At 37.5% G+C, this 576716-nt stretch overlaps 3 protein-coding genes and 1 pseudogene across 5 annotated transcripts; 3 read left to right on the top strand and 1 right to left on the bottom strand.

Annotated features, from left to right (window-relative positions):
• The first annotated feature begins 21445 nt into the window (after positions 1 to 21445).
• Positions 21446 to 22361, top strand: LOC309805452 (transcription initiation factor TFIID subunit 12-like). The gene has a single exon (XM_082623344.1). It carries the CDS (start codon positions 21698 to 21700, stop codon positions 22181 to 22183), a length of 486 nt encoding a protein of 161 aa, XP_082479470.1. The 5' UTR covers positions 21446 to 21697; the 3' UTR covers positions 22184 to 22361.
• A 254473-nt stretch (positions 22362 to 276834) lies between these two features.
• TMEM232 (transmembrane protein 232) lies at positions 276835 to 517717 on the bottom strand (the record flags this gene model as incomplete). Its single annotated transcript, XM_082621232.1, is given in 18 exon segments — positions 276835 to 277049; positions 277051 to 277135; positions 277137 to 277240; positions 281368 to 281461; positions 406792 to 407005; positions 407008 to 407026; positions 432642 to 432820; positions 464922 to 465037; positions 465039 to 465172; positions 466134 to 466257; positions 477919 to 478073; positions 485386 to 485540; positions 488024 to 488123; positions 493451 to 493533; positions 493536 to 493607; positions 495431 to 495536; positions 500324 to 500435; positions 517650 to 517717. Coding segments are annotated over 18 exon segments (1986 nt in total). The 3' UTR covers positions 276835 to 276983.
• Positions 433089 to 434242, top strand: LOC309804118 (heterogeneous nuclear ribonucleoprotein A1-like; annotated as a pseudogene). The gene has a single exon. The product of its transcript is annotated as a heterogeneous nuclear ribonucleoprotein A1-like (transcript).
• Positions 517718 to 538470: 20753 nt separating the features above from the next.
• SLC25A46 (solute carrier family 25 member 46) lies at positions 538471 to 560997 on the top strand. 2 transcript variants are annotated; one of them, XM_082621916.1, is made up of 8 exons: positions 538471 to 538888; positions 541428 to 541470; positions 542285 to 542342; positions 544722 to 544799; positions 545253 to 545353; positions 553124 to 553180; positions 554416 to 554473; positions 558826 to 560997. In XM_082621916.1, the coding sequence occupies exons 1-8, from the start codon at positions 538597 to 538599 to the stop codon at positions 559402 to 559404; spliced, it is 1266 nt and encodes a 421-aa protein (XP_082478042.1). In that variant the 5' UTR covers positions 538471 to 538596; the 3' UTR covers positions 559405 to 560997. The 2 variants fall into 2 exon arrangements, with proteins under 2 accessions (XP_082478042.1, XP_082478043.1); XM_082621917.1 differs by lacking the exon at positions 538471 to 538888 and adding an exon at positions 538960 to 539131.
• Positions 560998 to 576716: the final 15719 nt, after the last annotated feature.

Raw genomic sequence — 576716 nt, 5'->3', positions numbered from 1 at the left:
TTCAAAGAGACAAACTGCCTGATTACGTGAGCACATACCATATCTTCCTTTACTCATTTGGTTAGCTGTGGAAAGAAGTCTGTTTCCATTGCAAGCCCTGGATTCTCTGGGCTCAAGTGAACAGGGCCTGGAGTGACAAACCCAAAGGCATGAAGAGGTAAGATAGGAGGCAGTGTGAGAATAACTCGGGGAAGCTGGGAATAAGTTCCTTGAGCAGCCAGTTGGGCCTCGTCCACCTCGCTTTTCTGGCTCCTGTGGTCTTTCTGAATAGAGAAGGTCAGTACCCAACCCATGGGCTGTACAGTAGTTAGCTAGTGACCCTGCTCATTAACCCACTTTTAGTGGGTAGATACTGTCTATAGAAGGGTTAATTTGACTATTGTTTCTTGATGTGAATGTTAAAACAACACAACAGCAAAAATACCCTGCCCAAGTAACACCTGATTCTGTTGCACGTTTTTCAAAAGAATCAATATTTGATTCCTACAGGGTTGAACATAGGAAAAAGGAAAAGAGAAAAACATAGACTTGGTTCTTGGGAATAAATCATAATTGCTACTGCCACATTTGGAATGCCAGGCACAGTACCTACAATATCTTCTTAATTTTTACAACATTCTCATGAGACAGACATTGTCATATAATGTCACCTGGTGGTTAAGTATAACATTGAGTCTGCTGTGCAGTGTCTGTTGGCAAGTGACAACTTTTTTAAACCTCAGTTTCCTCATCTATAAAATGGGGATAACAGTAGTTGCCTTGTAAAGGATAGCCTGTGAATTGCTTAGCACAATGCCTGGCACATTGGAAACTGTTCAGTGCAAGTTTTTATTAGAAGTTCAGACAGTTTAAGCAATTTAGTCAAGGTCACAAAGTTAGTGTGTGGCAGAGGAGAGATTCACATCCAATTTTGGTTGGCTCAAAAACTCTTTTTTTTTTTTTTTGCTGTACCACAAATCATATGTTTTTCCTTTGTCTTTAAAAATAAGACTGTTTCTTCTGAAAACCAAATCCCACATGCAGAGTCATGTTGGAGATAGAGAGATGCTTTCATAGGTCCAGAATTCCATATCTAGATTAGATATCAGAGGATGTATTTGACCCCAGTACCAACCAAGAAAGAAAGGAAAGAAGGAAGGAAGGAGGGAAGCCCCTGCCTTTAAGAGTTCAAATTTAACAAACAAATCCTATCCTAGGATACAAGGACTCATTAGAAATGGTTTAAAAAGAATAACCCAGAGCCAGAGTCCTCTTAGCCAGGCATAATCCTTAGTATTAGTCTCGACTCTTAACAGTTGCAACTGACAGAAATCCACTTCTAACTACCTTGGGCAAAAAAGGGGAGTTTGTTGGAAGGTTCTTGGAGTAGATAATGTGCTCACGTGTAGAGTTGAGAGGGGGCAGTGATACTTTTGTGCTTCAGCAACAGCTGGAACTGGGTAATCACATGACATCAGAACGCCTTTGGGTCATTTCACATGCCAGCTTTAATCTGTATTTTGGCTTTATTATTATTTTTAAGTACAGACTTGCAGAGAACATGGCTGCTAAAAGTTTCCAAGTTTCACGCCTTGCAGCTCTCAGCTTTCATCGCCACAGAGTCTAAATAACTTACTCAGTTGCCGTTTTAAATCCCAAAGAAGAGCTCTGGCTGACCACACTGAGGCCCAGGGGTCAAGGGCTAAGGGAACATGACAAGAGCCTTAAGAACCACTTAAAATTGGAGGAGGAGCAACTCTCTAAAAAGGAAGGGTTTATAGAGAGGCTACTCTCCAGCTACCTCAGGAAGCTGGAAAATTGGAGGCCATTTGTTTGCAAAACAGGCTCACTGAAGTATAAACTTATGATTTGTGAGGCTTAAATGTGGGCAAACATGTTTAAAATATGTGTGGGGGGAACTCTTAGGAAAACTTAAAACATCTTACTCTTCTTGAGCAGATTTTCCTAAAATGCATGACTATCAGACTATCTGAGCTCATCTCATTTTGCAGTCTCTTATTCTTCTAAATGGTTAGTGGAATTCTACAGGAAACAAGGATGTTTGGGGAGATAGGACTTTACCGTTTAAGGTTAATGGTAAAAAGCACAGATAAATTCTTTTAAAACATTAAGAAAAAAAAATGTCATGAAGAACCTAGGGGTAAAACAGGAATAAAGACACAGACCTACTGAGAATGGACTTGAGGATATGGGGAGGGGGAAGGGTAAGCTGTGACAAAGCGAAAGTGAGGCATGGACATATATACACTACCAAACGTAAGGTAGATAGATAGTGGGAAGCAGCCGCAGAGCACAGGGAGATCAGCTTGGTGCTTTGTGACCGCCTGGAGGGATGGGATAAGGAGGGTGGGAGGGAGGGAGACGCAAGAGGGAAGGGATGTGGGAACAGATGTATATGTATGACTGATTCACTTTGTTATAAAGCAGAAACTAATAAAAAATATCCATAACAAAAAAAAAATACTACTGAGATTTCAAATCCCAAGCTGGATCAATTCGTTAACATAGGTCTTTAAGTTTGTCTGTTTATTTGAAAGCACTTGCATATGATCCTTGCTTTTCTCTTTTCTTCTTGTTTAATTCCTATCACTAATTACCTCCATTATGGAGGTACAAACTGATGTCTTCCAAAACCTCATTTTACTCCAAATCTATTACATTTTTAGAAATTAACTTTCTCCTAATGAAAGAAATGGAGCTCTAATGTGGTTCCTCTCTTTTTCCTCTTCCTCTTAAATGTGGATATTTCCTAAAAATAAAAAGTGTCAGTCTTCATCCTTTTCCCTGCTCCTTTGGTAAGTGTATTCACTCCCATATTTCCAACTATTACCTGTGTATTGGATGTATATAGACCAAGTCTATAACTCTAACCCCACCTTTCCACCTTGTCTTTCATATCATTTCCTATCAACATCTACAATAAACCTCTCAACATCTACAACTCAACATGTGCAAGATAGAACTCATTACCCCTCCTTTAAAACCTGTTTCTTCCCAGGACTTCCTTAAGGTAATAACTCTGCTAATTTCTCAGTCACTGAGGCTTGAATCAGATTTTCAGTGATTCCTCCATCACCCTACCAACCCTAGTCAGTATCCAACTCTTAGCAGTTCTGCTTCCTCTTCTCCCAGTTCTCAGAACCCCTACCTGGGTTCAGATCCTTATCTTCTCTTGCCTAGTCTTTAAAAAAAAAAAAACAACAAAAAACCCCCACTTTTTTATTTGAAAAAAGTTATGTAAATAATACAGAAAGTTCTTATCCCTTCACTCAGCTTCCCTAACATTGACATTTTGCCTAACCATGACACATTTATCAAAATTAACATCAGTACAACATTATTAACTGAACTGTCGTCTCTATTTGAATTTCACTAGTTTTCCCATGAATGTCCTTGATCTGTTCCAGGATCCACATTGCATTTAGTTGTCATGAATCCTTGATTCTCAATAATCTGTGACACTTCCTGAATCTTGCCTTATCTTTTATTACCTTGACACTTTTGAAGAGTATAAGCCAATTATTTTGTAGACTGTCTCTTCATTTGGGTTTATCTCACTTTTTTCATGATTACATTGAGGGTATCCATTGTGGTCTGGCCTGTGCTTTTGCTCTTTATTTGCCCTTTAACTGACTTCTTTGCTTCTGGCCTCTTTCCAGTTCCTTTGTCACAGTGCATATGAAGTTATACATTTGAAGTATAGGTTTATCCACGTCTCTATTCCCACACAAAAAAAACTTCTAGGGATACCCTAGAAGTCCACATTTCTTTGCCTGACATTCAAGGCCATACATACTCTTATCCCAAACAACATTTCCAGACTACTCTTGGCTCTTACTGAACTGGTGGTCCTGATGGCAGATCGATTTGACTTGTCCATTCTCTGTGCTGGGCTCTGTGGCACCAAGTCTCTTCCTGGTCATGCCTACCCTACATGACATATTTTATTATTATCTTCATTTTACAGACAAGGAAACCAGAGTTCAGATAGATTACTAAGCTTGCCGAAGCTTAACAACCAGACTTGATATTTAAACTCAGATTGTTTTCCCTCCAGAAGTCAAGGGATTTAGCCTCTACACTATACTGTAAGCTCCTTTATTAAAAGTTTGGGTCTTATTCATCTTGAATTTTCTCATTGAATCCAGTACAGTGTCTTGTACATAGTATGGCTCCAGTATATGTTAGCTGAATGGATGGATCTGTAAATATTAAATTTGAGGGTAAAATTATATAATAGTGATGGCAAAGGGGAGAGAGAATCAGAAGTTGCTTACATCAGCATTATAGTCTGATGATAATTTATTGTAATGTGTATTACACAGCAATTATATTACTGTGTATTATACAACTCCAAAGAGGGTATATACCTGGCTCTTTCTCTAGTCAACTTTGGAATTTAAATTATTTACAAAAGGCCATGTGTTTACTTACTCTACCTTTGAACTAAATCACACTCACTCCCAACACAGTCTTTGGTGTATGACAGGCAGCCTGGTAACTAACAACAAAGCTGCCATGTTGGTAAGTATGAGAGGAAAGGGAGAACTGAGCTTTCAGAGAAACAGAAAAATCTCTAACCTCTCTGTGTAGGCAGGGAGTGAGGGAGCTGCTAGAGAGAGAGGGCTTGAAGGGAGGAGATTTTGATACCCCTCCAGGGAGATGACCCTCTGGCCTTCCCCTTGTATGCTGGCTTGTGCTGAAATGTTTCTGGGTTACTGGCCTTAGGCCTGCAGGGACTGTGAACACAGCACATATGTGCGACCCCCTCAGCAGCTGGAGGGCACTAATGTTTTCCCCAACAATTCTGATTTGTGTTTTAATTTTCCTTCAGAAAACACATAATATATTTTTGGAAGTGGTTAATTCTCAGAACCTCTGGGTGCTATTGAAAACGTGGCATTTAAGTACTCTGCCTTTGCTTTTAAAAGTGCAGTGCATTCTCATTTTCAAACTCCTTTAGGTATCAAAGACTTAGGGCATTATAAATTCTGCTCTCTCTATGGCACATTTAGGGTCTACTTTGTCCCCCCAAATCAACAGTGTTGACACTGGGTGAGAGAATGGGTTGTAAAATACATTTTACATCTCTTCAGTAAGTCACTTATTTGTTTTTTTTTTAATTTTTTTTCCCCAAGGAGAAACATGTTTGGAAGTCTTTGGCAATGTCATTTTTAGCTGACCAAAATCAAATTTTCAAAAGCTACTCCTTTCCAATGGGAGAAAAAAAAAGTCATAAATCCCTATTTAAGTGAGATTTGGTTTTGCACTTGAGGGAGAGTAATACTTTTCTTTTTTACTTCATCATCTTGAATTTTAGAAGCATGGACTGTTTTTATTGATAAAATGGGCAAGGTATGTTCATATTCAGTCTAAATATCTTCAAACTCTTTGTTTACAAAGGTGAACTGCAATTGATGACTCATTTGTTGGGGCTACCTTACTCCAAGAATTGTGAAACAAGGATAAACGTGCATCACATTATGTCTCTTGGCAATTTCACATTAAACTTGGTCAAATACCTTTCAATAATCCTTTACTGATTCAACCTCATAAAAACTTGTCAAAGTTAACATCTTCTTTTTATCCCATGGCTGCTTTGGGGATCTGTGTCGTCATCACCTCTTCACTACACTCTGTCGTAGCCTCCCATTTGGTCTTCTGCTTCTATCCTAACTTGTTCTCAAATTCTCTTCCCATACCCCAGCCTCATCATCATAACAAAATGCAATTCTAATCCACATCACACCACTGCTTAAAACCCTCTAAGGGGTTCCATTGTTCTAAGGATAAAGCCCACAGGTTTTTTTTTCCTCCAGTGTTAATGATGTATGATTGAAAAATAAATGTTATATATATTTAAGGTGTTCAATTTGATGTTTAATATATGTATACATTGTGAAATGATTCCCCAAACAAGCTAATTAACCTATCCTATTTACCTTCTTTTTTTGTGGTGAGAACACCTAAGATCTACTCTCTTAGCAAATTTCAAGTGTACAATACAGTATAAACTGTGGTCTCCATGCTGTACATTTGGTCTCCATGATGTACATTAGATCTCCAGAACTTATTCATCTTCTAACTGAAAGTTTGTACCCTTTGACCAATGTCCTCCCATTTCCTCCAGTCTCTAGCCCCTGGTGATCACTGTTGTATATTTCTATGAGTTTGGCTTTTTTAGATTTCACACACAGATGAGATCATACAGTATTTGTCTTTCTTTGTCTGGTTTATTTCACTTAGCGTAATGTCCTCTAGCTTCGTTCATGTTGTTGCAAATGGCAGGATTTTCTTTTTATGGCTGAATTGTTGCATTGTATATGTATACCACATTTTCGTTATCCACGGATGGACGTTTAGGTTGTTTCCATATCTTGGTTATTGTGAATAATACTGTAAGAACATGGGAGTACAGATATTTCTTCAAGATACTGATTTCATTTTCTTTGGATATATACACAGAAGTAAGACTGCTGAATCATATGGTAGTTATATTCTTTTTTTTTCTTTTCTTTTCTTTTTTTTTTATTAGTTTCTGCTTTATAACAAAGTGAATCAGTCATACATATACATCTGTTCCCACATCCCTTCCCTCATGCATCTCCCTCCCTCCTACCCTCCCCATCCCACCCCTCCAGGCGGTCACAAAGCACCGAGCTGATCTCCCTGTGCTCTGCGGCTGCTTCCCACTATCTATCTACCTTACGTTTGGTAGTGTATATATGTCCATGCCTCTCTTTCGCTTTGTCACAGCTTACACTTCCCCCTCCCCATATCCTCAAGTCCATTCTCAAGTAGGTCTGTGTCTTTATTCCCGTTTTACCCCTAGGTTCTTCATGACATTTTTTTTTAATTCCATATATATGTGTTAGCATACGGTATTTGTCTTTCTCTTTCTGACTTACTTCACTCTGTATGACAGACTCTAGGTCTATCCACCTCATTACAAATAGCTCAGTTTTGTTTCTTTTTACGGCTGAGTAATATTCCATTGTAAATATGTGCCACATCTTGTTTATCCATTCATCTGCTGATGGACACTTAGGTTGTTTCCAGGTCCGGGCTATTGTGAATAGAGCTGCAATGAACATTTTGGTACGTGTCTCTTTTTGAATTATGGTTTTCTCAGGGTATATGCCTAGTAGTGGGATTGCTGGGTCATATGGTAGTTCTATTTTTAGTTTTTTAAGGAACCTCCATACTGTTCTCCATAGTGGCTGTACCAATTCACATTCCCACCAGCAGTGCAAGAGTGTTCCCTTTTCTCCACACCCTCTCCAGCATTTATTGTTTCTAGATTTCTTGATGATGGCCATTCTGACTGGTGTGAGATGATATCTCATTGTAGTTTTGATTTGCATTTCTCTAATGATTAATGGTGTTGAGCATTCTTTCATGTGTTTGTTGGCAGTCTGTATATCTTCTTTGGAGAAATGCCTATTTAAGTCTTCTGCCCATTTTTGGATTGGGTTGTTTGTTTTTTTGCTATTGAGCTGCATGAGCTGTTTATAAATGTTGGAGATTAATCCTTTGTCAGTTGCTTCATTTGCAAATATTTTGTCCCATTCTGAGGGTTGTCTTTTGGTCTTGTTTATGGTTTCCTTTGCTGTGCAAAAGCTTTGAAGTTTCATTAGGTCCCATGTGTTTATCTTTGTTTTTATTTCCATTTCTCTAGGAGGTGGGTCCAAAAGGATCTTGCTGTGATTTATGTCATAGAGTGTGCTGCCTATGTTTTCCTCTAAGAGTTTGATAGTTTCTGGCCTTACATTTAAGTCTTTAATCCATTTTGAGCTTATTTTTGTGTATGGTGTTAGGGAATGATCTAATCTCATACTTTTACATGTCCCTGTCCAGTTTTCCCAGCACCACTTATTGAAGAGGCTGTCCTTTCTCCACTGTACATTCCTGCCTCCTTTATCAAAGATAAGTTGACCATATGTGCGTGGGTTTATCTCTGGGCTTTCTATCCTGTTCCATTGATCTATCTTTCTGTTTTTGTGCCAGTACCACACTGTCTTGATTACTGTAGCTTTGTAGTATAGTCTGAAGTCAGGGAGCCTGATTCCTCCAGCTCCGTTTTTCGTTCTCAAGATTGCTTTGGCTATTCGGGGTCTTTTGTGTTTCCATACAAATTGTGAAATTTTTTGTTCTAGTTCTGTGAAAAATGCCAGTGGTAGTTTCATAGGGATTGCATTGAATCTGTAGATTGCTTTGGGTAGTAGAGTCATTTTCACAACATTGATTCTTCCAATCCAGGAGCATGGTATATCTCTCCATCTATTTGTATCATCTTTAATTTCTTTCATCAGTGTCTTATAATTTTCTGCATACAGGTACAGGTCTTTTGTCTCCTTAGGTAGGTTTATTCCTAGATATTTTATTCTTTTTGTTGCAGTGGTAAACGGGAGTGTTTTCTTGATTTCATTTTCAGATTTTTCATCATTAGTGTACAGGAATGCCAGAGATTTCTGAGCATTAATTTTGTATTCTGCTACTTTACCAAATTCATTGATTAGCTCTAGTAGTTTGCTGGTAGCATCTTTAGGATTCTCTATGTATAGTATCATGTCATCTGCAAACAGTGACAGCTTTACTTTTTCTTTTCCAATTTGGATTCCTTTTATTTCCTTTTCTTCTCTGATTGCTATGGCTAAAACTTCCAAAACTAGGTTGAATAAGAGTGGTGAGAGTGGGCAGCCTTGTCTTGTTCCTGATCTTAGTGGAAATGGTTGCAGTTTTTCACCATTGAGGACAATGTTGGCTGTGGGTTTGTCATATATGGCCTTTATTATGTTGAGGAAAGTTCCCTCTATAACTACTTTCTGCAGGGTTTTTTTTTATCATAAATGGGTGTTGAATTTTGTCAAAAGCTTTCTCTGCATCTATTGACATGATCATGTGGTTTTTCTCCTTCAACTTGTTAATATGGTGTATCACATTGATTGATTTGCGTATATTGAAGAATCCTTGCATTCCTGGAATAAACCCCACTTGATCATGGTGTATGATCCTTTTAATGTGCTGTTGGATTCTGTTTGCTAGTATTTTGTTGAGGATTTTTGCATCTATGTTCATCAGTGATATTGGCCTGTAGTTTTCTTTCTTTGTGACATCCTTGCCTGGTTTTGGTATCAAGGTGATGGTGGCCTCGTAGAATGAGTTTGGGAGTGTTGCTTCCTCTGAAATTGTTTGGAAGAGTTTGAGAAGGATGGGTGTTAGCTCTTCTCTAAATGTTTGATAGAATTCGCCTGTGAAGCCATCTGGTCCTGGGCTTTTGTTTGTTGGAAGATTTTTAATCACAGTTTCAATTTCAGTGCTTGTGATTGGTCTATTCATATTTTCTATTTCTTCCTGATTCAGTCTTGGCAGGTTGTGCATTTCTAAGAATTTGTCCATTTCTTCCAGGTTGTCCATTTTATTGGCATAGAGTTGCTTGTAGTAATCTCTCATGATCTTTTGTATTTCTGCAGTGTCAGTTGTTACTTCTCCTTTTTCATTTCTAATTCTATTGATTTGAGTCTTCTCCCTTCTTTTCTTGATGAGTCTGGCTAATGGTTTGTCAATTTTGTTTATCTTCTCAAAGAACCGGCTTTTAGTTTGATTGATCTTTGCTATCGTTTCCTTCATTTCTTTTGCATTTATTTCTGATCTGATCTTTATGATTTCTTTCCTTCTGCTAACTTTGGGGGGATTTGTTCTTCTTTCTCTAATTGCTTTAGGTGCAGGGTCAGGTTGTTTACTCGAGATGTTTCCTGTTTCTTAAGGTGGGATTGTATTGCTATAAACTTCCCCCTTAGAACTGCTTTTGCTGCGTCCCATAGGTTTTGGGTCGTCGTGTCTCCATTGTCATTTGTTTCTAGGTATTTTTTAATTTCCTCTTTGATTTCTTCAGTGATCACTTCGTTATTGAGTATTGTATTGTTTAGCCTCCATGTGTTTGTATTTTTTATAGATCTTTTCCTGTAATTGATGTCTAGTCTCATAGCATTGTGGTCGGAAAAGATACTTGATACAATTTCAATTTTCTTAAATTTACCAAGGCTTGATTTGTGACCCAAGATATACTCTACTCTGGAGAATGTTCCATGAGCCCTTGAGAAGAAAGTGTATTCTGTTGTTTTTGGATGGAATGTCCTATGTTGTTTAATGTGTCATTTAAAGCTTGTGTTTCCTTTTATTTTCATTTTGGATGATCTGTCCATTGGTGAAAGTGGGGTGTTAAAATCCCCTACTATGATTGTGTTACTGTCGATTTCCCCTTTTATGGCTGTTAGCATTTGCCTTATGTATTGAGGTGCTCCTATGTTGGCTGCATAAATATTTACAATTGTTATATCTTCTTCTTGGATCGATCCCTTGATCATTATGTAGTGTCCATCTTCGTCTCTTCTAATAGTCTTTATTTTAAAGTCTATTTTGTCTGATATAAGAATTGCTACTCCAGCTTTCTTTTGATTTCCATTTGCATGGAATATCTTTTTCCATCCCCTTACTTTCAATCTGTATGTGTCTCTAGGTCTGAAGTGGGTCTCTTGTAGACAGCATATATGTGGGTCTTGTTTTTGTATCCATTCAGCCAATCTGTGTCTTTTGGTGGGAGCATTTAGTCCATTTACATTTAAGGTAATTATTGATATGTATGTTCCTATTCCCATTTCCTTAACTGCTTTGGGTTCGTTATTGTAGGTATATTCCTTCTGTTGTGTTTCTTGCCTAGAGAAGTTCCTTTAGCATTTGTTGTAAAGCTGGTTTGGTGGTGCTGAACTCTCTCAGCTTTTGCTTGTCTGTAAAGGTTTTAATTTCTCCATCAAATCTGAATGAGATCCTTGCTGGGTAGAGTAATCTTGGTTGCAGGCTTTTCTCCTTCATCACTTTAATTATGTCCTGCCACTCCCTTCTGGCTTGTAGAGTTTCTGCTGAGAGATCAGCTGTTAACCTGATGGGGATTCCCTTGTGTGTTATTTGTTGTTTTTCCCTTGCTGCTTTTAATATGATTTCTTTGTGTTTAATTTTTGACAGTTTGATTAATATGTGTCTTGGCGTATTTCTCCTTGGATTTATTCTGTTTGGGACTCTCTGTGCCTCCTGGACTTGATTAACTATTTCCTTTCCCATATTAGGGAAGTTTTCAACTATAATCTCTTCAAATATTTTCTCAGTCCCTTTCTTTTTCTCTTCTTCTTCTGGAACCCCTATAATTCGAATGTTGGTGCGTTTAATGTTGTCCCAGAGGTCTCTGAGACTGTCCTCTGTTCTTTTCATTCTTTTTTCTTTATTTTGCTCTGCAGCAGTTATTTCCACTATTTTATCTTCCACCTCACTTATCCATTCTTCTGCCTCAGTTATTCTGCTATTGATCCCATCTAGAGTATTTTTCATTTCATTTATTGTGTTTTTAATCGATGCTTGATTCATCTTTAGTTCTTCTAGGTCCTTGTTAACTGTTTCTTGCATTTTGTCTATTCTATTTCCAAGATTTTGGATCTTGGAAATAGAATCTTGGATCATCTTTACTATCATTATTCTGAATTCTTTTTCAGGTAGACTGCCTATTACCTCTTCATTTGTTAGGTCTGGTAGGTTTTTATCTTGCTCCTTCACCTGCTGTGTGTTTTTCTGTCTTCTCATTTTGCTTATGTTACTGTGTTTGGGGTCTCCTTTTTGCAGGCTGCAGGTTCGTAGTTCCCGTTGTTTTTGGTGTCTGTCCCCAGTGGCTAAGGTTGTTTCAGTAGGTTGTGTAGGCTTCCTGGTGGGGGGGACTAATGCCTGTGTTCTGGTGGTTGAGGCTCGATCTTGTCTTTCTGGTGGACAGGTCCACGTCTGGTGGTGTGTTTTGGGGTGCCTGTGGCCTTATTATGTTTTTAGGCAGCCTCTCTGTCAATGGGTGGGGTTGTGTTCCTGCCTTGCTAGTTGCTTGGCATAGGGTGACCAGCACTGTAGCTTGCTGGTCGTTGACTGAAGCTGGGTGCTGGTGTTGAGATGGAGATCTCTGGGAGATTTTCGCTGCTTGATATTATGTGGAGCTGGGAGGTCTCTTGTGGACCCGTGTCCTGAAGTTGGCTCTCCCACTTCAGAGGCACAGCACTGACTCCTGGCTGCAGCACCAAGAGCCTTTCATCTACCCGGCTCAAAATAAAAGGGAGAAAAAGTAGAAAGAAAGAATTAGTAGAAGAAAGAAAGAGGGAGAGAAAGAAAGGAAAAAGGAAAGAAAGGAAGGAAGGAAGAAAGGAGGGAGGGAGGAAGGATGGAAAGAAAGAAAGAAAGGAAGGAGGGAGAGAGGGAGGAATGAAAGAAAAAGGAAGAGTGAATGGAAGAAGGGAGGGAGGGAGGGAGGAAGGAAAGAGAGAAAGAAAGACAGGAGGGAGGGAGGGAGGAAGGAAAGAAAAAGAAAGTGAAAGGAAGAGGGGTGGGAGGGAGGGAGGAAAGAAAGAAAGACAGGATGGAGGGAGGAAGGAAAGAAAAAGAGTGAAAGGAAGAAGGGAGGGAGGGAGGAAGGAAAGAAAGAGAGAAAGAAGGAAAAGGGGCGGAGTGAGGGAGGGAGGAAGGGAAGGTAGGAAAAAAAGAAAGAGCAGGTAAAGTAAAATAGAATAAAGTATGAAATATAGTAGCGTTATTAAAATTAAAAAGTAATTATTGAAAAAAAAAGGACCGATAGAACCCTGGGACATATGGTGGAAGCAAAGCTATACAGAGAGAATCTTACACAGAAGAATACACATACACATTCACAAAAAGAGAGCAGGGGAAAAATCAAAAATCTTGCTCTCCAAGTCCACCTCCTCAATTTGGGATACTTCGTTGTAAAAAGAGGAAAAGGGCGAGAAGTCTGAAATCTTACTCTCTAAGTCCACCTCCTTAATTTGGGATACTTCGTTGTAAAAAGAGGAAAAGGGGGCAAAGTCTTAAATCTTGTCCTCAAAGTCCGCTTCCTCAATTTGGGATGATTCGCTGTCCATTCATGCACTCCACAGACGCAGGGCACATCAAGTGGACCGTGGAGCTTTAATCCGCTGCCTCCGAGGCTGAACAGAGAGATTTCCCTGTCTCTTCTCTGCTCTCACAGCTCCCGGGTCTCAGCCTTGGACCTGGCCCCGCCTCTGCGCGTAGGTCACCGGAGGGCGTCCGTTCTTCGCTCAGACAAGACGGGTTTAAAGGAGCCGCTGATTCGGGGGCTCTGGCTCACTCAGGCAGAGGGGAGGGAGGGGCGCGCAGAGTGGGGCGGGCCTGCGGCGGCAGAGGCCAGCGTGACGTTGCACCAGTCCGAGGCGCTCCGTGCGCTTTCCCGGGAAAGCCGTCCCTGGGTCCCGGGACCCCGGCAGTGGCGGGGTGCACAGGCCCCCCGGAAGGCGTGGCGGACAGTGACCCGCGCTCGCACACAGGCCCCGCGGCGGCGGCAGCAGCAACCCCAGCGTCCCACGCCCGTCTCCGGGGTGCGCGCCTTTAGCCGCGGCTCGCGCCTGTCTCCGGAGCTTCCCCAAGCAGCCCTCTTAATGCCCTCTCCTCGCGCACCAGGAAACAAAAGGGAAGAAAAAGTCTCTTTCTTCTTCGGCAGCTCCAGACTTTTTCCCCGGACTCCCTCCGGGCTAGCCGTGGTGCACTAACCCCTTCAGTCTCTCTTCCTGCCGCCAGCCCCGGTCCTCTCCCTGCGCTCCGACTGAAAGCCGATAACCAAGCCTCAGCTCCCAGCCCCGCCCGCCCCGGCGGCCGAGCAGACAAGCCTCTCGGGCTGGTGTGTGCCTGAGGGCACCGATACTCTGTGCCGGAATCTCTCCGCTTTGCCCTCCACACCCCTGTTGCTGTGCTCTCCTCCGCTACTCCGAAGCTTTCCCCCTCCGCCACCTGCAGTCCCCGCCCACGAAGGGGCTTGTAGTGTGTGGAAACCTTTCCTCCTTCACGGCTCCCTCCCACTGGTGCAGGTCCTGTCCCTATCCTGTTGTCTCTGTTTATTCTTTTTTTCTTTTGCCCTACCGAGGTATGTGGGGAGTTTCTTTCCTTTTGGGGGGTCTGAGGTCTTCTGTCAGCATTCAGTAGGTGTTCTATAGGAGTTGTTCCACGTGTAGATGAATTTCTGATGTATCTGTGGGGAGGAAGGTGATCTCCACGTCTTACTCTTCCTCCATCTTCCTCCGGGGTCCCGGTAGTTATATTCTTAATTTTTTGAGGAAGCTCTGTTTTTTTCATAGTCGCTATACCAATTTACAGTCTCACCAACAGAGTTACAATTTCTCCACATCCTGACCAACACTTGCTAATTTTTGACTTTTTGATAATAGCCATCCTAACAGGTATAAGGAGATATCTCATTGTGCTTTTGATTTCCATTTCCCTGATTATTAGTGATGTTGAGCACCTTTTCATCTTGGACATTTGTATGCCTTCTTTTATTTATTTATTCATTCATTCATTTTTTAAATTGAAGTATAGTTGATTTACCATGTTGTGTTAGTTTCAGATGTGCAGCAAATTGATTCAGTCATATATATACACTCTTCTTCAGATTCTTTTCCATTACAGGTTATTACAAAACATTGAATATAGCTCCCTGTGCTATACACTAGGTCCTTGTTGTTTATCTGTCTTATATATAGTAGTGTGTATCTGTTAATCCCAAACTCGTAATTTATCCCTCCCTTCCCCACCCCCCTTCCCCTTTGGTAAGCATAAGTTTATTTTCTGTGTCTGTGAGTCTATTTCTGTTTTCTAAATAAGTTCATTTGTGACATTTTTTTAGATTCCATGTTGTATACCTTCTTTGGAAAAATGTTTATTCAGTTTCTTTGCCATTTTAAAATCAGGTTATTTGTCGTTTTTGTTCTTGAGTTTTATGAGTTTCTTATATATTTTGGATATTAGCCCTCTATTGAATATATGGTTTGCAAATATTTTCTCCCATTCCATAGGTTGCCTTTTCATTTTGTTGATGGTTTCCTTTGCTGTGCAGAAACTTTAGTGTGATGTAGTCTCACTTGTTTATTTTTGCTTTTGTTACCTGTACTTTCAGTGTCATAGCCAAAAAACCATTGCCAAGACATATGTCAGGAAGATTTTCCTCTATGTTTTTTTCTAGGAGTTTTTCAGTTTTAATTCTTATGTTTAAGTTTTTAATTCATTTTGAATTAATGTTTGTGTATGTTGTATGATAAGAGTTCAATTTCATTCTTTTGTATGTGGATATTCAGGTTTCCCAACACCATTTACTGAAGAGACTATCCTTTTCCCACTGACACAAATAAATGGAATGATATCCCATGTTCATGGCTTGGAAGAATTAATATTATTAAAATGTCCATGGGACAAAACTACCTGCAGATTCAATGCAATTCCTATTAAAATTCCAGTGACATTTTCCACAGAAGTAGAAAAATAATCCTAAAATGTGAATGGGGATGGAATACTCTAAATAGTGGGTAACATGAACAAAGAGGTGGAGGTAGAAAATTATATGTAGTCATTTTGGTTAAATTATAAAGCACAGGTTATTAAGCTCAGCTGCATGTGGAATTATAAGAATTTTTTGAAAATACTGCTTGTAGTGCCGCACCCCTGAGATTCTGGTGAACTTGTTCTGAAGCATAGCCTGGGCATCAGGATTTTCCCAAGTTCCCCAGATAAATCTAATATGCAACCAAGGTAGGAAACCACCATTCTAGAGTGTATAAAACTAAGTGAAAAAAAATTTAGAATGTAGATTGAGATCACAGCTGGAAGAAATTACACTGAAGACTGGACTTTGTTTTATGGATGGGAGGATTCATTAAAATTTTTTTTTTTTTTACCAAGTGGGCAGTAGAACATGGTGGTTGAAAGAGATGGCTGTGGAGTCGGGCTGCTTGGGTTTCAATCCTGGCTCTGCCACTTGCTAATTGTGTCCTCTTGGGCTTCTGATTCTGCCTCAAGGGCTAGATTTCTTCACTGCCTAAATCAAAATTTTACCAATAAATGTTGCCCTTCATATACGGAGATGACCCTTCTGAGCCTTTATCCATGGAGCCTGAACTCTGAGTTTGTTTTCTCAGCACTACAATTCCTAAATTTGCTCTGTTCTAGCCTATATCACTTGCCCAGTATCCTTATGACCATCATGCATTGGTATGAGATGTTTAGCTGGGCTTCGAGTTGTCAAGGGTAACTCTGTCATGGTACAGATATCTAAGCTGCATAGAGGAGAGTACAGCTAAACTGATGCACTAACCACCTAAGCTCATCACTATAGCTATGTTACCCTGTGTTACAGAAGGACAGTGGCAATATTTGCCCAATAAAGCATGAACATATCCATTATTCAATATAAGAGCCAAAATTATTATATGGTATTCTAGGAATAAGTGTTTAAACCAGAATTCTTAGAATCAAGTGGAAGAGATCATAATATATGTAAAACAAAGAAAAACATATGATGCGTATACTCAAACGACATGCAGAGAGAGTCTAATAATATTGGCCACAGTTTTTAAGAAAATGAGAAAGGACAGGGGTTGGTATCAATGAAGTTTCACAGGCAGTACAACCTGAAGGCCCTGTGAGAGGATAAAACTTATTCAAATATAAGGGGATAAGAAGAATCAATATATTTTACTGTGACAACAATTGTCTTGTTTTTCTTCTTATGTGCTTCCTTAAAAGGATCCACCCATTCTAAAAGAATGCTCTTCACTGCACACACCCCGCCAACAGGGACAGAATGCAAATATTTTCCCTCACCTCAGGGGAGTATTTGAAAACACTCTCTTGGAAAGGAAACCAATTTATTTGGTTGCTAATTATTATGGCTCTGGTTTTAATGAGCCATCCACTGTAAAAGATAAAGAGGATAATAAGACTTTTTCTCTCTTTTTTTGGTAAAGTGATTTAAAGGCTATGGACAAGTATCATGTAGTAGTTAAGATCATGGATGCTGGTGCCAGGCTATTTGTGTTTGTACCCCTGGTATTAGATGTGTGACCTTGGGCAAATTGCTTAAACTTATCTTCTCTGTGCCCAGGAGGCCTCATCCATAAAATGAGAATAATAATAGTACCTATCTCAAATGGTTGTAATGAGGATTAAAACAGTGGTTATTATTATTGTTGTTATTTTTATTTATTGTCAATATTGTCCTGGAATCCTGGGAAGGGATGGGAAGTAGATGGTATAGACAGATGGGACCACAGAGTCTTCTAAATGATTCCAGGGTAATTGCCTAGGAAATTGTGTGTGTGTGTGTGTGTGTGTGTGTGTGTGTGTGTGTCTGTCTGTCTGTTGGGGAAAGAGAGCCCGGAAATGAGACAAAGTGCTGCCTGGACAGTGTCTGTTGAGTACACTAGAGAAGGACTCTATGCAGAACATTGTTTTGGTACCAAACAATCAGATTTCTCCCCAGCAGCCAGCTGCCTTGTCTGTGTCTAATGAAGAATCTACTTTGCGTACACCCAGGATCCAGCCAGTTGATTCTGCAACCACTGAGAGGAGGAATAGTACACATCTGCTGTTTTTATATGTGTTTTCTTTATCAATTGGTAGTCTAACAGAAGTATGGGCCATTAATGTCACAGGAATTTGGTTTATCTCCATCAAATTTACCTAGTGTGGACAACTATGAAGTCTGCAAACAACACACAAGAAACCTCAGAACACCTGTCTCCAAAAGGGGACCATGGGCACCAAAGAATTGATGTTGGGGGAATTCCTCTAACCTGTATGTCTAGGGTACCTGATTCGGACAAGTCTGAGGCCCCCGAACTGTAATACTATATTGTAACATCTCTTGTTACAAATGGCTGAGTCTTGTAATGAGAGAAGGACCCCTTTTTAAAGAACTGCTTGTTCTGTGGAAGGAACTCCTTAGACATGTGCTGTGGGGCAGCGCCACACAGTGTGGTCCGTGGGCCACAGCATCAGTGCCACCTGGAAGCTCATAAGACAGGCAGAATCTCAGGTTTCCTTCCAGACCTACTGAATCAGAATCTCCCTTTACAAGGTCCCAGGAGACTCAGGTGTGCATCAGAGTTTGAACAGCTCTGTTCCCATGGACTCAAATGTGTCACGCACCTTTTCTGGGTGCCTGGAGTTGCAAAGCACTGTGAAAGACTCCGGTTGATCATTTCCCAAAGTTCAAGGAAAAGCATCCCCAGAAAGTACAGATAATGCTAATAAGCATAGCAATTACAAGTAAACCCTCTTCTTTGAATTAGCAATTGAAGAAATATACAAAGAAACGTGTGCAATTCTTCATTTTGAGACTTTTTAACCCTCAAAGGTCTTGAAAGGAGAGATGCCTCTGGAATGCAGCATTACACTTAGATCCTTCAGATATTTAGATCAAAGCCCATCAAAGTGTTTGTGGGCTCAAAGGCAAAGAGACATCAGTTCTGAAATACAAGAGTTGTGCTGAGGCAGTTTTTGTACTTTTGTGCGTCCTTTTGAGGAAGAGTTCTTCTTGAGCCTTTGAACCCTAGAGACCTGCCAGTTTGAGTGGAAGAGGTGCCATTTTCCTTTAAGCCGCAGGTTGCCTTCTGTTCAAATCCTCAAGCATCAAGGTCAGGTCCTGTTCAGAATAACTGAATGTTAATTGACTTGCTGGGAATTTACGTGCATTATCTTGTTTACACCAATGTTCTGCTGGCAGTTTGTAAATCATTCTCTCCCGCAGGCTCTGATGTGGATTTGAAGTTTGTTTCTGTTTTATAGGAGTTGGGTTAATCTCTAGCTATGCTAGAGGGTTAGAGAAATTAGATAGAACGGGGGGGGGGGGCTCTCCCCCCCACACTCCTGTATCATGAATGATTATCACAATTGCCAGGGATTGTGGAGACTGCATTTACCTCCAGGTAAGAAACAGACTGGCTATATAATTAGGCTAACACTTTCTGGGGAGATTTTTTTGTTCTTTATCTTTGCCAAATGTATATAGGCTACTGCTTGCTTGAGCATCCCCTTGGCAGCTAACCAACACACACACACACACATACACACGCAGGGGCACAGACTGGCTGGCACACTCATAAAGAACATGCAAGGTGACCTCAGTGATGTGTATGGCTACCCCTTGCCATGGTCCATTTCTCAATGCATTGGGCGGTCTTCCAAATACACAGCAGTTCTCTATGCAGTAATCACTTGACATCATTGAAACCCCAAGCAGACGATATACAGTTCCCGTACATCTTGCTCTGTTTTTGGTCTGTGTTAACTGTAATCCCACTGTTGCTTATTTTTCTTGCCACTGACTGGCTATGTAACTTTGGGCAAATCACTGTGCTTCAGTTTCCTTATCTATACAATTAAGTGGATGTACCTTTTAGCTATAGCCTGGGTTTCACCCTTTTTCCTTTGGTTCTAGGAAGTAAAACAGTTGCCAGCTCCCAGGCTGTTCATTAGGGACCTGAAGCCTGGAGCTGCAATGCTATAGTGAAAACTGTAGTGGCCTCAGAGGGTTTGTTTGGAATTCCACATCTGCCTTTAACTTAACGTGCACCTTACCTTTGGCAAATCTCTTGGATGTTCAGTTTCCACATCTGAAAAATGGAGATGAATATCCTGTCTTGCTAACCCTGCAGGGCTGTGATGAGAATGTATTGCACTCAGAAAAGTGCTAATCAGTACAGAGGCTGATAAATTACCAGGTTTTTCTGATCTGTCCTTTTAGTCAGGGAGGTGGCATCAAGCTGGTCCCAGTCCCTGAGTATCCGCAGTTAGCCACAGCTGCACTGCAGAGTCCTATAGAGATACGATTCCCAGGCTACCCTCAATACCACCCAAGCAGAGTTTCTAGGGGAAAGGATCAGGCATATGAAATGGACATGAAGGCTGATTTGAGAACTAGTGATCTGAAGACAAGGAAATCTTGCCACTCTTGATCTGAAATCCTAATATTCATTGTGTATAATGTCTCCTCTCACATCTGATGCCTGAGGTGTGGTGCCGACAAGGATAGAGTGTGTAAGGGGCTGTCCTGCTGTCACCTTCTTATTAAGCTTGACAGATATACCTTCTAGTCTTGAATCTTGGTTTCCTTCCCCATATATTAAGTGGAAATCATCTCTGACACAACTGTTGGAAATGAACTTCCCCCAAACTACATATCTTTTGGGAAAGTGTTCAACTTGAACTGTATTTACCCTCTCTAAGCCCTCTTTAAAGCACTAACTAGGGCACAGTGGAACTTCATCTATTGTCGTCATTTGGAGCACTACAGTATTAGGAGATGATAGAAAAAGGAGGAGGGGAAATAGAGAGGAGCCACGCAAATCCATTTCTACTTAGACCATTTTGTTACCTGCTAGAGTCTGTTTGGAACTGACACCAGTTAGTTAAGTTCTGTGCCTAAGGAACAGCTTTGGGATGAGAATCTGGAGCTTAAGCAAATGGATTCACAAGCCACAAAGTCTTAGGCTTAGTCCTTCATTTCACTCTTCTGATCTAGTTCCACATGTCTGGGAGTGAACTCAGGCTAGATGTTTCAGAGCCACAGTCCCAGGCTGGCACCATTAAGAACCTCAGAGGAGGTGGAGGGATAGGGAGAAAAAAAAATACCACTATCCAGGGACTTCCCTTGTGGCGCAGTGGTTGGGAGTCCACCTGCCAGTGCAGGGGACACGGGTTCGAATCCTGGTCCAGGAAGATCCCACATGCCGCCGAGCAACTGGGCCCATGCACCTTAACTGCTGAGCCTGCTCTCTAGAGCCCACGAGCCACAACTACTGAGCCCATGTGCCACAACTACTGAAGCCCACGCACCTGGATGCTGTGCTCCGTCACGAGAGAAGCCACAGTAGTGAGAGGCACGCGCACCGCAACGAAGAGTAGCCCCCGCTCGCGGCATGTTCACTTTGAGCAAAAGAACAACAGATCCTTCTGCAAGAGAGAGAAAGAAAGAAAAAAAGCCCTCTTTCTTTAATCTAGCAGAAAAGAAGGAATTACCTCAGTGCATGCTCCTACTGGTATAAATAGCAGTATTAGGAAAAAAGCTTGTTTCTCCATGACTGAAAAACATTTAGGACACAGAACCTGGACTCCATCTCTTCTCTATTTCCCTGGTTACTTTAACACTGTGAGCTTTGGACTCCAGGAAGAAAGTCTAAAAATACTATAGACTATTTGTTCAAAAGGTAACAAAGATGGAAGGGGCCCCGCTTTTGCCTAAAGGGAAAAAAGGAATATAAAATCTTAATGTTTTCATTTTTGAACTCGAAACCAAAGTCAGACCTTGGAATACTCTTTATCTTTTTTACTAGGCAATGTGAAGACGTGGTAACACAAATTCAAATGGCACAACAGGAAATATATTGAAAAGTTATTCTCCCTTCCAACCCTGCCCACCAGCACTCCAGTTCCCCTTCCCTGAGGCTATCTCTGATGGCACTTTCTTGTGGATCCTTCCAGAGATGACATTCTCTGCATATCAAAGTGTGTGTGTGTGTTGATGTATTTATGCATAGGCACCTTTACAGAGCTCTGACTTCCTTCTTTTAACATGAATAGTTGCTTCCTATTCACACTCTCCTGCTCCTTGCTTTTCTTCACTTAAAAAGATGTCTTACTCGGGGAGGGCCGAGCAGTCGGACTGGCTGCTGAGATGAGCGCTTCACTGGGGCAGTCTCTGCATATCATGGGGAGATAGATGCTGCTGCCTTTGATTGGGCTTGGTCCTCATAGCTCCAAAAAGAAACAAGATCTCGATAAGCTTTATGAGCTGAAGTCCAAAGCGCATTAGATTATGAACCAGTTTGGCCCCTCAGTCCCAGTCAACCTGTCCAGTTTCTCATCAATAAAACCGGAACCAGCTAGCACCCCTCCACAAGGCTCCATGGCCGATAGCACTACAGTGGTAAAGATCCCAGGCGCTACTGGGACGGGAGAGTGTCTCAGCCCTGAAAACAATCAGGTATTGACCAAGAAGAAATTACAAGACTTAGTAAGAGAAGTGGATCCTAATGAGCAACTGGATGAAGATGGAGAGGAGATGCTCCTGCAGATTGCTGATGATTTTATTGAGAGCGTGGTGACAGCAGCCTACCAGCTTGCTCGGCATCGCAAGTCCAGCACCCCGGAGGTGAAAGATGTCCAGCTGCATCTAGAATGCCAGTGGAACATGTGGATCCCAGGGTTTGGCTCTGAAGAAATCCGACCCTACAAAAAGGCTTGTACCACAGAAGCTCACAAACAGAGAATGGCATTGATCCAGAAAACAACCAAGAAATAACACACGGAAAGGTCAGGGAATGGACAACAATGTATTTGGAAATACTTGAGCTGAGATCTCAGCTATCTCATCCTTGGATTTTTTTTTTTTAATGCTTTACAGAGAAGCATATATTTTTTATTAACAGTGCAGCAATATCTATAATGACTGACAGGATCTGCCAAAAGAATAAAGCCTCCTACCCCAGAAAAAAAAAAAAGATGTTTTAGAGACAATTTCATATTAGGACATAGAGACCAGTCTTCTTCATTTTAATATCTCTATAGAAGTGCACGGAGGTATGTATCATTATTTACTTAACCAGCTTCCTACTGGTGGGAACTTAGGCTCTTTTGATTCACTTGCTCCTACAATGTTGGAATGAATATTCTACATATACCTTATGATGTAAAATATTTTTGAATCTTAAACTGACATGTTGTAAATTGCTTCTCACATCTCCCCTCTTCAGTGGTTGCAAGTTTCTCCCAGGCTCAGCAGAAAACTTTAGCAGACTTAATTGTATTTTATTTTTAAAATATTAACTACATGTCAGAGTACAGTGCTGATTTCTGGACGTGGGATTTCTCTCTGGTTTAGTTTAGCTGTTACCAACCTAGCCAGGGAAGACAAAAGTTTTATCTGTTTCCACATGGCCACTAGATCAGTCACTGAGAGAATGTGACCCTTTCTGCTACAGTGGTAAGGTCACAAAAGTCACCTTAACAACCTGAGGAAATCAATTCCAACAATATCTAGGAACCACCTCTGACTCAGGGCTTTCTGGATGCATAGAATTTCTGCCTCTGCATTGATAAGATCATACATATGTATGTACCAGAACTCAGGGTTCCCTAGGGCTCTAGTTTTCAACTCTGAATAAATAGAAACTGGAACTCATATGAAATGAGATTGAAGGCTCTGGGAATATTGGAGGTTGTACTTTTATTTCTTAAATAGCAAACACGTTTTGGGGATGGATAAATAGGGATCTAGCTACATAGGGATGGTGAGGTAATCCTTCCATCTGTCAGGTGCAGGGCCATGCAAAGATACCAAGGTTGTCTTTAAAAGCTGGAAGCTTCCTACCTGAGGGCATAATTGCTAGAGAAGATTTGTTGTTTGATTGATAAAGGAAAAGGAAAGAGATATTGGGGAGGGGAGCAGGCAATACTGAGGTAGTGAAAAGAGTACACGTTAAGAGTTACAAGACTTGTACTTTAGTTCAAGCCCTGCATGACTTTAGTTAGGACCCAAGTCAGAAAACCAAGTCAAACTTAAGTAAAAAAGGAAAAGTATTTGTTCTGCAGGACTGTCTTGATGCAGGGATTGGAGAAGCATCAGTGCACCTAGTCTCTCTTCAAGCTTTTGTCTGCTCTGTGTTGACTTTATTCTCACACTCCAAATGGTGACACATTGGCTGCCAACAGCTCCTGTCCTGAATCTTCCCAGACTCAAGACTCGCAGATAGAAAATCTCCTCTTCCCTTAAGAGTTCAAGTAAAAGTTCTGTAAGGGCAAGGATCTAAAGTCAGAGTGCTCTTACCAAATAAACTGGGAAATAAGTACTTGGTGCCCCCAGATTCAAAATGTCTGCAACAAGCTCTCACTAGGCATCTGGCTTTGGCTCACCTAATTTCTTATTGTCTGACTTTTCCTGTTTGTAAAATATGGTTAAACTTGATAATCTTTGTGATCTCTTCCAGTTCTAAACGAATTTTCTTTCTTGCATCCTTTGTTTTTTTCACATTAATTAAGCATTTAACCTAAACAGGTATTTTCCCAGTTGCTATCTTGACTGTTGGTATTTTAGTAGGTATAAGAAACAGATATGTATCTAAAAATAAGAATAAAATATATGTAATCTAATAGAGGTAAGTATGAAGAGCAACTGGAACACAGGAGGGGGAGCAATTAATTCACTTGAGATCGTAACATCTGAATCTAGTCTGAAGCTTGACCAGACTTTGACAAATCTGTGGTGCGAACATTAACAGGTAGGACACATGCAGTAAAAGTATGAAGGTGGAATTACTTACAAGGAGAAAAGTACAGTAGCAAATTCACCCACACTTATATATTGACTTACTATGCCTTCTGGTAGTACCCAAAGAGGGTGAGGACAGTATAGAGGCAGATCAGAAGGCATTAACCAGATAGTTAAAGAGTGGACAGGCATGATTTCTGAGCAAGTATTGATATCATGGACTTGAATTAGGAAATAAATGCTGAAGAATAATTAAATAATTTAAACAAGAGATTGGCAAGGAACAAAACAAATCTAACTTAAGTAAGCCAAATTAAACCATACCACCACCATTACCACCGGAAAACAGCATAGTGACTTGTGGCATATAACCCAATGAAGTTAGAAATCAGTTAACGATGGAGATTTGATTTTTCCCCTGAAATCTTGAAACATAGGAGTCTCCCTTGTGATGGATTGTGTGTTCATACATGAAGTCAGAGGAATGAATTAGAAGACCTCTTAAAGCCTTAAGGTCCTCACATTCTAATATTTTGCTTTGCCTCAATGGTTGTTCTATGCAGTGACTTTACCCCAAATGAAAAACTGCTGCAGCCTAATAGTTGATGCTTATTAGAGACAAATGTGCTGGTCCATGGGGACTATTTTAAAGACTGTAAAGGGAATGCCATTCTCTGAATTTGAAGGGGGGAAATAGCAACCAAAATTATCAGAAAAAAAATTGTATTCTCCTCAAGCATATTCTTCTTGAGAACAACAAAAGGCCTCACAGAGATGATCACTATAAAGACAGGAACTGTTGGAACAGGAGAGGGGTAATCAGGGATGAAAGATTGAGTTTTCCTACTCTACCTTACCTTCTAATCCAGTTCTTTTCTAAAACAAATTCTTAAGAAACTAAATGTATTCACTTTTCTAGGGAGAGTTAATTATAGTCTCATTTAGAAATAAGAGAGTACCTTACTTCACCCTTTAAAGTTCCTTCCAGGACTATTGTGATTCTACTAAAATGCTTAAGGCATTAAATAGAGTCAGAAAACTAAATATGCATTCTTGGTTCTAGCACAAAAAGGAAAAAAAAATGTTTCAAAGACAAGAAAAAGAGAAAAAAAGAAAGTTTTTCCCATTCAATGTTTACTTTCATGGGAATGCAAATCTTTAGCATTGTGATTTTCACACTGAAGATGAATGTCAGTTTACTGCAAAGATGCGAATTAATTCTTGAAATAAAGTCTAATATGCAAAATAGAATTTCAAACATATATTAGGAAGAACATGCTGTGCAGGGCATTGTGGAGAATATGAAAGACATAGTCACCACCTCAGGGGGCTTCTAGACTAATGGGAGATAAGATTGTCAACTGAAAAGAAAACACGCAACCTGAAAGCTGAGGATTATGTTTATTTTTTTATTGAAGTATAATTGCTTTGCAATGTTGTGTTAGTTTCTGCTGTACAATGAAGTGAATCAGCTATACGTATACATATATCCCCTCCCTCTTGGACCTCCCCCCACCCCATCTCAGCCATCTAGATCTTCACAGAGCACTGAGCTGAGCTCCCTGTGCTATACAGCAGGTTCCCACTAGCTATTTATTTTACATATGGTAGTGTATATACGTCAAACCTAGTCTCCCAATTCATCCCACCCTCCCCTTCCCCCCCATGTCCACATGTCCGTTCTCTACATCTGCCTTTCTATTTCTGCCCAACAGATAGGTTCATCTGTACCATTTTTCCAGATTCCACATGTATGTGTTAATATACGATATTTGTTTTTCTCGTTCTGACTTACTTCACTCTGTATGACAGACTCTAGGTCCATCCACATCTCTACAAATGACCCAGTTTCATTTCTTTTTATGGCTGAGTAATATTCCATTCAGTATATGTACTACATCTTCTTTATCCATTCATCTGTCGATGGACATTTAGGTTGTTTCCATGACCTGGCTATTGTAAATAGTGCTACAGTGAACATTGGGGTACATGTGTCCTTTTGAATTATGGTTTTCTCAGGGTATTTGCCCACTAGTGGGGTTGCTGGGTCATACGGTAGTTCTATTTTTAGTTTTTTAAGGAACCTCTGTACTGTTCTCCACAGTGGCTATATCGATTTACATTCCCACCAACAGTGCAATAGGGTTCCCTTTTCTCCACACCTTCTCCAGCATTTGTTGTTTGTAGATTTTCTGATGATGCCCATTCTAACTGGTGTGAGGTGGTACCTCACTGTACTTTTGATTTGCATTTCTCTAATAATTAGAGAGCATCTTTTCATGTTTTATTTGGCAGACAAAACTGAGGACTTAAGCCCAGGACATAGCGTCTCAGATAGCTTTGAGAGACTGCTCAGAAGAGGTAAGGGAGGAGCCAGGAGGAATAGGAGTTTTTGCAACAAAGACCAGGTAGTCGGAACTTCAAAAGATTACTGTTAATTATATACTCCAATAAAGATGTTAAAAAAAATAAAGAAAAAAAGTAAAGAAAACCAGATGTCTCAGGTTAAGGAATTTAGCACTTTTCTATGTATGGGAAGATGCAAGAGTCTGGGCTCACTGAAGTCATTCCTTTGATATGCACCTGAGCTATCTGGGGCCGGTATTCTGTGCTCTCTCATCCTGAGTCTTCTCAGGATGCACTGTCATTAGGGGTGGCTGCAGCAGCTGACTGCTAGATGATGGGCATCCTGTTTCTATCCTGAGTTCCTTTAGGGCTCACTGTCAGGGGTGGGTGTAATGTGATGGCTTGATGGTGGCAACATCCTTTGTTTACTGATATGGCAGGCAACATTCTTTTCATTGATAAGACTTTGATATAGGCATAATATGCTAAGAGGTATCCAAAGAAAGAGAAATCTGTCAAGGAAAACTCTAAAGATGAAGTGATGTTTGATATGGACCCTGAAACAAGTATAGATTTTCTAGCAAGAAAAGAATGGGAGGGTTTCAAGATGGAAGAAACAGCATGAGCAAAGGGACAGAGATAGGGGAGCACGAGGGGCAACAGGTATAACAGTTTAACTGGAAAAAATAAGTTCTACATGGGGTAGGCATGCCTTACCATGGACTTCACTAGTAGTGAGTGAGGTAGAGCAAAAAGCTATGTAGAAATTTCTGGTATATCTTTGGGAAAGAAGGAGACTGACCCCTTGGGAAGCATGGACAGACCTTTGTGCTGAGCCCTTCCTGCTAGACCATTATGCTGTATTTCATTAGAAAGGAAATGGGGCTGGAAGCACACTGAGGAGATAAGGTGGGGGGGAATAGAGAATGCTTCCTGGGACAGTCTGGGTTCTTATGTTTGAGGCCCCTTCTGATAATTGTTTAAAGTTGGCCTTTTAAATAATTTTCTTCCCCCAGAACAAACTCCTAGTCATACTCCCAATATTAGCTCCCATTTCTCTCCTCTATGGTAGAACAGTGTCCTTTGTTTAGTATAAGTTTTGCCAGGTGCTTTGACATGTGATCATTGATTCTCAAATCAACCTTACCAATTAAATATTACTATCTCTATTTGATAGCCAAGCAGACTGGAGCTCACAGAATTTGAGCAACTATCTCCAAATAATATGGGTATTCAGGGTCAGAGTCAGGACTCAAATTTGCCAGCTATGTGAGTGAGCCATCTTTGAAGTGGGCACTACAGACCCAGTCAAACCTTCAGATGAATAGAGCCCTTGCTGACATTGACTGAAACCCCATGAGAGACCCCAAATAAGAAGCAAAGTTCTTACCAGATTCTTGACAAAAAGCAACAGTAAGAGATAATAAAATCACTCTTATTGTGTAAAGCCACGTGATCTGTCCTAAGGATATCAGTCAGGCCCCTTTCCTCAACCACCCATCCTTGCCCAGTGGGCTCACACAGTGTCCATATTGTTAGGGTTAGAGGTTATCCTTAGACTCAGCAATATGGGTTTCCACTCACCAAGGTTGATTGGGCTTCAGCCACTGCTGAGTGGCTGTCAACAGCAGACCAACACTGAGCCCCTGTTAGGACACTGTTCTCCAGGAGAGCCAGTCAGCTGGTTGTACAGGACTATTTATATCATGGAAAGGGCAGTACATTGTTCTCATTGGAATAGATACTTACTCTGGATACTGAGTTGCTTTCCCTGCCAGAACTACCATTGATAGCTTTAAGGCCTGTCTCATTCATGGTCGTGGTGCATTAGTTTTCGATGTTGCATAACAAATTACCACAAACTTCATGAACTAAAACAACACACTTATTATCTCAGTTTCAATGGGTCAAGATTGTAGGCGTTGCTTATGTTGGTTCTCTGCCATCTCAACAAGGCTGGAAAGTATTGTCAGGATGTATTCTCATCTGGAGGCTCAGTTAGGGAAGAATCTGCTTCCAAAGTTATTTGGCTTATTGTTGGCTGTCATCTGGAGAATGATTTCAGGTCCTAGAGGTCATATGAGGTTCCTTACTTTGTGACCCAGTCTATGGGCAGTTCAACATTTGGCTACTTACTTTTCAAGGCCAGTAGAAGAATCTCTCCCCCCACCCAGTCTGTTAAGATGAATATCATAAAATGAAAGATGATCCTGAGAGTAACATCCCATCACTTTCATCATATCTTGCAAAGGTAACATATTTATAGGTTCTGGGGATTAGGATGTGGACATACATGGGCAGCTATTATTCTGTCTACCACAGATGGCTCTAGGGCATAGAAGCCTTTAATGCTGCTAAACATCTTACCGTAAAGAGAACGGGCACCACAACAAAGATTATCTAACACAAATGTCAATATTGTGGAGATTGAGAAGCCCTCAGCTGGTGATTTTTTATACAGCATTATTAAGGCTTTGCTAAATAATTCACTGATAATGATGATTCCCTAAAATTCTCCAAGTCTTACTACTGTTGCAGGAAAAGAAAAGAACTAAGAGTCATCAGACTTGTTTTCAGGTCCAAAATTGGCCACATATTAAATATTCAGAGTGTGGAAAATCTACCCCTGAATCCCAGTTTACTCATTTATAAAATGGGAACAGTAATAAACTAGCTCATATAGTCGTTCTAAGGCTTAAGAGAATTTGTATACATAAGACATCTTTGTAAAGAGGCATACAGAGCCAAAATATATTTTTATTATTAAGAAAACTGGAATTCTATTTTGATAAAATTATATTAGGATAATACATTGTAGGACTTATAACAGGTCAAAATATTTACAACCAGATTCTATGGATTTCTTTAACTGGCTTATTACAGTTTAACACAGAAGTGAATACAATTTTGAAAAACAAATTAGTCGCCAATTTTTTTGAATTAGAAGAAAAATACTAAATATATATATATGTGTGTGTATATATAACATAGTTACATGGATATAATATAGTTAAAAATTTGTGATAGTTATTAAAATGGATGGCTTCTACAAGTTTTTAAATCCTTATTTCTTTTCACTTGGTAATATTATATAGTTTTGATCAGAATGAAAATGCATTATGATGGAGGAAAAATAAATATTATTTTTCATTAGGAGAAATTGAACATATTAAGCTAGCAAAAAAAAAAGGGCAGCATAAATTCTAAGACAGTGGTAAAGCAGAGCAATTAAGGAAGGTGAGACTTCAGACTGCAAAATATATGCATCTGTGACCTCAGATGGAGTTCGGTGAAATGTACTTAGGGAGGCACGAGGACTGCACTCTGCAGGCCTAGCTCCTGGCTGCTTTCACTGCAGGCCCCTTCCCAATGTAACTGATTCTAAAATAACAACAAGACTCAGGGAAACAAAATAGATATTAATAAAGAGAAAATCAACTTGTCCTATAGGAGCTTCATCTTGGAGAAGGTGGTTTGGAGAAAAGTTTAGGAACGTTTGTGCAGCTTAAAGGGATCTGATACAAAAGAGAAGACATTTAGGTTTTGTTTTAAATAAGGCTGTTCTCAGCCCACATGCTTAGGAACTTCTGTGTACCTGTAAACCTCACTGTATCTCCCACTGACTTGATTGTCTCTTGATGGAAGCAACCTAGCCTAAGTAACACAAGCATGATGTTTCTGGAACTCTGATGCTCCATGGAGAGTGCCTGTGAGAATTTTCCACTCTGTGCTACAGTAAAGGTGCTTGGGCTTTACCAAACATACATACCTCAGGCCACCACTGCAAATTCTAAAATCATTAGAAGGCAAGTATATCTCAAATGCCACTCTTTGGGAAATGAGGCAATATGCGTAGCTAGATGCCTTCCCCTCCTCCAGATAATGGTAAAGGCATAGTGACAAAATTAACTGTTTGATGCAAGATTTTTCTCAATTCAGTTTGTTCACAAGTGACCAACATCTTTCTCCACCCATCTTCTTTATTCAGATAATCTTGTATCTCTGTATGGTCTGGTAAACTAAGTGCTGTTTTGAGCACATAATCTTGCCTGGAATATGCAAGGTGGTATGTAATTGCACCCAGGCACTGAGAATGCCTCTGACTGAGACTGAGCAGAATGAAAAGTAGGGAGGAAGCTCTTAGGACTTTTTGAGCTTTTAACTTTCAAGAGCAAGAAAATTTCATTTTGAAGCTCAATTCCTTTGGACTTGAATGTTTTGGGACTTATATTTGCCAGGGTATTTAATCTCTGATCTTTTCTCTCTGGGAATTTGATAATAGGCAGGGGTTTATATTCAATTTTGGTGCATCTCTATGTTGGCACTTAATTATTGGAGCATCTTCATGTTGTCATTTAATTTCATTGCAGGATTTATGATGTGCTGTTTTAGGTAATGTTGTTGGATGTAACTTGAGAACCACAATAGAGAAGAGAATGAGTTTTATTTTCATTCTTGAGTACAGAATGGAATTGATTTTTTTTTATTTTTTTAATTAGTTTCTGCTTTATAACAAAGTGAATCAGTCATACATATACATCTGTTCCCACATCCCTTCCCTCATGCATTTCCCTCCCTCCCACCCTCCCCATCCCACCCCTCCAGGCGGTCACAAAGCACCGAGCTGAACTCCCTGTGCTCTGCGGCTGCTTCCCACTATCTATCTACCTTACGTTTGGTAGTGTATATATGTCCATGCCTCTCTTTCGCTTTGTCACAGCTTACACTTCCCCCTCCCCATATCCTCAAGTCCATTCTCAAGTAGGTCTGTGTCTTTATTCCCGTTTTACCCCTAGGTTCTTCATGACATTTTTTTTTAATTCCATATATATGTGTTAGCATACGGTATTTGTCTTTCTCTTTCTGACTTACTTCACTCTGTATGACAGACTCTAGGTCTATCCACCTCATTACAAATAGCTCAGTTTCATTTCTTTTTATGGCTGAGTAATATTCCATTGTATATATGTGCCACATCTTCTTTATCCATTCATCCAATGATGGACACTTAGGTTGTTTCCAGCTCCGGGCTATTGTGAATAGAGCTGCAATGAACATTTTGGTACGTGTCTCTTTTTGAATTATGGTTTTCTCAGGGTATATGCCTAGTAGTGGGATTGCTGGGTCATATGGTAGTTCTATTTTTAGTTTTTTAAGGAACCTCCATACTGTTCTCCATAGTGGCTGTACCAATTCACATTCCCACCAGCAGTGCAAGAGTGTTCCCTTTTCTCCACACCCTCTCCAGCATTTATTGTTTCTAGATTTCTTGATGATGGCCATTCTGACTGGTGTGAGATGATATCTCATTGTAGTTTTGATTTGCATTTCTCTAATGATTAATGGTGTTGAGCATTCTTTCATGTGTTTGTTGGCAGTCTGTATATCTTCTTTGGAGAAATGCCTATTTAAGTCTTCTGCCCATTTTTGGATTGGGTTGTTTGTTTTTTTGCTATTGAGCTGCATGAGCTGCTTATAAATGTTGGAGATTAATCCTTTGTCAGTTGCTTCATTTGCAAATATTTTGTCCCATTCTGAGGGTTGTCTTTTGGTCTTCTTTATGGTTTCCTTTGCTGTGCAAAAGCTTTGAAGTTTCATTAGGTCCCATTTGTTTATCTTTGTTTTTATTTCCATTTCTCTAGGAGGTGGGTCCAAAAGGATCTTGCTGTGATTTATGTCATAGAGTGTTCTGCCTATGTTTTCCTCTAAGAGTTTGATAGTTTCTGGCCTTACATTTAGGTCTTTAATCCATTTTGAGCTTATTTTTGTGTATGGTGTTAGGGAATGATCTAATCTCATACTTTTACATGTCCCTGTCCAGTTTTCCCAGCACCACTTATTGAAGAGGCTGTCCTTTCTCCACTGTACATTCCTGCCTCCTTTATCAAAGATAAGTTGACCATATGTGCGTGGGTTTATCTCTGGGCTTTCTATCCTGTTCCATTGATCTATCTTTCTGTTTTTGTGCCAGTACCACACTGTCTTGATTACTGTAGCTTTGTAGTATAGTCTGAAGTCAGGGAGCCTGATTCCTCCAGCTCCGTTTTTCGTTCTCAAGATTGCTTTGGCTATTCGGGGTCTTTTGTGTTTCCATACAAATTGTGAAATTTTTTGTTCTAGTTCTGTGAAAAATGCCAGTGGTAGTTTGATAGGGATTGCATTGAATCTGTAGATTGCTTTGGTAGTAGAGTCATTTTCACAACATTGATTCTTCCAATCCAGGAGCATGGTATACCTCTCCATCTATTTGTATCATCTTTAATTTCTTTCATCAGTGTCTTATAATTTTCTGTATACAGGTCTTTTGTCTCCTTAGGTAGGTTTATTCCTAGATATTTTATTCTTTTTGTTGCAGTGGTAAACGGGAGTGTTTTCTTGATTTCATTTTCAGATTTTTCATCATTAGTGTGCAGGAATGCCAGAGATTTCTGAGCATTAATTTTGTATCCTGCTACTTTACCAAATTCATTGATTAGCTCTAGTAGTTTTCTGGTAGCATCTTTAGGATTCTCTATGTATAGTATCATGTCATCTGCAAACAGTGACAGCTTTACTTCTTCTTTTCCAATTTGGATTCCTTTTATTTCCTTTTCTTCTCTGACTGCTGTGGCAAAAACTTCCAAAACTAGGTTGAATAAGAGTGGTGAGAGTGGGCAACCTTGTCTTGTTCCTGATCTTAGTGGAAATACTTTCAGTTTTTCACCATTGAGGATGATGTTGGCTGTGGGTTTGTCATATATGGCCTTTATTATGTTGAGGAAAGTTCCCTCTATGCCTACTTTCTGCAGCGTTTTTTTCATAAATGGGTGTTGAATTTTGTCAAAAACTTTCTCTGCATCTTTTGAAATGATCATATGGTTTTTCTTCTTCAACTTGTTAATATGGTGTATCACATTGATTGATTTGCATATATTGAAGAATCCTTGCATTCCTGGAATAAACCCCACTTGATCATGGTGTATGATCCTTTTAATGTGCTGTTGGATTCTGTTTGCTAGTATTTTGTTGAGGATTTTTGCATCTATGTTCATCAGTGATATTGGCCTGTAGTTTTCTTTCTTTGTGACATCCTTGCCTGGTTTTGGTATCAAGGTGATGGTGGCCTCATAGAATGAGTTTGGGAGTGTTGCTTCCTCTGAAATTGTTTGGAAGAGTTTGAGAAGGATGGGTGTTAGCTCTTCTCTAAATGTTTGATAGAATTCGCCTGTGAAGCCATCTGGTTCTGGGCTTTTGTTTGTTGGAAGATTTTTAATCAGAGTTTCAATTTCAGTGCTTGTGATTGGTCTACACATATTTTCTATTTCTTCCTGATTCAGTCTTGGCAGGTTGTGCATTTCTAAGAATTTGTCCATTTCTTCCAGGTTGTCCATTTTATTGGCATAGAGTTGCTTGTAGTAATCTCTCATGATCTTTTGTATTTCTGCAGTGTCAGTTGTTACTTCTCCTTTTTCATTTCTAATTCTATTGATTTGAGTCTTCTCCCTTTTTTTCTTGATGAGTCTGGCTAATGGTTTGTCAATTTTGTTTATCTTCTCAAAGAACCGGCTTTTAGTTTGGTTGATCTTTGCTATCGTTTCCTTCATTTCTTTTTCATTTATTTCTGATCTGATCTTTATGATTTCTTTCCTTCTGCTAACTTTGGGGGTTTTTTGTTCTTCTTTCTCTAATTGCTTTAGGTGCAGGGTCAGGTTGTTTGCTCCAGATGTTTCCTGTTTCTTAAGGTGGGTTTGTATTGCTATAAACTTCCCCCTTAGAACTGCTTTTGCTGCGTCCCATAGGTTTTGGGTCGTCGTGTCTCCATTGTCATTTGTTTCTAGGTATTTTTTAATTTCCTCTTTGATTTCTTCAGTGATCACTTCGTTATTGAGTATTGTTTAGCCTCCATGTGTTTGTATTTTTTACAGATCTTTTCCTGTAATTGACGTCTAGTCTCATAGCATTGTGGTCGGAAAAGATACTTGATACAATTTCAATTTTCTTAAATTTACCAAGGCTTGATTTGTGACCCAAGGTATGATCTATCCTGGAGAATGTTCCATGAGCACTTGAGAAAAATGTGTATTCTGTTGTTTTTGGATGGAATGTCCTATAAATATCAATTAAGTCCATCTTGTTTAATGTATCATTTCAAGCTTGTGTTTCCTTATTTATTTTCATTTTGGATGATCTGTCCATTGGTGAAAGTGGAGTGTTAAAGTCCCCTACTATGATTGTGTTACTGTCGATTTCCCCTTTTATGGCTGTTAGTATTTGCCTTATGTATTGAGGTGCTCCTATGTTGGGTGCATAAATATTTACAATTGTTATATCTTCTTCTTGGATCGATCCCTTGATCATTATGTAGTGTCCATCTTCGTCTCTTCTAATAGTCTTTATTTTAAAGTCTATTTTGTCTGATATAAGAATTGCTACTCCAGCTTTCTTTTGATTTCCATTTGCATGGAATATCTTTTTCCATCCCCTTACTTTCAATCTGTATGTGTCTCTAGGTCTGAAGTGGGTCTCTTGTAGACAGCATATAGATGGGTCTTGTTTTTGTATCCATTCAGCCAATCTGTGTCTTTTGGTGGGAGCATTTAGTCCATTTACATTTAAGGTAATTATTGATATGTATGTTCCTATTCCCATTTCCTTAACTGCTTTGGGTTCGTTATTGTAGGTATATTCCTTCTGTTGTGTTTCTTGCCTAGAGAAGTTCCTTTAGCATTTGTTGTAAAGCTGGTTTGGTGGTGCTGAACTCTCTCAGCTTTTGCTTGTCTGTAAAGGTTTTAATTTCTCCATCAAATCTGAATGAGATCCTTGCTGGGTAGAGTAATCTTGGTTGCAGGCTTTTCTCCTTCATCACTTTAATTATGTCCTGCCACTCCCTTCTGGCTTGTAGAGTTTCTGCTGAGAGATCAGCTGTTAACCTGATGGGGATTCCCTTGTGTGTTATTTGTTGTTTTTGCCTTGCTGCTTTTAATATGATTTCTTTGTGTTTAATTTTTGACAGTTTGATTAATATGTGTCTTGGCGTATTTCTCCTTGGATTTATTCTGTTTGGGACTCTCTGTGCCTCCTGGACTTGATTAACTATTTCCTTTCCCATATTAGGGAAGTTTTCAACTATAATCTCTTCAAATATTTTCTCAGTCCCTTTCTTTTTCTCTTCTTCTTCTGGAACCCCTATAATTCGAATGTTGGTGCGTTTAATGTTGTCCCAGAGGTCTCTGAGACTGTCCTCTGTTCTTTTCATTCTTTTTTCTTTATTTTGCTCTGCAGCAGTTATTTCCACTATTTTATCTTCCACCTCACTTATCCATTCTTCTGCCTCAGTTATTCTGCTATTGATCCCATCTAGAGTATTTTTCATTTCATTTATTGTGTTTTTAATCGATGCTTGATTCATCTTTAGTTCTTCTAGGTCCTTGTTAACTGTTTCTTGCATTTTGTCTATTCTATTTCCAAGATTTTGGATCTTGGAAATAGAATCTTGGATCATCTTTACTATCATTATTCTGAATTCTTTTTCAGGTAGACTGCCTATTACCTCTTCATTTGTTAGGTCTGGTAGGTATTTATCTTGCTCCTTCACCTGCTGTGTGTTTTTCTGTCTTCTCATTTTGCTTATGTTACTGTGTTTGGGGTCTCCTTTTTGCAGGCTGCAGGTTCGTAGTTCCCATTGTTTTTGGTGTCTGTCCCCAGTGGCTAAGGTTGTTTCAGTAGGTTGTGTAGGCTTCCTGGTGGGGGGGACTAATGCCTGTGTTCTGGTGGTTGAGGCTCGATCTTGTCTTTCTGGTGGACAGGTCCACGTCTGGTGGTGTGTTTTGGGGGTCCTGTGGCCTTATTATGTTTTTAGGCAGCCTCTCTGTCAATGGGTGGGGTTGTGTTCCTGCCTTGCTAGTTGCTTGGCATAGGGTGACCAGCACTGTAGCTTGCTGGTCGTTGACTGAAGCTGGGTGCTGGTGTTGAGATGGAGATCTCTGGGAGATTTTCGCTGCTTGATATTATGTGGAGCTGGGAGGTCTCTTGTGGACCCGTGTCCTGAAGTTGGCTCTCCCACTTCAGAGGCACAGCACTGACTCCTGGCTGCAGCACCAAGAGCCTTTCATCTACCCGGCTCAAAATAAAAGGGAGAAAAAGTAGAAAGAAAGAATTAGTAGAAGAAAGAAAGAGGGAGAGAAAGAAAGGAAGAAGGAAAGAAAGGAAGGAAGGAAGAAAGGAGGGAGGGAGGAAGGATGGAAAGAAAGAAAGAAAGAAAGGAAGGAGGGAGAGAGGGAGGAATGAAAGAAAAAGGAAGAGTGAATGGAAGGAGGGAGGGAGGGAGGAAGGAAAGAGAGAAAGAAAGACAGGAGGGAGGGAGGGAAAAAGGAAAGAAAAAGAAAGTGAAAGGAAGAGGGGTGGGGGGAGGGAGGAAAGAAAGAAAGACAGGATGGAGGGAGGAAGGAAAGAAAAAGAGTGAAAGGAAGAAGGGAGGGAGGGAGGGAGGAAGGAAAGAAAGAGAAAGAAGGAAAAGAGGGGCGGAGTGAGGGAGGGAGGAAGGGAAGGTAGGAAAAAAAGAAAGAGCAGGTAAAGTAAAATAGAATAAAGTATGAAATATAGTAGCGTTATTAAAATTAAAAAGTAATTATTGAAAAAAAACCAGACCGATAGAACCCTGGGACATATGGTGGAAGCAAAGCTATACAGAGAGAATCTTACACAGAAGAATACACATACACATTCACAAAAAGAGAGCAGGGGGAAAAATCAAAAATCTTGCTCTCCAAGTCCACCTCCTCAATTTGGGATACTTCGTTGTAAAAAGAGGAAAAAGGGCGAGAAGTCTGAAATCTTACTCTCTAAGTCCACCTCCTTAATTTGGGATACTTCGTTGTAAAAAGAGGAAAAGGGGGCAAAGTCTTAAATCTTGTCCTCAAAGTCCGCTTCCTCAATTTGGGATGATTCGCTGTCCATTCATGCACTCCACAGACGCAGGGCACATCAAGTGGACCGTGGAGCTTTAATCCGCTGCCTCCGAGGCTGCACAGAGAGATTTCCCTGTCTCTTCTCTGCTCTCACAGCTCCCGGGTCTCAGCCTTGGACCTGGCCCCGCCTCTGCGTGTAGGTCACCGGAGGGCGTCCGTTCTTCGCTCAGACAGGACGGGTTTAAAGGAGCCGCTGATTCGGGGGCTCTGGCTCACTCAGGCAGAGGGGAGGGAGGGGCGCGCAGAGTGGGGCGGGCCTGCGGCGGCAGAGGCCAGCGTGACGTTGCACCAGTCCGAGGCACTCCGTGCGCTTTCCCGGGAAAGCCGTCCCTGGGTCCCGGGACCCCGGCAGTGGCGGGGTGCACAGGCCCCCCGGAAGGCGTGGCGGACAGTGACCCGCGCTCGCACACAGGCCCCGCGGCGGCGGCAGCAGCATCAGTCGCAGCGTACCACGCCCGTCTCTGGGGTCCGCACCTTTAGCCGCGGCTCGTGCCCGTCTCCGACGCTTCCCAAAGTAGCCCTCTTAATGCCCTCTCCTCGCGCACCAGGAAACAAAAGGGAAGAATAAGCCTCTTGCCTCTTCGGCAGCTCCAGACCCTTTCCCCGGACTCCCTCCGGGCTAGCCATGGTGCACTAACCCCTTCAGGCTCTCTTCCTGCCGCCAGCCCCAGTCCTCTCCCTGCGCTCCGACTGAAAGCCGATACCCGAGCCTCAGCTCCCAGCCCCGCCTGCCCTGGCGGCCGAGCAGACAAGCCTCTCGGGCTGGTGTGTGCCTGAGGGCACCGATCCTCTGTGCCGGAATCTCTCCGCTTTGCCCTCCACACCCCTGTTGCTGTGCTCTCCTCCGCTATCCGAAGCTTTCCCCCTCCGCCACCTGCAGTCTCTGCCCGCGAAGGGGCTTGTAGTGTGTGGAAACCTTTCCTCCTTCACGGCTCCCTCCCACTGGTGCAGGTCCCGTCCCTATCCTTTTGTCTCTGTTTATTCTTTTTTCTTTTGCCCTACCCAGGTATGTGGGGGAGTTTCTTTCCTTTTGGGGGGTCTGAGGTCTTTTGTCAGCGTTCAGTAGGTGTTCTGTAGGAGTTGTTCAACGTGTAGATGAATTTCTGATGTATCTGTGGGGAGGAAGGTGATCTCCGCGTCTTACTCTTCCGCCATCTTCCCAGGGTCAAAAGTTACTTATGATGTCTATGTGATCCTCAAATCTAGGTTCTCACCCATGGCGCCGCGTCCCCCTTCCCTGCGTCCCCTCCGGAGCGCAAGCGGCCGGCGCAGCCCGGGGCCAAGGGCTCAGCGCGCCTCCCCTGCTCCGCGCGCCGCGGCGAGTGACGGCCTCGCCCCTCCCAACCTCGCCGGCTCCCAGGACTCCCGGCTCCGTGGCGGCCACGCAGACCCCTCCCTCTTCCCACCTGCGCCGCGGGCGACTGGCTGCCGAATTGATTTAGTTAATGCTCCTTTCTGATCAATTTCAGAATATGCCAGAGCCAAGTCTAAACTGTCTACAAGGTGTCCTAGGATAATACACAAAAGAGCAGTGGTGGTGGTCATCTTAGGGGAGTGGTTTTGTGAAGGTGGGAGCAGGTCTCTGCCCTGATACCTTGCTCTTCTCCCCTGAAAGCAAAAGTCCCAGCCCCAGCTGGCCACAGGCTTAATGATTAAACTCAATGATTAAGAGAAGAAAAAACTAGAGAATGTTGGCAGCAAACACTTCTTCCTTGAGGAGGAGACCCAAATTGTATTATTCGTATTCTTTCTCCTTTGCTCATTCCACCTCATGGTAGGGAAGGCAGAGTTCTTTATATATTTTAGTAACAAGTCCTTTATCTTATACATGATTTGTGTATGTTTTCTCTCAGTCTGTGGTTTGTCTTTCCATTCTCTTAACAGTGCCTGTCATAGCAAAATTTTTAACTTTGATGAAGTCTAATTAAAAAATTTTTCTCCCTTTATGGGTCTTGCTTTTAGTATAATGTCTATGGACTCTTAACCAACTCTAGGTCATAAATATATTTCCTGTTTTCTTCTAAAAGTTTTATAATTTTATGTTTATATTTATATCTGTAATCTATTTTGAATTAGTTTTTCTATAAAATGAGATGTTCAGGTCAAAGTTCACAATCTTTCATGCACATTGATATACAGTTGCTCCAATACCATTTATTGAAAACACTATAATTAATCATTAAATTTTTTGTATCTTTGTGAAAAATCAAATTGCCATATTTGTGTGGAAATATTTCTGGACTTTCTCTTCCTTTCCATTGATTTGTGTGCTATTCCTTTATCAATACTACACTGTCTTTGGTAAATGTTAAATTCCCTTCCTCCCACTGTTTTCTTTTTCAAAATTGTTTTAGCTATTCCATTTTCTTTGCCCTTTCATATAACTTTTAGAATCAGTTTGTTCATATCTATAAAACATTATTCTAAGATTTTTACTGGTATTCCATTAAATCTATAGATGAATTTGGGGATTTTTTTACCTCTTTATTATGTTGAATCTTCTCATCCATGATTATGGTATGTCTCTTTATTTATCTAGGTTGTCTTTTACTTCTTTTATCAGTATTTTAAATATTTCAATATAGAGCTCTGGTACATGTTTTGTTAGGTTTATAGTAATAATATTTAATTTTTGTTACAACTATACATAGTGTTGCTTTTCATTTCTTTCCAGTTGTACATCTAGTATATATGATTGATTTTTGTGTGCTGACCTTTTATGATTTTGTTAAGAGTTTCTTATGGATTCTTTGGGCTTTTCTACACAGCTTGTAGTCCTTGAGTAGGGACATTTTTATTTCTTCCATTCTTCTTTGTATCCCTCTTATTTCATTTTCATTTAAGCAGAGTTTTTGACAGGCTCATGAGGCTTGTATTATAAAATTGGACTTCAGGGCCTTCCAAGATGGTGAGACCTTGGTCAACTCCATAGGTTAGAACTCTGAACATTTATACCTTGAGGGTAAAATTAAGTTGTAAACAGCCCTGTCCTCTCAGGGATGGAGACTTGTTTTGAATCCTTCTATTCTTTGAAAGAATTAATTTTTTTTTCTTTTTTGACTTGCTAGTGCCACTAGCATTGTGCCACGGGAAAAATTAATTTCTTCATGAAAAATATAACATAACCCTAAGCCTCAAATTGTCTCTACTATTTTTGTATATATAGTGGGTGACATTCTACAGAAAATACCCTAACATAAAAGAGGAGAAGAAAATGTGGCCAAAACCCAAGAGTAAAAACATAGTATAACCTAGGTGGTGCATAGAATCATAAGTGATACAAATAATAGAAAAATCAGATACAGATTTTAAAATAACTCTGTTCAACATGTTTAAGGAAATAAGTAAAGTGTGGTAATTTTGAAAGAGGGCTGGAGACATAAAAGGCAACAAATTACAAAACTTCTGTAACTGAAAAAATATAACATCTAAATTTAGGAATTTAAGAGATGAGTTAAAAATATTCAGAGTTGAATGGGCAATGATGAATTGGAAGGCATTTCAGAAGGAAGTGTCCAGAATGAAGCATGCAGAGGCTGAAAGAGGGAAAATACAGAAAATATTATGAAAGAAATTCTAATATAGGTTTATACTTCTAAGGTTCCAGGGAGAGAAGAGAATGGAGGCAGGAAAAATAGGAAAGAAAAAACTGTTAGGAATTTTCTATAAAAGATGAAAGACACCAAGCCACAGATTCAAGATGCTATGAACAATAAATAGGACATGTCATAGCATAGTAAAACTGCTAAATCTGACAAAAAAGTAAAAGCCTTAAAGCAGCCAGAAAAAAAAAAGTTTATCTAAAAAGATGTAACAATTGGAATTTCAGCTGACTTCAACAGAAAGAATGGAGACGAGGGAATTCCCTGGTGGTCCAGTGGTTAAGATGCTGCGCTTCCAAAGCAGGGGACATAGGTTTGATCCCTGGTTGGGGAACTAGGATCCCACGTGCTGAGCAACAAAAAAAAAAAAAAAAAAAAGAAAACCAGAAAAAAAAGAGAAATATCTTCAAAGGGTTAAAATAATTCAAAACATAGAATTCAAACCCAATACATCTTTTTCAAAAATGCAGAGTTAAAGACATTTATGTTCAAACAAAAGCAGAGTATTAACACTGAATAAACCAATAAAAGGAGGGTTTGTGTTCAGGGTGTGTGGAACTTGGAACTCATTAACTTTGGTCCTTCTTTTAAAAGAAGGAGTTCAAATTTTGTATACAAAGTTAGGTTTAAAAGTAAATATTTATTAGAATTAAAAAATAACAAGAAGGGGCTTCCCTGATGGCGCAGTGGTTGAGAGTCCGCCTGCCGATGCAGGGGACACGGGTTCGTGCCCCGGTCCGGGAAGATCCCACATGCCGCGGAGCAGCTGGGCCCGTGAGCCATGGCCGTTGAGCCTGCGCGTCTGGAGCCTGTGCTCCGCAATGGGAGAGGCCACAACAGTGAGAGGCCCACGTACCACAAAAACAAAAAACAAAACAAAACAAAAAACCACAAGAAAATCCTTCTAAGAAAGCCCCAAATCCCCACAAATATCCCCAAATCCAAATTATATATTTTAGTTAAATAACTATTAAGCAAATCTCTAATCCTTCTTTAACTATTTCTGAGTTGCTTTTTTGGGCCGATTTTTACCAACTGTTTCATTTAGACCACTAGATATTATCAGGAAAACATGCATCAAATACTCTAAAGTATCTTTTCTACTGAGATGCATAAAACATCACACACAAATATAATTGATGTTTATAGAACTACTGCATGTTTATACTTTACACGCATAAAAATTCTGATACATTTTATTTCACACAATTCCCATAAAGAAAAATGGATATACTGTTTATTTATAATGCTCCATTATTAAATGTATTCCTGATAAGAGAAACTTTTTGTTTTTATTAAGCATCATTTAGAATCTAATCTTCCATTTATGATTTTACATGTCTGATGAATCAGAGAATTTCCCACCTACTACTATTGGCTTTGTACATTTCAATCTCTTTCTTTTTTCCTTTCTCTCTTTCTTTCTTAATTCTTTTCTTCTCTCTTTCTTTCCCTTTTGTTTTTTGGGTTTTTTAAACTTTTTCTTGCATAATCACATATTCCCAATGCTGAGTGCCACAGGATGTCTTGTTTTTTTTTTTTGCTTTTTTAAAAATTGAAATACAGTTGATGTGCAATATTATATTAGTTTCAGGTGTACTACATAGTGATTTGTTATTTGCATACATTACAAAATGATCACCACAATAAGTTTAGTAACAATATGTCCCCATACAAAGTTATTACAGTATAATCAACCATATTTTTTATGCTGTATATTACATCCCCATGGCTTTTTCTTTATTTTATTTTATTTTTTTATAACTGGAAGTTTGTACCTCTTAATCCCCTTCAACTATTTGGCACCTCCTCCTGCTTTCCTCTGGCAACCACCCATTTGCACTCTGTACCTATGACTCCATTTTCATTTTGTTTTCTTTGTTCATTTTATTTTTTAGATTCCACATATAAGTGAAATCATACAATATTTATCTTTCTCTGTCTGACCTACTTTACTTAACATAATACCCTCTAGATCCATTCATGTTGCAAAAGGCAAGATTTCATCTTTTTTTTTTTTATGGCTGAGTACTATTCCTGTGTGTGTGTGGGGGTGTGTGTCTGTGTGTGTATCATATCATCTTTATCCATTCATCTATTGATGGACATTTAGATTGCTTTCATGTCTTGGCTATTGCAAATAATGCTGCAATGAACATGGGGGTGCATTTTTTTAATTAGTGTTTTTCTTTTTTTCAGTAAATATCCAGCAGTGAAATTGTTGGATTGTGTGGAAGTTCTATTTTTAATTTTTTGAGGAACCTCCATACTGTTTTCCATAGTAGCATCACAAATTTATAATCCCACCAACAGTGCATGAGAATTCCCTTTTCTCTACATCTTTGCTAACACTAGTTATTTGTTGTCTTCTTGATAATAGCCATTCTGACAGGTGTGAGGTAATATCATTGTAGTTTTGATCTGCATTTCTCTTCTAATTAGTGATGTTGAGCATTTTTTCTTGTGTCTCTTGGTCATCTGGATATCTTCTTTGGAAAAATGTCTATTTAGGTCCCCTGCCCATTGTTAAATCAGGTTGTTTGTTCTTTTGATGTTGGGTCATATGCATTCTTTGTATATTTTTGACAGTAACTCCTTATCAGATATATCATTTGCAAATATCTTCTCCTGTTAAGTAGGTGGCATTTACATTTTGTTGAGAGTTTCCATCACTGTGCAAAAGCTTTTTAGTTTGACGTAGTCCTATTTGCATATTTTTGCTTTTGTTTCCCTTGCTTGAGGAGACAGATTCAAAAAAATATTGCTAAAACTGACGTCAAAGAACATACAACCCATGTTTTCTTCTAGGAGCTTTAAGGTTTCAGGTTTTAAATTTTTTCCATTTTGAGTTTATTTTTGTATATGGTGTGAGAAAGTAGTCTAGATTGATTATTTTGCATGTAGTTGTCCAGTTTTCCCAGAACCATTTACTGAAGAGATTGTCTTTTCCCTACTGTGTATTCTTACTTCCTTTGTCATAGATAAGTTGACCATGTAAATGTAGTTTTATTTCTGGACTCTCTACTCTGTTCTGTTGATCTATGTTTTTGTGACAGTACCATACTGGTTGATTACTGTAGCTTTGTAGTTTAGCTTGAAATAAGGGAATGTGATACCTCTAGCTGTGTTCTTTTTTCTCAAGATTCCTTTGGTTGTTTGAAGTCTTTTGTGTTTTCATACAAATTTTAGAATTATTTGTTCTAGTTCTGTGAAAAAATGCCATTGGGATTGCATTGAATCTGTAGATTGCCTTGAGTAGTATGGTCATTTTCACATTATTAATTTTTTTCAATCCACCATCATGATGTAGCTTTCTATTTGTTTGTGTCATCTTTAACTTCTTTCATCAATATCTTATACTTTTCAGATTGCAAGTGTTTTACATCTTTATTAGATGTATTACTACATATTTTTGTTGTTGTTGTAATTTAAAATTTATTTATTTATTTAATTTTTTTATGGCTGTGCTGGGTCTTCGTTGCTGTGCGCAGGCATTCTCTAGTTGCAGCGAGCGGGGACTACTCTTTGTTGTGGTGCACAGGCCTCTTATTGCAGTGGCTTCTCTTGTTGTGGGGCATAGGCTCTTGGTGCGAGGCTTCAGTAGTTGCAGTACTTGAGCTCAGTAGTTGTGGCTCACAGGCTCTAGAGCACAGGCTCAGTAGTTGTGGTGAATGGGCTTAGTTGCTCCACTGAATATGGGATCTTCCTGGACCAGGGCTCGAACCTGTGTCCCCTGCATTGGCAGTCAGATTCTTAAACATTGCACCACCAGGGAAGCCCATTTGTTGTAATTTTATTATTTATTTATTTATTTATTTATTTATATTCAAACACAAAGTCTCAAAAATTATAATCATCCTCATCAGTTCACTCAGTCCCATGTAATTAATTTTTTTTAAATCTTGATCTTTTGTTAGCACTTTTATGAATTCATCAGTTTTCCATTAGAGTTCTGAACATGCTTATTCATTCAGTTCAGCAGTATAGTCAGTCACCAGAAATCTGTACTTGTCAGAGTCTTTTCCATGAATTCCTTGAAGATCAAACACTTTTGTAGGAATATTTTTGAAAAAGCATCAGAGTACACCCAGAACTGTCTGTAAATGACCAAAGACTTAAAAATGACCATGGTTAAAGATTTGATGAAAGTTCATAATAATGCAGTTGACAAGGAAATTTAGTTATTTCTGAGTTATACATTTTAAAGTAATAACTAGAATTATGACTTATAACATTATACCAGAACATATAAGATTTTTAGAAATTTCATGTAATGCCTGAAACATTTATATTAACATATTTCCATACAAATAGGCCAAAGAAAGTTTAGTATTAGTTGTTTTGTTTGTTTGTTTCTTTGTGTTTTATACTGCAGGTTCTTATTAGTCATCAGTTTTATACACATCAGTGTATACATGTCAATCCCAATCGCCCAATTCAGCACACCACCATCCCCACCCCACTGCGGTTTTCCCCCCTTGGTGTCCATACATTTGTTCTCTACATCTGTGTCTCAACTTCTGCCCTGCAAACCAGTTCATGTGTACCATTTTTCTAGGTTCCACATACATGCGTTAATATACGATATTTGTTTTTCTCTTTCTGTCTTACTTCACTCTGTATGACAGTCTCTAGATCCATCCAAGTCTCAACAAATGACTCAATTTCGTTCCTTTTTATGGCTGAGTAATATTCCATTGTATATATGTACCACCAACTTCTTTATCCATTCATCTGTCGATGGGCATTTAGGTTGCTTCCATGACCTGGCTATTGTAAATAGTTCTGCAGTGAACATTGGGGTGCATGTGTCTTTTTGAATTATGGTTTTCTCTGGGTATATGCCCAGTAGTGGGATTGCTGGATAATATGGTAATCCTATTTTTAGTTTTTTAAGGAACTTCCATATTGTTCTCCATAGTGGCTGTATCAATTTACATTCCCACCAACAGTGCAAGAGGGTTCCCTTTTCTCCACACCCTCTGCAGCATTTGTTGTGTGTAGATTTTCTGATGATGCTCATTCTAACTGGTGTGAGGTGATACCTCATTGTAGTTTTGATTTGCATTTCTCTAATAATTAGTGATGTTGAGCAGCTTTTCATGTACTTCTTGGCCATCTGTATGTCTTCTTTGGAGAAATGTCTATTTAGGTCTTCTGCCCATTTTTTTTTTTTGCGGTATGCGGGCCTCTCACTGTTGTGGCCTCCCCCGTTGCGGAGCACAGGCTCCGGATGCGCAGGCCCAGCGGCCATGGCTCACGGGCCCAGCCGCTCCGCGGCATATGGGATCCTCCCAGACCGGGGCACGAACCCGTATCCCCTGCATCGGCAGGCGGACTCTCAACCACTGCGCCACCAGGGAGGCCCCTTCTGCCCATTTTTGATTGGGTTGTTTGTTTCTTTAATATTGAGCTGCATGAGCTGTTTATATATTTTGGAGTTTAATCCTTTGTTCATTTGTTTACAAATGTTTTCTCCCATTCTGAGGGTTGTCTTTTCGTCTTGTTTATGGTTTCCTTTGCTGTGCAAAAGCTTTGAAGTTTCATTAGGTCCCATTTGTTTATTTTTGTTTTTATTTCCATTACTCTAGGAGGTGGATCAAAAAAGATCTTGCTGTGATTTATGTCAAAAAGTGTTCTTCCTATGTTTTCCTCTAAGAGTTTTATAGTGTCTGGTCTTACATTTATGTCTCTATTACATTTCACTTTATTTTTGTGTATGGTGTTAGGCAGTGTTCTAATTTCCTTCTTTTACATGTAGCTGTCCAGTTTTCCCAGCACCACTTATTGAAGAGACTGTCTTTTCTCCATTGTATGTCTTTGCATCCTTTGTCATAGATTAGATGACCATAGGTGCAGGAGTTTATCTCTGGGCTTTCTATCTTGTTCCATTGATCTATGTTTCTGTTTTTGTGCCAGTACCATATTGTCTTGATTACTGTAGCTTTGTAGTATAGTCGGAAGTCAGGGAGTCTACTTCCTCCAGCTCTGTTTTTTTCCCTCAAGACTGCTTTGGCTATTCGGGATCTTTTGTGTCTCCATACAAATTTTAAGATGATTTGTTTTAGTTCTGTAAAAAATACCATTGGTAATTTGATAGGGATTGCATTGAATCTGTAGATTGCTTTGGGTAGTATATTCATTTTCACAATATTGATTCTTCCAATCCAAGAACATTCTATATCTCTCCATCAGTTGATATCATCTTTAATTTCTTTCATAAGTATCTTATAGTTTTCTGCATACAGGTTTTCGACTATAATCTCTTCAAATATTTTCTCGGGTCCTTCCTCCCTCCCTTCTCCTTCTGGGACCCCTATAATGCTAATGTTCTTGCGTTTAATGTTGTCCCAGAGGTCTCTTAGGCTGTCTTCATTTCTTTTCATTCTTTTTTCTTTATTCTGTTCTGCGGCAGTGAATTCCACCATTTTCTCTTCCAGGTCACTTCTCCATTCTTCTGCTTCAGTTATTCTGCTATTGAGTCCTTCTAGTGTATATTTCATTTCTATTATTGTATTGTTCATCTCTGTTTGTTTGTTCTTTAATTCTTCTAGGTCTTTTTTAAACATTTCTTGCATCTTCTCGATCTTTGCCTCCATTCTTTTTCCAAGGTCCTGGATCATCTTGACTATCATTATTCTTCATCCTTATTCTGGAAGGATGCCTATCTCCCCTTCAATGAGTTGTTTTTCTGGGGTTTTATCTTGTTCCTTCATGTGGGACATAGCCCTCTGCCTTTTCATCTTGTCTGTCTTTCTGTGAATGTGGTTTTTGTTCCAGATGCTGCAGGATTGTAGTTCTTCTTGCTTCTACTGTCTTCCCTCTGGTGGATGAGCCTATCTAAGAGTCTTGTGCAAGTTTCCTGATGGGAGGGACTGGTGGTGGGTAGAGCTGGGTGTTGCTCTGGTGAGCAGAGCTCAGTAAAACTTTAATCTGCTTTTCTGCTGATGGGTGTGACTGGGTTCCCTCCCTGTTGGTTGTTTGGCCTGAGGTGACCCAACACTGGAGCCTACCCTGCTCTTTGGTGAGGTTAATGGCGGACTCTGGGAGTGCTCAAGTCAAGGAGTACATCCCAGAACTTCTGCTGCCAGTGTCCTTGTCCCCACAGTGAGCCACAGCCACCCCCGCCTCTGCAGGAGACCCTCCAACACTAGCAGGTAGGTCTGGTTCAGTGTCCTGTGGGGTCACTGCTCCTTCCCTTGGGCCCTGATGCGCACACTACTTTGTGTGTGCTCTTCAAGAGTGGAGTGTCTGTGTCCCCCATCCTGTCAAAGTCCTGCAATCAAATCCTGCTAGCCTTCAAAATCTGATTCTCTAGGAATTCTTCCTAGTGTTGCCTGACCCCCAGGTTGGGAAGCCTGATGTGAGGCTCAGAACCTTCACTCCAGTGGGTGGACTTCTGTGGTATGTGTTCTCCAGTTTGTGTGTCACCCACCAGCAGTTATGGCATTTGATTTTATTGTGATTGCCCCCCTCCTACTGTCTCACTGTGGTTTCTCCTTTGTATTTGGATGTGTTGTATCTTTTTTGGTGAGTTCTAGTGTCTTCCTTTCGATGATTTTTCAGCAGTTTGTTGTGAATCTTGCTCTTGCAAGAGGGATTGGGTGCATGTCCTTCCATTCCACCATCTTGAACCAATCTGTTTTGCTGGTCTTAGAGGAAGTGTTTTCAACTTTTCACTGTTGAGTATTAAGTGAGCTGTGGGTTTATCATATATGGCCTTTTTTTCTTGTAGCTATGAGGGTAAATCCATTAATATTTCTATATAAAGCAGTGAAATCAAGTCAACTGTCATTCACAATAGATACAGAATTAAAATACATAACAAGAATAGCATGTAGGTCAAGAGACAGAAGAAATACGGTAGTTGTTGTATGGTTCCTGAGTTGACATGGAAAAAGGGGGAGAGTAGCAAGGAACATTAGACTTGGTAAAGATAGGAGGAATGTTTTAATCTAGTGAAATCACTGACAGAAGAGTAAATGATGGTCAGCTACTGAGTTAATGGAGAGGAAAATGGAATACTAAAAGATAATCGATCCAAAATTAGACAAGGAAGGAGAGAAAAAGGAACAGAGTATAGGCAAGACAAATAGATAAAAGTTAGTAAGATGTAGATTTAATTGTAAATATATCAGTCATGGTATTAAATGTAAATGAACTACCTGATGCTACCAGAAAATAAAGATTGTGAGACTATATTAAGAGACAACAGCTATATGCTGCTTACAAGTGATGCACATAAAATATAAGACATGGAACATTTGAATGCAAAGAGGGTAGAAATATATATAATATAAATGCTAACAAGAAAGCTTATCTTGCTAGATTAATATCAGACAAAGGCAAGGAACATTATTAAAGACAAGTCGGGTTATTTTATAATGATATATATTAATTTTATTAGTAAGGGGTAATAATTCTAAACGTATATGTTGCATAAAACAAATATTGACAAAATTAAAAGGAAAACTAGACAAATCATATTCACAGTGGGATATATTACCATACCTTTCTTCTACTATATATTTAAGAAACAACAACAATCTCAAAAAAAAAAAAAAGGAAAAATAAACGAAACTCTGAGACCAAAAATAAAGGGGGAAGGAGGAGGAAATACTTGCCAACTCAGTTTATAAAGTTAGCAGATCTTAATATTAACACCTGACAGGGACATTAAAAGAAAAATTATAGGTCAATCTTACCCATAAACATGGATGTAAAACTTTTAAAATGACATGTTATTAAGTCACATCAAGCAATACATAAAAATGATAATATGCCATGACTGTGTGGCTTTACTTTAGGAAAACAAGGTTGATACATATATATGAAAGTCAGTCAGTGTAATTCATTGCAGTAACGGAATAAAAAAGAAAACCCGTATATAATCTAAACAGATGTAGAAAACACTTTTGAAAAACGTATATTGTATATTCATTATAGAAAAATGTAGAAAACAATGAGTATAAGAGAACTCCCGTAACTCTGATTTAAAAAAAAGTTTTTTAAAGCATCAGTTTAATGATATTGATTCCTCTGGGATCAGTACCAAGACAAGGAGGTCCAGCAGAGCTCCTTCTATTCAATATCATTCTGAAGATTAAAATCAGTAAATTAAAACATGGATGTATAAATAAAATACGGGATTGAAAAAAATGTATTTACAGATAATGGTTGCATTTCTACATAAAATTTAAAATCCACTTTTGAAGTTCCAGAAAATACTTGTTGGGATTTTGATTATGAGTGCATTAATTCTTAAAATCAGTTTGGAAAAATCATCAGCTTTACAATACTGAGTATGTCAATCTATGAAACATTTTCTTTCTCCATTTATTTAGATCATATTTTATTAGTTCTGTTATTTCTTGCCTTGCATATTTTGAAAACATAATTTTAGATAGATATAAATAGTTTCCTGGTGAATTGAATTTATTATTTTGAAATCTTTCTCTGTATCACTGATAATGCTTTTTCTTAATAGTCTAGTTACTCTGATATTAATCTAGCTATATCAGTTTTCCTTTGATTAACATTTATAGGGTCTTTTTTTTTTTCTTTTCGAGGTTTCTGTATCTTTTTATTTTAGACGTCTTGTAATAGTATAGGAGCTTTATTGAGATATAATTGACATATAATATTATGTAAGTTTAAGTTGTACAACATTATGATTTGATATATGTGTATATTGAGAAATGATTACCACAGTAAGGTTAGTTAACACATCCATTGCAAACCATATATCTGACAAGGGGTTAATATCCAAAATACACAAGGAACTTATACAACTTAATATCAAAAAACAAAAAAATAGTCTGGTTAAAAAATGGGCAATGGACCTGAATGGACATTTTTCCAAAGAAGAAACACAAATGGCCAACAGGTACATAAAAAGGTGTTCAGCATCACTAATCATCAGGGAAATGTATATCAACACCACAATGAGCTATCAACTCACATCTGTTAAATGGCTGTTATCAAAATGACAAGGAATAACAAGTACTGGTGAGGATGTGGAGAAAAGGGAACTTTTGTGCAGTGATGCTGGGAATGTAAACTGGTGTAGCCACTGTGGAAAACAATATGGAGGTTCCTCAAAAAATTAAAAATAGAACTACCATATGATCTGGCAGTTCCACTCTGGGTATTTATCTGAAAAAAAAGAAAACACCAACTCAAAAAGATATCTGCATCCCCACGTTCATTGCAGCGTTATTTAAAATAGCCAAGATATAGAAACAACTTGAGTGTCCGTTGATGGAAGAGTGGATAAAGAAGATGTGGTATTTATACACAACGGAATATTATTCAGCTATAAAAAAAAGAATGAAATCTTGCCATTTGTGACAACATGGATGGACATTGAGGGTATTATTCTAAGTGAAACAAGTCAGACAAAGATACTGTATGATCTTACTTATATGTGGAATCTGAAACAAAAATACAAACAAAAATGAACTTAAAAACAAAAAACAGATTGGTGGTTGCCAGAAGTATGGAATGGAGGATGGAGGGAGTTGGTGAAATGGATGAAGGTGATCACCAGATACAAACATCCAGTTAAAAAATAAGTCCTATAGGTATAATGTACAGCATGGCAATGACAGTTAATGATATTGTATTGCATATTTGAAAGTTGCTAAGAGAGGATATCTTAAAAGTTCTCATCACAAGAAAAAAAATGTGTAGCTATATATGGTGACGAATGTTAGCTAGATTTATTGTGGTGATCATTTTGCAGTATATACCAATATTGAATCATGTTGTACACCTAAAACTAATATAATGTTACATGTTAATTATCCCTCAATTTGGAAAAAAAAGAAGAGATTAGGACACCGACCTGCACAGAGGGAAGACCATGTAAAGGTATAGGGAGGAGATGGTCATCTACAAGCCAAGGGTGTAGGCCTTAGGAGGAACCATTCCTGCTGACACCTTGATCTTAGATTTCTATCCTGCAGAACTGTGACAAAATAAATGTCTGTTGTTTAAGCAAAAAGAGAAAAAAATATATCACCACTGTGTTTTCCTTTAAGCAGCTCTCAATCTACTGAAAGAATTTAAGGCTGTGCCACAACTCACATATTATTAGTGTTAATTGCCAGCCCTCTAACCAGAAAAAAAATGTAGCCCTTGATGTTAGCGCAATTAAAATTCTGATCCAGGAGTAGTAAGCCTGTTGAGAGACTGAGAGGCAACAAATTCAGTTCAGGGATATTTTCTGCATATAAAATGACCCTGAGTATTAACCCTGAAATGAAATCAAGTTGAAAATTGATTGGGAAGAATCAGATGGGATAGTTATAACATATTTATTCATGATTTTATAGTTACTAAGAAATTAGAGGCTGTTTCTCTCATCACTATATCTCTAAAACAACAGATACCCGTAGATGTTCTAGGACTAAGTAGAGGAGAACCAAAGTAGGATGCAGGTAGTATGGTTCATCACATAGTCAATGTTAGTTTTCTGTGCCTTGCTTTTTATCCCAAATCCTCATCTGTGAGATATAATTGTCCAAAGAATCTCAGCACAAAAATTACTCTGGGGATTCTGGGAGGATGTATAACTTTTTCCAATAGTTTGGGATTCCTAGTGAAATCACCTCACCAACCTGGCCATGAAAGTCCATGGGTGAGTGGATGAGAGGATAGTGGTCAAAGAGATATTGTTAAGAAAGGAGATGATGGAGGAATGCTTACCCTTTGTTTCACTTGCAGCATGTAAGAACAGGCAAAATCTGTTGCAAAGCTGGATTTTAAAAGAAGCTTAGATTACTCATTAGAAACTAAAGTCAGTCAAGTTCCAGAATGCTAAGGGAACTTGTGTTTTGAAGTTGGTAGATTGGTGGAAATTTTATAGTGGTAGAGATCAGAGAGTCTTATTTGTCTTTGTATCAGCTATGTTTGAAAAATAGGAAGCACTCAGTAAATGTTTGTGGAAAGGAAAGGGAAAGGGAGGGAAGGGGAGGGGACCATTCGTTTGTAAGGTTGCCTAAAAATTCCTGAAACTAATTAAAAGGAATTTAAAATAAAGATCAGATTGGAGGTAAAGTGAAATCTTTGTCATCTGTGAGTTATATGTCTGGAAATGTATCTTTTCTGAGCAAAGGGCAGAAGTGTATCAGTGAACGCCTATGTAACTGGAAATGTCAAAGCTTCTTTGAGAACAAGTGTAGATAATCTGTAACCTTAAGAGTCTGGTTATTCTTTTGTGCTAAAATTATTTATAATATAAGTGGGAGTCATTACTGAGACTGGCCTGAAAAGTGATAAGTTCAGAAGGATATTTACAGTTCCCATTAGGTGTTGATATGTCAAATATTTTCCAAATCTATATTCCAACAAATATAAAGTATTTTTAGAGTTTTCAGTTGTTAGGTTTGTTGGGAATGAAACTGAAACTGGCAATATGGTAATATTATTACAATTTTCATGAGTTTTACCCAAAAGGTTGGTTTATTTATAGCTATGTGTGTTATTCTGAAAAACTGAAATCATAGTTAATGGGCTGTATTATTACTTGACATTATTAAACTCAATAAGTTGTTAATTGATGAAGCTGATAAATTCACAGAAAAATGTTATGGACTCCTTTTTTTTAGGCCTTAAAAACATGCTTCCTGGAGTCCACATTCCACTTAACTGGACTCCCTAATTCATGGGAATGAGAGGAAAAAGCATTTAAAAACTGCTTAGGCATTTAGGTTCCCAAACAAGAAAAAGTAAATTACAAGCAGACAATAAAAGTACATTTCTGGTTCTAACTCTTTTTAAAGAAAATTTTATTTACATACACTAGAATCATGTAATGGACTCATTTAATTCACATACCTTCTTACCTCTTTCAGAATAGATTGACTGAATGATTCAGTCACTATGACAGCCATGGTCCATCTGCATCTCTGTGATCACCTGTCATGAACTATGGTGGACAGAGATGCCTTGCCATATCAGGTGGATTAGTTTGAGGGGAAGCTTATGAAGCTACAGGAATGAAGTGAGGCAGAGGAAGGTTATATGGACCATGAATTCATTTATCCCCATAGTTGAGCATAATGCCCAACATAGGTGAAATTATTAAAGGATAATTTAATAAGAACTGTGTGAATAAATGGAAAGAAGAAGGATGGAGGGAGGTTGACCTGACGTTAGACTTTCAGCTGAGAAAGCAAGATATGGTCTCCATGGAATTTGATATTTTATAGTAATAAAAGTGAGACAATCCTGATTCCAGCTGTTGATTTGAGTTTGGCAAAGGGCAGTATTTATCAGTTCAGGGAGGCTAGCAAGACTCACTCCAGAGGATTTGTCCATCAGTCCTTTCATGACTCCAAAAGCAAAAGGTGATTAGGCCTGGGATGGGGAGAAGGATATTGGCAAGAGCAAGGCAGAGTTCCGGGTTTTTAAGGACTCAATTGTTTTATCACTTTTAAGTATACTTTTTATTTATTTATTTATTTTAAATTTTTATTGGGGTATAGTTGATTTATAATGTTGTGTTAGTTTGAAGTATACTTTTAAAATTCAAGTATTGTAACACTATACAGTAATATTAAGAAAAGTGTACATCTCTTAAACATTTAGTTCCATGAATGTTCACAAACTGAACAAGCTCATGTAAAAAGACCTATCTCTCAATAAAGAGAGTATTACCAGCACATCAGGAAATCCTTTTTATGCTCCCTCCTCGTCATTGTTTATCCCTCTCCATCACGGTAACCACTGTCATAATTTCTAACATCATAAATTACTTTTGCTGTATTTATATGTTATAAGAATGAAATCATGCAATGTACTATTTTGTGTCTGCCTTTATTTATTTATTTTTTCTTCGTATATTCGTGGGATTCACCCATGTTATTGCACGCTGTAGTTTGTTCATTCTTATTTCTGTATAGTAATCCATTATTTTTATATAACACCTTTTATATATCCATTCTATTTGGGTTGTTTCCAATAGCTTTTGGCTATTACAAATAGTGTTGCTATGAGCATTGGTGTGAAGGTCTTTTGGTGAACATAAGTGCACATTTCTTTTGGCTGTGTAGCTAGGAGTGGGATTATGGTATCATAGGTTGTGTTTATTTATTTATTTTGATAGAGACTGTCAGCTATCTTTCCAGAGGGGTTGTATAGGTCTCCAATTTTTGAAAGGGAATCTTCTGCAGCTTATAGTGTAGAAAACGGAGATCCAAATAAAGGCTGCACAGTAAGACTTGCTGACTGTCTCTTGGGTACTCAGGATCAGAAACACATGTGTTAAAGCCAGTTATCAGATAGGGAAGTACTGTGGGGGAAGGTCTCAACTGAGAAACACTAGGAAAATCTAACTGAAGACACGAGGGCGCAGCATCCTGACTCTCATATCTGTGATAATGACGCAAGCTACAGAGAGGATTGCCTGTGTTCAGCATCGTGGCCTAATTAACTGTGTGGTATATTAACTGAGTCCAACTATTGCACAGACTTAGGCCCAGGCCTGAGCTAGGGACCTCAGGGAGCTAATTTCCTGTCTCATCGCTGCATGGCTCTCTGTGACTGCAGCAGTTCACTAACCATCACCGTAAGTGCACCACGTATTTTCACATCTAGGAGTCCAGATAACCCCATTCCCTGAGAAAGAAGCAGGTTTCTCTCCACCTCGGTCTAAGACTTTGTTCCTCATATCCTTCCCACAGTATTGGCTGTGAGGACACATCCGTTCCCTTTTAGGTAAACTACCCACTTGGGAGTGCTCTGGTTAGTTTACAGCCTGATGAAGAAATTATAGAAGTCTTCATAAGTACGTTTCTTAAAATGTGAGTTATTTAATCTCATCATTGTGGTATGAAAATGTTCTAATGAATTTAATTTTGAAATCAGTAGACAATAAGGGAAGTAGAAAATCCACTGTACACCTCTATCTGATATGTTACTTCCTATAAAGTTTTTTTGACTTCAGGGAGAGTAAACTGAGTCTGAGATAGGTGATGAGGGGTCTACACCTTCCTCAAATTAAGGGAGGGTGCACGCTTCACATAGGGTAGCAGTTTGATGATATGTACACTATTCCTGCAGACTCACTCTCCTCTCTCTGCTCTGTCCTTGGCAGAGGAGGAAAAGCCAATATACTCCCTGTCTCACATGCATGGCTCTTTCCTACAGCAGGACTCATATAAGAAAACATTTCCCGCATCGCTAGGAAAGTTAGGGTGCAAATGTCATTTTGGTTAGTTTTGTGTCAGACTGATTACTTCCATACTGGGAAAGTGACGTTTAAGGAATGAAGAAGGAGATGATAGTTGGGAGATTCAAGTGGCTCATTTGAACAGCCTAACTAATGGTTAATATACAGGCTTTGGCATCAGGAAGCTCTTGGTTTTAATTGGTGTTAATCCTGGCTCTTCCAGTTTCTAGTCGAATAAGTTCAGTAACTTGTTTAAATAGTTGGTAACTGTAGTAGTTTGCTTAACTAGTTGAGTAACTGTGTGAGGTAGTTTACTTGCCCTCTGAGTTTCCTTTCCCTGGCTGAGAGAATTCGATATGATACTGAGCATCAAGTAGTTACACTAAATGATATACCCAGGTAGTGGTGGTGGAGTGGTCTGCCCTATATGTACCTGTGAGGGGTGCAGTGCCTGAGGAGAATTTTAAAATAATAATACCTACTAAAAGTTGGGTTATAATTTATTATCACTGTGTACCATAAATTCTAGACATTTTCAGTAACAAAGTACTCCACCCTGCCAGATAAGCCCCTGCCATCATTTCTGCCACTTCTACCACTGAGCAGTTAGAAGATATCAGTCTCTCTTATAAGAGATACTAATATGTATATGTATTTTCTTGGAGTTCCAAGTGAGATTGGATGATAAGACAATCTCAGCCCTAGCTTTTCAGTGCTCTGTATGGGTATATAGAAATTAGGTTACAGAAGACCTCATATCTTTCTATGTGAAGATACGGACCACAGCTGTGGATTAATTCCTGAGTTTCGTCCATTCAAAAACTCCATAGAATAATTTAATGGCCAAAATAAGTTTAATTTAAAATTCTCTCTTGACAAAAACAGTCTGATGTCAGTAGTTACAATATTCCAAATCTTTCTTCCGGAGGAATAACATTGTTCATCTTCAATATTCCACTGAGGACAGATGGATTGTATATCTCTCAGAGAAATAACTCAATCATCTCAAAAAAAGTATTCACTATTAAACAATTAAAATAAGTATTTGCTGAAGGTAACTTTGTATCTTTCTGTTTGAATGTGATTCAAAGTCATAATTAGCTCTGAGAGGAAGCAATGCAGTTATCACTCAGAGAAGTGTTCTCACATTAATCTTTTATTAGATAAAATATTCTTTCTATCCTTGCTTTTCACCCTGCAGATAGAATGTATTCAAATAGACCTTAATGCCTAACTTTCCTTCCTTTCATTTTCATGGATCTGGATTAAGATTGATGTTCATAGTTTTCCTGAGGAAAAAGTTTAACTTTTACTGTCTAATTTACTAAGTCCATTGCAGCTGCATAAATTCTACAGCACATCTAAAATGCCCATGTAGTTGATGCTTTCTCCCCCTTTGGTTACATGTGCAATGAATTGTGTAAAGAATAAAAATCCCAATACCAAACGAAAAATCAAAAGTAATTTACTTTTTTTTTTTTTTTGCTGTAGTACTCTTTTTCCTCTAGGCACTGAAGCGTAGGTATTACTCCTGCACTGTGGTGATGTAACATTATGTTGTCTAAACCTAAGTAGCTGTCTGGTGGTTTACTTGAAGACACAGGAGTTAGACTTTATTCTTCTTGGTAACAGCAAAATGAAAATGAAAATGATTTAAAATCTCCAGTGGACACTTGATTGTGAGAAATGAGAACCTCCAAGTTTTGTGCAGACATAGCAATTTTGATAGTTTATATTCATGTTATCAGAGATTATTTTTAGTTTCCAGCACTTAGCCTTTGGGCCATTTGAGACAAAGTTTTTTATTTGCCTAGACTGATCACCTTGAAAGAAAAAAAAATCCCCAGATTTGATAGGAAACCTCAAGTCTTCGATGATAATTTTAGTGATTTCAGTGCATTCTCAGGTGTAGGCTGAAAACCCTCTTTTCCTGCCCTATTCAGCTAGCTAAATGCCTGTTAGACTATACCACTAGAGGAGTGAGAATCTGAACTTGCTCTCCTGTTGTCAGCTAGTCTCACACGTTTATTTCAAAGTGAAAATTTGTCACTACTTTCCTATTTAATTCAATTTTTGATATCATTCTCTGTTTCTAGAGTAGAGATTGATTTTCATCTTTGGAATATTCTAACATAGAAAGACTAAAACATTTTGAATCAAGAGTTTTTCCTTGTAGCTCTCAAATATTATTTAGTGGTACAAAGTGTTTTGGAAGTGCACAACCAGACCAAACCTTATCAATATATCTGAAACAAAAGCTGAGTTTTCCATACTACGTCTCCCCCTAAAGTTTCCTTACAAATCTGGTAAGGATATAAGCATCAAGAGCAAAGTAACTCTGACTTTCTATTTTTTCTTTATATTATTTTTAAGAAGGAAGAAAGAGGTGGAGCCAATCATCCAATACATGACAATTTCTCAGAGGGAGAGACTTAATGCTTGTGTTCCTAGATGTCACAGCTCTGTGGATAAAGGGAAAATATAGTACTATTCCAGTCCTGATGGTGGCATACCCTGCATCCAGGATGACTATGAGAATGGTTAGGACATACGAATTTACTCTTACCTGTTCCCTACAAAACTCATATGGAGGCAAGTTGCATGCTTACTGTATCAAGCTAGAAGAAGGAAAAAGAGCATGGGAAGCATATATAGAAGGGTTTGGGGTTTAGACTTGGCAGTGGTAAATATCACTTCTCCTTATATTTCATTGGCTAAAAAGGCATTAACAACTAAACCTAACTGCAGGGGAAACTGTAACATGTACTCCAGTTGTGAAGGCAAGAAGAAAAACTAGATTTTCAAACTAGCTATTGTTTGCTATGGAGCACGAGGTAACTTCGAAAAGTTCATGTTAGCCTTCATGGGGACAAGAAACTATGGAAGGAAAAAGCAGGAGCTGGTAGTCCAGTTAGATGACTATTAAAGTAGTACAGCTAGAAAATGATGGCTCCTGGGACTAGAGAGATAAGAGTAGAGGTGGTGAGAAGCTGTTGGGATCAGGATATGCTTTGAAGATAGGGTCAAGATGACCCTATCTTGCTGATGGATTAGATATGGGATGATAAGAAAAGAGAAAAATCAAAGGTTATCCTGTTGGCATTAGAAATTGGTTAAAGGGTAGTGCCAGTTTTTGAGATGAGAGAGATATGGGGATGGGCAGATTTGTCTTTTAGGTGTGAGAAATCAAGCATTCTCTTTTTGAACTTCCTACCAAATATTTAAATACCAAGAAGGTAGCTGAATAAATGAGTCTGAAACTAAGAGAAGAAGTAAGTGATGTTGTTACACACGTGGACATCATCAGTTTATACAGTCAAATTGGATAAGATTATTTTGATAGGAAATAACCATTTTAAGAGTAAGGGTTAGGGCACTGTAACATTAAGAGAAAGAGAAGTCAACAAATATAATCAGTGAATGGGGAAATTTCCATACGAATTTGATTTTTTTTTTTTTTTTTTTTTTTTTTTTTTTTGCGGTACGTGGGCCTCTCAGTGTTGTGGCCTCTCCCGTTGTGGAGCACAGGCTCCAGACGCACAGGCTCAGTGGCCATGGCTCATGGGCCCAACCGCTCCGCGGCATGTGGAATCCTCCCAGACCGGGGCACAAACCCGTGTCCCCTGCATCGGCAGGCGGACTCTCAACCACTGCGCCACCAGGGAAGCCCTGAATTTGATATTTTTAAAGCTGAGTGAAGAAAGTTTTTCAAGAAGGAAAATATGTTCACTTTGTCAAATATTATTGTACTGGAGGATCAGACAAATCGAGGCAGAAGTGATCATTGGATTTAGCAAGATGCAGTCATTGTGACAACAACCAAAGGAATTTCAAAGTAGTGGTGGGATCAAAATGTTAAAGAGAAAATTGGAGCATACCTACAACTCTTTCAGGGATTCTTGCTATAAAGGGGAGTGGCTGATAAAAAGTATGAGGGCAGCAGAGAGACTTTAAAAATAGGAAATATTATAGCATGTTTGTATGTTATTAGAACTGTAAAGAGAGTAGGAATTATGATGTGGGAGGAAGAGGAGATACATTCCTTGAATAGGTGAGAGAGTGTGGTCCAGTGCATATTTTGAGGAACTGACCTTTGAAAATGGGCATGGACAGGACAAAAGTTGAAATAGTAGGTAAACAGAGTCTGTGGGTTCTTAGATGTAATGCTGGGAAAATAAGTCTTTTTCTTCTGATTGTGCCCTTTTGTTCAGATAAATAAGAAGGGAAGTCAAGAGCAAAGAGTGAGGAGGGATGGTTACCTATTGGAGGCGAGGAAAGTTCCCTGTAAGTGAAGAGACTTATGTACTACACAAGAGTTCTCCAAGTACTGAGTTCTCTGGGACATTATTAGTTATTGCTAAATACCTGTACACTCTCTTTAGTATCATGCATTCATTACTGGAGATGTGGGACAGAGTAATTCAATGCATGGACTTTGAAGGCTCTTTTGGATTGAAGGTTGTATTAGCTGAATTTTCTTTTTTGCACCAACTCTTGCATTCTGCAACAGTACAGCAAGGATTTATTGCACCCAATAAAACGAAAACATCATTCTTGTCCTCAAGGAGGTAACAGTCTTATTCATTCCATTCACGGAGGTGAGGTGATCTTTAGGACTATTATTTCAGAGTTTTAAAAAGTAGTGAAAACAAATTGGTGCCTGCTATGATCTGAATGTGTCCCCCCCGCCAAATTTAGATGTTGACATCCTAGTGCTCAGTATGATAGTATTAGGAGGTACAGCCTTTATGAGGCTTTAGGAGGTGATTTCTGATTTCAGTGTGTTCAGTAGGTAGGTTGCTGAAGCATGTCCAGCTTCTCTAGCAACTGATGGCCCTCAGGTTCCCCTGGCTCTCCCCTTGCGCACCTTTATAGTGGAGTGTTTTCTTGAGACACCTCCTCATGAGCAGCTTTCCTTGGAACCCTAGAAAGTAAGTTTTTGGTAAATTGCAGATGCTGGATTTTCAGCAAGTTATACTAGTAAGAAACCACAGTGACTTCTCTGTCATCCAGCAAGCCATGGATGTGTCCTCTCTATTGAGGTCTGGATCTCAGCCCTGGCGCAGCTGCTTCCTTGGGTGTTCAATCTCACCCTGAAGTCTATTCCTTATATCTGCTATTCCTGTGTTCTTTAGAGTCCTCATGCTTGCTCCCCATTCCTTCCTAACTCCAACACCCTGCTATGGTCCATCCTTTATTTTAAACTTTTCCCCTTCACATTACTATGTAATTCCTATCTCCTGATTGGACACTAATGGATAGAATTATCTCCATTTTACAAATGAAACTGATGTCAGGAAGCAATATAAATTTGTGCAAAATCAGACAGGTAGCAAGTGAATAACTGGATCTGGATACAAGCAGTATGATTTCAGAGCCTATGCATATACCACTGTGCTAAACTGCCTTGTACAGGAAAATATAGTTATTATACTGTGTTCTATGAAATAACCAGTTGAGTGATACAAAGCACCTTTTTTATTCTTAACTTGGGGGTGACATCTAAGCCATTAAGTATGTATGTTAGAACTCTATGATTCCATAGATTTCCATCACATATATTCTGAACTTGCTATGATTCCTTATCTTTTCAATGGAGAAGTAGTATTAAATCATTTAAAATCTTTACTTAGATATCAAGCCCCCCATTCATGTTAATTTCTCCACCTGTTGTCATCTCTGTTTTCATTATGTAAATAAATACTTCGTGGGAAAATTTTCTGTGCATGTATTATTTTCTGTACATATATCACTCAATTATACAGGTAGCATGTAAATTTTGGAGTGTTTCCTCAAACCATACTTACAATTAACCATATAACTAGGTCACCAGTGGTAAAATCTGGAAACAAATAATGTGTTAATTGTGACTTTTTGACACCTTATTATTATTCTGCATTTGTAGTATGAAATAAAGGCTAAATATTTAAAGGAATCAGAATGACAGAGTGAAAACTCAGATTAATTAGAGGTGATGGTTATTGAGAGAGAGAGAGAGAGACAGAGAATGATCCCTCCGTGTTAGGAACAAATAGTCTTGATTTCATCCTCAACCTTTCTGGAATTGTTTACTTGAAAAGGCAAAAACTCCATGAGACTTTGGGCTTTCTCTCTTTCCTAATACACTTTGCTCTTTATGTTTGGTTTCTCCAGAACACTGAAGAAATACTAAGCTTAATATTAAGAAATATTAAGTCAATTATCTCTCTCACTTTCAACAATAACAGCAAACAACAACAACAACAACAAAAAAGCAAGACATACACAAAAAATCAATAGGTTCATTCCTGTAATTTGTAACTTTACATACCTCCTCAGGAAACTTACAGGTTTTTTTTTTTCCAATGAAAACCAAAATATTGTAGTTTGCTGGTTTGAAGAGAAATGATTGAATTCTGAACTGTACCACAGAAGAGTATGAATCAGTAAGCCGAGTTCCCATCTGATAGCCAAGCGAACACTGCATCTTCTAGTGTGTAACCTGGCTCTGTAATTCATTATTGTTGCCATCATTATATCCTCAATGTGACAGCTTTAGTTTTCTGAAAAGGATTTAATTGGTTAAAAAACAAATCCCCTATCCATTTCCAAGGAGCAAGCACCTGTTTTGTTCTTTCTCTCAGAGGGGGGAGGATGGAAGTCAAAGCAGGAGTGCTCATGGAGACATTTGAGGGCCCTGTGGAGTGGAGATGCACCTTTTTGACCTTTTCATCTGTCTTTTCATTCCTCAACAGAAAGATTCCACAATGACAACTGGGAAGCTTACATGAAGCAGAACTGAGTTCCTGTGGTTAGTTATATGTGATACCAGAAACAGAATTCCATGGTAAGTCGATCATCTTGAGTGTAGTATTTTTGAATATAATTTAAAGATCTCTTGGTTGCATTTATTTTTTGTTGGGTGTATATGTGTGTATTCTGAACATATGTTTACATACGGGTATAAAGTGTGTGTGTGTTATGCATTAGTTTATGTTTCCATAAACAGAAAATGCCTGAGGTGCGGTTCACTCATGGGTCACCTATATACTGGTTATTTTGATTTTTTTCTTAACCATACCCAAAGGATATTATTTTTATCCATTTCCCATGAGTAAACCCATGTAAGTGATGTGAGGGATTTTTTTTTACCCATATTCTATTTTTTCAGTTCATTTTAACTTCATTATTAAGATGAATTGCAATGATGTTTAAAACCCCAGAGGCAAACTGGCTTCATTTGATTTCTTCTGGTAGATGGAAAAAAACTGTAGCTGTTCCTATCTTCTGTGAAATGTGCCCTGTGCTTACATTTTTAATGTGCCTTTCAAAATAGAGTTGATTTGGTTCTTTCTTTTAAAATATAAAACAATAAATACTTTATAAGGAAAGGGTAGTTTTTTTTTCTTTTTTGGGGTATAAGCAAACTGAAACAGTAAAAATAATCTCACCCTATTAACCAGTTGAAAGCAAACAATACTGTTTTTAATAAGTTTGAGCTTCCAAAAAATATTTACCTCGGGTTGTAGCTTGTTAGGCATGTGCTGTCTCAGAAAGTTTTGTCTTGGAACATCATGAAGTCTGTCCTCTGCTAAGGCTTTTGTTCTCCCAAACGAAAAGAAGGGATACAAGTAACAAATACTATCTGGAATTTACTCAAAGGAATTCATTCAAACAGACATGTTATAGATGTATCATGTCATGATTTCTGGAGGAATTTCAGGTGCCCTCATGAAAAAATATGACACATTTTCATGCATTATTGCAGCTTTCTGTAATATAAACTTTAATTCCTATGAAGAAAGGTGGCCGCTGTTTGCCAAGCTCCCTGTTCAGGCCTTAGGAACAGGAACAGAGTTATCTGGATATTACTCCCTGTATTACATAGAACTTGTCCTCTTCCGTTCATTTATGTAGCACACATTTATTGAGCACCTTCTCTGCACCTTGTATTGAAGGAGATAAAAACATGAATTAAGCACAGACCCTGCACTCAATGAACTTCAGGTCTAATGGGAGATATGGACAAGTGCATATTGTTTATATTCATGGAAGCAAAGAAGGAGAAGGAGAAGAAGAAGGAGAAAAAAAAGGAAGAGGAGGAGGAGGAGAGGTAAGTGTAGTGTGAAAGGAATGTAAGAGTTTGTAGGATCTCTTGGGAGGGGAACTTAAAGACCGTTTCTTCTCTGCAGATGGCATTGAATACTGCGTGGGATGACTTTTTTCTGTGATAGAGTTTAATCTCACCTGAATTTTAGGGAACAGAGGCATTTTTGATTGCTGCTGTTTCTTCATCTTTTCTCTCTCTAGGCCTGTGACTTTTATGAACTAAAGGGGCCCCTCACCCACCCTTTTGGTAATAATCTCAAGCCTGCCTTGCCAGCCTAATTATTAGCAAATTGCTCTTGCTAGATCAATGGGCATGCTCTCAAGTCTAATAAGAATGAAAAAAGTGTTCAAAGCTGAGATATTTTTAGTCTTACAGAGAGATTGATTTTCTGTGAGATTCTGAATTAACTTAAAAAAATTCTTTTAAATTCCAGCTAACATTTCAGGTTTGAAGCTCACCATATGAAGGAATGTTTTCTTGGATACCCCTCCTTCTCCAGCTAACTTCTCATCATTTCTCATGGTTGGGAACTCATTCATGGTTTCTTAGTAAATGTAACATCCTAATGTTATCAGCTTTTACTATATTTTTTGAAAAGTGCAACTCAGATATGTATCATGTATCATGATTCTGTAGGCTGGCTAGATGTTTTGGGATGTAATAGATCACACTAGAATGGCCTCACTAAGATGCTTGGGAACTCAGCCGGAGAAGCTGTGATGGCTGGGATCTCTTCCCATGGCTTCTCATTATTTGGAGGCGGTATGGGTCCCATAGCATGCAAGAAAGGGCAAGCCCCACTGCACACTTTTGAAGATTCTGCTTCTGGCATATTGGCTAGTGTCCAATTAACTGAAACAAGGCATAAGACCATACTCAGATTCAAGAGTTGGAGAAGAAGACTGCATCTCTTGACAGGAGAGGTGGCAAAGTCACACTGCAAAAGGCCATGCATATTAGGAACAAATATGAGACCATTACCACTACACTTTGCTACGCCAATTCACCCCTGGAGGCCAGCAGGAGGTAGATTCACAAGAGGAAGATATTAGGGGATAGACATTCTTGTACCTTAAAGGGCTCCAAGTGTAGATGGAACTCCCTTCCATTGCAAGTTTCATCAGCCTGCAGTTCATTACCCCTTGAAGGTTTTAGAAACTGTACTAGACTAGATGTTGACAGGAACACTCATGGCCAAGAGAGAGGCTCCAAAGCCAGAGTGGAGCTTATTACAGAAAAAAAAAAAAATGGACACAGGATAAGATGAGCAGACAGAAGTTGATTTTATTCTGATACTATTCCCAGCAATGAGTTAGAGAGCCCAGAGCAAGTCTGGATCCTTAGCCTCACTGGAACAAATGGCAGAAGGTTGTTGTTTTTTGTTTTTTTCTTCGGTACGTGGGCCTCTCACTGTTGTGGCCTCTCCCGTTGCAGAGCACAGTCTCCAGACGCGCAGGCTCAGCGGCCATGGCTCACGGGCCCAGCCGCTCCGCGGCATGTGGGATCTTCCCGGACCTGGGCACGAACCTGCGTCCCCTGCATTGGCAGGCAGACCCTCAGCCACTGCGCCACCAGGGAAGCCCACGACAGAGGGTTTTAAACCCTGAGGGTGAGCTAGTGGAAAAGTACTGGATGATGTGAGAGAACAGGTTGATCACCAGGGTTTGTGAGCGCATTTAGTTGTTCCTGAGTTTGCAAATTTTTTTTTCTGTGATTAGTCAACCTGTGTTTGCTAATTGGCACCCATGGAAGTTCAACCTACCCTCCACAGAAACTGGGAGATTGGGACACTTTATCCTTCACTGTTTACTTTTCAAAATGATTCCTAGGTCCTTGAGAAAAACATTTCCTGGGTTGTAAAACTGACAAGAGTCTGGGAGAAGATTTACATACAATTCAAAGGGGGCAGAGAAAGGATTTACAATGACAAGTTTTCTAAAATAAATGCTCTAAGAAAAGGGAAGTCAGGGACCTAGTGTCAGGAAGAAGCCCTGTTTAATCAGGCTGAGGGGATGGTTAACATAATCTTGATTAAGCTGTCCAGAAGCAAAATACCCTGTTTTATACCTCTGCACAGGGTTGCCTGAGCGAAACATCTTCTTCACATAATCACTGTCAGAGAGGAGAATATTTTAACCAGTTTAATATTTTAATAACTGTTCAAAAAGTTTTTAAGGATTCTTAGGGGAAAAAGTCTCTGTTTCTATGTATAGTTCATTTTCTTTTCTTTTTTTAAATTTTTTATTGGGGTATAACTGATTTATAATGTTGAGTTATTTTCAGGTATACAGCAAAGTGAATCTGTTATACAAATACATATATCCACTCTTTTTTAGATTATTTTCCCATATAGGCCATTACAGAGTACTGAGTAGAGTTCCCTGTGCTATACAGTAGGTCCTTATTAGTTATGTATTCTATATATAGTAATGTGTATGTGTCAATCCCAGTCTTCCAATTTATCCCTCTTTCTGCTTCCCACTCCAGTAACCATAAGTTTATTTTCTACAACTGTAACTCTATTTCTGTTTTGTAGATAAGTTCATTGGTAGCTTTTTTTTAGATTACTCATATAAGAAAGATCATATACTTGTCTTTCTCTGTCTTACTTCACTCAGTATGAGATTCTATGCTATTTTCTAATGAATAGTCAATGTCTCTCACCTGAATATTTCTCTGGGTCTCTATGCATCTCTGACACAGTGATGTATCTATGGTGGGTATCATTTACTGAAATACCCATTAATGGCCAGGTAGCTGACATGTGCTCTATAGAAGAGGAAAATGAGGTTTAGAGACATTAGATGATTTGCCTAAAGTTTTATAGATCAGTACAACAAAGATGGGATTTCGACCAAAAGTGTGTTTGACCACAGTGCCTAGGCTCCAAGAACTTCTCTAACAAGCCACTCTCAGTGTGAAATCTGGCCCTGGGTTACTTTGAGGGATGCCCAAACTCTGTCTTAAATATTCTTTAACTTCCTGTTTCTTTCTCATTTTCACCACAGTTTGGCATCCATCCTTCCAAAACAGTTACCCTTATGCCTCCTGGCCTATGAAAACCAGATCTCAGGTAAGGTCCTGATGTTTACCTTGCAAAGGTATTGGATTGGTTATCTTTTTAATTGGGAAATGAAATGTTGATGTCCTATTAAGGAAAATTTAATCACCAGTAAAGTGGGTGAGGAAAGCATTGTTTTTGTTTGTTTACTTTCCTTGTTTGTTTTTAAACTAGTGGGGTGAGGAGGAGAGGGGAGAAGGTACCCTATCCACGGTGACTGAAGACAGCTCAGCACACCCAGCAGAGTGTAAAGCTATATATAGCCTTGCTAAGCTACTACAAGATGTTCTATAGGAAACATTCATATGCTCTGAGGAGTTGCATTTCCTTCTTTTTTTTTTAACATCTTTATTGGAGTATAATTGCTTTACAATGGTGTGTTAATTTCTGCTTTATAACAAAGTGAATCAGCTATACACATACATATATCCCCATATCTCCTCCCTCTTGCACAAGAGGGAGAAGTTGCATTTCTATCAGTAGGAGAATATTAGTTTTTTTTAACTGTCTTGATACGAGGAGATTTCTTAATTAATTAAAAGTTTCAGGAGTACTGTTTTCTTCTAGTTGAAGTTGATGTCCCATCCAGTCTTAATGTTGTTAGTAGCAGGTCTATTCTTAAAACCATCCCTAAAAAATAATTAGCCACCTCACCAGAAACTTCTAGAATGTTCCCTCACTTTCTAGAAATTCTGTTTCATGTCATTCTTGTTTGGAACTTACCAGGCAATTAACAGTTTGCTAGCTCATGAGAGTGGTGGAAAGAATGAACAGTGAACATGGATCTAAATATCACACTCATTTGTTTCAGGAATGGTAAAGCCAGGACTTAATTTGATAGTTAGGACAGGGAAGGAAACAAGATCCTTCTCCCCTCCTTTGATGCCCCCACATTTTATTTCTGAAATAAATACCCCATAAATAATAGGCCAGGAAATAGGATAATAAAATGGTTCAATTTTATAAATGATGATATGTAGGAAGCACGATAGAACTGGTGACTTCCTTCTAAGTTTTGGTTAAAACATTGGAGGCTTCGCTGCCCAGGAGGCAGAGATGTTGGCTCTGCCCTAATTATCTCAACTGGTAAGTCTGTTTGGCCCCCAGGAAGCTGGCCAGATAATATAGAATGCAGACATTGCTCAGCTCAAACTGAGAAAACTGCTTTCCAACGCTTTTGTGGAAGGCAGAGGCTGACGGACTCACCACCATTTTAGCCTCCTTCTTACCGTGATCCCAAATCAAGACCCTAGCCATAAACATCATCCATCTGGCACCTTCCAGGATTAAAAAACAAACAAACAATAATTCCACATCTGTGAAGATTCTGGTTACAATGAGCTACAAGTCATTCAGTAGCTTTGCTTTGGGCACCTCACAAGACAGAGAAGTGGCTCAGAAGATGCTATTTTTAGAGTTCATCTCACTCATCATCTAGGCTGTGGTAAGTAAATTGTGATTAGAAATGCTCCAGAGAAGCAAAAAGGGGCATTCACTCATCTTTGGATGTTTCAGAACTCAAATTCTGTTTCCTGCAAGTTGCTGAATGCTTTCTAACTGGTCTTTGTGGGGATATCACCAGGGAAAGGGAAATGAGACAGGCACTCATAAGTCATTATTTCTGAAGAATGTCTGCTCATATAATCCCTTTTGGTCTGGGCACCATATCTCAGACTCACAGCCCTCCGTGGCAGGTGGGGCAGTAAGGCATTAACTCTTGGACAGGAGACTTGCTTCATACCTGATTCCTTCAAAACAGTGGGTTCTAGGAAACTGTGTCCAGGATGAATTAACTCCTACTTTGGGGTGTATGGAGGTACAGAAAGTGGTATGAAATTGTGAGGACAAGGGGAGGGGGAGGGGTAAACTGGGAGGAAGTGAGAGAGTGGCATTGACATATATACACTACCAAATGTAAAGTAGATAGCTAGTGGGAAGCAGCCGCATAGCACAGGGAGATCAGCTTGGTGCTTTGTGACCACCTAGAGGGGTGGGATAGGGAGGGTGGGAGGGAGACACAAGAGGGAAGAGATATGGGGATATATGTATATGTATAGCTGATTCACTTTGTTATAAAGCAGAAACTAACACACCATTGTAAAGCAATTATACTCCAATAAAGATGTAAAAAAAAAAAAAAAGAAAAAAAAAGCAAACTCCAGACCTACAGCAATGTATCATTCTTATTAGGTTATGAGAGCCTCCCAAAATCCCCAACTAAATTGTTGATTGTTACAGACCATCATAACAACAGGAGAGGGAGTTTCACTGAAGAACCAAATATTTAACCTGCCAACACATTTATTTTACATTAGCTGCTAACACTTTTCCCCATGATATGTTGATACAATCCATCTGCGTAAAGGACATAACAGTATAATTGATGGCCTCAACATTGTAATCAGGTCAGTAAACTGCCTGATTTACTGACACTACTTGTCAAATTGTCACATACTAGGTAAAGGCGGGGGTCAGGAAACATGTTTTTACTAACTAAAAATGCTATTTGCCAATACAAAGAAACAACCATTATAACTTGCTTTTCATTGCCCTTTATGGCATATAGTTTAATCTGCATGATTTCTGCATTAATAGGCAAAAATATTTAACTGTTTGTGGGCAAATAAGGAAGCCTCCATTCTCTATAGGAGGGATTAGAGGAATGGTCTAACAAAGGGGGTGTAACTAGGTACCTGACCTGAAGAAAAAGGAGTTCAAGAAACAGAGTTCAGTTAGGCCTTTGAAGAGTTAATGGAGAATCCATTTCTGTGGCAGTGGCTGAGATTGTAGCTGGGTCTCTTTGCTGTGATCCAAGCAGTAAGAAACATAGAAATGCAGCAGGATAGGGCTTTCTTCCAACCACTGTCTTTCTTCCATACATGCACACACCCACTAACATGCAACTACAATGCTTTTTGGCATAGATAGACAACATCCCCCTTACCTAATACATTTAACCAGAGAAAGGATATTATTTTGTAAGAGCAACTTTTGTAATACAGAGGCTACATGACTCACCATGATCCAACACTTTATCTTCTATCAAAGTAGGTCCCTTTCAGAAAGATACAACTTAGAAAATCATGTTTTATATTCCTATGTGGACTTTTTAGTGACAAAATTAATTTTACCCATGAGACTTATTTTGTGAATATGTTTTTATGTACAATCATTTTCTAAATGTACTGGATTTAGCATGGCTGAGGTAATATGACTATCTTATCAAAGAAATAGACTTTTGTCATGCAAAGCATTCCTTTGGGATTGATGACTTTCAAGTATCCTTAATTATTGCAAGGACTCGATACACATTCTCTTTTATTTATTTATTTATTTTTTATTTTTATTTATTTTTTTATTGGTTTCTGCTTTATAACAAAGTGAATCAGTCATACATATACATCTGTTCCCACATCCCTTCCCTCATGCATCTCCCTCCTTCCCACCCTCCCCATCCCACCCCTCCAGGCGGTCACAAAGCACCGAGCTGATCTCGCTGTGCTCTGCGGCTGCTTCCCACTATCTACCTTATGTTTGGTAGTGTATATATGTCCATGCCTCTCTTTCGCTTTGTCACAGCTTACCCTTCCCCCTCCCCAAATCCTCAAGTCCATTATCAAGTAAGTCTGTGTCTTTATTCCTGTTTTACCCCTAGGTTCTTCATGACATTTTTTAAAAATTCCATATATATGTCTTAGCATACGGTATTTGTCTTTCTCTTTCTGACTTACTTCACTCTGTATGACAGACTCTAGGTCTATCCACCTCATTACAAATAGCTCAGTTTCATTTCTTTTTATGGCTGAGTAATATTCCATTGTATATATGTGCCACATCTTCTTTATCCATTCATCTGATGATGGACACTTAGGTTGTTTCCAGGTCCGGGCTATTGTGAATAGAGCTGCAATGAACATTTTGGTACATGTCTCTTTTTGAATTATGGTTTTCTCAGGGTATATGCCTAGTAGTGGGATTGCTGGGTCATATGGTAGTTCTATTTTTAGTTTTTTAAGGAACCTCCATACTGTTCTCCATAGTGGCTGTACCAATTCACATTCCCATCAGCAGTGCAAGAGTGTTCCCTTTTCTCCACACCCTCTCCAGCATTTATTGTTTCTAGATTTCTTGATGATGGCCATTCTGACTGGTGTGAGATGATATCTCACTGTAGTTTTGATTTGCATTTCTCTAATGATTAAAGATGTTGAGCATTCTTTCATGTGTTTGTTGGCAGTCTGTATATCTTCTTTGGAGAAATGCCTATTTAAGTCTTCTGCCCATTTTTGGATTGGGTTGTTTGTTTTTTTGCTATTGAGCTGCATGAGCTGTTTATAAATTTTGGAGATTAATCCTTTGTCAGTTGCTTCATTTGCAAATATTTTGTCCCATTCTGAGGGTTGTCTTTTGGTCTTGTTTATGGTTTCCTCTGCTGTGCAAAAGCTTTGAAGTTTCATTAGGTCCCATTTGTTTATCTTTGTTTTTATTTCCATTTCTCTAGGAGGTGGGTCCAAAAGGATCTTGCTGTGATTTATGTCATAGAGTGTCCTGCCTATGTTTTCCTCTAAGAGTTTGATAGTTTCTGGCCTTACATTTAGGTCTTTAATCCATTTTGAGCTTATTTTTGTGTATGGTGTTAGGGAGTGATCTAATCTCATACTTTTACATGTCCCTGTCCAGTTTTCCCAGCACCACTTATTGAAGAGGCTGTCCTTTCTCCACTGTACATTCCTGCCTCCTTTATCAAAGATAAGTTGACCATATGTGCGTGGGTTTATCTCTGGGCTTTCTATCCTGTTCCATTGATCTATCTTTCTGTTTTTGTGCCAGTACCACACTGTCTTGATTACTGTAGCTTTGTAGTATAGTCTGAAGTCAGGGAGCCTGATTCCTCCAGCTCCGTTTTTCGTTCTCAAGATTGCTTTGGCTATTTGGGGTCTTTTGTGTTTCCAAACAAATTTTGAAGATTTTTGTTCTAGTTCTGTGAAAAATGCCAGTGGTAGTTTGATAGGGATTGCATTGAATCTGTAGATTGCTTTGGGTAGTAGAGTCATTTTCACAATATTGATTCTTCCAATCCAGGAGCATGGTATATCTCTCCATCTATTTGTATCATCTTTAATTTCTTTCATCAGTGTCTTATATTTTTCTGCATACAGGTCTTTTGTCTCCTTAGGTAGTTTTATTCCTAGATATTTCATACTTTTTGTTGCAATGGTAAACGGGAGTGTTTTCTTGATTTCATTTTCAGATTTTTCATCATTAGTGTACAGGAATGCCAGAGATTTCTGAGCATTAATTTTGTATCCTGCTACTTTACCAAATTCATTGATTAGCTCTAGTAGTTTTCTGGTAGCATCTTTAGGATTCTCTATGTATAGTATCACGTCATCTGCAAACACTGACAGCTTTACTTCTTCTTTTCCAATTTGGATTCCTTTTATTTCCTTTTCTTCTCTGATTGCTGTGGCTAAAACTTCCAAAACTAGGTTGAAAGTGGTGAGAGTGGGCAGGTTTGTCTTGTTCCTGATCTTAGTGGAAATGGTTTCAGTTTTTCACCATTGAGGACAATGTTGGCTGTGGGTTTGTCATATATGGCCTTTATTATGTTGAGGAAAGTTCCCTCTATGCCTACTTTCTGCAGGGTTTTTATCATAAATGGGTGTTGAATTTTTTCGAAAGCTTTCTCTGCATCTCTTGAGATGATCATGTGGTTTTTCTCCTCCAACTTGTTAATATGGTATATCACGTTGATTGATTTGCGTATATTGAAGAATCCTTGCATTCCTGGAATAAACCCCACTTGATCATGGTGTATGATCCTTTTAATGTGCTGTTGGATTCTGTTTGCTAGTATTTTGTTGAGGATTTTTGCATCTATGTTCATCAGTGATATTGGCCTGTAGTTTTCTTTCTTTGTGACATCCTTGCCTGGTTTTGGTATCAAGGTGATGGTGGCCTCGTAGAATGAGTTTGGGAGTGTTGCTTCCTCTGAAATTGTTTGGAAGAGTTTGAGAAGGATGGGTGTTAGCTCTTCTCTAAATGTTTGATAGAATTCGCCTGTGAAGCCTTCTGGTCCTGGGCTTTTGTTTGTTGGAAGATTTTTAATCACAGTTTCAATTTCAGTGCTTGTGATTGGTCTATTCATATTTTCTATTTCTTCCTCATTCAGTCTTGGCAGGTTGTGCATTTCTAAGAATTTGTCCATTTTTTCCAGGTTGTCCATTTTATTGGCATAGAGTTGCTTGTAGTAATCTCTCATGATCTTTTGTATTTCTGCAGTGTCAGTTGTTACTTCTCCTTTTTCATTTCTAATTCTATTGATTTGAGTCTTCTCCCTTTTTTTCTTGATGAGTCTGGCTAATGGTTTGTCAATTTTGTTTATCTTCTCAAAGAACCGGCTTTTAGTTTGGTTGATCTTTGCTATCGTTTCCTTCATTTCTTTTTCATTTATTTCTGATCTGATCTTTATGATTTCTTTCCTTCTGCTAACTTTGGGGGTTTTTTGTTCTTCTTTCTCTAATTGCTTTAGGTGCAGGGTCAGGTTGTTTACTCGAGATGTTTCCTGTTTCTTAAGGTGGGATTGTATTGCTATAAACTTCCCCCTTAGAACTGCTTTTGCTGCGTCCCATAGGTTTTGGGTCGTCGTGTCTCCATTGTCATTTGTTTCTAGGTATTTTTTAATTTCCTCTTTGATTTCTTCAGTGATCACTTCGTTATTGAGTATTGTATTGTTTAGCCTCCATGTGTTTGTATTTTTTACAGATCTTTTCCTGTAATTGATGTCTAGTCTCATAGCATTGTGGTCGGAAAAGATACTTGATACAATTTCAATTTTCTTAAATTTACCAAGGCTTGATTTGTGACCCAAGATATGATCTATCCTGGAGAATGTTCCATGAGCACTTGAGAAAAATGTGTATTCTGTTGTTTTTGGATGGAATGTCCTATAAATATCAATTAAGTCCATCTTGTTTAATGTATCATTTCAAGCTTGTGTTTCCTTATTTATTTTCATTTTGGATGATCTGTCCATTGGTGAAAGTGGGGTGTTAAAGTCCCCTACTATGAGTGTGTTACTGTCGATTTCCCCTTTTATGGCTGTTAGTATTTGCCTTATGTATTGAGGTGCTCCTATGTTGGGTGATAAATATTTACAATTGTTATATCTTCTTCTTGGATCGATCCCTTGATCATTATGTAGTGTCCTTCTTTGTCTCTTCTAATAGTCTTTATTTTAAAGTCCATTTTGTCTGATATAAGAATTGCTACTCCAGCTTTCTTTTGATTTCCATTTGCATGGAATATCTTTTTCCATCCCCTTACTTTCAATCTGTATGTGTCTCTAGGTCTGAAGTGGGTCTCTTGTAGACAGCATATATATGGGTCTTGTTTTTGTATCCATCAGCCACTCTGTGTCTTTTGGTGGGAGCATTTAGTCCATTTACATTTAAGGTAATTATTGATATGTATGTTCCTATTCCCATTTCCTTAATTGCTTTGGGTTCGGTATTGTAGGTATATTCCTTCTGTTGTGTTTCTTGCCTAGAGAAGTTCCTTTAGCATTTGTTGTAAAGCTGGTTTGGTGGTGCTGAACTCTCTCAGCTTTTGCTTGTCTGTAAAGGTTTTAATTTCTCCATCAAATCTGAATGAGATCCTTGCTGGGTAGAGTAATCTTGGTTGCAGGTTTCTCTCCTTCATCACTTTAATTATGTCCTGCCACTCCCTTCTGGCTTGTAGAGTTTGTGCTGAGAGATCAGCTGTTAACCTGATGGGGATTCCCTTGTGTGTTATTTGTTGTTTTTCCCTTGCTGCTTTTAATATGATTTCTTTATGTTTAATTTTTGACAGTTTGATTAATATGTGTCTTGGCGTATTTCTCCTTGGATTTATTCTGTATGGGACTCTCTGTGCCTCCTGGACTTGATTAACTATTTCCTTTCCCATATTAGGGAAGTTTTCAATTATAATCTCTTCAAATATTTTCTCAGTCCCTTTCTTTTTCTCTTCTTCTTCTGGAACCCCTATAATTCGAATGTTGGTGTGTTTAATGTTGTCCCAGAGGTCTCTGAGACTGTCCTCTGTTCTTTTCATTCTTTTTTCTTTATTTTGCTCTGCAGCAGTTATTTCCACTATTTTATCTTCCACCTCACTTATCCGTTCTTCTGCCTCAGTTATTCTGCTATTGATCCCATCTAGAGTATTTTTCATTTCATTTATTGTGTTTTTAATCGATGCTTGATTCATCTTTAGTTCTTCTAGGTCCTTGTTAACTGTTTCTTACATTTTGTCTATTCTATTTCCAAGATTTTGGATCTTGGAAATAGAATCTTGGCTCATCTTTACCATCATTATTCTGAATTCTTTTTCAGGTAGACTGCCTATTTCCTCTTCATTTGTTAGGTCTGGTAGGTTTTTATCTTGCTCCTTCACCTGCTGTGTGTTTTTCTGTCTTCTCATTTTGCTTATGTTACTGTGTTTGGGGTCTCCTTTTTGCAGGCTGCAGATTCGTAGTTCCCGTTGTTTTTGGTGTCTGTCCCCAGTGGCTAAGGTTGTTTCAGTAGGTTGTGTAGGCTTCCTGGTGGGGGGGACTAATGCCTGTGTTCTGGTGGTTAAGGCTCGATCTTGTCTTTCTGGTGGACAGGTCCACGTCTGTTGGTGTGTTTTGGGGTGCCTTTGGCCTTATTATGTTTTTAGGTAGCCTCTCTGCTAATGGGTGGGGTTGGGTTCCTGCCTTGCTAGTTGCTTGGCATAGGGTGACCAGCACTGTAGCTTGCTGGTCGTTGACTGAAGCTGGGTGCTGGTGTTGAGATGGAGATCTCTGGGAGATTTTCGCTGCTTGATATTATGTGGAGCTGGGAGGTCTCTTGTGGACCCGTGTCCTGAAGTTGGCTCTCCCACTTCAGGGGCACAGCACTGACTCCTGGCTGCAGCACCAAGAGCCTTTCATCTACCCGGCTCAGAATAAAAGGGAGAAAAGGTAGAAAGAAAGAATTAGTAGAAGAAAGAAAGAGAGAGAGAAAGAAAGGAAGAAGGGAAGAAAGGAAGGAAGGAAGGAAGAAAGAAAGGAGGGAGGGAAGGAGGAAGGATGGAAAGAAAGAAAGAAAGGAGGGAGGGAGGAATGAAAGAAAGAAAGAAAGACAGGAGGGAGGGAGGAAGGAAAGAAAAAGAAAGTGGAAAGAAGAAAGGTGGGAGAGGTGGGAGGGCGGGAGGAAGGAAAGAAAGACAGGAGGGAGGGAGGGAGGAAAGAAAAAGAAAGAGTGAAAGGAATAAGGGAGGGCGGGAGGGAGGAAGGAAAGAAAGAGAAAGAAGGAAAGGAGGAGCGGAGGGAGGGAAGGAGGAAGGGAAGGTAGGAAAAAAAGGAAGAGCAGGTACAGTAAAATAGAATAAAGTATGAAATATAGTAGCGTTATTAAAATTAAAAAGTAATTATTGAAAAAAAAGCGGACAGATAGAACCCTGGGACATATGGTGGAAGCAAAGCTATACAGAGAGAATCTTACACAGAAGATTACACATTCACAAAAAGAGAGCAGGGGGAAAAATCAATAATCTTGCTCTCCAAGTCCACCTCCTCAATTTGGGATACTTCGTTGTAAAAAGAGGAAAAGGGGGGAAAGTCTTAAATCTTGTCCTCAAAGTCCACTTCCTCAATTTGGGATGATTCGCTGTCTATTCATGCACTCCACAGACACAGGGCACATCAAATGGACCGTGGAGCTTTAATCCGCTGCCTCCGAGGCTGCACAGAGAGATTTCCCTGTCTCTTCTCTGCTCTCACAGCTCCCGGGTCTCAGCCTTGGACCTGGCCCCGCCTCTGCGCGTAGGTCGCCGGAGGGCGTCCGTTCTTCGCTCAGACAGGACGGGTTTAAAGGAGCCGCTGATGCGGGGGCTCTGGCTCACTGAGGCAGAGGGGAGGGAGGGGCGTGCAGTGTGGGGCGGGCCTGCGGCGGCAGAGGCCAGCGTGACGTTGCACCAGTCCGAGGCGCTCCGTGTGCTTTCCCGGGAAAGCCGTCCCTGGGTCCCGGGACCCCGGCAGTGGCGGGGTGCACAGGCCCCCCGGAAGGCGGGGCAGACAGTGACCCGCGCTCGCACACAGGCCCTGCGGCGGCGGCAGCAGCAGCCCCAGCGTCCCACGCCCGTCTCCGGGGTGCGTGCCTTTAGCCGCGGCTCGCGCCCGTCTCTGGCGCTTCCCCAAGCAGCCCTCTTAATGCCCTCTCCTCACGCACCAGGAAACAAAAAGGATAAAAGTCTCTTGACTCTTCGGCAGCTCCAGACCCTTTCCCCGGACTCCCTCCGGGCTAGCCGTGGTGCACTAACCCCTTCAGTCTCTCTTCCTGCCGCCAGCCCCAGTCCTCTCCCTGCGCTCCGACTGAAAGCCGATACCCGAGCCTCAGCTCCCAGCCCCGCCCGCCCCGGCGGCCGAGCAGACAAGCCTCTCGGGCTGGTGTGTGCCTGAGGGCACCGATCCTCTGTGCCGGAATCTCTCCGCTTTGCCCTCCACACCCCTGTTGCTGTGCTCTCCTCTGCTACTCCGAAGCTTTCCCCCTCCGCCACCTGCAGTCTCCGCCCGCGAAGGGGCTTGTAGTGTGTGGAAACCTTTCCTCCTTCACGGCTCCCTCCCACTGGTGCAGGTCCCGTCCCTATCCTTTTGTCTCTGTTTATTCTTTTTTTCTTTTGCCCTACCCAGGTATGTGGGGAGTTTCTTGCCTTTTGGGGGGTCTGAGGTCTTCTGTCAGCGTTCAGTAGGTGTTCTGTAGGAGTTGTTCCACGTGTAGATGAATTTCTGATGTATCTGTGGGGAGGAAGGTGATCTCCGCATCTTACTCTTCCGCCATCTTCCTCCGGGGTCCACATTCTCTTTTAGATAACCTTTCATCTCCCTACCAAGATGCTTACTTGTACTTACATCCATCTCACAGATTTTCATCCAGTTCTTAAAAATAAGGACCTCTCTTCTTACCCTAGCTTATTTCTTCATCAGTTCCCTTAAATCCATCTCCTTCCTCATCCATACAGACATTACATTTACAAACATTTCCCTCTCCCACATCATGAAATTATCTTCTGTACTGGCTCATTTTCCTCATCTTTTAGGAGACTCAAATGTATCCCATTCTCAAACTACCTATCTTTGACACTGTTTCCTACCTGACACTGTATAAACTCTCATCTCACGTAATTTCTTACTGTCTTTACTCCTCTCTTCCTATAATATTAACTGTATTATTTACCTTTTACTGCTAAATTTGCTGTGATTTGCTTTTAGCCTCCCACACTCTTTGGAAACTGCTTTTGAAGATTATGAACTAACATCTAATTGCCAATTCCAGTGAACATTTTCCAATTTGCAGCTTCCAGGCTTCTCTTGTGCATGCTTGCCTGCTCTGTGGGCTTGGTGTTGTACTCCCAGTTGCCTTCCTCTGCCTGTGACTATTTATGCTCCTCCCAATTTTTCAAGTGTTGGTGAAGCCCAGGCTTCTGACTTTTGCCCAATGTCCTTCTAATTTTACATATTCTCCTTTAGTGGTATCATCTAACTCCAGCCCTTTCCTCCATGGCTCCCAGTGCATATCTTTAGGCTATGCGTTTCTTTAAGTTGCTCTAGGTAAGCTTGCTGGACATTTAGATGTCCCACACACTCCATAAACTCAATATGTCCCAAACTAAACTTATTAATCCCTCCAACTAGAATTTAGAATCACTATTCCCCCAGCATTTTTTTTTACAAATTCATAATACCAAAATTTATAAAGAATAATTTAGCAATTGCTATCATATCTGAGTGGTAGAAAGATACGTTTTTGGTCCAGGTTCAGGGGCAGGACAGTGTTATCTGCATTCCCAGTTTTATATAAGAAGACTAGATCTCATTTCCTACTATATTCAAAGAAGCCCTACAACTCCTGACTTTGGATAGATATAAAACCCCAGCCTTTAATTAAGGACTGTCTTTTCTAGTTCCTCCTTTGTCCTAGCTTTCTCTTATTACCTCCCTCAAACCTCATCCCAAACTTCATGAACAGCAATCTGGCTCCTGCAGATTTTTAAAAAATTAAATGTAGTTACCCAGAATGCTGTGTATTTGCAGTGTTTGTGTACGAAGAACTGATGGGGAATAGAGGGAGGTATTTTTGTATCTGCTTTGCTTGAATTCTTACTTTACATGGAAACACCAACAGGCATCACTGAGTTCCAGACAAACTTCCCTGACTTCATTATGCAGTCGTCATCCTACGTTCTTACAGTAACAGAGTTAATTTTTAATTAGTCATCAGAGTAGTAACTGGCATGAAGTAGCCTACAGGCCTGAAAAGCAAAAAATGACTAACAGCTATCATATCTTTTTTTTTTAATTTTTTTTTAAATTTTTTGCTTTATAACAAATTTAATCAGTTATACATATACATATATTCCCATATCCCCTCCCTTTTGCGTCTCCCTCCCACCCTCCCTATCCCACCCCTCCAGGCGGTCACAAAGCACCGAGCTGATCTCCCTGTGCTATGTGGCTGCTTCCCACTAGCTATCTACCTTACGTTTGGTAGTGTATATATGTCCATGCTGCTCTTTCACTTTGTCACAGCTTACCCTTCCCCCTCCCCATATCCTCAAGTCCATTCTCTGGTAGGTCTATGTCTTTATTCCTGTCTTACCCCTATGTTCTTCATGACATTTTTTTTTCTTAAATTCCATATATGTGTGTCAGCATACAGTATTTGTCTTTCTCTTTCTGACTTACTTCACTCTGTATGACAGACTCTAGGTCCATCCACCTCATTACAAATAGCTCAATTTCATTTCTTTTTACAGCCATCATATCTTTGAAATATTAACTAATCCATTAATTTTACCTGTTAAAATCAACTTTATTGAAGAATAATATTTATATTCAACAAATGAACCTATTTTAAGTATGGAGTTCAGTGAGTTTTTAACTCACTGGATCCCCATACTAATTAAAAGGAATATTTTTACCACACCCCAAATTTCCCTCATGCTCTGTATTAATTTGCTAGGATTGCCATAACAAAGCATTACCAGCTGGGTGGCTTAAACAACAGATGTATTGTTTCACAGTTTTGGTGGCTAGAAGTCTGAGATAAGGTGGTGGAAGGGTTGGCTCCTTCTAAGGGTTGTGAGGAAGAATTCATTCCTTGTCTCTGTCCTAGCTTCTGTTGGCTTACTGGCAATCTTTGGTGTTTTTTGGTTTGTTGATGAATCACCTGATCTCTGCCTTAATCTTCACATGGCATTCTCTCTGTGTGCCTGTATGTCTCTGTGTCCTAGTTTCCCTGTTTTATAAGGACATGGGTTATACTGCATAAGAGCCTAATGGTCTCATCTTAACTTGACAATATTTACAAAGACCTTATTTCCAAATAAGGTCATGTTCTGATGCACTGGAGTTAAAAAGCTAAACATATCTTTTACCACCACTCTCCTTTTCCTGAGAGAATTCCCCCGTATACCATGTGAAAAAGAATCCCTGTTGAGTGATAGAAATGTTCAAGCAGAGTCAGGAGGCACTATTAATTGCATAAACAGGTGGTTCAAATTTCCACATCACCCGTCTCAAAAAACATTTATGGTTTCTGTGTGGTTTCCTTCAACAACCAACAGAGTTCAATATGTAACTACTAGGCAAGAGTGAATCATCACTGCATTAAACCTTCTCACAGGTGGTCATGAAGAAAAGTTAATAAATCTTCCCAGTGGGCAGAGCTGCAAGCCAGGTACTTGGATGTTCATGCTGTATAAATAAAGAACTGGGCTAAGCTATGTTTATACATGGACTTCTGTGCCATGGTAAATAGTTTGGTTATTCAGGAATATTGTAAGAGCAAGATTAGACACCCAGAAACAAGTTTAAGGAAGAGACACGTGGATAGACTTTCTGCCCATGTGGAATGGGCAGAAATACTGAAAATATTTGTGCTTCATGTCCTACTAGCATGTACCTCAGAGGAGTCACTAAATATCAGCTGCATAAGAGGACTCATTTTGTGGATATTAGCCAGTCTTTTTCCTTGGTTATCCTAGTACTTAGACAATGGGCCTGTGAACAGAGTAGTGATAATGGCTGCCTATCACTAAAGCTGATGATATCTGACTGCCCTCCTGCCAGCAGAGATCGACACTAAGCCCTTGATTTAATATCAGCCCTCAGAAACACCAGGTACCTACTTAGGGGAAGGATGATTATACCAGACCCATTCAACCCTGGAATTGTCGATCCACATCCCATATTTCATATATGGGTTTGCTTTCTCTATCTGCAGTGCCTTTGCCAACACTATTCTTTGAGGGCTTTGAATGCCTGAGTTACCAACATCTTATCTGCATAACTTTGCCTCAGACCACAGGATACTTTTTCTCATAAAGGAGGTATGAGTATGGCTGCATGACCACCCATGGGATCCCCTGTTACTGCCTTGTCTACATCATGTGGAAAAAACTTGCCAAATAGGATGATAGAATGGCTTATTAAGAGCTCAGTTAAGGAACCAGCTTGAGTATCACACCCTGAAAGGTACAGGACCTATCCTCAAGGATGCAGTTTGTACACTGAATATTTTTTACTATGTACGCAATAGCTAAACTACATGGATTTGGGAACTATGTGTGGAAGTAGGATTGGCTCTCTCACTGTCTCTTCCAGTGACTCACTTGGGAAATTTGTTGCTCATCTATGCAAACTTAGGATCTACTAGATTAAAAGTCCTCATTCTCAGGGCTGGTGAAGTCATGCTTTGACAAAGGTATATAGTAGTGGATCCATTAAGCCTGAAGCTATGACTCCCACTTGAACATTTTGGGATCCTTGTGCTATTGAACCAGTAAAAAAGGAATTACCCTACTGGTAATTTTGATGAGCTTTATCATTATGTCCCAGTGAGGATCTAGGGTTACCACTACACAAATGAGGACAGAAAGAAGTAGGTCTAAAATCCAGGAAACTCACCAAGTCATCTTTTGATACCTTTAAACTCAATGATAATCACACATTGAAAATTGTAGCAGCAGTAGTCCCAAGGTAAAGCACCTGAGGACTCTGAAGCCTCAGGATTGAAGGTCTGGGTCACCTTGCCAGGCAAGCAAATTAGATCAACTGCTGATCAAATCCAGTGCTAATTAAGGGTAAGACAATCCAGAATAAATAATGAAATAGTTAAGTTAAATGATTGCACATATCCTCTTGTTTTGTGCTCTGATTTTGGGGTGAGTGTGGGCTAAGACTCTTAGGAATTGATGAAACCTATAGAGGGTGAGGCTAATGGGATTCACTTTCTCTTCATTCTTATCCATTTCCCCCCCATCATTCTTCTTTTGTTCCTTTTTGTGAACTTTTCTTTTAGAGTCTATGCTAGTCTGCATCCAGTGCCAGCTCCTTATATCAGGGTTGACAGATTATTTGGAAAGCATTCTGAATCTTTGTAAATTTTTTAACTTATAAAATACATCAGGCATATAGAGAAGTATAAAGAATAATATTGCAAACATCCATTATACCCACCAAATAAAATGTTGCAGATTCAGTTGAAGCCATTTCTAAATGCTTCTCCGAACCACTGTGTGCTCCCCTCAGAGACAACTACCCTGCTGAAACTGGTATATATATCTCCATACACATGTATTCACAAATAGTATGTAGCTTTATGTGTTTTGAAAATTAAATTATATCACATGGTATATATTTTTCTCTGTAATATATTTTTTATTCAACATGTTTTTGTGTGTGTGTGTGTGGTGCGCGGGCCTCCCACTGCTGCGGCCTCTCCCGTCGCGGAGCGCAGGCTCCGGACACGCAGGCTCAGCGGCCATGGCTCACAGGCCCAGCCGCTCTGCGGCACGTGGGATCCTCCCGGACCGGGGCACAAACCCGTGTCCCCTGCATCAGCAGGCGGACCCCCAACCACTGTGCCACCAGGGAAGTCCTATTCAACATGTTTTTGAGATATATTTTTGTTGATTAGCCTAGATTTTTTTAAAGTCCAGAGGTTGGTGGGTTTTTTTTTTTTTTTTGACCATTACCTTAATTGTCAGTGTTCTAAAGTCATCAACTCTTCATGTAACTCTAGAATGTTTCATTCTCATTAGCAGAGCTCCTTGTAATTCTGGAACAAAAGAGACTCACTTTATTCCAATCTAAGACATGCATCAGAAAATGAATGACTGATACGGAAGAATGACGTGTTTTCTCTGCCATGCAGTATTGCGGTGCCGGGGTTCAGGAAAATTCGTGTGAATTTCAGCTTTTCAAAAAAATAATTCTAGATTGAGACCCAGAAAAATTAACAGAAGTTATTGGCTCTCTTATCCAACTCCTTGCCAATAATTATTGAAGATAAATTAGTTCTGCTTGCTCTTGTCTTCTTTTTCCAAGAGATTTTCCCATTCTCACTGCTAGAAAATGTATTAGGAAGCAATAAGAAAAAAACCAAAGGATGAACAAAGCTTCATTGGGTAACTGGGAAATAACTCTAAAATTCTTACAGAGAGCTACCACATTGAACAAAAAGAATAAATAAACCACAACTAACATAAAAAACAGCACCTCTATTAAACATAACTATACCATGGAGCTATTGTGCTATACACTTTCTTTCCTCTTAAAAGAAATTTATGTTAAAACAGAGTTTTAGAAGTCTAACGAAGTCCTTATAAACACAACTGCTCTCCAGAAATTTAGAATCCATGTCAATTTTTGAAGTTTTAGTTTTTGTTCTGTAGCTTAGTACCAAAAGCATCCTCTATACCGGCTCTCACGACCTTTATTAGTCTTCCAAGGAAGTCTCTGTTTTGGGGGCCTCAGAGCAAGTGGTAACTGGTAATGCTACTTCTCTAGTTTATAGCCCATTGCCCTTCTAGTAAAAATGGTCAGACATTATCAAATACACTTAGTTCTATTAAGTCATATAGCAATGAACAATACAACCAGGACAAATTCAGATGTAAACAAAAGTAGTATAAAAGAAACTAATAGAGTTTTATGGAGCTCAGCTTGTTTATTTTATTTAGGTACTATTGCACAAATGATGACAAAAAAAATTCTTAACTTTGAATGAATTGGACTCTGGGAGTTTGAACATTGTTAATGTCATATGAAGACTGTATTCACTTTATGTTTAGGTGTGTAGGGGTCAGCTATCCTATATTGTTTAGTACATAGATCTCCAGATTAAGAGTAGATTAAGAGCAAAGATCTGCATTTGGACATGATGTAAGTCATGAGATCCTTTCTATATTGGCTTCTTTCACTTAGTAATATGCATTTAAGTTTCTTCCATCTCTTTCTATGTCTTGATAGCTCATTTCTTTTTAGCACTGAATAATATTCCATTGTCTGGATGCAACACAGTTTATTTATCTCTCCACCTACTGAAGACATCTTGGTTGCTTCCAAGTTTTGGCAATTATGAATAATCTGCTATAAACGTCTGTGTGCAGGTTTTTGTGAACGTGAATTTTCAGTTCCTTTGGATAAATACCAAAAAGCATAACTTCAGGATCTTATGGGAAGAGTATATTTAGTTTTGTTAGAAACCACCAAACTGTCTTCCAGAATGGCTGTACCACTTTCCATTCTCATCAGCGATGAACGAGAGTTCTGTTGCTCTACATCTTCGCTAGAATTTGGGCTTGTCCAGTGTTCTGGATTTTGGCCATTCTAGTAGGTATATAGTTATATCTCATTGTTTTAATTTTCATTTCCCTGATGACATAGGATATGGAGAATCTTTCATATGCTTGTTTGCCATCTGTATATCTTTTTTCAACTATATTTTTATCTTGAAAAGCATCCTTGTATTTTAAAACTACTGACCTAGGCATATTTAAAATGACTAAGCTAGGTAATACTACTTAGATATTAGAGTTAGTGCCCACGATTCAGTTACTTAATTCATGGGTCAGAAAGGTGTTAGTGTTAGAGAGATGAGACCAGCAGTGGGTGTGGAGAACAGTTGATCGTGTACCTGGGACATGCCAAGTCCTTTGACACAGTGGTAGGCTGCAGGCTTTTTGTTACCTCATTCCTCCTGGGAGGGGGTCTCTTGGCCATATGGAGGAAAGGGATAAAAATCCCACTAGAAAACAGGATTAGGACATTTTGAAGAAGACCATCACTACTAACATGGGAAATGCTCATTTTCTGCCATAGAAAATTTCACTTCGAAGTTGCTAAAGACTCCATCAGTGATGTATAGGCTCTGAAGGGCCTACCCTTGCCCCTCAGAACCGAATGTTAAGAGCTCGGATCCTGACAGTGATGCCAGTGGAAGGTGGGGAGCAGAAAGTACACATAAATTCTGGAGAGGGAGAGAGACTAAGAAGGAGCAGAGATTCATAAATTTCCAGCTGAGATTGAATTTAATGAGCTGAAAGATGATTTGACTGAAAAAGTAAAGAAAAATTTGCACCAACCTCTGAACTCTAAGATTTTAGTATCATCTAGTAGCATTATGATAGAGTAATATTTTCAAAATGTTAACTGACATTCCTCCTCCCTTTCAAGCAGATAATAGCCTACACACATTGCCACAGGGAAGAAATGCAGAGCAGAAAGCCCATCAATTTTAAGTTTCTCTCTGAATTGTAGGTTTAAAAATCCTTGGGCTTTAAGGTAACATGGACAAAAATATTCTCAATAAATCTGTACTAGAGAGCCAAAAGTTTAAGGAAAATGGGTCTTCTCCTGGAGATTTAAAAATAAATTCCCAGTTAAAGGAAAGAAAGGACTAGAGGGGAACTGTTGAGACAAGAGATCTGGGTGGGTCCCAAAGAGGTGTTCTGGTAGTCACTAGAGCTGTTCATCCCAGGTATCCCACTATATCCAGTTTCTAATTTCATCCAATATATCGCCCCTACTCGAGGAAATACAGTAGGATTGCATTTCTCAGTCCTCTTCAAATTGCACGTGGCCATATGACTTACACTGACAATTGCAGTGTGAGTGGGAGTGATATGTATAACTTTAAGAGCCACGGTGTGACTTGCCACCTTCCCTTCCCACTGGAGTGGTTTTTGTGGGAGCATAGCTTAAGATGAAGCCTCAGCCTGAGTCCCTGAGTGAGTACAGGAGCAGAGCTTCCCTAACAACCTGCGTGGGACACAGAATGATTGAGAAGCTGACATCTGTTGTGTTGAGCAGTTGAGGTTTGGGAGGTGTGTGTGTGTGTGTGTGTGTGTGTGTGTGTGTTAGATTTCAGCAGGCCTTAAAAATAGAGCCTTAAAAAAAAAATAGAGCCTTAAGTTGCTATCAGAAGTCTAGCTGATGGAGTGCTCAGACACTCTGAGGTTAGATTTCCTGGGTTGGAATCCCAGCTCTGCCACTGACCAGCTATGCAGTCTTGGGCAAGTTAATTGCCTTTCTGTACCTGAGTTTCCTTATTTGGGAGCAAAGTAAAGAATACTTAACTGGGAAGAATAATAATATTCTGCACAGTGTTATGAGGATTAAATAAGTTAATATTTGTAAAGTGTTAAAGACAGTTTTTGACACACAGATAACATATAAATGTTAGTTTTCTCCCTCTCTCCCTCTTTCCCTCCCTCCCTCTCATGTCAGGCCTTCCCTAAGAGATAATCCATGACAAAGAAATGAGCAAAATACTAACCTGCAAGGATTTTAGATGGTAGCTTAATTCATTTGGAGTTTAAAAAAGTATCAAATGAGAGCCTTAATTAGAATAATAGGAGGCCTCCTTTCATCATAACTGCTTAAGTGCATTGATTGTAGTTATATCTGTGCCCCTGTGACGTAACTAGTCTTTTAATATTACCCGACTTCCAAGTAACTAGCTTCATACGAGTTCCCCTCCCCAGTCATGCTGTTCCCGCCCCCTCTTCCCCAGGGAAGGGACCACCAAACATTCAGGAAGAGAGCTAACTAATTAACTTTTAAACTTGGTTTCATCTTCTTACCCACAGCGAATCTAGAAACATCTCTATGCGATCTGGGTGAGTGCTGCAGGCTTTAAAGCCATCTTTTAATAAATTCACTTGATTTTAAAGACAAAAACCTCCCTGGAACATTTAACCACGGGCACCACTTTTGCTTTTCTGAGTGGCTGCTCCCTGAACTTATCTGAAGCTGCTGTTAGAGGTAGTTGGGGTATATTTCCAAAGATTCAAGTTCTGTGCCAGACCATTAAGCCTTTGAGGTCCAAGAAAAACCACAAAGGATTACTGGTGTCGGGACTGAGGGAGAAACAATCTTTGAAATATAGGAGAGGATAAAAAGCAAAGCCTCTGTGGGTATGTCTTTCCCAATCAGATAAAAATACAACCCAAGTGGACAATAAAGGCGGGCTTTGCAAAGCTGCTGCCCCGTGGGGTGGAAAAGTAGTCGGGGGAGGGTCACAGAAAGGGGGATAAAAGCCATCCTGGTGCATTGAAACCTAAGCCTGATGTTTAATTACAGTGTTACCACAAAGTTCTTTCCAGTCCGTGTTGGTGACCAAAAAGGAACAGAGTGACAAGAGCGCACAGGTGGACATTTTAGAGGATCCTGGGTACAGAAGCTCTGTTGTCTGTTTAGAAAGTCTCTCAAAACCCTCAGTTCTAAATCACAGGTTTCATCTGCATGGCTCATCAAAATATCACAAATTTCAGTTTTTCCTCCAGGATGCTGACGAGAACATTCAACCAGAAATAAGGTCACGGGCAAAGTGATTCAGGGTTTATTGGATTCTTAAGGTTGTTTTCCAGGGATATTTATAAGAGAAATGTAATTTTGGAAAGAAAAATATGTCGTGAATTGATGGCAGTTCTTTCTGGCCCCAGATCTTTATTAAGGCAAAAGCATTGCTGCAATACAGAAGAATCTGAGTCTCAGCTTTAACTATTTTTCACATAAAAATGCACCAACCACAGTGTTCTGTAGAAAGACCTGGAGTGTTTAATGCCTTTAGTTTTGTGGTTTCCTGATTTACATAGGGCATTGTGCATAAATATGCAGCGCCCCACTTCCTTGATAAAGATAGGCTTTCCTATTTTATGGGCCTGCATACATTGTACTGAATTTCTCCACAAGAGTCAAAATTTATGTTGAAGGCTGATCCAAGGAAAATTGACTTGAAAGAATTTCTCCAAAAGTAGCAGATGTGCCACTTTAATTGTAGTTTCTGATAGATGAGCTGAGTAGATAAGGTCATAAGACATATATTAATGACAATAATATGGACACATTAAAAATCAGGAAATTATAGATCACAGAGAACACTATTTATCATGACTTTTCGTATAGAATTTTCTGTTTACTTCCACTCAAGAGATTTGTCATGATTCAAAATGTCTTCAAAAACAACTTTAGGAGATGGCCTATAAATTTTCCATAGTCTCAGCCTTGCTTTCTGAGTATGGGCATGTGAAACACAGATCTTTTTTTTCAATTTCTTAAATTTAAAAAATTTTTAAATTTTTATTTATTTATTTTTGGCTGCATTGGGTCTTTGTTGTTGCGTGCGGGCTTTCTCTAGTTGTGGTGAGTGGGGGCTACTCTTCACCGCAGGGCACGGGCTCCTCATTGTGGTGGCTTCTCTTGTTGTGGAGCATGGGCTCTAGGCGCGTGGGCTTCAGTAGTTGTGGCTCGCGGGCTGTAAAGCACAGGCTCAGTAGTTGTGGTGCATGGGTTTAGTTGCTCCAAGGCATGGGGGATCTTCCCGGACCAGGGCTCGAACCTGTGTCCCTTGCACTGGCAGGCAGATTCTTAACCACTGTGCCACCAGGGAAGCCCAAACACAGATCTTTTTTAATGGAGTCTAGTCAGAACTGTGTATGACTTCATTTTGCCCAATTCCATGTTTCATCTCAGCTCTTATTATAATTCCTTTGGGTAAGATACTGTTCAAGCTCTTGGTAAAAGTTTTATATCATACTTACTTTCCTTTCATCATCCTTCTTCTTTCCTTCTTTGATCTCTTCCTACTCCTTTTCCTCATCCACTGCATTTAACGCTGCTGTTGAGTACCTTTTAAAAGGTACTCTTTTAAACACTGCTGTTGAGTACCTTTTAAAAGGTACTGCTGACATAGCAGCAGTGATATGGAGGCTATTAGAGTACATTTATGCATCAAACTAGAGCTTGTAGGCAAGTGTCTGAGGTCAGTAGTGTTGGGAAACCTAAAGCACACCATCTGCATCCAAAGAATTTACAGGCAAGTATGTCGTAAAGACAGGATAGTAGGAGAGTAGGGTACATTGTTCAAAATCCTACACGACTTTCTCCCTTATAAAGAGTTATCTTGGGCTTCCCTGGTGGCACAGTTGTTAAGAATCCATCTGCCGATGCAGGGGACACGGGTTCGAGCCCTGATGCGGAAAGATCCCACATGCCGTGAAGCAACTAAGCCCGTGTGCCACAACTACTGAGCCTGTGCTCTAGAGTCCGTGCACCACAACTACTGAGCCCATGTGCCACAACTACTGAAGCCCGCGCACCTAGAGCCCGTGCTCTGCACAAGAGAAGCCACCGCAATGAGAAGCCCATGCAACGCAATGAAGAGTAGCCCCTGCTCACTGCAACCAGAGAAAAGTGCATGTGCAGCAATGAAGACCCAACGCAGCCAAAAATAAAATAAAAATAAATAAAATTAAATTTAAAAAAGTTACCTCACTCCACCCATAACCAAAAGGGAGGAGAGTTAAAGTGTTTCATTTCTTTCTGTCTGTTTGAAATTTGTTTCTAAATAGAAATTATCTTTCAGCAAGTAGGAGTTTATATTAAATTCATTCTATTCATAATGCATTAGAAATCTAAAATATAATTTTCCTAAACCACATTGGGAGAAATATTGAAAACCAGACATGGGATGATATGAAAATAGTATTTGAGTGAAAGCATCACCATGGGAGACTGGTGTGCATGAGTATGACATTTCTCATTTGACCAGAGTTGACTGTAGAAGCTGTTAAATTAGGTTTACATGGTGCAACCAGAACAACAGTTTAAAAACCAGTTGGATTTAATGCTTTTTTTTTTTTTAACTGAGTTCATTTTTTAAGCAAATAGATGGGTTAAAAGGGTCAGGGTGGTTGCGTGATGCACAGAAAACACCTCCAGACCAGAACCATAGTGAGGTTTGGGCACATGGCCCTTAACTCGACCCTATGTAACTTTGACCACACTTTTGATTTCCCTTTAGTTCTTTGAGGTTGTTTGTGTTTTTCATGATACTCTGTATTGATGAAGCAACTCGAAACATATTTGCCACAGTAAGATAGTTTTCCTTAACCAATTTACTTTTCCAGCATGGTATTTTTTTTCTCATCTGCTTAAAGAACCCTATTGTTTTTAAGGCTAAGCCTCTTACCCTGGCTTTCAATGATTTATGGAACTATCTATGATAAATGTCTGGGGAGGGAGTTAGGGTCTCAGCACTCATTCTTATGCCTTTTCTGCTTTTTCCTGTGTGGCAGAGGCTACAAGCCTTGGAACTACATTTTCTAGACCACTTTGACGCCTGTGTTTTAGATAGAGTGACCTTTTGCCTAGTAGTCACACAATGCAAGATTTAGAAAGAAGAAGAGAGGCAGAAGCTATTTTATTCTTACTTTGACACTAGACTATGGGTTTTACAAAGATGAATTTTTTAATGATTCTGTTTTTGTTTCCTATTCACCTGCCACAGGCGTGTGGAGGAACTATGAAGTGCTGCTGGTTTTCTGCAGGTTCTTAGCCTCTGGATGTGAGTTTCTGACTCTGTCCAATCCATTCCATAATTTGTAAGCTCTTAATTTCCTGTACTACTGTATTCTTTTCTGTTTTAAATACATAGAACGGCTTCTCTTTTTCTAACTGAACCCTGACTATGTAATATAAGCCCTCCTTTAATGAAGATGTCTAAAACCAAAGGTAAAACATGGACTTACTTCACATGACGGTGGACTATCTTGTCTCTCCCTTTTTTCTACCCATTCAAATCCATCTAAGTCTGTCTCCATGCAACATGTCCTGCTTCTGAGTCCCCACTAAATCCATATTTCTTAACTCTTCCAGTGGTAGTAGCCTGCAGAGAACAATTTCTCAGTTTCAATTTTATTCCTCTTTTGTATTGCTCCTTTTTCTTTATCACATTTGTCTCTTTAGCATCCCTCTTTAAATTGTAAGCTCCAAGAGAACCAGTCTATTTAAAACTTTTTTCTTCTGATTCCTTTACAGAGATAACACAGTATGACATATATAATGTAATTATAATACTAAAAAAAAAGAAACAGAAAAAGAAAAATAACCCTTTGTGGTTTTGTTTTCTAATCGTGAAAGTTATATATACTTATGATACACATATATAAGAAAGTAACAGATAATATTCTTAATTTTCTAATTCAGAAAGGATCACTATTAACATATCAGTTAATAACAATCAATTTATTCATGAACATTTAAGTATAACTTGAATTAGGAATAGCAATAAAGTTTTGTATTTCATTTTTTCTGCTAACATCATAAAACAAATATTTTGCTATTATTAAAAACTTCACATAAGCATTGAGATGGTTTTATAGCACTTTATTGTACACGTGCCATCATTTATTTAACGAATCCTCTATTGCTGAATATTTAGGATGTTTCTACATTTTTAACTATAAATAATATTGTAGTAAAAATAATTGCACAAAAATCTTCTTAGCATCACACAAAAAATCCTCAGCATATTATTTCCTTAAGATTAGAGATATTTAGGGGTTATCTATTAAAATATATCTATTAAAATATGTCTATTAAAAATAAATAGTATTATAAGTGACTTGCAGAGAGCTATGAGAGTGCAGAGGAGAAAGCAAAGAATTCTTTGGTAGGGTGGCTTTCCTCAGATATTGATTTAGTAAATAGTAAATAAATAAATGATTCAATGAATGAGCCAAACAGTCCTGTTGCAAATCCCTTTCATGTATGGCCCATAAATAAAATAGTTGAATGCTGTATTTAGAAATGTGCTTTATATTAACATGTGTCATTTATACCTAGACAATTAGTTTTACTCTATCCTGAATCTACTATTGATTTTGAAGCTTCTCTTGCACAAAAAAGTTGATCAAAGTCTAGTACATATTAGCACTATCAAATAACGAATCCAGTCAAGGACGTTATCTCACCACTCATTTTAATTTAAGAACAAATCACTTAAGCTCAGTGAAATCCAGACTAGGGTAGATACTGAGGGCCCTAGAAAGACAAGTAGGTGGCACTTGGGCCTTGTGGTCTGCCTGAGTAGAACAGATTGCCTGCCGGAAAAGCAGGAAGGTCAGCACCATGGTGTGTTGATGTGGGCAAATGCAAATGTTCTGGGCTAAAATGGAATTACTTTGCGACTTAATCATTTTAGGGGCCTGCTCTCTGGACTATAACCTAGATGAGCAATAGAATGAGATAATTTCTCAATTGAGCGAGTTGCAGTGGGTAAACAAAGATAGCTATTTCCAAGTTAGCCTCTGGGCAGTCAATTCCCAGAATTGGCATTTAGCATATCAGATACTGATAGTTTCTTTTTACCATATTGGTGCTTTTAAAAATGGAAAACCACATCAAATACCAATCTAATATGGCAGAAAATAAAGGTCAAATTTCATATAATAAAGGAAATCAATTTGTTCTGCCGACAATCCCTAGAACTTCAGCGCTCAGGATGTTGAAAGATAGCTGCGTGATGAAAAACATGAGAGGGAGAAGCTTCTTGAAAGTTACAACTAATCTGATAAGCAAGATTTCTTTAAAAAAAATGTTCCAGAAGGAAAAACAAAAAAACAACAACAAAAAAACATGTTCCAGAAGGAAGCAAAGCACAGCATAAAATAATGTTGGTTTAGGTAATGAAGTTAGGGTTCACCTTGCAGAAACTTGTAGACAGCCTTCTCTTTTGTTTGGCATGAGTGATTAATAGCTGGTTCGGCCCATAATTTGTCATCTCACACGCTGGGCTCTGGGCACACTGATGTATGTGCAGCCAACACAGCTCTTACTTTGGCACTGGATCTTGACAGGAACAGTACTCAAGACAGAGCATATATTCTATTGGTGCACCGCTCTGGGTGACCTAGGAGTAGGGAAATGGTAGATCTTCCAAAATGCCTTAACAGTTGGTCGCAAATGAGAAGTTCATTCTTGAAGACAATAATAGGAGATATTTTAAAAGACTGCTTAATATGAATCTGGCACTGTTTTAAATACTTTGCATATATTTACTCATTTAGTCCTCACAACAACCATAAGAGAGCAGAGCCACTGTTATGATCTCCTACAGATGAGGAAACTAACTCATAGAGATAGAACTCAAGGAATCTTCCCAAGTCAAAGACCTGAAATTTCTGGGATGCAGCACAACACTCTTTTCCTTAGAAATCTCTCTGATGACTTCCAATACATGTGTCAACTAAATCTTTACCAATCTGGTTTCAACCATCTTCTCTGTCTCATCCCCTATTACTACACAGTACACTCTATTCTAGGAACTCAGATGATGTGCCATTTCCAAAATTTGTTTTGTCCCACCCTATCCACATCCATCTGACATACTCCTTCACTCTTTCACTGCCTGGCAAGTTTCAACTTCAAAGTTCAACTGAAATATCTCCTATTTCTAAAGTGGTCATAGATGTCTTCTTTGCAGGAGAGCAGAATTATTCTCTCCTCTGTTCTCCAATGCCTTTCTTCCTTGCCCTGATTAGCACTTACCATGTTGAATTATTTTTCATTTTGAATATCTCTATCTTTCAAGTGGCATTCCTTCAGAACAGGAGCAAGAACAATGTGCTACTCATTTTTTAAAATATGCCCCATCTGTGGCAGAATGTGTGGTATCAAATATGTACTTGATAAGCTTATGGTGAGTTAATAATAACAAATAAATGGTTAGCAACACAAATGGATTACCAAACACTAGAAGAGTGGGAACATTACCAGACAAATTAGAAATAAATGGTACTTATTTACTTAAACTTAAAGGTAGTACCTGTGTTTCTCATCTAATTGATTTATATATATATGTGTATATATATACATATACATATGCATATATATACACACACATATATACATATATACGTGTATGTGCGTGTGTATATACACACACACACACACACACATATATACAAATGTATATATCTGGAGTTAGTACCCAAAATTGGCCTCGAGCCATTCTTCCCAGAATGCATTCCCCTGACTTTTGCTTTATTGCTACCTTCAACTTTTGCTGATGCTTTCAGCAATCCATGTCCCTCTGGTGTAGTCATTTTCCATATTGATCATTGACCATGAAGCCAGAAGAACAGCTACTGGTGAAGGCTCAGCACTCAGTCCTCATCCTTCTCTCCCTCACTGGCCTCTGCTTCTCTGTGCAGTTTATTTCATCCTTCCATGAATATTCATGGACACCTTCTATGAGACATCATTCTATGGGTTTGGTACAGAGGTTAGAACAAGAAAGACACAGTTCCCTACCTCATGGGGTGGGGGGAGTGGGCATTGGAAAAGTGCACAAGTAGCCACTGTTTTGAGGTCTTGGCTTCTCCACCTCCACTCTTCTGATTCTACTCTTGGTGAGATCAATTGCCAAGAATACGAACTTTGGTTCTGATCTGTAAGTGTGAAGGGGTTAGGAGAGGGTCTGGTGTGGCTGGTGTAGCAAGCAAAATCAGAGGGAAGCAGTGTGAGAGAGGCCTGCCTAGCAAGGAGAAAATAAGGAGAAATTCAGCCAGAATCTAGCTAAGCTCTCTTCTAAATGGAAATACTCATCATTTTGAGAACAGCAACAAACAAAATGCAGGAAAGAAAAATAACTACAATAACAAACAGCATTTATCGTACAATACTGTTCTAAATATTTTGCAAATATTACCTCATAAAGCACTATTAGATAAACAGTAGTATTATTCCTATTTTACAGGTGAAAAGACTTAAGTACAAAGAAGTGATGTAAGCAAATGAGTGATGAAGGTAGGATTTAACAAAGGTAGAACAAAAGAGTCCTTGTCCTGAATTATCAAATGATATTGTCTCTTAACAAAATACTTCTTTAAGTAAAAGCAGATGTAAATTATCTTACTACATTACAGGAAATCAAGGACATTTTATATGCCTTGAAAAATGGTTCAGCTAAATTTTAGTTACTATGAGTTGATTTTCTGGAATATGGATAATTGAAGTATTTCAGCTTTGCTTCCTCTCCCATGTCTTTTGCTCTGCTGATATGACTTATAGGAAAGGAAACAAAGGAGAAAAACTAATTGCACCATTTCATAGAGGCCTAACCATTCAGTACTCCTCCATGTCCTGCTGCCAGGCAAATTTTAAAAATTGATACCATATATAAAAAACAATTTTGTGTGAAAATTTGTAGAATTTATTAATTGAATTCTGGATGGTCACTAGGGTGGATTATGGGGTGAGGAGGTGGTGAAGCTGAAGACTGTCCTCACATGGGAAACAGGCACTGAGTTGGGACATAGCAGCTGTAGTAGGGAGTTGGGGAGAGTTCCAAAGACTCTAAGCAGATGGGCATTTACTATAGAATAAATGTAACTACCGAGAAAAATCAGTCTTAATAATGGTTTAGAAAACGGGTCAACCAACTTTCTCTGTAAAGTGCCATGTGGTAAATATTTTAAGGTTCTGGGACACATGTTCTCAACTCGTGGGGACAACTACTTACTCTGCCACAGTAGCACACATGCAACTGAGAAAATGCTTGAATGAATGAGTGTGGCTGTGTTCCAATAAAACTTTATTAAAACAGATAGTGGACCAGATTTGGCTGTGGGCCATAGTCTGTGGGACCTTGGTTTAGGACCATAGGTGAACAAAACACTTGCCACTGAAGAGTATAACTTGTCTCCCTACCATTTACTGTGCTTCTCTTAAACAGTGCTGAGTAAAAAGATTGGTCAGGGTTCAAAGAACTTCTCTGACTGGAATTCCAAGAAGTTCTACTTTGAAGAAAGGTATCAGGCCAGGTGCTGGAAGTAAATATAAAAATGAAGAAGAATAGCCTAAAGTCCAAGAAAAGGTATTGGGAAGCAGATAAGGAAGCAACTTTCTCTTTTGAGGGCTCAGGGCCTAGGATCCTGACTGTCAGTTATAGGAGACAGGGAAGATGCATAGCAATGGCTTCATGATTTAAGGCCTAAAGACCTGATCCATGATTCTTAGAGGAGAAAAATGGAGGAGCCTCCATTTCTAGCTGCAGTGCCATCCCAAGTCTGTCCCAGGATCAAAGGGAGATAGGATAGAGGCCAGGAAATTTTCTGAGGCTTAAGTATCTGGTAAAATATGAGGCTGGCATAACTTAACTACCTTAGGATACATAGTATGTAGACTTATTGGTTTCTATATTTTTATACTTTATCTTTCTTTTGCTTTTAAGTATTTTCCTCATTTTTTTCCCAAAAAAAGATTCTTTTGGAAAGACTTCAAATTTCATCTTCCCTAAACATATCTTTGCCCAGTCTCCTCTCTGTCTACTACCACTGCCTGCATTCAGGTCCTCAGGTTTCTAGCCTGGATTATTGGAACAGGTTCATAGCTGATCTTGTTGCCTCTGGCCAGAGACTTGGATGACCTCCTCCACTCTGTAATCTATCTAATATGTGAAATCTGACCACTTCTTGCTTCAAGACCTTCAGTGACTCCCCACTATGTACAGAAAAGAGCTCAAAGTTATTAAGGCGAAAGAGAGGCACCTCACTATTTTGCCTTTGTCTACTTCTCCAGAATTCCTTTACCACTGACTACTTTGAACTTCCTATTTGAGTAACATCAAATGGTTTTTAGTTTCTTTCCATGCTGAGCTCTTTCTTGCCTCTGTACATTTGGGCATGCCAAGATCCTCACTTCTTGACCTGTCTGTCTGACTCTCATCCATCATTTAAGACTCAGAATCCATTAGTTTCTCACAGTCAGTGTACATTTCTCTCATTGTGTTAAAGCATTATTTCCTTACCTTCACCTCAAGTGGATTGTGAGCAGGACCTGTATTCTTATGTCTGTGGCATAGGGCCTGGCATATACTATATATGTCACAAATCAGTCACAAATGAATATGTATCTGTGATAACTAGGTGAACAGAATGCTTTTATGGATGAGATTCATGACAGGGAAAGAGGAAAGAAGTCAAAACTTGGAACAGAGAAAATAGATTGAGCTTGGATACTAACTGCTTTCAGTCTAGGATGAATTATGGATTAACAATAGATGCAGGGTATATAAGTAAATAAAATATAAGTCCTTCCACATAGCTTCTTCCTATTTATTTTTTGGAAAAAATAGCATTTAATATAAGAGTTTGTATGCTGCAGTTTAAGGAGATTTTGGCATCTGTATTAGTCCTGAGCAACACAGGTACTCAGAGGAATGTACTCCTAATTTTTCCCCTGTCTTAATGGTGTTAACTTTTAATGTTAACCTCTGCCTTGGGTCTGCAGGCATTCAAAATAATTTGTTTCGGCATTTTAATGTGCAGAAAAAGTAAATATGGACTCATTTCAAAAAGCCTAATCCTTAAGCCTTTTCTGCTTATCTGTAGCACTTATCTGTAGCTGTTGCCATGCTAGCTCATTACCATGGTGATAGTTGGTGGTGCTATCCATAAAGTTTCCTGTGTAATTCAATAAAAATACCAATAATGACTGTTTGTTATTGTTTATGTCTGACATCATGCTAAGCACTTCACATGCATTATTCCAATTAATCATAATAGCTCTATTGATGCAAATTAGGAGTCTGAGGCCCGGGGCCACCCAGCGGCAGAGCCAAGATTCTGACTCCGGTGACTATGCTCTTTATCATCACACTATGCATTTGCTCTAATTTATTAATTCCCTTAGGTTTTCCTCTTTCAGATGGCTTTAGTTAACACAGCCACTGTGAGATCTGCACACATACTGGAAATAGCATGAGCTGCTAATCCCAACCCTCCACTGACTAAGTCAGTTTCTCGTTTCAAGCTCAGGCTCAAAGCTTAGACTCTTTTATGCAATTTCCGACAGCAAGCAGGTGAAAGGAAGAATTCAAAACCATGTCCTTTGTTGGGAGAAACACATCAAGTAGTTGGGAGGAAATGGGGCTGCCTTTCTGACATAGTTCCATTCAGCCCATAGTGTAGTCTCTTAGAGAGCAGCACTGAAGTCTTTCCCATAATTGCCTGCCTGGAAGGTGGAAAATTGGAATGTGTGATGTCACAGCAAATGCGGGCATGCTGAAGCCAATATACCACATCAGTGAAATGGCTCAGGGATTAGCTAGGCATCCTCAACCCATTTTCACATTTAGTTTTTCTTCAAAAGGATAGTGTATAAAATATAAAACAATAACCCACATCTTAGTTTAAAGTGCTTTCTTCTGACAGTGCTTATTAGCACATGATTAGAGTTGAAAACAGAAAATAATCCTTCTTCAGTTGCTGATCTGCATTATGAGATGCAGTCAGGTAACCTACCCCAGGACTAACCAAGGCACAAGTATTTATTAAACATCTGTTAGCAGCCCAATATGAATTTTTGTGCTTTGGATATCAAAAGAGTACTGAGAACAAGGTTTTAGCTTAATCTGAGCAATACACACGTCAAAACAATGCATTTCAGTGCTTAAATAGCTTGTAGAAACTATGGCAATTGAGAAGACAGATGAATGACAGCTGGACTGGTCAGGCATAGTGGGCAATTGCTCTCACTGCCCACAATCTACTTATTTTTTTTCTAACAACGTTGCAGATTTTGCTCTGAGGAATCATGCATCCCCCAGTCTAGGCCATTTAGTTTGGGTGATGACTGAGACGGGAATGGGTGCATAACTGACTATAGCCAATTAGATTTTTAAAAAATTCCTAGATTGCCGGTAGCTGAAGCCAGCCTAATACATGAACTTTTCAGTTAGGTGAAAAAATAATTTCCTTTTTCTTAAACCAGCTTGCATTGGGTTGCTTGCTACTTGCAACCAAAAGATTCCTAACTTGGGTTTTTCTGCTTCTACATAGAGTATAGTAGACGTCTGCTTCTAAGTAAGATACAGTAGATGCTAACAGGGTAATGTTCCCACTGCAACAACTTGAAATAAATAGATAAGTTGTGAAATTCATAATTTCTGATTGCATGAGAGAGCTGTAGAAGGAACAGAGATGAGGTAAACCATAACTTCTGAGAGGGGAGAAGTAAGCTGACTACTCCAGTCATTTTTCAACCTGAGTCATCTGCCAATTTGGGGCATGACTCAAGGACTAGTCTTGCTGATGCAGCAGGGCTCTGCTGGGGGTAAGAGTAACCACTTAAGCTTTTAGCAGTTTAATGGGGCTGATGTGGCAATTTGGAAACTTGAAGGGACTCAGACATTTGTTTTTCCCAGACAAGTTCTGGAGCTGAAGGGGAGCTAAGCTAAAAGCTTCTAAAATACAGAGGAAAGTATCTAGAGTTTCTTGGTGCTTAGGAACTAAGATCTGCCAGTAAGAGAGCTTTCATCAAGAACAACATCTGTCAGGAACTGGATATATTGACTGAAACTTATAAAGAGCAGAGATGGAAACCATTTACTGTTCTGGGGCTCAGTAGGCAGAATCCTGTCAGGGTTCTATTAAAAAATCTGAGCGATTTATGCCCTTGGAGCAGTGAAAATCAGAAATGGACTGAATATTATAAATATTGAAATCTAGTTTTGTCCCTAATAAATTTCTAAATGGGTTAAGATGATCATATTTCACTATATTTGCTTAATTGTGGAGAGAACACTCTACGGTAAAAGATAAAATGATCTGGACCCTCTATGATTCTTTTTTTATTGAAATATAGTTGATTTAAAATATTGTTTTAGTTTCAGGTGTATGGCAAAGTCATTCAGGTATATATATTCAGATTATTTTCCACTATAAGTTATTACAAGATATTGAATATAGTTCCCTGTGCTACACAGTAAATCCTTGTTGCTCATCTATTTTATGTATAGTAATTTGTATCTGTTAATCCCCTAGTCCTAATTTACCCCTCCTCCCTATTCCCCTTAGGTAGCCATAAATTTGTTTTCTACGTCTGTGAGTCTATTTCTCTTCTGTATTGATATATAGATTCATTTGTATTTTATTTAGATTCCACATATAAGCAATATCATATAATATTTGTCTTTCTCTGACTTACTTCACTTAGTATGATATTCTCTAAGTCCATCCATGTTGCTGCAAATGGCAATATTTCATTCTTTTTTATGGCTGAGTAATATTCCCTTATATATAACTTCTTAAACCAATCATCTGTTGATGGGCAGTTGGATTGTTTCCATGCTTTGGGTATCATAAATAGTGCTGTTATGAACATTGGGGTACATGTATCTTTTCCAATTAGAGTTTTCATCTTTTCCAGATATGTACCCAGGAGTGGAATTGCTGGTTCATATGGTAGCTCTATTTTTAGTTTTTAAAGGAACTTCCATACTATTTTCCATAGTGGTTGGCACCAATTTACATTCCCATCAACAGTGCAAGAGGGTTCCCTTTTCTCCACACCCTCTCCAGCATTTATTGTTTGTAAACTTTTTGATGATGGCCATTCTGACCAGTATGAGATGATACCTCATTGTGGTTTTGATTTGCATTTCTCTAATACTTAGATATGTTGATCATCTTTTCATGTGCCTGTTGGCCATCTGGATATCTTTTTTGGAGAAATGTCTATTTAGGTCTTCTGCCCATTGTTTTAATTGAGTTGTTTGTTTTTTGGATATTGAGTTGCATGAGCTGTTTGTATATTTTGGATATTAACCCCTTGTCAGTCACAGTATTTGCAAATATTTTCTTCCATTCCATAGGCTATTTTTTCATTTTATTGATGATTTCCTTTGCTGTGCAGAAGCTTTTAAGTGTGATTAGGTCCCATTTATTTATTTTTGCTTTTATTTCTTTTGCCTTGAAAGTCTGACCTAAGAAAATATAGCTGTGATTTATGTCCAAGAATGTTTTGCCTATGTCCTTTTCTAGGAGTTTTATGGTATCATGTTTTATATTTAGGCGTTTGAACCATTCTGAGTTTATTTTTGTATATGGTGTGAGGGAGTGTTCTAATTTCATCAATTTACATGTAGCTGTCCAGCTTTCCCAACACTACTTGTTGAAGAGATTGTCTTTTCTCCATTGTATATCCTTGTCTCCTTTGTCATAAATTAATTGACCATAGGTATGTGGGTTTATTTCTGGGCTCTCTGTTCTGTTCCACTGATCTGTATATCTGTTTTTGTGCCAATACCATGCTGTTTTGATTACTGTAGCTTTGTAATATTGTCTGAAGTCTGGAAGGGTTATGCCTCCAGCTTTGCTCTGTTCCCTCAAGATTGCTTTGGCAATTCTGGGTCTTTGTGTTTCCATATAAATTTTAGGATTATTTCTTCTAGTTCTGTGAAAAATATCCAAGTATTTTGATAGGGATCACGTTAAATCTGTGGATTGCTTTGGGGGTAGTACAGCCATTTTAGAAATATTAATTCTTCTAATCCAAGAGCATGGGATATCTTTCCATTTCTTTGACTCATCTTCAGTTTTCAGTTTCCTTTATCAATGTTTTATAGTTTTCGTATAGGTCTTTTACCTCCTTGGTTAAGTTTATTCCTAGGTATTTTTTTTGATGTGATTTTAAACGAGAGTGTTATTTTATTTATTTATTTTACTCTCTGATATTTCATTGTTAGTGTAAAGAAATGCAACATATTTCTGTATATTAATCTTGTATCCTGCTGCCTTGCTGAATTCACTAATTAGTTATAATAGATTTTGTGTGGAGTCTTTAGAGGTCTCCATAGAGAGTATCATGTCATTTGCAATTGATGACAATTTTACCTCTTCCCTTCCAATTTGGATACATTTTATTTCTTTTTCTTATCTGATTGCTGTGGCTATACTATGTTGAATAGAAGTGATGAAAGTGAGCATCCTTGTCTTCTTCCTGAACTTAGCAAGAAGGCTCTTAGTTTTTTACCATTGAGTATTATGTTGGCTGTGGGTTTGTCATAAATGGCTTTTATTACGTTGAGGTGTATTCCCTCTGTACCTACATTGGTGAGAGTTTTTTTAAAAAAAATTTTGGCCACATTTCACATCATGTGGGATCTTAGTTCCCCAACCAGGGATTAAACCTGCACCCCCTGCATTGGAAGTGCAGAGTCTTAACCACTGGACTGCCAGGGAAGTCCTTGGTGAGAGTTTTTATCATGAATGGATATTCAATTTTATCAAATATTTTTTTCCATTTATTGAGATGGTCCAATGGTTTTATCTTTTCTTTTGTTAATGTGGTATGTAACATTCATTGATTTGTGTATGTTTAACAATCTATGATAAGTCTATTCATTATATCTGGCATACAATTAAAAATTAATAGCAGGGGGCTTCCCTGGTGGTGCAGTGGTTGAGAGTCTGCCTGCCGATGCAGGGGACATGGGTTTGTGCCCTGGTCCGGGGGGATCCCACATGTCGCGGAGCGGCTGGGCCCATGAGCCATGGCCACTGAGCCTGGAAAAAAAAAAAGGTTGGAAAAATATTTTACCTTACAAACACCAACCGAAAGAAAATAGCTGTACTGAGAGATAACAAATAGCAAGAAGCAAGGATATTTTATCACAATAAGAAGGTTAATCTAACAGAAATATATCCCAATATTAAATTTATATGTATTCAATAGCACAGTTACAAAATAGATAAAGCAAAAGTGAACAAATACACAAAGCAGAACTAAAATGACCTGCAGAAAATTCATTTAATTAAAGTTGATTTAACAAACAGACAAATCTCAGTAATGGTATGGGAGATCTGAACAACATCTATAGAACACTGAAATCAGCCCTAATAAAATTCAAATCGTTTTCATGTGCACATGCCAAAACTAATTATATTCCGGACCAAAAAGAAAGCCTCAAAAAGTTCAAATAATTATAAGTATTCAGGGGACTTCCCTGGCAGTCCAGTGGTTAAGACTTTGCCTTCCAAAGAAGGGGGTATGTGTTCGATCCCTGGTGGGTTAAGACTTTGCCTTCCAAAGCAGGGGGTATGGGTTCAGTCCCTGGTGGGAGACCTAAGATCCCACATGCCTCGGGGCCAAAAAAACCAAAAACACAAAACAGAAGCAATATTGTAACAAATTCAATAAAGACTTTAAAAATGGTCCACATAAAAAAAAGTCTTTAAAAAAATTAAAATTATTCAGTTTCTTCTATGACTACATTGAGATTTAGCCAGGGACCAAAACCAAAAACATAATGAGGGAAACCCTATGTTCACTGAACTTAGCAAAATTTTAAATCATCTATGGGTAAAAAGCAATCAAAGTGGAAATCAGAAAATATTTTATATGGAATGACAAAGTATATTAGAGTATCAAAACTTTTGGAATAAATCTAAATCAGTGTTTTCAGGAAAATTCTTAGCTTAAATATATTTAAAGAAAATAGGAAAGATAAAAATAAATATATTCACCTTTCCTTTCAAGAAATGAGAGAAAGAAGAGCAAATCAAAACTATGGAAAGTAGAATAAAGAATACAGTAAGGGCAGAAATAACTGATATAGAAAAAAATACACAGGGGAAAATCAACAAAGACAAATTTGTTTTCAAGATTACTGAAATTGATAAACTTTTAATCATCAAGCATGATTAAGGATGGAAGGAGGGATGGGAAAGAGAGAAAGAGAGAGAGAAAGTGAGCTACAGATTTTATTTTACAAACAAAGGAAATGTTATAAACTTTAGGCAAAATATTCAAAAATTTGAATAAAATGGACATACCTGTGAAAAATTTCCAATCACAGTGCTAACAGAAATAGAAATAGAAAATCTGAATAACCTTGTTCTGTTAATGGAATGGAAATCTGGTATTTTAAAAAAATTACTTTTCAATGATGCATATGGCTTCACCAGTGAATTCTTCTGTTCACTCAAGCCCACGCAACAGTGAAGTCAGGCATATAGCCTTTCTTTAATGCTGAAAAATGTTTGCAGCCTTGCCACCCAATTACAGAGTACAGCCTGCAGCCCCATCAGACCACAGAGCTCAGACAGAGACCCTGAATGACTGTGTAACAGTCTTCAGCCCCACTCAAATGTGGGACACAGCTGGGGGCACCATCCAAACAGAGAGCCTGGCTGGTGACCTTGCCCAAAAGTGGAGCACAGCCAACAGCCTTCCTGAGAGTGAAGCCCAGGCTGTTCCCCCCTCCCCAACTTTAGCCACAGCCTGTGGTCCCACTTAAATGCAGAGTATAGCTGGCAGCACCATCACCTGGGAGCACAGTCTGAGGTCCTACCAGACCAGGAGCAATTGTGGAGCACAGCCTACAGCCCTGTCCAATCGTGGAATACAACCACCACCCTGCTACGGAACATAGCCTGCAACCCCACCAGGCTAGAGGTGATTACAGAGCCCAGTTAGGTGAGCTGCTAGCCTCACCTAACAGCAGAACATAGTCAGCAACCCTGCCTGAGCAGGGAGCCCACCCAGTGTTCCCACGTGAACATGGAGCCCAGCCAACTGGGGATCTAATGTGCAGGATGGTGACTACAGCTAACAACACTGTATTGTTTACTTGAAAGTTGCTAAGAGATTAGATCTTAAAAGTTCTCACCACAAAATATACACTTGTCAAATCATCATAATGTACACCTAAACTTATACAATGTTATATGTCAGTTATAGCTCAGTGAACCTAGAAAGAAAATAAGAGAGAGAAAAAAATTATATGATCATCTCAGGTAAGCTACAGTCTGATTAAAATCATTAAAAGAAATTCTGACTCATCCATCAGGGAGATCCTCGTGCAGGAACTACCTCTTGATTTGGATCTTGAAGCATTACTAAGAAAAGGAGTGTCTGTTGCCTGAGCTACTAGGATTTTCCACTGGGGATGTTACAGACGGAGCTCCTGGTTGGATCCAGGGTCCTACAAGAAGATGGCTAATGTGGCTTCTAACTCCCTAAGCCCATGATTCACGATTTTAAAGACAAATCAAACTATAGTTTATTGACTCCCTTATATGCCCCAACTTTAAGAAAATTTCCACTTCAAAGAAATACAGCAATTATCTATTTATCTGATGGTAGTTGCCCCAAATATACACAGTAAGAGACTTTTAAAAAAATGATCTATGTATGTGCTTAACATATGAACTATAACATCCCCCACTGTTGATTTATCCAAACAGTGAAACAACATAAGAGACGTTATAGGGCACTCCTTAAGAACATGAGTTTTGGCATCACCATACCAGTGTTTGAGTCCTTGCTCTGCTTTGCATTAGTTATAATCTAAGCTATCTGATTCTCAAACTTTTTTTGCCTTGCTTATTTTATAAGGGAGATTTGGGCCCTGGTGAACTCTGTTACGTACAACTTCCTACAAATCAGTGGAATGACACTCTCCAAAGAAAAATCCAATTATCTTTCTCATCTGTAAAGTTAGAATACTAAAAGTAACATACTCATTGAATAATTATGAAAATTAAAAGAGAAAATTTACATAACTTTTTAATGCAGTAGCCAGTGCATACATATTATGTGCTCAGTAAATATTAACTTATATAATAATCATTATTCCCATTTACTTTCTTGAAAACAGCAAAAGAAGCCATCTTAGGAGTATTGAGGACATTTTTATTTGGCTCCAGTAACCACTACTTTCTCAACAAATATTTTCTTTTTTTCAATTAGATAAAGGTCATTTCATCTTGCTGGCCTCCTTACCTAGTCCAATCCCCAGGCTCTTCTAAAGCACAGTGACATTGACCACAATAACAAGGCTCCCCTTCTACTTAAATTTAGTTAGATTTCTAACAAAAGAAGACAGAATGGAAAGGGTGTTAATTAATATTTATTGTTTTCCTTTGGTGGTACAGGCATAAAAACCTGCTTTAATTTGGAAAAAAGCAGGCTTCGCATGTGGCCTAGAGCTGAGTAGGTGGAAAATCACTGTGGTAGGGTTTTATGGAGGCCAGTTTCTCCATGGGCCAAGACAGTCCCCAGCCCAATAAGGAGGCAAATGTACTAATGATTCCATATAGAGGAATCTGATCTTCTTTTATGGATCCCTTGGTGTATGTTTATTTTCTCTAAACAATTTCACTTTATGCATCAACATTTATTGTGATTTATATGCCCAACATTGATCCTAAGATAGTATGTTGACTTAAATTTAATCCAAGATGTAAATGTCTATCAGCTGCTAATTTCCTGAACCACTTTTTATATGTGGATGTTGGTCCATGGGAGCTGACAGTAAGTAGATTGCCCTCGAGAGAGAAGATAGTAAGATCTCTGAAGGAAACATTTATCATTTAATTTCATCCAGCATCGGCCTCGATATTGGCTAGAAGAGTGTTTCTTAAAGTTTAGAGGAGCTTTAAAAATTCACATTTCTGAGCCCCATCGCACAGGTACTGAATCAGTTCTCTGATGGGGGTGGGCAGGACTCAGAGTCTGAATTTGTGTAAGTTCCCATGATCTTTTGAACACTCAAATTTGAACATCTCCATCTTAGAGAGATCAGCTCTATGATAGTGTGCACAGCCATGGAGAGAGAGGTTACTGTGCAGGCCTGCTAGGAGCAGACACGTGTTCACACTCTGCCTGCCTGCCTGCCTGCTTGGGAAGGATGCGATTTAGGAGGTTGCCTCTGCTCTCCATATTTATAGCTCCCAGCATGGCTCAATGCAGCCGCCAGCTCCTTCCTCATTTTAATATTTTTTCCGGACTCCCTGCCCACTGATAATATTTTTCTGTTCCAAACTTTTAATTTATTAATGCTTCCATAAAGAATGCAGCAACTGTTATTTGCTGCACCCAGGAAAACACACACACACACACACACACACACACACACACCAGTGCCACAAGCCACCATATTAGAGATATGATTAATACTTGCTATTCCCACCCTATTTGAAAGCCTAGTGTTCATTTATGTTAGTAAAAATAAGATGCCACTATCATCCCCACCCTTTCAATTATGCTTGCAGGTGCAGCTGACATTTCCCTGCAGATTTTTCAGTAACAGCCATGGGGTGCTGCTCCCAGGTCCAGCTGTACTCTTTGCTTTTGCATTAGCTGGTCTGCACACATTCAGACCTCAGCTGCCCACAGCACAGCTCTACGAATCTTCAAGCTTAGTTCTAACCCTTTCTTTGAAGGTCCTGGAGAGCAACCCTTAGTGGCATGACTGTCTTGCTCCCTGGCTCCTTTCCTTTAAGTACCCCCTCTCTCAGACCACACTTTCTCTTTGTCTCTCTTTCTCAGTGGATATCAGCTCACAGGGCCCACCCCATAATGGACTGAATTAAGCTTTGGGAGAGGTCACTTTAGCTGTGGTGAGTCTGGCCTTGGGGATAAGCACAGACCTTACATACTGGTCCAAGGGGATGCCAAGCGTTTGGCAGAATCACTTCATTCAGGTCACTCCTGCAGCCAGAGGAACATGGCAGGCCTACACAGCACTCTCCTTGGACTGCCTAGACTCTGAAAAGCACTTCCTCAGAGCCTCAGATGTGGGGAAGAAAGTTCACATGGAACACCTTTATTCTTCAGCCTCATTGGGCTGTGCAATAGCTATTAACCAATTGCACACACTAGCTGCCTCTACCAGCCAGGGCCTGAGCGTCTAAGGGCAAACGGCAAGCGGTTTGGCTCATGCAGGCTTTTCAAGTTTCAGAGAAGGAGCAACGTCAAAAGCCAGAGGATGCACACAGGGCTCACTCTGTGCACAGACATTTTAAAATGTATAAATCTCTTTTCATTATGTAGCTTTTCAAAAGGAGAGGAGAAGCACATGCACAGTAACAGATCTTTTGAGAATGTGTATGTGTGAAAGAGACAAAGAACTATGAAAACTGCATTTCTCTCTTTGGCCACACCAAGGATATCAGCCTTTCCCTAATGCCATGTGGTCAGGGCAGCAGTGTCCTGGGCAGTCCCCCCACTTCCCATTGCCCTCCCAAGACAAACTGGGGCCTCACATCATTATATGACTGACAATTTGGGGAGATAATTAACATCCTAAGCAATGTTTGAGAGTGGGCAGTAACATAGCTTACCGAGTTCTAAGCCACGACTTGAAATAGGAATCTGAATAGCTTTTAACTTTTCGAATATCTCCAGAACATTTAGCAGATCATCTCTGCTACTGATATCATAGGTTCCTCGATCTACTCTCTGATGTGAAATTAAATATAACATGTTTAAAGAGATCACATGGTTCAGGTGAAGTTTTATCTAACACTGGATCAGAAATACTTTTTATACTTAGTTATTTTCACTTATTTCTGATACCAATTTATAGCGTTTTGAGTGTAGTTGCTGTTTTTGCTCATTTGGTTAAAAGATTCTCCATGCGCACATGCACACACAGAACTGATATGCTGGCTGTTTCCATTATAGCCAAAAGCAAACATGTAATTGAAAACACTTGATCTCTGCTTTTAATTGTTCCTTGCCCCTCAGACTACTCTGGGCCCTGGAGGACAGAGATATCATTGAGAGTTTTTCCAGGGAGAGCAGATTTAGGATGGTTACTGGGAGAGATGAAGTGAAAACATAAAATGGAAGAACCAAGAGTTCAATTGCCAGGTGAGAGATGTGGAGGTGAGAGGAGGTCTGCTCTCAGGACAACTACAGAGGAGAGATGGACACAGAAGTTAAGAACAGGAAATGATCAGAGGCAGGAACTGGAATAAATCTACTAAGCTGTTGATCAGGTGTGGACCTGCTTTAAAGAAGCACATAGCTTTAAGGGGTGCAGAAATGCAGGGATAGAAAGATATGTTACCTTCCTCCAAGTGCATTTGTTGGCCATAGCTGGAAAAAAGATGTATGTACACAAAAAGGTTAATTAAGACAAAGATATATGCCCGATAGCCTCAGAGCAAATAGCTGGGGGTTGTCAAGAGCTAGCAAATGATCACCATTTGGAAACGGCTACCTCTCACAGGGAAACCCATTAGACAAAGCAGCAAATCTCTTACATAATGTTCTGCATCACCTGCAAGTGTGACAACTACTGCCACATCCTGAACTGTTTTAAGAGCATCAGCATCCTTCCTTGAATCCCCAGAAACTCTGACTCATCTTGCTAAGTGCTATGGACTGAATGTTTGTCTCATCCCCAAAACTGATATGTTGAAATCCTAACTTCCAGTGCGGTGGTATTAGGAAGTAGGGCCTTTGAAAGGTAGTGAAGTCAGGAGGGTAGGTCCTCATGAATGGGATTAGCGCTTTTATAAGAAGAGACACAAGAAAGCTTCCTTCCTTTCTGCTCTCTCTGCCAAGTGAGGATACAATGAGAAGATGGCTGTCTTCAGTCAGGGCACCAGATTTACTGGCACCTTGACGTTCGACTTCCCAGCCTCCAGAACTGTGAGAAATAAATTGCTGTTTAAGCCACCCAGTCTGTGATAACTTGTTATAACAGTCTGAAATGATTAAGACACCAAGATTAACTAGTCATCTATAGTTGTCTCTAGGCCCACAATAAAATCTCTTCAGATAGTAACAAGCTACAGGGCCTTGGACTGGCAAGCAGGCTGAGAGCAACACCCTTCTCTACTAATTAAAAGGCTGGAAATCCCTGGGCTAGAGCTCCCCCATTATGAATGCTGTGTATCAGAGATGGGACCAAAGTATGGTAGAGAAACAGAATATTCTTACGGAACCATACACTTTTTATGTACACATTAGTAATCTGTATAGGAGCCCCTGTATATACTGGCTCGAGGGTTAATGCTTCAGGTTCTCAACATATTTTCCCTTATTATTGGAAAACAAAAAGATCTTTGGGGCTTCCCTGGTGGTGCAGTGGTTGAGAGTCCGCCTGCTGATGCAGGGCACGCGGGTTCATGCCCCGGTCCAGGAAGATCCCACATGCCGCGGAGCGGCTGGGCCCGTGAGCCATGGCCACTGAGCCTGCGCGTCCGGAGCCTATGCTCCGCAACGGGAGAGGCCACAACAGTGAGAGGCCCGCGTACCACAAAAAAAAAAAAAAAAAAATCTTTGTTTTTCCAACTAGCATCCAAACTTTCTTCTTTTTACTACTTAGCTGTGACCCAGTGCTTTGCTTCTTATCCATCTACCATTTACTTTAACCTCTGGAGTCTGATTTTCATTCTCTTAACTATATTGAGACTTCTCTCTTGAAAGTCACCAGTATAGTCCTCTGTCTTATAAAATACAATTCTCCTTAACTGCACTATTTGACTCTTTGAAATCTGTTTCTTCTATAAACTTCTTGTTTCCTTGGTTCCTATGACATGATACTTTCTGAACTCTTCTATTTCTCTTATTTTTCTTCTGTTCCTTATTCCCCCTTATTGTTTTGGCTTTCTTGCCTCTCCTTCCCTGATCCTCAAAGATGGTGGCTCTTTAAGGTTCCTGATCTTGCTCTTTGCTTTTCTCTCTTTGAAAGTTCCTCTTTGATTAAGGTCATTTATTTTGTATCTGCAGCATCACTGTGAAGATGAGCACTTCAAAATTGGACATTAGCAGCATAAATTTTATGCTATAGTATAGGTCTAATATTTCCAAAGTAATAAACGTCAGTTTACCTTAAAGACAACATGTTATAATTCTTTTTTTTTTTTTTTTTTTTTTTTTTTTGCGGTATGCGGGCCTCTCACTGTTGTGGCCTCTCCCGTTGCGGAGCACAGGCTCCGGATGCGCAGGCCCAGCGGCCATGGCTCACGGGCCCAACCGCTCTGCGGCATATGGGATCCTCCCAGACCGGGGCACGAACCCGTATCCCCTGCATCGGCAGGCGGACTCTCAACCACTGCGCCACCAGGGAGGCCCTATAATTCTTAATTCACATCTTTCCCCTTAAATTTTGTTCCCTCTCCCAACTATTTTAGTTCCTGTCTTTCTAGGACTAAGGTCATGTTAGACAGGTCCCTGCCTTATATCCCTTTTAGCCTCTCTGTTTTCTGTTCCTGCCACTCTTTTGATGTATCCTTTAAATTTGTCCCATCCATTTTATTCCTATTCCCACTGACTTCATCCAGGATTTTACTCCTTTTTGCCTAGATTACTGCCAATGCAGTTCTGAACGTGGTGTTGAAGACTGTGTACATGTGTGAAATGAGGTTGGGGGGATGATGGCTGACTACCCTTACCCTTTCCTATACTCTGCCCATCCTTTTTCCTCCCTATTTTCCCAAAATTGTCTTTGGGCTGAGCCTTCAAAGGTGCTCTCATCAGGGCAGCACTTGGACATAATGCAGCTGACCTGGTTCCAAACCACAGTAAGAAAAAATTAATTTACATATGTGAAAAATTGGGAGGGAGGTGAACTTGGGGATGGCTTGGGACTTGTGAGGCTTTGTGAAATAGGGCAAGTCTCAACCTTTCTGTGCCTCAGTTTCCTAATCTGTAAAATGGGCATTTTTAAAGAATTTTTTTTTTAAGTTGAAGTATGGTTGATTTATGATATCGTGTTAGTTTTAGGTGTACAGCAAAGTGATTCAATTATATGTATATATACACACACATATTTTTCAGATTATTTTCCATTATAGGTTATTATAAGATATTGAATATAGTTCCCTGTGTTATAGTAAATCCTTGTTGTTTATTTTATATATAGTATTTTGTATACATTAATCCCATACTTCTAATTTATCCCTACTTACCTTCCCTTTCCCCTTTGGTAACTGTAGTTTGTTTTCTATGTTTGTCAGTCTTTTTCTGTTTTGTATACAGATTCATTTGTATTATTTTTTAGATTCCATGTATATGTATAAATGATATCATATAATATGTGTCTTTGTTGGACTTACTTCACTTATTTAATATTCTGTAGGTCCATCCATTTTTCTGAAAGTGGCAATATTTCATTCTTTTTATGGCTGAATAATATTCCATTGTATATATATACACCACATCTTCTCTATCCATTCATCTGTTGATGGACATTTAGGTTGCTTCCATATCTTGGCTATTATAAATAGTGCTGTTATGAACATTGGGGTATGTGTATCTTTTCCAATTAGAGTTTTTGTCTTTTCCAGATATATATATATATATATATATATATATATATATATATATATTATATATATATATATATTATATATATATATATATTTTTTATATATATATATATATATATATATATAATATATATATATATCTCCAGGAGTGGTATTGCTGGATCATATGGTAACTCAATTTTTAGTTTCTTCAAAGAATCTCCATACTGTTTTACATAGTGGCTGCACCAATTTACATTCCCACCAATAGTGTAGCGAGGGTTCCCTTTTCTCTACACTCTCTCCAGTGTTAATTATTTGTAGGCTTTTTAGTGATGGTGTGAGGTGACACCTCATTGCGGTTTTGATTTGTATTTCTCTAATAATTACCGATGTTGAGCATCTTTTCATGTCCGAGTTGGCCATCTGTATGTCTTCTTTGGAAAAACCTCTATTTAGGTCTTCTGCCCTAAAATGGGCATCTTGATACATGACTCCATGAGGTTATGGTAAGGATTGACCAAGATGACCTTAATGTTTTTCTCGGCTTGACTCATGTTTAGACAGGCTTCTTTCTGCCCCTTGGCCCCTGACCTCCCTCTCACCCAGGTCCTTATAGAATCCAGATAACCTATGATTTCCCACCATTCCACCTCTTAAAAACTCTCCCACCCTTTGATTCATTGGAGATAAGTTCAGACTGAGTTCTAAAAAAATCATGAAAATACCGCCATGCCATGAATCCCTGCTATGACTGTTATAATCCTTCCAGCAATACCTAGAACAGAAAATGTTCAGAGAATTCTTGATTTTTGTCAAAAGGAAAAGCTGGGGGTTAGAGAAGGGATGGGTCTTATCCAAAACTTTGAGTTATCCAAAACTCAGGCAATGTATTATAAGTCATGAGATGGGCAGTAAACTAAAAGCACCAAAATTACCCCCTTCCTGAGCCAAAGTGCCTGCTGAGGGCAGAGCCCTCAGAAACCTGCTGAAGGGCAGGGGGAATGCAGGCTAGGGTTTTTTTAATCACTGAGAATAGATCAGCTTTATAGAATTCCTTTAAGGCTATTGGTCCACACCCCTTTATACCTTGGATAATTCCCAGTTTTTAGAGTAGAAAAGGAGAGGTTAGAGATAAAATCTATAGTCATACCCAAACCAACCAAACAAACCCAAACACATACCCCCCAACTCAGCCATTCCCATTTTCATCTATTCTTAATTTGGGCCTGTAGCTGGGTCCAGCCGTTCAGTAAATGATTTTCCTCACAATAGCACTGCTGCTCTCTGCCTCAGGGTTATTTTCCCTGAGGACAGAGATTTCTAGGACAGCCTCAGTCTGGTGTCATCTTCCACAGCTGTTGGTTGTCTTAGACTCCCCTCCTCTCCTTGCCAGAAATTAGGAGGATCTAGGTGATACTTGTCTCCCAGTTATAGCTGCCAGTGGAATGAATATTCACTGGGGAAAGAGAAGTCTTGTTACCAGGCTTTGGAGTCTTCTTTCAAAATATTTGACAGATTAATTCCCAGAAACCTGTTTGCTCTGAGATAAGAAGCATGTGGGAGTATGGGGGCAGGTGGTAGTCTATTTACAGTGATGGCCATTTCTTAGTCATTCAGCAGCAAGCATCGGCTGAAAATTATCATTGTAAAAATGACAGTGTCACAATATTCAGGGCTACAGAAGGTCTGGGAAGGGACTGATCCAGAATGAGGGGCCCAAGACAATCCATGACAGACCCCAAATATAGGCAGGGAGAGAGGCAGCACTGGGCTCTCCCTGCCCCCTTTGGCATTGCACCAGGGTTAGGGTCCTTCACCTTTTCACCCTTTCAGTTATACTCAAGTTCAAAGAGATTCAGAACACAAGCTAACGACTGAATCTTCACTTGGACCTGAGCTTTCTGCTTGATTCTCTTTCTGTTTCTCTGTGATAAAGTGTACTAGAAAACACCAACAGTGACCATTTAAAGATTGTCTATTTACCTTTAATAAAGTCTACCTCACTATGTCCATAAGTGCATCTGTTTTCATCAGAACAGACCCCAGATGAGCTAGGTGCTCCTCTTGCTACTTTAAGCTGTAGGTTTCCAAGAGCCAGCTCCCTCTTCTGCCCTCCTTCCTCCCTTCTCAAAACACTGGCACATGTGAAATCCTCTGGAAGCTTCTAAACACTTTTTTTTTTTTTTTTTTTTTTTTTTTTGCGGTACGCGGGCCTCTCACTGCCGTGGCCTCTCCCGTTGTGGAGCACAGGCTCCGGACGCGCAGGCTCAGTGGCCATGGCTCACGGGCCCAGCCACTCTGCGGCATGTGGGATCCTCCCAGACCGGGGCACGAACCCGTGTCCCCTGCATAGGCAGGCGGACTGTCAACCACTGCGCCACCAGGGAAGCCCTAAACATTTTTATATTTAGAATTATTATCCTTATGATCCTATTGCCAAACATACTGGTGCCTACTGTTATGAAGCCAGTAAATGGGCAATGGGCAATAGTTTTCTTTGCATTTAACTGATTCAGGTGATTAAGTTCTTGCTAATGAAAGGTAAGCAAATGTGTTGCGTAGAAATCCTGGGAAGTCTCTTTCTTCCCTTCTACTCTTATACTGATGCAAAAATGTGGCTGTGATAGCTGGAACTCCAGCAACCTTTTGGGACTATGATGATGAGGGCTGGATCCTAATAATAGCAAAAAGAGCCTGAGTCTCTGGTGACCATGGAGCTATCATTTCAGCCCAGGCCTGGCAACTTCCATGCTTTTTTTCTTATGTGTATGAGAAATAAACTCTTATTAGCCCTTTCACCTCTAGTTGGAATGTTATTTTTAATCTTATATTAACTACGGTATGTCAGCATGTGCTAACATACTGGGTTTACTTTTCTCCTATTGTTATCAGGTTTCTCCTATTGTTATTAAATTTCTATGGTAGCTCCTAACATCATTGCATATCTTCTTCTATTTTAAATTTTCCCTTAAACAAACTTCAGTGGAAACCAGTGTTCCAGAAACTATGCCAGACTGCTGGAAAACAAAGATTAGCAATGTAATATTTCATGGGTGTGAGACATTCACCAGATCCCCCATTCTAAAGAAGTACAGGTGAGTGACGTCAGATGAATATCACTACCATACAAATCAGCCTTGCTGTTGGCATCATAAAAAGAGTAGGCCTGGTCTCTGGCTTTGGAAAAAAATTTAGCCTAATAGAAAGGGAGAACAGAAGGGCATAAAATAATGAATGTTTACAAGCAGCCAGGGAGAGCTAGATTAGTGCTTCTTTTCCTTTCAGGCTTATTGTTGAAAAATTAATAATCTCTTGGAGGTCTACTATTGCAATAGAATCAGCAGTGACCTCATAGGGAACCCATCTTTCAGATTGGGCTCCATCTTCCCTTCACTGGCTGGGTACAATCCAAAAGCAGGATGACGATGAATGACCAGACATCTGCAAAACAGCTTTTCTTTTCTCTAATTCTTGTAATTGTTTTAATATTTATTTGAAACAAATGTACTTTCAGTCCTTGAGCCCTATTAGAGTATTCTAAAAATGTGGCTGAAAGTATAAAAAGGGAAAATTACACTTTTTTCTCACTTTCTCTAATTTAGGGTTTTTGAGATTGGTTTTAGGGGCCAATATGTCCAGTAAACACAAGCATTCTTTTTTTTATAATTGAAGTATAGTTTATTACAGTATTGTGTTAGTTTCAGGTGTACAGCAAAGTCATTCAGTTATACATATATATTTTTTCAGATTATTTTCCATTATAGGTTATTATAAGATATTGAATATAGTTCCCCATGCTATACAGTAAATCCTTGTTGTTGATCTATTTTTTACATAGTGGTGTGTATTTGTTAATCCCATACTCCTAATTTATCCCTCTCCCTGTCCATTTCCCCTTTGGTAACCATAAGTTTGTTTTCTATGTCTGTGAGTTTGTTTCTGTTTTGTATATAGATTCGTTTCTATTATTTTTTAGATTTCACATAAGTGATAGCACATAATATTTGTCTTTCTCTTTCTGACTCACTTCACTCATTATGATAAACTTTAGGTCCATCCATGTTGCTGCAAATGGCATTATTTCATTCATTTTATGGCTGACTAATATCCCATTGTATGTATATACCACACCTTCTTTATCTACTTATCTGTCAATGGATACTTAAGTTGCTTCCATGTCTGAAGCCAGGTGTTCTTGATGCTTATGAATGGGTACTGAGTACCGAGCCTGTGAGTATTACTATGATACTGACTTGTCCCTCTTTCTCTTCTCCTTACTGCTATGGCTGCTGGCTTTGATCAAGTGCATATTGTGTGCTAGGTAGTACATGTGTTCTGACTTTACATGAATGATCTCTTTTAATCCTCTCAGCCACTCTATGAGGTTATATAACCACTATTTTACAGATGAGGAAAGCCAAGCTTGGAGAGATGATGTAACCTATTCTAGGTCACTCAGCCAGAAGTGTAGCCAGGGTTTGGATCCAGGCAGCCTGACTCCAGAACTCTTTGGGTTTTTTTGTTTTTTTTTGTGATACGTGGGCCTCTCACTGTTGTGGCCTCTCCCGTTGCGGAGCACAGGCTCCGGACGTGCAGGCTCAGCGGCCATGGCTCACGGGTCCAGCCGCTCCATGGCATGTGGGATCCTCCTGGCACGAACCCATGTCCCCTGCATCGGCAGGTGGACTCTCAACCACTGCGCCACCAGGGAAGCCCCAGAACTCTTTGTTTTTAGCCATGACACTGAAGTTTATATGAGCTCACAAGTATATGGAAGGATCAGAAACTTGTCAGGTCAGAGAGTTAGAGCCCCAGGGGCAAGCTGCCTCTCTGTCTTCTTCTTTCTGTCACACCTATATGGGAGGTTACAGTGAGGGAGAAAATTGGAAGAAAAGTTCATTTCAACTTGGAACATGAGAGGCCATCTCTTTGTGTTGAACTTGGCCCAGGCCATGCTGTGATTCCCATGGTGGACTGTGTTCTATGACCAATAAAAGCATCTAATACTCTGTCACTGATTGGCCTTTGCCTCCTGGATGCTTGAAGGTAATTTTCATTACCCCAGGACTGCAGGGACCATTACTACAAGGATGAGTAAGAGATATGCCCTGGCCTGTTGTGATTCTTCCTCTTCTGATGTTTTCTCTTTTCCTTGGAAGCTGAGAAATAGTCTCTCTGCTGGGTCCCTGTCCTCGGCCCTCATGCCTTTGGGCCAGCTGAAAGGATAACCCCTCTGAATGGAGGCCATGCTAACACACAGTTTTATCGCTGTGGAAGACTGTCTGGGTCAGGGATCAGGCTGCTCGTACTCACAAGTAAATAAAGAAAAGTGACGGCCTTTGTGTTTGCTCTTCTCTCTGCCAGGAATGTTCTCCCATTCTTATAATTCAGCTCTCAGTGCAAACGTTACCTCCTCATCCAGGGTTTAGCCTCCTTAAATATCTCCCTCCAATATCATCCCACAGTATTAATTTCCTTCAGAGAAAGTGCTTTTGTTCTCTGAAATCACTAGTTATAATGACATATACTAGTTACACCACTAGCTATAATGATATGACTAATGGTATATAACTAATGACTAAAACTATAACTAGTTATAGTCTCCTTGAGGACTGGGGTCTTTTGTTCAACACTATATCCTCAGCTTCTAGAATTAGTGCCTGGCATACAGAAGGTAGGTATTAACTATTGGTTAGATGGATAAATGATTGAGTCCCATTATTTTCTTTGGATAGGACTAGCAAAAACAGTCTGTAAAATGCAACTAGACAAAACGTGGGCATAGTTTTAGTATGCATTTCCCTTTACAATAAAGGTCAGAAAGTGGGGAGATTCTTTCCTCCAACTGACCAATACGTGTGTTATATCGTGTGGCCAACCAACTTTCTTCTAAGAGTTCTGAGAGAGGGGCTATTGCACTCCCTCCACCCTTGCCCCCCATTCTGCCAGAGGAAAAATGATAAACTCTTTTTGAGCTAATTGCTCTGTTTGATACAATTGTCTTGTACTTTCCTGTGTCGTGTGTGTGTGTGTCCATGCATGCACACACAGGTGTGGTGCCATTGAACATACTCTCTGTGCTACAAGGTGCTTTCCTATCTGTCCTCCTGACAGATGAATCCAGCAGGAGAATGCTTGTGACATGGGCCAGATGCTGATAACAGTAGGCCAGGAATATTGCCAAGCAACTCCCTACTGGAACACTTCCTTCCCAGATAGCACCCAGGCATGAGGGGAAGCCATCCTGCAGATTTCAAAACAGGAAGGCAAAAATAAGATAAACTTCCTTTTGCAACCCAGAATGAAGTTTTTTGTATAAGCTACTGCCATTTTCCACCTAGTACTACCTCTGGGGCTACCAGGGGACCTAACCCACGAAGAAACACAGGCATTTTAGGTTCCCAATTGACTAATCCTACAAACCATCCATTATTCATTGCAGACCTGCAGTGCTCAGCTTCAATGCTACATGCTCTAGGGGATACAGATGACATGGACCTGCACTCTAGGATTTCATATCCCGAGAGGATATATGAGACCAACTCTATTTAACACAGAATATAATTAAGGCTAAGTTGGTTTTCAGGACAATATTGTATTGTTATAGCATTGTTTCAGGTTTGTAAATCTTGTGTCCAAAAAAACGATTGTAAATTACAGGGATGCTGTGAAATACTTCTAAATTTTTCGTGACAGCAACTTGTGCAGTCCTGGGTACAAAATAGACCCTCATGGGAAAAAAAATGGTGGTTTGAATGTCATGGAGCCCTACAGAAGTTGGTCCAGGCTGCTTTATTACTAATTGAAAGGAATGGTCGGTGGGGCAGAATTTCTGTTCTAACCCTAGGGCACCTTTCAAGAAAAGGGTCACATGAGCCATCCCTAGAAGTGCCACTGAATTGCTGAAGGAGATTGGCTTCGAGTTGACCCGGAAAGTTTCAAGGTGTCCCCAGAAAAGGCGACAGCTATGAAACTGTCCAAGTCATGTCTGGGAGACCAAATAGTGCTTTGACACTTGGTATCCTGAGCTCCCTAATTAGTTACACTGTTGCCAAACTCTTGGGAGCCCTAGCTCTGTCAGAGGCCTGGGAAGCTCTGCCTGACCTCGGTGCCATTGTCTGCCTGCTTTTGTGTTGGTATGCCTGCTCGTTTAGTGAGTTTAAGTTTGCCCTTCTTTTGTTCAATTCCTTTTTCTGACCAGCTGCCCTGAACTTCATTCAAATGCCATGTGCGTGTTTTTGAAACCTGGCCATTTAATTCACAGAAGAGCCTCGGGTCGCATTGCTTTGAGTTGAAGCTTCCAATTGATGTTTAAAAAAGACTAAAAGCACGACTCCAGCTGCACCTTCAGAGTTACCCCAGGTGTGTTAGCAGAAGACTGCGAGAAAAGGCGTCAGACAGATTGGAATCATATCACAGTATTTCAAATGGATTTACTGTACTTGTACTATGGTATTTCATAGGTGGTTATTAGTGTTCATCACAATAAACTGAAAATATAGGAAGAGAGGAATAAAAAGGCACTAGTGAAAATGATGGATCATGTGTTCCTGGGATCCCCAAGCTGAGAACTGGCGAGTTCAAGATTCTAACGGTCTCTGCTTCGGGCTGTCCTTCCCACTGAGGCTTTTGTAAGGTCCCCTAGTTTCTGCAGACCTCTACACCCTTATCTGTCTTAAAGAAGGAAAGAACCCAACCCAAGTTTCCAGAGCCTTAGGCCTATGAGTGAATGACTCAGCAGAGAGACCTGAAAGTTCACACTGTTTTGAATCTCAGTAATAGAAGTAAGGAACATCTCAAGTGGCCTCACACCATTTTTTTCCAGACCACTGTTGCAACCAGCCAACCAGAAAGACAGTTATTTACTGTTTTATTCTGAAAATGTTTCTTGGAAATTAGATTTTTTTTTAGTCAAACCTTATTTCCCACTACCTCTTGTTGAACACTGGGACATATGTAGGACAACATAGGCTAAAAGCTAAGAGAAGTAGATGGAATGAGTGTCCCTGAGTTACCGTTCCAGCCAGAGCCTCACTGGTGTGCACACCTGGGGTTCCTCTTCTGTATTGTCCTTGAGATCTGCTCCCTTGGGTACAGAGTTGTCCCTGAAGAATTATGCGATTGTTACAAAAGATGTCATGTGCATGAGGGAGTGTAAAAGTTTAAGAGGAAAAGGGTTTTCCCTTTAAAACAGAGGAAGCTAGCAAGCATGGCATTCACGTTTGCAATCAAACCTTTTTCCTCACCATTTTAGGTCTCTCTTGGTTCATGGTAAGATTTGTGCTTTTAGTTACATCTTCTATACTTCATAATGAACCGCTAGACCTTGAAGCCAAGCCATGTCAAGTTGAAAGTAGTTTAAGCTCTTCATTCATCTAAAACCTCATCTCAACACAGAACTTGTATTTTCCCTGAAGCTTTTCAAATTGACTTCTTTTGCAGGGGAAAAAAACCTTTGCATGCATTAAGTTCTTTGGACTTCCCTATTTTTATTTCCTAACTGGCATATTGTCATTTCCTCCGTCATACACAATCTGGCCTTATTGTATTCCTTGCCATTTGGTCTCCTCAAGTAGCCCAGCTTCATCAGCCTCTTCTCTGACTTTAAGAGTTTTTGCCTTATGCTGAATATAAATTACCACATTCCAGTTCTATGAAAAACTAGAGAGTTTCAGATTTTATCTGATTTACTCATAATATTAAACTTCAAGAACATACTCTCAACAGCTGAGGTCCAAAAAATGATCAGAGCTAAATCTGGTAAAGACCAAATTTGCTGGCTATTAAATTCTTCAGTTGATTTTATATTTTGTAGTTTATGCATCTTATCTTAGTTATCCTTTCTTGGGTCTCTGACATTCCATCCAGCAAAAGAACAAATGCCCTCTCTGTTTAAGTGACTTCATTTATAAACTGGAGAAATTAATAGTACTTACTTCATTGGGTTGTTGATAGATTAAAACAGATACTAAATGTTCAGTATTTAGAACAGTGCTTGACATATGGAGACTGCTCCAAAACATTGTTATTATTATTGTTGTAATAATTATTAGATCTGTTATTGAAATGACATTTGGTTCCAAATATCAGATGTTAAAAATGTTGAGATCATTTATGACAGAATAGGACTTTCTGAATATACCTAAGTGATACTGAGGCCCTCACGGCATATCCTGCTGGCATCTTGGACTAGTCACCATCATGTGACATTAGTTTGCCCTCTCTAATTAATAGTATTGCTTTATTACTCTTTTTTTTTTTTTTTTTTTTACTTCATGCTCCAAGTATATGTCCTTGCTTAGGCTAATTACATTGTGTTACCCTAAAAATGCCTACTTTTTTATCAACAACTTTCATTTTCCCTGTTTTGTTTGTATCACAGGATCAAAAGGAGTCTGAGATCATTTAGATCCTCCCTACCATCAGACTGATGCCAATTCAGTCACCTCAAACAGGTAAGACACTCTTTTAGAGTACCTCCAGGGAAGGGCACTGCACAACACCCTTTGTAATTTATGTCAAAATACCAAATAAAATTTTTGTTTGTCAAATATCTTCAAGTCTTATTAGCTTTGCTCCTCTTTGCTCTAGTATGATTCTTTTAAGACACTTAAAACAATTTCTCCAAGGAGCATCCTGTGCTTTTTTGGTCTTTAAATGGTATCCCCACTGATTTTTCCATGGAGTTCATACTATCTGTTAAATTCAAGTGATAGAAAACACAATTCAAACCTACTAAGAGATTTAATATATAATTTAACTGAGAAGAGCAGACCTAGGGTGGCTTCGGGTCCTGTTTAAGCCACCAACAGCACCAGGATTGGTTTCTCCTCTGTGTCAATTCTCTACACTCTTCCTGTTGGTGCCATTCTCCTCCAGGTTCTCTCTTCATTTCCATAAGATACTACAACATTTCTGCACTTTATTATCAGCTGGCAGTCCAGAGGGAAAGAGAGAATCTTAGTGAAACAAGTTTAGATATTTACAAACAGCATTAAGCATAGAAGTGTGATAGAGAATTGGTGATAAAGTGAGCTAGGCAAGGTGGTGGGGTAGGGACTTTTGGAAGATGTTTCTTGAATTCAGACCTAAATGAGAAAACAGCCATGAAAACATCCTGAGAAAGATTGTTCAAAGCAGAATAAACAGCACGTGCAAACATCCTGAGACAAAAATGGGCTTGACCTATTCTAGGGGCAAAAAGAAAGCTGGTGTGGCTTTAACTGTAAATGAGGAGGTTTGGAAGAAGATAAGGTCAGAGGTGGCAGGGTCACATTTTGTGGATTCCTGCAGACCATCACAAAAAGGAGTTTTAGGGCTTCCCTGGTGGCGCAGTGGTTGAGAGTCTTCCTGCCGATTCAGGGAACACGGGTTCGTGCCCCGGTCCGGGAAGATCCCACATGCCGTGGAGCGGCTGGGCCTGTGAGCCATGGCCGCTGAGCCTGCGCATCCGGAGCCTGTGCTCTGCAACGGGAGAGGCCAAAACAGTGAGAGGCCCGTGTACCGCAAAAAAAAAAAGGAGTTTTAATTTTTATTTTGTAGTAAAATAAAGCCACTGGAATGTTTTTAGCCAGGGATGAATTGACTTCAAAAGCTAAATGTGGCTGCCCTGAGGAAGGTGGACTATGATAGGTATGTTAGCCTGCTGCCCCCAGGCTCCCCCATGCTCCCCAAAGTAAGGACTAAGGCAAGAATGTGCATGTAGTGTATATAGAAGATGATCCCAGGGAGCCTGAGTGAGAGACCTAAGTTAAAGAAATAGCTATGTAGAAACTAATACAAGTTCCAGAAATAGCCATCTCATTTCTCACCACCTCTGATTAGGTTACTTGCCGGTTCTCTGTAGCAATCACTCAGGGAAATCCTCTGATTGAATGTGACCTAAGGCACATAATAACTCTGGAGTCAACAGCCAAACCTTTCCCAAGCGTGGGAGCTAACTGTGGGGGAAGGGTGATGGCTCAGAGAGGAACTGAGGCACAATTACCAGAAAAGTGATGAATAGGTAATAGATGCTATAAATAATGGATCATCTTCATAGTTCCTCTTCCTTAAAATCCATAGAAGGTTGGGTCCCAAAATAATGGCATCTGGGTCTTATATATTGGAATTTCTTTATATTATTCTTCTATGATATGGAGTGGTGGGCTTTTGATTTTTATTGTATTTAAATAATACAGGTGAAAAAGCACAGATACACAGCATCGATGGTAGCAAAATGTTGAAAATAGGAAACCTGATAGCAAGTTTTAAGAAGATACTCGGCAGGACTTGATTAGATGGCATTATTACAGTAATTTTTGCTGAGCAATCTGTTATAGGGAAGGATATTTATTTAGTATTTTATGCATCTGTGAAAGGAGGCTTATGTTTTGAAAGAAGCACTTTAAATATTTCTTATCTCTCCGATAATTGGGATCTAAATATATCATAAAATAATCTTTGAACTAATTTCAATTTCAGATTATTTTCAAAGAACCTACCTCTTATTCTCAAAAAAAAAAGAAAAAAAATGCGAGCTCAGAGGACACAGGAAAAGTTCTGATACTGGAGGGCCTGACATCATAATTGAAGATAAAAGAGTGACACATCTGTGTGTTTGCGTTTGGCGATCACTAACAAGGTAAGGCTTGGGAGAGATGTGCCTATCTTTCCATGAAGCAGAGGGTCAGCAAACACAGAGAAAGATCTCAAGCCAGGAAACATTTAAAAGGATCCTACTAAAAGATAAAAAAAGGGAGACCCCAGACTGTGAAAGATAATATTGTTCAAGGTATGTGGAAGCAGTCCCAGTAAAAGAAAAAAAAAAAACAAGAAATAAAGACACCCCAAGCAGAGAGGAATAATGTCACACACATAACTCAAAGGTCATATGGCTGTGCTACATCTACTTGGAGAGGTGAAAGAGGAAGGAGAAGAAATTATTTCAATTTGGACTAGTGCCCATAGGCTGTCCTGCAGGGACAGCTCTCCCCTGGAAGACTGGTCAATGTTTTTTTGTGGAAGCCTGATTTTCTAAAAATTAATTTCTTTATCCTGGTGTTATTTGCTACTTCCTTTAGTGTCACTATTCAAGTATAAAAACTTGACATGTTATTGTTGAAGGACATGCTTTCCTTCCTGACGTATTAAGATTTCCCACTTCCTCTCTCATGGCCCTAAGGAGTTTCATATCCCCAGGCTTGGAAGCTCTTTATCCTAAAAAAGGCTGTCAAACTTCAGGTGGGTTTGACATACAATTTGTTTTTCAATATAATTTTCACTCTGTGGGGGCCTGTTTAGTAAGATCCATTGCTCTGGCCCCCAATCTTCAATACAATCTCCAAATTGGAGCCTAAGCCTAAAGATGTGATAGAGAAGCAATGAAGATAGATACAAAACACAGCTGAGACTCAATGCAGAACAAAACAAAGGAAACAACAGGAAACTCTGCGTTGGTTTTGTGTTTGTTGAGGTAAGAAACACTAGTTGCTGTGACAGCCAAGTCCTGAAATCTCTGTAATTTAACAAAGTGAAATGTTTTTCTTGCTCATCTCGGGGCTATTCTGGTCAGCACGTGAATGAGTGGGTAGGTGGAGGAATCAAGTGAGAGGTGATTCTGTGCTACAGGACTATTAGGGAACCAGGTTCCTTGCTTCTTGTGTCTCTGTCTTTTGGGACCACTGAGTCTTCTCCATTAAGCGAGCAGATGAGAAAAGAGAGGTAACATCTCATTTGGGGAGAGAGGTGGGTGGGGAGGGCCATCAGTTAGGCCTGAAGGTGATGCACTGCACTCCCACTCATATTCTATTAGCCAGAACTCAGTGCACATGACCGTATCCAAGCTGCAAGAAAATTGTAGTACCATTGTTTTCCCTGGGGGTACCAGCAAGCTCTACCACAGGGTGCTGGGCTGCTTCTGCTCCCACCTGTTCGCTGTCACTCAGACTATCCTCCAACTGGTGGGCTGGAGAGGACTAGTTCTAGACCAGAAGAGCCAATTGCCAAATTTTCAGGAATTTTGAAAGCTGGTTGTTAAACACAGCCATTATTAAAAACTAAATTATACAAACCTACTATTTTAAAATGTTTAAACCTACTATTTAAAGGTTAACTACTACTTTAAGATTAAAGGTAAATACTGAAAACCCATCCGTTTTAAAATTATGCTACCACTTTGTTTCTTAACTCAATTCTTGAGGTGAGTAATCTCTAAAGTATCTGCGTGGTGGAAGCACCATAGAACAGAGTGCTACTGTGTATCTTTCCCCAAATTCACATTCATTGACTTTACATTGGTAGCTTGAAATCAGCCAATATGGGAGTATGTTCAGTCTGGCAATAGGCAATGCTACAAATCAGGGGATGATTTATTGTTCAGTTGATTGTCTGGACTTAAGAAAATGTTAATAATTCAGATTAAATTTAAAAGTATCTTATGCTTACAGCCTTTACATAGTGGATAGGATAGCACCTTTATTTGAGGAAATATTCTTCCAGTATTAAACACGATCATCTAATTCAGCAAAGAAGTTGTTTGCCTCACTGATGAAAGAGTGAAGTTTGATATGGTAGTGCTGAAGCCAAAAGAGTTTTCTATTTAATAAATCAAATTTGTATAAGGACGAAAAATAGTTTAAAAGTAAGTCACACGTCAAATTTAGTGGCAATAAATATATTAGGTAAAGTTAGTGGATTGGGATGCTACTCTCATTGTCAAATCATGGTTAAATTGAAACTATAGGTTGCTCAAGCATATAAGAATTCAGCAAAAGGTTTTTTATTGAAATAGTTGATTTACAATACTGTATTATTTTCAGGGTACAAAAAAGTGATTCAGTTATACATATTTTTTGCAGATTATTACCATTATAGGTTATTATAAGATATTGAATATAGTTCTATATACATGTATGTATGTGTGTGTATGTGTGTGTGTGTGTGTGTGTATATATATATATATATATATATATATATATATATATATATGACTCATCTTCTTAAGCCAATCATCTGTTGATGGGCACTTGCATTGTTTCCATGTCTTGGCTATTGTAAATAGTGCTGCTATGAATATTGGGGTGCACATATCTATTCAAATTAGAGTTTTTGTCTTTTCTGGATATATGCCTAGGAGTGTGATTGCTGGATCTAGTTTTAGTTTTTTATGGAACCTCCATACTCTTTTCCATAGTGACTCTTCCAATTTTCAGTCCCACCAAGAGTGAAGGAAGGTACCCTTTTCTCCACACCCTCTCCAGCTTTTATTATTTGTAGACCTTTTGCTGGTAGCCATTCTAGCCTGTGTGACATACCTCATTGTGGTTTTGATTTGCATTTCTCTAATAATCAGCAATGTTGAGCATCTTTTCATGTGTATGTTGGCCATCTGTATGTCTTCTTTGGAGAAATGTCTTTTTAAATCTTCTGCCCATTTTTTGATTTAATTGTTTGATTTTTTGATATTGAGTTGCATGAGCTGTTTGTATATTTTGGATATTTAACCCCTTGTCAGTCACATTGTTTGCAAATATTCTCTCCCATTCCATAGGTTGTTTGTTCATTTTATTGATGGTTTCCTTTGCTGTCCAAAAGCTGTTAAGTTTGATTAAGTCCCATTTATTTATATTTGCTTTTATTTCTTTCTACTTGGGAGACTAATCTAAGAAAATATTGCTACAATTTATGTCCAAGAATGTTTTGTCTCTGTTCTCTTCTAGAAGTTTTATAAGGTCATAAAAGACCTTATATTTAGGTCTTTAAACCAAGTTGAGTTAATTTTGGATATGGTGTGAGTGAGTGTTCTAATTTCATTGATTTACATGTAGCTGTCCAGCTTTCCCAGCAGCACTTGAAGAGAGTATCTTTCCCCACTGTATATTTTTGCCTCCTTTGTCATAGATTAATTTACTGTAGGTGTGTGGGTTTATATCTGGGCTCTCTATTCCATTCCACTGATCTATATGTCTGTTTTTGTGCCAATACCATGCTGTTTTGATTACTGTAGGCTTGTAGTATAGTCTGGGGTCTGGAAAGTTTATGCCTCCAGCTTTGTTCTTTTCCCTCAGGAAATTTTGGGCCTTTTGGCAATTTTGAGCCTTTTGTGGTTCCATATAAAATTTAGGATTATTTGTTCCTTTAATTTTAACATTTTAAAAATATTAATACTTAGCTATATCAAGTCCTCTTCCAGGGCCTGTCTGCCTGAAATAAAGTGCTTCACTGTTACACACTCTTGTGGTGCCACCCAGTACATGCGCTGACAATATCTGCCTGGCTAGACCCATCATCCCTGTGCATGTGCTGACAATGGTCATCATAGTTTAGCCTGGATCACACCCCAGGTGCCCTGGTCTGTCTCTGCACAGCTAGACCAAACATCTGGGTTGGGAAATGTGATGAGGCTGCAGCCACCAGCAAAGGTCTCTTTCTGCCCTGATTGTTAGCAAGCCAGCACACGTGCACTCCTCTTGAGGAGATTCTAGGCTTCTCCAGCCCCTCTGTCCCAGAAGATTTCCCACAGGCAAGGGGGTTCCCCAGGGTGAGGGTCTCACTCCCTTACAGATTCCTCCCAGGGGCATCGGTCCTGTCCTGGTGCCCCCCCCCACTTTCTTTTCCTGCCCTACCCATTTATGTGGAGATCGTTCTTGCAGCGTTGGTTGCATAGGATATCTTCTGTCAATTTCCAGTTGGTTTTCTGTGAGAATTGTTCCACACATAAATAAATTTTGATGTGTTTGTTGGGGGGGGCGGTGAGCTCCACATCCTCCTACTCAGCCATCTTGATCCCCTACCCCCAGCAAAATTTTTGAGAATCTCTTGGCTGTAAGGAATTAGCAATAAAGAGTATTTAATATTATTGTTATTTGTAAATTGTGGGCTACACATCATTCATATTAAACTTTATAATAAACTTACATATGTACATATGTATATATTATATGTATATATAGATATCCATATATTGTGTATATACACATTTTTCCCCCTAGAGACCTGTTGTTAGATACTTACCAGCATAACTGCACCCACCTCCCATCACAGTGGTTGAAATTCTCAGCACTTTTCCACTATTACCTGATCTCCCTCTCACTTCCTTGCTGTTTCCCCTAGTTCCTTCCTTTCTTCTCCCTTTACCCATCATTTACACATCTTATTTTTTCAAAAATCACCTCAAGTGTTTTTGTCTTCAGGGATTCTTTCCTGGATGAGTTTTCACCTTACCCTACCACAGTGAGTTCAGGTATCCCTTCTTTATATTCCCACAAATGCCTTATGGACTAACTGCTATTATGATTTTCATGTTTAGCATTGTCTCACTTTTTGTTATAGTTGTAACTCATTTAAATATATATCTAAGGAATATATTGTTTTAAAATTTATGTAAATTATATATGTGGATTCTTCTAAATCTTGCTTTTTTTAATTCAACATTTTGGGTCTGATGTATATCCAAATTGAAGCCTGTAGCTATAACACACTTATTTTCACTCCTGAGTGACATTCCATTGTATGAGTCCACTTCAATTTATCCATCCTCTGCCTACACACATGTAGATTTTTTCCAATTTGTCACTATTAAAAACATTTGCCTATCAGAAACTTGAACATTATGACATGAGTTTTCTATAGTTTTCATGCAAGTGAAGCAAAAATTAAACTTTGTAAGATGATACCAAATAATCTTTTATATTGTTTTATTAATTAATACTTCTACCAGCAGTCTATGTGCATTCTTATTGATCCACATTCACTCATTTGCTTTGACCATTTTTCTACCAGGTTTTCTTTTTCTTATTGTTTTTATTGAGCTTCCATTTTCATTTTCTTTGTGGTATATTTTGATAACCAGAAGTTCGTAATTTTAGTGTATTCAATCAGTCATTTATTTTACAGGTTATATACTTTAGGAAATTCTTTTGACTCTTAGTTTATAAAGATATTATTTTATATTTCTTCTGAAAGTCCTTAAAGCTATGCTTTTCTCTTTTAAGTCTAATCTAATTTTAGATGACTAATTCTTTCCCCAGTTCCATTTATCAAAGGGTTTATTCTTTCCACCCTGATCCATCATATATTATGTTTCAGTATATTCATGGGTCTGATTCAGGGCTATATATTCTGGTTCATTAGTCTTTATCTGCCTCTGCACTAATGCTATGTTATAATCCTAATAAGTTTTTAAAAATCATTATATTTAGAAAGGAGAGCTGTTTTATCTTGTTCTTATTCAGGATTGTCTTGGTTATTTGGGGCCATTTTTTATTCTATATCCATTTATAAGAAGCTTGTCAAATTTCATGAAGTACCTCACTGACAACTGTTAGGACTTTCATTTAATCTTTAGTAGAACTGTAAGAAAAGTGACATCTTTACTTTATTAAATCTTTTTCTATGTGGACATAATCCTCTTTCCTTTCCATAAGTCTGAAATAGTTACCCCATCCTGCTTAAAGCCCAGAATTACCTGGAGAGTGCACTGTGCTCTTTATAAGATTTTCAGGGCCCTCATGGTCCAGCAACCCCAGGTCTAAAAGACAATTTCTCTCATATGGGGATTGCAGGGATGATCCATTTTGCCCTCCATTCCAAATTATAAAACTCGTTACCGCTGATGTTGGGAGTGCTATTGGATGACAGCCCTCAGTTGCCTTACCCAAGGTCATGACACCTTCTGAGGTCTAGTGACAGTTCTATGTGGGAATAAAAGGCCCAGTTCTCTCAACCCATCTCAGTGCTAAAGAAACATCCCATCTTTTGGATCCCCCACTGGGAGGCTGAAGCTTTCAATAAGACTGTAGATGGAGGTCTTCTTCATCATCTCAGTCCTATTCCTTAGCTTTTCTCCACAGATGGTGTTCCCAAGAGCATGTTCTAGTAAACCTCCTGGTGCAATCTCTTTTAGAGTCCGCTTCCTGCAGAAAACATTCTGTGACATTCTCCAAAAGCAGAATTAGGGTCTAATTGAAGAAGTTGTTTCACCGCTAGGTGGAGGGACCTCAGAAAACTCACCCTGTAGAGTTACTTCATGGATTAATGTCTGTGGTGTTTCTCATGCTTCCCTTTTCTGAATGGAACTTTATTTGGCTGTTATCCTTTTCCCACTGCTCCACTGTAGAGTGGCTTGTCTTCCACAGGGGTGAAGGAGAGTGTGACCATAGAAGGGTATCATGGGGAAGTTTCTTTGGGTAAATGAAACAGTCCTGTATCCTGATTATGGTCGTAGTTACATGAATCTATACATGTGATGATGTTTCATAAATCTAACCTTTATTTTATTTCATAAAAGAACATATAAAAACAAGTGAAATCTGAATAAGGTCTGTAGTTTAGTTAATAGATTTGCACCAAAGACAGCTTGCTGATTTTGATCATTTTATTATGGTTATGTAAAATGTTATTTGAGGAAGCTGGTTAAAGGGTTAAAGGGTACACAGGAGCTCTGTACTATTTTTTCAAATTCTATGTAAGTTTAAAATGATATCAGAATTAAAAGATTTTTTTAGAAAGCTTCTTTTCTTATTGCTTTAAACTCAGACTCATGGTAAATATTAATTTAAAAATTATCCAGAGCTTTTAACGAGAGTGAGAGAAGTCTTTTTCCACACTCTTAGCTACATAAAAGGAGGTGTAGGTTGATGTGTGAGAGGGTGCCATTGACTGTCTCGGTGTCAGTCGATTATCATGGTAGGACATTCACTTCTTGTCTAACACTACACTTTGCTTCCAGTTCCTCGGCCACTGAGACTCTACCATGTTTGACCACCAGGCCTCCCATAGACTAGGTTTCCTATCTCTGAACTTCCCAGAGGCCACAGATTTGGGGACACTTGGGGATGGGAGATAGGTATAGGAGAGAAACCAATCCTGTTCCCAAACTTATCATCTTGTTTGGGAAGAAGAAGATGGCCACCTGAAAGGATTTGGCAATCTCAAAATACCACATGAAATAACTATAAATGAGTAGGTAGGTAAATAAATGTGGGAGAAGGAAAAAAAAGGGGTGAGGAAGAAATATGAGGGAAGGGCCTGATTCTAATCAAACTAGATGTAATGCTTAAACAAGGCCAGTTTGGTCTTGTGGTGGATTTAAGATGACTGAAAACTCTTTGGCATCCCTCCCGTCAAGAGATTAGGTCTCTTTCTTTTCCCCTTCAACCATCTGGTTTGTGACTGCTTTGACCAATGAGGTACAGTGGATATGATGTTATGCCAGCTTCAGGTTAGGCTTTAAGAGGACTGGCAGCTTCCTGCTCCCTTGAGGCCCTGAGCATCCTTGTAAGAAGTTCATATATTCTGTGGAAGAGACTACATGGTGATGTAAGGGGGGTGAGTATAGTTCAGCTTTTCAGATGCCCCTGCCAAGGTGCCATTCATGTGATTGAAGCTGTTTTGGACCCTGAAGACTAGTCCAACTATAAGCTGAATACCACCCAGTGACCCAGTCAGCACTTGAGGACATAAGAATCATCTAGCTGAGCTCTGCCCAAGTTCCTGACTCACACAATTGTGAGATGGGTTTGATCGGGGAATGAAAGACCTAAAATAAGTGATTTATTATAGAGTTAGACATTACAATACTGTGAGAAAAGTTGGGGAAGTAAGTCTGGCAGGGATGGTTAAAGGATCAGAGAAGTCACTAGGGGACACGAAGGGAAAGAAGTCAGAGTCTTAGTTTGTTCACACTGCTATAACAAAATCCCACAGAATGGGTGCTTACAAAAACAGATATTTATTTCTCATAGTTCTGGAGGCTAGGAAATCTGAGATCAAGGCACCAGCATGATTTTATTCTGCTGAGGGCCCTCTTCCTGGTTCATAGCCAGTGCCTTTTCACTGTGCCCTCACATGGCAAGGCTTCTCTCTGGGCTTCTTTTACAATGGCACTAAATGACCTAATGGGAGCCCTCATGACCTCCTCACTTCCCAAAGACCTGGCCTCCTAATACCAACAACTTTGGCCATTAGGATTTCAACATACCGATGTGGGGGTGGGGGACATAAACATTGAAACCACAACACTAAGGAAGGTTCTTGCTTCTGCAACTGGGAGGGAGTATAATCACTGTTGGTCCCCAGGACAAGCAGTGGGAAGGAAAAGCTAGATGTAAAGCAGGGACAGACTGGAATCTGCAGGACGAATGGAATCCATAAAGACAAACTGGAACTCACATGAGTCTCTCCCTATATCTAACCTCGATGATGGAGATGATCTGCAGAAAGATCTAGGGCCCTTTGCTGCAGAGTTGCACAGGTACTTGGAAAAAAAATGAAAGATTATGTAGCAGTTGAAGGGCTACAGTCCCAAGTTGCTGCTGTCTGATGCAGTGAGGTGAACCATCAAATCAGCAGCAGGAGGCATGAGTTTTAGAGACTCCGCTTGAGCTTAATGGCTGCTACTACACCCCACCTCCACATCGCGTGCAAATTCTTCTGTGGCAACACTAACGTGAACCATGCAAGGAAGGGAGACCTGAGAAACATATTGGGTTGGCCAAAAAGTTCATCTGGGTTTTTCCATAAGCTGTTACTGAAAAACCCAAATGAACTATTTGACCAACCCCAATAGGTCTTACTTAAGCTAAAACACCTGTTTTATATTTCGGTTCTCTACTTACTATTTAGGGGCTTAATGATGGTCAGAATAGGGCTACATGGGCCTCTTGGAAGGACTGAGTGACTTGGGAACTACCACAAAAAGACACATTTTAGAATTTAATCAATGGAAACCAAGACAAGGAAAATGAGTTGGATGTTTTAATGAGCCAGGAGGTATAAATAGAAATGACAGCTAGGATTCTTGGCTCTGAGTCCCCCTCCCTCTTTTATACCAAGTTGAGGAAATAGCAAATTCATTCATCTCACTGTGTCTTATTTCACAGGTCCCTGAGAAGCTCAAAATTATTTATATGGCTTCTTTTTCTTCTCAGAGAAATGTTTGTTGGATTACCTATTTCCTTCCTGGCAGGACTAAAAGTTGCATCATTAGCAGATATCACCATTTTCATTTTTCCTCAGGGGACTTGATGGGTTGGAACTTAAGCATGAGTATTCAGTAGGGACCATACCCTGTGATTCAGGTTAAATGTGACATAATTCCATAAATACTCAGCCTCTTCACACCAAAGCAGCATTATCAAATATAGAAGGTTTGCCTTGGCTTTCTAGGATTCAGTGTGACCTCAGAATCTTGACACTTGATGTTTCTTTCGAGGGCAAACTTGAGCTTTCCTCTCTTGTTGTGTTCATGTCTAATGAATGTGTTTTTCTTGAGAGGCTTTGATGTCAATTTATTTCTCACCCAGAGCTACACTTTAATGTGTTATCTGCAGAGTGCAACTACCAGAGCTTTACAGTGTCATTAATTAGGTAGGCGTGGGAGCTGCTGCAGCAAAGGAAGGCTGGAATCTTTTCATTTTACTATTAAAGAAAAGGAAATGAGTTGGAAAAGGAAATGGGTTGTTTTTAGTTTTTATTTGGTCTGTGGCCTTATGAAGAAAGGAGAGAAGAAGGTTTTCCATTTACCATGTGCCATTACGAGATTTCAAATAATATACTATACAAAGGTGATTACAGTTAATTTTAGTCTTTGTGAGAACTCAGCTACCAGGGCCAGTCTCTCTAAAGAGGTTGGATTACACAGAGAACAAGAGAAATTACTGGGTTCAGAATGGCGGGAAAGTAGCAACATCAAGGAAGACAAGTTCTCCCTTTTTTTCTTAATGCTTTGGGAGAGGATTCCAACACCGTTCTTAAGTTATTCCTAGTGCCAGTGGGATGACTGAAACAGACTTTCAGTTCTTGGGATTTCTGAGCTCCTACAGGTTAATGAGCACCTAGACTAATAGCTCTGTTGAGAATTTAATTTAGAGTTTTACGTAAGGTAATATCCACTTCCATGGGAATAAATATTTTTTATCTACACATAGGGTTTAGCTCTTAGGATTAAAATAAAGTCATCTATTGAGTAATTTCTTCTGAAATTTCTTGCCCAAACTAAAACAGCAGCAAAATCCAGCCCAGCCTTGTGTTGATGATGATGATCATTAACACCTTCATTTTTCTTTCAGTTCAGAATAGCTTATTCTTTAGAGCAAACATAAACTGATTTGAGTCTATGCACAGGAGTATCATAAATGCTAAGAGAAATGCTACTCTGCGTTAATGAATGCATTGCATTAAAGTCAGCTAGTAGTCTCTTGGCAATAGAAATGTTACTGGATGTCATTATATTTGGATTTAGCTTTTGTGACCTTTAGAGGCTACCTAACATGGAGGATGAAAGAAAGACATATCTTATTGAGCAGACAGTGCACAGTGTAAGACAGGTTGCAAAAAGCTATTGCTTCCATCACATAAATCTCTCTGCCTCAGTGAGGTTGGAGAAATCATAGTGATTCATGGGCACAAACTTTAATTTACTATTTTTCCTGGGTGCCACTGAGGGATGGTAGGAAGGAGAAACCTTATTACAAGGAGCACTGTTCCTCTATTAGAAAAAAAAGGAATGAAGAGAAGATTCAAAGGTTGCTATCATCATGCTTTTGCTTGTTATCAAGAAGACTAAATAAAATCTTTGCGCATAATTGTTTGAGAAGTCTTGCAGCATCATTCATTTTCTTCTGGATTGCACAAATACGCCAAAGAAATAGGCTGGTGTTTTGAATGGTTAAGTTCTCTATTATGTCAGGATAAACTGAAGAAAATCATTTTCATGGGTATACTGTTTTATAAGAACCCGCTGTTATGAAGTTTCTCGAAGTAATATGTGTAATAGATGAAATGGGTTTGAGAATCTAGTGAGCAACACAATAAGCAGAGATGTGTCACGTACCCTCCTTTTTACTTGAGGGTTTGTCGTGATCCTGGGAGGAGATGTTTCAAAATTTGAAAACTAGGTAGAAAATACCACCTCTTTAGACTATGGTCTCACCCTCGTTTGCTATGTGCTAAAAAAGTCCTGAGGCATATGGACTGTGGTTTTATTTCTGATAGTGCTGTATGGTCCCATTTCCTAGCACCGTGGTAGAGCCATTTTATTATTATTATGTCCGGTTTTCTATGGGGTGCAACGTAAGTCATCTCTGGCAGAGACCAAACCCAAAGCACAGACATTTTAACATCTCATTCAGCACTTGAGACGGCACCGTCAGACATTCGAAGCCACGGGAAGTTCCTTGGAAAGTGATTTCTCAGTGTTCACAGCACTGCTACAAGTCCTCACACCTGCCCTTAATAGGTGTCGCTGGAACTGTTTTGCAGATCATAAGCCTGCTTTCACAAGGCCCTTCCTAAAGAGAGGCTCTTGAGGTAACACTCTAACACTGGTGTACTCTAGAATGCACCCAGCATCTCAGAGCACAAATCATGTTGGCAAATAACGTTTAATATATAAATCAAATAACATGTTCATTATCTCCAAGGACCTTGAAATTAGCACTGGAAATTAAGTTGAGTTTCAGGCTGCCTCTGTTCTGCTTTGAGGAAAACAGCAGGGAATTGGAAATATTTTCATGGACACCAATAATACTGTCATTTGGGAATGTTCACCCTAGTGAAACTAGTGATTTATACATCTTAAAAATCATAATAATGATTACAACAAAAAATAGGGCTTCCCTGGTGGCGCAGTGGTTGGGGGCTCCGCCTGCCGATGCAGGGGACACAGGTTCGTGCCCCGGTCCGGGAAGATCCCACATGCCGCGGAGCGGCTGGGCCCGTGAGCCATGGCCACTGAGCTTGCGCATCCAGAGTCTGTGCTCCGCAACGGGAGAGGCCACAACAGTGAGAGGTCCACGTACCTCAAAAAAAAAACAAAACAAAACTGTTACTGTTTTCTTTTTAACATCTTTATTGGAGTATAATTGCTTTACAATGGTGTGTTAGTTTCTGATTTATAACAAAGTGAATCAGTTATACATATACATATATCCCCATATCTCCTCCCTCTTGTGTTCCCCTCCCTCCCACCCTCCCTATCCCACTCTCTAGGTGGTCACAAAACACCGAGCTGATCTCCTTGTGTTATGCGGCTGCTTCCCACTAGCTATCTATTTTACATTTGGTAGTGTATATAAGTCCATGCCACTCTCTTACTTTGTCACAGCTTACCCTTCCCCCTCCCCATATCTTCAAGTCCATGCTCTAGTAGGTCTGCGTCTTTATTCCCGTCTTGCCCCTAGGTTCTTCATGACCATTTTTGTTGTTGTTGTTTTTTAGATTCCATATATATGGGTTAGCATACAGTATTTGTTTTTCTCTTTCTGACTTACTTCACTCTGTATAACAGACTCTAGGTCCATCCATCTCACTACAAATAACTCAATTTTGTTTCTTTTTATGAACTGTTGCTCTTTTTTCAGTAATATTTACAACTGGACAGGTAAATCATGTCAGTGGAACTTAGATCATGAAGGAAGTTTTTTCATATGCTCTTTTTTCCTGGCACAGCAGGAGGAATATTCTAGGTTCAGTGCCTATTTCTCAGGAACTGATATACTCAGGACAGCTCACAGTAGGTATGAAGTGGGACGTGCTTTAAAACAGGCACATTTGCCATTTTCCACTTCCGTTTCTTTGAATATTATTAAATTGTTCTATACCCATAGGCATTGTATTTGTGTGACAGGACTGTGTGCTAAATAATAATTTTTGTTTGATTTTCTGAAGTTTTTTCCAAGCAGGTAGGCAGCCTCTTAGTATTTTCCCACTTCAGGATGTTTTTGTAGAGCCCAAAGCAGAAGCCACCTAAAGGTTGTTTCTGTCCCTTTTGTAACAGCATAATTTCTTTGAAGGAATGATGGTTATGCCTCAGAGGGAAGAAGGAGAAAATGGGCCTCTCAGGAGAAACCAGTGCAAACCTTGTGTGTGCTGTGGCAGGGCAGATGACGCTTGCAAAACCCTAGGGGAAGGGAGAGCTGCAATAAGGACTGCAGCGGAACTCAGAATTGGATTTAAATGTACTCGTAAAGAATACATTTAATATCTCCTACACCCTAGGTTATGGGATAAGATTCATACCCTCTCATCTTTTATGTGTCCTAGCAATTATGTGATATCTTACATAATAGTTTGCTTAAGTCATTCTGCTAGAGTGTAAGCCGCAAGGGTGTACTAATTAGTAAGCCTCTATCTCAGCTTCACATGTACGCTTTCATGTTCTACTTTGTGCTGAGACTCTACAGTCAAGGATCTGCTTTGCCCTACCGCCTCTCTGTTAGGCTCTGCCAGTAAGGAAACTGGAGGGAGATGGAAGGCTGGAAAAGGACGAAGGCACACTTACCTTACTGCTTCCTTCATGTTCTTGTCAGTGTCACCCCAGGAACACTTCTGCATCTTAGCTATGGTGGGTCATTCTAGCAGGAGCACTTGATTGACATTTGCACTTTCCCAGAACTAGTGACATTGTGTCCTCGCAGAGATCCAGCTCCCATCAGCCAAGCTTCCCTCTGCAGAAGTCTGGTCACCAGCCTCACACAGCTGCTGGCTGACCCCTCCTCAGAGGTCTGAGTGGCAAATCTGTGGGTCCCCGTCTTCAAAATTCTAAGTTTTAAAAATTCTAAACTTTTTCCTCTGATCCTTCAGTTCTAGGGGCAGAATATGTGTCCTACTACTACATTTGTGATACTCAGACATTTATTTTATTATGATTTTTCGGTTCTTCAAGAGCTAGTTAACTATTCTATACACTGTTTATATGATATTCTCTCTGATAAAGTAACCCATGTGGTTTCCGTCTCCTGACAGAATCCTGACAAGCACAAAGGGAATTTCTCCTGCATCCTCTACCTTTGCCCTTCTTGTCTAGAATGGTGTCTTGCACTTACATGCTCAGTAGTTTTGCCTTGGTTTGATTTAATTCGCTGCCATAATATGGCAAGAAATTTGCCTTTAAAGCAGAGTGGTGAAGACCAGGAGCTTTGGAATTTGATGGTGTTGGGTTCAAATCTTGGTTCTGCTGCTTAGTAGCTGTATTATTTTAAGTGAACTATTTTGTCCTTCTAAGCCTTAATTTTCTCATCTGTGAAATGTACACAATAAAGTGTCCACTTCTTGGTGTTGTTATGAACATCAAATGGGCCATTGAATGCAAAAATCTGAGTAACTAGTAAGTGTTCAATAAATGATTGTTATTATTATTTGTAAAAAAGAGGTGAAATTCAGAAGAAGAAGAAAAGTGAGTTTGCAAAGTGCAGAGCCTTGGAGGAAGGTGAAAGAAGGGAATAAATGGGACAAAGTTAGGAAAACAGAAAAGAGCTGAGTGTATGTTGGGATTAGAGGTAAGGGGAATAGGTGGTAACATAGGGAGGAAAGTGAATTAAATGTGTAAAGGTGCCTGAACTGATTTTTAGCCAAATTTGTCATCTTATAATGAAGGGTCCATAGTGTGCTGCGTTTTGTCCTTTTCCCATTTAAAAAACCATGACAAGTCACAATGATGTTTAATTTAGTCAGCTTAAGATAATTGAATTTTTGAACATCAAAACTTTTTTCATGTTTGACTGCTTATGTTAGAAACCTTTCTAATGGAGATTACATATTTCATTACCTTCTTTTATTCTTTTCACTGACTTATACTTTAGGAGAGAAATGTGACTTCATACCTTGATAACATGTCAAATGTTTCTTCTTATTTCTTCCCGAAACTGTTCCCTTTTTTTCCTGTTGAATTTAAGATCCGTGTCCTTAAACATGGATCTCGTAGCAATTCTGTCACACCCTTAAATTGTACTGTGAAAGCATAACATTCTTATTTGCTCAAGCGGATGCTTGGAACCATCTCACTTTTGTGGAATGACAGGCTACAACTTGCGAACAGTGTTCACGAACCAATAATTGGGCTGAGCTCATGTCATGTGATCTTTCCCCTGGTATGCTTTCTAGTATTTGTATGTTATGCTGGATGCCAGGTATAAGTTAGTCTCTGCCCTTGCAGAGCATGCTGGTAAGTTGGACAGTAACATTTCATGTCTTCAGAGGAGGTCTCATATGGACCAAACCACTCAGTGAATGTTGTCTTTGACAAGTTAAGTCAGTAAAGGATGACACTAACTTGAGTTGACCTGTAACAATTGCTCTGGTTTGTTTGTTTTTTTTTAAAAAAAGCCACATGCTTGCTGTGACACATGCACACCATTAGTGCTGGTCAATATGAATGTTATACCGATTCGTTTGTCCCTACACTGAGTGGTTCCAGGTTGCTGTGAGGTATGACAAGGTCGGTGGTGAGAGCAGACACAAAAAACTGTAAAATAAAACCCAGCTCATGTTTGTTTATGTAGTATATATGGATCTATGTATGTATATACACATATACATGATAGATATAAAAATATATATGTGTGTGTATCACACACGTTTTCTTCACTTTTTTCTGTTGTTGTTTTTTAAGTGTTCATGAACTCCTTTCTCCCTATTTGCCCATCAACTCTTTCCCTCTGTTGTAATCTGTTGTCCCCTACTGGAAAGGGAGGGAAAAAGTATGCTGACTGCAGTGGGTCCTCAGAAACTAAAACCAGAGATGGGGCTTTCTCTTATCTGCAGTCCTAGTGACTGTACAAGGAAAGGAAGCACCAAAATGGTGTGTGTGTAGGTGTGTGTGTTTGAGAAAAAGACAGAGAGAGAGAAAGAGAGAGAGAGAGAGAAAGAGAGAGAGGGAGATGTAATGGTCAATCCATAAGACTGTTAGAGGCACCAGGGCAACAGGAGACCCATCTCCTGTTGGAGATGGACAGAACCAGTAAAGATACAAGAGTCAGTGAACTGAGGCAGCCTGGTTAAATGTAAGTGACTGTTGATGACATTGGCTGGTCATTTAAGAACAAAAGATAAGTTTGTGTGAATGGACACAAACAATTTAAAGGACCTAGGACAGAGCAGGGTGCATTTGCCAATCTGCCTTTTTCCAGAAGACCCCCCAAATTCTCTTCAACTACAGTTTTCTGTTTAGAGTCTGCTAGGGATTAGAGACCTAGATAATAAAATTGTTAGACTGCTGTTCACATTAAAGATAAAACAGCTGTGAATGAGATTATGTTTGTAGAAGTGCATGCGATTTGACCCACAGATGGTTTGATATGTACAGTGAGTTCTCACAGGTTGTCATTTCATGTTCTTTCAGGATAGTAAGGATTTTCAGGTATGTGACTTTCATATACGGAAATAGTGAATTATTATATATAATTATTAAAGATGTTTGTTGAACAAGCCTGAGAGGACTGCGGAGAATTATGAAGCTTTTACAACACAAGTAAAGTATAATTTCATAATTACTTGGAAACTTTACATTCAAGAAGTTGTAAAATAATGGTAATGAGATATTTTGTTAGGAAGAATATATATAACCACATGAAGAAAAAAGTACATTTAAAATAGTAGCCTTTATTTAGAATTTTATGTATAAATTATAGCAAACATGTAACTAAATATTTAATTAGAATTAAATAAAAGTATTATAAATATACTGTAAGACCTCTGCACTAAGCAAGAGGTTAAAATTCAATATGTCAATTGAAAAAATCAAAGGGTAAAAATTGCACTTATATGAAAATTATTAGGAATACATTTCCAATTAAGGAATCTATGAGTCCTTGCTCTGAATATCACCTTCTCATTCCCTCTGGTCGTGCCCAAATTCACACTTAATAAATTTCATTTAATTAATTTATTAATTCATTCAAAAGACGTTATTAAGGTGTCCACCGTATACCAGAACTAGTCTAGCCGCAGCTGATAGAACTATTAACAAGGTAGACATGGTTTTGTCCTCCTGGAGTTTACATTCTTGTTGAGGAGACAGAAAATAACCTCGTAATCCAAGAAATACATCATATGTTTTCAAAATAAGATCTCAAGAAAAAAAAAAGTAGAAAAAGGAAATGGAGAGGGAACATACAGGGACTGGTATGTTATATATCAGAAATGGTGGTGAACAAGGGCCTCCCTGAGGAGATAGTAGTGGATCAGAGTCTTGAATGCCATGAGGAAGTGAACCGTGAAGGAATTGAAGCTTCCCAGGTGGAGGCAACACCCAGTCAAAGGACCTGAGGCAGAAATAAGCCTGTCATGTTCAGGGAAGAGCAAGAAGACCTTAGGCAGACATGGAATGAGGGAAGGGAAAATGGAAGGAGATAAGTTTGGAGAGAAATATCAATGACCTCGTACTATCTATTACACACACTTAGTCTCCTAAAACAGCAGCCAAATGTTTGATCACAGTTGTGCAGTTGGGCTGGTTTAGCTGAGGGGTTCTTCTGCTACCTGTGTCTAGGCTACAGTCACCTGGTGGCTCAACAGCGACTGCTGGTCTGAGATGGTCTCACTCACATATCTGAAGGTTGGTGCTGGCCCTTGGCTGAGTTATATGTCCCCAGCCAAAGTTTCTTAACATGGTAGGACAGTATTCCAAGAATATAAACCCCAATTCCCAAGCACTTTCCAAGCCTTTGTTTCTTGATGCCCCAAAGACCAAAGCAAATCACATTATCAGGCATAGAGTCAAGGTGAAAAGAGGATGTGCAGGGCTTAGGATACTTGGAGGCGTAATTCATTGGAGTTATGAGTATGAAAATATATCACAGAAGGCATGAAGGGTCAGGGAACTTTATTCTTGTATTTTGACTCTTCTATTCCTTTTTTTTTTCTTTCTTTATGCTCTAGACTGTGTTATGATTTTCCCAAGAGTTTAGATGAAGTCCCTGCCACCCTCTAGCAATTAAAAATGATCCCAAGCCTTTCTACACAATGCAACACACAAAACATGATTATATTTAAATGTACCACTAGGGTAATTAGATGAAGTGTTTGATGCTAGAGATAACCAACCCTGGTCTCTGGGGGAGCAGTGACAGCCTATACCCCATGTGTGGCAAACTAATGTACTCTGGTATGCTACTTGGGAAGTCCTGAACCCCAAATTCTTCTTCTAATATCTTACTTAAGACCCACCATTTTTAGATCCGTAATAATAGCTAACACTGATTTGGATGACACTTTATTCCTATCCATTGTTCATTATCCTCTTCTCTCCTGCTTCGTAGAAGACAGATGTTGTTTGGGACAGCAATATGCTTTTCCCAAGCAATGAGGCCTGATAGATCTAAGCCAATCATAGGGATCGTTTCCTTCACTTTCTCAGAGTTTGTTTGAACTCGGAACATCTCATTATTACTGACCCAGCTAAGGAAGAAATAAGGGAAGCCTGCTAGAGAGATTCACTTAATGGAGAATTTTAACTTTCCTAATTAAAGGGACAAAGGGTATTTGTGACATTCTTTATTATTTTTTCTTGCATATAGACATGATATCTGGAGATGTGACACCCATCTTGACAGAAAGAGAGAAGTATTGGGAGGTAGCCAGAGATACTGGCCTTCAAATCTCTATTAGTTTCTTAAAGCTGCTGCAACACATTTACCACAAGCTGTGTGACTTGTAACAGCAGACATGTATTCTCTCACAGTTCTAAAGGGCACAAGTCTGAAATTAATGTGTCAGCAGAGCCATGTTGCCACTAAAGGCTTTAAGGGGTATCCTTCCTTGCCATTTCAGCTCCTGGTGGCTCTGGGCAATCTTCAGCATTGCTTGGGTAGCACACATGTCCCTCCAATCTCTGCCTCTGTCCTCACATCACCACTGGTGCTTGACTCTCTAGCCTTGTGTTATGCTGCTGGGTATCGTGGAAGCATGTGTTGATATCAAGGTGTCATAAGATCAAAGGAGCTGATGTTGGGCTAACACCTTGGGGACAGCTCCTCAGGAACTTGTCTGCAGAGAACTTATGAAAGAGCTGCGCGAGAGTTGGAGGTTGTTTTGTATCATAGAAAACCTAACCTGTCTTGACTCATACACTGTCTTTGATGGGTAAAGAAGGGGAAGGGGCTTTAATTATTTATATGTTAATATTCTTCACACATGCGTCTTCTCATTTAATCATATATGTGTTTGATAGAGAAGGAGACATTGGCTCAGAGAAGTGAAGTTGCACAAGGGCACACAACTCCTAAGGTGGCAGGACTGGGGCTTAAACTCGGGATAGAGTCCGTGCTCCTAGAGTTCACACTCCACTGTCCCCAGCAGTATTCGCTCACTCACTAGGTGGGGAACTGAACTCTTTTCCTCACCAACATCGTGATCCTCCTATACCTGGTTAGTACCAGTTGTGTTCATGGCCTCATCCCAGATGGTAATATGCCAAATTTAGCCATAGAAGAGGTGGTTTTCCTGATTTTATGGAACTTTTGTATTCTGCTGGTTATGATGATGTGAAAAAACCAATTAAAAGAACAATCAGCATAGATTCACTTTGTTATACAGCAGCAACTAACACAACGATGTAAAGCAATTACACTCCAATAAAGATGTTAAACAAAAAAAACCCCCAATGCAGCCAAATAAATAAATAAATAAATATTTTTTAAAAACCCCAAAAAACCACGTAGTATGCCAGATTTGGTCTGGGCCATCATTTCTGGCCCTGCTGTATAACATTGCCCACTTCCTTCCTACCCTTAATTATTTTCAAGTAGATCCAAGATATCATTTTTTATCTATAAATATTTCAGTATCTCTGAAAGATAAGGATCCTCTAACAATAATATAATATTGTTATATATACTGTACTATATATTTTAATATAATCATGACTCCATGATACTTGAAGTTATTCCTTAATATTAAATATCCAGTTAATGTTCAAAAAAAAGAGCAATCAGCATATAGTTAACAATACTGTATTTATAGTTACTGAGAAAATTGGTAAAAGAGTAGATCTCATGTTACTTGCTATGATAAAATGTTCTTACTACAATAAAAACAAAAAACAAGAGAAATTGGCTTTCTCACAAAATATACACAGATATGCAAATGCACACGTGCATATTGTCATAGGCTAACTGCTCTGTTAAGTACCAAATAGGCACAATATTTATTCCAGTTATTTATAATGTATATGATTTTTATTTCCAAAATGACATTGAGTGGCCACCTTATTTGTGGTTTAATTACATTCCAGTGATGTACACATAACGAATCTATGGAAGGCATGTAAAATGAGATTAGTCCATGTAGAATGAGATACATTCAAATGACCCATTTCATTGCAATCCCCCTTCCAAGCTGACTGGTTTAGCAGAAATTGTTGTTTGTCCAAACTACGCCAGTGATCCATTCTGCTGACTTCTTTCTCAGTTGCCTTTGGAAGTCACTACATTTCCCTTCAAACAACTCCAACTGTTGTAGCAACCACACTTCACAAAGCTTTATGTAACACCAAGTTCTTGTCCCTGAAATAAAAGTCTGGTTACATTCCTTGCGAATGCCTTCCTTCAGCTGGGTGGAATTGAAACTTATCTGTTTTCATCTGTTCAAATAACTACCAGGTCACACACAGAGGCCACAAAGGAATCAACAGAAATAGTTGCTGCTCAACACTTCGGTGGCTCCAGCCATTGCCATTAGAAAGTAGAATGCATTTTCCTGACATAAGCCACCTACTTTGTAATTTTCCCTGTGCCTTCCATATTCAAGAAGCTGTGATTCAAAAAACAAATGCAATTTCCATGTTTATATTAAAAGTCTACTCCAGATATTTTCATTGAATATTTTATCTTTTCTGAAGTGCAGGAGTTTCAGATGTAGATAAACAGGACTCTAGGCCAGGGGTCCCCAACCCCCGGGCCGTGGACCAGGCCTTGGACCAGTACTGGTCCGCAGCCTGTTAGGAACCGGTCCGTAGAGCAGGAGGTGAGCGGCAAGTGAGCAAGCAAAGCTTCATCTGCCGCTCCCCATCGCTCACATTACTGCCTGAACCATCCCCTCCTCCGCCGTGGAAAAATTGTCTTCCACTAAACTGGTCCCTGGTGCCAGAAAGGTTGGGGACTGCTGCTATAGTCTAAGACCTCTGGTCTCTAGACTTGGTTTGCATTTGATAAAAATTAGAGCAGTAAGATCTGTAGCAGTCAGATTTGACTCTAGTTCCTGATGAAGTAAGACTTTACCAGTTTAAATCCTACTTTAAAGGACATCAGGACAACCAACTCGAATTTGTAAAAATTATTAATATTCTGAATGTTCTTACAAGGCAAAAAAAAGAAACACTTTCCAAATTTCTTGGTGCTTTCACTCTAACAAAGGCTCCTTAAGTTGTGTTTAACATATAAAGCATTGGGGCTTCCCTGGTGGCGCAGTGGTTGGGAACCTGCCTGGCAAAGCAGGGTACACGGGTTTGAGCCCTGGTCTGGGAAGATCCCACATGCCGCGGAGCAGCTGAGTGCGTGTGCCACGGCTGCTGAGCCTGTGCTCTAGGGACTGCGAGCCACAACTACTGAAGTTGTGCCTAGAGCTTGTGCTCCGCAACGGGAGGAGCCACCACAATGAGAAGCCCAAGCACTGCGGCAGGGAGTGGCCCCCACTTGCTGCAACTAAGGGGAGCCCGCCCGCAGCAGCAAAGGCCCAGTGCAGCCAAAAATAAATAAATAAAATAAATAAATTTAAAATATAAAGCATTGACTGATATTTGGAGACATCTGATTAAATGCTTACTGGCATAGGGGTGGTGAGCATGAAATTAAAAGTAGCAGAAAATAGCAATGATGACTACCTACTACCAAGAGAAATTTAAGTGGCTTTACATTACATCCCGACACCAACTTTTTTCTAGTTGTGTGTTTCAACAGGATGTGCATTCAGCTTTATGCCTTTGTTAAAGTAAAGTAAAGGATTCCTTCCAAATTCACATAGTGCCATGCCCTTGTTTTGCCTGTGCCACCACAGAAAGGATCTAAAACTGAGTGTGAAATATTTTGGTCCTGGAATACTACCAAAAACTACATGCACGTGCTTCCTAGCAGAAGCCATGTACTTATCTCATGAGTAGATTATGAAATTGGCATTGTTTATATATTTGAACATCTCAAAGCTCCCAAAGAGTCCAGTTTATAAGAAAGATAATAAATCATAGGACAGCTGCTATTCATAGAAATAAAATTATACTTTACATGATGTTAACAAGGGCTATTAATAGGAATCTTTCTTTTAAATTCAGACTTTGATGTATGTTTTGGTACTTGATTGCTGCATAAAACCTATTCCAAAACTTAGTTATGTAGAATGAAAAACAGATAAAATAAGAGGAAATATTTGCTAACCATGTAGCTGATGAGGGGTTAATATCCAAACTATATAAGGTTCTCAAGTAACTCAATAGCAAGAAAACAAATATTGTCTAGGTCCAACCATGTTGCTGCAAATGGCAGTTTTTCGTTCTTTTTTATGGCTGAGTAATATACCATTGTATATGTATATGAACTTCTTCTTAAGCCAATCGTCTGTTGTTGAACATTTGGGTGTTTCTATGTCTTGGCTATTGTAAATAGTGCTGCTATGAACGTGGGGGTGCATGTATCTATTTGAATTAGTGTTTTCATCTTTTTCAGATGAAAAAGTTGGAGTGGTATTGCTGGATCATATGGTAGCTCTACTTTTAGTTTTTTAAGGAACCTCCATACTGTTTTCCCTAGTGGCTGCACCTTTACATTCCCACCAACAGTGTAGGATGGTTTCCTTTTCTCCACACCCTCTCCAGTATTTATTATCAATATTTGTAGACCTTTTGATGATGGCCATTCTGACTGGTATGAGATGGTACCTCATTGTGGTTTTGATTTGCATTTCTCTAATAGTTAGCAATGTTGAGTATCTTTCATGTGCCTGTTGGCCATCTGGATATCTTCTTTGGAGGAATGCCTATTTAGGTCTTCTGCCCATTTTTTTTTTTTTGATTATGTTGTTTGTTTTTTGGACATTGAGTTGTAGGAACTGTTTGTATATTTTGGATATTAACCCCTTGTTGGTTGCATCATTTGCAAATATTTTCTCCCATTCCATAGGTTGTTTCTTCGTTTTGTTGACGGTTTCCTTTGCTGTGTAGAAGCTTTTAAGTGTGATTAGATACCATTTGTTTATTTTTTGCTTTTATTTCTTTTGCTTCAGAAGATAGATCTAAGAAAATATTGCTATGATTTACATCCAACGATGTTTTGCTTATGTTCTCTTCTAGAAGTTTTATGGTGTCATGTCTTACATTTAAGTCTTTAAGCCACTTTGAGTTTATTTTTGTATATGGTGTGAGTGACTGTTCTAATTTAATTGATTTACATGTAGCTGCCAAGCTTTCTCAACACCACTTGCTAAAGAGACTGTTTTTCCTCACTGTATATTCTTGCCTCCTTTGTCATAGATTAATTTACTGTAGGTGTGTGGGTTTATATCTGGGCTCTGTATTCTGTTCCATTAATCTGTATGTCTGTTTTTATGCCAATACCATGCTGTTTTGATTACTGTAGCTTTGTAGTATACTTTGAAATCTGGAAGGGTTACTCCTCCAACTTTGTTCTTTTTCCTCAGGATTGCTTTGGCAGTTCTAGGTCTTTTGTGGTTCCATATAAATTTTAGGATTATTTGTTCTAGTTCTGTGAAAGATGTCATGGGTATTTTGATAGGGATCGCATTAAATCTGTAGATTGCTTTGGATAGTATGAACATTTTAACAATATTAATTTTTCCCATCCAAGAGCATGGGATATCTTTCCACCTCTTTAAATCCTCTTCACTTTCCTTTATCAATGTTTTATAGTTTTCAGCATATAGGTCTTTCACCTCCTTGGTTAAGTTTATTCGTAGGATTTTTTTTTTTTTTTTGGATATAATTTTAAATGGGATTTTTTTTTTTAAGTTTCTCTAAGAGAGTAGATCTTAAATGTTTTCACCAAAGGGGCAGGGGGGAAACAGATAACTATATAAGGTGATGATATGTTAATTATCTTGGTTGTGGTAATTATTTCACAATGTATACCTATATTAAAATATCCTTTAATATATGTAATTTTTGGAAATTTTACCTCAATAATGCTCAAAAAAAGTAAAACTGGACAGGATTAGGTGTGGTCAGTTTGCTTCTATTCTGTGCTATATCAGTTGGCCCAAATGAGGCTGATAGGTTCATTTATAAGCTGGCTACTCACATGGTGAACAAATTGTTTGCTGTCAGCTGGTAGGTCAGCTAGGGCTGTTGGTTAGAAGCCTTGATTCTTGTTCACATGGACTTCTCTGTGTAGCTGCTTGGGCATCCTCTGAGCATGGGGGCTGGGTTCTAAGAGGGAGAAAGCAGAAACCACTAGTCTTCCTAAAGATTCAGCCTCAGCCTGGCACAGCATCATTTCTGCTGTATTTTACCAGTCAAAGAAATCCCAGGCCAGCTAAATTTCAAGAGGGTGAAGGAATAGACAGCATCTGTTAAGAAAGTAGTGTGCATGTATAAGAATCTAATAAATTGATAGTGACCATCTTTGCATACAAGCCCTCACACTGTAATTAATAGAGGACAATAGGTTTGAAAGGAGGAATGAGTAACATCAGACATTTGATTTCTGGTTAAATAGTCCCCTGTCTTTATTTCAGGAGATTTTAGAAACTCCCTTTTTAATTGTTGACTAGTCATTTTCTCCTTTGTAAATATCAGCTACCAGTGTTTATTTGAAAGATAGAGAAGACTGATGTCCATCACACAAGTCTATCAGACACAGAGAACACAACTAGTTTGAAGATGGGTTACTTGAAACCACAGCCTGTCTCTCCATTAATACCTTCTGATTTGATAGGGCTCAGGAGTGCCTGAAAATCTGACTAGGTTCCTGGATTGTAATATTTTTCAGTATGACTGTAACTAATATTTGGTGCTTTTTTTGCTAGAGATTGAAGATGAATATTTAGAAATCAAGATATGAAATAGTGATACAGGAAACACAAAATAGCTGAGTTTGCTGGATTATAACTCAGAATACAGGAATAAATGCCTGTATTCACAAAAGTAATATTTTTGCCTAATTCCTTTAGAGAATTTCATCTGAGAGGGTGGTTTCTCTCTAGGCAAAACTAAAATAAACATTTTGTGGTGAAGCTACTGCTCTCAATGTCAGCTTGAGTATTTCAAGCTCAATATAATACGGTTAGTAGTCTTGAGAGCATCCTATCAGGGTTTGTCAGCCTTGGCAGTACTGACATTTTAGCCTGGATAATTTTATGTTATAGGGGGCTGTTCTGTGCCTTGTAGGATGATTAGCATCATCCCTGGCCTCTACCCACTAGATGCCAATAGTTCTCACCAGTTGTGACAACCAAAAATGTCTCCAAACATTGCCAAATGTTCCCTGGGATAAAATTGCACCTTTTTGAGACCACTGGGTTTTAATAAATTGATACTTAGAAAAAAATTTCCCTAAGGCAACTTTCTTTGTCTCAATAGTGTTCTTCTATCTGCCCTTTCATAGTTGGATGTATCTTCATGCCCGAGATTTGTCTTCCATTTAAATGAAAAAAAAGCTTTCTTCAATTTAAAATTTAAATTGATATTTCAAGAAATATAAATGGATGTATTTGCTTATTTTTATGCATTTACTCCAGTGCTATTTTTGGATGTCCCCAATAAGTGACTTTCTAATTTAATAATTTTAAGAAAGGAATTTATAAAATAGAAAATATAAACAAGACTTCATGTATTATAGTGCCAGAAAGAACCTTCACTATCACCTATCATAGACTCATATGACAGTAGAGCTAGAAGAGCTTTAGATAGCATGCTGTGCAAAAAATTCTTATTGACAAAAAAATCAAGACTTAGAAAGTCATTTGACTTGGTCACATCTTCAGACTTACTCACAAGTAGAATCAAAAGTAGAAGCCAAAATCTCTCAGTTTTGAGCCCAGCTCTCTTTTCACTATCCCATGGTGCTTTTCAAGGGAGTCCTCCCTTATTATCTTCATGGTGCAGTATTTTTACATAAACACATGCTGCAGTATTTTTAGACAGGACCCTATAGCACTGTGGGTGTAATATTGAAAAGCTGCAGGAAAGGAAGAGCTAGCAAGGAATGCTTATTTTAAGGAAATTTCATGTCTGTGGAGTGTGTTATGATGAGGTTTAACCATACTAATAACCACTTGGATATGTATTTTCTATTTCCAGTGTTTGACTATAGATATACCTACATATGAAAACACCTCCTGCTCTGCTCTCCCACTCCCAATAGCCCTGAGAGGTTGTTTGACATGCTCTTGAGCGTGTAATTTACCCACCTGTTTAAGAAATAGGCAAGTCTATTTCCAACATTTCTCCTTAGGGTGACATTCACACTGTAGCTTGAATATATTTTGACTGGTTTCCTGTAGAAACTAGGCCTGAGGAGCGAAATCAGAAGAGGGGCTAGCTGTAGTGTGCCTTGCCCTGATGGGGAGAAGAGTCCAGAGAAAAGGCTGCCTTGGAGAAGTCTCAGAGCCAGAACTTTCTTCCCCAAGGTTCTACCGTTTCTACTTTCTAGAATCCTCCCAAAACTCTCTGCCCCTGTGCTGCCCTTTTGCTATTCCTGATGCCATAAAAATTTATTTTAGTTCATCCAATCCATTTTTCATTTGGCCTTTAAAAATTAGGATAAGTCTTCTAAACACCCCTTTCTTGAGAGGCAATTTACTGATGCTAGCAAGTGACTCAGGATGGGTACACTCTAAAGGAAGGTAAGACATATTCATCTTATTCTAAAGATGGGAAAATACAGGCACAAGAAATGAGTGATGTGTCCAACGACTCAAACACCTTAAGCCCTTAAGCAATAATGCTGATGATTCAGTGCTTTACACTAGACCCTACCCTTCCAGTACTTCTTAATGCATGATCCTTAAGATGAACTAGAGAGGAGTAAAATACCCAGCATCTCGTCTGCTGAAAAAAAGAAAATCTGAGATATGGGAGTCAAAAGTAAATGTTCATCGTGTGAGAGGAAGTAGTAGGTATTCTTCACTATCTTTCTCCCTCTTCTCTTCAAACAGTATTTTTAAAGATAACTTATTTTAAAAATAGAAGGATTACATGAAACTGTCATTGTTATTCTCGAACTTGATTCAAAAATATTGGTCAGGATCAGTGCTCTAGTAGAAAGATTGATATTCATGAATTCTCACCAAGACAGTTTCTGTAACAGCCGGCAAGTGAACCACTTCAAATTCTTTGGGATATAGGCAAGGGATATATGCTTGGATGGGTAGGTGAATGGATAGGTGGATAGATAAACAGATGAACCATCGATAGACAGAAAACTTAGGATTCCTACTACATTATTAAGTATATAAATCTAGCATTTGATTGGTTGGAACATTCTTCTGAGGCTATATATGCCTTTTCTTACTCCTGTTTCATCATTGGTACATAGTCTCCTTCCCCCTTCCCCCAAGTGTAATCAGTATCTATTTCCACTTGGAAAGGGGTAAAGACTTTGAGTTTCTAAACTCTTTCCTTAGGACACTGAAGAATGATGCTGAACTCTGAAAAGGAGCAAAGGGAGATCACCAAAAAGAGAAAAGTACAGGTTTCTCTATTTTAACCATTGGTACTTTTTAGGGAGTCAAAGCAACTAGGTACTTAAAATTATTTAATGATTACAAAAAGTTTGAATGGATAATAAAGTGTATCTTACTGACCTACTAATGTCACTGACCTATTCTCATTTGGTATCCATTATTTATGTTCATTTTAACTGATAATCAATTTACTGGTTTGAGTATATATATATATTTAAGCCCAAAGCATAAAAGCTTCTTTTTTTCCAACAACTTTGAATAGTTAGTAGTTAATATCTTCTCTGTAAAAGGCTCGTTTATGATTGGTACCAAGAGGTTCCCAAACGTTAGTCCTCTATGTACTCTTTCCATTTTAAATTTTCTCTACTCTTAACACCAGAAACAATTCTTTTTAGGTCATTTAGAACAATGCATTGTATTTTTAACAGTTTACATAAGAAAAAAATTTGTTGTCAGTTGTCAGAATGCAACAAAATTGTTAGATCGTCTTCTGAAATGATGGGGGAAACATTTTTAAAGACTAATGTACATAGACATTTATCATAGCCTTATATATAAAGAAAAAAAATGGAAACAATGAATACTCCAACACAATATATTAAATTGTGGTACATCCAAACAGTGGGACACTGTACCATGAAAAAACAAGCCTTCAAACATTCATTCATTGAGAAAGTGCTCACCTAAAATGGCATGTGTCAACTCTTGAGGTGAAAGGGGGTATGTGTACAAAGATTCTTCTCTAACCATAGGACAAGGCCGCTACTAGCCCACTGACCATTCTGCTGGAGGCTGAAGTTTTGGGTATGGCCAAAGAAAGAGGCAGTAATTCTAGTGTCTACACAGAAGGCTTCTTTGAATTTTCACACTTGCTCTTGGAACTTTTGTCTCTCTAGATTCTCTCTCTTAAAAGTACATGGTAGGGAAAAAAAAAAGTACATGGTGAGTGTAGGGGTCCAGGAGAAAGGGAACAACAAGACTGTTAGTCTAATCCTAAACCAGAGGGACTGACATAGTCCCTTGTTGCCTATCAGATATGACAAATTACCTGAAGATGGGATTCTACAAAGAAGCATAAAGCTAAAGCCTAATAGTAATAACAAGAGTAGCTGCTTTGAGGTTTTGGGAGTTATGGTCCCTGCTGTCTGTCAATCTCATGCATGATATATTTTTACATTAAAAAAAATCAGTCTACCAAACAGCATGCATGATACATATGAAATATCTCAATGATGTGATGGATATAACAAAACATTAAGAATGGTTATCTCTAATCGGAGAAAGCATGGGTAACTTTTATTAGTTTTTCTTTAATCTTTTCTGTATTTTCTATAATTATTTTTTTATCAGAACAATCACATACATGCAGACTTTTACACACAAACATATATGCCCAAAGAATAAAAAAGAAGTAAGTGTAGAGTATATTTCAAATTCTGTGGGTGTAAGTTTCAAGGCAAGAGCAAAAAGCATAGCTCAGATATGTTCATTGCTTATCTGAGAAAATAACACACTGTGATTCTGTTGAATATTAGAGTAGATCAGTGTTCATCTGGTCGTAATTCTATGTGACGGGTATATCCTTAGAATTTCTAAACAAAGCATAGTTCATTGTTTTGGGTCTGCCCAACGGTATACTCTTCCTTAAAAAGGTTGTTTGTTTCCTGCCCAAGCATGAAAAGAGCAGCTCACTGAGCAAAGATAAAGATCTCTTTGCTCAGCTCAGTTCACTCAGGACCAATGATACAGGAACTGGAAGCCAAAATGTCAGGAGGGCCAGCATTTCTCCCAGTTCCTCACCTTGATGAAGCCAAATGAGGTCTTTTTCAGTTTGATTTGGAGGGGCATAGTCACAGGAGGTAGCAGCTACACACAATGAGAGTAGATTAGGCTGGCCCATTGTGGGTGACAGATCATTGTCCCTGCAACAGCTCCTTCAGGGCCTGGAGGTGTTTTCAGCCAGATTCTTAGGATGTATGGCTTTCCATCTCCAAACTCCTGCCCATTAACTCTGTCCTTCCTCACTTCAGGGGGGTCTCAGTTGAGCTACTGATATAATTCTGCACAAAATCCTAACCCTCTTAGTGTCCAGATGAAAAGCTGAGAACTGAGAGAAAGAAAAAAATGAGGAGAATTGGACCTTTTTGTGTCTCACCACTGAAAATTTCTGGTCTGTTCCCAGAAATGTGTGTCTACTAGTGCCAGATACTTCTGGGTGCTCAGTTACTGTTCATTTTGGTGCTCAGAAATCCAAGCACCAAATTCTATATTTTGGTGATTCTAAGTTGTCTCCAGATCAGTGATGTTTCTGAGGCACTTACGGAAGTTTGGAGAGCTATGGATGTTGTTTTACAGCTTCAGACCCCACTCCAGCCTCCCCAGGAACCTCTGAAGCATCACTTATCTGGAGATGGTCAGGTTGTCTCAGTCAGTACTGAGGTTAATGCCAGACTGTAGAAGCAGCCCCAGGAGGCACACTTTGTTAACCCAGAAGACCTTTAATTTAGTGAGAATCTGTAGATGGTCATGTGACTTGAAATCTGGACTTTGTAGCTAGAAAACACATTGGAGTAGACAGAATTCTGAGCTGGCCCCCAAGATTCCAGCCCTCCTGGTATACATGCCTTGTGTAATTCTCTCCCCTGAGTGTGGACAGAAACTGTAAACATAATGGGATATCATTCCCATGATGAGGTTATGAATTAGTTGGCTTCGAGATAATCAAAAATGAAATGATCTGGATGGGACTGACCTAATCAAGTTAGCCTTAAAAGGTCCTAGGCCTTTCCTGAAAGGGAATATGAAGCATGAGAATGTGAGAGGGCCTAAAGTGAGTCACAGGGCAGGGACTTAAGGGTAGCCTCTAATAACTTAGAGTCACTCCTGGCCAATAACCAGGAAGAAAATGAGAACGTAGTCCAAGAATTGAAAGGAACTGAATTCTGCTAATAGCCTGAATGCATTTGGAAGAGAACCCCAGGCATCAGATAAGACCCCAGAACTAGTTGACTCCATTCTTTTAACCTAGTGAGACCTACCTAAATTTGTGTTGATTTAAGCTGCTACTTTTGTGGTAACTTATTACAGAGCAATAGAAAACTAATATATGCCTCAAAGTTCATTTAGTTTATGATGTAAAAACTACACTGATAACATCCATGAAGGTGATCATGCAGCTTCTCCTTACTTACCTTCAGTTCAAGGAGCTCATTCTCTTTCAAAGCAGCTTATTCATTTGTTGGAAAGCTTTTAATTATTAGACACTATAGTCCTTTTCATATTGAGTTGAAACCCACTCTGTAATTTTTATTCATTGATCTTGGATCCATGTTCTGGAGTGTCATAAAAAATCCCTAATTCTTCTATCATATGTCAGTCTTTCAAGTATCTGAAGATTGCTATCTTGATCTAACTAGTTCTAATGTACTCTGTTTAAAACTCTCAACTCCTGAACTACCCTTATCTGATTCTTTTCTAGATATTTCATCAACCTACGCACTTGAATTTGTCAGACACTCTTAAAACATGAGACCCAGACCATTGTCCAAGCTGTGCTCTTATGAGTACAGATCCTGTGCTTTCATCACCTCTTTAATTTGGGTATGGAGCAACTAACTAACAATGTAATAAAATGTATTTAAGTTAGGTGCCCTAGGAAACAGACCGTGACTCAGGGTTTCACTTGTAAACTGTTTAGTGGTGGGTGCTCTTGGGAACAATAAGAGTGAGGTACCGAGGGAAGCACTTAGGCAGAGGAAATGTGGAAGTGCAATGCAGGTACAGCAGAGCCCTCAGCCTGCTCCACAGTGAGCTCTGGAACTCTGAGACCTTGCAGAATGGGCCTAAACTGAGCCAAGAGGACTGGGCCTTTATACCTTGACATCGACCAATTATTGGATGTAGCTGCCTCCTGGGGAGGAGGTAAATGCCACTACCATCAACTGAGGCCAGTTTCCAGGAAGGGACTAATCTATGGGCCTTTGGCCGCCAACAGCCTTGGCAGCTGTGGAAGGAGTGTTTCAGGGAGTCTGAGATGGCAACCAACAAGAGTTATTAGCATCCACTTATTGTGCTACTCAGATCTGCTTGCTTCATATAAATTTTCATCCCATCAGGGAACAGCATTTCCAGGATTCTGGTTGGTTTCACTTCCTGGGGAACTAAAGGGAAGAAGTTGAGTGGCATGAACTACAGCCTTCTGCCACTGATACTCATCTCAGGATGCAATTCATACTCATTTTTTGTCCTATATTGCTCAATTTAGATTCTCCTCGCCCTCAGCTGTCATCTCTGCAGGTCTGGGTTGATTACTTGATAAAATGACTCAAATCCTCATCTCTGAAAGGTTGGAGCCCCTAGTCAGCCTTGCCTTTTCAGGACATGTTTGCTGCAGTTGTCTCTTTATGATCAAATTGGGCAAGGAGTAAAAAGAGATGCTCCCATGAATCACCTGGATGTCCAGGTGTTCTTCCCTTCCCCCAACCGTGAAACAGCTAACCTACCTCATCCTTGTGATTAGGGTCAATTGCCCTGACAGGATGTTAACTCTTCCCTGCTTATTTGTCTCTCTGCACAAGGAACCTGAAATAATCTGGTGGCACATGTAGCTTAAAGTTTCACTTGTCTCTTTCTGTGTCTCCTGATAAAAGTATTTCCTCTTGAGAACTAGGAGCCAAGACACAAAGCTTAGAATCGTGGGGAAAAATATCAAAAATTTCCAAGTAGGTCACTGGGAATAATGCTAAGTAGTCCTATTACTTCTATCTTTTGGTTCCTGGACCTGTGAATTTCACGTACTGAGGACACAGTACTTTATAATGGCAGCTGATTCAGGGCATACATTCTGTTCTGATGGCTGGGTATCAGAGGGTATCATAACCAAGGTGGCACTTCAACTGTGTCTTCAAAAGGCCATTTGATTTCTCTGTCATACTGGCAGCTTCTGAGGGCTGATATACATGATAGGATTAGTGCTACCATAGTTATATGCCCACTGACATACTTCTTTTGCTGTAAAGCAGGACCCTTAGGCAGATGCTGTGTTATACAGGATCCTGCGTCAGTGAATCAAAACTCTGTAAGTCCTCAGATAAGCTAGCTAGCTAAGACCCTGTGGACAGAAAAGGTAACTCTATACCCAGAATATATGTCAATTTTAGTCAAGATGAAACGCTGACTCTTCAAGTGATTCCTCCAGAATGAAAGAGACTCAATGCTATAAACTTGCCACTGGCTTCTTGAGGGATAATGCTGTATCAGGGATACAACATTAGTCTTTGTTTTTGGCAGGTTGGACATTCAGCAGCGGCAGAAACTAGATTGGCCTTTGCGAATGGGAGTTACATGTGTAGCCTACATTCCTGCCACCACAGTGACTGCATTAACATACCTATGGTATAGGTACTGAAGCAGCTGGTAATGGATATAGGTGAAAATCAACTGGCTAAATCATTCTGTCTGACTCATTGGTCAGTCTCTTCCATAGTGGATAAAATCTAGTGGTCATTCACATGCAATAGGAAGCTTTTCACCTTTGTGCCTATTTCCATAGGTATATTCACATGCCTCTTTTCAGATTTTCTTGTTACAATCTTTCAATCTTTCTCTATCCTCTTCCCAAATTAACAAACCAAGCCATTCACCACTGTCAGTGAGTTAATATATATTATTATATCAGGCTACTTTTCTATCTGTATATAAAGTGGATGACCATGCCCACTATTTGAAGCCTTGCCCCTATTGGGAGGATTTCTTCTGACTAATATCTTTTAGCAACATACCATAGTAGGGCAATAGTGCAGCAGCAATTCATTTTTGGCTCATACCAACATATGCAGCTAACCTATCCATGAACCAGTCTTACATGGATTCCGCCCCCCGCCTCCTGCCCCTTTCTTAGCTGGTTGTACGTAAGGACTCCTATGCAGCCATGTGAGGAGAGGGATAGAGAGTGCTCCAGTGGTAAATGTCATAGGGATTTTTAATGCCTGCCTATGCAGCCAACTTCTGCCCTCTGGCCTTGTTCACACCACTTTTCAAATGTGTTTTTTCCATCTTATGATGAATCACTGTTGGGCCCACCTAAATGTATGACTTGGTGGATCTGAGAGAAACCAGCTCACGATGGTTAGTCCGGCTGCATGAGTCACTTAGGTCTCATGATGTTGCTCTGCTTCCCCCAGGACTGGCTAACATGCCGAAAGCTATTTTTCAAATAGCAAGACCCTGGCATAACCTTTCTCCAAACACTAAGGTTTTGTGTTTTGATTCTGCTACTGGGGCTTGTCATGATGTCAAAGGGCATTTTCTACCATAGATGCCTCAAATGCCACTGGATCTACCAAGCTGCATAAGCAGAGCAGCAGGGCTACTTAACATACAGCCAGGACCTACATCAGAAGCCTTTCGTGGCCTGGACCCTAAAGCTGGCAGCCATCTGCACCTCTCAAAAATGATCAGAGAAGTATTCCTAAGAGTGAAATACACTGGCTCCAGAACCTAAAGCCAACCAGTAATGAGAGTCTTTAAATGCAAAAATTTGTCTTCTACTTTGGATGGTGAAGTACTGGTATGTCCCTTATTAATGAACCCCTAAAAAGGTAACTGATGTGACAGGACTGTAACTTTGTCAGGTTTATCTCCTACCATCTGGAGCATATGTATCTTACTAAGGCCTTCAACATTTTGCCAATTCTTACTCATTCAGTTTGATTAATGTGATGTCATAGATATATGGACCAATGTAATTTGCTGCTGGATGTCCAAATAGTGTAGATCCCTGAGAATTATATTGTGCAGAGGGCAAGAGAATTAACAGGCTAAGGTGAGACTGTAGGCATATACTTTTGTAAATCTCATATGAATGCAAACTTCTTTAGGCCCTCCCTTCTGATTGGGATAGAAAAGATCTCATTTGCCATATCAGAGATCATATACCAGCTACCTGAAGCCATGCTGATTTGCTCTACTAGACACCACAGCTGATACAGCAGCAGCAACTGAGGTTATAACTTGGGCGAATTTGACATTGTCTGCTGTCATCCTCCAGGGTGTTTCTTATGTAGGTCACACTGGTGAAGTAAAAGGATATTTGATGTGGTCACCACCCGGGCCATCTATGGGCCATTAAGAGTGGCCTTAATTTCTTCCATTCACCCCATATGCATTGTTGTTTTCAACTTAACTATCTTGGTGGGGGATGTGTGGTGGCGGAAACCTAATTCAGATTCTTCTAATTAGCCTTCCCTCATGATAGCTCTCACCCTACAGGCTAGGGGAAAATTACAGCAAGCCATCAACTACCAAGTATGCCATTTTACATTCAGGGACTTGGGAAATGACCCCTGGAAGGGTTTATGGATCTACTGTACCCACCGTGAGCTGTCCCCACCCAAGACTCCGTTTACTTCCTTACTCCACAAAACCCACTCTAACAGGAGGGCTATAATGACACTTTGAGTCCCCAGGTATAAATGTCAACTTGATACCTGTTGAACCTGTATTGAACATGTTCTTTCACTAATGTATTATCTTAGTTTGGGCTGCTATAGCAAAATACCGTAAACTGGGTGGCTTATACACAAAGAAATTTGTTTTTTACAGTTTTGGAGGCTGGAAGTCTGAGATGAGGGTGCCAGTATAATCCAGTTCTGGTGAGAGCCCTCTTCCAGGTTACACATGGACACCTTTTCACTATCTCTTCACCTGGTAGAGAGCAGAAAGAAGGAACAAGCTGCCTGGTGACCCTCATAAGGCACTAATACCACTCATGATGGCTCCAATTTTATTATATCATCTAATTCTAATTACCTTCCCATCTCCTAATACCATCACATTGGGGGATAGGGTATCAGTATATTAATTGGGGGCAAACATTAACATTCAGTCCATAGCATATACAATTAGCAAAGTAAATGGTCATTGATTCCTTTGGGGAAGAATTTGGCAAATCATAGTCGTTACTGTAGTGTTACATAGTCCTTCTTCCAAGGACCAATCCTATTCTTCACCCAGTGGGTTCTGGGTCTAAAAATGGGCTCACATCTAGAATTTGGACAATGGATCATGAGTTTTTATTGAGGTGACTGACTTCAGCTTCCTAATCTTCCACTTTTCTTTTATTTTGAATGTATAAATTAAACTATAAACTTCTTGGCTACCATCTCTTTTGCTCCTAGAATTCTACATTCCATACACCTCTGTGTTAGGTTACCCTGGATGCCTCTCATTTAAATAATTGTGTCTACCTTGCTTATGATGGATAAATATCATCATCTGACTTCTATTATTTTGAGACCTCTTTATCCCCATTAACTATCAGGGAATAATAGCTTTTTATATCATCAGCTCTGAACCATAGGAGAAAGGCACAGCTGAATTTATCAATGATTTCTATTTCTTATTATTTTTGTAAACAGGCTGGATTTGGGATATATTTTTAGGTATAACCAGAAGGATTTGCTGATGAATCTTGTATAGGGAATGAGAAAAAGAGAGATAATGTTGACTACTAGATTTTTGGCTCAAACAATGAGATTAAGATGTAACTGTTCACCACCACATTGAAATCTGCAAGAGTAGCAGGCTTGATGGAAGAGGAAATTGGAGGAGCATGGAAACTTGTATAGTTGAAATTTATTTTTTGGCTAGAAGCTAAGACTTTGCATATAACCCTGGTACATTTCAGCAGCTTATTTTTGGTCTGCCTGGTTAGCCTGACATATTAGGAAAATAATCATTTGTCTGTAATTGGAGCTTACTTACCAAGGTCTGACTCAGAATGAAACCAACATCTGGGGTGGTAAAACATGAAGTAAAGGAACAAGTCAAGATGCTTGGCACTCTTCCAGTTCTTCGTATTTCTCAATATTCCATATGGCTCTGTTTCTTGGGCTGCTGGCAGCAGCTGCCTTTCAGAATTTAACATCTGCATGGGTGAATCATTTTGAGAAGGAGATGGAGGAAGAAGGTACCACCATTTCCATTATAAATCATGGATTTTCAAGGAAATTAGATAAGACACATCCCTGAAAAACACACTTAACTGGAAATGGCTCTAATATTACTCAGGGGCTAGAACATCTGACCTTCTCTGCTTGACTCATTAATGGGGTAGATGGTTCTCCTTACTGCACGGCTACAGCTTCCCTGAAAGAATTAACCATCAGATTGAAATGCTAGTTTGTCAGCAAGCTTTCCTCACACTCTGATTATGGGGGAGACTGAGCCAGCTACCTCATTAAGTGCCTGGCTTTTAGACAGAGAAGATTATGTCAGAGAGCAGGAAATGGTCACACCATTTTACAAATGGGAAAATGAGGGAGTGAGAGGAAGTTTTGATTTTTCTAAATTCATATTGAAAAATGCCAAAACCATGAAAGAGGGGTACTGGCCAGTGTGGGATTAGTTACAGGGAAATCTGTCTGTGACACAGAAAAGTACAGCAAAGATATGGACTCTGGCAGCACGTGTGTTCATTGGCACACTGATAAAATTATTGCAATTTGATTGAAAATAAGATCCTACCAGAGGAAGTGGTTTTTAATGGTCTAGCTCTTCACCTCTGAAAGGTTCATTTTAACCCACTTGTAAAGGATTACACAGGAAAGAGCCTGGAAGCCCTTCCAACCTCCCTCAGATAAATGTTGAGGCAACTTCCAACTTCAATTCAGGATACACTGATTTTATTTATATGTTTGTTTTGTTTATTAAAGCTCTCTTCTCTGGGGTACTAGAGACTTGAGTCTCAAATTTCTCTTACACTTTGAATTCTCCTACATTTGGTGGTTTCTGGGATCATATGATGATCCTTTCTAATTTAGAAAAATCAAAAATGGAAAAGAAATTCTCCCAAGCAGTCAAACTCAGAGCCTTAAGTTATCTGAGATGGTTAGTCAAAAAATGCCATTCTCAGAGGATAAAGACCTTAATCAGTGAATACATTAGGAGGAAGAAATATGGTTGGCAGCTAAACACTGGGAGTTGGGCAATTAGGATTAGAAGAAATCTTTCCTCATCACTATTTCCATACATCTTTACAAATCCTATGTTAAATAATTACATAGCAACTGAGAAACAGTTAAGTCAAGAAGTATTTTACCAGAAATGGTTTATTCCTTTGAAGTTGTGGTAGGGAGAATACTAGTTGTCCAAAGATGTCCACATCCCTATATACAGAATTTGTGAATATACTACTTACCATGGCAAAAGGGACATTGCAGATATACTTAAGGTTGAGGACCTTGAGATGGGGAGATTATTCTGGATTATCTGGGTGGATACAATCAAATCACGAGTCCTTAAAACAGAAACCTTTCTGGCTGGATCAGAGAGAGTTGTGACAATAGATGAAGAATCAGAGAAATGTTATTTTGCTAGCTTTGAAGATGAAAGAAAGAGGCTATGATCCAAGGAAGGCAAGTGGCCTCTAAAATCTGGAAAAGGCAAGTAAATGTATTTCTGTGTTCCAGAAAGGAACACAGCTTTGCACATACGCAGTGAGACCTTGTTGAATTGCTCACCTCTAGAACTGTAAGATCATAAATGTGTACTGTTTAAGCTGCTACATTTCTGGCAATTTGTTACAGTGGTAACAAAAACTAATGCAGAAGCATTACATCTTTGATAAATTTTACTATAACTGAAAATCTTTGACATGTACAAATATGCTATAATCACCAAGAGGTGAAGTACACGAATGTGGGCAGATGGCCATAGAGAAGCCATTTCCTTTTAAAGAATAACTTTAAAAAATAAATTTACATATTTTGTTGTTTTTCTGATTCTAGAAATAATTCCTATTCAATATAGAAATTCTGGAAAATAAATAAAAAAAATAAATAAAAGAAGAAAATAAAACCTCAACATTCTTTGTCACTACTCTCATCATATTGTCATAATTCTATTTAAACTCTTTCCATGTATGTGTGTGTATATATGTACATATACATACATATACATTTGTATTATGTACATATATGTATAAGCACACATATGTACAAATGAACATATATACACATACTTTGAATAATTGGGATTTTATTATGTACATATATGTAAAGACAAAAAAACCAAATTAGAATCCTTACTGTCCTGCAGGAATGATGGACCCAATTAGTTGTAAAGGCTTTGTTTTCCTGAGTCCCTTAAAGGATTTGTGAAGGCACTTGCACACAATCAGTATAGTTACCAAGCTAGAAACTTGGCAGTCATCCTAGACATCTCTTTCTCCCTCATTCCCCATCCTCCATCCATCATCAACCTCTGCCAGTGTTATTGTCTTAAGATGTTAAATCTCTTTCTTTCCTTCACTATTACTACTACCCTTGTCTAAGCCACCATCATAGTCTACCTGGACTATAACATTAACCTCCTATGTTATCCCATCCTGGTTCTCAGAAGCATATCTTCACATGTAACCAGAGTGATATTTCCAAAATACATATCAAATATCATCGTGAGTGAAATATTTCAGTGATTTTCCATTGCTCTTAGGATCTGACCAAAATATCCTGAATTTGACCAAAAATGGTTTGCATCGTGTGCCTTCTTCCTACTTCTCCAATGTTTTCTTGCGTGGATGAATGCTTTGGGGAAATTTAAAGAGGTTTTGAGATTTGGGTTTCAATCATCATGGTATATAGTATGGGGAAATGCAGGAAGAGGTTCCTGTGAATTAATTTTAAGGAGGTTTTGGGCAGAGATGCCCCTGCTGAAAATTGGGCCCTATATGACTTGTAGTTCTTGAATGAAATATTATGTGGTAAACATATTTCTGTGTCATTAAAAGTTTTTTCAGATGTAGGAGAGGAGAGTTGGATAGACTTTGGAGGTGGTATAGTCCAAGGGATCTCCCATATGAGAGAGTAAATAATGATGGAATCTGTAGATCTTGTCAAAACAAACCCCAGGATTCTGCAGTTGCTGCAGCTGCTGGGGTTCATGGTAACCATTTCACCCACTGGTCCCATGGAAGTGTCTCCTCTGCATGCCTCAACTAAGTGAAGGAAAATAAGCTGACCTTCATTTAGAACTAATGCTATGCCAAGCATTGTGACGTTTAGAGACTACCTGAAATATACAAGAAAAGTCAGGCAAATCTAATCTCAGTCACTCTGAAGAAGAGGAAGAGAGGTCCATATTTAGTTATTCCTCTGAAAGAAAAAGTCATGGAGAAGTCAAGGACCTAGGGGAAGATTGGTAGGGCAAACTTCCACATCCCAGACAAAGAACTGGGTGCCTGACTGCTTTGGAAACAGATGGAAGGAGAAGCAAAGGGTGAAGAACAAAGGACGAATTGCTCAGGGTCATATACTGATGGTCTTCAGCCCACTTGCCAATAACACATTAATCTGGTGGGTATGGTCCTTATTATTTTGAAATATTGATTGGTTTATCCCATCTTGTTCCAGAAATATTTTAAAGTAGGCTGTAGGCTATATAAAGTACAATGAGATAACATTTATTGAAAGCAGGTGAAAAATTAGAAAGGAAATGATCAGGGGTCATAAAGTATCAATAGAATGAAGAACAAAGTAGAGAAAAGTGATGCCTTTAGGATTGTTGTAGATTCTAAAGCATCAAACTCTGCTAATGTACCACCTGCAGGCAGTGGTGATTTAAGTCCTAGTAAGGTTAGGGTAGTTGGGCTTAGCCAGCAGATAAGGTCTCTATGTTTGGGGAGGCTGCAAGGTAGACAGATTTCCATCCTGTTCTCTCCTCAAGTATCTCTCACCACCTCTTTTGAAATATTCATCATACTTATGGTTACCTGTGCAGTGTCTATCTTTAGTGTTTAACTGTAAGCTCCATAAAAACTTGATCTAGAATGTTTAGTACTGTATTCTATCACCTAATACAGAGACTAGCATTTAGTAGTTAAGTTAATGAATATTGGATCAAGGCAAGAGAAACTAGAGAGAAACATGGGGAGAGTTAAAATGGATCCACTCAGAGCTGAGAATAAAACTTGTTTCCCAAAAATGGCACCTTATGAATGTATAATAAGCAGTCATATGAATGGTGTCGTGATATTTTTAAATAATCTCCTGTTGTTGGACATGCTGTCTATTTCCAATAGCACTCTACTGAATATTTTCTTCACGAATCTTTACTACTGTCACAGTTAGACTGGATTTCTAAAGTGTAATCATTGTATTGAAGGATGTGAACCTTCTCTTCAATATAGCCTTATAATACTAGCTGGATGTTTATATCCCTCTATCTTTTGTTATTTAATCTCCACATTCAGGGATCAGTTTAAACTTGTAACTTCCCAGAAACTACTGCATATTTAAAAAGGCACTATGCACAGACCCTCCCCAGTTTTGTGCCCACCAACATGACACATCTTTGGTAGGCAGAATGACCATCCCCTGCACCAAGATGTCCACGTCCTAATCCCCAAAAATCTGTGACTATGTTATGTTGCATGACAAGGGGGAATTAAGGTTACAGTTGGAATTAAGGTTGCTAATCAGTTGATTTTAAAATGAAGAGATTATCCAAGATTACTCTAGTAAGCCTGATATAATGACAAAGGTCCTTTAAATGTGGAAGAGGTAGGCAGAAGAGTCAGTGTCAGAGTGACAGCATATAAGAAAGACTCAAGTGACCATTGCTGACTTGGCAGATAGAAGGGGGCCAAGAGCCAAGGAAAGCCAGCAGCCTCTAGGAGCTAGAAAAAGCAAGAAAGTGGATTCTCCCTTAGAGCCTCTAGAAAGAAAGATCCCAGCCAACACATTGATCTTATCCCACTGAGATCCATGTTGGAATCCTAACTTTGAGAACTGTAAGATAATAAATCTGTGTTGGTTTAGGCCACCAAGTTTGTGGTAATTTATTACAGCAGCCATAGGAAGCCAATACAACACTCTTCAGCTTCCAAGCACCAAGCTCTGCCTAGTCTCAGTTATGCTCTCTTTAACTAGGAAAATAACTCTTCCCATTCAAGCAGTAAGTGCTTAGCCAGCTGTCCACGATGCTGTACCTTCTGCTTTATGGTTATACCCCATGAGACACAAAATAAAAATAAGTACAGAGGAATGGGATTGTCAGGTCTAAGCTCAAAACTCCAGTTTGGAATTTAAATTCATTGATGTCTCACCAGAAGATCAACTAATATTGACAAACACCATCGCTTGGCCATACCCCTACTTTTTTGGCTCTTGTCCTGAGCTCTGCCTCCTTTGATAGATGCTAATCAGCAAATATTCTCCAAAGGAGAGAATAGTCTATTAGCGAAACCTCTTAACTTATTTCAGAAGCCTGGTCCTTCTCCCTTACAGATTCTGAACTGAAAAATCTTTATACATTTTTAAGTACAAGCAGCAGACTTGGATATGGCAGATGATCTTAAACAAGGTGATTGCTTAGCCAATGTTTATTGCATCCTCTCTGTCAACAAATCCCAAAGAGGAGATCAATCTCTGTGTGAGTCTCACTGGGAAATAGATTATTGTTTTATGGGACTCCTGTTGCAAATCCCTGTGAACTCTAACATCAGTCACGGGCAGCAGTTGCAGTGTAGAAATTTAACAAATGCACACAGTCCTTGCCTAAGAGCAGTGTTCATGGTTCGGTTGTTCAGTCAATGGTGCAAGTGTCAGATCCAGATTCAACTAATGTTTGATGGGCACCCACAGTGTAACAGACACTGTGCCAGGAACTTTCATATTATCTCATCAATTCTCACAACAGCCTTCATTTTACAATGAAGAAAACTGTGATTTATAAGGGTTAAGCACATTTTCTGAAGCTCATACAAGCTAGTAAGTGACAGAGCCAGTACTTGAACCACCAGCCTTCTGATGTGGATTCAATGCTCTTTCCACTCTACACAGTCCCTACCTCACAGCATTTAGACTAGGAGGGTGGGAAGTGCAGCATGAAGCCAGTGCTCTCTGCAGCATAGCCCAATGGCCAGTGTCCCAGGTTGACACTTTCTATCGACCACACTGCTCATGGGCTCCTGTTGTGGTTAACACACAGTAAGAGGCTGTTGGTTGAAGCCATGGGGAAGAAAACACAACTTCAGCAGCCTAGGAGCAGAAAGTGTGTCAAGGGAAAGAATATGGTATTTTCTAAAGGGGAATCTGGTTCTCCAAGTGCAGCCCCATAGAGAGAATCATACAAGTATTTTAACAATGGAAAAATTATTTGAATAAATGGGACTTAGAATCACAACATTCTAGAATTAGAGGGGACCTTAGACATCATCCAGTTCTATTCCTCACTTCAAAGATGAGGAAATTAGGGGTAAGAAATATTAAGGTTCATGGGCAAAATCTTACATGAAGCAATCATGGAGGTTGAATTAAAACTTCTCAGAATGGAGCCTGCGTTTCCACAGAGCTAGAACTCCTGGCTTGGGGTCTCTTCCCTTCGCCATCACCAAACTGCCCAGGAGCCCAAGGGGAGGGTGGCCTCACTGAGGCTGCGAGCTCTGGAGGGGCCCCAGCAGCAGAAGCCACGACAGTCCTGGGGACCGCAGGCCGGATCACTCATCCTAGGGTAAGCCAGCTGCCGTGTCATGAGAACACTCAAGCAGCCCTAAGGAGAGACACATGTGGCAAGGAACTGAGGCTTCCTACCTACAGCCATGTGAGTGAGTCATCTCAGAAGTCAAAAGATTTAATTTTATTTATTTTTGGTTGTGTTGGGTACTCATTGCCATACAGGGCTTCCCAACCTGGGGGTCTGGCAATGGGAGAAGGAATTCCTAGAGAATCAGACTTTGAAGGCTACTGGGATTTGATTGCAGGACTTTGACAGAACTAGGGGAAACAGAGACTCCACTCTTGGAAGGCACACACAAAGTAGTGTGTGCATTGGGACCCAGGGGAAGGAGCAGTGACCCCAGGGGAGACTGAACCAGACCTACCTGTTAGTGTTGGGCAGTCTCCTGCAGAGGTGGGGTGTGGCTGTGGCTCACCATGGGGACAAGGACACTGGCAGCAGAAGTTCTGGGAAGGACTCCTTGGCGTGAGCCCTCCCAGAGTCCGCCATTAGCCCCAACAAAGAGCCCAGGAAGGCTCCAGTGTTGGGTTGCCTCAGGCAAAACCACCAAAAGGGAGGGAACCCAGCTGCACCCATCAACAGTCAAGAGGATTAAAGTTTTACTGAGCTCTGCCCACTAGAGCAACAGTCAGCTCTATCCACCACCAGTCCCTCCCATTAGGAAACTTGCATAAGCCTCTTAGATAGCCTCATCCACCAGAGGGCAGACAGCAGAAGCAAGAAGAACTACAATCCTGCAGCCTGTGGAACAAAAACCACACTCACAGAAAGACAGATGAGAAGAAAAGGCAGAGGGCTATGTACCAGATGAAGGAACAAGATAAACCCCAGAAAAACAACTAAATGAAGTGGAGATAGGCAGCCTTCCTGAAAAAGAATTCAGAATAATGACAGTGAAGATGATCCAGGACCTCGGAAAAAGAATGGAGGCAAAGATGGAGAAGATGCAAGAAATGTTTAACAAGGACCTAGAAGAATTAAAGAACAAACAAACAGAGATGAACAATACAATAACTGAAATGAAAAATAGACTAGAAGGAATCAATAGCAGAATAACTGAGGCAGAAGAACGAACAAGGGACCTGGAAGACAGAATGAGGGAATTCACTGCTGCAGAACAGAATAAAGAAAAAAGAATGAAAAGAAAAGAAGACAGCCTAAGAGACCTCTGGGACAACATTAAACGCAAGAACATTCGCATTATAGGTGTTCCAGAAGGAGAAGAGAGAGAGAAAGGACCCGAGAAAATATTTGAAGAGATTATAATCGAAAACTTCCCTAACATGGGAAAGGAAATAACCACCCGAGTCCAGGAAGCTCAGAGACTCCCATACAGCATAAACCCAAGGCGAAACATGCCGAGACACATAGTAATCAAACTGGCAAAAATTAAAGACAAAGAAAAATTATTAAAAGCAGCAAGGGAAAAATGACAAATAACATACAAGGGAACTCCTATAAGGTTAACACTGATTTCTCAGCAGAAAGTCTACAAGCCAGAAGGGAGTGGCATGATATACTTAAAGTGATGAAAGGGAAGAACCTGCAACCAAGATTACTGTACCCGGCAAGGATCGGCAAGGATCTCATTCAATTTGATGGAGCAGTCTAAAGCTTTACAGACAAGCAAAAGCTAAGAGAATTCAGCACCACCAAACCAGTTCTACAACAAATGCTAAAGGAATTTCTCTAAGTGGGAAACACAAGAGAAGAAAAGGACCTACAAAAACAAACCCAAAACAATTAAGAAAATGGTATAGGAATGTACATTATCGATAACTACCTTAAACGTGAATGGATTAAATGCTCCAACCAAAAGACACAGACTTGCTGAATGGATACAAAAACAAGACCCATATATATGCTGTCTACAAGAGACCCACTTCAGACCTAGGGACACATACAGGCTGAAAGTGAGGGGATGGAAAAAGATATTCCATGCAAATGGAAATCAAAAGAAAGCTGGAGTAGCAGTACTCATATCAGATAAAATAGACTGTAAACTAAAGAAGGTTGCAAGAGACAAGGAAGGACACTACATAATGATCAAGGGATCAATCCAAGAAGAAGATATAACAATTATAAATATATATGCACCCAACATAGGAGCACTTCAGTACATAAGGGAATGGCTAACAGCTCTAAAAGGGGAAATCGACAGTAACAAAATAATAGTGGGGGACTTTAGCACCTCACTTACACCAATGGACAGATCATCCAAAATGAAAATAAATAAAGAAACAGAAGCTTTAAATGACACAATAGACCAGATAGATTTAATTGATATGTATAGGACATTCCATCCCAAAACAGCAGATTAAACTTGCTTCTCAAGTATGCACGGAACATTCTCCAGGATAGATCACATCTTGGATCACAAATCAAGCCTCAGTAAATTTAAGAAAATTGAAATCATATCAAGCATCTTTTCTGACCACAACACTATGAGATTGGAAATGAATTACAGGGAAAAAAACATAAAAAAAACCAAACACATGGAGGCTAAACAATACGTTACTAAAAACCAAGAGATCACTGAAGAAATAAAAGAGGAAATCAAAAACTACCTAGAGACAATTGACAATGAAAACACGACAATCCAAAACCTATGGGATGCTGCAAAAGCAGTTATAAGAGGGAACTTTATAGCTATACAAGCCTAACTCAAGAAGCAAGAAAAATGTCAAATAAACAATGTAACCTTACACCTAAATGAACTAGAGAAAGAAGAACAAACAAAACCCAAAGTTAGCAGAAGGAAAGAAATCATACAGATCACAGCAGAAAGAAATGAAATAGAAATAAAGAAAGCAGGGCTTCCCTGGTGGCGCAGTGGTTGAGGGTCCGCTTGCCGATGCAGGAGACGTGGGTTCGTGCCACGGTCTGGGAGGATCCCACATGCCGCGGAGCGGATGGGTCTGTGAGCCATGGCCGCTGAGCCTGCGCATCCGGAGCTGTGCTCCACGGTGGGAGGGGCCACAGCAGTGAGACACCCGCGTATCGCAAAAAAAAATAAATAAATAAAATAAAACAAATAAAGAAAACAATAGCAAAGATCAATAAAACTAAAAGCTGGTTCTTTGAGAAGATAAACAAAATTGATAAACCATTAGCCAGACTCATCAAGAAAAAGAGGGAGAGGACTCAAATCAACAAAATTAGAAATGAAAAAGGAGAAGTTACATCGGGCACCGCAGAAATACAAAGCATCCTAAGAGACCACTAAAAGCAACTCTATGCCAATAAAATGGACAACCTGGAAGAAATGGACAAATTCTTAGAAAGGTATAACCTTCCAAGACTGAACCAGGGAGAAATAGAAAATATGAACAGACCAATCACAAGTAATGAAATTGAAACTGATTAAAAATCTTCCAACAAACAAAAGTCCAGGACCAGATGGCTTCACAGGTGAATTCTATCAAACATTTAGAGAAGAGCTAACACCCATCCTTCTCAAACTCTTCCAAGAAATTGTAGGAAGGAACACTCCCAAATTCATTCTATGAGGCCACCATCACCCTGACACCAACAGCAGACAAAGATACTACAAAAAAAGAAAGTTACAGACCAATATCACTGATGAATATAGATGCAAAAATCCTCAACAAAATACTAGCAAACAGAATCCAACAACACTTTAAAAGGATCGTACACCACAATCAAGTGGGATTTATGGCAGGGATGCAAGAATTCTTCAATATATGCAAGTCAATCAATGTGATACACCATATTAACAAATTGAAGAATAAAAACCACATAATCATCTCAATAGATGCAGAAAAAGCTTTTGACAAAATTCAGCACCCATTTATGATAAAAACTCTCCAGAAAGCGGGCATAGAGGGTACCTACCTCAACATAATAAAGGCCATATATGACAAACCCACAGCAAACATCATTCTCAATCGTGAAAAACTGAAAGCATTTCCTCTAAGATCAGGAACAAGACAAGGATGTCCACTCTCACCACTATTATTCAACATAGTTTTGGAAGTCCTAGCTACTGCAATCAGGGAAGAAAAAGAAATAAAAGGAGTACAGATTGGAAAAGAAGAAGTAAAACCGTCACTGTTTGCAGATGACATGATACTATACATAAAGAATCCTAAAGATGCCACCAGAAAACTACTAGAGCTAATCAATGAATTCGGTAAAGTTGCAGGATACAAAGTTAATGCACAGAAATCTCCTGCATTCCTATACACTAATGATGAAAAATCTGAAAGAGGAATTAAGGAAACACTCCCATTTACCATTGCAACAAAAAGAATAAAAATACCTAGGAATAAACCTACCTAGGTAGACAAAAGACCTGTATGCAGAGAACTATAAGACACTGATGAAAGAAATTAAAGATGATACCAACAGATGGAGAGATATACCATGTTCTTGGATTGGAAAAATCAATATTTTGAAAATGACTATATTATCCAAAGCAATCTACAGATTCAGTGCAATCCCTATCAAATTACTAATGGCATTTTTTACAGAACTAGAACAAAAAATCTTAAAATTTGTATGGAGACACAAAAGACCCCGAGTAGCCAAAGCAATCTTGAGGGAAAAAAGTGAAGCTGGAGGAATCAGGCTCTATGACTTCAGACTATACTACAAAGCTCCAGTAATCAGGACAATATGGTACTTGCACAAAAACAGAAATGTAGATCAATGGAACAGGATAGAAAGCCCAGAGATAAACCCACACACCTGTGGTCAACTAATCTATGACAAAGGAGGCAAGGATATGCAATAGAGAAAAGACAGTCTCTTCAATAACTGGTGCTGTGAAAACTGGACAGCTACATGTAAAAGAATGAAATTAGAACACTCCCTAACACCATACACAAAAATAAACTCAAAATGGATTAGAGACCTAAATTTAAGACCGGACACTATAGAACTCTTAGAGGAAAACATAGGAAGAACACTTTTTGACATAAATCACAGCAAGATCTTTTTTGATCCACCTCCTAGAGTAATGGAAATAAAACCAAAAACAAATGGGACCTAATGAAACTTCAAAGCTTTTGCACAGCAAAGGAAACCATAGACAAGATGAAAAGACAACCCTCAGAATGGGAGAAAATATTTGCAAACAAATCAATGGACAAAGGATTAATCTCCAAAATATATAAACAGCTCATTCAGCTCAATATTAAAAAACGAACAACCCAATCCAAAAACGGGCAGAGGACCTAAATAGACATTTCTCCAAAGAAGACATACAGATGGCCAAAAATCACATGAAAAGCTGCTCAGCATCCCTAATTATTAGAGAAATGCAAATCAAAACTACAATGAGGTATCACCTCACACCAGTTAGAATGGGCATCATCAGAAAATCTACAAACAACAAATGCTGGAGAGGGTATGGAGAAAAGGGAACCCTCTTGCACTGTTGGTGGGAATGTAAATTGATACAGCCACTATGGAGAACAGTATAGAGGTTCCTTAAAAAAACTAAAAATAGAATTACTATATGATCCAGCAATGCCACTACTGGGCATATACCCAGCGAAAACCATAATTCAAAAAGACACATGTGGGCTTCCCTGGTGGTGCAGTGGTTGAGAGTTCACCTGGTGATGTAGCGACGCGGGTTTGTGCCCTGGTCTGGGAACATCCCATATGCCGCGGAGCGGCTGGGCCCATGAGCCATGGCCACTGAGCCTGCACATCCGGAGCCTGTGCTCCGCAATGGGAGAGGCCACAACAGTGAGAGGCCCGCGTACTGCAAAAAAAAAAAAAAAGAAAAAAAACAAGTCACATGTACCCCAATGTTCATTGCAGCACTGTTTACAAGAGCCAGGTCATGGAAGCTAAATGTCCATCGACAGACGAATGGATAAAGAAGTTGTGGTACATATATACAGTGGAATATTACTCAGCCATAAAAAGAATGAAATTGGGTCATTTGTAGAGACATGGATGGATCTGGAGATTGTCATACAGAGTGAAGTAAGTCAGAAAGAGAAAAACAAATATCGTATATTAACACATATATGTGGAACCTAAAAACATGGTACAAATGAACCGGTTTGCAGGGCAGAAAATGAGACACAGATGTAGAGAACAAACATATGGACACCAAGCGGGGAAAGCGGCGGGGGGGTGGAGGTGGTGGTGTGATGAATTGGGAGATTGTGATTGACATGTATACACTGATGTGTGGTTAATAAGAACCTGCTGTATAAAAATGTAAATTAAATTAAATTTAAAAATTTTTAAAAATCTCACAATTTAGGACAATGTTTTTGTTTATGCATGATGTTATCTCTTCTAAAGAATGATAATTGAATATAATAACACTGTATGATTTGGCTATATAATTTTCACATATTTTTATGAAAAAGTGCCATTTCTTCATAGTAACAGATCTGGTTAAAATGACTAAAAAGTACAGTAGAGCTCTAGTGAATTTTGCGGCCTCTTATTGCAAGACCCAGAGGTAAACTGTGAAAAGCAGACAGACATGATTTGTCTGCATGAGGGGAATCCTTTGATTGTGCTTTTCTTCAAATAAAAGAATTAAGGTAAAATAATGAGTTATATACTTAAAGAGAGATTTATCTTTCATTGAAATATAAATCATCCTGTTAATAATGATAAAATATCAACTGAGGAAAGCATACAATTTTTGTTTCCAAAGCAGCAAAATGACCAGTAACTTTATCCCCAATTCTTATATTTGCTATATGTAAGTGTACAGTGAAAAAAATAAGCCAGAATAAGAACAGACAATCCTGGAACAGCTTCTAGAATGAGTTGGTGCAGCCATACATCTTCTTAAATTGACTATGAAAATCCCCCACCATAGATTCCTTCATTGATCCTGATTAAGGACTCTGATGGTTTCTGATTGGAGGCAGTAAAAATAAAAAAAAAACTCTGAGGAATGAAGAAAAGAACTTTACATGGTATACTATATTCTCGTAAATTAAATTTGAGGAAGTTGGCTACTGAGTGGTCTTGTGATTTTGATTTACATGCACATTAGAAAGCTTCATCTTCTTTAGGTATACTACATAGAGTTGGTAAAATAGAATATTAATGGTAATTTTGATAAAGCTGTGGCAAACATTTGTTCGGGAATATTAACTCATTATGCCACTTTATTTTAATGAGAAAATCAATTTTCAACTCCGCATAATTCTAATTTATAGTGCTTTATTTTAAATATATAACTTGCTTTAAGTTTGATAAGCATTCGTACTAAGTAGAGTGCCAGGGTCCATTGTAAATAGTCCATTCAGAAAGTTTTGCCTATGTCATTGTAGAAGCCCCAAAATTTTTGTTCAGAATTTGCTTTCATCTAGATGCTTTTTTTTTTTTTTTTTTTGCGGTACGCGGGCCTCTCACTGTTGTGGCCTCTCTCGTTGCGGAGCACAGGCTCCGGACGCGCAGGCTCAGCGGCCATGGCTCACGGGCCTAGCCGCTCCGTGGCATGTGGGATCTTCCTGGACCAGGGCACGAACCCGTGTCCCTTGCATCGGCAGGCGGACTCTCAACCACTGCGCCACCAGGGAAGCCCTAGATTACTTTTATAATCAAAAGTTCTCAGGATGGCAACATCCTTTCCTCTTTCTCTCTTTGGCTAACAGAATTTTCAACCCTAGCCACTGGGATAATTATCTGCAATCAGAGTACATAGTGCCCATTTATTAAGAGACTACATGCTGAATTCCTTGGTTTAGAAATAAGCCAGCCTAAAACTTGATTCTGTGGAGAATTGTTCCTTTTTAGGTGGTCAGCCTAAAATCTGTTTTCTTTCATCTGGATCCATGGGAGACAACCGGCTATTACTATCCTCCCAAATCACTTTAATTCTCTCTAGATAAAATAGGCAACTGCATTTGTATTCATTTAATTAATACAGCTGCATACAGATTCTTTTTGCCTAGTAAAAAGTAGAAGATCGATTGCAAGGAAAACTAGTCCTATTCAAAGTCTAAAATATTTCTATCCAGAACTCAATAGCATTTTCCTTTTTATTCTTAATGATTCAATGATAACACAATTATATCCCTGCCACAATGTTTACTATAGTTGGTGGAATGTGCGTGTGTGTGTGTGTGTGCGCACGCACACTTGAATGAATGTATATGTCTGCATATTTGTACATGCTTGCAAACCTGGTAAGTAAGCATTAGTCTAAGTTGAAAGATGAACTAGAAAGTATGCTAGGTGTTTTCAAAATGAGTCCTGAGGATTTGGAGTCTCAGTAATCTAACCCTTCAAAGGGGGATCAGGAGTGATACCAATTTGATTCCAAGTCACTTTGTAAGCTAGTAATTTGTTCTATGCTATTTCCAGAAACTGTGTAATTTTTTTTAACAGTTCCTTCGACATCCTGGTGAGGCTGCTGTTGTTTTCCATTTCATATAGGAAACAAACTAAATACGGAATGACTAAGGGATGCAATTATGTTAAAGAAAAGGGAGGTGGGAAATGATGGCTCAAGCTCTCTATGCTGGAAAGTCTTGGCCGTGCCAGGATGAGTTCTAATTCTGGGCCAAATGGAGACCTACTTGGCAAGGACCTGTCTTTATGGTGCCAGCACAAGAAGGCAAAGAGTGATAGTAGAGAGTGGACAAGCTCTTCTCTGGCAGTTCCATTCACTTTGATTCTTTTTTTGGCTGGCTCTGTTTGCTTGGCTCAAAATTTTGTTTTTATTTTGGCATAAATGACTTACTTCTTAGGAATCTTGAAGAGATTATTCTAAATTTAACAGAGTAGTTTAAGATATTTTAAGTTTAGTAGAGAGAAAACAGTAGAAATCTCCATAAATAAAATATGAAAAAGACATATTCTTCAGCCACTGGAAAGAGAAAACAGGTTGTGCCTATGTATGTGTATTTATAGTCACTGGAAACATTTCTTGCCACACTAACCTCAGAGTCATAGCTTACAGATGATAATCACCCAAACTAGAAAATATTCTACAACATCTTTATTGGGATAGTATTAAAGTAAGAAGATTGGAAAGAAAATATCAGAAAAATACTAATAACAAGTAATCCAAGTGACCATATTATAATAAAAATAAATAAATAAAATCACAGCATTCTGAATTTGCAACAAGGTAAGCTAAATAATGGGAATACATTTCCCATTAAAAGCATTTAAAAGAGCTGAGTATAATATAAAAACACAAAAGACAGTTTAGATAGTCATATTAATTTCAGAAAAAAGAGCCTATAATAAAAAAGTTATTAAGAGAGATAAAGAGTTTCACTTCATAATGATAGAAGAGTTAATTCACCTGGAATATATAACAGTTTAAATTTTTTATAAACTTACTAATGCCATTTCATATTTTTAAACCCCAAAGTGACAGAATTTTAAGAGAAAATATTCAAGTCCACACTGTAATTGAGAGAGACTTTTAACATACCTGTCACAGGAACTGAAAGATCAAGCAGACAAAATAAATATGTAAGAATATAGAAAATTTTAATAGCACAATGAATAAGCTTGAAGTAATAAACATTTAAGGACATTTCCACCTAACAAAGGCTGAGGGCTCAATGTTTTCAAAATCAGGTGAAAAGTGTAAAAATTAGCCACATATTCATGTCTGTCATTTACTGGCTTTCTCTACTTTGTTGTTGTTGGTTTTTTTGTCTCTTTGTTTTGTTTTTTAAAAACTCTCAAGTCTCAATTTCCTCAACTATAAAATGATATTAATAGCAGTTACCTTGTAAGACTGTTGTGAGGATTGCATTAAACAGTGTATGTCAAACACTTAGAAGGTACGAACTACTCAGGAAATGTTATCTATGCATTATCCTAATATTGACTTTGCCCAGGTTTCAAAGAGGAGAGCCTTCATAAAGCTGTCCTAATATATCAAGGATTTGTAAAATAAGCTTATATTCAATTTGTCCCTAATTTTTATGGTTTTATATAATTTCAAGTTTTTTTTCTGCTTCTGTCCTGTGATTTACAGTCCAATATTTAATAATAAATATATAATTCCAAAAGATTCTATTCCTGTGCTTCAATCACTGTAATTTTCCCTTTCTGTAGTTGTATTCTAGTTTTTGAGCATAATAATGCCAGTTGCTGCTGGACGGTAAGTGCTCTAATGTTTTTGGAGTAGCTCTAAAATTCAGAAGAAACCATTTTATTCAGAGGTCACAAATTCTTCCCCATATATATTCTCAGTTTCTACAAATTCCCACAGTAGCCAAATCACATCCATGTAGTTTGTTCAAATGCTATCACTTTTCAAAAGTATTCATAGCAATTACTTAATGTATTCTGTCATTTTTTTTGTTTGCTAGCTTGTTTGCAGTGTATATATGTAGCTTAGCCAGAATACAAACTCCTAGGAAGGCCCAAGGTTATTTCCTCGAATTCATCTACAATTCTTAGCAAGCAATAAATATGGTCAGTGCTCAGTAAATATATGCTGATCGGTAAAGGTCTAACCAGACTCTTAACAGATTAGAGAAAGGTCAAGAAAGAGGAAAGGAGTAAGTGAGAGCAAGAAGGTAGTGTATGGAGGAGAAGAGGCTAAAACAGGCTTCAAAGACTGAATGTTTTGGAAAATACTGCAAGTACAATAACATGAAGTCCATGATGGTATGAGATTGCTCACAGGTCATTGATGACGTAGAGAGTATGTACAGTACAAACAGAGCCGTGAGCAGGCTGATTTAATTTTTCGTTAGCAGTGACACAGACTATAAAATATTTATGTTCATATTCTAAATATGTATGCCTGGAGTAAGTAAATAATTTACTGTTCAGGCTATAAATTATTTACTAAGTTATTCTAAATATATATCCTATTTGCATTTTGCTGAAAGTAAAACAGGTAGACTGATGGTCTTTTAGGGTCCTGAAAGAAAAAATGGAAGAAAAAAAAAATCAAGACTTAAGCTACAAAAGGAAGTTTTCTATTAAAGAGAAAGAAAAAGCAGAAGAAAGCCCCCAAAACGTTGCCTTCCTTGTAGATAATATCAATTTTATCTGATATCCCCAGTGCTAACCATGAATTATCCGGATTTTTTTTTTGAAATTTTTGAGCTGGGCTTCTGAATTAGAAAACATGATATCACAAAACTTTTTTTTTTAATTCCTTTCATTCCTTAAGGCTAGCTATGACTTAAAGCAATAAGCAAGATAATGTCCTGTTTGGGTTGGGTGCACCATAAAACGTGGCTTTTTGGCTGGTTCATTCTTTGGAATCACTCTGCCAAAGATTTCAAATCCCCAGCAGTGATTTGGAAGAAAGCTTCTTCTAATACACTTGCTTTCTTCTTAAGCATATTACCTGTTCATTGGACAAACAATTCAGTCTCATTCCCTTGGCAAGCAGAATTCTGAGTCAGAGTCGTTTGGGGACACATCTGTTCCCAATATCAAGCATGGAATCATGCCTTCTTGCCTTCCACACACAGATCTGAATATACTCAACATAGCTTGTGGGAGTTAAGTCTGTGGTGATTAAGGGTGTGGTTCTGTTGCACAGAGTTCTCATCTCAGTCCTTGAGACAAAGCATGGACATTGACTTAGTAAAGAATGATTCTTCCCTATGTGCCCAAAGAACTTAACTTCACACTGCATAATAACAAGACATAGGCTCTAGAGGCTTCCCTATTTTATCTGGGTGATCTTGGGCAAGTCAACCTCTATGTGCCTCAGTTTTCTGATCTCTAAAATGGTAATAATAATATTACATACCTTATGGGCTTGTTATGAGGATTGGATGAGTTAAATCACACAAAACACTTGAATAATGCTTTACATATAGTAAGTGTTCAATGAGTGTTGTTATTATTATTGCTATTATTGGTACATAATAGTTTTCTCTATTAAATTGTGAGCTTTTTTAAGAAAGCAATTTTCCTTATTCATTTTGGTAACTAGCAGGATATTGTCATGTCATATGATCAATAAATACTTATTAAATGAATTAATAGGTGGGTATATATGAATAAATGAATTAACAAATGAGCAAATGTAGTGAGATAAATACTTCAGCACAGTGTGAATCCTGAATAGTTAAGGAATTTTTGTCCCAACTTTGGCTGGAAATTGAAAAGATATTGCTCTGATTTCCCTATGCCATAGGCTAGAAATTTGTAAGAATGGTGCCCTCATAAAAGAGAATCCCTTGAACTTCTTGGTAACCTTCTTATATTACATTGTTGGGTCTCCCTTACAAGCTTCCTACTAGTGAACCCACATTACAGACAACAATCTTCGGGTGATAGAGTGGCGGACAGCAGGGCTCTTTCCTAAGAACAACTGTACTTACCTCTCTCCAGGAACTATGGAGTCACTGTGGTTTCCCAGTCCTTCACTGGATTATAGTAACATTGCTACCAGGAAATCCTCTGAGAACATGGAGTCTGATGAAGGTAGAGCTGGTTAGAATTTGTGGCAGCCAATGAGGGGAAGCAATGGCAATATTTCTCTCTGGATTTTCCATAAACAACCCAGGGCCCAGATCTGGGCTTGGCTTAATTCAATTGTCAACCTATGAATGGGCAGGTGAGGTGTTGCCTGGACTAGGGCCAGCTGGAAAAAAACCTGTGTTACCAGGTGCAGACCATTATGGTAGGGGGGAGGTAGCCTATCTTATCAATAAGCAACAGCATCCTCAACTTGAGTGGAAGAGGGGAGAATGGAAGCCACCAATAAAAATTCTGTCCTATTAAGACTCAGAAGAGAGGCTTTCTAGTTCTGCTCATTTTTACATGTGTAAGAGGGGTGCAGAGAATAGTATTTATTTAAAGTTTTGATCTGGCCTAAAAATCATTCTTGGCAGTCACCTTCATTCCTTCCTTGATATTCACTCTATCCCTGAGCCTTGCCAAGTCAGTGTCATTTACATCAACATTGGACTATCAAAAAGGGAAAGAGTAATGGATGGAATAAAGGAGACTGAGGCTCAGGGATATGATGGTAAGGACCCTCACTGTGTATAACAGTTGATCATAAAGCTATGTCAATATTTTGATGTAAATGACCACCATATCAAAATAACATTGTCTCAATTATTTTTATTTTTAGCAATGAAGTTTCTAATAAGAATTTATGTGTTTCAATACATATTTACTAATAGAGATAATGTTTTATGTCTCTAAATTATTTGCCATCTACTTAGAGTTCAAAGTTCTTATAGCTTTTTTTTTTAATTTTTATTTTATTTTATTTTTTTGCTGTGCTGCGTGGTTTGTGGGATCCTCGTTCCCCCACCAGGGATCGAACCCAGGCTCTGGCATTGGAAGTGAGGAATCCTAACCCCTGAACTGCCAGGGAATTCCCTCAAAGTTCTCATAGCTTTTTGCCACCTCTTTCTTTCTTGTTTTTCTCTTAAAAAATTATTTGATCTGTAAGAGTTAAAATGTTAATAATGCTTTTCTTTAAGATAGTGAGTGATTTTTATTTTCATTTGTGTGCCGTTGTGTACGTTCTAAATATTATACAAAGACCCTCCATCACTTTAGTAATCAGAAAAAACTATTAAAGTAATAATGGGATCGCAAAAGAAAAGCTCACAATACTTCCCGTGAGGCCCTCCTCTGGCTTTCTTCCACGAAAACATTTTCTGTCTGCATGTGAGTCACAAGAAATTGCTCAACGCTTTTTTATTCTTATTTCCATCAAGTCTCTTTTACAAGGCCCCACCTCATTCATCACCCCTGCTTCTACTCTTGTAATGAGACAGTTCATGGAGGGGAAAATAAAGCTGCTATTTGTCAATGAAGAAACACAAAATACTTCTTCCAAACTTGTAGCTTTGATTGTAAGTCTAGACGCTATACTGCACCTCCTTACCCTCCCCTATCTGCTCAATTAACATTTTGTGGCTGAACATGGACCTAAAAGAGAAGCCATGTGCCTTCTCTCACATTCCACAGCTTTGGTGCCACCTCTAGTCTGGGTGTTGGTGATGCTCAGTTTCTTCCGGCCCTCACCAAAATATATGGGAAACACTTCTCAATCTACCATAGCAAGGTCAACCTGCTTTTACTCAGGTCTAGCCATTAGCTCATGGCCACCAATTTCCTTCCTGTCTCTTACATTTGTTTCTTAACAATTCAAAAGAGAGCAAAGGTGCCTTTTCTATCCTCCTTACGTTTTCTGTTTCCACAGCTGACTCAACGTCAGGGCTACTAGTTGCTTAGGGAATATTGCTGCCATGGTAAGCTACTTTTCTGCTTTCTCCACCCTTGAGTCTTTCTTTGGGAATTGATGCTTGGCTTTATTGAACCTGGTACCTCAGTCTATGGAGCATCTGGGTGTGGTTGAGGCTTCACTGGACCTGTTTCTTCTGTCTCTCCCATCCTTTCTTCCTCTTTACCTTTTAGAAACGGAACATTGCTTCATCTTTTCTCATTGAAGAATATTCACAGTGAGATTGCTAGAAAGAGATTTCACAGTTTCCTAGGAAGGAGAGGGAAAACAGCTGCCCATTTAGAAAGGGAAAAGCTATGTATATTAGAGACCCAGACATTCCACATTGCAGTTCCTGAAAACCCCACTGAGGGAAGAACGTCCTGACTCTCTTTAAACACTGCTTTCTCCCATTAGGCATGGCATGGCATGATCAGTGAAGAGGCATCTACTGTTCTCTCTTCTGGAACACCTTCCCCTTGTGCAACTGCCTGGCTAGTCTCTACTCATTCTTCAAGATTCAGCTCAAACACCTGTCTTCTTTGGAATTAACTTTTTTTTCCTGCCTTAACTCCAATGCATACCTTTCCCTGTGACCCACTTCTCCTTAGCTAGATGACCATCCTCCAAACACCCGCAATACCCTCTTTGCCATAGTTCTCACTAGACAGTGAGCACATTCGAGGAAAGTGTTGTGTCTTCCTTTTCTTTTTATCCTTGACACCTAGCATGAGTTTAGAGCACAGTAGAATCTCAGCAAGTACTTGTTGAATGGATGAAGTTTTGTGGCTCTGGTCCTTCTGTTGCAGTGTCAGAGACAGAACCCAGGGTAGGGGAGGTCACACTGTGTTGCAGAAATTCCTCCCTGTGATTCAAATGGCCAGTTACATCTTTTCCATATTGGAAATATGAGATGCCAAGAGAGTCAAATTTTCCAGAAAATGAAGTCCCCATCTAGCCTCTGGGACTCCATGGCAAGGTTCCCATCCTGGAAAGGGCTAAACTGTACCACTGTGCTCTTGATCTCCAATTGCTAGCCGTTAGCCATCTGACACAACTTTCATTTTGATCGTCTTTCTGATTCTTCATCTCTAGTGTTGACAAGAGAAGGGTGAGTAAGAAAAAAACCTCTGATGTTCTACGGCAGTTTGGCAGTCACTCCCAGCTTTGGAAATCCGGAGACCAGCCCAACTCTGTGCAGTGGCATCGGTCCAAGTGTTTTAGTCTAAAAACTGAGCTCAGTCTCTGTCTGAGTTAACACATGCACTTTGCACGCACTCTGTTGTCAGCTCTGTGGAGAGGCGTGTCCCAGAATAAGAATGCCAGAACTGCACAGGCTCCCTGAGATGATAATCTTGTTTTTCAAAAGAAGAATGTAACAGCCAGAGACGTGTAGTGATTTGCTCGAGGTCACACTGCATTTAGTAATAAAAATGGGAGTAGAACTAGAAGCCAGGTTTCTTGCCCCCCATCTAGTCCTTGTTCTGAACACACTGGACTGAACTTTCTAGCCTGTGCTAGGAGTGCTCACAGCTGAGAATGGAGTGGGGAAAAAAGAGCAACTTTCCCTTTACCCAAACAGAGGCAGAGGCCAGGAGAATTCCACAAACACTAGTATGTGACCTTAGGCAGGGATGGAAACTCTCTGGACCTTAGTTTCCTTATCTTTAAAGTGGGAATGACAATAGCCACCCTACCAGCTGTTTGGGAGATTAGGTGGCATCCTGTCCGCACAGTGCGTGGCACAGAGCCTGAGCCTGGGGGATTATGCCCAGTGAACAAGGTCATGCTCAGTGATCAAGGCGCATGTTGTCCAGCTCTGCTCCTTTTCCAGCTCCAGACAGCTTCCCAGGGAGCCATCAATGCAGCAACCCGCTGGCTGCCAAGCAGTGGCTCAGGACACATTTGTGAAGGGTTTGAGAGCAAATCTAGTGTTTGCGAAAACAACCAAATTCCCTTAAAGCCTAATTATCTGCACTGTTTATTAATAGCCCTGCTTCTCCTCCACTCCCCCAGCAACAAATTAGGATCTGACTTGAGGTATCGCTCTGGGAAGGCAGGGCCACGTGTGCGTTTCTGCGTGGGGGTGGGGGTATCTCATGCATAATGCATCCTGGCATCCAAAGGGGGCCTGGATGGCCGCCCACTCTCAGCTTCCCTTTGTATCTCCCATCATTATCCATAAAATCCTTCATTATGGTTCGGGTCCCCTTTATTGCACATATAAATAAAATCTGACAAAATTGTAAGTAAATCCTTTAGTGGTAAAAACTGATAGAAGAGGGCAAAAATTAATTTTATGCATGAAGAATCTCATTAAGTAGCTTCATGGACATAAAAGGAACTGGCATCAGAGACTGGCAGGCTGCGGGCTGCTTCAGTGGGCAGCTTCCACAGCCTTGTCAGAGGAGGTGGCATGCTTCCACTGTCCTGATGGCACCGAGGATCACGCTTGGTGCCAGAGCCACACCTTCAGGAAAGGCTTCAGTTTCGGTTTCAGAGGTGGGCAAAGCCTAGCCCCAAGGCTCCTCCACTCTGGCTCTCTCCTGAGGGGAGGGTTCACCAAAGAAGGGTCTTGAACCAGGCTGTGGGGCAAGGCAGGGGGCATGCTCCTGAGAAAATTACATTCCCATTACTTGCAACCAGCCCTAGCTCCTGTTCTGTAGGACCATCGTGTGCTGTAGTAACCACTAGGCTACTGTCACTCGAGGATGAAGGATAGGGTACAGATACAAGGACTCCAGTAGAACCAGGGTTCATCTGCTGGGGACAGGACATGTACAGTAGGCTCAGATGCTCTGCCAGTGAGGCCCAGGCATCAGTGACTGATTCCATATTAGTTCTTGACGGATTGATATTATGCATCTTTTTTCTGGTTTTGATTTGTATTGTGTGGGATCAATGATCCACTTAAGGGGGTTTGTTTCCCCTCCTGGAAAAGAAGCTGTTGACATAAAGACAAAAGTAATCTGTTCAGTCCATCTCCTCCCACCAGCTTTCTGCTTTGAGCCTTTGTATGTTCTAGTCTATGCCATTCATCAGTACATGATGAGTTTGCTCTAGAATGTAAAATGACTCATTATCAGTTATTTGTGATTTCAGCGTACAAAGACCATTTCAGGCACAAGTTGCTTATTGCTGATAGTTTTGATTGGTTGACTATGTGTGTAAATACTATAGATTTTAAACACATAGTGAAAGCATGCAGAAAAGATAAGGTTTATCTTCTTCACTTAGAGTGTCTTTGAGGATTATGGAAAGCTATGCAGTGCCTGTTCTACCAGAGGCTCTCCATAAATGACAGCTCTTCCGAGTCTTTATGGAGCTGAGATTGGATGTGTAAGGTGAACCAGATTGTAATCTCTGGGTCTTTTCCAACCATTTGCATCTGACTACTCCTTCATCTCACTGAATATCTTCTGTTCCATATGCCATGCCTTCACTTTAATGAAAGTACCACAGTGATTAGAATAAAGAGCAAATACATTTTTGAAATGTCAGCCCCAGAGCATTGTTTGGATATGGTTTCCAAGTTCCTTTCCAAACTGTTTTCAAAGAATTCAATTTTCTTTTTTAACTCTGCGTGCTGATCAAGCACCTGCTTCATTGGTTAGGAATGCCTTTGGCTTTATAAAACTACTTTCATCACAAGCCCCCACTTAATTGCTTGCTCTCAATCACTGGGTTTGCCTTTTGTTTGGCTGTAAGAAAAAAAAAGTAATATTTTAGCTATTAATACCTCACTTAAAATGAAAAAACATCTAAAATCTAACTGTCATGACTATAATTTATTAGAGAAGTATCCATTTGTGATTAAGTGAAGATAGTTTTGCTTGCTAGTAAGAGCATGACATTCTATGCAAGTGTTTGCTGCTTTTTATGCTTTAATGCAGACTTAACACTTTGAAAAATGTGAATTTACCTATTTATTCTTAGGTTCTTTTTCATGCTTGTCCACCTCATTGAACCATTGTTTGACAAAGGTGAAAGAAACCTCATGGTTTTCCAAACTAGCTGCACATCCTACCTTTTGTAAAAAAATATAGAATCTTGGGACTCACCTCCAAACACCCAGTATAGCTTGGGAATTGCTTAAATTACCTATGTGCAACTGTCCCATGAACTTGTATTTGGGAAACATTAATCTAGTCCAAATACCACATTTCATAGTTAAGGAAGTTAAGGGACAGAGGAGTTAAAACAACTACCAAGGTAACACAGCTGGATAATGGCAGAACAGGCCTCTGACTACCAGGGCCATTCTGAATCCAACACTTACATACTGCTCCTTGAAACAACTGGTTTCAATGCCATTATCTCTTTGGAATTTTTAAAATGATTTCTTTAACATGTGACTGAAAATTTAGACTCTGTAATGCTTATCCTAAATCACAGAAGAGAACATTTCAATATCAAAATGGCAAAATATCCAGGTCACAGTGGAAGATGCTTTTAAAAGAATCCAAGAGATTCTGGAGATTGGACAAGACTTAGAAATTTCAAGACAAGAAATTTCAGTTTTGCTTTCTCATCAGTTCCTTGAATGCACCCCACTTATCTGACTGACATATTGGGCCTTGGGATGACCATCCAAGGTATCTTTGTTTATTTAACAACCACAGCTGACTCCTGCATTGATGGCTCAAGTACCATGGAACTTGTGCTGTAAGTGGTCAACCTTTGACATGGCTAGTTTAGCTGAGAGGTGGAACCAGGATGCCCTCGCACAAATCTTTGAGAAACCAGGTCATGGCGGTGGATTGAATCTGGCCACTCTTTCCACTTCTTTTTCCATTTCTGCCTTGTCTTCTTCTCTTCAGACTGATTCTGGGAGAAGCAGTTGGGATAGGTTTATGCACCATAAGCTGTCCAGTACCTGCAGAGTAGCTGGTGTTAGGGCTGATGGAAATTCTTGACCCTGTCCTCAGCCTCTTTTTATGCCCTCTGGGTGGGCAGCAGCAGACTCTTGTACTCTGTTCTTCTTCAGTTTGTCTTAGCTCTCCTTTTTCATGATGATGGCAGAAATTAATTCCTTTGTATATTTTCAGAGTTTGAATGGCTTGAGTTCCCCCGAAGAAATTTAATGTGAAGACAAGTTTAAGGCCTTCTTAAATTCTTTGCCTCAATTTCCTCATGGGTAAAATGTGAGAACTTGAGTATTAGCATAGTGTTTGGTCACCAATACAAGCCAATAATAATAAACTAACAACTACTGAGGGCTCCTTATTACTCCTAAATAATGATATTAACAATGTTGATACAGAAGTGTTTTTCTTGTGAAAGATTCCAAATCTCTCTACCATATTCAAAAACAAATATGCTCAGCCTGCAGAATTAGCATCTTTTTAATCTATGTTCCCAAAGCATCCTGTATTAGAAAAGCATATTTCTTCAGTGCATTTATCACAGTATATTGTAATTAGTTGTTTTTAGTTCCTTCTCTTTACCAGATTTTGAGCTCCTCAAGGCCAAATGCCATGATTTATTCATTCACTTCTGCATCCTTCGGGGCCGAATGCAATGCCCGGCACATAGTAGCTGTTCAGAAAATGCTTGTTGAATGAATGAAGAAAAGGTCTCAGGCTCAAGAAGACACTGGGTAGTCATGACAGCCAACACAAGGCTCCCAGTTTAAAAATCCCAAGTACTCTGGCTCTGAGTTTTGGTTTTCCAAGTTACAAAGGAAAGATAAGTTTTGTCCTCCTCCTGTCTGCCTTGTGACTCACGCTGCTGTGGGTTAGAAACCTTGGCAGGGATAAGGCAAGAAGCCATTCTGTCAAACTTGGCAACGTGCTTTAAATTTGAAAAACAGGTCTACTCAGTTAAAAAAAAAAAAAAGACAAATGAGGCAATCTGGGCTTTCTCTTCTCATCATTGGAGTCAGATAGTTGCAACATTTTTTTCAGGCTTCATTTTACTCCCCTCTGTTTTAAGAGAACAGGGAAATCAACTTTGATGAGGATTTATTTTAAGCTGGTACTCTACAGCTACATGGCCATTTGCTGCAGAGGGGATAGTTTGCAAAAAAAAAAAAAAAAAGTTACGGAATTCAGACACACTACATGGGCTTTTTGGTTTAATGGTGACTTCTATGAAGACACAACTGATCTATGAATTCATCCTAATTCAACAAATTAGGCTAAGATTTTCCTCTACAGTTACTTTTGGAGATAAAGCACAAGGTAAGCAGAAAAAGCTTCCTGGTCTCTAGAGCTTTAGCAGGTATTTAATTCTCCTTTGCCATTGTAGAATCAGCAGATATTGCAGGTCAGACTCCTAGAATCCATCAGGGGTCACATCTTAAGGCCTTGTCAGGTAGGAGTGGGCTGCACTAGGTGATGTGGCTGGGGAGAAGCAAACTTCGCCCTCTGTACCACACAAGCTCCACCCCAAACGCATTTATGCTCATCTTGCTGACTCTGTAACTGAACTCAGATAGAGCCTGCCCACTTTGATTTGCTCCTTTCTCTTAATGATTTCCAAAAGGTAACAGGAGAATTGAAAATAAAGGAACAAATGAGGAAAAGAAGATACACCCTAAGTAGTTTTTGTTGTTGTTGTTGTTGTTGTTGTTGTTGTTTTTCTGTACGCGGGCCTCTCACTGTTGCGTCCTCTCCCATTGCGGAGCACAGGCTCCGGACACGCAGGCTTAGTGGCCATGGCTCACGGGCCCAGCTGCTCCGCGGCATGTGGGATCCTCCCGGACTGGGGCACGAACCTGTGTTCCCTGCATCAGCAGGCGGACTCTCAACCACTGCACCACCAGGGAAGCCCCCTAAGTAGTTTTTAAACAATTCATCTGGAAACTTTATGCACAGCTGCCTGTGTGTCTGAAGGCCATTACCAGTTCCTGGAAGGATAATATCCCTGCTTCCTATTCACTGCATTTATCTTCTCTGCTTGGCAGGAGAAAACCACTCTGCTTTGCCTTGCAGGAGATCAGGGACCAATTTTCATCTCACCTGCTTTCATTTGAGCTCATACCACCACCTAGTAGGGCACTGGGCATGTAGTGTTCAGTAAACATTTGTATACTTTTCTCAGTGGTGCTATTTTCCTGTGTATGAGTCAAAACAAGAGAAAGTCACTTGAGTCTGAGATATCTGCAGTAGGGTCCATTTAGTGGCTAGGAGGATTCTAAGCATTTTTAGTCGAACAGCCCACCATACCAGGTCAGAGTCATCTTTTGACATTAAGTGTGACTCTTTCTAACCCCCAAATCAATACTCTTGCTCTAATGTTTACCATTCCTGCATGACTACTTGTAGAGCTTTGTAAGGAGTAGAGTGACTCACCAGGTTCCGTCCTGCCACTATGTGACCTCAGAAAAATTACTTAACTTGGTTGGACATTTATTTCTTTTATCTGTACAACAAGAAGGTTGGAACAGATCATCTCTAAGATTAGAATAGCTGAAGTTTTCTCTGGGTACCAATACTGCTCTGTCAGCAGGTCCTGCCTGGAGCACTGTGCTTATAAAAGTTGGGAGGCCACACTTTGGCTCAGAAAATGAATACGATGTCTGTTGTTTGGGTGGAAGGATGAGTTTGCCAATTGAGTGCTATGCATACACCAGCTATGTTCTGAATCTTATTAGCTGTGTGGCCATGGACAAGTTACTGAATTGGTTTTCTCATCTGTAAATGAGTATAACATTAGTACCTGCTTTGTAAAGCTGTAATGAGAATTAAATATGGTGATGCATATAAAGCACTTAGAACAGTGACTGGAACATGGTATACACTCAGTAAGCGTTACCTATTGTTATTTTTGTTGTTAATGTTACATTTCAAAATGTATATCTAAGATCTCTTTCAGCTCTGATATTTAATTATGATAAGCCAATAGTTGAACTTGATGAAAAGTACTGGATCAGCCTAATGGTATGCACTGAAATACTTGATTTTGGATAATCTGTTAAGTGTCATTTGTGATTTGACACTGGGGGTCAGGAGCAATCGTTCTTCATAGGAGGCTGCAAATAGGTTAATCCTATTTCTGCATCAATTGGACTGCCAGGTAATGATAAATGCAACTGGGATTCATTCTTACTTCTGCTTTTCATTTATTTATTTATTCTATAATTAGTGAATATCTACCATGTGCTAGACGCTGTTGTAGACACTGGCAATGCAGTGACAATTAAAACAGATAAGATCTGCATTCTCAGACAGCTTAACTCTAGTGGGGGCAACAGGCAAAAAATAAGTAAACAAATAAAGGTCAGTCTCAGATAGTGATAGGTGCTATGAAGACAATAACACAATCAGTGTGATAGAAGGTACTAGACACTAAGTGCTCAGGAAAGGCTTCTGCAAGAACAAATATTTTTGAGTTGAATGCTGATTCATAAGTAGGAATCAGCTACTTGAGGATATGAGAAAAATTATTCCAGTACCTGGGAACAGCAGGCCCTCATGTAGGAACTTGGTATAATCAAAGAACAGATAGAAGCCCAGTGTGGCTGGTATAGAGTTAGCACAGAGAAGAATGATAAGGGCTGAGATGGTGTGTAAAGTAGGGTCCAGTGGTTTGGGGTATCATAAGTCCTCATAAGAAATTTAGATTTTATTCCAAATGTATTGAGAAGCCATTTGAATGTTGTAAGCAAGGAAGTGCTCTCTGGTTTCTTTGTGCTAATGGATGCTAGTGGACAAAAGTGAAATCAGGTTAACCAGTTGCCACTAAGCCAGTAAGATCTGAAGGGGCTTGGAAGGTGAAGAGAATGGATAGATTTGGGGTATGTTTCAGAGGTGGAGGTGAAAAGATTTGCTTCCAAAAGTGCTTAACATCTTATCTAGTGTGACATTTGTCCCCTATCTGGAAACTTCTTTAAGGCCCCAAGCCCACTATTTCTTCAAGTATTTTCCTTAGTCTGTAAGGTGTTCTGGAAGTCTGAATGAGTTAATGAAACTTTTCTGAGTATTTGTCTTGGAAAAAAGTTTCTCCCATGCAACTCACACACTGAGAAACTGAATCAATAGGCAGCACCAAAATAAGTGTCACTGCTTGGTCTCTTAGACATGTTAGTATGATTTTTATTGTACTTCTACAAGAGATTACTTAAAGCTCACAGCAAGTGATTAAATGCCCATTAAAACACTCACTCGTTAGCGAAGGAACATGAACAAGCCTAGGTTCTTAAACAAAAGAACTCTCAAAACTTGCAACATTCCCCCTGCTTGGCTGGCCCCAAGTGTGTGGGCTTCCTGCTTCCCACCTGCCTTTAGAGCACTAGAGATGATATTAGTCAATTTGCAGTGACTAACTTCCTCAAAAGAGACTAATCCTAATACTACCTTGCAGTGCCTTTGTCCCTGCTACATTGCTTCTAAGATATGATATCAGGTATTCCTGCCATTCTCCAGGAGGGGTTGAGAGCTGAAGCCCCTTTGCTTCCCATTCAAATGAATGATGCAACTCTACTGTTACTGACCTTTCTTATCTGGTCACTTGCACAACTATCTACAGACCTGTTTCTCCAGCCTAGTTTGACTTTCATCATGGACAAAGTTTGGCTGTTCATTTGTAAAGTATAGAATATATAACTGGAATTTTCTAGAATTGTGTGAAAAAGTAGTCATACAATATATACTGTCTTATATCTGACTTCTTTCACTCAGGATAATTAGTTTAGATTTATCCATTTGTATATTAATACGTCTTTTTATTGCTGAGTAGTAGTTCAGTGTGTGTGTGTGTGTGTGTGTGTTTGTGTATGTCTCTGTGTGTATGTGTATCATAATTCATCCATACACCAGTTTATAGACATTTGGATTGTTTCTAGTTTTGGGCTGTTACAAGTAAAGATCTTATGAATATTTGTATACAAGTTTTTATGTGCACATATGCTTTTATTTCTCTTGAGTAAATACCCAGGAATGGAATGTCTGCATCATATTGTAGGAGTATGTTTAACTTTTTAAGAAACTGAAAAATATTTTCCAAAGCAGTTGTACCATTTACCATCAGTAGTGCATAAATGTTCCAATTGCTCCATGTCATCCCAAACACTCGATATATAGTCAGATTGTCTCAGCTCTGGTAACACATATTTACAGTTCATGATCCAGTGGAAAAGAGAGAGCAAGTTCTCCTTTCTAATACCATAGATAAAATATTGGGAAATAATTCTACCAGTGTGCCAATCATTGTCCTATGATATTCTTGACCAAGAGAAGAGAAATATAATGGGAAGTTCCATCATGGCCACAGAAAGTGGGGGAGGAAAATTTCCCCAAAGCTTGGAAGGGAATAGAGAGAGGGAATCTGGGTAAAGAAAACACTAGATGATTTAGTATTTCCTGGAGTTTGAGAGAAACTGTAGTACCAATAGCCAATAAAGTTTATGAGTAATATGCAAATTTGACAGTATAAACCTGGCTTACTATGCCTGCAAGAATTAAGGCAAGAAGGAGAAGGGTGGTTATCAAGATAAAAGACCTGAAGTATATAAGGCCTGTGTTCTGACCCAGAAGTGGTCAGTAGGAGGTAATAAATGATCCTGGAAATAATTCTCTGAGCCAAGGGAAAAATCAATACAGTGGCTTTTTAGTATTTTCTGAAAGCTTGAGAGTGCCTGCTGGGAGTCCATACTTTATCAGTTAACTGATGACTTTTAGTTATGATTACAAGAATCTATCAATGGATCACTTACATTACATGGAAAACAATAAGTTCAAGAAGTGTTTTATTACCCCCAAATTAAAGCAGTCCTAGCCCTGACGTTCAGAAAGTTCCTGTGTGTCATCTCTGTATATTCCTTTTTTTGTTTGTTTTTAAGTCTAATGCTCCTTCAAGAATGTGCTCAGCTGATAGGGATATATTGAATGTTTAGTTTCCTCAGTACAACTGATGATTCCAGTGATTGAGTTAGTATTCAGATAGAAATATGGATTGTTATTTTGAGGTACTAATTTGTCTTCTGCTTCTGTAAGCCCGATCTTTCTTTGTATTTTTATCTTTAGTATGGAATGACATTTTTAATGTTGAGATTAATGATACTATATAATTACAGATCTGTGATGCTTTACAGCAATAAAGAAGTTGCATGATTTGTATGGGATATTGATTCCTCTCAAGTGTTTCTGAACTTAAACCAGTTACATTGTTTCCAATGGTTATGAGATTTGAGTAATTATCTCATGAAACAAACGAAGTTATTGCCATTACTAGGAAGTATTTCATTGAGAGGTAATGCAGATGTTTGAATTCTGAAACAAAGATAGGAGGATCATTTGACTTGCAACGTTTCAAATGTGCTGGCTTGGCAATGAAATGTTTATTCTTTAGCTATACTTTACCCACCAGATTTCTCTCTCACTAAATTGCTGCACTAGACTTGGGAACTGGTTAAAGTATTGTCTGCAAATGTAAGCACTGCTCCTACGTTCTCCCAGGTATGAACACTCTTTAAAGCCAGTCTCATGGGCCTTGGCTTTCATTGCACATTCTTTCATTCCAAAACTCCAAGACCAGTGTTCTATCATTTGACTGAAACACTCTTCACTTCCAGGCGCCGTGTTGCATGGCTATATCAAGACCACAGGGACTAAAAGGATGAAGGCATTTTGTTTTATGTAGGCTAACTTGCCTGACTGACTCATATTCGTTGCACAAAAACAGAGTGGCTTCTTTGCTCTGAACTTTAGGCTGCTCTGAACAAGAAAAGCAAGTTAGGTCAGAAAAAGAAAGCGCTCTGCAAACGGATTTCCTGAAGGAAATCTCTACAATGGCAATTAGCAGAAGACTTCTAGGGAATCTCAGCAATACCTATGAGAACTCACAGAAAAAATGGTACTTCTAAGGGTTTGATAGTTTCTGGCCTTACATTTAGATCTTTAATCCATTTTGAGCTTATTTTTGTGTATGGTGTTAGGGAGTGTTCTAATCTCATACTTTTACATGTACCTGTCCAGTTTTCCCAGCACCCTTATTGAAGAGGCTGTCTTTTCTCCACTGTATATTCTTGCCTCCTTTATCAAAGATAAGGTGACCATATGTGCGTGGGTTTATCTCTGGGCTTTCTATCCTGTTCCATTGATCTATATTTCTGTTTTCGTGCCAGTACCATACTGTCTTGATGACTGTAGCTTTGTAGTGTAGTCTGAAGTCAGGGAGCCTGATTCCTCCAGCTTCATTTTTCATTCTCAAGATTGCTTTGGCTATTCGGGGTCTTTTGTGTTTCCATACAAATTGTGAAATTTTTTCTTCTAGTTCTGTGAAAAATGCCATTGGTACTTTGATAGGGATTGCATTGAATCTGTAGATTGCTTTGGGTAGTAGAGTCATTTTCACAATGTTGATTCTTCCAATCCAAGAACATGGTATATCTCTCCATCTGTTTGTATCATCTTTAATTTCTTTCATCAGTGTCTTATAATTTTCTGCATACAAGTCTTTTGTCTCCTTAGGTAGGTTTATTCCTAGATATTTTATTCTTTTTGTTACAATGGTAAATGGGAGTGTGGGAAGCAGCCACATGGCACAGGGAGATCAGCTAGGTGCTTTGTGACCACCTAGAGGGGTGGGATAGGGAGGGTGGGAGGGAGGGAGATGCAAGAGGGAAAAGATATGGGAACATATGTAATGTATAACTGATTCACTTTGTTATAAAGCAGAAACTAACACACCATTGTAAAGCAATTATACTCCAATAAAGATGTTAAAAAAAAAAAAAGGTACTCTAAATAAATCCATCCCAAGAACATTAGTGAGCAAGGTCTTTAAAGTAGATGCCTCAGGACTTGAATTTTCTCAGTGAACACCATCCAGTAGATCATGGAAAATTTCCATATAAAAATTGAACATAGCTATGATACCTTTCTTTCATACATTTCATTAAATCATTGAGGGTTCTTGTTATCTTTATGATGTGATGACTCAGCTAAATATTTGCTGAGGATACTCGTGCTCAAAACTATGGATAAAACTAGGGGAGCTGAAAAAGTGTAAAAAAAAGTCATTCCCTTATAGTCTAGGAATAAAAGACAAGCTAAAAACAATCAGAGATTAACAAGGAACAGAGCTCTTGCAGTGTGAAAGTAAGAGCACTAAACTGGGATTCAAGACACGTGGGTGGGTCTTCATGCTGTGCTAGTTTTTTGTGGGAGGCTTTAGGCAAATTATGTCACTTTCTGGACTACAAATTCCTCAGTATAAAATTATAGTGTTATACTAACATTGTGGCATTGGTTTCCTCATGTAATCATATTTCTGAAGGCAGAGATGATACAAAGGGAGGTTCTTTTACATGTTTCTTCCTATTTCACTTCTTATATGAATTACCAATAGCATCCTATAACCTGGGAGCTGATCCTCACCCAATTAGCTCCTATTCTGATATTCTCCAAATGACATTAAAGATACAGGTGATAGTCACTGTTTATTGCCTAGGCTGATGCGTTTTGAATCTTCTCCATTTCCATTTTCATTACAGTCTGGGAAACTGTATCATCGTTCTCAGCCTCCTCCATAGCAGATGTGGTTAAGTTATCCAAATCTGATTAATTAAATGTAACCAAAAGTTTAGGGGAGTTACCTGGGGAAGTTATTCTTTCCTTCGTGTGTTTCTCTCTCCCCTCTTATTGCTATTTTAAACACTGGCATGGTGGTACCTGAAGCTGAGGCAAGTATCTGGTCTCTTTTCATGTTGAGCCACTGAACCTACTAGTAGCCACCTACTTCCAGACTTCCTGATGTGTGAAACAAACCAACAAAAAAGCCTAATCTTACAGTGCTGAAAATTGGGTTTCATGTTACTTGTATTTTAAACTATTCCTAACAGGTGTAGCACACTATGAAGTAATATATACATATAAAACTTCTTGATTATTTGAGGATAATTGGTGCTGAAAAAGGCCACTTAAGGTGAAACCATATATAGCAAGGGCATCAACATCATAGTGAATAGGGACAAAATGTTTAATTGGGATTTAATCTTGGAAAATGAAACTAAAATTTATGAAAATAATTTAATTAATCCTTAACATTTAGGTTATAATTATAACTTCAGGTGATAATACCATTGTGATTTTTTAAACAGCTTCATAGAGGTATAATTGACATGTCACAGAATTTGCCTATTATGAATGTACAGTTAGACAAATTTTAGTAAATTTACATAGCTGTGTAATTATCACCACAATCCTGTTTTAGAACATTTCTCTCACCCTAAAAAGTTACCTCCTGCATGTTTTTGATCAATTTCTGCTCCCACCGCCAGCCCCAGACAATCACTAACCAGCTTTCTGTATCTATAGACTGGCCTTTTATAGAAATTTCATATAAGTGGAATCATACTATATATAGTCTTTTGTATATGGCTTCTTTCATTTAGCATAGTGCTTTTTGGGGTTTTTTTAAACATCTTTATTGGAGTATAATTGCTTTACAATGATGTGTTAGTTTCTACTTTATAACAAAGTGAATCAGCTATACTTACACGTATGTCCCCATATCTCTTCCCTCTTGTGTCTCCCTCCCTCCCACTCTCCCTAGTCCACCCCTCCAGGCGGTCACAAAGCACTGAGCTGATCTCCCTGTGCTATAGTATAGTCTTTTTGAGGCACGTTTGTGTTATTGCATGGATTAGTAATTTGATCTTTTGCTGAATAGTAATCCATTGTTTGGATAGTCTACATTTTGTTTATCCATTCACCAATTCATAGGTATTTGAATTGTTTTCATTTTTGAGTTATTATGAAAAATGCTGCTATAAACATTGGTGACAAAATCTTGATGTGGTCATATGTTTTGTTTTCTCTTGGGTAAATGCTCAGGAGTGAAATTACTGGATCACATGATATGTGTATGTTTAACAATTTAAAAAACTGCCTACCTGTTTTCCAAAGTAGCTTTACCAATTTGTATTTCCACCAGCAATGGATGAATCTTCTGGTTTCTTCACATGCTCCCCCAGTGCTTGTGATTGTCTGTCTTTTGGTTTATGGCCATTCTAGTGACTGTATAGTGTTGTCTCATTGTGGTTTTAGTTTTCATTTCTCAAATGTCTAAAAATATTGAGAAATTTTTCATGTGATTGCTATCCATTTGTATGTAATTTTTTTCCCACTTTAAAATTGATTTTTTTGTGTTACTGAGTTGTAAGAGATCTTCGTACATTTATACAAGGTACACAACATTTACTAAATATGTGATTTAAAAATATTTTCTCCCATTCTGTGGCTTGCCTTTTCATTTTCTTAATGGTGTCTTTTACTGTGCTTATGTTTTTTTAATATTCAATTTATCAATAATTTATTTTATAATTTACAATTAGTGTCATAACTAAGAAATATTTGTCTAACCTAAATTCACAAAGATTTTCTCCAACATTTTGTTTTAAAAATGTATAGTTTCAGCTTTTTCACTTAGGTCTATGATCCATTTGAGCTTACTTTTGTGTGTTGTGTGAGATAAGGACTTAAGTTCTTATTTAAAAAATATGGATATCCAGTTGTTCCAGCAGTTTTCTGAAAATACAATTCTTTTCCCATTGAATTTGGCACCTTTGCAAAAATAAATTATTCACAAACATAAGGATATATTTCTAACACTTGATGCTGTTTAATTAATGTAAGTGTCTGTTCTGATACCACCATTACCTGAAATCAAGTGGTATATCCTTCAAAATTATTATTTTTCCAAATTATTTTAGCTATTAAAGGTCTTTTGCATTTCCATATAAGTTTTAAGACCAACTTGTTAATTTCTATAAGAGAGCCTGATAGGATTTTGATAGGGATTGAATTGAATTATAGATCAATTCGGGGAGAATTGTCTTCTTAAAGCTATTTGGTCTTCCTATTCTCTAATATGGTATGTCTCTCAATTTATATAAATCTTTAAAATTTTCTCTCAGCAATATTTTATAGTTTTCAATGTACATGTTTTGCACTTTTTTGTTAAAAGTTTTCATAAGCACTTAAATCCTTTCGATGTTATTTTGAATGTAGTTTTCTTAATTGAACTTTTGGATTTTTCTTTCCTAGTATATAACGTAATATGCACTGATCTTATATCTTGATATCTTCTTGAATTTGGTTGGGGGCTCTAGTGGGTTTAGGGTCAATTCTTTAGAGTATTATGCATACAGGATCCGTTGTTTGTAAATAAAGACAGTTTTACTTGTTCCTTTTCACAATATATGCCTACAATGCATTACATGATCTGACCTCTGAAAAGCTCCCCAGTGTCATCTCTGTCCACTGTACTCTTCATTCGTTACGTTCTGACCTCACTGACCTTTCTTTCCACAAAGCTCATCTCCCCTCATTTCTGTCTTAGGACACTTGCACATGTTATCCCTTTGTCCTGCAACATTCTTCACCCAAATACTTCATGGCTGCCTCCTTTCATCATTTTCATCCTTCACATCTCAAGTCAGAAATCATCACTTCAAAGTGAACTTCCCTGGCCATCCTGAGAAAGTCTCCCACCACCGTAACTAGTCTGTAAACTATTTTATTCAGAACATTTACAACCCCAAAATAATCTTATCTTTTTACATATTTATTTTGTTTCCCAACCCTCAACTTCAATGTGAGTTCCTTAAAGGCAGTGACCTTGTCTCTTTTCCACTGTTCAGTCCCAGTGCTTAGATTAGTGGCTGCCTCATAGTAGGTGTACTTTTTTTCTTTTTCTTTTTACTGTATGATTGACAGAAGAAAGAGAAAAATTTAAAGCATGCAAACAAAAACTGTTCAAGAGAGTGAATGTCATATTTTAGTTATTGCTATAAAATGGACTGGAAATTATCACAGGGATTAACTATTCTAAAGGGAAGAAAGGGCATTAAATAAAAGTAACCTGACACATTTTGATTATGTGTTGGAGCCTTGAAACACTACAGGATGTAATACCTCAGTGCACTCATGCCTGGTCCTGGGGACTGTCTATCACATCTTGGAGTTTGAGGGAGGAATATTCAATTGCATCTGTGCAGATTTTTTTTTGTGAGTTAGTTTGAGAATTAAGAGTGCAAACTCTCAATCTGGAAATCTCTGTAAAGCCCCAACCAGCTCATGATATATGGGCCTGTGGCTTGAACTTTGTTTCTATGACCTATTCCCCCATTATCTCCTGGCTGCTCAGCCTGAAGCTCAAGCAAAGTATCACTATCACAGGATGAGATGCTGCAGGGCTAATGGTGCTGACACAGAGCCATGGGGACAACTCTTGCACATTGTAGCATCCACCGCTGGACCCGCCAGATTATTTACTAGTTTCCTTGGTGTCATTGTCTTGACAAGTAACTCTGGGAATTCAGTGCATTCTTCCCCTTCAGCTAGATGCCACTAGAATATTTGACTCTCTGGATATGTCAGGCAGGCTCTGTAATTAAATGGCTCAGCATTTCTGTTTGTCAGGATGATATAAAATAAGGTGAAAAAATGTTTGCTTTGTGAAGCCCTGCCATAAAACCTTCAGGAAGGATTATACATCATCAGGCCTTTGGCTCCCAAAGGAAAATGCTCTGAAAGACAAAACATCTTTAGTGTCAATTTTCAACCAGGAGAAAATTGAATGAAATGAAGTTTGACATGTGGAACAGTTTTCATAAGTTGTTTCAAATGTGAGTCACAAGAAAGATCACTTTGAGGACATGGTAGAAGATCAGCTGAGATGCTTCTAAAAACTTGAATAGAGCCCAGAGCTGACTTACCTTTCTGTGCTGGCGGGCCATGCCGTGGACCACGCTCAGTAAAGGAAGAACTGGACCCATTATGCATTTGTGATTGCAGAATTTGTACTTGTGCCTTACAGTTGCTTCTATAGAAAGGGAGGCTGAAACTAGCTTGGAAAACCTTAGGAAGACAGTCTCTACCTTCATTTACTTAAGCCCATCACTTGAAAACAGTCCTTTCACCAAACTCTCCCTCAGCAGCAACTGTCATATAAACAGCTAAAAAAGCAATGTGATATGGCCACCACAATTGCACCTTCAAGTCATATTAGAAATTCAGCCTATAAAATTAACACCAATATGCTGTGATGAAACATAGTTACTGCACAAAACTAAACACTGTAAGAAGAGTGTATTTCTCAGAAACTTTGGTCATATATACATTTTTGGGTATTGATAAATTAATGTGCTTAAGATACAATCTCATAAAGTATTCCTAGTTGGCCAGCCTCGGTTCTAGATTCAGAGATAGCAGAGAAGAGTTATTTCAGATTCATTCTTTAAAGGAATTAGGATTTCCTTGTACCATGCGTTTCTTTGTGCAGTCATGGAATAAACTAATATGGCTTCCTTCTCATTGCCGCCTCTGCCATTCAGTCTCCAGTTTCCTTAAACATACAGTAATATGTAGATTCATTCCTGTTGTCTGACAGTTCATGCAAAGTTAAATTAAAGGAGATGACAAAGCCAGAATAGCAGCTCTCACTCCTGACTCACAACCTCAGCAAAAGCAAAAAATGAGTAAATCAGTCTTCCCCTGGAGAGGGATGGCTAGTAGCCGGAAAGGCAAACTTTCTTCTCATATGCTGGACATAAGAAAGTAAAAGGGAGCTTTTCATTTTATATTTATGAACGTGTGTCACTGTCCCCTCCCCTAACGTCTGAGCCATTATAGTAAGTACAGCAATGGATTGTACTTCCTCTTTTGATTGATAGCATGTCGACCTGAGATTCATAGAGGATAATGGGTCCTCCAGGTGAGAACAGCCTATCATCACAACTAGCAGCTAGAAACATGCAAAGATACTGAGGTGGACTGGCTTCTTATCTGAGTTCCCTGCACCCCATTTCCTGGGGCTTTTCCTGTAGTATCTAGGGCAATTCCGTGTGAGAGCTTCTGTGGTTGTGTTTCGGCCTCCCACATGACCCAAATGTTAATCCTTAGTGGATTTAAAGCACCAGGCCCTTTGGTATTAGTCATGCTGATCAATTTTAATTGAAAAGGAGAAAGCACATATTTTGCACAGTATGGCACAAGGTACATCCATTAATAGAGCTGCTGGTAGGGAGGCCAGAGCAGTTCCTCCACATTTCTCTCCTAAGAAGCTTCTCCTCTTTTAGCAGAGTCTACATTCTGCAAGGAATGTGCATAGAGTGGAGAGGGAGGAAAGGGACCACTTGTCTGCTGGCCATCCAGGTTGTTAACATGGAGAGGATGTCACAGCCATATCACACTCCCTGGCGCACCTCTTGAGAGAAACCAGGTTGTTGAACAGTAGCTTTATTGTGTCTATAAAGACTAAATGGTAGTGATAAGATTCGAAGCCACGTTTGCTTAGATTAGTTCTAGTTGTGTAGGATAAGTGCAGAGCTAGGATCCTCCCTTCCCTTGGCATTACCTTGCAATTTCTCCAGGAAATTTAATCCATGCATGTAGCTTCTCTGGTTTGAAGAAAAAAAAAATCTGGGGCTTCCCTGGTGGTGCAGTGCTTGAGAGTCCGCCTGCCAATGCAGGGAACACGGGTTCGTGCCCCGGTCTGGGAAGATCCCACATGCCGCGGAGCAGCTGGGCCCGTGAGCCATGGCCGCCGAGCCCGCGCGTCCGGAGCCTGTGCTCCGCAACGGGAGAGGCCACAACAGTGAGAGGTCCGCGTACCGCAAAAAAAAACAACAACAAAAAAAACTGATCCCCAGCTAATCATTTATCTAGACAATTTCTTTCCAAATTCTCAGAGCTCTGTCTCAACAGATTTTTTCCTCCTAAGAACTTACCATTAAAAAAAATAAGCAGGGCTTCCCTGGTGGCACAGTGGTTGAGAGTCCGCCTGCCAATGCAGGGGATGCGGGTTCGTGCCCCGGTCCGGGGGGATCCCACATGCTGTGGAGCGGCTGGACCCGTGGGCCGTGGCCGCTGAGCCTGCACGTCCGGAGCCTGTGCTCTGCAACGGAAGAGGCCGCAACAGTGAGAGGCCCGTGTACCGCAAAAAAATAATAATAAAATAAAAAAATAATAATAATTAATTAAAAAAATAAAAAAGATAAGCAAATGAATTAAAAAAAGAAAAACAGAAAAAAACCCTCCCCTCTTAAATTTTGCTTCTAGGACTTGTAAAGCCCAAACTATTTCTTTTGTTGTTGTTTTGTTTTTAATAACAACTCTGTTGATATATAATTCACACACAATGAAATCTACCCTTTAAAAATGTACAATTCAGTGGTTTTTAGTCTATTCACAGAGTTGTGCAATCATCACCACTATCTAATTCCAGAATACTTTCATCATCCGCCAAAGAAATCCCATCCCCATTAGCAGTCTCTCCCATTTGCCTTACCCCCAGTCCCTGGCAAGCACTAGTATACTTTTTGACTCAGTTCTGAACACTTAACATAAATTGAATCATAAAATATGGGTATTTTGGGCTTCCCTGGTGGAGCAGTGGTTGAGAATCTGCCTGCTAATGCAGGGGACACGGGTTCGAGCCCTGGTCTGGGAGGATCCCACATGCCGCAGAGCAACTGGGCCCGTGAGCCACAACTACTGAGCCTGCACGTCTGGAGCCTGTGCTCCGCAACAAGAGAGGCCGCGATAGTGAGAGGCCCGCGCATCGTGATGAAGAGTGGCCCCTGCTTGCCACAACTAGAGAAAACCCTCGCACAGAAACGAAGACGCAACACAGCAAAAATAAATAAATTAATTAATAAAACTCCTACCCCCAACATCTTCTTAAAAAATATATATATATATATATGGGTATTTTAAAAAAATACAATAAAATATGCGTATCTTGTGTCTGGCTTCTTTCATGTACTATGTTGTCAACGTTTATCCATGTTGTAGCAGATGTCAATACTTCATTCCTTTCATATAAACAAATAATATTCCCTAGATCACATTTTGTTTATCCATTTATTAGTTGATGGACATTTAGATTGTCTCCATTTTTTTAAATAAATTTATTCATTTTATTTATTTATTTTTGTCTGTGTTGGGTCTTTGTTGCTGCACGCAGGCTTTCTCTAGTTGTGATGAGCAGGGGCTACTCTTCATTGTGGTGTGTGGGCTTCTCTTTGCTGTGGCTTCTCTTGTTATGGAGCACGGGTTCTAGGTACATGGCTACAGTAGTTGTGGCTCATGGGCTCAGTGGTTGTGGCTCGTGGGCTCAGTGGTTGTGGCTTGTGGGCTCTAGAGCACAGGCTCAGTTGTTGTGGCACACAGGCTTAGTTGCTCCACAACATGTGGAATCTTCCCGGACCAGGGCTCGAACCTGTGTCCCCTGCATTGGCAGGCAGATTGTTAACCACTGCACCACCAGGGAAACCCAGATTATTTCCATTTTTTAGATATTATGGGTAATGGTGCTATGAACACTTGTGTACAAGTTTTTGCATGGACATATATTTACAATTTTCTTAAGTATATACCTAGAAATGGAATTTCTGGGTCATATAACCCTATGTTTAAATTTGGAGGAAAATGCCAAACCATTTTCTAAGGTGACTGTACCATTTTACATTTCTACCAATAATGAATAATGGTTTCAATTTCTCCACATCCTCACCAACATACTTTTCATTCATCATCTTGATTCTAGTCATACTTGTGAATATGAAGAGGTATCTCATTGTGGTTTTGATTTGCATTTCCCTAGTGACTAATGATTTTGAGAAATTTTTGTTGAGATATAATTGATATACCCTATTATATAAGTTTCAGGTGTACAACATAGTGATTCACAATTTTTAAAGGTTATACTCCATTTATGGTTATAAAATGTTGGCTATATTCTCTGTGTTATACAATATATCTTTGTAGCTTATTTATTGTATACATAGTAGTTTATACTTCTTAATCCCCTACCCCTATCTTGCGTGTCCTGCTTTCCCTCTCCCCACTAGTATCCACTTGCTTGTTCTCTGTATTTATGAGTCTCTTTATTTTTTGTTATATTCACTGGTTTGTTTTATTTTTTTGATTCCACATATAAGTGATATCATACAGTATTTGTCTTTCTCTGCCTGACTTATTTAGCATAACACTCTCATTTGCCATGTTGCAAGTGGCAAAATTTCATTCTTTTTCATGGCTAAGTAGTATTCCTCTGTGTGTGTGTGTGTGTGTGTGTGTGTGTGTGTGTGTATCACATCTTCTTTATCCATTCATCTATTGATGAGCACTTAGGTTGTTTCCATATCTTGGCAATTGTAAATAATGCTGCTCTGAACATTGGGGTGCAATTTTGAGCATCTTTTCATGTGCTTATTGGATATTTGTATATCTTTTGGGGAGAAATATCTATAAATCCTTTGCCCATTTTTAAGTTGGGTTATTTATCTTTTAAATTTTGAGTTGTAAGAATTATTTAAAAACTCTGAATAAAAGTGTCTTATTAGGTATATTATGTGCAAATATTTTCTCCCATTCTGTGGGCTGTCTTCACTTTCTTGATGGTGTTCTTTGAAGCACAAAAGTTTTTCCTTTTTTAAAATTTTGATTAAGTCTAATTTATCTATTTTTAATTTTGCTGCTTATGATTTTAGTGTCATATCTAATAAACCATTGCTCAATTCAAAATCACAAAGATTTATAATTATGTTTTCTTCTAAAATTTTTTATAGTTTTAACTCTTCCACTTACATCTGTGACCCATTTTTGAATTAATTTCTGTGTATGGTATGTTGTAGGATGACAATTTATTTTCTTTCCTTCCTTCCTTTCTCATATGGATATCTAGTAGATCCAACATTATTTGTTAAATAGATTATTCTTTCTCCATTGAATTGTCTTGATACCCTTGTCAAAAATCATTTGACCATAGGAGTAAGGGCTTATTTCTGGTATAACACTATTTCTTATCCCTTTATCTTCTGAAAACATCTTGATTTTGGAGTAATAAGTTCAAGGTGCCTATCCTGAAAAGTCTCAAACCACATTCTCTGGGCTAGAAATTCTTTATCTCTGGTTCTCAAGCCTTGTTTTAGGTTGTATTCTCCTAGAAGTAGATTCTAAGACTGGAACCCAAGTGTGAGTTGCTTGCTTAGGAAGTGTAGGAAACATTGGTTGAGAGTGGAGAAGAGACACATGGAAGGGAAAGAAGACAATAAAGAATGTATTATTAAGTCATCCCCCAGAGTGGGCAACTGGAGTCCAATCTTATGGAGAAACAGTGAGAAGTGACCAAAACATTCCTCCAAGTTACGCTACCTGAGAAATGAGGGACCTCCAGCGTTTTATATAACTTCTGATCAATGTTCTTGAAGATGTTAATTCTCTAGAACTTCCAGCTGGGGTGTATACAAGAGCGACTCTCTGCAGTGGTTGAGGGAGATTTTAGGCACAGAGATGTAGATACTGGCAGTTAGAAGAGGCTGGCACACACCAAAACAGCAAGGTCAGAGGGACAGGGGAAAGGCATTGTCAGTGTCTGCTATGTGAACAAAAAGGTTTTCTTTCTTGGTGAGTGCTTAAAACTCAGGCCCTACCCAAACACACTCAGCCTTTACCCCAGCCACCATTTCCAGAGACAGCCAGCAAAAACACTAAGCAAGAGAATAATACCAAGATATTACACTTGCAACAATATACCATTCTGAGCAGATATGCTGGACAAAATAAAACTCAATTCACGTGCAAAGCAGCAGGAGGACGAGCCACTTTCTTATTTGAAGTTATTGTTTTGGTCAGGAGTCTTTGGTTGCAAGTGACAAAAACTACATTTTCTTAAACAAAAGAGAACTGTATTTGCTCATATAATTGAACTATAGAAAGCGGAGGGGGCAGCTGGCCATTGGGATATCTGGAACTAGAAGGTCAGATACATTTATGAATCTATCTCTACCCTGTGGCTTTTTTAATCTTCATCTCCTCTAAGCAGAAGGAACATGGCTTTCTGCTATTCTTGGCTCACTTCCTTTTAGCTGCCCATTTGGAAAGAAATGGGCACTTTTCTGACAACTACAATTTAAAACATTCCCAGGGAGCACTCCAATTTCACTTACTTTGATAACATATCCTATGCTGACCATTATATCCAGAAGGATGTTACTCTGACTTGGTTCATGGTCACACCCCTGTGACCAGGGGGTAGAGGCTGTTATCAGATAAAGAGGAATAATGATGGGCAGAAGTAAACAATCATTGATCTCTAGGGCAGGGGGGTGTGGGAATCAAGGGCCACACAAAAACATACAAAGAAGACAAGAAACTTCTTCTTGTCCCCTGAGTCCTTTGTGTACTTCTGTAATATATTGGGAACCTCAGCTCACCATGGGATACTATTTCAAGGGCTTATAGAGGAACTCCTCCTTCTTGCAATTCTCATCTTCCCTTGGATGTAACCTGTCAAATCACAGCTCCCATGAGGTTACATCATGCTGTGGGATAGCTGATTTCCTTGTTTGTAATTATAAGGGGGGTAATAAAAAATCTGAATCAATCTTAGCTATTTTTCTCTTTTTTAAATCCTCAAGTATTGGTTCCTTAGGAAAGAAGTTACAAATTTCAATGGTGCCTAGTTAGCAGGAGCCATTCAGCTGTTTTAGAAATAAGTGAGTGACATCAAGTTTCAAATAATCAGTCTTCAGCAAAGATTAGAATGTGAAAGAGTTTTAAAATGCTTGGGAAATTTTGAAGTGGTTTCTAGATTGTTTCCAAATAATTATCACCATTTGTATTCCTCAGGAATCCTCTAGACTGCAACAAGGTCCACTAGCCTTTTCTGGGAAGGGAGAGCTGAGGCTCTTTGCTTGTGTGGGAGCAATCTCTTTAAGCAGGAAAAGAACATTGAAACTACTTTTACTAGTGATGTGACAAACATAGCAAGTAGTTACATGCTAATTCAGGCTATCACCTTTAATTAGAACTTGGGGAGGCTGAATTCTGCTGTCTTCAGTCTTTGGAAATAAGCACTCATGATCAAAGAACCACCTCCTTTAAATAATTTAGATATCCATTTTAATTAAAGGAGATATTGAATATTGGATATGAAAATGACTGCTTCTTTTTTTTTTTTTTTTTGAACCTTTAGATTTGGTGGCTGGCAAATAGGTCCCTGTACAGAAGGAAAGGGCATCTGGCTTAGTCCCTCTTTAGGGCTAAGGATCAAGCACACAGTCAGCTGGAGGCCTTCTGTGATCCCAGCACTTCCCTGGGATGGAACAGGTGGGAGGGAGCCTCTTTCAGAGTCCCCTCGTGGGTTACCATACAGGTGTCAACAGCGACCTGAGGACAAACCAATCTGATTCTGGTCTTCTGAGACAGAACAAACAAGAGTGGTTTGGAATGCAGCAAAACATCTGATGAATCATTAGACATATCCTCAGAATTTCATGAAAAGGTCCCTGCAGAAAAGATACAGTATTCACCCTATTCAGAGACCTGAATGTAGCCCATCTATACCATCATAAGCGATAAGCCTGCCCTGTTCTGCCTTTTATTAGTGAGTAAAGATGCTCATAAGAAAACTCTGGCAAAGAGCCATTAGGTTGCAAGATTTCAACTGTCTCAAAATTCTTCAGTAGTTCCATCTTACTTTCTGCCTCATTTTCCCTTTTCTCTCAGCTGTCTTGTACCTTCTCCTTTTCTCCAAGATCCCCAGGCCAGTAGAATACAAAAGATGTAATCAGCAAATCAATTAATAATCACATTCAAAAGAGAGAGAGAGAGGGAGAAAAGAATCATGAGAGACTAGATAGCATAGTGCAAAGTTCATTTAATTATATTTCCTGTTTCCATATGCCTACAGTATTCCTCCTTGGCTTCTGGCGGGGGGAAAAGCCATGCTCTTTTTCTTCATCCTCCTCCCCTTCCTCTTCTTCCTCCTTCTCTTTAAATACTTACAGATCCAGATTAAACTCACTAGTCCAGGGTGATTTTATTTATCTCACATTCTATTGAAGTGGAAAGGATTGGTTAAATTCCACTACCACTCATTTTACAGATGGTCTTCATTAATCAATGAAAATATCCATAAAAGTCAATCTAGAATAATATCCTTCTATATGCTTATGAAAACCCAGCAGCATACTGTGGCCCAGCTCCTGTGCTCATTCTCCTTGAGCTCCCATTTACTGGGTCAGATTTGCATCTTATCCCTTTTATACTCTCTGACTGTTCAACATCTCCTTGGATCTAAAGGTCAAACTCCCTTGCTTTGAAGAACTTTTAGGCCACACATCACAAATTTGACTTTTGGAACCTTCTCTGAGATGGGCTTTGACAATTTTCTTCTGGCTTCATGCACTAAACTTATGCACAAGAGTCACTACATCTTTCAATCACAGGTTTCAAAAATCCACGTAGTCTTCTTCACTGCCCTACTTGGCTTTTACTTCCATAGAAGAAGGATCTTATACAAAGAGGGTGGAGACAACGTAGACAATAGATTTTTTAAAAGGAGAATAAAAATAAATAGAAGCCAGGCAGTAGTAGTTGAGGTAGTGCATGGAGAATATGGATGGGGCAGGCAGAGGCAGAGGATGGCCTATACGGTGAAGATGAGCAAGGGGTTTTAAGGATGGCAGTGATTTGGAGTGGCTGCTGTCATACTGAATGAGTCAGAGTGTAGTGTGAGCTTAATCTTGATGGAGGAGAGAACTGTAAAGGAGATGATGGAAGATATCTCAAAGCAGAAGAGTGTTCAACATCAGAAACATTAAAAAAAAAAAAGATTTTCAAGACATCCAGGAGGTTAAGATACAGTTTGATTGGTCATGTGTTTTTCCTAACAACAACAAAGACCAAACCAGTATGTGGCTGAGCAAAGAACTCTTACATCCCTGGCCACAGGATAATGAGTTTGAAAACATTCTCTTTTGAAACAAACCCAAGGCACTTGATAACTCTGGATGCAAAGTTTGTGCTGAAGTAAAAGTAGAGTTTGTTTTAACAGTGGCATTGGATTTTGAAATGAAGCTCAGCTGCCATAGAAATTCAACATCAATTGCACACAAATATACTGCATGACCTTGCATTAAAATAAGTCTTTCAAAAGACTGGATGTACTATAAATTGAGCAAGAAGCAGGCTCTTTTTGAAATGCTAATATCAGACAGGTATCAAGATTACCATGTTTCTCCTGGAGCTCAGGAAATGAGTGACACTAGAAATAAATAGGCCATTGACTACCACTGCTAAGAAGCTCAGGTTCATCCTTTCCATTGCCACAGTGAAATTCATAATAAAATGCCCACAGAAGTAAAGACCAAGTCAGACCTGTCCATAGCAGGTACAGAATAAGTGTCTGCTAAGATGATCCTACCCCAAAAAACACTGGCAATCCTAGTACATTTGTATATCTGTCAGAGAAGGATTCACCCTCTGAAGGAGAAGGACTGACTTGTGCAGAATCTTACCTCCTGTCCTTGGGAGAATATTAAGAAATAAAAGATGACTGTTCTTCCCTGACTCTTCCCATAGTGAACTGAGCTTTTTATGTCTTAAACTGCTTTGTCTCTTCCTCACTTTCCTTGCTACTTCCCTCTCCCACATTTCATGACCATTATATCTCTGTTAAACATCAGAAAGTAAGAATGGAAACTGTAGGGATTTAATGATGTCATCCCTCTGCAGGAGAGTACTGCCTAATAGAAGAAATAATTAGTTATTTGGTTAAAAGTGTTTTCTCTAATCCCTGCAATTGAGAAGGCTTGGAAGACATCATCGTCTGCCACCTCATACACTTTGCAGAGTGACCCTTTATTACCGCTCTCTGGGGATGGATCAACCTTGGCTTGGTGTTGCGTCCAGTCCCAAATCACATCTCTTGCACAAAGATTCTGAGCAGAATCTAACATGTCAGACTTTATTAATCTCTCTTGCATTCTCTTTACACCCTGGCATGTCTTTTTTTTTTTTTTTTTTTTTGCCTCTAAGGAACATTTTTAAGCAGACAGGACCAAATGATGGGTGATAAGTGGCCAAGGGAACATTGAGATATTCCCTTGTGAGCACCTCACCCCTATGACACAGGAAAGCCAAAGTAACACTGTGAATATTAGAACCTGGTTATATATAACATGAGCAAACTTCCATTTACTCTGCTGGCCTCAGAACTCTGAATTCCTCTTAAAATACACTGTTTTGATCATGTGCTATTTTAGTAATAATGTTCTTTGGTGATAGTAATGTGATAGCACAAAGGCCATGACCTTGACTAAAGCAGAGAATTTGAATACTGACAATGCTCACCTTTGGGAAGATTCAGCTGTCATTTGCATGTTAACAGTTTCAAGGAACTGGCCACAGTTCTCCCCAGCTCTGTTACAGCACACACACCACAGACATTCATTGCCTCTGACAGGAGTTAGAACCAGTGGAATGTCTTCAAAACACTGCTGTCACAATGAGGCACAGTACCTTAGACCTTTTGTTTGTTTATTAGCTTGTGTATATGTAGCACTAGATGCTTCCTTTTTTTATCCCCTCTGTTTTGCAATAAACTATCATGGCAGGGATAACCTTTTTTTTTTTTTTGCTGCATTGCTTATAAGTATGCCCTGAGGCTAATAAACATTGGCATATCTGATGAATATGATGAGATAACTGCGTCAAATGCTGCTAGAGAAAGCCTGATAAGTGTCTATTAGCAGAGAAGTCTGAGGCTCCCATATGATTTTGTGTGTGTGTGTGAAGAGAGACAGAGAGAGAAACATCTGTGGGATGTATCCTGCATTCATTCATTTATGCAACTGATATTTACTGCACCAATGTGCCAGATGCTGGGAACAAAATGAGCAGGAAAAAAAAAAAGTGACTATCCATGCCCTTATAGAGCTTATCATCTAATTGGAAAGAAAGATATTACTCAATAACAAATAAATGATAAGCAGCATCAGTTGGAAAGGAGATATAGTGTGAAGGAGAATGCTCAGATCTTAGGTTAAATAATAATAATGAAATGAATTTGGTTAGAGGTTCTGGAAAAAAGTTAAAACTATGTGCTCAAGCATGATTAGCAATATTGTACCTATTGTATTTTCTTGATAAAAGTAGAATCTATTGATTCAGTAGAATTAGAAGAAATGGTTTTTGTCAGAGGAAGAACATATCTTGATCATCAAGATATTTAGACATCAAGTCAAGATGAAAGTATGCAAATTGTACTGCACTTATGATCACAAAAGCACAGGCATTACTCAGGTGGAGTTTACAGGAGTTTGGGCAGGGGTAGAGTGATAAATCAAATGTTGAAGGGCTTGGTGGATGGATGAAAGAAGCATGTCGAGCTCGCATGTTTAAGGATGTATTGAGCTTGGTGCATGTCATGTGTCTCCTCCATATGCATCACATGGCATGTACGTTGTTAGCCTAACTAGAGAAATGGTAAAGACCTCACAGTGGCTTGTCTGCTCTACCCATCAGCCTTTTGGACTCTTCTGATTGAGGAGTTCCTGATATTGAGAAGTGGCAGAGGTCATTCTCCAGGTGGTGTTGCAGAATGAGTTGGGGCAGCCTGATGTTTCACTTGCTCTTCTGATCCCTTGCCTCCCAAAAGAAGGCTGGGTCAGCACTCTGCCGGAGGCAGAGGATTGGTGCATAGATTTTTAAAAAAATTTTATTGGCATATAGTTGATTTACAATATTGCGTTAATTTCAGGTATACAGCAAAGTGATTCAGTTATACATATACATATATTCATTCTTTTTTAGATTCTTTTCTCATATAGGTTATCACAGAATATTAAGTAGAGTTCCCTGTGCAATACAGTAGGTCCTTGTTGGTTATCTATCTTATATAGGGTAGCATGTGTGTGTTCATCCCAAGCTCCCGATTTATCCCTCCCCACCACGTTTCCCCTTTGGAAACCATAAATTTGTTTTCAATATCTGTAAGTCTATTTCTGTTTTGTAAATAAGTTCATTTGTATCATTTTTTTAAAATTAGATTCCATGTATGAATGATATCACATGATATTTGTCTTTCTCTGTCTGACTTACGTCACTTAGTATGATAATCTCTAGGTCCATCCATGTTGCTGCAAATGGCATCATTTCATTCTTTTTTATGGCCAAGTAATATTCCACTGTATATATGTACCATATCTTCTTTATCCATTCCTCTGTTGATGGACATTTAGGTTGCTTCCATGTCTTGGCTATTGTAAATAGTGCTGCAATGAATATTGGGGCGCATGTATCTTTTCAGGTTATGGTTTTCTCTGGATATATGCCTACGAGTGGGATTGCTGGATCATACAGTAGTTCTATTTTTAGTGATTAAAGGAATATCCGTACTGTTCTCCATAGTGGTTGTACCAACTTACATTCCTACCAACAGTGGAGGAGGGTTCCCTTTTCTCCACATCCTCTGCAGCATTTACTGTTTGTAGGTAGACTTTTTGATGATGGCCTTTCTGACTGGTGTGAGGTGATATCTCATTGTAGTTTTGATTTGCATTTCTTTGATAATTAGGGATGTTGAGCATCTTTTCATGTGCTTTTTGCCATCTGTATGTCTTTAGAGAGAAGTCTAGTTAGGTCTTCTGCCCATTTTTTGATTGGGTTGTTTGTTTTTCTGATATTTAGCCTCATGAACTGTTTGTATATTTTGGAGATTAATCTCTTGTCAGTCACTTCTTTTGCAAATATTTTCTCCCATTCTGTGGGTTGTCTTTTCATTTTGTTTATGGTGGTGCATAGATTAAGAAGCCAAAACCTTGATAAATGATCCAATGAGCAGAAAGAACAAGACAAGGTTAAGAAGTCCAGCACTTTTTAAAAGGATATACATACATGATTTGGTTGACTGAATAAAACTGAAGTGGCTGTTCCCTTCATCTCGGTAACAAGAACTGCCATCTTAGTTAATTCAGGCTGCTTTAACAAAATACCATAGGCTGGGTGGCTTAAACAACAGACATTTATTTCTCACAATTCTGGAGGCTGGGAAATCCAAGATCAAAGTGCCAGCTGACTCAGTTCCTAGTGAGAACCTGCTTCCTGACTTGCTTCCAACTGCCTTCTTGCTGTGTTCTCACATAATGGCAAGAGACAGAGAGAGCTCAGGTCTTTCCTCCTCTTTTTATGAGGACACTAATCCCACCCTGTGGGCCCCACACTCATGACCTCATCTAAATTTAATTACCTCCCTAAGACCCCATCTCTAAATTAGGTGACTTCAGCATATGAATCTGGGGGGATACAACATTCAGCCCCTAACAACTGCATTAAATACTTTTATTTCAATGACCTAACATGGAGTCACTCTGGCAACATAATTACTGCATTTCTATAACTGTATCTGGAGAAGACTATTTGTTGCCCTTGATATCACATTCTCTCTCTTTCAATAACAGTGGAAGACCTAGTATTTAGAGGTGAGTTGATGAATTTCCACATATCTTGTGATTTTCTGGATACTTTTCTCTTATTGATTTCTAGTTAATTCTGTTTTGGCCTAAGATCATCCTTTGAATAATTTCACTTCTTTAAATTTGTTAAGGTTTGTTTTACAGTTCAGAACATGGTCTATTTTGAGGGATGTTCCATGTGCGCTTGCAAAGAACGTGTATTCTGCTGTAATTGGGTGGAATGTTCTAGAAATATCAATTAGGTGAAGTTGGTTGATAGTGCTCTTCAGATCTCCTATATCCTTACTGATTTTCTATCTATGGGTTGGCCAAAAAGTTCATTCGGATTTTTCCGTAAGGTGTAACAGAAAAGCCTGAACGATCTTTTTGGCCAACCCCATACTTGTAGCAACTGCTGAAAGAGAAGTGTTGAAGTACTGAACAATAGCTCTGGATTTTTCTTTTTCTCCTTTCAGCTTCATCACATTTTACCTCATATATTTTGTAGCTTTGTTATTAGGTATGCAAATATTCAGTTCTTCTTAAAGTATTCACTCCTTTGTCATTATGTAATATATCTCTTTGTTCTGGGTAATACTCTGTTCTCTGCTGCTATTAATATAGCTACCTTAGGTTTCTTTTGATTAGTATTTACATGGTATATCTTTTTTCCATTTTTGTTTTTATTTTTAACCTATGTTTTCAGAACTAAAATTGATTTACCATAAATAGCATATAATTGTAACTTGCTTTTTTACTCCATTGTAACATTTTAAAACTTTTAATTGGTGTTTTAAACAGTTTACATTTAATATAATTATTGATATGTTTGAATTAAAGACTACTATCCATCTATCTGTTTTTTATTTGTTACATCTATTCTTTGTTCTTCTCCCTCTTTTTCTACCTTCTTTTTAGTTTTCAATTTTTTCCTATTTTATCACCACTATTAGCTTATTGTTTATACCCCTTTTTAATATTTTGGTGGTTGCCCTAGAATTTACAGTATATTGATACATCAAATAATTTATCACCACTTTACAGAATTAAAAGGCCCTTACAACAGTATATTGTCAATTCCTTCCTTTCATTTTCTGTGCTATTATTGTCATATATTTTACTTTTACATATGCTATAAACACACAATACCTTGTTATTATTTTTGCTTTAGACAGTCATTTCTCTGTTATGACCAATTAAAAAATAAGACAAAACGATCTTTATATTTAACTATGTTTACTGTATTTCCAGGGCACTTTATTTCTTTGTGTAGACCTCAGTTTTGTTGGATAGCATATTCCTTCTCTCTGAAGGACTTCCTTTACATTTCTTTGTGTCGACCTTCATGCCATTAATTCTCTAAGCATCTTTGCTTTTGAAAGATGTTTTCATATCGAGTTCAGATATAGAAGTTTGAGTGACAGGATTTTTTTTACTTTTATCACCTAAAAAATGTCACTCCATTTCCTTCTGATTTGAATAGTTTCTCAGGAGAAGCCTGTAATTTTTATGCATATTTTTCCTTCAGGATATAATATATCTTTTATCTCTGGTCACTTTCAAGATTTTCTCTTTGGTTTTTAGCAGTTTGAATGTTATATGCCTAGGTGTTTTTGTTTGCTTGCCTGCTTCCTTATTTGTTAATTTATATTTGTATTTATCCTGCTTGTTGCCCTCTTAGCTGAACTTCTTGGAAGTATCATTTTGTGTATGTCATTAATTTTGGTAGATTCTCACCTAGAAAATTCTCAGTATTTCTTTAAATATTTCCTATGTTCGGTTCTCTGTCTGTCCTTTTTCCTCTTTATGTTTTAGTTTGAGCAATTTTTATACTGACTCATCTTCAACTTCACTGTTTCTTTCCTCAGCTGTATTGAGTCTACTGATGAACCCATTGAAGGCATTCTTTGTGACTCTGCTTTTCATATCTAGCAGGGTTTTTTTTTATATATTTTCTATCTCTGCTGAATTACTGATCCAATCTGCCATGCTGTTCACCTTTCCTCTAGAGCTTTCACCATACTGATGAGATTCATTTTAAATTCTTTATTAGATATTTCCAACATCTGTATCATATCTGAACCTGATTCTGTTGGTTGCTTTGTCTCTTGAGAGTGGATTGTTTTTATTTGTGTTTTTGTATGCCTCATAATTTTTTGTTGAGATATGGAGCTGGCCATCTTGTGGAGTACAGTAGAGTCTGAGGTAAAAAAAAAAAAAATGCTTAGGGCTGGAAATAGACACATCTCTCCTGCTAGATTTAGTGTGGTGTGTGTCTGTGTCTGTGTGTTGGGAGTGGTGGGGTCACTATTCTTAGGAGTTTAACTGGGTTTTGGAGTTGTTGCTATGATCACTCTCAGTATAAGATAGGCTTCAAATCATCTAGTATTGCTTTCTATGTAGCATGTGGGCTGGTTTGCCAGAGGGCTTTTCTTCAGTGTCAGCTCCACACTGAATTTTAAGTCTTCCCTTTGTGCTGTGCCTCAAAAAGGTTCTCTCTGCAAGTTCTGGCCCCTCTTCAAGTAGTAGACCACTGTTACTTGTTACTCAATGCTTGTTAGCCTGGGGAAGGGGTGACATTTTCCCTTGTTTTGTTTATGTCTTAATCTTAGTCAGGTGCTGTGTTCCTGAGTCTTGGGGGTAGGTTTTTCTCAGTGATTCTACCCCACTCCTAGTTGTAGGTCTGGGTTCAGCAAATATTTCCATCCCTCTTTCCAGTGTAAAAGGTTTTGTTTTGTTCCCTTCCCTCAGGATCAGTGAGTTTTTGTCAGTGCCCTAAGAGCATCAGGTTTTGTCTCCCTCCCTCCAGTGGTTTAAATCTTTTATTTCATAGAAGATATAGGAGAGAATAACCTATGCTTCCCTCCAGTGCCATTGCCGCTCCAGGCCTGCAACTTAAGGAACACATTTTTAGGATCGTTGCTAATCTTTTGTGTGAGCATCTGATTCTTTGCAGATAAACCTGTGATGGGTGCAAGTTCTCCTGTGTTTGTGTCCAGGGGTTCATATTCTTTTGTGAACCCAAAGTTGGCCTTTAGCAATTCATTAAAATATTAAGTTGAATTCTTACCTGTAACGGAGAGTATCTATCCCAGGAAAGCAAGTTCTCATGTCCTAACTCGTCTTAGATGTGCTTTTCTTAGATTCCAGATTAGTTGGTGATCATCAGTCCTCTGCTGGTTTCAAGAAAAGTTATGAATATTCAGATTGTTAGGCATTTCTACCACTGCTGCTGCTGTTATTGTTTTAAGTGCAGGAACAATGATCTTTATATCATTCTACCTCCTCAGCAGAAAGTGAAAGTCCCAGAATACACAATATTTAGCTGGGTATGTGAGCAGTTGGAATCAAGGCTCCATTTCCTGGTCCCTCCTATGGCTAGAACTTCCAACAAATATTCCTAAAGTGGGAGGGAACATGTTCTTCTCCATCCTGTTCCTTGTTGTGCTCACTCAAATGCAGGCATGAGATCTAGAGCTGATAGAACCGTCTTGTACCACGAAGTGAATTTAGGAAAAGAAGACACACATCTGGTAGTACAGCAATATATTGGGTTGGCCAAAAAGTTCGTTCGGATTTTGTAACATCTTATGGAAAACCCTGAACGAACTTTTTGGCCAACCCAATAGAAGAAACATACAAGCACTGGGTTACCTTTACGAATATTCACCTGAGAGAGAAAAAAACAAATAAAATAACTTCTAACTTGTTTAATTTACTGGATATTCTCTTTCATTGCTAAAACTAATTCTAACTTATACATGTTATAAGCATTCACAACAGTGATGAACAACTGACATCAAGATGAGGCAAGTTTTCAGGTACAAGTCTGCTGGTGCAGTAGAATTTTCTCCCTCTCCATCCCCCAACCTTTAGCACCCAGCACCTAGCTCAGGGGCTCAAACATCACTGGTGCTCAATAAATATTCAGTAGTGAAAAATGCAGGCATACCAACTGACTGTGGTTTCTCCAGACTATAAATCTGCCTGCCTATATTTGTTATACTCTTTTATATAATCATGATTTATAAGCACCTCTTCACCTGCACCACTGAATCCCACCTTCAATCTTCAGTCAGAGATACATAATTAACAGAATGAATTACTTTTCTTTCCTTTTGGTTTTTCCTCTCTTAGGGATGTAAGGAGAGCTGAAAAGGCAAGAATATGTCTATAGGGGAGCAGAAAAAGAGAATCAGGGAACTGAAAAAAACTCATAACTGAAAAAATGGCCTCTAATAACTAAGAGTAGCTCCAGGTCATCTCCTGGGATAACTCTTTAACTCATTGATTCTGTTTGAATGTTGGGCCATAAAAGTGTCCTTGGAAGAAATAGTTCCTTTTCTTTCCCAGAAAGCTACTATCTTCCAGTTATTTATATATCCCATGCCAAAGAGGAAAACAGTAAGACAGCTCTGCAATCTGTCACTGGACCACAGAGCAAATGCTTGAAGCTTCTACCATGTAGCCAAATGTGGCCTGAGAGCACTGGTGCCATCCTGGGTAAACTCTGAGTTCCTCACAACCAGAATCTATGCCATCTGTTTAAATTTCAAATACTGTACTGTAAAGAACATAATATGTAAGATATTTCTTACATCTGCTGTTACTGCAAATATACCAGAAACTAACTACTTGAGGGATTTCACTGGAGTTGAAGAAAACTGTACTGAGAAAAACATCTCTCATGTAAGAAGCAAAGAAAAGGCATGTTTCTCTTGTCTGTGTATTATTACAATTTGTCTGCCCTCCTCAGTACATCAGCACTAATGATGCTGAAGTCCCTGAAAGATAATTGCCTTGAGTCATTCTCTAGCCACAGAGAAGGTAAGATTAATAAAGAACATTTGTTATAATTTTGCAACCAATTTATGTAATGGAACTCATAATAAATAACCCTATTAACACAAGGATTCATCAAAGCCAATTTACACATCAATTTGTTCACTGTGTTAAACCAACCATTTGTAAGAATAAGTTAGTTTCTTTATGTATCCCCTTTTCTCTCTTTTAAAGTAAAAATTACTGTTAGATATGGTAATATTTTTGCTTTTATAGAAGCAGCATTGATAGTGATTATGTTGATCTCTCAGCTGTTGCTACATGATATATAATTTTTACAGCATGTTGCTTCTGTCTGGACTAAGAGGAAATTATTGTTTTAAAAATATAAAACCATTATTGATAGTCTGTTCTTCTCTCAGTAACTTGTCACCTCAGATGAACATAGTTCACCACAAGAGAGGTTGTGGATTTCCACAGACTGTCAATTATTTACAGAAAAGGGGACTAGTGCAGTCTAGTAAATGAAATTCACAAATTATCTCCAAGCATCTTATTAAAACCATTTTCAAATTACCCTATTTCCAAGCTTTAGCTAACATCATTACCTATGCCTTTTTTTTTTTAACTGAAGTGTAGTTGGTTTACAATATTAATTTAGTTTCAGGTATATAGCGATTCCATTTTTTTGCAGATTATATTCCATTATAGTTTATTATAAGATATTGGGTATAATTCCCTGTGCTATACAGGAAATCCTTGTTGCTTATCTATTTTATGTATAGTAATTTGTATCTGTTATTCCCACACCCTAATTTGTCCCTCTTCCCCTCCCTCTCCTCTTTAGTAACCATAAGTTTGATTTCTATGTCTGAGTCAGTTTCTGTTTTATAAATAGATTCATTTGTATTATTTGTAAGATTCTACATATAAGTGATATCATACAGTATTTGTCTTTCTCTAACTTACTTCACTAAGCCTACTATTCTCTAGGTCCATCCACGTTGCTACTAATGACTGAATAATATATATATATATATATATATATATATATATATATATATATATATGCCACATCTTCTTAAGCCAATTGTCTGTTAATGGGCACTTTGGGTTACTTTCATGTCTTAGCTATTGTAAATAATGCTGCTATGAACATTGGAATGCATGTATCTTTTTGAATTAGTGTTTTTGTATTTTCTGGATATACACCTGGGGGTGGAATTGCTGGATCATATGGTGATTCTTTTTAGTTTTTTAAGGAACCTCTATTACTGTTTTCTTCAGTGGCTGCACCAATTTACGTTCCCACCAACAGTGTAGGAGGGTTCCCTTTTGCCCACATCCTCCCCAACATTTGTTTTTGGTAGACATTTTGGTGATAGCCATTCTGATAGATGTGAGGTGATGCCTCATTGTGGTTTTGATTTACATTCTGTAATAATTAGCAATGTTGAGCATCTTTTCATGTGCCTGTTGGCCATCTGTATGTCTTCTTTGGAAGAATGTGTGTTCAACTTTTCTGCCTGTTTTTTGATTGCATTTTTTTTTCTTTTTTTATTGTGTCATATGAGCAATTTGTGTATTTTGGATATTAACCCCTTGTCAGTCACATCATTTGCAAATATTTTCTCCCATTCCATAGGTTGTCTTTTTGTTTTGTTGATGGTTTCCTTTGCTGTGGAAAACTTTTAAGTTTAATTAGGTCTCATTTGTTTTTATTTGCTTTTGTTTCACCTTTCCCTTTTTTTAATCTACCCACTACTGCTAGGATAAGATGCCTCTCGCTCATGTATATTCTAAAAAATACTGCCATTACCCAGTCATTAACAAATCTCTGTAGAAAAAAAAAATGGGTCTTATACTGACACTGAAAAATTAAGGTCGAAATTGTTGCTAATGTATGTAACAAACTTCTATAAGAAAAAGACCAAGGTCATAAATGGTTGATGGTTTGTTCCCATTGTGGTAGGCTGAATATTGCCCCCCTTAAGATATCCATATGAATATGTTACCTTACATGAAAAAAGGAACTGGCAGATGTAATTACATTAAGGCTCTTGAGATAGGGAGACTATCCTGGATTATTCACGTGAATCCAATGTAATCACAAGGGTCTTCATGAGAAGGAGTCAGGAGGGTCAGAGTTTTAAAAAAAATATAGGTATGATAATAGAAGGAGAGGTAGGAATAATGCACGGTCATGAACCAAAACAACAGATTTTCCCCCAGAGGCTCCAGAACGAATGGAGTCCTTCCAACAACTTGATTCTAGCCCCTTGAGATGGATTTTGGACTTCTGCCTTCCGGAAGTCCAAAATTTGTGTTGTTTTAAGCCATTAAATTTTTTGTAATTTGTTACAGTAGCAGTAAGACACAGGTGTATCTGTGAAGCCAGAATAAGCACTTATGAAAATTTCCTTATAGAACACAGAGACATCTCTTTAAGAAGAGTGACAAAAATAGAAATATCAGAGACATTTAAATCAGTGGAAAATTAATTGAAAATGCAAAGATGACTTTGCATAACCAAAAGGTCATGTCAGTTTTTCTTTAGTATAATTCATGCTCTTTACTAGATAAAAACTTGCAAGAACAGACATATAACACAAAAGAATATCCATCCGTAAAAGGAACCATATTTATACCATTCCTGTTTTATGTCTTTGAACAAGGACCATATATCTCTGTTCAGATATACAAAATATTCCTGATGTCAGTCCGTCAGGTAGAGACTTATGGAGGGGTATAAATGATACTTGGGATCGAAGTCCCTACTTCAAGAACATATTTGATGAGTTTTCTGGGAATCGATAACTGTCATTGTAAAGATGGCAGCTATATTGAGGGTAACATACGTTTGAACTCTCTTTCCTTCTACCCCTTGTTTTTCAACCTTGGAAATTTATTTATACCAGGAGTGTAATGTCTAAATATTCAGTAAGTCACCTCTGAATGACTGCTTTGGGAACATGCTTTCCTAAGAGATATAATGCTAGTCTTTGAGAAACTGAATGCAATAAATTGTACTCTGATTTGCAACCTGAATATGCCTTATAATGTCAAGTTTTGCCTGTTGCTTATCACTCTGGCTCTCACAGTATGAACTACAATTTACTTCTTGTCTTCTTTGCTAAGATTTTCATGTATGTTAGTCTTATTTCCCTCCTTAAAGATGCAGACCATATGTTCTGAGTCCTTAAGAAGCACTCTATAAACGTATGATCAGTTAAAAATAGGCTGTTTCATTTAAACCATAGTTATAGCTGTGCCTTTGTTTAGGATAGGTCAGTCATCATTCTTTTGGCCTAATGATGTTGAAGTTAAGTGGCTGAAATGAGTAACATCTTCGGGATTAAGTTTCATAAGGTTCTTTTTCTTCTGGATTTATAGTAATTATTTTGACTTTTATCTCTCAAGAAAAGGATTTTACTGTATTAAGCAATAACAAATTCTAAAAATGTCTTATTCTCCCTTGAAAGGGAATTGGGTGTGTATCATTCTTCTTAATCCTTATTTCAGTATTATTATGACATGAAACTGATGCGTTGACTTCTAACACAATGGCTTCTGACCTTGAGTCATGGACTCCAAAAGATCTGTGAAAGGGTTGCATGCAAGTTTTGTAGATGCCCAGGGTGCCTGCAGGTTTGAGGGTATGAGCAGAAGCTATGGCTGGTGCCACAGAGTCCACAAGCCTCCCTTGCTTCTTGTTCCAGCCAGAATTGCACAGGTCACTTCATAATCCATGAGCTCTCATGCCACATACTAGTTACCTTGGTTAAGTTTGGTTGTGAGCTATATGCTTAATGAGGTTGTAAAGAATATATGATGTGATAGTCTCAGAATGTGTCCAGATAATGAAAAGGCCATATATATATATCCATGTGGCTATATTTAAGAAATTCAAAATTATTCCTTAATCTCTCTTCAGACCTTTAAATATGAGATTTCTTCCCATTTCATAGAAATTCTCCAATGAACAATAGATACAGTCCCTGGGGTTATTGTTTGGAGACACAGCAAGAATATAAGCTATCTATTTCACTGACCATGAATAAATAGGTACGTAAATAAATAATAAAAACAGGAACAAAAGCTGCATGGTTCTGTGTCGGCAGCAATAACAGTGGCTTTGGTGTGGCAGAAGCAGCAGCAGCTCTGTGGCCCACCGCGCAAAGTGGACGTGGGGTATATTTCTGTAGGCTCAGGCTAAAGACTGTTTCCTTAGCCCTCCAAAGATTCTGTGAACTACTTACACCCTTTAGCTTCCATGGTCTGCCATGAAGAGCCCTGAATAACACACCATTTAATCCAGAAAAAAGAAAAAGCTTACACAGCACAAAGAAAAGCAGGAAAACAAAAGAATTAAACTTTTTTTGACAGTTGATTTTCTTCTGAGCACAGTCATTAATTCTACTGTCAGCAGGAATAAAGATACTTCCTGAGCAAGGTGTAAAGCTAAATTCTTGTAATACTGAGCAGTGGTGACATGCAAATGAGAATAACCCTTCAGAGCATCTCACCTCCTTTTTGTTAACTTTGCTCCAAACCTGTTTCAAAACTTCAGTAAAAATAAGTTGTTTTTGTTATTGTTGTTGTTTTTCCTTTTTTTTAAGTTACAGAAATTCTTAATCTTTTGGGAGACAATGAGGTCACAGAAAATCTAAAATATTTTTATTGACCGACTTAAAAAATGTTTATGGGGGAATATAATAGATTTTGTTAAGAAAATAATGAGGAATGAAGAAGAGAAAAGGTTACTTTAAGTCCCTTCAGTCTCAACCCCCTTTAGAACAACAAAACAACATATTTCCCACAGGTATTCCTTTATCCCCTCAGGACTGACTTATGCTTTGCCCAATTCCCTTTCTCTGCCTCTTTGCCCCAGCACTACTCAGATCTCTCTGCGCTGTACAGGATGGCCATCTACCTCTACGATAGTCTTTGTCAGACTCAGTAACTAAGGCCACCCTCAAGTAGTTTGATTCTCACTGCCAACTAACCACAGTTTCACTGCTGCTTCCTCCTTCGCACTATCCCTGAAGATAATGCCAGGTGTGTGTCCAGACCTTGTCCCCCACAATACCCACTTTAGCCTTCTTCCAGTATCAGTCCAAACTCATTGCTGCTAATCTGAAAGCCATCTCACGGCTATCCACCCCTCCGCTCATGCCCTGTGATTCTCCCCATTATTCTTCCTCTTGGGTCACTAGAGTGAGACAGTGAGCTCTGAAACATACAAGATCTTCTTGATTTCCAGCAGCCCCTACATCAGCCCCAACACATTAACCAGTGTTCTTTTCATGCAAGTTCAGATTCAAAACAAATTCCCTTGTTGCTCTCTCTGACCAGACAGCTACTCCTAGGACTCTTCTTTCTAGATATTCTAAAGCCACTACCTAATTATATGTGAACTCCCAACCCAAGTGTCAGGCTGTTCTTCCCAAACTCCGCACATTCAGTGACACTAATGTTTGATCAGTGCACATTCACCAGAGAGCCTTTTGCAAAAACCACTAAGTTGTGTATTTTGAGGGGATGGAAGCAGGAACACACACACAAAATAATCCTGACCTCAAGTCCCTGGCATGCATCTCTACAAAGGGAAATTTTTTCATGTGCCTGTGACCTGCCTTCATTAACCCTGTGCTATCATACATGTTTAAATGTTGACTATCCTATTTAGAACAATTCCCCTCTCCTCTGTCAACTCTCACTCATTCTGCCTCAGGTCAGCATAGACGAGTAGAAACTGTACAATTTGGAATCAGGCAGACATAAGATCAAATTCAGGCTGTTCTACCTATAAAATGTGTGATATTGAACCAATAATTTAACGTTGTATCTTAGTTTTCTCAAATATAAAAGCAGAAGTGACATCTCATGATTTAGCTGACATTTTGATGAGAATTAAAATTTAAATGAGATAATGAACATATTACCTTCCATATTGCCATTTTGCTCACATAACTAACTTATTATTTTTCTGTATTAATAAGAAATCAGATTTACTCTCCTAGAGCTGGTATATTTCACCTAGGTAATAGAAGCTTGGGAACATAGGTGAATCATGATGAAAAACAGATAAAACACACATCCTGCTCAGTGCATCAATGAGCAGGAAAAGTCAAGTTAGCAAATTCTTCCACTTTCAGGTTACATATTTCCAAAATCCAAATTAATAAGGTTTATTTTAAATATGGGCAAACAGGATGCCTAGGGTACAAGAAATGAACCACTTAAAACCAATAAATACTACAGTGGTATTTATTAGAACAAAAATTTCCAAGAATTAGCAGAATCTTCTACTTTCTTAGACACACTTAAACCTATGTGGCATATATCTTCTGGGAAGATCTCTGTTTATCATACCGGTTGATTTCCTGCTGTATTATTTTGTTTTCTCAATTATTTTAATCTAGTCTCTAAGTAAAATTGTTTCTTTCTCCTCTATAATTATTAGGATACAGAAATTCACTCTATTATTTCACCTCCCACTTCCAATCCTTTTCCTCAAAGCAGTGTAGGTCAAAAACCACTTTCTGCCTTAGTATCTGGGAGCCTCATGTCACAGTAGAAAACTACCCACTGTCTGTTGCTGCTGTTGGGTGTAAATAAGGCTGATGTATTTTGGAAACTACCTGTCCAAAGCCACTGTAGTTTGACTAGTGGATCTGAACAGTGATGTCTATCTTATTCTCTTCTTTGAAGATGCTCACTGGCAAAACAGTGGTTCCTTTTTCTGGGTAGCCCATGTAGTAAAAGGCAGTCATCTAAAAGCAACTTGACATGGATAAAACATTCTTTTTTCAGCTTTGGGCATCCCACAATCTAGAATGAATAAATTCATAAATTTGGAGTGTCAATATTTATTTTTTTTACTTATTTCTAATATATACAATGAAATGATCAAACCACTTACTGACCCACATGTGATTCACCTGTCTGGCCTAGAGAAGTGCATCAAAACTCCCTCCAGAGCTGCCAGCACCAGAAAAGTTTTCCTCTCTCTGCTTATTCTCCATCACTTGCTGGGCCCTACGGGATCCACCAGGCCACCCCCAAGGATTTATTCCTTGACTGTGGTGGCTTGTTCTACCTTATGAGCTTAATTTGTAAAAATGTTTTGTTCGCTTGAATGTTGTGCTCCCTAAGTGTTTTACATGCCTCAAATCTATACCAATTATCATAGCCCAGGAACAGAATGCATACTTGTTTTTCCTGGCCTGACCCAATGTTTTTTTTAAATCAAATTAGTTACCAATATATAATAAAGAGATGATTGTACGTTTAAGAAAAATATTGATAATTCTCACTACTTTTTAAAAAATCAGGAATGTTGCCCCATGTAAAGGGCATATGTTCTCCATTTCCTGAGTCTTTATGATCCTATTGTTTCTCTGAAAAAGAGGGTGTTTCAGTTCCCATTCATCACTACACTGACATTGGTGTTTTCCTAAGAGTTCAGCAACCTGTCTCTGGACAAGTGTCTCTATCTGAGTTGAAAACTGAAGAGAAAGACAGGAGAAGCTAAAGAAAAATGGGCAAGGTTATTTCTTCATGGAAGTGAGAATATATCAGATGTCTCACTCATTTGCATCATTGCTCATTCCCTACAGATATTTCAGTTTGTAATGCCAGTTCTAAACCCTTCTGGATTAAGGAACACCAGACTTGCCTTACTAATCCATCACTTTCTCCACATAGATTACAGGTGCTGCTGGAAACTCCTTCCTAACTAAATCTTTTACATCTTGTTGCAGTCTCATAAAGTATCAATTTCTACTTAAACAGCTCTTTCAGAACTTTAAATGATAAAATAATATTTGTACTGTTAGGAAAGCAGAGGCATAGAGTAACTAATTACTCTTAAAATCATCTTTCACCTCACTAACCTTGTGCACTTGTATGAGTTGGTTTTCTTTGGTTGTAAACAATACAAACAAAGCCTGGCTAATTTAACTAAAAGAGAAATTATTAGAAGGGTATGAGGAGGTACTATAATTACTAAGAGGACTGAAGAGAACTAGGTCTGGCAAGGTGGGAACAGTTACAGCTCAGAGGAATTGGATGACAGGGGTGAGTGACAGTTTTATCCACGTGCTGCTGATGACAAGTAGCATCTCTAAAAGGTTGTGATTTTTATTCTTCTATCCCTGAACTCAAGACTCAAAGTTCAGATGTCCAGATGGCCTGAAGTGAATGACACTTGTCCCTAAGGGAGGTCGGTATGCTACCCTGATTAACAGTTGCACCAAAACTACAAACAGTGGAGGAAAGATAATTTTGCAAAAGAAAGTCCAAATGCCTATGACCAGAAGAAAAAGAGAATGATTGCCAAAAGGACAAGAAAAGCCCACTATAGGATCTGTTCACTATAAGCTAGCAGATAACTTCTAATGTCTTTAAGTTGTGCCATGTTTTGATAAAAAGAAAAATAAGATGACCCACTTTGTGCTTTTGACACATTCTGTACTTAATTTGTATTCTCAGTTTTATATTATTCTTCATAAAAATTCCCCCAAATTGGATAAGCTTTATGACTCACATACCTAGATCTCTCCTGAAGGAATTAAAACACTTCATTCAAAGTGCAATTTTTCAAATCAAGGAGACATTAAGATAGACATAAGGTAAATCCTACATGGACTCTGTATCAAATATGTTTTCTCACTCCACCATCTTTCACCTTCTCTGCCACCTTCTCTCTCTCTTTTTTACTCAAGAAACAGAGGTAGAGATAAGGGGAAGAGGTCAGTACAAGGAAGAGTAGAGTCAGAAAGCAAGAAAGAAGCCATGGTGGAGACAAAGAATTTGGGAGGATAGTAGAGAAAGAAAAGGAATTTTGAAGTATATTATAAGTTAAGCCTCTAGCAAATGTAGATGTTGCAGTTAAATTCATGTATTACAGTTTGCTGTGTTCCACATTTGAAACACCAGGATGGCAAGATGGTGGAGGGGAGGGGGGGGTAGGCAGCCCACAGGGAGTGTGGTAGAAAGAGGGCTGGAGAGACGAAGGTGAGGTTGTGGTCAAGGTGCCAAATAAGAAGGAAACTTGATTGAAAAGTCCTTCACCCAGCCTACAACCCATATCGCTGTTTTGGTCTTGCAACTAATTCTTCCTTGCCTTTCCTATCTCCCAGTTAGAGGACTTCCTTAAAGGTACAGCCTGTCCCTGATCAACACATTCCCCTCCTTCCACACTTCTGGTCCTCACTCCCATCCCACTCCACACACAGCTGAAAATCAGTTAGGACATCTCTTCAGCTCTCCCTGACAGGCCCAAGCTGCACATGGAATAGTTGCAGCCCACTACAGGATCTGTTCACTGTAATTTAGCAGATGACTTCTAATGTCTTTAAATTCTGCAGTGCTTTGATATAAAGAAAAATAAGATGACTCACTTTGTGCTTTTGACAAATTCTCCACACACTGCCTTCATGGATATAAAGACATACACTGTCAGCCTGACTCCTTACATAGGTTTTGAATAGAAAATAGAAATATGTGTGAATAGAAAAGGGTCAGTCTTGGTACTTCAATACTGGAGAAAAAAAATTTTTTGACTTGGGGAACAGTGCATGAAGGTTTATTATTATAAAGTATACATTGTATGACATACATCAGGACTGACTGAATTCAGATTAAGGAGGAAATGTGGCCTGAGAAAGAGGGTAGGGTTTTTTTTTAATTTAATTTTATTTATTTTCTTATACAGCAGGTTCTTATTAGTTATCTGTTTTATACATATTAGTGTATACATATCAATCCCAATCTCCCAATTCATCCCACCACCACACCCCTCCCGCTTTCCCCCCTTGGTGTCCATAAGTTTGTTCTCTACATCTGTGTCTGTATTTCTGCCTTGCAAACCAATTAATCTGTACCATTTTAAACATTTATTTATTTATTTATTTTTGGCTGCATTGGGTCTCCGTTGCTGCACACAGGCTCTTCTCTAGCTGTGGAGAGCGGTGACTACTCTTTGTTGTGGTGTGCAGGCTTCTCATTGCAGTGTCTTCTCTTGTTGCGCAGCATGGGCTCTAGGCACAGGGGCTTCAGTAGTTGTGGCACATGGGCTCAGTAGTTGTGGCTCGTGGGCTATAGAGTGCAGGCTCAGTAGTTGTGGCACACAGGCTTAGTTGCTCTGTGGCATATGGGATCTTCCTGGACCAGGGCTTGAACCCATGTCTCCTGCATTGGCAGGTGGATTCTGAACCACTGTGCCACCAGGGAAGCCCTTTACCATTTTTCTAGATTCCACATATGCGTTAATATACAATATTTGATTTTCTCTTTCTGACTTACTTCACTCTGTATGACAGTCTCTAGGTCCGTCCACGTATCTACAAGTGTCCTAATTTCATTCCTTTTTATGGCTGAGCAATATTCTATTGTATATACATACCACATCTTCTTTATCCATTCGTCTCTTGTTGGGCATTTAGGTTGCTTCCATGACCTGGCTATTGTAAATAGTGTTGCAAGAAACATTAGGGTACATGTGTCTTTTTTCAATTATGGTTTTCTCTGGGTATATGCCCAGTAGTGGGATTGTGGGGTCATATGGTAATTCTATTTCTAATTCTTTAAGTAACCTCCATACTGTTCTCCATAGTGGTTGTATCAATTTACATTGCCACCAACAGTGCAAGAGGGTTCCCTTTTCTCCACACCCTCTCAGAATTTGTTGCTTGTAGATTTTTTGATGATCCCCATTGTAATGGGTGTGAGGTGATACCTCATTGTGCTTTTGATTTGCATTTCTCTAATAATTAATGATGTTGAGCAGCGTTTCATGTGCTTCTCAGCCATCTGTACGTCTTCTTTGGAGAAATGTCTATTTAGGTCTTCTGCACATTTTTTGATTGGGTTGTTTATTTTTTTAATATTGAGCTGCATGAGCTTTTTATATATTTTTGGAGATTAATCCTTTGTCCATTGATTCATTTGCAAATATTTTCTGCCATTCTGAGGGTTGTCTTTTTGTCCTATTTATGGTTTCCTTTGCTTTGCCAAAGCTTTTAAGTTTCATTAGGTCCCACTTGTTTATTTTTGTTTTTATTTCCATTACTCTAGGATGTGAGTCAAAAAAGATCTTGCTGTGATTTATGTCAAAGAGTGTTCTTCCTATGTTTTCCTCTAAGAGTTCTATAGTGTCTGGTCTTACATTTAGGTCTTTAATCCATTTTGAGTTTTTTTGTGTGTATGGTGTTAGGGAGTGTTCTGATTTCATTCTTTTACGTGTAGCTGTCCAGTTTTCCCAGCACCACTTATTGAAGAGACTGTCTTTTCTCCATTGTATATCCTTGCCTCCTTTGTCATAGATTAGTTGACCATAGGTGCGTGCATTTATCTCTGGACTTTCTATCCTGTTGCATTGATCTATATTTCTGTTCTTGTGCCAGTACCACATTATCTTGATTACTGTAGCCCTGTAGTATAGTCTGAAGTGAGGGAGCCTGATTTCTCCAACTCCATTTTTCTTTCTCAAGATTGCTTTGGCTATTTAGGGTCTTTTGTGTTTCCATATAAATTGTAAAATTTTTTGTTCTAATTGTATGAAAAATGCCACTGGAAATTTCACGGGGATTACATTGAATCTGTAGATTCCTGTGGGTAGTACAGTCATTTTCACAGTGTTGATTCTTCCAATCCAGGATCGTCGTATATCTCTCCATCTGTTTCTGTCAACTTTGATTTCTTTCATTGATGTTTTATACTTTTCTGAGTACATGTCTATTACCTCCTTAGGTAGGTTTACTCCTAGGTATTTTGTTCTTTTTGTTGAAATGGCAAATGGGAGTGTTTCCTTAATTTCTCTTTCAGATTTTTCATCATTAGTGTATAGGAATGCAAAAGATTTCTCTGCATTAATTTTCTATCCTGCAACTTTACCAAATTCATTGATTAGCTCTAGTAGTTTTCTGCTGGCATTTTTAGGATTCTCTATGTACAGTATCATGTCATCAGCAAACAGTGACAGTTTTACTTCTTCTTTTCCAACTTGTATTCCTTTTATTTCTTTTTCTTCTCTGATTGCCATGGCTAGGACTTCCAAAACTATGTTGAATAATAGTGGCGAGAGTGGACATCCTTGTCTTATTCCTGATCTTAGGGGGAATGCCTTCAGTTTTTCACCATGGAGAATGATGTTTGCTGTGGGTTTGTCGTATATGGCCTTTATTATGCTGGGGTAGGTACCAGGTATGCCCACTTTCTGTAGAGTTTTTATCAAAAATGGGTGTTGAATTTTGTCAAAAGATTTTTCTGCATCGATTGAGATGATCATATGGTTTTTATTCTTCAGTTTGTTAAAAAGGTGCATCACATTGATTGATTTTCATATATTGAAGAATCCTTGCATCCCTGGGATAAATCCCACTTGATCATGGTGTATGATCCTTTTAATGTATTCTTGGATTCTGTTTGCTAGTATTTTGTTGAGGATTTTTGCATCTATATTCATCAGTGATATTGGTCTGTAATTTTCTTTTTTCTGTGATATCTTTGGTTTTGGTATCAGGGTGATGGTGGCTTTGTAGAATGAGTTTGGGAGTGTTCCTTCCTCTGCAATTTTTTGGAAGAGTTTGAGAAGCATGGGTGCTAGCTCTTCTCTAAATGTTTGAAAGAATTCACCTGTGAAGCCATCTGGTCCTGGACTTTTGTTTGTTGGAAGATTTTTAATCACAGTTTCAATTTCATTACTTGTGATTGGTCTATTCATATTTTCTACTTCTTTCTGGTTCAGTCCTAGAAGGATGTACTTTTCTAAGAATTTGTCCATTTCTTCCAGGTTGTCCATATTATAGGCATAGAGTTGCTTGTAGTAGTCTCCTATGATGCTTTGTATTTCTGTGGTGTCTGTTGTAACTTCTCCTTTTTCATTTCTAATTTTATTGATTCGAGTCCTCTCCTTCTTTTTCTTGATGTGTCTGGTGAAAGATTTATCAATTTTGTTTATCTTCTCAAAGAACCAGCTTTTAGTTTTATTGATCTTTGCTATTATTTTCTTTGTTTCTATTTCATTTATTTCTGCTCTGATCTTTATGATTTCTTTCCTTCTACTAACTTTGGGTTTTGTTTGTTCTTCTTTCTCTAGTTCCTTTAGGTGTAAGGTTAGATTGTTTATTTGAGATTTTTCTTGTTTCTTGAGGCAGGATTGTATTGCTATAAACTTCCCTCTTAGAACTGCTTTTGCTTCATCCCATAGGTTTTGGATCATCATGTTTTCATTGTCATTTGTCTCTAGGTATTTTTTGATGTCCTCTTTCATCTCTTCAGTGATCTCTTGGTTATTTAGTAACGTATTGCTTAGCCTCCATGTGTTTGTGTTTTTTACGTTTTTTCCCTGTAATTGATTTTTAATCTGATAACGTTGTGATGGGAAAAGATGCTTGATAAGATTTCAATTTTCTTAAATGTACTGAGGCTTGATTTGTGACCCAAGATGTGATCTATCCTGGCGAATGTTCCATGTGCACTTGAGAAGAAAGTGTAATCTGCTGTTCTCGGATGGAATGTCCTATAAATATCAATTCAATCTATCTGGTCAATTGTGTCATTTAAAGCTTCTGTTTCCTTATCTATTTTCATTTTGGATGATGTCCATTGGTGTAAGTGAGGTGTTAAAGTCGCCCACTATTATTGTGTTACTGTCGATTTCCTATTTTAGAGCTGTTAGCCATTCCCTTATGTATTGAGGTGCTCCTATGTTGGGTGCATATATATTTATAATTGTTATATCTTCTTCTTGGATTGATCCCTTGATCATTATGTAGTGTGCTTCCTTGTCTCTTGTAACAGTCTTTATTTTTAAAGGCTATTTTATCTGATATGAGTGTTGCTACTCCAGCTTTCTTTTGATTTCCATTTGCATGGAATATCTTTTTCCATCCCCTCACTTTCAGTCTGTATGTGTCCCTAGGTCTGAAATGGGTTTCTTGTAGACAGCATAGAGATGGGTCTTGTTTTTGTATCCATTCAGCAAGCCTGTGTCTTGTGGTTGGAGCATTTAATCCATTCACATTTAAGGTAATTATCAATATGTATGTTCCTATTACCATTTTCTTAATTGTTTTGGGTTTGTTTTTTGTAAGTCCTTTTCTTCTCTTGCTTTCCCACTTAGAGAAGTTCCTTTAGCATTTGTTGTAGAGCTTGTTTGGTGGTGCTGAATTCTCTTAGCTTTTGTTTGTCTGTAAAGGTTTTGATTGCTCCATCGAATCTGAATGAGATCCTTGCCGGGTAGAGTAACCTTAGTTGTAGGTTCTTCCCTTTCATCACTTTAAATATATCGTCCCACTCCCTTCTGGCTTGTAGAGTTTCTGCTGAGAAATCAGCTGTTAACCTTATGGGAGATCTGTTGTATGTTATTTGTTGTTTTCCCATGTTGCTTTTAATAATTTCTCTTTGTCTTTAATGTTTGTCAGTTTGATTACTATATGTCTCAGCATGTTTCTCCTTAGATTTATCCTGCCTGGGACTGTCTGCCCTTCCTGGACCTGGGCTGTTTCCTTTCCAGTGTTAGGGAAGTTTTCGACTATAATCTCTTCAAATATTTTCTCAGGTCCTTTCTCTCTCTTCTCCTTTTGGGACCCCTAAATGCGAATGTTGGTGCATTTAATGTTGTCCTAGAGGTCTCTTAGGCTGTCTTCTTTTCTTTTCATTCTTTTCTCTTTATTCTGTTCCACAGTAGTAAATTCCACCATCCTGTCTTCTAGGTCACTTATCTGTTCTTCTGCCTCAGTTATTCTGTATTGATTCCTTCTGTGATTTTTTCATTTCAGTTATTGTATTTTTCATCTCTGTTTATTTGTTCTTTAATTCTTCTAGGTGTTTGTTAAACATTTCTTGCATCTTCTCAATCTTTGCCTCCTTTCTTTTTCTGAGGGCCTGGATTGTCTTCACTCTCATTATTCTGAATTCTTTTCCTGGAAATTTGCCTATCTCCACTTCATTTAGTTGTGTTCCTGGGGTTTTATCTTGTTCCTTCATCTGGTACATACTTCTCTGCCTTTTCATTTTGTCTGTCTTTCTGTGAATGTGGTTTTTGTTCCACAGGCTGCAGGATTGTAGTTCTTCTTGCTTCTGCTGTCTGCCCTCTGGTGGATGAGGCTATCTAAGAGGCTTTTGCAAACTTCCTGTTGGGAGGGACTGGTGGTGGGTAGAGCTGGGTGTTGCTCTGTTGGGCGGAGCTCAGTAAAACTTTAATCTGCTTGTCTGCTGATGGGTGGAGCTGAGTTCACTCCCTGTTGGTTGTTTGGCCTGAAGCGACCCAGCACTGGTGCCTACAGTCCCTTTGGTGGGGCTAATGGCAGACTCAGGAGAGCTCACACCAAGGAGTACTTCCTAGAACTTCTGCTGCCAGTGTCCTTGTCCCCACAGTGAGCCACAGACACGCCCCACCTCTGCAGGAGACCCTCCAACACTAACAGGTAGGTCTGGTTCCGTCTCCTATGGGGTCACTGCTCCTTCCCCATGGGTCCTGATGTGCACACTACTTTGTGTGTGCCCTCCAAGAGTGGAGTCTCTGTTTCCCCCAGTCCTGTCAAAATCCTGTAGTCAAATCCTGCTAGCCTTCAAAGTCTGATTCTCTGGGAATTCCACCTCCCATTTCCGTACCCCCAGGTTGGCAAGCCTGAAGTGGGGCTCAGAACCTTCAGTCCAGTGAGTGGACTTCTGTGGTATAATTGTTCTCCAGTTTGTGAGTCACCCACCCAGTGGTTAGGGGATTTAATTTTATTGTGATTGTGCCTCTCATTGAGGCTTCTCCTTTGTGTTTGGATATGGAGTATCTTTTCTGGTGAGTTTCAGTGTCTTCCTGTCGATGATAGTTCAGCAATTAGTTGTGACTCTGGTGCTCTGGCAAGAGGGAATGGGTGCATGTCCTTCTCTGCCATCTTGAACCAATCCTCCTGGAGAAAATTTTAAGTAATAAATCTCTTACACTGTGAGCAGAATTAGATAGTCTCCATAAACTACCATAAGGTAGAGAACTAGGTCTGAGTGTTAAAATCTTTTTGACGGTTTTCCCCCAATGTGAATGGCCCTCTTTATCATTACTCTCAGCTAGACAAAACCTACTAATTTATGGTAGCCTTGGGGTAGAACACTCGTTTTCCCCTCAGGATTTTCTGGGATAACTAATGATGCCCCATATTCTTATTTTGATCTGTAGTTTCAGCTCTCTATAGATTGTCAGAAGCTAAAACAGTTGCTTGGCAGAGAGCTGCCAGGGACCTTTCATAGCTCAGGAGATTTAAAACTGATATCAGAGGATATCTAAAGCTTGTGAGCTGCAGACCTGCTACAAAGATTTGTTAAAAGTAGAGGAATTATTTATGCTGGAGGGAAGAATTACAATAGGAACACATAGGGATTTGAGCTAATGAATTCAAAACTGAGTTGAATTTTGTATATTCTAGGAACCTCTATTTCTTAATATAACCCCAAAGCCTTTAAAAAAACAGTCAACTAGAACTATTCCATGTGCAGCTTGGGGCTCTCAGGGAGAGCTGAAGAGATGTCCTAACTGATTTTCAGTTGTGTGTGCAGTGGGATGGGGGGTAAGGACGGGAAGTGTGGGAGGAGGGGAATGTGTTAATCAGGAACAGGCTCTACCTATTTTTTTTTTTTTTTTTTTTTTGCGGTACGCGGGCCTCTCACTGTTGTGGCCTCTCCCATTGCGGAGCACAGGCTCCGGATGCGCAGGCTCAGCGGCCATGGCTCATGGGCCCAGCCACTCCACGGCATATGGGATCCTCCCGGACCGGGGCAGGAACCCGTATCCCCTGCATCGGCAGGCGGACTCTCAACCACTGTGCTACCAGGGAGGCCCAAGGCTGTACCTTTAAGCAAGTCCTCTAACTGGGAGATAGGAAAGGCAAGGAAGAATTAGTAACAAGACCAAAACAGTGTTATGGGTTGTGGGCTGGGTGAAGGACTTTTCAATCAAGTTTCCTTCTTATTTTCCACCTTGACCACAACCTCACCTTCATCTCTCCAGCCCTCTTTCTACCACACTCCCTGTGGGCTGCCTACCCTCCCCCCCCCACCATCTTGCCAGTTTGGAATTTCAAATGTGGAACACAGCAAACTGTAATACATGAATTTAACTGCAACATCTACATTTGCTAGAGGCTTAACTTATAATATACCTCAAAATTCTTTCTCTACTATCCTCCCAAATTCCTTGTCTCCACCATGGCTTCTTTCTTGCTTTCTGACTCTACTCTGCCTTATACTGACCTCTTCCCCTTATCTCTACCTCTGTTTCTTGAGTAAAAAAAGAGGGATAGAAGGTGTCAGAGAAGGTGTTAGATGATGGAGTGAGAAAACATGTTTGATGCAGATTCCAGGGAGGATTTACCTTATGTCTATCTTAATGTCTCCTTGATTTGAAAAACTGCACTCTGAATGAAGTGTTTTAATTCTTTTAAGAGAGAGCTAGGTATGTGTGCCATAAGGCTTATCCAATTTGGTATAATTTTTATAAAGAATAATATAAAACTGGGAATGCAGTTTTAAATTCAAAGGTAGATATTTAATTGACTTCTACTTCCAGTTTATATGGAGAATAACCAAAAATTTCCTTCCAAATCATGATAAGAACAACATCATCAACAAAGTGGATGAAACAAATATTATTTTCTAAGATGATAATGAGGATTAGTAGATATAATATAGCCTTAATGAATTGAATTCCAGAGAAAAACAAGTGTTGCACAGATGAACAGAGTACCATTTAAACTTCTCTACCTGAGGGATGGTTCTTTGTCTGAATGTGGATGGATGGAGATTTGGGTCTGCCATAGATAAAGAGACTCTTCAGGGGCACAACAAAGATATTTGAGTTTTCAAATATCTCATTCAGATTCGATGGAGAAATCAAAACCTTTAAAGACAAGCAAAAGCTAAGAGAATTCAGCACCACCAAACCAGTCTACAACAAATGCTAAAGGAACTTCTCTGGGAAACACAAGAGAAGAAAAGGAACTACAAACAACAAACCCAGGGCTTCCCTGGTGGTGCAGTGTGAGAGGGAGAGTCCGCCTGCAGTGAGACTCCACCTGCCGATTGAGGGGACACAGGTTCGTGCCCCGGTCCGGGAAGATCCCACATGGCGTGGAGCAGCTAGGCCCGTGACCCATGGCCGCTGAGCCTGCACATCCAGAGCCTGCGCTCCACAATGGGAGAGGCCGCAACAGTGAGAGGCCTGCGTACCACAAAAAAAAAAAAAAAAAGAAAAGAAAATAGTCATAGGAACATACATATCGATAATTACCTTAAACATGAATGGATTAAATGCTCCAACCACAAGACACAGGCTTGCTGAATGGGTACAAAAACGACACCCATATATATGCTGTCTACAAGAAACCCATTTCAGACCTAGGGACACATTCAGACTGAAAGTGAGGGGATGGAAAAAGATATTCCATGCAAATGGAAATCAAAAGAAAGCTGGAGTAGCAACACTCATATCAGATAAAATAGCCTTTAAAAATAAAGACTGTTACAAGAGACAAGGAAGCACACTACATAATGATCAAGGGATCAATCCAAGAAGAAGATATAACAATTATAAATATATATGCACCCAACATAGGAGCACCTCAATACATAAGGGAATGGCTAACAGCTCTAAAATAGGAAATCGACAGTAACACAATAATAGTGGGCGACTTTAACACCTCACTTACACCAATGGACATCATCCAAAATGAAAATAGATAAGGAAACAGAAGCTTTAAATGACACAATTGACCAGATAGATTGAATTGATATTTATAGGACATTCCATCCGAGAACAGCAGATTACACTTTCTTCTCAAGTGCACATGGAACATTCGCCAGGATAGATCACATCTTGGGTCACAAATCAAGCCTCAGTACATTTAAGAAAATTGAAATCTTATCAAGCATCTTTTCCCATCACAACGTTATCAGATTAAAAATCAATTACAGGGAAAAAACGTAAAAAACACAAACACATGGAGGCTAAGCAATACGTTACTAAATAACCAAGAGATCACTGAAGAGATGAAAGAGGACATCAAAAAATACCTAGAGACAAATGACAATGAAAACATGATGATCCAAAACCTATGGGATGAAGCAAAAGCAGTTCTAAGAGGGAAGTTTATAGCAATACAATCCTGCCTCAAGAAACAAGAAAAATCTCAAATAAACAATCTAACCTTACACCTAAAGGAACTAGAGAAAGAAGAACAAACAAAACCCAAAGTTAGTAGAAGGAAAGAAATCATAAAGATCAGAGCAGAAATAAATGAAATAGAAACAAAGAAAATAATAGCAAAGATCAATAAAACTAAAAGCTGGTTCTTTGAGAAGATAAACAAAATTGATAAATCTTTCACCAGACACATCAAGAAAAAGAAGGAGAGGACTCGAATCAATAAAATTAGAAATGAAAAAGGAGAAGTTACAACAGACACCACAGAAATACAAAGCATCATAGGAGACTACTACAAGCAACTCTATGCCTATAATATGGACAACCTGGAAGAAATGGACAAATTCTTAGAAAAGTACATCCTTCTAGGACTGAACCAGAAAGAAGTAGAAAATATGAATAGACCAATCACAAGTAATGAAATTGAAACTGTGATTAAAAATCTTCCAACAAACAAAAGTCCAGGACCAGATGGCTTCACAGGTGAATTCTTTCAAACATTTAGAGAAGAGCTAGCACCCATGCTTCTCAAACTCTTCCAAAAAATTGCAGAGGAAGGAACACTCCCAAACTCATTCTACAAAGCCACCATCACCCTGATACCAAAACCAAAGATATCACAGAAAAAAGAAAATTACAGACCAATATCACTGATGAATATAGATGCAAAAATCCTCAACAAAATACTAGCAAACAGAATCCAAGAATACATTAAAAGGATCATACACCATGATCAAGTGGGATTTATCCCAGGGATGCAAGGATTCTTCAATATATGAAAATCAATCAATGTGATGCACCTTTTTAACAAACTGAAGAATAAAAACCATATGATCATCTCAATCGATGCAGAAAAATCTTTTGACAAAATTCAACACCCATTTTTGATAAAAACTCTACAGAAAGTGGGCATACCTGGTACCTACCCCAGCATAATAAAGGCCATATACGACAAACCCACAGCAAACATCATTCTCCATGGTGAAAAACTGAAGGCATTCCCCCTAAGATCAGGAATAAGACAAGGATGTCCACTCTCGCCACTATTATTCAACATAGTTTTGGAAGTCCTAGCCATGGCAATCAGAGAAGAAAAAGAAATAAAAGGAATACAAGTTGGAAAAGAAGAAGTAAAACTGTCACTGTTTGCTGATGACATGATACTGTACATAGAGAATCCTAAAAATGCCAGCAGAAAACTACTAGAGCTAATCAATGAATTTGGTAAAGTTGCAGGATAGAAAATTAATGCAGAGAAATCTTTTGCATTCCTATACACTAATGATGAAAAATCTGAAAGAGAAATTAAGGAAACACTCCCATTTACCACTGCAACAAAAAGAATAAAATACCTAGGAATAAACCTACCTAGGGAGAGAAAAGTCCTGTATGCAGAAAAGTATAAGACACTGATTAAAGGAAGTAAAGATGATTCCAGCAGATGGAGAGATATACCATGTTCTTCGATTGGAAGAATCAATATTGTGAAAATGACTATAGTACCCAAAGCAATCTACAGATTCAGTGCAATCCCTATCAAATTACCAATGGCATTTTTTACAGAACTAGAACAAAAAATCTTAAAATTTGTATGGAGACACAAAAGACTCCGAATAGCCAAAGCAGTCTTGAGGGAAAAAAACGGAGCTGGAGGAATCAGACTCCCTGACTTCAGACTATACTATGAAGCTACAGTAATCAAGACAATATTATACTGGCACAAAAACAGAAACATAGATCCATGGAACAAGATAGAAACCCAGAGATAAACCCACACACCTATGGTCAACTAATCTATGACAAAGGAGGCAAGGATTTACAATGGAGAAAAGATAGTCTCTTCAATAAGTGGTGCTGGGAAAACTGGACAGCTACATGCAAAAGAATGAACTTAGAACACTCCCTAACACGATACACAAAAATAAACTCAAAATGGATTAGAAATCTCAATGTCAGACTGGACACTATAGAACTCTTAGAGGAAAGCATAGGAAGAACACTTTTTGACATAAATCACAGCAAGATCTTTTTTGATCCACTTCCTTGAGTAATGGAAATAAAAACAAAAATAAACAAATGGGACCTAATGGAACTTCAAAGCTTTTGCACAGCAAAGGAAACCATAAACAAGATGAAAAGACAACCCTCAGAATGGGAGAAAATATTTGCAAATGAATCAACGGACAAAGGATTAGTCTCCAAAATATATAAACAGCTCACGCAGCTCAATATTACAAAAACAAACATCCAATCCAAAAATGGGCAGAAGACCTAAATAGACATTTCTCCAAAGAAGACATACAGATGGCCAACAAGCCCATGAAAAGCTGCTCAACATCACTAATTATTAGAGAAATGCAAATCAAAACTACAATGAGGTATCACCTCTCACCTGTTAGAATGGGCATCATCGGAAAATCTACAAACAACAAATGCTAGAGAGAGTGTGGAGAAAAGGGAGCCCTCTTGCACTGTTGGTGGGAATGTAAATTGATGCAGCCACTATGGAGAACAGTATGGAGGTTCCTTAAAAAACTAAAAATAGAACTACTATATGACCCAGCAATCCCAGTAGTGGGCATATACCCAGAGAAAACCATAATTCAAAAATAGTCATATACCCCAATGTTCACTGCAGCACTATTTACAATAGCCAGGTCATGGAAGCAACCTAAATGCCCATCGACAGTTAAATAGATAAAGAAGATGTGGTACATATATACAATGGAATATTACTCAGCCACCAAAAGGAATGAAATTGGGTCATTTGTTGAGACGTGGATGGATCTAGAGACTGTCATACAGAGTGAAGTAAGTCAGAAGGAGAAAAACAAATATCGTATATTAGTGCATATATGTGGAACCTAGAAAAATGGTACAAATGAAGTAGTTTGCAGGGCAGAAATTGAGACACAGATGTAGAAAACAAATGTATGGACACCAAGGGGGGAAAACCTCAGGGGGGTGGGGATGGTGGTGTGCTGAATTGGGCGATTGGGATTAACATGTATACACTGATGTGTATAAAATTTTTGACTAATAATAACCTGTTGTATAAAAAAATAAAATAAAATTCAAAAGAAAAAAGAAGTAAGTTAATTGTGTTTACATTTACATAATCAATTTGTATTGATGAGCTGTCTCAGTTTTATAGTTGATGTTGCCTTTGAAGGTCTTTGGCTTTTACATTTATGTGTTAGTTTTATATCTCACATTTCCTAGCAGAGGTTGGGACCCTCTCTATGATTTCAAATAATACATGGTTTTTAGAAAGATACAGTGCCATTGTAAGCTAATAAAATGTTTATAATGACATTGCAGTTAGAATAAAAAAAAATCTGAGTTTAGGTGATATTGAGATGGCAGGAGATATCTAAGTCTAAAAGAGTCCAAACAAAAAATAGATTGCTTAGTCAAATAAGTTTGCCCTACTTAAATACCATCAAGAAATCAGCCATGGAGGAGGGGCTGATAAGCAGAGAAAAATCACATATTCTTGTGTTACTTAGATCCCAGAGCACTGCCAAAGTTGAATCCAAAAGTGAAACAAAAAACCTTAAACTGAAAGTTAACCTTCTCCCAGCTCAAATATGGGCAAGATAAAAAAGGCAGTAGTGATACAGAAAAATTGAGGAAGGACTAATTAATATAACTAAAACTGTGCTATAGCACAAGTCCAGTTTGGCTCTACACAATGCCAGTGCCCTCACCTTAACTGTCAAACAGGGCAGTGGCTTACATTCTCTGGAACAATTTTATATTGTTGTTTTATACACAATATTCAGAATATAGTAAAACTTTATGGTATGTGATGAAGCAGGAAAGTATGTCTCATTACCAAGAGAAAAAAGTCAATATAAACAGAATTAGAAATTTCCCAGATACTAGAATTAGCAGCTCCAGGACTTAACTATGAAAAATATGTTAAGAAACTTATGGAAAAGATGAATAAAATATTAAAGAGATGAACTATTTGGGGAGAGAAGTGGGAATTTGAAAATAAAAAAATCAAATTTCTACAATTGAAATGCATAATATTTGAAAACGAAATTTCATTGTATGGGCATTAAAATAAGTGGGATAGTATAAAAGGTAATTTTAAAGATATATCAATGGAAAATTTCCAAATGAAGGACACAATGGGAAAAAAGATAGAAAAAAATAGAGCATATGCAACTTCTGGGTATTATCAGGCTGTCTAATACATGTGTATTTGGAGTTCTAAAAGGAGAAAAATGAAAGTATGAGGAAGAAAACATGTTTTATGGCTGAAATGTTTAAAAATTTAACAAAAAATATCAATCCACAGATTGCAAAGCTTAACAAATGCCAAGTAACAGGCCCTGAGTAGAATAAAGAAAGCCATATCTAGGCATATCATAGTCAATTTGCTGAAAGCCCAAAAGAAAGAGACAATCTTAAAGCAGAGGGGAGAAAAACACATTAAGTACAAAGGAATAACTAAGAATGATAGCTGACTTCTCATCAGAAACACTGCAGGCCAAAAGATGGTGGGATGACTCATTCATGCAAATATTGGTGAAGATATGGAGCAAATAGAACCCTCATACATTGACGGGGTGGGTGTAAAATGATACACCAACTATGGAAGACCTTCGAGTTTTTTTTGTTTAGTTCAACTTCTATTTATCTATGACCTAGACATTATACTACTAGTTATCTACCTGGAGAAATGAAAATATTTGTCCACAAAACATCTTGTCTGACAATGTCTAGTGCCAAAACTGGAAGCAATGATCAATAGGGGAATGTATAAATAAACCCTGATGTAATCACATAACATACAGAGCAGAAACAGAGAAACTGAGACATCTAAGTAACTCCCACTTAGGCCAGCTGAACCCCAAATGACCTTCAGCTACATGCACATGATAAATGAGTTGTTTTAAACTACTGAGTTTTGCGCTGATGTTATGCAACATTATTGTAGCAATAGGTAACCAATAAACTCAATAACAAAATGTTACACTAGCTTCATCTACTTGTGCCTATCCTCCTGTTAAGATCCATAATTCACTTCGTTGTGACTTTGCAAACATTGAAGTTGTAGGTGTTCTTCCAATAATGAACATTTGTTTCACTGACATCTAAGTTATGCCCTGCTGTTCTGTTTCTGTGTCTTCCTGCACACAAGCTAACTTGTTTCAGTGCCAAATCCTAGTGTTATCTTTTTGAAGACATTTTAACTAGCAATGCGATGCAACTTGTACAGAGCCAACAATGCACACAAGAGAAGAGGGGTTGGCGGCGAACAGCTACGATCAAGTTTGTGCCTGTGCAGGCACTGACAACCATGTCACAACTGTTTCTTGGCTGGTGGCCATTGTAAAGTATCATCAATTATAGGAAACAGTCCAATTTCAAGATGTTAAAATGTAAAATAAACGTGCTTTTAGAATCAGTGGAAAATGGTACATCTCCAGTCACCACATTCACAGCCTGAGTTGCTGTTGCTGGAGTTTGGTTTCTCTTTCTGGAAGAGGTTCATTCTTTTCAAAATGCCTGATTTTAAGAAAGGTATTAGAGATAACCTATGTGTCACTTCCATTCCTCTATCTGTTGAATATCTTTTAGCCCCTAATGTATACTGTTTCTCTCAGGTTTGGGATGGCCTCTAACTTTGGACGATTTTGCTCTCTAGTTGTAATTGAGGGATTTGGAATCAGTTTCTGGTGCACATTGCCACTCACCGATGCAGGCAAGAAGAGCTCTTACTCTAGGCTCCAGGAGCAAACACTGCTCTGGTCTTCTGGCCAAGGTCTTCTCTATGGGGCAAGGAGTTGATTGTGCTAAAGCGATGTGTCCACCTAAAGCCCAGGCCCCTTCCCCAATTATACCATGCTTCAAGTACTGGGAGGGTGGCCCATGTAGCTGATGTCTATAACTCTTGGCCTGAGGAGGGTGCAAGGGGTGTCTGTTTACAAAGGTGTATGTAGATGGAGCTTGATGATGTGGCTGACAAAATGCATGCGCCTTAGGCCTCTTGCAGTACAGGTCAGAGACATCTGGTGGGAAAGAAGAGGGTGGGCGAGAGGCAAGGGACACAGCCTACTTTCTCTCCCCCACCAGGTTCTAGCGTGGAACTGCATGCTAATTCTAAATTCAAGCCTGGCCTTCCAGTTCATTGTAAATGTGTAGGTTTCAAACCAAAGATATAATAAAAATAGAATTAAAAATTAAAATTAAAAAAACTTTTAAGTTTGTTAGCTTGATTTGTATCATTGAAATATTTATGCAGATGGCATATGGGCCTCTAGTTGTAGCCTTCACCCAAATCCCACAAATATTAGGTGCAGGTACACAGATTTGGAACACTAGAGGACCCCATAAATAGTGGAATCGAAAATTTACTCACACTAAACTCAATGTACAAAAAATTAGCTTTTAATTTTTTTTTTTATACCTGATCATCTGTTTTCCCCTAACCCATATTCGCTTAGGTGGCAAAAGATGGAAGCTTTAGAATTGCCATGTGAAGGGGGGTGACTTAGTGTCTTTAAGCAGTATTGACAAATATAGGTTTGATCACTCTCCTCCCATTCCCTTTTCAGTAATAATAATACTTGTAATAATTATAATAATAATAACTGACATTTTTGAGGACTGTGTGTCAAGTGTTGTGTGAGGATTTTCATGTGTATAAACTCATTAAATCCTCAAACAAAGTGAGATGGGTATTATTATTATTATTACATCTTAAGGAGTGAAACTAATGTACAGAGAAGTTAATTAACTTGTTCAGATTTACACAGCTAGAAGGTAGAGAAACCAGAAATAAAAAACAAGGTAGACTGGCTTCAGAATGCATAGTCTTACTTTATTGTGGTGCTGTTCTGCATCTCTTAGGTGAAATCTGTAGGTACTGTTTCTTGGGACATCATTTTAGCATCCTTTATGAAACCCTCTCAGCCTACAGGAACTTTTCCCACCCCTAGCCAGTCCCACACAAGAAAGAGAAATGAGATGGACACTCTCAATTCATCCATCCAGCTATTTCCTTGCAGATGCTGCCATACCATCCCCATGCCATGCTGAATAAAAAGGATGAGGTGTTTTCCTAAAGGCCTGTATCCTTCCTGTCTACGCCAGGGAAGCTTGCCCTGATGCTCCTAGCTCTTTCTGTACCCTTCCTGGATGTTTATGTCAGGTCACATCCCCAGAGAAGAAACAAGAACACATGTATAGGACCTGTCTTCATATCAATGCTTCGCTTTCTCTTTTCCAGCTTTTCCAGGGTTCAGTGGTATAATGTCTACTTTCTTCATTTTTCTATCAGTAAGAGACATCCTCTTTCTTTCTCGTTCTTGATATGATATTCACCATCTCGTCTCTTTAAATATATATATAGTGGTAGAATACATATAGCATAAAATTTACCATCTCAATCATTTTTAAGTGTACAGCTCTGGAGTGTTAAGTATATTCACACTGATTTTCAACAAATCTCAGGAATTTTTTCATCTTACATAACTAAAACTCTGTATACATTAAACAGCAACTCCCTATTTCTTCCTCCCCTCAGGCACTGGCAAAACACTATTCTACTTTGTTTCTATGAGTCCAATTACTTTTTGTCTTTTTTTTTTTTTTTTTTTTTGTGTGTGTGGTACGCGGACCTCTCACTGTTGTGGCCTCTCCCATTGCGGAGCACAGGCTCCAGACGCGCAGGCTCAGCAGCCATGATTCACGGGCCCAGCCGCTCCGCAGCACATGGGATCTTCCCGGACCAGGGCACGAACCCGTGTCCCCTGCATCGGCAGGCGGACTCTTAACCACTGCACCACCAGGGAAGCCCCCAATTACTTTTTAATCTCATATAAGTGGAATTATACAGTATTTGTCTTTTGTGCCTGGCTTATTCACTTAGCATAATGTCCTCAAGGTTCGTCCATGTAGCATATAACAGAATTCCCTTCCTTTTTAATGCTGAATACTATTCCATTAAATGTATAAACCATAGTTTGTTTATTCATTCATCCATCAATGGACACTTGGGTTACTTCCACCTTTTGACAAGTGTGAATAATGCTGGTATAAAAAACAGTGTTCCCTCTTCTCTTTGAGTACCATAATATTTAAATGATGATAAAGGAACATGATATGTGGGGGGGAGAATAAAATCCACAATCTATTTAGCTGAATACTTTCAAAATATTATTCTTGTTACACCTTGTGTCCCATCTCCTTAGTGCTTTGATCTCAGAACTCTTAAGAGCTTTGATCTCAGAGACACAGAAATAAGTTGTCAAAAAGACCCACTCAGTTTTCAAGGATATTAGTACATACGTGAGAAAGAATGGTATCTGTCAATTCTTCCCACAGAGGAATATAATTTTAACATTAAAAACGCAAGTCAATAGAAGAACCAATTACATTTGATGCTGGAGACATTGTTTTAAACTTCTTCTTACAGCAGGAAATAATTGGGAATTCAACCCTGAACAATCCCATCTCTTGAAAATATTGTTAGAGGAAAACTGTTGCCAAATCTAATCAAACCTATTTTCCTTGCCATTGATATGGCAGCTACAAAGTGAATGGAAACCACAGAAACACCTACATGTATGCACTGTAAGAGTTCCACTGGGCCCCTATTTCAATTTCCACGTCTCTGCTTGGGTTGAAGCAATCATGGCCATTGACATGTTGAATATGTGCTTTTCTTATTGAGAAGGAAAAAAAAAATGCTGCTGTATCAGCTTCACAGTAAAAATAAAGTGGCCAAACTCCTTTGAACAGAGCAACAATAACAAGAAGCGTATCCTTCTGTAGCATAAAGCTATCTATATTTTTAATTATAATTCACCCTTTTCCAATAAAAGTTTAACACAGCTGAGAAAATTTTAAGAAGTTTTTGTTTTTTATTTTATTTTTAACAAGTCAGTTTCATACTTTCCATAAATTTCTGAATGTTTGCAATGGAAAGATACTTAGATCCATCCTTGTTTTATGTTATAAAGTATCTAAGGTATTAAGCTGAGATCCTTTCAGCTCCTAAATCACAGTTTTATAATTTGTTAAGTTCTAATCAAAGCATATTAAACTTCTGGTAAGCTGAATATCAGCTTCAAAAGAAAGAAATCATTACATTTTTTAACATAAGTTTCAAAGCATTACAGATTAGGCTAAGTGTGTGTGTTTGTTTCATCATCCCCTACAGTAGTTTCCCATCACTCTCAGTAAACTAAGTCCAAATCTGGAACCACGGCTCTCATAATTCTACCTGATCTGGCCCAAATTTACCTAATTTTATTTTCCTTCATATCCATCTGGGATCTACTCTCCTACAGCCCCACAGATGCTTCCTTTTGTTTGAACAGACTAAACTGACTTCTCTCACACCAGGATAGGCTGTTATTCTGTAGTAATGAATTAACTCCAAAAATCTCAAATTCTTAAAACCTGAAGGCTTTGTCTTCTTGGTTCCATCATTTTTATTAAGAGAGCCAAGGGTGAGAGAGGACTCAGCATTTTTTTTCTTTGTTTGGTTTTTATTTGGTTTATTTGTTTTAGATTAAGGGATTTCTTAAGGTTAGACATTATATTTCTTTATATCCACCTTTTGATCTGGTCTTGCCTTAGGTACCAATAAAACAGCTGTTTATAATGAGAGTTCTCTAAAATTTAACAGATTAGAAGTTTTTCCAGTTTTAAAGGATCCATCATCTGGCCATTGATGACTGACATCTTTATTTTAATTCTTACTTTATATTGGAGTATAGTTGATTAACAATGTTGTATTAGTTTCAGGTATACAGCAGAGTGATTCAGTTATACATATACATGTATCCTATTTCAAATTCTTTTCCGATTTAGGTTATTACAGAGTATTGAGCAGAGTTCCCTGTGCTATACAGTAGGTCCTTGTTAGTTATCTATTTTTTAAATTTTTATTGGAGTGTAGTTGATTTACAATGTTGTGTTAGTTTGGTTATCTATTTTAAATATAGTTGTGTGTACATGTCAATCCCAAACTCCCAATTTATCCCTCACCCCACCTTTCCCTTTTGATGACCATAAGTTTGTTTTCTGAATGTGTGAGTCTTTCTGTTTTGTGAATAAGTGAATTTGTATCATTTTTTTTAGATTCCACATATAAGTGATATCATATGATATTTGTCTTTACTTACTTACTTCACTTATTATGATAATCTCCAGGTTTCTGACTTACTTCACTTATTATGATAATCTCCATGTGCATTCATGTTGCTGCAAATGGCATTATTTCACTTTTTTTTTTTCTTTTTTTGGTGGTACGCGGGCCTCCCACTGTTGTGGCCTCTCCTGTTGTGGAGCACAGGCTCCGGACGCGCAGGCTCAGTGGCCATGGCTCACGGGCCTAGCCGCTCCACGGCATGTGGGCTCTTCCCAGACCGGGACACGAACCCGTGTCCCCTGCATCGGCAGGCGGACTCTCAACCACTGCGCCACCAGGGAAGCCCCATTATTTCACTTTTTAATGGCTGAGTAATGTTCCATTGTATATATGTACCACATCTTCTTTATCCATTCATCAATCAATGGACATTCAGGTTGCTCCCATGTCTTGGCTATTGTAAACAGTTCTGCAATGAGCATTGGGGTTCATGTATTCTTTTGAACCATGATTTTCTCTGGATATATGCTCAGGAGTGGGATTGCTGGATCATATGGTAGCTCTATTTTTAGTTTCTTAGGAACCTCCATACTGTTCTCCATAGTGGCTGTAACCAATTTACATTCCCACCAACAGTGTAGGAGGGTTCCCTCTTCTCCACACCCTCTCCATCATTTGTTGCTTCTAGATTTTTTGATGATGGCCATTCTGACTGGTGTGTGGTGATACCTCATTGTAGTTTTGATTTGCATTTCTCTAATAATTAGCAATGTTGAGCATCTTTTCATGTGCCTCTTAGCCATCTTTATGTCCTCTTTGGAGAAATGTCTAGTTAGGTCTGGTGCCCATTATTTGATTGGATTGTTTGTTTTTTTGCTATTGAGTCACGTGATGTTTGTAAATTTGGGAGATTGATCCCTTGTCAGTAGCATCATTTGCAAATATTTTCTCCCATTCTGTTGGTTGTCTTTTCATTTTGTTTATGGTTTCCTTTGCTGTACAAAAGCTTTTGAGTTTAATTAGGTCCCATTTATTTATTTTTGTTTTTATTTCCATTACTCTAGGAGACCAACTGAAAAAAAATATTGCTGCAATTGATGTCATAGAGTGTTTTGCCTATATTTTCCTCTAAGAGTTTCATAGTATCCAGTCTTTTTTTTTTACATGCAGCTGTTCAGTTTTCCCAGCACCCTTTATTGACGAGACTGTCTTTTCTCCATTATATAGTCTTGCCTCCTTTGTCATTGATTAATTGACCATAAGGGCAAGGGTATATTTCTGGGCTTTCTACCCTCTTCCATTGATCTATATTTCTGTTTTTGTGTCAGTACCATATTGTTTCGATGACTGTAGCTTTGTAGTATAGTTGGAAGTCAGGGAGTCTGATTCCTCCAGCTCCGTTTTTCTTTCTCAAGATTGCTTTGGTTATTTGAGGTCTTTTGTGTCTCTATACAAATTTTAAGGTATTTGGTTCTAGTTCTGTGAAAAAAGCCATGGTAATTTGATAGGGATTATATTGAATCTGTAGATTGCCTTGGGTAGTATAGTCATTTTGACAATATTGATTCTTCCAGTCCAAGAACTTGGTATATCGTTCCATCTGTTTCTAACTTAAATTTCTTTCATCAGTATCTTATAGTTTTCTGAGTACAGGGCTTTTGCCTCCTTAGGTAGGTTTATTCCTAGGTATTTTATTCTTTTTGATATGGTGGTGAATGGGATTGTTTCTTTAATTTCTCTTTCTGATTTTTTGTTGTTAATGTATAGAAATGCAACAGATTTCTGTGTATTTATTTGTAGCCTGCAACTTTACTGAATTCATTGATGAACTCTAGGAGTTTTCCAGTAGCATCTTTAGGATTTTCTATGTATACTCTCATGTCATCTGCAAACAGTGACAGTTTTACTTCTTCTTTTCCAATTTGGATTCCTTTTATTTCTTTTTCTTCTCTGATTGCCATGGCTAAAACTTCCAAAACTATGTTAAATAAAAGTGGTGAGAGTGGACATCCTTGTCTTATTCCTGATCTTAGAGGAAATGCTCTCAGCTTTTCCCCATTGAGTATGATGTTAGCTGTACGTTTGTCATATATGGCCTTTATTATGTTGAGGTAGGTTCCCTCTATGCCTACTTTGTGGAAGTTTTTATCATAAATGGGTGTTGAATTTGTCAAAAGCTTTTCTGTATCTATTGAGAGTATCATATGGTTTTTATTCTTCAGTCTGTTGATGTGCTCTATAACACTGATTGATTTGTAGATATTGAAAAATCCTTGCATCCCTGGGATAAATCCCACTTGATCTTGGTGTATGATCCTTTTAATGTGTTGTTGGATTCTGTTTGCTAGTATTTTGTTGAGGATTTTTGCATCTATGTTCATCAGTGATATTGGCCTGTAATTTTCTCTTTCTGTGGTATATTTTTCTGGTTTTGGCATCAGGTTGATAGTGGCCTCATAGAATGAGTTTGAGAATGTTCCTTCCTCTGCAATTTTTTGGAATAGTTTGAGAAGGATAGGTGATAACTCTTCCCTAAATGTTTGATAGAATTTGCCTGTGAAGCCATCTGGTCTTGGACTTTTGTTTGTTGGGAGTTTTAAAATCACAGTTTCAACTTCAGTACTTGTGATTGGTCTGTTCATATTTTTTATTTCCTCCTGGTTCAGTCTTGGAAGTGTACGTTTCTAAGAATTTGTCCATTTCTTCTAGGATATCCATTTTATTAGCATATAGTTGCTTATAGTAGTCTCTCATGATCCTTTGTATTTCTGAAGTTTCAGTTTTAACTTCTCCTTTTTCCTTTCTAATTTTATAGATGTGAGCCCTCTCCCTCTTTTTCTTGATGAGTCTTGCTAAAGGTTTATCAATTTTATTTATCTTTTCAAAGAACCAACTTTTAGGTTCATAGATCTTTTCTATTTTTTTTCTTTTTCTCTATGTCATTTATTTCTGCTCTGATTTTTATGATTTTGTTTCTTCTACTAACTTTGGGGTTTGTTTGTTCTTCTTTCTCTAGTTGCTTTAGGTATAAGGTTAGGTTGTTTGAGATTTTTCTTGTTTCCTGAGGTAAGATTGTATTGTTAGAAACTTCCCTCTTAGAAATGCTTTTGCCGCATCCCATAGATTTTGGATCATCTTGCTTTTGTTTTCATTTGTCCCTAGGTATTTTTTTTATTTCCTCTTCAGTGATCCATTGGCTGTTTAGTGGCATATTGTTTAGCCTCCACGTGTTTGTGGTTTTTTTTTTACAGTTTTTTTCTTGTGGTTGATTTCTAATCTCATATCATTATGCTTGGAGAAGATGCTTGATATGATTTCAGTTTTCTTAAATTTACTGAGGCTCTCTTTGCAGCCCAGTATGTGATCTATCCTGGAGAATGTTCCATGTGCACTTGAGAAAAAAAGTGTATTCTGCTGCTTTCAGACAAAATGACTTGTAACTAACAGTTAAGTCCATCTTGTCTAATGTGTCATTTAAGGCCTGTATTTCCTTATTGATTTTCTGTCTGGATGATCTGTCTGTTGATGAAAGTGGGGTGTTAAAGTCCCCCACTATTATTGTGGTACTGCCTTCTCCTTTTATGGCTGTTAGTATTTGCCTTATATATTGAGGTGCTCCTATGTTGGGTGCATATATATTTACAAATGTTATATCTTCTTCTTGGATTGACCCCTTGATCATTATGTAGTGTCCATCTTTGTCTCTCCTAACAGTCTTTATTTTAAAGTCTATTTTCCCTGATATGAGTATTGCTACTCCAGCTTTGTTTTGATTTCCATTTTCATGGAATACCTTTTTTCATTCCCTCACTTTCAGTCTATATGTGTCCCTAGAGCTGAAGGGGGTCTCTTGTAGGCAGCACATATATGGGTCTTATTTTTGTATCCATTCAGCCAGTCTGTGTCCTTTGGTTGGAGCATTTAATCTGTTGACATTTAATTTAATTATTGATATGTATGTTCTTTTTGCCATTTTGTTAATTGTTTGGGATTTGTTTTTGTAGGTCTTTTTTCTTCCCTTCCTCTTTTATTCTACTCCCCTATAAGTTGATGACTAACTTCAGTGTTGTGTTTGGATTCCCTTTTCTTTTTGTGTGTGTATCTATTGTAGCTTTTCAGTTTGTGGTTACCATGAGGTTTTGACATAGCAGTCTATATATAAACAAGATTGTTTTAAGTCCCTGGTCTTTTAATTTCAAGTGAATTTCCAATATCCTGCATTTGTGCTCTCCTCTTCTCACAATTGCTGGTTTTGATATCATATTTGTGTTTGGATGATTTCCTATCTTTATGTTTGCCTTTACTGCTGAGCTTTTCCATTCATAAGTTTCTTGTTTCTAGTTGTGGCCTTTTCTTTTCTTCCTAGAGAAATTCCTTTAGCATTTATTGCACAGCTGGTCTGGTGGTGCTGAATTCTCTTAGCTTTTGCTTGTTTGTAAAGCTTTTGATTTCTCCATTGAATCTCAATGAGAGCCTTGCTGGGTAGAGTATTCTTGGTTGTAGGTTCTTCTCTTTCATCACCTTAAATATATGGTGCCACTACCTTATGCTGCAGAGTTTCTGATGAGAAGTCAGCAGATAACTTTATGGGAGTTCCCTTGTAGGTTATTTGTTGCTTTTCCCATGTTGCTTTTAATGTTTTTTCTTTATCTTTAGTTTTTGTCAGCTTGATTATTATGTGTCTCAATATGTTCCTCCTTGGGTTATCCTGCTGGGACTCTCTGTCCTTCCTGGAGTTGGGTGACTGTTTCCTTCCCCATGTTAGGGAAGTTTTCAGCTATTATCTCTTCAAGTATTTTCTCAGATGCTTACTCTTTCTCTTTTCCTTCTGAAATCCCTATAATGCAAATGCTGGTGCACTGAATGTTGCCCCAGAGGTCTCTTAGACTGTCCTAATTTCTTTTCATTCTTTTTTCTTTATTCCATTCTGCAGCAGTGATTTCCACCATTCTGTCTTCCAGCTTACTTATCCATTCTTCTGCCTCAGTTATTCTGCTATTGGTTCTTTCTAGTATACTTTTCATTTCAATTATTGTATTGTTCATTTCTGCTTGTTTCTTCTTTAGTTATTCAAGGTCTTTGTTAAACATTTCTTGTATCTTCCGATCTGTGCTTCCATTCTTTTTCCGAGATCTTGGATCATCTTAAGTATCAATACTCTGAATTCTTTTTTCAGTAGATTGCCTATCTCCACTTCACTTAGTTGTTCTTCTGGGGTTTTATTTTATTCCTTTGTCTGGGACATATTCCCCTGCTGTCTCATTTTGTCTAACTTTCTGTGATTGCAGTTTTCCATTCCCCAGGCTGCAGGGCTGTAGTTCTCCTTGCTTCTGCTGTCTCTGTCCCCTGGTAGATGAGCAGCTTGTGCAGGCTTCCTGGTGGGAGGGACTGGCACCTGCCCACTGGTGGGTGGAGCTGGGTCTTGTCCCTCTGCTGGGCAGTGCCATGTCAGGGGATATGTTTATCAGGCAGCTGTTCAGGAAGACTTCTAGCATCCTGTTTGCTGATGCGTGGGGCTGTGTTCTCACTCTGTTTTGCCTGTGGCATCCCTACACTGGAGCCTACAGGCTGTTGTGTGGGACCAGGTCTTGGTGAGAAAATGGCGGCCTCCAAGAGGGCTCACGCCAATGAGTACTCACCAGAATTGCCACTGCTGGTGTCCTTGTCATTGCAGTGAGCCTCAGCAGCTCCCCGCCTCCACAGGAGACCCTCCAATACTAGGTGGTAAGTCTGGTCCAGTCTCTTATGAGGTCACCCTTTTTTTTCCCTGGTTCCTGATGTGCATGAGACACTGTGTGCACCCTCCAAGAGTGGAGTTTCTGTTTCACCCAGTCCTCTGGAATTTCTATGAATAAACACCACTGGGCTTCTAAGCCAGATTCTCTGAAGGCTCCTCCTCCCATTGCCAGGCCCCCAGGCTGGGGAGCCTGATGTGGGGCTCAGAACTTTCACTCCTGTGGGAGAACTTCTGTGATATAATTGTTTTCCAGTTTGTGGGTTGCCCACTTGGCATGTATGAGATTTGATTTCATTGCAATTGCACCCCACCTACCATCTCATTGTAGCTTCTTTGTCTTTGGATGTAGGGTATCTTTTTCGGTAGGTTCCAACATTTTTATGTCAGTGGTTGTTCAGCAGTTAATTGTGGTTTTGGTGTTTCCATAAGAAGGAGAGTACTCAATATCTTGAACATTGTTAACTATTGTTCTGAAGGGGAATAAAAAAAGCACTGTAGATTTTCAAGCCAATTACCACATGCTTCAGCCCAGAAATGACACACATCATTTTCTTTCAAGTCCGTTGGCCAGAATTTGCCATATGACCCACCACAACACAACTGTGCCACAAAAGTACTGTGATGCTATGTGCCTAGAATGGGGAAGAAGCAGAAATATTTAGCAAAAAGCATGAATGACTACCCCAGGAATTTTGCATTTGCTATTAAAATTGCCTGGAATGCTCTTCCCCCCAGAAATTCAGATGCCTCACTCTCTCTTCATTTCAATTTTGCTGAAATCCCTTGAAGGATCATCCCTAAGGTCCCTTCCTAAAACAGTGCTTCCCTCCTCACTCTTTCTCCTTTGTTTTTATCCCTCACTTATCTCTGTCTGAAACTATATCATATTTTGATACTGGTTTTATGCACACAGACACACATATTATTTTTAATATGTAGAATGCTATATTTTCTGTCATGTTCATTGATTCTTTTATATAACCCCAGTGCCTAAAAGAGTATCTGGAACTCAGAAGGAAGTCAATAAATGTTAGTTGAATGAATGAATAAATGAAGGCATATATCTGATTGATAAGTAGCTGTTTAGACTGTCTATCTCTCCATCTATATCTATGTGTTGAAATGTCTGTTTCATATCTGTGTTGCAAGGATGTTAATTTAAAGAGAAAAGTTAGTTTCTGAAGTGTCATAAATTGGATCTTCTTCAATAAGCTTCCTCTACTGTTTTTCTTGGGGCAGGGCAAAGATGAAGTTCAGTCTAACTTAGTTTAAAAATTATCCAAAACTAGGAAATCAAGGGAGCATTTAAATATTAACTGGTTTCTTTTGGATAACTGCTTTGCATTATAGCTCCCCCCCCACCCCTGATTCTCTTTTCCAAGATGGTGTTTGAATATGTGGAGGAGAGAGGTATGACCTATGTAAGGCTGTAGAGGGAAGACGGGGTCCTAAATCTTCCCAGTGTCCTCTGGATCCTCTGTGGCTTCTACTGTAGAATGGATGAACTGGTGTGCTTTCTGTACTAATGTTCCCTGATGTTGATTTAATCCTCTCTAGCAATTTGGGCTTAGTGTGCTAACTCCAGATATCTGGCTTCCCATCTCCACCCCATGATTGCATGTGTCACTGGAAATGGCTGCATACAACACTTCTCCCTTCAACGTACTGACTTACCAGTTCCCCAGCAGTGCAGGAGTTAATGCTACTAACCTGATGTGTGCAGGCTCTTTATCTATCTGGATGTTTATAACCACCTCCATCCCTTGATATAGGGGTGAGTATATCAAGCACCCTTAAATCTATCCCTTATAACTCTCTTACTCTCCACACAATCTCTGCTTGGAATAGGGTTGGAACTTCTCTTCCTCAAGACCGTCCTTTCCTCTCCTCCAGGGCCATAAGTCTCATGAGCTAGTGATCATGTTGGAGCATGTATACTTTGGAAGGAATTCTACTATATGTGTCCTCTAGCCATTACTTTTTATTAGGATTCTTTTGATTGGAAGCCACATGAAAATTTAGAGCTAGAGATGAATAGGATTCAATATATCTGTATAACATCAAAAATATGCCATTACTTATAATCCCTATAAAAATTCATTTTCTAAAGGCTTCAGTATGCTCACAAGAATAATTTATATGTAAGGAAAAAATATAACAGACTCGGTTAATGAACCTGAAGTCAGGTAACTTGTGGATCGCATTGTTTTCTAATAGATGACCAAGATGATTCTTCTTTCTTACAGCATTTTCCCCACCCCTGCCCTGATTCCAGTATTATAAATACTGGCTTTTATGTCAGTTACAATGAAGCTAAACTACATTTTATTTTGTATATGTTATGTATGACGTACAAGCCTTTTGAATTTATAATAGCTGTGTAAAGCAGTGAGCAGATGGTAAGCTCCATGAGAGCAGGGTCACCATTACAACCACAGCACAACAAAATGGACAAGTTTCTCTAAAAATGAGAGTTTAATTTTTATTTTTATTTTACCCTAACCCTATATATTTTTATATAAATATCTTAAGCACTCTTTAATATCATTCATTCATCCATTCATTCAATTATTTCAGAAACACATGTTGAGAGCTTGCTATGGGCTAGATACTCTTTTAAGTTCTGAGCAATACATAATTGAGTAATACAAAATTTTTGCTCTTAAGAATTTAGTCTCGTTCTGTTCATCATCCATGTGACTGTTACCATTTTCAATCTTAATTAAACATGCTAATATAATTGCATATTTACTGTCATACAGTGCTCAGGAAGGCATGCCTGGGAGTCAGATAAGGCAGGTTCAAAAAGCCTACTTACTAGCTGTTCAATTTTAAGCATTGGCCTCTTTAAGCCTTAGATCCTCATTTATAAGAAGATAATAGTACATACACCCAGAGTTTCAAAAAGGTAATAATTAAATGAGAAGCATTAACACAGTATTTAGCCCAGAGTAGGGCATAAGGGTTCAATACACATTGGCTTTTATCATCATCATCACTGTCACCATCACCATCACCAAGTCGACATTTCTGCTTACTCTTTTCTTCTTTAAAATTGTTGCCATGTTATTCATTTATCCAGAGTAAGCTTAAGGAGACAAGTAAAGCAGGAAATACCTGTTTCAATTCCCAAAGTGTGTTTTGCCATCCCTGGAGGAACAGACAAGTCTGCATCTACAACCTTGGCATTAATACTTCATTTCACCTTTCAGTGGCATGTTTTGTTTGTTTTTGTTGTTTAAACAATAAAAATTTATTTTTCACAGTTCTGAAGGCTGAGAAATCCAAGATCAAAGTGCCAGCAGATTGGGTGTCTGGGGAGAGCCCTCTTCCTGGTTTGCAGACAGCCATCTTTAAGTTACGGCTTCACATGGTGGCAAGGGGGTAGTGGTGGTGGCAGGAATATCTTATTTAGGGATGTAAAAATAATTTATAGCTAGAAATTTTAAAATATTGTGGAACCAGTTTTTTCAACATCATTGGGTAAAAAGTGAGTTCTGGAGATGCCTCTAAGGCAAAATATGCCCAGATTATAATAAAGAACTAAGTTAACAACAGAATTTAAAATTTTTCACCTAAAAAAAGAAAATTACTGAAAAATGAAAAACTTGCTAAGTTAACATCTGAATTTAGACACTAAAATGTCTGTCTTGTCTAGAAAGGTATTACTAGGCAGTAGCTACACAAAGGTAGCAATTAATGTGACAGCAGTTGAGCGTTAAGACCAAATTAGGGGGAATTATTTACTCTCATTACTATAATTAGAAATGTACCCAGAAGCTACAATAAAGGGGATTATGGATAAATACACACTACATTTTTTCTTTTTCAGAACTTAAAATTTAATTGTATATTGTGAAATACTGACAGTTTAGTGAAAAGCTGATACTAGCTTGACAATGGAATTATGATTTTTGTTTGTTGGTTTAAACTTTTGCAATTCAGGAAGCAATGTCAAAAACAATAACATCAGACAAAGGGCCACTTGAGAGAGGCAAAGAATAAAAATATGAATTTAAAAAGAAAAGGAGAAACTTCAAATATTAGACAGGCAACAATGATTATATTCACAATTATAAAAGTAATGATTAGTACTAGATGATCTATTAAAGTAGAAACTCAGCAGGTAAGAATGGGTTGTTGTTTTTTTTTAACATCTTTATTGGAGTATAATTGCTTTACAATGGTGTGTAACTTTCTGCTTTATAAGAAAGTGAATCAGCTATACATATAAATATATCCCCATATCTCTTCCCTCTTGTGTCTCCCTCCCTCCCACGCTCCCTACCCCACCCTTCTAGGTCACAAAGCATCGAGCTGATCTCCCTGTGCTGTGAGGCTGCTTCCCACTAGCTATCAATTTTATATTTGGTAGTGTATATATGTCCATGCCACTCTCTCAATTTGTCCCAGCTTACCCTTCGCCCGCCCCATGTCCTCAAGTCCATTCTCTAGTACGTCTGCGTCTCTATTCCTATCCTGCCCCTAGGTTCCTCAGAACCTTTTTTTTTTTTTTTAGATACCTTATATATGTGTTAGCATACAGTTTTTGTTTTTCTCTTTCTGACTTACTTCACTCAGTATGATAGACTCTAGGTCCACCTCACTACAAATAACTCAATTTCGTTTCTTTTTATGGCTGAGTAATATTCCATTGTATATATGTGCCACATCTTCTTTATCCATTCATCTGTCGATGGACACATAGGTTGCTTCCATGTCCTGGCTATTGTAAATAGAGCTTCAGTGAACATTTTGGTACACGACTCTTTTTGAGTTATGGTTCTCTGAGGGTATTTGCCCAGTAGTGGGATTGTTGGGTCATATGGTAGTTCTATTTTTAGTTTTTTAAGGAACCTCCATACTGTTCTCCATAGTGGCTGTATCAATTTACATTCCCACCAACAGTGCAAGAGGGTTCCCTTTTCTCCACACCCTCTCCAGCATTTACTGTTTCTAGATTTTTTGATGATGGCTATTCTAACTGGTGTGAGGTGATACCTCATTGTAGTTTTGATTTGCATTTCTCTAATGATTAATGATGTTGAGCATTCTTTCATGTGTTTGTTGGCAATCTGTATATCTTCTTTGGAGAAATGTCTGTTTAGATCTTCTGCCCATTTTTGGATTGGGTTGTTTGTTTTTTTAATATTGAGCTGCATATGCTGCTTGTAAATTTGGAGATTAATCTGTTGTCAGTTGCTTCATTTGCAAATATTTTCTCCCATTCTGAGGGTTGTCTTTTCATCTTGTTTATGGTTTCCTTTTCTATGCAAAAGCTTTTAAGATTCATTAGGTCTCATTTGTTTATTTTTGTTTTTATTTCCATTTCTTTAGGAGGTGGATCAAAAAGGATCTTGCTGTGATTTATGTCATAGAGTGTTCTGCCTATGTTTTCCTCTAAGAGTTTTATAGTGTCTGGCCTTACATTTAGGTCTTTAATCCATTTTGTTTTTGTGTATGGTGTTAGGAAGTGTTCTAATTTCATTCTTTTACATGTAGCTGTCCAGTCTTCCCAGCACCACTTATTGAAGAGGCTGTCTTTTCTCCATTGTATATTCTTGACTCCTTTATCAAAAATAAGGTGACCATATGTGCGTGGGTTTATCTGGGCTTTCTATCATATTCCATTGATCTATATTTCTATTTTTGTGCCAGTACCATACTGTCTTGATCACTGTAGCTTTGTAGTATAGTCTGAAGTCAGGGAGCCTGATTCCTCCAGCTCCATTTCTCTTTCTCAAGATTGCTTTGGCTATTTAGGGTCTTTTGTGTTTCTGTACAAATTGTGAAATTTTTTGTTCTAGTTCTGTGAAAAATGCCAGTGGTAGTTTCATAGGGATTGCATTGAATCTGTAGATTGCTTTGGGTAGTATAGTCATTTTCACAATGTTGATTCTTCCAATCAAGAACATGGTATATCTCTCCATCTGTGTCAGCTTTGATTTCTTTCATCAGTATCTGATAGTTTTCTGCATACAGGTCTTTTGTCTCCTTAGATAGGTTTATTCCTAGGTATTTTATTCTTTAGGTTTCAGTGGTAAATGGGAGTGTTTCCTTAATTTCTCTTTCAGATTTTTAATCATTAGTATATAGGAATGCAAGAGATTTCTGTGAATTAATTTTGTATCCTGCTACTTTACCAAATTCATTGATTAGCTCTAGTAGTTTTCTGGGGGCATCTTTAGGATTCTCAATATATAGTATCATGTCATCTGCAAACAGTGACAGGTTTATATCTTCTTTTCCCGTTTGGATTCCGTTTCTTTCTTTTTCTTCTCTGATTGCTGTGGCTAAAACATCCAAAACAATGTTCAATAATAGTGGTAAGTGTGGGCAACCTTGTCTTGTTCCTGATCTTAGTGGAAATGGTTTCAGTTTTTCACCATTGAGGACGATGTTGGCTGTGGGTTTGTCATATATGGCCTTTATTATGTTGAGGTAAGTTCCCTCTATGCCTACTTTTTGGAGGGTTTTTATCATAAATCGGTGTTGAATTTTGTTGAAAGCTTTTTCTGCATCTATTGAGATGATCATATGGTTTTTATTCTTCAATTTGTTAATATGGTGTATCACATTGATTGATTTACGTATGTTGAAGAATCCTTGCATTCCTGGGATAAAACCCAATTGATCATGGTGTATGATCCTTTTAATGTGCTGTTGGATTCTGTTTCCTAGTATTTTGTTGAGAATTTTTGCATCTATGTTCATCAGTGATATTGGCCTGTAGTTTTCTTTCTTTGTGACATCTTTGTCTGGTTTTGGTATCAGAGTGATGGTAGCCTCGTAGAATAAGTTTGGGAGTGTTCCTCTCTCTGCTATATTTTGGAAGGGTTTGAGAATAATAGGGTTAGCTGTTCTCTAAATGTTTGATAGAATTCGCCTGTGAAGCCGTCTGGTCCTAGGCTTTTGTTTGTTGGAAGATTTTTAATCACAGTTTCAATTTCAGTGTTTGTGATTGGTCTGTTTATATTTTCTATTTCTATCTGGTTCAGTCTCAGGAGGTTGTGCTTTTCTAAGAATTTGTCCATTTTTTCCAGGTTGTCCATTTTCTTGGCATATAGTTGCTTGTAATAATCTCTCATGATCCTTTGTATTTTTGCAATGTCAGTTGTTACTTCTCCTTTTTCATTTCTAATTGTATTGATTTGAGTGATCTCCCTTTTTTTTTGATGAGTCTGGCTAATGGATTATCAATTTTGTTTATCTTCTCAAAGAACCAGCTTTTAGTTTTATTGATCTTTGCTATTGTTTCCTTCATTTCTTTTTCATTTATTTCTGATCTGATCTTTATGATTTCTTTCCTTCTGCTAACATTGGGGGGGGTTTTGTTCTTCTTTCTCTAATTGCTTTAGGTGTAAGGTTAGGTTTTTTATTTGAGATGCTTCTTGTTTCTTGAGGTAGGATTGTATTTATATACACTTCCTTCTTAGAACTGCTTTTGCTTCATCCCATAAGTTTTGGACCATCGTGTTTTCATTGTCATTTATTTCTAGGTATTTTTTGATTTCCTCTTTGATATCCTCAGTGATCTCTTGGTTATTAAGTCGTGTATTGTTTAGCCTCCATGTGTTTGTACATTTTACACATTTTTTTCTGTAATTGATATCTAGTCTCATAATGTGGTCAGAAAAGATACTTGATATGATTACAATTTTCTTAAATTTACCAAGGCTTGATTTGTGACCCAAGATATGACCTATCCTGGAGAATGTTCCATGAGCACTTGAGAAGAAAGTGTATTCTGTTGTTTTTGTTTTGTTTTTTGTTTTTGCGATATGCGGGCCTCTCACTGTTGTGGCCTCTCCCGTTGCGGAGCACAGGCTCCAGACACGCAGGCTCAGCGGCCACGGCTCACGGGCCCAGCCGCTCCGCAGTATGTGGGATCTTCCCGGACCGGGGCACGAACCCGTGTCCCCTGCATCGGCAGGTGGACTCTCAACCACTGCACCACCAAGGAAGCCCTGTTCTGTTGTTCTTGGATGGAATGTCCTATAAATATCAATTAAGTCCATGTTGTTTAATGTGTCATTTAAAGCTTGTGTTTCCTTATTTATTTTCATTTTGGATGATCTGTCCATTGGTGAAAGTGGGGTGTTAAAGTCCCCTACTATTATTGTGTTATTGTCAATGTCCCCTTTTATGGCCATTACCATTTTCCTTATGTGTTGAGGTGCTCCTATGTTGGGTTCATAAATATTTATAATTGTTATATCTTCCTCTTGAATTGATCCCTTGATCATTTTGTAGTGTCCTTCTTTGTCTCTTGTAATAGTCTTTGTTTTAAAGTCTATTTTGCCTAATATGAGAATTGCTACTCCAGCTTTCTTTTCATTTCCATTTGCATGGAATATCTTTTTCCATCCCCTCACTTTCAGTCTGTATGTGTCCCTAGGTCTAAGGTGGGTCTCTTGTAGACAGCATATATATGGGTCTTGTTTTTGTATCCATTTAGCCAGTCTATGTCTTTTGGCTGGAGCATTTAATCCATTTACATTTAAGGTAATTATCAATATGTATATTCCTATTACCATTTCCTTAATTGTTTTGGGTTTCTTATTGTAGGTCTTTTCCTTCTCTTGTGTTTCCTGCCTAGAGAAGTTCCTTTAGCATTTGTTGTAAAGCTCGTTTGTTGGTGCTGAATTCTCTTAGCTTTTGTTTGTCTGTAAAGCTTTTGATTTCTCCATGAAATCTGAATGAGATCCTTGCTTGGTAGAGTAATCTTGGTTGTAGGTTTTTCCCTTTCATTACTTTAAATATGTCCTGCCATTCCTTCTGGCTTGCAGAGTTTCTGCTGAAAGATCAGCTGTTAACCTTATGTGGATTCCCTTGTCTGTTATTTGTTGTTATTACCTTGCTGCTTTTAATAATTTTTCTTTGTATTTAATTTTTGATAGTTTGATTAATATGTGTCTTTGTGTGTTTCTCCTTATAATTATCCTGTATGGGCCTCTCTGCACTTCCTGGACTTGATTAACTATTTCCTTTCCCATATTAGGGAAGTTCTCAACTATAATCTCTTCAAATATTTTCTCAGTCCCTTTCTTTTCCTCTCTTCTTCTGGGACCCCTATAATTCGAATGTTAGTGCATTTAATGTTGTCCCAGAGGACTCTTAGACTGTCCTCAATTCTTTTCATTCTTTCTTCTTTATTCTGCTCTGTGGTAGTTATTTCCACATTTTATCTTCCAGGTCACTTATCCGTTTTTCTGCTTCAGTTATTCTGCTATTGATTCCTTCTAGAGAACTTTTAATTTCACTTATTGTGTTGCTCATCATTGTTTGTTTGCTCTTTAGTTCTTCTAGGTCCTTGTTAAATGTTTCTTGTATTTTCTCCATGCTATTTCCAAGATTTTGAATCATGTTTACTATCATTACTCTGAATTCTTTTTCAGGTAGACTGCCTATTTCCTCTTCATTTGTTTGGTCTGGTGGGTTTTTAACTTGCCCCTTCATCTGCTGTGTGTTTCTCTGCCTTCTCATTTTGCTTACCATACTGTGTTTGGGGTCTCCTTTTTGCCGGCTGCATGTTCATAGTTCCCATTGTTTTTGGTGTCTGTGCCCAGTGGCTAAATTTGGTTCAGTGGGTTCTGTAGGCTTCCTTGTGGAGGGGACTAGTGCCTGTGTTCTGGTGGATGATGCTGGATGTTGTCTTTCTGGTGGGCGGGTCTGCATCCGGTGGTGTGTTTTGGGACGTCTGAGACCTTATTATGATATTAGGCAGCCTTTCTGCTAGTGGGTGGGGTTCTGTTCCTGTCCTGCTAGTTGTTTGGCATAGCACGTCCAAAACGGTATCTTGCTGGTCATTTAGTGGAGCTGGGTCTTGGCATTGAGATGGAGATCTCTGGGAGATTTTCACCATTTGATATTACGTGGAGCTGGGAGTTCTCTGGAGGACCAATGTCTTGAACTCGGCTCTCCCACCTCACCCTCTCTTCCAGATGGCGCAGAAGAAAAGGGAGAAAAGAAAGAAAGAGAGAGAAAGAAAGAAAGAAAGAAAGAAAAAGGAAGAAAAGAAAGTTATTAAAATAAAAAATAATTATTAAAACTTTAAAAAAAGTAATAAAAAAGAAAGAAAGAAGAGAGCAACCAAACCAAAAAACAAATCCACCAATGATTACAAGTGCTAAAAGCTATACTAAAAACAAAACCCCAAAAACAGACAGAACCCTAGGACAAATGGTAAAAGCTAAGCTATACACACAAAATCACACACAGAAGCATACACATACACACTCACAAAAATAGAAAAAGGAAAAAAAAATATATATATATCGCTGCTCCCAAAGTCCACTGCCTCAATTTGGGATGATTTGTTGTCTATTCAGGTATTCCACAGATGCAGGGTACATCAAGTTGATTGTGGAGATTTAATCCACTGCTCCTAAGGCTGCTGGGAAAGATTTCCCTTTCTGTTCTTTGTTCGCACAGCTCCCGGGGTTCAGCTTTGGATTTGGCCCCATCTTTGCATGTAGGTCGCCTGAGGGTGTCTGTTCTTCACTCAGACAGGACGGGGTTAAAGGAGCAGCTGATTAGGGGGCTCTGGCTCACTCAGGCCGGGGGAGGGAGGGGTATGGATGTGGGGTGAGCCTGCAGTGGCAGAGGCTGGCGTGACTTTGCAACAGTCTGAGGCACTCTGTGTGTTCTCCCGGGTAAGCTGTCCCTGGATCACGGGACCCTGGCAGTGGCGGGCTGCACAGACTCCTGGGAGGGGCGGTGTGGATAGTGACTGGTGCTTGTACACAGGCTTCTTGGTGGCTGCAGCAGCAGCCTTAGCATCTCATGCCCGTCTCTGGGGTCCGCGCTGAAAGCTGTGGCTCGTACCTGTCTCTGGAACTCGTTTAGGTGGTGCTCTTAATCCCCTTTCCTTGCGCACCACAAAACAAAGAGGCAAGAAAAAGTCTCTTGCCTCTTCGGCAGCTCCAGAGTTTTCCCCAGACACCCTGCCGGTTAGCTGTGGCGCACTAGCCCCTTCAGGCTGTGTTCACGCCAGTAACCCCAGTCCTTCCCCTGGGATCCGACCGAAGCCCGAGCCTCAGCTCCCAGCCCCAACCCACCCCGGTGGGTGAGCAGACAAGCCTTTCGGGCTGGTGAGTGCTGGTCGGCACCGATCCTCTGTGTGGGAATCTTTCCGCTTTGCCCTCTTCACCCCTGTTGCTGCACTGTCCTCCGTGGCTCCGAAGCTTCCTCCCCCGCCACCTGCAGTCTCCACCTGAGAAGGGCCTTCCTAGTGTGTGGAAAGTTTCCCTCTTTCACAGCTCCCTCCCAGAGGTGCAGGTCCCTTCCCTATTCTTTTGTCTCTGTTTATTCTTTTTTCTTTTGCCGTACCCAAGTACGTGGGGAGTTTCTTGCCTTTTGGGAGGTCTGAGGTCTTCTGCCAGCGTTCAATAGGTGTTCTGTAGGAGTTGTTCCACATGTAGATGTATTTCTGATGTATTTGTGGGGAGGAAGGTGATCTCCACATCTTACTCTTCCACCATCTTGAAGGTCTCCCCCCCAGTGGCATGTTTTTAATAAAGCCATCAGTGCTCTTGTGAGGTAAGGTGGTGCTAAAAATTATGTGTGTTATATTGATGTAGAATTGTTACAGACATAAGAATAGGAGCTTGGAAAGCTGAGTTAGACTTGCCTTTTGAATTTTGGGGCTTTATATCCAGCTGCAACTATTACCAAAACCCTTTTTGAAAACTGATTTTCTCCAAGGTTCAAACACTAGTTGACAAATGCAAGACTCAAGGAATAGGGAACTAGCCTCCATTTGCCTGAATTGAATAACTCTGCAAGGACACAGAAATGGCACAACCAAAACTTTTCTCACTGGCTACACCTCCATTTCCCAGGCATAATTTACTCTTATCAAACCATCATAATCATAACTGTAAAGTGGAATGAATAGAGAGTAGCATCTTACTATATACACTCTTGAATGATTACTAAAAACAGTCATGATTTCACATACATTTCATGAATTGTCAAACTTTGTAAGAACTTTAACTTTTCAATTATTTTGAGAGCTCATCTAAAGCTGCACTATCAATTCAACTTTATATATTTCCATTTTTACTTCTGTATTGTTAGTGTATATTCATAAATGGTATGCTTGGACAGAGAGAGCCTCAGAATGGTATCATAGTATTGTCTGCAGAACACCAAGAGCTGGGGCCCTGTGTAATATTCCTGATTGTCACTATTTTTCCAAATCTCTGAGGGACTGTAGTGTGGTGCTTAAGAGCCCACAGACCCTCATCTTTTACTTAAGTGACATTTTGGCACATTACTTAACCTCTAAAAGTCTCTGTTTCCTCATGATTCAACAGAAATTACTGTACCTACATCATAGTTTAGTTGTATTGAATGAACTAATGAATATCTCATGTTTAACTTGGTGAATTTCAAGTGTTCAGTTTTCTCATCTGTAAAATGAGAGCATTAGATTATTAATTCTAAGATCTCTTCTAGGAGTAACATCTAATGAGCTATTTTATTCCTCTTGTCGTCTCCCTATTCTCATGAGCAAGGGCTCTGTGTTGTCTCCAAGGGTTGTAACTGGTTTTCAAGTTCTTCTTCAAGGGACTTCAAACATTTATTATTTGGTAATTAAAGAATAACTAGGTTTTAGTTTTCTTTTCACCCTCCTCCCTCAACCAGGTATGGGGAATGACTGACAGTTGTTTAACTTAATTGAAAGACAATTTCTGAGCATTATATTTCTCTTTCTTTGACTTTTGGCTGAAGTGGGCCTACCAGGAAGCTACCTATAATTAGTCCTCCTGAGAATTTAGCACTTGATCAACTTCAATTTTCCAACGAAATAAAGCTATGAATGTCCTTAAAAAGAAACTTAAAAGTAAATGGTCAAAGCATCACTGGACTTCTAATAGGATGACTGTGTATTTTAAAAGTTACACTGGCAGGCTTCCCTGGTGGTGCAGTGGTTGAGAGTCCACCTGCCGATGCAGGGGACACGGGTTCGTGCCCCAGTCCGGGAAGATCCCACATGCCACGGAGCAGCTGGGCCCGTGAGCCATGGCCGCTGAGCGTGCATGTCCGGAGCCTGTGCTCTGCAACGGGAGAGGCCACAACAGTGAGAGAGGCCCATGTACTAAAAAAAAAAAAAAAAAAATGTCACTGGCGATTCTAAAATGTTTTACCTCTATCTTGTTCATTAATTCATAAAAGAGACTCTGCCTTTTCCAAAATAGCGTTGACTTGGGAAATGTCACTAGAAAGTTGGATACCACAATGATCTTCCAACTAAAAAATGCTTTGGGAATGCGTTTCTTTTTGTTTATATTTGGCTTTGCAATGAAGCAGTAATAAAAAAATAACAAGGCACTAGGTATTATGTAAATAGGTCCCTTAGCTAGAATGATTGGAGGAAAAAGTAAGCTCGAATAACATTAATGCCAAATTATCCTTGAAATCTATGTCACTATGAAAAATGCATGTAGCTCCAAAGTAACCAAATCATCAACAAAATTTGCAAAACTATATAAATATATGAATTTATGTTATAGAAGATGATAATTTAAAATGACTTTTGCTCTAAGTTTCTAAACACATACTTCATGTCAGAGAAAATGGCTGGAATTAGTAAAAGGAGCCTTACAAACACTGTTAAGTCTCAAGTGGCCAGCCTAAGGCTGAGAAGCACAGTGTGGGCTGAATTTATTACTAGATATGTGTTTTCTACATAGGCATTGGCAGAGCAGGTTTTCATAACTTCCTATCATTTTTTGCATTTAGCCCACAGGGAAGATGGTAAATATCATTGATTAATCACATAAAAAACAAACAGGGGTGCCCTTGTTCATATTGCCACTTCAGCAAATGGAGATGTAAGGAGGGATAAAGAGGCTTCGTGAGACCCATGGTAATTTTAATTGAGAGTCACTGGCTGACCAAAAGTGAGAGCTTTTGTGACCAACTGTGTGAGCAGTTGGATGAAATTTGGAAGCAACCTGAAAGAAATCACTAAGAAATTAACCTTGAAATGGGGAAGTCGAGTTTAATTAAAGTATAGAACCTTTGTTCTTAACCAGAAGTGATTTTGTCCCTCAGGGTACTTTTGGTTTTCAGGACTCATAGGGGACAAGGGATGGGGCTGCTATTGGTGTCTAGTGGTTACAGACCAGAGGTGCTGCCAAACAGCTTTTAATGCACAAAATGCCCCACCCCCATAGTAAGTAACTCTCCAGACCCAAATATTAAAAGCGCTACTGTGATAAAACCCTGCTGTAGACCCTTGTGGTATGAACTAAATGGGATGAATATGATGGTATATGGGAAAGAAAGAACTGTACTTACTAATTAAGGAATTTTAAGCCATATAAGAATTTATAGATTATACACTAACTTTCTTTGGATTTTTTTGAATTGAAGTATAGTTGATTTATAATACTGTGTTAGTTTCAGGTATACAGCAAAGTGATTCAGTTTTATATCTATCTACATATATATATACATATATACACATATATTTTTTAGATTATTTTCCATTATAGCTTATTGCAAGTTATTGAATATAGTTCCCAGTGCTATACAGTAAATTCTTGTTGCTTAAGTATTTTATGTATAGTAGTTTGTATCTGTCATTCCCATACTCCTAATTTATCCCTCCCCTGTCCCTTTCCCCTTTGGTAACCATAGTTTGTTTTCTATGTCTGTGAGTCTGTTTCTGTTTTGTATATTGACTCATTTGTATTATTTTTAATTCTATTTTTATTGGAGTATAGTTGATTTACAATGTTGGGTTAGTTTCAGATGTACAGTAAAGTGAATCAGTTATACATGTACATATATCCACTTTTTTTAAGATTCCTTACCCATATAGGTCATTACAGAGCACTGAGTAGAGTTCATGTGCTATACAGTAGGTCCTTATTAGTTATCTATTTTGTATATAGTAATGTGTATATGTCAATCCCAATCTCCCAATTTTTCACCCTCGCGTTTTCCCCCCAGTAACCATAAGTTTGTTTTCTACATCTGTGACCCTAATTTGTTTTGTATATAGGTTCATTTGTGTCATTTTTTTTTAGATTCCACATATACGTGATATCATACAATATTTGTCTTTCTCTGTCTGACTTACTTCACTCAGTATGACAATCTCTAGGTCCATCCATGTTGCTGCAAATGGCATTTTTCATTCTTTTTTATGGCTGAGTAATATTCCATTGTATATATACCACATCTTCTTTATCCACTCTTCTGTTGGTGGACATTTAGTTTGCTTCCATGTCTTGGCTATTGTAAATAGTGCTGTAATGAATATTGGGGTGCATGTATCTTTTCGAAGTATGGTTTTCTCCAGATATATGCCCAGGAGTGGAATGGCTGGATCATATGGTAACTCTATTTTTAGTTTTTTAAGGAACCTCCATACTGTTCTCCATAGTGGTTGTACCAATTTGCCTTCCCACCAACAGTGTAGGAGGGTTCTCTTTTCTCCACACCCTCTCCAGCATTTATTGTTTGTAGACTTTTTGATGATGGCCATTCTGATTGGTGTGAGGTGATATCTCATTGTAGTTTTGATTTGCATTTTTCTAATAATTAGCAATGTTGAGCATCTTTTCATGTGCTCTTGGCCATCTGCATGTCTTCTTTGGGGAAATGTCTAGCTAGGTCTTCTGCTTATTTTTTGATTGGGTTGTTAGTTTTTTTTTATATTGAGCTGTATGAGATGTTTGTATATTTTGGAAAGTAAGCCCTTGCAGGTCGCATCATTTGCAAATATTTTCTCCCAGTCTATAGGTTGTCTTTTCATTTTGTTTATTGTTTCCTTTGCTGTGCAAAAGCTGTTAAGTTTAATTAGGTCCCACTTGTTTATTTCTGCTTTTATTTCTTTTGCCTTGGGAGACTGATCTAGGAAAATATTGCTATGATTTATGTCCAAGAATGTTTTGCCTATCTTCTCTTCTAGGAGTTTTTATGGTGTCACGTCTTAAATTTAGGACTTTAAACCATTTTGCATTTATTTTTGTATGTGGTATGAGGGAGTGTTCTAATTTTACTGATTTACATGTAGCTGTCCAGCTTTCTCAACAGCACTTGTTGAAGAAACTGTCTTTTCTCCATTTGTATATTCTTGCCTCCTATGTCATAGATTAATTGACCATAGGGGTGAGTGGGTTTATTTCTGGGCTCTCTATTCTATTCCATTGGTGTGTGTGTGTGTGTGTGTGTGTGTATAATATATATATTATATATATATATATAATGTATATCTATATAAATGTGTGTATATATATATAGTTTTGTGCCAGTACCAGACTGTTTTGATTACTGTAGCTTTGTAGTATAGCCTGAAGTCTTTAAGGATTATGCGTCTAGCTTTGTTCTTTTTCCTCAGGATTGCTTTGGGAATTCTGGGTCTTTTGTGATTCCATATAATTTTAGGATTATTTGTTCTTGTTCTGCAAAAGATGTCATGGGTATTTTGATAGGGATTGCATTAAATTTGTAGACTGCTTTGGGTAGCAAACAATATTAATTGTTCCCATCCAAGAGCATGGAATATCCTTCAATTTCTTTGAATCATGTTTACTTTCCTTAATGGATGTTTTGTAGTTTTCAGCATATAGATCTTTCACCTCCTGGGTTAAGATTAATCCTAGGGATTTTTTTAACGTAATTTTAAACAGGATTGTTTTTTTAAATTTCTCTTTCTGATATTTCATTGTTAATGTAAAGAAATGCAACAGATTTCTGTATATTCATCTTGTATCCTGCTACCTTGCTGAATTCATTTATTAGTTCTAATAGCTTTTATGTGAAGACTTTAGGGTTCTCTGTATAGAGTAACAGGTCATCTGCAAATAGTGAAAATTTTACATCTTTCCTTCCAATTTGGATACTTGTTATTTCTTTTTCTTTTCTGATTGATGTGGCTAGGACTTCCAATACTATGTTGAATAGAAGTGGTGAGAGTGGGCATCTCTATCTTGTTCATGAATTTAGTGGGAAGGATTTCAGCTATTCACTGTTGAGTATTATGTTTGCTGTGTGTTTGTCATAAAAGGTTTTTATTATGTTGAGATGTGTTCCCTCTATTCCCATTTTGGTGAGAATTTTTATCATAAATGGATGTTGAATTTTGTCAAATGCTTTTTCTGCATCTCTTGATTATGAGGTTTTTTGTCTTTCATTTTGTTAATGTGTTGTATCACATTGATTGATTTGTGTACATTGAACCATCCTTGTGACCCTGAAATGAATCCAATGTAATCATGGTTAATGATATATTGTTGGATTCAGTTTGCTTATATTTTGTTGAAAATTTTGCATCTATATTCATCAAAGATGTTGTCTTGTAATTTTCTTTTTTGTACTGTATTTTTCTGGTTTTGGTATTAGGGTGATGGTGGCTTCATAGAATGACTTTGGGAGTGTTCCTTTTTCTTCAATCTTTTGGAATAGTTTCAGAAGGATAGGTATAAATTATTCTTTGTATGTTTGGTAGAATTCCCCAGTGAAGCCATACAGTCCTGGATTATGTTTGCAGAAATAAAAAATTTATTACAGATTCTATTTCACTTCTAATGATCAGTCTGTTTAAATTATCTATTTCTTCTTGACTCAATTTTGGCAGGCTGTATGTTTCTAGAAACTTGTCCTTTTAGGTTGTCCAATTTGGTGGTGTGTAACTGTTCATAGTATTCTCTTAGGATTTTTTGTATTTCTCTGGTGTCAGTTGTTATTTCTCCTTTCATTTCTTAATTTATTTATTGGGCCCTCTCTCTTTTCTTCTTGGTGAGCCTGGCTAGAGCTTTACCAATTTTGTTTATATTTTCAAAAACCAGCTCTTGGTTTTATTGATCTTTTCTATTTTTTTGATCTCTTATTTATTTCTTCTCTGATCTTCATTATTTTCTTCCTTCTGTTTTATTTGGTTTTCGTTTGCTCCTCTTTTTCTCATTCTTTTAGGTGGTAGGTTAAATTGTTAATTTGAGATTTTTCTTATTTTTTGTTAATTTATATTAAGCACTTATTTATTTTTAATGGAAGTATAGTCGATTTACAATGTTGTGTTAATTTCATGTGTACAGCAATGTGATTCAGTTTTTTATACACACATATATTCTTTTTCAGATTCTTTTCCCTTATAGGTTATTACAAAATTTTGAATATAGTTCCCTGTGCTATACAGTAGGTCCTTGTTGATTATCTGTTTTATATATAGAAGTAATTTCTTCTTTTTGTTTTTCCTTTTGTGTTTGATGGTTTTCTTTTGTACTATGCTTGAGTTCTTTTTAGTTTGTGTGAATCTGTTGTATATTTTTGATTTGTGGTTACCCTGGATCTCAAGTATGTCAAGCCTTAACTATATCTGCTTGCTTTAAACTGATAGTCACACAAGTTCAAACACATTGTAAAAGCTCTACATTTTTATACTCCCCTCCCCCATATTTTGTGATTTTTTGATGTACCGTTTTACATCTTCATGCTTATTCTTTTGTTGTTAATTGTAGTTATAAATGCTTTTACAATTTTTGATTGTTTTTAGATCTTTTTATTGGCCTATTTAAGTGATCTTTAATCCTTTCCTATTGTGATTTTCTCTTTCCTATAGATTCTTGCTGCTTTTCTATTTAGAGAAGAACTTTCAGTATTTGTCTTAGGGTAGGTTTAGTATTGCTGAATTACTTGGTTTTTGCTTTTTCTGAGTAGTTCTTTATCTCTCCTTCTATTCTAAATGATAATCTTGCTGGATAGAGTATCCTAGGTTGCAAGTTTTTCCCTTTCAGGATTTTGAATATATCTTGCCACTCCCTTCTAGCCTTCAAATTTTCTGCAGAGAAATCAGCTGATAGCCTTATGGGGGTTTGCTTGTAACTGACTCTGTTTTTCTCTTGCTGCCTTTAAAATCATCTCTTTAACTTTTGTCATTTTAATTACAATATATCTTGGTGTGGGTCTGTTTGGGTTCATCTTGTTTGGGACCCTCTGTGCTTCCTGTACCTGGATATCTGTTTCCTTTCTTTAGGTGTCAGGCTTTCAGCCATAATGTCTTCAAATACATTTTCTATCCCCTTTTCTCTCTCTTCTCCTTCTGAAATCGCTATTATGTGTAGGTTGGCATGTTTTATATTATCCCTTAGATCATGTATGTTGCTTTCTTTTTTCATTTTTTTTCCTGTCTGCTGCTGTGATTAGGTGATTTCCATTATTCCGTCTTCCAGATCACTTATTCTTTCTTCTGTGTCATTTAGTCTGTTATTCATTGCTTCTAGATTGGTTTTTATCTCAGCAATTGAATTGTCTAATTTTGATTGGTTCCTCTTTATAGTTTCTAGTTCCATGTTACAGTGATCTGCATTTCTATCAATAATCTTAATTCCGTTAGCATTTTTAGTGCCTCCTTTTTGAATTCAGGGTCTAGTAGATTGGTGAGGTCAGTTTCATTATTTGTTCTTTCAGGAGATTTCTCTTGTTCTTTTAATAGGGAGTAGTTCCTCTGCTTCTTCACTTGACTTCAGTTTCTCTGTCTCTATGAATTTAGGAGAAACATTTATCTACTGTGGTCTTGAAGGGATGGTTTATGTGGGAGCAACCTTGTGTAGATTGTGTAAGTCCAATATTTTTGGTTTGAAGGCTGGTTTTTGTATGGATACCAGCCACATCTTTCCTCAGTGTGCTGGCCATTATCCCCTTCATAGGGGATGTGGTTGGTGTTGGGTGTCCAGATCTGGCACTGGAAGTGGGGTAGGGCTTCCTCTGCTCCATGCCTGTTACTGCCCTGTTGTGGGTGAGGTCTGCTCCCCAGTTACTGAAGTAGAAGCACTAAGGGTTCAATCAGGCTCTGTTGCCCTTGAGAGCATACCATGCCATGCACTGAAGCACAAGGCCTATATAGTCACAGTGAACATTTGTGCCGCCTTTGCAGGTGTCCACATTTCCACCCAGAAGCAGCCCAAGGTTGTGTCCCTCTCTCCATTGTGTTTATCCCAGACCTAGTGCTAGGCTGTGGCTACAGGAATTGAGGTGGCTGTGCTGCTGTCTGGGACCTGGGCTTGCTCTGTGGCAGACCTCTCCCAGAATCTGTCCACCCCAGATTTGGCTCCAAGCTTCAGTGTGGAGTGGGCAGAGCTGGAGTGCTCCCACTGGGGAACAAACAGCTGCATACTCCTGCCCATGGCCTGTCCATGCAAGACTCAGCACCCAGAAGCTGTGTTTCTGTGGTGTCCCCTGGTGCATGTGCTGGCAATGTCTGCTGTGGCTTACCCCCTGCTGTGTGTGCACTGACCGTGGTCTCCATGCTTCCCTGAGGACTACACCCCAGGCCCTCCAGTCTGTCTCCATGCACCTAGATTTAGTCTTCTCCCTGGGCCTGTCTGCCTGAGATTCAGAGCTTAGCTGCTCCGTGTACTTTTGTGCCACCAGTGCACATGCTGACAATGTCTACCCCATATAGTCAGTTGCCCCCATGTGTGTGCTGAATATGGTCTCCACAGTTTGGCCAGGATCATACCCTGGCACCCAGGTCTGACTCTGCACAGCTAGACTAATTCTCTGCCCTGATCTTGTTCCAGGCTACAATGTGGAGCAAGTGGGGCTGGGGTTTTGCCCCTTTGGATTGGGAAGTGCAGCAAGGCACCAGTCTCTCTCTGCCCTGCATGCGCATACTCCTTGAGAATAGTCTAGGCTTCTCCAGCCCCTCTATCTGTCCCAGCAGATTTCCCTTCAGGCAAAGATGCTCCCCAGGTCGAGGGTCTACCTGTGTGGACCTTCTCTCCCTTAGAGATCCCTCCCAGGGGGCACCAGTCTCGTCCTGCTCCCTTTTTATTTTTTTCTGTTCTACCTGGTTTCATGGAGATCTGTATTGCATCTTTGGTTGTATAGGAGTTCTTCTGCCAGTTTCCAGGTGGTGTTCTGTGAGAATTGTTCCACATGTAGATGTATTTTTTTATGTGTTTGTGGGTGGAGGTGAGCCCCACATCCTCCTACTCCAACATCCTGATTCCTGTCCCCTTTGGATTTTTTTGATAATTAAAAAAAAAATTAGAACAGTCATTCAAAATCAACTAGTAGGCAGTTACAGTCATATGTCCCAGAGAGGATTTTTACATGTAAGAGCAGAAGAATCAATTACTTGAATTGTAATAGCTAAACATTACCATAGGGTTTCTGAAATTGTTGCTGTGAGTTACTTTTAAAATTACCTATTACCCCTACATATCCCTTTCTCTCAAACACCCACTCATTAATGTCAAAATTATTTGTTTTGGATATTTTCTTCCCTAAACTTTTTTTTTGTCATGCTCCACAAACCTTGTAAATCTTTTGATTTTCCTTTTTTAAATGCACTTAAAGTAATCCTTATATTTATGTTTCTGTTACTCAGAATTTACTACTTGTCTTTTCTCTCTCCTCCCCTAATATATGTCTTTTAATTTCTAATACCCTAGTGAAACTAGCAAAAATTCCTATAAATATTTCATTCTCAATAAGGTAAAAGGTCTATGAAGTAGTCTGTATGATAAAGAAATTGTTTTGGTGGTTGCTAAGAGAAATCCTTTAGAGAATTTATAATAAATGAATGTAGAAAGACCTAGACTTGTCCTTTTAAAATAAAAGTCAGCAAAGAGCATAGTGTAGCATAGAAACAAGGTTTAGATAGAAAGAAATTCTGACCTGAGATAGGTTAACACTTCCAAATAGTAGACTTACTTAATGATGAATAAGAGCTGTAGGAGCTGTAAAGGGTAAATAAACATGGAGTACGTGTCTCATTCTCCTTCTTCTTTCTCACTTAAAGTGGGAAGACTAGAAAAATAAATGACTAAGGCTGAACAACATGAGAGGAGCTGAAAAAAATCCATCTGGTGTCCAACCCACCCTAAGACTCATAGAACCCTTTGTTAATGTTGAGGCAGAAATAATATTAAGAGTAAATTACAAAGAGTACCAGTTGAATTTGTGTTAAAGTAAGTACTTAGCAGAAGAATTAAGGTTTAGTTAAAAAGATAAAATGTAGTAAAAGTTTCATTTTAAGCCATTTACATTAACTTAAAAGGGAAAGCTTACAGAAAAAGCAGAAAAGAGGACTGAAAATGCAGAAGAAAAAAAGGAATAATTTTATTGCTTGGCCTAATAGGTTCTAGGCATTGAGCTACACACTTTTCCAGTTATTTAACTAGTGTCCTTCAGCTCCAAACCCACCCTTCTTCTCTCTGCTCTGTGATGTTGGGGACAGGCACACTCCAGGAAGAGTTCTAGGATGGTGAAGAAGAAGGAGCTTGATTCCTCTTGTTGTCTTGCTCTTGGCACCCTGGTTTCAGCAAGAGACAATTTGTTCCAGTGTCCTTTTTTTTTTTTTCTGTGCTCTCAAAACTACCTACCATGCCCCATCAGAGGTACCAGCAAGAGCTGGGCAGTGCCTCCCCTCAGAGGGCTGAGTCCCACTGTGTGTGGTGCTTCCTCCATGATTCTAGATTCTGATTATCCAACCCTCATCTCTCTGATCCTCTGGCCCTAGAGGTGGTAGTAGTCTCCTATTTCTGTATTATTTTTATGTTCCCTTTTCATTTTCTTAGTTCTCTAACACCTTTTAAAACAATTCTTTATGTTAAATTCTCTCTGTTAAAATGACTGGCATGTTTCTGTTTTTCTGATTAGCTTCTGACTGATACCACTCTTTACATAAATGGTAATTTTTTTTATAAGTGAGTAACTGAAGCTCAAATAGGTTCAGTAACATGCTCAGTGTTTCATAGCTGCCAGGAGGCACAGCTAGACAGTGAACCCAGAGCTACAAGCCCCCATCTTTGCTGATATCCCAGGACACAGGAGGAAATCCATGAGATGTGTGTTGCCAAATTTTAAGAATTTTAAAGAATAACCTAAGAATTTTAAAAATTTAGAGAATAATTTAAGAATAAAGGTATTTACCTATCTATCTAGTTAATTATTCAGAATCCTTATGCCTTTATTCATATATAATCTTGAATTTATATATTCTTCATATATTTATTGCAAGTGAATATGTATGTATATGTGTGTGTGTGTATATATATATATATATACATATATATATATATATATATATATATATATACTTTTTTAGCTCCTTTCCAAATCTCCACCACTGTGATAGAAAAAGGATTTTTTTTTTAAAAAAGATGTGAATCCATAAAGAGAACAGATAAAAGCCCATCAGAAATACTAAGAAAATTGTGGAAGTTAGAAAGCAGGTGAACAACTGGGAACAGACTAAGCAGAATAGGAAAAAAAAAAAAAAACCACCTAAGTCTGCAGTTTAGAAGCTTTAAAGCAGACTAGTCCTTGCCTCAGAACACCAGAATAGTTCTGATATTGCAGACATTGGATTTCTAAAAGGTGGTTGTGATACAGCAGGATTTTTAAAAATTCTTATAAGTAGCAGTTAGATCTCCAGAGTCTTTTGCCCACAACTTACAGACCAGTGATTCCATCTCTTTACAACCCATAAGAAAGATTATTACTTTAAAAGGCAGTTAGGGTTTGGTAACGCTGAGTAGTGTGGATAGACGGATGGTAGAAAATTGAGACCTCATTGCATAGAAGTGAGGGAATTAAAGGGGGATAGTAAATAGTTGATGGAGGAAGAATTTGGATGGGATCAGATTCAGAGAAAAGGGGCTGGCTGGCCTTCTAGGGGAGAGAGTTCTTTTCACATGTGAGGAAAGCAAAGATTGATGAAAGTATTTGGAAAGGTGCATTGGGGAATATTATTTCTGAGAACTTACATATTCTCTGCATGAGAAGACAAGGATGGGTCAAAAGGTTTGGGAGCAGCAACATAAATTTGAATCAGCTCTGTAGGGAATCAAAACAGGAACACCCTTCCCTGCTTCCATTTTTCTACCATACGTTATTGTTATCTTAAAGAATGATATTGTAAATTCACATAATATAGGTCACAAACTTGTGGCCCACATGTCAAATTTAACCCAAAAGTATGTGATTTTTTTTTAAATCGATTGCCAACATTTTGAAATTTAGCAACTTTTATTTTTAAAATGATTGAGGGCATCTTCTTAAAAGACTAGATGATCCTACAGCACTGGACACACTGCATAGTGGAGTGGTGGGAAGTTTCTTTAGATGGCGTAGGTATTCTATAGCCCTCTCACTAATTTATGTGAACTTTTTGACCTGGAAGCCATTTGAATTTGACATCCTGATAAAGTATCTGTCTCTTGAGTATCTGACTTGGCATATATTGACTATGAAATGTAAATCCAAAGTGGGGGCCTTACCTCTTTTATTAGTATAATAGTTATTATAGGAGTATCAGTTGATGTTCATTCCATTTTCAAGAAATAGTTCTTATTTGTGACTCATTAATAATTTGCAATTCATTTTCATCTAACTGTCCAATGAAAATCAATACTCTGAGAATCATTAAGTATGTGTACGATCACAAGTTAAGAGTCAATTAGTTCTAGCCACGTTCTTGAAAACATTTATCTAGTAAAATACTTCACTCAAATGTGACTAAGTGCTAACTGTTAATTTGGGACTAAGATATGACTATTAAAGAATCTGCACCAGGGTAAACTCCTTTCTAAGAAATGGCTTACAGTTAATTAAGGATTTTTGCCTAGCCTGTAGCTATCTTGGTCTCTTTCATGCAATGGATTTCTGGCATATGGACCTCAGTTTTGGGGGCTCATTTTCTTTTCTAATGAAATTACTTCAGTCCTAGGAGGAAGCTCATAGAGTTTGGTTTGCTTGCGTAGTTTCTCTTCTCTTCATAATTTCTTGGAAGCAATTTTTTCCCTCTAACTCTTTATCTTTCCGTTCTTCCACCTCACATATTGCGTCTTCCTTTTGTTGCATCTTTAGCTCTTCCTGCCACTGTTACAGAGAGAAAGTGTCATTTATATATGATTTTTCATGAAAAAAATATATGAGTTTAGCTTCTCAAAATGCAGATTCTTATATCCAATTATTCTCTTAGTTTTTCTCACAGATATTCTTCATGAATTTATACTCTACCATACTGGAAAAATATAAAAGCCATCTGTTAGAAAGTGTATAACACCCACAAAAAACAGAATTCTCTCTTAGCATTTTTAATAGTAATAAACCAACAATCCAAAAAAAGAGGTAATACGGTTTACATTTATATACACCAAAGGAATTTCCTTTCATCATTAATATTGGTATTTACATGATAGCATGGAATCCTAAAATGAAAAATCAAGCCAAAGCAAAATAAAAACCAAATTAAAGTGAAAGGCATAGTGATATTATTTATTACTTATGAGATTGAAAATGAAATTAATGGGCAAAGACTGATTTTGCAACAGACCAGTAAGAATACTTCTAAGGAATTCTTCTCAATTGACCACGTTATTTCATGACAATAATACCATTCTCTGGAGGCAGGAGTACTAGGAATAAGTAGTTGGAAGTAATGATGTTAAATCAACCAAATAATCATTTTTTTCCCCTTCTAATATCTTTAATGAGGGATGTGGCAAAAAGAGGTGGTAATCACCTCATCAGGCCAGGTAAAAAGTTCAGGGCAGAATGACCCCTAGCATGAAATGTTAAAAATTCCTAAAGACACAGCCTATATTGATCATTTTGTCACCCTCAGCCCATGCACACTCACAAACGACAAGACTATGCTTAACAACCTATCAATTAATTTAAACTTACTATATACCAGTGCTGGGAATTATGACTGTGATTTTTCATCTGGGATATACAGATATTCATAAGCAAAACCAAACCTCAGAATCCACAACTCATCACTCAGCTTTCCAAAGGCAATAAATATTTTTTAAATGTCAACACACTCAGATTAAATATTAAACAAAAAATCATATCTACTTCTAAAATTTCCAGTTAAACTTTAAAGACATAAGAAATAGGAAAATTTCCTGCACTTATCTTGAGACTGTTTCTACACACAGTTATTACTCATATAAGTGTCATTTCTCAGAAGCCATTTTTACATGAAATATCCAGAAAATTGAGGCAAAACATCCAGAACATTCCAGCATAGGCTAAAATTTAGGCCTTGGTTTAGTCTAAAATTCTATGATACCCATCTGTGACATACAATTTTTTCTCATATTATAAACTACGTAATATCAATTGTTTGAAAAAACCACCAATTTTATAACATAAAAGTAATAGTTGGTAATAATGATAGTACCTATAAACAAAGACATCTAAAAATTTACCCTTTATGAGAGATCTCAATGTACTTTACGACTTTGATCTTTACCTTGTGAAAAATCAACAGAGGATTAATTCTTAAGAACTCTCAGTAAAATAGAATTCTTTGGTTTCCTGAACAGCATGTATAAAAGCAGTAATGGGGTACCATATTGCAAACCACCAGGAGGCAGCTCTTCCTCTTTTAGTTCCTTGTTAGAATTTGGCTTGGCTGGAATGCACCATAACAGTATAATCCTTCTTTTTGTTAGCCCAAGAAAAATGTAAACTTCTTTTTCCCATTTTTTTCTCTGTTGACTATGACAAATTCAATTTGGATAAATCATTGTCTTTACTTTTATTTCCCATTATTATCATCAATTGTGGCAACTAGGAGGATGCAGATATGCTTGAAGTTGATGGGAAATAGAAGCACCATACTGCTTTATTCAGCCCATTCACTTAGGATTCATTCATCACGCTATAGAGTACCAGCAGTGTAAAAGGTACAGTACCTTAATGTCTGCTGAACAATTAGGTATCTGCCCTATTCCTTGCATATCAGGGACACTTGATAAAATTCAACAGGTACAGTTAAAACTGTAGCTGTGTGTTTTTGTTTCTTGTCAGTTCTACAGATTCCACCTTCCCTCCCCCATTTAGGTAATTATAAGCCAAGAAATTGAGCAACTATGAAAAATTGACAAGTAGATTTGAAGTCCAGGGATCTGGTTTTATATATAGACTCAGTCATTTACTAACTTTAAAACCTGGGACAATTAACTGAATTGTAAAGCTACATTCTTCTTACTGGTAAATGTTTTACAGAGTTGTTGTAAGGATTAAATTAACTAATGTAAGAGCATTTTGTAAAGTGTGAGATATAACTACAAAGCACTATAGTTATAGCTATGTCAAAGGAAATAGTGTATAGATGAATACTTTTTATTTTTATTTTTAATGTTTTTTTATTTTTGGTGGTACGTGGGCCTCTCACTGCTGTGGCCTCTCCTGCCACGGAGCACAGGCTCCGGATGCGCAGGCCCAGTGGCCATGGCTCACGGGCCCAGCCGCTCCGTGGCATGTGGGATCCTCCCGGATTGGGGCACGAACCCGTGTCTCCTGCATCGGCAGGCGGACTCTCAACCACTGTGCCACCAGGGAAGCCCAGATGAATACTTTTTAAAATGATATCCAGAGAAATTTTCATAAACCTTCCCAAATCAATACTACTAAACTGCTAAGTATTTGATTAGGCTAGCCACAGATCAAACAATTTGGATCCTATCCATTCTCAAACATATTTACAGAAAGGATTCCTTAACCCGTCTGTATAAAGATTGATGGCAGTGATTGCTTAGATACTGCTTATAACCTTGGAAGGAGGAAAAGACGATGTTTTTTAGGAGGCATTTCCTAGCCTTTTCTCTGTCACTCAAAACACTGTCCTCTGTCTCTTTAGGCCAATGTGTTTAATCACAAAATGATCAAGGTCTTTTGAAACTTTCAAGGGTAAAGAATGATAAGGCAAAGATTTTTGTTCTGTTATTAAAACTACACTATGTATGTGTGTGTATATATACATTGGCAACCTGTTATCTTTTGTAATATATTCCAGATAAGTTAGTTGAAGTGAATGGTAAAATTATAGTTGTTGCAATTTATGAACCATTAGGAATTTTTTATAATGCCCTGTACATATGATATACTGGTTTAACATAAATGTTATTAGTGAATAAAATAACAATACTATAGTTCTCATTTTGTGATTCCAGGGTATCATTCAGTTTCCAAACCCCAATACTTGTGGCCACTGCTAGGGTGGCTAAAATATTGACTATGTGATAAATAACTATTTAATGGGATCAATAAATGAAATGATCACTTATTCTTTCTCAAAATATCACTAATTGAAAGGAATGTAAACCATGGGAATATAAATACAATCTGAGGAATAATACTGAACTAGTGATAAAAATAATTTAAACACATTCTATATGCTATTGAATCTATATTGTATTCAAAGAAAGAACAAAAATAAGTACTCTCTCTCCTATTCCAACTCTACTCCTAAAAAGTAGTAGTCATAAAATGATTTGGCAAGAAATCTTTGATTAAATATAGCTCAATGGGGCTTCCCTGGTGGTGCAGTGGTTGAGAGTCTGCCTGCTAATGCAGGGGACACGGGTTCGTGCCCCGGTCCAGGAGGATCCCACATGCTGCAGAGCGGCTGGGCCCATTAGCCATGGCCGCTGAGCCTGTGTGTCCGGAGCCTGTGCTCCGCAATGGGAGAGGCCACAACAGTGAGAGGCCCACGTACCGCAAAAAAAAAAAAAAAAAAAAAGCTCAGTGGATTAAAATATGTTAAGTAAATGGCCTTGTATTGTCACTGCTTATTTAACTGATACCAAGAACAGAATGATTAAAGTCTTTCTAATATTTCAGGGGTAAAGAATGGTCACTGAAAATTGAGTCAAAAGATTTTTATTCTGTTGTTAAAACTACACTACAGAAGAAATCAGTGTTCAGTATTCAGTATCAGATTCCTGTCACAAAAAAATCAGAACTAATTCAGGAAACAGGATAAGGCTAGTATTTTGTAAATGATAGAAAGCCAAATTTTCTGTAACCCAATGAAGGCCCTGAGGTATATAGATAGTACAGTGAGATATAATTCAGTTTAGCAAATCTCAGTCATGGTTCTACTTTTGAGTTCCATGTATTAATGTTTCCATCTCAGAACTACAATTTCTGATTCAAAATGCCTTTAAAGAACAAAGGTTTTGCTGCTAGTTTAAGAAAGTCAATCTCACGTGATGGTCAGTGATTCTTGCCAACTCTTTGTCTGCCTTGGTAAAAAAATCTGGATATGGAAACAAGGGGATTTCTGGCATAGAAGAATGTTCTCTTCAAAATAGCACAAGAACAGATCCAATATTAGGTATAGTCTTCCTCCCCGGAATATGTAGATTTACAAATCCTCATTATTAAGAATTTTTTTTTTTTTTTGCAGTACGCGGGCCTCCCACCGTTGTGGCCTCTCCCGTTGCGGAGCACAGGCTCCGGACGCACAGGCCCAGCGGCCATGGCTCACGGGCCCAGCCGCTCCGCGGCACGTGGGATTCTCCCGGACCGGGGCACGAACCCGCATCCCCTGCATCGGCAGGCAGACTCTCAACCACTGCGCCACCAGGGAAGCCCTATTAAGAATTTTGATTCTATATTGTTAACATAGAAAACTACTCTGTGTAGACTACTACATATTAGGTTTTAGTTTCTGTAAGCCATTTGGGTTCTTAAAACTGACATTTCTGAGGGTAGGGCATGACATATAGAATGAGAACTAGAAAATAATAAAAAGGCAATCTTCTGCTAGGAGATGTAAATACTACAGCTGGTCAGTAGCAAATGCGAGGCTAGAGTATGAAAGGCTTAAGGGAGCCTGAAGTAGACTATGCCCAACAGGGAGATGAAAGTGCCTGTCACTGTACACAGCCCCATGACCCTGGAAGTTCTGGTGGAATTCTAAGCCTAAGAATTTGATGTAAGATATACTAAAAAAGAAAAAAAAATGATGTGACTCCAATACTTCTCTCAAATAAGGGTGGAACTGTGGCAGACAGTTTAGCAACAGCTCAATGGAAGTGTTGGCAGTACAAAGCTGGGTCCTAAACTAGTGGAAATTTAGTATTAAACCATCCACATAATAATTATATTATTAAATTTATTATGAAGAAATTGTGAGCTCACCACCCCTTTCTCCAATGTCCTTCTCCTCCTCCTCTCTCTTGCTGCAGGGCTGGTTAATGCCTACTTTTTCTTCAGCTTCTCAGTTCAAGCCCATTACCATAGCTCTCAATCCGCCATGGGCCTTTCCTTCATCATACTTATTTCAATCATAACTTTACATTTATCTGTGAGCCTGTATGAAATTCTTTTTTCCTGACTAGAAATATGAGCTATATGATTGTGGAGACTTTGTTTGCTTATCATTGACTCCACAGTGACCTACACAGTGCCACTAGACACTGAATGAATGTGTGTATGTTTGGTAAATTACTGAATGAATAAATGAAAGTTGTGATGTTTTAATCCCCTTTATATTCCAGGCCATCAATGAGAGTCTACCACACAACACTCTTATGTCAGCAGAGCAGTGTCCAGTAGAGCAAGAAGACGACAGTCTCAAGAGGTAGGTCATTAGAGTGGAGCTAATAGCATGGATCCAAAGGAAAATAACTCAAGTGACAGGGGACCAGGGAAAATATATGGAGCCCTCTCCTAACCCATAAGATTCACAAGTATTGTGGGGCAGAAAGGCAGTGAGCTTCCCACTGCATGGAGAATAGGGCCCCTAGCCATTCTTTGAAATATTAAAATGATTCTAGAATGCTGGGGAGTTAGGGGGCATCTGCGGCTGAGACTTGGGTTAACTATATTCATTCAACAAAATCTGGGCACTTCTGATATTCAAAGAATTGTGCTAAATGCTGTGAAAACATAAATGAGACAGCACTTTTAAATTAGTTAAAGGTTAAAGGTGTTGAAGCAAGTTGCCTCAAATTCCTTCTTGAATTATAAAAGTTTAAAGACATGCATAACAATATACATAATGTTAGAAAGCCTTTAAAATGGGAAGATTAGATGGATACGCTGGTGCACCTGATTTCTAGTTATCTCAGTTGAATAGTTTGTACTGGAAAAGAAAAATGTATAAATAACTATAATACAACATGAGACATAAGACAGGTAAGTATTCAATGATATAAACAGAAAAATGTAGTAAAATGGTTAAGAAACAGGTTCTGGACTCAGATCTCTAAGCAAATTTTCATCCTGCCACTTAGTATTATTTATCACTCTGTTCCTTGGTGTCTCCAATTTTAATACAAGAAAAATAATAGTACCTTCCTTGTTATGTATTTATAAAAATTAAAAAGGGATAAGACATAAATACCTTTGATGGAGCAAATACTAAACAAGTTTCAGCTATACTATCCTTGTCATTATCATTATCAAAAAAATTCAGAGGAATAAGCCATGACTTTTAGGTGGTACTAAAAGAGAAGAGAATAAAATAAGAGAAGAAGTAATGGAAGACAAAACAATTAAGATGAGGCTTAAATGAGATGTACAATTTTTATGTTTGGAATTAAATGGGAAGTAGAGAAAAATCTTCCCAGAAACATGGTATATTACAATCCTCGGTGTGCCATAACAAATTACCACAAACTGGTAGTCTTAAAACCCAGAAATCCATTTTCTTACAGTTCTAGAGGCCAGAAGTCCTAAATCAAGGTTTTGGCAGGGTTGGTTCCTCTGAAGGCTCTGAAGAATGAATTCCAGGCTTCTCTTCGCTTCTAGTAGCTGTTGGAAATCCTTAGCATTCTTTGGCTTGTAGATACATCACTCCCATCTTTGTCCGTCTCCAAATGGCCTTCTCCTTCCATGTCTCTATGTCTGCTGCTTTTCTGTCTCTTACAAGGACACAAGGACACTGTGGATTTAGGGCCCATGTGACCAAGACAGCCTTAAGCTTGACTAAGCTTAGACAGGCTTCTTCCTGACTCTAGGCACCTGATCTCCCTTGTCTTAGAGCTTTTACTGTAGAAAACTTGCAATTGTAAATTATTTCTCTTCTCCCAGCCTTTCGCCAGTTTTATTATCCAGGAACACTTTTCTCAAGGACCTGGGAGCCATCCCTTTAAAATAAAATCATCAAGAAAGATAATGCTCCTATCTTCCAGTCTCTGTGGGAGAGTAGGAATCTTACTTAGGTGGCAATTAGCAAACACAATGACCTAATCACATTGACCAGCCTCTCCTCTAACATCTTCCAATACATTTCCACTAGCTCACCTCAGCATCAAAAAACCTCCTGTCTTTTGTTTCAGGGGAGTTAAGTTCAATCTCTCTCCCTTATTGCAAGACTTGAGTGAAGTTTTCTTTGCCTGTTTAATTTGTCTGGTGCAATTTCTCTTTGATACACCCTAATTCAAGATGATCTCATCTTGAAATCCTTATCTTAGCTACCCAGATAAGGTCACATTGACAAGTATGGGGGCCTAGCACTTTGACACATCTTTTGGAGGACACAGTTCAACCCACTATAGATGACAAAGCAGGAACAAAAATTCAGACAAAGGAAACAAAGCACTTATTTGGGGAGAAACACACAGACTGAAAAGGATGGAACCTAGAATACATTTAAGGGAAGAGTAGGTGACTGATTTATTCACTCATTCATTCATTTGCTCAAACATTTATTGCAGGAGGAATGTTATTATAAGGACTGAGAAGAGAAAAAAATTTAACTTAGATACTGCAGTCCAAAAATTCAAAGTTCACATGGGAGGGAGACATGTAAAGAGACATTTATAGTACACTGGAAAATTTGCTGTAAAACAGGGTTCTCTGGTGGACAAACATTGGAGATGACATAATTTAACTTAGCCCGAGAGTAAGAGAAAATTTACTGAATGAGTTATGCATAGTTTTGTCCCAATAAGATGATTACGGACTGAAGAAAATACATTTAGGACATGTTCATTTTTTTTTAATATACCAAGGATAAGAAACATACAGAGATACTTACAAAAAGAGAAAAAAGCTCACACAAAAAACCCAAAACAAGGGATAATACTGTTCTTTATAGAGTTATGGTTTTTCAAGTCCCCAAGCTCTTCTGAGGATGTAAAATATGGAGTGAGCATCCCTTTAGAAGGTATTCCCCAGGAACATGTGAATAACCATGTCTCATGCCTCTTTAATCCTGCATCTCCCCCTCTGACCTAATCAATTCAGCAGGTTCTGGACTCAGATCTCTAAGCAAATCTTCATCCTGCCACTTAGTATTAGTTATCACTCTGTTCCTCTGTTTGCTTTTATCTCAGGCAGACTATAATAATCTTTGGAATTACCCAATGAGGGGAAGATACTGTATTATTTAAACAAACCACAGAATTATATCCTTGTTCAGCAATTGAATGACTTTGATCCCTTATCCCACTTTTCTTTGAGAGAAATTGAACATGCACAGACTCATTGGTTGGCATTTTCTCTAGTATACTTCATTTTCATTTTTGAGGTCCAGCATGGATGTATGATTCTCAAAAAATGTCATGGATATAGGACCTTTCACTGATACTAAACTTAACTTATTCCAAATAATTGTAATTGAGTATGATGTTAGCTGTGGGCTTATCATTTATATTCTTTGTTATCTTGAAGTATACCCCTTCTATACCCAATTTGTTGAGAGTTTTTATCATGAAAATGTGAAAATTTGAATTTTGTCAAATGCTTTTTCTGCATCTAGTGAGATAATCATATGGTTTCTATCTTTCATTCTATCAATGTGGTATATATCACATTTATTGATTTACATATGTTGAATCATCCTTGCATTCAAGAGGTAAATCCCACATGATCATGGTGTATGATCCTTCTAATGTGTCCATTTTTTAAATTTTTTATTTATTTTTAAATAAAAAAATTATTGCAGTATATTTCATGTACATTATATAAGTAACAGGTGTACAATACAGTGATTTACAACTTTAAAGGTTATACTGCATTTATAGTTATTGTCAATATTGGCTCTATTTCCTCTTTTGGAATCCTTGTAACTTACTTTATACATAATAGTTTATACCTCTTTGTTCACTACCCCTATCTTGCCCCTTCCTCTTCTCTCTCCCTACTGGTAACCACTAGTTCATTATATCTGTGAGTCTCTTTCTGCTTTGTTATATTCACTAGTTTGTTGTATTTTTTAGATTTCACATATAAGTGATATCATAAAGTTTTTTCTGTCTGACTAATTTCACTTAGCATAAGATCCTTCAAGTCAATCCATGTAGCAAATGGCAAATTTTCATTCTTTTTCATGACTGAGTAGTAGTCCATTGTACATATATACCACATCTTTATCTATTAATCTGCTGATGAACACTTAAGTTGCTTCCATATCTTGGCAATTGTAAATAATGCTGCAGTGAACACTGGGATGTATGTTTGTTTGTTTTTTAATTAGTGCTTCGAGTTTTTGTTTGTTGTTTTCTGTTTTCTTGGATATACACCCAGGAGTGGAATTGCTAGGTCATATGGTAGTTCTGTTTTTAGTTTTTTGAGAAACCTCCATACTGTTTTCCACAGTGGCTACACCAGTTTACATTCCCAATAACAGTGTAAAAGAGGTCCCTTTTCTCTACATCCTTGCCAATGTTTGTTATATGTGTTCTTTTTGAAGAAAGCCATTCTGACAAGTGTGAGGTGATAGCTCATTGTGATCTTGACTTGCATTTTCCATATGATTAATGATGTAGAGTAGCTTTTCATGTGCCTGTTGGCCATCTGCATGTCCTTTTTGGAAAAATGTCTATTCAGATCTCCTTTCCATTTTAAAAATCAAGTTGTTTGTTTTTTTGATGTTGAGTTGTATGAGGTGTTTATATATTTTGGAGGTTAACCCCTTATTGGTCATACCATTTACAGATATTTTCTCCCATTCAGTAGGATGTCTTTCTGTTTTGTTGGCGGTTGCCTTTTTTTGTGCAAAAGCTCAAGTTTAAATAGGTCACATTTGTTTATTTCCTGTGCTTTAAGAGAAAGATCCCCCCAAAATGTCAAAAACAGTTCAGCCTATGTATTGCTCTAGGAGTTTTATGGGTTTTGGTCTTACGTGTAGGTCTTTACTTTTATTTACATTTAGGTCTTTAATCCATTTTGAGTTTATTTTTGTATATGGTGTTAGAGAATGTTCTAATTTCATTCTTTTACATGTAGCTGTCCATTTGTCCCAGCACCACTTTTTTTTTTTTTTTTTTTTTTTTTTTTTTTTTTTTTTTCTTTTTGCGGCATGTGGGCCTCTCACTGTTGTGGCCTCCCCCGCTGCGGAGCACAGGCTCCGGATGCGCAGGCCCACCGGCCATGGCTCACGGGCCCAGCCGCTCCGCGGCATATGGGATCCTCCCAGACCGGGGCACGAACCCGTATCCCCTGCATCGGCAGGCGGACTCCCAACCACTTGCGCCACCAGGGAGGCCCCCAGCACCACTTTTTAAAGAGACTGTTTTATCTCCATTGTATATCCATGTCTCTTTGTCATAGATTAATTTACCATAAGTGTGTGAGCATTTCTGGGCTTTCTATTCTGTTCCATTAATGTATGTGTCTGCTTCTGTGCCAGTACCATACTGATTTGCTTCCTGAAGCTTTGGAGTATAGACTGAAGTCAGAGAGCATGATTCTTCCAGCTCTGTTCTTCTTTTCTCAAGATTGTTTCACCTATTCAGGGTCCTTTAAAATTATTTGTTTTAGTTCTATGAAAAATGCCCTTGGTATTTTGGTAGGGATTGAACTGAATCTGTACACTGCCTTGGGTAGTTTGGCCCTTGTAACAATATTAATTCTTACAATCAAAGAACGCAGTTTATCTTTCCATCTCTTTTGTGTTGTCTTCAATTTCTTTCAGCAGTGTCTTACAGTTTTCTGAGTACAGGTCTTTTACCTCCTTAGGTAGATTTATGTCTAGGTATTTTATTATTTTTGATGTGATAGTAAATGGGTTAGTTTCATTAATTTCTCTTTCTGATAGTCTGTTAGTGTATATTAATACAAGAGATTTATGTGCATTAATTTTGTATCCTGCAAACTTTACCAAATTCATTGATGAGCTCTAGTAGTTTTCTGGTGGCAACTTTAGGATTTTTTATGTGTAGTATCATGTCACCTGCAAACAGTGACAGTTTTACTTTTGCTTTCCAATGTGGATTCCTTTTATTTCTTTTTTGTTCTCTAATTACTGTGGCTAGGACTTCCAATACTGTGTTGAATACAGGTGACAAGAGTGGGCAACCTTATCTTGTTCTTGATCTTAGAGGAAATGCTTTCAGCTTTTCACCATTGAGTATGATGTTACCTATGGGTTTGTCATATATGGCCTTTATTATGTTGAGGTATGCTTCCTCTATGCACACTATCTGTAGAATTTTTTAAATAAATGGATTTTGAAATTTGGCAGAAGTTTTTCCTGCATCTATTGAGATGATCACACTGTTTCTATTCTTCAGTTTATTAACGTGGTGTGCCACACTAATTGATTTGCAGATATTAAAAAATTCTGGCATCCCTGGGATAAGTCCCTTGTGATCATGGTGTCTGATCCTTTTTCTTTTCTCACACATACACACTGTATTTTATTTTTACAAGAGATAAATAAACTGACACCAAGCATTGTAAATGGATGACCACAACAAAAGCAACAATGATTGCAATTACCAAACACGAAACACACTCATACTATGTCATAATATTGACATTCAGTCCAGCAATCCTCCACTGTAACAGCTCCTTTACTTTGCAGTGAAAATTGTATATTTTTTGCCTCTGAGTCCTTGTGGGATTTTTAAAATTATTATTCAAACAGAAAGTCACAAAAATTATAATCATCCTCATCAGTTCACTCACTCCCATGTAATTAATTTTTTTATCTTGATCTTTTGTTAGCACTTTTATGAATTCATCAGTTTTCCATTAGAGTTCTGAAAATGCTTATTCATTCAGTTCAGCAGTATAGTCAGTTACCAGAAACCTGTACTTGTCAGAGTCTTTTCCATGAATTCCTTGAAGATGAAACCCTTTTATAGGAACAGTTTTGCAAAAGCATCAGAGTACACCCAGAACTGTCTGTAAATGACAAAAGACTTAAAAATGACCATGGTTAAAGATATGATGAAAGTTCATAATAATGCAATTGACAAGGAAATTTAGTTATTTCTGAGATATACATTTTAAAGTAATAACTAGAATTATGACTTATAACATTATACCAGAATATATAAGATTTTTAGAAATTTCATGTAATGTCTGAAACATTTATATTAACATATTTCCATACAAATAACCCAAAGACAGTTTAGTATTGTTTTTTATGTTTGTTTTTTTATACTGCAGGTTCTTATTAGTCATCAATTTAATACACATCACGGCAATTCCAATTGCCCAATTCAACACACCACCATCCCCACCGCACTGTGGTTTTCCCCTCTTGGTGTCCACACATTTGTTCTCTACATCTGTGTCTCAATTTCTGCCCTGCAAACTACTTCATTTGTACCATTTTTCTAGGTTCCACATGTATGCACTAATATACGATATTTGTTTTTCTCTTTCTAACTTACTTCACTATGTATGACAGCCTCTAGGTCCATCCACGTCTCAACAAATGACTCAATTTCGTTCCTTTTTATGGCTGAATAATATTCCATTGTATATATGTACCACATCTTCTTTATCCATTCGTCTGTCGATGGGCATTTAGGTTGCTTCTATGACCTGGCTATAGTAAATAGTGCTGCAATGAACATTAGGGTACATGTGTCTTTTTGAATTATGGTTTTCTCTGGGTATATGCCCAGTAGTGGGATTGCTGGATCATATGGTAATTCTATTTTTAGTTTTTTTAGGAACCTCCATACTGTTCCCCATAGTGGCTGTATCAATTTACATTCCCACCAACAGTGCAAGAGGATTCCTTTTTCTCCACATCCTCTCCAGCATTTGTTGTTTGTAGATTTTCTGATGATGCCCATTCTAACTGGTGTGAGGTGATACTCATTGTAGTTTTGATTTGCATTTCTCTAATAATTAGTGATGCCGAGCAGCTTTTCATGTGCTTCTTGGCCACCTGTATGTCTTCTTTGGAGAAATGTCTATTTAGGTCTTCTGAACATTTTTGGATTGGGTTGTTTGTTTCTTTAATATTGAGCTGCAGGAGCTGTTTATATATTTTGGAGATTAATCCTTTTTCCATTAATTCATTTGCAAATATTTTCTCACATTTTGAGGGTTGTCTTTTATTCTTGATTATGGTTTACTTTGCCGTGCAAAAGCTTTGAAGTCTCATTAGGTCCCATTTGTTTATTTTTGTTTTTATTTCCATTATTCTAGGAGGTGGATCAAAAAAGATCTTGCTGTGATTTATGTCAAAGAGTGTTCTTCCTATGTTTTCCTCTAAGAGTTTTATAGTGTCTGGTATTGCATTTCAGTCTCGAAACCATTTTGAGTTTATTTTTGTGTATGATGTTATGGAGTGTTCTAATTTCATTCTTTTACAAGTAGTTGTCCACCCAGCACCACTTACTGAAGAGACTGTCTTTTCTCCATTGTATATCTTTGCCTCCTTTGTCAGATTAGTTGACCATAGGTGCATGGGTTTATCTCTGGGCTTTCTATCTTGTTCCATTGATCACTGTTTCTGTTTTTGTGCCAGTACCATATTGTCTTGATTACTGTAGCTTTGTAGTATAGTCCGAAGTTAGGGAGTCTGATTCCCTCAGCTCCGTTTTTCCCCAAGACTGCTTTGGATATTTGAGGTCTTTTGTGTCTCCATACAAATTTTAAGATGATTTGTTCTAGTTCCATAAAAAATGCCATTCATAATTTGATAGGGATTGTATTGAATCTGTAGATTGTTTTGGGTAGTATAGTCATCTTCACAATATTGATTCTTCCAATCCAAGAACATGGTATATCTCTCCATCTGTTGGTATCATCTTTAATTTCTTTCATCAGTGTCTTATAGTTTTCTGCATACAGATGTTTTGGCTCCCTAGGTAGGTTTATCCCTAGGTATTTTATATTTTTTGTTGCAATGGTAAATGGGATTGTTTCCTTAATTTCTCTTTCAGATTTTTCATCATTAATATATAGGAATGCAAAAGATTTCTGTGTGTTAATTTTGTATCCTGCAACTTTACCAAATTCATTGATTAGCTCTACTAGTTTTCTGGTGGCATTTTTAGGATTCTCTATGTATAGTATCATGTCATCTGCAAACAGTGACAGTTTTATTTTTGCTTTCCAATTTGTATTTCTTTTATTTCTTTTTCTTCTCTGATTGCTGTGGCTAGGACTTCCAAAACTATGCTGAATAATAGTGGTAACAGTGGACATCCTTGTCTCATTCCTGATCTTAAAGGAAATGCTTTCAGTTTTTCAACATTGAGAATGATGTTTGCTGTAGGTTTGTCATATATGGCCTTTATTATGTTGAGGTAGGTTCCCTGTATGCCCACTTTCTGGAGAGTTTTTATCATAAATGGGTGTTGAATTTTTTCAAAAGCTTTTTCTGCATCTATTGAGATGATCATATGGTTTTACATCTTCAATTTGTTAATATGGTATATCACACTGATTGATTTGCATGTACTGAAGAATCCTTGCATCCCTGTGATAAATCCCACTTGATCATGGAGTATGATCCTATTAATGTGTTGTTGGATTCTGTTTGCTAGTATTTTGTTGAAGATTTTTGCATCTATATTCATCAGTGATATTGGTCTGTAATTTTCTCTTTTTGTAGTATCGTTGTCTGGTATTGGTATCAGGGTGATGGTGGCCTCATAGAATGAGTTTGGGAGTGTTCCTTCCTCTGCAATTTTTTGGAAGAGTTTGAGAAGGATGGGTGTTAGCTCTTCTGTAAATGTTTGATAGAATTCACCTGTGAAGCCATCTGGTCCTGGACTTTTGTTTGTTGGAAGATTTTTAATCACAGTTTCAATTTCATTACTTGTGATTGGTCTGTTCATATTTTCTGTTTCTTCCTGCTTCAGTCTTCAAAGGTTATACCTTTCTAAGAATTTGTCCATTCATTCCAGGTTGTCCATTTTATTGGCATAGAGTTGCTTGTAGTAGTCTGTTTGGATGCTTTGTATTTCTGTGGTGTCTGTTTTAAGTTCTCCTTTTTCATTTCTAATTTTATTGATTTGAGTCCTCTCCCTCTTTTTCTTGATGAGTCTGGCTAATGGTTTATCAATTTTATTTATCTTCTCAAAGAACCAGCTTTTAGTTTTATTGATCTTTGCTATTGTTTTCTGTTTCTATTTCATTTATTTCTGCTCTGATCTTTATGATTTCTTTCCTTCTGCTAACTTTGGGTTTTGTTTGTTCTTCTTTCTCTAGTTCCTTTAGGTGTAAGGTTAGATTGTTTACTTGAGATTTTTCTTGTGTCTTGAGGTAGGCTTGTATAGCTATAAACTTCCCTCTTAGAAATGCATCTCATAGGTTTTGGATCATGTTTTCATTGTCATTTGTCTCTAGGTATTTTCCTCTTTGATTGCTTCAGTTGTTTAGTAATGTATTGTGTAGCCTCCATGTGTTTGTGTTTTTTATGTTTTTTTCCCTGTAATTCATTTCTAATCTCTTAGCGTTGTGGTCCGAAAAGATACTTGATATGAGTTCAATTTTCTTAAATTTTCTGAGGTTTGCTTTGTGCACCAAGATGTGATCTATCCTGGAGAATGTTCTGGGTGCACTTGAGAAGAAAGTGTAATACGCTGGTTTTGGATGAAATGTCCTATAAATATCAGTTAAATCTATCTGGTCTACTGTGTCATTTAAAGCTTCTGTTTCCTTATTTATTTTCTTTTTGGATGATCTGTCCATTGGTGTAAGTGAGGTGTTAAAGTCTCCCACTATTATGGTGTTACTGTTGATTTCCTCTTTTATAGCTGTTAGCAATTGCCTTATGTATTGAGGTGCTCCTATGTTGAGGGCATATATATTTAAAATTGTTATATCTTCTTTTGGATTGATTCCTTGATAATTATATTGTCCTTTCTTGTCTCTTGTAACATTCTTTATTTTAAAGTCTATTTTATCTGATTTGACTATAGCTACTCCAGCTTTCTTTTGATTTCCTTTTGCATGGAATATCTTTTTCCATCCCCTCACTTTCAGTCTGTATGTGTCCCTAGTTCAGAAGTGTGTCTCTTGTAGACAGCATATATATGGGTCTTGTTTTTGTATCCATTCAGCAAGTCTGTGTCTTTTGGCTGGAGCATTTAATACATTCCCATTTAAGGTAATTATCAATATGTATGTTCCTATGAACATTTTCTTAATTGTTTTGGGTTTATTTTTGTAGATCCTTTTCTTCTCTTGTGCTTCCCACTTACAGAAGTTCCTTTAGCATTTGTTGTAGAGCTGGTTTGGTGGTTCTGAATTCTCTTAGCTTTTGCTTGTCTGTAAAGCTTATGATTTCTCCTTCGAATCTGAATGAGATCCTTGCCAGGTAGAGTAATCTTGGTTGTATGTTCTTCCCTTTCATCACTTTAATTATATCATGCCACTCCCTTCTGACTTGTAGAGTTTCTGCTGAGAAATCAGCTGTTAACCTTATGGGAGTTCCCTTGTATGTTATTTGTCATTTTTCTCTTGCTGCTTTCAATAATTTTTCTTTGTCTTTAATTTTTGCCAATTTGATTACTATGTGTCTCGGTGTGTTTCTCCTTAGGTTTATCCTGTATCGGACTCTCTGAACTTCCTGGACTTGGGTGGCTATTTCCTTTCCCATGTTAGGGAAGTTTTCTACTATAATCTCTTCAAATATTTTCTCGGGTCTTTTCTCTCTCTCTTCTCCTTCTGGGACCCCTGTAATGCAAATGTTGTTGCGTTTAATGTTGTCCCAGAGGTCTCTTAGGCTGTCTTCTTTTCTTTTCATTCTTTTTTCTTTATTCTGTTCTGCAGCACTGAATTCCACCATTCTGTCTTCCAGGTCACTTATCTGTTCTTCTGCTTCAGTTATTCTGCTATTGATTCTTTCTAGAGTAGTTTTCATTTCAGTTATTGTATTGTTCATCTCTGTTTGTTTGTTCTTTAATTCTTCTAGGTCTTTGTTAAACATTTCTTGCATCTTCTCACTCTTTGCCTCCATTGTTTTTCTGAGGTCCTGGATCATCTTCACTATCATTATTCTGAATTCTTTTTCTGGGAGGTTGCCTATCTCCACTTCATTTTGTTGTTTCTCAGGGGTTTTATCTTGTTCCTTCATCTAGTACATAGCCCTCTGCCTTTTCATCTTGTCTATCTTTCTGTGAATGTGGTTTTTGTTCCACAGGCTGCAGGATTGTAGTTCTTCTTGCTTCTTCTGTCTGCCCTCTGGTGGATGGGCTGTCTAAGAGGCTTGTATAAGTTTCCTGATGGGACGTACTGGTGGTGGGCAAAGCTCAATAAAACTTTAATCCGCTTGATTGCTGATGGGTGGGGCTGGGTTCCCTCCCTGTTGGTTGTTTGGCCTGAGGCAACCCAATACTGGAGCCTACCTGGGCTCTTTCGCAGGGCTAATGACAGACTCTGGGAGGGTTCACGCCAAGGTGTACTCCCCAGAACTTCTGTTGCCTGTGTCCTTGTCCCACGATGAGCCACAGCACCACCCCCCCATCTCTGCAAGAGACCCCCCAACACTAGCAGGTAGGTCTGGTTCCATCCCCCTGGGGTCATTGCTCCTTCCCCTGGGTCCCCATGAACACAGTACATTGTGTGTGCCCTCCAAGAGTGGAGTCTGTTTCCCCCAGTCCTGTCGAAGTCCTGCAATCAGTTCCCGCTAGGCTTCAAAGTCTGATTCTCTAGGAATTCCTCCTCCCATTGCCGGAACCCCAGGTTGGGAAGCCTGACGTGGGGCTCAGAACCTTCAGTCCAGTGGGTAGACTTCTGTGGTATAAGTGTTCTCCAGTCTGTGAGTCACCCACCCAACAGTTATGGGATTTGATTTTACTATGATTGCGCCCCTCCTACTGTCTCACTGTGGCTTCTCCTTTGTCTTTGGATGTGGGGTATCTTTTTTTCGTGAGTTCCAGTGTCTTCCTGTCAATGATTGTCCAGCAGCTAGTTGTGATTCTGGTATTCTTGCAAGAGGGAGTGAGAGCACGTCCTTCTCCCCCATCTTGGTTCCTCCCTGATCCTTTTAATGTATTGTTCAGTTTGCTAATATTTGGTTGAGGTGGTTTGTGTCTATATTTATCAGCGATACTGGCCTGTAATTTTCTTTTTTTGTGACATCTTTATCTAGTTTTGGTTTCAGGGTGATATTGGCCTCATAGAAAGCTTGGGAGTATTCCTTCCTCTGCAATTATTTTTCGAATAATTTGAGAGGATAGGTGTTAATTCTTCTCTACATATTTAGTAGAATTCATCTGTGAAGACATCTGGTCCTGGACTTTTGTTTTTGGGGAGTTTCTAAATTACTGATTCAATTTCATTACAGGTAATTGGTCTGTTCACATTTTTCTATTTATTCCTGGTTCAATCTTAGAAGATTGTACATTTCTAAGAATTTGTCCATTTCTTCTAGGTTGTCCATTTTATTGGCATATAGCTGTTCATAGTAATCTCTTATGATCTTTTGTCATTTGTGCTATCAGTTATAACTTCTTTTTCCTTCCTCATTTTATTGATTTGGGCCCACTCCCTGTTTTTCTTGATGAGCCTGGTTAAAGGTTTATCAATTTTGTTTATCTTTTCAAAGAACCAGTTTTTAGCTTCATTGATATTCTCTTGTTTTTTAGTTGCTATTTCACTTATTTCTTCTCCAATCTTTATGATTTCTTTCCTTCTACTACTTTGGGCTTTGTACTTCTTCTGTACTTCCTTTAGGTATAAAGTTAGGTTGTTTATTTGAGATTTTTCTTGTTTCCTAAGCGAGCTTGTTTTGCTATAAACTTTCCTCTTAGAATTTCTTTTGCTGCAAGCCACAGGCTTTCGATCATCATGTTTTCATTTTCATTTGTCTCTAGGTATTTTCTGATTTCCTTTTTGATATCTGCAGTGATCCATTGCTTGTTTAGTAGCATATTGTTTAGCTTCCATGTGTTTGTGTTTTTTACAATTTCTTTTTCTTGTAGTTGATTTTTTTTTTTTTTTTTTTTTTTTTTTTACCGTCTGCGGCACGCGGGCCTCTCACTGCCGTGGCCTCTCCCGCCGCGGAGCACAGGCTCCGGATGCGCAGGCCCAGCGGCCATGGCTCACGGGCCCAGCCGCTCCGCGGCATATGGGATCCTCCCAGACCGGGGCACGAACCCGCATCCCCTGCATCGGCAGGCGGACTCCCAACCACTGCGCCACCAGGGAGGCCCGTAGTTGATTTTTATAATAGATCTCTATTGGAATATAATTGCTTTACGATACTGTGTTAGTTTCTTTTGTACACCAAAGTGAGTCAGACATATGCATACATAGGTCCCCATATCCCCTCCCTCTTGAGCCTCCCTCCCATCCTCCCTATCCCACCTGTCTAGGTCATTGCAAAGCACCAAGCTGATCTCCCTGTGCTATGCTGCTGCTTCCCACTAGCTAACTATTTTACATTCGGTAGTGTATATATGCCAATGTTACTCTCACTTCGCCCCAGCTTTCCCCTCCCACCCTGTGTCCTCAAGTCCATTCTCAATGTCTACATTTTTATTCCTGCCCTGCATAAGTACCTTTTTTTTTTAGATTCCATATATATGCATTAACATACAGTTTTTTTCTCTTTCTGACTTACTTCAATCTGTATGACAGACTCTAGGTCCTTCCACCTCACTGCAAATAAATCAATTTCATTTCTTTTCATGGCTGAGTAATATTCCATTGTATATATATGCCACATCTTCTTGATCCATTCATCTGTCAGTGGACATTTAGGTTGGTTCCATGTCTTGGCTATTGTAAATACCGCTGCAATGAACATTGTGGTATATGTCTCTTTTTGAATTATGGTATTTTTCAGGGTATTTGCCCAGTAGTGGGATTGCTGGGTCATATGGTAATTCTATTTTCAGTTTTTTTAAGGAATCTCCATACTGTTTTCCATAGTGGTTGTATCAATTTACATTCCCACCAACAGTGCAGGAGGGTTCCATTTTCACCACACCCTTTCCAGCATTTATTGTTTCTAGCTTTTTTGATAACTGCCATTCTGACCAGCATGAGGTTATACCTCACTGTAGTTTTGATTTGCATTTCTCTAATAATTAGTGATGTTGAGCATCATTTCATGTGCTTCTTGGCCACCTGTATGTCTTCCTTGGTGAAATGTCTATTTAGGTCTTCTGCCCATTTTTTAACTGGATTGTTTGTTTTTTTGATATTGAGCTCCATGAGCTATTTGTATATTTTGGAGATTAATCCTTTGTCTGTTGTTTCATTTGCAAATATTTTCTCCCATTGTGAGGGTTGTCTTTTCTTTTTGTTTATGGTTTCCTTTGCTGTGCAAAAGCTTTGAAGTTTCATTAAGTCCCATTAGTTTATTTTTGTTTTTATTTCCATTACTCTAGGAGGTGGGTCAAAAAAGATCTTGCTGTGGTTTATGTCAAAGAGTGTTTTTCCTATGTTGTCCTGTAAGAGTTTTATAGTGTCTGGTCTTACATTTAGGTCTTTAATCCATTTGGAGTTTATGTTTGTTCATGGTGTTACATAGTGTTCTAATTTTATTCTTTTACACATAGCTGTCCAGTTTTCCCAGCACCACTTATTGAACAGGCTGCCTTTTCTCCACTGTGTGTTGTTGCCTCCTTTTTTGTAAATTAGGTGACCTTATGTGCATGGGTTTATCTCTGGTCATTCTATCCTGTACCACTGATCTATATTTGTTTCTGTGGCAGCACCATACTGTCTTGAATACTGTAGCTTTGTGGTATAGTTTGAAGTCAGGGAGCCTGAAAACTCCATTTTTCCTTCTTAAGATTGCCTTGGCTATTCAGGGTCTTTTGTGTTTCCATATGAGTTTCAAATTTTTTTGCTCTAATTCTGTGAAGAATGCCATTGGTAGTTTGATAGGGATTGCATTGAGTCTGTAGATTGCTTTGGGTAGTATAGTCATTTTCACAATTTTGATTCTTCCAAGGACACGGTATATCTCTCCACCTGTTTATGTCATCTTTGATTTCTTTCATCAGTGTTTTATAGTTTTCTGAGTACAAGTCTTTTGCCTCCTTAGGCAGGTTTATTCCTAGGTATTTTATTCTTTTTGTTGCAGTGGTAAATGTGAGTGTTTCCTTAATTCCTCTTTCTGACCTTTTGTTGTTGGTGTGTAGGAATGCCAGAGATTTCTGTGCATTAATTGTGTATCCTGAAACCTTACCAAATTCATTGATTAGTTCTAGTAGTTTACTTGTGGCATCTTTAGAATTTTCTATGCATAGTATCATGTCATCTGCAAACAGTGACAGTTTTAATTCTCCTTTTCCAATTTGTATCCCTTTTTTTTTCTTTTTCTTCTCTGATTGCCATGGCTAGGACTTCCAAAACTATAAGAGTGGCAAGAGTAGACATCCTTGTCTTGTTACTGATCTTAGTGGAAATACTTTCTGTTTTTCACCATTGAGAATGATGTTTGCTGTGGGTTTGTCATATATGGCCTTTATTATATTCAGGTAGGTTCCCTCTATGCCCATTTCCAGGAGAGTTTTTATCACAAATTGGTTTTGAATTATGTCAAAAGCTTTTTCTGCATTGAGATGATCATATGGTTTTTATTCCTTAATTTGTTAATGTGGTGTATCACACTGATTCATTTGCATATACTGAAGAATCCTTGCATCCCTGGGATAAATCCCACTTGATCATGGTGTATGATCCTTTTAATATGTTGTTGGATTCTGTTTGCTAGCATTTTGTTTAGGATTTTTGCATCTATGTTCATCAGTGATATTGGTCTATAATTTTCTTTTTTTCTGATATCTTTGTCTTGTTTTGGTATCAGGGTGATGGTGGCTTTGTAGAATGAATTTTGGAGTGTTCCTTCCTTTGCAATTTTTGGGAAGAGCTTGAGAAGGATCAATGTTAGCTCTTCTCTAAATGTTTGATAGAATTCGCCTGTGAAGCCATCTGGTCCTGGGCTTTTTTTTGTTGGAAGATTTTTAATTTACAGTTTCAATTTCATTACTTGTGATAGGTCTGTTTATATTTTCTAATTCTTCCTGGTTCAGTCTTGGAAAGTTGTACCATTCCAAGAATTTGTTCATTTGTTTGTGGTTGTCCATTTTTTTGGCATATAATTATTTGTAGTAGTCTCTTATAATCCTTTGTATTTCTTCAGTGTCAGTTGTGGCTTCTCCTTTTTCATTTCTAATTTTATTGATTTGCATCCTCTTTTTTCTTGATGAGTCTGGCTAAGGATTTATCAATTTTGTTTATCTTCTCAAAGAACCAGCTTTTAGATTTATTGATGTTTGCTATTGTTTTCTTTGTTTCTATTTCATTTATTTCTGCTCTGTCTGATCTTTATGATTTCTTTCCTTCTACTGACTTTGGGGTTTTTTTTTTTCCTTCTTTCACTAGTTGTTTTAAATGTAAGGTTAGATTGTTTGAGATTTTTCTTGTTTCTTGAGGTGAGATTCAATTGTTATAATTTTCCCCCTTAGAACTGCTTTTGCTGCATCCCATAGGTTTTGGGTCATCATGTTTTCATTGTCATTTGTTTTTATGTATTTTTTTATTTCTTCTTTGATTTCTTCAGTGATATCTTAGTTATTTAGTAGCACACTGTTTACCCTCCATATATTTGTGATTTTTACAGTTTTTTTCCTGTAATTGATTTCCAATCTCATAGCATTGTGGTCAGAAAAGATGCTTGATATGATTTCAATTGTCTTAAAATTTCTGAGGCTTGATTTGTGACCCAAGATGTGATCTATCCTGGAGAATGTTCCATGTGCACTTAAGAAGAAAGTGTATCCTGCCACTTTAGGGTGGAATGTTCTATAAATATCAATTAAATCTATCTGGTCTATTGTATCATTTAAAGCTTGTGTTTCCTTATTTATTTTCTGTTTGGATGATCTGTCCATTGGTGTAAGTGGGCTGTTTAAGTCCCCTACTATTATTGTGTTGCTGTCAATTTCTCCTTTCATCGTTATTAGCATTTGCCTCATGTATTGAGGTACTCCTATGTTGGGTGCATAAGTATTTACAATTGTTATATCTTCTTCTTGGATTGATCCCTTGATTATTATGTAGTGTCCCTCCTTATCTCTTGTAACAGTTTTTATTTTAAAGTCTATTTTATCTGATATGAGTATTGCTACTCCAGCTTTCTTTTGATTTCCATTTGCATGGAATATCTTTTTCCATCCCCTCACTTTCAGTCTCTGTGTTTCCCTAGGTCTGAAATGGGTCTCTTGTAGACAGTATATATATGGGTCTTGTTTTTGTATCCAGTCAGCCAGTCTTTGTCTTTTGGTTGGGGCATTTAATCCATTTACATTCAAGGTTATTATCAATGTGTATGTTCCTATTACCGTTTTCCTAATTGTTTTGGATTTGGTTTTGTGGGTCTTTTCCTTCTCTTGTGTTTCCCCCCTAGAGAAGTTTCTTTAGCATTTGTTGTAAAGCTGGTTTTGTGGTGTTGAATTCTTTATCTTTTGCTTGTCTGAAAAGCTTTTGATTTCTCTCTTGAACCTGAATGAGATCCTTGCTGGGTAGAGTAACCTTGGTTGTAGGTTTTTCTGTTTCATCATTTTAAGTATCCTGCCACTCCCTTCTAGCCTGCAGAGTTTCTGCTGAAAAATCAGCTGATAACATACAAAGGAATCCCCCCATAAGGTTATTTTTTGTTTTTTCCTTGCTGCTTTTAATATTTTTTTTGAATTTAATTTTTGTTAGTTTGATTAGTATGTGACTTGGTGTGTTTTTCCTAGGGTTTATCCTGTTTGGGACTCTCTGTGCTTCCTTGACTTGGGTGACTATTTCCTTTCCCATGTTAGGGAAGTTTTTGAGTTTAATTTCTTCAAATATTTTTTCAGACCTGTTCTTTTTCTCTTCTTCTGGGACCCCTATAATTCGAATGTTGGTGCGTTTAGTGTTGTTCCAGAGGTCTCTGAGATTGCCTTCAATTCTTTTCATTCTTTTTTTCTTTATTCTGCTCCTTGTCAGTTATTCCCACCGTTTTGTTTTCCAGCCCACTTATTCGTTTTTCTGCCTCAGTTATTCTGTTATTGATTCCTTCTAGTGTATTTTTCAGTTCAGTTTTTGTGTTGTTCACGTCTGTTTGTTTGTTCTTTAGTTCTTCTAGATCTTTGTTAATCATTTCTTGTATTTTCTCAATCCGTGCCTCCCTTCTATTTCCAAGATTCTGGATCATATTTACTGTCATTACTCTGAATTCTTTTTCAGGTAGATTGCCTATTTCCTCTTCACTTATTTGTTCTTGTAGGTTTTTACCTTGCTCTTTCATCTGTGACATACTTTTTTGCTGTCTCTTTCTTTTTGTTTTTTTTATGAGTGGGATTGTGTTCCTGTCTTACTGGTTGTTTGGCCTGAGGCTTCCAACACTGTAGTTTGTAGGCTGTGGGGTAGAGCTGGGTCTTGGTGCTGAGAAGAGGACCTCCATGAGACCTCACTTCGATGAATATTCCTTGGATTCTGCATTTCTCTGTTAGTCCAGTGGTTCGGAATTGGAGCTTCCTTAATCTGGCTTCCAAATCTGTGGGTTCCACAGCCTCAGATTCCTTGTAGTTGATTATTAGTCTCATAGCATTGTGATAGAAGAAGATACTTGATATTATTTCAATTTTCCTAAATTTACTAAGTCTTCTTTTGTGGCCCAGCATGTGATCTATCCTGGAGAATGTTCTTTGTGCACTTGAAAAGAATGTGTATTCTGCAGTTTTCGGATGGAATGATCTATATATATCAGTTAAGAAGTCTACATGGACTAATGTGTCCTTTAAGGCCTGTGTTTCCTTATTGATTTTCTGTCTGGATGATCTATCCATTAATGTCAGTGGGGTGTCACAGTCCCCTACTATTATTGTGTTAATGTTGATTATTCCCTTTATGTCCATTAATTTTTGCTTTATGTATTTAGGTGCTCCTATGTTGGGGTGCATATATATTTACAATGGTTATACCTTCTTCTAGTTTTATAACATAGTGTTTGGAAAAGTTACACTGTATGATTTCAGTCCTCTTAAATTTGCTAAGTTTTTTTTTGTGGCCCAACATCTGATTCATCCTGGAGAAGGTTCTATGTGCACTTGAGAAAAATGTGTATTCTGCTGCTATTGGGTGGAATGTTTATATATATATATATATATATATATATATATATATATATATATATATCCATTAAGTCCATTTGGTATAAATTATAATAAGTTCAATGTTTCTTTTTATGTTTCTGCCAGAATGTTCTATCCATTGTTGAAAGTGAGGTATTGAAATTTCCTATTATTGTGTTGTCATTTTTTCCCTTCAGATCTTTTAGTATTTGCTTAATATATTTTGGTGCTCCAATGTTGGATGCATATATATTTACAATAGTTTTATCCTCTTAATGAATTGACCCCTTGGTTGTTATATAATGACCTTCTTTGATTCTTGTTACAGTTTTTGACTTAAAATCTATTTTTTCAAATGCAAATATAGCTATTGTTGTTCTCTTTTATATTTCATTTACATGGAATATCTGTTTCTATCCCTTTATTTTGAGTTTCTATATGCCCTTAGAACTGAAGTAAGTCTCTTCTAGGCAGCATATAGTTGGGTCTTTTTTTTTAGTCCACTCAACTACTCTAATCTTTTGATAGAAGAATTTAGTATATTTTTGCATTTAAAGCAAGTATTGTTAGGTAGGTATGTACTAATTCCATCTTTTGTTGTTCTTGGCTGTTTTGTACTTCCTTTGTTCTTTTCCTCCTCTCTTGCTGTCTTCCTTTGTGAATCGATGCTATTCTGTATTGGTATGCTTTGCTTCACTTCTCTTTATATTTATATTTTGGGTATCTACTGTAGGTTTTTGCTTTGTTGTTATATTAATGATACGTTTTATACAAGCATCATGATAACAGCTTAGTTAAGTTGATAACCTAACTTTGATTGCATACAAAATTAGATTTATCCATTAATACTTTGGTAGCAATTTTCCCCATTCCATTTTAATCCAGTATTCTTAAGAAACATGGTTCATTCTGGAAACTAAACATATCCTTAGAATGACATTTAATAATAACTTTCACATTCAGAACCCCACCTGGTCATATTTAATCTGTTATACATCTTTAAAACAGGAGGTTTAAAAATAATTTTCTGGGCACATGAATGGAAAATTTTCATCTCAATTAAATAATGTTAATTTTCCATTTGGGAAGGGTGATTTATTCAGGGAGCAAATTATATCTGAGTATGCTTAGACCATTATTTTTATTTTTTTTTCACCATAATTAGCTTGCCCAAATAACAGAACCTCAAGATCACAGCTTCCTATAAGGGATAAGATTTAAAACACAGATATTTACAAGAAAGTTGTCCAAAGTTTAAAAAAAAAAAAAAGCTAACATCAAATCAATCTCCTTGGCTACTTTTAAAAAGTAGGTTAGTAGAGAAATAGTTTGTTCTCAACTTGACTACTACCATTACTTGGTCCCACATAAAAAGTATCTGGAACCTATTTAATCACTATTGTTTTGTAGTTCCTTCATTTTTAAATATCCTATGGATACTGTCTGCTCAGGGACAATTAAAAAATTGTTCTGCTCTCACCCCTCCAACATCTTCAGCCTGGGCAGTGATCCCATTTCTTCCAGGCATGAAGAACTGCCAGTCAAGGAAGTCTCCAGGGTCCTCAGGCTTCTGCCATTCCCAATGATCCCAGGTGTCTCAGACACCAGCTTTTTCAGTTTCAGTCTCATTTTTCCTTGTCAGCCAGACTATTGATCGAGTGGTTCCCATATACAGTGCATGCTGGAAAGTTTCACATGTCACTTTCACATTGAATAGAGCTTACAGAGCAACTAAGGAACTCAAAGTCACGGATTTTTGAATTTTAATTTCTTTTCAGTCCATTGAGTTAAAATGGACATGTTCACTGAAACAATTCTCCCTGCATTTCCAGATACAATATTTTGCAGCCCTGAGCCAAGGATGGTCCTCTGCTACCCTAGCATTGTGGGTTCATCTTCTATTTCAATTTGTCTATAATCTCCTAAATCAATTTATTCACTAAAGTCTGGAGTCTTTTCATTAATCTAATTTTAGACACTTAATCTGTGTGGCTATCACAATAGGATTGTGATGTGATTGACTGAAAGGTGCCAAAAGACATAGTAAAAGAAGGTTAAGTTTCTTTAAGGACAGCTTATTGAAACTTATGGGGATGATTTCACAAGACAGGAGAAAACATAACATACCCCAAGGCAGAGGTAGGGTTCCAGAAAAAACAAACCTGGAAGGATGAGTATGAATTAGTGTTGTGTTAGTGAGAATAAGGGTTCCTAAAACTTAACTGAGTACATGTATCTAAGAGCCCTTTCAGGGACACAGGTTGGATGGAGAGCAAGTGATAAATTTAACATGTTCAAAACTGAAGTTAAGTGTTTTCTTACACCAATTGGAAATTGCTAGACCTGCTGCATCACTGTCACTCCTGGTCACTGTTCTCTGTTGGGGCCAGTGTTTTCTGAACTCGCTGTTGTTTCCTTTTCTTGATTTATTCCTTCATTTGGGGAAGACTCTTAAGAACACATGATGAATAGAAGGTAAATAATATGAAAATGTCTTTATTCTACCCTCACATTTAATAAATTGAGGCAGGGATATATTCATATGTTTTTGTTATCTGAAGTCTACCCAAATTGAATAAAAGCATAGAGTTAGATAGATTTTTATATGAACTCTTATTATCTATTTTCCAAAAGTTATAAACCACATAAATTTAGATACCAATAGATACTTATTATTCTAGAGTGGATACTATTGTACCTCAGTTCACTGAGGCAATTGCTCCACTGCCTTCTTGTTTCTGATGCAGGATTTGTGGCAGCTGATGCCATCCAGATTCCCAGGCATTTGTGTAGCCTGTTTATTCTCTCTGGAACTGTATTATTTGTTTATTGCTAATTTTCTCAGTAGACAAATGCTGAAATCACAATTAACAAAACAAATGCTTATTTCTTGCTTACATAAAATCTGATATAGTTCATTAGGAGTTCTCCATCTGGTGACCCAGGAATTCAGGCTCTTTCCTTCTTGTAATGCCACCATCTCAACATGTGGCTTTCAAGTTCACTTTGACAGAGGAAGAAAAACTTGGGAGGGAAGACTCTAGTTTTTAATTGCTTTGGCTCAGAAGTGTCATGTCACTTCTGCTCATGGTACTTGCCAAAAAAAAAAAAAAATCCATGATTCTAACCCAGAGTTTCTAAACTTTGACCATATTGACATTTGGACTAGATATTACTTTGCTGTTAACATTGCCAGGGTCTCCTGGGAGGCAAAATCAGTCCTGGTTAAAACCACTACTCATCTAACTGTAAGAAAGTCTTCTGGAAAAAAAAAAAAGAAACACATGAAACGTCTTAGGATTGCTAACAGTTTTCTTCACAGGAAGTTTTAAGCTTCCTTTTTCCTTAGCTTTTCAATTTTCACAAAGAAGTGTGTGGTAGACAGATTTCCAAGATGGCCCCCAGTAGTCCCCACCTCCTAGTACTCATGCCCTGTGTATTTCTCTCTTCTTGAGTATGTGCTGGCCCAGTGACTTGCTTCTAACCAACAGAATATGACAAAGGTAATACTTCCATGATTAGATGTGACTTCTGCCTAGTTGGCAAACTCTCTTTTGCCTTCTTGGCATTTATGCTTTGACAAATCATGTTGACAAATTGGAGACGTCTACAAGGCAAGTGACTAAGGATGCTCTATGTCCAGAAGCCTGCAAGTTGTTGAGATTATAGTCTAATAGCCCACAAGGAATTAAATCCTAATTTGTGAGTAATCTTGGAAGCAGTCTTCCCTGGTTTGCCTTCACATGAGACACTAGTCTTGGCCAACACTTTGATTGCAGCCTTGTGAGAGACTCTGAAGCAGTGAGCCCAGCTAAGTTATGTCTAGATTCCAGACTCAATGAAACTATGAGATAATAAATATATGGGGTTTTTTTTAGTTGCTATATTTTTTAGTCACTTATTACAGTGCAATGGATAACTAATACAAAATGCCTTATGGTAGGTCTTTTCAAATTTATTTTTTTTAGCACTACTTGGGGCCCTTAAATGTATAAATGTGTGTTTAATTCTTCAAATTAAATAACTCCCCCTTTGTCTTCTTTTTATCCCCTTCATGCTCAGAATTCCCTATATTCAAATGTTAGACCTCCAGAACTGTGTCTCTGATTTTATTTTCTTGTTCCCATTTTTCTTCTCTTTGTCTTTATTATACTTACCAGAGATCCCTTCAACTTTAACTTCAAAACCTTCTGTTGAGTTTTTAGCTTCCATTATTATGTTTTTAATTTCTGAGAATTCTTTCTCATACTATTCTCTTCTATAGCTTCCCTTTTTCATGAATGAAAAAATTTTCATTTATTTCTCAAGATAATTATTATAGGGTTTTTTTTTAACTTCTAACCTTCTGCCCTGTTTCAGTATTCTTTGAGTGACTTTACATTTTATTTATTTCAGTCCCTGTCTATTATATCAGTCTTTTTTCAAATATTTGGTTTATCTTATATCTCTATTCATATTTTAATAGCTTTATTGAAGTATAATTAGCAAATAATAAGCTGCATATGTTTAAAATAAATAATTTGATACACTATGACATATATATTATGCCCATGGAAATACCATTATTTTCAAGAAAATTAACATAACCATCATTTCCCAAATTTTTCTCATGTCCCTTTTCTCAGTTATTCATGATGAAAAGCAAAATAGTAAAATGGCAAAGGGAAGCTATGGGTGGATTATTGGGGCTTATTGATTAATGGCCCTCATCATGGAGTGATTAGGTAGTGATTATATTAGTTATCTGTTACTGAATAACAAATTGCCCCTAAATAAGCAGCTTAAAACAACAAACATTCATCATTTCAGTTTTTCTAGGTCAGGAATTTGGGCCTGGCCTTTGGATCAGGGTCTCTCAAAAGGCTGATGATCAAGATGTTGGCAGAGGCTGCAAACATCTCAAAGCTCAAATGGGGGAGGATCCACTTTCAAGCTTATTCATGTGATGGTTGGTGAACCTCATTCCTTGCTGCTGCTGGTTTCTTGCCACTCAAAACTCTTATTGGGACAACATGACAGATGATTTCCCTCAGAGTTATTGAGTGAGAGTCTCTAAGACAGAAGCCACTGTCTTTTGTAGCGTCTCCTCACTTCTGTCATATTCTATTCTTTAGAAGTGAATCAAAAGTCCAGTCCATACTTAAAAAAAAGAAAAAGTAGGCACACTCATGGGCTCTAATGGTGGCTGCTGCATCTGCATATAGAGAGCTGGTTGCCACTGTGGCTGCCCAGAATTGTGGAAGTTGTGTCTGCCCCTCAATGGCCAGGTGGGAAGCCAAAGGTAAATTTTCAGATTCCAGGCACATGAATGTGGTATCTTTGGAGGGCTACTATTCTGCCTATCAATCACACTGGGTGACTTTGGATTAAAGTCATTATAAGGAGAAATACCAAGAGGCAGGAGACAAGATGCACAGAAGGACTTGAGCTAACCTCCTCTCAGGAAAACACCAAAATCACAACTAACTAACTTCTGAAGAACCACTGGCAAAAAAGACTTGAAACTACCAAAAAAGATATTCTACACCCAAAGAAAAGAAGCAGCAATGAGGTGGAGAATTCTGAACTCCACATCAGGCTCCCCAGCCTGGTGATCTAGCATTGGGAAGAGGAGCCGCCAGAGCATTTGGATTTGAAGGCCAGCAGGCCTTGAGTGCAGGAGCTCCACAGGACTGGGTGAAACAAAGACTCCACTCTTGGAGAGTGCACAAAATGTTTCACATACACTGGGACCCAGGGCAAAGTGACTCTAAGGAGGCTGGGCTGAACTGACCTGAGGGTCTTGGAGGGTCTCCTGGGGATGCAGAAGCCAGCTGTGACTCACTGTGGAGGCAAGGATAATAGTGGCAGAAGCCCCAGGAAATATTCACCAGTGTAAGTTCTCCTGGAGGTCACCATTTTGGCACCAGGACCTGGCCCCAACCAAAAGCTTGCAAGCTCCAGTGCTGGGATGCCTCAGGCCAAACAACCAACATAGTGAAAACACAGCCCCACCCATCAGCATACAGGCTGCCTAAAGTCGTCCTGACCCCACAGCCACTTAAAAACACACCACTTGACACAGCCCTGCCCAACAGAGGAACAAGATGCAACTCCACCAACCAGAGGCAGGCACCAGTCCTTCCCACCAGGTAAGCCTGCACAAACCTCTGGAGCAACCTCATGCACCAGGGGGTAGACACCAGAAGCAAGAAGAACTACAATCCTGCAGCCTGCAGAAAGGAGACCACAAACACAGAAAGTTAGACAAAGTGAGAAGGCAGAGAAATATGTTCCAGATGAAGGAAAAAGTTGTTCTTCTGGGGTTTTATCTAAGTGAAGTGGAGATAGGCAATCTACATGAAAAAGAATTCAGAGTAATGATACTAAAGATGATCCAAGATCTCGGAAAAAGAATGGAGGCAAAGACCAAGAGGTTACAAGAAATGTTTAACAAAGACCTAGAAGCTTTAAAGAACAAACAGAGATGAACAATACAATAACAGAAATGAAAAATACACTAGAAGAAATCAATAGCAGAATAAATGAGGCAGAAGAATGAATAAGTTAGCTGGAAAATAGATTGATGGAAATCACTGCTGTGGGACAGAAGAAAGAATAAAAAGAAATGAGGATGGTCTCTGGGACATTAAACTCAACATTTGCATTATAGAGATGAGAAAGAGCCTAAGAAAATATTTGAAGAGATAACAGATGAAAATTTCCCTAACATGGGAAAGGAAACACACATTCAAGCCCAGGACATGCAAGAGTTCCATACAGGATAAACCTAAGGATGAACACACCGAGACACATATTAATCAAACTGACAAAGAAAAAATATTAAAAGTAACAATGGCACAGCAACAGGTAACATACAAGGGAATCGCCATAAGGTTATCAGCTGATTTTTCAGCAAAACTCTGCAGGCCAGAAAGGAGTGGCACAATATATTTCAACTGATGAATGGGAAAAAACTACAATCAAGAATACTCTTACCAAGCAAGGCTCTCACTCACATTTGATGGAGAAATCAAAAGCTTTCCAGACAAGCAAAAGCTAAGAGAATTCAGCATCATCCAATACAATAAATGCTAAAGGAACTTTACAATAAATGTTAAAGGAACTTGCCTAGGCAGAAGGGAAAAAGACACAACTAGAAACAAGAAAATTATGAATGCTAAAGGCAAACATAAAGTAAAGGTAGGAAGTCATCCACACACAAATATGATATCAAAACCTGCAATCGTGAGAAGAGGAGTATACAAATGCAGGATATTGGAAATGTATTGGAAATTAAGAGATGAGCAACTTAAAACATTATATATATACATGACTGGTATATCAAAACCTTATGGGAACTGCAAATGAAAAATCTACAACAGGTATACTCACAAAAAAGAAAAAGCAATCCAAACACAACACTACAGTCATCAAAACATGAGAAGAGAAAAAAAGGAAGGGAAGAAAAAAGACCTGCAAAACACAAGCTCAAAACAATTAACAAAATGGCAAGAAGAACACAGATATTGATAATCACCTAAAATGTGAAAGGATTAAATGCTCCAACCAAATGACACTGACTGGTTGAATGGATACAAAAACAAGTCCCCTATATATGCTGTCTAGAAGACACCCACTTCAGATGTAGGGACACAAACAGACTGAAAGTGAGAGGATGGAAAAAGTTATTCCATGAAAGTGGAAATCAAAAGAAAGCTGAAGTAGCAATACTCATATCAGGCAAAACAGACTTTAAAATAAAGCATGTTAAAACAGACAAAGAAGGACACTACATAATGATCAAGGGATCAATCTGAGAAGAAGATATAACATTTGTAAATATATGTGCATCCAACATAGGAGCACCTCAAAATATAAAGCAAATGCTAATAGCCATAAAGGAAGAAGTCAACAGTAAGACAATAATAGTGGGGGACTTTAATAACCCACTTACATCAATGAACAGATCATCCAGACAGAAAATCAATAAGGAAACACAGCCCTTAAATGACACATTAGGCCAAATGGACTTATTTGAGATTTATAAAACATTCCAGCTGAAAGCAGCAGAATACACTTTCTTCTCAGGTGTACATGGAACATTCTCCAGGATAGATCACATCTGGGGCCACAAAGCAAACCTTGGTAAATTTAAGAAAACTGAAATGATATCAAGCATCTTATTCAACCACAACACCATGAGATTAGAAATAAACTACAAGAAAAAAAGTTGTAAAAAACACAAACACATGGAAGCTAAACAATATGTTACTAAACAACCAATGGGTCACTGAAGAAATCAAAGAGGAAATCAAAAAATACCTAGTGACAAATGACAACAAAAACACAATGATCCAAAACCTATGGGATGCAGCAAAAGCAGTTCTAAGAGGGCAGTTTATAGCAATACAATCTTACCTAAGGAAACGAGAAAAATTTCAAATAAACAACCTAAACTTACTCCTAAAACAGCTAGAGATGCAAGAACAAACAAAACCAAAGTTAGTAGAAGGAAAGCAATCATAAAGGTCAGAGCAGAAATAAATGAAATAGAGATAAAGAAAACAATAGATCAATGAAACTAAAAGTTGGTTCTTTGAAAAGATAAAATTGATAAACCTTTAGCCAGACTCATCAAAATAAAGGGAGGGAGAGGCCTCAAATCAATAAAATTAGAAATGAAAAAGGAAAGTTACAATGGACACCACAGAAATAGAAAGGATCGTAAGATACTACTAAAAGCAACTATATGCCAATAAAAGGGATAACCTAGAGGAAATGGACAAATTCTTAGAAAGGTACAAGCTTCCAAGACAGAATGAGGAAAAAATAGAAAATATGAACAGACCAATCACAAGTACTGAAGTTGCAACTGTGATTTAAAAATTTCCAACAAACAAAAGTGCAGGATCAGATGGCTCCACAGGTGAATTCTATCAAACATTTAGAGAAGAGTTAATCCCTATCCTTCTGAAACTATTCCAAAAAATTACAGAGGAAGGAACAATCCCAAACTCATTCTATGAGGATACCATCACCCTGATACCAAAACCAAAGACATCACAAAAGAGAAAATTACAGGCCAATGTCACCAATTAACATGGACACAAAAATCCTCAGCAAAACACAAGCAAACTGAATCCAACAACACATTAAAAGGATAATAGAGGGCTTCCCTGGTGGCGCAGTGGTTGAGTCCGCCTGCCGATGCAGGGGACACGGGTTCGTGCCCCGGTCCGGGAAGATCCCACGTGCCGTGGAGTGGCTGGGCCCGTGAGCCATGGCCGCTGAGCCTGCGTGTCCGGAGCCTGTGCTCCGCAACGGGAGAGACCACAACAGTGAGAGGCCCGTGTACCGGGGAAAAAAAAAAAAAAAAAAGGATCATACACCATGATCAAGTGGCATATATCTCAGGGATGCAAGGATTTTTTAATAGCTGCATATCAATCAGTGTGATACACCACATTAACAAACTGAATAAAAACAATATGATCATCTCAACAGATGCAGAAAAAGCTTTTGACAAAATTCAACACCCATTTATGATAAAAACTCTATAGAAAGTAGGCATAGAGGGAACCTACCTCAACATAATAAAGGCCACATGACAAACCCACAGCTAACATTATACTCAACAGTGAAAGATGAAGTATTTCCTCTAAGATCAGGAACAAGACAAGGATGTCCACTGTTGCCACTTTCATTCAACAAATTTTGGAAGTCCTAGTCATGCCAATCAGAGAAGAAAAAGAAATAATAGCAATCCAAATTGGAAAAGAAGTAAAACTGTTACTGTTTGCAGATTATATGATACTATACATAGAAAACAATAAAAAAGCAACCAGAAAACTACTGTAGCTCATCAATGAAGTCGGTAAAGTTTTAGGATACAAAATTAATACACAGAAATTTCTTGCATTCCTATACACATAATGAAATATCAGAAAGAGAAATTAAGGAAACAATCTCATTTGCCATCTCATCAAAAAGAATAAAATTCTTAGGAATAAACCTATCTAAGGAGGCAAAAGACCTGTGCTCTGAATACTAAAAGATGCTGATGAAAGAAGTCAAAGATGACAAAAACAGATGGAACGATATACCATGTTCTTGGATTAGAAGAATCAATATTGTTAAAATGTATATATTTCCCAAGGCAATCTACAGATTCAATGCAATCCCTATCAAATTACCAATGGCATTTTTCATAGAACTAGAATAAAATAATTTTAAATTTCTATGCAAACACAAAAGACCCTGAATAGCCAAAGTAACCCTGAGAAAGAAAAACAGAGCAGGAAGAATCAGGCTCCCTGACTTCAGACTATAATACAAAGCTACAGTAATCAAGACAATATGGTATTGTCACAAAAAAAGAAATATAGATCAATGGAACAGAAAAGAAAGCCCAGAAATAAGGTCACACACCTATGGTCAATTAATCTACAACAAAGGAGGCCAGAATATACAATGGAGAAAAGACAATCTCTTCAATAAATGCTGCTGGGAAAATTGGACAGCTACATGTTAAATTGGACAGCTATATTAAAACATTCTCTAACACTATACAAAAAAGTAAAATAAAAATGGATTAAAGACCTAAATGTAAGGCCAGATACCATAAAACTCTTAGAGGAAAACATATGCAGAACACACTTTGATGTAAATCACAGCAACATCTTTTTGAATCTACATTGTAGAGTAATGAAAATAAAAACAAAAATAAACAAATGGACCTAATTAGACTTAAAAGCTTTTGTACCACAAAGGAAACTATAAAAATGAAAAGACAATGCACAGAATTGGAGAAAATATTTGCAAATGAAGCAACCGACAAGGCATTAATCTCCAAAATATACAAACAGCTTATGCAGCTCTGTATCAAAACAAACAAACAAACAAAAAAACAACCCAATCAAAAAATGGGCAGAAGATCTACACAGACATTTCTTTAAAGAAGATATACAGATGGCCAAGAGGCACATGAAAAGATGCTCAACATCACTAATTATTAGAGAAATGCAAATCAAAACTACAATGAGGTATCACATTACCCTGGTCAGAATGGCCACCATGAATATGTCTACAAACAATAAATGCTGGAGAGGGTGTGGAGAAAAGGATCCCTCCTACACTGTTGGTGGGAATGTAAATTGATACTATGGAGAACAGTATGGAAGTTCCTTAAAGAACTAAAAATAGAACTACCATGTGATCGAGCAATCCTACTCCTGGGCATATATCTGGAGAAAACCAGAATTTGAAAAGATACATGCACCCCAGTGTTCACTGCATCACTACTTAGAATAGCCAAGACATGGAAGCCACCTAAATGTGCATCAACAGATGAGTGGATAAAGAAGATGTGGTATACACACACACACACACACACACACACACACACACACACAATGGAATATTACTTAGCCAAAAAAATGATGAAATAATGCCATTTGCAGCAACATGGTTGGACCTAGAGATTATCATACTAAGTGAAGTAAGTCAGAAAAGGACAAATATCATATGATATCACTTATATGTGGAATCTAAAAAAATGATACATATCAACTGATTTACAAAACAGAAACAGACTCAAAGACTTAAAAGACAAACTTATGGTTACAAAAAGGGAAAGTTGGTAGGGAGGGATAAATTAGGAGGTTGGGATTAACATATATAATTTACTATATATAAAATAGATAATCACAAGGACCTACTGTATAGCTACTGTATAGTTCAAGGAACTCTACTCAATACTCTGTAGTAACCTAGATGGGAAAAGAATATGAAAAAGAATGGATATGTGTATATATATAACTGAATCACTTTGCTGCACACCTGAAACTAACACATTGTAAATCAACTACAAAATAAAATAAAAACTAAATTAAAAACAAAAAAGGGAGTACGCAAGGGCATAAATATCAAGAAGCAGGGATAATTGGAGGCCTTTTTAGGGGTTGCCTAGCACAGAAGTGAAGCCATTTTCTTGGGGACCCCCCAAATATCAGTATCTATAGGCCTCTTCTTTAATACTAGACAGGGACATTGTCCAATCTCCTACCTGAGGTGTGTCACTCTGGCTCCCAGGGAGAGGAAGGAAACAGGGAAAGTGGAAACAAAAGAGATGAAAAATAGGGGCTCCGAATTTGACTGTTCTATATGAAGACATTACCTTCATTCATTACAACATCCTTGCAGTCTTTGAAGTCTTTTAAGCAGTGAAATAGTATGATCAAAATTCTGTTTCAAAAGCATTACTCTGACAGTTGTGCAGATTGAACAAGAAATACTTAATGATGTGGGACCATTTCAAGAGGTATTGAAACAGAACAGTGGCAGAGAATATGAACAATTGGAAGAGTTGTCTTACCAGAGGAGCAACTGATTGCCATAGCAACAGTACAGATCTGGGGTGGGCTAAGGGGAAATATAAGATGTCATATTTTTTCCTGTCTTTTCTGCTCCCGAATGACTCAACTGTTTCTGGTTAGAGAACATAATAATATAGGACTTTAGGCTTGAGGCTAAACTACTGAGAATGCCTAAATATTAAGATTCCACCGGTGTTATTCCAGTAGTTCTCAACTATGATTTCTTAACATGCTGGCATGTTTCCATAACTGTGAGGTATATTACAAGTAATTTGTTATTAATAATAGCTAAGGACCAAATTCTGGAAATTAGTCATATTTTTAAAATACACTAATGTTAGGTTTGCAGTATCCATATAATAACACTCCCATTCTTATCCATTATAATATGTTCTTGATTGGGATCTGATCAGGGGAGCATGCTGAAAAGTGGAGTATAACCCAGAATCTATATTTACTATGAGGCAATCTTTAGTGACACAGAAGTCACTGGAACTGGATTTCAAAATGGAATTGAGGACCCACCAGTACTCTTCAAACAGAAATGGGGGAAATGTTCTCATGAAAGTAGACAGTTCTCATTCTATAATGATTTGCTCCCAAGGTCTTTACCAGCCATCAATACAAGTACTGATTTTTGCAGCACTTAGAGAGCCACTTTCCCCCTCCCCTCATCAGCTCTTCCATACACACAGTTAGCTCCTGTAGGTCCTAAAAAGTAATTTAAAAATTGATGGGCAGGATTATATTGTATTCTACAAAGGTTACTCACCACAAATAAAATTCTGTTGGGGGCAGGGGGAGAAGAATCTTGCAGATTTAGGAAGGGCCCTGTTTCCCAAACAGACTGAGGATAATAGCACGGTTTAGAGATCTGAGATCCAGGTAGAATGGATAGGAAAATAATTTCCTCACATTCCAGCATAGCCACATTAGATAAAAGCCTATTGGAGACTGGGAACCATGCTAGGCACTCTGGTTATCAGTGTGCCACCAAGCTGTAGATCTTAGTAAGGGCTTCCACTTGCATGCAAATGTATAAAGAGGGACACAAGGACAATCTGTAAATCTTGTCTGTTGGGAAACACCAGTCCTATACAGAACTCTCCTTAAGCCCCATTCTATACTTTATACTTTCTATAAAGTACTTAAATTAATAGATTAATAATGGAGGTAACTCAAAGTTTGGTAGTGCATTTAACCAAAAGAGAGAACAAGAATGAGTAATAGAAGCTCAATATCAAAAAAACAAACAACCCAATCAAAAAATGGGCAGAGATGGGCTTCCCTGGTGGTGCAGTGGTTGAGAGTTCGCCTGCCAATGCAGGGGACATGAGTTCGTGCCCCGGTCCAGGAAGATCCCACATGCCACGGAGTGGCTGGGCCCGTGAGCCATGGCCACTGAGCCTGCGTGTCCGGAGCCTGTGCTCCACAACAGGAGAGGCCATAACAGTGAGAGGCCCGCGTACCGCAAAAAAAAAAAAAAAAAAAAAGGGCAGAGGACCTAAACAGACATTTCTCCAAAGAAGATATACAGATGGCCAAGAGACACATGAAAAGATGCTCAACATCACTAATTATTAGAGAAATGCAAATCAAAACTACAATGAGGTATCACCCCACACCAATCAGGATGGCCATCATTAAAAAATTCTACAAACAATAAATGCTAGAGAGGGTGTGGAGAAAAGGGAACCCTCTTGCACTGTGGGTGGGAATGTAAATTGATACAGCCACTATGGAGAACAGTATGGAGGTTCCTTAAAAAACTAAAAATAGAACTACCATATGACCCAGAAATCCTACTCCTGGGCATATACCCAGAGAAAACCATAATTCAAAAAGACACATGCACCCCAGTGTTCATTACAACACTATTTACAATAGCTAGGACATGGAAGCAACATAAATTATCCATCAACAGAGGAATGGATAAAGAAGATGTGGTACATATATACAATGGAATATTACTCAGCCATAAAAAGGAATGAAATTGGGTCATTTGTAGAGATATGAATGGACCTAGAGACTGTCATACAGACTGAAGTAAGTCAGAAAGAGAAAAACAAATATCGTATGTTAATGTATACATATGGAATCTAGAAAAATGGTACAGATGATCTTATGTGGAAAGCAGAAATAGAGACACAGACATAGAGAACAAATGTATGGACACCAAGGGGGGAAAGAGGTGGGTAGGATGAATTGGGATATTGGGATTGACATATATACACTCTTGATACTATGTATAAAACAGATAACTAATGAGAACCTACTGTATAGCTCAGGAAACTCTACTCAATGCTCTGTGGTGACCTAAATGGGAAGGAAATCCCAAAAAAGAGGGGATATAAGTATACGTATAGCTGATTCACTTTGATGTACAGTAGAAACTAACACAACATTGTAAAACAAGTATACTCCAATAGAAATTAATTTTAAAAAAAGAATGAGTAATAGTATTGAGAAAAAGCCATTAGACTCTAAACTCTTTGAGGACAATGATCTGTTATGCAGTTCCAGAAACTAACATCTAGTCAAGGACTAGCAGTGAACATTGAATCAAATCAAACACAAATTTCAGTCTAAATAATTATTTTAAAGTTTATTTAAAAGTTGGAGAGTTAACAGTTCAATATGATGCAGGAGTAGGACATGGAGCTCACCTTCTCTCATAAAAACATTAAAAATACATCTAAAAGTGGAACAATTCACACAGAACTTATACTGAATGCTGGCAGAAGACTTCTGAAAGGGCAAGAAAACCTCCACGTAACTGGGTAGGACAAAAGGAAAAAGAAAAAGAAAGGAATCAGGATGGGTCCCGTGCCCCAGGGAGGGAATGGTAAAGAAGGAAAGGCTCCCACACCCAAGGAAGCCCCCTCACCAGTGGGGAGATCAGCCTGGATGGAGGGGGAGCTTTGGAACTTAGGAGGAGAGGGCAGCAACTGGTTTGTAGAAGGCAAAATGGACAGTAACCTTCACAGAAGGTTGGGACTGCCCCCCTGTGCTCACCAGCCTGAGATGTTCCTCCACTGGTGCGAGTTCAGGCTGGGTGCTGAAGCTCAGGCTTCAGAGGTCAGACCTAGGGAGAAAACCAGGGTTGGCTGCACAGAGACAGGCTGAAGAGGTTGGATTCTGGCAACTGAGGGTGTACTCGGAAGAAGCCTAGGCCCACCAGAGAGGCAAGGTGCTATTATTGGGGGGCACAGGAAAAGAGGGGTGGGAGCATCATAAGAGCTAATTTCTGTGTGAGTGCTCTCATGCAACAGGACACTGCCTAAAGGAGCTGCGGGGGCAAACACAAGTCTCTGCAGCTGCCGCCACTGCTACAAGACCCATGAGCAGGCACCAAGCACTACCCCCACTGTCCCGGAGGTGTGAAGACTGCAGCCACCCTAGGAGATCCGAGAGCAGGTGCTAAGCTCTGCCCCCGCTATTCCAGGAGTGCACTGGCTGCAGTCACTGCTACAAGACCTGCAAGCAGGTGCCAAGTGCTGCTCCCGCCATCCCAGGAGCACACAAGGGCCGTCACACCTGCACACCCCATATCAAGGGAATAATGGCCAGCACAAACTGAGGAAAGAGGCAGAAAGCATTCAAACTAAAAGCAGCCCCTGGATTCTGGACAAGATGGCAGAGGGATTTAAGCTCACCTCCTCATGAAAACACCAAAATCACAACTAACTGCTGAACAACCATTGAAAAAAAAGACTGGAACCTAACAGAAAGATGGTATATTTAAAGACAAAGAAGAAACCACAATGAGATGGTAGGAGGGTTGCTTTTGCAACATAATCAAATCCCATATCCACTGAGTGGTCGATCCACAAACTGGAAAACAATTTTATCACAGAGGTTCTCCCACAAGAGTGAGAGTTTTGAACCCCATGTCAGGCTCCCCAGCCTGAGGGTCTAGCATGGGGAAGAGGACCCCTGCCCCCATCAGAGCATTTGGCTTTGAAGGCCAGCAGGTCTTGAATGCAGGAGCTCCACAGGACTGGGGAAAACAGAGACTCCACTCTTGGAGAGTGCACACAAGGTTTCACATACATTGGGACCCAGGGCAAATCAGCAACTCCATAGGAGCCAGGGCTGGACCTACCTGCGGGTCTTGGAGGGTCTCCTGGGAGGCAAGGGTTGGCTGTGGCTCATTGGAGGAGCAAGGACACTGGTGGCAGAGGCCCCAGGTAATATTGATCAGCATGAGCTCTCATGGAGGTCACCATTTGGCACCAAGACCTGGCTCTACCCAACAGCATGCAGGCTCCAATGCTGAGATACCTCAGGGCAAAGAATCAACAGGGTGGAAACACAGCCCCACCCATCAGCAGACAGGCTGCCTAAAGTCGTCCTGACCCCACAGCCACCTATAAAAATACCACTTGACGTGGCCCTGCCACACAGAGGGACAAGATGCAACTCCACCAACGGGGGCAGGCACCAGTCCCTCCCACCAGGAAGCCTGCACTAGCCCCAGGACCAACCTTACCCACAAGGGGGCAAACACCAGAAGCAACAGGAGCTACAATCCTGCAGACTGTGGAAAGGAGACCACAAACACAGAAATGTAGACAAAATGACAGCATAGAAATATGTTCCAGATGAAGGAAAAAGATTAAACCCCAGAAAAACAACTAAGTGAAGTGGAGATAGGCAATCTACCTGAAAAGAATTTAGAGTAATGATAGTAAAGATAATCCAAGATCTCAGAAAAAAATGGAGGCACAGACTGAGAAGATACAATAATTGTTTAACAAAGACCTGTAAGCTATAAAGAACAGAGATAAACAGTACAATAACTGAAATGAAAAATACACTAGAAGGAATCAATAGCAGAATAAATGACGCAGAAGAACGAATAAGTGAGCTGGAAGACAGAGTGCTGAAATCACTGCCATGGAACAGAAGAAAGAAAAAACAATGAAAAGAAATGAGGACAGTCTTGGAGACCTCTGGGACAACATTAAACACACCAACATTCAAATTATAGGGGTCCCAGAAAAAGAAGAGGACCTGAGAAAATACTTGAAGAGATACATGCTGAAAACTTCCCTAACATGGAAAAGGAAACACTCATTCAAGTCCAGGAAGCACAGAGAGTCCCACACAGGATAAACTGAAGGAGGAACACTCCAAGACACATATTAATCAAACTGACAAAAATTAAAGACAAAGAAAAAATATTAAAAGCAACAAGGGCAAAGCAACACATGACATACAAGGGAATCCCCATAAGGTTATCAGCTGATTTTTTAGCAGAAACTCTGCAGGCCAGAAGGGAGTGGCACAATATATTTCAAATGATGAAAGGGAAAAACCTACAACCAAGAATTCTCTTACCCAGCAAGGCACTCATTCAGATTTGGTGGAGGTATCAAAAGCTTTACAGACAACAAAAGCTAAGAGAATTCAGCACCATCCAACCAGGTCTACAACAAATCCTAAAGGAACTTCTCTAGGCAGAAAAAAAAAAGGCCACAACTAGAAACAAGAAAATTATGAATGGGAAAGCTCACCGGTAAAGGCAAACATAAAGGTAGGAAATCATCCACACACAAATATCATATCAAAACCAGAAATTATGATTTACAAATGCAGGATATTGGAAATGCATTTGGAATTAAGAGGAGAGCAACTATATAGACTGCTGTATCAAAACCTCATGGGAACGGCAAACCAAAAATCTACAACAGGGGCTTCCCTGGTGGTGCAGTGGTTGAGAGTCTGCCTGCTAATGCAGGGGACGTGGGTTCGAGCCCTGGTCTGGGAGGATCCCACATGCCGCGGAGCAACTGGACCCGTGAGCCACAACTGCTGAGCCTGCGCGTCTGGAGCCTGTGCTCCGCGACAGGAGAGGCCATAACAGTGAGAGGCCTGCGCACTGCGATGAAGAGTGGACCCCACTCGCCACAACTAGAGAAAGCCCTCACACAGAAACGAAGACCCAACACAGCCAAAAGATAATAAATAAATAAATAAAATGTGACACTTTTATTAAAAAAAAAAAAAGAAAGAAATAGGTTTGCTATGGGGCTGTAGAGGGTACCTGCCAAGCATTAAGGATGGAGAAGTAATCAAGGGCCAGGTAATGGATGGCATTTAAAGAAAAAAAAAAAGAAAAAAAAATCTACAACAGATACAGACAGAAAAAAGAAAAAAAATCCAAACACAGCACTAAATATAGTCATCAAGTCACAAGAGAAGTGAACAAAAGAGGAAGGGAAGAGAAAACACCTACAAAAACAAATCCAAAACAACAAAATTGCAATAAGAACATACATATTGATAATTACCTTAAATGTAAATGGATTAAATCCTCTAACCAAAAGAAATACACTGGCTGAAAGGATACAGAAAAAAGACCCATATAATGCTTTCTACAAGAGATCCACTTCAGATCTAGAGACACATACAGATTGAAAGTGAGGGAATGGAAAAAAGGTATCCCATGGAAATGGAAATCAAAACCTGGAGTAGCAATACTCATATCAGTCAAAACGACTTTAAAATGAACAATGTTTTGAGACAAAGAAGGATACTATATAATGATCAAGGGATCAATTTAAGAAAAAATATAACAATTATAAATATACATGCACCCAACACAGGAGCACCTCAATATATAAGGCAAATGCTAACAGTTATAAAAGGAGAAATCAACAGTAAGACAATAATAGTGGGGGACTTTAACAACCCACTTATATCAATAGATCATCCAGACAGAAAATCAATAAGGAAACATAGGCCTTAAATGACACATTAGACCAAATGGATTTATTTGATATTTTGAAACATTCCATCTGAAACCAGCATAATACACTTCCTTTTCAGGTGTACATGGAACATTCTCCAGGATAGATCACATCTGGGGCCAAAAACAAGCCTCAGTAAATTTAAGAAAATTGAAATGATATCAAGCATCTTTTCCAACCATAACGCTATGACATTAGAAATCAACTACAAGAAAAAAAAACTGTAAAAAACACAAACACGTGGAAGCTAAACAATATGTTACTAGACAACCAATGGATCACTAAAGAAATCAAAGATGAAATTAAAAAATACCTAGAGACAAAAGACAACAAAAACACAATGACCCAAAACCTATGGGATGCAGCAAAAGCAGTTCTAAGAGGGAAGTTTATAGCAATACAATCTTACCTCAGGAAATAAGAAAAATCTCAAATAAACAACCTATCCTTACACCTAAAGCAACTAGAGAAAGAATACAAACAAAACCCAAAGTTAGTAGAAAGAAAGTAATCATAAATTTCAGAGCATAAATAAATGAAATAGAGATGAAGAAAACAATAGAATAGATCAATGTAACTAAAAGCTGGTTCTTGAAAAAGATAAACAAAACTGATAAACCTCTAGTCAGACTCATCAAGAAAAAAAGGGAGAGGGCTCAAATCAATAAAATGATTAGAACTGAAAAAGGAGACATTACAGTGGACACCACAGAAATACAAGGGATCATCAGAGACTACTACAAGCAACTATATGCCAAAAGAATGGACAACCTAGAAATGGACAAATTCTTAGAAAGATACAAACTTCCAAGACTGAATCAGGAAGAAATTTAAAAATATGAACAGAACAATCAGAAGTACTGAAATTCAAACAGTGACTTAAGACTTCCAACAAAGAAAAGTCCAGGACCAGATGCCTTCAGAGATGAATTCTATCAAACATTTAGAGAAGAGCTAACACTTATCCTTCTGAAACTCTTCCGAAAGATTGCAGAGGAAGGAACACTCCCAAGCTCATTCTATGAGGCCACCATCACCCTCGCACCAAAACCAGACAAAGATACCACACAAAAAAAGAAAATTACAGTCCAATATCACTGATGAACATAGATGCAAAAAATACTCAACAAGATACTAGCAAACTGAATCCAACAGTACATTAAAAAAAATCATACACCATGATCAAGTGGGATTTATCTCAGGGATGCAAGGATTCTTCATTATCTACAAATCAATCAGTGTGGTATGCCACATTAACAAACTGAAGAATAAAAACCATATGATCACCTCAATAGATGCAGAAAATGCTTTTCATAAAATTCAACACCCATTTACAGTAATAACTCTCCAAAAAGTAGGCATAGAGGAAACTTACCTCAGCATAATAAAGATCACATATGACAAACCCACAGCTAATATCATTCTCAATGGTGAAAAGCTGAAAGCTTTTCCTCTAAGGTCAGGAACAAGACAAGGATATCAACTTTCACCACTTGTATGCAACATAGTTTTGGATGTCCTAGCTACGGCAATCAGAGAAGAAAAAGAAATAAAAGGAATCCAAATTGGAAAAGAAGTAAAACTGTCACTGTTTTCAGATGACATGATATTATACATAGAAAATATTAAGAAGCTACCAGAAAACTACTAGAGCTCATCCATGAATTTGGTAAAGTTACAGGATACAAAATTAATACACAGAAATCTCTTGCATTCCTATACACTAACAATGAAAGATCAGAAACAGAAATTAAGAAAACAATCCCATTTACCACTGCATCAAAAAGAATAAAATGCCTAAAAATAAACCTACCTAAGGAGGCAAAAGCCCTGTACTCTGAAAACCATAACATGCTGATGAAAGAAATCAAAGATGACATGAACAGATGGAGAGATATACCGTGTTCTTGGATTGGAAGAATCAATACTGTCAAAATGACTATACTTCCCAAGGCAATCTACAGATTCAATGCAATCCCTATTAAATTACCAACGGCATTTTTCACAGAACTAGAATAAAATATTTTACAATTTGTATGGAAACACAAAAGATGCCAAATAGCCAAAGCAATCCTGGGGGGAAAAAAGTGGACCTGAAGGAATCAGGCTCCCTGACTTCAGAAACTAGATTTTCAGAATTCTAGATTTATCTGTTTTTGGAGCTAGAGTTGCCTTATGATATCATTTTTCCTCTGCTTCCTTAGTACCCTGTATCTGTCAACCTATAATTCATGTTTTTTGTTTGTGCATCTAACTCTTCCGTTAAACTCAAAATTCCTTGAGAGCAAGGAATACTCCCCTTTATCTCCAGAACACAGCATATTTTCCTGAAGCTAAAGACACCCTGAAAATATGCCTTTTAGATGTTGCTTTTATTTATAAATCCTGTTATTTTATTATGTGTTTCAATAGCCCTAAAACTTTGATGGTTCCTCATAGTTTAAAAAGGAAAGCTGGGGGGGTTGCAAGGGTGACCATTATCTGGTCATAGCAATCATATTTTACCTCATCTTTCACTTTTTCCTCATTCAGTGCCTAAATCTTCTAACCACTATTTTCAAAATTTCCCATAAGTCTCTGCTTCTATGAATTTGTTTATACTGTTCTTTTCACATAGAATTTTTTTCCCATGTTCAAAATCTATTTCCTCCCTAAGGCCTAACTTAAGTGACTTCCTATCAATTAAATATCTCCTAATTTTTTCCAGCATGAAGTTTTCTTTCCCTTCTAGGAACTCTTATATCCCTTTACCTTCCTTATAGTGTTTATTATTAATACTTAATAAGTATTTATGAACAGCATTTATTGCACATTTGGTATTTTAAAAGCCCAATAATGTAATATATTTCCAAGTATGAGATCTTTTTTGAAATACAGTGAGATATATAATCATTATCTCTTTATAGTTCAGCAGTCTACTTAAGAGAAAATTTGTTTACAAGTAAGTGCTAAAATACTGAGAGAAGTTCCAACTGCTATTTTTATTGAATCTGGCTAAATAGCACAGCATGTTCTAGCAAAGTAAACTACCACAGACCCTTTTCCTTCTCTTGTGCTTCCTGCCTAGAGAAGTTTAGCATTTGTTGTAAAGCTGGTTTGGTGGTGCTGAATTCTCTTAGCTTTTGCTTGTCTGTAAAGGTTTTAATTCCTCTGTTGAATCTGAATGAGATCCTTGCTGGGTAGAGTAATATTGGTTGTATAGGTTTTTCTCTTTCATCACTTTAAATATGTCCTGCCACTCCCTTCTGGTTTGCAGAGTTTCTGCTGAAAGATCAGCTGTTAACCTTATGGGGATTCCCTTGTATGTTATTTGTTATTTTTCCCTTGCTGCTTTTAATATTTTTTCTTTGTATTTAATTTTTGATAGTTTGATTAATATGTGTCTTGGCATGTTTCTCCTTGGATTTATCCTGTATGGGACTCTGTGTGCTTCCTGGACTTGATTGACTATTTCCTTTCCCATATTAGGGAAGTTTTCAACTATAATCTCTTCAAGTATTTTCTCAGTCCCTTTCTTTTCCTCTTCTTCTTCTGGGACCCCTATAATTCAAATGTTAGTGTGTTTAATGTGGTCCCAGAGGACTCTTAGACTGTCCTCAATTCTTTTCACTCTTTTTTCTTTACTCTGCTCTGCAGTAGTTATTTCCACTATTTTATCTTCCAGGTCACTTATCCATTCTTCTGCCTCAGTTATTCTGCAATTGATTCCTTCTAGAGAATTTTTAATTTCATTTATTGTGTTGTTCATCACTATTTGTTTGCTCTTTAGTTCTTCTAGGTCCTTGTTAAACGTTTCTTGTATTTTCTCCATTCTATTTCCAAGATTTTGGATCATCTTTACTATCATTACTCTGAATTCTTTTTCAGGTAGACTGCCTATTTCCTCTTCATTTGTTTGGTCTGGTGTGTTTTTACCTTGCTCCTTCATTACTGTGTGTTTCTCTGTCTTCTCATTTTGCTTAACTTACTGTGTTTGGGGTCTCTTTTTCTCTGGCTGCAGGTTCGTAGTTCCTGTTGTTTTTGGTGTCTGCCCCCAGTGCGTAAGGCTGGTTCAGTGGGTTGTGTAGGCTTCCCGGTGGAGGGGACTGGTGCCTGTGTTCTGGAGGATGAGGCTGGATCTTGTCTTTCTGGTGGGCAGGACCACGTCCGGTGGTGTGTTTTGGGGTGTCTGTGACCTTATTATGATTTTAGGCCACCTCTGTGCTAATGGGTGGGGTTGTGCTCCTGTCTTGCTAGTTGTTTGGCATAGGGTGTCCAGCACTGTAGCTTGCTGGTCATTGAGTGGAGCTGGGTCTTAGCATTGAGATGGAGATCTCTGGGCGAGATCTTTTGCCATTTGATATTACGTGGAGCAGGGAGGTCTCTGGTGGACCAATGTCCTGAACTCAGTTCTCCCACCTCAGAGGCACAGGCCTGATACCCAGCTGGAGCACCAAGACCCTGTCATCCAAATGGCTCAGAAGAAAAGGGAGAAAAGATGAAAGAAAAAAATAAAATAAAATAAAGTTATTAAAATAAAAACTATATAAAAATAAAAAATTTAAAAGTAATAAAAATAAGAAGAAAAAAAGAAAGAAAAAAATAATCAAAACCAAAAAACAAATCCACCAATGATAACAAGTGCTAAAAGTTATACTAAAACAACAACAAAAAAAGCGGACAGACAGAACCCTAGGACAGATGGTAAAAGCAAAGCTATACAGACAAAATCACACAAAGAAGCATACACATACACACTCACAAAAAGAGAAAAAGGAAAAAAATATATATATATCATTGCTTCCAAAGTCCACCACCTCAATTTTGGGATGATTGAGCATGATGATTGATGATTCATTGTCTATTCAGGTATTCCACAGATGCAATTAACATCAAGTTAATTGTGGAGATTTAATCCGCTGCTCCTGAGGCTGCTGGAAGAGATTTCCCTTTCTCTTCTTTGTTTGCACAGCTCCTGGGGTTCAGCTTTGGATTTGACCCCCACCTCTGCGTGTAGGTTGCCTGAGTGCGTCTGTTCTTCGCTCAGATAGGACGGGGTTAAAGGAGCGTCTGATTGGGGCCTCTGGCTCACTCAGGCCGGGGGAGGGAGGGGTAACGGATGCAGGGCAAGCCTGCAGCGGCAGAGGCCAGCATGACATTGCAACAGCCTGAGGTGTGCCATGCGTTCTCCCGGGGAAGTTGTCCCTGGATCACGGAACCCTGGACTAGTGGCGGGCTGCACAGGCTCCCAGGAGGGGAGGTGTGGATAGTGACCTGTGCTTGCACACAGGCTTCTTGGTGGCTTCAGCAGCAGGCTTAGGGTTTCATGACGTCTCTGGGGTCCGCACTGATAGCCGCGTCTCGTGCCCGTCTCTGGAGCTCATTTAGGCGGTGCTCTGAATCCCCTGTCCTCACGCACCCTGAAACAATGGTTTCCTTGCCTCTTAGGCAGGTCCAGACTTTTTCCCAGACTCCCGCCCAGCTAGCTACCACAGACCCTTATTTCAGTTTAGATTGCTTTTTTTTTTTTCCACATCTCACTTCTAAAGTAAAGCTGGCTACAGAATCTTGGCTTTAAGAAATAACCTGGTATGACCTTTACAATTGTAGTAAAATAACAATTGTCTATCTTGCCACAAAAATATTTCATATAATCAAAATAAATACAATGAAATGTTACATTTTATTGTATGTACAAATACAATAAAATGAACTGATATTTGGCAATCACTTCAGATGGTAAAAAAAAAAGTAATTATTAGACATTAGGTGGGACAAAATGTATTTTGCATCACAGACAACTGATGTAATTTTTGACTATTTGGTTGGTTAAACTCTTCCAGCTTCTTAGTTTCACCTCAGTGCCCCTCTCAATTTTGAACACTACAACACAGAGTACACTTTTATTTGAAGAACCCATCCAGATTGCTTATATTTCCTTGGTATTGATTTTGCAGTATCTGAAGCACAGGTAGTTGTTGGTTCTGTGTGCACACAGAAAAAAACCTTGAATTGATTTAAAATAAACCAGGTCAGTGTAGATCAATTTAGGCCATGACAACCCACGAGATGTAAATTAGGATTCTCCTACTGAGACTGAAAATAGATTCCATCAAATCTTCTCTGAGAAGATTCTGCAACTGTATCTTAAAAGGGACAGCTATAAAAATCTCAAGATTCCTGTAGTATTTTGAGTAAGAGGAAATGGAAGAAAGCGCAGGAGATAAAATGCTATTTCAACAAAGGAATTTCCCAGTGTATAGCCTAGTGTTTTTATTTTCTGTATTAATCAGTTTTGGAGGAAAGACAACATTGGAAGAACAAATTAAAAAGCAATCTACTAATGACTTTATGCCAACTACACTTGTCAACCATAATTTCTCCTGCAAAAGTAATAAAGGGCAGTGATCATTTTCAAACAGAATGGGAAGTATTGTACCTGAATTCATTCATATACTCTTTTCAATGTGTGAGGTGCTTAATAGACAGCTTTTTAGTGAAACACCTGGAAAACCAAAAAGTAATAGCTAATCCATGAAGCCACTGTGCCAAAAACTGGAGCTAACTTTGAGGGTCACATTGCTATCACAAAGTGATTGCTTCATTGATGTCATGAGAAAATGCTATGCCTTATCAACAATTTCATCTTAGAAAGAGAATGTGGAAAATAACTTTACAACTTCTTTCGATCCAGTTTCCTGCAGCACAGTGAGCTGTTCCCTGTAATTTCTTACCAAAGAGAAGTGGATTCCCCATTCTGAGGACCTCAGGAATAAGGTACCTGACTTTGTATCTCTACTGTATAACTTTAGAAATATTAGATTGTAAGGAGCTCATTCAGGGCAAATTCATTGGCAGAATGCTTTCAGTTTGGGTGGGACTAAAGATTACCCAGAGTAAGGATATTAGCCCTGGCTTTGCCACTAACTAGCTGAATGTCAGGAAACTGGGGCTTCAGTTTCCTCATCTGAGCCTCTCATCTGAGCCTCTATTTCCTTGTCTGAACTCACTAAGCATTGGTTTCCTTATCTGAGCTATTCATCATAGTCAGCCTGCTCAATTCTTTTATCATTTCACTTTATAACCACCAAGGCTCAGTTTTAATTCCATAAACCAAGAAATAAAGGCTAATGTTATAAAACATAAACACCTTAGGCAGTGTGACATAGACTTCAGAACAAGGAATATTACCAGGGTTAAAAGTAACATTACAAAATGATGAAAAAAATCGATTCACTAAGAATAAAAACAATCCTGAATGTGTGTGGAGCTAAAAACTGTACTTGAAAATACATGTAGCAGAAAATAACGGAACTGAAAGGAGAAATAGACAAATCCATAATTTGGACTTGAAGTATCCATAATAATTGGATACTTCAACAATTATCTTTCAGCAATTATTATAACAAGTAGACAGAAAATCAATAAGGATATCAAAGCCTGCAACAGCACTATCAACCAACTTTATATAATTAACATATTTAAAATAATAAAAATCATAAAAAATTTATTCTAAGACTATTAAAAAAAACCCTTAAATTAGAAAACAGTAACAAAGATATCTGGAAAGTCTCCAAATACTTGGAATTAAACTATACACTTCTAAATAACCCATGAGTCAAAGAGGAAGTCACATGGGAAAATAGAAAATATTTTAAATTGAAAACAAAACAAAACAATGTGTAGAATGCAGTTAAAGCAGTGCTTAGAGGGAAATGTATAACATTAAATGTATACATCAGAAAGCAAAAAATGTCTCAAATTGATGAGCTAAGCTTTCACTTTAAGAAACTGATAAAAGAAAAGCATATTAAACCCTAAGAGGTAAAAGAAAGTAAAATAAGTATAGGCACAATAATCAATGAAATTGAAAGTGTAAATAACATAAGAGTAAATGGAAACCAAATGTGTGTTCTTTGCAAAGATCAATAAAAATGATAAACCTCTAATCAGACTCACCAAACAAAAACTAAAACAAAAAAATGGAAGATACAAATTGGTAACATCAGAATGAAAAGGGAAACATCATTATGGATCCTACAACATTAAATAGATAATAATAAAGTATTACAAACAATTTAATGCCCATAAATCCAACAGGTTAGATGCAACAGGCAAATTCTCTGAAGGTAAAAACTATCAAAGTTCACTCAAGAAGAAATAAGTATAATATGACTACTCTAATAAACATAAAGGAATTGAATTCACAGTTAAATTTCTTCCAAGAAAGAAAATACCAAGCCCAATGAATTCGATAATCAATTCTGCCAAACCTTTAAGGAAGAAATAATGCCAGTTCTATAGAAACTCTTCATGAAAGTAACATTTTGCAATTCATATTACAGTGTTATGGCACTGAGCCTGGATATGACCCCCCAACTTATGTGGGATGCTTTTATTTCCTGACACCCCCAGTGCCACTGAACCCATGGAAGTCCCTACCATGCTGAGCCTCACTCACTTCTGTTCATTTCTTTTGAGGTTTTGATTTATGAATATGCTTTTCTTGATTTTTTTTGTATGACTATAAATTTTGTATTTTGAAAACTATTTTTATATCCCTCCTATACGTTTGGAGCAGTTAGGAGAGATGGCATGCTCTGGATCTTAAAACATAACCTTATTGTACTGGCTTGGTTAGTGTATATAAAAGATTCTAAATAAACATTTGCTAAACTGACTTGCATAAATTTACATCTAATGTGAAACACTACAGTTATATTCTACTGAGTTATGTTTTTCCCCTTACTTTCAGTCTTATGTTTTGCAACAAATCAAAACGAATCTCTCTGTGAGAGTAATAAGAATTAATTTGGGGGATGATCTTCAGGCATCTTTGAGTAGACAGAACCACTTGATGGCATTTGCAGAAATTGATCTAGGCACGTGTCTTTTCCAGTCTTGTTATTTTGTTTACATACTTCCCTGTAGCAAACATAGATATTAAAGGCCATGCTTTATGCTGTGGCCTTGGAAATATCAACTTTCTCCTACTCTCAACTGTATCAGTAGCATTTCTTGCCTCCTGATGCTAGGCAAAGTAGAACTCTCTTTAGACTACATAGCCAACTCTTATTGGCACTAAAGCTTTTTTTTTTTTTTTTTTTTTTTTTTGTGGTACGCGGGCCTCTCACTGTTGTGGCCTCTCCCATTGTGGAGCACAGGCTCCGGACGTGCAGGCTCAGCGGCCATGACTCACGAGCCCAGCCGCTCCGCGGCATGTGGGATCCTCCCAGACCGGGGCACGAACCTGCGTCCCCTGCACCGGCAGGCGGACTCTCAACCACTGCGCTACCAGGGAAGCCCGGCACTAAAGCTTTTTATTCTCTGATCCATTAGCAGGTTGATGTCTCTTAAGGTCAAAAGGTGCAAAAAACTTCGAAATACATAGCACTGAGTTTGATCTTAAAAATATAAAATCAAAGGATTTTAAAATCTTGGGAATAAGTCCTGCTCTTTATCTAATGTTAGTGAATTAAAAATATTACCAGCTCATACCTACTGGCCATTGATATTAAAAATAAGTAGCTATGAAATTGGACTCCCAAGTATTTTTCAAAGTACTTGCCTTGGTAAGATACCAAGAGCCCTTGTTTTCTTAATGTTTTCTAAAGACAATTTTCCACTAAAAGAAACCAAGTTTCCTTGAATAAATAGCTGACTTCAGAATTGGGGCAGGAAAGATCTAAGATGAGAGCATTTTGTTCCAGAAAGTATGGAAGCATTTTTTAAAAATTGGGATGTATCAAAATGATATAGGAGCCTAACTGAAAGAGCTCCCATTGGCAATACATGGGACCAAGTAAGTAATGAGAATAACAGATTAAAACTGAAAAAAAATTATTTTGAAAAAAAATAATAAATGAAATCATAGTGATACAAATAAGTAAATGAAAAATTAAATAAATAAATAAGTAAACAAGGTTGGAGGGAAGACCATTTTGGAAGAATGCTGATTCATAAATGCAGTAGAAATGATAGAGGTAGAAAATCACAAATTTGCAACCATGGTAGTTAGGCAAGAAATATCAATAGATACTAAAACTAGTGGGTAAAGGTTTCATAGGAAATAAGACATTTACATAGTATCAAAATGTTTTCCCATAAATTAAATAATTACTAATGGAATGTAGAGTAACTCTCTGGTAGAGAAATCTATTAGACACTCCCCTAGCCAGGAGATGAAAATTAAAATCACCAATAATCAAATAAATTAATATCATCCTTGATGTGATACAGTGAGAAGGACACATCACTTCTGTACTATTCTTGCTGAAGATAAATAACCTGAAGCTAATCATGAGTAAAAATTAAACTCAGGTTGAGTTTAGTTTTTCCACAATGTAATTTCCTGTAGTCTGTAAAAAAGTTAAGATAAAGAAACAAAGAATGGTTCCAGACTAAATGAGACAAAAGAGACATGACAATGAAATGCAGCATGTGATCCTGGACTGGATCCTGGATCTAGGGGAGAAAGAACTATAAAAGAATTATCAGGACAATTGGAAAAATCTGAATATGAACTACAAATTATGAAATAGGGTTGTATCAGTTTCAATTTCCTGATTTTGATAATTGTTCTATGTTTACATAAGAGAATGTTCTTGTTTCAGGAAATACACTGAAGCATTTAGGGATAAAGGGCCATGATGTCAGAAATGCACTCTCAAATGCATTTATTTAGTAAAAATGTATATGTATGTGCAACATACATACATCATATGAGTGCTCATGTATGTGAATAGATTGATGGATAGGTAAATAGATAGGGACTGAATGATAAAGTAAATACAGCAAAATGCTAATAATTTGTGATTCTGGGAAAAGGGTATATGGGTGCCCTTTGTACTACTCTTGCAGATTTTCTTATATTTGAAATTGTATCAAAACAAAAAGTTAACCCCCAAAATACTTGCATTAAGGTGCTAAACATTTATTCCAAAAATGTTACAAATAAATCATTACTTTTGCTCAAATCATTTTTTAAAATACTTTAAAATTTTATCTTTAAGGTTACTTTGCCACTTCACACACACACACACACACACACACGCTACTCTGCATATCATAATTGAATGTTTATTAGATATCTTAAACCTTGTATGTCCCAAGCATACTATTTTTGCCCATTTAGTCCTATCTTTTCCCTTGATCTCATTCCAAACCATTCTTATTTTAGTTAAATGACAAAATTCTTCCTGTTGCTGAGGTCAAACACATGCAGCTTATTCCTATGACCTTTCTTCCCCACCTTTTCTGCATCCCCAGTTCTTTAGTGTGTACTGTTAGTCCTACCTTCAAAACTCTCTAACTCCACTATTCCTTCCCTACTCCACTGCTGCATTTCACCTGCTCTACAGACCTTCCCTCCCACCTGATCTCCCTGCCTCTGTGTTCTCCAGTCACTCTGGCCTTGCTTCTGCCCCTACACAGCCCAGGCTGATCAGTCCTCATCTGAGGGCCTGTGTGCTTGCTATCAGAAATAGTCATTCTCCAGGGACTCACATGGCTGTCTCTTTTCATCATCCAGGCCTTAGCTCAAATGTTACCTCCTCTGAGAGGCCTTTCCTGACCACCCTACATAAGGAAGGAAGCCACAGTATGCCTAATTTTTCAGGACATTATTTGAACTTTCTTCCTAGAACTTACCACACATTGACTTATGATAATATTGATATTTTTATTCCCCCATTAAAAGAGCCATAGAGGAGGGACTTGCCTGTTCAATCACTCTCAGCAGAGGATAGGGCCTGATGAATTGTAGATGCTCAATATGTATTTATCAAACAAGTGAAAAATGAACAAAAGCTACACAAGAAATATAGCCTTGTAATGTTGTTTCTACTAAACAAGGCTGTCTCACTACTCATTGCTTGAGTCAGCAACTTGGGACTATGTCGATGCTGGCTGAAGAATAAAGGAGCCAGGCAGAGGAGAGCAAAAGGGAAAAACTGCAAGGCTGGGTGAGCCATCAAGTGACCAGACTAAGTCTGAGATCTGGACATCTGCTGCCAGTTTGCTCAAAATGCCATTAATTGGTAGGTGGTTGCAAATGGAAGGATGCCACAAGTGTATAAATGGATGCCTGGGAGTCTAGCCTTACTAGCATATGGGATGATCCTTAAGCTCAAATGTATTCAGGTGTACCACAAAGCATCAGTCAGAGGATATACAATTCTCATATTTAAAAACATCAAAAAAACCCATCATTTTTATATAACAAGAGAAATCATTACATATAAAAATAATTGAACAAAAGAAATAACAGATCACCCGAATCACCATAGCATTTGGAAATACCTGGGAGTTAAACTTATATATGCCATGAACTAACTGTATATTATATATCATATGAACCTACTACAAAATTCCTTTCTTCCAAGATAACTAAATTCCAAGTGTTTGCCAAGGACCTTGAGATAATAAATCAAAAGCGGAGCATGCTAATGCCTGTCCGGGTAATGCTCACACAGGAAGCCCTGGAAAGCCTGGGACGGGCTTCCATAAGTCAGTACATCCTTATAAACAGACAATTTTCCTGAAGAAAATGGAGGCTATCTAACAAATCACACAAGAAAAGCACTACCAAAAGCCAAAGATTTTCATGTAGATACATAGTGAAAGACTGTCTTTTCTTTCTGCGACTGCATTAGCACACTGTCAAATAAATATGCTAATAAACAAAGACAGGGAAAACCAGGTCAAGAAGATCAGCTTCCTTGGGAAGCTGTCTTAATAAAATATATCAGTGAGGCATCAAACTGGAAGTTCCTCGGAGCTGTGGTCATGTCCAGCTCTCTATTTGTCACTGGGACCTCCACCTGACAAAGCTGTCACATTCAACTTCTTAAGCTATTCCATCAGTGTCGTCTAAGATTGGTGGTTAACGTCATATGACAAGGCAGAATCCATGAAAGGGTAGTCTGAAGCCCAGTCCCTTTACCAGCACTGAAGTCAGGGCGCCTAATATTTTAGATGGGTCCCATTTTAGTATAGGGGTCTGAATGTACCAGAATATTATTTTCTTATCCTCCCTAGTGTACCATTTATTTAATGAAGACTTCAATTTTAATTTGCTATTAATACTATCATCTCAGTATTTTGGTATATAAACAAACATTTAAAATTTTGCTTTAGCAATCTGACAATTCCAAAGATTTAACACATATACACAACCATTAATTTAGGAACTTGAACTAAATAAATAATAAAATGTGCCCAACTATATATCTACAAGTTCACTCATTACTGCACTATTAATAAAAGTAAAACATTTGGAAATTAACTGAATGACCAATAATAGAGAATTAAATGAGATAAAAAGAGATTAAATGAGCTATGACTCCTATATGCAATATGGTATGCAATACTATTTACTGGTTACAAAAATAATAGTTCACTTATTGACATATTTCCCCAATATTTACTGAGTATCTACCATGCATCAGCTTCTGCTCTAGTAATGCAATGCAGCAAAGAACAAGACAGAAAAATCCCTGCTCTCATGACATTTTCATTCTAGAGGGATCTGATTAGTTGGAAAAAATTTCACATTATAGAAATAACTGAAAAAAGCAGATTACAAAATTATATATACAAAATAATCTCAATTATGTAGAGTAAAAATATTTATTTACTAAGTGAATACTGCTATTTGAATAGAAAGCCATTTGTGGAGAGATTGGGTGTTGCCTGAGAAAAGCCAATAGCTCCCCTGATGGATTCCCACAATTTTATTACCTCAGTACTTCTGAGACAGAGCAAGTTACAACAATGCAGGAAAGTAGATCACTCTCTCAGATAGACTCATATAAACTGAATTTTGCCAATATCTTGGCAAAAACAGAATGCCAAGATATTGATTTAAAAAGAGAACTAATTTAGCAACATAATCTCCCCTTTTGGCAATTCCACACAGAATATCGGTTTTTTTAAGTATGTATATGAGCAAAAGATCAGAGCAAAGGAAACTAGATGGCAGTTGATTTCTTCAGTACTCACTTTTCTCTGCTTCCACTGCTCATTGGCCTCCTGAATTTATACATTTTTTAAAATTGAAGTATAGTTGATTTACAATATTATATGTTATAGGTGTACAATATAGTGATTCACAGTTTTTAAAGATTATACTCCATTTATAGTTATTATAAAATATTGGCTATAATCCCCATGTTGTATAGTATATCCTTGTAGCTTATTTTATACTTAATAGTTTGTACCTCTCAATATAGGGATAGGGGATTAAGAGGTACACATTCTTTCTTTAGATGAGTTTATTCACTCAGTAGAGTTAAATAAGTTGATTGAATGGGGATCTTTAGGTATGTATAATCTCTCTCCTTATCCATTAATATGTACTTATTTCTAGGTTTTAAAGTTTGTAGGGCAACGGTGATATCTTAGTTGACAAAAGTATGGTATGTGTGTCTGTCTGTACAAGATAAACTACCTCCAAAAAATAGATCTGGAAGGGAACATACTAAAGCACTAATAATGATTATCTAAAGTTGATGGGAATAGGGATAATTGATGGCATATTTCTTTTTCCCAATTTTTATGAAAAATATCTATTATGTTTATAACTAGAAAAAAAGTTAAAGAAGGTGGGTGACGACAGAACAATATTCCCACCATGAAAATGGAGAAGACAAGCTTAATTCATTCACCTAGCTAAAGGTATCATAGTGCTGCTAAAACAATGAAGACTGGATAAGAAAGAAGAGGACCATAGGGAGGCAGCCTGATGTTTCCTATATATTATTTCTTCAGGTAATTTGGCATCTGAGCACAGATGTAGAGACCAAAAATCTAGGTTTTGCCTGGGTATAGGCCTACTGGTGGAGGGCAGAAAAATTAGGGGAACTTTTGGTGGTCTTCTAAGGCTGGAGAGATAAAACTGAATAATTGATAAGCTTCAAAATCCAGCCAGTTTTTCTCCAGAGGTATTGCCAAATTCCAAAGCTATGTAGCCTGGGAAGCTAATACACTAACAGAAAGCCCAGAAAATCAAAGCAGCATTTGCAGCCTGGTTTCAAAACTATGAAAGGCCTCAGTTCCAAACCTCATGAAATATTTCAAAAAGCTTGCAAACAAAAAATAAGACAACTGCAAAGAAACTAATACATAGGCATATCCTATTAAAACTGGTGAAAACAAAAGATAAAAATCTTCAGATAAGATCTGTATTCATTTGCTAGGGTTGCTGTAAAAAGCCATCTGAGTGGCTTCAACAATATAAGTTTATTGTCTCACAGTTTGGGAGGTTAGAAGGCAAGATTAAGGTGTCAGTGGGATTGTTTTCTTCTGAGGGGTACAGGGGAGAAATATGTTCCATGCTTCTTTCCAAGCTTCTAGTGGTTTTCTGGCAATCTTTGGCATTCCTTGGATTTGGCTGCATCACCCTGTTAGCTGCCTTTATCTTCACATGGCATCCTCCATGTGTGCATACCTGTGTCCAGATTCTCCCTTTTTAATAAAAACATTAGCTATACTGGATTAGGGAACCACTCTACTCCAGTATGAACTCATCCTAATTCCATCTGCAATATCCCTATTGTTAAATAAGGTCACATTCTGAGGTACTAAGGGTTAGGACTTCAACATATTAATTTGGGGAGACACAACTGAACCTGTAGCAAATTATTGCCTTAAATAAATATGTAACTTTAAATATTAATGTAAAAAAAAAAGACTAATAATTAAAAATATTCCTTATGAACAAGGATGTAATAATGCCAGTGAAACATTAGCAAACCTATTTGAGTGACATATAAGAACCATAATATCTCATGGTCATATGGGTATAATATCAGGAATATACAAGTTTGGTCAGAAGTCAAGCAATATATTGAATAATTTACCAATTTAACAGAAAAAAAGAAAACCATATGATTCTTTTGATACATGCATTAACATATTTGATAAAACCCAATATCCTTTCATAATAAAAAAATCTTAGTAAATTAGGAATAGGAGTTACTTCTTAACTTGATAAAAATGATTTTTTAAAACCTGCAGCCAGTATTGCACTTAATGGTGATGTATTGAAACCTTTTATCCATGGAACTGAGAATAATTCAGGAAATGCACACTATCATCACTTCTATTCAACTATAAACTGGAGGTCCTAGCCAGTGTAATGAGAAGAGACAAGTACATAAAAACCATAAGTGCTGGGACAGAGGAAAGGAAAAAAGCAGTATTATCCTCAGTGACTTTTTATTTTTTGGCTGTGCTTCACAGCTTGAGAGATCTTAGTTCCCCTACCAGGAACTGAACCTGGGCCCACAGCAGTGAAAGCGCCGAGTCCTAACCACTGGGCCACCAAGGAACTCCTTCTCAGTGGCTTTTATACATAGAAGATAAAGATATTCACAGATTAATTTTTAGACTTAATATCTACATTTAACTAGGCTGCTGTATACACAGTTAATGTACAAAAGCACTGTTATTTCTTTATAATAACAACAAATAAATAGCAAATGAAACTTTGTACCATTTACAAACATCAAAAAAATCAAATGTCTAGTAATAATGCCAATAAAAAAATATTTAAGGCTTCTATACTGAATATTATCAGAAATTAAGGAACATCTCAGTAAATTCAGGAATATACTATGCTCATTCTCAAATTAATTCCTATATTCAACATTCATAAACTGATGCTAAGGTTTGTATGAAAATTAAAAGGACCTGAAGAGCTTTAAGGCAATCCTGAAGTAGAAGAATAAATCTTTTAATCAAGATTTATTACACAGTTACAGAAATTAAGAGGATATTAAAGATATTGAAGTAGACCAATGGAACAAAACACAGTCCAGAATAAGACCCACCTATAGTCAGTTATTTGATTTATGACAAAGGTGACCCCACAGTGCAATGAAGAAAAGCTATCTTTTTTCTTCTTTTTTCAATAACTGGGTTGGATCCATTGATATCCATAGAGAAGAAAAATTTTGATACTCATGGCAACATTCACAAAATTCCACTCTTTATAGACTGTAGTTTTTTAAATAAGAATGACAGCTTCTAGGCAAGATGAAGTAACAGGCCTTTACTATGCTCCTGTCTGAAAAAATTGTTTTTTAAAACAGGAAGAAAGTATATCTATATCTATAGATAGATAGATAGATATTTTTAAAACATGCACATCAAACTATGATGGGCAGTCATCTCCAAAGATAGGAAACAGATGAGGTCCAACTGTCATAACTTGCTGCCCAGAGAAAATCATCAACGTGTGGTTAGGGAGGGAAAATCCAGACATGACTTAGTGGTTTGCTGAATTGAGGAGATGGAGCTAGATGTCCATGAAGGCCAAAGCTGTTAGAGTCTGCAGGGAAAGATACCAGAGAGGAGAGAGCTTAATGAAGAGAAAACTCTGGAAATATCCAGAGGCCCCATTTAGGTGAGTACTGAGCAGCACACACATTTGAGGGGATCATCGGGGACTGGAAAAAGAACTACTGGAAAAAAACTAGAGAAAACAATCCTTGGTGCTCATACTGGACAGAAATGGAAGACTCTCATATTTCATGAGCATCAGATAGAGCACTTAGAAGAATTTTGCCTCAGTAGTGGGACAAAATTAGCCCCAGGTTAAAGGCAGCCCTTGTCTTGCCTAATAAAGCTTAAAACTGAGACCCAGGGGCTTCCCTGGTGGCACAGTGGTTGGGAGTCTGCCTGCCGATGCAGGGGACACAGGTTCATGCCCCAGTCCGGGAAGATCCCACATGCCGCGGAGCGGCTGGGCCCATGAGCCATGGCCGCTGAGCCTGCGCATCTGGAGCCTGTGCTCCGCAACGGGAGAGGCCACAACAGTGAGAGGTCCGCATACTGCAAAAAAACTCAAAAACAAACAAAAAAAACTGAGACCCAAAAGGATCAAACGCCAAGTAACTTAACAATGTACCAGAACAAAACTTAACAACAAGGTAAAATTTACAATTTCTGGCATCAAATAAAAAAAAATTATGAGGCATATAAACAAGCAGGAAAATATATCCCATTATAAGGAGAAAAATCAATCAAAGCTGATCCAATAATGACATAGATTACAGAATTAGTAGACAAGGACATTGAAAGCTATTATAATTATATTCCATATATTCAAGATGCTGCAGGAAAGACTGAACATACTGCAGAGAAACCTGAAAGGTATAAAGAAGACCCAATTTGCTGTAGCAGGACCTAGTTGAGACACCTCCATTATGCTAGCCCTTATTCAACCCTTATTCTTTCCACCCATTCAATCGGTCTCCTACAGATGTTTTTTCCCCCTCTCTTTCTTGCTTAATTGCACTCTGAAAATGACTGTCCTCTAGCGAAAGTTGTACTATGCACCTGATGTTTGCTTCTCCAAGACAACAGTCCTTAACACTCCTTTCCTTTGTGAGCATCCTTCATTCCAGAAAGAAGGTCACAGAGTGATAACCTGAGGACCACCAGAACCTGTTCCGGAAGTACCTGACGCCAGCTCTAATGATCTCAGTGTCTCAGGAGGAAAGAAGAATGCAAGACTACGTCAGCCCTGATCCTTATCCACAGCCCTATTTTCCACTCTGAAACTATAAGATCCCTTCCTATTTCCCAGGAAGGGGGGCACAGTCTGGAGAGCGTTAGCCTGCTGTGGCCCCTTTGCCTGGCAAAGTAATAAAGCTACTCCTTTCTACCCCTCCAGATCTCTGTCTCTGTGTTTCTATTTGGCACCAATGAACAGAGGCCTGGTTTTTTGGAAACAAAATCAAGCTTCTAGAGGTAAAAAGTAAAATGATTTGAAAAAGTCATTTTCTGGGATTAGTGGGAGAATACACATTTTGAAAGAAAAGGTTAGTAAACTTAAAGATATGTCAATAGAAATTTAAAATTGAAACCCAGAGGGAAAAAAAGACAAAATAAAATGAACACAGCATCAGTACACTGTGAAAATTTTTCAGATGGCTGAATATGCATATTGTTGGAGTCTCTGGAGAAAAGGGGAACTAGGGGAGAAACAAAAAAATTAAGAAATAATGGCCAGATTTTTTCCAAAATTGCTTAAAACTACCAATCCAGAGATCCAATAAGCTCAAGAAATCCTAAGCAAAGAAACATAAAATTTCACCAAGGCATATTATAATAAAATTACTGAACAACAGTGACAAAGAGACAAATATTAAAAGCAAAGAAAAAATATGCAGTATGTACAGAGAAACAGATAACGATGACAGCAATTTTACCTGTGTTATATAGCATTAGCAAAACAGAAAATAATGGAAGACAGAAGACAGTGGAGCAACATTTTTAAAGTATTGAAACAAAAAACAAAAACAAAACAAAACCCTATCAATAAAGATTTATTTACCCACAGAAAATATCTTTCAAAATTTAAGGCAAAATAAATACTTTTTCAAACTTAAAAAACTTTAAAGAATTCATTACCAGCAGGCTTGAATATTTTGCATCACAAGAAATGTAAAAGGAAGTTTTTCAGGTAAAAGGAAAAGGATGCCAGAGAGAATTCTGGATTATACAAGGGAATGCAGAGTACCAGAAATTGTAGCTGCATGGGTAAATGTTAAATCTTGTTGTCATATTATTTAAATCACTAGCACATTCTCTGCTTCTTTTCATTATCCCACCTGTATGACTGGAACTGCAGCAAACAGTGATTGTTTCTTTTACTGTAAATTCAGTATTTACAGTAAAAATTATAATGTGCTGTGTGTGATTTACAGCCAATGTAGAAGTAAAATTCATGACAAAAATAACACAGAAGCCAGGATCAATAGAAGTACATTGTTCTTATACTAATGTGAAGTGTTATAACAGCACTGAAAAGTTGACTGTTAAGCTAAAGATGTATACTATGATTCATGTAGCAACCACATAAATAACACAACAAAGAGCAATAGCTAATAAGCCAACAAAGGACATAAAACCAATCATAGAAATGTTGAATTAATTCAAAAGTAAGCCCAAAAAGAACAAAAAAAAAGAGCAAAGAACACACAGGATAAATAGAAAACAGAAAGATTGTGTAATTAAACCAAATAATATCAGTAACTATATTCAACGTATGGTCTGAACACCGCAATTCAATGGTAAAGATTGACAGATTGGCTAAAAAAGAAAGACTCAAGTACAAGCTGTTTACAAGAAACTCACTCCTAATCACAAATAGGTTAAAAGTAGGACAGAAAACCATATACCATGTTAACACTAATTATATAAGCCACATTAATCAAAAGAATGCAGGAATGGCTATATTAATGGCCATATGTGGGAGAAACCACAGAAAGGCTGCTTATGGCCTGGTATGATGATCATAAGTAATCCTAACATCTAGACAAAAGCCAGTGTGAGATGACAGATGTGACAGATGTGAGCCCATCAACCACATTATTTCTCTCCTTTTCATTACTCCACTTTTCGTGGCTGGAACTGCAGCAAGCAGTGATTGTGTTTTTATCTTTTGTTATAACAAATGTTATATTTAAGCTATTGTTTATAAAGAGTATTCACCACTGATGGGGCAGGAGGCTCAGAACAGAGGTTCAAGAGGTCATTGTCTCCATGGCCACATCTAGTCTGGCTGCACCCAATCCACTCTATGTAAAACAATTATCCAAATATAATAGGATGCCGACATTTTACTAAGTTATTACCTGTCTATAAAATCTAACATTCTCTCTTTCAACAACCTTACCTGGAACAGAGAAAGAGGCTATTGTTATAGTTTTTGTTGTAAGTAAATTACTTTATCTTGTTGATTGTCAGAAGACCTAATTAGCACATCAAAGGATACATGAAATCAAGTTTCTTAGTTAGAAAAAAGGTGTTTTTATTTAGAAAATACATTTCAGGACATGACCTTTTATTTTATAGCCTAAATAAGAATTTGGAATTATTAAAATGAAATTGGCTCGAGATAGAGAATTATTTTTCTCTAGAAATGCTGTTGAGTGTATAAATGCTTTCATCATAGGCACTACTGCATTTAATTCTTGTATGGAATCCATAAGGCAGACAGAATTATTCCAATTTCATATTAAGAAACTGAGGCTCTGAGTAAACAGGTCCACTACTTAAATGCACATACCTAGTAAGTGACTGAACTAAAAATGGAACTAAAGTTTTTCAATAACAAAGTATCATTAGTGCTATATTACAGCTACCTCATGATATATATTGCTAATGAATTTAACCTGAACAATTGACCTTTAAGTGAAAATTATTTTAAAAATTATAATCTCTTTAAATCTGAAGGAGAGTAATGAGAAAAATGCTGGCTTATTCAGTATTGATCAATGTCAGAACAAGGGTCTATATATTTAACTATCAAATTGACTATTTTATTTTTCCAGACAAGTTAACCTAAATGAGTTGCCACCCATTAAGTTTAATCAAAAGCACTGGGAAAATATTTTTCGTTCTTGTAAAGACTGAAATCATGATTTAATCGCTCACTCTTTCAAACATATTTGCTCCAGTGTGATATGTCTCCTACTTTTTCAAAATAATGTACTTCAAATTATAATTACTTGTATCCTTAAAGGAACCATTTTTCCCAGGAGTCCCATTTTAGCCCTATTAATAAATCAATTAGAAGGCTTGTTGAACATTTATTTTCAGGTTAATGCATAAAATATAGGAATAAAAAATATTATTATCCTAGTTCTCAACAGGTTGACAATCTAGAGTTGGATATAACATAAGGGGAAACTGGCTTAAAAGGGCAAGGAGATAATGAAGAAAAATTAACTTTGAACAATGAGGAGTAATAATAAAAAAAGTGATAAAATTATCAGTATACAAACCATATTTTTAAAAAAACCCATATTCTAGATCTAAACTATAGAACATCATCTAAGTGCTGTAAGGTTTCTGAGTTGGGAAAATTATGCAGGCTAGGAGTTCCAGGAACCATCATGAACTCCAAAAATTACTATCCAGATGGACATTACTCAGGTGACAGGTATATTAGAATATCTCCCTTGGATGGAGACATGCTTATTATCATTGTAGAGATCCATAATATGTCAAGATGCCCTCTACTTCTCTACTCAGAATAAAGGGTCTCCTCATAGGTAAATTAGTCACTCAGTGAGGTAAAATACTAGGTTAACAGTAAAGCACAGTCTAGTTTGATTATCAAGATGAAAGATGATGATGACTTGGACTTGGGAATAACAGTGGAGATGGACAAATATGGATGTATTCTAGTATATCTTGTACACAGAGCTCACAAAAGTGCTACTGAATTGAATATACTGCTGAGGAGAAGACATGGAGAGGAAAACCAACATATATTATTTAGTTGTATTGTTTATTTGAGAAATGCAAGGTTCCTTCTTCAAATAGCAAAGACCTTCCTTTGTTTATTCTTCATTTTTCTCCTTCCACTTGATTAACAAGTAAAGAAGACTGTTAATTACTATAGTTAAGACCAGAGACAACGTTTTAAATATCTTACAGCTAAGAAACCTACAGAACATAAAAGTCAGGATTTGGATTATACTTAAAAAGTGGAGAATAAAAAAGGAGAAAAGACTCAGGATCAGCAATCCATCTTCAGACTGAACTATGTGAAAAAATAAAATTCATAAAACCTAAAGTTAATTTTAATGTACTTGCAAACACCAATATAGAAATGTTAAAATAATTATTTAGAAAAAATTAAAATTATGTAAAAATTAATGCCATTTCTGCTCAATTTTGCTGTGAATCTAAAACTGCTCTAAAAGTGTATTTCAAAAAATTAATAACGTGACCAGAATCTGAACAACCAGGTTATTCCTAAAAAAAAAAAAAAAAAAAAGGAGGGAGTTTTGGGAGACTAAAAGAATTAAAACAGTTTAATTTTTTAATTGTATAAGTTGCAAATAGAATAGGTAATAGGTAGTTAAAATAGCTATCATTTATTGAGCATTTATTATTTGGCAGGAACTATTCTAAACACTTAACCCTCTTAAGTAATAACCTGTTTTAAATATGTTCTTCAAAAATTTAAAGAAAAATATTTTAAATACTAAAAAAACTAAAGAAAAAAATCACTTAAACAATTTGGTTTAAAAAGTAAAGAAAATAATAAGAAAGGTAACATATTTGATTCTCCTAAAAAAAAAAAAAAGGATGTTGGTTACTTAGTTTTTCTATGTCTCTCTCATGTACACGTTATTAAATTTTGTTTGATTTTCTCCTGTCTCATGTCATTTAATCCTTAGACCAGCCAGAAGAACATAGAAGGATAGAGGAAAATTGCTTCCTCCCCTACAACTGGTGATGAAAACGGGATGCAACTTTACTGGCTGGACACTACTCGCCCCAAGGCTGCTGCAGTTAAGAGATCCAGGGACATCTGACAAAAGCAGAAAGTGAGAATTCTTACCATGTCTGTCTCTGGGATCTGTGCCTGCAAGGTATGTTGGAAACGAGTAAAAGTCCTTTTTCCCTTTTCTAAATTTAGATTGGCAGGAGAAAATATTTGTAGGGCTAGCTCCTGGACTAAGCAACTCTTGGGAAATTCAGTAGAGTACTCTTGGTTTGTTGATCCTTTACCTCCCAGAGATGGTTATTATTTTTCCTTGTCTCTGTCTCTTGTGTCATTTGTCATAGAAGGAAATTCCATAGGGTAAGATTCAGGCACACGTCTTAAAAGCCTGTTGTTGTCTGAGCCAGCCCCACAGACTGGTGAGTTTGTGGGCCTTAGCAGACCAGTTTGCTGTGGATTAATATAACATGAGGTAAAAGCTATTCCTAAGGGATACATTGGAAGCCGCAATAGCACTATTGGTGGGCATAGATATAGCATTTAACAGCCATTAGGGCACTCGCCACCTCAAAAAGGCACCCATGAAAGGATAACTTGGTCACAGAACAGGTTAGATCACACTAGATCACAGGTTAGATCACACTAGATCACCCACCAACCTCAAGAAAATTTCCGTGCAATGAGGTACTCTGTAAAGCAACACACAAACCCCATCCTCACAGCACATCCCTCTTAGGTCTTAGTTTGGCTGTAAGAAACCCAAACTCAGGGCAGTTTGTCATAAGGGGCCCAGCCCTTAAGGGACCTTTTTTATCTCAACCTTCATTGTTTCTGCCCACTCAATGAAAGCCTTTACTTTCTTAGACTATCACTGGGAGTGAACTTTCTGGATCTTGTGAGGGTTGCCTCCTTTCCACTCTCTTGCCTTCTGGCACCTTACTCATTTGAGTGCTATAAGATCCTATTTGTCAATACCCAGATGATGGATCCTTTGAATTGGACAAATGTCTAAATGGGCAAATTTTGAGAGAACTCTCATCCTAAACAATTGTACCTATTTTAATTGGTAGGCAGAAACACCAAACAGCTTTTAACTTCCAAAATAGTTTCACTGACGGATCTGTTGGGAAAGCTTATGAAGAATTAAAAGTATAAAAGGTGGGCTTCCCTGGTGGCGCAGTGGTTGAGAGTCCGCCTGCCGATGCAGGGGACACGGGTTTGTGCCCCAGTCCGGGAAGATCCCACATGCCGCGGAGCGGCTGGGCCCGTGAGCCATGGCTGCTGAGCCTGCGCGTCCGGAGCCTGTGCTTCGCAACGGGAGAGACCACAACAATGAGAGGCCCACATACCGCAAAAAAAAAAAAAAAAAAAAAAAAAGTATAAAAGGTACCTAAGACAAAACACTGTAAGACTAATGTAACTCCTACTACTCTACTCTATCTTCCTTCATTTGGGTACCCATTCTAGTAATCCTCTGTCTGAACTGCCTTTCCATTCTGAAGAGATTATTAAACCATTGCCTTTGGAAATGGGATCACCTGAGGCTATAACCAATCCTCTTTAGGTTGAAGGCCAAATCAAGCATGATAATTAAAAATTTTCTTGGATTTTGCCAGCAAGATAACAGAGTAGAAGGATGTGAGCTCACCCCTCCTTACAAAAACACAGCTAACTGATGAACAACCATCAACAACAACAACACAAAAAATGCTGGAACCCACCAAGAAAGATACCTTACATCCACAGACAAAGAAGAAGCCAAAATGAGATGGAAGGAGGGGCACAATTCTGAGAAAACCAAATCCCATACCTGCCAGATGGGCGACCCACAAACTGGAAAATAATTACACCACAGAAGTACTCCCACAGGAGTGAAAGTCCTGAGCTCCATGTCAGTCTTCTCAGACTGGGGGTCTGGAAATGGAGGAGGAGCCCCCAGAGAATCTGGCTTTGAAGACCAGCAGGGTTTGATTGCAGTAATTCCACAGGACTGGGGGAAACAGAAACTCCACTTTTGAAGGGTGCACACAAGGTCTTGGGTGTAACAGGACCCAGGGAAAAAAGCAGTGACATCATAAGGGCCTGGGACAGACACACCTGCTAGTACTGGAGGGTCTCCTGTGGAGGTGGGGTACACCTGTGGCTCACTGCAGGGACAAAGACACTGGCAGCAGCAGTTCTGGTAATTACTCATTGGTGTGAGCCTTCCTGAAGGCTGATATTTCCTCCCCAGGACCCAGCTCCACCCAACAGCCTGTGGGTTCCAGTGCTGGGACACCTCAGGCCAAACAACCAACAGGACAGGAACACAGCCCCTACCATCAGCAGACAGGCTGTATAAAGTCTTCCTAAGCATGGCCCTGCCAACCAGAGGGACAAGACCCAGCTCCACCCACCACTGGGCAGGAACCAGACCCTCCTACCAGTAAGCCTGCACAAGCCTCTTAGTCTCATCCATGAGAGGGCAGAGAGCAGAAGCAAGAAAAACTACAACTCTGCAGCCTGAAGAATGGAAAACACACTCGTAGAAAGTTAGACAGAATGAGACAGCAGAGGAATATGTCTGAGATGAAGGAAATAGATAAAACCCCAGAAGAACAACTAAGTGAGGTGGAGATAGGCAACCTACTGAAAAAATGAATTCAGAGTAATGATAGTAAAGATGATCCAAGATCTTGGAAAAAGAATGAAGGCACAGGGCTCCCCTGGTGGCGCAGTGGTTAAGAATCCGCCAGCCAGTGCAGGGGACACAGGTTCAAGCTCTGGTCCAGGAAGATCCCACATGCCACAGAGCACCTAAGCCCATGCTCTACAACTACTGAGCCTGCACGCCAGAGCCTACAAGCCACAACTACTGAGCCTGCGTGCCACAACTACTGAAGCTGGTGGGCCTAGAGCCCGTGCTCTGCAACAAGAGAAGCCACTGCAATGAGAAGCCCGCGTACCACAATGAAGAATAGCCCCCGCTCGCTGCAACTAGAGAAAGCCTGCATACAGTAATGAAGACCCAACACAGCCAAAAATAAAATAATAAATAAATAAATAAATTTATAAAGAATGAAGGCACAGATCAAGAAGATGAAAGAAATGTTCAACAAAGATGTAGAAGCTTTAAAGAATAAATAGAGATGAACAATAAATAACTGAAATAAAAAATACAGTAGAAGGAATCAATAGCAGAGTAAATGAGGCAGAAGAATGGATAAGTGAGCTGGAACACAATGGTGGAAATCACTGCTGAGAAACAGAATAACAAAAAAAAGAATGAAAAAATAATGAAGAGAGTCTAAGAGACTTTGGGAACAACATTAAATGCACCAACATTCGCATAATAGGACTTCCAGAAGGCAAAGAGTGAGAGAAAGGACCTGAGAAAATATTTCAAAAGCTAATAGCTGAAAACTCCCCTAACATGGGAAAGGAAAACAGTCACCCAACTCTAGGAAGTGCAGAGTCCCAGTAAGAATAAAGCCAAGGAGGAACATGCTGAGACACATAGTAATCAAACTGACAAAAATTAAAGACAAAGAGAAAATGTTAAAAGCAACAAGGGGAAAGCAACAAATGATATGCAAGGGAATTCCCATAAGGTTATCAGCTGATTTTTCAGCAGAAACTCTGCAGGCCAGAAGGGAATGGCACAATATATTTAAAGTGATGAAAGGGAAGAAACTACAACCAAGAATACTCTATGCAGCAAGGCTCTCATTGAAATTCGACAGAGAAATCAAAAGCTTTACAGACAAGCAAAAGTTGAGAATTCAGCACCACCAGACCAGTTTTACAACAAATGCTAAAGGAACTTCTCTAGGAGGAAAAGAAAAGGCCACTACTAGAAACAAGAAAATTACAAATGGAAAAGCTCACCTATAAAGGCAAACATAAAGGTAGGAAATCATCTGCACACAAATATGATATCAAAACCAGCAACTGTGAGGAGAGTACAAATGCAGGATATTGGAAATGCACTTGAAATTAAAATATCAGCAATTAAAACAACTTTTTATATATAGAATGATATATCAAAACCTCATGGTAGGGCTTCCCTGGTGGCGCAGTGGTTGAGAGTCCGCCTGCCGATGCAGGGGACACGGGTTCGTGCCCCGGTTTGGGAGGATCCCACATGCCGTGGAGCAGCTGGGCCCGTGAGCCATGGCTGCTGAGCCTGCACGTCCGGAGCCTGTGCTCCGCAACGGGAGAGGCCACAACACACAACAGTGAGAGGCCCGCGTACCGCAAAAAGAAAAAAAAAAAAAAAAACCTCATGGTAACTGCAAACTGAAAATTTACAATACATACAAACACAAAAAAGAAAACGGAATACAAACACAACACTAAAATTAGTCATCAACTCGTAAGGGAAAAGAACAAAAGAGGAAGGGAAGAAAAAAAGACCTTCATAAGCAAATCAAATGCAATTAAGAAAATGACAATGGGAACATACATATTGATAACTACCTTAAATGTAAATGGATTAACTGCTCCAAAAAAAGACAGCAACTGGCTGAATGGATACAAAAACAAGACACCTATACATGCTGTCTAAAAAGACCCACTTCAGATGTAGGGATACATACAGACTGAAAGTGAGGGGATAGAAAAAGGTATTCCATGCAAATGGAAATGAAAAGAAAACTGGAATTGCAATACTCACATCAGAGAAAATGATTTTAAAATAAAGAATGTTACAAGAGGGCTTCCCTGGTGGCGCAGTGGTTGAGAATCTGCCTGCTAATGCAGGGGACATGGGTTCGAGCCCTGGTCTGGGAGGATCCCACATGCCACGGAGCAACTAGGCCCGTGAGCCACAACTACTGAGCCTGTGCGTCTGGAGCTTGTGCTCCGCAGTAAGAGAGGCCGCGATAGTGAGAGGCCCGCGTACCGCGATGAAGAGTGGCCCCCGCTTGCCACAACTAGAGAAAGCCCTTGCACAGAAATGAAGACCCAACACAGAATAAATAAATAAATAAATAAATAAATAAACTCCTACCCCCAACATCAAAAAAAAAAATTAAAAAAAAAAAAAAAAAGAATGTTACAAGAGACAAAGAAGGACACTACATAAGGATCAAGGGAACAATCCAAGAAAAAGATATAACAATTGTAAATATATATGCACCGAACATTGGAGCACCCTAATATATAAAGCAAATACTAACAGCCATAAAAGGAGAAATCAACAGCAACACAATAATAGTGGGGAACTTTAACACCCCACTTTCATCAATGGACAGATCATCCAGATAGAAGATCAATAAGGAAATATAGGCCTTAAATAACACAATCGACCAAATGGACTTAATTGATATTTACAGAGCATTCCTTCCAAAAGCAGCAGAATACACATTCTTCTCAAGTGTAACATGGAACATTCTCCAAGACTGACTACATAGCAAGCCTCAGTAAATTTAAGAAAACTGAAATCATATCAAGCATCTTTTCCAACCACAACACTATGAGATTAGAAATCAACTACAAGAAAAAAAAACTGCAAAAAAACCACAAACACATGGAGGCTAAACAATATGGTACTAACAACCAACGGATTTCTTAAGAAATCAAAGAGGCAATCAATAAATACCTAGAGAAAAATGAAAATGAAAGCATGATAACCCAAAACCTATGGGATGCAGCAAAAGCAGTTTTAAGAGGGAAGTTTATAACAATACAATCTTATCACAGGAAACAAGAATCACAAATAAACAACCAAACCTTACACCTAAAGCAGTTAGAGGAAAAGAACAAACAAAACCCAAAGTTAGTAAAAGGAAAGAAATCATAAAGATCAGAGGAAAAATAAATGAAATAGAAACAAATAAAAAAACAGAAAAGATCAATGAAACTAAAAGCTGTTTCATGGAAAAGATAAACAAAATTGATAAAACTTTAGCCAGACTCATCAAGAAAAAAAGGGACAGGGATCAAATCTATAAAATTAGAAATAAAGAAGAAGTTACAATGCACAACACAGAAGTATAGAAGATCCTAAGAGACTATTACAAGCAACTATATGCAATAAAATGGACAACCTGGAAGAAATGGACAAATTCTAGAAAGGTACAATCTCCCAAGAGGGAACCAAGAAGAAATAGAAAAATGAACAGAACAATCAAAGTACTAAAAGTGAAACTGTGATTAAAAAACTACCAACAAACAAAAGTGCAGGACTAGATGGCTTCACAGGCAAATTCTATCAAACACTTAGAAAAGAGTTAACAGCTACACTGCTGAAACTATTCCAAAAAAATTGCAGAGAAAGGGATACTCCTAAACTCATTCTATGAGGCCACCATCACCCTGATACCAAAAACAGACAAAGATACCACAAAAAAAGAAAATTATAGGCCAATATCACTGAGGAACATAGATGCAAAAATCCTCAAAAAATACTAGCAATCTGAATCCAACAATACATTAAAAGGATCATATACCATGATCAAGTGGGATTTATCCCAGGGATGCAAGTATTCTTCAATATACACAAATCAATCAGTGCAATACACCACACCAACAAATTGAACAATAAAAGCCATATGATCATCACAATAGAAGCAGAAAAGGCTTTTGACAAAATTCAACACTGATTTATGATAAGAACTCTCCAGCAAGTGGGAATAGAGGGAACATACCTCAACATAATAAAGGCCATATATGACAAACCTACAGCTAAAATCGTACTCAATGGTGAAAAGCTGAAAGCATTCCCTCTAAGATCAGGAACAAGACAAGGATGTCCACTTTCACCACTTTTATTCAACATAGTTTTGGAAGTCCTAGCCTTGGCAATCAGAGAAGAAAAGGAAAAAAAAATGAAATTCAAATTGGAAAAGAAGAGTAAAACTGTCAGTGTTTGCAGATGTGATGATACTATACATAGAAAATCCTAAAGATGCTACCAGGAAACTACTAGAGCTCATCAATGAATTTGGTAAAGTTGCAGGACACAAAATTAATACACAGAAATCTCTTGCATTCCTATACACTAACAATGAAAGATCAGAGAGAGAAGTTAAAGAAACAATCCTATTTACCATTACATCAAAAAGAATAAAATACCTAGGAATAAACCTACCTAAGGAGGCAGAAGACGTGCACTCAGAAAACTATAAGATGAAAGAAATAAAAGATGACAAAAATAGATGGAGAGATATATCATGTTCTTGGATTAGAAAAATCAATATTGTGAAAATGACTATACTACCCAAAAGAATACCTAGGAATAAACCTACCTAGGAAGACAAAAGACCTCTACTCTGAAAACTATAAGAAGCTGATGAAAGAAATTGGAGATGACACAAATGGATGGAGGGATATACCATGTTCTTGGATTGAAAGAATCAGTATTTTCCAAAAGATTATGCTTCCCAAGGCAATCTACAGATTCAATGCAATCCCCATCAAATTACCAATGGCATTTTTCACAGAACTAGAACAAAAAATTTATAATTTGTATGGAAACACAAAAGACCCCAAATAGCCACAGTAATCTTGAGAAAGAAGAACAAAGCTGGAGGAATCAGGCCCCTGGGCTTCAGGCTGTACTACAAAGCTACAGTCATCAAAACAGTATGGTACCAGCACAAAAACAGAAATATAGATCAATGGAACAGGATAGAAAGCCCAGAGATAAACCCATGCACCCGTGGTCACCTAATCTATGACAAAGGAGGCAAGACTATACAATGGGGGAAAAACAGTCTGATCAATAAATGGTCCTTAGAAAACTGGACAGCTACATGTAAAAAAATGAAATTAGAACATTCCTTAACACTATACATAAAAATAAACAGAAAATGGATTAAAGACCTAAATGTAAGACCAGATACTATAAAACTCTTAGAGGAAAACATAGGCAGAACACTCTTTGACATTAATCGCAGCAATATCTTTTCCAAGCTGTCTCCTAGAGTAATGAAAATAAAAACAAAAATAAACAAATGGGACCTAATTGAACTCAAAAGCTTTTGCACAGCAAAGGAAACAAAACGAAAAGACAACCCAGAGAATGGGAAAAAAATATTTGCAAATGATGTGACTGACCAAGGGATTAGTCTCCAGAATTTACAAGCAGCACATGCAGCTCAATATCAAAAAAAACAAGCCACCTAATCAAAAAATGGGCAGAAGATCTAAATAGACATTTCTTCAAAGAACACATACAGATGGCCAAGAGGCACTTGAAAAGATGCTCAACATCACTAATTATTAGAGAAATGCCAATCAAAACTACAATGAGATATCACCTTACACCAGTCAGAATGGCCATCATCAAAAACTCTACTAAAAATAAATGCTGGAAAGGGTGTGGAGAAAAAGAAACCATCCTACACTGTTGGTGGGAATGTAAATTGGTACAGCCACTATGGAGAACTGTATGAAGGTTCCTTAGGAAACTAAAAACAGAGCTACCAGATGATCCAACAATCCCACTCCTGGGCATATAACTAGAGAAAACCATGGTTTGAAAGGATACAGGCCCCCACCCTAATATTCACTGAAGCACTGTTTACAATAGCCAAGACATGGAAGCAACCTAAATGTCCATCGACAGATGAATGGATAAAGAAGATGTGGTACACATATACAATGGAATATTACTCAGCCATTAAAAGGAATGAAATAGTGCCATTTGTAGCAACATGGATGGACCTGGAGATTATCATACTAAGAGAAGACAGTCAGAGAAAGACAAATATCATGCGCTATTGCTTATATGTGGAGTCTAATAAAAAGAAAAAATGATACAAATGAGCTTATTTACAAAACAAACTCACAGACTTAGAAAATGAATTTATGGTTACTGGGGGGAAGAGTTCAGGGTAGGGCTACACTGGGAGTTTGGGACTGACAAGTACACACTGCTAGATAAGGACCTACTGTATAGCACAGGGAAAGCTGCTCAACATTCTGTACCTAAATGGGAAAAGAATGTGAAAAAGAATAGATACATGTATAACTGAATCACCCTGCTGTACACCTAAAACTAACACAACATTGTTAATCAACTATGCTCTGATATAAAATACAGATTTAAAAAATTTAAATTAGTCTAAATTAAATTAAAAAAATAATTTCTTAGGGCTTCCCTGGTGGCGCAGTGGTTGAGAGTCCGCCTGCCGATGCAGGGGACACGGGTTCGTGCCCTGGTCCGGGAAGAGCCCACATGCCGCGGAGCGGCTGGGCCTGTGAGCCATGGCCGCTGGGCTTGCGCGTCCGGAGCCTGTGCTCCGCAGCGGGAGGGGCCACAACGGTGAGAGGCCTGCGTACCGAAAAAAAAAAAAAAAAAAATAATAATAATAATAATTTCTTAAACTCAGGGAGGATCCTCAAATGTTTTTGTAAATGGATTTCCTGCGGAGACAGTAGATAGATAAGAAAATAAACTGAGATGCCATATGATCTGACTGAACTTATGAACATAGCTGATATTAGGAGTCTGCTAGGAATTGTTTAAGGCCTTTTTCCCCAAGCTAAATGTATCAAGAGGGAAAGCAAACCATAAGAGCATAGGTGGATGAGTTTGGCAATCCTTTGATTTCATTTAGGTGGCAACCTAATCTTTGGGGAATTAAAAACAGGCTTTCTTTGTCTTTACAAACTGTCTTACAGGACCAGATTGGTGGCTCCAGAAACAATTCAAAGCCCACCAATCTTTTTTTTTTTTTTTTAACCACTCCCCAAATCTCCCATATTTATCTTAAAAGACTTGTATTAAGAAGAAAAATCTGGCTATAAGGGAACAAAAGTCCTTTTAGAAGGAACTTGTATTCCCCTCCCTTTGCCTTTGAGATGCAAATATTCTACCAGGTCTACTACAGGAACTCTTATCTAGGCCATCACTTTAAAATGCACATTTCAGGAGTTTCCTCTTATTTAAAAGAAAAAACAAAAGGGGAAAAGGTCATTGGAACTGACTTGTTAAGGACAAATATAAATCTTAAGTGTCTTCTCCACAAATATTAGTAAAAAGGGTTTAGCCATCTGAACAGCTGATCTTGATTTATTTTATCTGCTGGGAACCCAGTTTGAATCCAACTTCTTTTGTGACTGGTGGGTTTTAAATGATCATACCTGATCCATGGCTGAAATTTTAGAATAGGAGCTATGAGGTTTCTGTTTGTATTTGTATGTGTCTATAAATATATGTGTTATAAATGTGTGGTATTTTCTACCTTTAAGTGGTATTGCCAAAATTAATTTGTAATAGAGCTCTATTTATTTAGCTTAAAGAAAATTAAGCACTCAGAAATATATAATAGAAACTAAACCAAATAATTTTCAGCTTGAAATTCTCTTTTTTTTTGATATCATCAATCTTTTTATTTTTAGCCATTCTGGTAGGAGTTCAGTGTTCTCTTATTGTGGGTTTTTTTTGTTTGTTTGTTTTAAACCTTTATTGGAGTATAATTGCTTTACAATGGTGTGTTAGTTTCTGCTTTATAACAAAGTGAATCAGTTATACACATACATACGTTCCCATATCTCTTCCCTCTTGCATCTCCCTCCCTATCCCACCCCTCTGGGTGGTCACAAAGCACTGAGCTGATCTCCCTGTGCTATGCGGCTGCTTGCCACTAGCTATCTATTTTACATTTGGTAGTGTATATGTGTCCATGCCACTCTCTCACTTTGTCACAGCTTGCCCTTCCCCCTCCCCATATCCTCAAGTCCATTCCCTAGTAGGTCTGTGTCTTTATTCCCATCTTACCCCTAGGTTCTTCATGACTTTTTTTTTTCTTAGATTCCATATATATGTGTTAGCATACGGTATTTGTCTTTCTCTTTCTGACTTAACTTCACTCTGTATGACAGACTCTAGGTCCATCCACATCACTACAAATAACTCAATTTTGTTTCTTTTTATGGCTGAGTAATATTCCATAGTATATATGTGCCACATCTTCTTTATCCATTCATCTGATGATGGGCACTTAGGTTGCTTCCATCTCCTGGCTATTGTAAATAGAGCTGCAATGAACATTTGGGTACATGACTCTTTGTGAATTTTGGTTTTCTCAGGGTATATGCCCAGTAGTGGGATTGCTGGGTCATATGGTAGTTCTATTTGTAGTTTTTTAAGGAACCTCCATACCGTTCTCCATAGTGGCTGTACCAATTCATGTTCCCACCAGCAGTGCAAGAATGTTCCCTTTTCTCCACACCCTCTCCAGCATTTATTGTTTCTAGATTTTTTGATGATGGCCATTCTGACCGGTGTGAGATGATATCTCATTGTAGTTTTGATTTGCATTTCTCTAATGATTAATGATGTTGAGCATTCTTTCATGTGTTTGTTGGCAATCTGTAGCTTGAAATTCTTGATCTGGGAAAATATTCAGTATTAAAGCTAGTTTATGTTTATTGGCTTAAGTAATACAGATATGTCTTTAGAGTTATCAACATTAAGTAAAATTCCTTTATTGTACCTAGTGAAACTGAGCAGGACCCTGTGGAGCTCCTGGGCACAGAAGCCTTTCTGTGTCCCCCATTTCTTGTTTGTAGGGAACAGGCTCCAGCCTCCATGACCTTTCCTGAGTTCCAAAGGGCAGATTCAAACATGTACTGAGCAAGGAAGGGAGGGGATGCAGAGACAAGGGAGGAGCAGTCAAGAAACAATAGTGCAGCCTTGGGGCAGGGTCCTGGTTCTGCCTCAAGGCATACCATAACAATATCTTTGGGTTTTCTGCAGAAATAAAACCCGCAACAAATGGAAGATGTTAACCACTGAGGAGGCATTCTTCATTCCACAGATAAGGTCACAGTTTGATAACCTTGAGAACCACAGAAGCTCATCAGGAGACTGTCTGAGGCCAGATTATAGGAATGCAGGCCCTGCACACATCCTGATCCTTTCAGCAACCCCACCCTTGAACCATTGCTAGAAAACTCCTCACCAAATCCCACAGGGTTGGGGAACACAGTTTTTGAGGGCATGAGCCTGCTGTGTCCCTCTTTGCCTGGCAAAGCAATAAAGCTATTCTTTTCTACTTCACCCAAAACTCTGTCTCCGAGATTTGATTTGGCACCAGTGCACAGAGGCCAAGTTTTTGGCATCACTAGGTTTACTGAAAGTCAAATAAGTTCATGTTATCTCAGTAACAAAAATTTTCAGCAAGAAAAATAGCTTGGGATGATGGCTGAGTTTGTCTAATGTCTCATGAAGTTTTCATGGGTAATCTAAACATACTTTTTGGTAACAAATGATTTAGATAGATGTAAGTGGGCTAAGACTTAAAAATCCCTTCCAAAATATTTTGGTAATTTAAAACTTTACAGTTTTGCTAAGTTAAGTTAAATGATGGGAATTCATTGAATGTCTAGATCATTTCCAAGTAAGATAAAATACTGAAACACTAATTGCTAAACAAGTCTAAGTTTACCTACTTTTGTCTTCCTGTTACAGAAAAAATAAAGATATTTGGGTTTATTAGAAATATGTCTTTTACCACATTGAAAAAAATTGTGCTATGTGGAAATGTATGTTTTTAGAAATTATGATATGTATTCATAAAGTCTGTCAGTCAAAAAATACTGGTGTAATAGCAGTTTACAATTGCTTATGCCTTTGTTTTCAGTAGAAATTAATGTTTCTAAGGATTAAGAATTCTGATTAAGAATTCTAATTGATGTATGTAATTAAAATTACTAAAATTAATATAAAAATAAGGAATGAAATGCATTTTGTTAAAAGAAAATACTTTTGTCCTAAAATGAGTTTTTAAAAAGGGAGCGATAAAAGGTTTGTGGAAAAGGAACATTGAGAAAAGAGTTATGCATGGTCAAGCTGGCAAAGATTGGAATGAATTTAATTGAGTGAATGAATTTTAATAGCAAAAGTAAGGCAGTGAGAAGCCAGAATTTGGTTTTCTCTGTTGAGAGGACAAAGTTTTCTTGAACTACTGATTTGCCTTTGATAACAGAGTGTATAAGTTTCTTTACCTTTTAAGTAATCTGTTGTAACTTTCTATGTTTGCTTTTGAAATCTTTTGTCACTTTGGTTGGGTGGATAACTAAGTGTTGATTCACAGTGACCTATGATCCTCCTTGACCAAGTGTTTTAAAACCTTGATATATTTGACAAACTTCCCCCAAAACAAATACTAAATGAAGTGTTACTGATGTGGAAATAATTTTGATGTTTTCTAGAAGGTCCCCAAAACACTTCAAGAGATTTATTTTCTCTCCTTATTAAAGATATGTTAACTAATTAGGTTTAATAGGTATGTTAAATTACATGGGAAGCATTGTCAAATGAGTAATGATAAACTTTCTTCAGTTATATTGTATGGGTAAATGTTACTAATATAAACTTCTAGAAATTATAGGAAATTCCTAAAATTCAGATATGTCCTGGTATAATGTTTTCAGTCATAATTCTAGTTATTTTCTTAAAATGTTGTGTGCCACAGAAATAACCAAATTTCCTGTCAACTGCTTTGTATTCAGATCTTTAACCATGTCATCTTAAGTCTTTTGTCATTTACAGAGAGCTATTATTTTGCTCTAATGGTTTTGCAAAAATGCTTCCTCTTCAAGAAGATTCATAGGACTTTTTGAAATACAGGCCTCTGATAACTTTTAGATCATACCACTGAACTGGGTAAGAAATTACAGAACCCCAGTGGAGAACATGATGGTTTCATAAAACTGCTAACAGAAGATCAAGATCAACAAGAATTAGTTACATAGGACTGAATGAGCTGATGAATATGATTATAATTTTTATGAATTTTTGTCTGTAATATTACTGGCTTTTAATCTTTGTGTTCCAGATATAAGGAAACCTTTCCTCTTAAGCTAACTATGATTTACAGCAATTTGGTAAATTATACATTTGTAAGCAGAATGGAAACATTTATCTTTTTCTCTCTACCTGATTCCTCCAGAATTTGGAAGCTCTTCATGAATATTCTTATTTTCATGGCAGTATAGTTATTTACATAATTTCACTAAAAATCTGCTCTCCTTGTTAGAGGAAACAACTAGAAACACTGGTTATATTACCAAAGCTTTGACTGGAATGTCGTATTTGAGAATGTGCATAGACTCAGATACGACCAGACACCTTTAAGAAACAAAGGTTAACTTTATGAAAGAGCCATAAAGCCCCTTGAAAATACAGCCTGGTACCTTGCTCATGGGGTTACCAGCAGCCTTACAGGTGAGGAAGGGAAGACACTTCCTGGCAGGTGCAGGAACCTCAGGATATTTTGGAGACCTCAAGAAGAGAGGAATTCACCCAAATCTCTAGGTATTACAGGGGAGTCTGATAGCAAGTTCTTGGTGTGGCTTCCTGGCCTCAAGAGGCATTTAAAAGTTCAATCTGGAGATTCTTTATAAAAAGTTGCAGCAAAACAGATTCGAAAGGGCCTAAACGGCCATTTGCTATCTTGATGAACTTCTGTAAATTTTCAGGCCAAGTTTAATGAAACTAACCTTATTTTGCAAACATATTAGTCTCAATTTGGCTACCTTTGTTAGAAATGAGGGTGATTTTAGAGAGAAAAAACTGTTTCAGTAGAAACTTAATACACAATTATGGATATCAGGTTGTAGTTCTGTTAATTGTCTTTGAGGTTCTGTTTTTCTGCAAACTGGACTGGATCCTGAATTCTTCAAGTCTCCTCAAATATTTGGCTATAGCTCTTGAAATTAACATTTCCAGCTTTTCTCCCACTTCTGACTTGGAATCATTGAGAATAAAAGCTGCCCTGTCTATGGAATCCTGCAAACTGAAGCTGAACAACTTGATATAAACTTAAGAGAGATCACAATAGCCCATCATTAGACAATCTTCATTCCTGTTGCTCTATGAGCCACTCAGAAAGCTTACCTGCACACCCAATGACATCACCAGAGATATTTCAAACTCTACAAGACGCTTTGACCCTGAAATTTAGAAATCTTTTCAAATAGCATCTCTCAGGACTCAGACACTGGGTTTATAATTTGTTCCAGTCATTAACTTTTGTTTTTCTTTTGTTTTCTTAGAAATGCCTTATTAAATACCTGATTTCTCACATAATATAGAACTAACTTTGAGAGTGCAGCCCCATTACCACCTCCTGAAATAAAACACATTTAACTGAACTAAGTAACTCATTCAAAGAGATAAGGAGTAATCTATCAACTTAGATCCTTAGGCTCTGAAAATTTCAAAGGTGGGACTTAAGGGAGCAGAATCTGCCATCCCAAAATGTGTCTCTTTGAAATATTATTTTGAGCTGGTTATTTTCTAAGAAAACGCAGAAATCAAAAACACTCTGAAAAAAAAATCTGAGTTTCCCTTTTGTAAGGAACATTTACATTTGTAAGGAAAGTCTCCCTTGCTGTACCTGGAAGAGGAGGATGACCAAATCACTAGAAATTCTTATCACTGAAGAAGGCAATGACTTAAATCTGCATCACAAATTTACCATTGTTACTGTGCTTTTCCTAGAACCTCACATAACTGACTCTCCCCAAACTCAACATCCTTCTTTTTCTTTAGCTGAGAATGCTACTAAGGTGGGAGATTTGGCCATTTTGTTGAGTTACTCAGTTTTCTGGATATGTCCCATGTATACATGTTTTAAACTTTTGCTTGATTTTCTCTTGTTTTAAAAAAAAAAAAGATGTGTGAGATTGGAAAAATATAAAATAAAATGCAAAAATAGACTGTTTTATTAAAGCATATTGGAAGAGAAAATAATACAAAAATATTGGGAGACACAGAAAGCAAAAAAAATGTTAAAAAATTAAAATACATGGTAAAAAGTAGTGTTGGAAATATCGATAAAAATGATGCAGGATTCATGGCAATATATATATATCAGTAATGGAAGGATAGTTTAACATATAAAAATTATTAATGTAGGTAGTGCTTTCTGAGGGCATGCAAGTTGTCTATAAAGATGGAACTACTAACTCTCCCTGGTTTAGATCCTTCCTGGAGTCTTCAAGCAATGAACAAAAGCAGTCATTGTTTGGAAGAACCAAGACAAAAGTAATAAAGAAACTAGTTCCAGGAGATTGCCACAATGGCAGAATAGAAAGACCCTGAGCGCACCTCCTCTAATGGGCACACTAAAGTCACAACCATTTGCAGAATAACCACCGATGAAAAAAACTGGAACCTACAAGAAAAGATCTTCTACAACTAAAGACACAAAGAAGGAATCACAATGAGACAGGTTGGAGGGGAAGACCTGTAATATAGTCAAGTCCCATACCCCCGAGGGGCAGACCCACAAACTGGAGAATAATTACATTGCAGAGGTTCTCCCACAGGAGAGTTCTGAGCCCCACATCAGACCCCCCAGCCTGGGAGTCCTGCACTGAGAAGATGAGCCCCCAGAACATTTGGCTTTGGAGGCCAAGGGGCTTAATTTTGGTAGAGCCAGGGTGCTGGGAAAATAGAGACTTCATTGTTACAGGTGCAACAAAATCACCCATGCTACAGCACCCAGGACAGAAGCAGTAATTTGATAGGATCCTGGGTGGGACCTACCTGCTGAAACTGGAGAGTCTCCTGGAGAGGCAGAAGACAACTGCAGCTCACCCTGAGGACATAGACACTGGTGGCAGCCATTTTGGGTAGTGTTCTCTACCACATGGACACTGGTGTTGGTGGGCGCTGTTGTGGAACCCTCCCTCTAGCTCATCAATAACTGGCTCCACTCAACAGCCTGTAAGTGCCAGTGCTCCACTCAACAGCCTGTAAGTGCCAGTGCTGGGCCACCTCAGGCCAAGCAATTAACTGTGTGGGGACCTGCCCCACCCATCAGCAGACAGGCTGCATTAAGACTCCCTGAGCCCACAGCCACCTCTGGACACAGCCATGCCCACCAGAGGGCCCAGAAACCAGCTCCACCAACCACTGGGCAGAAACCAGTCCTAGGATTCCTTGGGCCTTGGTCCTGTCCTCCAGGGAGCCTGCTCCAGCTTACTGACCTATTTCAACTACCAGGGGTCAGACACCAGAGGCAAGAAAGCCACAGACCTGCAGCCTACAGATCCAGGAAGCCCACCAGCAGGCCAGACCCTGCCCTGGGACCACCTGGGCACCAGCCCTGCTTACTAGGAGGCACCACCAGTGAGTGGGCAACAGCACTGAAGTCTTGTGGACCTTGACTCTGCCCAGCAGTGAGCCAGTATTAGCCCTGGGGCATCCTGGGGTTCTGCAGTCAGCCACCTTGTGACCCAGTCCCACCAATCAGCATTCAGCAGCCTCTGCATGAAGCAGGACCTAGCAACCAAATGGACTGGGGAACAACCAACCTACTGGACCTTCCGCACAGTTAGTCTGCCACAAAATAAAGACCCGAGCAGCCCTCAAAGGGGGAACCACTAGGGCATATAGTTCAGGTAATGAAAGGGGAATGTGCTACTGGGATGCACAGGACATCTCCTACAAAAGTTCACTCCTCCAAGGTTAGGAAATGTAAACAACCTACCATATACATAAAAATAAAAACAGCAACTTAGGCAAAATGAAGTGACATGGGAACATGTTCCAAATGAAAAAACAATATAAAACCCCAGAAGAGCTAAGGAAACGAGGTAGTCAATCTATCCAAGATAGAGTTCAGGGTAGTGATTGTAAAGATGATCAACGAACTTGGGAGAAGAATGGATGCACAGAGTGAGAACTTAGAAGTTTTTAACAAAGAGTTAGAAAATATAAAGAACAACCAAACAGAGATGAAGAATACAATAACTGAAATGAAAAATGCACTAGAAGGACTCAACAGTAGAGTAAATGCTACAGAGGAACAGATCAGTTAGCTAGAAGACAATGTAGTGGAAATCACTGCTGCTAAACAGAAAAAAGACTGAAAAGATATGAGGATAGTTTAAGAGACCTCTGGGACAACATCAAGCACAATAATATTCACATTAGAGGTGTCCCAGTAGGAGAAGAGAGACAGAGAAAGGGGCTGAGAACATTTTGGAAGACATAATAGCTTAAAATGTCCCTAACCTGGGAAAGGAAAGAGAAATCCAAGTCCAGGAGACCTAAAGAGGACCATACAGGATTAACCCAAAGAGGAACACACTAAGACACACAGTAATTAAAATGACAAAAATTAAAAATAGAGAATATTAGAAACAGCAAGGAAAAGGCAACAAATAACATAAAAGGGAACTCCCATAAAGCTATCAGATGATTTTTCAGCAGAAACTCTGCAGGCCAGAAGGCAGTGGGACAATATACTTAAAGTGATGAAAGGGAAAAAAACTACAACCAAGAATACTTTACCCAGCAAGGCTCTCATTCAGATTTGATGGAAAGATCAAAAGCTTTATAGACAAGTAAAACCTAAAAGAGTTCAGGACCACCAGACCATCTTTACAACAAATGTAAAAGTAACTTCTCTAGGTGAAAAAGAAAAGACCACAAATAGAAACAAGAAAATTACAAAAAAAAGAAAGCTCATCGGCAATGGCAAACATATAGTAAATGTAGGAAATCACCCATGCACAAACCTAGTAGGAAGGTTAGAAGACAAAAGTAGTAAAATCATCTATAACCACAATAAGCAGTTAAGGGATACACAAAACCATTAGATGTAAAATATGATATCAAAAACAGTATTTGTGAGGGGAGGAGAATACAAATGCAGGGGTTTTAAAATGCATTTGAAAGTAAGAGATCAGCAACTTAAAAACAATCAGGCATGTATATTGATTGCTATATAAACACATCATGGTAACCACAAACCAAAAACCTGTATTAGATATACGCACGAAAAAGGAATCCAAGTGTAACACTAGTCATCAAATCACAAGGGAAGAGAACAAAAGAAGAAACAAAAAAGACTTAAGAAAACAACCCCCAAACAATTAACAAAATAGCAATAAGAACATACATATCAATAATCACCTTAAATGTAAACAGACTAAATGCTCCAATCAAGACATAGAGTGGCTGAGTAGATACAAAAATAAGACCCATACATATGCTGTAGACAAGAGACTCACTTCAGATCTAAAGACACACACAGACTAAAAGTGAGGGGATGGAAAAAGGTATTCCATCCAAATGGAAATCAGAAAAAAGCTGGGGAAGCAGTACTTATAGCAGACAAAATAGACTTTAAAGTACAGTCGTTACAAGAGACAAAGAAAGACACTACATTATGATCAAGGGATCAATCCAAGAAGAAGATGTAACAATTGTAAATATGCACCCCAACATACAAGCACCTAAATACATAAAGAAATATTATGGACATAAAGGGAGAAATTAATGGTAACACCAGTAGGGGACTGTGACACCCCACTTACATCAATGGACAGATCATCTGGACACAAAACCAATAAGGAAACACAGGCCATAAAGAAAACATTAGACCATATGGACTTAATTGATACAGATAGATAGATAGATAGATAGATCATTCCATCTGAAAGCAGAATACACATTCTATTCAAGTGCACATGGAACATTCTCCAGGACAGATCATATGCTGGGCCACAAATGAAGCCTCAGTAAATTTAAGAATATTAAAATCATATCAAGCATCTTTTCTGACCACAACACTATGAGACTAGAAATTAACTACAAGAAAAAAACTGTAAAAAAGACAAACACATGGAGGCTAAACAATATGCTACTAGACAACCAATGGATCAACGAAGAAATCAAAGAGGAATTCAACAAACACCTAGAAACAAATGAAAACGAAAACATGACTATCCAAAAACTATGGGATGCAACAAAAGCAATTCTAAGAAGGTTTATAATGATACAAGCTTGTGTCAGGAAACTAGAAAAATCTCAAATAAACAGCTTTACTTTCCACCTAAAGGAACTAGAGAAGAAGAACCAACAAAACCCAAAGTAGTAGAAGGAAGGATATCATAAAGATCAGAGCAGAAATAAATGAAATAGAGATTAAAAAAACAATAGAGAAGCTCAATGAAGCTAAAAGCTGATTCTGTGAAAAGATAAACAAAGTTGATAAACCTTTAGCCAGACTCATCAAGAAAAGAAGGGACAGGGCCCAAATCAGTAAAATCAGAAATGAAAAAGGAAAATATACAACCAACACTGCAAAAATACAAAAGATGCTAAGAGACTACTATGAAAAACTATATATATATGTCAATAAAATGGACAACCTAGAAGAAATGGACAAATTTTTAGAAATGTACACTCTCCCAAGACTGAACCAGGTGAAATACAAAATATGAACAGATCAATTACCAGTAATGAAATTGAATCAGTAATAAAAAACTCCCAACAAACAAATGTTAGGACCAGATGGCTTCACAGATGAATTCTACCAAACACTTAGAGAAGAGTTAACACCTATCTTTCTCAAACTATTTAAAAAACTGCAGAAGAAGGAATGCTTCCAAATGCATTCTATGCGGCCAGAATCACCCTGATACCAAAATCAAAGTTATCATAAAAAAGAAAATTATAGGCCAATATCACCGATGAACACAGAAGCAAATATCCTCAACAAAATATTAGCAAACTGAATCCAACAATGCATTAAAAGGATTATACAGGATGATCAAGTGGGATTTATCCCAGGGATACAAGGATTTTTTAATATTTGCAAATCAATCAATGTGATACACCACATTAAGAAAAGGAAGTATAAAAACCATATGATCATCTCAGTAGATGAAGAAAAAGCTTTCAACAAAATTAGACATTGATTTTGATAAAAACTCTTCCAAAAGTGGGCACAGAGGGAACATAACTCAACATATTAAAGACCATATATGACAAACGTACAGCTAACATCATTCTCAATGGTGAAAACCTGAAAGTATTTCCTCTAAGATCAGGAACAAGACAAGGATGTCCACTCTTGCCACTTTTATTCAACATAATTTTGGAAGTCCTAGCCACAGGAATCCAAGAAGAAAAAGAAATAAAAGGAATCCAAAGCAGAAAGGAAGAAGTAAAACTGTCACTGTTTGCAGATGACATGATACTATACATAGAAAATCCTAAAGATGCCACCATAAAACTGCTAGAGCTCATCAATGAATTCAGTAAAGTTGCAGGATACAAAATTAACATACAGAAATCTGCTGCATTTTTATAAACTATCAGAAAAAGAAATTAAGGAAACAATCCCATTTACCATCACATAAAAAGAATAAAATACCTAGGAATAAACCTACCTAAGGAGGCAAAAGACCTATATACTTGGAAAACTATAAGACACTGGTGAAAGAAATTGAAAATGTCATAAATAGGTGGACTGGAAGAATTAATATTGTTAAAATGACCACACTCCCCAAGGCACTCTACAGATTCAATGTAATCCTGATCAAAATACCAAGGGCATTTTTCCCAGAACTAGAACAAATAATTTTAAAAATTTTATGGAAACACAAAAGACCCTGAATTGTCAAAATAATCTTGAGAAAGAAGAACAGAGTTAGAGGAATCATGCTCCCTGACTTCAGACTATACTCCAAAGCTTCAGTAATCAGAACAGTATGCTACCAGCACAAGAACAGATACAGAGATCAACGGAACAGAATAGAGAGCCAAGAAATAAACCCATACACTTATGTTCAATTAATATATAACAAAAGAGACAAGAATATACAATGGAGAAAAGAGAGTCTTCAATAATTGGTGCTGGGATAAATGGACAGCTACATGTAAAATAATTAAATTAGAACATTCTCTAACATTATACACAAAAATAAACTCAAAATGAATTAAAGATTTAAGACTGGAAACCATAAATCTCCTAGAGCAAAACGTAGGCAGAACACTGTTTGATGTAAATTGTGGCAATTTTTCTGGCTCTGTCACCTAAAGGAAAGGAAATAAAAGCAAAAATAAACAAAGGGGACTAATTAAACTTAAAAGCTTTTGCATAGCAAAGGAAATGATCAACAAAATGAAAAGACTACCTACTGAATGGGAGAAAATATTTGCAAATGATATGACCCATAACATGGCAATATCCAAAATATATAAACAGCTCATACAACTCAACATCAGAAAAACAAATAACCCAATTGAAAAATGGGCAGAAGAACTGAACAGACATTTATCCAATGGCAACATTCATATGGCCAACAGGCACTTGAAGAGAAACTCAATATCATTAATCATCAGAAAAATGCAAATTAAAACCACAATGAGATATCACCTCACACCCATCAGAATGGCTATCATCAAAAAGACCACAAATAACAAATGCTGGTGAGGATGTAGAGGAAAGGGAACCCTCATACACTGTTGGTGACAATGTCCATTGGTGTAGCTATTGTGGAAAACATTATGGAGGTTTCCCAAAAAACTAAAAATAGAACTACCATATCACCCAGCAATGTCACTCCAGGTATATATCTAAAAAAACCAAAAAAAAAACAAAAACACTAATTTGAAATGATACATGCACCCCAATGTTCAAAGCACCATTATTTACAATTGCCAAGATACTGAAGCAACCTAGGTGTCCATCAACAGATGAATGGAAAAGAAGATGTGGTATGTGTGTGTGTATATACATAGACACCCATACATACATACATACATATATACAAAATGGAATACTACTCAGCCACAAAAAGGAACAAATTTTTGCCATTTGCAACAACATGGTTGGACTTGGCAGGTATTATGCTAAGTGAAATAAGTCAGACAGACAAATACTTTATGATTTCACTTATATGTGGAATCAAAAAATAAACTAATGAATATAACAAAAAGGAAATAGACTCACAGATATAGAAACTAGTGGTTAACAGTGGGGAGGGAGAAGGGGGAGAGGCAAGATAGGGGTAGGGACTTAAGAGTTACAAATTATTATGTATAAAATACATAAGCTACAAGGATATATTGGACAACACAGGGAATATAGCCGATATTTTATAATAACTATGTATGGAATATAACCTTGAAAAATTATAATCACTATGTTGTACATCTGTAACTTATATAATATTGTTCATCAACTATAATTCAATGAAAAATTTTTTAAATTATCAATATAACATAACACTAATAGGTTAGAGGAAAAAATGATCATCTCCATATATTAAAAAGGTCAAGTTATGTAGTACCAAGATAAACGCATTTTAAAACTCTAATCAAACTGTGAATTGAGGGGGACTTCTTTAACTTAGGAAACTATACCAGTCTAAAACTGCAGCAAAAAAATACACATAACAGTGAGACTTTAGAAGAATCTTTTTGATTCAAGAAAAAGGTAAAGATCTCATAATCACCACTTTTTTCCAAGATTACCTAGACTTCCTAGTCTAGATATAAGTAAAGAAATAAGCATATAAATAATATTGTTATTTACAGGATATATGATGTTTACCTAGACATAACAGGAGAATTCACAATCTATCAAGACTTTTAAGAGACTTTAAATGTTTTCTAGCAAACAATATTAACGTAGAGTGATCAATAGTTTATGCAGTATCCAGCAAGGAGTGTTTTAAGAAATTTATATAATTTCATTGCAGGATGAAAGATCTAAATAAAATGGAGACTTATCATGGAGATCACAAATATTCTCAATTGATTGATAAACCCATTACAATTCAAGTCAAATTTCCACAAAGACTATTTGTAGGATTGGACAAATTGATCCTAAGATCCATAAAAGAAGTGAAGAATCAAGAATAGATAAAACGTTGTACATGAAAAACTAGAGAAGGGGATTTGCCCTACACACTCAAAGACTCATTATAAAGCTATATCATTAAAGCAGTGAGTATCTGGGAAAGAAACAGAAATCAAAGGACTGAATAGATAAACAGACTATATGTGTATGGTATATGACAGACATAGCATTACAAACCTGTTGCAAAAGAATATTCAATAAAATGCTGCCAAGACGATTTGCATTCCCTAAGGAAAAATGATAAAAATAGATCCCTTATACTGAGCACAAAAATAAAATATTCTAGATGGGTTAAAGACCAAAATGTGAAAAACAAAACTATGAAAATTTCTCAAGAAGATATGGGAGAATATTCTTAGGATATTGAGATAGGGAAGGATTTTCTGAATAAGATACAAAAATGCAGAATAGTTAAAGAAAATTATAAATTGAATACACTAAACTTAAAAACTTTAATACATCAAAAGATATTCTAAAAAATTATGACAGAACTTATATTTTGGGGAAATATCTGAGCAACTTTTGAATTTAAATTAAAAAATCTAATTAATGAAAAAAATTCAAACAACAGTAGAAAAAAATGACCCAGGCTATGGTCCGGTATTTCACTGAAGAGGACTCTAAGTAGCCAATCAACCTATTCAGAGTTGCACAACTGAAGGAACAGTAGGAGAATGCAAATCACAGCAACACTGGGACACCATTTCATATACTGGTAAAGAAATTTAAATCTCTTTTACCTAAATTTTGGCAAAAATTTGGATTAGCATGAATTCTTACACATCATTCTGTAAATTATACACTCACTTTGGATAACAATTTGGCAATAGCTAGTAAAGCTTAAAAATTCACACTTATATGACTCAACAATTCCTTTTCTAGGTATGCTCTTACTCTGGGAAGCTCTTACTCATGTTCCTGAGGAAACATGAGCTAGAAAATTCATTCTAACATTGGTTGGAATTGAAAAATAAAAAAGTTGTAATTACCTAATTGTTTATTTGTAACAGAAGAGATGATCTAAGGTTTAGTCATATATTTGTATACTAGACAGCAGTTAAAATGAATGAATTAGATCTATAACCAACAACATAGGTAATTCTAAAATATATAATATTGGGAAAAAATTCCCACATTACTGAATTTCAAAAACAATATTGAGTAAAAAGGCATATTGCAAATACATAGATGTATTAGAAAATTTTTAATAAAAATTAAAAACACTAAACAAAGGAAGTAGATTGCTTATTGATATCTAGAATAAGTATAGACACTTGGACATGACTAATACTCTGAAATATTTAGAATAGTGATTAGTTCTAAAGAGAGAAGGTAAATGGATGGAGGTGTAAGAATGTTAAAAGAGACTAAGAGAAATAAAGAATATAAACAAAGAGAATAAAATGCAGAATGAGCTCACATCTCTTCAATCTGAGTACATGGGGGTGCATATTCTATTATTTTTGATATTTGGTTCATATTTGGCAATTTTTTATACATATATATTTTACTCTTTTAATAGCCTACTTTATTAAATCAATTTTACTTTTTTAAATTGAAGTATAGTTGATTTACAATGTTGTATTAATTTCTGCTGTAAGACAAAGTGATTCAGTTATACATATATATACATTTTTATATTCTTTTCCATTATGGTTTATCTCAGGATATTGAATATAGTACCCTGTGCTATTCAGTAGGGCCTTGTTGTTATATTTTTAATTATATTTAGACTTAAGACTTAAATATAACCATATAAAGGTAAGAAGGCCATTCTAATTTTGATTATAAAGACAGAAAAAAATACAGGATAATGGTGATTCATTTGACCATAGAAAAATTGAAAATTAAATGTTTGTATGGCTAACACAAGAAGAAAGAAATTTAAATATACAGTTGACCCTTGAACAACACAGGTTTGAACTGCATGGATCCACTTATACACAGATTTTTTTCAGTACTACAATACTACATGCTTCCGCAGTTGGTTGAGTCCTCAGCTACAGAACCAAGGATACAGAGGAATCATGTATAGGGAGGGCTGACTATAAGTTATACAGGATTTTTGACTTCAAGGAGGGTCAGTGCCTCTACTGCCACATTTTCAAGGGTCAGATGTAAATGATTATCAGGGGAATATAATATCAACATATGGGACAAAGTGTTAAAATTCTTCACATATCAAAAGAATTGTGAATCAATTGGGAAAAGATATAGACTATCTTTTTAAAAAATGGCCAAAAAAACACAGGAAGCTGTGGCCAATAAAATTAGAAAATAAAAACATTGTGGCAAATCAATTAGCAAAATCAATGCACCTGCAACTCAGTAGTAACCAGAGATATGCAAATTATATCAATCATTATGCAGCATTTTTCACTTTAATATTGGAAATATCTAGCAAAAAAAGTTAATAATACTGTGCATTAAAAGTTAATAATGCAGAGAGTGTGGGAAATGGCATGTGATTTACTACTGGTGGGAAGCATAAATTGGTAAAGGCTTCTGAATGGTGGTTTGGAAGTACTTAACAACTATTAAAATATATGTCCCTCTGGGAACCCTCCCACACTGTTGGTGGGAATGTAAACTGGTGCAATGACAATGGAGGTTTCTTAAAAAAATTAAAATAGAGTTACCATATGATCCAGCAATCCCACTCCTGAGCATATGTCCATAAAAGACAAAAACTCTAATTTGAAAAGACACATGCACCCCAGTGGTCATAAAAGCACTATTCACAATAGCCAAGACACGGAAGCAACCTAAATGGCCATCAACAGATGAATGGATAAAAAAAGATGTGGTACATATATATAATGGAATATTACTCAGCCATAAAAAGGAATGAAATAATGCCATTTGCAGCAACATGGATGGACCTAGAAATTATCATACTAAGTGAAGTAAGTCAAAGACAAATATCATATGATATAATTTATATGTGGAACCTAAAATATGATCCAAATGAAGTGATTTAAAAAACAGAAACTGACTCAGACATAGAAAACAAACTTATGGTTACCAAAGGAGAAAGGGAGGGAGAGAAAACTGGGAGGTTGGGATGAACAGATACACACTACTATATATAAATAAAATAAACAACAAGGATTTACTGTATAGCACAGAAAACTATATTCGATATCTTGTAATAACCTATAAGGGAAAAGAATCTGAAAAAGTATATATATAACTGAATCACTTTGCTATACACCTGAAAAACTGTAAATCAACTATACTTCAATTAAAAATTTTTAATTTAATTAATTAATTAACTTATTTATTTTTGGCTACCTTGGGTCTTGGTTGCTGTGCACAGGCTTTCTCTAGTTGCAGCCAGCGGGAGCTACTCTTCGTTGTGGCGCGTGGGCTTCTCATTGCAGTGGCTTCTCTTGTTGCGGAGCACGGGCTCTAGGCACACGGGCTTCAGTAGTTGTGGCTCGTGGGTTCTAGAGCACAGGCTCAGTAGTTGTGGTGCATGGACTTAGTTGTCTGGGAGCACGTAGGATCTTCCCAAACCGGGGCATGAACCTGTGTCCCCTGCATTGGCAGGCAGATTCTTAAGCACTGCACCACCAGGGAAGCTCCCCCCAAATTTTTCTTAATTGTGCATCCCCCTGACTACAAATCTATGCTTACACTCTTTTATTCTAAGTAATAAAGAAAGACGTTCACTACTTCTTCACTGTAAGAATATTAACTTCAGCAAGCACTAATTTAAACATGCATAAACTTAAGAAAATATAAATGGCCAACAACAGGGAAATAGTTAAATAATATGGGTAACTACTCAAGGGTTATTTTGAAGTAATTACAAATGATGCTGCAGAAAAAAAAATTGATTATTAAGAGAAAAAGGCAAGCTGTAAAACTCTTAAGCAGTGTGTCAAATAGAGTCCCATTTTATATGTGTATAGACTTATGGTATGTGTAATTCATTGTGTATATTTAACAGTGTGTCATATTTGGTTTGTTTGTGGGTATTTGTATACATAATGTTGAAAGAACAGAATTGTACAGTGTATAAGCAAGATAACACTTTAATCCCCTCTAGGCTCTCCTTTCCAAGTAGTTTTTAGTTGGATCTAGTTCTTTCCTATATCCTGGATGAAATCTAGGTCAGACCATATCTAGTTTATGGTCACTTTAGAAAAATATTTCTTCAGTCACTTTGGTTATAATTTAGTTTCAATTATTAAAATATCCAGTCATGTGTAATGGACAAACTTCATTTTAGATTAATGTTTCTACCATCCTTTAGCTTGGTAACAGTGCTAATGACAGAGGACATGAATGACTTCTTTTTTCTCTTAAAGCTCTTCTGCCTGCTATCCCTGACTTCTGATCTTCCCAGGGTAGGAGGGAAGGAAGTTGCTGGAATGGGGAGAAGAGGTGAAGGTCAGAAATGATTTCTGTTGCCTAGCACTATCATGGTGTGACACTTCTGCCTTCTGAGCCTGGCATGTCTTAAATATGTTTCCTGGAGATTCCCAAAGGGCAGAAACGTTAATATGAAACATGTCTCCTATAGCTGACCACTTACTTCTCCCCTCAGCTATTGACTTCAAGTCCTCCATTCTTTTTGCTACCAATGTCTCTCACTCCTGGACGGCCCACACCTTGACCATGAAAAACACTCAGGTGTTCTTCCGGCCCGACACATTTCAAAAATTGCTGACTATTTCAAATGAGCCACTTCCCCTCACTATGACACCACAGTACACCACCCAGATTTCTATGCGTAGCTTCTTACATGGCAAGAGGTAAAGTAGACTGTCTCCTGAGAGGGCAGGTGCAGAGCACAGAGCACAGCCCTCTCCAAAGGAAATCTCTCCCTTAAACTCTTCAAGAAGGAATGCTCAGTAATGTGTGCTTAGTAATGATTGTTGGCAAATGGTAATCAAACCTTTCCTTTAGCTATTTCTCAAGAAGTCCTGCATAGAGTTCACTTTAGCATATACGTCCTTTTGGAGCCTTGCTGAATCTGAGATAGAAACAGACTCACCTTCACATGTATATGGATTTAATACACACACATATTTAAGTATACCTGAATGTTGGGATGTTTTATTTAACAAATGTTATCAGCAGTTATCACTAGGAAGTAGAATTATAATGACTGTTGCTTGTATATTTTAAATTTTTCATGTTAAGCTTAGGATATAGGTGTTTCTTGGTGATGGGTAAAACAGTCCTAAAGACTGAGGGCAAATTTATGCTCAGAGAACTATGGTGCAGACAGTAAATAAACACATCTCCTGGCTTGAGCACCCAAACTACTGAGTATCTGCAGTCTGTTTGGAACTAAGTATATGTCAAATGTTCATTGCTCTTCCTTTGCATCTGAAACTCAGATAGGCAACAAGATAGATGTTTAATGAGAGAGAATGTACAAAACCCCACCTGGATTTCAAGACAGTATAATTTTATTTCCTTTCTATTTTCTGCTCAATGGTTTTGGCTGGTAGCCATGTAATAAAATCTTTCTTAAATCTGTTTGGCAGTCATATTTTAAGGGCTAGTTTTATGTACACTAAAGAATGATATTACTAAGGTGTCTTCTGTCATAATTGAGAGTTTTTCTCATTAGCAATAATCTCAGGTATAAAATATCTAAATCACAGCTCTAAATTTATAAGTGACTTGCAAATTATTTCATCCATCCATCCATCATTTATTTCCCTAATATTTATAGAGTGCCCAGGCCCTGTGGTAGGTTTGTTGTATAATACATACTTATATGAAACACATACTTCTTTTCTCAAGGAACTTATTCCTTGTAGGAAAGATAAGACCTAGGAGAGAAGGAATTCTATACACATAGCAATACATCACCTATGTAAGATTATAGCACAATGATATACTTGGGGTTGTGGTCAAAGATTTAGAAGAATAAAATGACAGAATTCTTTCAACACAAAATCATTTTTTTCATGTTTTTTAAAAGATCATATATTATTACAGCTAGTGTTGGGCAACCATTTCACCACTCAATGCTTCAGTTTTCTTTTTATGTATAATACTAAAATTCAAAGGAAATCTTATTAGTATGTGTTATGAACTGAATTGTGTCCCCCCAAATTCATATATTGAAGCCCTAACCCAAAGTACCTCACAATGTGACTAAATTTACAAATAGAGCCTTTGCAGAGGTAAATAAGGTTAAAAGAGGTCACACAGTGGGCCCTAATCCAATCTGACTGGTGTCCTTATAAGAAGAGAAAATTCGAACACACAAAGAGACATCAGACATAGAAGTTCATGTGAAGTCACAGTAAGAAGACAACCACCTGCAAGCCATGGAGAGACTCTTTAGGAGAAACCATACTTTGCTGACATCTTAATCGTGAACTTGTAGCCTCTGGATCTGCCCCCCAGTCTGTGGTCTTTTGTGATGGCAGCCCTATGCAGTATGTGATCATAAAAACTAGAGTCCATAATAAAATTACCATAAAATGGATTTGTGATTAATATAGAAGAAATATTGTTGTAATAATTCCAGATCTACTTCTCACACAAGGAATTGAGAGTGGATGGCCTATGATGTAATGAACAACCTAATGATAAGAGTATGACAAGAGTAATGAAAGAGTACCTCAACTCCACGAGCATTTTCCAGATGTCACTCTTACTGCACTTTTGGCCATCCTGATTTTTTTCCTTAATGGCCTGAGGGACATATGTGCTTGATGATTTGCATTTTTATAAAAAATAATAGCTTTTTCAGTTACCTTACTTGTTGTATTTTGAAGAGGAAGCTTTTAATTTTAAGATTTGTGGGCCTTATATAAGCACCAGGAGGCAGAGGATGATAACATAGATGGCCTTAGAAATACAAAATTCACTTATTTTAAAATACTCAACAAACAGAACAGGTAAGTGAAATCGGATCTATGTTTGAGAATAAATTAACTATAGTAGTTTGACTTTATTTAAAAAATTGGAAAAGGTTCTCAAAGCAAACCTGAGGTCTATTTCAGATATTAAGGAACAGGTATTTCAAAATGAAACACAATATTCTAAACACATTCAATGGAATACATCCAACTATTTTGGCATTAATGTATTTTCTAAGAAGAAAACAAGCAATGAGTTTTCATTTTCTATTCAGAATAATGCTTGGTTTGGCTTAGATGGTTGAGCTTCCATAAGAAGCCTTATGCTGTCTTGCACAATGGGTCTTTGTTGTATTATAGCAGTGCTTAGAAATATGGGATGATGCTATCATCTAATGACGTCAACGGTTTTTCAGTCATCATTATTCAAAGTAACAAAGCTAGTTTTGTAAATGACTTAAGTAAAGCATTCTGAGTTCAACTTCTGTTATGTCACTGTGGTTTTTTGCTCAAATAATTATATTTAATTATTATGTTTTGCCTGTCAGCAAATTGAAGTGTGGAACTATAATATTAACAAGACTATTACACAAACCTTTTTGAGTATGTCTATCATACTGTCCTTCCATTGTTATATTAACTATTAATGTCTTAAGGAAAACCAACCTCCAGCTAGTCAGAAACCTCTATTTCCCCTCGACCTAAAGTTAAATTTCCTAAAACGTCTGTATTTTCTTTGATAAACTGCCTTCAAGAACAATTTCATAATGATGATAAACCACTGTCAATTTACTACCTCAACATACATCAAATGAATTGATTAAATCTACACGCTCATTTTGTATAATAGAAATACAATCACTGCAATAAAACACTGTCATGGGATTAACATCTTCTACTCTGAAAATGTAAGTCTTGCCTTTGGCTTGGTATTTTATGAAGCAGCAGGAGACCATTATCCTGTGACAACATTTTATTTCACTGACATCTCAAATATATTTTTAATATCCTTTACATTTATGTTCAGTTTAAAATGAGAGGATTAGAATAGGTATTATTATAGTGGAAAGGCATTCATTATTATATTCTGAATAGCATTACCATGTGACAAGTCTCAGCCATAAGAATCTCTTGGCAAGCATCACATCTTTTATTCTTATGTATTCAAAGCAAAGCTGACTGGATTCCATGCTATGAATTGTTCCTGTGTTAATCATCAACATCGACCCAACTTCGTTGCTATATGGTGTCTACTTTAATTTACATACTATGGAAATCAATCTGATCACTAAAATGTTAATGAAATATTAAAAAGTTTTCTAACTTTAAGCCAAAATAATAACCATAAATTCAAATTCTTACTCCACTTTAAAATAGATTCCTTCCTTTCATTTTGAAATCTCTGCCCTCAGCAATTTTCCACACTCTGAATTCTAAGGATTGCCTATGAACGTAAAATACAGAACTATAATAATTATCCTTATAACTCAAACTAAGAGAAACACAACTTCATCTGAAATATCTAAGCAACTGAGGCCACTATTTTGGTTTGGATTATCCAGAAAATGACTTCGATTCTCTACCACGTTTTGCATGTGTATATATAAAAGCAGATTCAGATAGTAAGATTCAGATTGTTAAATGTGAAGTGGAAGACAGAATAAGACCTATTGAAAATTCATTTGTGGGCCTCGATGTTAAAAGCCTGTATGCATAGCAAAGCAAGTTACCACAGTTTTCAAGATGTTACTATCATAAGGCAATGTTTTGAATTTATTGAGATTTAAAGGTACCAAAGTTGCCTTGTTTGTGTTAGACCACTGCTGTAACTACATTTCAGCTAGCTAATGAAATGCTAAACACTGTTTTGTCTATGCATTGGTATAGAAGTGTTTTGATTAAGGGCAGATGAAGACGCCGATTTTTTTTCTCTTTGTGGTTTAAGAATAATGTAGTAAAAAGCCATAGATTGATTCCTTGGTTAGACTTAAGTGCTAATGAGTCTATGGTTAGGTCTGTAAGACCATACTAGAACTAGAAATTCTGAAAAAAATTGTCAACTGGCTCCAGTATACCATGGCCAATCTACATGGCTTTGTGACTTCCCTTTTCCCCTAAAATATCCAAAACTCATGAGTCACAGCAATTTCTTTAAAGCCTAAGGTACTCATTTAACTGATTTATTTTTTAATTAAAAAAATTTATGTCTACCTGATCCTGTCAAAATACATTTAGATATAACCTATAATAGAGGTAGGAAAATATTTTCTTTTAGCCATATACTCTAAATATTTTTGCCATGTAGAACCAATTAAATTATAACATGAATATACAGAAACTACTGCATTCCATAATTACACAACTTGATGAGTTATCACTAAGTGAATGCATTCTATTAAATAATACCTGTATCAAGAAATAAAACATTATCAAAATAACAGAAGGCCTTTCATGCCCCCTTTCCAGTCAGTAATTCCTTCCCAAATATAACGTTTATCCTACATTATAACACTATAGATAAGTTGTGACTCTTTTTGAACTTCATATAACTGGCATTTTAAAGTACATAAACTTTCGTGTCTCAGTTCTTTAGCTCAACATTATTTTGCATGTAATTATATTCCTTTCATTGTTTTCATTATATAACATTTGATGACTATTGACTATACCACAACATATTTGTCTTATCTACTATCAGTGAGTATTTTGGATTTTTCCAGTTGTTCATTAGTTTTTACTTAATAGTATCTGTTTTGTGGTGGTTGTCTATTAAATACATGAATTTCAAAATATAGTTGTTCTGTCAGTATCTGCTAAGGCACAACTGAATACAACTTACTTTCTGAGTATAGTTAAGTGCCCTATCCCAAAATCCATTACTTTGTTTAATAAAGGATTCACGTATATTTATACCCACATGTACTAGGCGTGTATTATACACATACTTAAATTCAAAATAATTTTTAAATATATAATTCTTTTCAGCTGAGAGGAAAAATATATAATCCTAATTTTTCTTCCCTAAATCTGTTCAATTAATTGTATTAATACTAGTTCCTTTTCATATATTACTTTAAACATTCATCCTTGAAATGGCTATTTTTTTTCTGTATTCTGTTTCTTTTAATCCTCAAGACACATATAGCTTGTTTTACATCCTATAAAAACAAAACTTGGAAGTTAAAGTAAAGAGCAGTCTACTTCAGCATTCCTTAAATAAACAGCAATGGAAGGAAAGGAAAACCTCTATATTCTCCATGAAAGAAATCATCCCAGAGATAAAGAAATGAATCACTAGTTCCTTTTTTTTATACTCAGTTCTTACTGGAATATTCTACCAGTATATTTTCTCATCCTTTATGTACATCCAGATACCAGGCTCTGAGTAACTCATCCTACTAGTGTGAAGAAGAACTTAAAGATATTTCTCCTCCAAAGAAGTTAGAGCGAGATAATTAAAATGATGAACAGTTAGAGAGTTCATATTAAGCTACTGACCACACCTAAGTAGAAGGTTTGAGTTTTGTTCACTTGTTTTTTAAGAGAGTGCACGGGAAGAGATTTTTCCAGATTCCCACTTTTTCCTATATGGAAGAGGACTATAATACTCTTATTGCAATGGGAGTTGTCTCTCATTCATTTTCTTTGGTACTTAGGGGCTCTGCTTTAACTGGTTCTCTGGAGTACGTTGCAAGATGGAAAAAAATGGCAGACAGCCTTAATAGAGGTTCCTATTGTATAGCATAAGAAGGAGATGTTGAGAGTGAGAGTAAAGAGGTTCAACTTTTCTGGTCATCATCTAAAATGAGTGCCTCTTGAACTAAAATATCCCATTTCCTACTTGTATTTGTAAAATGAAAATAAATATCAACCTATTTCACAGTAGCGTATACACTAAGAAGTGTCTTTTCTCTAACATTGAAGACTGGTCAGTATTGGCAAGTTAATTAACAGTTTATTTTGAATTCAAATACCTGCTTCTTTGATTTATACTTGTTTTATACTTGAAATTAGAAGGTTACTATATATCATTTTGTCTTGTATAATTAATTTATATGCACTTGATATCTGTTATCTTTAAATATTAATAAATAACTCAGTTATTTGATAAATACATCCATTCTAAATTGGCACATGGGAATCAACTTAAGTAATGTTAATAGTGAATCTCAGACCTTGTGTTTGTATGCAAAATTATACCCTCCATGTGATTTCAACTGTGGCTTTAAAGTATAATACTGATATGTTTCTAGAAATTCATTAGGACTGTCTATTTTGCTTATGATGTAAGCTTTCCAATGTTAAATTTCATTGTTTTACATATGGATAATAAAACAACTTTACAGATTATTGTTTCATTGAAAAGACCAGTATGATATAGGGAAAAGCAACAGAAATCAGAAAAATCAAATTTACATTCTTAGACCTCTTACCAAAAAAGCTGAATATTTTTAGACAAAAAACTTGTCTTTGGGCTATAGATTTTGTAATTAAAATGAAGACACTGACCACTGGCTTATGGTGATAAGATTGGAAACAGTCTCTCTCCTCCCTCTTTCTTGCCAAATCCATGAAAATAAATAATGCCCCACCCAACACACATATACACAAAATAAATATGTAATATTAGATCTGGAAAAAAAAGGGGGTGCATTCTGATAAGTCTGTGAACCGTGAAAAGTGGACATTAACAGACTGAAGCAGAAAGCCAAAGCCCTAAATTATGGGAGTGTACTTTTTTCAAAAGATGGAACTAGCAACTGGTGCTAGTGTATATGAAGAGTGGACTTTGAAAAAATCATTTGAATGATCTTGGTATTCTATATCCAGGTACATGACAAGAATAGCACAAAATGACCAATGATCTTGGTCTTCTATATCCAGGTACATGACAATAATAGCACAAAATGGAGGAAAGACTGGAGCTATAGAAGAGCAAACTTTTGTATTCTGTTGAAATTAAGTTGTGAACTAAACATGAACTAAATTTTTATAAGTTATGATATTACTTATAACCCCAGGGCAACCACAGAGAAAATAATATTAACAAAATAGTAAAAGAAATTCAATGGGAATTAAAATAGTACATTGGAAAAATATCTACTTAACACAAAAGAAGGCAGTAATAGAGGAATAGAAGAACAGAAAAAGATAAGACATATAGAACAAATTGAAAACTGGCAGATAAAAGTCCTACCTTATAAGTAATTGTATTAAATATAAATGGCTCAAACATTGCAACCAAAACCAGAGGTTGGGAGAATATTTTTTAAAACATTGATCTGGGGCTTCCCTGGTGGCGCAGTGGTTGAGAGTCCGCCTGCCGATGCAGGGGACACGGGTTCGTGCCCCGGTCCGGGAAGATCCCACATGCCGCAGAGCGGCTGGGCCCGTGAGCCATGGCCGCTGAGCCTGCGCGTCTGGAGCCTGTGCTCCGCAACGGGAGAGGCCACAACAGTGAGAGGCCCATGTACCGCAAAAACAAAAAACAAAAAACAAAAAAACAAAACAAACAAAAAAACATTGATCTGCTATCAATAAGAGACACAATTTAGAATCAAAGACATGTAAATTTAAAGTAAAAAGATGAAAAAGATATACCATGCAAATACTAGTCAAAATACACTAAAATGAAACTAATAGATTTTTAAGACATTTTCAAAAATGCAACTAGAGGAGAAAAGGACATTTAATAATCATAAAAAGATCAACCCATCCAAAAGATATAACAATTATGAATATGCGTACACCAAATAAGAGACCTTAAAAATACATGAAACAAAAACTGATAGAATTGAAGGGAGAAATAGACAATTCAGCAATGATAGAGGAGAATTCAATACCCCAGTTTCTATAATGTATAAAGTAACTAGACAGGAATAGAAGACTTTGATAGTACTGTAAACCAAACAGGCATAATACTGTCAAGAATAGGAGAACATTTTTCTCAAGTGTACGTGGAATGTTCTTCATGATAAATCATATCGTTGGCCATAAAACAGGTCTCAATACATTAAAAAGGACTGAAATTGTATAAAATGTCTTCCTTACACACAGTGGAATGAAATTAGAAATCAGTAAGGAGAAAATTTGGGAAATTCACATGTATGTAGAATTAAACAATATATTCATAAATAAGCAACTGGGACAAGAACAAATAACCAAGGAAATTGGAAAATACTTGGCAATGAATTAAAAATAAAACAACATAAAGATTTTTTTTTAAGAAGAAAAATCTCAAATCAATAACCCAACCTCCACCTTGTGTGAATCTTGAAAAAGTAGAGCAAACTAAACATAAAGCCAGCAGAAGGAAGGAAACAAAATTAGAATGGAAATAAATAAAATATTGAATAGAAAAACAATAGAGAAAATAAGCAGAACCAAAAGTTGGTTCTTTGAAAGATCAACAAAAATGACAAAACTTTAGCTATATTGACTGAGTAAAAAAGAGAAGATGCAAAGTTCCAAAATCAAGATGAAAGAGGAGACATTACTACTGACCTTAGAGAAATCAAAAAATTTACAAGGGAATACTTTATATTCCCTTGAACAGTCGTATGCCGACAAAACAGACAACCTAGTTGAAATGGACCTAGAAACTACAAACTTCTAAAATGACTCAAGAAGAAGAGAAAACCTGAATAGACCTACATAACAAACAGAGACTGAATTAATAAAAACAACAACAAAATCTTATAAACAAAAGCCCAGCACCAGATGGCTTTACTGGTGAATTCTATGAAGTGTTTAAAGAAGAGTTAGCATCAATATTTCATAAACTCTTCCAAAACATAGAAGGGGACACTATTCGCTGAGGTCGATATTATCATGATGCCAAAACCAAAGAAATTACAAGAAAAGAACATGACAGAATAATATCTCTAGTTAATATAGACACAAAAATCCTAATCAAAATATTAGCAGACCAAATTCAGCAAAACATAAATAAACTGAATATTCATGCATTCAGAAAAATAAAACATAATGACCAGTTTGGAATTATGCCAGGAATGTTAGTACCATTAAATATATATATATATATATATATATAACAAATCAAAAAAGAAAAAATTATATATCAATGGAGAAAATAGTTTGATAAAATTAAATAATTAATTATTCATGATAAGTCATAGTTAACTATGAATTAAAGATTTCTTTGTACTCTGATAAATCATGTTTACCAAAACCTACAGCAAATATCATTCTAATGGTGAAAGTTTCAAAATATTTCCATTAAATTTGGAAACAAAACACTAATACTGCTTCCATTCAAAATTTAATGTAGCACCAAAAAGTGCAGTGAGTCAAGAGAAACAAATTAAAGCTATAATCTGAAAGGAAGAATTTAAAAAATCTCAGTCACAAATTTCACAGAAAACACTCTAGGGAAAGTTTTATTGAGAGATTTTAGAAAATTTGCTATGTATAAGATAGTTATAGCAAAACATATTTACTCCCCTACATTTATGACTATTAGGAGACATACTTTTCCTTAAAAATATTTTAAAGCCACCATTTATTAGTTATAAATGAAATAATACGTTAGGGTTTTGCCTCAAAATAATATGGGGTTGGTGAGAGAGAATAGGTGGTAGGATACATTAAACAAGATTACCATAATTGATAGTTGTTGAGGTTAGAGGTTGTGTAAAAGGGGATTAATTATGCTATTCTCTCTACTTTTCTGTATTTAAAATTTTTTCCATAATAAAAGTTTATAAAAAGAACATTCATAATAGTAAAAATTCTAGAATTAAACCCGACAAAAGATGAAGTAATATTTATGCTGGAAATTTCAAAACTTTTTGAAAATTATTTTGAAATCCATGATTAAATGAAAAGCTATAGTATATTCATAGAGAGTAAATTTAGTATCATAAAGGAGTAAAATTCCCAAAACTGATTGATAAACAGTACAATTTAAAGCAAAATCCTTACAAACTTTTAAGAAACATACCAGTCTAATTCTAAAATTTATACAGAAGACTACAGCAAAAGCAAGAACATTGCAGAAGAAGAATAAAATAGAAGGAACTGGCTCACAAAATGTAAACACTGACTATGAATTTGTAGTAAATAACTAACATGACATATTAACAAAGGGATAAATTCACAAACGGAATATATCAAAAGGCCCACATAAATTGCATCATCTATATGGAAAATTTATATATATATATAAAACATATAGCATAGCTGATCAGTGTGAACAGAACAGAGTTTTCAATAAATGGTGTATGAATATTGGCTATCCATATGGGCAAAAACCCTCTAGATTCCCACCCAACACCGTTACCACAAATTCTTTAATGACTTAAGTATGAGAGGCAAACTTTTTAAACTTTTGGGAGAAAATATAGCAGCATATTTTTTATGACACAGGTGTGGGGAAGGATGCTTTATTATAAGCAATAAATTCAAGCTCATTAAAATGAAGAACTTACATTAATCATTAAATAACATCATAAGTGTGAAAAAGCAAACTACAATTCAGCCAACAAAATGTATACACCAAAAGAAAAATGGGTAAATGATAATAGCCATTTCAGAAGAAGTTATCCAATAGATAAATAAATACACAAAAATAAATTAAAATTAAACCCATTAAAAATGACTACAGTGAACTATTGTCCATCCATTAGATTGCTCCAAATAAAGAAGTCTGAGAGTAGTAAGTGTTGGTGAGAATGTGAAGCAGTGAGAAGTCTAATAACTGCTGGTGAGAGGACAAATCAATACAGCCATTTGGGGAGCAGGGAGGGAAACAGCATTATCTTTAAAATTAGACATGCACATTATCCTGTGACCCACTCCTAGGTATATGCTAGAAAAACAGTACCACGTGTGCACCAGGAGACAGTACAAAAATGTTCGTAGTGGCTTTGTTTGCAATAACAAAAATTAAAAAGAAGAAATCCTGAATGCTTATTGACAGAGGCATTGAAAAATACATGATGGCATATTCCCACAAAGAAATACTATACTTCTGTGAAAATAAACGACTTACTATAATTACAAAAAAAAAAAAAACATGAGAGGATCGCTTAATATTGATTGAACAAGAATAATAACCAGTTAATTCCCTGGTCGTCCAGTGGTTAGGAGGCCATGCTTTCACTGCTGAGGGCACAGCCAAAAAAAAAAAAAAAAAAAGAATAACCAGTCTTAACATATTATATATTGTAAGGAATATTTTTGGAAAGCATAAAATCAAGCTAAACTATTATAGATAATGGAAACATATGCATGTTGTAAATATTTTCACAAAAACAAGTGAAAGATAAATATTGGATTGGCCAAAAAGTTCATTTGGGTTTTCCCATAGATCTTATGGAAAAACGCGAATGAACTTTTTGGCCAATGCAATACAAAATTCAGGACAGGCGTTATTTGTGAGGTCGGGCAGTTACATAGGATTGTGAATAAGAAGCACACATTATAATTTTTAGATCTGAAGCTATATACTAGGCCCATGGATATTTAGTATTTTAATTAAACTTCATAACTTACATTTACTTTGCATATATTTTCATATATTAAATTTTACATAAAAAATTGAAGCTTAGATAAGTTAAGTACTTTCAAAGACTATAACAAAAGTAGAAGAGATCTATCGTTTAAACTAGATCAGGCTTATCCTATATAATGTAAAAAACCTTCTATCATCTATTCCACTGGTTCTCAAATTTGGATGCATACTGGAATCACCAAAGGGTTTTTTTAAATGGTGACATCTGGATTCAACCTCTAGAGTTTGGTTACCTGGACTGGAATATGGCCTTGACGTAGGACATTTAAAGGTTAATTCTATGTGCAATAAAGTATAAAAACTGCTGATATATTCTGAGATAGATGAAATGATAATGCTACAGAGACTACCTCATTTGGTTGAAAGAACAATATGAAAATGCACATATTGATTAAATAAAAATTACATTAAGCCCAAATATCCTACTTTGTATGAAGGAAATGTTGAAATAAAAACGTGACTTTGCAGATATGAAAATTATAATTTCTAATTCAAAAATTTAGATGAGGCCAAAATATATATTACTATAACTATTATAGTAATAAACGCAATATAAAATTGAATAAAATACTGAGCTCCAAGAAATCAATACAGACATTGCTGAGTTACTATGGGAATAAACAAAATGAACATCATTAATTTAATGCCACATTTGTAACCATTATATTTACTAGCACCAAAATAAAAGTGGTCTGGTCTTTTTGAAAAAGTGATGACTCTATTATTAAGTAACAATTGAAAGAAGTAAATATTTATTCAATTTTTTAAAAAGGACAAATATATGTTCTCTTTGCTAGTAAAGAAACAGTGAATTATAAGTATCAATACAATGTCAACAAAGATATAAGGGAACTTAAACATTTCAAGCACAGTGGGGGCTATCCTTTTGGCATTATTTTTCAAGTTAGATATGATTATTTGTAATTTAATCCTGTGATTTCTTAGTAATACTGCATTGAAACCACAAACTGCTATTGGAAACTTAGAGGTTTTCTTAAAAAATCTTAATCATCTTGATCATTTTATTTTGTAGTTAATTATAGGAAGATTTTCATTCTTTTGTTTGTTTGTTTTTTGGCCAAGCCACACGGTTGTGGGATATTAGTTCCCCAACCAGGAATCGAACCCAGGGCCCCAGCAGTGAGAGCATAGAGTCCTAACCACTGAACCACCTGGAAATTTCCCAAGATTTTCATTCTTCATGTGCTAAAAATTAGGTGAATATATTAAGTTTACTTGTAGTGTAAATATTTAAACTCTTTAATTATTTAAAATGAATGCAGTTTTATTTCATAAAAACAATTGCTACTTTTTTCATATCAGGCTCTGAACAAAGAAGGTGCAAATAATTTTAGTGAATTGAAGCTCATAATAATGTTACTCATCTTGGTTTTTGGATTAGACAAGCATACATTTCATATATGCAAAGCCTTATGTTTTTACTTCAGTGTTAGAGTTACAGAAATTGATTTAGGGTGCCATCCTGTGGTATAATGACTATGTTCAAAAGGCAACTGCATACTAAGCTATGTATCTATTATAGCATTGCTACAGGTTTCATAATAAAATTTGATTCTGCTTAAGAATTTATGAGAGAATAGATTGTTCAGATTTTAGGACAAATTCTGTTCTTTCACAACCAGGATACCTCCTTGTCTGTCAGGCTCATAAGGGGAAAAGGGTACTATAAACAACAGAGTTAAGTGGACTAATAATATTCCCCATTTCCAAATTTAAGTGATGGGATGAGGCTATCAGATAGTCCCAATTTCAGGGGAAAGATATTTTTATCTCTTTGGAGCTAAAGAATCTGATTCTATGTCACTCAGCCAAGCCTAAGAAGAAGAAAGAACATAAAGGAAGAAACAGAAAAAATACATCTTTTGATACTGAATGGAAAAGTATGTTTTCCTAATCTATTGAGTGGAGGGTCTTTGGTGGAAAGAGAAACATACAAGGGGTTTAGGTTCCTGAGATCTGGCCATTAACTTTCCCATTGATCACTTTTAACTAACTGGGCCTTAGTTTCCTCTGTCAAATAAAGAATTTGGATTGGATATATCAATGATCTCCTCCAAATCAATAATCCTCCTAAGTTTCACCTTCCCTCACACTTTTAAAAAGCTTATGTATCACTGCCAAGATATGGAAGCAACCTATGTGTCTATCAACAGATGAATGCATAAAGAAGATGTAGTGTATATATACACATACAATGGGATACTATTCAGCCATAAAAAATAGTAAAACTTTGCCATTTGCAACAACATGGATGGACTTGGAAGGCATTATGCTAAGTGAAATAAGTCAGACAGATAAAGACAAGTACTGTATGATATCACTTGTATGTGAAATCTAAAAAATACAACAAACTGGTGAATATAACAAAAAAGGAGCAGACTCACAGATACAGAGAACAAACTAGTAGTTACCAGTGTGGAGGGGGCAATATAGGGGTGGGAGAGTAGGAGGTACAAACTATTGGGTGTAAGATAGGCTCAAGGATGTATTGCACAACACAGGGCACATAGCCAATATTTTGTAATAACTGTAAATGGAAAGTAACATTTAAAAATTGTATAAAAAATAAAAGAATAAAGAACAAGTAAAAACCCTTATGTATCAACACCAACCATAAATTAATAAAAGAAAATTGAAAACCTATGGGAGAAACAAAAACAAGACACTGGGATGAAGCACAACTCCCAGTGTAAAAAGGCAGTAAAATTAAGTCATAGAATGTCTTCTAAGACTATAAATATATAGATTTCACATAAGGGGAAGATGAACAACAAAGACTGGAAGACTCTCAGCAGCTTTATGGGGATATGAAACTTGAATTGCACATAGAAAAAATGGCATCTGGGTAGATTTGCCTGGGGGAGCATTCCAAGGGAGTGAGGGGAAATATACAAATGGAAGAAGAGTCAACAATGGAAACAAGTAAGCAATGAAAGAGACAAAGACTCTGCACACTAATTGCTTTGGACTGAAAGTTTGTGTCCTCCCAAATTTCGTATGTTGAAATCCCCAATGGGATAGAATTTGGAGATGGGACCTATGAGAGGTGGTTAGGTCATAAGGGCAGAGCCCTCGTGAATGGGATGTATTCTTTTATAAAAGAGACCACACAGAGCAACCTTGTGCTTTCTGCCATGTAAAAACACAGTGAGAACCCGGTTGGCTATGAGCCAGGAAGCAGGCCCTCACTAGACACTGAATCTGCCAGCAGCTTGATCTTGGACTTCCCAGCTTCCAGAATTATGAGAAATAAATGTTTGTTGTTTAAGCTACTCAGTCTTTATGGCATTGTTACAGCAGCCCAAACTAATATACTAATCAAACATGTTTGATTTGACCTGAAGGGTATTTTAATAATCAGGAAATTTCACATAGAAATTCATATTTTCAGTTCCTCATAGAAGCAGAAGTTCTGTCAACACTGCTCCATAGATTCCCTACATCACAAAAGCTGGTAAGGTTGACCTTCTAGATAATGCATGCCTTCCCCAATCTACCTCATTCTCTAGAATTCTCTAATGTTTCCCCATGCTGGCCTGCTTTACAGGTTTATGTTATTTTTCTAGGCCTGTAGGCATTAATTTGTTGAGTTTGCAACTCCTGGATATAGAGTCATATAAGCCACAGTGAAGGGAATAAGAACAAAGGACAGTTAGGAAATAAGAGTGGGTACTTTCGGTGTTTAATAACAATTTAAATGTAACTAACTATTTTATGAAACCTAAGTTAAAGACTCTTGAAATAAGCATGGGAAATTATGTAGGGTATATATAAAATAAGGTATCCCCAAATCTGGAAGCTTTTATACTCCCTAATCTTATAAAATGAATTTCATATTAAAGCAAGAAGAAAACAATAATGTCTGCTTTACTCAATAAACTATGTCCCTGTAGCCACATCATTCGATTCAACGTGAGAATAAAGAAGCCAATAATGAAACTGATTTTAAAAAAACAGGCTGATCATCTCAGTGCACAGAGTTTGTGCATGATATATCTAGACCATATGACTTGCTAAGCCATGTGTGGCTCAGAATCTACCTCAGCCATTTTCATAAGGGAGCCTTGATATTAAAAAAAAAAAAATCATTTTTCCAATTCCAGTTCTGGGAATAATGGAGTTAGTTAACTCCCCTCCCAAAGGGGAGTCATAAACTCTGGACAACTATTTAAAGGCACTAGAGACCAACAAACAGTAGGCAAACTGAAGAGAGCTCAACTCTTGAAAGAAAAGGAATGCAAGTGGGTGATAGAAACATTATATGACTTCTCTTGAGGGCATACTCCAGTCTTCCCAGATTCAGAATGGCTAATATTCAAGCACAAGCCTTTAGGTGTTTTAGGTGTCAGAGGATGGTGTTTGAGGCTCCAGAGTGGCTGGAAAATAACAGAAAATCTCAGGAAGCTGGGTACCATAAAGGAAGCCAGAAAGTCTGTGCATAAACCTCCCTCCACTCCTTGGATGGTCTGTGAACTGTATTAATGTGGAAGAGACTCTAATGAGCAGAGGGTGAAGCAGCAGCTGCAAGGCTGAAGAGCTAAGCAGAAATATAAGCTGGTGATCACTGCAGGAAAGAAAGTTTAGAATTTACATACTGCTAAGTCTGAGGAGCTTGGCCAAAACTGTTAGCTGGCCATTGAATTCCAAAAGACACACATTAGGAGTGAAGAATACATTCCAGGACTAAAGAATTTTCCCTTAAGACTACAGGCTAAACTGAAACAGTCCCTCCTAATAGTGAAAACAAAACCTCCACAAGTTCAAGGTGATCAGTCAACAACTAAATTGCTAGCAATAACAAAAATAAAAACTCTTCACAGGAAGTTTCCAGAATCCAGACTCTCTTGAATGGTCTTCCATTTTACATGAAGTAGTATGATACTAAGGAGACTTTGCTATGTTGAAAAGGCATATTATAATACCTTAAACAACCACCAAATCATATAAAAGTGTGAGCCAAAAAAGACCAGTAGATGATATAAAATGGAATAATAAAACATATTTCATTAACCTAAAATAAGACAGGAAAGGAAGTACAGAGGGGGAGGGCAAGATGCAACATGTAAGAAGCAAATAGAAAAGTAGTAGCTCTAAATGCAACCATAACAATTTTTTACATTAAATTTAAAGGGATGAAAGATTCCAATTAAAAGACAAAGAATGTTGAACTAGAATTTTTTTAAATGACCTAAGCGTATGTTGTATACAAAAGATATGTTTTAAACTGAAAAACAGGAAGGTGATAGGAAAAGAGTAGGAAAAATAGAGAAATATATATATCATGAAAAAGCCAAGCAGTAAAAAATGATGTGTAAATATTAATATCCAACAATGTAGATTTTCAGAGAAGGATGATTAACCAGAAGTAAAGACAGATATTTCATAATATTAAAGGGGTCAATTCCTCATAAAACATTAAAATGATAAATGTATTTGTACTTAATAGGAGATTCAATCAATATAAAGCAAAATTTGGCAATAAAATGGTGATACAGCCAAACCTACAAGTATACTTGGAGATTTTTCTACCTCTCTCTCACTAACAGATAGAACTAAAAAAAAAAAAAAATAGTGAAAAAATTGGTAAAGATAGAAAAGATTTTTATTATACTATCAACCACTTTGAGCTCATTTGTCATTTATAGAACACTGCACTACAGTTGCAGAATTCATACTATTTTCAAGTGCACTGGAGCATTCAATAATATAGACCAAGTACTAAACCAAGTCTCAATAACTTTTAAAAATTCAAATTTTACAAAGTATGGCCTCTGTTAACAATGGAATTAAATTCTATATGAGTAAAATGATAGTTATATATTCCCCTACATATTTGGAAATTAAAAAGCATAGTTCTAAACAACCATGATTCAAAGAAGAAAATATTTTGCACTGAGTCATAATAAAACACAACATGTCATCTCAATGCAGCGTATAAAGGGAATCTATAGTTTTTAAGACATATCTTGGAAAAAAATGAGTTTTAAAATCAATGTTTGGAGTTTCCACCTAAAAAAGCTTAAAGAAAAAGAGAGACAAAGTAAATAACAGGGAAGAAAAATAAAAGAGAAAATAGATAATAATCTAAGAAAAACAAAAAAACCCAACAACTAAGGGATTATGACACCAAATAGTCACAATAAGTACTTTGAAAGATAAATGGGTAGGCTAGGGTACAATCTCTATTTAAACTTGGAGATAGCAGACTCACTGCCCCATCATGGCGCTGAAAACGCCACTTGGGGAGCTGAAACCTCCAGATAAATGGTTCTGTGAAAATGTAAGGATTTCTAGACATATAAATAGTTCTTCCACTGTGCAGAGAACTTTGGCCACTTTTCTAAATCCTTATAAGTCGGTCAAAACACAAGATATGGAATGGTGTGATCTGTTTACAAATCTTCCTTCACCTGTTTTACAGGGATATACATTTTATTTCTGGAATAAATTTACTTATTATATCCCACTTAGTTTCCTCCAGACAAAGTGACATTCTTCCCATAGTTTCTAGGGTGTCGTATGCACAAATAGGTGTAATAAGTGATTCCAAACACCTTTTACTTGCTTACAATGGAACAGAAGAGAAAAATATCTGCCTTCTGTTGTACTATGCTGCATCAAATAAAAATGCTAAGGAAGCACTTGAGCTAAAAATAAATCATAATCTAAAGCATTAAACTCTTTGACAAGACAAAATATTGACATCTAAGCTATTAATTAGCTTCTGTTTGTAAAGGTATTGCAAGAGAAAAGTAGAATGTAAATACTAATTAGTCTTATTATAATTATCATTGTACTTCTTCATCCTTGTGATAATGTTATATAACACTTAAGAGGCAATTATGAGGACATTTGAAGTAAAATCAAGGAAGAAAACTTTTGATTGCCTACATTACAAAGTTATAGGATAACTTATCATGAGAGAAATTTATTTCAGGCAGGTGTAGCCTTAGGATGAATGCAGCATAAGGGTTCTCATGGTGGATGTAATTTAAGGAAAGAAAAACTTTCCAGATCCCAAATAGCCCCACGTGACTTGGCTATGTTCCTGGAATTTCCCCCTTTAAAAATTCATTCTGTAGGGTCAATAGCTTTGGGGCCTTCAAGAGACCTCCATGAAATTTTCAGTAACTGTTGGAAGAAAACCCTGTAAGACATTGTAAACTAACATCTCAAAACTCGCTGGTTGGAGCCAGCAAAGTATACAAGAGGTGGTTGTGAAAAATGAGCAGCATCAGAAGTAGGAAAGAACACTACCACATTTAACCAATTTGCTCAATCTGCATGGAGACTGTTGGAGGGAAGTAAAGTTTTGTTTAATTCAGTTTTGTTTTTAAAAGAGCTGTACTGAATTATTCTACAGCTAGTAGATTAATCTGAGAGCCTAAAGTATAAAGAATGTATGCAATATAAAGTGAACTTTAGAATTGAAATCACTACCAAAATAGGAATTTTCTTTGCTTATAGATTGAAATTGTCTGATAACAGAAAAGAGATGACTACCATAGAAGTGCACAATGTTACCATTACTGCTGGGATGGCAAACATCATAAGTATAAACACATAAGCAGGTGTGAGAATGTAAGTTATTTCTAATATTTTTGTCTGTGTGTGTGTATGTGTGTTTTATTTTGTTTTTACTATAAACTCCCTATGGAGTGTGTACATGTATGATTTTTAAACAAATTAAATGCATGCAAATATCTACATTAAAGCAAAATACCTAAAATTAAAGACCAATTTCAACAGTCTCACCTTTTAGAATTATAATAATTCAAAAATATCAGATCGTTTCATAAATACTATTCTTATTGTTATTCCAATCCTACTGAATGAATTGATCCAATGTTGCCCTCATCAGGCAAGAAATGGTTTACCAGCAAATTTCTGCAGTTGCCAGGGGCTGAAACTATGGCCAAATAATACAGCTGTAGACGCAAACTGAAATTCCAGTCAGTGATTGGGAAGCATAGGTCCCAACGATGAAATTTTCAACAGGCATTGGGTATAAACCTACATCACTTTCAAGACCAGTCTTAAATCTTGAAAAGGAGATAAAAGGAGTAGAAGAAATGTCAGTTTAATTCAGTTTTCACCTTCAGACCATAATCTGTTCCCTTTAAAAAGTAAATTGGCTTTATTATTCCTCTCATTAAAATTTTCCAGTGACTTCTTTTTCTGCCAGAATAAAACTAGAATTCCTTATCTGGACTTAGAGCCAGCCCTGTAAGATCTGGCCTCAGAGACAACTTCACCTCTTCTCACTGTCCTCTAACAGTGAGCCACACTGACCACCTTTAGTTACCACACCTGGTGAGCCCTTTCCTTTCCCTGGGTTTTGCTCTCACTGTCCCCTCTGTCTACACACCCTTTCACCCTACACACTCCTTCCCCAAGAGGTCTCCACCCAAAATCACTCCTTCAAAGGGATCCTTCCTGGCTATCTAAAGTGGAATCCTCCAATTCCTTTCAATTTTATCACCCAGTTAATTTCACCCACGGGATTTAAAACAGTCTGTAATTACCTCATTTGCTTACTGAGTTATCTGTTCTCTATTTTGGATGATACACTCTATGAAGGTGGGCAGCATATTTGTCTGGTTCTCCACTATGTCTCCAGGGCTTAGCACAGTACTTGGCCTACAGAGAGATTTCAGCTGTTTAGCTTTCCACTATTTTTACCATTATTGCAAAGCTTTACAAAAGCCGATTCCACAGCTAGACTGTCCTTGTCCCAAATGTCAATTTTTTTTCTTCTTTTTTGAATCAGGTGGGAACACTAGTGAAAGATTTTGGAAATATTTTGAAGGTAAAGACTATCTTGTCTGATAGATTAAGCATGGAATGTGAGTGAAATAGAGACAGAGATGATTTCAAGGTCTGACTGAATAGAAGGAAAAATTTTCTATTCACTGAGAAAATAATAGAATGAGCAGTTTGGGGTCAGAGGGAGATTAGTTCAGTTTTGGATATGTTAAATTTGAGGAGCTTATCAGCCCATCTAAATGAAAACACAATGTAAATGGCTGTACACCTGAGTACAGAATTCAAGGGAAAAATTAGGCTCCTAAGGGACCAAGAGACCAACATAAAAATGTTTATCATTATGAACCTCACTAACTTAAGTTAATTGAATGATTTATTTCACTTTTTATCCATATGCTTCAGCTATATGCCTAGTTTACTCAGGTTTGCCTAGGTTGAAATTCTATGGGATAAATTTGGCCAAGATATTTGTTCTTCTCCGTAAGCCCATTCTTCTAGCTCTGCATTTCAAAAATACACAGCAGGCCCCAAATTTTGGGGGCCTGCAAATGTTTCTCTTTCACCTTATCTTCTGCTTTAAAAATACTAATCTGTGTGACTGTCAAATTACTGACTATTAAATGGAGCTGTGCAACTTTTTAAAGAGGAAGATGATACACTTAACTCCTGAGTATGCAAGGAATTAACCCTTAAAATTGTATAAGAACATGGGATAATTGATCCTTTATACGTATCTATTGTTCCTTTCTTCTCCCTATTTGTTGTTTCCAAGTCATACACTGCATTCCTTGGAATATCTTGCCAGTTTATAAGCCTAAATGTATGAGGCAGTTTGTAAGCATGAAACAGGGTGCATGTGTTCAGCTATAAATGAAAATAGCTATTTGTCTGTCTTTAGATAGAATAGGTACTTTAGATAATGCCATTTTAATCATCTAAATTAAAAAAAATTTTTTTAATCTAAAAAAATTATAGTTTTTTGCACTAGTTTTCATCTTATAATGTGGACATTCTACTATCCTCTATTAAAATTCTCCTTTGAGATACAGAGCTATAGAAGACCAATCAGAAAAAATAAATATGGAGGACACATTTTAATATAGCTTCTTGCGCAGGGGAAAGTGGTTCCTTGTAAACTTAAAATGCTGGACTTTTAAAGACAGATGGTGATGCTGGGGTAGGGCAAAGCTTAGCTGTATCATCGAAGATAATCGGAAAACTGCCACATAAATATGACTAGGCATTCATTCTCATTCAATAATTCCTAAAGATTTAGCTCTAGAAAGTTACAAATTTTAGTCGCATCCTGTCTGTGTACCCTTAAAAGGGAGTCTATTTCAACTATTAGAATGTTGCTACCTCTCTATGAAAATTATGGGAGTTTTTCAAATATGGAAGAAACAATAGATCTGCAGTACCCCCAGATGTTCTCAAACAGGCACGCTGAGATCCACATAATTATAGAAAATTAAACCATTCTCCTTTTGTTAGTCCACTCACATGTCTACCAGAATTTAAGCAGGGGGAGGGGGGAGTGATAAGGAAGAAAGGAAGAATGAGAGGTGAAGGGATCTGGCTGGTGCGACAATGCTACCTACTTCCCTGACCAAATCAGACTTCAGTTTCCTTACCATTAAAACATAGAAAACGTTTATTGCTCTGGGCTAGTTTCCTCCTCAGTGACTCCCTAATAGTAACCCATTTTCTACCAAGACAGTGCCAACCATAGTAATCTTTTGTGGTCCCAGTTATACAAAAAGACTAGAAGTGCACTTTCTATCACACCTTACAGACACCAGTAGGTGTTAAACTGACCAATTTTTTTTTCCAGCAACCTTATACTGCTATGGTGGTAGTGATGGTTTTTTGTTTTGTTTTGTTTTCGGTGCCTGCCTGTTCTCCCTCAGATTGTTGTCTAGTTACTTTAAAAATCTACTTGAACTTGAAAATAATAATATATTTTATGATTAATCTTACCTTTCCTCATTTTAGTCTCCAATTGAATTTAAATGCAAGTGGGCTGAGAAAAGAGCACTGAAGGTGGCCTACCACACACTGGAGAGAAAATATTCCTATTATTCCACTGTTGTAAATCACCAAAACAGGCAAATAGGATCATTCAAGTCCTAAAGGGAATTTCAGGCGTCTGAATTGCCCACAATGGCGGTCTACATCAATCAAATTAACTGCCCTCTTGTCCAATTCCCATTCATGTGGTACCATATAGCCACATGAAAGGGGAACAGCTTTCTGACAGTGAGGTTTGCTTGGCAACAGAGCATACGAATACTGAATAATTTCTGTTTCTGATGACTGCAAACCCTATTGAATCACAGATTAGATGCATCCCTGACTATAGAAAGGAAAGAAAGAAAATGCCTTCTTGAGAACTCTTTTAGTGCTTCTGTTTATTTAAGTATATTCTTTCCTAAATACAGAGTGTTCTGTCTATATGTCCTCCCCCAAACAATTATATGCTTCTTTTTCATATCTTCCAGCCAAATTACCATGACTTGGGGCCTATCACTTTATCATACTCCTGAACATATCTGACCTAGTGGCAATACAGCTCTGAAATACGAGGCTAAAGTGACTGCTTCTTGAGCCAGTAGTGAAAGAATTGACGGTAATAGTACTACTCACCAGTTCTATCTGGACTCATGTGTAATATCGATGGGTATTCTAGCATCAAGAATTTAGAGATTTTCGTAACGTGGGGATTATTAATAGAGTAGTATATGGAATGGAACAAGAGTGGGAGAAGGGAACTTGTGCATTACTTTATTCGAGGTTTTCTTTTATATGCATGCACCTGTCACATCCTCTTCCTGCTGGATATCAGGATGTTTACCATGTGGTTGATTCTTTGGCCAGCTGTGTTTAGAACTGTGTGTGACAGCAAAGTGCTCTGTGATGACTGCAGACAGCTAGATGAATAGGGAAATGTCGGTAGCTTTTCTAAAATGAAGCAGAGGGTCTTGCCGGTAGATTTAAGAAGGCTGGGCCTGCTCAGTTGTTTTGGTTTTTGCCAGCTGCTCCTGCGGCCACTTCCACTGCTCCCTATCGCCTCTATCACCACTTCTGTGATACAGTGATACGCTGAAAATAAACCTGAAAGTACGCAACTCACACTTGACTAAAATGCCTCAGAGGTCAACATGCAGATATTAACAGAGAGGTGCTGGCCCAGCTTCCCGGCAGGGGTTAAGGACCCTGCCTAAGCCCATGGACTGTGTCACTTCCCAGACTCCTCTCTCACAACCAGATATGGTTCTGTCAGGTAAGTTGTCTGAGTGCCAAATGGAATTCACTGTTTATTGTCCTTCTTCCTATATTTTATCTATGGACAGAAGAAGGTGAACATTACAGGAATAAGACCCATAGGCATCTGAGAATTCATAAGGATGACTATGTCAACTTTTGTTTAAATGCTTGGCCTTTAGAGAGGGGCCCCTGAAAAATCACTGCTGGCTGCAACACATGCTTTTTATACCCCAGCAGGAAAAGAAGCTAGAGAAAGCATTATATGTGACTTTTTTTTTTTTTTTTTTGCTATAATTCACTTATTACAAGCTTTCCTTGCTAGATATCAGTATGCTGATAGCTGGTAGATTTGTCAGCCAGCTGTGCTTAGACTTCTGTGTGACAATACTGGTTTGCTTGTATAAATGGTTTAGTAAAATTACAAGGTTAAAGATAGGCTTTTTCCTTTGAATAGCTTGATGTAGGAAAAAATAAAACAGAAAGAGGACCAATCAACATTAGTTCTAACTCGACAAGACTCAGGTTAGTGAACTATTGTGAAGAGCCAAGAATTTAGTGACATATCACTTCAGATATGATGGATGCTTAGCAATTACTGATCTTATATTGCAGTGAGAGTTGGCGTTGAAGGTGGAAGCTGTTCAGAATGATAAATGGATATGACAATTTATTAAAGATATAAGGCATGATTAGTGTTGGATATAGATGCACCCTTTTAAGAAGGAGATAGAAGATGAGGGAAAGAAAAAAAAAACAAATGAAAAGGGAATTTATAATGTGAAAACTAAGTTTGGGGAAGAAAAAAATATGCAGCACACACCGAATTTATAAACAAATGCAGAAATTCTAGAAATGTAGCAGCAATGTAGTTTGGAGTTAATGAAGACATGCATGAAACAGATTTATCACACAATTCTCATACATTCATGGCACCATCTCTCATTCTCCTGACTGGGTCTTCCCTCATGCCCTCCTCTGGTCACTGCTATCCTCCACCAGATTCCATACTATAGAACATCCAGGGCCTGTTTGGAGGACATTTTGAACCTGCTCTGTGGCCTCTGATTTCACTGCAGTCCTTGGCATGAACATTTTCACATAGTCAGGTTAACTTGTTTGGTCTGAGTTTTACTTTCTCAAATAAAAATGGAGGACATGAAGTACTGGACCTAAAAATGTTATGGGAAGAAATTAATCTCCTAAATGTTTATCTTCGTCCTTTGTTTGTTGGATAAACTAACAGAAGAGACACACTGTGCCATTGCTAATGATATAAATACAGCATTAACAAATCTTATCTTTTAAAAAGAGTGGAAAGAGTGGTGAAATTTTCAAAAGGCCGATAAGCCTATGAAATAACCAGAAAGACCGTTAAGATATGTTTCTAAGTGATAATCTAACTTCATAATTTCTTGGTATTTTGATACATGCATATATTTCATTAGAGGTTAGAAATTCATTTCTGTCATGTGTACATACATATACATATATTATTATATACAGTATACAGTATTAGTGCCCTTCCTGACCAATGGATCTTGTCTACAAACTTAGAAAGCTTCATGCATTGGTTTGGCACTTAACTTTTTGTTGTTGTTGTTAGGTAGATACTGCAAGGTCTTTGGAAGTATGCGTCATATATAAAAAACTGCAATCCTTTTGTCATCTGCATTTATATTTTTTGTGTAGTGAGCAGAAAGTGCTGCTCAGAGATACTCAAAGAGGGATATTCGATCACTATCTAGGTAGATTATTTTGGAAATTCTCCCTTGTCCATCCTTGAAATCAACATCTCCATAGACTTAAAAAATTTTTAAAGCATTACTATATACTAATTAGTTATCAGAACCATCCATCAGAATTTTTCTCAAGTTGTTATAAATTGCAGATTTTCTCCAACCTCTCTGGCTATATCTAAGGTTTGGTTTGTTGTTTATTTTGCTATCATTCTCTTCCTTCCAGATATTAAACAGTGGTATTCCTCAAAATTCCACCCCAGATCTGCCTCTCATCTCACTTGATGTTCTTTACCAAGGCAGTGTTGCTTGTGCCCATGACATTAGTCACCACCTTCATTCAGTGACTCAGCCCAGACTGTGTCCCTGAATAACAGTACTGTGAAACTCACTTTCTATTTGACTTCTCCACTTAAAGCTCTCCAAAGCACTACTTCAAATTCAGCATCTTTCCCTAACCCAAACCACACCCTACTCTCCCCCATCACCCCTTGTCTCAGTGAATCGCGCCACTATTAGACTAGTTGTTCAATCTGGAAAAGACATTTTCCTCTCCGCACCTCCTGTCATTCTATCTAATCATCATCAAATTCTATTGCTTTTTCTTCCAAATCTTATGCAAATCCATCTGCCTCCTTTCCATCTGTATTACCACCAACCTAGTGCACGCTGTATTACAATAGCATCCTATGCACTTTCCCAACGTAACAAAGCCAACAATGACAACAATGAAAATGACTATGATACATAGTAATAAAACTAATATATTTATTATACTGATCAATAACATATCAGTATATTATTATATTACATTTATAATTATGCCACCATATATTTATTAATACAATAATAATAAACATTTTTGTGCTTACTCTGTGCCAGATACTATAGTAAGCACTTTTAGTTGACTACCTCATTGATTTCTCATAAGTACCAACAAGAAAGGTGTTATCATTACCCCATTTTATAGACAAAAACATTCAGATTTAGAGAAGTTAAGTGACTTGCCCAAGGTACATCACACCAACGGTCATGTCACAACCTCAAACACATACACACACACACCACTCCTCACTCCTTACTCTACCATATAACACACATTCAGTGCCTTCTTATGGCTTCTAAGATAAAGCTGAAAACCATGACCAACTCTTCAACTTCATCCTCCTGTGGTCTCAGTGACCCAGCTACACAACTGTTCTTTTAGTTCCTTAAATGCTTCATGCTCAATTTCACTGGGGGGGTTGGGCTTTGCACATCCTGTGCCCTTCTGCTTAGTATTTGTTATTCAATAATTATTAAATGTCTACTATAGGTCAGGTACTACTAAATTGTATTGAATAACTGAAAATACAAAAAAAAATAGAAAATTGTGGGTGCAAAGTCCCAAATGTCTTTATGGTGGAAAACCAATATGCTAGAGACACAATCAGTCATTCTGAACAAGAAACCATCAATTACACTCTAAGCGTAGTTTGTCTTTGTCTTCCTAGTGCCTAACACAGTGCCTGCACACAGAGATGTATAGTTAATGCTTACTGAAGGAATATGCAACGTGTATCAGGAGTTCTGTTTTCTCCCTACCATTTAAATCCGTACCAAGAGCCCAGGAAAGACTGGGTTAGTTGGGGAGCAACATTTGCTCTGACAGGTGGACAGAAAGCACCTGCCCTGGGTACTAAGGTTTTCAAAGATTCATATGCCCGATCGAGTACTTGATCCTACCAAGGAGACATTTAGAAACTGGGGAAGATTAAGCTCTTTAACTGACTGACTTCATATTTTCTGAGAATCTAGAGAGTGGGAAGACTACTCCAATTTGATTAACGTCATATCCAAGTTTACGTTCTAATTAAAGCAGGTAATAAACACTTGTCAACCACTGCAAAAGCATTTCATCACAAGCTAAACAACACTGCCCTTTTCTTTGAAAGAGCAAAGTGCACATAAAAAAACAAAACACAAAAAAACAGATTTTGTTTTTGTTTTCTGTTGCACAACTTTTGTCTTCTCATATGGCTGTCATTTGAATCTAATTGATCTGTATTTGAAACATATCAATAGAATGTTTTTACATCTCTTCCAGTTCATTTTAATACCTGTGCCATTTTTAAGATTCTGCATTACATCATGTTACTGTGAATGGAGAACTCCTGGGGTTGATGATCGTATTGAAGCTGGACACCTGTCTTATAAGCACAACGCCACTGCAGTGAAAGTGGCAGCTAAAGCTATGGCCCCACTGATAACACCTAGAGTTCCTATTCAGACCAAGGTTCCACTGGAAAGGCAGGAAAGGAGAGGAGACAACCTAAGATAGATGGGGACTGACCTATCTCCTAGGGAAGACCGGAGGTAAACAGAGTCATGTATTGGAAATGGATGTATTTTGCACAGTCCTGTCACTGGCAATTGGACTTCACTTCCAATACTACTTCACTCTAGAAATTTTAACACTTTAAATGATTGATCTGAGCTGATCATCTAACCAACATTTTAATAATAAAATATTTCACAAAATTCAAAACATAGAGGCCCATCTCTGAAGACCCATTCACGTTCTCTATTTCTCTTCAGCTGAAAAATTAAAATCAGCCATATGAACTATCAAGATTCCAAACTTTACTCTTCCATAATGGGTCTTGATACTGTACCCTCAAAATGCATGTATGACTTGGAACCAGATCTGAATTGTGTTTTAATTCGAAAACCAGAAACAAGAAGGGAAGCAAAACATAACCAAAAATGAAATCATCGGGAAACTGTATGTTCTTTTTTAAAAGTTTCTAGCAGTAATTCATAACTTACGTAAATTTTCCACATATTATTTATCACGATTGTATTAATAAATATTATATTATGAAGAAAATAAATATTTTAGAAAATCTACTCAATTATAGAACAAAAGGATAAGAAACTAACATGTCCAGACTCTTTACATACATTCTTTCTTTCTATCCTCAGGACAAACCTAAGAGGAATGTACAACTTTTACATTTTTAAAGATTAGGAGCCTAAGGCTCAAAGAAGTTAAGTAACTTACTCTAAATCAATCAGAAAAAAAGCTATAAGATAAACATTCTTGATATTCTGTAAAGGAGGCACAGACTTTTTTCTCCTGCATGAAACAGAACTAGACAGATGTGTTTAAAGCATTTTATTTAAGAATCTTTTGGAGCTCTCCTTTTTTAAATCTCTCTCTCCAAATAGATATATTTATAATATATTTTTTCCTCCATTGACTTTAGCTAAAAATCATACTACTTAATGGAAAGTGCCTCATCTGACATAGATTTCCTAATATTAGCTAGAAAGATGCAGAGCCCAGAAAAAAATGTTCCTTAATCAAAGTCAAGTTCTGAAAATCAAGATACAGAAATTGAAAAAAATACTTATAAAAAGTCTTTTCTTATGACTTGAAGATAAGTTTTTTTTAACAACTGCTCAAGGCTTTACCATCACATGAAGTCCCACATGAGGGGAAAGACATCAGCAGAGTAGACTCAGGAATCAGAAAGCATTTGTTTAAATTCAAACTCTAGCACTTAATGATTATAAATTCTTGGGCAAATTACTTAACCTCTCAGTATTCATATCTACAAAACAGAGATTTTATAGATATATAAAATCTATAAAATGGATAAAATAATCAATCTACATCTAAGGGTAGTGCTTAGCATAGTGCCTTGTTTATAAAATGTACTCATGTAGGGTGGCAAACAGAATTGTTTGACTATAACACTGGAGATTCATCTTGAATTGCCCGGCAACTTGGAAGCTAGAATTAGGGGTCCTAAGCATCTCCCATGTTGTAAACTCAACTCATCAGGGAGGCCAGTGGCTTCCTATTACAACCATTAAGACCGCTTCCCAAGGGCTCCAAGTCCTGAGCATCTGGCATTTCTAGCATCCCTATCCAGCTGATGCCCACCTACCTCAGGTGACTTGGCAACTGGGCCCAAAATGTTTATTTCTTCCTTGAGAAGGCAGTTTCACCCTTCCATTATAAGAATGTAGAATAGCAGTCATGCAGTGTCTCTCCCCTCAAAACGCAAATCTAGTTTAATGTCCAGTTGCTTGCCCAGACTCCAGCATCCCTTCCACTGAGACAATGAGAAATGGGGACCACGTGCCTCTTTTTGCTGCTCACTGTTGGTCTTTCCAGTAAAACCTATCTCCCGGGACACTGTGGTATCCACCTTTCCCCACGTCGTCTCCATTCAGCAAATGTTAGCTACGCCTAGCTCCACTACCTTGGAATTGGCTCCTTATATAAAGGAGGATTCATAGGATACACAGTAGCCTTTGGTACGACCACCCTGTTATGAAGTCAGCTATGTAAAATGTCCTGCCTGAATGACTACAGATGTTCTCAGTCAGTTCTTGCTTGTTTCAGCTGGGCTCTCTTCCAGGTGCTGGTCTTATGAATGAAGTCTTCTGATATAAAATTTGTGAGCAAACTAAGCCTAATCAGAGATAAAGTTTTAAGTTAATATTCTCCTAGTCTTTACATGTGTGCGAATAATTAGTTTGTGAGTTTTTAGGGTTTCAAGGCATAAGCTTAGAAAATACACTGACAAGAAACTTCAGAAGCCAATAAGTATAGATGTAGAAACTGGTTTTTGAAAATTTGATCTTCAGAGTTCTGAATTCTCAGCCTTAAGGTAAATTTAAGATAGTTTTACTGATAAAGAGAGAAAAGGAAAAAACTATGCTTTGAAGTAGAAGTATACTATGCCTCGGTTTGGGGCTGCAGTTTTTATGATATAGTAAAGGAACATAATGATTTTTTCATTTTTTTAAAAAATGCTGAGGGGCAAGAAGAGCATGCATCCAACAGCATGTCCCACTACAAAGCAAAACCCCAAAAATTCAATGTACAGAAGCAAAACAATGAATTTTCTTTTGAAAAATTTTGTAAAGGAAAGAGATCAGATCTGCAAGTCATTCAAAGCAAAATATATATATTTGTAAACATATAAAGAAAGAATTCCCATTTTCAGAGAATTTTACAGGCTAAAAACACAAGTGAAGAAAAATATTTTGGGGAAAAAGTGATAGGTCATCAGAAATAGTGGATGCTTCAGCAACAAGGAAGCTCCTATGTTCTCCTTACTGGTAAATGTTCACATTTTTGCACTGAAATAGGTACACTTCAGTGCTCCATGGCAATACAGAAACATATTATCTTAAATTTTCTGTCTTCCTACCTCTTAAATGTGCCCCATCTTCTGTAGGAGTCCTTAAATGTTGGCCTTCTTGCTATCTTACACATTGCTTTTTGATGAAAACACAAAACGGAGCTTTCTAGGAATACGTGATAAGGAATTGGTGATATGACCCTATGCAAGAAGACCTTTAAAAGGTGAAAAAGAGCTAAGCATACAGTGGGCTTTAAATTATGTCTTTATGCTTTATCTATAGGATTCCATCATGCTCAGAAGTTCATTAACTGCATTAATTCCAGTCTGTGGACCTGGACGTGGGAGGAGGTGGAGAAATGACAAAAGGAGCTATAGCTACGGGACTGTTCACTAGATGGAGAATCAAGCAAATGGAAGAAACAACATTTCCCACAGTTAATGTTTAGTGAGCCAGAGCCATTTTTTCAATGCACTAAAAGATAAAGTTAAAGCTTAAACATGCTTTTCAACAACTTTTTTAAAAGCAGGTCTATCCCTTACCCCAAACAGACAGTAGAGACTGTTCAACCAGGACTGACCTAGCCTTTGTCTTGATATCACTGAACTCTAGCCCTATTCCACTCACATCTGGTGTAGCCAGGGATCAGTTCATCCCTTACTGGAGCTGTCAAAATGCACAACTCCAGGGGGCACAGTTCCCATGCTCTACAGTGTGAAGGGTGCAATGTGAAAGTCACCCTGTGCCGCCCCAAGGGACTTCTGCTAGAGGGAAGCTCAGACTGCTGTGCTGCTGTGGCTCTCATTCAAGCCAGAGACCCTAAGTTTAATTTCTAGAGGCTGTAATGAGCTGTGAAAAAATGGATAAGAAGATAACATTTTTTAAAGATCAGTGATGGATGATTCTCATTTATGTAATGAACTGTAGGCTGAGGAGAAATCTCATATACTAATCCTTCAAAACCTACAGGACTCTTTGGGTCTTAACCCCACCCCTTGCCTCTTATGCCTCCTTCTCTGACCCTGCATGTTCTCTACCCCTGTCCCCAAACCCTGTGCATATGTCTCCATTGTACTTTCCATTCTCGGTATGCCTCTCCCCTTACTTATATCTTCTCCCTTTCCTTTTGATCTCTTTCATCTTTCTCTCTGCTCCTAACATTTATTTCTCTGTTCTGTTATTTTAAGCATTCCCAATATGTCACCTTATCTCTATCTCTCTAGGTCCTTCCTTTCTGTGTCCCAGTGGGCATCATTCATCTCCAGCTGCCTTTATACTGTCTATTTACCCTTTCTCCCACTGTTTCTTTAATCTCCTTTGGTCAATACCCCATTTCTTTTATTTTTCTAGTTTCTTTCTTTCTATCTTTTCCTTTAACTGACCACAATGAGAAACCAAAGTACAGTGTCCTCTCTGGTCCCACACTGATTTTTCTTCCGTGTCTGTGGTCCTTGAAAATGTACAGAAGACATTTGGGGATTCAAAAGTAAATCTCAATACTCATAACATTTAAAGCTGGCCTTTCCATTACACCTTGAACATATTGCAATTTTATAGATATTTATAACACATGCTGAAGAACATTTTTATACACCACACAAGACTACTAAAGTGCAGACTGTGTGATCCTTAATCTCAGCTCTACATATATTCCTCACTGGCTTTAGAATTCTTGAAAAAGTGCTTAAACCTATGTCAAAATTCTTCTCAAGCATGTGTCTATTTTTCTCTTGACTACTTGTGTGCACAAAAGGAAAACTTGACTCCTTGCTTTGTTTCACCCAATTATTACCCTGCACTAAAGTCCACCTTTGGGCAGCAACAGTCACATGATTTTGGAACTCAGATAATGATTTAGGCAAATGCTGAGGAAGAAAACTTCCCAAATAATTTAGCATCTTCTTCAAGAAATCATAAAGTAAGCCACAAAATAGATCAAAGAAGTAGTAACAGACTCATAAACATAAGAACAAAAATACATGAGTTAGAATCCAAAAGCTGGTTCATTGAAAAAATAATATAAAATAGATAAAATACCAAACAACTTAAGAAGGGTAAAAGGGACAAAATGCAAATACACAAAATGAGAATTAGTTAAGGGGAAGGGGATAACCACAGAAACAGAGAAAATAGAAGGAATCTTAAGATGCTATTTTGTTCAATTATGGCCAAAAAATTCAGAAAAATGGAATAAAACATGTAATATTTAAAGAAAGCATAATTTGCTAAAATTGACTTAAAAAGAAGGAGAAAGATCTAAAGAGACCGCTATTCAGGACTGATACTCCAGATACTTTTATGGCAGGGGCCTCAAACCGTAAGAACGGAATCCAGCTGTACCTGCACATTATGGCTGAACATAAGCCCTGCCAAGAGCCACATAAAACAGAAGAATTTGACAAAGAACTACCCTTAGAAGAGCTATAAGGTACTAATGGTTTAAGAGGAAATTCTACCAAAGCTTAAAAGAGTAGATAATTCCAAATTATTGAAATTTTAGAACATAGAAAAAGAAAATAAATGGGCATTTCATATTTGATAAAGATATTTAAAATCGGGAAAATATTGAAGGGAGATAGATCACTCAATAAATATTGCTGGGATAATTGAGTAGCCACATGGATCTGTACATCACACCACATACCAGAAAAAATTTCAAATGGACCAATGATTAAAGTGTTCAAAATGAATCCTTAAAAGTATTAGGAGAAATGTGACAACATTTTAATCTTAAAATGAAAAGAACTTTCCTAAAAAGACTTTTAAAAATCCATAAACCATAGTGGAAAATGGAGAGAAAATTTTAAATATACTTATAATTTATTATATTGACATTTTATAGACGCTGGAAGGATACGTAGCATTTAATGATAGGGAGAGATGGGGGTAAACTAGGCAAATGTAGGTCACTATGGAAGAGAGGCTTTCACTTTATTAAAACATTGATTTATATTACATAATAATACCTATTTTAAGCATGAGGAAATACTTTCTGAGAAAGGAATACTTGCTTATGATAAAATATCTAGGAGGTGGTGGAGCCAAGATTTGAATTAAAAAAGAGAAACTGAGTTAAATAATGTGGCACATGATTATATATAATTTATATAACTCCAAAATCTAATATGTTAGAATAACTGAACTATTTGGAATAGTGCTTCACTTTACCTTACAGTAAATTGTAGAACTCTCTTCTTCATGGAATCCCACTTTTTGTTCAGATATTTCATTTGGTGCTGTCTTATCGATGGTTTTTTCAAAGGAAGAACACAGGTATCAGTGGAAGGGAAGAATAGTTTGGCAATTCTCCATCCTATATATTCGGAGACATTTTCATCCCCTATATTTGATGAAACTTTTGTACTATAACTTGTGAAAGGTCAGTTGGGTCATTTATCTCAGCCTGTTGAAAGAAAAGAAAAAATAACCAGTTGACATAGAATTAAATGAGAAAAAAAGATGTATTATTATTAAAGTTAAAATGCATGTTTATTTTCTTTGACTAATGTTGCATTCTTCCTACTAAAATAAGCTTTAATAGAGAAATGCAGTTCCCCAAAAGATTTTAAAAATCGTAACAAGAATTTTCAATGAAATAAACAATTAAGCATGAAGGAAATCAGTCTTGAAATTTCAAAAATGTAATGATATAATTTCTATTTTAAATTTGTATACTTCCCACACAAGAATTTCATAAGCATTTGTAATATGTAATAAGAAATTAAGCAATCAGTTGAAGTAATACAAATGTTTTATTAAGTCAGAATTTCATTTCTCTGTGCATAATCTAAACTTTCCTTGAAGTCAACAGAAAATTTCTATAGCACTAAACTTGAGTAAAGTAAAAAAACAAAAAGGGCTTTATATTTAGCTTTCATTGGAGATGTTCTAGGCTTTAGATTTATATTAAATTGAATATGTCCTAATATAGAAAAAAAACCTAACACAAAAATTCCACAATACTTAAGCAATTTTTATTCAGGGAAGAGCAATTTTCTGAATTTTCCTATTTATATTCAATAAATATCAGTCCATGACTGATTTTTAATTATATCTTCTTTTGAGACAGCTAGAGGCATGTTTTCCTTGGCTGGTATCAGTAATAATAAATGAAGATGTAAGTTTCAAAATGTCATGTATTATACTTTTTTTAGTGTTTACAATATGCTAATATTAAAAACTCTCTTTCTCATAACAAAGTTAGGTGCTGCCTCCTGTTATTTAAGTTCTTTCCATTTTATTTAATATTATCCATCTTTGGGCAGCTCATTACCAGTCACTCAGGATTCATTTTAAATGTCTATAGATCCTATGGTAGAAAACAAAGGAATGAAAAATTTTTTTCTGCATATGAATATCTAACTAACCTCTTTAGGATTCCAAGATCAGGATTAGCTCAATGAAATTACTATTTAAAGACTGACTATTGCATTATCTAGACAAAATTACAGTGGAAAAAATGAGAACAATCTTATAATAAAGATTGAAAAAATAAAGGTTTAAAGCAATAAGGAAAACAGCAAAAGGCAAAGTAAAATATATATGGAATACTGTGAAATGATGAGAAAGAATAACATGCAAAAAACATGTGTAAAAAAATACGGTGAAAATCATGCAAATAGGTAAGCATCAAAAAAAATGAAATGAGGGCTCAAAATAGCCTCAAAGTGCTAGAAAATTAATACTGACATTTAAAAAAGAGAGCTGTATTTTCACTATTTCAGTAAAGGAACTTTATCACTAGCCCTCATTGAAATATACCTATTCTTAAATATCTTTGATTTCAATTATCTCTGGATGTTGAAATCAGTATACAATTATGTTTATACTATTCCCAGTTGTGTATCTTGCTTATTAACTAGGTCGAAATCATGGAAAAAGCATTCAATTTCAAACAAGAAATTAAATTGTGCCAAGAACACTCAGTAGCTGTTGTGATTTTTAGGACATTATTTAATGTCTCAAAGTCTGCATGTTCATCTGTAAAATGTTAATCACAATACCTGGCTGTTTATTCTGCTTAGTTTCTCTGGATTAATTTTTTCATAAGAAAAGGTACTTCAAAATCAGTAACAACATATAGTTGCACAAACATACTACTATGAGCTCTTCCACTGCTGAGAGAATGATGAATTAATAAATGTGTAAGTGACTGGACCAACAAAAATAATGTCTTCTCATCACATAATTTCTGGTAAAATACATTGTTTCCAGGAGAGCATTACCCTGCATTATAGAATCTTAATGCTCTTTTCATTTTGTCTCATTTGGCTATGCTTTGCTTTCTTCCCTCCCAGACTGGATAGGTTATATAGATCCAGATGCCAGCTCTCTCAAATAGCAAAATGACGGCATTGCCACATCTTTCACAATGGTTCCCTGGTTGAAAGCCCATGTTAATTTTCCGCCCTCAATGACGTCCAAGGCATTCAACTTATGGAAATGTAGCTTCAAATATCAGTCAAAGGCATATTTGCCTATCTATAAAAGGTTTTGTTTGTTTTCCTGCAGGAAAAAGCCAGGAAAGAATATGGGGCTTTGCAGTTAGAAAGATCTGAAATCAGGTCTGGCTATCCCACTTACTAATTTATTTATTATTTATTTATTTATTTATTTCAATTAATTTATTATTTTTGGCTGTGTTGGGTCTTCTTTGTGGTGTGCAGGCTTCTCATTCTGGTGGCTTCTCTTGCTGCAGAGCACGGGCTCTAGAGCACAGGGGCTTCAGTGATGCGGCACATAGGCTCAGTAGTTGTGGCTCGTGGGCTCTCTTAGAGCACAGGCTCAGTAGCTGTGGTGCACGGGCTTAGTTGCTCCGTGGCATGTGGGATCTTCCCGGACCAGGGCTTGAACCCATGTCCCCTGCATTGGCAGGCGGATTCTTAACCACAGCGCCACCAGGGAAGCCCCCATTTACTAATTTAAAATGCAAATGGGGAATTTAGTTAACCTCTCCAGGTCTATATTTTGTGTTTAGTTTGGTTCCATTTTGTTTTTCATTTGTGATGTGGAGATAATAATTACCACCTCAGTGTTTTGTGAGGATTCACTTAGATGACAAAGGATGATCTGTCTAGCCAATAGTGAGAAGCTCAATAGGCATCACTTGCTTCAGGGCTACCCTAAGACAGACACTGATGCTCTGGTTTTTATAAGATCCTTCCACCACCAATCTTGAGAAGACTTGATCTAACCTCTTCATGCTGAAAACAAATGTTACAAAGCCACTTTTATATTAACAAATCTATCAAATAGGATTATAATTACACTTCCAGTCATCTCTATTCTAAAGAGTCTTCCTTCTCTTAAAGATATTATTCTCGTTTTAAAATTCAGAGACTATGAATTTATTTATGCCAATGGTGCATAAGTATAAATCTATACTTCTTGGAAGTAAACTTACCCAAAATATGAATGACCATTATTCAGATTCCAAATTCATGAATTTACTACTATTGACTGCCAATGAATACTACCCCAAGCTCCAATCTTTATACATTATTTATACATTTTTATCATGTGTGCCTATTTTCTTAGCAATGCCATGCAAGTTTTAAAATTCAGGATCTTTCTTATTGCATTGTTGAAACTTGACATTTTTTATTAAGAAAAAAATGGCAAATTTTATTATCTGATAATTTTACTGATTTAGTATTAAAATTGAAAAAGTGGTATTCCTGAAGAATATTTCTCTCTCACATAGATTGTAGCAACATGCAAGGTCAGATACCCACTCTTCTGTCTTTATATTGGGCATAACGATGGTAAAAACCAGGATTCATTTAGGTTGGCAAGAAGATGGATGTCAGAGCAGGTGAAATTATGCAAGGAATTATGATGTAGTAGCAATACAAAAGAAAATAAAAGCCTGTCCAGAGTTCTGAATTTTCCATCAATAATTAGGGAAATGTAGTACCAAAATTTAAGCTAACTCACACTACCCTTGACATGATGGAATAAAAGAGAAAGAAATAGGATATTAAGCCACTGTGGCATAGTTTGCATTAAATTTTGTCTCCATCTCTTACTATGTCTCTGTTTTTGGTCTCCACCTGTCCTTAAGTAGTCTTAGACCTGGGAACATTTAACTTATTTGTGAAAAAAATTATAATTTTTTCTTCAAACTTCAAAATTTAAATATAAGTGACTTACTGGTGGTCTCAAAAGGTTATTTCCTACAGGAGCTATAAAATCTCACAAAGGAGGACAGCATGAGTAACTCCTTGTTAAAATTGTGGTCCTTAGACCATTATTATTGTCATTACCTAGGAGCATGTTCTAAATAGAGAATTTCAGGCCCTACTCCTGAATATATTAAAGTTTAAAAAGGACTGATGTAGTAGATTAAGAAAAGGACTAGATGGGAATATCCATTTTCCCACTTTACAAGTTGTGTGATCTTGCACAAGTTACTTAACCACTCTAAGCATGTTTCCTCATTCCTAAAATAGAATAAAAATAATACTGTCCTTTCTAGGTTACTGTAAAAATTAAACACAAAACGTGAATATATTTTCTAGCATAGTGTCTGGCACACAAAAGTTCTTCAATAAATGTTAGTTCCTTGTTTATATCTAATTTTGGAGGCAGGATGACATGGAAATGGCAAAGCCTTTGGGTTAAACTCACTCATAGGTGCATTCACCACCAGCTACTTCTTTTAATCGTTTAGACTCAGATCCTCTATCCGTATGGGTGATGGTGCTTAGATGAGTTAATAAAGGTAAGATACTTAGCACAGTGGCTGGTGAACAGTAAAAACTCTACAAATATTTTTGTTTTCTTAAAACAACATATCTGTTATACTGGAATTCTATTCATAAGTATTTAAAGAAACCACACTCTTTCAAAAATACACCTCCCTTTCCACGTTTAAGAGTTTCCATTTATGTCAAAAGAAGAGCCATATGTGGGGGATGAGAGAGATTGTTACTGCGAGAATAGAGACTAATAGTGCTGTTTATTCTATTTTGCTGCTTAAAGAGTACATTAGGAAGATGGCAGCATGGAAGGATGCAGAGTTCACGTCTCCCTACAACTAGGGCACCTGCTGGATGCTGGTGGGGGACCTCAATACCCAAGAAAATGGGAGGAACCCCAAGCAACTGGGTAGAATGTGGAGGGGAGTGAGGGGGAGGGGAAGTGGAGGCCAGACAGGACCAGTGCCCCTGAGGGGTGGCTGGGAGAGGGGAGGGGTTCCCACGCCTGCTGGGACCCTTGGGAGCTTGGAGGATCGGGGGGAGTGCACCTAGCATTTCCTCTGCCCAATTGGGTTCTGGGAGGCCTGCTGGGCTCCCAGACCTGGTCCTCTGTTCTCTGGGGCCCCCTCTGGGCCACGTGGGTCCTAGGAGCATAGGAGGGAGGTGGGGGGAGAATAGGAGAGGAGGATGGGGAGGGGCCCTCCAGGACTGGAGGGTCAGGGGAGGCACGGAGGGCATTTCCCCAACCCACTTGGGCCCTAGGAAGCCTGCTAGGCTACCAGGCCTGGTCCTCCATTCTCTAGGGCCCCCTCTGACCTTGTGGGTCCTAGGGGCATGGGAGGGAGGAGGGAAAAAGGAGGAGAGGCGGACAGTGGGACCCTCCAGGACCGGAAAATCAGCAGAGGTGTGGAGTGTGTTCCCCCCACCCATTCAGGCCCTGGGAAGCCTGCTGGGGTCCTGGTTAAGGTCTTTTGCCTTCCAGAACCCCCTCCAGCTGCGTTGGTCCTGGAATGGGGGGAAGAAAAGGAGAGTGGTTGCGAAGTGACCCTCTGGGATCGGAGGATCAGAGGAGGCACTGCGGGCATTTCCCCCACACTCTTGGGCCCCCAGAAGCCTGCTGGGCTCCCTGGCCAGGTCCTCGTTCACCAGGGCCCCTTCCAGGGCGCACTGGTCCTAGGGGCATAGGAGGGAGGAAGGGGGAGAAGAGGAGAGGCAGAAGGGGAGGGGCCCTCTGGGGTGGAGGATCAGGGGAGGCACAGAGGGTGTTTCCCCCACCCACTTGGGCCCCAGGAAGCCTGCTGGGCTCCCAGCCATGGTTCTCCATCCTCCAAGACACCCTCTGGCTGTGGGGGTCCTAGGGTCATAGGAGAGAGGCAAGAGGGGGGAAGAGGAGGAGAGGGAGATGGGAGGGGAACCTCCAGGACTGGAGGATCAGGGGAAGCACCACAGGCGTTTCCCCCACCCACTCAGCCCCAGAAAGCCTGCTGGGCTTCCGGGTCTGGTCCCCTGCCTTCCTGGGCCCGGTCCCCTGCCTTCCTGGGCCCTCTCCAGCCACGTGGGCCTAGGAGGGGAGGGAGTGAGCGAAGAAGAAGAGAGACCAAAGGGGAGGGAGCCTCTGAGATAGAAGAACTGTGGGAACAGACCTAGCATTTCCCCCACCTACTTGGGCCCAGGGAGCCTGCTGGGGTCCCGGACCTGGTCCTCCACCCTCCAAGGCTAGAGGCACTGCTGGAGCCTCCTACCGTGCTGAGTCTAAGCGCCACCACCCACCCCTCCCAGCACCTTTATGGCCCTGTTGGGTCTGAAGCATAGGCCCTGCCTACTGCCTAAACCCCGCCCCTACCTAAGTTCTGCCACACACAGCCAAGGCCTTTTCAGGCTTTTTTTTCCTCCTGTCTTTTTCTATTGTGGTTCTCTTTTACCTTCTGGTTGTTTCATCTGTAAATTAATTTATTTTTTCTAACATATCTGTTAGTTTTCTAATTTTATTTTATTTTTTACTCTGTTATTGTTCTGCTCCTTTTTTTTTTTATTTTCTTTGTTTTTCAGAACTGCATGGCTTGTGGAATCTTGGTTCATGAGTTGGGGGTTGGGTCTGAGCTCCTGCGATGGGGGCTCCGAGTCCAAACCACTGGACTAACAGAAAACCTCAGACCCCAGGGAATATTCATCACAGTGAGGTCTCCCACAAGTCCTCATCTTGACACCAAGACCCAGCAGTACGCAGCAGCCCACAAACTCAAGTGCTGGAAGCCTCAGGCCAAACAACCAGTAAGACAAGAACACAATCCCACCCACCAAAAGGAAAAAAAAAAAAATACTGAGACGACAAGAAAATATGTCACTGATGAAGAAGCAAGGTAAAAAATTACAAGACCAATAAATGAAGAGGAAATAGGCAACCTTCCTGAAAAAGAATTCAGAGTAATGATAGTAAAGATGAACCAGAATCTCGGAAACAGAATGGAGGCACAGATTGAGAAAATACAAGAAATGTTTAACAAAGACTTAGAAGAACTAAAGAACAGAGATAAACAACACAATAACTAATATGAAAAATACACAAGAAGGAATCAATAACAGAATAACTGAGGGAGGAGAACAAATAAGTGAGCTGGAAGAGAGAGTGTTGGAAATAACTGATGAGGAGCAGAGTAAAGATAAAACAATGAAAAGAACTGAAGACAATCTCAGAGACATCTTGTACAACACTAAACACAACAACATTCGAATTATAGGGGTCCCAGAAAAAGAAGAGAAAAGGAAAGGGTCTGAGAAAATATTCAGAGAGATTATAGTGGAAAAATTCCCTAACATGGGCAAGGAAATAGTCACCCAAGTTCAGGAAGTGCAGAGTCCCACACAGGTTAAACCCTAGGAGAAACACACCAAGACACATATTAATCAAACTAACTAACATTAAATTCAAAGAAAAAGTATTAAAAGCAGCAAGGGAAAAGCAAAAAATAACATACAAAGGAATCTCCATAAGGTTAACTGCTGATTTTTCAGCAGAAACTCTGCAGGCCAGAAGGCAGTGGCAGGACATACTTAAAGTGATAAAAGAGAAAAACCTACAACCAAGATTACTCTACCCAGCAAGGATTTCATTCAGATTCGATGGAGAAATCAAAAGCTTTTCAGACAAGCAAAAGCTAAAGAATTCAGCACCACCAAACCAGCTTTACAACAAATACATGCTAAAGGAACTTTTCTAGGCAGGAAACACAAGAGAAGAAAAAGACCCACACCTAAAGCAAATAGAGAAAGAAGAACAAAGAAAATCCAAAATTATTACAAGGAAAGAAATCATAAAAATCAAAGTAGAAGTAAGTGAAATAGAAATGAAAAAAAATAGCAAAGATCAATAAAACTAAAATTTGGTTCTTTGAGAAGATAAAAAAAATTGATAAACCTTTAGCCAAACTGATCAAGAAAAAAAGGTAGAGGATGCAAATCAATAAAATTAGAAATGAAAAAGGAGAAATCACAACTGACACTGCAGAAATACAAAGTATTATAAGAGAATACTACAAACAACTATATGCCAATAAAATGGACAAATTCTTGGAAAGGGACAATTTTCCAAGACTGAACCTGAAACAATTAGAAAATATAAACAGACTTATCACAAGTTCTGAAATTGAAACTATAATTAAAAATCTTCCAACAAACAAAAGTCCAGGACCAGATGATTCACAGGTGAATTCGAGCTGACACCCATCGTTCTGAAACTCATCCAAAAAACTGCAGAGGAAGGAACACTCCCAAACTCATTCTACAAGGCCACCATCACCTGGACACCAAAACCAGACAAAGATATCACACACAAAAAAGAAATTTACAGACCAATATCACTGAGGATTATAGAGGCAAAAATCCTCAACAAAATACTAGCAAACAGAATCCAACAGCATATTAAAAGGATCATACACCATGATCAAGTGGGTTTGATCCCAGGGATACAAGGATTCTTCAGCATATGAAAATCAATCAATGTGATACACCCTATTAACAAACTGAAGAATAAAAACCATATGATCATCTCAACAGATGCAGAAAAAGCTTTTGACAAAATTCAACACACATTTATGATAAAAACTCTTCAGAAAGTGGTCATAGAGGGAACCTACCTGAACACAATAAAGGCCATATATGGCAAACAGCATTCACAATGGTGAAAAAGTGAAAGCATTTCCTCTAATATCAGGAAAAAGACAAGGATGTCTTGTCTTTCTCCTGATCAACATAGTTGCTGAAGTCAACATAGTTGTTGAAGTGCGAGCCACAGCAATCAGAGAAGAGAAAGAAAAGGAACACAAATTGGTAAAGAAGTAAAACTGTCACTGTTTGCAGATGACATGATACTATACACAGAAAATCCTAAAGATGCCACCGGAACTACTAGAGCTAATCAATGAATTTGGGAAAGTTTTAGTATACAAAATTAATGCACAGAAATCTCTTGCATTCCTATACACTAACAATGAAAGATCAGAGAGAGAAATTAAGGAAACAATCACATTCACCATTGCAACAAAAAGAATAAAATACCTAGGAATAAACCTACCTAAGGAGACAAAAGACCTGTACTCAGAAAACTACAAGACACTGATGAAACAAATCAAAGATGACATAAACATGGAGAGATATACCATGTTCATGGATTGGAAGAATCAATATTGTGAAAATGACTATACTACCCAAAGCAATCTACAGATTCAATGAAATCCCTATCAAATTACCAATGGCATTTTTTACAGGGCTAGAATGAAAAATCTTAAAATTTGTATGGAGACACAAAAGACCTCGCATAAACAAAGCAATCTTGAGGGAAAAAAATGGAGCTGGAGGAATTGGACTCCCTGACTTCAGACTATACTACAAAGCTACAGTAATCAAGACAATATGGTACTGGCATAAAAACAGAAATCAGATCAATGGAACAAGATACAAAGGCAGAGATAAACCGACACACCTGTGGTTAACTAATCTATGACAAAGGAGGCAAGGATATACAATGGAGAAAAGACAGTGTCTTCAATAACTGGTGCTGGAAAAACTGGACACTTACATGTTAAAGAATGAAGTTAGAACACTCCCTAACACCATACACAAAAATAAACTCAAAATGGATTAGAGACCTAAATGTAAAACCGGACACTATAAAACTCTTAGAAGAAAACATAGGAAGAACACTCTTTGACATAAATCACAGCAAGATCTTTCATGACCCACCTCCCAGAGTAATCAAAATAAAAACAAAGAAACAAATGGGACCTAATGAAACTTAAAAGCTTTTGTACAGCAAAGGAAACTATAAACAAGACGAAAAGACAACCCTCAGAATGGGAGAAAATATTTGCAAACGAATCAACAGACAAAGGATTAATCTTCAAAATATATAAACAGCTCATGCAGCTCTATATTAAAATAACAACTGAGTCAAAAAACGGGCAGAACACCTAAACAGACATTTCTCCAAAGAAGACATACAGATGGCCAAGAGGCACAGGAAAGGCTGCTCAGCATCACTAATTATTAGAGAAATTCAAATCAAAACTACAATGAGGTATCACCTCACACCAGTTAAAATGGGCATCATCAGAAAATCTACAAACAACAAATGCTCGAGAGGATGTGGAGAGAAGGGAACCCTCTTGCACTGTTGGTGGGAATAAAAATTGATACAGCCACTGTGGAGAACAATATAGAGGTTCCTTAAAAAACTAAAAATAGAATTACCATATGACCCAGCAATCCCACTACTGGGCATATACCCAGAGAAAACTATAATTCAAAAAACCACATGCACCCCAATGTTCATTGCAGCACTATTTACAATAGCCAGGTCATTTAAGCAATCTAAATTCCCATCAACAGATGAATGGATAAAGAAGATGTGGTAAACATATACAATGGAATATTACACCATAAAAAAGAAAATTTGTTCATCTGTAGAGACGTGGATGGACCTAGAGACTATCATACAGAGTGAAATAAGTCAGAAATAGAAAAACAAATATCGTATATTAACACATATATGTGGAAGCTACAAAAATGGTACAGATGAACTGTTTGCAAGGCAGAAATAGAAACACAGATGTAGAGAAACACACATATGGACACCAAGGGGGGAAAGCAGGGGAGGGTGGTGGTGGTGGGATGAATTGGGAGATTGGGAACAACATATATACACTATTATTATAAAATATATAACTAATAAGAACCTGCTGTATAAAAAATAAATAAATTAAATTAAATTAAAAAAATAAAAATCAAGATCAAATTATATAAAAGTAAAAATTAAAAAAAGAAATACAAATTGGAAAAGAAGTAGTAAAACTGTCACTGTTTGCAGATGACATGATACTATACACGGAAAATCCTAAAGATGCCACAATAAAACTACTAGAACTAATCAATGAATTTGTTAAGCTTGCAGGATACAAAATTAATGCACAGAAATCTCTTGCATTCCTATACATTAACAATGAAAGATCAGAAAGAGTAATTATGGAAACAATCCCATTCACCACTGTAATAAAAAGAATAAAATAGCTAGGAATAAACCTACCTAAGGAGATGAAAAACTTGTACTCAGAAAACAATAAAACACTGGTGAAAGAAATCAAAGATGACATAAACAGATGAAGAAGTATACCATCCTCTTGGATTGGAAGAATCAACATTGTGGAAATAACTATACTACCCAAAGCAATCTACAGATCCAATGCAATCCCTATCACACTACCAATGGCATTCTTTACAGAATTAGAACAAAATTTTTTACAATTTGTATGGAAACACAAAAGACGCTGAATAACAAAAGCAATCTTGAGAAAGAAAAACAGAGCTGGCGGAATCTGGCTCCCAGACTTCAAACTGTATTACAAAGCTACAGTAATCAACACAGTACGGTACTGGCACCAAAACACAAATATAGATCAATGGTATAGGATAGAAAGCCCAGAGATAAACCCACGCACACATGGTCACCTAATTTATGACAAAGGAGGCAAGAACATACAATGGAGAAAAGACAGACTCTTCAATAAGTGGTGCTGGGAAAACTGGACAGCAACATGTAAAAGAATGAAATTAGAATACTCCCTAACACCATACACAAAAATAAACTCAAAATGGATTAAAGATCTAAATGTAAGACCGGACACTATAAAACTCTTAGAGGAAAACATAGGGAAAACTCTCTTTGACATAAATCACAGCAAGATCATTTTTGACCCACCTCCTAGAGTAATGAAAATAAAAACAAAAATAAACAAATGGGAGCTAATGAAACTTAAAAGCTTTTGCACAGCAAAGGAAACTATAAACAAGATGAAAAGACAACCCTTAGAATGGGGAAAAATATTTGCAAATGAAGCAACTGACAAAGGATTAACCTCCAAAATATACAAACATGTCTTGGAGCTCCATATCAAAAAAACAAACAACCGAATCAAAAAATGGGCAGAAATCCTAAACAGACATTTCACCAAAGAAGACATACAGATGGCCAAGAGGCACATGAAAGGCTGCTCAACATCACTAATTATTAGAGCAATGCAAAAGTGCAATTAGATATCACCTCACACTGGTCAGAATGGCCATCATCACAAAATCCACAAACAATAAATGCTGGAGAGGGTGTGGAGAAAAGGGAACCCTATTGCACTGCTGGTGGGAATGTAAATTGATACAGCCACTATGGAGAACAGTATGGAAGTTCCTTAAAAAAACTAAAAATAGAACTACCATATGACCCCACAGTCCCACTACTGGGCATATACCCTGAGAAAACCATAATTCAAAGAGACATATGTACCCCAATGTTCACTGCAGCTCTATTTACAATAGCCAGGACACGGAAACAGTCTAAATGTCCAATGACAGATGAATGGATAAAGAAGATGTGGTACATATATACAATAGAATATTACTCAGCCATAAAACGGAAAGAAATTGGGTCAGTTGTAGAGTTGTGGATGGACCTAGAGTCCGTCATACAGTGAAGTAAGTCAGAAAGAGAAAAACAAATATCATATATTAACACATACATGTGGAATCTAGAAAAATGGTACAGATGCACCTATCTGCAGGGCAGGAATAGAGATGTAGATGTAGAGTAGAGAACCGACATGTGGACACGGTGGTGAAAGGGAAGATGGAACGAACTGGGAGATTAGGTTTGGCATAAATACACTACCATGTGTAAAATAGATAGGTAGTGGGAACCTGCTATATAGCACGGGGAGCTCAGCTTGGTGTTCTGTGACAACCTAGCTGGGTGGGATGGTGGCAGGGAGCAAGTCCAAGAGGGAGGGGATATATGTATACATATAGCTGATTCAATTCATTGTACAGCAGAAATTAACACAACATTGTAAAGCAATTATACTCCAATAACTAGAAAAAGTACATTAGGAGTATGGAAATATCATTAAGAATAAAAACAAATTTTATTTTAAAGATATCACCATGAAATGTTAACAAGCAAGGGCTTTACCTAATGCGTCAAAGGTACTCTGAATAAAGTCACATATTCATTTTAGTGTACATATTTCATTTTGATATTTTAGGTCATATACCAGATGGCAGAAAGCATTTATACATGATGACTTTTCTAGATGTGCCAACATATGCTGCTGAATTGCCTATACAGAAGATCCTTGCTCATTGCAAGTCTCCATGGAAGTATTTCAAACAAAGCACATCAATTAACATTTGTTTATTATGCCACTGTGACTATATGACAGTTTTTTATTTCTTTCCCAAATACTCAGGCAACAGTTGGGTTTATATTGAATTTGTCAGATGAAGGTTCATGTTTAGGGATATTTAGAAATGTTTTTCATTTCAAATTTGCTATTAAATATCTCACCTCTCATCTAACCTCCATTAAGTATCAAATTTTATGAACAGATATAAAAAGAATTGTAGATGATAGAATGCTACTATGGATAAAAAAAAATACAAGACATTTAAGTACATAATACAGTTAGTAAAGGATTTACCAGTGATGTAGATAAATTGAGGTATTAAGTATAAATTTTAATTTATTAAAATCAATAGTTTATCATATGAATTGCATATTTATTTTTAAAGTATAAAGAGAGAAAATCTCTCTTAATTCCATAAACATACAAGTATCATCAATCCTAGTGAAATAAATCCTTCCACTCTAATGTAGAGTAGTTTATAATTAAGGCTATGTTTCACTCTGTGTAGGTAATATGATGATTACCTTACACAAGGTAAGGTTCTGGGAGAAAGGTGTTAGGAAGGGAAGAATAAACAAAGGTTTTGCTATAAGCATAGTCATTTGCATTAACTGAAATAAAAGTGGAATAAATATTTTATTTCAGATCAAAGCATCTGAGGCACAAGCCTTCACTCTACGAACTGTATAGGGCTTTTTTTTTTTTTTTTAGATGTTCTCTATTCACATTGAGCAGAGACTAACAAGGTTTTTACCACTTGTAAAAGAAAGCTTCTAACTATTTTATGCCATAGAATTTGTTCCCCAAAGAGGTATCACAGGATAATAATATAAGTGGTTTAATAGTATGTGGGAATTATTAAGTAATTTTTAAAAACTAAGCATGTTTAAAAACAAGTACCTAACCTTTGTATTTTATTACTGTAAATAAGTGTTGCCATGATAGTGCCAAAAAGAAAAGAAAGAAAAGAAAGAAAAGGAAAGGAAATTTGATATCATGTTCATGTTGTACTGTAAAATTAAACACACCTATAAAGATAAATTATATAGAAAGTGTTCAGACTATTCCAGACAAGATAGTACAACTTTAATAATTTCAAAATATTTGCTCTAACACATTACACCTATAGACCAAATGTACTCATTCTTTTGAAATCATCTTGCTTTGTCTGATTCACATATGTGATTTAGTTGTTTAAGTTATTCTACAGTACCATTATTAACTCACTTACAAAGGCAGGTTTTTAAAACATGAAATAAATATAAGTATCATTTCCCTCAGAGAAATTAAGCATAAAAGGGAGTTTCAGCCTTAGAAGAGAAAAACTGAAAACTGCATAGATGCTAATCACTTTGGTCTTTTGAATAATTAGCTGTGGAGAATTTAAAGGCATTAATTTAGACATTATGATTCCTGAAACCTAGTATAGACATGTTATTATGCAATTTACATTAAAAATATATTAGCTAAAGATAATTTGGAAAAAAATGCTTTATGACCAAAATCATAAAAATGATGCAAGGAAAACCATTAGCTAGGAAAAGAACAAACACTGCAGTCAGACACTTAACTTTGTCATATCTATACCAATATAGAATTCTTGGCCAATAGAACTATCCTTCAAAATCAGATTGAATAAAAACCTTTTGTCAGTAAAAACTGACAGAATTAGCCACCAGCAGATGCTCATGGAAAGAATATGAAAGGATTTTCTTTGAGTGAAAGAAAATTAATCCCATATGGAAGGTCAGCGATTCAAGAAGGAAAAGTAAGGAGAGAAACATATAAATATATAAGTAAATCTAAAGAATACTGAGTGTATAAAACAATATTAATATGTTGGTATCTGTAAACATACACACATGCAGCCATGCACACAAACACAAAAACACAGAAACACACCCAGAGAAACACACACTGTTTAAATGCTCAACAGGAAAATTGTTTAAGAGAAAGAAAAGGAGTTAAAATATTATAAGATGATTTTATGGTCCAGGAAAATATAAATCTCCCTACATTAGGATTCAATAATAAGGGATTCATTTTGTAACATCAGGGTAACAAATAAAGGAATGTGTGACCACCAAGTAAACAAACAAAGGGGGTGGGATGAAACGATTAATGAAAAATCTTCCTGAAAGGGCACAATGAGTTTTAAAAAAAGGAGGGGCTTCCCTGGTGGCACAGTGGTTGACAGTCCGCCTGCCGATGCAGGGGACACAGGTTCATGCCCTGGTCTGGGAAGATCCCATGTGCCGCGGAGCGGCTGGGTCCGTGAGCCATGGCCGCTGAGGCTGTGCATCTGGAGCCTGTGCTCCGCAATGGGAGAGGCCACAGCAGTGAGAGGCCCATGTACCACAAAAATAAATAAATAAATAAATAAAAATTAAAAAAGGAGACAGAACAACCACAAGACAAGTAACAAAATGGCAACAAGTATGTAACTATCAATAATCACTTTAAATGTCAATGGACAAAATTCTCCAATCACAGGACATAAGGTGGCTGATTGGATTAAAAAACAAGACCCATCTACATGTTACCTACAAGAGACTCACTTTCAAGCTAAAGACACATGCAGACTGAAAGTGAGGGGATAGAAAAATGTATTCCATGCAAATAGAAATGAAAAAAAGCTGGGATAGCAATACTCATATCAGACAAAGTAAACATTAAACTCAAATTCTATAATAAAAGACAAAAAAGGGCATTGTATAATGATAAATGGATCAATACAAGAAGATATAACATTCATAAACATGTATGCACCTAATACAGGAGCACATAAATATATAAAGCAAATAGCAACAGACATAAAGGGAGAAGTTGAAAACAATACAGTAGTAGTAAGAAACTTTAACAGCTCACACAAATAGATCATCAGGCAAAAGATCAATAAGAAAACATTTGCCTTAAGTGACGTATTAGATCAGTTGAACTTAATAGATATCTCAGGACATTCCATCCAAAAACAGCAGAATACATATTGGATTCAAGTGCATATGGCACGTTCTCCAAGATAGATCACATACTAGGTCACAAAACAAGTCTCAACAAATTTTAGATAAAAATTATATCAAGCATCTTTTCCAGTATGAAACTGGAAATCAATTATAAGAAGAAAAATGGGAAAAACACAAACACATGAGAACTAAGCAGCATGCTACTAAGAAAAATGATGGTTCAACAAAGAAATCAAAGACGAAATCAGAAAATACCTTGAGACAAGTGAAAATAAAAACAAAACTTTCCAAAATCTATGGGACACAGCAAAAGCAGTTCTAAGAGGGACGTTTATAGCAATAGAGGCCTACCTCATGAAACAACAAAAATCTCAAATAAACAACCTAAACAACCATCTAAAGGAATTACAAAAAGAAGAACAAACAAAGCCCAAAGGCAGCAGAAGGAATGAAATAATAAAGGTAATAAGGAAATAAATAAAATAGAGACCAATAAGACAATAGAAAAGATCAATGAAACCAAGAGATGATTTTTTTGAAAAATAAACAAATTTGATAAGCCTTTAGCTAGGCTCATCAAGAAAAAAAGACAGGACACAAACAAAATAAGAAATGAAAGAGGAGAAATTACAAATGATATCACAGAAAAACGAGAGAATACTACATATAGTTATCTGCCAACAAATTGCATAACCAAGAACAAATGGACAAACTCCTAGAAACATATAATCTTTCAAGACTAAATCAGGAAGAAATAGACAGTCTGAACAGATTGATCAGTAGAAATGAAATTGAATCTGGTATCAAAAAACTTCCAAAAAGTCCAGGATCAGAGGGCCTCACAGGAGAATTCTACCAAACAAAAAAAGGAGAGTTAATACCTATCCTCAAACTATTCCAAAAAACTAAAGAGGAGGGAACACTCCCAAATTCATTCAACAAGGCTACCATTACCCTGATATCAAAACCAGACAGATACTACAAAAAAGAAAATTACAAGCCAGTATCTTTGATGAACATGGATGCAAAAATCCTCAACAAAATATTAGCAAACTGAATTCAACAATATATAAAAAAGATCATATACCATGAACAAGTAGGCTGTATTCCAGGGATTTAAGGATGGTTCAACTTACGCAAATCAACCAATGTGATATCCCAAATTCACAAAATGAAGGATAAAAATCACATGATCAACTCAGTAGATGCAGGAAAAACATTTGACACAATTCAACACCCGTTCATGATTTAAAAAACTCTCAACAAATTTGGCATAGAGGGAAAATATCTCAACATAGTAAAACCTATTTATGAAAAACCCATAGCCAACATCATACTCAATGGTTAAAAAAATGAAAGTTTTTCCTCTAAAATTAGTAACAGGACAAGGATGCCCACTCTCACCATTTCAATTTAACATAGTATTGTAAGTCCTAGCCACAGCAATCAGACAAGAAAAATAAAAAGCATCCAAGATGGAAGGGAAGAAGTAAAAACTGTCACTATTTGCAGATGACAAAATACGTAGAAAACCTTGAAGTCTACACCAAAAAAAGTTAAAACTAATAACTGAATTCAGTAAAGTTACAGGCTACAAGAATAATATACAGAAATCTGTTGCTTTTCTATACATTAATAATGAACTATGAGAAAGAGAAAGCAAGAAAACAATCCCTTTTTTTTGGTACATCCTGCATTAAAAAAAATTTTTTTATTGAAGTACAGTTGAGTTACAGTGTTGTGCTAATTTCTGCTGTACAGCAAAGTGACTCAGTTATACACATATATACATTCTTTTTATATTCTTTTCCACTATGGTTTATCCCAGGAGATTGGATATAGTTCCCTGTGCTACACAGTAGGACCTTGTTGTTTATCCATCCTATATATAATAGTTTATGTCTACGAACCCCAAACTCCCAGTCCATCCCTCTCCCTCCCCACCTCCCCCTTGGCAACCACAAGTCTGTTCTCTATGTCCACGAGTCGAAAACAACCCCATTTAAAACTGCATCCAAAAGAACAAAATACCCAGGAATAAACTTAACCAAGGAGGTGAAAGACCTATACTCTGAAAACTGTAAGACACTGATGAAGGAACTTGAAGATGATATGAATACATGGAAAGATAGCCTGTGTTCATGGATTGGAAGAATTAATACTGTTAAAATGTGGATATTACCCAAAGCAATCTACAGATTTAATGCAATACCTATCAAAATACCGATGATATTTTTCATAGAACTACAACAAATAATTCTAAAATTTGTATGAAACCACAAAAGACACCCAAATGGCCAAAGCAATATTAAGAAAAAAGAACAAAGCTGGAGGTATCATGCTCCCTGACTTCAGTCTATACTACAAAGCTACAGTAATCAAAAGAGTGTGCTAATGGCAAAAAAACAGACATGTTGATCAGTGGAACAGAATAGAGAGCTCAGAAAGAAATCTATGCACATATGGTCAATTAGTTTACAACAAAGCAAGCAAAACTATACATCAGAGAAAAGACAATCTGTTAAAGAAGTGGTATTAGGAAAACTGGACAGGTAATGAAAAAGAATGAAATTAGAACATTTTCTTATACCATATACAAAATAAACTCAAAATGAACTGAAGACCTAAAATGTAAGACTGGCAACCATAAAACTCTTAGAAGAAAACATAGGCAGTACATTCTTTGATGTAAGTCTTGGCAATATATTTTTGGATTTGTCTCAAGCAAGAGAAACAAAAGAAAAAATAAACAAATTGACTGAATTAAACTTAAGTGTTTTTGCACAGTGAAGAAAACCATCAACAAAACAAAAAGACAACCTAATGAATGGGAGAAGATATTGGCAAACGATATGTCTGATAAGGAGTTAATATCCAAAATATACAAAGAGCTCATACAACTCAATATCAAAAAAACAAACAACTCAATTAAAAAATGGGCAGAAGACCTGATTAGACATTTTACCAACAAAAAAAAAATACAGATGGCCAATAGGCACATGAAAAGATGTTCAACATCACTAATCAGGGAAACACAAACTGAAACCACAATGAGATACCACCTCACACAGGTCAGAATGGCCATCATCAAAAAGAGAACACATTATAAATGTTGCTGAAGATGTGGAGAAAAGGGAAACCTAGCACACTGTTGGTGGGAATGTACATTGGTACAGCTACTATGGAAAACAGTATGGAGGTTCCTCAAAATATTAAAAGAAGAACTACCATGTGATCCAGCAATTCCATTCTTAAGTATATATCCCAAGAAAACAAAAACACTGATTCAAAATGATACCTGTACTCCAATGTTCATGGCAACATTATTTACAATAGCCAAGAACTGGAAGCAACCTAGGTGTCCATCAATAGATGGATGGATAAAGAAGATGTGATATTTTATATATATATATATATATATATATATATATATATATATATAACTCAGCCATAGAAAAGAATGAAATTTGCCATTTGCAACAACATGGATGGACCTGGAGGGTATTATGCTTAGTGAAGTAAGTCAGACAAAGACAAATACTGTATATTTTCACTTAAATATGGAATCTAAAAATTAAACCAAATGAATGACAAGCAAAACAGAAACAGACTCACAGACACAGAGAATAAATTAGTGGTTACCAGTGAGGAGGAGGGGTGGGGAGGGGCAAGACAGGGGAAGGGGATTAAGAGGTATAAACTACTAGGTATAAAACAAATAAGATACAAGGATATAATGCACAGCACAAGGAATATGGCCAATAGTTTGTAATAACTTTAAGGAATACAATCTATAAAAATATCGAATCACTATGTTGTACACCTGAAGTTAATATAACACTGTAAATCAACCATACTTCAATAAAAAAGAATGGAATTGAAAAGCAAAAAAAAAAAAAAAAAAGATAAACACAAAAGGAGAGCCAGGAACAGGAAGTACAAACAGAATAGTAAATAGAAAGATGTAGTAATAAACACAAATATATTCTAATGGCATTAAGTGTAAATAGAATAAGCATTCAAATATAAAGTCAATAATTTTCAGGTTAAAATATATTGCTTCTCTGAAGATATATACATGTAAGAATTCAGAGAGCTTGGAATTTTAAAAAAGGAAATAGATGCTCCATGCAAATACTAACCAAAAGAAACTTAATAAAAGAAAGGTACAGTGGTATACTCATAATAGAAAAGATACACTTTTTATAAAGAAGAACATTTCATAATGATGAGACTATTGTCCCTGAACACAGTAGAATTAAACTAGAAATCAAAAATCATAAATATAACAACAAAAGCTCCATATATGTAGCTATTAAGAAACTTGAATAACAAATGGTTCAAAATAGAAGTAATAAGTATCAGTATCAAGAGAATCAAAACTTGTTTTTGAAAAACAAAGTTCATAAATGCTTGGCATGATACACTAAAAGGAGAACAAAAGAAAGAGCATCATGACAGATTCTAAAGATGTTAAAATATCACAGAAGGATACTGTGAGCAACTTTATAAAATATCATTAAAAATGCAAATGAAATAAACACATTCTTAGGGAGAAAAAACAACCAAAACTGATGCAAAGGAAAATAAAGTCTAGGCAGGCATATAACTGAAAAGTTCTTCCACAAATTAAAAACCTTTCTGTAGGGCCTCCCTGGTGGCGCAGTGGTTGAGAGTCCGCCTGCTGATGCAGGGGATACGGGTTCGTGCCCCGGTCTGGGAGGATCCCATATGCCGCGGAGCGGCTGGGCCCGTGAGCCATGGCCGCTGAGCCTGCGTGTCTGGAGCCTGTGCTCCGCAACGGGAGAGGCCACAACAGTGAGAGGCCCGCGTACAGAAAAAAAAAAAAAAAAAAAAAAAAAACCTTTCTGTAAGTATCCATGACCAAATGGCTTCACTTGGGATTAATTAAAATTATTAAGGAAGAAATCATGACAATACTACAAAATTCTTCCAGAGAATAGAAAAAAAATAGAGAGATAATCACTTCCAAATTCATTTTATTAGTTCAGCATAACTTTGACATAAACCCTTACATTATAAGAAAACATTATAAGAAAAACATTATGGCGGGGTGGTAGTGGTGGAATGAATTGGGAGATTGGGATTGACATATATACACTAATATGTATAAAATAGAGAACTAATAAGAACCTGCTGTATAAAAAAATAAAATAAAATATAAAAAAAATTAAAGGAACACCTTAAGAAGAATTCTTACTTAAGTCCTATATATTTCAAAGATGATTTTAAAAGCATAAATAAATCTTACTGAAGAGTAAAAAAAAATTATGGGTGCAATATCTTAAGCAAAATAATATCAAAGCAAATATAGCCATATTAAAAAGATTACTACAGGGCCTCCCTGGTGGCGCAGTGGTTGAGAGTCCGCCTGCCGATGCAGGGGATACGGGTTCGTGCCCCGGTCCGGGAGGATCCCATATGCCACGGAGCGGCCGGGCCCGTGAGCCATGGCCGCTGAGCCTGCGCATCTGGAGCCTGTGCTCCGCAACGGGAGAGGCCACAACAGTGAGAGGCCCGCATACCGCAAAAAAAAAAAAAAAAAAAAAAAAAAAAAAAGATTACTACATCATCAAGTGTTTCTCTTCTAGGAATGCAATGATTATTAAACATAAGAAAATCAAACAATGTAATCTACCACACTATCCATGGGCAAATTACTTTACCTTTCAAATAGTTTAACTGTCCTCATTTAAAGTTTCAATTTCCTCATCAGTAAAATCAAGACTATAACAACTCATGTATCATACGGGGTTTTTTTGAGGATTAAATAATTAATGCATGTAAAGTGTTTAGCACATGGCACACAGTAAACGCCCAACAAATCTTAGCTATTATTATTAGTGCCTTTTAAAAAATGGTAAGTATGAAAGAAGTAATGTTTATACTGAACAATGTAGCAGCTTAAAATCTCATTTATGTAGCACTCAATCAGAAAACTCCTACTATGTAAAAAACAAAACAAAACAAAACAAAAAACCCAGAACTTAGAGGCTTAACACAACCATTTATTTAGTCCACAGTGCCAAGGTCAGCAATCAGCTGGGCACAGGAGAATGTGCCTTCTGCTCTCATTCATGTGTCTATGATCAGCTCTTAGGTCAGGTAGGGACCAGCTAGTTTTGAGAGGTCTCCGTGGAACAACTAGGATGGCTTGTCTCTCTACCATGTTGTCTCTCACCTTCCACCTGGTTAACTCGGACTTATTTACATATCAGTTACAGGGTCCCAAGAGAACAAGAGAGGGCAGGCACCAATGTGTAAGCATTTTTCAAATCTCTACTTGTATAGCATTAGAATTGTTTAAATTAAGTCACATGGTCAAGCCTAGAATTTGAGTGGGGAAGGAAGGATGGGATATAGGGAGCCTTGAATAAATTGGGGACAATTACTCTAACAGTGTACCACAAGTTCCAAAGCAGTAATTCATTAAAAAATATATAGGAAATTGTATACATGATTTTTATCCAACATAAGTTACCAAACCATTAAAATCCAATAAGAAAAAACAATTTTTTCCCCAAAATGTTTCCTTTACTTAGCATCTCCAGTTTTATCAAACCATGCCTAAGTCTCTAAGACCTCAGCTTGGTAACCAAAACATAGCTTTCAAATTTGATGCCTAATACTGCCCAATCCAAACCTTTTTCCCCAACAAGGCAAAGTCAACCAATGACTTTCTCTTAAAGCATTCTTATTTATGTTTGGCTCATGCCATTTCCTTATCTGAAAGATGCTTTCCTTGAATCATTTCATGTAACTCATCATTTAAGTTTCCAGCTCAAATACTACTTAAAGATAATAGTAATTTATTCCTCATTAATATTAGAAAAAAGTTAGAGAGCAAACATTTATCTGAACTCCCATTTTGTGCTATGAACTTTCATGGGGCCAGCTACATATATAATACCCATTTGTGTTGTTCCCTGTCTTTCTGAAGAATAGGTCTTCTGGATGAAACAGTAAAATTTACCATGTAAAGGCTATTTTTTGGACATCCTTGCTTCTTCCATAGAATTCACTATGGCATAAAAGATTTAGTAAGTACTCACATTTGCTTCATATTTTTTACTGTTTTTGGTGAAATTTTTATATAATTTCTCACTTTACACACTCATAGTATCTTAATATTAAATAAGAGAATCAAACTAAATTATGTGATATTTTACCAACTAGATACTTTATAATTTATCATTTATTTACATTTATATTATATTATTTATATTGTTTAATAATCCACATGTGTCTCTCTCTAGCTAAACTTTATATAAACCACGTTTATAATAAGTTATATCTTTTAATCTATCTAATGCAAATTAAACTTATTTTTATGTTAAATATGTACTATGCATAAATTAATATAACTGCTTTTAGAAATTTCTAATTTAGGTTTTTCTCTGAGGACCACTTGCCTTCCCCACACATTTACTATTTAAAATGAATGAAAGCATCTCTTGGAAGCCTCACTAAGCACTGAAAACTAATTAGCACATCTAGTGGTTAAGCTTTTGTTTATTCCTTTATTCTCAGTGCTGACTGCTTGAGTAATAAGGTCTTCACTTGGATCTAGCATCTAAAAAATATTTACTATGTCTGATTAACTGACTTATGAATTTCAAATGTAATTATCTACAGATATTTACTAAAATTTTGAAGAAAGAAGCTATCTTACACCTAATGATTGGCCTTGAAAACAGGCATATAAATAGAATTCTAATTATAGAAATGACAAATTTGACTTAGCTTATTTATTTAGTTGCAGTCTAATCCATTTGAGATATGAAGTGGCATATAAAAATAGATACAAAAGCAGATAATAACATAAATAATAACAAATAATGGAAAGAATCATGGAAACAGAAAAAAAAAAAAAAGACTGGGTGAGATGAACTAATCATCCTCTATTTCTCTCAGAAACTGGTCAAAAAATTGACTCTCATTTTTTAAACTCCAGCAAGCCATTTATACAAAATCAATAATAATGTTCAGAGAGCACATGAAACTAAGAAGGATTTATTTCCTAAAACCCAGTAAAGAGGATGCTGGGTGATATAGTGGTCACCACTATAATAGGTACAATAATTTTCTTTGTTTTTCTTTTTTTTTTTTTTTCTGTGCTTCTCACCAAAACCAAGGACAAAGCTGAAGCAAGTTGCATGAAAGCAAGTCCATGAAATCCAAAACACTGTTGAAGTGGGCAGCAATCGGATTGTCTTTGTCCATGAAAAAAATATTAGAAATCCAGAGAAAAGGATGGACTGCATGTTTTCAGATAGTCCTCCATAAAGATCATTACTCCAAATAAGACTTATGGTTCAAAAACAAAGAGTTTAAAGGTTTTGTTTTCTACTAAGGATCTAGAGTGTAGATATTTTATGTTGCAATAATGGCCCACCCATAAGCTTGGACAATCAATTAAGCAGAGTGAATCATTTTTGCTTTTCTTGTTAACATTAATTAACATCTGTAATTATTATTGGAAAACAGTATATTAAGAGTGTTAGGGGACTTCCCTGGTGGTCCAGTGATTAAGATTCTGCCTTCCAAAGCAGAGGACGAGCGTTTGATCCCTGGTTTGGGAACTAAGATCCCACATGCCGCGGGGCAACTAAGCCCACACGCCACAACTACTGAGCTCACGCACCGCAACTAGAGAGCCCACATGCTGCAAACTACAGAGCCCACATGCTCTGGAGCCCGCGTGCCACAACTAGAGAGAAGCCTGTGCACCAAAATGCAGAGCCCATGTGCCCCAACTAAGATCCGGATGCAGCGCAAAAAATAAAATAAAAGAAATAAACATAAAAAAAAAAGGAATGTTAGGATAACTGCATCTGTGCAAGCTAGAAAGAACCAGAAACTTTCAGGGACAGAAAAAAGTGTACTTTAGGATAACAAATTAACCTGGCTCAAAATAAGACATAAAGAGAAAAAATAACTATTTGATGGGGTTTTGAAATATCATAGGCTACCACATGGATAATCACTGGAAAATAATATTTGTATTTTATGAAGAACGGATAGCTAATTTCATAATGATTTCCTTTGAATGTGAATATATATATATATATATATATATATATTCAAACAGCTAGAAAAACCAAGAATTTGTAAAATAAGTTTTTAACTTTAAAGAAAAAGACATTAGATTTACTGAGTCCAGATTTGCAAGTTATATTGTCTAATGCTGGAAAGAAAAACTGCTAAATAAGTTCACTAAATAACTTATTATCCAAATTGAGACACTATTAAGAGTGAATTAGTTCACTACTAACAAGAAAGTTGGAAAATTAGGCATAGACTCAGGCTAACCTCAGCAAATTGGAACACACAGGCAGCCTACTTAGGGATGTCTCTCAAAGGCACACGCTCAAAGCAGAACAATTAGTCTTCCCCCAAATCAACTCCTTTCTTCAAGCTACTTAATCAGAAGATTGTCAACTCTCTTACCTTTAACTAAAAAATAGGTCGGTATTAACTTTTAAAAATCATGTTCTCAACAGTGAATCACTGATATTCACTGAATATGCATATTCCTTTTTCCTTAGAGACAAAGGACAAATATTTCCTGGTGACAGACGTACCAGTTGATGGCCAGTGTTTTATCTTACCTGGGCAATATTTACTGCATTACAGATTCGCCCATCTTTCTCATGATCCTTTGTTTTCTGTAACATTTGCCATATTTTGTTTCTAAGTCCATCCTGCTCCTTATCTCCTTGAAGTTCCCATGACATTTTCATCAGGTTATACACGAAGCCATAGTATCCAGTCCATTTCACTTGATCACCTGTTTAGAAAGAAAGGTTCTTTAGAAAGATATTTTATTCATCTTATTAATGTATGGTTGTGTGAAAAAGAAGAAATTTGATTTTATTAATGTTTTAAAGTTTGAAATTCTGAGCTTTGGAATTTTCTTTTTACCATTCACTACTTTTACTCCTTTAATTTTGAAAGATCTCACAGATCGTTTAAAAACCTCTAACAGAGATACATTCAGTAGATTACTCCTTTCTGCTAATGGACACCGCCGAGTAAACATCGTTGACTTCTCCCCACCCCTCCCCTCCACTGCCATCATGTCTAAGTCAGAGTCACCCAAAGAGCCCGAACAGCTGCGGAAGCTCTTCATCGGAGGTTTGAGCTTTGAAACAACCGATGAGAGTCTGAGGAGCCATTTTGAGCAGTGGGGAACGCTCACAGATTGTGTGGTAATGAGGGATCCAAACACCAAACGCTCCAGAGGCTTCGGGTTTGTCACATATACCACTGTGGAGGAGGTGGATGCAGCCATGAAGGCAAGGCCACACAAGGTGAATGGAAGAGTTGTGGAACCAAAGAGGGCCGTCTCAAGAGAAGGTTCTCAAAGACTTGGTGCCCACTTAACTGTGAAAAAGATTTTTGTTGGTGGCATTAAAGAAGACACTGAAGAACATCATCTAAGAGATTATTTTGAACAGTATGGGAAAATTGAAGTGATTGAAATCATGACTGATCGAGGCAGTGGCAAAAAGAGAGGCTTTGCTTTCATAACCTTTGATGACCATGACTCTGTAGACAAGATTGTCATTCAGAAATACCACACTGTGAGTGGCCACAACTGTGAAGTAAGGAAAGCCCTATCTAAGCAAGAGATGGCTAGCACCTCATCCAGCCAAAGAGGTCGAAGTGGTTCTGGAAACTTTGGTGGTGGTCATGGAGGTGGTTTTGGTGGGAATGACAACTTTGGTCATGGAGGAAACTTCAGTGGTTGAAGTGGCTTTGGTGGCAGCCACGGTGGTGGTGGATATGGTGGCAGTGGGGATGGCTATAATGGATTTGGTAATGATGGAAGCAATTCTGGAGGTGTTGGAAACTACAATGATTTTGGCAGTTACAACAATCAATCTTCAAATTTTGGACCCATGAAAGGAGGAAACTTTGGAGGCAGAAGTTCTGGCCCCTATGGTGGTGGAGGCCAATACTTTGCCAAATCCCGAAACCAAGGTGGCTGTGGTGGTTCCAGCAGCAGCAGTAGCTATGGCTGTGGCAGAAGGTTTTGATTACTGCCAGGAAACAAAGCTTAGCAGGAGAGGAGAGCCAGAGAAGTGACAGGGAAGCTACAGGTTACAACAGATTTGTGAACTCAGCCAAGCACAGTGGTGGCAGGGCCTAGCTGCTACAAAGAAGACATGTTTTAGACAATACTCGTGTATGGGCAAAAAAAACTCGAGGACTGTATTTGTGACTAATTGTATAACAGGTTATTTTAGTTTCTGTTCTGTGGAAAGTGTAAAGCATTTCAACAAAGGGTTTTAATGTAGTTTTTTTTGTTGTTGTTTTTGCACCCATGCTGTTGATTGCTAAATGTAATAGTGTGACCATGATGCTGAATAAATGTGTCTTTTTAAAAAAATAAAAATAAATAAAACTTCTAACGCTATGAAAAGATGAACTGCACCTAATATTATACCTAATAAATTTAAAAGTTAAAAAGGTAAACTGTGAAACTATGTACTATAAACACATTTTTTTTTTTTTTTTTTTTTTTTTGCGGTACACGGGCCTCTCACTGTTGTGGCCTCTCCCGTTGCGGAGCACAGGCTCTGGACGCACAGGCTCAGCGGCCATGGCTCACGGGCCTAGCCGCTCTGCGGCATGTGGGATCTTCCCGGACCAGGGCACAAACTTGTGTCCCCTGCATCGGCAGGCAGACTCTTAACCACTGTGCCACCAGGGAAGCCCTATAAACACATTTTTGGAATTCAAGTAAAGAGGAATTTATTCAAGGAAGTATGAACAGTTAGACCACCATGGTGAATTTTTACAATAAATCAGAGAAACAGGAGAAAAATCACTGGCTGTTATAAAAATGATCAAGCTCTATGAAATATGGCAGTTGAACCAAGAAGAAACCTTTGAAAATAATGTAAAAAGCAGACAAAAATTACTGATTTAATTATAAGCTGGAAGATTTTTTTAAATAATAGAGAAATAAATCAAATGAAATAGGGGAAAGGGAGTAATGAATTCAGAGTTTTTCTTTAAGTCTAATATACTTGTCCTTCTAAAAATTATATACCAATTAGCAATTTAAATAAGTTATCAAGTTCCACTTTCAAAATATGCATTTCCCCTACAGAAAAGAGGAAGAAGTTTCTCTTTACTCTTTATCTTAATTATTTCTCACTAGATGATATATTGTTATGCAATACTATTCAAGAAACAAGAATTCTCATTTAGTTAGTGATGGGATAAATAAATTAATGCAGGTCTCAAAGGGTTTATGAGCTTAAGTTAGCTAAAGAGCAACATGAGGGTACTGAGTATATGTGAAGCAAGTAAGAGGAGCAAGAGGAAGAGAAGGTTCAGAAAGGAAGATGGAGGGTATCCTGGTGAGAGCTAGTGTGACACTGAATTCATCAATGCCCCTCTTGAATAAAGTTATAAGCACAATCTGAAAAGTCACGATCTTCAACTTTTCCTAATTCAATCTGGATTTAATAATCCAGGCTAATAATAATCATCATTGTTACAATAACTAGAATAGTTGGGAGTACCTACGATGTGCCATATTCTAGTTACTCCTCACTACAATCCTGCTATGAAGACTATATCATACTTACAATAATAGAAGGGAACATAAGAGCTTCAACTTGGTTAGAAATTTCCCTAGCAACACACTGCTGATGAGTGAGAGAGGCAGGTGAAGGCTGGGATAATTTTATCCCATGAAGCACAGCCTCTCCAATTCAGACAAGTACTTTTCCTTCCAATCCTGCCCTCTATTCCATTCATAGGAAAGGAAGATAGACTAGAAGGTGGAAGGAGGATGCAGGAGAGAATGTACACAGCTTAGAAATGGGAGGAGGAAGGCGTGTGTCCAGCTTCCACCCTTTCTATCTAAAGTTGATAAAGTAAAACATGCAAATATGAGGCTACAGTTAAGCAGCAAATTCTTTTGAAAATATAATTTTCCCCTCATAAAAATTTTACCAGTAAAATTCGGTGTATTGCAATAGTTGAAATTATAGATAGGAAGTGATGTCAGCAAGATGGTGGACTAGGAAGTCCCCAGCCTTCATTCTCTCACAGTAACAACTTGGCAGACATCCATGAAAAAAACTGCCTTTTAGGAGACCTTGGAACCCAGGTAATAGGTTGTAAAACACCAATGGAACCCAAGACTCAGGAGGGCCTCTTCAAGAAGGCAGGCTGGACTCAGGTGGCTGGCCTTTCAACAGTGGTCCAGCTGTGGACCTAGTAGCACCCCTGTCCCCCCATGAACTTAGCTCCTACTCTGCTTGCCCATGGTCCTGCCACCAGTCCCATCCACCAAAGGACTCGGGAGGACCCATGCCTGTTGTGCCCTGAGTAACAGGTCCACTGACTGAGGACCCGACTGTGGACCCTGAAGCACTGTGACCTGGTTCCAGCCTCACTCTACCATGGTCCAGAGGCGGTTCTGCACACCCAGGAACCCACCCATGGACCTAGCAGGAGAATGCTCAGGAACCTGGGGGGAGCCAAATGCATTTGTACCCCTGGTAAGACCTGAGACCCGCAGACACAGCAGTGGTCCCGTGACCAGGCTCCAGCCCTGCTCCACCACAGTCCCAGAGGAGCTCCCATCTGCTCAGGGACCCACAGGAACCATCCCCACTCAGGCTCCCCAATAACAGGCCCATTTACCCCCAGCAGAGAGGGAGCCGTAAGAAGAGAGGAGGATAGGGAGGATCTTAAATGGAGCTAAGGTGGAGAGTTCATATTAGAAATGTATAAGGTAAAATAACTAAAGATAAATTAGGTCAGATTAACTGGTAGATATTTGAGCAAAAGAGTAATGTTATATCTGCTCAATGAAATGTTATGTCTATTCAAGCAAGAAACTGGGAAACCAATATGGGAGTTTTATGAGGTAAGCCAGGGCTTTACTGTGATGAGCAGCAGGAGATTGGACAGTAGATCTCACAAGACTTCTTTGCTATGGAAGAGGAAGACAGACTGAAGTGAAAAGGACAAGTGCATGTTCAAGCTCAGGAAACTGAAACAATAATGAAATCACTTGCAGAAATGAGATTATATAGAAAAGCCGGTTTGGGGAGAAAGGAGATAAATAAATATGGTATGATTATGGGTAAGGGGAATCTGATATTCAGCTTGTTGTAAAAACAGAGCTATAATTCAAGTAAAATAGTAGAATTGAAATTATGGATTTGTGAGTCATTAGCAGAAAAATAAGGCCTGAAATCAATATTAGTAGAGAAACAACAATGAGTTTTTAATGAATAATTCTGGAATTGCAAACCTCAGAAATACAAACGCAGTTTTTGAACAGTATAATAAACAAAACATACTGTGGATTTTAACCCATTTATAAATTTATTTCTAATTTATTTCTAAACTCTCAACTCTTTTTTTTTTTTTTTTGAGGTACGCGGGCCTCTCACTGTTGTGGCCTCTCCCGTTCCGGAGCACAGGCTCCGGATGCACAGGCCCAGTGGCCATGGCTCACGGGCCCAGCCGCTCCACGGCATGTGGGATCTTCCCGGACTGGGGAATGAACCCGTGTCCCCTGCATCGGCAGGCGGACTCTCAACCACTGCGCTATCAGGGAAGCCCTAAACTCCCAACTCTTTAAAAAGAATGATTGACAAAAGTACATACAAATTACCTTCCTTCATATATTTTAAATAATTGTTTTTTGAGGAACAATATTTTAGAACCCTACAATCACCGAACTGAATATGGTTTGTTTTTAGAATAAACAAGGCCAGTAGACCAGTCATGAAACCATAAAATATATTCTGATAACTGTGTGCTCAAAACTCAATTTTTAAATGCCACTGAAGACTGTAAAAGAAAGCTGTTCACCTGTTGATTTAAACTACAGTGAAGTGTTGCTTACAGATATTTGTAGGGAGAATCTATTACATCCAACTGACTGACAGTTAACGAAGAAAAAATTTCTTATAAAGACAGATGGGATGTGTTACAACTGTCATAAAAAGTAGAATGTGCTCTCATATGCATGTCTACACACTTGCTGAGAAGCATGCCTGCTCTGAAACTTCTCATCCAAGGACCAGACTGTAATATAAGGCACTTTTCTGTTCTGCTTTGTGTGACCCTGTGGCAGCTATCAAAGATGTTACTTTAAATGTACTGAGAAAAAAATGTGTCTCCATCTGCAGCTAAGCTAGGAAATAACAAAACTGAAGCAAAACAAAATTCCTAATAAACCTTAAAAATTTATTAAATTATACCATTTGAAAACCAATACTTTATGATCCTTTCTCTGTAGGAATGTTTTATTTTAGCGTTTGAACTCTTTGGAAGCTGTTAATTGCCAGCCTAGATACTTATATTTCACATATTCAATGAACATAAAATATGAATATTTCTACTTATATGGATGATTATAAATGAACACAACTTTTACAATTTTGACAAATATAACTTGGCACCACAGAATTGAATGTATCACTGAAAGGTAACCTGAATGCAAGATGTAGTTTAAAACATTACCTTTATGAAATGCCATGTAGTGTGGAGGAACTAGATCAATGTCAAGAAACCAAGAGAAGGGCTTCCCTGGTGGCGCAGTGGTTGACAGTCTGCCTGCCAATGCAGGGGACACGGGTTCGTGCCCCGGTCCGGGAAGATCCCACATGCCACAGAGCGTCTAGGCCCGTGAGCCATGGCCACTGAGCCTGCATGCCCAGAGCCTGTGCTCCGCAACGGGAGAGGCCATAACAGTGAGAGGCCTGCGTACCAGAAAAAAAAAAAAAAAAAAAAAAGAAACCAAGAGAACTATTCAGTAAGCCAGCCATTTGTTTAATAAATATTTACTGAGTCAATGTTATGTGCCAACCACTGTTCTATGTACCAAAGAAAAAGACAATGTTACTGCTCTAGGGACACTTAATTCTAGGGGAGAAAGACAGATATTAAGAAAGTGAACTTAAAAATATCATTACAAAAATAATAGATGATAATGTGACCAACAATGACTAGGAAAAGAAAACCACTACCGACAGAGTGAAAGAAAGACCTCCATGAGAACACAGTATTCAAGCTAAAATCTGATTAAAAAAAAAAAAGCTAAACATCTAAGGAGCTAGGGAGAAGTGTTCCCAGCAGAAGAGATGGAAAATGTAAAGGGTATGGACCCAGAATAGCTTGAAAGTTTAGAGAAACAGAAGAAAGGATAGAATGGATGGAGTACAAGACACCAGGGAGTCCTTGGGACAAGATGAGATCAGATAGGCATGCCCTTTGCAGAGGCACACTCTCAATGATCATGGCCAATTTGTAAGCCATGGAAAGGAGTTTGGATTTTATTCTTAGTGTAATAAAAAGCTAACAGAGCATTTAAATACAGAAGGGAACTGACCCATTTTATGTTTTAAAAAAATCTTTTTGGCATCTTCGTGGAAAGGGGGACTATAAGGAAGACAGGAAGATTTTTCGTTTTTTGCAATTAATCTGTAAGAAAAGTGATGACTGTATAGACTTTAGATTTGTACAGTAAACTTGTACAATGGTCTATACCCTTGGCTTCTGGGAGGTCACCTCTAATGCCTTGGAATGTCCTGTCAGATAAGAATGTTCTTATTAACCTGGGAGCCATGGGTTGTGATTATCAATTTGCCTTTGAAAGGGCCAGAGACTGGGGTCACCCATATGTATGTGACTGAAGCCCAATAAAAATTCTGGATACCAAAGCTTAGTGACTTTCCATCGGTAACAATACGCTATGCAAATTGTCATACATTGTTTCTTGGAGAAGTAAAAGCTTTCCACACAACTCCACTGGGAGAGGACAGTGGATAGCTCTCTGCTTGGATCTCTCCTGAACTCTGCCCTATGCACCTCTTCCTTGGCTGATTTTAATCGTTTCACTGTAAGAAACCATACTCATGAGTAAAATGGCTTTGCTGAGTTCTGTGAATTCTTCCACAAATTATGAAACATGAGGGTTGTCCTGGGGGTCCCCAAACTCACGAGTAGTTTCAGAAGTGAGGGTGGTCTTAGGGACTCCTGAACTTCACAGGAGTCAAAAATAGAGACAGAGATATGTAGAAAATTTGGGGATATATTTTGGATGTATAGTAGAATAAATAGGAATTCGAGGGTACTCTTTGTTTTCAGAACGTTTTACTATAATAATTATAATGACATATCTATCACTATACACACAAATACACACATATTTAAATACCGATCATAAGGACAGAGACAAGAAGGCAAAGTAGAAGGACGTGAGTTCATCTTACGAAAACATCAAAATCACAACTAACTGCTGAACAACCATCGACAAAAAAAAAAAAAGCTGGAACCTACCAAAAAACAGATACCCTACATCCAAAGACAATGAAGAAGCCACAACAACTTGATAGGAGGGGTGCAATAACAATAAAATTAAACCCCATACCATCAAGTGGGCGACCCACTAGCTGGAAAATAATCATACCACAGAAGTTCTCCCACGGGAGTGAAAGCTCTTAGCCCCACGTCAGGCTCCCCAGCCTGGGGGTCTGCTATGGGATGAAGAGGAGTCTTCAGAGAATCTGACTTTGAAGGCCAGCAGGGTTTGATCTCAGGAATTCCACAGGACTGTGGGAAACAGAAAATCCACTCTTGGAGGGCACACACAGGTCTCATGTGCACTAGGACCCAGGGAAAGAAGCAGTGACCTCATAAGAGTCTGGGACAGACCTACCTACTAGTATTGGAGGGTCTCCTGCAGATGTGGGGGACAGCTGTGGCTCACTGTGGGGAAAAAGACACTGGTGGCAGTAGTTCTGGGGAGTATACATTGATGTGAGCCCTCCTGGAGGTCACCATTTTATCATCAAGACCTGGGCTCACCCAACAGCTGTAGGCTCCAGTGAGTGCTGGGACACCTCAGGACAAACAGCCAACATGGCAGGAACACAGCCCACTCATCAGGAGACAGGATACTTACAGTCTTCCTGAGAACACAGCTGTCCAGTAAACACAACCCTTAACACAGCCATGCCCAACAGAGGGACCCAGCTCCACCCACCAGTGGGCAGGGACCAGTCTCTCCCACCAGGAAGGCTGCACAAGCCTCTTAGACAGCCTCATCCACCAGGAGGCAGACAGCAGAAGCAAGAAGAACTAAAACCCTTTAGCCTGCTGAACAGAAACTGCGATCAAAAAGTCAGACAAAATGAGATGGCAGAGGAATATGTCCCAGATGAAGGAATAAAATAAAATGCCACAAGAACAACTAAGTGAAGAGGAGATAGGCAATCTACTGGAGAAAGAATTCAGAGTAATAATAGTGAAGATGGTCCAGGACCTCAGAAAAAGAATGGAGGCAAAGATTGAGAGGATGCAAGAAATGTTTAACAAAAACCTAGAAGAGGGGCTTCCCTGGTGGCGCAGTGGTTGAGAGTCCGCCTGCCGATGCAGGGGACACGGGTTCATGCCCCGGTCTGGGAGGATCCCACATACCACAGAGCGGCTAGGCCCATAAGCCATGGCTGCTGAGCCTGCGCGTCCGGAGCCTGTGCTCCACAACGGGAGAGGCCACAACAGTGAGAGGCCCACGTACTGAAAAAAAAAAAAAAAAAACTAGAAAAGCTAAAGAACAAGCAAACAGATAAACAATACACTAACTGAAATGAAAAATACACTAGAAAGAATCAATAGCAGAATAACTGAGGCAGAAGAACAGATATGTGTGCTGGAAGACAGAATGGTGGAAATCACTGCCACAGAACAGAGTAAAGAAAAAAGAATGAAAAGAAATGAGGACAGCATAAGAGACCTCTGGGACAATATTAAATGCACCAACATTTGCATTACAGGGGTCTCGCAAGAAGAGAGAGAGAAAAAAACCTGAGAAATATTTGAAGAGATAATAGCTGAAAAGTTCCCTAACATGGGAAAGGAAACAATCACCCAAGCCCAGGAAGTGCAGAGTCCCAGGCAGGATAAACCCAAGGAGGAACATTATGAGATACATGATAATCAAACTGGCAAAAATTAAAGACAAAGAAAAAATATTAAAAGCAGCAAGGGCAAAGAAACAAATAACATACTAGGGAATTCCCATAAGGTTACCAGCTAATTTCTCAACAGAACCTCTGCAGGACAGAAGGGAGTGGCATGATATACTTACTTAGAGTGATGAAAGGGAAGAACCTACAACCAAGAATACTCTACCCAGAAAGGCTCTCATTCAGATTCAATGGAGAAATCAAAACTTTACAGACAAGCAAAAGCTAAGAGAATTCAGTACCACCCAACCAGCTTTCCAACAAATGCTAAAGAAACTTCTCTAGGCAGAAAAGAAAAAGCCACAACTAGAAAGAAGAAAATTACGAATGAAAAAGCTCACTGGTAAAGGCAAACATACAGTAAAGGTAGGAAATCATCTACACACAAATATAATATCAAAACCAGGAATTGTGAGGAGAGTACCAATGTAGGACACTGGAAATGCATTAGAAATTAACAGACCAGAAACTTAGAATGATCTTGTTTATATATAGACTGCTGTATCAAAACCTCATGGTAACAGTGAACCAAAAATCTACAATAGATACACACACCAATAAAGTTAGTCATGAAATCAGAAGACAAGAGAACAAAAGAGGAAGGGAAGAAAGACCTACAAAAACAAATCCAAAACAACTAACAAAATGGCAATAAGAACATACATATTGATAATAAACTTAAACATAAACAGATTAAATGCTCCAACCAAAAGACATAGACTAGTTGAATGGATACAAAAACAAGACATGTATATATGCTGTTTACAAGAGATCCACTTCAGATCTATAGTCACATACAGACGGAAAGTCAGGGGATAGAGAAAGGTATTCCATGCAAATGGAAATCAAAAGAAAGCTGGAGTAGAAATACTCATATCAGAAAAAATAGACTTTCAGAATATGACTGTTACAAGAACAAAGAAGGACACTGCATAATGATCAATCCAAGAAGATATAACAATTGTAAATATATACACACCCAACATAAGAGCACCTCAATATATAAGGCAAATACTAACAGCCATAAAAGGAGAAATCAACAGTAACACTATAATAGTGAGGGACTTTAACACCCCACTTTTGTCGATTGACAGATCATACAGATAGAAAATCAGTAAGGAAATACAGGCCTTAAATGACACATTAGACCAAATGGACCTAATTGATATTTATGGAGCCAAGCCTTCCATCCCAAAGCATCAGAATACACATCCTTTTCAAGGGCACATGGAACATTCTCCAGGAGTGATCACATGCTGGACCACAAATCGAGCCTTGGTAAATTTAAGAAAATTGAAGTCATATCAAGCATCTTTTCCAACCACAATGCTATGAGATTAGAAATCAACTACAAGAAAAAAAAACTGTAAAAAACATAAACATATGGAGGCTAAACAATATGTTACTAAACAACCAATTGATCACTGACGAGATGAAAGAGGAAATCAAAAAATACCTAGAGACAAGGGAAAACAAAAGCACGATGATCCAAAACCTATGGGATGCAGCAAGAGCAGTTCTAAGAGGGAAGTTTATAACAATAAAATCTTACCTCAGGAAACAGGAAAAATCTCAAATAAACAACCTAACCTTACACCTAAAGCAACTAGAGAAAGAAGAACAAACGAAACCCAAAGTTAGTAGAAGGAAAGAAATCATAAAGATCAGAGGAAAAATAAATGAAATAGAGATGAAGAAAACAATAGAATAGATCAATGAAACTAAAAGCTGGTTCTTGGAATAGATAAACAAAATGGATAAACCTTTAACCAGACTCATCAAGAAAAAAAGGGAGAGGACTCAAATTAATAAAATTAGAAATGAAAAAGGAGAAGTTACAACAGACACCACAAAAATACAAAGGATCATGAGAGATCCTACTACAAGCAACAATATGCCAAGAAAATGGACAACCTAGAAGAAATGGACAAATTCCTAGAAAGGTATAACCTTCCAAGGCTGAGCCAGGAAGAAATGAACAGACGAATCACAAGTACTGAAAATGAAACAGTGATTAAAAACTCCCAACAAACAAAAGTTTACAAACAGATGGCTTCACAGGTGAATTCTATCAAACATTTAGAAAAAAATTAACATCTATCCTTCTGAAACTCTTCTAAAAAATTCCAGAGGAAGGAATACTCCCAAACTCATTCTACAAGGCCACCATCACCCTGATACCAAAACCAGACACAGATACCACAAAAAAAAGAGAAAATTACAGGCCAGTATCACTAATGACCATAAGATGCAAAAATCCTCAGCAAAATACAAGCAATCCAACTCCAACAATACATAAAAAGGATCATACACCATGATCAAGTGGGATTTATGCCAGGGATGCAAGGATTCTCCAATATGTGCAAATCAATCAATGTGATACACCACATCAACAAATTGAAGAATAAAAACCATATGGTCTCAACAGATGCAGAAGATGCTTTTGATAAAATTCAACACCCATTTACAGTAAAAACTCTCCAGAAAGTAGGCATAAAAGGAACTTACCTCAATGTAATAAAGGCCATATATGACAAACCCACAGCTAATATCATCTTCAATGGTGAAAAGCTGAAAGCTTTCTCTCTAAGATCAGGAACAATACAAGGATGCCCACTCTCACCACTTTTACGTAACATAGTTGGAAGTCCTATCCATAGCAATCAGAGAAGAAAAAGAAATAAGAGGGATCCAAATTGGGAAAGAAGAAGTAAAACTGTCTTCAAATGACATGATACTATATAAAGAAAATCCTAAAGATGCTATCAGTAACCTACTGATACTAGAGCTTATTGATGAATTCAGTAAAGTTGCAGGATACAATATTAATACACAAAATTAATACACAGTACATTTCTATACACTAAAAATGAAATCAGAAAGCAAAATTTAAGAAACAATCCCATTTAGAAATTAGAGAAACAATCACATCAGAAAAAATAAAATACCTAGGAATAAACCTACCTAAGGAGACAAAAGACCTGTATTCCGAAAACTATAAGACACTGATAAAAGAAACTGAAGATAAAACAGATAAGAAGATATACCATGTTCTTGGATTAGAAGAATCAATACTGTCAAAATGACTATACTACCAAAGGCAATCTACAGATTCAATACAATCCCTATCAAATTACCAATGGCATTTTTCACAGAAGTAGAACAAAAATTTTTTTAATTTGTATGGAGACAAAAAAAAAAAACAAACCCTGAATAGCCAAAGCAATCTTGAGAAAGAAAAATGGAGCTGGAGGAATTAGGCTCCCTGACTTCAGACTATACTACAAAGCTACAGTCATCAAAACAGTATGGTACTGGAACAAAAACAGAAATATAGGTCAATGGAACAGGATAGAAAGACCAGAAATAAACTCATGCACCTATGGTCAATTAATCTACAACAAAGGAGGCAAAAATATAAAATGGAGTAAAGACAGTCTCTTCAATAAATGGTGCTGGGAAAACTGGACAGCTACATTTTTAAAAAAGTAAAATTAAAACATCCTTTAACACCATACACAAAAATAAGCTCAAAATGGTTAAAGACCTAAATATAAGACTGGATACTTTAAAACTCTTAGAGGAAAATATAGGCAGAACACTCCTTGACATAAATTGCAGCAGTATCTTTTTCAATCCGTCTCCCAGAGTAATGGAAATAAAAAGAAACATAAACAAATGGGACCTGATTAAACTCAAAAGCATTTGCACAGCAAAGGAAACCATAAACAAAATGACAAGACAACCCACAGAATGGGAGAAAATAATTGCAAATGATGCAACTGACAAGGGATTAATCTCCAAAATATATAAACAGCTCATGTAATCTAAAAAACTAAAAATAAAAATAGAGCTACCATATGATCCTGCAATCCCATTCCTGGACACATATCTGGAGAAAAACATGGTTTCAAAGGATACATGCACCCCAATGTTCATTACAGAACTGTTTACAATAGCCAAGACATGGAAGCAACCTAAATGTCCATCAACAGATGAATGGATAAAGAAGATGTGGTACATACATACAACGGAATATTACTCAACCATGAAAAATAATGATATAATGCCATTTGCAGCAACATGGATAGACCTGGAGCTTATCATACTAAGTGAAGTAAGACAGAGAAAGACAAATATCATATGATATGACTTATATGTGGAATCTAAAAAAAATGATACAAATGAACTTATTTACAAAACAGACTCACAGAATGAACTTATGGTTACCGGGGGAACAGCAGGGTGGAGGGATAGATTGGGAGTTTGGACCTGACATGTACACACTGCTATATTTAAAAAGATAATCAATAAAGACCTACTGTATAGCACAGGGAACTCTGCTCAGTATTCTGTAATAACCCAAATGGGAAAAGAACTTTAAAAAGAATAGATAAATGTATAATTGAATCACTTTGCTGTACACCTGAAAGTAATACAACAATTTAAATCAACTATACTCCAATATCAAATAAAAATTTTAAAAAACGTATAAGTGACCTATAAGCACAGAGGCTGTAATACAACATGGAATAATAGAAAGTCAGGATGTATTTAATTGTGCATGTTCTGCAGCACATCTACCACAAGTCCCTCAAATAATAAATGGGAAAACCAGTTTATAATAAATAAATAAGTATTGATCAGAGAGTTATTTTGTATAATCATATTTGATCATTATACATTTTAAACCAGTATCCACCAGAATAAAGCAAAGAGAACCAAAGTATTACTAATATGCCCTTTTCTGTTGCAGGTATGACAGAAAATATAAAGCAAAAGCAAAAGTCAGCTGATTCTTTTATTAACGTATGACAGTTAATTGAATTGTAATGGCAAGTAGGATGCCAAAATGTTGACAAATATTTAAAGAACTTATTAGAACCTGTCTTGCTTAAATTTTATGACCTTTTTCTATAGTCAATTATGGAAATCTTTTAATTAAAAATAATTATCTGCTGGAGTTACAACTGGGAACCAAAGGAGAAAGTAATTTATCTGCTTTCCAAGAACATCAATTATTCATATAAATAAAGAAATATCAGACTTCTGATTCTTGGAATCATTTTAAATTTCATTAAACTACATTAATACCACCGAGATATATAGACTATCTCTATGGAAGTAGTTAATCTTCATAGATTTTTGTATCCGAAGGCAACAAAACAAGAAAATGAAAATAACAAAGATCTTTTTGGAAATTAAGAAAGCAATAAAAACAACGTTTACAAGCATATTACATGCAAAAGCTCTTTTAGAATCCATAATCTTGAGGACACTAAAATTCTGAGACATAAATCAAGTTGCCTAACATCATCCAGAACTTGACAACTAAGCTGAGTCACCCCAAATTTCTGACACCAAGTCCAGTCCAGTGAACATTTATTCATCTACAACTGAACAATTTTGTTGCTGTTTTCCCTCCTCTTCTTACCTAAATCTCTCACCCTTCACCCCATATGGGGACCTTCTATTATTCCTTCCAGTAAGTAGCTACTTCAGATATCTTTAATGAAATAACTATTCACCCCAAACCTTAAGAAACACCTGGACCAAACACAGAAATAATGTGTCAGACTAAATCAGAGATTTCTGTACCCATGAACATATTATCAGGTTACTCTTGATGGATGTGAGAGGTGAAGAAGAAAGTGACTCTAGAGAATTAGTATTCATTTCTGGACCAGATTAAATGACAGAAAAAAATCAATCTGAAGCAGTCTAGAGGATCTTAATGTAATTCTGACTTGTATAACAGAAAGTTACAAGTACCTAGTAAGTTATTTTTGTGAATGTATGCACATTTGCTTCTTAATTAATTTGGATAGGGAGGCAAAATCTTATTTCTTTCTCCTCTGCTAAGATATATTATTACAAAAATTGATTTTTAAGACGTCACTTTAGAATATACTTCAGCACCATGAACACTTCTGGAAATACTGCAGGATTTCTAGCTCATGAGTCTTTTGCCACTATGTTCAGCTACAGATGGATTTTAGACCACTGGATCAAACTGGATACATCTTTGTATTTATGATTTAAAAATGTGAAGGATGCTTCCATGAGCTTCTTAGCACCTTTATTTGGATAGGAAAAGACTTCTACATGGTCAAAAGCTTTTGACTGAAAAGTCCAGCTTGTGTTTTAGCTTGCCACAATCAAAAGGAACAGCAGCAAGCATACCAGGGAATAAAGAGAATGTGATAGTAGGAATCTTTTAGTTTAAACATATACAGAACTAAATGAAGATTAATTTGTAGCAATGAAAGCAAAACTTCCTGAGAAGAGTAGCAATACTTTTTAAATTTCAAAAATTATGATAATGCTTTATCCTGTTTATTTGGGGTTTTATGAAGATTCTCATGTAAATTTAGAGGTTGAGGTCTCACCTCCACAATTAATAACTATTTTCTGTGGTCCCTACAGATTAAGCTTTGATTGTAGGAGGCAGTGTTGATAAGTAAGAAAATGGTTAGCTTTCTCCATGTTTATTGAGTGTAATCTTAGATCACAAAATACAGGTTTGCAAAATGGAAGTACAAGTGGGCAGCCTCGGAATATTTGACCACAGGGACCCTTTATCCTGTACCTCATATTTCAAACTTCCAGTTCTTCTCACACATTTTAGGCAGAAACTATTTCCTCTCCTGCAGCAGCTCGGCCAATGGCTGTAGTAAATGGAAAGGAGGAAAGACTGCCCACAGCAGTTCCTCACCCCATTCTGTGCAGTCTCTGAGGTCCAGGCTCAGGGCCAATTTCCTGGCAGCATGTCCAATTCTAAACCCTACTCACTCCCACCATGAAGTACTAATGTGAAAAAAGAAAGGAAAGTATCCTGCTGCATCCTAGAGATTTGACCAAGTGATTTCAGACTGGATGGTACAGACATTTTCTCAGAGAACTTTTCTAGCTTTAGGAAACTACGTTTGATGTTCCAGACCATGGATTTACAGGCTAATCACAAGGGAAGGTGGTCAGTGAAGAGAAAGAAGTACAGTCAAGTTCAGATTTAATGTTGGTCCAAATGCAGCCATCTAACAAGTTCTGAAACCACTGAAAACCGAGGATGGCAACAATAATAAAAGTGATATTTCTTTTTATTATCTCTATTTCATATATGTATATATATGTTTCCAAACTTTTACTTGGATTTTTAACTTTTTCTCATTTTTCTGCACATATGTTGTACATTTTTATGTAGTTATCTTCCAATCATGACTTTTATGATTTTTCTGTTGTCTATGTAACATTTTCCCACTTTAAAGTTATAAAAGGACTATGCTATATTTTCTTCTAGTTATTTTAAAGGTTTTAATTCATGTGAAAATTATTTTTTGAACTTATGTGTGGTTATGGTGTGTGGTACTTAACTTTTAAGAATCCAACTGTAAATTATTTATCAAAACATAATTTGTTGATAATCCATTCTTTCCCTCCTTAGCAAATGTCAGCATGGTACAGCCACTATGGAGAAGAGTATAGAGGTTCCTTAAGAAACTAAAAATAGAGCTATCATATGATCCAGCAATCCCACTCCTGGGCATATATCCAGAGGAAATACATGGTTCAAAAGGATACATGCACCCCAATACTCACTGCAGCTTTGTTTATAATAGCCAAGATATGGAAGCAACCTAAATGTCCATCGACAGGTGAATGGATAAAGAAGATGTGGTACATGTATACAATGGAATATTACTCAGCCATTAAAAAGTTCTATGTATAACTGAATCACTTTGCTGTACACCTGAAACTATCACAACATTGTTAACCAACTATCCTTCAATATAAAATAAGATTTTTTTAATTTAAAAAATAAAATAAAATATAGCATTTCAAATGGTAAAAAACTAAATGTCAGCATAGACATATTTACATACACACACACACACACACACACACACACACTTACCCAAATGTATACCAAGATTTTTTTACATCCAAAACATTCTTGATATGAATCAGACACAGATAGCCAAAAGCCAGAGATGCTTAGCAATGATTCCATTAAAGACAGAGCATAGCAACACAAAATTGTCCAACAAGGAAAGACTTTCACATCCTATTGGTAGCCCGGGTTAGCAAAAATAATAAGTCATAAGCCACATAGGTAGAAGTAGAATTTATGTTACTCCTCATAAATTTTTAGGTTTAGATTTATCACTACTATTGTCCAAGGCTCAGAAGCATTAGGATCAATTCTAACGTTATACCATTCCCTCAAAGGATGCAGTTATTGAGCTTCTGAGTGATATTTTTTCCAAAAACCAACCAAGAAAATAAGAATTTGGAGCAAATGAAAAAGCAAAACAATCTCAATGGTAAAATTGTAAAGTTATCATAAAAAGAGAAATTGAAAATATGGTATTAGAGACATGTAACTAAAGTAAATGCAGTACCCCTCCCCAAAAAAAAGACAACTCACCAGTTTTAAATGATAACAAGGATAGAAGTTATCAGTCATTTTAGAGAATCAACATAAAGAAAGGGGTTTCATATTTATTAAGAATATAGGGGCTTCCCTGGTGGCGCAGTGGTTGAGAGTCTGCCTGCCGATGCAGGGAACACGGGTTCGTGCCCCGGTCCGGGAAGATCCCACATACCGCGGAGCGGCTGAGCCCGTGAGCCATGGCCGCTGAGCCTGCGCGTCCGGAGCCTGTGCTCCGCAACGGTAGAGGCCACAACAGCGAGAGGCCCGCGTACGGCAAAAAAAAAAAAAAAAAAAAAGAATATATGTACTACATATTTGGGTCAAAACAAAAATAGCATGAAAGATACCAGGTGAATATGAAAATAATATATTTTACAGGTTTTTGACCAATGATGTGAAACAAACTAATCTTCAACTTTCATACATATCAAGCAAATACAAAGCCCTTCTGACATTGGATATGTTATCAAACAAGATGGTAAACTTAAAGTGAGTAGATACTACGACTATTCAAATTGCTAACACTGTGACTATTAAAACTTACAGATGATAAAATGCATTACTAAGTTGTGTTAGTATGCTGTGCTGATGGCACAAACTTGCCATCTTTTCTATTTCCTGAAAGAAAGCCATTAGATAGTTGCCTACTTACCTGCAGTACCCTGCCCCTTCCTTGAAAATACAATCCTATTTTGTACTCAGATCCTAGGAGTGAATTCTCATGGGCTATCATAAATGCCTCCCTCTCCACCAGACATTTACTTCTCCAGCCTTCCTTGTAGCTAGTGGTGACCAGTGTATCCAGTCCTGACAATTTCACATGCAGGCTAGTCTTCTGAAGTCCTTCTGGGAAATTGTTTATAATAAGGCAGATAGACTCTAGAAGAGAGTCAGTATCACCCCTTCTCTTTCTTCTTGCTTTGCAATTCTCTATGGGTCTGTGATGTCTGGAGCCCAAAAGTCATCTTTTAATAATGAGGCAACAAGCACAGGAATGAAAATCCAACACCCTGAGCTGTCAGAATATAAAGATGTAAAGAGACAGGTCCTTGATGACATATCTTTGAGCAATAAAAGTCTCTCTGTTCCTCATTAAGCAAGATGATAAAACCATAAATAGTTTACATCCTGATAAGTGGTATCTGTTTACCCAAGTCTAATGCAAACATTGGATGAATGAGGAAGGAATGAAATTATGATGACACAAGTGTTGTCCAAGCATCCGGCTATTAAAGAAACCTGGCATCATATGATAGAAATTGTTAAGAAGAGAATTACTACCCACCAAACTAACCAGCAAACTTCTACCCTTAGATGTGTCAATCAATAACGCATTTGAAGGAGGATGAGTGAGACAAATAAATGCTACCTCCATATTTTAAAGTGAGAGTTATAAAGGATGAGACCTAAAATACTACTAAAGTTGGAGTGTGTTAAATGTCAGAGTTGAGTAAAACAAAAAAGCGTTATAAAATCATTTTTAAAATGGAATTAGAGATGTCCTTAATAACACCAGGACAATGCGGTGACTCTGGTGATCCAGGTCCTGAAACAGTGAATGTCAGCAATGAAGACAGTTTGGATTGTTGCAGGGATGAAAGGTTTTCCAATTTTGGAATTATGATTTACCTAACTCTGAAAATAATGATCCTCTGGGATTTGAGGATAAAAATTAAAACCATTATAAGTACCATAGGCTGCAAACCATTTTGTCAATATGAAGTTTTTGAAATGCAACTTCCTAATAGAATCTCTTTTTTCTCCCGAATTTGGCTGTGTACTAACATTCAACATGATACTTTTCCCAAAGAATAAGAATGATACTGAAATTCATTTGAAAGGACCATTTTGCTGTATACTTTGTACTGTGGTTTGTTATTCAAGAATTTATTCATCTTTTTAAGAATTTTTTGGTTTGCTTGTTAGTTTTCAGTGTTCACTAAATTGCAGAACCATTATTTGCTTTTAATGTACATCATAATTTCCAGCAGAATATGACTATATCTCCAGTTTTTATGATTTCCTATTGATTCCAGCATATAATACAATCTAATTAAATATACAAAATAATAGGTTTAATTATAAAGGGACACTTTAAAATAATTTTTAGTATATGCTTCTATAACAAAACTACTTAATATTTTCAAAAAGTCATAAAATTAAGACATCTTGTATACTACTGCATTTTATACATCAAAAAATACAGCAAAATGTGATCACCATATTCATAGATACAAATACAGATATATAGATATTTTATACTATGTTATGAAAACCTATTAATCCTGATAGGGTAATAGATTATTTTATTAGTATAATGCAGATAGAATTATTGTTATTTTATGGTTAAGAAACTGCCCATTATTTTTTCTGTTTTCTTGACTATTTTCTTCCAGATTGTCTATAGAATTAACTGGCCACTTCTATTCTTTTGAAATTTTATTGGAATTACATTTAATTTATAGATTAATTTAGGGAGAATCTACATCTTTACAATACCAAGGTTCATACTCACTTATTTCAAGTCCTCTTTGAAGACCTGAATGTTTTATGAGTATGTCTTTATAAAGTTTTATGAGTTTTGTTCTTTATATAGCACACATTCCTTGGAATTTTGCTGTTTTAATGCTGTTGCCAGTTAGTTGTTCTTTGTGCATTATTTTTTCTATTTAGTTACTGCTGTAATGTAGGAAAGTTATTGACAGTAATATGTTTCTTGTAACTAACCACTTTAATTAGTGCTAATACGATTTTCATACCCCTGGATATTCAAAATAGACATTCAGATCACCCACAAATGCTATTCCAATATTATACCTGTTTTTCTTTCCTTTTTCTTGTCTTTTCATATTGGCTAGGACATCCAGAATGTGGTAAACTATCAGCAAATAATGTAGAAATTGTGGCCTTTTACTTACCTTAAATAGGATCACCTTTAGTTTCTTAAGAATGAAAACCTAAGGGGATGATTTTGGTTTAATAGATACTTACCAATTTAAGAAAGTGCCCTTATAGTTCTAATCTGTTTTGCTCTATCTTTTTTTTAAAAAATCAGGCATGTGTTTTTAGTTTAATCAGTTCCATTTTGGTATCTGTTCAGAATAACTCCTTTTTCCTTAGTCAATTATGAGAGATTTAGATTTCCTAATATTGTACTCTCCTTGGATTCCTAGAATAAACACTACTAATATGGTATATTATTCTTTTAACACACTGCTGAATTTGATCTATTAGTATTTTATTTAGGATTCGTACATGTACCTTCATTCATAAGATAGAGTGGTCTATTTTTAATACTCTCATCACCAAGTCTGGGAATTGGGAGTAAATACATTTTGAATTATAGAAACTACTCCCCAAAATTTTCCTAAATATAGTATTGTGAGTTTAATTTGTCCAGCACACTCTAATCATATACCTAATGCTAGATATGTTTTGAGTGTGTATGTGCATTCAGGTAGGTAAAGAAAACACTGAACTGTGGCAACAGGACAAGAGTCCTTTCATATTTATCATTGTAAGTAAAAGTTGTATAAAAAGTAAATATTCCTTGTATTAGTATTTTAATTAATATTAGTATTTTGCATTAATATTTTATTACTTTCCCCTGAAAGCTGTTGTGAGGGTATCCAGAATAAATCATTTTTAATGACAAGGTTTGGGTCCAGCAACCACATTAATACCCTCCTAGGGAAACATATATTCATTATGATTCAGAAATCATTTCAATAATAACTTTATTAAATTACTCCTCAACTCTAGTTACAACTGTTCTGTCTAACTATAATTATCCTCAGCACATTGAAAGTTTTTTCTCAGTTAGCTGAAAGGCTGTCAGATATTTAATTTAATTCAATAACATAAACTTCTTAGAATGCTTACTGGATATAAAGAACAATGTTAATATGTACGGGGTTATAAGTTGCTAGTTTCTAAGGTAGTTCAACCTGTGGGTGGGGCAGAATTAGATTTTATAAGAGCTAAAGCTTATATAATTATGAAGACTTCTTTTACAAAAACTATTAAAAAATCTTATTTTCTCAGGTTAAAAAGACATTTTTTTCCATGAGAAGATATTTCTACTGCCCTTCCTAAGATTTTAGAAGGGTCTTATGTGGTGAAAGGCCCTGCAAATTAAATGTCAATGGTTTCTCTCTAAATAAACCTCTGCTTATAGGGAAATTGAAGAATATTTTTCTACACATAAGTTGATGACTTTTTTTTTTAGCTCTTTGTTGCATAATTTTATTTTATAGCTTTTTGGGGGGGATGCATTTCTTTGTTTAAAATTTTTCTTACAATGAGTATATATTGTTTTTCCACAACCAACAATGCTTTAAAAATACATATTGCATCCCTTTAATTAGTAACATATTTGCCAAACTCCGGAAAAATCTCTTCCTTTCTTTTTTAAAATTTTTATTGGAGTAAAGTTGATTTAAAATGTTGAGTAATGAAAATAAAAGCAAAAATAAACAAATTGGACCTAATTAAACGTGAAAGCTTTTGCACAACAAAGGAAACCATAAACAAAATGAAAAGACAACCCACAGAATATGAGAAAATATTTGCAAATGAAGTGACTGACAAGAGACTAATCTCCAAGATATACAAACAACACATGCAGCTCATTATCAAAAAAACAAACAACCCAATCAAAAAATAGGCGGAAGATCTAAACAGACAGTTCTCCAAAGAAGACAGACATATGGCCAAGAGGCCCATGAAAAGATGCTCACTGTCACTAATTATTGGAGAAATGCGAATAAAACTACAATGAAATATAACCTCACACCAGTCAGAATGGCCATCATAAAAAAAATCTACTAAAAATAAATGCTGGAGGGCTTCCCTGGTGGCGCAGTGGTTGACAGTCCACCTGTTGATGCAGGGGACACGGGTTCGTGCCCCGGTCCGGGAGGATCCCGCATGCCGCGGAGCAGCTGGGCCCGTGAGCCATGGCTGCTGAGCCTGCGCATCCTGAGCCTGTGCTCCGCGGTGGGAGAGGCCACAGCAGTGAGAGGCCCACGTACCACAAAAAACAAACAAACAAACAAAATGCTGGAGAGGATGTGGAGAAAAATAAACCTTCTTACACTGTTGGTGGAAATGTAAATTGGTACAAGCATTATGGAGAACAGTATGGAGGTTCCCTAAAAAACTAAAAATAGAGCTACCATATATCCTGCAATCCCATTCCTGGGCATATATTTGGAGAAAACCATAATTCAAAAAGATACATGTACCTCAATGTTCATTGCAGCACTATTTACAATAGCCAGGACATGGAAGTAACTTAAATGTCCATCGACAGAGGAATGAATAAAGAAGATGTGGTACATATATACGATGGGTTATTACTCAGCCATAAAAAAGAATGAAATAATGTCATTTGCAGCAACATGGAGGGACCTAAAGATTGTCATACTGAGTGAAGCAAGTCAGACAGAGAAAGACAAATATCCTATGATATTGCTTATACGTGGAATCTTAAAAAATGGTGCAAATGAACTTATTTACAAAACAGAAATAGAGTCACAGATGTAGAAGACATTTTTGAGGTAGGAATCTATAATCATCACAACAAGCCCTGCCTCCAGTTAACTAAGAGAATTCCAAAAGTCCAGAATAAGAGTAGAATATGTTTACTTAGCTAGGCTAGTCTGATGTCCAAATGAATTTTCCCCATATGAAAGTTTTGTCAAGTGTTATTAAAGCTTCCAACGTTTGAAAAGAAATACAGATTCATCTTGAAATCCAAGGTATTTTGTAATTGTATGTATCAAACTTTAGATTCCAGAACCAAAGATCCATCAGACAGGCTGGTTTCCATAATCGCCTATTAACTTGTGATGTTTATTTAGCACCACCATCCTTACTTCCCACCTCCATCTTCTTCCTTTCTCCAAATTCTGACTTAAGCAAAATAGATTCTTCAAACTATAGATTGAGTCCTACTTTCCCTAACCAAATCGTACCCAGGTTTATCCAAAGTTGTTTTTAAATGTCTGTGGTGTTCCATGAGTCACTAATATAGAATGATGCACATAAAGAATGTTCATACTCCCATTATAATGAGTAAACAAATGGACTTCTCTCTTCTGGAGTGAAAAGAACTGGTGTTAAATATGTCTTTTTAAATAATGAGAATAAATGAAGCACTTACATATACAATGTGTAACAATGGTGTTTAATAACAATTTTGAATTGAAAATGTCATCTCTTAATAAAATCTTATTAGAGTGCCCATTTCCTTTCCTTCATCCATTCATGTATTCAGCACTTGCTTACTGAGTGCTTACTCTGAGCAAGGCAATGTGTTAGGTAATGTAATGATGCACTGAAGACTAAAATATGTATATTCCATGACCTAAAGAGAATGTAATTTGGTAAAATATGCTTTGCTCAGATTGCAAGTTTCTTCACACTATCCACTCTCTCCTTCTTCCTTAGTAATATGAATCACTATTTTGAGCTTGGCTCATTGACACTTAGCTAAAAACAAACAAAAACTCCCCCTTGTGTGGCCATTTGATTATAGCCAATAAGTTTACAGCAGGAAAGCTACATGATATTTTGTATTAAGAAGACTTAGTAGAAAATGGATATTATTATTCTTCCCTTCTACACACTCAGCAGAAAAAAGTGAACCTGCCTGAGAACTTCTTAAACCCTCAAATCATCCTTAGACTGCCTATTTCTGGATTTATTTTATGTAGGAGAGAAGTAAAATTTTCTTTTGTTTTATCTAATGTATTTTTTATTACATGTAGCCAAATCTACTCCTAACAAAGAACTATATAACTATTATTAAAAATACAAGCTACAATTTGGTAAATTAGAGAGGTACAAAAGAAAGTTGGAAAGAACCTGGGCCTTCAGTGTTGTTTTTGAGCCACTAAATTAACCAACCCTAAACCCTGTATCCCTTGTAAGGAAGTATGAGTTGAACAGGTGGCTTATGATCCACTCACCCCCTTTACTGGAAGGCATCTCTGGGAGAAAAAATAAGGCATGTGACCCAGGTTAATCCCTTTGTCAATGAGATCTTCAGATAAATAGACTAGTTACATTTACTAGGAGGAAGAGACTTTATCTAGAGTGCTCTTAGGACAGCCCTGGCTAAAGGATTACTATAAATAAACCTGAAATCTATAGATTGATGAGGCATGGCATCCTGGAGGAAGTTATATAACATGTACAACTCTCCAGAAAAATAAAACAAAGATATTTAAAAGCCATCTTGATTTGGGTCTTCTGTGACTTGCAGCCTAAACCTTCCTAAAAATACAAATCTTTACCAAATGAATTGATATCAAAAGCTACATTTATTGGATATTCTCATTAAGTTGCATAACAACCTTTCTTAAGTGCCTGAACACCATTACATCTTAGGAAAATATAATTTCATTTGAAAGACTTGCAGAATTTCTGATAATTTTTACATGATAATGAAATTAATAACTATGTTGATCACATACAGTCAAAACTGCATTAAGAGTCAAAGGAAAACAGGAATTCTTGGTAATATATCTCTTCACTGAACAATCAGGCAAAGATGTTCCAAACAAAAGATCAAGAAAAATCTCCAGAAACAAACACTAATGAGACAGCACTATATGATTTACCTGACAGAGAACTGAGAATAACTTTCATAAAGATGCTCACCAAGGTCAGGAAAACAATGCATGAACAAAGGACTTGAATAGATGTACAAACGGTCAACAGGTAAACGAAAAAAATGTTCAATGTCAGGAATCATCAAGGAAATGCAAATCAAAACCACAATGAGATATAACCTCACACCTGTCAGGATGGCCATTATCCAAAAAAAATAAATACAGCAATGGAATACTATTCAGCCTTAAAAGTGATGGAAGTTTTGCCATATGTAACAATGCATATGAACCTTGGGGACATTATGCGAAGCAAAGTAGGTCAGTCACAGAAAGACAAATACTGCATGATTTCACTTACATGAGGTACCTAAAATACTCATATTCATAAAATCAAAGAGTGAAATTGTGGTTTCCAGGAGGCAAGGGAAAGGAGAAATGGGGAGTTAACAATCAACAGGCATAAAGTTTCAGTCAAGCAAGGTGAATAAGCTCCAGAGATCTGGACAGAGCACTGTACCTATAGTCAACAATAACACATTGTACACATAAAATTTTAAGAAGATAGGTCTCATGTTAAGTGCTTTCCCCACAATAAAATAAAATAAATTTAAAAGAAGAAAAAGACAAATAGATAAGATACATTTAACGGCCTTACGTATATATAATATAATCAGTACTATACTTTTAGATTTATCAACACAAAGAATTGTGAATCATAAGGATTGCCTGAATTCTATGGCTAACATGTACATGGATTATTAAAGGAGTTAAATACTTTCCATGTATAAAAACAAAATCTTATTACTGAATATTTTTATGAATAACCTTCACCAAGGTAAGAGGTATACTGAAGATTTAATAGAGTATCATTAAAAGTTTCAATTGGTTCTAAGATTCTAATTAACTTTCATTTACTTTTTAAAAAGTAAATATTACTCTGTGCTAATATTTTTTCCTAAGTTAAAATGAATCAAAATGAAACATACAAGGTTATTTTACAACCATGACACGTATTTCATTCACTACCGTCATTGTAGAACCAGCTTAAGAAAATAATTCTCAACAAAATGATAGGAAAAACGTCGTATTTACTTTTTCCATTCATAGACAACAGTGAATGGAAAAATACTTGGCTCCCACCTGTCTTCACATCATACTATAACACTGGGATAAATTACTACAAATTCAGACAAATTTAACAACACTACAACCTTCTAGCAAACTTAACTATAAACCATATTGAAAATATGTTTTTCATTTATTACAAAAAGCTACCATAGGAACTTGGCAGTAAGCAAAGAGATGGGCGATGATTGTAGAGTGAAGAGGTGAAGAAAAAGAACCAAAGCAATTACCTTCAAATATCTGAAGGGCTTGCATGTGGGAAATGGAATAGACTTTTTGTGATTGCTTCTGGGAGGCAAAACTCAAGCAAAAGTTTGGAAAATGTGGAAGACAGATTTCATTATAATCTTAGGAAGAATCTTTCACAGTGTTCGAAAGTGGAATGACCTGCTTTGGGAAATAGGGAGTTCCATATCTCTGCTGGCTGTGCGCTATTTGCAAATGGTCTAGAAGAGATTTGTGCACTGGATGAGAACTACGTGACTGACAAGATTTTTACTATTCTGTGATATTTTTGGTTCTGCCATTCATTGTCTATTTCTTATACAAGACACACTAAATCAGTGTCTGCTGGTTTCTCACCAAATAGACCATTTTCAAGTTTTATTTTCACAGCACAGATTTCAGATAGTTAAGTCTTGTTAAAAATTATTGTTTTATCACTATGAAAACCAAAGTAGGAACATAGAAGATAGCACTTCAAATATAGTGTACAACACAAAGCTGGGTTTCCCTCTTTGTAATTATATATATATATATATATATATATATATATATATATATATATCTCATCTGCTGTAAGGACTAACTGGCTGGATGCATAAAGGTCTGTAACAAGTAGGAAAAGCCTTTCCCTCTGATGAGGACAACATTTTACCACCTTGTTTACAGCGAAATTTATAGGCTATGTTTTCTCAAAATATAGTGTCAGAAGTGGTTTAATAATACAGATTCCTGGACTCCACTTTTAGGATTTTTCGATCCAAAGTTCTTGAACAAGTCCCAGGAATTTATGTTGGAAATAAAGACCCACGTAATACAAAGTCTAAAATGCTTTTATAAGAATCGCTGTAGGACAAAGACTGTCAGAGAATTTCTCAGTCATCTTTTTTCAGATTCTTCAACATGCAAATGGACAGCGTTTTTTTAAATTTCACTCAAAAGGTCAAATAACCTAGTTAGCACAGCACAATGAGGTAGTTATTAGTGCAGACTCTGAAGTCAAACTGCCTATGTTAAGTCTCACGTACCATTTACTAACTCAATTTCCTTGGACAAATAAATGCTTAGTGCCTCAGTTTTCTCATCTATCAAATGGGGATAATATGAATAACTACAATGTAGTCTTGTTGTAACGATTAATAAGTTAGGTGATGCATGTTACATGCTTAGAATAGTGCCTGACACATAGTAAGTGTTAATATTAATTATTATTATCCTGTTACCCATCAGGACAAAATGTGTCTCAAAATCATAATTTCAACAGGGATCAGGCAAAAATTCTGTGTGTTTAATTAATTTTTATCACCTTCCCTCATAGTTTTCCAGTTCAAAATTGTGTTTTCTAGGTATATGCTGCAAAGCCCTTTTTCCGATAACAATTTACTTAGGCACCTGAGTATATTCAAACCTGCCTACAGCTCAGCACCACTGAGAGGTGTATTAGTCGGCTCGGGCTGCCATAACAAAGTACCATAGACTGGAGTTCTTAAACAACAGAAATTTATTTTCTCACTGTTTTGGAGGCTGGGATGTCTAAGATTAAGGTGCTGTCTGACTGTGTATATGGTGAGGGCTCTCTTCCTGGCTTTGGGATGGCTGCCTTCTCACTGTGCCCTACACAGTGGAGAGTGAGCTCTCTGATGTCTTTCTTACAAGGGCACTAATTCCATCATATTAGGGCCCCACCGTCGTGACCTCATTTAATTACCTCCTTGTAGGCTCTGCCTCCAAATACAGTTACATTTGGGGGTTATGCTTTCAAACATATGAATTTTGAGGCTTGAAGGGTAGAGTTCAGTCCATAGCAGTAAGGTGCATAGGATGGTCCTCCACGAAGGCAATGCTATAGGTCAGACACTTTGAGTTTCAACCAGATCTTAAATGCATAGTTGGTGTTGATAAGCATATATAGAAATTCCTACTCAACCCCAAACACCAAAACTCAACACTTCCATCAGTGGCCAGAGCCCTCACTCTAGAATTAATAGATATCTGACTCTCTGAAAAGTGTGTCTGACAAAAAACCTTGAAATTAAAAAGGTACATGCTAAGTAGCCATCTATTCATCTAAATGCTTCAGGTTCTGCTCCTACATCAAATAAGATCACCAGGAAATTATCTTCATGGAAGTTATTATTTCAGTTTCCTATAACACTGCCTTCACAAAACTATGATATATGAGTTTCTTTATATTAAGGGATTTATATAAAAATGGTCTATAAGAACACTGCTTAATTCATTCATGTAAAGGCTATTGTTACCATTCTTAAGTGTTTTTCAGTTTTTCATTTATATCTTTATATGTAAATAAAATAGGATTCCCCAGGATACAAAGTGTACATAGGTATAAGTGTTAGAAAAAAACCCTTCCTCACTGAGGTCTCTCTCATTATAACAATATTAATTACATTAGCAACCATAACATCTATTAATATTTTTTGGACCTTTACTATTCATGAGGCACTATGTCAAGTGTGTATGTTTCCATAGTTTTTTCTCACAAAAAGTCCCATGATATGAATAGTATTTTTATCTTAATTATCAGGTAAAGAAATCAAGTCAGCAAGATTAAATAATTTGACCTAGGATTTTGAGATACAAAATACAAATCTGTGTGACTCCAGAATTGGTTCTTTCAGTCTAAATGAAAAATTTACTTACTTGAAGGGTAAAATTATGAGGAAAAAAAATTATTTTCAATTAAATAAAGAAGCACTCCAGTTTCTTTGTGTCACTTTCCAAAAAGATGGACCTATCCTCTCCAGTAATCACGTTGACAAGGCCTGCACAGATGACACTACTTTTGAAGCCATCTATTTTCAGTGGTCTGATAGAAGTGGTGATCATTATCAATGATCAGGCATACAGGACAACCCAGACAAAGTCATTTTCCGTGTGTGGGAAACTCAACCAGGGATGCTACAAAGAATCAAGTTAGGGCTTCCCTGGTGGCGCAGTGGTTGAGAGTCCGCCTGCCGATGCAGGGGACACGGGTTCGTGCCCCGGTCTGGGAAGATCCCACATGCCGTGGAGCGGCTGGGCCCATGAGCCATGGCCGCTGAGCCTGCACGTCCAGAGCCTGTGCTCCGCAATAGGAGAGGCCACAACATTGAGAGGCCCACATACCGCAAAAAAAAAAAAAAAAAAAAAAGAATCAAGTTATAATGAATCACATCAACAAAAATTTTAAGCCCTATCATTTGGTGAAATATTTGACTATGCATATGTATAGTCATGTAAAGTAATGGCTTTTCATGGTAGTGACTGATACAGGAAGGCCAAAAATCCTGTATGAACATGAAGAAGAGACCAAAAGCTTATGTCCAGTAGAGGTACCTTCTCTGATTATGACAGAGATGAAGAAAACTGCAGAATTTTCTCACACTCTTGAGACATCTTTAGCAAAACAATCATTGGATAATCAACTTACTTTAAACATTCCCCACAAGAATTCACAATGATGCTTTAAGTATTGAGAGTTTCAAAATACTCAGAATTATTAATGAGGCAAATGCCACTAGCATTATTTATGGCTTGTACAAGAAGCTAATGTCGAAGAAAATGTATTGACTTTTGACTGCAGAGGAAACAACTTTGATATGTCTCTCCTCTTTACTGCAGATCAAATCTTTAAAGGTATTCCACAGCTAGAAACATCAATTTTCCCACTTGGGTTGAGAAAACATTGATAAAATACTGTTTAACTATTTCATTGCTAAGTTCAAGTATAAGCATAAGAAAAACATCAAGGAAAGCATCCATGGGATAGGGAGGGTGGGAGGGAGACGCAAGAGGGAGGGGATATGGGGATATATGTATATGTATAGCTGATTCACTTTGTCATACAGCAGAAACTAACAGAACATTGTAAAGCAATTATACTCCAGTAAAGATGTTAAAAAATAAAGTCTTTAGGAGAAGATAAGAAACTTCAAAGAAAGATCAACAATGAGCAAATAAATGCACTGAAATCATCAACTGGCTGGAAAAAAAAATCAGACTGTTGAGAAGGAATAAATATTCGAGTGTCCACAGAAACATGAAACCCTATCATTGTGAGGTTTTACCAGAGCTCAGGGGTCATGGCCAGAGGGAGGCCAAGAGGCTTCTAGGAGGAAAGATCCTCCACATGGAAGATAATCTTCTGGACCCATCACTGAAGAAAGCAGTCTTCTTTCTGTCTTCTTTCAGAAAGAACTAATTCTACACACCTAGGCCAAAAACTGAAGGCCCCCAATTTTTATATGAATCTGTTTAGTGGCAGATTAAAAATCATATGTTGAGCTGCTATACAGGAAGACTTCTGACCATTCTGAATACTTTAAAAAGTGTGAAAAGCAAGAGAAGCAAATACCTCTTTATCAATACTATAAACATGGGAGAAATACAATTTATCTGCTAATGACTAAAAATCTGTTTAAAATTGGCACTAATAAAAAATAAACATAATCTTCTTGAAAAGTGGGCAAAGGTCAAGCAAATTGCACTTCGAAATGATAAGTTCCAATCTATTGTTTAAACCAAAACTATATTGAAAGTAATTTTAAAATAGCAAGCAAGTTTTTGAGAATGAAATTAATATCTGCTACTAAAGTCTTACTATCTAAAATTATATTCAAGCATAATTTATCCCAAATCAGTGAATTACAGTTCTAAGGAAAGGCAGTATCTTGCCTCCTTCCACACTTTCAAATAATCTTGCTATCATGTTTGAAATTCAGTGATTTAACTACATAATAACTCCACTATCATTATCGCCCACCTACTGTGTGCTAAATAATATGGTAGATACTGGGTTAATACAAATATAATTCAGACATGATTCTCCAATCTCAATTATCTCATAACTTAATGGAAGTGAGAGTCATATACATGAGACTATAATAACATAATAGACTACATGATATTCATAAAGAAGAGTACTAGTTAACCTTAAAGGACACGTTTGAATTAATATTGTCCCTATAGTGCCCTTTTCAAAACAAAAGTATTTTATTCTAATAGTTCCCCCATAAACAATAGTAGGGAAATGACCTTTAGTCTTGAGACACAATGTACTATAATATCTGAGTGATTAAAAGAGAAATGCTCTTGGGTTGTGGGGAGAACAAGAGAAACAGTAGATGAAAATGGAGACGGTAGATGAAAATGGAGACAATGGATGAGAAGGCCTTATGGGGAAAAGAATAAAACAAACTTTATATACATTCCATAAGTTTTCCTAAGGTCATCTCTTGTTTCCAAAGAATATAATTTGATTCACACATCAACCAACTCTAGTTTACATTTCAGTTGTTTTTAAATTATTGATCAAAAATTTCCATGTTATAAAATAGACTTCCCAAATTTGTAGGAAGTCCTAGTGAATTTAAAATTACCTCCCACTTCAAAATGTTAACTTTTTGTAAAATGCTTATTATTATATACAGACAGGGACGTCTTAAAAATATTTTTCATCAAGTTGAAAAATAATTTACTTACAATTATCGGACATTTTTGAAGAGAAATATTCCAAAAGACCTAAAATACTTGTTTCCCTCAATTCTGGCATTTCTTCTGATTTGTCTGTGGGTAAAATATCTTTTTGTGAACTTTTAGTCGCAGAAACCAATTAAAGCAGTTTTTCGCAAATCAGAATTGGCCGCATTCAAGCAGATTTCTGCAAGAATTGTTATGTATATGTAGACTACATTCCAGGCCCAGGAAAAATCATCAACCTGGCAGCTTTCTTCCTAAAATGAGAAAATAGCTATTAGACAATCAAAGTACGCTCTGCCATAATGAAGAACTATATACCGTACTTATAAGAAATGTCTTCAAATTTTATAGAGTTGTTAAAAGATCATAATCAACTAATATTTTTTAAATTCACTCATTAAAAACAAGCTTTCCATGGGTAGATTGCATAAAACCAAGTTCAAGGAATAAAAAATAAAAATAGCTAAAAAGCACATAGAGAACATGAACTTTTCAATTTCCTTAGTAGTCAATGGAACATAAATTAACCCAATGAGATACTATTTTCCATATTATATTGTAAAAGAATCTTTTTTTTATATAGCTCAATTCTTGTGTATTCACTCTTATACATTTTTTCATAGGAAAGCAAGAAAGTTATGTCTTCTGGAGAGGAATCTGGACAGCCATCCTGAGAACATTAAAAGAAAGTTCATAGTCTATCACTCAGTAATTTAATTTTATAAATCTATTCTAAAGAAACAGTCATAAATGCAGATAAGGATTTTTGGATGAGAATACCAGTTCAACATTATTTGTAATTAACTGTGAATTAGAAATAAGCTCAAAGCTCAACAACAGAGAAATGTTTATCTCATCCTCACTAAAATTTAAATCTTAATAATATGTAATGACAACAAAAAATTTTTTAGATAGGGAAATAAACCATATATGACTATATGATCTGAAGTTTGTTAATAAAATTAAAAATCCCTCTTGTGTGAGTGCATGTCTGCATGTGAGTATAACCTATTTCTGGATCTCTGTCTACATCTATATCTATTTATACTGGGATATATGGTAAATATGCATTTACCTTTACATTTAATTAAAATTATTATTACAAAGTGATGCTCATTATAAATCCTAAATGATATACAGTTAAAATAGTGACAAAAGTAAAATTTGTTTCAATTTAGGTCTTTTTGCATACCTAAATTAACAATATACTGTTACCTGATTCTGAACAGACATAATGCTTAAAAGAAAATCTCTCATTAGGTCCATGAAAGCTTTCAAACAGGCTATGTGTAATTTGGCAGCCTCCCCAAGGACCAAGAAAGCCAGTGCTGAATCCAACCTGGAAATGACTATCCTGGATTTCTAGATACATTTATTTTCAAAAAAGACTAGTATTGTTTGCCACTAGTTATGATAAAAGTTTATAGGAAAGGGCCACATCGGGCAAGATGTTGAGTTCACAGTAGTGTTCTGACAAAACTGAGAGTGATAAATATTACAAATGATCACATTTCTTCACAGATCCTGTATAACAAGCAATCAAGGCCTCTGGTTCTAGAGTGTCCCCCAAATCTCACAATAGGTTTTGATTTTTAACCTTTTACAACAGATTCCAAGGGGTGAATTTCAAGAGAGTGTTTTCTTCTCAAAAGAGAGAATAAAAAAATGGTCTTCCTAAATACTCTAAAAGTTCAGTGTTATTGGATTTTTACAAAAAGTGCAATTTCTCAGAATAAAATTTATATTTCATATTAAATGGAAAATTGTCAAGATTCAAAATATTATATAACTGGGAAATCATATAAGAATTTATTAGCCATAAGCGTACATATATTCTAACAGTTTCAGGAAATTATATTTATATAATTTATAATTTATATAATTTATATTATATTTAATGCTATTGCTACCCAATTGAAAGAGACATAGTTTGAAAGAGAGCTAATAATAATGCAAATATAAAATTGCCTCTGCCTAGAGCTACATATTGCCTTGATTTATAAGCCATTAATCAGTTAAAAAGTTAATATATTCTACAATTATATTTGAATTTCACAACTGTGATATTTCAGGTGAGTCAAGTTCATGATCATTTTCAAAAGAAAACACCTCTAACCACGGAAATAAAGACAATTCTTTATATTTGAATGGAGCTTTACAGATCTCAATGTGCTTTCACACAAATACCTCCTTTGATCTGAACCACAGTTTTTGACAGATTCAAGAACTTTTTAAAATCTTTTTTTTTTTAAATATTAGAAAATTGAGACTTAAATAGATCTGGGAGATTTGTCCAAGTTCATGTTTTAAGCTAGGTTAACTAATAACTGAAGTCTTCTCCCACCTATGGGTATTTCCTGTTTTTCAATTTTGCTTTTATAAGCCATTATCTAAGTACATTAATATTTAACCTTAGTATTACAGTGTTGCCTATTGCCCACCTAATATCATTTGTCTCCTTCCTTTGAAACTAAACCTCAATTTTGTTCAAAATGGCAGAGTGCTCAGTTAATGCTGCTTCCTCAAGATGGAAACATTCTACATCTGGACTGGGATAGTGATTACACAGGTGTATGCATTTGTCAAAGGTCATAGATGTGTATACATAAAATGTTTGAATTTTATTATATGTAAATTACACCACAAGAAACTTAATTTTAAAAAATGACTTCCCGGACTCCTTTGGAATGGCCTTACATTTAGATTTGGTCAATGAGATATAAATGAAAATATATTATGAAAGCCTTCCATATAAGCTATTATTTTTAAATTTAAATAACAGGTGCTTTTTTGTCCTTTGCTCATCCTTTTCCTCCTGCTTGGAATTCATACATGATACCAGAAGGTAGAGCAGCCAACCTGCAACAATGAGGATAAAAGTCACTTACTAAGAATGGAATAAAAGGAAGCTAGAAGAAGCCTGGATCTTGAGGATTCCCTTAAGCACCTGCATCAGTAATGCACTGCTTGTTATGTGCAATAAGTAAAGCCCTATTTGGTATGCAATTGCAGTCAGATTACTATTACATTCAGAAGAACTAAAGCCTAGCTGATACATTTAAACATATTTACAAGCATGAAATTTAGAGTTGAAAAATCAGAGATGGAATCTTAGCTCTGTCACTAACTAGATATATGGCAAAGGGCAATGTTCATACCTTAGCTGAATCTTAATCTACTCATCTATAAAGTAAATATAGCAAAACCTACTTTTCAGAGACTATGAGATTTAAATGAAATACTCTATATAAAATGACTGGGTTCAAAGGTTGAACTGAACTGAATTACAAAAATACTATTATTTCAAAGTCAACGGATATGAGTTCAGTAACTTTTTTTTTTTAATCTGTGATGACTGAAGGAAAAGGTCTAGATGCTTTCCAAGATGAACAAAGGTGAGTCCTTCCCCAGAATTTTCATCACAGAGGTTTCATGATAAGGTAAAGGAGAGGACAGTCTCAGAGTTCACAAAACTTCTTTACCATGAATATACCTCATAGTCATAAGGTTTTGTTTCTTCTGTTCCCCTTTAAGTCTGGAAAACTGTAGCTAAGCTAGGGCACTTTCACTGAAATACAGATTGAAGAATTTCCATCAGTGTCAGCCACCTATGGTAGAAAAATGCTTCACCAGAAACACTGTTTCAACCAATGCTGCTGATTGCAAAATTTTCTATAAGGGAAAATGTCTTTGACAAAAATAGAATAAAAGCACCAATACTTATATATTAAAGTTTGTTAAAAATCAAAACTGAAATCAATGCATGTAAAAAGAAGTTTTCAAATTGAATTAGGTTAGTAATTTAAATACAGTGTTAGCTTGTGAACTCATTGCAGTACACCAAGTCTCAATTACCAGTACATTGACTTACTTTTACAATGCCATGAAACTAAACATGTACATACAAAGTAATTTATATATATTATATATGTCCCCTTAATTATGTAAATAAACTGAGGCAGAGGTTTACTGGCTTGTCTAAAATAACATAGTTACTTGATTTATTTTACTTTGTAGCTTTGCTTTTTAAATTTTTTTCCTCTTTAAAATTTTTATTGGAGTATAGTTGACTTACAATGTTGTGTTAGCTTTTATTTATTTATTTTTATTAATTTTTATTGGACTATGGTTGCTTTACAATGTTGTGTTAGCCTCCACTGCACAACAAAATGAATCGGCCATACACATACAGATATCCCCTCCCTTTTAGACTTCCCTCCCATTTAGGTTACCACAGTGCATTGGGTAGAGTTCCCTGTACTATACAGTATGTTCCCATCAGTTGTCTATTTTACACATAGTATCAATAATGTATAATGTGCAAATCCCAGTCTCCTAATTCCTCCTACCCCACCCTTTTCCCCCTTGGTATCCATTCATTTGTTCTCTACATCTGTATCTCTATTTATGCTTTGCAAATAAGATTATCTATACCATTTTTTTTGATTCCACATATATGCACTATTATACGATATTTGCTTTTCTCTTTCTGACTTACTTCACTCTGTATGACACTCTCTAGGTCCATCCATGTCTCTACAAATGACCCAATTTCATTCCTTTTTATGGCTGAGTAATATTCCATTGTATATATGTACCACAACTTCTTTATCTATTCCTCTGTCAATGGACATTTAGGTTGCTTCCATGTCCTGGCTACTGTAAACAGTGCTGCTATGAACATTGAGGTGCATGTGTTTTTTGAATTATGGTCTTCTCTGGGTATATGCCTAGGAGTGGGACTGTTGGATCATATGGTAGTTCTACTTGTAGTTTTCTTAGGAACCTCCACACTGTTTTCCATAGTGGCTGTATCAATTTACATTCCTACGAACAATATATCACTTGCATTCCTACACACTAACAACAAAAGGGCAGAAAGAGAAATTAAGGAAACAATCCTACTTACCATTGCAACAAAAAGAATAAAATACCTAGGAATAAACCTACCTAAGGAGACAAAAGACCTGTACTCAGAAAACTATAAGACACTGATGAAAGAAATCAAAGGTGACAAAAAATGGATGGAGCGATATACCACATTCTTGGACTGGAAGAATCAATATTGTGAAAATGACTATACTACCCAAAGCAATCTACAGATTCAATGCAATCCCTATCAAACTACCAATGGCATTTTTTATAGAACTAGAACCAAAAATCTTAAAATTTGGATGGAGACAGAAAAGATCCCCAACAGCCAAAGCAATCTTGAGAAAGAAAAACGGAGCTGGAGGAATCAGGCTCCCTGACTTCAGACTATAGTACAAAGCTACACTAATCAAGGTAGTATGGTACTGGCACAAAAACAGAAATATAGATCAATGGAACAGGATAGAAAGCCCAGAGATAAAACCTATGCTCCTATGGTCAACTAATCTATGACAAAGGAGGTAAAAATATATAATGGAGAAAAGACAGCCTCTTCAATAAGTGGTCTGGGAAAACTGGACAGCTTCATGTAAAAGAATGAAATTAGAACACTCCCTAACACCACACACAAGAAATATAAACTCAAAATGGATTAAAGACCTAAGGGTAAGACCAGACACTATGAAACTCTTAGAGGAAAACATAGGCAGAACACTCTGACATAAAGCACAGCACCATCTTTTTTGAGCCACCTCCTAGAGTAATGAAAATAAAAACAAAAATAAACAAATGGGACCTAATGAAACTTAAAAGCTTTTGCACAGCAAAGGAAACCATAAACAAGATGAAAAGACAACCCTCAGAATGGGAGAAAATATTGCAAATGAAGCAACTGACAAAGGATTAACCTCCAAAATATACAAGGAGCTCATATAGCTCAACATCAAAAAAACCAAACAACCCAATCCAAAAATGGGCAGAAGACCTAAATAGACATTTCTCCAAAGAAGACATACAGATTGCCGACAAACACATGAAAATATGCACAACATCACTAATCATTAGAGAAATGCAAATCAAAACTACAATGAGGCATCACCTCACACCAGTCAGAATGGCCATCATCAAAATATCTACAAACAATAAATGCTGGAGAGGGTGTGGAGAAAAGGGAACAATATTGTGTTAGCTTTTAAAATTAATGTGAATCACTGCACACAGCTAAACAGTACCAGACCTGGACTGGACTTCAGCTATCCTGACTGTGGTCCAGTGTTCCTTCTCTACTTATATAAATGAACTAACATATAATAACCAGGGGCTTCATAAAAAGATATCTGTCTGCACACCACCTTATAAAAAGGTTAGAAACATCAGCATTCAGAACAGTTTTCCTAGATTCTCCTTACTCCTCTATATCTGTTTCCTCTATGACCAAATTATTATTTTAAAAAGATAGAATTAAAATGTCTCCAAGTTGCAACTCTTTCATAGGGTTACTTGAAACTTTCAATAGATATTTTGGAAAACACTGACAATGTCAAAAATCCACACAATCCTGGAGACTAAGAATGAAACAGATGTCACTATCTTACAGGGAATTTCCTGTAAGATATAAGCCATAGAATTGATAGAGCTGGATTAAGAATAGCAAGAAGGAGTAGCCACATGCCACTTCAAGAAACACAGCAGCCTTGTTTCCCAAAAGGTTAAAAGAAAAAAAGTAAAGAAAAAATTATCTCTACTGTCTACCATGTTTTTCATAGAAATAAGTAAAGCCAATCCTTAACTTTGAGGTACTGAATTTTTAAGGAGCCAGAGTATTACCTCTGTGCTTTTTATCCTCATCTCTCCATACTTATTCAGAGATAGCAACTTCCAGATGACCAAAGGATAGAAAACAGTGCTTGTGGGGATATGTGTGTAGGAAAAGGGGCCATGGGGTGGAGAGGAGGAGTGCTGTAATGGGAATGCTGGAGTGCATTTTCTCCTCACAAGTTAAATAGAAAAGAATAGGGAGAATGCAGGAAGTTCCCTATGATACTGCATGTGGAGTGTTGTAGCTTTTAACCTCTGTAATGTATGCTATGAGCACAAACCTCTTATTTTAAAAATGACAAGTTTATATAAATTTTCCCTAGTTCTAAGATAAGTAAAATAGAAAATGGAGGAGGGGGCCCTACATGAGACCAATTAAAAATATATTATAGCAAGGGCTAAAGAGAATATCAGTCTGAATACTAAGAGAAGATCATACCTCTGAAAGTAATTTCTTCCAGGAGCCAGAAGACATTTTTACAAGACTCTTAAGCATCTTTAATAAAGCCCAGGAAGAACAAACAACAAAGAAAAGCCTTGATACTGAGATGAAAGGTGGTATAATAAGAAAACAAGAGAGTGCAGGAAATTAAAATTACAGAAATATAATTCAAATTCATAACGAATGAAGTTGACTGCAAAAAATGACACTTGGAAGGGAAAAAACTTGAACAATTCTTCAATAATTTAGAGGAAGACAACCACCCGCAAACTGAGATCCATTACTATCTAATTCCTATTGAAACCACCAAACATAAAATAAAGAAAAATAAACCCACAGTACCATAAAAAAAAAAGAAAGAAATTTTAAGGGTTTTAAAACTATGAAGAAAATGTAATCTAAATGAAGGCAAACCTTTCCAATGCCAAGAAGCCCAAAGTTTGATTTAAAATGTAATGCAGGCATATATGGATTTTCCACCACCATGTAAGAAAAACCCTAAGTGCAGAGAGGCAGGAGTTGGGAACACATGTGAACCATGAGCTATCAATGGAAATCCTCCATGAAATGTAGCCCAGTAGCCACAGCATTTGTGCACAGCTTCACACACTGGGGGCTTCTCTCTAAGTAAAGCAGAGGATTTGCCCCAGCAGCTTCCTAAGACGGTCAGTGAGACATAAGAGGAAGCATCTATCTCCTGGTTACCAAATCACAAAGGTGTTCCTAAAATATTCTGGATTGAAAATAAAACAGATAAAAAGGGGGCAGACCGGCTTTGAACATCTCATAATAACTAAAAGGTAGGAAACAGCATAGCAACATTTAGAGATTTAAAGAGGGGAATTAAAAACCTGTGAGCATAGAAGCCTATTTCCAGACAAAATGTACTTAAAGTTTTTAGGGGGAAAAATGGTGACAAATGTTATATTCAGCCAAGGGTCATATGTAATCAAGGGCCTGTCTAATGAAATAGGTCACCTATGTCCATGCTTAGAAATTTACTCAAGCCAGCCAAGAAAGGAACAGTATTTAACAGCTTAAGAATGGAAAATCCTAGTGTTAAATGGATGATAGTGAGTGGGAAAAATAGACACATTTTATTTATTTATTTTTATTTATTTTTTTTTTTTTGCGGTACGCGGGCCTCTCACTGTTGTGGCCTCTCCCATTGTGGAGCACAGGCTCCGGACGCGCAGGCTCAACGGCCATGGCTCACGGGCCCAGCCGCTCTGCGGCATATGGGATCCTCCCGGACCGGGACACGAACCCGTATCCCCTGCATCGGCAGGCGGACTCTCAACCACTGCGCCACCAGGGAGGCCCATAGACACATTTTAATAAGTCAAAATTATTTTATAAATATGATCCCAAAATTAAATAAATATATAAACCATTCTTTAAGGAGAAGAATGAACATTTTAAGTAATGATTTAACTATAATGTTATCAGAAACTCAAGATTACATTAACAGGCTAGGGAGGGGAGAATTAGTACAAATAAATTAGTCTCAATCTTCACGGTACATGGAGAAGAAAGCAGACAGAATTTCTTTCCTGATTTTGACCATTTAGGAAAACTAGTTTAAAGAATATGTTTCTCTTGCCATTACTTGATTTCTGATATTCAGAAGAGATGGGCTACATGAAAATCTAGTCTTTAACCTATCTGCTAAAAGGGTTCTTTCTCCTACACACAGAACATTCCTGGTGCACCAGGGAAGGTAGTGGGGGAGAATGAAAGGATGGAGTGTGACAGGCCATGATGGCTGTTTCATCTTAGAAGGCCTAGGTGCTCACTGATTGCTTTCTTCCATCCAGTCGCTCAGGCACTTGGTCTGCCTGTGTGGCTAGTTGGTGGTAATTAATCCCAGTAGCAGGATCCTTCTTTCAGTCTTTGTTTTTGCTCTTGTTTTTTGTTTGTTTGTTTGTTTTTAATCATGGCAATTTAAGAGACCCTGATTGGAGTTGCAACCCTTGCGTCATGTAAAAACAGGTTTTATTAAATAATTTTAAGACAGAGAAGGGTATAATCACGTTTATGTTGTAACCCTGGCAGAAGAGTATAACAGATTACTGAAGAGAAAACATAAGGCCAAGAGACCAGTTAATAAGCTACAGAAGTCATGAGACAATAAGGTCCTGAGCCAAGGTGGGGAGTGGAGAGCAGGGGAACTGCTCTGCAATGTACTCAAGGTGCCCAAGTTGGTTAACTTAAGGAGAAGACATGTGTCAGGTACTGAGACAGAAATTCAGTAGGTAGGAGTTTACGAAAAAAATTCATTCAGATCTGCACTAGCAGGAAATGAAGTATTAGGGGAGAGTCAGAGTTTAAAAGGTGTTTTCATATTACTTACCTTATTTAAATCTCCCAAAAGCTCTTTGAGATGGCTACTACCTCTATTTAACTGCTGAGCAGACCCTGTTCATAGGGGTCATGCGACTCAATCAAAATTAGACAGGTAGCAAGAGATAAGACTAAAACTCAGGCCTTCTGATTTGAAGTTGAATGCTTTTTTCACTGCACCGTAAGGTAGCAAAGCATAAATTATATATTTACCCTTGATACAGACTAAATGTTTACATTTAGCTCAGAGGATTGAAGGGTCAATAAGAAATCTAGGAAATGAATCAGAAGACTGAGGACCTTCACTGACATCTCAGCTCATGAAGCGGAATTATTGATGAAAACTTTGGTCTGAAGGGTTTTGGTTAGACTATCACACAACATTATAATTACTGGGGTTCAGGGAGATAGATATTGTAGAGGCAGTGATGTGTCCAGAAGTAAAGGCCTTGCTGCCCATACAAAGCAGTGGATTCTTTGTTCAATTTATTTCGATGCAAACACAAACATTGTATGTCTGGAAAACACTTGCAATGTCGGTATAATTTTAAATTGTCAAGCTTTTTAGGAATACATTCATGGAGCGATTAAATCAGCTATTTTGCTTTGGGAGATATAATTTTATATGTTATACTGCTCTCCTGAAGTGCCATGCTGCATTTCTCAGCAGTCACATTGGCTAATAATTCAATGATTAACACAATTCATTATTTTCATGTTCAATTAGAAAGCCTTTTGCAGTGGCTTGACCTATCTCCCCAGAGCAAATGGGGCAGTTCGTAAAAGGCCAAACCACAGGGTGGAGTATTGAGAGTATGAAGCATCATATAAAATTTAACCATATTAAATGGAAATTTGCCTTACACAAGCTGCTTACCTGCGGCACAAGGCAGCTAAACTTCCAAGATAAAGGCTGGTGCGTGACACTGGGAGTGGCTCGTGTAGTCTCATTTTCTCTACTTCTTCACCCTATTTTATAATTTATTGTAATTAGTACATTTCCTTTCCTCAGTTTATTCCCTGTCTCTCATCGAGCAGAGGTTGCTCTAATTCTGTGAGTCTTTCCTGGAGTCTTTTCATGGATCCTGGGCCTATTCTTTTCCAGCCTCTGCTGAAACCACTGGCTTCTGTTTCTTTCCTTTTGTGTTGTATGATCTTTATAAAGGGGGTGATAAGAAGTCAGGCAGGGACATACATGATGAATTATCTGCTGATGGATAGCATCGGAGAGGGGCAGATGAAAACCACTCACTAGTATTGGCCCAAGCACTTTTTGCCACTATTAATGAAATTTCTTTTGATCAATCAGTTGAATGGTCTCCCTCTGCATTTTAAATCTCTGATCATTTTTCTATCGTGTGGTACTTTACTAATATGCATGGAAAATGAAACTGCTTACATTATTCCTATTAATAGTCACTTGGCATTGAATTTCAGGTCCTAAACCAAAAATACCTTCCACCAACTATCACAATTTTAAGGCTATCTGGTCTAGCAAATCCTAACAAAGTCTTAATTTACTATCAGGGCCTGAAGCCTCAATTTTTCTATTTAATTCTAGATATGTTCAGTCCATTTTTTAAATTTCTCACATGTACCTAACCTTAGGAGCACACAAGACCAATATTAAAGTTTTCCCATAAATGTAAAAGTATTTCTGGTTTGATTTTGATAATTACATCACAGTTTGTTTGGTTTTGCCTGGAATAATGACTTCTTGAAAACTGTATAGGCTGTCACATAAATAAATTAAATACTTTTAAAAAGAAAAATTAATGTTTTAATATTTGGTATAATGTTATCATTATAACTAACAGAAAATTTGACTAATAGCGAAGTTAGTCAAATTGCTAACTTAAAAAGACAAATTTTTAATGTCAACAGGTTATTTTTGTTTACTAGAGTCATTTTTTTTTAAAAAGTCAAATTCTCTTCTTAAAAAAAACAGTAAATAAAACTTTAAAAAAAGAGGAAAAAATAGTAAATATAAGAAATACAATGAAAACTATTTGGCAGTGCTCTTTTAAACAATTACCTTTTCCAGGCTATTATGAACAGTCTCTGTGTTTCACCATTTTTTTCCATTTACTCCTCTGTTCATTCAGCATTGTCTAAACACTGACTTTCCCTCCCATGCTTGATTTCCACAATGTCTTCCCAGAAAAAGAAAAGTCGGGATTCAGTGACAAGATGCCTTTAAGCAGTTACCTCCTTAATAATGAAGCCACAATGAAAGCGGGATGATATACCAAAAAGAATGCTACGCTGGACCTTGAAATCTGGTTCCAGTCACCAGTAAGCCTAATAAACTTGGCCTCACTTTCTTCATTTGTAAAGTAAGAATAATCTTGTATTATCCCTAAAACCCCTAAATCTATTAAATACTAAGTTTAAAAAAAAACCTATCAAAAAGAAATAATTGAAAAATTAAATTAAATCAAGTTTGATGCAATGAAGTAAAAATGAAAATTGGTTAAAGAAACAATTTCTTGACTTTCAGAATTAGATATTTTTAATCAGCCACTTTTACTATCTCAGAAGTTATCTAAACATGTTTATTTGGTAATTAGAATACCTTGAAAATAAACTGACAAGTCATACAATATTTACTTTTATATGTTGAAATATAATTTGCTATTTTTAAATCAAGTTAGAGTCTTCCAAGACTCTAAAATAGGCTATTTCAAGGGAATTAGACACGCTCTAAGCCATTCTCCAGTAATCTTTACTTGATCTAGAATCCCCAAAACATCCAAATGAAACTGGAAAACAGCTTTTGTCCAGAAGAAATATACCAGACTCTTAGAATTTACATGTACAAATTGGTTGTGCAGAGTGGGCTTGCCAGAGGCTTAAAAACTGGAACTAATTTTAAGAAAAACATATGAATTTGCAACTTGCTAAGGCACAACATATTATTGTTATTGTTAGTAGTGGAAAAGGAATTCAAATCTCTGATCATCCTCAAATATTGCAAAGGGATATCCTCTGATTAATTTCCTCAGAAATACTCTTTTAAAATTCTTTTTTCCTCCATTAACCCATGTCCTCTTTTGTAGTAATTTAAGACTTCTTTTTCCCTTTTCAAATTAACATGTATAGGAGGAAACTAACACTTATCAGTCATTTCTCTTCTACTTTACAAATAAGGCATAAAGAAACAGAATCTTAGTATATTTCCTCCAAGGATAATAAGCTGTACTTCATTGTTGTTTAACAACTTGGAAAATAAAAGATGTTTTAAATGTGGGAATGAGGTTACCAATAGCAAATTTCCTTTAATAAAGACAAACAACACAATACAAGCATGCTCATCTAGCCAAAAAAAAAAAAAAGATAAGAACAATTTATTGATGAAATGAACTAATACAAAATATATAAATTGCTCTTGCCTTTGGAACTGAGATTATAAATTTTTTTCATAGTCAACTAAGGTGTGATTAACATTTAAGTACAAAGGTTATTTAACATTTAAACACAAAGGTTTCCCCATGAGTTACTTTGGATTTATAGGATCCCTCTTACCAGTGTTTCTCTTGAAGCAGGGTTTTATGAAAGATGAGATGTTCAAGCACCTTATTCAACTGGGGACTATTCTTCTGAACACAAGTCCGGACAGCAACACAGTGCCAGAGCAGGTGGTTAATTTCATATCCTTCCTGATTAAGTCGCAAATGTTCCTGTAAATAAAATATACCTGAGAAAGAGTTCTTTGACTTGAATAAACATGAAAATAAATTTTAAATGCATATTTTTTCTACGCCATGTTACACCAAGTGGAGCAATTTAAATACATTTTTGTAAGTATATATAGCTAATCTGAACTTAATTCTTAATATATTCTCACATGGATCCCTTGTGTTCAATGACATTTTACTTAAATACAGTTTTACTTAAACACATTTTTGTAAGTATTACTTACAAAATGTCTTACTTACATACATTTTTGTAGGTATATATAGTTAATATACTTAAATACATTTTTGTAAGTATATATTTACTTAAATACATTTACATAAATACATTTTTTAAGTATATTTACTTAAATACATTTTTGTAAGTATATATAGTTAATCTGAACTTAATTCTTAATACATTACTTAAATACATTTACTTAAATTTACTTAAATACATTTTTGTAAGTATATATAGTTAACCTGAACTTAATTCTTAATATATTCTCACATGGATCCCTTGTGTTCAATGACATCAGTTCCACAATGTGACAAAAATCCTGTATCTGCTAAGGGACAACTATTAGACACAATTGTGCTTCTTAAAACCTATATGACTTAGTTCTCCCTGACACCTGGGGGAGGGAAGAGGGGAAAGTTTGAACAATGATCAAACAGCAAACTGGGTTTTAAAATGTGGATTTTCACTTTAAGGACCAAAATATTGCCTAGCTGGATGTGGTCAATGTCTGCAAAGTAACTATTTTAAAAGGCTACAAAATCAGAAAACAAATGGGCTATATGTTTTTTTCTTAGAGTGCTTCCTAACAGTTTCATAGACTTAGCTGATCTGCTAAAGTAAATGGTACAAAGAAACTTGATTTTATTTTTAGACACAGCACTCCCATTGAATTTTTGTCAACAGTAAAGATTCAAATATACATCCTGTGATATGTACTCAAATTACTAATTTAGCTGATATTTTATTCTTTTATGCTCAAAAGAAACACTTAAAGAGATTCCAAAGGATTTTACAACTCTCATTTACTATACAAAGTAACATCAAGACTATACTTAAAGAAAGTTTTCATGTTGAGTACTCTTAAGAGAGAAAGCCAGAGTTCATGTATAAATTTTAAACTAAGTTTAAAATTTTAAACTTAGTTTTAAGTTTCTAGTCAACTGCTTATTTAAGTCTCACAGATGTGTATTGATTTGCATTATGTCAGGAACACAGACGCTGACAATAAAGACAGGAGTAAGATAAAGTCTCTGCACAAGGCTACCGACTCGGGAAAAATCATCCACAAAAGCAAATGGAAACCAGTCGGTGTTTAGAATGTTAGAATTTCCCCAAAAAAAGCTTTATCCTACAATAATGTAAGTCATCAGACTGAGATGTGCAGACTTCAGTATATGTACATATTTCATCTAAATAACTCAATTTTCTGCTTTGTGGTAGAGTCTTCCCCAAAAGTGGAACCCATATAAATGAAATTCTTTTCTCAAATTGCTCTAGCAGTCTGAGCCTGGATGCCTGACATCCCTCATGTTGCAAACATTCTGAATACATATGTAGGTAGATATGTTTTGAAACTTGTGGATGGCTTGACTAATTAATTTAAAACAATCAATACTTTGGTTTTTTTTTTAAATCATGTGTTGTGCATTGCATGGCTAGAGACTATTCAGTTAGGTCAAAAATTCTCATTAACAAGCTTATACACCATCACCAGAGAAAATTCCCAAAAGCCTTTGGTAAAGAAATGATCAGGGCTTCCCTGGTGGCGCAGTGGTTGGGAGTCTGCCTGCCAATGCAGAGGACACGGGTTCGTGCCCCGGTCCGGGAAGATCCCACATGCCGTGGAGCGGCTGGGCCCGTGAGCCATGGCCGCTGAGCCTGCACGTCTGGAGCCTGTGCTCCGCAACGGGAGAGGCCACAACAGTGAGAGGCCCACGTACCACAAAACAAAACAAAACAAAAACAAACAAACAAAAAAAAAAACCAAAAAAAAAAGAAAAAAAAAAGAAATGATCAGGATTTAGATAATGAAGAATATTTAAGCTTGATTTTTAATTTTATATGATACCATTTTTACTTATCACTGAAAAAGAAAAAAGAAGCCTCTGACTTCCGGAACTGATTTGACATCAATATTACTACAAGCTGGTCTGGCGCTCACAGTCAAGTCATTTTGTTCTCCTGCTGGATATAAACTCACAGAATATCAACCTCAGACAATATTGCTCTGATAAATACACAAAGCCACTTGATATTTTTGTTTCTAAGCACAGACAAAAAGTCACTGTGCCACCCACAAAACACCCAATCAGAATTGCCCCTACTTTCTGGCAGCATCAAATCTAAAGAGAATCCCTGCTTCTTTAGAGCCTCCCCCAAATCACCCAACCAAAGTCCAAATCCTATAACAGAATTATGCTAGCACCCTCTAACTGAGACATCACATAGTCCTCTGGATGTGTGTTCTCTCTCTGCAACAAATAATAAAACCAGTTTTACCAACTGCATGTGTGCTCCTGAAGGGTTCTTGAACCCGCCACACATGGGAATTTTCCAAATAAGTGAGGCTTATCTCTTATCCTTATGCATTATATCCTTATATATTTCAAGCATTTGCATGGAAATTCTGCTAAAGTTTCTTCCCTGCTTTTTACTTTTTTCAAAAGAAAAAATGTATTTGCCAAACTAGAATGAATTAATATAATAATGATGATGTAATTTAATACAATCATCACGTACATCATCAGTGTAGCAGACCAAGAGGAAGGAATGCTCTGAACCATTAGGTGGTGTAGAGTTCTTTGCCTTTACACTAAATGAGTCCCACCCAAGGTGAGGCTGGCAGATAAATCCCCTCTGCAAACTTAACTAGAGTACAGAAATAAAGAATATATATTTAGAAACTTTTACAAAATTTGAGTTAATTTTCTTTTCAGTCTAGTAAAAAAATTAATGCCTATATATTTATTTTTTTAATTTTATTTTTAGTAATTTACTATTATTGTAGTTTTAAAAGTATCAGCCTGTGACGGTCTGGAAAATTCCTTAAAAATCGTAGAGGGATTTTTACCCTCTACACAGATAGCTTGAAAAGCACTGAGCACTGCATTAAATGACTCCCAGAGAACTAGAACTTATTTTTCCCCTTCCATCTTTTTGGTGTGTGTGTGGGGGGGTGCTTCCTATAGGAAGTGCTCCCACTTCCTATAGTTCTTTCATCTCTCCCACTTGCTGCCCAGCTTTGGGCTATGCTGGTTTGCAAACTGGCCGCCATACATGGAGAACAAGGTTGGGGGAGACCTGAGAAAGAGGCAGGCCACTCCAGATTGGCAGGTGGCAGTTCAACAAGCAAGGAAACTTACACAGGAGACTTCTCTTCGGCAGCTGCAAGAGAGTAGATCTCCACACCTGCCCTCCAGGATCTTAAGGTTTATGTAGATGCTTTAACTAGGTTCAATCACCTATACCATCCAAATGGTCTCAGCAACACATTACGGTCTCAAGGCTGCATCCTTGGAACCAGCTCCCACTGTGGAGACAGTGGGCAGAGCGTACATTCTAAAGACAGAAGCCCACCTACCAAAGTGTTGCCAATCTGCTGTCGGCTGAGAACTCAGGTAACCCTATCAGCTTGAATTTTGTGCAAATTTGAGAAGCTCTGAGTGTCTGACCAGGCTCTCTTTGATAACAAAAATGAACTCTGAAGCATGGGCTCTATTGTGGCTGCTAGAAGACAGCTTTCTGAGTTTCATCCTTGTTTTCAGTTATTTGAGGGATAGCTGACATTGCCATGATAGGACCCCTCAATACAAATGCATTACCTGAATAACAGGGCATGAATCATAGGATACTGCTCCTAATTTTAAAGAACCTGTGTCTCAGTCTAACCCAATTCCTAGTAACCATTTATAATTACAGTACAGCATAAAATGTCCCAAATTTAGATAGTGCCTTTAGCTTACTGAGTACTGTACTTAAAGCACTAAAGGATGAGACTGCTAATACATTTGAATGTAAATCCTATATGTTTCTTAGTTTTCAGAAAACTATTTGTCCAATACTTTAGGATGGATGCAACTATTTAGTAAACGGTCTACTGCATTTTTGTTGAATTTGAATCTACCTACTCCAAAGAACCATGTTATTATTATAATGTGACAAGTGTGCTTAACAAATTCAGCTCTGCTAGTGAGCAAAGGACAGAGTGGAAAACCCAATCCAGTGTTCAGGCTCTGCAATTCACAGAGCCAATTAAAGTGTACCATTTGTCAAAGTCAATGGAAACCCTGTGTCTGGATCAGCTTGAAAGAACATTAAAAGGAGAAATGGGTCCCAGCAGCAGGGAAAGGAGATTTCCTATTCTTATACAGAACCAACACCCATATTGTGTGTATCCTAATACCTATATCCTACAGAATTCCTTTTTTAAAAGCAATTTTATAATAGCACTTTGAAAACAAATTATGCTTCTACTTCAATGCTTATAATATATTAAAAATAAAGTATTTTACAGTGGCCAAAATATGCTGTCATGGACCCCTTAGCATTACTGAAGGATATGAGCTGTAGGAATAAACCCACAAATCCTCTACTGTAGCATATGAATAATAAAGGGAGAGAGGATGAATACAGGTATATCTTTTATAGTCCCAGTTTTCTCTCTTCTTCACCCTTACTTCTCCCAGAAGTTGAGACAGATGGGTACTGAATGGGTAAATACTCAGCTGAACTAGGGAGCCTGGCTTAGATTAAACTGTACGGGAGAAATTGGGCTGAAACTGGAGGACAACATTAAAATATGCCATCCTGGGCTTCCCTGGTGGCGCAGTGGTTGAGAGTCCACCTGCCGATGCAGGGGACACGGGTTCGTGCCCCGGTCTGGGAGGATCCCACATGCCGCTGGAGCGGCTGGGCCCGTGAGCCATGGCTGCTGAGACTGTGCGTCCAGAGCCTGTGCTCCGCAACGGGAGAGGCCACAACAGTGAGAGGCCCGCATACCGCAAAAAAAAAAAAAAGTCATCCACCACTGAATCATCTGAACCAGCAATTTTCAGCAGCACTGTGGCTACACTACCTTTTATATTCTTTATATTATGAGGTAATGGGAGTAGACAAAGGAGGGCAATAAGTCTGAGAGGCTAAATTCTGTTATAATACCTTCATAGAATCTCATGTATGGAGGTGAAATAGAACTTAAAAAGACTGAAACTATGCCTCTTTGTTCTAAAAGTGGAAAAAAGCACAGAGACTTAGTGACTTGTCCCATTATAAGCAGATATATTCTTTTCATGTGTTGACATTCTTGCCTCTTTCACTTCAGACCAAGGTAGATCTTAACTGTATAGAAGCAGTGAACTTCCATTTCCTTGCTGTATATGTGCACCAAGAGTGACAAAAACAGATTGATTCAAGGAGAAGCAGAATTAACACTGAAAGTTGCCGGCCTCACAAGTGGAACACTCATGTTGTCAAGATTTCACAGGATCTTATTTGTTTAAAGGAAGAACACTCAAATCATCACTATATTAAGTTAAGCGCAATTAACTACACAGTTAAGCACAATTATTTAGTCAGCATAAGCATGTCCTTAGACAAAAAATTATTACATTTAACTAAGTTAAAGTGAGTTCCTAAGTATATTTTTCAATAATTATTATTTATGTTTGCATGGCTCTTAATAATTTATAAGGCACATGCTTTTTTGCAGTCTTCACAACAACTCTGTAGATTAGTTTGGGCAAATATGATGATGATGATGATAATGATTATGGTCGTGGTGGTGTCTTTTTATTTTTTTTGAAGTTATTCCTTCACTTCATATATATATACATACATATATATATATATATATATATATATATATGTTTTTTTGTGGCTGCACAGTGCAGCATGCAGAGTCTTAGTTCCCCAACCAGGGATCAAACCCGTGCCCTCTGTAGTGGAAGAGTGGATTCTTAACCACTGGACTGCCAGTGAAGTACCTGGTGGTATCTTTTTTAAAGATAGGCAAATGGGGATTTGGAGAGCTTAATGGACCTACTCTGGATCACATAGTCAATTGGTGAACAGGCCCTTCCTCTTGAGAGTCAGTGCTTTTTCTGTTGCTCAGTATCTTAGGTTATAAATTTAATGTTAAAACATTTTTGAAACTTTAAAACAAGATCCTTTTTATGCATGAAGCAATGTGTGTTCATTAGTAAGCATAATCAAATGGTTCAAATGGCTTAGTATACGTCACTCTTTATATAAATGGTTTACCAAGTTATGAGCCAAAAAGAAAACACTAACTCCTAGAAAGAACACAAATAGATGTGGTTAAATGTTCCTCCTATAGACTTAAATTTTAGATAGCTGTGGAAAGGGCCCAAGGGAAGCACAGGGAAACTGTGAGGCAACTCACAGGCAAAATTATTTTAAAAAAGAATTTTCCTTAAATTTCCTTAGTTGCTCCAACTAGCATCATATTAAATGCATTTTTCTCCTTTTTAAGAAATTATTAGAAAAACAAAATTTCTATTTATAAATTATAAAATAATAAGTATATATAAGAAAAAATAAAATAATAAAAGAATCAAGGTTTTGAAGTGTTCACTGCTTTCTTTTGGAATATATGTGAGAAAAGGAAATAAAGGCATTACAAGCCCCAAAGATTGAAGTTTGACTTTTGAAGTACATCAGCCTATAAGGTATATGAACACTGGAGTTCTGTTTGTAAAATCATAGCTTATTACATACCAAGGAATTATATATAATTGGGACAGATAGTTTTCTCTAATGTTGATCATTAATATCTAAGTTAGAAATTAAAAGGAGATGTATCATATACCAGGTATTACTTTCTCAATTTTGAACCATTAAAAAAATTTCAGTTGATTTTAATAGCATATTAAATGTTATTACATATGAATCATGGAAGCATAAAAATATTACACTTGCTCTCATTAACAGCCTGTACTTTACACACTCTCCCTTTAATAAAAATGTAATATCTTAAAATGCTCATTTAAAAGTCAATCTAAATTATGTTGCAATTTTTAATTAGTCAGCTGAGATGGAATCTATAAGGAAGAAGGTATTATGGCATTACTCCATTTAAAGTAGTAGTGGTGGATACTGATGCCCCACTACTGATCCTACTAACTACTGTCCAGGAAATGTGCACATGACTTTAATGTCTGTGCTGTTCACTCCTCCTCTGCAGCTAAATTCATCTTCAGCCATGTTACTGAATTAGCAAGCATGATTATTTAAGCATAGTAATCTGATCTGATTCGTCATGTGCTAGGATATACTCACCATCTCAGAATCTAAATTCTTGTCTTCCACAGGGCTAAAAATTGATTGAGAAAGGAGTTCTCTTTTACATACAATTTCCAAGATTTTCAGAATACACTGCGCATTTGAAAAGATGTTTGGATACTTGCAATATAATTCTCCAGAGAAAGAAATTGCTATTGTAAGAAAAATAATTTGAGAGAAATATTTCATTAACATCTCACACTGCATTTCATTTGTCTTTTAGTTATTAAAATATAATTAAATTCAGTACTTAAGAAGCTGAAACTGCTGTATATTTCCCCATCTAGTGAAGATTAATAATGTTATGTATGACCCCTGGTGGTATAATAGAAAACTACAAGGTAAATAATTCATACATAAGAGTTTATATAATTCAGAACAGCAATTACATAATGGTTGAATGCCCAATTAAGTATAGTTACTACACAACAATCCCTGGAAACTTCCAGATGAAAATAAATCAAGTCAGAATAGATACTATTCATAATGGATAATCTGATATTGTAATCAATGTCATTGCTTTTAAACCAACATTCTCCAGTTTAATTCTTTTCAAGATGTCATTGTTGTTTTTAAAAATACATAGTTTAACAACAGCAACAATTATGTCATTTAAGATAAGACTGTGTGGTATTTAACAGAACCATCTCTGTGCTGTTCTTTTTACAAACTTTTAAACAATCTTTGAGTGGAAAAATTAGTAATAACCACTCTTCTATTGGATGGCTGTATGGGTAGGTAGTAGCAGTAACTAATGGCCTCAGGTAGGAATCCACCTGTTGCTGAAGATGAACATGTAGCCTCAGTAGGGCTCCACTTAACAGCATGTGATAAGAGGACAATATCTAGGATTTTATCCTTATATGAAACAAAATGTTGGTGTTCTTGTGATATATCAACAATAACAAGCCAGTGTAAGAACTTGAGGTTTTATACAAATAATCTTTCAAAATGTATTTGCCACAACTACCTGAATACTTGATGAATCACTATGCTGAACACTGTGAGGAGTTAAAAGAGATTTATAATGTAATGAAGAAAGCAAAACAAGTGATACAGTAGACACAAATTCCTATACTGTCAATCTACAGCCATGCCTTGGTTTCAGACCCTATCAAAACTTGTATCCAAAACATTTGCACTATTACCTTCTCCTCCCCTCCTCTATGGCTTTTCCCATCAAATATTACTCCCTTTCTTGCATCCTGAGTCTCTTGATTTCTTATCCTACAACATATTAATCTTCTCCTCTTTTGACCTTGTTTTCTCATCCAAACTATTGACATATTTCTCCTTCCTTTCATAGCTAAGCTTTTTAAAACAGTTCACCACCTTTGTCTTATGCTTAAACTTTCCCTTCACTCAGTTTACCTCCAATCTGAACTTTGCTTCCACTTGGTAATGCTCCCAAGAACAATGACTTTCTGACTTCAGAAACCCATCACCCGTCTCAGACCTCCTATTGTTTAATGATTTTACAGCTCGATAATGTTGATCTTCTGGACTCTCCCCTCTTTGGCTTTCTATATCATCACTCGCGCCTTTCTCTACTAATTCTTCTCTACTGGTTGATGTCTGTTACTCCAATAATCTATTAAATGTTTATGTCCCCCAAGACTCTACTACTAGAATAAATTTCTCCCCACCACCACCTCCCATTCCCAGGTTATCTCATCCACGTTAACAGTTGACTGTCAAATGATCCATGTTGATACCCATGAAATAAGCGATTCCCAGGCTTCACTTATTTCCCTAGTTCCAAACCTCTGTTTCCAACTGGGTATACACACCTGAGTGACCTTCAGATTCAGTATGTCCAAATGTTTCTCCAAAATTTTCTCAGTTTAGAGCACCATTATCTTGACCTTATTAGTCAATATGTAAAATTTAAGATTCATCCTGAATTTGTCACTTTCCCGTATATATAGCTTAGATCCAAGGGATCACCAAGTTCAGTGTTTTTTATCTCCTAAAAACTTTTCAAAACTATTTTACTCTATCCATCCCCATTTTAGAAGTTCATACCTTTAACATCTCTTGCCTGTATGAATGTCATAGCTAATGGACCCCCTGCGTCCACTCTCTCCTTACTCAGTCCAGCAACTACATCACCACTAGGGTTACCTTACTAAAATATGAATTTAACTTTCTTGAAATCCAGTGAGTTAGATATTACAGATAAGAAAATTGAGCCACGGACAAGTTCATACGCTTAGTTAAGTAGGAAATTTAAAAGTAAAACCCAAGCAGTCTCGCCCAGAAGCTGTGCTCTTCAGTACTGTACCTATTATCTTTCACGAAAAATAATATACAGCCTATACTTTTTGTTTGTTTGTCTGTTTTTTTTTTTTTTTTTTTGCGGTACGCGGGCCTCTCACTGTTGTGGCCTCTCTCGTTGCAGAGCCCAGGCTCTGGACGCGCAGGCTAAGTGGCCATGGCTCACAGGCCCAGCCGCTCCGTGGCATGTGGGATCTTCCCGGACCGGGGCACGAACCCGTGTCCCCTGCATCAGCAGGCGGACTCTCAACCACTGCACCACCAGGGAAGCCCTAGCCTATACTCTTTATAGTGATAGTCTGAGCTTCTCAAAATAACATAAAACATTTTTAAATATAGAAAATAAAAGACAGTCTACCATATAAATATGGTTGAAGCCTAAGTAAATGTTGTTTAAAACTTTCCAGGTGACCATGAAGGAAATATATAAAAAGTCGTAAGAAGACCAAATAGCCAATCTGTCAAAAAAGAAAAAAAAAGCATTTTTGTGTTGCATCAATAAATGTTTAAAAACCATAAGGAAAATAAACCATTTTATCATTACATTTGCTTTTGATGAAACAATTTCAAATTCATTTGAGATTGTATGCTTTTGAAATAACTTTAAAACATTTGTATCAAGGTTAAAATACTGGTTCAGCAAAAAAAAATTCAAAAATCATCTCTCCATTACATATAATGACCAATATTGAATACTATTTTGTTCTATGTCCTTTAGAACAGTATTTTCCAAACTGCAAATCATGCCCCTTAAGTGAGTCATGAAATCAACAGAAAGGGGATTTTTAAGTAAAATAAAAGAGAAAATATCATAGTACATTGCACAGTGCCTTTTCTCAGTATATAGATGAATGTGGATTGCAATAGTTCTGAGAAATATTCTGCCTGTGCATAGTATGTTGTACCGAAGTCCCCATTCCCTCATGAAAACACACACACACACACACACACACACACACACACAATGTCATTACTAAATACACACTTTCATATCGTACTTCTGTGAAGTTTAAAATACATGTATAGTTTAAACTGTTTTACATAGACAACAGAAAATTAAATATCTGCAAAAATATATGATTTCACAGAAAATGAGAAAAAAAAAACACACACTATAGAAATAAATGGAATGTAAATGCCTAAATTGCTAAATGATAAGATTACAGAAAAGGACCAAATAATAATAATAACTACCATTATATCATTATCAAGATATACATATATGCAAATCCTCTTAACATCTTAACAATAATGCAGGGTATTATTAGATCTACATGTAAAAAAATAAAATTAAATTCAAAAGATGATTCTACCAAGTCTCAGTGCTTCACCCAAAACTATTAAGCAAATAAGTAGCATTACTGGAATTCAAACCCAGGAATGTGTGTTTTGCATCAAAAGACATGAACTTTCTGTTACAGCAGTGATTTCCAAATTTTTTTTTTTTTTTTTCGGTACGCGGGCCTCTCACTGCTGTGGCCTCTCCCGTTGCGGAGCACAGGCTCAGCGGCCATGGCTCACGGACCCAGCTGCTCCGCGGCATGTGGGATCTTCCTGGACCGTGGCACAAACCCGTGTCCCCTGCATTGGCAGGCGGACTCTCAACCACTGCGCCACCAGGGAAGCCCCCAAATATTTTTATCAAAAACTTCTATCATTAAAATAAATTCTAAGAATGCACCATGAATATTTGTAAATACATCCATAAATTATAAACATGCACCATTTATCGACTTTTAAAAATAAAAAAAATAAAATGTTTATATCATGCCAAGGGATCTCTTCATATAAAGCACTTTGATATAGTACTATGCTTCTCCAAAAGACTGAAGCTAGATGAGAAGGAAGTGGAGATCAACAGATCATTTAAAAGAATATTGCAATACTCTAAGTGAGCATGTTAAAGTTGGAAATAATAAATTCATCAGAAGAAAAATAATTTAAGATTTTGCAAGGGATCAGAGAAGGATATTGGAAGCAATACTTTAAAACTTTAAAGTGGGTCTGCAGAGAAAAATACATAATCAACATATCAGTTTGCAAAACTGCTGTATTATACACCAATTTGGTCATGAGTTTCACTTTATCCAGAAGTGAAACTCTATACAACTATGCTTGGAAAAATGGTTTTATAACCTTTCATCTGTAATATTCTGAAAAGCCAGATTTTTGTTGAAAAATATGCCAGTCTTTATCTCTAAGGAATTCTGTAACTTTCTATGCATTTGTCCTCATGTTTCATTTGTGTAGATACTCTCTCTGTAGGTTGACAACTTAAGCTTTGCCTCCTAGAGTAAATTTCTGCTTGTCAGTTTCTTTCCCTGCTCCCCTGTCTTTTCTTCCTTTATTCTTTCACCCCTTCTTTCCTTCTCTTTTCATCTTTTCTTATCTTCATTTCTCTGTTATCTAACCGTGAAATAGAAATGCTGAATAATATTTATTATGTATTACATTGTAATAGTTAGTGATGTGTTTTATGTTCTTTATAGAAGCTTGAAGAACACTGCTTATATTCCCATCTAAAATATATTAAGCCAGGCTTCCCTGGTGGCGCAGTGGTTAGGAGTCCGCCTGCCAATGCAGGGGACGCGGGTTCGAGCACTGGTCCAGGAGAATCCCACATGCTGTGGAGCAACTAAGCCCGTGTGCCACAACAACTGAGCCTGCGCTCTAGAGGATGCGTGCCACAATTACCGAAGCCCATGTGCCTAGGGCCCGTGCTCCACAACAAGAGAAGCCACTGCAATGAGAAGCCCACACGCTGCAACGAAGAGTAGCTCCCTCTCACCGCAACTAGAGAAAGCCCGCACACAGCAACAAAGACCCAATGCAGCCAAAAATTAATTAATTAATTAATTAAAAATAAATAAAAATAAAATATATTAAACCTACTGTTGCTTATATGTTATTCCTATACTTTAATAAGTAGACATCAGCAATTAAGATTCTACACTCAGAGGAAAACAATGAGGAAAGAATGCACACAAAATTGGAAAGTAAGTAATATTAGGGAATCAGGTATTTCTGGCTCTTCCCAACCCTGAGCTACATACTTCTTTGTGAAAAGAGAAACAAAATGGTACATATTAAGGTGAGTAATGCCTTTATGGCAATACCATTAAATATACCATTCTGTCAACAAGAAGAGATCAAAAGGGAAGTTTCCAACTGACGGTTAGATATATAATGAAATTCCTACAAAGACAAGGAGGATAATTGAAATGGCTTCTTGCCTGAAATCAAAGGCACTTATAAAGCATGCTGATTTCTACTAGCTAATTTATATTATCTAGAACAATAAAAAGTAAGCACTAAAATTAGTAAATCTGACAGCCAAGGTAAATGAGTAGAATCATAGCTGAGAGTCCACTGGACTGTGGGTTTCAAAATCTTCTCTGCTGAGATATTGGGTAATTCACTTAGACTCTCAATGCCTAGTCTGTGGAATGGTGGATAATAATAGCACCTACCTTTTAGGACTTTTGCAAAGATTAAATAAGTTATTATGTCTAATATAGCTAAAGCACTGATCATTGTGCAATGCAAATAGTCTAAACATCCAGATGAGAGGATACAGGCATCTTTTTAAAATTCAATGAATCCATGGTATACGTAAATTATAAGCAATATGTGCAATGGCAAAAACTTTATTTTATAGCCATTTTTATTGCTGGCAGAAATATAAAAGGCAAAAAATGGAAAACGTTCAGTAAAGGGGCTGAGAAGGAAAGGAAAGGCCACACTTTCTCTGTTTTTCCACTCCACTCTTTTTCCATCATAAACTAATATACCCATCTTTTTGTATCATATATAAATTTGAAATCCCAAAATGATTATATAAATATAAGCTCTTAAATACTGCCATAATGAACAGTTTGGGAAGTAAAGAGGAAAGAAGAAAAAGACATTATAATTTTACTTGTCTCTTTGCCTCCTGTTCTTCTAGCAAAGCATCAGTTCTTTGCATGTTCAATTTCTGTTATGTGTTCTCTGTATCCTGCCTGGTGTCCATAAGTCTTTTACCTCCAAACATATCAGAGAAGATCTAGGCCTAATTTATAAGGTCTGAAATACATATCTTCCAAAAATGCTGTGGCTGACTCATGAATATCTTCATGCTCATTTTCTAACAGTTCATAAACAAAATTAAATAAGGAAAAAATATATTTTTGCAAATAATACCATACTTAGTTTCAAATGATATATATACACATACATGTCAATTGAGATATAGACATATGTATATATTTCTTTATTCTTAAAATTATTCTTCTTGCTTTTCTTTGCTATAAAACCATTAGTTAAGCTAAATTTCTTTGACTAATAATAAATTTTGCAGCAGGCAACCTTGATCATCACAGGAAGTAGAACCATATGTTTTCTAGGACCTTATGAAACATGAGCTACATAAACATAGTTTCCCATCTTATGGCTCTAAAATGACACAGAATACTGAGAGAACAACTCATCTTCTCAAATCGGGCAACAGTTTAAGAATTATCAGTCAGCATTTTTAAATGGAAAAGTGGCATTTAGCAATCCTTAAAATAGAGAGGAGAACATTTCTCCAAAGAAGATATACAAATTGCCAACAAACACATGAATGGATGCTCAACATCACTAATCATTAGAGAAATGCAAATCAAAACTACAATAAGGTATCACCTCACACCAGTCAGATGGCCATCATAAAAAATCTACAAACAATAAATGCTGGAGAGGGTGTGGAGAAAAGGGAACCCTCTTGCACTGTTGGTGGGAATGTAAACTGATACAGCCACTATGGAGAACAGTATGGAGGTTCCTTAAAAAACAAAAAATAGAACTACCATATGACCCAGCATTCCCACTACTGGGCATATACCCTGAGAAAACCATAATTGAAAAAGAGTCATGTACCACAATGTTCATTGCAGCTGTATTTACAATAGTCAGGACATGGAAGCAACCTAAGTGTCCATCGACAGATGAATGGATAAAGAATATGTGGCACATATATACAATGGAATATTACTCAGCCTTAAAAAGAAATGATTTGTAGTGAGGTGGATGGACCTAGAGTCTGTCATACAGAGTGAAGTAAGTCAGAAAGAGAAAAAAAATACCGTATGCTAACACATATATATGGAATCTAAAAAAAAAAAAAAATGGTTCTGAAGAACCTAGGGGCAGGACAGGAACAAAGACGCAGATGTAGAGAATGGACTTGAAGACACAGGGAGGGGGAAGGGTAAGCTGGGATGAAGTGAGAGCATGGAATTCACATATATACACTGCCAAATGTAAAATAGATAGCTAGTGGAAAGCAGCCACATAGCACAGGGAGATCAGCTCGGTGACCATCTAGAGGGGTGGGATAGGGAGTGTGGGAGGGAGACACAAAAGGGAGGAGATATGGGGATATATGTATATGTATAGCTGATTCACTTTGTTATAAAGCAGAAACTAAAACACCATTGTAAAGCAATTATACTCCACTAAAGATGTTAAAAAAAAATAGAGAGAGGAGAAAAGCTATATATACTCAGAAATAAGTGCAAACTTGATTTTTAATTAAATGTTATTTTCTTACATAGTTGGTGAAACTGTATTTTCTCAAACTATCTCCATCTGCATATCAAGCAATAATGTAATGTCCACATTTAGAGGAGATTAAAATAAGCTACCAAACGAGAATATTCTGTAATAAAACCAAATGGCCTGTTTAGCTCCTGAAACAGATATCATGTGGCTAGATGTACTACATGTAGCAATTAAAACACATTAAAATTATTTTAAAACTTACCTTTGCAAGCTTTATTTCAACTGAGTATAAGTACGTCTTTAGGAATGCATCACAACAGAGTCTATATAAAACTGATTCCGCAAAAATAATAAGGCAGGCAGATGATCGTAATCAAAGGTAGCATGGTCCAGGGAAGCATAAAGCATATTTAAAGCTTCTGAAATATTAAAAAGTATAATTTATAAATTATGCTGCTTTTCTACATACTACAATTAAGTCTTCTAATTAACTATCTGCTCAGTCACCAAGACCACATTGTGGTTTTAAAATATTCACAAAGTCTTTGACATCCCTCCCATCAAGAGGTGAAGTCTACACCCCCTTCCCCTTGAACCTGAGCAGGCCTTGTGACTGCTTTAACTAATAGAATGTGGCAGAAGTGACACTGTGTGACTTCCAAGGCTCGATCAGAAAAGGCAATACAGTTGCCCCCTCTACCTCGTTGTCAAGATACTACCTTTGTAATTCTAAGCTGCCATGTAGGACATTCAACTACTCGGAAGTCACTAAGCTGGAGAGACTACAGAGGTGGCGGAGGGTGGGGAGGGGGAAGAGGCAAGGAGAGAGAGAAATGCCCTAGGAGCTCCACCTCTTCCACCCGACACAAAATAGATCACGAGGCCACATATATAATGGTGGGGAAATAGGACAGAACTGGATGACAAAAGACAGTGCTCAAGATAAGTGCTAAAGAAGAGAAAAGTAGAAGACTAGAAAATCAAAGCAGAGGAAATAAGGCCCAATGGAGCTGAACAAGGAAGAATATAGCGCTAAGGCCCTACAGAACATTGCACCTCACGTCATTACAGGCATACCTCATCTTATTCACTTTGATTTATTATGCTTTGCAGATATTGTATTTTTTACAAATTGAGAGTTTGTGACAACCCTGTGTCTAGCAAGTCTATCAGTGCCACTTTTCCAACAACATTATTTTTTAATTAATGTATGTACATTTTCAGACATAATGCTATTCCACATTTGATAGACTACAGTATAGTGTAAACATAACTTTTACATGCACTGTGAAACAAAAAAATTAATGTGACTCGCTTTATTACAATATTTACTTTATTATGGTAATCTGGAACCAGACTCACAATATCTCCAAGAATGTGCCTATACAAAGATTTTGAGGCGCTTTCATGAACAAAACTGAGGTTTAATTGACAAAGAAGAGCAAGGGGCTGCTGGTTGTTGGTAAGCCAAGATTGTTTACTTCAATATCATTTAAACATTTAATAGGGTCAGGTTGTGGACAGCACTGTGATGAAGTGTCATAAAGGCAAGTTAAATACAAAATCATTCTTATTCTTCCTGTTGCTTGAAAGCTCCAGATAGCACTACAAAACCCAATTTATAAGGGAAAATACTCTCTGACCTCATATGGTTAACATTCTAAAACTCATTTTAAAAGGCATACACATAAAATTTAGAATAATATAGAAGAAACTTTATTTCCTTAAAAATAATGTTTTTTAATGTCTTTTTTAGATTGGTTGGAGGGTGGTTTAAAAGGAGACAGAAATAAGTGATAAATGAAAAGGTAATGAGTAAAATGGCTGTTTAAAACAAGTGAAAAACAAATGGCCATTTGGTTAATGTTTTATGAGTAAGAATTATAAAATGCAGAAACGAATTTCTCTAAAGTATAGTGCCTAGTGTTATTGAAAATCACTAAATGACATTTTATATTACTTTTTAATTAGTTACTAATTTTAGAAAAAAGCAATAAAGACTGTGCTGAGCAAAAGTTTTTAAAACAATCTCATAATTAAAAAGTTGAGCAGCCAAATTCATAAATTCAAAATTACAAAAGGACCTTTCATAATGAAACATTATCAGGTATTTCAATAGAGAAAGGTAGATTTTCCTTGGCTCCTGCACAATTTCTAAATATTAAAGTTGTCAAATTATGCCTTCACTGCTAATCTAGAAAACACTTACGGTAACTAAGAAGAGCTTAGTTAGAGGACATACCATCTTGGATTTCTCCTTTGCACTGAGCCAGATATACTACTTCAGTCCATGTCATAGGAAGATGCACATGCCTCCTAGTACCTAAGGTTTTGAGACCCAATTTCCTCTGTTATGGGGAAGATAAAAGAGGCAAACAAAAATGTACAGCTTTTAAATTTAATATATATTTATTTTTATTATCTATATTTTATTTATTCTATTATTTTATTATTTATAATTTATTAATATTTTACTTCTTTTTATTGAATATAGTTGATTTACAGTACTGTTTTAGTTTCAGGTGTACAGCAAAGTGATTCAGTTATACATATACATCAATAAATATATATTCTTTTTCAGATTCTTTTCCATTATAGGTTATAACACGACAGTGAATATAGTTTCCTGTGCTATACAGTAAGTCCTTGTTGTTTATCTATTTTATATATAGTAGTGTGTATCTGTTAATCCCACACTCCTAATTTATCCCTCCCTGGCACTTTTCCCTTTGGTAATCATAAGTTTGTTTTCTATGTCTGTGTGTCTGATTCTGTTTTGTAAATAAGTTAATTTGTATTATTTTTTTAGATTCCACATGTAAGTGATATCATATGATATTTGTTTTTCTCTGTCTGACTTACTTCATCTAGTATGATAATCTGCAGATCCATCCATATTGCTACAAATAGCAATACTTCATTCTTTTTTATGGATGAGTAATATTCATATATATATATATATATATATATATATATATATATCTCACATCTTCTTTATCCATTCACCTGTCAGTGGACACTTAGGTTGCTTCCATGTTTTGGCTATTGTAAATAGTGCTGCTATGAACATTGGGGTACATGTATCTTTTTGCATTAGACTTTTCATCTTTTCCAGATATATGCCCAGGAGTGGAATTGCTGGATCATATGGTAACTCTATTTTAAGTTTTTTAAGGAACCTCCATACTGTTTTCCATAGTGGCTGCACCAATTTACATTCCCACCAACAATGTAGGAGGATTCATTTTCCTCCATGCCCTCTCCAGCATCTATTATTTGTAGACTTTTTGATAATGGTCATTCTGATCAGTGTGAGGTGATACCTCACTATGGTATGGATTTGCATTTCTCTAACAATTAGTGATGTTGAGCATCTTTTCATGTGCCTGTTGGCTATCTGTATATCTTCTTTGGAGAAACATCTAGTTAGGTCTTTTGCCCATTTTTTGATTGGGTTGTTTGGGGTTTCTTTGATATTGAGCTGTATGAGCTGTTTTGTATATTTTGGAAACTAAGCCCTTGTCAGTTGCATCACTTGCAAATACTTTCTCCCAGTCCACAAGTTATCTTTTCATTTTGTGTATGGTTTGCTTTGCTGTGCAAAAGCTTATAAGTTTGATTAGGTCCCATTTGTTTATTTTTGCTTTTATTTCTATTGCCTTGGGAGACTAACCTAACAAAATACTGGTATAATTTATGTCAGAGAATGTTTTGCCAATGTTCTCTCTTAGGAGCTTTATGGTGTCATGTCTTATATTTAAGTCTTTAAGTCATTTTGAGTTTATATTTGTTTATGGTGTGAGGGTAACTTCATTGATTTACATGTGGCTGTACAGTTTTCCCAATACCACTTGTTGAAGAGACTGCCCATTGTATATTATTGCCGCCTTCATTGAAGATTAATTGACTCTACGTGTGTGGATTTACTTCTGGGCTCTCTATTCTGTTCCACTGATCCATATGTCTGTTGTGCCAATACCACACTGTTTTTGATTACTGTAGCTTTGTAGTGTTATCAGAAGTCTGAGAGGGTTATGCCTCCAGCTTTGTTCTTTTTCCTCAGGATTGCTTTGGAAATTCTGGGTCTTTTGTGGTTCCATGTAAATTCCAGGATTCTGAGTTCTAGCTCTGTGAAGAATCTCATGGGTAATTTGATAGGGATAGCATTAATTCTGTAGATTGCTTTGGGCAGTATGGCCATTTTAACAATATTAATTCTTCCAATCCAAAGCATTGGATATCTTTCCATTTCTTTGAATCATCTTCAATTTCCTTTATCAATGTTTTATAGTTCTCAGCATGTAAGTCTTTCACCTCCTAGGTCAGGTTTATTCCTAGGTATTTTTTTTGACATGAGGTTAAATGGGATTTTTTTTTTTTACTTTCTCTTTCTGATATTTCCTTGTTACTGTAAAGAAATGGAACAGATTTCTGTATGTTAATCTTGTATCCTGCTACCTTGCTGAATTCATTTATCAGTTCTAATAGTTTTTGTGTGGCGTCTTTAGGGTTTTCTATATAGAGTATCATATCATCTTCATACAATGACAATTTTATCTCTTCCTTTCCAATTTGGATACCTTTTTTTCTTGTCTGGTTGCTGTGCCTAGGACTTCCAACACTGTTAAATAGAATTGGTAAGAGTGGGCATCCTTGTTTTGTTCCAGAATTTAGCAAGAAGGCTTTCAGCTTTTCACCAATAAGTATTATGTTGACTGTGGGTTTGTCATAAGTGGCTTTTTATTATGTTGAGATAAGCTCCCTCTATACCCACTTTGGTGAGAGTTTTTATCAGGAATGGATGTTGAATTTTATCAAATGCTTTTCTGCAATGACCATGTTGTTGTTTTATCTTTTCTCTTGTTGATGTGGTTTAAAACATTGATTGATTTGCATATGTTGAACCATCCTTGTGACCATGGGATGACTCCAACTTGATCATAGTGTACAATCCTTTTATGTGTTGCTGGATTCAGTTTGCTAATATTTTGCTGAGGATTTTTGCATCTATATTCAAAGATATTGGCCTGTGATTTTCTTGTTGTTTTTTTTTTTTTTTTTGGTAGTGTCTTTGTCTGGTTTTGGCATCAGGGTGATGGTGGCTTCAGAGAATGACTTTGGGAATGCTCCCTCCTCTTCAGTTTTTTGGAAGAGTTTGAGAAGGATAGGTATAAGTTCTTCTTTGTAGGTGTGGCAGAATTCCCCAGTGAAGCCTTCTACTCCTGGACTTTTGTTTGCAGGGAGTTTTTTATTACATATTTCAGGGTCTAGTGATCAGTCGCTTCAAATTATGTTTCTTCCTGACTCAGTTTTAGTAGGCTGTATGTTTCTAGAAACTTGTCAATTTCTTCTAGGTAGTCCATTTTGTTGGCATATAACTGTTCATAGTATTTTCTTGTGAATATTTTGTGGTATCAGTTGTTATTTCTCCTCTTTCATTTCTCAATTTGTTTATTTGGGTCCTCTCTCTTTCTTCTTGGTGAGTCTGGCTAAAGGTTTGTTGATGTTGTTTACCCTTTCAAAAGCCCAGCTCTTTGTTTTATTGATCTATCTATATATTTATTTATATATATATATGATTGATATATTATTATTTATATTTTATTATTAATTCTATTATTTGAATTTTATTTATTACTATTTTATCATTTATTTTCATTTTTATTTATTCACTTATTTATTTGTATTATCCCTTATTCTGAAAGTCATTCTATGAGGCTGATGCTCTTAAAGCTGTATATTTTTGCATTTATTATATTTATTTATTTTTTTTTTTTTTTTTTTTTTTTTTCTTTTTTTTTGCGGTATGCGGGCCTCTCACTGTTGTGGCCTCTCCCGTTGCGGAGCACAGGCTCCGGACGCGCAGGCCCAGCGGCCATGGCTCACGGGCCCAGCCGCTCCGCGGCATATGGGATCCTCCCAGACCGGGGCACGAACCCGCATCCCCTGCATCGGCAGGCGGACTCTCAACCACTGCGCCACCAGGGAGGCCCCTATATTTATTTTTTGACATTTTATGTAAACTGTATTAGTGTTAAAATATAGAGAATGTTAATATTCTGAGTAATATTAGTGTCTGCTGAAAATAATTTTCACTCTTTCTTTCTAGGGATTACTTCTGTCTCATTTCCTCACCAAGAGAATGCATCTCTGATTTTAAAAGGGTAACTATATTGAAAAAAATAGCTTGATGCAAATTTTCTGGAGAACTCCGGCTACTTCACTGTGGATGGACTGAAGTTAGTGAACATAAAAGAGATATGAAGATTTCCCCCCTTATATTAATGTGACCATTCCTGGGGCTGCCCCAGTTGGCCAAATGAAGAGAAACTCACTGATGAATGTACCTGCTGGCAACTATCTGCATGCAAAGCTAATAAAGTATATTCTTTTTTCTAATCAACTTTTTTCATGGATTTTTTAAAAAATTTTAAATATATGGTCAGTCATGAGCCAAAATGCTGGGAAATAACAGCCACAAAAAAAAAGTTGGCTTAATTTATGCTTCAGTTTTGTGCAGCTTTTATTTCACCAGTTATCTAGTGTTAAAGCAAAATCATATGTATATTATATCTCTGCCAAAACTTAAACTGGATCTAATGAAGAAAAGGTAAAACAGGACTTATTTTAATTTCTGTTCTGTTTTTATATGTGTTTGAAATTTTGTGAATTAATGACATATTCTTAAAGAATGTATTTTCTACAAGTTAGGTGAATAGTTTGTTACAGAGAAAGAACAGAGTACTCTGTGCATGTCTAGTGAATGTTTAGGAGACCCTTCTTTCCTCTTTAGGAAACATCATATATCAGTTAACATTTTTTAGTAAAAAGTGTAATTTTCATAAACAAAAATTTATTTACCAGCCGTTGATATTTTGCTGTAGGCTCTTGGATTAGTGCCAACAACTATATTCTCCAATAATTTATGAAGAATCTTCATCCAAAAAGCCATTTGACATTGAATAATTTGGTCATAAGTTTTAACTTTAATTTGCATTAGTATTTTTAACTATGTCTACTTATGATTAAAGAAAGGTGTATTCTTATCTTTTTCTTTCAATATTTTAGAACATGTAATTATCCACCAACTGGAAGAGAAAGTTCACATACTTAGTAATCAATAGTGTGCCATTACCTTACATTTGATAAGGTTTTTTCTAGCTATGTCCAACAGTTCTTCCTCCTCTTTTGGATTTTTTGTTTGGTTGGGTCTCAAGATGAATTCTTTTGTGATTGAAAATGGTGGCCTAAACCAAAAAAGAAAAAAAATCAATAATTATAGCTATCACTTCCAAATTTTAATTAATCAAACATCCAGTGGCTAAGTGTATCTATTTTCTGAAAAAGCACTTTACCTTAATGAGAAAGTTTCACACACACAAAAATCAGTAAAAATATTTATGTATATATATGTGTGTGTGTGTGTGTGTGTGTGTGTGTTTGTGTATGTCTCCTAGATTGATCTTATCATACTCTTGGATTGAGAAATATAATTCTCATGATATTGAAGAACTTTGTAGCCTTTGAAAAAAATCCAGCATAGCTTCATTATGTGGAAGACTGATTTAACTCCTCACGTATTTCAGTGTTGGTTCAATTTAAGCTCCGTGCAAGTGGAATCAGTCGAACTGTGTCTGAAGTAAAGTAGGCAGGACAGAAAAGATGTATGTAGTAAGGTCAGAGAGGTGACAAGGAGCCATACTAACTTTGGGTGAGATGGGAATCTATTGCAGGGTTTTGATAAGATGAGTGGCATAATTCAACTTATATTTTAACAAGATCATTCTGATGTTGTGTTGAGAGCTGGAGTGTGGGGAGGTAGCAAGGGAGAGAGCACATATACACTTAGCTGAGAGGTAATTTGGCTTGGATCAGAATTATAGCAAAGTAATTAAAGTGAAGAGTTTGGATAATGGATATATTTTGACATTAGCTCCAACCAGACTGCCCAATGAATTAGAAATAGGCATGAGAGGGAAGAAAAAAAAAAAAAAAAGGAGTCATGATTGAACTGAGTAACGGAAAGGAAAGAATTGCTGTTTACCAAGATGGGAAAGGTTGCTAGAGGAGCAGATTTGAGGTGAGGGTAGAGAATAAGTTCAGTATTGGACATGTTATGTTTGAGATGACCATGGCCATCCAAATGGAGATGCAGAGTAAGAAGTTAGATATGAGTCTGAATTTGGGGGAAAGGTTCAGGCTAAATATATCAATTTTTGAGTCATTAGCACACATATGGCATTTAAAGTCTTGTGAATGGAAAGGATTCCATGGGCAAAGTGTAGAGAGGGTAGACAAGTATTTCAAAGAGAAGTGAGAAAAGTTGAGGCTGTATGCAAGAGAATGAGTAAAGTGATTATAATGATGTATCATGGCATTTAAAATGGCATGGAATCAAAAGTGATATCAGAGGAATAGAAAATGGGTAGTAGAGTCAATGAGTTGTTTATGTGATAAAATAATTGTTGGAGTCACACGATTAAAAGGAGTGATCTGAGAAAATAAAACATCTTTCAACAACTTACTGTATTTATAATTTACTGAATTAGTTGCTCTGTGGCATATAGGAAAAAAACATGAATAAAAATCAAATTTTGCCTCTGAGTGACTCATAGTCCAATTGGGAAGCCAGATGTATGTAAAAGTAATCACAGTGCCACATGATCACAGGATAAGCAGAGATAAAACCATGATGCTCTGTAAACTAGAGCCAAATAGATATCCCAGTGAAGAACAATTAATGAAATGACCAGCTCTTTAACTGCCACCCTAAAGTAGGCATTTATTCAGTCATTCAATCAGTAAGCATTTATTGACTATCTCTATGTATCAGGTGCTACTAACCTTGGAACTGGGCTACAATGGTGAAACCAACAAACAACCTTGCCCTCAAGCAGCGTATAGCAGAAGAGTTGAGGTGTTAGAACTCACAAAGTCTGCTAGAATTGGGCATTTGAAATGAATAACTTCATTCTTGACTACCTGCTATCTTGCTTTTGGAGATATGAGGTTAGATGTATATGGTAAAGATTGGCTGAAAACTCTTCTCAGGAGTCATCTGGGATGACATATCTTTGATGGACATGGACCTACTCTTCGCGAAGTGTCCAAAATAGCTTCAGTCTTCCCATTTGTACAGAGTACTATGGGAATAAGATAGTCCCTTTATCCATTTAAATTTTTCTAATTTTCGTTAGAAATTAGATTCTTTAAAAGTATTAACATAACAGTGCTGTTTACAACAAACCAAACATTCAGGGATGCATCCCAACACTACCATCTCCAATTCTACCCATTAGAAATAGCCAAGATTAATGGGTCAGTGTGTATCCTTCATATCTTTCTCAATACTCACAAATATAAACCAACCTATGTGTACTGTTTTTAGTAAATAGAACCATGTATGCAACACTGTAGCATGCTTTCTTCATTAAATTTATCAGACATTAAAGTTCAACTGATCCTAACATGCAGTAGTATGGATGTACCCAACAAATGCAACAATGTCTTTATTGACTGACACTTCCCATCACTTCCAGTATAATTTTGGCCATGCTAACTGATGCTGTAATTTTTTTAAATCCTTGTACATAGGCCTGATATTTAGTAGGTGCACACTATTCTGATTTATCAATCTCCACACTATATCAATAGTTAAATATTTTGATTACCACCTCTGCTTGTAAATATATCTATATAAAGACATCCTAAGAGAATTAGAAGGCAAACCTTCAAAGGAAAGAACATATTTTCAACACATCCAACTGACAAAGGGCTCATATCCATAATATAACCAGAATGTATGAAGAACTCCCAAACAATAGAAACATAGAGAAGAGGCTTAAACAGGTAATTGACAAAAGAAGAAATCCATGTGGCCAATAACTATGTGAAACAATGATTAACATCATAAATAGGGAAACTCAAATTAAAACCATCTCGTTTAAGCAGATTTCCCTACCACCGACCACAGAAACCCCTCCAAACACACAAAGACACAGCGCCCCACACACACACACACAAATACACACACTATACACACTCCAAACACACAAATACATATACTATATCCAAGGGAAAATGGATATAGAGAAAAATGCATTTGTATCATTTTATTTTTAAAGTAGAGTAAAGCCTCAGGGTAAAAATAATATCTAATAAAATTTCTATGCTTAGAATATATTTTATAAATAATTTTAGTTTTGCCAATTCTCTTTCAGTATGGTTGAGGCCTGTAGTGAATCATTAAAAATATGGAAAGCTAATGCTTTCCAGCTTCCTGTACAGAGATTGAGTACCTTAACTGGACTCCCTCAGCTCATGTCAATAAATATTTAACAGGAAATAAATATAGCTTTTTAAACTATTTCTTGCCCATCACAAATAGGGGTTATACAAATTAATACTTATTTAATGATAAATACAACCCATGATAAGAAGCAAAAGGAAACTTGAAAAAGTAAATATAGGCATGTGAAAGGAAAATATATCTTAACTTCACACATTCTAATTTCTTTAAACTATCAAAGGATTTCACAAAGATAAATGTAATCTACTGTAAGTATATAAGTGCAGTCCTGTGGAAAGGTAATGAGTTAAGGTCATCATGCCAATTTCATATAAGGGAAATATACTAAAGTCTTCTGACTGCACGGATATCAATCCAAATGACTTTATGTTATCTGTGAATTCAGAACTTTTTTTTAGCTGACAATTCATTTGTTCAATAAACATTTAATGAAAGCCTCCCACATACAAGATATTTCACTAGATATAATGAGGGCTAAGAGAGGAATCAGGCCTGGCCTCAGTAAATTCACATTCTAGGAGGGAAGTGAGACAAATCACAAATGATGTAACATAAAGGAGACACACTGAAGAAAAAAAAAAAGGAAATAAAATCCTGTGGCGAGTTCAGAAGGTCATGATTCCAACACTTCCTGATGCTATAATCTTTGCTTAATCATTTACTCTGTGTGAGCTATAATTTTCCATCTGTGGAAATGAGGGCAAAATTTGCAGAATTTTGAAAAACAATGAACTGGAACACGTTGTCTAGTTCCTTACATAGATTCAGCACTGGATAACTATTAGTTATAAGAATTACTGTTTTTGGTTAAAGATTCAAAAAAGCTTTATTGCAGAAGTGGCACTTGAGCTGTACCTTGATATGAAGATAGGAACTAGAATGTGACAGAATGGCAGTTATCCTTTCAAAATCTTTTCTCTGTTTCTTCCTGGTCACATGATCACGCAGCTAGTGCCTATATTTCCCAGTCTTTCTGGCAGGTTGTGAGGAGATACAATATATGCAAATTTCAGGTCACCTTTAACTTAAAGACAGGCCACTTTCCCTAGAATAAAACTTTTCTTCCTTCCAGTTGACTGGAATACAAAAATGGTGCTGAATTGGCTTTGATTAGGCAGATCAGTACAACTATGAGATAATGAGGGTTGTGAGTTTCTCACTGACCGCAAAAGCAGAGCTATCCTGTCAGCCTACACCCACTGGATTCATATGTCAGATAAATACACTTCTATCTTACTTAAGCCTCTGAAATTAAGACCTCTTTTTATAGTCACTTCAAATTTACCCTAACACAAGTAGAAACAAAGAAAAAAAAACAGTCTTAATGTAGCATAGAGACAGAATGCTTAAAATCAAGATAGGAAATGAAGATGGAAATGTTAGGTTGAGACACATACAAATGGCATTGAATGGTAGTCTGTGGTAGACTTAAAGCTACCTACATCAGTATCTATTCTCCTCCCTTTCTTACTAAAATATTCTTTCTTGCAGTTAGGTATGCACAGATGTCTAAGGTTTCAGCCAATAAAACATAAGTAAATTCAGAGAGCTCTGGAAGTCTCCTGAAAAAGTGTATAAACCCTTCTTCTATCCTTCCTCTATTCTGCTGCATGTAGCACAACTGTGATGTCTGGATTTTCAGCAGCCAGGATAGAACATGAAATGCCCTCAAGAGTAAGTCATGTGTAGCAGACCAGCTAGTTAAAAGGAATCTAAATCCTGGATCACCATACCAGCTCTGGACTGACTATATTCAGAGAAATAAACTATTTTTAAGTATCATTGCTATTTTAGATTCTCTTAGTTGCAGTGGCCACCAATTCTATATTACACATAGACTTTTGAGTTTTATTTGATAAATAAGAGAATTATTCAGCAGAAGAGTGATGAGATTACAGCTGTGCTTCAGGATGACTAAACTTAAAGTCCAATGTTGAATGGTTTGGAGTGAGGAGTGACTACTGATAAAAAGTTGGACAATTATTTGAACAATTTAGGTAAGTAATAAAGGTCTGAACTACAGTTTGGGCAATAATAATGACAAAAAGTAAATGAATGTGAGAGATTAGCTGGAAGTTAAATCAATAGGGCTCGATGACTACCAAGATGTAAGAAAAGAAATTGTGAGGGTGGACATAGAGATAATCTTATGGTTTTGAGCCAACATGATTAGTAGTAGAGAGTTGGCATCAAGACAATTAGATGGAAAAATCTGGGCAGATGATCTGTGCCATTCTGGATGTACTGACTGTGATTTACCTGTGAGACAACCAAGTGGAGAGATCTATAATCTAAGTGAACTTGTGAGGCAGACATTAAGTGGATAAGATCTGGAAATAAAGACTTAAGATTCACCTACATACTCAAAGCTATGAAATCTCAAGAGGAAGAGTACTGAGAAAAAAGAATCAAGGGAGATCTTTGGACAAATCCTACAGGTAGGAGGCAAGAGGAAAAGAATGGTAAATATGATAGGCGATTCAGGGAAATACTACAATGGAATTCAAATATTTGTACAATTTGGGGTGTAAACTCTTTCTCTGAGAATTGTTCATCACTCATAGTCCCTGCTGGGCCAGTGGGTCTAACTTCGACATTAGCACCATTTGGCTCCATCCTCCCCTACCTTGGCCATAGCTGACAGGGTCACAATAGACATCTGGCTCACCCTAGGCCAATCCAATCTTCTCTTCAGGGATTTTAAATAATAAGCTAATAATTCTAATTAGTTGATGTCAGAGTTGATAGTTTATGTGGAGTCAAGAGGTGGCTTTCGTTGAAATGTTGTTCAAGACAACAAAATACCCTAAAGCACAGAGCTTTAGAAAAAGATATGTTAGTATTCTGTCATGTTTTTCATGATATGCCTTTGTCTGCATTATATCTTGTTTGCTTTTCCTTTGCAATTTTTCCTCTGATCCCACTTAATGAATATAGAACATGCTCACTGTTTATTCCATATATTTTGGAACCATTTAACTAGATAATAAGGGTACTGCATAGGTAGGGATTGCTCTATTTGTTGGCTGTCGGAAAAATGGAGAATATTTTATGTATTAATTTATGTGTGATTTACAGATGATGGTCTTTCAGCATGTATTATGCAATACAACTGTCACGTACTACTAGTTAATGTTATATGCCTCTTCTTTATGGGTATGTAGTTTTATAGCAATATGTTCACCATCATAGCCCTGATCCATGTTTGTTGGATGATTTACTGATGTACAGCCAGAGTTTGTAGTCTAGTATAGATACAGACTATACCTGTTGATCATTTTATCTCCATTGTCTCTTAGAGACACTGAATGAATAAATGAGACCTGGTTATACCTTCCACTCTCAAGTTCCACAAGACAGCCCTACATCCTTCCATTACATTTTTCTTTTGCTTCAGTTAAGCTGAATGTGTGCCTGTTCCATGCAAACAAACAATCCTAGACTGAGATACCAAGCAAGAATAGATTGAAGATGCAGACCATGATCAAAAATGTACATCTTGCAGAGATAAAAACTAAGCACAGTGAAAATATCATTAGAGTTAATGTTTAGGAAGTCAGTAGAGATCATTAAGAGAGTACTTTTACTAGATAAATAAAAACAGAAACCAGATTTGATAGTGCTAATAAATAGATGAATTAAAAAATTAATCTGGCTATACCTTTGGTAAATTTGGTATTATGGGAAGGTGAAAAAATGGAACTGAAACAGATAGAAATTTTGAATAACAACTAACTTGGCTGGTACTTCCTAAAAACCAAAAGTACCAGCACAATTAGAGAACAGTCTAGCCCTTTCAGGTATGTATATGATACAACTGAATGTGTAAGGAATTCAGGAACAGATTTATTAACCTGAAAGGCATAAAGAGTTGGTGGGAATTTCCTGGCAGTCCAGTGGTTAGGGCTCTGCACTTCCACTTCAGGGGACATGGGTTCAATCCCTGGTGGGGGAATTAAGATCACACATGCTGCTCAGTGCGGTCAAAAAAAAAAAAAAAAAAAAGAGTCGGTGATAATGGCCATATATATAAATTTACTCTATAAATGCCTCCCCTAAATTTATCATCCGTGATACACTGATCTTGGGTATGGGCTTTTGAAGTCAGACACTGAAAATATATTTTGTCGTTCCTGATACCTGTGTAATTGATTACAGCATTTTCATATTGTGGATATCCAACAGGCTTTATGGTATGAGGCCAGAAATTGCCACTCAGATTCACTTCTGAAAACATCATATCTATGGTTTGATATATTCTTTTATTAGGTCCTTGTTTTTCTTTAGATCTTAAATTTTGATTCAGTCTTAGCAAATGGAATACTGTCTTAAGCCCTGAAAACGCAAACCCTCCTTCTTGGTAGTTGCGAATAAAGAGAACTCTAAACAGATAAGGGGCAAGGAAGGGGGCTGTTAATAGAGACTGAATTTTGAACAGAAAACCAGTTGGAAGAAACTGAAGGCTAAAAAAAATATTTACAAGAATAAAAACCTAGTCCCTTTCCTAATGAATGTTCTTCTATTTGCAACCATTCTATTCTGCATTTAACAGTCAGTGGTCCTTTCAAGGTGGTCTGTAAGAAACAACTAAAGTTTAATGTCATCTCTTTTTAAATGTAATTATTAATACCAGAAAGGACTGACTGGTTGGCATGGGTAACAGTGCCCAAGGTGACATATTTAACTACTAAAGATAGATAACCTCTGCCTGCATTCCTTTGCTTAGAGAAGAATTTCGAACTTTGTCTATTCAAAGAGAAGTTGAAAATGGGTTCATCTTCCTCTAATTCCACAAAGAATGGTTTGATGAAATCAAGGACACTCCTTCTTGGGGAAGATCTCACCAAAATTGTAAGGGTAGCAGTATCTCCAAGAAGGAAATGGAGTAGAACCTGGCAGCACTTGTTCGCCTTCTGTAACTTGGGTGTCTGCCAGAGAACCCTAAGAATCAGCTGGCTCAGGTGGAGATAGAGATGTTAGGAAGTGGGGTCAGCAAGTCTGAGTGAACACAGCAGGGTCAGTGGAGGAATATTAATAAGAAAAACAATAATTTCAGTACTGTACATGAGCAAGGGAATAATCATCCTTTCACTATGTTTTGGAACAATCCCCTAGGATGTGGGCCATTATAGCCAACCCTTCCCTACTCATCCAACTGGATCAAGGCTTAAAAACAAATTAATTCTTAGTCAGTTGCATAGTAAATGAGTCATCTGGCAACAGAATAAAGCTGATGTGATAACCAAAGCTATGGAGCACTGCTTGGAGGCTTCATTCTAGAAGATTCACCTCAAAAAACACCCAGAAACATTTATTTCAAGGGTGAGGAAACCAGTTTAACTGCTATTAGAAGGACAAGATTATGATAAATTAATCAAGATAGACCTTCATTTCTCTTTCATGTGGAAGACCAAGATAAGCAATCCAGGCTTGATATGGCAGTTCCAGGATATTGGTATCTGACATTTTATACCTGGTTACTCTGCTATTCTCAACTTTCATTTCATGGTCTAAGATGTCTGCTCCAGCTGCTGCAATCACATCCTCATTCCAACTAAAAGGAAGAGACATGGAGAGGAACAGGAAAACATACTACTCCTTTTAAAAGGGCACAAAATGCCAGTGGTACATATCACTTCTGCTAATACATCATTGGCCAGGATTATACCCATGACCACATCTAGAAGCAACGGAAGCTGAGAACTGTATTCTTTAATGGTTGCTCATGTGTCCAAATACAACTTCTATTAATACAAAAGGAGAAAATTGGTATGGGAGAAGGGACAATTAGCAGTCTTTGCATTGGTGATCATAGTTTATCATAAATAGACTGAAATACTAGCACAAATTGCCACTCATTAAGTACTGACTGATAGTTCCTCAGATCATCATCATTGGTGCTCTATGGGACTAACTTTCAATGATATCCTTTTTGAAACAAATGGCAGGCCATGGAGGAAAGACTCATTTCATTAGAGCATCACTTTTTTGTGATCCTGACAACATCAGCTTTCTATGAGGATAAAGGGGGTAATGGACAACATTTGGGATATGATGTGCCTCCTTCCATAGCTAATGAAAAGTTTAGTGCTTTGGTGAATGTGTTGGGGGTGCAGCATGGTGAGAAGCAGACTTGAAAACATCCCAGATCTAAAGAGTTTTTAAAACATAAAAGGATAATTGTAGGAAAACATGTTTCCCAGGACAATGGAAGACTAAAGACTGAATAACTATTATAGAACACTTGGGCAATGACTCTACTTTTTCCTCTAGATTAAGCTATGAATAACTGACACTGAGTTGAGTTTAGAGGTAAGAAAAATCTGATGTCTGAAAACATTCCCCCAAATGAAGACCTTCATGATTAGTGGCTGCACTGGACATAAACATTGTGCAGAGTCTCAGACTGACTTGATGCCTGCATAACCTTCATGCCCCCAAACACTGAGCTGCCCCTCCCCTTGCACATTTGGAGTAGCAAGGGCTGGGTGACACAACTTGGAAGTATGGATGAGTGAGCACCTCTGGGGTGAATCTTGACCAAGGAAAATACTGGACAGGAGGGAGCAGAGGAGATCAATACCCCTCCTTGAGTCTCCATTTTATGGTCCATTTTGAGAGTTTTTTCTTGAAATCTGTCTTGATAAATTCCAAATGTCAAGTATGGAAAAGGCTCTGCTGTGTCTCTTTAAGGCAAGTTGTGATTTAGTGATCAGGGTGGTAATACATCAAGCCTTTTTGCCTCATTTTCCTTTTTTTTTTTTTCCAGCTTCACTGAATTGAATTTGTATACCACAAATCTAGTATTAAAATATTAATCCTCTTCTCATATCCTGCCATTTACAGATTTGAGCCAAGACAGTGTTGTACGCACAAGTATAAGAGGACTGTGGTTTCTAAGATCTTGCAAGATCCTACTTACTTTATACAGATAATCTCATAAGTAGCTGCTGATATCGCATTTGGGGCAATTCATCCTAAAGGAAATTACACTGCAATATATACTGAATGTGTTCATGCTCGTTATGGCCTCCCAGCTCCTAAATTACCATATTTTTGGCTAAATCATTTGTAGCCAACCCAAATGCTACAAGTACAGATGTCCTAGGTTAAAATTAACAGACTTAATTACAAGGTCTCAACCATTAGAATTTCACTTAAAAGATTATAGTAATTCAGATAATTGAAAAAGACTACAGATCACAGATCAAATAAACAAATGACAAGAATATAAATATGAGTGTAGAAAAGTTTCTTCCTGCTTCTGACAGCACAAATTTAGAGCCCACACTATAGAGCTATATGGTATTATAAATGTATATATATCAAAATCATTATATACATATATACTATAAATATATAATATTTTAAATATTTAGAGCACATTTGTAGAGCACATTTTACTAAATACAAAAGTCAAAAACATTAATAAAAAGGAAAAATTTCAGGCTTTGACATTTCAGGAAGCTTTGAAGACTACAGTCTCCAGATTAAAAAAAAAACAAAAACCCTCAAGAGCAGCTTCTGTGAGAAAGATATAAAATAACCTTTGGTCCAGAAATGGGTGGACTTCAGTACCTCACTTGAAGGATTTACATGGAGCCCTACATGCGTCTCCAACAGAACCCACACTAAGCCTGCAAAGCTCTTGTTTCTAAGAAGAATAAGTGAAGCAAATACAGTACAAGGTCTATGACAATTCAGGCAACACATTAAAAAACCAAACGTAATGTCTTTTCATGCAAGATATCAAGATCTCCGCTTCATCTCAAACAGCTGATGCCAGGGGCAGAATCTGGTTTACCTTGATACAAGAGGCCACTGATACAAAACAAAGCGTGTTTTCTAAATGACTGCAAAGTAAGAAAAAAAAAATCCAGGATTTTCAAGGTGGGGAAAAGTTATAGGAGACTCCCTCCACATTGACTAAATATCCGAGGTAAGAGCAATCAGAACAAATCGCTATCCCTTCTCCCAACCTCAGGGAGCTGTAGAAAAGGCCGCCTTGCTGCTCCACAGAGAAGGAAAGAGAAAGAAAAAAAATACACACACACACACACACACACACACACACACACACATATCTGAGAAGATTAGTCTCAACATAGATTTATACCCCATTCACTGGATCAACACAAATTATAAAACCATCATACTTATTTCCACAATATGCTAAAAGTATGTACAGGCAACCAGAAACTATAAGTCTACATAGAAGATTTGAAGAAAAATAAATGAATTGCTAGAAATGTAAGATATAGTTTTTAAAATTCAATGTATAAATTGGTAACAAGAGAGAGTTAGTCATGGGAAAAGAGCACATATCAGAATAAATTATTCAAAATACAGTAGAGACGAAAATATAGAAAATGGAGACAAAATAAAAGATGTGAAATATAAAATGAGATCGTCTAATATACATTCAATCAACAGTCTCAGAAGAAAAGAGAGAATGGGTTGTCAAGGTAATATCTAAAGGAACAATATCTGATATTTTTTCAGGAATGACAAGAGACACAGTCCACAGATACAAAAGGTGCAAGAAATCCAAGTAGAATATTTTAAAAAATACATTCTAACACAACATAGTAAAATTGCAGAATACAAGAGAATAAGAAATTTTTTAAAGCACCCAAAGTTGGGGAAAACAGATTAAACTTTAAAGAAATAGCATCAAAATTTCAGCTAACTTCCCAACAGCACTAATGGAAGCTGTTAGTGGAACGATATCATCAATGTTCTGGTGGGAAAAAACAATAAAAGTTATAACAGACCAAAGACAATTCCATGTTCAGTTTTAAATTTCTTCCAAAAATAAGAATAAAATAAAGGTATATTCAGACTAACAAAAACTAAGATTTTTCTCAACAACGAAATCTCACTAAGCAAAGTTCAAAAAGTTGTAGATCTGGGGCTTCCCTGGCAGTCCAGTGGTTAAGACTCCACGCTTCCACTGCAGGGGGCACAGGTTTGATCCCTGGTTGGGGAACTAGGATCCCCACATGCTGCGCAGCACGGCCAAAACAAAAAGTTGTACATCGGGCAAAAGAAAAACCCGATCTAAGAAGTAACAAAGAATGAAAAGCAAGGAAAGTGATGAACAATAAATAAAATATAAAGGAAAATTAACTGCTTAAAATAGTAATGAAGTCTAATGAGATTAAAAAAAACACACAAAATACAATTTAAGTGTCAGATAAGGTTTCAAAAAAGATCATGCTTAATCATGAAATGTTTATTCTTTTTAAATTGAGACTGAGATAAACATGTTTAGAATTAATGAGAGAATTTAGCAGTATTTCCATATGTAAAATCAATACACAAAAATCAATTGTCTTTCTTCTGGCAGCAGTTAGAGAAGACATTTTTTTTAATATGTGCATAAAACTTACAGAAGGCTCACAAATACCAAATACAGAGAAAGAAATCTAAGAAAAGATAGACAGTACCTCTATAAAAATTTACATCTAACTAAGAAGATAAAAGACCTGTACTGGGAAAACTAAGACACTGATGAAAGAAATTAAAGATGACACAGATAGAAAGATATACTGTGTTTATGGATTAGAGGAATTAATATTGTGAAAATGACCAAAATACCCAAGGCAATCTACAGATTCATTGCAATCCATATCAAAATACCAATGGCAATTTTCACATTAGAACAAATAATTTTAAAATTTGTATGGAAATACAAGAGACCCTGAATAGCCAAAACAATCTTGAGAAAGAAGAATAGAGCTGGAGGTGTCACACTGCCTGACTTCACAGACAAAACTACAAATCTACAGTAATCAAAATAGCATGGTATTGGCACAAAAACAGACACATAGATCAATGGAAAAGAATAGAGAACCCAGAAATAATCCCATGCGCTTATGGCCAACTAATCTATGACAAAGGAGGCAAGAACACGCAATGGGGAAAAGACAGTCTCTTTAATAAGTGATGCTGGGAAAACTGGACAGCCACATATAAAAGAATGAAATTAAACATTTTCTCACACCATAAACAAAATTAATTCAAAATGGATTAAAGACCTAAATGTAAGAGTGGAAACTGTAAAACTCCTAGAAGAAAACATAGGCAGAAAACTCTTTAACATAAATTGTTGCAATATTTTTTTGGATATTTCTCCTAAGGCAAAGGAAACAAAAGCAAAAATAAACAAATGGAACCTAATTAAACTTAAAAACTTTTGCCCAACAAAGGAAACCATCAACAAAAAGAAACAACAACCTACTGAATAGGAGAAAATATTTGCAAATGATATGACTGATAAAGGGTTAATATCCAAAATACATAAACAGCTCATATAACTCAATATCAAAAAAGCCAAACATCTTGATTAAAAAATATGCAGAAGACCTGAATAGACATTTTTCCAAAGAAGACATACAGATGGCCAACAGGCACATGAAAAGATGCTTAATAGCCCTAATCAGAGAAATGCAGATCAAAACTACAATGAGGTATCACCTCACACTTGTCTGAATGTCTATCATCAAAAAGACCACAAATAACAAATGTTGGCGAGGATGTGGAGAAAAGGAAACCCTTGTACAATGTTGGTAGGAATGTAAATTGGTGCAGTCACTGTGAAAAACAATGTGGAAGTTCCTCAAAAAACTAAAAGAAGAACTACCACATGATCAAGCAATTCCACTCCCAGGTATACATCTAAAGAAAATGAAAACACTGACTTGTTCTGGCATTGTTTGGTTTTTCTTTTGTTTTGTTTTTTTTTTTTTTTAGCCAACCCACGCGGCTTGTGGGATCTTAGTTCCCCAACCAGGGACGGAACCACACCTTTGACAGTGAAAGCGCAGAGTCCTAACCACTGGATCACCAGGGAATTCCCCCAAAATACTAATTTGAAAAGATACATTCATCTCAATGTTCACTGGCAGCATTTACAACAACCAAGATATGAAAGCAACCTAAGTGTTCATCAATAGATGAATGGATAAAGAATATGTGGTATATACATATAATGGACTACTACTCAGCCATAAAAATTAATGAAACATTGCTGTTTGCAACACGGATGAACCTGGAGGTTATTATGCTTAGTGAAATAAGTCAGAGAGAGACAAATACTGTATGTTATCACTTATATTTGGAGAATAAAAAATAAAACAAACATAAACGTAACAAAACAGAAACAGACTCACAGATATAGAGAACAAACTAGAGATTACTAGTGAGGAGAAGAAAGGAGGTAGGGGCAAGATAGAGGTAGGGGATTAAGACATACAAACTACTATGTATAAAATAAATAAGCTACCAGGATATATTGTACAGCACAGGGAATATAAATAAAAAAACTTTAAAAGCAGTATAATCTCTAAAAATTTTGAATCACTATGTTCTACACCTGAAACTAATATTGCAGTCAACTACACCTCAATAAATTATTTTTTAATTTTTAAATAGAATATGCAGGATATCACTGAAGAAGAAGAAACTTGGAAAAATCTATGTTGACTATTAAATGTTATCACTAAGTGACAGTCATTAAAGTAGTGTGGTATTAATAGTAAAAAGGGAGGCCAGTGAAACAGAAAAGAGAGCCCAGAAACATACCCACTATATGTGGACACTTGATTTACATAACTGTTGTACTAGAGAAATAGTGAAGAAGGATGTTCTTTTCAATACATGGCGTTGATCAAGCTCGTATGTACATTAAAAAAAGGGAAACTGGACCTGCGCTTAACACCACTAACAAAAATCATTTCCATATGTATTAAAGATAAAACAGTAAGATTTTTTTAAAAATGATGTATAACAATATCTACATGATCTTGTGGTAGAGACAGATTTTATAACCAAAATACAAAAATGACTAATCATTAGACAGAACTAATAAGTTCTGTTTACTAAATGGCATATACAACAATTCCATTCCTAGTTATGTACTTTAGGAAACAGACTGGAAAATACAACTTTTTTAGTTATTATTATCATTTTTTGGTTGCGTTGGGTCTTCGTTGCGGCGCGCAGCCTTTCTCTAGTTGCGGCGAGCAGGGGCTACTTTTCATTGCGGTGCACAGGCTTCTCATTGCGGTGGCTTCTCTTGTTGCGGAGCACGGGCTCTAGGCAAGCAGGCTTCAGTAGCTGTGGCTCGCGGGCTCTAGAGCGCAGGCTCAGTAGTTGTGGCGCACGGGCTTAGCTGCTCTGCAGCATGTGCGATCTTCCCGGACCAGGGCTCAAACCCATGTCACCTGCTTTGGTAGGCGGATTCTTAACCACTGCACCACCAGGGAAGCCCAGGAAAATGCAATTTTACATTCTTGTATGTTAAAGTACAAAAATGAATGGAAATAATATATGCCACAATTACTATAATTGGAAGGACATGTGGTCAAAGAGCTTCAAGTTTATCTGCTGATCTATTCTTTATTAAAGAAAAATATTTGAATCAAACATAACAATATGTCAACACATAAGTTTTATTATGTATTCTATCATGTTCTTTAAGTTTGTAAAAATTTCTTAAAATCACAATCAATTTTTAAATTATCAACAAACTTTGATCTAGTAACTTAATTTCAGAAACTTTATCCCAAGGAAATAATTTGAAATGCAGAAAAATATTCTATCGTGGTTTAATTTGAAATAGACAAGCACTTAGAAATAACTAAAATGCTTCACAATTCAGTAGTTATTGAATACTTTCTCTCATGCATTTCATGGATTATTATGGCAAATTAAAAGACTATGATTTAAAATCTACAAACAATAAATGCTGGAGAGGGTGTGGAGAAAAGGGAACCATCCTACACTGTTGGAGGGAATGTAAAATGGTACAGCCACTATGGAGAACAGTATGGAGGTTCCTTAAAAAACTACAAATAGAACTACCATATGACCCAGCAATTCCACTACTGGGCATATACCCTGAGAAAACCATAATTGAAAAAGAGTCATGTACCAAAATGTTCATTGCAGCTCTATTTACAACAGCCAGGAGATGGAAACAACCTAAGTGTCCATCATCGGATGAATGGATAAAGAAGATGTGGCACATGTATACAATGGAATATTACTCAGCCATAAAAAGAAACGAAATTGAGTTATTTGTAGTGAGGTGGATGGACCTAGAGTCTGTCATACAGAGTGAAGTAAGTCAGAAAGAGAAAGACAAATACCGTACGCTAACACATATATATGGAATTTAAGAAAAAAATGTCATGAAGAACCTAGGGGTAAGACAGGAATAAAGACACAGACCTACTAGAGAATGGACTTGAGGATATGGGGAGGGGGAAGGGTAAGCTGTGACAAAGTGAGAGAGTGGCATGGACATATATACACTACCAAACCTAAAATAGATAGCTAGTGGGAAGCAGCCGCATAGCACAGGGAGATCAGCTCTGTGCTTTGTGACCACCTAGAGGGGTGGGAGAGGGAGGGTGGGAGGGAGGGAGATGCAAGAGGGAAGAGATATGGGAACACATGTATGTGTATAACTGATTCACTTTGTTATAAAGCAGAAACTAACACACCATTGTAAAGCAATTATACTCCAATAAAAAAGTTTAAAATTAATTAATTAATTTTTAAAAAAAGAGAGACTATGATTATAGGGACTTCCCTGGTGGCGCAGTGGTTAAGAATGCCAATGTCCCCTGCCAATGCCAATGCAGGGGACACGGGTTTGAGCCCTGATCTGGGAAGATCCCACATGCCTTGGAACCACTAAGCCCATGCACCACAACTACTGAAGCCCACGTGCCTAGAGCCCGTGCTCCACAACAAGAGAAGCCACTGCAAGAGATGCGCACGCACTGCAACATAGAGTAGCCCCCGCTCACCGCAACTAGGAAAAGCCCACGCACAGCAACAAAGACCCAACGCAGCCAAAAATTAATTAACTAATTTTAAAAAAACACTGATTATAGAAAAAATGCTTAGTTTAAAAAGTATAGAATTCAAAATTTTATAAATATATGATCTTTACAAATAATCATTACAAAAAATCATTCCAAAGCTATTTATTTATAAAATAGTAAACCTTAACATTTTTATTCTTAGATATCGAACTATGAGTGATTATTTTTTACTGTTCAATTTTCTGTAACCTTCTAAATTCTACAATATATATGGGTCTACTACTTTAACAATATGAAATTTTTTTCAAACTTACTTTGATTTTTCATAAGAGGAAGATACTACTCCATATTTATTAATCACAGATGATTTGTTAGCAGGCATGTTCACAGATCGTAAACCTAAAGAGAAATATTAAATTTTATATTAGAATACAAATGCACTCACAGTACCAAATAATGCACGTCACACAAATTCATGATTTATGGGGAAAAGGGTGGCAACAAAAAAAAAATCAAGCTTAAAGGCAAAATTATATTAAGGAAGAATTTAAACTGTCAGACCTAGGAGTCAAACCCAACTTTGAACTGAAAGTCCATGTTATTTCTATGATGTTACTATTATAAACTTATCCTTTCATATAATATTCAGTCTTTATTATACTTAACAGTTTTATCAGCAAAACCACTGAAAGAACAGCACAGCATAGTAGTTAAGAGAATATAACCAGACTAACTGATTTACTTAACTGTGACTGTCTCCTCACTTGTACAATGGGAATAGTACCTCCTTATAGAGTTGTGGGAAGAAATAAATAGCTCAATGTATGTAGATCGGTTAGAAAAGAACCTGGTATATGGGAAGCTTTACCTAAGTGCTTGTGATAATCATTAGATTACAAGTAACTTTAAAAAAAAAGAGAAAGCATGGTAAAGTACTTTTTATGTCTGTTTTTTGCCATTTAGATTACGCTTCCTCTGCTTGCTTTCACATCCAGATTTATTTCCCTCTTGAAGTATATCTGAGCACATTTATGAGTATGACCAAAACTAGGACATACTACCTGTATTTAGCAGAGTATCAAACACGTAATGAAGTAATTGGATAGTCATACTTACATTGAATTATTTTTCATTTCATTTTTTAAGATAGCCAATTTTTAAAACTGATGAGTCAAGGTTCTGGCAGGAAACAGCACCCTCAAATGGGGTAACTGAATAAAGAGACTTTCCAAAGATGTGGGCAGAGTTATTCAAGAAAAAAATATATAGTTTAAAAAAACCCAAGATGGTGCCATCCTCAGGGGTAGGCAAGAAGAGGGTGAACTGTCACTACTCTCGGGACTAAGGGGAACAGAGACCCAGAAAGAACAGCTGTAGGAGAGTGGTGCTTAATAAAAATCTTTGGCCTTTGGTGGAGAGATGCAACCGATCTGAGGCTGCCTGCTAAGAAGGAGCCTTCCTGCACTCCACTCCAGTCATCTACCTGTGCTTCCCATTTGCTAAACCAAACTAGAAGCCAGAAGGTTCAGGGCAAAGTGGAGAAGGATGGAAGGTAGATCTGGAGGGGCAATGGGAAAATATCCAGCAAAACAGATTATAAACATAAAACATCATTTTTTATTGCTATTGGTTACAGCAAGGTCTGCTTCTTATAATCTGTATCCATTAGGATATAGAGCAAATGTATTTTTAAGTTAGCAGCTGCACTGAGCTATTACAGGAATATAATTCAGAGTTGGCCTAACTTTAATATAAAATACAAGTTATTTTCAAGTAGGATTGATATATTCAAGAGTTTCTTTTTTTTAACAGTTAACATCACATTGAATATTTTCATCTTAAAAGGCACTTAGGAAAATAACTGCAAACAATTATTAATGAATTCATGATACAATACATGTAAACACAGAATAAAGATGTAGAAACAATTTGACAAATCTAGTAATAAATGTTACAAATTACATAAGTACATAAGTATTCATTATGAATCATATAAAATTATGAAGATAGATGTTTAAGTAGACTAGGTAGACAAACTCTGCAAAAGACGAAGGAACCCCAGCACTCATAAAACATTACATATTTCAGAAATAGAGCTTAGAAATACAAACGTCAGTCAGACATACTCTTAGATAAATTTAAAGCATTTAATGCCAAATGAATAGAAAGTAAAAGGTACAGGCCACCCAGAGGAAAATAATTGATGGGAAAGTGAATTGAAGGCAAATGGGTCTTTATGTGCTTGTGTTAGGCATATTGACCTAGAGCTTTTAGCTGTCTCCTGATATATTTCAGAGGACTGACTATGATTAGTCATACTTTTTGAAATTGCAAAAGTTAGAGACTAATTATTTTAGAAATTCTCCCTTGATCACTGAACCTACTATCCAAAGAGTCCTCACATCTGTGGGTAAAAGTGGTGGGTATTCGCACCATCTACTCAACATGCAAGTTCCACAACACCCTGTTGATGAGACTTCCCCAGACTGGATGGGTAGAAAATGTCAAATTGCTGTAAAAGACATGCTTACTTTCGATTTCTGGCGTATCTTAGGAGTACCTACCTTGGGAGTAAAAGTGCTTAATGAACACTAGTTTACGAACCACTATTTGAATAGTACTGTGATATATGAGCGAGATAATAAGACTCCCTAATGTATTTTATTAGTTATGATTGCTTTTGACTAAGAGTAAAAGAAACAGTAACCAAATAATCTCAAATTTCCGAAAAGAAAAGATCAAAGTCCTCAGAAATGTCCCCCATAGAGATATTGGAATTAAACGCTCAGTCAGGTAACTAAACAAAGAAAATAAGATTTAAAATGACTTCCCTTCTCCCCCCGCCAAAAAAAACCCTCAAAAAATAGAACATAAAAATGTTATCAACTTTCACAAAAGTTTTAGTCTTTCCATAAGAATATTCTTCAAATTCTCAGTACCTTCCAAAACCTTAAGTCATCATCAAGGAATTGTTATTGTTACTATGATCGTATGTGCAGCAGGGCTTTTTTGCACTGTATTAATATAACCAGAGTCACACATATTAATCATTAGTCAAGCTAAAACATTCAGCTTCTAATACACTATTTGATAAAATGGTTTTTTGAACCATTTATTAAAGCCTACAGGAGAGATCATCTGTACCATTTTTATGCCTCCCCAGTACAGTTATATGTAGTGATGTTGACTTTTCCGAACTGTATAGAAGGGGACAAACACAGTTGCCTATCTCATGCTCTTTAGTAACCTTATGAGACAGTGGGGGACCTGGTACCCTTCACTGCAGTGCTTGCACCTGGACAAACATCTCCAGCAAAAGAATACAAAGAAATTATAAGGGACTAAAAATAACTGCATGCATGCACATTTGGGGCAAATTACGAACAATTAGATACAAAAAGGCCACAAATCAACTGTCATCTCTGAGGTGCCAAGAGGAAAAGCAGGGTACCCATGCATGATCCCTGCACACAGCACCACCAAGGGGGTGGGCAGACGACCTAAGCCACCCCTCCAGCCCCACCTACGGATCCGCCCCTAACCCTCACCCCACTTAAGGAACCTGCCCGCCCTCCTCTGGGAAAGTGAGCAAGGGCGCCTGTTTTTGTTTTCACTCCCTTGTGCTGCCTGAATTCTTCATCTGGCCTCATCAATTTCTATTGATTTAAGATTCCAAGGACCAGAGCCAGTAACACCCAGATCACCTTAAAACAGGAATAGAAAATTAAAGTGAGGCCAAATTATTTTTAGTTTTATGCTATCAAATACAAAAACTCATTTCATTTATACTGCTGGGAAATCACAATTAAATGTAAAGAGATTAAAATGGACTTGTTAAATTGGATTATTTCACATTTAGATCACTGTCAAGAAATAATCATGTTTCCTGAATTAGCAAAATGTGATGTAAATGTAAAAATGAGCTTTTTTATAAGTTAAATAGATCTTTACAATTTAAATATCCTTTTATTCTCTATGGTACCCAAAGATGCAGGGTACTGACCGAGTTTGTGGATTGAAATGGAAACAAAATCTTATGTGAATAAAACTGATCTTAAAGACTGGATCAAAAGATCTTAAAATTGATCTTTTTAGATAAAGTCTTCCCTCAAATTCTGAAAAGAAAGGTTAAAAAAAAAAATCAGGGACTTCCCTGGTGCCACAGTGGTTAAGAATCCGCCTGCCAATGCAGGGGACACGGGTTCGAGCCCTGGTCCGTGAAGATGCCATGTGCTGTGGAGCCACTAAGCCCATGTGCCACAATTACTGAGCCTGCACTCTAGAGCTCTCGAGCCCGCGAGCCACAACTACTGAAGCCCGCGCGCCTAGAGGCTGTGCTGTGCAACGAGAAAAGCCACAGCAATAAGAAGCCTGCGCACCGCAACTAGAGAAAGCCCACGCGCAGCAACGGAGACCCAACGCAGCCAAAGATAAATTAATTAATTTTTAAAAAAATCATCATTTTTGACATCAACTATTCTAAGACCTGCCTCTTCTCTTGCTCTAATTTCTTAGCATATACAGCATTCCACTAAAGAGTATGATCTGCAGTGATTCATGTTTTCTCTACCACCTTCCAGAGATGATTTTCAATAATTTAAATAGATTGTGAATATTTACCTTGCATATTTATCTGAAGTGGGCAAATAAACAACTTGTTTTACCTTTTACTTACATCAGACGTTATTTTTATATTAAATGATATTTACCCTTATATTTATTCCAGTGCACAAAACACGTCTGGAATTCTGTTATCCCAATGCTGAGATAATCTTTCCAAGGCTGACAATCATCTCCAGGTGGACAATTCAATTATGAGTTTTTCAGTACTGATCTCATTGATCCTTCTATAGTTACTGACTCTGTCTACCATCCCTTCTAGAAATAAATGTCGTTTTCATTTATTATGACATTCCTCCCTTGGCTTGTCTCCCTGCCTCTGTGAAGTCTCCTTATCAGTAATAGATAAGTGTGCAAGTGCAGGAATCAACAGCTTACTTTAAATTCTGTTTCCAGCACAGATTATGTCTGTTACTGTGCAAATTACTTAACTTTCAGATGCCTCAGTTTCCTCATCTATAATATAAATGTAATGTAAACATAAATATGAATATAAAAGTGTCTTCTGTCCTTATTATCCAAGTGGAGAGTACAGCTCATTACTATTTGTTCTTTGTGTAATACTCTTCTAACTAATCATATAAATGTGTTAAGTAATAAACACTTTAGACAAAATTATTACATAATTAATACAAAGTATGGATAGAATTGATAATTGTTAAATCTGGCTTAAAAGTAAATGGGGATTCATCTACTAGTCTCCCAACTTTTCTTTTCTGCATGATTTTAAGCTTTTATAATCATATATGTGTGTGTATGTGTGTATATATATATATATATATATATACACACACACACACACACACACACATATATATATATATATATATTATTTTTTTTTTTGGTCACACCATGAGGCTTGCAGGATCTTAGTTCCCCGACCAGGGATTGAACCCTGGCCCTTGGCAATGAAAGCACCAAGTCCTAACCACTGCACCACCAAGGAATTCCCTATAATAAAATATTTTAAAGTACTGGTTCACAATTACATAGATTTAATCAATTTTTCTCAGCATTTAACTAAAAATCACAAGGCCACCATATTTATATATAGATATAGTATATGCTATATATCAAATTTACTCTAAATGTTAATAAACCAAAAAAAGACATAATATCTAACATTAACACCAAAAGAATAACCAGAACACTTGAACAAAAACTACTTTAAAACTGCTAATAAAATTATTTAGTTTGTCGTTTTCTTTTACTCTTATGCTCATTCTTTCTCTCCAGAATAACTTTCTAAGGCTTTTCATAATGTTACTATTTTTATGCCTTTTTAGAGTTTCAACAATATTATCAGATTTTATACAAAAAGAAATAAATTTTTAGATCATCCAAAGTTCCAGGATCTGGGTCAGTATGGGAAAATAAATTCATAGGGAAATCTTACCTATTAACATAGGTGCAAAAATTCTTAAGGAAACCAAATCCAGCAATACCAATAAAAAATAGTTCTTTATAACTGAGGAAGGTTAGTCTCAAAAGAGTGAAGATAATTTAATACTATAAAATCTATTGTTGTAGACTATAACATTGATGGATTTAAGGCAAAAAAGTAGAAAATATTTTTATATATGCCAAAGAATAATTCAATTAAATCCAGTTTCCACTCATGATTATAAAAACAAACAAAAACTCTACAAGTTAGGATTAGGAGTTTTACTCAATTTAATTAAAGGTATCTAGGACAAACTAAAAGAATCATGATAATTAACAAGAAAACTTTAGGAGCTTTATCTAAAAAGCCAAGAACAACACAAGAATATCCATTATTATTGCCACTCTTCAACATTTTATAGGTAGTCCTAGCCAACAAAAATATAAGGAAAAAAGAGGCATAAACATGGGAAAAGAGGAACAGTATATTTACTTGAAAAATACTTGCATAAAAATCTCAGAAGAATCTGCACATACAAAATATAGATTACATTCAATTAAAAAAGATGTATGAATAAACAATTAATATAGAAAAATTAGTGATATGGGTTTCAGTTCCAGAAAAGATGACCAATTAACATAGGCTTTGGATCCTGTCTTTAAAAACAACTTCGTAGGACTAAGAAGGAATATTGAAATCCAAGAAATTATAAGGGAAAAAACCCTGAGCTAATGTACAGGGGGAAATGAAAGGCTATTAGGAATTGGTTGTATATGGGTAGAGAAAGAAGTATTGATAGTTAGCCAGTGTGGCTCTGAGAAAATAAATTAGTAAAATGTAGTGTGAGCTATGCTTTCTTAACTATTTGTAAGTCCAGTAGGCAACAAAAAGAAAATCAGCAAAGGCATAGAAGATTTAAATAGTATAATTAATATGATGCACACAGAATTCTGCATTCAATCATTAGAGAATATCATTTTTCCCAAGCACACAAGTACAATTATCTAAAAATTCTAGTCTAAAGCAAGTCTTAAATTACAAAGAGTAGGTAATCTACATGAGTAGATTATAATCCTGATATCAAAACACAGTTAAATTAGAAAATTGTAATAAAAAGATAAATTAACTCTCCATATATTGGAAATAAAAAACAATTCTAAGTCATATATTGGAAATAAAAAACAATTCTAAGTCACCTGTGGATCAAAACAAAAAAAACGGAATTTCAAAAACACTTAAAACTAAATGATAATAAAAACGTTACATATAAATACCTGTGAAGTGCAACAAAAGTGGCACTTCAGAGGAAATGTTAAACACTTATCTCTAACAACAAAGAAAGGTTAAAAATTCATTAGCTAACAAAAGTTACAGGAAAAATAACCGCAAGATATACTCCCCCAAAGTGGAGGAGAATTCTTAAAAACAGAAATTAATGATATCAGAACAAAATCTGACAGAGAAAATCGGCAAAGTCAGTATGCTCAAAATCACTAATCTTCAAGAAAATTCAAATTAGACCCACAATTAAATTCTGCTTCACTTCAAATAGAACAGCTAAATTTTTTTTGAAAACTGACAGTACCAGGTTTTGTGAGGTGTAGAACAATGGAACTCTCATACGTTGCTGATAGGAGTGAAAATAAGCCATAACCACTTTGGAAATCTATTTCCATCTTAGAAAGTTAATCACATACCTATCCTTTGACCTGGAAATTTCATTCCAAAAGAAATGAAAACAATGTTACAAAAAGACATGTACAAGAATGTTTATAGGAATATTATTCACAATAGTCTCAAACTGGAAACACCTCAAACATCCATCAGTAAGAGAATGGATAAACAAATTTGTGATATGTTTATGTGATAGGATTCTTCCCAGTAGTAAAAAAAAAAAAATTACTGCTACATGCAACAAAAAAACATTGAGTGAAAAATATTACACTGAATGAAAGAAGCAAAACAGAAAAGTGTACACACTGCATGATTCCATATACATGAAGTTCAACAACAATTACATGGTGATGATCCACAAGAGGATGGGAAGTAGTACTGGAGTAGGGGCTGAATAGAAATGTTTTATATTGGGGGTAACATGGGTGTATATATGTATCAAAACTCAGCGTAGCAGATTCCATTTTTCAGAATGGTACAACAATACCTCCCATACTGTGCATTGTTCTGCAATGTGGCCTTGTCACTATCCCACAAGAGATGGAATCTAACTCACTCTCCCCATGAATCTGGGCTTAACTTAGTGACTTGTTTGACTGACACAGTATGGCAGAAATAATACTCTGGGACATAGGAACCTAGACCATAAAAAAAAAGCCTTGCAGTTTCCTCCTAGGTCTCTTGAGATGTTCTCTCAGAGTCCAGCCACCATGCTAAGAGACCAACACCACATGGAAAGCCATGTGTGAGCACTCTGGTTGATAGCTCTACCTGAGTACCCCACCAGGCTTCCTGGTGACAGCAAGCAGCAACTGCCAGGCATGTAAGTGAGCCATTTTGGATGTCCAACCCAGTCAAGGCTTCAAAAGACTAGAGCCTCAGCTGACATCTAATTGAAATCACAATTGAGATCCCAAGTGTGAATTACCCAGCTGTGAACAATCAACTCCAGACCCATGAGAGTTGATAAAAAATTATTTAAGCCACTAAGTTTTAGTGATTGCTGCCAGCAACAGATAGCCCAGAATACTCACTGAACCGTACAATGAACATTTGTGCATTTCACTATATGCAAATTTTACCTCAATAAAAATAAGATTATAAGAGAACATATATTAGAATTAGGTTTAGTGACATATAACAGAAGTAAAAATGACAATACCTCAGACAAGATAGAGGTGTATTTCTCTCTGATGTTAAAAAAAAAAATTAAGTCTAAAGCTAGACAATCTAGGGTCTATGCACCAGCTTCACAGTCATAAGAAACCAAGGCTCCATGTAAATCGTCCTTTCATGGTTATTGTCTAGCCTCACCTGGCTTCAGGTTGCTCCCCAGCTCATGTAGCATCAAATCATTGGGGAGGCACTACTGGTCACTATATTCCTTTCTTCAAGGGAGCTCTGTTAATTCAGTCTCCTTTTCATTCCTCTTTCCATTCTCCTCAATCAGGATGCCATTATCTTTGTTCCAGATTAATACAGAGCCTTCTTATCTTCCAGTCTCCTCCTGATCTCTCTTCCTCTAGGCTCATCTTTTACATGACTGCCAGAGTAACTATTCCAAACATAAATTTCCTGATCATTTCACTCTTCGCCCATCCCCACTGTTGTCAAACCCAAGTTCATGTGCCCTATGCACAGTGAGGCCAAACAAACCAAAATGCTCAGTTTGGAGCAGAGAAAGGTTTACTGCAGGTCCAAGCAAGGAGAATGAGCAGCTCATGCTCAAAAAGCCCAAACTCCCCTAATTAGTAACTGTTTGAATCTACACTTTAGAACTCAGGGAAGGTCTGGGAGGCTGAAAACCTTTTTCCTACAAACAAGAAACAGGACATGGGAAGGCTTTTGTACCCAACAAAGTCCCACAGGGTCCTGCTTGGTTTCAGCATGATGGAAAAAAGGAAATATAAACCATGTCCCTTTTGCAAATAGTTAAAAAAAAACTAAAGATGTTTACTTTGTAAAAGAGAAGTTTGGGTGATGGGGTATCACTGATACCTCAAGTATGAAATCTTTTTTTTTTTTTTTTAAGAACTCTCCCATTTGATTTGTACTTCTCTATTCTGAGAAGATAGATAATTTTTTTCCCTTTCTTTCTTGCCTGAATTTCTCCAAGGCAGAAAGGTGAAACTGCCTGAAGTCACTGGCTTTTTCCTGACTTAAAAACACAAAAATAAAAAATTAGGGCTTCCCTGGTGGCGCAGTGGTTGGGAGTCCGTCTGCCGATGCAGGGGACACGGGTTCGTGCCCCGGTCTGGGAGGATCCCACATGACGCAGAGCAGCTGGGCCCGTGAGCCATGGCCGCTGAGCCTGCGCGTCCGGAGCCTGTGCTCCGCAACGGGAGAGGCCACAACAGTGAGAGGCCCGCGTACCGCAAAAAAAAAAAAAAAAAAAAAAATTAACTTTATTGTAGAGCTGACACTGGGTGCCCTGTAGGGAGGAAAAAAGCTCCTAGGATTGTGGAGATGTCACCACGACCCACACTTATACCAAGGCTAACCTACTTTCTTGCTTTTTCGACACCATAATTGGTTCATCAATACTCACAGCTGTGCTTACTTAACAGAAACTAAAGCAGACGTCTGCATAAACCACAGAACTAGCCTGAGCCAGAAAAGCCCAAAATAGCGACAATCAACTGACCTGAATGGGTTCCAGCCTGACCACGAGGGCAGTGCCTGCACAGATGAGACCCGAAGTGTGGGAAAGTCGCCTTTGCCTCTTATCATGCTAAGACCTCCGCCCAAAGGGGCACTTGCACTGCTAGGCACGATTAGTGCCATGCGCACAGGAACCCAAAGGCCTGCGCATGCTCGGGCTGTTTCTAAAAATCACCGCCCCTTTCCCTGAGTTCGGATGGCGCACCCAGCTGTGACCACTTAAAAGCTTCCTGCTGGGCCTCCCTGGTGGCGCAGTGGTTGAGAGTCCGCCTGCCGATGCAGGGGATACGGGTTCGTGCCCCGCTCTGGGAGGATCCCATTATGCCGCGGAGCGGCTAGGCCCGTGAGCCATGGCCGCTGGGCCTGCGCGTCCAGAGCCTGTGCTCCGCAACGGGAGAGGCCACAACAGTGAGAGGCCCGCATACCGCAAAAAAAAAAAAAAAAAAAGCTTCCTGCTTTCCTCTCTTGGAGGAGAAGAGGTCTTCAGAGCATGGTCTATCCTTTCCCCATTCCTTGATCAATGAATAAAGTTTCCGCTCTGCTTTGTCAAACCTGGTCTCCTTCAATTGGCATGAATGGCACCAGGCAAGGAAAGGTCCTAGTTGGGGCCCACCTGATCTGAGAGGGTCAGTAACAGAGAGAGAGATTTTCCTGAGACTTGAATGGAGATAACAGAGGTCATTCAGAGCCAACTCCTCTGTTGTAGCAGCACCCCCGGGAGGTGACAGTGTCACAGAAGAAATGTCTGGGCACTGAACATTGAGAGATTGGACCCCATAGCATAGCAGAGGCATAAAATCTTCCCCTGGCCTAGTTGTGGTCCCAAAGAGGAATGCCAAAACAAAGGGAACCATATGGATGCGACATTTGGCCCAATGTCCCCTGGTGCCCCTCCAGTGCTTTGTTGATTCATAAGCGCCCAGGACTTTTGTACAACCCCGGGGCAGAGGCAGGCTTAGTAAAAACTAAGACTGAATATCCAACCAGCTAAGCAGAAAAGAGGCTTGGAGGGTACATAGTCAATTTAAAGAAAGTACAGGGGCTTCCCTGGTGGCGCAGTGGTTGAGAGTCCGCCTGCCGATGCAGGGGGACACGGGTTCGTGCCGCGGTCCGGGAAGACCCCACATGCCGTGGAGCGGCTGGGCCCGTGAGCCATGGCCGCTGAGCCTGCGCGTCCGGAGCCTGTGCTCTGCAACGGGAGAGGCCACAACAGTGAGAGGCCCGAGTACCGCAAAAAAAAAAAAAAAAAAAAAAAAAAGTACAGAAATATTTCTTGCACACATAAGTCCAACTATGATTCATAAGTACTTCATGTCTTTTCATCTTTGTACTAGTAAGTAAAGTAATTGACATTTTTCCAGAAATAAATATAAATATAATCCATAATCAATGTGAAATAGCAATATCCAAAACACTGAAAACTGAAGTGGTTAAATTATTCAGGTATGACTAAGAAAGCCCTGGACAATGATGAAAATGAACTGAAAGGTACCATTAAAGTTAAACATGAACTATTTCCGTTCATTTCTCATAAGTCACTTATTTACTCATTTATTCAGGAAAATTGCAATGAGCTGATACTTAAATGATAGTCTTGTTCTGACTTGGTTAAATATCTTAAATCTTGTTTACTTACTGAAAGGATTTCGATCTAAAATGGAACCAGAGACTCTCACACATGTGCCCTCAGAAAAATAAAGCTATTGATTTCCCATAAATGCCCAGCTTATAGAAAACCAGAACTTATCTCCTGACCAAAGAATATCCACCAAGAATCCTTCCCCATCCTTAAGCCAATGAATTTACTAATCAGACTCTGGCGGGATTTCCCACTCTTTGGACTCCCTCCGCAAAAAATACAGCCCACCGCAAATCCTCAATGGACTCATCTGTAGCTTGCTATGGTTTTTATTTCCCGAATTAAAATTCCTCTGCTATTCCCGAATAAATTCAATGTCTGGTAATTCCAGCTTGCCTCAATTTACCTCTTTATTTAGGTTGATACCCACCATAGGAAGCCATTTGGCTTTGATGCAAACTACTCATGTGATGAATGGTTTGTGAAAGAACTGCAAAAATGGATATAACTGTCCATGAATTCTTTTTTTGGAGTTCCGTTGTATGCCAGTGCTTTATATTTGCAACACTCAACATACAATATGAAATTTAAAAAACTATATCACAGACACACATGCACTTACATATAAACTAGAAATAAAAGAATGTTTTTGACCATTTTCAGCACTACCAAATAGTACCCACATTGTTCATTTTAAGTGGTTGTCATTTAGGAAATTCAATTTGGTTCAGTTTTCACAAAAATAAAGTTCAAATGATGTTTGAGGTCCCTGTGTTTGAGAGATACAAAGACAATTAAAATACGGTCCCTTACTTTAAGAATTATAATCTAGAGAAAAAGGACTGGCCTGTAAATCAACATTATCACAGGTGAAGATACTGAATTCCATTACAGTACTCCAGGTGATTTCAGAGGGCAAAAAATGCCCAAGAAAATTATGTGAGCAAAATGACATTCTATAAATATGACAGGAGCTAGAGAATAGTCAAATTTAAGTATGGATAAGATATGTTTTATACCTAACTGGCATAGACTCAGAATTTTTTTTTAAGTTTTTAAACATTAATCCCTAGTGTATTTTTTTAAGCTCCAGTTGAAACAAGGTTGGAAAGGTACACTTTAAAAAAATAATTTCTGAGAACTAGACAATATTAAAATTATAGTAAGCCTTTGGATAGGTAACATGCACTAGGAAATACAAGACGTAGACTATAACCTGAAGGAAGGAACGAAGGTTAATTGACCAAAAAGGTGGAATCCATTCAGATAAATCGTTGAGATAAGGTAAAAAAATGGAATCCTACCTTACCCCCTCCCAGAAATTTTTCCTAATAGATAACTTGTGCCCTTTTCTCAAGATGAATTGCCTTTTTAAAAATCCTTGTATTTCACATCCTCAAGAATCCTCCCCACCCCACCCCCACTTCTCCGAACTTTTGAAATTTTTTGAAATCCAAAAGAGTCTGCGGGGAGGGCTGCCATTTCATCAAGAATATAAGGACTTGAAAATCGTCCAGCGCAGAAAGCGGGATTCTGAGTTAAGGGTCCCCGGAGGACAAGCAAGCCCAAGTCCAGAGGAAATTAGAAGAATTTCCCAACCGAAAGCAATGAGAAAGTTCACCCACCTCTTTTAGGGAAATAGCTTTCTGCTGGGGAGACTACCAAATAAGCGAAACTGGAGGCTGATCCCCCACTTTATCCCTCAACCCCCGCTGGAGTGTCTCCACGAGCTCGCCTAGATTCGTAGGAGGGGCCTGGATGGCGGGCTTGGGCCCGGAGCGTGAGTAGCAAAGGTTTCTTCCAACAACCAGCGCTACGGGACGCTAAGAAACAAGGCTCGGTGCCCCCATTTGTGGGCCTCTGTGGGTCTCCCTGTTGCCCCGGGATGGTGAATATGGCAGTAACCTTAGCTCTCAAGACATCAGAAGCTGGACGTAGTAGTCACCGCGGTGCTCGGGGTCGCTGGGGACCAAGACTAGTTGTTAAGGACGCTGTGGGAGTCGCTCTCAAGAGTTGGAAGGTTGCGCTTTTTAGAGTCTCCTGACCAGGGCTTAGCCAATCAGGACCTGTTAGTGCAATTCCACCTTCCCCTCCCCGCCCTCACCACAGCTGTATTCGCTTTCGAACGACTAGATGCAATGATGTGTGAAGGACCTTTATTAGCTTTAAAATACAATCATAAAGCACATGGTAGTGATTCGTTTTAAATACTGTGCATACGTCGGCTATCCGGCCAGGAGCTGCGGCAAGAAGTGCCTTGGCGGTGGTTTAGTGTCTCCTCAAAGTCTAAATGCCTCCTCCAAAGCCTCGCCTCTCCTCCAGGGGGGGAAAAAATCTAATTTAAAAAATAAAAACAGTATGCATGCTATACAAAGGTAGCCATGTCTTTTAATCAAATTGCTGTTCGTGAGCCCCTTTTACATAGAACTCCAAACCTGCCAGTGTCTTTCTCAATGAGGGAACTGGATAAACCAAGCTTCCAGTGTGTTCTATATGTACTAACCACAGGGGGGGGAATTCAAGCACAAAGGAATGCCTAATTTTAAAGGTAGCATAGCAAAAAATTATCCAATTTAAATTCTTACAAAATGTCTATCTCTATTAACGGGCGAACAACTTCAAATATTCTATTAATGTTCACAAGGGTTTCACTAAGAGCAATTGTGATTCAATTCAAAACTAAGGCGTGGGGATTGTCCTGGTGAAATAAATTGCCTTAAAAAAGTTAAGAACTTCAAAAGAGAATTTAACTAATCCTGATGAAATACATCAGTCCTGAATTATTTCTGTTCATAATAGGCACCAAATAAGTCTTTTGGTTCTTTTAAACTACATTTTGATATTTAAAACAAAAATTATTGCTCCAAATCCATAGAATGTACCAAGAGTGAATTCTAGTATAAACCATGGACTTTGGGTGATTATGATGTGGCAATATAAGTTCATCAGTTGTAACAAATTACCACTCTGATTGGGGATGTTCAATGGGGGAGGCTATCCATTGGGGGAAGGGGTGGGTGTAAATGGGAAATCACTCTACCCTCCTCTTAATTTTGCTGTGAACCTAGAAATGCTCTAAAAATGGTAATAATAAAGACTTCAAAATAAATTAATTATTTTCAAATAAGAGTTAAAAAAAACCCATAAATTACAGTAGCTGATCCCAGGCTTCTCTGAAACACGTCCTCCTAACTGAGCAGTAAGTTGAGGGTAAGAACAAAAGTAAAATTGAGAGAGACTATGAAGATATTTCTTAGAAAGCAGATCCTAGAGTGCTAACTCACATAGAACGTGTTTCAAAAAGAGAGAAAATATAAATAATATTAAAGAATTAGTAGGGGGGAACTTCTTTAATCCAAAAAAAAAAAAGACTTGAGGTAGCAAATCAAGAGTTCCTACTATATTTCAAATAAAATGAATGTGTAAAGACTGCTGCACTTAAAAATAGCTTGGTGGGTTTTTTGTTTGTTTGTTTTTTTCCAAGAGATCTAGGAAAAATGTTAAAAGCATAAAAAAAGCAAACTGTTAAACGGGTTACTCTCAAAGGAATAAAAAGCAGGTTAGTTAAAAAATTCTTCATCATAATATAAAAATCAGTTGATTCTACTAAGCATTTAGAGAAAAAAGTAGTTACCCATGAATTCTGTGGGGAAGATAACTAAAGAACTTGATTATATAAGAAAGAATTCACCAATTCGTCCCCTATTTTTCTTATACTTTAAGATTAAACCACTCAAAGTAAACCAAAGGACAGATCACTTAGACATTAATCAAAATTAAGAACTAAAAAATGTAAAAGTTGGAAAGAATTTATATTGAGCCCTAAAACAAGATGTACCTAAACAAGGTAATTTTTCCTTGGCCACAAATGAAATGGCAAAAAAATTTTCCAAAAAGATTATATGTTTATAGTTTTTATAATTCAGGTTAAAATAATGAAGTGTGAGAAGCAGTAAGGTATTTCTCAATTTTCACAAAGGAGTGTAAAGTAAAGATGTTCCACTGCTGTAGGCTGGGGGAATTCATTTATATCCTCAACTCACACTAAATGATGGATCTCAATAAATAGAAATATATATCATGTTTTTGGAAGAGAACACTTAGTGGCATAAATATAGCCCTCAGCAAATAGAAAATCATGAATCCTTGACGGAAATATTTCACAGAACTAAAAAAACCTCTTAGGGTTACCATATAAATTTTATGCAAGTACACTTCAAATCTCAAAGTGTGTGTATGTGTGTGTGTTTTAGGAGAGTGAGAGTGAAAAATGAAATGATTTTAAAGTTCATCTGAAAAAATAAATGGCAGGTTAGCCAAAAAAAATTACGAAAAAGAAGCAAGCACAGGAGGGCTTGGCTTGGCTTACTACATATTAAAACTTACTGTGAAAACTGTTTATTGGCCCACATATATGCTCTAGAAATAAAATATTTTAAATATCTTCAGATTCCATCCTCGAAAATGGTAGCTGCATCACAGTACCTAATACATTGACTTAAACATAGTACATGCTTAATAAGTAGTGCTGGGTGAATTCTTGAATAGAAATGTAGATGATTTTTATTTTATCCTGTGATCTGTATTTATTCAGTGTCAGAATTTCTGAGTAAAATATTAATATAAATGAATGATCTGCTTATTCTGTACTTTTGTTTAGCAGGTCACATCATTCTGTGCCAACTCTTGAAAACTGTCAAAATAGTCTGCTAATCTTCACTTGTATTTTGACTCAAATCTAAGTGAATAATGATTGGACTCAAAAATATCTATTATACTATTTCATGATTATAAATATTTCTATCATATGTTTCTTTTCCCAAAAACCAATCTTTCATATCTATTTACTAAGGAACAATCCATATCATTCTATTAATGATTGTGTGAAAATGTTCCTAATAATTTTTGGTGCTTACAATATCTTCTATCCATTAATTGTTATATAATGGTTTAATTGTGGTGACTTTAAAATATGAACACAAATTGTTTGATAACCCTCCCTTCTAAAGATGAAGCTATATCCCTTCCCCTTGAGTGATGGATTGGATTTAGTGACGCACTTCTAGAGTATAGAATGTGGCAGGAGTGATGAGGTGGGATTAGGTCATAAAAGAGAGTGTGGCTTCATCCCTGCTCTCTCTAAGATCATTTGCTCTGGGAAGGAGCCAGCTGTCTTGTTATGAGGACACTTGAGAAGTTCTATGGAGAGATCCATGTGGCAAGGTATTGAGACCTCCTAACAACAAACCAGCAAGAGTTCCACAATGTTTTGCAAGATATCTTAGAAATGGATCCTCCAGTCTCAGTCAAGCCCAGTCAAGTCTAAAATGACTGTACCCCAAGTTGAAGTCTTGACTGCAACATCTGGGAAACCCTGAGCCAAAACTAATAATCTAAGCCATTTCCAAATTCTTGAATTACAGAAACTACGAGATAACAAAGGTTTTAAGCTGCTTGGTTTGGGGGTAATTTGTTATGCCAAAACAGATAATACAAATATTACACCGTTAATCTCATAAAAGGCATATTGACCATCTTTTTAAATGCTATAGAGAATTACGTGTATTAATTTCTGTGTTATGTCTTTCTCAAACTAGTTTGAAGCCATATACTCTGGACCATTTCAACATCATTATTTTAGAAAGATTTTAAAGACATATAGGATGGAAGGACTTTGATAGTGCTCTAGAGACTGCTGATTAAATGCTATGAACAGATTTAATAATCTAGAAAGAACTTTATTGCTGTGTCCCATAATTAAATCTATTAATTTTTTTGAAAATAATTTTTCTTCTTAGCAAAAAATAAAAACCTTATTTTAGAACAATTAGAAAATGCAAAGTAAAAAAATAAAACTCATAAGCAATCCTACACCCAGACATAACATATATCCTTTCATTGTGTGTACATCTTTATTATTATTTTTACAAAAGTGAAATCATACTGTGCATAATATTTTTAATTTAACATGTCCACTTGTCATTTGATATCTATCTCTCTTGTAATCTTTAAACATGCTGACTCTAGTCCTTGTTACCTCCTTCACCACGATCAGTCTCCATCAGATTACTACTATCTCTTGCCTCAGCAGCTTGCAATGGCCTGCCAAGTAGAGGAGACTTCCACTTTTGCCCCATACGGAAGCCAGGTTGATCCTTCTAGAACATCATTAAGGTCACCTTAAAAAAAACCTAAATTCTTGTCTATCACCAACAAGGCCCTGAAAAATTTGGCCCCTGCCCTCCTTTCAGCTCTCAGTGAGTCCTTGCTCACTGGCTACCTAGTTTGTCATCAGGACCTTATACTTAGCTCTGCCTTGAAAAATTTTCTCCCAGATAGTCATATATGGCTCACTCTTTCAGTTCATTTAGATCTGTTTAAAGGTTATTTTCTGGGCTTCCCTGGTGGCGCAGTGGTTGAGAGTCCGCCTGCCGATGCAGGGGACACGGGTTCGTGCCCCGATCCCGGAAGATCCCACATGCCGCGGAGCGGCTGGGCCCGCGAGCCATGGCCGCGGAGCCTGTGTGTCCGGAGCCTGTGCTCCGCAACGGGAGAGGCCACAGCAGTGAGAGGCCCGCGTACAGCAAAAAAAAAAAAAAAAAAAAAAAGATTATTTCCTCAGAGAAATAATCTTTATTTCAATAATCTTCCTTGACCACCCAATCTAAAAACTCTGCCTCTATCATTTAATTTTTAAAATATAATACATGTCATTACCTAACATCGTAGTATATGTTTGTTTCATTATTTGACACGATATATTTACCTGTTATTTGCCTCCCCAAAAGAATGTCAGTTCTAACAAAGCAGGGACTTCATCTGGCTTATTCATCACTCTATCCACATTGCTTAGAACAGTACCTGGTACAGTTAGGTGCTCAATAAATGTATGTTAATTAAAGGACCATATGGATGTACCATTTTAATTATTAATGCATAATAATTACTTGATATTTAAAATCCTGACAATTTTTCCTATTATGGGCAATTATGTCATGAACATGTGCATAAGTAAGTATTTACACCCTATATGTGTTTCCTAAGATTTAGGAGTCAAAAGATATCATTTTTATGGTTTTTGATACAAACTGCCAAACTGCCCTCCATCAAAAAGTTATTATATTTTATACCATTCCAGAAATGAATGAGAGCTACTTTTTTCTCACTTTGCATAATGATGTACATTTCCCTTTTAAACATCATCATTTTTATAGAGGAAAAATGGTTATTATTCAAATTTGCCTTTCTTCAGTTACTAGAGGGCAGATATTTGTTCATGTAACTATTATCCATTTGCATTTCTTTTTTTTAATAAATTGCCTCTTCATGTCCTTTGCTTACATTTCTACTAATTTTTCCTTACTGGTAACAGCTCTTTTTTACAATAAAGTGACCCATTGTCTAAACCATGTTAAAATGTAATTTTCCCAGTTTGTGGTTTGTCTTTAAATTTTGATTATTATGTTTTTACTTTTTTATCATGTAGAAATTTAAATTTTATATGGTCAGATTGATTACTCTTTCCCTACATGGCTTTTGACTTTTGCTGTCACTTTTAGAAAGTTTCCCAATCCACTATTTGAAACATATTCACCAATTATTTTCTTCTAATATTCAATCTTTAAAAACTAAAGGAAAAAAATATATATTACAGCTGGAATTCATCTGGGAGTAAGCTGTAAGGTGAGGCTGTTGTTTCTTCCCCTCAAGTGGCTACCCAATTGTCCTCCTTTTAATAACTTATCCTTTCTCCACTGAAGTAGATGTGAAATTGTGAGATGCCATTGTTTTTATATATGTATACACACACACACACACACACACACACAGGCCTTTTTCTCCTTCTTTTAATAAACAATACGTTTTGGACCTGAGCCAATCCCAATCTTGAACCAATCATTCTTAAGGAACACAGAAATATTTTTATTACGTCCAGTAACTAATTTGATATTAGGTACACAGTAATTTGGTATTAGTACTCGAGTAATACTGGATACACTTACTAAGGAAATGACTCAATACATTTGCCCAAGCCACATTACAACTCAATTTAAGAATGTCGGGCTTCCCTGGTGGCGCAGGGGTTGAGAGTCCGCCTCCGTTGCAGGGCACACGGGTTCGTGCCCCGGTCCGGGAAGATCCCACATGCCGCAGAGCGGCTGGTCCCGTGAGCCATGGCCGCTGAGCCTGCGCGTCCGGAGCCTGTGCTCCGGAATGGGAGAGGCCACAGCAGTGAGAGGCCCGCGTACCGCAAAAAAAAAAAAAAAAAAAAAAACGGTTGGCTTCTGGAAGATTCAGAATAGTGCGTCAGGGTTCTCTTCCGAAAGCCTTCAGAATCCTGGGAGTCCAACGGGTCAGAAGGGACACAGGAAGAACCCATGTTAGGCTCGTACAGATCTAGGGAGAGAGATGCTGCCAGAAAAGCCCATGGAGCTGATGAAAACAGGTAGTAGGAGACTCTCTTTAGAAGTCCTCTTAATTTTTTAACTAGGGTCTCGATTTTGAACGGTATCGCTTTGGATTTAAATACCCTGAGTGATTTAGATGCAGCAGAAAAAGAAAGAAAAAGCTACAGAAAACTATTTATTGTTATTTTGTGGCCTCAGAAAAGCAAAATGCTTAATTCCTAAATCCCGGAGAACAGTTTATATTCTTGGGGTGGATTGCGGAGGGGAGGGGAAGAGGAGGATTTTCTCCCGCGACGCTCTATTCTAACGCTTGCTCTAGCCGTCCACAATACTTTTGGGTTCACTGGGCCGAACCAGATCTCTCAATAGATTTTACCCAAAACGCTAAGTGCGGGAGGCAAAGCCAGATGTACGAACATCCCGCAACTCTAACCTCTAATAGCTCCTTCGTGGCAGGCGGGACACCAGCCCAGCGAAGAAATAAAAGAGCTAGACCTGGGGCCTTTGTGTGGGGCGGGGCATTTCTGGCTGAGATCCGATTTCTGGCGTCAGCTCCATCCACGCGTCAACTCCCTCTAGGAAACATCTTTATTCGACCTCCTCTCATCCAGGCCGCACCTCTTGCCCCAATTCCCTCACAGCATCTCTCAGTACTGTGTTTCATTAACCGCACAGTCATTTTCCCACTCCCTACTAAGGGCCGCAGTTTTAAGAGTTTCTGCCGCGTCACCTTAGCAACCGTGTCGCTAATGGCCGCCGGAAGAGGCTACGACCACGTGCTCCCCGAACGTCCGGATTTGTAACGTGACTTCCGGTTGTCAGAATTTCCCCAGACGCGGCGACTGCCGAGGAGTAAAAGCTGTGTGGCCCGAGGTCGCCGTGGCCCCAGGGGTGGTGGGCTCCGGGTGGGCTCTTCTCATCCTGCCCCGTCTGCGATGCATCCGCGGCGCCCGGACGGATTCGATGGCTTGGGCTATCGGAGTGGTGCCCGGGATGAGCAGGGCTTTGGCGGCGCTTTCCCTGCAAGGTCCTTCAGCTCCGCGTCGGACCTGAGCCACTGGGTGACAACTCCCCCAGACATCCCGGGTAGCCGCAACCTGCACTGGGGCGAGAAGAGCCCGCCCTACGGTGTGCCCGCCCCCTCCACCCCGCTCGAGGGCCCAGCAGAGGAACCCTTTCCCCGCGGCGGCGGCGGCGGCGGCGGCAGCGTGCCCGGGCAGAGCAGCGGTGAGGGACCTGGGGCGCACTGTAGGGGCGGGTGGAGTGGGGAGCCGCAGCACGGGTCTTGCAGACCCCGGAAGCCGCGCGGAGGGTCCCGCCTCCCGGGCCTCCCGGCCTATCGCGCGCCACACCCTGTGCCCTCCTTTAGTCCTCTGCCCCCGAAGCGGGCCTCCTCCCGCTTCTTCACACCAGTGTTTTCTCTGGGATCACCTCCAAAAGAAGACGACTGACTTAGCTGTGGTCTGCATGGTAGGATTTCGGAGGGTTTTGGCGTATTACTTTCCATGACCTGAATCAGGAAAGACGGAAATGGTTTACTGTTTATTGGGAATCATGTGAAAAATGCCTAATTGACCAACAGCTGTATTTCCTTGAAATGTGGAAGGAAAGAGAAGTATTTCCAGCAAAGGCAGTCTTGGGCTCAAATCTGCCTCTACCACTCTTAAAAGCTGAGAGACTTTCTTAACCTCTGTGATTTCTTAGTGTTCTCATCTTTAAGGTGTGTAGAAGAATAACTCAGGGTTTTATAAGTGTCAAAAAAATGAGGTGTGAGTAATGCCTAGTACAGTATGGAGCACACAATAGGCTAAATGTGCATCTTTCCTTTTTCCATTTACTCATAGTAATTGTATCTGTTCTAGATCCCCAAACTACCCCTGTATTTTCCCACCTCCTGCTTTCTTTCTCTGACTTTACTCCACTAAAAAGTCAAAATCACTAAGAGATTTTCAAGATAAGTCTTTGGAATCAAGACATAATTATTCTCTGTAGGATGTCAGAAGACTTGTTTTAATTTCAACACTGTATGATCTAGATATTGTCAACATCTGCTGTATTCGTAAAATGGAAATAATGCCTGCATCTTCCCATCCTCCTGAAATTGTTAGAATAATAGATTACATCCTTAAATATTATGTATATTCCAGACATAAATTGTATTCTCATTTCTTTGACTTTGACTTGGAAATACAGTAATATTTATTTGATTTGGGTTACTGGGAGTAATAGACTTCAAATGTCATCCAGTGAGGATAGATGGAGGAGGATCAGTGACTTACACAGTGTCATACAGTTAGTTTTTTCACTCTGTCTAGTTTTTTTTTTTCCTACAGGTCCCAGAAGGAGTGCTGGAAAGTTATAAATGATTGAAAATGCATGTATGATTGCTACACAGTTACCTTCTTAGGCAGTAAAGCTGATGTTTTTATCTTTTCATAATGTATGCTTTGATGGTTACAGTGAGGAGGAGCTCTTAATAACCAGGGTTTTGTGGGGGTTTTTTCAGCAGTTTAGAGGCTGGTGAATAACTTTGCAAAGAGGATAGAAGCCTGAGAGACTTACACAGTTAACAATAGTAAACCTTCCTGACACCTTCCAGAAAATGTCAGTGGTATTTTCTGTTAATATTAGCAGATGACCTGTACACACACAAAAAGGGAAAAGCTGAAAGAAGGAAAGTATCTTAATTGGGCAAAAGGAGCTTCTCTCTACCTTGCACGTTTTTCAAGGCAATAGTGAACCAAGTGGTTTCCCCAGAGACTGTTTATGTGACCTTGTTCTGTCTGTCAGGGAATAGTGAGGGCATTACTTCATTCAAAAGAGCAGAGATGAGAGGGAGGGATTGGAGAAGAGAGGGGAGAGAAAAATTATCCCTTGTGAATATTGTATTATAGCTGAAATTTAATGTGTGGTCTCTTGGGGTTATGATATTTCACCATTATGATTTTAAGTTTTCCAGTTAAGGAGAAAAATATTTTATTTTCTGTTTTGACATATGCATAGGAATTTTCCAGCTGTAAACTCTTCTAATAAGACTATAGATATGCCATCAGCTATAGTGCATATGGACGCAGTAGTCTATCACCGAGACCTAATTAAGCAGCTACTATCAAAGTATTTAAAACTTGGAGAAATAGAGACGAGAGCCTTATTTACCCATTTCAGTTACCCTAAGTGATCTTTCAATTTAATAATTTTCATGGGTATTTTTGCTTGCAACTAGTGGCTTAACATAGGTGCTCTCCATCAGTAACAGTGAAGGACGAATTTTACAACATGGGAGGTAAAGTTGGTGAAAGTATCAGTCAGAGTCTTCTCTAGAAAAAATTTTAAATTATTTGTAGTCAGAAGTTGAAAACTGGTAGCCCTTAGATTCTACCTGCAAATGTGTTTGATTTGGTCCACACAACATTTTAACGCTTTTTAAAATAGTTGCTAGTATTTTAAGATTGGAAGATGCTATATAAAAATGAGAATATCTCTTTAGGAAAATCACAGCTTTGAAACCTTGGACTCAGAGTCCCATGTGGCAACAATGGATTGGAGCTGAAAAGCAGTTGGGCCTTTAGAAGGTCTACACCTTGCAACTTGCCACAAGCCTCCACAGAGCTCTTCACTTCCTCAGATAGCCTCTCTGGCCCCTATCAGAATTTGATTTTGGTCTATGGAGTTTAAATGAATATCATGTTAAAAAGAAAATACTTTTTGTTGTTTACACAGTAAACCTAAATAATGGTTATGAGTAATCTTATTACTTCTGTTTTAGAACAGCTGAATAGATTTGCTGGATTTGGTATTGGACTTGCAAGGTAATTTTGTCTAAAGATTTTTAATTCAAGTTTTTATTTAAAGTTCTTTCTTTAATGTAATTTATAATGTTAGGTAATTAGTATTGCTTTCTTTAGAGCAGTAGTTAAAATACTGAAAAATATTTTGCAGAAAAAAATTATTATTTAAAATCAATAACTTGATTTTTTCCCTCAGTAAGGATAGAGAATAGTCATTCAATTTTATAAACACAAAATAATTTTGTAAGGAATATTGTAAGAAGTTTCATGTGTCTATCCAAAGAATAAAATCTAATCTTGTCTCCCCTTCCAAAAAATAAGTAATTGTGCATTGAACCTTTTTGCTGAATATTAGAATTATAACAAGATATTTAGCAACATAGCATCTAGGTTTTACTTACATGGTCGTTAAAATCCATATAACTTAAGTGCAAAGTACATCAAAACCAAAATTTACAGAATTTATAGGGCAGATGGCTCTTCTGATAGGAACTTTGTTCATAGGACATCCTCTGAAAGAAATGGAAAGGGGCATTTAAATTGTCTAGGAAAGAAGTTTTCCATATCAGGCATACAAGATGTAGTTTTGTCTTTATACTGTACATATTAATATTATATGTTGTTGCTTTTGCTCACCAGTTTGCAAATCTGGCTTTATTTTTTTCATATTGAATCTTGTTATTGGTACAATGATTTGCAAACATGTTTAGACATTTGAAAACTTTTTTTTTTAATTTTAAGAAAAATGCATAACTTAAATAATGCATGATTCTTCAAGAATAAATTCAGATTTATATGTGTTGTAAATTAAATGTTATAAATTATTATTTTATAGTCTTTTTACAGAAAATGTACTGGCCCATCCCTGCATTGTTCTACGCCGCCAATGTCAGGTAAATGTACTTTCTATGATTTTCTAAACAGTAATCCTAACCCTGATTTGAAGTACAGACCTCAGATAAATGACTGAGACCATGTAACCATTATCCCATGTGACATGCACCAAAATCTATAATATATCAGTTCTCAAACTTTTTGGTCTTTGAAAGCTCTTAAGTCTTAAATATTATTGAGGTCTCCAAAGAACAATTGTTTATATGGATTATATCTATCAATATTTGCCATTTCAGAACCCCAAACTGGAAAAATTTATGCATATATATATACATATGTTTAATTCATTAAAGTATTAATAAACTCATTAGATACTGACATAAATAGCCTTTTTATGAAAAATCACTATTACTTTTTTGAAAATATCTTTAACGTCTGGCATAATAGAAGGCAGCCAGATTTTCACACTGCTTCTGTAGTCAATTTGTTGCAACACTTTTTCTTTGAAAGAAACAAGAGGTAATTGGCAGATATTCTTCTTTGATACTACATCAAAACTCAATAAGTGGTAACTTTTAAAAAGTTATTTGCAATGTGAAATCTGAAACCACGTCAATTAACTTTTTATACCCTGTTACATTAGAATCTATTGATTTGTACTTCATGTTGAATAGATTTTTTTTTTTTTTTTTTTTTTGCGGTACGCGGGCCTCTCACTGTTGTGGCCTCTCCCGTTGCGGAGCACAGGCCCCGGACGCGCAGGCTCAGCGGCCATGGCTCACGGGCCCAGCCGCTCTGCGGCATGTGGGATCCTCCTGCACCGGGGCACGAACCCGTGTCCCCTGCATTGGCAGGTGGACTCTCAACCACTGCACCACCAGGGAAGCCCTTGAATAGATTTTTTATGCATGCATGCTTCTGTTACATCATGCATTGATTAATTGAAAAATATTGATTTACTGAATTATATAGATCATCTAAGTGTTATGACAGTTGATTTTACAGTATCAAAAGACCACCATCATTAAAATTGCTACCAGTCTCACCAGAAAAGTGTTTCAGTTTTCATACGATCTTGATAGTGGATATAGGTTTTCCAGAATTATAATTTTTGCTTGTAAGCTCAAATTTATCACTGGCAACAAATACTGTTGTTGTTGTTGTTGTTTAATCAACAAGCCCACTTTGTTCAGTTTCAAAAACATGTCCCAAGTGTGAATAACTATATTCTGTTAGTTTTTCCAGAAAAAAATGGTGATCCATGAAAAAGTGGTTAGTTCAGGCTCACAACTCCATCGGACAAGTTCTTTTCCTTATGACAGCCATCTGCATTATACAACACACAGAATATTAATGAGAAAGATGATGTGTACTCGAGTCAGCATTTTATAAAATAAATGTGTCTTACTGCTTCACCAAGGGCATTCTTTAGGGAAAGTGGCTTTTGCCTCTTTATGAGTCAGATAAAGAATGCAATAAGTACAAAAATATAGTTTGGTGCCACTGCCTTCATTCATGCTATGGAGTGAGTAATTTTACCCACCATTGCTTTCGCAGTATTACTGAAAATGTCAACACAATAAAAAAGGCAGATGATGCCTTAGTATCAAGAAAATAATTTTGAACTTGTCAATCTCCTGAAAGGGTAATGAGGCCCTTGAGGGCTAGTGGACCACACTGGCAAAAGCTCCTATAATATAACTTATCTTCTTTGAAAATTGAGTTAGACAAGATAGAAATAGTTAAAAATTAAGCTGTTTATGCTTAGCACCAAAAAGTAAGCATATAGAGAGAAATAGCTATTTAAATAGCCCTAACAGTGTTACATACACTAGAACAGTGAATTTCAGGCGTATATTTTACATTGTGACAATATCACATTGTGATCCAGTGTATACTTATATATGAGGAACTTTTAAAAACGTTTTAGTAAATAATACCTTCAGAATGTACGATGCATTCTGTTACTTTATTTTTTATTATTTCACTTAATAAGTATTAGTTCTGACCCCCTATACTGATTTCATAATTTACCAGTTGTTTGTAGCTTGTTATTGCTTGCCATTGGTAGACAGGAATCTGCTGTTCCCTGAGTTCTTCGTGGCTCCTGTGTGTTAATGGCATGAGCATTTTGCCACACTGAACGTAATTCTGGTGTTTAAGGAAACATAAATATCAAACACCAAGGCCCTCTTTATTATATATTCTACATTACTATGTATATCGCACATTGGTCTTCAGGGCTGTATTTGTATAACCTCATGTACTGTACTTTTAAGTTATTTAAAGCACTTTCAAGAGTAATTTTGCTTATGTGTAATTTATGCTGACTTTAGAATTGAACTTTCATTTATGCTATGACTCACTGTATCTTTCATGACTTTTTATTTCTTAACGAGACAATAACAGAAAATAATCATGAAATATCTTTTTTACAGGTTAATTACCATGCTCGGCATTATCATCTCACTCCATTTACAGTCATCAATATTATGTACAGCTTCAACAAAACTCAGGTGAGAATTAGTCTGTACATTCTATTAAAGTTATTTGTAATGTGCCATTTTGCCTTAGTAATAATTAAAGCAACAATAATTCCTTTTAGTTATTAAAGATATTGTAACTCATACTAAAACTAACTTAACATGATAATGACATCTTCTTGATATCACTGAATAATCAGTAAATTCACACCTTTGCCAAAATTAATGAAATATTAGGGGTATTTAATCCATATTAGAGATACTTAATTAATTGGAGTGTTTATCTTCACCTAAATGTAGGCCACCCAACAAATATTAAAATAATGATAGGACTTACTTTAGCTGTAGTTCTTTACTAAAATGTCCTTTTGAATAATGCCTTACTGGAAAATATCAGTAAACATTCAATATCAAGTTTTATTAAGACCTTTTTTGGTTTCTTTTTTAGGCATTAACAGAAATAACCATAAATTTTGTTCATTTTAGGGACCACGGGCTCTTTGGAAAGGAATGGGAAGTACATTTATTGTTCAGGGAGTCACACTTGGAGCAGAGGGAATAATCAGTGAATTCACACCTTTACCGAGGTACCTTTTTGGCATTTTCTCAGATTAACTTCATATTAAATATATGACAAAATATGATAGTTGCTAAAAATACCTTGAATTTGAAAACTTGCCTGAAGTAGCTAAGAGAAGAAACTGAGAATAAATAATTAATTATATCTTATGGAATTAGTATGTGATAAAGAAAATGCTTCCTGGTCTAGTATCTATTGAGCTCTTTCAGCCCCTACTGCTATATATTAACAATTATCAACTAAGGAACAAACCTGAGTATGTGAGCAATTCCTGTTATTTAAGTGGCTACTTTGGTGAAGGAGACACATGTAAGCAAATTTTAGTACATCGTGATTAGTGCCGTAATTAAACAAACCCCTTTCAGAGTGCAGGGGACACTGCGTGGATTTATTGGCAGAGATTTTTTTTAACAGCTTGAAATCTGAGCTAGATCTGGAATTATGAGTAGGAAATAACTTGGCAGAGAAGGAGAGCAAGTAGAGGTGACAGCATGCCCAATTTTATGGAAGTTGGAAGATCCAGGTGATAAGTGTCTTGTGCTTAGAATATTGGGCATGTGTGGAGTAGAATAACATGAAAAGAGGCTGAAGTGCTAGACTAAAGCATGGTTCTGCCTTTGTAAGTGACTTAGGTTTTATTGTCTATGGAGTTGGGAATCTAAGGTGGGGATTGTTTCTTTTTGTTTAATATATGGGTTCTTTGATCAAGGATTTCTCAAGTGGCAGTGATTTTTTAAAACATGGAGTGTTGTAGACAGAGACGGAGAACTGTCACAGTAATCTAGGCCAGACGGAGAAGGGTCTGAACTATGGAGTAGAACAGAAGGGAGGAGCTGGATAAACATTTCTAAAGTATAATAGATAATTGGTGATAGACTGTGAATGGGATTATGGGAGAGTGAATTAGCAGCAGTGACAGATTTCTAGATTGAAATTGAGTTGGAGAATTCATAAAGAAGAGTAGTGGGAAAGAAGATAAGGAATGTAACTGTCAATAAATGAAGTTTGAGGGACTTCTCTGGTGGTCCAGTGGTTAAGAATCTGCCTTCCAATGCAGGGGACGTGGGTTCAATACCTGGTCAGGGAACTAAGATCCCACATGCTGTGGGGCAACTGAGCCCACGTGCTGCAACTACTGAGCCCACATGCACTAGAGCCCGAGCATTACAATTAGAGAGAAGCCCGCACGCCACAACGAGAGATGCCCGCGCGCTGCAACAAAGATCCCGCATGCTGCCAACTAAGACCTGATGAAGCCAAATAAATAAATAAATAAATAAATGTTTTTGGATAAATAAATAAAGTTTGAGATTCATGCAAGACATCTAGGGGGACGTGCCTAGTAGTGGTTGGAACTGTGGATCAGAGTCTCAGAGACAATTTGAAGCTGGAGGCATAGCTTTGAATGTTATGGCACAAAAGTGGCAGTTGAAGCTTTAGGATGGATGAATTTCCCTAAGGAGGACGTGTAGACTAGATGACAGAGAGTGGACCAAGGACAGAATCCTGGGCGATGTGTGAGTGCGTGCGTGTGTGTGTGTGTGTGTGTGTGTGTGTGTGGTAGGAGAGGTAATAGAGGGGAGTAGTAAGAGATGTTCACAAAAAAAAATTAACAAGAGCAGTAAGCTGTAGGACAGTGGCCTGCAAGCCAAGAGAGGAGAATCAGAATTGTAGATTCTTTTGGAGGGAGAGGGTAGAGAAATTGGAATGTTTGATTCTGGGTATATTTTCTCTCTGAAACAGGATACAGGTGAAGAAAGAAGGATGAGTACTGGGGTTATTTAGATAGAGCATAAGAACAATGATAGACATTTGAGACAGTCACAGCTATGAGTAGCAGAAAGGGGACCTTACAAGGAATACATGAAAATAATGTTAAGAGATAATGTTGGAGATCATAAATTTGTTTAGGTGCTATTTGGAAGGACTCTGTGATTTTCTGTATCAACAGTAAATCCCAGGGATGGAGTTAAAGACCGAGTGGTTTGTTATTCCAAAATTGGCCCCTGGCAGGGTGAATTTTTTGGATTGACAGGGAAGTGTGAGGTAGTTGAAGGTGCAACCTTTAACACAGCTTTGCTGAGTGTTACAGAGAAAACAAAAAATGTTTTGTCAGCTAAGTTTCTCCTCTCATACTTAAAAAAATCTGAATTTCTGCCCTTGGCTAACTTTATTCACCCCATTGTTTTTCATATCACAGGATAAGATCAAAACTTAGTACTTGTCATCAAATGTTCTTGAAGTTCTCCCACAAACACAAAATTCTATAAAAATTTAACAAAATTCAGTAATTTCTATACGGCAAAGAGTAAAGAATTCTGTATTTGCAGTCAAAACACTGTTGGTCCTGACTATTCCACTTTTTAGTTCTGGGACCTTAGGCAAGTAACACCATTTCTCTAAAGCAGAGATGAAGTAGTAACTTTAACTTCAGGTTGAAGGGAAGGGAAAAGAGAAATGGGAATGAGAGGGCACAGAATTTTGTTAAATTTTATTATCTAACTTTCTTACTCTGTAGACATAGAGACACATCAGTTGTGTGGGTATGTATTGTCTCTTGGTCATTTTGAATCTTACTAAAGAAGACAGAAAAGGTTATCTTTGTGGTATTCTACTTGGGTTAAATTTTTGTGGTAAATCTCACTCATTACTTCATTTATTTATTTAGCTCATACTTCCTGAGTCCCTACTATGTGCTAGGTTCTGTGTTAGAAATCAGGTATATAGTGAGGAGAAGAAACAAAAGGTACCTGTGACCATGAAACTTGGGATCTAGTGTAAGGGACATACGTTAAGTAAAATAATCCCACTAATGAATGAATAATTACAAACTGAGGCTTGTTCTCTAAAAGAAAAGAATATGGTTCTGTGACAGTATTAGAGTGTTAGGAACAGTGTCCCTAATAAAATGACACTTAAGCTGAGATCCGAATGGCATTCAGGAGACACAGACCAGTTGGTGCAGAGGCAATGCGGCAGGGGGAATGTGGAGAATTCCTGTAATTGAGGGAAGACTCACAGGGTTTGAGCTCATAGAGCAGGATGGAGAGCAAGAGCCAATCTGTGCTTGGCCTTGTAGGCCACTTTAAGAATATTGAGGAGTTTTAAGCAGGAGTCAATGACATGATCAGATTTATGTGTTTAAAAGGTCATTGTAAGTGGAGGTGAAAAGATTACAGGAGGACCAATGTAGAGAAAAGGATACATGTTCATAAGCTATCACAATCTAGGTGAGAAATATGGTAACTAGGACTAGGATGGTATATTTTGAGATGGATGTAAATGGATGATTTTGAGATATATTTAGGTAAAATTGATGGAACATGGTGATGGATTAAAGTTGGTTGATGATAGACAAGGTGTCGAGGATGACTTCTAGGATTTTGGCTTGTGTAACTAGATGTCAAATAAAGCCATTCTCAGACATACAGTGTAAACTTTTTTTTTTTTTTAATTCTAACTTATTTGGGCAAGGTTGACTTTTCTTGGGGGAAAACAAAGTCATAGCAGACACAGTATTAAAGCAGAAACCCAAAGCATTTCACAGAAGTTACCACTTGAGGAGGATGAGCTCTAGGGTCTCTGAGACTGAGGTTCACGGTGATCACTAGGTACAATAGGTGAGACAGTCTGGATTCACCAATATTTTTTTATACTGATTATGATCACATCTGAATTTGTGATCTGATCACATTATAGTTTCTCAGTATTTATTACATTTTATTATTTATTTATTTATTTATTTATTTATTTATTTTGCGGTAAGCGGGCCTCTCACTGTTGTGGCCTCTCCCGTTGCGGAGCACGGGCTCCGGACGCGCAGGCTCAGCGGCCATGGCTCATGGGCCCAGCCACTCCGCGGCATGTGGGATCTTCCCGGACCGGGGCACGAACCCGTGTCCCCTGCATCGGCAGGTGGACTCTCAACCACTGCGCCACCAGGGAAGCCCCTATTACGTTTTTTTAAAAAAATGTATAAAGCCCAGGATCATCATCTGTGATCTCTTTCTTTATCTACTGTTCAGATCCCTCCTAAATCCTTCCCCAAACCTTCCCCCAGGTGGAGTGAGTTAGACTTTGTGTTGCTCTACCCTAAAGTACCCTTTCCTTTCATGTGGCATTTCTCAAATCGTTAGCATAAGGAGCACCTCTAACCAAGGCTACCTGTATAGTTCAGTCTCTCACAGAATCCATTTAGTTGAACTCCAGCTTAGTTTGACTCATCTCACATTTGTAGTTGTACCAGTACTGTTTTACTGTTTTCTCCTCATGTTGTCTGTTTCTCCTAATGACTCCTCTGAATTCACTGACTTTAAACACATTCCATTTTAAATACAATGAACTCTTTCTCCAATTCAATAGATTTCCTTTCTGATTAAGTTCTCAATTAGGGAACAGTAAAAGAGTCTAAGTATAAGAAAGAAAAGTTATAAGTTTGACTTTGGACAAGTTCATTTTGACACAGAGAGAAGTCTAAACTGAAGATAATAGATTTGGGAGGTTCTGAAGCATCATCTTGGGTAAGATTGCCTGGGGAAGGAATGTAACTTATATAGTAAGAAAAGAACAGGACTTGAGCCTTTAGGAACTCCAGAATAGGTTGCTGAGTTAAGAAAAATGCCCCTGCAAAGGAGTCAAAAGTAGAGACCAGAAGAGAGGAGAAAAACCAGAAGAGTATGGGATAGTGGAATACAGGGGCAGGGAGTGCTTCCAGAAGGAGGGAAGAACACAAGTGCATGTTGGCTGCTGAAAGGTCAAATAAGGCACAACCTTAAAATGCCTATTTGATTTAGTGATGTGGAGGTTATGGGGTCCTTGGCAAGAGCTGTTTTTGTAGAATAATAGGGTAGAAGCCAATTTGGAATGGGTTCAGAGGTGAGTGGGAAGCTAGGACATGGAAATAGCAAGTTTAGACAGTCCTCTGTGAAGAGGAGAGATGAAGAGAAGGAGCTGGAAGATGAGGGGCTTGGGTTACATTGAGGGAAGATTTTTTTTTTTTTAAAGAGGGCAGTTGTTTGAGCACGGGAAAATAAGAGGCAATGGAAAGTAAAGACTGTATAAATAGAGCGTTATTTAAAAATTCTATTGCTTTTGTGTATTGAATATGCATGGGAGTATGTGTGTTAGTCTGTCAAATGAAAAACTTTGATAAAAAGTAAGTCACTTCACTTAGTTTTGTTGCTCATTTGAAGGGCAGTTTTTGCTTGTGAAAATAGCGAGTTAAATATACGTATATATTTTGGTATTTGATGATGAAATATAAAAAGGTTTAATCACAAGTAGATTTTTACACTACCCTTTTTCCTGAAGCATTTAAATGTGCTAATTTAAATTTCTAGAGCTGTGGCAATAAGATTTACACATTTTATAAAGGAGTAGAAAGCAGATACCAGGAAGAGCATCTCAGGTTTTTGTTTTTGGTGTTTTTTTGCGGTACACGGGCCTCTCACCACCGTGGCCTCTCCCATCGCGGAGCACAGGCTCCGGACGCGCAGGCTCAGCGGCCATGGCTCACGGGCCCAGCCTCTCCGCGGCATGTGGGATCTTCCTGGACCGGGGCACAAACCCGTGTCCCCTGCATCAGCAGGCAGACTCTCAACCACTGCGCCACTAGGGAAGCCCTCAGGGTTTTTTTTATACTTGATTCTAAATTTCTTTTTTCAGTCTTTTTACCTTAATCCTAATGATCTTACGAACCGGCAGCAGTAATTAGTATTCAAAGGAAAGGTGGCCCAGTCCTTACAAAAATGCAGGTCACAGACCCATCTATCCATAATGTTAATGGAGTGCGCAAACTTAATGTCATAGTAACCTGTGGTAACCCTTTCTGAGGCCATAGTAACAGTAATAGAAGTGCCCAGAAGATTTACAAAACTTTTAGCATATTTACAAAAATTTTAGCATATTTAGCATTGTTTTATAATCATAAAGTCACTGTCAGTAAGTTAAGTAGCCTAATCTTTTTTTTACAGTTTTCGTCTTAATCATTAAATGTCATTCCAGCTGTAGTTTTTGATAGTTGTTCAGGCCTCATATAGTATTCTGGTATTAATTTAATCAGAATGTGACTCAGAACACTCTCTAAGGTCTTATATGAATCAGAGATGGTTGTTCTGTTGTCTACAAGTTTCTCTGCAGACCTTTCAGTCTCCTAGAAAAATGTAGAAAAGTTCACATACCACCCATGCCATAAGTGTACTGAGTTTGTTTTTAGAGCACTTACATTATCAGTGATTAATTTCCTTTACCTTTTTAGTATAAAATATATTCCTTTGTCTCCTTATGATTGTCATACTTACTCATTTCAAATAGAAAATGTTTTTCTCAGGTTCCTGCTGTGGCCGTGGTACATGGGTGCCAGTGTCATCAGGGGAACAGGTGGCAGCCAGTCTCCCCTTTATTTTACATTTTCCTTTTCTCTATTACTCTGCCTTCCTCCCTCCCCTCCCCTCCCTTCCATCCCCTCTGTCTTTTCATTCCCCCCACCCACCGCCTCCTTTTTACTTTCACTTTTATTCTCCATGTTCTTTTCTCCTTTTTGACTTTTCTCTTGATATAACTTTCTCCCTTTTTGTTCTTCATTCAGCTTGCCTCTCTCCTTTTTCTTCTCTCTTTTCTGGTTTCCAAAGGTAACCTAAATGGTAGGAAGCACGCAGTCCTAGACCTTGGTTCCAGACCTGGCATTCTGCCTCTCTCCTTTGAACATATCCCTGTGATCTTTTTGACCTTTATTTTTCTCGTAAGTAAAAGAAATAGGACAGTACCTGCTCTGCTTATCTCACAGGATTCCTTCTTGTATCAAATGAGATGAGAGGCAGTACAGGCAGATAGTATAGACTTGAAGTCATACGGACCAGGGTTTAGACCCAGTTGCACCGCTAACTAGTTGCATGGCTTTGGGTAAGTTATGAACCATCTCTGAGCCGATTTCCTCATCTATGAAATTGGGGGTTACAGGTTCATTGTGAGGGTTAGAACTAATTTATGCAGAGTGCTTTGCACAATGCCTGGCATATAGTAGGAGCTAAAAAAGACAATAGAATATAATAAAGGTCACAAAAGTAATGTCATCTTAATAAGTAAAGGCACTTTGAAAATTAGGGGCTATACAAATGTATGTGTCATTCTGCATTACAGTTACTTAATTTTGTTTTGTTTTCTAATTCTCATTCTTACATACATTTTAAAGCTTTTTTTATTCCTTTATCCTATTTTATTGTTTCCCTTTCCCTTCCCTGTCCATTGTTTTCCTCAGTCTATCATTTTTGTATCTTATCTAATGTCTCATGTTCATTTTTTTTTTTTTTTTTTTTTTTTTTTTTTTTGCGATATGCGGGCCTCTCACTGTTGTGGCCTCCCCCGTTGCGGAGCACAGGCTCCGGATGCGCAGGCTCAGCGGCCATGGCTCACGGGCCCAGCCGCTCCGCGGCATATGGGATCCTCCCAGACCGGGGCACGAACCCGTATCCCCTGCATCGGCAGGCGGACTCTCAACCACTGCGCCACCAGGGAGGCCCATCATGTTCATTTTTATAATCAGTTATAACTCTTCCTCCTCTGTCATCCCCTTTTGTCAGTACATACAGAAAGACCTTCTATGTTTTTTCTCTTTTCAACCCACTGTAATTGTTTGACGGGTCCCAAAAAGGAAAATGTTCATCATGAGAATATATTTCTCCCACAGATTAAAAAAAATTAAAAATTGATTACTTTTTTAAAGCTTAAGCTAATTCAAGATGTTTTTAAAAACATGGCTTTTATTTTATTTATTTTTTAGGGAGATTTCACATAAATGGAATCCTAAACAAATAGGAGAACACCTTCTACTGAAATCGTAAGTATCAAAAGCAGCATTTATATTGAAATTTACATCCATTTTTATAGTATTAGAACTGAAAAACTTATTAAATAAACAAAGTGAAGGAAAGTAGAGCAATGAAATATTTGTGGGACTAGAACTTAATCAGAAAAGTAACATAGAGTTTAGGAATAAAATCCTGAAATATATGTTATCTTTTAAATAACCCTTCTAATTTGAAAGGCTAAAATCACAACCTAATTTTTCTTTGTGTTCTTAGGAAGTTAGCAGAGATCTTCAACTTGTTAAACCTGAATTGCCAGGAAAATTATTACTCATTATTATTATCATTATTCTCTTAGTAAGCAGACATACAAATTTATATTTGTATGGTGATGAGTAAACTCAAAACCTTAATGTCATTAAAACGTAGTCCTAAAGGCACTTAGTGACTTTACAACACTGACCATTTTTATAGATTAGAATTTTACTCTTCACTTTTTAATTTTTTTTTAAGATTGGGAATTGGAAAACCCCCAGCTTGCTGGCTCCCTCTGTGGGACATTCCAGCACATTATTACTTAGTGATGTTCCATTCACCTTGAAAACCACTACTTGCCAGGACCTGGCCCATAGGGTTAGGTAAGTCCCACCTTGACATTATTTTAAATAACTATATTTTGCAGGCTTGCAAAGTTGTAATATTACTATATCTAAATAGTGGCAATAGGAGGCAACTTTGCAAAGCTGTACAATATTGTTTTTTAATAATAAAAGGGGACTTCACTTACCATGGAAGACTGGCTTAGCTCTGCTGGGTGGGAAATCTGGGAATGGATAATGATAATAGATAGGACAATAGCAGAACAGTAGCCTTGTTCAGATATCACTAAAAAGGCAAGCAATGGAATGGATCCCTCAACCTAAATTTTAGGCATCAGATTTACAGGCTACATTAGCTATGTGCAGGTAGACGTCCAAACAGTGAATCATAAACAAGCCTACATTTTACTGGTTTAAAATAATTTTCTTTACAGGCTGTCACTGTGTTATTATTAATACTTAATTTTTCATCTCTAATTGTTGAGTAAAGCATCTTACATTACAGGTCTCTGAAGTATCTTTAGGCTATAGGTATTAATAGTTAAAAACCTTGAAGATATTATTCAAGCTTGAATATAAATTATGTTGATGTATTAATGTAGATATTAAAAAATTTAGTGTAAGCATCTTGTTTCAGTATACTGATAAGTTTGTTTTAATTTCTACAGCCTAACTTATATAGTGGCAATGCCTTTTTACTCAGCAAGTCTAATCGAAACAGTACAGGTGAGCTATTTTTTCCTGTCATTTTTTTAATTAAAAATGTTTTTGGAATATTCAGTATATTGTGTATGTCTGACAGTATAACAGAAAAATTTAAGACGGTATCCTTCTAAAAAAAATTTTTTTCTCGGATACCATACATATATCAAAGATTATATACTAGGCACATTGCTGGTGTGTCTGTTTCCTTTGCAGATTCACTTCACACTTTTAATTCTTTTTATCCCTTACACAGGCATTGTGTAAGGGATACTGTACTCTTCATTCAGATATCTCAGAACCCAGCCTATGACCTGCTCTGAATACAAAAAAATCTATAGGGTTGTTTTTTGTTTTTGTTTTTTTCTCCAACTTTTTAATAACTCAAATAGTTATGGCTTATCAGACAATAAATTACTAATTACCTGAACATAAAACATGATGGATAATCATCCTAACAGTGAGAAGGTAGTCCCCATAGGTAGTTTACTAACAGCAGTCTTTTTAAATATGCCTTTTAAGGAACATTTGATGCTATGGTGTTTAGTATATACTACAAAGCGAAAGCAATCTCCTGCTAGCATTTTAAATTGTTTCACTATTTCTAACCACATGGTGGCACTTCAAGTACATCGAATTAATGTACTTTCTCACATACCGTTCCTGCATTTAAAACTGTAAGAGAGCTAACTTAACTTTACCCTGTACACAAAATCCAACTGTCTACCACCTGTCTTCTGTCTCCAACGTCAGATCCTCTAGCATATTTTTTTCTTTGTCATAATCAGCGCTTATGAGTTTCCTCTCTATAAAATCTCAGTGGATCAGCCTTTCCTTTTCTAATTACTCTTTTCCACTTAATTGCTTTTCTGGCCATATCGTTGTTTTTCTTTTCTTTTTTTTTTTTTTTAAAGGCAGAAAAAACTGTATTCACGCATAAACTCGTAATGACCCCATCTTCCTGCACAACTTTAGAAACATTGACTTATTACAATACAAATTGGACCAAATGGTGAAGGAACTCCAGAACCATCACAGACCTTTCTCGCTTCACTACACAGTGCAGTGGAGCGCGGCACAAATTGAGGAAGGAAGTCCTTTATGTGTTTCACATTTACCTGCTTGCCTTCAAACCCCAGGGCAGAGATTCAGTTGGGGGTGGGTTGGGGGCAGAACCTACTGTTGATTTTTTATGTGTTTATTTTTTAGAATTATTAACTGAAGTTAACATCTTGCTACCCAAATATTGTCTCCTATCCCCATGCATTTGGCAATGTGAAAGGATATAACCTTTGTATGGGGCTGCAGTTTGCAGAATTATCACTTTATGACATAGCCTCATTTTATAGATAAGGAAGATAATTATTTAAGGAAAACAACGAAACAGCATGATATATTGGGGGAAAACAAGTTTTAACTTTATGCAGACCCATATCACAGTCACATTTCTCTACTTAAATTAGACCTGTGACTTTAAGCAGATGTCCTAACCTTTTTTAAATCTTAATTTTCTCATACATAAAATGGGAGTAGTATTTTATTAACTGAATTATAAAAATTAAGAGAATTATTTATGTAAAGTGCCCAGCTCACTATATGTTCATTTTGTTTTGTTTTGTTTTGTTTAACCCAAATGCACTGTTTTTTTCTGCCCCAGGTTCCACCTGCTGACCACCTCCTTTTGACTCCTTTTGTCTGATTTTCTAGTTCTCTTTTTTTTCCTTCAATTTCTGCTCTCTTGAACATCCTCCTTTTCTTTTAGTAACCGCTTACCATCTCTTCTCCTGTAGCTCCGAGGCACAATCCTTGACCCTTTCTGCTTTGTATCCCATATTCACTGTCCTGGAGAACTCATTTACTTGCATGAATCCTTTTAACTCTCACCTTTATATGAATCTAAAAATTACAAAAGTCTTGATTTTCATATTTCTTTCATCCTTCATAACCAGTCAGCCATCATGCCTTCTCAGTTCTAACTTCAGGGAGTATCTGAGATTGTCTGCTTCTCCCCACCGATAGGCCACCATTCTCTTTCCTTCTTGTTACATCAGCTTCTTTCTCCCTACCATGTTCAGTGGTTTTTTGCCTGTCTGGGGAGCTCAGATCTCTTTGAGCACAGTCTTTCCCTTGAAAAATACACATTTATATATAGATCTCCTAAAGAACACCACCATTCTTCAATATGAACTTCCTAGTGATCTGTTGTCTTTACTAAGAATCTTTGTTCTGTTTCCTGCATTTTAAAGTCCATTCTACATATTCATGCAAGATTAGTGTTCTTAAGTTGCAGTGCTTATATCCTTTTGCTGATTAAGGATCCACGTTGACTCATATTCTCTAAGATCAATTTCAGACTTCTCAGCATAGTATTAAATCAAGGTTTTTACTGACTTTACCTTTCAGCTAATCTTTCTTAACTGCTAAATTTTTTTAAAGCTCATTTTAAAATTTTAAATTTTAAATAAATGAATTAAATTCATTTATTGAGTGCTAACCTATATCAGGCACTGTTATAGACCCCGGGGATAACATAGCAAACAAAAACTTTCTGCCCTCATGGCACTTACATTCCTGTGGGGAAGACGGACATAAACAAGATAAACAAAGGGATACTTCATGGTGCTAAGTGCTAAAAAATAAAACAAGGAAATGAAATAAGATGTGTAATGGGTAGCAAGGGATGTTACTATTTTTTTAAGATCAGGAAAGTTCTCAGAAGCAAAAGTCATTTGAGTAAAGGTCTGAACTTAAGAACTACATGGATATTTGGGAGAAGAACATTCTAAGCAGAGGGAAAGCAAGTGCAAAGGCCCTGAGGTAGGATTATATCTTACGTGTTTGAGGAGCAAAAACAAGGCCAATACAGTTGAAGCTGACTAAGGAAGGGAGAACAAGAGGAGATGAGGTCTGAGAGGAAAGAGGGAGAGAGATCACACAGGACACTGAAGATCACTGTAATAATTTGGCTTTACTTTGAGGGAGATGGAGAGTCTTTGGCAGGCTTGAGCGAAGAGTGACATGATCTAACTTATGTCTTTAATAGGATCTATTTGGCTGCTGTATTAAAAATAAACTGGACTGGGAAGGGGGCCAGAGGCAGGTAAATGGATCAGGTTAGGTGAGCTCATTTTAGTCTCATGGTTTTAAATATGTTCTCTTCACTGTAAACTCTCACATTTGTACGTGCAGCTCGGACCTTTTCCTTGTAGTCTAGATTATAAACTCCACTTGGAGTTTACACCTTAGACTTAACATTTCTGAATTCTTGATCTTCTCCCCCAAATTGCTACCCCAGGAATATTGTCCAACTCAGTAAAAGGCACTGCTATTCCTCCACTTCTTCTGGCCAACAGCTTTGAGGTCATCCTTGTCTTCTCTCTTTCACACCCCAAATCAAATCTACCAGTAATTCCTATTGGCTATAATTTTAGGATAAAAGCACAGTTGCAGCATTTTATTTCCTTTGCTACCTGCTAGTCCAATCCACCATCATATCTTTAACTGGTTTCTCAGCCTCTGCTCTCATTCTCCTCTACACAACAGCCAGTATAACATAAATTGTATCTTACCCATCTTATGCTTAAAACCAACTAGTCACTTCCCATCTGACTGGAGGCCAAGGTCTGCACAGTGGCATGGTGTGGCCCCTGACTACCTTTTTAACTTCATTTTTTGCTGTTCTCTTCTTCAGTCATTGCTGCAGCCAAATTGGCCTCTTAGTTGTTCCTTTTCTGCCTGACCATGCCTCTGTAACCAGTATCACAAACTTCCTTATACATATCCCCATAATTGTAAAAAAGCAGAGACAAGGCAGATGATAATGACTCATGTTTATTGAGTGTGTTCTGGGTACCAGGCCTTTTTTCATTTAATGCTCCCAGCAACTCTGTGCATAAAAGGTAGGTAGGTCTAATTCCATTTTTATAGAACAGTAAACTGACTCTTAGGAGAAGTTAAGTAAGTTGCCCATGGTCACATTACCAGTAAGTACATAATGGAGGTGGGTTTTAAAGCAATGCTTAAGAACTCCAAGCACTGTGCTACCTCTTCAATGTCATGTACAATATTTGTTGCTTTTCAAAATGTGTCCTAAGGAGGTTCTTGAGGGTGGGGAAACCAGGTGTGTCACCCTCCACATCTCTTCCCCTGTTTCCTTCCCCCAATAAGAATAGCTCCCAGCTTCACTGCTATCTGTTCTGTGAAATTTTATTTGAAAAAAGAATCTAATGCCTAGATAACATTTGAAGTTTGCAAACCATTGATGTTTTTCCTCTTTAGTCAGAAAATTAGGATTTAAAAGGGACCTAGAAAGAATCCTTCTTTGTGGCAGAATAAGCAGATGTTAACTTTCACTCATTTCATCATTTTCATTTCAGAGTGAGATAATTCGAGACAATACTGGAATTCTGGAATGTATTAAAGAAGGAATTGGAAGAGTGATAGGCTTGGGAGTGCCTCACAGCAAACGACTACTTCCGCTTCTTTCCTTGATCTTTCCTACGGTGCTGCATGGGGTGCTTCATTACATCATTAGCTCAGTCATTCAGAAGATTGTCCTGCTAATTCTAAAGAGAAAGACTTACAATAGCCACCTAGCTGAGAGCACTAGCCCGGTGCAGAGTATGTTGGATGCTTATTTTCCAGAGCTTATTGCTAACTTTGCCGCCAGCCTTTGCTCTGATGTTATACTTTACCCATTGGAAACAGTTTTGCACCGCCTTCACATTCAAGGAACACGCACAATAATTGACAATACAGACCTTGGCTACGAAGTGCTTCCAATTAATACACAGTATGAGGGAATGAGAGACTGTATCAATACCATAAGGCAGGAAGAAGGAATGCTTGGTTTTTATAAAGGGTTTGGTGCTGTTGTAATACAGTACACGCTGCACGCAGCTGTTTTACAGATTACCAAGATTATTTACTCTACTCTTCTTCAAAATAGTGTTTGAGATTTAGATTCCTGGTTAGTCTGAAAGACATCATCTGGATACTTTCTTATGAAATTATGAGGGATAAGAGTGAAATACTGTTGGTGGGAAATGGATTAGAAAGTGAAACTGGTAGAAAAAGTTCATGCTGATTATATTGACTCTTCACTTTTTAAAAAGGTTATTGGTATATATTTTGGATTCAAGGTATTCCAAATTTGAAAACTGAATAAAGATACTCATATGAATTAAATTCTAGCTAGTGTAGCACTAATGCTGAACTAAAAACGATCTCGGGAAGAAGCAAAATTTTGTCAGCAAACTGAAAACAAAATTTCACAGAGCTGAATTTATTTCATATGACTTTAATGTTTATTACATGTTTAGTTCACCTTCTAGATTGATATTGGTATGTCATTCTTAATACCGTGTATAGTATAGCAGGAGGTCATAGTTTACCTTTAAGCAAATAAGTTATGTTATCAGTAACCCAGACAAGAAGGATTAGATTTGGCAATCTGTAAACAGGAGCTGAGGGTTTTAAATTGCACTGTCCCTGTATAACTTTAATGGCTGCACATTTATTATATAAAGCCACTTATATGCATACATATAACTTGGAATTTCCTTCATCCCTACAAATTTTCCACTCTTAGATCAGCTTACTGTATAAAATGCAGTTATGTATTTTCTGCTTGAATATCAGAACAAAATATTAAAAGCCAAGGTACCCCAAAGATTTAAGGCAAACAGCTTACTTGTCCATATGCAAACCCACCATTTCAGTGCCAGCAACTTAGAATTTGTCATGTTTATAAAGTTTGATTTGCTTATCTAGCCTTATGAATCATCAGACTGTTTTTAGAGCCACTCTTAACAGAGATAGAATATAAAATACTCATGGCAACTATTCCTGCTTCCACATTTACAAATTGTGTACTAAAGTGAATATCACTTGCCATTCATTTCTGAATGACTTGACTTAGAGGAGACACGATTAAAATTCACCTGGGAATTTATGCCTCTTGCCTTCCATATAGTCATCATTAAATGATGGCTTCAATTTTTATTTTCTTTTAGTTTTTGTTCATATTTTCATTCTCCAAACTAGATATACATAAAGGGAAATGCAGGTTTATCCTTATCACCTTTTATTGAAACTTGTTTGGATGAATACTGATGAAAAATAGAACCCTTAAAGGAAGTTTGTCCTTGCTTTTTATGGGTGATGAAAAGAAGTAAATTTCAGCAAATAATAAGCAAAAAAGTTGGTCATCAGTTTAATAAAAAAATTCTGTCTGTTCCTAAATTGAATTTGGTGGGTGAGGCTCTTCATATAGTAAAATGATATACATTTGATTAATCCATCATTAAATGTTTTAAAGTTTCATTTCCTCATGTGAATGATCAGTTTTACTAGGAACCATTTAGCACACTGAAGTACAGTGACTTTGCACTGATGTTGTCCAACCTAGAATGCAGGTTCTATTTTACTGAGATCTATTTTACTTACTAAATGTCAGTGAAATGGTTACTTTTTGTGATTAATAATGTTGGAACCAAAAAATGACATCCAAAAAGTGTGAAACAATACGTTTGTGGCAACTCTCTCTACTATCTTGTGTATGTGTGGTTTTTTTTTTTAATGACTAAAACATGTAAGTTTTCCATTTTTCCATTCCACCATGAGGGAGAAAATAAAATTAAACACAAGTTGTACTCGTTCAGATTATGGTTTACCTTGTCCAATCTACAGCACTTAAATTGTTCTCATTGCTTTTGAATTAATAAGTAAATTTTTAGATGTTTATAATATGTCCAACTTCCTAAAAACCTTTCACTTTTATCATAATCAAAGAAGATAGTTTCAGACAAGAGTAAACTTCTGAAAATTTCAAGTTTCAGAAAATTTCTAGAAGAACAGAATCTGAATGAAATAAAGTATCTACTAGTGAAAACCTGGGATCCTTTAGCTAATTACTAGATTTTTCAAGATTATTTTATGAAAGTTATGAAGATTCAGTTATATAAATCTGTCTCGTGGAATCCTTTACAAGACTGATAGGCTGAACCACATACAAGTAGGTTGGTCTTATTTTCTGTCTCTTTGGAGAAAGAATACAAATTAATATTAAAACTAAAATTGATTGGGAGATTGGGATTGACAAATATACACTAGTATGTATAAGATAGATAACTGATAAGAACCTGCTGTATAAAAAAAAATAAAATTCAAAAATTCAAAAAAAACTAAAATTGAAAGGCAGCAAGTAAAATACTAATTTTTTTAGTACCACTCCAAATTAGTTGAAATATAAAAAATCCTTAAAATTCAAGCACTTAAATGCCGGCCAAATATGTTTAACTGAATTTAGAAAGGAATAAGCAAAATAAACATTAGACATGCTCTTTCCCTTTTAAAATTGCTCTATTTCTTTAGCATATAGGTTCCAAAATCAAATACCTATGGGCTATATTTCTTAAGATGATAATAGCTTAGAATAACATTTTTAATTCAGTATGATTAACAGTATCACGAGTAAGAGTCTATTAAAATGTTCCACAGTCCCAGTGATCCACTTACATAAGCTAGATTTTGGCCATGGAGCTGAAGTATGATATGCTTGCCTTACATTGTTGGGTTTCTTAACTTGAGTCAAATAGTCTGAAAGCGATGGAATTAAAAACTGAAATACCTGGTAAATGTTAACTTACTATGTTAAGTGAATTTATGAATTGATTTACTGAATCTGTTTATAAATCCCTTTCCTCCGAGAGACTTTATTTTATGGTTTCCAGAAAAATAATCTCTAAGTTTACATAATTTAAGCCTCCAAACTCCAGCACTAGATGTTATAATTATGAAATAGTAACAAACAAACGAATTTCAAAATGGTTATGGATTGTGGAGTTTGATAGTGTTTTCAGAAGTAAAACTGAGAGGCAAGAGGTCTTGCTCATTTTGCATGTGTGCTTGCCTGCTTACAGCTGTCTTTTCAGCACTGTGTTTGTTATAACCCCACAAAGCATTCACTTACTGACTAGGCACAAACACTTCAGTATTTCCGTGTATTCATACATATGCTCAGAAAATAAAAGAAAACACATGGCTTTTTGTTTTTTTCAAATGAGATTGTGGAGGATGTTTACCCTCAGTTTGCATACTGGGAGGTCTTGAAAAGATAGCCAGGTTTGAATTAATTATTTTTAATAATATATAAGCAAAGAAAATCCCCGTGGTAACAACTCACATTGCACCAGAATTTAAGTGATACTTAACTTCGGCATTTCTGGTTTCTCTTTTCTTTCAAGTAGTTATACATTTCTCTCCCTTTCCTTCTCTCTCTCTCATATAAACTGGATATATAATGTCTTTCTTTTGAGTCACTGATTATCACTGATATGCTACCAAGTTGTATAATAGAGTAACAAAAACTTGTGATTTGACAGTGAATTTTATAAAATATTACCTCAGCTAGAAGAGGTGTGTTGTCTGTATTTTAAGTTTTTGTCTCACTGGTACTTTAAGTGTTTTCAGTAAATTGTGTAATATGAAAAGGTTAAATAAAATGTTGAAATAAAATCATTAATTTTCTCTTACTGATGCTAGAGTACTACTAAGGCTGGTGGTGTAGGTGTTCAGAATATGCCCCCCCAAAATATGCTGTGTCGGCATATTGATTATTTTGTATTAAAGGTGCCTGAGAGGGCTTCCCTGGTGGCGCAGCGGTTGAGAATCTGCCTGCCAATGCAGGGGACACGGGTTCGAGCCCTGGTCTGGGAAGATCCCACATGCCGTGGAGCAACTAGGCCAGTGAGCCACAACTACTGAGCCTACGCGTCTGGAGCCTGTGCTCCGCAACAAGAGAGGCCGATAGTGAGAGGCCCGCGCACCGTGATGAAGAGTGGCCGCCACTTGCCGCAACTAGAGAAAGCCCTCGCACAGAAACGAAGACCCTAGTCAAAATTAATTAATTAATTAATTAATTTTTTAAAAAAGGTTCTTGAGAACCAGCGGGTGCAAAAGGACACTCTGACCCTCCTTTGTTCCCCTGAAAGCAAATTGCCCATGTGAAAGGTACTCTCCCTGCACCAGAAGAGAGAATTTAGGGCTGAGAAAACTGTATAAATAAACCTTGTTACTTCTTCACCATTTACTACCCCACCACAAACCCCTCTGCCTATCAATTCTTCACAAATTTACTGTTTCTTCGTCTAAACGTTATAAAAGCTTTCAGCTCCGGTTCCCTTCTTTGAATCTCATTTTATGGGGATTCAGTACATACAAAATTAAATTTTTCTCCTGTTAACCTGTCTCATGTCAATTAAGTTATTAGACCAGCTAAAGACCTAGAAGGGAAGAAGGGAAGATTTTTCTACACCTACAGGGGTAAAAGAAAAGTTCACTTTTGTAGGTACAAATGAAGATCAAGAAAAATATATATATAAAGTTAAATTTTTTTGCCCATCATTTAAAAAATCATTCTGATGTAACTGTGATGTGTACAAAACAAGTAACATATTTCCTTACATAAGGTTGCCTATGTATCATCTCTGGTATTACACAGTCCCATAGTTGGTCCTTACAACTGTCCTCAGGCAATTTTCTGAGTAGTGCTGTTTAGGGAAGAAATAGATATAAATGGTGGGCATTGCTTGAAAACACTAAGGAAATCAAAAAAACCCTTCAGCTACTTAGGGCTAAGAATAACAGTTGAGACATGTAAGAAACCCCCTAAAGACAGGGAGGAAAAGCCAGCAAGACGGTTTCTTTGGGAAGTTAGGGCATTCCAAAGTGGTCATGTATACTAGGGGATTTAGAAAGCCACTCACATACCCAGGACAGGACACGTTCTCAGAAAAGAACTGAGAAGACCCTGAACTTTCACTACTGGATAATCTAAAAACTCAGTATAAGCAGGAAGTGAAAGTTAAGGCAAAGTTGTAAAGAGCCTGGCTAAGGATTAAAGGGGTACCCCAATACAGAGCCAATCCACCAAGTTAGGCAACAAACTACATACAAAGCCAGAAATCAAACCTAGGTCTGGTCATCTAGTTCAGTGTCCTACCATAATGGGACCTCTCAGAGTCAGGAATAGCTGGTCTAATAATATCTGCCCTCTAGGAAAAGAACAATGATTAACATTTACTGAGCACTTAGTATCATACCCAGATCACTAAGAACTCAAATGCATTAACTCATATATTCCCTACAGCAACCTTGTGAATGAAGTAGTTACTGGTAGTATCTTCACTTTAAAAATGCAGGAACTGAAGCTGGGAGTTTAAGAGTTTTGCCCAAGGTCATTAGGTTAGTAAGTAGCATAGCTCAGATTTGACACACCTCGCTTAATCCTAGGCTGGTCACCAGGTCAAAGTTTGCCTTGCTTTAAATAATGACCTTCAACAGAAGAAATGAAGGACACCACTGTTCTCACTCACTAGTGAATTAATTCTCAGCTTAATCTGTACTGGTGTCTGCATGGGAAGGCTCTCGAGAGCCCTTTGATGGGTCCTTCCACAGTCCTCACCATTCCCCTCCCTTCTCCAGGATGGAAACATGCTTCCTCTTTTTCTTGAGCTTTCATAGCCAGACTCTTAATTCTTTCTTATAGTATATGAACTTTCTAGCTTGTAGTTTCTGTGAGCAACTTTTAAATTCTCTAATTTTATGCTAGAGATCATGCTTTCTCCCCACTCCTGCTACACAGAGACACAGACATAATAAATTACACAAACATAATAGACATTGAATGAATAAATGAATCATAAAATCGTGTACCTAATCTTGTCTACATATTTTGAAACTTATTCTCTTTTAGCTTAGAATGTCAACACTGAGAGTGACCTTTGGAAATCATCTCAACTAAACCTCTCATTTCACGAATTTATAAACTGAGTCCTAGAGATGTTTGGTGATTTTACTAAGGTCACAGAATAACAGAGCTGGTGCTATAGCCCACATCTTCCCACTCCCAGGCTAGTCAGTTTCTCCTACATCACCCTGCCTCTTAGCTTTCATTCACCCCTGACTCCCTCCTTTCCAGCTACATATCTGTACAAACATACACCTGAAACTCTTTGAACTCTGTGGCACTTGGCAGACCCTACTTTCAAAAAAATTTTTTTTTTACTTGTACATTCCTTATTTCATTTGCTAACGTTTTTGTTCCACCTTCTGTCTTCTTCACTGACTCCAGTTTCTAATCCTGTCCTTCTCCTGATTCTGTTCCAAGGCTTTACTTTTTTGGGCCTAGCACAGATCATCCACTACCATTGTTTCCACTGACTTCCCAATGTTTATCTACAGCCCTCACTTGTCCTCTAAACTCCAGACCCACATCTCTAATTATTTCATACATATTGGCACTCATGTTTCCTCAAATTCAATATACTAAAAGCTAAATTCATTATCTTTTGCAAACTGGCTCTGTTTTCGGTAATGTTAACATTTTCCCAATCATATTCAATTGATTTGAAATTATCTTCAATTTCTTCCTAAATATTTCATAGTCAAACAATTATTAAAGCCTATCAGAAAGAATAAGCCTTGGAGACTGGAAAACCTGGCTTGGAATTCTGGTTCCACGGCATGTTAATACACTCTCTGAGCCTCGGTTTCCTTGCCTATGGGGATAAGGCCTACCTTGCTGAAGGCTAGATGAAATAGCATCTGTAAATAACCTGCAGTATTGAAAGGTTTCCCCTTTCCAATCTCCTTTAAAAAACTGCCTGGAGTTTTTCTCACTGTCTCACACATGTGTAACAGGTTTTCCCTATAGCCTCACCTTGTAAGAATTCTGCAGACTGTGGAAAGTTACTCTTCTTAATTGTCATTCTATTAGCATTGCTCCCCTGCTCAGCTGCTTTCATTAACCACCCAGCGCCCATAAAATTAAGTTCCTACTCCCCATCCAGGTGCTTACACCTTCCCAAAGGCTTGCTGTCTCTCCTCGGGCTTCTCTGACCACTCACTGCCACCGCATGTGAGCAGACGCTATTTAATCACCATTACCTCAGCACTCATGCCACTCTTGTTCCTGACTTCGCATCCTTGTTCAATTTCTGCTCCACTGAGATTGTATCCTGCCACTCAAATCCTAAGTTATTCAGGGGGCCAAAGTTCTTTGAGCACATTTTATATGCTAAGTGCCCTGACATAACAGGAGAGGAGCTAGGAATAAGACACCATCACATGCACAAGATTTATCAAGCTACTCCTATCCCTATCTTTCCTTCTTTGAAGTCTCATAGAAATAACTGCCTTTATTTTATCTTTGGCAGGTATCATGGGTTGCTTATTTAACAACTATGTTTATTATTGTTTCGACAGACTGTAATCTCCATCATAATAATGGCTAAATTTTATTGCGTGTTGGATGTATGCCAAACACTGTATTGAATGCTTTACAAATATTGTTTATAAATTTTACAAACATTATTTCATTTAATCCTTCCCGAGACCCCATGAAGGTTATCCTCCTCAGTTTATTTCATATATTATTATATAATTATTATATTATAATAATATAACAATTATATCAGTACAATTATTCATAATATATTAGTATACTATATATTATTATCTCATTTTAAGTAAAAGAAAATTGAAGCTTAAAAATGTTCATAACTTGGCAAAAGTCACATGCTTAGCGAGTAGCTGAGGTGGCAGAACCTCTGGCTGGCTAATTACAGATCCCTTACTCTTATCACCTCCCAAACAGCCTTCTCAAGGTTAGAAATAAATTCACTGCTCCATCCCACTCCAGTCCCTAGCACGTTTCTTGATACATATAAGTATTCAAAAACACAGACTGTATTTACTACAAGCAAGTAGCTTGTTAAGATCATAATTTTACAATGTAGAAGGGGCCCTTTTGATAAACAAATTCTCATATCTAAAAAATGAGCTCAGAACTCCTATAACTGCCATCCTGAAACCCAGCCTTGAGGCTAGGGCCCAGCCTGAGATCTACCTTGAGTGATGGCTCATGGCCTCAGAACAAACCTAGACTTTTAAGGCTACTTAGAGAATCTCTCTACCCCCAAATCAGATTCTACTGGAATCTGACTGAAACTATCTTTAAACAGAAGTATAATGTGTGCGAAACAAAGCCATTTCTGGCTGTTGTAAAATTGTATTCATTTGATCTAACCTGTTGAGAGAGGAAAGCTTTCCATGCCTCCCTCCAACACCAGTGCTCAGGGAAAACATGTGTTTGAAATAGCAACTTCTTTAATTACTGGTTTTGTCATAAGATTCCTGCATCCAACAATGGAAACAGAGGGCCCAAGTGCATTTTATTTCTTTAAAAAGACCTATGATGTGCTGCAGCTAGTGAGCAGATACTTCTTTGGACTAGTTGAAGTAGTTCTGAGCCAGGCAGAAAAGAAAGATCTATGGCTTGGAAAAGATAAACTTGGCAGGATCAAGCTTTGAATAAAAAAAGAGGTCTGTTTTCAGTTACAAAGTCTGCTATAATTACTGCTGAAAAAATCCACAACACTGACATCATTCCCAACCTTTTATAAACCAAAGGGAAGGTCTTTTAGGTTCCTGGGCCCAATTCCAACATGGGTCCCCACACCAAACAAACAATTCTTGGACACCAGCAAAACAACAGAGAATTCAACTCAATTCTGATGCTATCCACCTGGAAATAGCAGCAGATACCACAGGCTAAGGATTCAGTCCCACAAGACTATCCCCCCTCCACCCCTCCCCAGACACACTTACACTTTAGATGCCAGTCAAAAGCCCAGGTTGTTACCTATATTTCTGACCCATTATCTACGGATTGGAGATTCCCATGTTCTCCCCCTTGGGTTTGATTAATTTGCTAGAGCAGTTCACAGAACACAGAGAAACATTTTACTTACTAGATGACTGGTTTACTATAAAAGGATATAATTCAGGAATAGACAGATGAAAAAGATGCATAGGGCAAAGTATGTGGGAAGGGGCACGGAGCTTCCATGCTTTCTCTGAATACACCACTCACCCAGCACCTCCATGTACCAACCCGGAAGCTCTCTGAACTCTGTCCTTTTGAGTTTTTATGGAGGCTTTACCTCAGAGTCATGATTGATTAAATTATTGGTCATTGGTAGCTGATTCAACTCCCAACCCCTCTACCCTCCTCATAGGTGGGAGGACAGGACTGCAAGTTTCAATCCTCCCATAACATGGTTGGGGCTCCTGGCAACCAGACCCCATCCTTAGATGGGCTCCAAAAGTCACCTCATTAACGTAACAAAAGACGCCTTAAAGGCTCTCATCCCCTAGGAAATTCCAGGGGGTTTAGGAGTTCTATGCCAGAAACAGGGACAAGGACCAAACACATATTTATTATAAATCACAATATCATAGATGGTAAGAAAAACCATCTGTTATGTAACTTTGGATGTAGCATTTTCTTGCATGAGATCCTGAAGCTAAATTACATTCTTTCCAATCAACAAAAAGGCTCTGTTCATGATGACTCTGCAAAATATCTAACCTCACTTAAAATACAATTGGAATGTTTACAGTGACATATATGTAGTTACACATTATAGCCAAAGAGGGCAAATTTTGATAATGCTGCTGATCTCTGCTTTTTATTGAAATATTTATCTACAAAAGATAAAGTAAAGCTAGAGACTGGGAGAAAATATTTACTAAACATGTATCTGATTAAGCACTTGTATTCAAAATATACATACAAGGGTAGGGGAAGGGTAAGCTGTGACAAAGCGAAAGAGCGGCATGGACATATATATACTACCAAATGTAAGGTAGATAGCTAGTGGGAAGCAGCCACATAGCACAGGGAGATCAGCTCGGTGCTTTGTGACCGCCTGGAGGGGTGGGATAGGGAGGGTGGGAGGGAGACGCAAAAGGGAGGGGATATGGGAACATATGTATATGTATAACTGATTAAATTTGTTATAAAGCAGAAAAAAAAATTTTTTTTAAATGGGAAAAAAAAAATAAGAGTGAACCCTAAAGTAAACTATGGGCTTTGAGTGATAATGATGTGCAAATGTAGACTCATCAGCTGTAACAAATGTACCACTCTGCTGGGGGATCTTGATAATGCGGGAGGCTGTGCACATGTGGGGACAGGAGTTCTACAGGAAATCTCTGTATTTTCCTCTCAATTTTGCTGTGAATCTAAAACTTCCTAATAAAATAAAGTCCTTTATATATATATATATATATATATATATATATATATATATATATATATATACACACACACACATACAACTCTTAAAAGTCAATAAGAAAATAAACAACCAATTAAAAAGTGGGCAAATGATCTGAACAGACATGCAGACATCTCACTAAAAAAGATATGTAGATGGAAAATAAGCATATGAAAAGATGCTAAACATCATATGTCATTAGAGATTGCATATTCAAACAATAATGAGATACCACTATGTACCTATTAGAATGGTTAAAGTCCAAGACGGTAACATCAGATGTTGATGAAGAGCATCAAGAACTTTCATTCATTGCTGGTGGGAATGCAAAACGGTACAGCCACTTTGGAAGACAGTTTGGCTGTTTCTTACAAAACTAAACAGACTAAAACTATTGTCTTACAATACAATCAAGCAATCATGCTCCTGGGTATTTACTCAATTGAGTTGAAAATGTATGTCCACACAAAAACCTGCACACAAATATTTACAGTAGCTTTACTCATAGATGCCAAGAACTGGAAGCAACAGAGATGTCCTTTACTGAGTGAATGGATAAACAAACTGTGGTATATCCATACAATGGACTATGATTCAGTGATTAAAAAAATTAAACTATTAAGTCACAAAAAGACATGGAGGAAGCTTCAATGTTTATTGCTAAGCGAAAGAAGCCAGTCTGAAAAGGCTACATGCTGTATGACTGGAACTACACGACTTCCTAGAAAAAGCAAAACTGTAGAGATGCTAAAAAGATCAGGGGTTGCCAGGGGTTGGGAGTGGGAAAGAGAGGGAGGGAAAACAGGTGAAGCACAGGGGATTTTTAGGGCAGAAAAACAATTCTGTATGACACTGTAATGGTGGGCATGATATTTGTATTTGTCAAAACCTATAGACTATACAACACAAAAAGCAAAAATTAATGTGAAGTATGGACTTTTTTATTTAAAAAATTTTTTATACAGCAGGTTCTCATTAGTTATCTATTTTATACCTATTAGTGTATATATGTCAATCCCAATCTCCGAATTCATCACACCACCACCACGACCCCCCCACACACCACTTTCCCCCCTTGGTGTCCATATGTTTGTGCTCTACATCCGTGTCTCTATTTCTGCCCTGCAAACCGGTTCATCTGTACCATTTTTCTAGGTTCCACATATATGCATTAATATACGATATTTGTTTTTCTCTTTCTGACTTATGAAGTATGGACTTTAGTTATTAGTGATGCATGAATATTGGTTCATTAATTGTAGCAAATGTACCACACCAATGCAAGATATTAATAGGGGAAACCATGGCAGGGAGGTGGGGAGTATAGGGGAACTCTCTGTACTACTTGCTCAATTTTTCTGTAAATCTAAAACTGTTATTTAAAAAAAAAAATCTCTTAATTTAAAACAAAAGTTTCCTTTTCTCCCTCAACATGTTTCCTCCAATGTTAACTTCTTATATAAGCATAGTAAAATGAACAAAAACAAAAAATTAACATTGAAAATATATTACTAACTAAACTACAGACTTTATTTGAATTCCACCATTTTTGTATAAAAATACATTATATATAAAATTATATGTATAACATATGGCATATCATATATAACATATATCATATATGTATGTGATATGATACATATATATATATATATGGTTTATTAACTATGTCCACTTCTTGAATGTGAGTCCATACAGTAGGAATCTTCTCTTTATTATTCTTCATTTTCTCCCTAGAGCCCAGCATGGACTCTCTAAATATTTACTGAATGAGGTAATGAGTGGGGTAGGAATCTTTTCGAGAGAAGAAATAAGAAAGGTCACAAACTTAAATATGTTTGTAGGTGGGATGGTGGGAAATTGAAGAAATTCTACAGGAAATTCTAAAATGTATCCTACAACTTATTCTTTAGGAATTAGAGGATATGAAACAAAACTGAGCTTTTTTTTTTATGTTTTGGGATTATCATTATCAATACCAGTTACTGTGTCTCAATAGGACTAAGATAATATTGAAATACTATATATGCTAACACTGGTGTTTCCACTAGGTATCCTGTCCATGTTAGTTTTTCTTTCTTAGTTCCTTGCCAGCTACACCCATGATCACTTCTTGTATTATTTATAAACTTATCTGATTCCCGACTTTGAGAAGCTTACATGGTATACTGGAGAGAAAATGAATTTGAGTTAGATAAACCTGGGTTAGTTTTGAATTCCAGCTGCATCTTTTACTACTGTTATGTCCTTGAGAAAGTTAAACACTTGAGCTTCAGCTTTCTCTTTGATAAAATGGAAATAGTAATATCAAACAAGAAAAAATGGTGACAATGTAAGAAAACATATGTAAGGTTGTAGTGCATAGTGGGTTCTCAATAAAAGGGAACAGTTATAAAAAAAAAAGTAGATCTTAGTCATTTTAGAACACTTGGCACTTAGCCCATTTCTTTACTGTATCAGGTGTCTGATAAATGTTTGATGAATTGAATTCCTTCTGCTGTCAAGGAATCTGTTTCCTTCTGTTTTCATTATAATTTCTTTTTGGCTGATTTGCTGTCACTTCTAAAAATCATAACCTCTCTCTTTTCCTTCTCCTTTTCTTTTTGATTTTCTCTCTCCAATTATAGCCATTTCTTCATTGCACTGTTGCAGTAAAATTTGATTCGTGTATATATCTCATGAGGCAGTACTTGTCCTAGGTGAAAAATCATGTAGTCGTTTTCTCTTCCAATGTCTCCAAATGTCTGTTTGGTTTTGTTTCTTTGGTCTCTCTCTTCAAGCAAAGATTGTTCAATTCTTTTTGTTTCTGTAGTTAGAGAAGTCAGGTGAGGAGTACTTTTAAAGTTTAAATATGTTTTGTTGATTGAAGAAGACATCTACAGTGCAGTCTCTCCCAATTTCCTATGCAAAAACCTCCCAGAGAAATAAAACTCAAAGCAATAAAAACAAGGACGATCAGTCAACCAATTGCCAGAATCTTGGAGGATTTTCCACTTATTAAATGTTGTGAAACTTCACTGTATGTTGCTATCAAAGACTGACCCACAAGGAATAAAACAATTCTAAATGTCCAAAAGTAGGTATCAATACTATCTTTTTACCCTGTTGTCTACTCAATCCTATTTTTGTAGTTCATTCAAGGAAGAAACCTTTATCAACACTTTCTCACAGAGTTCCCATGCTAGCAAATGGTTTGACTGGCCAGGAAAGACTCCACACATTCTTACAGGGCTCAATAGATAAGTATATTAGATTTTATAGACACAAGTAGCTCCTCAAGAAGCTTCAGAAGCCCAGAATTCTGTAATTGGCTTTCTGAGATCCAACCTTAGCCACATTATGTACAGTTTGGGAACATACCTTACTTAAGAGCAAGTCATCTTTTTGGCATTCTTCACGTAGATGTGGATTTATGTTGTTTTACGAATGTTCATTTTTTCCTGCACCCAGACTCCATCACCTCTAAGTCCATTAGCATAAGTACAAAAGGTTGGAGGTGGTGCCAAAGAGCAGCAGAGTTTATACGACACCTGATGAATGGTAATGGAGGGTTCCACTGCCTTGCCATTTCATCAGCTGGTTGGAAAGATAGATATGCAGTTGATTTGGACTTCTGTGATTTATAAAGGCCCACTTAGTCACTTGAGGTAACTTTGACTTTAATTAATTACAACGTTTGTGTGGGTTATTTGGGCCAAGGTAAATAATACCAGAGGACTTAACTAATGACATAATTGGAGAAAGAACTTAAAGGGATACTAACCTACTTTCCATGGAAACCAGTATATAGAAACAGAAAACCATGGAAGTTTAAGAGACACAAGGTATGGACATGATCTCTTAGAGAAAGCAGGCAAGAAGTATGTATAGCCAACTTCTTGAAGCAAATATGACCTCCCTGCAACAAGTTTTGCACTGGAAACTAAGGGTTTCTATTTCAAGGAAAAATTGAAGTCTAGTCTGTTCTCCCACTCCTTGTTCGTGACACATGCATTTCCTTGCTAAACTTTACATAACATACTTGAGTGGTGGTTCTTTTATGGTGATTATAGTTCCCTCCCCATCATGGTTCTCACAAGAGGTTTTTGCAAAGGTTTTAAGGTTGCCCTGTAGATTGGGCCTGGACTATTGCTAGATGTGATTTCTAGACGTACTGCCAGATTACCTGTGAGTCTTCATTTTAATTAGTCAACTCTGTCAATCCCTTTATATTTGATGGTTCTGAACAGTCTGTCCATCTGGCATTTGACCTCTGCCCTACCTAGCTATAAGTATCTTCCTGGTTTTTGCTGGACTGGTTGGTTTCATTTGTTGCTACCCTACAGTCGACTGCATCTGTGTCCACAAGTGCCTCTGTCTCACATCCCTACCATCTTCCTTGAACTCAAGTTTTTAAGTGTATCTCCCAGGCCCAGATTAGTTTTATGTCTACCCTTTACTTTTTCATGAGCTTGACATCCTAGACCCTGTGCACATCCCATAATCTCAACTGACAAGATGCCTAACATGACTTTGATTTCAAGTGTTCCTAAATTGAAGCAGCAGAGCTGGCTACAAATAAATGTTTTGATATTTAAAGCAACAAAAAAACACTACCTTTTACTCATCAGATTGGTAAAAAAATTTTAAATTTGAGTGTAAAAAGTGTTGGCAGTTTTATGGAGGAAAGAGATTTTTTTTAAACAATTTTATTGAGATATAATTTACATTCTAAAAAATTCACTCATTGAAAGTATATGGAACAGTGGTTTTTTAGTACACGCATGGAGTTGTGCAAACATGACCACAATCTAAATTTAGATCATTTCATGACCTCAAAAGATACCCCATGCCCATTTTCAGTCATTTCCCATATTCCATCCCATCCCACCCCCCACACCCCACAGACCCAGGCAACCATTAATCTACTTTATATCTCTGTAGATTTGCCTACTGTAGGCATTCCATACATGGAATCATACAATATGTGGTCTTCTGTGACAGACTTCTTTTACTTAACACAATGCTTTCAAAGTTCACCTATTTTGTAGCATGTGTCAAGGAAGAAACTTTCTTCCTTGTTATGGCTGAATAATATTCCATTGTATAATACGTTATGTTTCGTTTATTCATTCTTCAGTTGATGGACAATTGAATTGCTTCCACTTTTTAATGACTATGCATAATACTGCTATGGATACTTTTATACAAGCTTTCATGTAGACATAGGTTTCCATTTCTCTTGAGAATGTACCTAGTAGTAGAACTGCTGGGACAAAGGATAACTCTACGTTTAAAATTTTCAAGGATTGACAGGATGTTTTCCAAAGTGGCTGTGCCATTTTATACTTCCTACAGCAATAAAGAAGGTTCCAATTTCTCCACATGCTTGCCAACATTTGTTATTTTTTTGTCTTTTTGATTATAGCCATGCTAATAGATGTGAAGTGGTATCTCACTGTGGTTGTGATTTGCATTTCCCTAATGTCTAATGATGTCGATCATCCTTCATGTGCCTGTTAGTCACTTGTATGGCTTTTTAGAGAAACATCTATTCATATCCTTTACCCAGTTTTAAACTGGATAGTCTTTTTATTATTGAGTTATAAGTGTTCTTTTTTTTTCTTTTTTTTTTTTTTGGCCACACCATGAGGCATGCAGGATCTTAGTTCCCTGACCAGGAATCAAACTTGTGCCCACTGCAGTGGAAGCGTGGAGTCTTAACCACTGCACTGCCAGAGAAGTCCCATAAGTGTTCTTTATATATTCTGCATACAAGTCTCTTTATCAGATTCATAACTTACAAATATTTTCTCACATTCTATGAGTTGACTTTTCACTTTCTTGAAGATATATTTTGCAACACAGAAGTATAATCTAAGGTAGGCTATTTAAACATTTTTCCTTTGTTCCTTGTGCTTTTGGTGTCGTATCTGAGAAACCATTGCCTCACCTAAAGTCATAAAGATGTATTACTACGTTTTATCAATAATTTTATAGTTTTAGCTTTTCTATTTAAGACTTTGATCCACTGGAGTTAATTTCTATATATGATATGACGTAGGAATCTAAATTTATCTTTTGCATATGGATATCCAGTTCCCAGCACCATTTCTTAAAAAGTCTGTTCTTTCCCCCACTGAATTGTCTTGGCATCTTATTGAAAGACGCCAAGACAATTTTTTACTTTATTTTTGGCTGTGTTGGGTCTTCGTTGCTGCGCTCAGGCTTTCTCTAGTTGTGGTGAGCGGGGGCTACTCTGCGTTGCGGTGCGCGGGCTTCTCATTGCGGTGGCTCCTCTTGTTGCGGAGCACAGGCTCTAGGCACATGGGCTTCAGTAGTTGCAATACGCAGGCTCTAGACTGCGTGGGCTTCAGTAGCTGTGGCATGTTAGCTGAGTAGCTGTGACTCGCGGGCTTAGTTGCTCCGCAGCATGTGGGATCTTCCCGGACCAGGGATGGAACCCGTGTCCCCTGCATTGGCAGGCGGATTCTTAATCACTGTGCCAACAGGGAGTCCCAAGAAAGAGATTCTTATATACTGCTGGCAGTGGTACAAATTGGTGCAGTATATGGAGGAAAATTTGACAATATCCATCAAAATCTTTTAATGCACGAATCCAAAACCCTAGGAATTCTTTTTCTAGGTGGCTGTAGTCTGGAAAAAACACTTGTACATCTTTACAAAGAGGCAAATATAGGAATGGTTTTGTATTAGTGAAAAGCATTTGTAATAGTCAATAATTGAAAGTTTCCATCATTAGGAAAGTACCTAAATTAACTATTTTATATCCAGACTATCAAATACAATGCAGCAGGGGGAAAAAACAGATTAAAGAATGGCATGCAGGGCTTCCCTGGTGGCGCAATGGTTGAGAGTCCGCCTGCTGATGCAGGGGACGCGGGTTCGTGCCCCAGTCCAGGGGGATCCCACATGCTGCGGAGCAGCTGGGCCCGTGAGCCATGGCTGCTGAGCCTGCACGTCCGGAGCCTGTGCTCCACAGCAGGAGAGGCCACAATGGTGGGAGGCCCGTGTACTGCAAAAAAAGAAAAAGAAAAAAGAAAAAGAATGGCATGCACCATATATTAGAATTTATAAAGAAAAAAGGAATAAACCTATCATAAAACACACACACAAACATAAATATAATACAAACGTACATA

The sequence above is a fragment of the Mesoplodon mirus genome (genome assembly GCF_964341445.2).
Source record: "Mesoplodon mirus genome assembly, chromosome: 5".
NCBI classification, from domain to species: Eukaryota; Metazoa; Chordata; class Mammalia; order Artiodactyla; family Ziphiidae; genus Mesoplodon; species Mesoplodon mirus.
This window is presented reverse-complemented; position numbering and strand designations above follow the sequence as displayed.

Coding starts and splice junctions, on each gene's coding strand:
- LOC309805452 (XM_082623344.1), top strand. CDS start 21,698: ATGAACCAGTTTGGCCCCTCAGTCCCAGTCAACCTGTCCAGTTTCTCA.
- SLC25A46 (XM_082621916.1), top strand. CDS start 538,597: ATGCATCCGCGGCGCCCGGACGGATTCGATGGCTTGGGCTATCGGAGT. Junction 538,889..541,427: donor CGTGCCCGGGCAGAGCAGCG/GTGAGGGACCTG, acceptor CTTCTGTTTTAG/AACAGCTGAATAGATTTGCT. Junction 553,181..554,415: donor GAACACCTTCTACTGAAATC/GTAAGTATCAAA, acceptor TAATTTCTACAG/CCTAACTTATATAGTGGCAA.